Source organism: Drosophila arizonae, chromosome 5, assembly GCF_054131065.1.
Source record: "Drosophila arizonae isolate 15081-1271.41 chromosome 5, UAZ_ARI_1.0, whole genome shotgun sequence".
Lineage (NCBI taxonomy): Eukaryota > Metazoa > Arthropoda > Insecta > Diptera > Drosophilidae > Drosophila > Drosophila arizonae.
In genome coordinates this window covers 23,390,788-23,955,000 of record NC_142925.1, presented here as the reverse complement: position 1 = coordinate 23,955,000, position 564,213 = coordinate 23,390,788, and the positions used below count along the sequence as shown (strand labels likewise).

At 40.0% G+C, this 564,213-nt stretch overlaps 44 protein-coding genes, 7 long non-coding RNA genes, 1 other non-coding gene and 1 pseudogene across 90 annotated transcripts in view; 20 read left to right on the top strand and 33 right to left on the bottom strand.

Annotated features, from left to right (window-relative positions):
• Positions 1-15,261, bottom strand: part of LOC108617450 (uncharacterized) — a 75,626-nt gene extending 60,365 nt beyond the window's left edge. For 2 of the 3 annotated variants that reach the window (XR_016270526.1, XR_016270527.1), the window contains exon 1: positions 10,701-15,261. This is a non-coding gene — a long non-coding RNA (uncharacterized LOC108617450). The remainder of the gene's footprint in view (positions 1-10,700) is intronic. The other variant, XR_001916103.2, reaches the window with a different exon arrangement.
• A 56,003-nt stretch (positions 15,262-71,264) lies between these two features.
• LOC149268834 (uncharacterized) lies at positions 71,265-75,264 on the top strand. Of its 2 annotated transcripts, none has more exons than XR_016270378.1 (4): positions 71,265-71,963; positions 72,050-72,579; positions 72,663-73,935; positions 74,037-75,264. It is a non-coding gene; the product is annotated as an uncharacterized LOC149268834 (long non-coding RNA). The 2 variants fall into 2 exon arrangements; XR_016270377.1 differs by having other exon boundaries at positions 72,704-73,935; positions 74,037-75,260.
• A 9,274-nt stretch (positions 75,265-84,538) lies between these two features.
• On the top strand, positions 84,539-85,281 carry LOC108616159 (zinc finger HIT domain-containing protein 3). Its single transcript, XM_018011148.2, has 3 exons — positions 84,539-84,699; positions 84,753-84,922; positions 84,981-85,281. The coding sequence occupies exons 1-3, from the start codon at positions 84,566-84,568 to the stop codon at positions 85,181-85,183; spliced, it is 507 nt and encodes a 168-aa protein (XP_017866637.2). The 5' UTR covers positions 84,539-84,565; the 3' UTR covers positions 85,184-85,281.
• Positions 85,205-85,664, bottom strand: LOC108616162 (COP9 signalosome complex subunit 9 homolog). Its single transcript, XM_018011151.2, has 2 exons — positions 85,523-85,664; positions 85,205-85,438 (listed from the first exon to the last, which is right to left on the bottom strand). Exons 1-2 carry the CDS (start codon positions 85,598-85,600, stop codon positions 85,283-85,285), a joined length of 234 nt encoding a protein of 77 aa, XP_017866640.1. The 5' UTR covers positions 85,601-85,664; the 3' UTR covers positions 85,205-85,282.
• Positions 85,665-85,771: 107 nt separating this feature from the next.
• Positions 85,772-99,081, bottom strand: SCAP (SREBP cleavage activating protein). The gene is made up of 7 exons (XM_018011116.2): positions 97,796-99,081; positions 93,159-93,509; positions 92,887-93,070; positions 88,230-90,531; positions 87,555-87,757; positions 87,140-87,494; positions 85,772-87,076 (listed from the first exon to the last, which is right to left on the bottom strand). Exons 1-7 carry the CDS (start codon positions 98,059-98,061, stop codon positions 86,898-86,900), a joined length of 3,840 nt encoding a protein of 1,279 aa, XP_017866605.1. The 5' UTR covers positions 98,062-99,081; the 3' UTR covers positions 85,772-86,897.
• On the top strand, positions 85,787-86,636 carry LOC108616156 (UPF0587 protein GA18326). Its single transcript, XM_018011144.2, has 2 exons — positions 85,787-86,036; positions 86,092-86,636. Exons 1-2 carry the CDS (start codon positions 85,787-85,789, stop codon positions 86,328-86,330), a joined length of 489 nt encoding a protein of 162 aa, XP_017866633.1. The 3' UTR covers positions 86,331-86,636.
• A 154-nt stretch (positions 99,082-99,235) lies between the features above and the next one.
• On the bottom strand, positions 99,236-104,237 carry LOC108616151 (transmembrane protein 164). 6 transcript variants are annotated; one of them, XM_018011135.2, is made up of 5 exons: positions 104,113-104,237; positions 100,945-101,332; positions 100,515-100,707; positions 100,346-100,446; positions 99,236-100,009 (listed from the first exon to the last, which is right to left on the bottom strand). In XM_018011135.2, the coding sequence occupies exons 2-5, from the start codon at positions 101,272-101,274 to the stop codon at positions 99,641-99,643; spliced, it is 993 nt and encodes a 330-aa protein (XP_017866624.1). In that variant the 5' UTR covers positions 101,275-101,332; positions 104,113-104,237; the 3' UTR covers positions 99,236-99,640. The 6 variants fall into 6 exon arrangements, with proteins under 6 accessions (XP_017866624.1, XP_017866627.1, XP_017866626.1 ...); XM_018011138.2 differs by lacking the exon at positions 104,113-104,237 and adding an exon at positions 103,270-103,342; XM_018011137.2 differs by lacking the exon at positions 104,113-104,237 and adding an exon at positions 103,144-103,279.
• A 719-nt stretch (positions 104,238-104,956) lies between these two features.
• LOC108616149 (facilitated trehalose transporter Tret1-like) lies at positions 104,957-107,205 on the bottom strand. The gene has a single exon (XM_018011132.2). It carries the CDS (start codon positions 106,960-106,962, stop codon positions 105,625-105,627), a length of 1,338 nt encoding a protein of 445 aa, XP_017866621.1. The 5' UTR covers positions 106,963-107,205; the 3' UTR covers positions 104,957-105,624.
• Positions 107,206-107,472: 267 nt separating this feature from the next.
• Positions 107,473-108,994, bottom strand: LOC108616150 (facilitated trehalose transporter Tret1 pseudogene; annotated as a pseudogene).
• Positions 108,995-109,749: 755 nt separating this feature from the next.
• LOC108615043 (trehalose transporter 1-like protein) lies at positions 109,750-111,626 on the bottom strand. The gene has a single exon (XM_089471837.1). It carries the CDS (start codon positions 111,529-111,531, stop codon positions 110,155-110,157), a length of 1,377 nt encoding a protein of 458 aa, XP_089327963.1. The 5' UTR covers positions 111,532-111,626; the 3' UTR covers positions 109,750-110,154.
• A 101-nt stretch (positions 111,627-111,727) lies between these two features.
• Positions 111,728-112,265, top strand: cer (crammer). Its single transcript, XM_018011150.2, has 2 exons — positions 111,728-111,915; positions 111,973-112,265. Exons 1-2 carry the CDS (start codon positions 111,877-111,879, stop codon positions 112,168-112,170), a joined length of 237 nt encoding a protein of 78 aa, XP_017866639.1. The 5' UTR covers positions 111,728-111,876; the 3' UTR covers positions 112,171-112,265.
• Positions 112,266-112,407: 142 nt separating this feature from the next.
• On the top strand, positions 112,408-116,750 carry SdhA (succinate dehydrogenase, subunit A (flavoprotein)). The gene is made up of 6 exons (XM_018011126.2): positions 112,408-112,555; positions 112,693-112,779; positions 114,160-115,569; positions 115,636-115,838; positions 115,900-116,050; positions 116,122-116,750. Exons 2-6 carry the CDS (start codon positions 112,723-112,725, stop codon positions 116,299-116,301), a joined length of 2,001 nt encoding a protein of 666 aa, XP_017866615.1. The 5' UTR covers positions 112,408-112,555; positions 112,693-112,722; the 3' UTR covers positions 116,302-116,750.
• On the bottom strand, positions 116,676-119,053 carry LOC108616147 (cytochrome b5 reductase 4). Its single transcript, XM_018011130.2, has 3 exons — positions 118,913-119,053; positions 117,318-118,724; positions 116,676-117,261 (listed from the first exon to the last, which is right to left on the bottom strand). Exons 2-3 carry the CDS (start codon positions 118,616-118,618, stop codon positions 116,976-116,978), a joined length of 1,587 nt encoding a protein of 528 aa, XP_017866619.1. The 5' UTR covers positions 118,619-118,724; positions 118,913-119,053; the 3' UTR covers positions 116,676-116,975.
• LOC108616146 (fatty-acid amide hydrolase 2-B) lies at positions 118,860-125,583 on the top strand. 4 transcript variants are annotated; one of them, XM_089471834.1, is made up of 4 exons: positions 118,860-118,999; positions 122,907-123,225; positions 123,292-123,511; positions 124,030-125,583. In XM_089471834.1, the coding sequence occupies exons 2-4, from the start codon at positions 123,025-123,027 to the stop codon at positions 125,211-125,213; spliced, it is 1,605 nt and encodes a 534-aa protein (XP_089327960.1). In that variant the 5' UTR covers positions 118,860-118,999; positions 122,907-123,024; the 3' UTR covers positions 125,214-125,583. The 4 variants fall into 4 exon arrangements, with proteins under 4 accessions (XP_089327960.1, XP_017866616.1, XP_089327961.1 ...); XM_018011127.2 differs by having other exon boundaries at positions 118,868-119,003; XM_089471835.1 differs by having other exon boundaries at positions 118,986-119,039.
• Positions 125,584-125,837: 254 nt separating this feature from the next.
• Positions 125,838-127,021, top strand: LOC108616153 (sentrin-specific protease 8-like). The gene is made up of 2 exons (XM_018011142.2): positions 125,838-126,195; positions 126,263-127,021. Exons 1-2 carry the CDS (start codon positions 126,097-126,099, stop codon positions 126,800-126,802), a joined length of 639 nt encoding a protein of 212 aa, XP_017866631.1. The 5' UTR covers positions 125,838-126,096; the 3' UTR covers positions 126,803-127,021.
• A 203-nt stretch (positions 127,022-127,224) lies between these two features.
• LOC108615042 (putative gustatory receptor 59b) lies at positions 127,225-128,507 on the bottom strand. Its single transcript, XM_018009274.2, has 2 exons — positions 127,456-128,507; positions 127,225-127,392 (listed from the first exon to the last, which is right to left on the bottom strand). The coding sequence occupies exons 1-2, from the start codon at positions 128,419-128,421 to the stop codon at positions 127,225-127,227; spliced, it is 1,134 nt and encodes a 377-aa protein (XP_017864763.2). The 5' UTR covers positions 128,422-128,507.
• Positions 128,508-129,110: 603 nt separating this feature from the next.
• On the bottom strand, positions 129,111-131,021 carry Den1 (SUMO peptidase family member deneddylase 1). Of its 2 annotated transcripts, none has more exons than XM_018011140.2 (3): positions 130,773-131,021; positions 129,836-130,070; positions 129,111-129,768 (listed from the first exon to the last, which is right to left on the bottom strand). In XM_018011140.2, exons 2-3 carry the CDS (start codon positions 129,932-129,934, stop codon positions 129,229-129,231), a joined length of 639 nt encoding a protein of 212 aa, XP_017866629.1. In that variant the 5' UTR covers positions 129,935-130,070; positions 130,773-131,021; the 3' UTR covers positions 129,111-129,228. The 2 variants fall into 2 exon arrangements, with proteins under 2 accessions (XP_017866629.1, XP_017866628.2); XM_018011139.2 differs by lacking the exon at positions 130,773-131,021 and adding an exon at positions 130,148-130,307.
• Positions 131,022-131,074: 53 nt separating this feature from the next.
• Positions 131,075-131,862, top strand: LOC108616158 (uncharacterized). Its single transcript, XM_018011146.2, has 2 exons — positions 131,075-131,395; positions 131,460-131,862. The coding sequence occupies exons 1-2, from the start codon at positions 131,213-131,215 to the stop codon at positions 131,736-131,738; spliced, it is 462 nt and encodes a 153-aa protein (XP_017866635.1). The 5' UTR covers positions 131,075-131,212; the 3' UTR covers positions 131,739-131,862.
• Positions 131,759-132,534, bottom strand: LOC108616157 (uncharacterized). The gene is made up of 3 exons (XM_018011145.2): positions 132,263-132,534; positions 132,095-132,211; positions 131,759-132,035 (listed from the first exon to the last, which is right to left on the bottom strand). The coding sequence occupies exons 1-3, from the start codon at positions 132,431-132,433 to the stop codon at positions 131,844-131,846; spliced, it is 480 nt and encodes a 159-aa protein (XP_017866634.1). The 5' UTR covers positions 132,434-132,534; the 3' UTR covers positions 131,759-131,843.
• Positions 132,535-132,626: 92 nt separating this feature from the next.
• Positions 132,627-132,698, bottom strand: TRNAH-GUG (transfer RNA histidin (anticodon GUG)). The gene has a single exon. It is a non-coding gene; the product is annotated as a tRNA-His (tRNA).
• A 119-nt stretch (positions 132,699-132,817) lies between these two features.
• Positions 132,818-133,663, bottom strand: LOC108616154 (uncharacterized). The gene is made up of 2 exons (XM_018011143.2): positions 133,169-133,663; positions 132,818-133,102 (listed from the first exon to the last, which is right to left on the bottom strand). Exons 1-2 carry the CDS (start codon positions 133,646-133,648, stop codon positions 132,953-132,955), a joined length of 630 nt encoding a protein of 209 aa, XP_017866632.1. The 5' UTR covers positions 133,649-133,663; the 3' UTR covers positions 132,818-132,952.
• A 207-nt stretch (positions 133,664-133,870) lies between these two features.
• Positions 133,871-134,256, top strand: LOC108616160 (cytochrome c oxidase assembly factor 5). The gene is made up of 2 exons (XM_018011149.2): positions 133,871-134,071; positions 134,132-134,256. The coding sequence occupies exons 1-2, from the start codon at positions 133,871-133,873 to the stop codon at positions 134,171-134,173; spliced, it is 243 nt and encodes an 80-aa protein (XP_017866638.1). The 3' UTR covers positions 134,174-134,256.
• On the bottom strand, positions 134,201-138,440 carry pea (ATP-dependent RNA helicase pea). The gene is made up of 2 exons (XM_018011117.2): positions 134,880-138,440; positions 134,201-134,813 (listed from the first exon to the last, which is right to left on the bottom strand). The coding sequence occupies exons 1-2, from the start codon at positions 138,139-138,141 to the stop codon at positions 134,266-134,268; spliced, it is 3,810 nt and encodes a 1,269-aa protein (XP_017866606.1). The 5' UTR covers positions 138,142-138,440; the 3' UTR covers positions 134,201-134,265.
• Positions 138,441-138,516: 76 nt separating this feature from the next.
• Positions 138,517-143,856, top strand: Rcd1 (Reduction in Cnn dots 1). Of its 6 annotated transcripts, none has more exons than XM_018011123.2 (8): positions 138,517-138,797; positions 139,783-140,093; positions 140,150-140,676; positions 140,736-141,181; positions 141,254-141,485; positions 141,672-141,740; positions 142,057-142,782; positions 142,844-143,856. In XM_018011123.2, the coding sequence occupies exons 1-8, from the start codon at positions 138,660-138,662 to the stop codon at positions 143,647-143,649; spliced, it is 3,255 nt and encodes a 1,084-aa protein (XP_017866612.1). In that variant the 5' UTR covers positions 138,517-138,659; the 3' UTR covers positions 143,650-143,856. The 6 variants fall into 6 exon arrangements, with proteins under 6 accessions (XP_017866612.1, XP_017866613.1, XP_017866608.1 ...); XM_018011119.2 differs by lacking the exon at positions 138,517-138,797 and adding an exon at positions 138,932-139,613 and having other exon boundaries at positions 142,847-143,856; XM_018011118.2 differs by lacking the exon at positions 138,517-138,797 and adding an exon at positions 138,933-139,613.
• Positions 143,857-155,439: 11,583 nt separating this feature from the next.
• LOC108617613 (uncharacterized) lies at positions 155,440-156,991 on the top strand. The gene is made up of 2 exons (XM_018013451.2): positions 155,440-156,150; positions 156,247-156,991. Exon 1 carries the CDS (start codon positions 155,543-155,545, stop codon positions 156,107-156,109), a length of 567 nt encoding a protein of 188 aa, XP_017868940.1. The 5' UTR covers positions 155,440-155,542; the 3' UTR covers positions 156,110-156,150; positions 156,247-156,991.
• A 195-nt stretch (positions 156,992-157,186) lies between these two features.
• Positions 157,187-236,828, top strand: Prosap (SH3 and multiple ankyrin repeat domains prosap). Of its 8 annotated transcripts, XM_089470510.1 has the most exons (12): positions 157,187-158,292; positions 197,436-197,933; positions 207,415-207,432; positions 225,261-225,386; positions 225,471-225,802; positions 225,891-226,059; positions 226,276-226,470; positions 226,685-226,751; positions 228,252-228,707; positions 230,107-230,704; positions 230,763-232,676; positions 232,733-236,828. In XM_089470510.1, the coding sequence occupies exons 2-12, from the start codon at positions 197,757-197,759 to the stop codon at positions 234,474-234,476; spliced, it is 5,796 nt and encodes a 1,931-aa protein (XP_089326636.1). In that variant the 5' UTR covers positions 157,187-158,292; positions 197,436-197,756; the 3' UTR covers positions 234,477-236,828. The 8 variants fall into 8 exon arrangements, with proteins under 8 accessions (XP_089326636.1, XP_089326637.1, XP_089326638.1 ...); XM_089470511.1 differs by lacking the exon at positions 207,415-207,432; XM_089470512.1 differs by lacking the exon at positions 226,276-226,470.
• Positions 198,239-199,221, bottom strand: LOC108616962 (uncharacterized). The gene is made up of 3 exons (XM_018012503.2): positions 198,739-199,221; positions 198,536-198,659; positions 198,239-198,472 (listed from the first exon to the last, which is right to left on the bottom strand). Exons 1-3 carry the CDS (start codon positions 199,003-199,005, stop codon positions 198,381-198,383), a joined length of 483 nt encoding a protein of 160 aa, XP_017867992.1. The 5' UTR covers positions 199,006-199,221; the 3' UTR covers positions 198,239-198,380.
• On the bottom strand, positions 199,235-200,077 carry LOC108616963 (uncharacterized). 4 transcript variants are annotated; one of them, XM_089470525.1, is made up of 4 exons: positions 199,789-200,077; positions 199,636-199,727; positions 199,434-199,569; positions 199,239-199,374 (listed from the first exon to the last, which is right to left on the bottom strand). In XM_089470525.1, exons 1-4 carry the CDS (start codon positions 199,910-199,912, stop codon positions 199,316-199,318), a joined length of 411 nt encoding a protein of 136 aa, XP_089326651.1. In that variant the 5' UTR covers positions 199,913-200,077; the 3' UTR covers positions 199,239-199,315. The 4 variants fall into 4 exon arrangements, with proteins under 4 accessions (XP_017867995.1, XP_089326651.1, XP_017867994.1 ...); XM_018012505.2 differs by having other exon boundaries at positions 199,244-199,383; positions 199,434-199,563; positions 199,789-200,076; XM_018012504.2 differs by having other exon boundaries at positions 199,244-199,383; positions 199,789-200,058.
• On the bottom strand, positions 199,918-201,362 carry LOC149268833 (uncharacterized). Its single transcript, XM_089470523.1, has 4 exons — positions 200,792-201,362; positions 200,614-200,720; positions 200,163-200,295; positions 199,918-200,098 (listed from the first exon to the last, which is right to left on the bottom strand). The coding sequence occupies exons 1-4, from the start codon at positions 200,916-200,918 to the stop codon at positions 200,037-200,039; spliced, it is 429 nt and encodes a 142-aa protein (XP_089326649.1). The 5' UTR covers positions 200,919-201,362; the 3' UTR covers positions 199,918-200,036.
• mam (neurogenic protein mastermind) lies at positions 235,403-330,035 on the bottom strand. 4 transcript variants are annotated; one of them, XM_018012135.2, is made up of 8 exons: positions 329,853-330,035; positions 329,080-329,167; positions 308,435-308,604; positions 301,915-303,077; positions 263,561-265,495; positions 242,026-242,299; positions 240,888-241,958; positions 235,403-240,824 (listed from the first exon to the last, which is right to left on the bottom strand). In XM_018012135.2, exons 4-8 carry the CDS (start codon positions 302,677-302,679, stop codon positions 240,160-240,162), a joined length of 4,710 nt encoding a protein of 1,569 aa, XP_017867624.1. In that variant the 5' UTR covers positions 302,680-303,077; positions 308,435-308,604; positions 329,080-329,167; positions 329,853-330,035; the 3' UTR covers positions 235,403-240,159. The 4 variants fall into 4 exon arrangements, with proteins under 4 accessions (XP_017867624.1, XP_017867625.1, XP_017867626.1 ...); XM_018012136.2 differs by having other exon boundaries at positions 329,887-330,032; XM_018012137.2 differs by lacking the exons at positions 308,435-308,604; positions 329,080-329,167; positions 329,853-330,035 and adding an exon at positions 304,036-304,186.
• Positions 277,243-280,354, bottom strand: LOC108616734 (acylphosphatase-2). The gene has a single exon (XM_089470526.1). It carries the CDS (start codon positions 277,726-277,728, stop codon positions 277,396-277,398), a length of 333 nt encoding a protein of 110 aa, XP_089326652.1. The 5' UTR covers positions 277,729-280,354; the 3' UTR covers positions 277,243-277,395.
• Positions 330,036-330,241: 206 nt separating the features above from the next.
• Fancm (FA complementation group M) lies at positions 330,242-336,725 on the top strand. Its single transcript, XM_018012139.2, has 5 exons — positions 330,242-331,021; positions 331,088-331,774; positions 331,835-334,123; positions 334,180-334,388; positions 334,461-336,725. Exons 1-5 carry the CDS (start codon positions 330,428-330,430, stop codon positions 334,801-334,803), a joined length of 4,122 nt encoding a protein of 1,373 aa, XP_017867628.1. The 5' UTR covers positions 330,242-330,427; the 3' UTR covers positions 334,804-336,725.
• Positions 334,898-338,464, bottom strand: Tsp68C (Tetraspanin 68C). Its single transcript, XM_018012146.2, has 3 exons — positions 338,143-338,464; positions 335,666-336,724; positions 334,898-334,992 (listed from the first exon to the last, which is right to left on the bottom strand). The coding sequence occupies exons 1-2, from the start codon at positions 338,197-338,199 to the stop codon at positions 335,672-335,674; spliced, it is 1,110 nt and encodes a 369-aa protein (XP_017867635.1). The 5' UTR covers positions 338,200-338,464; the 3' UTR covers positions 334,898-334,992; positions 335,666-335,671.
• A 1,608-nt stretch (positions 338,465-340,072) lies between these two features.
• LOC108616731 (uncharacterized) lies at positions 340,073-345,661 on the top strand. Of its 5 annotated transcripts, none has more exons than XM_089470519.1 (8): positions 340,073-340,263; positions 340,498-341,700; positions 342,385-342,565; positions 342,632-343,109; positions 343,623-343,808; positions 343,866-344,444; positions 345,065-345,381; positions 345,448-345,661. In XM_089470519.1, the coding sequence occupies exons 2-7, from the start codon at positions 340,534-340,536 to the stop codon at positions 345,333-345,335; spliced, it is 2,862 nt and encodes a 953-aa protein (XP_089326645.1). In that variant the 5' UTR covers positions 340,073-340,263; positions 340,498-340,533; the 3' UTR covers positions 345,336-345,381; positions 345,448-345,661. The 5 variants fall into 5 exon arrangements, with proteins under 5 accessions (XP_089326645.1, XP_089326647.1, XP_089326648.1 ...); XM_089470521.1 differs by having other exon boundaries at positions 340,073-340,285; XM_089470522.1 differs by having other exon boundaries at positions 340,073-340,316; positions 345,065-345,291.
• On the bottom strand, positions 343,776-345,162 carry LOC149268832 (uncharacterized). The gene is made up of 3 exons (XR_016270349.1): positions 345,021-345,162; positions 343,972-344,945; positions 343,776-343,913 (listed from the first exon to the last, which is right to left on the bottom strand). It is a non-coding gene; the product is annotated as an uncharacterized LOC149268832 (long non-coding RNA).
• Positions 345,647-347,959, bottom strand: Elp4 (Elongator complex protein 4). The gene is made up of 4 exons (XM_018012144.2): positions 347,664-347,959; positions 346,595-347,592; positions 346,292-346,526; positions 345,647-346,231 (listed from the first exon to the last, which is right to left on the bottom strand). The coding sequence occupies exons 1-4, from the start codon at positions 347,812-347,814 to the stop codon at positions 346,137-346,139; spliced, it is 1,479 nt and encodes a 492-aa protein (XP_017867633.2). The 5' UTR covers positions 347,815-347,959; the 3' UTR covers positions 345,647-346,136.
• A 15,680-nt stretch (positions 347,960-363,639) lies between these two features.
• On the bottom strand, positions 363,640-364,719 carry LOC108615041 (uncharacterized). Its single transcript, XM_018009273.2, has one exon. The coding sequence runs from the start codon at positions 364,465-364,467 to the stop codon at positions 363,823-363,825; it is 645 nt and encodes a 214-aa protein (XP_017864762.1). The 5' UTR covers positions 364,468-364,719; the 3' UTR covers positions 363,640-363,822.
• A 41,425-nt stretch (positions 364,720-406,144) lies between these two features.
• Positions 406,145-412,241, bottom strand: LOC149268831 (uncharacterized). Its single transcript, XR_016270279.1, has 3 exons — positions 411,946-412,241; positions 411,600-411,856; positions 406,145-406,926 (listed from the first exon to the last, which is right to left on the bottom strand). It is a non-coding gene; the product is annotated as an uncharacterized LOC149268831 (long non-coding RNA).
• A 10,514-nt stretch (positions 412,242-422,755) lies between these two features.
• Positions 422,756-428,235, top strand: Kr (Kruppel). Its single transcript, XM_018013253.2, has 2 exons — positions 422,756-423,502; positions 424,569-428,235. Exons 1-2 carry the CDS (start codon positions 423,466-423,468, stop codon positions 426,185-426,187), a joined length of 1,656 nt encoding a protein of 551 aa, XP_017868742.1. The 5' UTR covers positions 422,756-423,465; the 3' UTR covers positions 426,188-428,235.
• Positions 428,236-455,287: 27,052 nt separating this feature from the next.
• On the bottom strand, positions 455,288-456,528 carry LOC108615092 (uncharacterized). The gene is made up of 2 exons (XM_018009332.2): positions 455,850-456,528; positions 455,288-455,782 (listed from the first exon to the last, which is right to left on the bottom strand). The coding sequence occupies exons 1-2, from the start codon at positions 456,325-456,327 to the stop codon at positions 455,373-455,375; spliced, it is 888 nt and encodes a 295-aa protein (XP_017864821.1). The 5' UTR covers positions 456,328-456,528; the 3' UTR covers positions 455,288-455,372.
• A 2,068-nt stretch (positions 456,529-458,596) lies between these two features.
• Jhbp10 (Juvenile hormone binding protein 10) lies at positions 458,597-462,419 on the bottom strand. 3 transcript variants are annotated; one of them, XM_089469480.1, is made up of 4 exons: positions 462,081-462,419; positions 459,460-459,697; positions 459,271-459,404; positions 458,597-459,211 (listed from the first exon to the last, which is right to left on the bottom strand). In XM_089469480.1, the coding sequence occupies exons 1-4, from the start codon at positions 462,082-462,084 to the stop codon at positions 458,664-458,666; spliced, it is 924 nt and encodes a 307-aa protein (XP_089325606.1). In that variant the 5' UTR covers positions 462,085-462,419; the 3' UTR covers positions 458,597-458,663. The 3 variants fall into 3 exon arrangements, with proteins under 3 accessions (XP_089325606.1, XP_017868371.1, XP_089325605.1); XM_018012882.2 differs by lacking the exon at positions 462,081-462,419 and adding an exon at positions 460,795-461,135; XM_089469479.1 differs by lacking the exon at positions 462,081-462,419 and adding an exon at positions 460,146-460,187 and having other exon boundaries at positions 459,460-460,057.
• A 180-nt stretch (positions 462,420-462,599) lies between these two features.
• On the bottom strand, positions 462,600-468,055 carry FANCI (Fanconi anemia complementation group I). The gene is made up of 13 exons (XM_018012880.2): positions 467,680-468,055; positions 467,150-467,604; positions 466,845-467,080; positions 466,683-466,792; positions 466,171-466,624; positions 466,027-466,115; positions 465,860-465,969; positions 465,529-465,794; positions 465,135-465,469; positions 464,744-465,075; positions 464,337-464,668; positions 463,544-464,273; positions 462,600-463,489 (listed from the first exon to the last, which is right to left on the bottom strand). The coding sequence occupies exons 1-13, from the start codon at positions 467,773-467,775 to the stop codon at positions 462,853-462,855; spliced, it is 4,182 nt and encodes a 1,393-aa protein (XP_017868369.1). The 5' UTR covers positions 467,776-468,055; the 3' UTR covers positions 462,600-462,852.
• Positions 468,056-468,319: 264 nt separating this feature from the next.
• On the bottom strand, positions 468,320-470,424 carry LOC108617174 (uncharacterized). Of its 2 annotated transcripts, none has more exons than XM_089469481.1 (4): positions 470,292-470,424; positions 469,226-469,406; positions 468,934-469,168; positions 468,320-468,878 (listed from the first exon to the last, which is right to left on the bottom strand). In XM_089469481.1, exons 1-4 carry the CDS (start codon positions 470,339-470,341, stop codon positions 468,499-468,501), a joined length of 846 nt encoding a protein of 281 aa, XP_089325607.1. In that variant the 5' UTR covers positions 470,342-470,424; the 3' UTR covers positions 468,320-468,498. The 2 variants fall into 2 exon arrangements, with proteins under 2 accessions (XP_089325607.1, XP_017868373.1); XM_018012884.2 differs by lacking the exon at positions 470,292-470,424 and adding an exon at positions 469,465-469,621.
• Positions 469,831-474,863, top strand: LOC108617172 (uncharacterized). Of its 2 annotated transcripts, XM_089469476.1 has the most exons (7): positions 469,908-469,986; positions 471,546-471,594; positions 471,661-473,071; positions 473,366-473,498; positions 473,558-473,700; positions 473,761-474,105; positions 474,172-474,863. In XM_089469476.1, the coding sequence occupies exons 3-7, from the start codon at positions 471,712-471,714 to the stop codon at positions 474,705-474,707; spliced, it is 2,517 nt and encodes an 838-aa protein (XP_089325602.1). In that variant the 5' UTR covers positions 469,908-469,986; positions 471,546-471,594; positions 471,661-471,711; the 3' UTR covers positions 474,708-474,863. The 2 variants fall into 2 exon arrangements, with proteins under 2 accessions (XP_017868370.1, XP_089325602.1); XM_018012881.2 differs by lacking the exon at positions 471,546-471,594 and having other exon boundaries at positions 469,831-469,986.
• Positions 474,864-474,977: 114 nt separating this feature from the next.
• Positions 474,978-477,124, top strand: LOC149268830 (uncharacterized). The gene is made up of 4 exons (XM_089469478.1): positions 474,978-475,097; positions 475,468-475,610; positions 475,674-476,021; positions 476,079-477,124. Exons 1-4 carry the CDS (start codon positions 474,979-474,981, stop codon positions 476,600-476,602), a joined length of 1,134 nt encoding a protein of 377 aa, XP_089325604.1. The 5' UTR covers position 474,978; the 3' UTR covers positions 476,603-477,124.
• Positions 477,125-478,876: 1,752 nt separating this feature from the next.
• LOC108615120 (uncharacterized) lies at positions 478,877-481,345 on the bottom strand. The gene is made up of 5 exons (XM_018009364.2): positions 481,106-481,345; positions 480,793-481,010; positions 480,112-480,739; positions 479,506-480,039; positions 478,877-479,408 (listed from the first exon to the last, which is right to left on the bottom strand). Exons 1-5 carry the CDS (start codon positions 481,205-481,207, stop codon positions 479,169-479,171), a joined length of 1,722 nt encoding a protein of 573 aa, XP_017864853.2. The 5' UTR covers positions 481,208-481,345; the 3' UTR covers positions 478,877-479,168.
• Positions 481,346-491,080: 9,735 nt separating this feature from the next.
• On the bottom strand, positions 491,081-492,079 carry LOC149268829 (uncharacterized). Its single transcript, XR_016270350.1, has 2 exons — positions 491,738-492,079; positions 491,081-491,668 (listed from the first exon to the last, which is right to left on the bottom strand). It is a non-coding gene; the product is annotated as an uncharacterized LOC149268829 (long non-coding RNA).
• Positions 492,080-493,759: 1,680 nt separating this feature from the next.
• On the top strand, positions 493,760-494,551 carry LOC108615261 (uncharacterized). Its single transcript, XM_018009616.2, has 2 exons — positions 493,760-493,824; positions 493,882-494,551. The coding sequence occupies exons 1-2, from the start codon at positions 493,810-493,812 to the stop codon at positions 494,398-494,400; spliced, it is 534 nt and encodes a 177-aa protein (XP_017865105.1). The 5' UTR covers positions 493,760-493,809; the 3' UTR covers positions 494,401-494,551.
• A 704-nt stretch (positions 494,552-495,255) lies between these two features.
• LOC149268828 (uncharacterized) lies at positions 495,256-495,742 on the top strand. The gene is made up of 2 exons (XR_016270292.1): positions 495,256-495,368; positions 495,438-495,742. It is a non-coding gene; the product is annotated as an uncharacterized LOC149268828 (long non-coding RNA).
• A 5,146-nt stretch (positions 495,743-500,888) lies between these two features.
• LOC108617647 (uncharacterized) lies at positions 500,889-505,145 on the bottom strand. The gene is made up of 4 exons (XM_018013490.2): positions 503,860-505,145; positions 501,655-501,846; positions 501,323-501,593; positions 500,889-501,257 (listed from the first exon to the last, which is right to left on the bottom strand). Exons 1-4 carry the CDS (start codon positions 503,942-503,944, stop codon positions 501,092-501,094), a joined length of 714 nt encoding a protein of 237 aa, XP_017868979.1. The 5' UTR covers positions 503,945-505,145; the 3' UTR covers positions 500,889-501,091.
• Positions 505,146-507,294: 2,149 nt separating this feature from the next.
• LOC149268827 (uncharacterized) lies at positions 507,295-508,581 on the bottom strand. The gene is made up of 2 exons (XR_016270296.1): positions 508,393-508,581; positions 507,295-508,328 (listed from the first exon to the last, which is right to left on the bottom strand). It is a non-coding gene; the product is annotated as an uncharacterized LOC149268827 (long non-coding RNA).
• A 16,065-nt stretch (positions 508,582-524,646) lies between these two features.
• Positions 524,647-525,616, top strand: LOC108615132 (uncharacterized). The gene is made up of 3 exons (XM_018009376.2): positions 524,647-524,859; positions 524,915-525,224; positions 525,280-525,616. Exons 1-3 carry the CDS (start codon positions 524,738-524,740, stop codon positions 525,559-525,561), a joined length of 714 nt encoding a protein of 237 aa, XP_017864865.1. The 5' UTR covers positions 524,647-524,737; the 3' UTR covers positions 525,562-525,616.
• A 27,488-nt stretch (positions 525,617-553,104) lies between these two features.
• Positions 553,105-553,740, bottom strand: LOC108615219 (uncharacterized). The gene is made up of 2 exons (XM_089470065.1): positions 553,606-553,740; positions 553,105-553,536 (listed from the first exon to the last, which is right to left on the bottom strand). The coding sequence occupies exons 1-2, from the start codon at positions 553,609-553,611 to the stop codon at positions 553,192-553,194; spliced, it is 351 nt and encodes a 116-aa protein (XP_089326191.1). The 5' UTR covers positions 553,612-553,740; the 3' UTR covers positions 553,105-553,191.
• Between the last annotated feature and the right edge of the window lie 10,473 nt (positions 553,741-564,213).

The following is a 564,213-nucleotide window of genomic DNA, read 5'->3' as shown; positions in this document are numbered from 1 at the left end:
AGCAGGAGCCGCAGCAGGAGCAGCAGCAAGACAATAACCCACACCCAAGGATGAATGTGTCTGGTTTGAATTGTTTGTTGTGTTGTCTTTTGTTGCGGGAGTAAAGAGAGAATCGAGCGGTAGCTGTTGCGATTTCTTCGTTCTTTTGCCGGGCAAATTTTCAACGCAAACCGAGCAAAATATGAAGTCAATTATTGACTTTCGGTTTAGCCGAAAGCTCGCGGCTAGCAGCACATTTGACTAGCTCGCAAGAGCTAATTGACTTGTTGTTGCCCCTGCAACAGGACATTAATAAACATTTCGAGCCCCGAAGGCAACGAACGTTAATTGCCATGAACTTTTGAACTTGTTGAGTTGCGAAGTAAATTGTGAGAGACATTCACTAGGGGAGCCAAGGAGCGAAAGAGCGCGACGCCCGCGGCGCCAGCAAAGGCAGCCATCGAAGAGATTGAAGACATGAAAGAAGAAAAGGAGATCTTAAAAAGGTTTCAAGGAGTAAAGGCAAGCATCAAAAAGAAAATCAAGAACAATAAAATACAAAATTAAAGTACGATTTGATTCAGATTTTAAAAATTTAGATATATAAAATTATAATAAAATTTGCTGTGGCTATTAAAATTGAGCTGAGCAAGCATTTATTTAAATTTTGTATTCAAAGACTTGGATTCAAGATTTATATAAATAGAGAAGCACTTTAAAGTTCCTGAAAACGCAATTTATACTGTATATATGAAACTTTCTTTAAGCTGCTCCCAACTTAGTGTTTTCGATGGAGAACTTGGAGAAATGGTGCTACGAGAATGTGCTCTATCCATTAAAAACTTAAAGTAGTTTTCAGCTTGGCGCGCTTCAAGTTTCGCAAGAGCAGAAACAAATTATGCTGCAGCTGATATAAATCATTAAGAGGTAAATCGGGGAGGGCTGCGGCTTTTGGGGCGGGGCAGTGATAGCCCAGTGCCTGCAACATACAGACACAGGCGACCACATGCGGCGCTTGGGTCACTTAAAAATTATGACAAGCAGCCAGCGAGCCAAAAACTGCAAAAAAGACAGCCACAGAGAGATAAGAGTGTGAGAGGGAGGGAGAGAGAGAGAGGGATAGAGAGAGAGACAAACACTTGACTGGCATTGTAGTTGGTTATGCATGCAACACAGAAAAACCTTGCAACCGGCAGCTGGCAGGCAGCCCAGTGGCAAACGAATGAGAGAGAGGAAGTGGAAGGGAGAGCGGAGGGGGCGTGCCGAGCAGCTAGGTCAGGCAACTAAACGAGTTTTTGCCACGGCCTACGCCAATTGGCAAAGGCAAACAAAACGTAGCGCCAGGCTATGGCCAAAAACAAGCAGCCAGCCACCTTGGCACCGCTGGCCCACCAGCCAAGTGGGGGAGTTGTTTTTGGGAGGAGGCTAAAGGGCGTGGCAGCTGAGCAGCAACGAGCACCAAAAAAGAATGGGAAGAAAAATAAAGAGGGAGAGCTGTTGTTGGCAAGCCAAACGGAACTCTTGGCTCGTTAAGGCCCATATTGGCACAGCAGGAGCAGGCAGCCGAAACAAAGGGGGAAAACAGTTACAAAGTCAGCTCCAGCTTCTGTTCTGCCTCACATATGCAACAAACAAACAAATCAACGAAATAAATATATAAATGTTATATATGCCACATATCAAACAAGCTGTTTGAAGTGGATGAGCTTTTCAAGAGGTGGGCGACAAGAAGTAGGCGTGGCGGCATCTACCTGTAAGACCCCTCCATGCCCACAAGCAGTCGCATATTTTTGCGCATATTTTTGGGCATATTAATTTGGGCGCATAAATTATGCCCAAAATATACAAAGAAAATGCTGAAAACTTTTCTTCAACAGGCTCTAAACATTTCCGAAGCGCAGAAAAGTAGGCAACACGCAAACAGAAGCCAACAAGAAGAGGGCCAAGTCAGGCCAAAGTGTGTTAATAAAGTCAAGCAAATGTAATAAATAATGAATTAATAATAACAAAAAGGAAGTTTCTTTTATATAAATAAGCAAAGCCATTATACTCTGTAAATTTTTATTGAGAAAGAGGAGAGCAGAACTATATCACAACATATAATATGTACAACGAAATATGTGAGGGAAAATTGAGAAATGTATATATATTACTTATTCTATTTTATTATTATTATGGTTTCATTTCAAATGATATGATTAATATAATCATTGGACTTATTTGTTTATTGCAATCAAAATGTAGTTTTATAAGACATGGAATGCCTATATAGCTCTGCATATGAATATATATACAAATATTTAAAGAAGACATGGGAAATATACCTCTATATACATATATCAAAATACTTTCACATACTTAGAAAAGACTTGAGGTTTACAGCAGACACTGTAAAACCAAATAGACTCCTGTAAAGCCCATATACCCGTTGTAGCATTGAATACTACGTACTTTATTTTTGCCTAAAATATTTTTGGAGGCTTGGGTCTGGTTCGTTCACATTTTGTTTCGCAGCTCTGATAAGCTGTCAAATAAAATGTTGCATAAAATTTTAATGCATATCAAATGATTTAATTTGACGCTAAAGAGCGCCACAGCTGGGCGTGGATGGCTGTGTGTGTGTGTGCATGTGTGTAAGGCGGTGGCGGAGGCAGACGCAGGGGCGTGGTCAGAGCTGAGAAATGAAAATGGCGATGGCCGCGGGTAATTACTTTGATGAAAAATGGCAGTTACAGTGATTAAGCAGAGAGTGTGGGAGAGAGAGAGGGAGAGGGGGTGGAGGACTGTGTAAGAGCGGGGTTGCAGGACGTGGGCTAAAATGTAGTAGATTACACATACGCCATGTGGTGCCTGGCAGGAAATTAAGCTGGTCAAAACGGAAGCAGCCGGCCAAGGCAATGTGTGTGTGTGTTATGTATGCGTGTGTGTGTGTGTGTGTGTGAGCGGCGGCCTAATGATGTCAGCCATGTTTGCAGCGAACACGCAGTTGCCGCATTAGTTGTAATTGCGCCCCAAAAATGAAGAAAAAAATTACTCAACTTTAAAGCAGCTAAAAGGCTAAAAGAACTGGCAGCCAAAACGTGCCCCAAGGCATGCCACAAAAACGCTGCAAGCCGTCCACTGTGTATTTTTTAACTAAAATATCGACAAAATATGCCAAGCACATAAAGCAGAAGGACCTTGCCGACAGACAGGCATAAAATATCTAACAGCAAGCAGCTTGCACGAGCACGAGAGCAAAAAAGAAAAAAAAAAAAAGAGGAAAAGAGAAAGATAGAAGTTGCAACAGCAACAGCAACAGTACTGACAATAAATTGCAACAAAAATGAGCAATGAGTAATTCATATTGTAAGTTGCAAGCAGAATCAGCCCTGGACATGCCCCAGCTCCTCGCTCCTGGCTCGAGCTGAAGCTGGAGCAATTCAACGCAACATCAATCTTCAGCAGCAGCCGTAGCAGGGGCCGGGCGCCGCAGCGTCTGCCACAATTTGGATGAATGTGGCAACGCGCTGTGCTGCTGCCGCTGCTGGGAATACTGAAAACGTGGCAGCGCTCAGTCTGAGGCATTGTGGCAACTACTACGTGAGCTGCGACGCCTCGCGTAATATGCTTGTAAATGCAATAAATTTTGTTAGCTTCGCTCCACAAAACTTTCAACGTTCGGACACAAAGTCAGACAGAAACAGACACTCGAACAAAATGAGTGTGAGCGAGCGAGAGAGAGGGAGCGAGCGGAGGGAGGGACAGACGGAACACATCAGCAGCGACCATAAAACGCGTTTTTGATTTGCTAAATTTATGTGGCCACATTAAATCCAAAGACAGCGCAGAGCAGGCGAGCAACGGCAACAGGGGCGTGGGGCATCATGTGTGGGGTGTGGCATTGGGCTGAGTGGGCGGGACAGCAACAGGCGTAAGTGTGCTGCGGCAACAGGCGACAGGTGTTACGCATCTGACATGCTTAAGAATACGATTCGCTTGAGAGCAACAATTATCTAAGCCGTGGATGAGCGGGAAACAGCAGAAACTCATGGAATGTGCTCTAGAGAGGCGACAATCTTTGCAGGATTCCTATAACATAACTTGAATTTATCTAAACTTAATCTATAAGGTTTATAAGCCACTTCAAATAATTTTTATATTTCCCCATAGGTCATTAAAAAGATTAGTTTAGTCAATATAAAAACATTTTCAGACATATCTAATTCGAATCAAATGGGTTCATCACTTAATATGAATGAAGCACAATTAATATAAATAATAATAATAATTAAAAATTAAAACAATAATAATTTAAAATAGACAATATCAATTTAAATTCACATAATTAATTATAGTTATATAATAATAATAAAAAAAAAAAATTTAAAAAAAAAAAATTTTAATTTTTTTTTTTTTGTGTTTCGCCCGTTCATTACTCGTGTTATTATTTAAATCGTTTCACAAAACTAATTCAAAATAAATTCGGAATACATTTATATACATATGAATAAAACTTAATTAGGCATCGTTAGCATTTTAGAAAATTTCTCAAGCCCCGTTGTTTTTTCAAACACAAAATGACTAAGCTTTTGACTCAGATCTACCACCATAAATATTTATGAAATTTAGTTTCATTCACTAAACTCAATTTAGATTCCAATCAAACTTGAGATTGAGCTGCCAGCAAATGGAGTTGGAAGAATTCGCAAATTGATATCTAATATGAAGGAAATATATTATTGAAAACTTTTACCTAAATGAACATAAACTCCAAACTAAAAGCAAGCTGTAAACAAGCCTATCATGAGCATAAAATATATACATACATGTATAAAAGAAATGTGCATAGTAAATATAGATATGCGCGGCATATTAAAGCGTCGCCCACGCTGACAAGCTCTGACAAGCTGTTGCTGCGAGTCGCGTGTGGCATTTGAACCGAGTTGCCTATTTGCAACGCGGGGGGCAGCTGGGGCACAGTGGGGGACTGCAGAGATGGCGGCTGGGGGTGGGCTAGGTGTCAACGTTGGGTTTATCGTCATCATAGCTCATGGCTCGTGTCTGCCGTCTGCCGCCTGCCGTCTGCCGTCTGCCGTCTGTTGATGTTGTTTTGTTTGCTCTCTGTTCAGGTTTTATTTTCATCTGCTTCTTCTACATTTTGCTTTTTGTTTTTTCTTTTTTTTTTCGTTTTGCTTTTATTTGTTTACAGCCAGTTTTTATGTATCGCGAATTGCGTATTCGCATATGCGAAAGCGTACGCCAAACATGTGGGCACTGCCTGCATATGAGCATGAGATAGAGATAGAGTATGTATCTATGTATCTACACACGTCTGTATCTACAGCAGCAGCAGCAGCAGCGAGTATCTCTCGTTCAGTACACTGACGTAATGCCCATGAAAATAGCCGCACATACCACAATGCGCTGGCTAAACAGCTTTTGCAAAATTCGCTTCTTTTTTTGGTATTTGTTTTTTTTTTTTTTTTTTTTGCCACATTTCCAGCACAGTTTCCACAAAATGAATCGCTGAATTTTAAGTGGGCCCCAGAACTATGCTACAAGTATTACAACTATTACAGCATGACTGGACATAAAACGTTTAGCTATGCTAAACTGAGTGCCCGAGTCGTAAATATAACAGCTGTGCTGCCCTCGGTCCTCGAAACGTGTTTGGCTTAACAAGCACTTGCAGGCACGCGCTGATGAGACTGTGGTGAATAAATAGCTCAGTAAATTAGCCGAATTGGCTAAGTAAAACGTTTAGGAATCGCTGACAAAGCAAAATAAAATATAATTAAGGAATTAAAAACAACAAAAACAGAAAGAACTGAGCTACAAAAGTTGTTGCAGGATATCTGACGGAGAGGTTTTGAAAGTGATGAGAGGTGAAGAGATAATATGGTGTCATAGCTTGAGCTATATAAGATCTACAATAGAATAAACATTATTTTATAATTTAATTTTCTTTCTGGTTTTAAAATGTGTTTTGATATTATTATATTTGTTATTATTATAATTAGTTTAAGTTAAGACTGATATTTTTAGTATGCTCGCTGGCAGCTGGATGCAACATATAGGGATGCAGCTCTATAGCTGCCAAGACTAGGTCTATAATGCAAAAGTAAACAACAATAAAATTAATCTATATATATATGTATATACGCAACAGTATAAACAATGTATACACATATATAAGACTGACCGAAAGGCAACCCAATAATTGAGCATTAAAGATAATATACATTTGATTGGCTTTTCGTTCTTTTAGTGCATTTCAGTTCGTTTCAAATCAAACCGAGGCAATTCCCAGTGACAGCATTATAAATCATTTGGAAGCTATCAGACAGGGAAAAGGCACTGAGTGGCATTATGCTGGATGCACATATATCATGGACTAATCTCAGTGTATATATAAATGCTTATATATAGAGAGAGAGAGTCCAAACAATTCAAACAATTGAAGTTCTTACAATTCCCCAGTTTCTGTTGTCAATTAAATTGCGCACAAATTGCATTTATCTAAACTGAAGCGGAGAAAACTATAGCAACGCATGTTATTTATGGACGAAAAGAGTTTTCTCCCCCTCTCTCTATGTATATCCAGCTCTCTCTGTCACTGCAGCGCAAATCATGGTGAAATTTGTATTGATATTTCAATATTTTACTAGCCTCTAGTTTTTGCCAACGATAAATTGCAGCAGTTGCGATGCGGCCGAAAGAAAACAAGGACAATAAATAAATGCTGTGTAGCTAAATGGAAATACAGCTACAGATACAGCTACAGCTACAGCTACAGCATCCAATGGAAATACAGTTACAGCATGAATGGCACAATAAATAAATCGGAGCAACGTTTTAAAACAAATCCAAACAACAAACCCAAGCGCGAACGAAAAACAAAAAAAACACACAAACAAATACAAAGAGACAAATAAAAAAAACAAAAGCCCGCGCATAAAAAGCGAAATAAAATTTGCATTTTTTATAGTTGTTTTTATAAACGTACATATGTACATATAAATATATGTGTATATATAAAGAACATATATATATGTGTTTTAAGCGTCATATCAGCTACAACAACAAACTATTGTATATTTATATAGAGCGAAATGCGCAAAGTCAAAGTCGCAGTGAAATGTTATCGAAATGTTATTGAACACGAAGAAGCAAGCAGATAGAGGAGGGGAGAGGAGGAAGCTGCGGGAGCAGAGCTACTGTCCCGCCTCTTGCTCTGCCAAAAATACTTTTTACTTATGTGCATATATTTGCCCACATACAAACATACACCCTCAGCCAAGAGCCGTGTGTATCAACAATTGAGTGTGTGCGAATAGATGTCTGCAGCTACAGCTGTCTGATTCTTGATAATGCGCTGCGAAATATTGCGGGGTCTATCAGTTAGGTGAGCAGCCTGAATGAAGATCCACTAACTCTGTCTATATGGAAATACATATATATACATCTATAGTTATACATAGCCAATTAGCTGATACCCACAGCAGAAACTTTCAGAGATAATAAACTCAATATAATTTTACATAATGTAGAATCCAAGTTCAATTCAATTAAGGAATAATTAAAAAGAGTCTACTAGAAAACAAGTTGTATGAGCACAGAGAACGCAAAAGTGAAGAATCGAAATATAGATATCCTGATGGCACGGAATGTATCATTTAAATTGACTCTTGCAATTCCGAATTTTAGGATGAATCCCTAATGAGCTTATAGTTTGGAGCATGAAAGTAACTTTTAGAATGCTTTAGTTTTCTTTTTTATTTATTATATATAAACATAAAAAAAACTTTCGAAAAATTATTTTAGATTTGCTTGAATTAAATCAGTTCTATGCTAAAATATCTTTAGCAGTCAGTAATCAAATCTATTAAATATTTTCTGTTCTTATTAGGCTCAAGAAATAGGCAGTAAAAATGCCTAAACTAAATAGCTTCACCCAATAATTCTCTTGAAGACATATGAAACCACAAAGTAGACTCGCCTGAATATTCAAATTTGGCAAGAAATTGAACATGATATCAATTTAGAAATGGTAAGGCTAGTTAGAGTATTGAATTATTATTAGAGTATTTAATTATTCACTTTTGTTACAGCTATCTCTTTACTGTTTTTTTTCCTCTTTACTTTTGTTTGTCTTTGGCTATAACATCGTTTGCGCTTTGCCACTCTTCTAAGGCGCGTTAACATTTGTTCTTACTGTTTGCCTGGCTTTTTATACACTCTTAATCAGATACAAAGTGAATTTTGTTCAGCTTTTTTCAGCTTTTTTTTTTTTTTTTGCATAAGTAAATACACGGCGACGTAGACAAATACAAATGCAAGTTTTTTAATGCCAACTGCTGTTGTCAACGTTGCGTATGAGCAGCGCATTATGACTCATACGATCTCTTTTTATCAACTCGCCTCTCTCTCTCTCTCTCTCTCTCCCTCGCTCACTCTCCTCTCTCTCTCTCTCTCTCTCTCTCTCTCTCTCTCTCTCTCTCTCTCTCTCACCCGACCACACTTGCCGCTGTGCGCAGTCACAAATCATTTTTATGGCTCAGCTCTTTCATTTGGCTTTTAAATTTTCGTGCCCATTTGATTAAACCAACTTCACTTTACAATCTTCTCCCTCTAGTGAAGCTTCCTCTCGGTCTTCTCCCTCTCTCCCTCTATTAAAATCGTTTATCTCTTTTTCTTTTATCTGCAGCTTGTCTTCGCTTCGCATTTCCATTTCCTTATCGTCGTATCAATAAATTAATTCGAAAACTTTGCCGCTTCTATGCCGATTGAGTTACCTCCTCCACTCCCTCTCCAAATTGCCCCGCCCTCTACTACGCCCTTGCGCTGTACTTCGCCTCTTATTTTTTCTTTTTTAATTTTTAGTGCAAATTTCTTTCATTTTCTCGCTTTTGATTCTTTTATTTTCTTTTTGTGCTCGTCATTCCAGTCGTATCTTGTATCTATAAGTTTGCCGCCTGCTATCGAGTAATTTGTGCCTCTTCTTCCTCGTTTCCTCCATTTTTTTTGTACAAGCGACAAGTACAGTGTGGCCTATCCGCCCCTCGTTGGCCACGCCTCTGGCCTAGCTATTTTTCGGCTATTGAATTGCTTTCGTGCTCATGCATTTTCTATGAAATTGTCTGAATGTCTGGCACCGGCAGTTACGCCCACCCTGTGCCGCCCCCTCTTAATGGCAGCCAAAATAGTCAGGCTTACAAACTGTTTGGCGCTGCAATTAGTGGACAACATTCGTTAACCAACACTGACACACGAGCAATGCAGGTATCTAACTGCTAACTGCGACGCTTATCTTTATTGCAACGAGGTTGGGGTTGGGGTTGGCGGTGGTGGTGGTGTTGGTGTTGGGATTACCCGGCACAATATGTGGGTGCCCCACACAGACACACACACATAGAGGGACGCTAGAAAACATGTTGCATAAAATTGTAGCAAAAAAGTTTCCTTCTTGTTTCTCCCTCTCTGTTTCATTCTTTTCTTCTGCACATTTGAAGTAGAATTTTAATCCATGGTTTTTTAAATGCGGGCGATAAACTTTTACTACAATTGTCGAAAACCTAACTGTACATGGGTGCTTAGCTCTGTGTGTGTGTGTGCAACTTGGCAGACAGCTCGGCCGGGATAGCTCGCTCTCTCTCGCTCGCTCGCTCGCTCGGCTGGCTCGTTCAGGTGCTACAGTTTAATTATGTGACGTCGCTTAATGTTTTAATTAAATGTTTTATTAGCACGCTTCTGGGGCACGCCCCGTTAAACGAGAGAGCAGCGCAGGGAAAGGGGTCTGTGGTGTAACTGTATGTGGATGTGTATGTGTGTGTGCTAACGTGCCCCTTTTTAGTTGCCTCTGTTAAACGCCAAACAAGCAACCACTTTCAGCTTGATTCGAAAGCGCATTTGATAGTCTAATTGGTTTTTGGGAATTGGAATTTATGTAAATATACACACATATATATATATAGAGAGAGAGAGAGAGAGAGAGATTGTAGATCTAGACTTAACTATGTAGCACAAGTATGCGAGTTTCGAAATAATAGCGTGTTAATTTGTGAAAAAAAAAAAAAAAACTAAGACAGCTTAGAACAAGTTCTAACATATTTGCGAAATTCCTCAATAACAAAAATATTTATAAACGAAAACATTTGTATAGAACTTCATTGCTACTTTAATTATAAACTGACCCAAACTTACTTCTTTTAAATTTGGTGTATAGCTCTTTAGTTCATATCAGACATCATTTATATACAGCAAAAATATAAAGTCTTAAAAATATAAAATTTTGGAAATATTTTCTCAGCTTGATGTTCTATTTAACTTTACTCCAGTTTCTTCTGTTGTATTTAAGATTAAATTTCCATACCTAGTGGAGATGCTATCTATATCCAAAATGGACTCTAGATTAATTACAAAAAGAACATCATAAGGAATGCATAATTGTGCATTCTTAAATTTGTACCATATATAAATAATTTCAAATTCTTTTAGATTCCTAGAATTAGACTTACTGTCATCTAAAAGTTACAATTGAAATTGGTTAAAAATTATTTCTGAATAAGTGCTTTTCACTGTAGATCTTGCATTCACTTATAAAGTGCTGACTAGCATCTCAAAATATATTCTACAATTTCAAGTAAAACCTATTCTTGTGAAACAATTTTCCAAAAGTCATAGCCTCCTCTTTGTTTTAGGCCTATTAAGAATGAAGTAAGCTTAACTCTCTCGCTTACCTATTTAAAGCTGTGCTTGTCCGTTCCATGGCTGCCTATATATAGAATATAGAGTTGATAGACAGAGAGAGAGAGAGAGAGAGAGAGAGAGAGTATATGAGGAGTGTATAGAGAGTATGTGAATATGCACTCTTGTCTGGCTTTGTTTTCTGGCCTCATTCAAGCGTGTTGCAAGTCTTTTATCTAGCATCATTTTGCATTCTTTTTCATCGTGCTTAAAGGCAGCGCCAGTGTTGCAAATGTACCAGCAAGGGGGTGCGTATGCCTCTCTCTCTCTCTCTCTCTATGAGTGTGTGTGTGGGCATGGGTGTGAGTGTTAAGATGGCTGCTGCTTGGCTTGGACCATGTTTTGTGTTTGTTGCGGCCAACAAATCAACATCCGGTTAGCTGATACAACGCACAGCACAGCAGCCAGGCACAAACATTGCACATATGAAATTTATAGGCCCGCTCTCGCTCGCTCGCTCTAGCCCACACACTCTCGCTGTCGCTCTCTCTCCCCCATCTCTCCCTCTCTGTGTCGTTCTCTCTCGCTCTCGCTCTCGCTGTCTGGACAAGTTGACAGGCCGGCGGCGGCCGCATTTGATAACTGTAGCTGCTAACTGCTAGCTGTATATGTTTATGTGTTTGTGAGTTGTCTGGCCGGCCTGCTGCTGTTTTGTTGTCTCTCTTCGCATTTGAGTGTATGCGTGTGTCTGTGTCTGGCGATAGTCAAGTTTATTTTGTATTATTTCATTTGATTTGATTTTATTTTGCATGAATAACGCGTTTGCTTTCTGTGTTGTATTCGATTTGATTGCTGCGAATGTTCACTTCGGCACTTTAAAGCACTATTTTGTCTTTGTTGCTGAACACTGTCTACCTAACTGTATGATTCTATGAAGTGTCTGTGGCTGCGTGTGTGTGTATGTGTGGTAGTGTCTGTGTGGTTGATGACAAATGAAGCACAATCTGTAAGACCTGAGCAGCTTTGGACGACCGGCACAGACGAGACGCGCAATACGAATGAATGGAGTTGACGAACAAGCGACTTGGCATAGCATACAGCAGCCTCAGTCGCTGTCGCTGTCGCTGTCGCCGCCGCCGACAACGAAAGCAGAGGCAGCAGAAGCAGCGACGAGACACGAATGCCAAAACACGATGGCGCTACGACGCCATACGAAAGCCGACTCGAGCCGAGCGCACATTTGCCGTTCTCTCACGCGCGCTCTCGCTCACGCGTGTAGGTCGTCTAGAGGCCGTTTGGGGCTGACATCTGTTCGCCTTGCTTCTTGCTCTCTCGCGAAAATAATTCTCTCACGCTTGCGAAAATTACTTGGCTCTGGCCGTTTAACTGCAAATCAAAGTCGAGGTCGTTGTACGAATGAAAGAATGTCGGCATGTGTTTGTTGTTGTAACGCTTACATTCGCTGCTGGCGTTGCCGTTACTGTCGGCGCCGCTGTCGCTGCCACTGCCACTGCCACTGCCGCTGCTGCTGCTTCTGCTTCTGCTGCTGCTACTTGATGTTTAATGCTAGCTGCGATCCGCCATTGTTGTTGTAACTGTGCCTGTCTCATGCACTTCTCTGCTGCATTATGCTGCTTTTGTCTGTCTGTTCTCTCTTCACCTCTTTCTCTGTCTCTTTCTCTCTCTCTCCGTTCCTCTCTCACTCTGCCTCTCTCTTTGAGTTTGTGTGAGTGCTCGGCATGCCTTAACTTGGCTTTCTTTTGAATAATGTTGCTTCATGCTTTCGCAGTCTTGTTCTTCATCTGCCAGTTCGTCCGTCTCTGCGTCTGTCTGTGCATTTGTCTGCTAGGCAAAAATGCTGTTACTTTTTATGTGCACTCTCCCACTCTGCCTACTCCCGTCGCTCCCTCGCTCTTCCCTGTGGCCCAGGCACTCCTTTTGGAATTTTGTTAGATTCGGTCTGTATTTTTTTGTTTTTTTGTTTTTGCTTACTTATTTTTACTTCTTTTTTAATACATTTTCGGCTAACGGTTTGAGAAGCAGTCCGTTCTCTCTTTTATTTTATTTTATTATTATTATTTTATTTTTTTTTGTGCCGCTTTCGCGCGTTTGTAATAAAAACTCGTTATAAGTAGAAATTCTTTAGTACATTTTTTGCTCTCATGTTTCTATTTGATTTTCATCTTTTTTTGTGTTCACCTGCGACCCTGCCCAGCCTCCGCTCTGCTCTTGGCACACTCATCTATTTCCATTTTTTAAGCACTCTTTGCGGCCACTTTTCTTTATTATGAACTCCCCCTTTCTAGCCTCCCACACTCCTCCTTCTGCCATGACAAATGTGAGAACCGCTTTTGGCAAAAAAAGCTTTGCTCAATCGGCGGCTGCTTAGAAGTTTGCTCGACTGGTTAACGCCCCCACCACACACACACACATGCTCACATTTACCTTACACATGTACCTGTCTCTTCCCGCAAACTCAATTACTAGGCCAGTTGGCAAGCTAATTTGCTTATCAGCAAATGCAATTGCGCGAAAAGCGACCCAGGGGCGAGGGTAGCAGGGTCAATGGGGGCGCTAGTGGGGGTAGGCAGCGAAATGAGCGCCAAATAAAATTGTCATTTTGCAGGCAGACGCTGATAAGAGCCCCTCGCAACTACGCTCCTGACCGCTACCCGCCCTCGCCCCCGCCCCACTACACACTCTTGCTCACACTCTTTCCCATGCTCTTCTCTCTATCTCTTAAATTGTCTATTTGCGCTGATAAGAGTGTGGCAAAAAAAAGAAAAGTTGGAGGAAAAAACTCAAAATTAGTTTCGACTTGCCAAAAAGGTGCAAATCATCGTGCTCAAAGGGGGTTATTAGAAGAGGCTACTAGAGGGGCTTTGCGGGACTGGAATGCTCATCAAAATCTGAGCTACCCGTCGAGCCAAACTATTTAACACCATTTATTATTAGACCCAAACAATGGGCGAAGAAGCGTACTAAATGATCAGGCAGAAACGAAATTCATGCTTACTTCATTCTCTGACCTCAAAGTGGATATTGCGAAAAGGGGATTTCGAACATTATAGAAAATATTTGACTGCAGAAGAAGCTTAAAAGGGCTGGATTGAAATTGTAAATCTAATATGTGAATGAAAGAAGAAGAATAGTGTCTTTATAATTAGAAGAATCATTGAGCTATCATATATTATTGAGTTCTACAAACAGAGTTCTAAAATAATACATACGATAAAGTGAAATTATTTAAAAATTATATATTATAATTATAAAATAACGGAAACTTTATTTCTTATTTAAATTCTAGGAACCTCTATTTATTTAACTAAGTGAATTCGGAATTTCGAGACTAATTACTTTATAAATAATATTATTTATTAGTAAACCTATTCCAATATATTTACTCTCAACACATACTGTATTGAAATAATTTGATTATTTAAGAAGTTTACTTGTGTTTTTATTCAGTTTTCGCCTTCCCTGCCATTTATTATTATTATTATTTTTATTTTTTTTTATTATTATTATTATTTATATTGTAACGCCATACGTACTATTCCACTCCATTCAATATACCATATCTTTCGTTCATAAACCCATTTACTACACTTCATACAGATATGAATTCCCGATAAATCCCCTTATATTAAACCCGTCTACAAGTTTCAATCCGTCGATTTGCTGCGCCCATTCACTGTCTCATATCTCGCTGATATATCATATCATATACATATATACATACATACACACATACATACATATATATCATATATCATATTCAATGCAAATATCATATTCATTGCACTCACCTGTCGGCGGCCCCTTCATATAAACTGTCTTACATTCAGGAATTTCCAGCGATTGCATTTTATGTCTGTCTCTCTCTCTCTCTCTCTTTGATTTGTTGTTGTTGCTTTTTTTTTTAATTATTTAATTTTTATATTATTATTTTGCTTTTTTCCAGTCTATCATTCCGTTATGTATTTTGTTTATATGGCAAAAACGACGCGACGTAGAAATGGAAAATGAATTTACGGCGAATTGATAACAAGACCTCGCGTTACACGGTAGCTGCCAGTTATACATATATATATAAATATATATATATTACAAATATATATATGTATATATATTTTATTTTGTGAACAGTATTTATTGATACGTAACTGAATTCGTTTCTTTTACTTTTGCAGATCACCAAAAATTTGAAAAATCTTTTGCGTTTGTCAACTTTATGTTTAAGCTGCATTGGCAACACTTGACGAATGTCTAACTGTATATGTGTGTTACTACCGTTAGATGGAACGTGCGTTTGCGCAGCGTTTCGCAATATGAACGCAACGCAGCTCTGCCCAACAATCGACCGTTGCGGCTGAGCGGTCAAAAGCGACTGCCAGCAAAGTGCGCTAGCGACTGCGACTGTGGCTGTGGCTGTGGCTGTGTCTGCCGTTACTGCTGCTGCTGCTGCCGCTGCGGCTGCTACTGCGGCTGCGAGTGCTGCTGCGCTGAACTGAACTGGTTGAACTGCACTTGTCGCCGCTGGGCAACCGCAGCTGGCGAATGTTGCGTTTCGACTGAATGCCAAATAGACGGGGACTTGCCCAACGAGAACTGCTGTGTGCAAGCAAACGCAGCCGAGGCGGCAGCAGATGCAGCAGTCGCAGCAGTGGCAGCGACAGTCTCAGCTGGTGAAGGTGAAGGTGGGCCGCAGCGCTGACAAACGAACAACCGCGATGCCAATCAATGAGAGCAAAAGAGAGAGAGACTACTATGCTGCGTCGGCGCGCTGCCATTGCAACTGATGTTGCTGCTGCTGCTGCTGCTATTGTCGCTGCATTGCCAAATGCCGAAGCCGAGCAATGGGCGCCAGACGATGACGACGATGACGACGACGACGACGACGACGTCGACGTACCGTTGAGTGCATTGGCATAGTAAACTTTGCACGAGGCGCCGACGTTGCCTGCAGTAAAAAGTTACACAGCGCGCACGAGCAGGCGAACGAGCGAGAGAAAGAGAGAGAGAGAGAGAGAACGAGAGAAAGAGCGAGCGTGCCAGACGAACTCTCATTTGCATTGTAGTTGCAAAACGAATGCCGTTAGATGCGCCGCACTTGACGCTGGTTGCTCATCAACAAGTCAGCGACTGCGAAGCGGCGACGATGCCAGCTTCGACTGCGCCGTCAGCGTCGGTTACAACAAAGGAATTCCCCCGTATTGGCAGCGCAGCCAGCGGCACATAAATCATATGTTAAATGAACAGCTTATAATTAAAAATAATAATTTTTATATCAAGAAAAAAATAAATAAATAAATCCACTCGATGAATAAAATTAAAGACATCCACCGCTACAGAGAGGGTGTGCTTGTTTGTGTGACGCTCGCAGCGGCCGCGGCCGCGACTGCGACAGCAACTGCCGTTGGCGCCAGCAGCGGAAGTAAACGGAAAGCTTCAATTTAGCCGGCATTCTGCAAAGCATCCGCTTGGCTGAGCAGCGACAGAGAACTCCTGGGGGTGTGCGCCAGCAAAGAGCGTGAAGAGCGCACAGGACTTAAGAGCGGCACTCTTTGTTCGGCACGTGGGGCAGGTCAGTTATGCGAGCTGCCACGCTAAGACGTTGCGACGCGTTTCCCATGCGGCGCTCAGCGTGCGACAGACAGCAGACAGGCAGCAGCAGTAGCAGCAGTAACAGCAGCAGCAGCAGCGACAGCAGTTGCCGACAGGAGCTGCGCCCCGCTCTCTTAGGCACCCGCTCTCACTATTTTGTCGTAGCCTTATTAGATTTATCGTGTTTTAGCGCTTAAGCAGATGCCAGCGCTGCCCGCTGCACGCTGCCCGCGCTGTCAGCGCCGCCGCCAGCGCTGCCACTGACCATAAAGTGGAACTGGGCACATTTTATGACTGCTGTTGCCACTGCCGCGGGCTCTGCCGCTGCTTCTGCTGCTGGTGCTGCTGCTGTGGGCTCTTTTCTCATCATTATTTGCGCCCCGAATTTTGTGCTCTTTTATTTTTGTTTGTTTTCTTTTTACTTTTTTTGCGACGTTTGCTTTCGTCCTGCTGCAGTTTATGTTCGGCGCTGACTTTTCATTATTATTATTAGCACATCTTGAGCTGAACAGCTACTTAACGGTAGATCTGTAAGTGTATGTGTGCATAAGTATCTCCCTCCCTCTATCTCTGCCTCTCTCTCTCTCTCTCTCTCTCTCTCTCTCTCTCGTTCAGTCTCTGCAATTGGCATGCAAATATTTAATTAGCTCGGCGAATGTGGCTGCTTCAAGCTGTTGCCACACTTGACGCTTGATTAATTCAAGCGCCATTTTATTTTTGTTTTCTCCCTACCTCTGCTTGCCTCTCTGTCTGTCTGTCTGTCTGTCTTCTGGCAACTTTAATTTAGCCAGACAACAACAATTAAATTAGAAACCAATTTGTGAGTGTTGCCTAACTTTGTCTGTCTGCAAAATTGTTATTAGATTTGTCCATAATAAAAACACTAGCACAAACACCCAAATATTCACACACCCACACACACACACACACCGTCACACACACACACACTGTCACACACGTTGACAGCTTTCGCTGTCGCCTTTTAACCGCGCACAATTTTCATATGCGAAATTTGTAAAGCATTCGAAATGCACAAAAATATGCAAAGCAAAAACTTACACTGAGCGAAATTGTGATCAAAATTTTTGGAAATCATTATTCTTGAATGTTTGGCATGTGATTTCATTTCGATCTCAGATAGATACTAGCTATAGCAAAGTCTGAGGACTTTCTAACTTAGCACAGAAGATTTTGAAAATTATTAAAATAGGCAATATTGTAATTTATCTAAAATCTAAAGTTGTAAGTTGATTTCATCTACAAATATTCCCCAATTGTAATACATTTTAATAATATGCACATGCATATATTTTAGTAAGCTTCTTATTTAGATTTTATATATCCACATTCATTTCGCTCAGTGTATTTATGTAGGTGTCTATCTGCGTGGGTGTGTATTCGTGTATTAGATAGGAGATTTTCGCAAACAGCATTTTAGGTATTTTGCCGCTAAATTGAGTTCCGGTTTAATGTTGGATTTTGTGTGGATAAATTTAAAATTCTTTTAATTTTTTTTTTTTATTCAACTATCCAAGCCAATATTACGTTGGTTTCTGTCTGTTATTTATTTTATAGGGCAACAGAATTTGTTTTTGACTACCAATATAAACATATATGAAGTAGTACCACAGGAAATTCATAAGGAAAATTAAAATAATAAAAGAGTGGAGCTTAAAAGATTTTATTTTTTTGATTTAAGTACATTGAGGATTTGCAATTTACCCTCGATCGATCTGTGTCTAGAGCTCCAGAGATCAAATGTCTATATTATATATTTGGTAGATACTTTATCATAATCATTTTATTGAACTATGAAACTCGAGTGATATTCGCAATGTTGACATTCGCATAAGTAAATATATATATGTATATATATCGAGATAGATTCGCCTAATTGTTAGTTTGGAAATATTCGTCAGATTTCATGCTTGAAATTAGTTGATTTTGGGGGCATACAGGGCATATATCTATGTAATACACCTTTCCATAGCATAATAAATCGTTTTATGTAAATATTTGTTGTTTCTCATTTTTTTTTTTTTTTTTTTTTTTTTTTTTTGCTTTGAATATTTGAGCGCCGGAAAATTGCCCAGCAATTAAAACCAAAAATTATGTTGCCAAAATTGAAAGCAGCGACAGCGGCGCGTAACAAGAAGTTGGCAGCAATTAGCAATGAAATATAAATAATTTACAATTTTTGGCAAACGCCATTAACACAAAGCCGAGCAATTGCCAGGCGCTAATAAATTGCAAAGCAAAATATATAAAGGAAAAGCTATAGAATATATATATATATATATATTGAAAAGTGTGCATAAATATACATATATGCATAAATATATATATACATACATATATATACATATTGTAATTTATATATTATGTATTTTTATTTTTGTAAAATGTTTCATGTGCAGCAGCTAATGGCAGCCACCAGAGCCTAAATTAAACATTAAAACGATGCTAATCAGACGATCCCCAATGGCCATATGGTCATATGGCCGAATGGCGAATGGCGAATGGTAAAAACTATGCTAAAAGCCCTGCATTCAAGTTATGCGACGCTCGCCCATTAGATTCTGCGAAATATGCGCAAAATATTCAAATGCATTCTAAATAAATATGAGCATTTTATATATAAACAGCAACAAAAATTCTGCACAAAAAGATATGCGACAAACAAAAATACGAAAAGCCAAAGCCCACATTCGCTGAGACAGTGAGAGTGACCAATCGAGGGATACCCTGTACGAGAAAATGACATGAGCCATTCTGGAGCAGAGGAACTTGAAATGCTGAGATAAGAAATAGAGACTTCTTTGTAGGATTCTCCTGCCAGGATATTAATCTAGATTTGAGTGCATAAATCAATTGATCATTGGAATAGATACCCTGTACGAAATGTACTATAACATTAGAATCTTAATTATTTTCAATATAGAAATTAAATTGATCCAAATTTTAAAAATTTATAAGAACACGATGAATAATATAGACTACAATAAAAGTCCTTAGGGATTTAAATAAAATTAGATTTATTCTGTTCTCTATTGTTGTAATATTATATGATTACTACAATTTATGAAGACATGAAATGATATTGTCATATTGATTTTTATTTGGATTACATGTTGAATTATATTTGTTATGGTATTTATTTGTAGTTTATTTGTAGCTCAATTTAATTAATATTTCAATTTTAATATAATATTTCATCTTTTTTTTTAAAGCTATATTTATATAAGTTATTAAATTTCCATATGGCTTTTTATGTAATTAAAGTTATATTTACTGACATGATATTTATTTTAGCTTATTTGATATGATAATAATTATATTATACCGGCCCCTAATACATTTATTACAACTTTATTATTTTAATATGATTCTTATTATTTTCATAACAATTTAATTTATATTATTTATTTTGAATTAAATAAAAATATTTATTATTATTATTATTTATTTATTTATTTTTTATTGTTGTTAATATTTATGGATATTGATATTTTATAATTTAAGTAGATATTGATTAATTGACTTATTGATTGATTGATTTATTTTATATTTCATACAATATTATTTATGTACAAAAAACTTGTATTTATGTTAATATGACTTTTGCTAAAAATAAAATTAGAGTTCACAAAAATATAAATAAAATCGCATTACTGTTTACTGAATCCCTTCCGGATAAACATTATTTATATAGCAATCTGAAAAACAAATATAGAAATATATAGTTCAAGTGAAAGCATTAGTTAATGTTTAATTGTGAACATAACATAAGCCATATTAACAAAAGCTTTCCCCTCAGCTACATGCACCATGACACACTAATTTACAGGGTATTTGGGAAAAAAGTATCAAACTCGACACGCACTCGTAATATTCAAATGGATTAACTTTGATCAGATGCAAATGAGGAGCGTTAAAACGGGCGGGCACAAAAGCGTCGAGGGACGTGGCTGGGGCACAAATTGAGCTAATTGCAAACTAGATATACAGAGCCTAAAAGAGGCACACAAAATGGGAGGGACATACAGAGAGAGAGAGAGAGAGAGGGAGAGAGACAGGGAAGTTGATATGGAGGCTAAAGGACACGCACATTAATAGACGAATTAGAATTAAAGTGAGCTGGCATTGTCAGCCTCTCCGAGGACCAGAAACAGAGTGACAATTGCCCTCTTTCTCTCTGTTTCTCGCTCTCGCTCTCGCTCTCGCTCTCGCTCTCACTATCTGTCCCTCTCCGTCTCAGTCTCTACCCCTGGCTGTTTAAAAGTCCCAAAATGCAATATCAGACATTTAGTCTATGACAGCCGACAATCAGACAATATCCATTTGATTGACATGCCCATTCACTCAATACTCTCAACGCGTGTTCACAAATTGACTTCAATTATGCAGGGCGAATGCGGGTTAAGGGATGCTTGAAAGCTGCCAAGGGTAGGTGCTGTGGAATAGGCCTAATAAGTAATTGGCATTGGTTTCAACCAGGCCAGGATATCAGAAATGTTGATGTTAGTCAAACTTACCCAAGAAAGTGCTTACATTTAGTTTTTATTATTTAATGTAAGAGTTTTTTGAAACAAAGTTTAACTTTAATTTTATCTAAATATTTATGTATAATAATTTATTAAAATTAGATGAGGTTTTTAAAGATATTCTAAGCAGCTTAAGCAATTATAGAGCTTCAGGCAAATATGGGTAATGGAAATACCCAGCACCCTCTGACCCAGTGAAAACAGGAACTCAGAGTATAATGAATATGTATAATCATTTTGTATATAACTATGTATTAAATTCAATAGGGTATGATTAAATAGGGATTCAGAAATATAGTGATTCGACTTGAAAAACTTTAAAGCACTGTGATAACTTAAGCTTCTGTTAGTCACCAGCGTATGCGTAGTTTTACTATCAAACTGTCTTCTTGATAAAAAGGTGTAGCCACTGTGTTGAGATTATGCTCTAACTAATTCCAGGTAATTACATGTGCCGTCTGACTTCTAGCTCAACTTAACGACACTTCAAATTAACTTCGCCCATCAAATTAACCGTCTGTCAAATTTAAGAGAAGTAAACAAAGCTTCAAATTATCAATGACACTCAGATTGAATTAAGATTTACCCCTAATTAAATTACATTTCACTCAAGGAGATACTTTCGGCAAAGCAAATAACTGCTGCTGTGACTTTAAGGACAGAACTTGAGGTTCAAGTGTTGAGTTAATGACAGGGTAAATGGCCGCAATGCCAATGTCAAATGGCAAACGAGTGCTGACAGGTGTCATACGCAACTTTCTGGATGTTAAGGACAAAAAACAAGGGATGAACACAGAAAGCCTCAACAGGCGGCAGTCGGCAGTCGGCAGGCCGTTGTCGCTAATTGAAAAGCGCTACACGCCGTGCAACTTGACGTATACTTAATCTTCGAGCAAACACAACAAAGAGGTCCCTCTGCATGTGTGTGTGTGTGTTTCTGATGCTGCCTGCTGTGTAGCCAATGTCGAGCAGCAGATCAAATAGGGTTAACTGGCAGCCACAAAACTTGACACACTGAAAAACGCAGCAGATTCAATGCAAATATCAACAAATCAGATGGAAGGACGCAAAACAAGCGCACGGAGAGAGAGAGAGAGTGAGAGGACGAAGGAGAGTGGGGCCGTGGGGAATTGGAGGAGCAAGCTCAGCCCTAAGCGTAGTCATTCCCGAAGACACTGATAGAAATGAAGGCTCAACTTCAACTTGAAATCAACTTGATTCGGAATCATAATTAATAATGGAAATGCAATGAAAACTGAAGCATGAAGTAAATAAGATTTAGTGGAATATATGAAAAGTAAACGAAATATAAAATTGAAGCAAAATCAAACAAAGACAAATAAAAGCTTAAAAAGTAAATATTGAATAAAATAGAGAATACATATTAAAACTAAAATGAAAATAACATATTTATAAAATTTGAATGAAAACAAAATTGGAAAAGAAATAATGCTGAATACTTTTTTATGAAAATTGTTTGCTAAAATAACTAAAACTGTTATTATATGCTATAATATGCTAAAATTAAGTATTGAGCGAATGAGCATGAATTGAGTTTCCTACTCTGAATATAATACTAAACTAGCTTACTTTAATGGGTTCAGAGTATAGAAATATGACCTAAAAATTATTTAATAATAAGATTTATGAAATGTTTAATTTAATAATAATATAAATGTATATTATTACATTGATTTTTATTTAGCTATTTACTTTTTTTTTTTTTTTTTTTTTTTGTTGATATGAAATTTTTTGCAAAAATAACGACCTAAAACCACTTTGTGTATATACTAAATCTGACTCTAAATTATTGAATGTACTAATCAATATATATTACTAATAATAAATAAGCGTAAAAAAATTTTGTTGCAATTTTTTTGGCTTATAATAAATAAGTTCCAGCATGAATTAAATAAATATATTTGTAGATAAATACTTTAGAGAATTTAATAAAATAAATACTTTTCAGTATTTAATTACTTACCAGAATCTCAAAGAAACTAGAGTGGACAATAATTTATGAAAGCTTCAACAGAACAAATAACAAATTTAGATAGTTTCAATCGTAAATACGAAAGCTTCCACAATTTCGCTCAGTGCATTTAGTCTATCTTCACATGCCGCTCAGTTCCACTCCTCCGCTGCTACCTTTCCTTATGGTTGCTTTAAAAAACGCCGCAGATCAGCAGAAAATGTTTAGAAAATGCCGCCTGCTGGCTGGGTGGCTGGCAAAACATATGGAAATTACATTTCCACAACAGCAACGACAATAACAACAACAACAACAACAATGTGGGTTAAAACGAATATAAGAAAAAGAAAAGCGTTCAAAAATGTTCGTTGCAGCATTTTTTGGGATTTGGGCTAAAGTTTTTCGTAGGCATTTTGTGCGGGCTTTTAGAAAATGAAAACTTGCAACAACAGCAGCAGCTACAAGAAGGGGGTGAAGGGGATGTGGGCGTGGGACGGTGGGGCAGTGAGGGCGTGAGGTATATTGGGGCATGTTGGCTGAGCTGTGCGCTAGCCACACAAGTGCGGCCAGAAAAGCACTTAATCATCTTAAACCGTTGTTTGCACGGCTTGCCGCAGACGGGGCTGCCACAAGCGTAAACACACACACACACACACACACACACACACACTACCATAAAGCCACACAGTTTGTGGCACACGTGTTTTCATCTGCTGCGTCGCACGCAAAAATAAAAACAGCAGCAGCCCAAAACAAAAACAGAACAAACGAAAAAAAGAAACTAAACAACTGCCACGCCCACAATTTGACTCGCTGCGCAGCTTACTAAACACGGCCAGCAACTATCTAACCAGGTGGCAATACCGATGCCACGTCCCCCTCGCTGCAGGCGCATTTCATGCAGCTGCCCAAAAAGCTAAACCGCATTTAGCGCGCGTTTAGTGGTCGCAATTTGAAACTGCGCCTCCTGCGCCTCCCTTGCCCAGCCCCTCCGCCTCCTGGCACACCCTTGCGCCATCACTCGCCTAGATTTATGCAATGGAAAATCTGCCACTGTCTAAAGTTTCTGTCAGGCACAACGCCACGCCACGCCCACCTGGCACATGCCGCCTCTGCAAACAGGCAGAGTTGCAAATTCGCTTTTTGTTTTCTGTTTTGTTAATTAAAAAATTTTACTTGCTTATATGCAAATCAATTACCTGTAAAGGTGGTTGGGTTGGCGTGGCGTGTTGGTTATGGTGCGGGGGCTAAAGATACTTTCTCTGGCATTTGTGGCTCAGATAAGAGAGGAAGGCAGGGAGCGAGAGCGAGAGCGAGAGAGAGAGAGAAAGAAAGAGAGAGAAAGAAAGAGAGAGAGAGAGAGAGAGGGAGAGAGAGCAGGCGAGAGGCTGCAGCACTCAGAATTAGGCAGAATGCAATAAGCGACATCTGGTTCTGATTTCTATGCAGGTGTGTATATATGTGAGCGTAAGTGTAGTTTAGATATGAGTGAGTGTGTGTGTGTACGGATGTTGTACTTTGTGGTGCAACTGCTGCAGCTTCTGTTGCTATCTAACTACCCAATTGATTCAAGAATTTCATTTTGATTCTTTACAGACACACACACACATATGCACATATGCATATATTATTCCTATACAATATCTGTTTGGAAATCGCAGATTTCATACTTTTATAGTCTGATATCAATATATACAAAATATATTCTGAATTCAATATATTGTATACTAAATGTACTAAATATCTAGAATACATTTAAAATTAACTAAAAAGAATAATACATATACATAAAAATAACAAGTAATAAGGCTCCAGTCGAGACTGCTCGACTAGGAGATACCCTGATCATTTTGGACTTCTTTTATGCACACATACATACATATGCACTTACAAGCACGCGCTCTGCTAACTGCGCAGTAAGCAGCGGCTGCGCTTGGGCTGCGCTGCAGTGTGTGCCATGTTATGAGAATTTATTTGTTGAATAATTTCTTTTGTAGACATACAATCTTAATGAAACTTGCAGAGCGTAATCATATGGTGAATATGTATGTACATTCCAAAGCACAAGTACTTAAAATGCGAAATTGGATACAAAATTGGAGGCAAAGGGGGCGTGGTATTATTGTGTCCATTAACTCTATATACAACGCAAATTTAAAGTCTCCAGGCTTAAAAGTGTTCCAACTAGGCTGAAAAAACCAAGTCGATTTTTCGATTATTCTCGATAAAGAAGTTATCGGATGAGTTATCGAAAAAATAAAGCAAACTCGTACTGCCTATGGTATACACGAGTATGCATGCCAAATTTCAGCTCTCTAGCTCTTATATCTTCTGAGATCCTTTTGCTCATACGGACAGGGCTACATCGACTCAGCTCGTCATCCTGATCCAGAATATATATACTTTATGGGGTCTGCGATGATTCCTTCTGCCTATTACATACTTTTCACAAAATCATTATACCCTGTTTACCCATTTTCAATGGGCTCAGGGTATAAAAATAGATAAGAAATTTGTACTTAATCTTTTATTATGCTTAGTTTAATCATATCAAATTAATATATCAACTCAACTTGTTTGCCTAATATACAATGCATTTTAATTATTTAAGTATGTATTTCACCTCATTACTCCTTATAGAAGGCATATGATAACGGCACATTCCCATACTCCTTTCGCTGTTTTGATCGATGCCTATGTCAAGTTGCAGCCAATCAAATTCAATAAAAATTATGGAAACTCATTTCTTTTGATGATGTGTGATAAACTCGGCGTGGGTCTCGTTTGTTTGTTGCCCGAAGCAACACGTTGCCCGTTGCTGTTGGTGTGTGGCAAGTAGCAAGTAGCAAGTAGCAAGCAGCAAGCAGCAAGTTGCCAGTTGGAGCCTGGGAACTGCTTTTACATATTGTTTGACTGCCTCAAGGAAAAGAACAGCGACAAAACTTGCCGCAGCCCTTTGAATTTCGAACTCAGTTGAGAGTCGACGATATATATTATATAGAAAAGAATGATCGACTAAGAGATACTCTTCAGGAAGAGAACATTACAACTGGAATACAAGATATTGTAATGATATCGAATCGTTAAGGTAGTTGAAAATAGTTAATAGATTCGAAATACAATCCGGAAGACGGAATATAGCAGAATGATATTTAAAAAAATCAATTTAATAAAGTAGAATGAACGATACTATATGAAACGGAATGAATGAAATAGACGAACTCAAATAAATATGAATAACGGAAACAAAAAAAAGAAACAAAAATGTAATTATTATTAAAATAGTCGAGTCCCGATTATTTACATATTTTATTTTATTTTATTTTATTTATTTATTTATTTGTTTTTTATTAATTTTTTTTTTCATTTATTATTACATAGTAAATGTTTTTGAAGGTGATAGATTTATCGAGATTGACGATTTAGTGTGGTACAAATTATCGAGACTTGACTGTAGAATATATGAATAGAAAAAAGATGAAATAATAAAGAATTTTGTTTACAATAAATAGTTAAATGTCAAATAAAATGGGTATTACATTATATTATACTTAATAATATAAACAATTTGTTCAGGCTTTAGGCAGATTAAATATGAAAGGGGGAACATGAAAATGTTCTCAGCTTCTGGAGAGGAATATATGTACATATATATCTCTGTTAGTTTTAATTAAATTTAATTCAGAGTATTTACTTTAAGTCTTCATACTAATTACGTTTGCATATTCTCAGCCTTTTACATTCGTAACTAATAAAAAATATACCTCATTTCCAGCTGTCTGAAGAGCTCTTCAGCCTGTTAACAGGGTATTGAAGGACATAAAACTTGCGTCTGCATCGCATTTCAACAGCGGCGAAACAACTAAAAGTCAAATAAACAATTCAACTAAACGCTGTCAACGGCAGCAGCAGCAGCAACAGCAACACAGGCCGAAGCCGTAGGAGCAGGAGCAGAAGCAGTAGCAGAAGACCGAGCAGAAGCAGGAGCAGTCAACAGTCAGCAGTCAGCGAAGGAGCCAGCATCATCATCGCTCATAATACAAACAACATCAGCTGAAGGCAAGGACAAGTAGCTAGGCAAGGAGCAAGTTGCAAGTAGCTGAGGCAGTCGCAGGAGCAGCCCTCCGCCCCCTGTCTGCTGCCTGCTGCCTGCTGCCTGTCGCCTTGTTCCTAGCTGCTTGTGCCATAGTTTCATATTTCGCTGGGTTTTGCATGCTTTATTTATTGCTGAGAGAGCGCTGCTCGGGCCAAAGGTTACAACTCTTGACTTTAATTGTTAACAAGTGACGGCTCCGAGCTTAAATTATTGAATGCCAAATGCGGAAGTTCGCATTGTTCTTGTTCTTCTCTGCCGCCGTTGTTGCTGTTATCCAGCTCCCTCGTCTTCATCTTCATCTTCATCTTTAGCATCGTGCTGGCTGACTGAGTGGCATGAAAAATTGTAGCGCATCATATTTCAAACATTTTTGACGCAGCACAAGAAAGTGTGAAGCTGAGTCGGGCATGATATATGAAGGGATGCGGCATTTTGGGGCAAATGTCGTGAGTGTCCTGCGCGTGTCCTGCGAGTGTGTCCTGATTAAAGCGCCACATTTTGTGGCATTAAGGCCGCAAATGAGGTCACTAACACGCAGCTGACTTAATGGCCCCTGCAGCTAATAGATGCCGCAGGTGTGGCATGCATACCTCGCAATGCGTCAGAGACAGTGAAAGAGACAGAGACAGAGGCAGACACAGACAGAGACACTAGATGTGAGGCCTCACATCATTTGTCTTCATCAACTGCCGCGTCTGAGGACATGTGCGAGGCCTGTGCTGCGTATACGTAACGTGAGAAATTTTATGACAACTGGCAATGGGCGCAGAGAGTGCGTGGGAGAGAGACAGAGAGAGAGAGAGAAGCGTCGAAGGCAGACAGAGACAGCGGCAGCCTGCCTGGCAAGCTGAGATACTCAGCCTGTTAGACAGCACCTTCAGCACTCCAATAAAACTCAAAGCAAACAAGTCAGCTGTAACAGTTGCAAAAGCACGACTACGAAATACCCTGTAGAGAGTTTACTGGATATCACACCTGCAAGACTTTTGGTTATCTCTCGCTCTATACAGATGGGTAAAATATAATTATAGGTAAATTTTGAATATTATTAGAATTTAAAGTTAAAACAGTTATTTTTAGCAATGGATATAATAGTAATACGAACAATAATTTTGATGCAATAAAATTAAATTTTTAACATAATAAATATTTAATGTGACTCTTAAAGTTTATTGTTTCTCGCCACACCTAGAAATATCCTACAAAATGTAATTAATTTGTTGACTCATTTATATATAAGAGTGTAGCAAGAGCTCAGATTGATGCCATTAGGCACTAGAATATAAATGAGGAGTGATCAATGGTCGATAGTGAAGTGACGATAGACTTAATCTACTTCAAACTAATCTATGGGGCTTACAGAATGGCATTTTCTAGCTTCATCTATAAGCAAATGTGTACAGGGCTGTCCATATACGACGGACTCATCTGGCAAAGCCGTTAGGTTGTAAAAATCTTCGTCTCTATATATTGTTATGAAGCAGAGACAATAATGATGAATGCTGATCTATCTCCAAAATAAAAAGTGTTGTTAAAATACAACATTTGAAATATAGAAATCAAATCCACAAAGGAATTGAAATAATTCAATAAAACTCTTGGAAATATTTGAAATTTGGCAAAGCCAGCCAGCAGTGCATGCATACCCGTTCGCCAATTCACTCTTCTACGCGGTATCAAAAAGGTGAAAAAGCGAAAAAGTTTGCCTTCAATTAACTTTGATGTGTTGAAATTCAGCCGCAGGCTTGAAAATAATTAATTGCTGTTGTTGTGTGTAGTTCTGTGTATTGTGTTGTTAGTATGTGTGCGTGTGTGTGTGTGTGTGTGTGTAAAAAAACTGTGTTGAGTCTTCGCACTTAACGCTGTCGTCTGACTTTGTTTTGTCAAGTGTTGCGCCATTGTGTTGCAAGATTGTGTGGCAAGAGTCGCGAGAGTTAAATTTAAACCAGCTGCCAGGTTTTCGGCCAATGAATCATGAATAGACAGGAGATGGAATAGGACAGCTGCATGCCACACGATAGCAATGCAAATTGAAGTGGCCAACGTTTGACGCTGCCCAATTGACGAGCTGTTCGCCGTGTGGTCACCGGGGGCGGAGGCGGAAGGGCGTGGCAGCTGGATCTAGAGCTGAAGCTGGAGCTGGAGCTGAGAATGGGGATGGGGATGGGGATGAGAATGTGGCAAGTGCACATTTGAAATTCAATGAATTTTTACCCAGGCCAAGCGACAGCGCAGCCAAAGTTTTGCGGCTTAGATGAATAACAGACACACACACACACTCACACACACATGCATCACACAGGAGACGAGACGTGCACCTGCAACATGTCAATTGGCCAGCGCCATTGCCACAGAGCGCTTGCCACACAGAACTTGCCACAGAGCTTGCATTATGAATGATTCGGTCAGCCAAATTGCCACAAACTGTTTGCAGTTTAAGTTGAATTCAATTTCCATCCAAGTAGCATCTCTCTCTCTCCCTTACTCTCCCTCTCCCTCTCCCTCTTGCGCTCTGACGAATGTCCTTAAAATGTGCCATAAATTCCAGACGTCAAAACTCTGCAAATTGCCGCTAATTATCGTGAGTGCTAAAGGATTCCAGCATTCAGCGGCAGCAGTCGCCGAGAAATCTGGCAACAAATAAAAATCCGTCTGATACCCTGTTTGCAATAGTCAAAACGAGTATATTGGAGCACCGCTATATCTATATATATATTTATTTGTCAGATAGACAAATATCAACGAGAGATCTAAGTAATATAAAACCATTTTTATGATTATTAGCAAGAAGCTGCAATTCCTTAGAGCTAATTAAAACCCCTTTTAATATATAGACAAAACTACATATATCAGATACCCTAGTGTGTGTGTTTAATCAAATACCATATATTATAGCTTTCGATATATTTAGTCAGAGGGCTCTCAACTGTATCTTTCATCCATGTATGCATATCTATATCGATATCTATCCAACTATTTTCTATATACTCAAACTATTAGTTTAATACACTCCCCATACTCAAATTGTCTTAAATAAAATTCTCATAGTATATCACTATTACATAGTCATTCATACCCCACTATATTGCACTCACTTCAAATATATATAATTTAATATTATTTGCTCATTAAATACGCAAATGAATAATGCCAGCTACTTTACGTTTTTATGGCTGCATTAAAATATATGATAAAAAATTTAACATTTACAAAACGGACAACTAAATGATACCCTGTAAAATACCAAAAAAAATATGGATACAATAATTAGCTATAGGAACTGTTTTATATGAAATTTTTGCAGATATATATATATATATATATATATATATATATATATATATATATATATATATATATATATATATATATATATATATATATAAATAAATATACTGTGAATTTTAATTAATTAATTATTTTTTTATTTGGATACTAATATACAATATTAATTTATTTACTTATTTAATTTGTTTTTAAATATACAATTATTTATTTTAATAATTACGTTATTATTTATTTATGAATTAATTGATATATTTCTCAATTTATTGATATATGTAGTCTAGGATATAGACTGCAAATATGAATTTTTTACAGAAAAACTTAAAAATAATACTTTATTAAAAAACAAAAATTTATTAGCAATTCATTTGGCTGTATTCTTTTATATATGTATATAGAAACAAGATATAAATTAATTCAGATAAATATATTTACAGGGTATTTGGCAAAGAAAATACCCAAATTAATTAACCAAAAATATTGTGTATACCAAGCGTTCACGTTATAAAATTTCCTTTTCTGCTGCTTGCGAAATTTGTCTTAAATTTTGCAGAGAAATTCATGAATATTTCAGACAATTTTGTGGGCCAATAAGCAAAGTGGCCAAGCCTTAACTGTTGTCTAAGAGCGTGTGTTTGTGTGTGTATGTGCGTGTGCGTGTGCGTATGCGTGTGTGTGTCAGAGGAGCTCTGATTCTATCCCGAGGAAATTGACAGCTCAACGAGCCAACAAGCAACAACGTTGCGTATACGCAATAAACAATTATCCAAAGCTAAAAGCTGAATGCAATTTGATTTGCCCCAGAAGATGAAGTTGAAGAAGAAGAAGAAGATAACGAAGTCCAAGGATTGAAGGCTCGTAGAAATTCCTTGAGGAGCTCAAACAAATCGGAATTAATTTGATTTGCTTGTCACTTGGCCAACGTGGCGTATGTGCAACATGCAGCATGCAGCATGCAACCGAAAACGGACAACTTGTCATTTTAAACAATTAATAAATCAAAACTGATCCCCCAGATTCTTTCTGGTATTTAATTTTGCATTTATTTCATGTCATTCAGAGTGAGATAGAGACGGAAAGTGAGAGAGAGAGGGAGGAGGAAACAGCTGCCAACAATCAACAACTGAGCGTGTTACATACGCCCCTTAAAACTCTTCCAGCCGCTACCCTCGCTGCTTGACCAACTTGAACTATGCAAAGACAAGAAGCAGCAACAGGAAATTCAATTAGGAAATCAACGCAAAACGGCGTCAGGGCCAAGTACAAAAGCCAGCTGGGGAGCTGTCCAAAAAATATTATCTATACCCTATAAAAAAAAAATATGAGCAAGGCGGACAGAGAGAGAAAGTGTAATTCATGTAATACAGATTGAGTTTCTTTTCTCGTTTTTCTTGCTTACATATTGTTCCCTCATTCTTTCTCTCATTTCATAAGTCATAAACATACTAAAAACATGATAGGCATCTATCCAAGTCCACCTGTCAAATCTTGATGAACTCAACAATCTCTTAGCTGCTATATTTTTTTTAACGATAAAAATCGATTTTCACCTTGTTAAAGGTCAGTTCTCATAGCGAATAGATCGGTTATATATTCTGATTAACTCTTCAATTTGCTGAAAATTCAAAATATATGTAAATATAATATAAAGTGTATAGTAAGCTAGTACATCTAACCTATCTAGCTTTTAAAATTCACTCGATGTCTTGATATGAGACTCAGAGTATCTCGGCGCTATATATATTTCTGTTTATTATATATAGGTGTATCTGTTTATGTTTCTATCGCTCTCTCTTCGTTTTCCTCTGCCTTCTTGCCCTTCTCCCTCCATCGCTTTCCGTCTTTTATTCCTGATTTACTATTTTTACCTCTGTCTCTCTCGATCCCTCTCTATCGCATATTTGAACCTCTCATCTATTTTCATCTTCATGATTTGAATTAGTTACCTACAGGGTAGCTTCATGCCTTGCATACTCAATTACATGTTGTTTTAGTTGTTGTCAGTCATACAAAACACGCGCAAGCCGGACACAAACACACATATATTAAGACGCACGTGCACTTACACACACACATACACACATTGTGGCTATTTTTAGACATAAAACGCAAGACCAAATAACAGTTAGGTCCGAACAGTTGTTAAGCGGCGTTCCGTCAGGTAAATGAACTAAAAGTGCGATACGGTGCGTGGCAGCAACAACAACAACAAAGGCATAGCAAAACGCTCGCAAAAAAACCTAAAAATCAGATTGCCACACTTTCAAAAGAGAGAAAGAGAAAGAGAGAGAGAGAGAGAGAGAGAGAGTGAGAGAGAGGGAGCGAAAGAGCAAGTAGCCAAGGGCCACATTTTAATCCGTTTCATTCAGCGAATCGACAAAGTCAACGTTGGCGCCGACGCAGGCGTCGCGTCGACGCTGACGGCGACTCATTCACACAAACTGCGAACAGCTGAGTGCCAGCGATTATGCAATTGTGGAACGGTAAAAAGTCGCTGCCCTCTTAGGCTGGTCGCTGTCCAGCTGACGACGCCAGCGTCGCGACGTCGCCGTCAGCAGCGGCTGCATCGTTTGGCTAGCCAAGCGGCACCAAAACCCAAAAACTGAGAAAAAACTAGAAAAAACTTAAATCTGAATAAAATTTTAAAAAATTGACTGCAACTTGAAGTGTTAAATGGCACGCCTCGATGTCCGTAATTCTGCCGTAGAGTATGTACAGTGAAACCTCAAATTGTGTAAATTAATTACGAGTTCTTATTTGACAAAAAATTTACAAATGTTCTTGGATTTAACTTTCTATATTTGAAACATGTAAAATATTTCAATCGAAAGACTTATACTAATACCTAGTCTATAGCTAATACTAATGCTAATTATTATACTAATTACATTTATGACTACTAGATAAGCATAAATTTCTTTCATGTAATGGATATCATTATATTTATTATATCTAATGCATACGCTAATGCTGATGGAAAGAAACTCATGATTATACTAATATTAATGCACGCCCATACTAATATTAATGCATGATATTGCTGATCGTTATGACTCTACCAATGTTTATGCTAATGTTAATACTATTAATATAACTCATGGTTATACTAATACTAATTCATGCTTATATTAGTACGCCATACTAATACTAATAGAAGTAAATGATAGTGATTACATTTATGGTATCGGTTAACCATCCGCTTAGGTGGATAATGCTAATGCAAACTCATGCTAATAATAATACGAATGCATGATGATGTCAATGGTCATGCCTCTATTAATGCAAATGCAAATGCTAATGCTAATAATATTAATAATAAAACTATCACATCCCTAGAGTGACAATCATACTAGTACTAATATGTGTACTGCTAATGGTCAGGTCTCTATCAATGCTCAAGTTAATGCTTATACAAATAATGAAACTCATACTAATAATAATACTAAGTCGTGCCGGTACTAGCAACCATACTAATACTAATTTGAGTACATGACAATGCTAACACCAATGATCATGCTAATAGTAACACGAATAATCATAATTAAGTCAATAGTAATACAATACTATACTCTTTATATAATATTAATAATCTTAGCATATTCATATCATACGTAAACGAATTAGGCTAATTTGAGTGTGATCAGTCATAAACTGATATAGAATAGGATTTTAGCTAATGCTAATTGTAATACCCATACTTATCAGAATTATATTACTAATGCTTATACTAATTTATCATAATTTCAATGTTAATTGAAGGCATGCTTCACTGTATCTAGATAGATGCTACATGCATTCACTTCCTCAATGGCTGGTGGTTTGTCTAGTTTGCCGGCTGCCACTGCCGCCACTGCCGCCGCTGCTTTCCCTCCCCCCGCTACTGCCATCGCCGCGCTGGCTGCACAATCGAGTCGCAAGTCTGTGAGTCGCCAAGACTCCGGCGACTTGAATTTCGGAATGCGGAGAAAGTAGGCCGCGATCGTCTGCCTCTGCCTCTGCCTCTGCCTCTGCCTCTGCCTCTGCCACTGCTGCTGTTGCTGTTGCTGCTTCTAACTCTGCCACAGCTGACGCTGAGTCGGCGTCTGCGTCGGCATTGGCGTCGACGTCAGCGTTCTACTACTGGCCGCTTGTCGCGTGCAGCATTCCGCATGTTGCAACAGCCGCATTGAACAGTTAGACGAAGCTGCAGTTCCGTTTGCTGCCAAGCGGATTTTTGAGCCACTAATTGGTCTCAATATGTCTGGCAACGGATCGGCAACGATCGTCATCATCGTCATCGTCGGCATCATTATCTACTGCATTGCTCATTATGCTGCTCGCTATCGACGGCCTCTGCGCAAGGTTGTTGCACGCTGCAAGCAGCCATTAGTGCAACATTGTTGCAGCACCCCTTTAAAGATGTCTGGCCAGCCATCGTACACTTTGAGGAAAGTTCCTATTAATTATTATAATATATTATTTTCATTACAGGCAAACGACATAATTGGTTAAGGTTTCTTGCGAAATGCGCTAAATAAAACGTTTTCTTGGAACCATAATATATCTAAAGTTATTCCAAATTTTAATTACTATGTATATCCAACTAAACTATAATATACTTTATTCGTCTAAGTCTAATTGAAAAATATCACCTTATAGTACCATTCTTCAAGAACTAATTTAAATAGCAAAAGTAGAAAATTAATTCTGTCATTCATAATTTCATTATATCAAGCATATTTTAATTTAGTTGAAAATAGTTCACAAAATTGGGAATAAATTATTTTTAAATATATTAAGTTTCCATATTATTATTATATTCTAAAATAATTTCCAATCTCATTATTAAAATAAAAACATACGTTTATTTAAATAAATAAATTCTGTAAATTTTCAGGAAAAATTTTTAAGAAAATTTAAATCATCTGGCATTTGATTTAATTCTTGATTGATAGAAATATCAGATATTCATATACAATTTATTTATATAGACTTTATTAACAATTAGTTTATATTTCATATTTCGTATATTATTTATATTTTGTATTATATATGTTTTTTTTTTTTTTTCAGTGTAACTCTTATATGGGTCTGAGATTGAAGCTGTTGCTGCCTTTTAGCCGCCTTTCATTTGCTTTGTTTCTTCGTTTGCTGCAGTTGCATTTGCAACCTCTGTTGAGAGTCGCCTACTGCTCAAATTGTTGCATTAGAAAGCAGCGGCTGTAAACACAGACAACACTCGCTCAGACAAACAGCAATAAATGCATTAGATGAGAGTTAACACATAAAGCAAAAAAGCAAAATGACCTGTGGATTGTCTTAGATCATTTTTTAAGAATTCAAGAAGAAGCTGATATCTTGATCTCATATTATATGAATAAAAAAAAAAACATTGATTGCAGTTTATTAACATCGAACAATGAGTATGAATGAAAACATTTAAATTGAAACAGGTCGAATTTAATTTAATATTTTAGAAAATGCTTTTATTTTGTAAAAAAAAAAAAATATATATATATATTTTTAAGAGTTAGATAATTTAATAATTACATCAGTATATAAATTGTATACAAATGTAAAAATGTCAACAGTTTGCAAAAGATCTATTCTAGACCTAACTCATTATATTCGCTCATGAAGTAAAAAGAAGGTATGGGTTTTGTACAATCTTCGCCTGGCTAGCTTGACTGTCCCTTTCCCTCCACATTTGGAACTATATTTGAATGTACCAGATGTAGTTCTACATTGAGCAGTCCATGACAATTTCAGATTCTATTCACATTCTATTTGCTTGAGCAGATGCAAATTTAGATCTTGAAAATTACTTAAATTTGAAGTTCTTTTTATGTGTACATATGTAGATATAAGCAATTCATTGAAAAGGGGGATAGCAATTCACGGTATCTGCTTATTATATTGTTACCTTGCAGAAAGGCAAACATTGCATATCAATATATTTTTTTTACTTAATGTAACTTCACTTATCAAGACAAGGATGGAATTAATGCATAAGAGAATATATATATTAATGATTCTAAAAATTAAATAGTATAATATTCCAGAAATAATATAAAATTTTTCGATGTGTGGGTACACATTATACACAAATGCATAACATAAATAAATATTACTTGCTTTATGTACATCTGCATTTGAAGGCAATAGGTATTTTGTAGATATCTCATACCAATTCCAATTGGACACACTGTTCATTTCTAGACCTTAGACTTGAAAGCCTTTGGCAGCTACACTTTGTAAAGATAACCCAATAGACATGTTTATATCTCAGTTCATTTCCCCACTTAAAGCAGACTAAACTTTAAACCAAAAATATTTTTATATTTACATTTAATTCAAAAAAAAAAAAAAGTTTACAATTTTAGCAAAGTTTTTGCTAACTTTTTCATTGAAATTCATTTCTTTACGAATATGTTTCTTTCGCTCAGTATGTCCCAATATTGAATTTCCATAGCTCAGCATAATTTGTGCTTTACATATTGTTTCAGCATATACATACAAACATATGTATGTATGTATATATGTGCGATAATATTCTTATATTTTGTGTGTGTGTTTTTTTGTATTTATTTTCAATACACATGTTTGCATATAAATTGAGCACTTGTTTTTTTTTTTTTTTTGTAGTTGTAAAATTGACAAAGCAAACTGAATTTGCGCAGCATTTTGCTAATACAAATAAACAAAAGCCAAGTTGAGGTCAACAACGAATTGCATATACCCTAACTTTTATAAACTGAAGTGTATATTTAGATCTACCGACTACGTTTTTAGCAGTGCAAAATCATGTATGCCATCATGTCACTAAATTATTAAATGCATTTACTAAAATATATTTGAAGATTGTCCCGATTCGCCCGACTACCCATCATTGTGGACATACCCCATAACTAGCCATCTACAATTATAAATACTTGAAAGTTGAGAACGACGCCAATTCTGAGAGTCCCCAAGTTCTTATGTATCTACGATTGTAGGCAGCGTGTATCTGCATACACACATAGATACACGCACATGTGTGTATGTGTGTTTGTGTGTAAAAATACTCGAAAACAACAACAAAAGTTTCGCAAATGCCACCTTAGCGCCTTCCGCTGCTCGCCGCGCCCGCCCCCTTCCGCGCATAAACAACTAAAAAGCGCCAGCAGCAGCTGCTGCGTAAAAAATGCGAGAGCGAAACCCAACACTGTATAAACCGCAACCGCTTTCCTGGCCCCACGCCCCTTGCTCAACACTACTATTCAAACCAAAGCAAAAGAGATAGAAACAGACAAAAAGTACTTAAAGTTTTCAACTACTTAACGAGCGTGCGTGTGTGCGTGTGTGAGTAAACCAATTATACAAATATAGAGATTGCGTTACAGTTCTCTGTTGCTTTCAATGCTCTTTGTGTAATAATCATTAATATATTTCTGAGCATAAGAGACATTCATGGCATTTCTATTCAACCGGAAGTTCATTTACCTTTCAGCAACAGTCGCGCCGTCGAAGAGATCAGCAGCAATAGAGAGCGCAAGCATTTACGTTTTACAATTATCCAAAGATCTCTTACTTATGGAGCTTCGCTCTCTTGCGCTCTCACTCTCTCATTTCAGCACGACGACCACAAAACGAACTTGACACACTGACGCAGTTTTTTCTGTTTCTTTTTTCATACCAGTGCATCTTGATCGGCGGGCGGGGCTGGCTGCGCTACGCTCTGGCATGTGTATGTGTGTGTGTGTGCAAGAGCCGCTCTCTGTAACTGTTAAGCAAATATGTATTTACGCTGCGCTTTCTGCTTGTTATTTGATTTATTTGGCGTTTGCACTTGAATTCTGTTTCTCAACGTCTGCGGCGACGGCGACGGCGACTGCTGCTGCTGTCGCTCTATACATTTAACTCGTTTAACTGCACTTGTCTGGCTGTCTCTGCTGCTGCTGCTGTTAATGTGTCTGTTTGTGTTGTTGTTGCTGTTGCTGTTGTTGTCGCTGTTATTGCGAAAGCTGTTGGAAATTACAGTTAACGCTAGACACCTTCTGCCGTTAAGTAGCCTGGCTTAGCTATGTCTACCTTGAGCCCCTCCTCGCTCTCTAGCTCTACCCATCTCTCTTTCGCTCTCTAGCATGCTCATTTTTTCATTTTGCTTTGCCTTTTATGCTGAATGATCTAAAAATAGACGTTCGCCTTATTGAAACGCAGCTTAAACTGCGTTCCGTCAATCCAGAAGCCAAGCCTCGAGTGACGTCAGCGCTTAAGAAGCTAGCAAAAAAGATAGAGAGAGAGAAAAAAAAAACTGTTAATTAGCCAATCTTCAAGTGTTGGCTAAAGTTCACTGCAGCTGTAAATAGCTCAAAGGTAGCTATTTATAGATATTTGTATATTTGATCTAATTTTATGTAGAGATATGACATCACACACGAATCTGAATCTGAGAACTAAATGAGGCATAAGAAATACAGTCAAAGTATGGACATCAAATATGAAGCAGTTAAGATATAAGCGAAAATGGTATGAGCTTTAAGATATTATGTAATACAAAAAACTTTGTCGATATAATTATATGTTAAATGTCAAATAAGACTCAAATACAAATTGAATATTCTTAAATTTGAGTTTCGCGAAAATTACAATACAGTACAAAGGTATATAATACAATATGGCACCTAGCTATGATGTTCTGAGCCCAAAATGGAAAGTGGTATATTAGTTCTGTTAAATGTATATCCGTGCTTAGATATAAACGTTTGAATCTTTGTAACTATTAGATGAAGGGACTTGAATCGAGCCTTTTTACTGAGAGTCTTACACTTTAATTATTATATTAATTATGTTGACTATCAATTTTATCACTGCCAATATTATTGCATTATCAGTATTCTAATAACTATTATTTTTATCCTTTTCTTATTTACTCTTAAAAACTCTTGTTTGTATTTTGTCTCCTGGTAACCGAAACTCAATTAAAATCTGCAGCTCTATCATGAAAGCAACCGCTTTATATGCCAATATCTTTCAAAGGCTTTTCGCTCCATCGTAAACCACGCTTTAAGCACTCGCCTTATAAACAACTTTCAAACAATGCGTAAGAAAAAACATTTTGCAAAACAACAGTTCCGAAAAAATGCCAACCCAAAAACTTTTTAACATAATTCACAATGTTCGTTTTAATGACAACTTTTTCGCCACAGCATATTTCTTGGCCAGAAAAAAATGAAAAAATGGCGGAGCTCGGAGCACCTCACAATGCACCCACAACTGTTTAACCATAACTTCTACCCTATCTTTTGCAATCCGCTTTGGTGCAAGCGCCTTCCCCATCCTACAGCCCCACCCCCTTCACCGCATTGTTGTGTTAATTAAATGTCAGACGTGAGAAAATTGGCGCCATATTGGATTTTATCTGACTGAGCTGCGGTTCACATACACAAGCACACACACTCACACACACACTTTGCATACGCATGCATGTGGCTGCAGTGGCACCTCTCTCTACCCCAAGCAGCGCCACCACCCCCACCTCTGCTTTATCCTGCGTCACCCACTCCACGTTCAATTCTCTTGGCTCAGCTGCTGCTGCTTATCTGCCTTTGGCTTTTGGCAAATTAATGAGCCACCTTCTGCCCCTGCAGCTGCCACCCCCTGCATCCTGCCCCGCACCCCTTAAGCACCCTTATATATACCCTGTATACATTTTGTATGCTGTTGCATGCGCACATATAATGCAAGTTAGTTGCACTCTGTTTTCGATTGTTCGATGCTTTTCTGCAACTCTCATTTATTGGATTTCTATTTGTTCCTTTAGGCTTAAAGACTCCGATTACAAAATTGAGGAATACAGACTGAAGCATATATTTTTAAGAATGTCAATTTACAATGACACATCCAAAATATTGTTTGGCTAGTATTATTATTATGTATCGATCAAGTAAATCGGGTATATCGATATTTAAGTGAAAGATCTATGCTGTAAGTCGCGCATATCGATTTATTGATCTTGCATGTATGTATCTTTCAAGTAAATCGATATATTGATCATAAATAGCGGATATCGATTTACAGAATCGATATATGTACCATTCAATTAAATCGATTTTCAACTCGTATATTCATTAAATTAATCTGTTCTTCGCTTCGTTGAGCAGATCTTGAATGCTAGGGACGAAATTTATAAATGAGTACTCGCAACTAGCATTATATCGATATCTGATGATCTCTTTAAAGAAGCTGACTTAACCAAAATCATCGAAATAGACTAATTGCTTGCAGGGTATCAGCTAGTCGTACGTTATCCAATTATAAATTTCAGCTTCGCTTTTTCTGTTTTTTCTGTTGTTGTTGTTGTTGCTGTTGTTGCTGTTTCGCAGGCGCCTTTTGCGAAAACCAACTTATAAGTAAAACATGTAATTTCAATTTTGTGGCTTTTTCGCAATTGTTGTTGTTGTTGCAGTTGTTGTTGTCCTGTGGCACATCGCGTATGCAGGACAGGTTTTTTCCCCCGTACTTGTTGTTGTTGCTGCTGCTGCTGCTGCTTGGCGAGGGGTGCAGCATTGTGGGCGGGGCAACTGATTTGTGGAGCCCGGCAACGTCGACAGTCAAAATTGAAGTTGATAATAATGCAGTGCGATTTCTTTTTGCGGCCCGCCTCATGATGTAAGCAGAGGCCAACAGCGGGCCAGGGAGGAGGGGATGACGAACCTAGGGCATGGCTGGGCGGCGGGGAGGTTGGAGAGTGCGCGCGCGCGCGTTGGCGGCCTGCAGTTCATATGTCAAATTTGTTGGCACATGTCCAAAATAAAAATACATGAGGCCCAAAAAACGAAGCGAACGAAGAAGCTGAAAAAAAAAAACAAGCAAAAGTCGTAAAAATCAACGGGGATGGGGCTCATATAGGCTGAGGGCTGATGGCTGGCGGGGCTGAGGGTTGGGGGCTGTGTTTGCTCGTTCAGGTCGTCAGCAGTTCTTGGTTGAGTGTTGGAAAACGGGCGACGGTGGCGGCACTTAGCCAAACAGCAAAGCCGAAGCGACAAAACAAATGGACAAGCAGTCGAGCACCCCTCGTCCGTGTGGAACGACCCCTCGCCCAGGAGCACATCCGTTGGTGATGCAACGGAAGCGGATGTTCGTATTTGCACTTTTGCATTTTCGCTAAATGCGCAATTTTGTTATGCGCCACTGGCTAACGGGCCACGCCTACCCCACAGCTGACGCCCACTCGACGGCAAGGGGCCTGGGCGCATTTCCCCATATGTTTTTTTTCCTATTATTTTTTTTTCGACTTTTTGTTTTTCCTACAAGACACTTGGCATATGCGGCGTATGTGTAATGTCTGCTTTGCCAGTCCTTTTTCCCCTCTCTCTCTCTCTCTCTCTCTCTCTATCTGTGATTTCTGTTTTTGTTGTTCGTATTTTTCTAATTACTTGAAAGCCTCCGAAAAAGCGAGCGATAGAATGTTAGAATGATGACAGAGACAGAGTCGACCACTCATAACATTGAAGATGATGCAAGTCTTTAGGCTAATGAAGGGGCTGCTACGCTGGACACTGGGCGTGGCCTGACTTGAGGCTGAAGCTCAGGCTGAGACGGAGACTGAGACAGAGACTGAGACAGAGACTGAGACAAAGGCAGAAGTTTTGCCGTAATCAAATTGCATTTTGTGGTCGTTGCAGCTGCAATCAGCACAGCAAAAGGCAAAGCAATGAGAGGAAGAAAGTGAAGAGAAGGGAATAAACAACGTCGGGCATGACTAGACTATACCCTGTTGGAGTGCTACAGTTAATTAATAACAATTTTAATATTAAGCGTAACGTAGATATATATTAGATAGAGTGAAATCTATATATATATATATATATATATATAGTGTATTCTAACAGCTCGATTATAGATTCTAGTACGTAGTAGTACAAGATACCCTGCAGAATTCCTTTGACTAAAGTGAGATCACCAAAAAATTACATATACAAATAATTAGATGAATATGCAAAATTAATCCTTTAAATTAATTTAATACTCATTTAAGCTTCTCTATAATCCCAAGCCTTTTCGAGATACTTCCAATTTCACAGGGTATTATACAAGCTACCTCACACAACAATTGCAACACGCCCCAAAAATAACCGAAAAAAAGAGCTAGAAAGAAGCAGCAGAAAGATGACAACAACAACAACAAAGACGAAAAAATTTGTTGGGCAGCTGGAAGCAAATTTAAAATGAAATACAAACGTTCTGGCTGAATGGCTTGACATGGACTTAAACCGGAAACGGAAACGTAAACATTACTTTCAATATGACCAAGTGGCTAAGGGAGAGCGAGAGAGTGTGACAGAGAGAAAGAGAGAGAGAGAGTTTCGAGTGTGAGGGCTGTGCAATGGGCGTATGAAAGCCGCAGTCCATGTCCTACGAGCAGCTCCAATGCCATCCTGGGCCGATGTTCATGTCCTGTCAGGCCTCAAAACGCAAACTGCATACCAAATGCGTGTGTGTCGCAAAAAGCCCCAAAAACTGCGAATGACGGGGGCTGTGCGATGGGGAAGCCAGCCCATGCATGGGCCAGGCCACAAGGGGGTGCAGGAGGGGCGCGGCTGGCCAACTGGGCAATCTTTTTGCTGGACATTACAATAAATCTAAAATAAATATACAACGAGCTGGCAGCAACAACAATGATGAGAATGAGGCACACACACACAGACACACACACACACATTTTACGATGTGGCAAAACGAAAATGACTTTTGCAAGTTTTTGGTTCAGTTTTTATTCCCCCCTTTTTTGCGACTCATTTCCTTCGGCTCGCCTGGACTTGAAATTAGGTGCAAAATGAGCACACAAAATAAATTTTCAATTGCAACGCCCAAAAAAACGAACAACAACAACAACAATGAAACACAATAATAATGGGCAGCCGGACCAAAGGCAAAAGCAAGCCAAGTGCCAGGCCGTTCAACACGTCAAGAATTTCAACAGAGGGAACCAAAAATATGAGCTACAAGTGAAACAACAACCAAACTCAGATACTCTATACAAAAAAGCCAAAAATAAAGTTTTGAAAATTTAGGTGGACTAAGAAGAAGTACACTAAATAAATATTTTGATTTGAAACAGTTTGAGAAAATAGAATTGGTAATCAAGAAAAATTATTAGCTAGTATTTGGAAAAATTATAAAGCTGCCTAACTTAATTTTGAGTTTCTCTTGACGTTGTTTCTAGAAATATCAGACGGAAGTTGTTTCATTTTTTAATATATATAAGTCTTTTTAAACAAGTTTTCATTGAGTTTTGTTAGCAATTATGTCCGGATAAACGAAAGGAAATAGCATAGATTTATAATTAATCTCAAATTTTACTAAATGTGTGAAATCAAATTCAATTTTCTTAAATATTAGATACTAGAGCTACTGTAAAACTAAAACTATCTGAAAATTAAGCACTAGCTGCAGGGGCCATCGACTATGAAATGCAATTTGAAGTTTATATTTTATGCAAATTTAAAAAGGTTATTATAAGAGTATATGATATTATATAAAGATTTATTGTCAAGTTAAAAATCATTTATCATTCTACTTTCAGCTTTATGTTCTAAAACTAAACTATTGAAATAGCTCTATATAATTACATTTAAAAAAAGTTAGTTTCTCAGTAATCAAAATCCCTAAGGCAATTTATATTGATAGCTATTTGAAATAAATTCTGATCCCAATTGGAACTGGCTCACAAATAGGATACTTTACTAGATATATATTTGTAATTAAAGTACAGTTAATTTTAAGCAATTTAGAACTTACTTTAAAAGATATGAAACAACTTTAAACTAGACTTCAGCTCATTCATTCACTCATTTATAATGTTTCTGTTAACCTATATGTATTGCGAAGTTTCAAATGATATTTATTTTGGATATAAATACCACATCTGTTCACACTCTTTAGCTGTATAATAATGTCTTACAATCCCAACTTTGCAACACCGTATTAATTTCCATTAAATACATTATAATTACATTAAAGCCATGCCATGCCAGACAGCACAGAGTGTATCACTAAATGAATATATAACAGCTTTTTTTTATAGGGTATGCAAATCAAGAGAACCCAAAGGTTTTCCAGTGTTTGCCGCGTTTCGTTCTTCCTCATTTTTTACGTCGTTTTTATGCGCATTTTATGGCCTTTGTTTTACGATCGACGAACTTAAAGTGGCAGCTACTTTAGGTTAAATAAAGTGAGAGAGAGAGAGAGAGAGAGAGAGAGAGAAAGGGGAGCGGGAGCATAGGTGAGTGAAAGAGATGGCTAGATATAAGAAGAGATGGCTGGCTTTAATAACATAAAGCCAAACTTTTAATATGCATAATTGTTTTGGCATGCTAGGCAAGACGACAGGCTAAATGCCAAATAAGCTAGAGCCAGAGCAGCAAGGCACACATGAGGTTGAGAATGACGGAGAGAGAGAGAGGGGGTAACTAGAGAGGGCGAGAGAGAGACAGACACATAGAAGCAGCTCAGACAACTTTATGTTGGCTCTCAGGAAATTTATGCCAGCTTAAAGCGAAGTTCGTACTGCGTATGGGACGTGCGTGTGCGTGTGTGTGGTAGGTGTGGGTGTGTGCGTATGCTGTGCTCGCTTGCCTGCTGCAGACTTTTAGGATTTGCTGTGTAAATGCGTTAATCTCTAGTCTTGCCATCAAATAACCTGAAACCTGGTAACAAAACAATTAAAACAATATGCAATTTTGATATGTTTATTTGTTGTCGCACACACACACACGCACACATGCAAACATGCACGCATGCAGGCATGCACATGCTCACAGCCACGCCCCTTGCCACTTAGCTCGTCTTATTTGAGACTGCATCCTTTGGGTGCAACAGAAGCAACTTTTGATGTAGCTGCAGTAATTGCATTTTAGTTCAGGTTCTCAACTTGACTTTTTGGTCTCTGTGCACTTGTGTGTGTGTCTGTTATTTGTTATTCTATATTTGTGTGTGTGTGTGTGTGTGTTGTGGCATAATGTTGGCTCAGTTGGCAATATGTTTCATAAGCAATGCGTCTATTTTGTGCAAAGCTCTAACTCTGTCAAACTTCCTTTCTGCCTGTTTCTCGACTCCTTCTCTGCCTCTCCTCCTCCCTCGTTCTGTCTCAATGTGTACTTTTGGTCTCCAAAATGTGTTCTTACACATTCCATCTTAAACTTAACCGCCAACAATTGCCTGCTACTATTTGCCTCAAGCTAATTGTTGCACTGAAAAAAATTTAAAGACGAATCTATTGTACCTGAAGACTTAAATCTTTGTGTTTATAAAAGCTTACTTGCGAGAGCATTAAATATAATTTAATTTGTCAATTTAAGCATGATATAATACATACATATAATACAACATGTTCTCTAAACATATTTGAAATTTTTTGAGCTCGTCAAATAATAAGAATATTTTTTACGCAAAAGTAATAACAAGTTTTCTCGGATTGATGATTGCTTTCTGAAATTAAACGGATTTTTAATTAAATGAAGAGCAGATCAATATCAAATATGAGGCGATTAAATTGGGATATCTCTCACAAGGAAAACAGTTAAGAAGAGATATAAATACGGAAGAATCCAATATAAACGACGCTCAAGGGACCGTCGCTATACCCGCAAGACTCTATAATCCTAAAAGTTTAGTTTTTGTTAGTCTGGACAACAAAATTATCGTCGCAATAACCGTACGGACGTTAAAAGCGGAGTCGTTTTAACTGAATTCTACTATATCATTTTAAGGATTCACACTTCACTCCATTTTGGGCTATCAAGATGTTAACCAGAACTTTCTTTCAACAATTCAATTTGTTTCCATTATTTTATTCATATTCTTTGACTTTTCCTCTGAGTGTATCAAAATTCGTTTCTAATTATTGTTTCTATTAAATAGAATTTGCCAAAAACCGCCAAACAAATGCAGCATAAGCCTTTTTTGTTTGTCTCCCAGTGAACCCAATAACACTCGCTCACTCACTCACACACACACATCATATGCTGCCCACATATCTGGCACGCCCACAACAATCAATTGTCAGAATATTGAGCTGCCACGCCCACACGCCCATCCACAAAAGATTCGGCACAATATAGTTGGAACTGCAGCAATTGCAATTTTCGGTCAATTTTCCACATAATTTTTGCGGTCAATTGCCAATGCCACGCCCACTGCAGGCCTCTCCCTCTCTCTGCCTTACTCTGCCCCCTGTCTCCCTGCGATTAACATTGTAAACTGCAGCCCTGCAGCAAGCAACAACAAAAGTCAATGCACCACCCATCACAACCACCCAATGGTTAATTTGTGGCTGTTGCTGCTGCTACTCCTGCTGTTGCTGCTGCTGTTGTTGTTGCTGTTGCTGCTACTCCTGCTGCTGTTGCTGCTGCTGCTGTGGCCAATGCGTCAAAGGCAACAAATTTTTGCTCCTTCGTAATTTAATTCGCATTTTATTTGGTTTTTCCCCTTTCCTTTCTGCCGTTTCTGTTTGTCTTGTTGCCTTTGCCTGTCGCCGAGTGGAAGCCGAAGCCAAATTGTCGCAAGACTTGATTAAAATTTTGGGGATATTTCTGCGTGACTCTGGGAGCCAAATGGGGGCAATGCGCCTAAGAGCCGTCTATGCATTAGCATAGAATGCGTTGTGGCTAGACTGACCTCAATGCGGGTAACACCGACTTAAAATATGGTATGACAAAAAAAAATAGAAGATAGAATTCGTTGCCAATGAGTTAATAAATTTCTCCTTTAGTTTCTCACAGTGAGGCCTACATATTTTTAACCTCTACGATATTTCATGTTTCTACTAATTTACCCCTATCATCCTTTATAACATTATATGAATCAGGATTATCTATTAACAAACTCTTATATTCGTTTGGCTTTTGAGCTTTGTCTTACCTTGGCTACTCCTTCTTGATATCCTCATGGATCATGTATCACTTTACTTCTCAACCGTTTTTCACCATTTTGTTGTCCGAATAGCTCTTTAGCTTTACTAGTTTAGAAGCTTTGCAAGTTTACATTTCCGTCTGTGGAATTTTTTGTTATATTTTATTTTAATTCCTGAAACGAATCTGCTGCTATCGCTATAAACTGCTATTTACGTCAGTTCTTCTATTTATGACATTTTTGTTAAGTTTGTGGATTTATTAGTATCGATAACTTTATATTCAGGTATCGATAATTTACTTAACTGTTATCCCGCCCAATTCATATCGTCTTGTTTATTGGGGTCTCACTTCTTGATTGTCATTTGTTTTTCAATTCTCTTTAACTTTTTAACTCTGACAGCTGTAATTAGAGCATTATAACAAATTTATTTATTTTAATTTTGTAATATAATATTGTTAAAACAGAGACGGTACACTCATTTATAGGTATATATGCATCTGATATTATCGTCTTCACTTTATCTTTTTCATTTTTCAGTTTTTTCGGAATTTGTTGCATTTGCTTATAGAGTATCTCCACCGTTGCTTCACTTCTTTTTGTTTGTAAAGTCTGACCAAAGCTGTTTGGTTATGTGGTGCTACGCTTGTTGGCAATTTAACAAACATATCCGCATTAAGGTTACAAACTTTTAATTGTTTGCTTGTTGTGTGAGAGGCACACATACACACGCACATGTATGTATGTGTGCCTGGGTCACAGCTGCCGCCTTCTTGGCGGCTTTTTACAGTTTGGCCCTGGCCCGAAAAAGGGAGCACTAATTAAAATTCGCGCGCAATTCGCGCTGGTCAACCAGCATCAACAGCAACAACGACAACAACAACAACAACAATGAGGAGAGAGAGAAAAAACTTTAGCACAAATGTCATTTCTTTTGTGGACTGTTTTCCCAGGGACACGCGGCAAACTGGGCAGGGTGGGCAGGGCTTAGAGGGCTCTTTATACAGTTAGGGGCACTTGTATGCTCTACAAATGCCCAACAGCGTTTTTCGGCCATTTTACGTACTTGGCTTGTTATTAATTTTTCCATTTTTCCTTCTCTGGCTTTTCTCTTCGTCTTTTTTTTCTTTCTTTTACTCCCTTTTGTTTGCCGTTTGAAGGCAGAGTTAAAAATGGAGCTGGATCCACTCAGCTGGACTTGTATGTCACTTGTGCGAATCCTTTGACTACTCTGCTCTGCCAGTTAGTCTTTGTTATTGTTGTTTTAGTTGCTGCTGTTGCTACTGTTGCTGTTGTCGCCGATGTTGTTGTTGCTGTTGTTGTTGCAGCACATTCTAATGAAGTTTACCCACAGCAATTGTTTAGCAAACGTGCCTTGGCCTGCGTTTAAGCGATTTTTTGTCAACGCGCGCACAAAAGTCGACTACGTTTTAGAAATTGGCGGTAAAGGGTTACAGCATGTGTTGGACAACGAGTATCGCCTGGGCAACACGATGATACCCTGTAAACGACTTTTGCAATCATTGCGACTTATTGATAATTTTACAAGTTTATTAGCGTAAGAGCTTGGCAAAATATTATTGTTGAATTATTTCTTTTTTTTTTTTTTTTTTTTTTATTACAAGTTTATTAGCGCAAGAGCTTGGCATAATATTATTGTTGAATTATTTCTATTTACTTTTAGGGGTGTAGTAGGCTCGATCTAAATTAATATATCTAAAAATCTATTCTTAAACATATGCGCTTGCATAGGCCGATTGTTGATTACTAAAGCAGTTGGAATATAATAATAATGAGTAAATTTCGCAGACAATTGACCATAAGTCAGATATCCAATCGGTTGATTGATCACCTTCTTAGTCCAGGCAAAATAATGAACAATTAGTAAGTTTCAACTTCTTAAAGATAAATCAGTCAATCAGCTATAACACATAATCGTTTATAATAATCGATAATCAAAATCGATAGTCCCTAATGCCAAAATTCAACATCAAGCAATCGGTTATTCAATCGATCATATTTTCCTTCAATAAAGAATTATGTTTCTGTATTGATTAACTGATCAACCAGTTATTCGGTATAACTAATCATGCAATAAGCTAAAACTCTTTTAGTTCAATCAAGAAGTCTGTTAACTTATCCGTGAGTCTATCAATTTCGTCAATCAAACAGTAATTCTGTCACTCAGTCAATACGGATTCAACGCTTATAAACAAACATACGGGCAAAATATGCTGTACTGATATAATTGGCTCAGCGTGTTTGTTTAGCAATTATTTTGGCAAACTTCTCAAGCAGTTGAGCATGAGTGAATAGTTAATCAATCAGCAGATAAATCTATGACAATTCTGAATCTTAGGCCCTTCAGATTATTTTATAAACAATTGAATATGAAATCTCCGTTACTGTACTAACATACCTAAGAGCGCTTACATAAAACTGCATATATTGTAATATAAAACAATCAGTTATCCAGAAATAGTTCAATTCAATGGTCGATGACTGAATGATAAATATTCAGCCCATCAATCGGTCACTCAACCACTTAACAACTTTTTAGAAACTTGATAGATTTTCATTCATCCCAATTCTATTTGAATTCAATTATATACTCACATTCCCTTACCTTAACAGGGAAGCTCAGAGTCGATTCAACTCTATTCAGATCATTCTTATATGTTTGCTCTTGTTGGTGTGCATGTCACTTGGTTTTTCAGTTTGTTTCTTGTTGTCGTAAGCGCTTTTTTGTTTTCTCTTCCTCTTTTTTTTTTTTTTTTTTTTTGTCATGTCCTGTGCGCAAAGGATCTGCTCGACCGTGGTTCGAATTTAATAGAATTTAAAGCTGCCAAGAGAGACAGGAAGAGGGGCCGGAGGAGCAGCCAGGCTTGGGGTCTAACGTACCCCCTTTTTGGCCAAGTTGGCCGTAAAAATAGTGAATTTAGTTCCCTGTTGTCGTTCGGCTGCTTTATGTGCGACAATAAACATGAGCACAGACATAAATGTGTTTTATTTATATTTCACTCGTATTTCTCTACCAATTTCTCTCCTAAAAAAAAGAAGCGTCGCTCGAAAAGGGGCAAGAAAAATAATATTGTATACATGGACAAGAGTTGAGAATAGAAACATTACAAAATACAAAACCCAATAAAGTGTAAGTAACCAGAGAGACCAGGACAGAGCGAGCGACAAGGAAGGAAAGAGAGTGAGTAAAATGAGATGTAGAACGGGGATTGAGCGGAAAAACTACGTCGGAAATGTACACAAAATATTGGCAGCTTGTTTAAGCTTTTTGGCCAATTTTCGCATTTATTTTGTGGTAGAACAAAAATTACTCGTTGCGGTTAGGAGTGGTCAGCGGTGTGGGCAGCAAGGAAGTTCTTTGTTTTTTGTTGGGTTTTTTTTTTTTTCTTGGTAAGCGCGGTATTAGCAAAAAGTTTCATTTATTAAAAAGTTTGTCACGCGGCCACTTTTCAAATGACTGGGCAATTTTTCACGTGACAATTCGCTGTCTCACGCTCTCGCTCCCTCCAGCTATCGCTCTCTTTCTCTCGCTCGCTCGCCAGCTGTCCCTGTCTGTTTGGCAATTAGCAAACAGTTTGCTGTTGACTTTTCAGCACAATTTGTCTTCGCGCGCCTGAAAGTAGGCAACAAAACTTCATAAATTGCTTGTGCGAAAGGGACAGGAGAGCAGAGAGAGAGAGAGAAACAAAGATAGAGGGAGAATAAGAGCTACAGCTGTATCTAGTCAAAGGCCTTACCCCCTTTCCTCTCGATATATGCTAGCCTCTATTGGACACTTTGTGGCGTCGCATCGCCACGCACGATTTATCATAATTTTCGTTGTATGCCACTTAAACAGCAGCAGTAGCAGTAGTGGTAGCGGCAGTGGCAACAGCAGTGGCAGTGGCAGCATCAGTTGCGCCACCAACAGCAGGCGCGCACAATGCGGCGTATGAGCGATATTTGTTATTTATGCAAATGAATTTGGTTGTCCTCTGCATATTTCATATCGAAACTGCCTCAAACGGGCTTTAAAATGTCTGTAAGCAAACCTAAAAAGCAGAGGGAAATAAAAAGTAATAATAAATAGAATGAACAGACAATAGTCAATATACCCTGGCAAAGCAAACATGTTGGTCATTGTAGATTTGGACTTAATTAAAAAAGTTGATAGAGTATTATTTATGACAATATCTGTATGCCAACTATAACGATCACATTAAAAAATTTCAGAGTTCTTGTTTCAGACACAAGAGTTTACTTCAACATTTTATATAATATATATTTCGAAAAATATTATAGTAATTAAAATTTAAATGAACAGTTGTATCATCCGACAGCCCTACACAATAAAATCCTTTTGATGCTTTAATCATTGTAAGTTGATTTTTGATTAAGCGATTGAGCCACTCAGTATTCTCCAAATTATGATTCATTATAAGGGAGCTTAGAAAACGTTAATTTAATCAAAAGCTAACCTAACTATTGAGATCGAGATATTAAATTCAAACTAACATTAACTTTATTTCAGCTCAGAGCATTAGACATTAGATAAAACTCCTCCTATGATTTTTACAGCCAATTTCACGTGCTTGTTTTTTATTTCTTGTTTTCTGTTGAATTGAAGATCTTATTATTATTATGCAAAGGCAGAGCTGAAGAGTAGAAGATCCTAAAAGCGAACAAATGTAAACATTTTTATTCAAGACAAAAAAAAATCAGTGACTGATTTCTTTAACTTTGGCTTTAAGAATTTAAATTTCAGCTTGGTTGAGCAGTTAAGAGTGGAGCAACTATCGAAAGACCTCTTCAAAAGGGTAACTCTCTGGCCATCAGCTACATTCTCTGCCCAGTTTTTTTCCCGCTACCAAAGAAGCCAATCAAAAGGCAAATGCAATAAATTTGAACGAATGCAAAATGCATTTGCGAAGAAAGACCATCGACCGTCGAGCGCTGAGCGTTGTTAGCCGAAGGGCCTGGCGGATGTGGACGGTTCCTGGGTCGAGGTTTGTGTAACGTGAAAACTCGAACTATGACTGTTGGCCAGTTTATGGGCCAGGCGAAACAACAACTGGAACTTTGTATGTTGTTTGCTTGTTGCTTTGTCTTTTTTCTTACTTTTTTTGTTATTCTTTGCATGTTTGTTTTTTCTTCCTCTCTCTCCCTCTCGTTCTCTCTCTTTCTCTGTCTGTCTCTCTCTCTCTCTCTCTCTCTCTCTCTCTCTCTCTCTGGCTTCTTCTTTGCGCTTCTTTTTAGTTATGTGCTGCAGATGCACTAAAAACTGCCAAAGCAAAACACGAAACGAATGGTGAAAAGCCTTGCGCCTTGCCGCTAAATTTTGCGCCTCTACGTGCGACATGCGCCACGCAAATGGCACAGCACACACAGCAACAACAACAACAACAACAACAGCAGCAGCAACAACAACTGCTGCATGCAAAAATGTTTCGGCGTATCTGCAACGCTAAGTGGGTCGCCGCCAATAGGACATAACGCAGTCGGCAGGCACACGAATCCTTTAGGCCTCTCGCCACCCCCTCGGCTTCCTCTAGCCCCAGTCACGTTAACCAGGCCCAATCAGCCGTTAAGATGCGACTCTTGCCTTGTCCATTAGCCAAGCAAAAAAAAAGAGGATTCGCAAAAAATCTGTTCTTCAGTTTTTTTTCGACATCTGCCTTTGTGTTTTTGCAGTGCTACAGATGTAGCTGCTCCCCCTCCACCCTTATTGCCACCCTCAGACACGCTCTGCTCCAGTTGCGTTTCATTTGGCTCCTTCGGCTCGTCTTGCATCTCTTCTATCTATTTTCGCTATGCACTCTATTGCTGTTACTGTAATTATTCCATGTTCTCTTCTAGTTCAATTTCGTACTCTTCTAGCTCTGTTATTTGATCTTTGACATTAGGTATGCATAATAAGCATTGCAGTTTCTGCTTCTAAAGAATTTTTCTTATATCAAAAGTAATCCTCTCACCAACTACTTTTCCTTCTTTATCTACTACACCTATAACATTTCTGTGATACTTCAAATCCTAGTTGTGTTTTTGATTGATCTTCGGTCTTTATAGTCGTCATGTATTTCTGGTACTCCTCGTTTACTGTTCTACTGCTTTCCTCTTTCTGCTACTCCAATTGTACTATCTTCTGCTGCTTCCTGCCTTCTGCTATTTACTTGATTCAACTCCTCGGACAATCCTTCGACCGTTTCACATATTCCAAACTAAATGTTATTCCTTAACTCTTCTTTTTATTTTGCTTAGTTTCGAATGATTCAGCTGTTACTTCACCCTCCCCTTGCACTTCGTCTACCAACACTTTCCTCTTTCTTTAACTACAGCTTCAATCGTTTATTTACTCTTTCTAGTTAATTATAGTGTTCTGCACCAGAGTCTCCTCCAGCCATTGCCCCATTCAGACTCAACTGCATTAAGACGTTCGCTCTCTGGACTCCCTAATCCTGCTGCTCCTCCTCCTTCTTCTCTGCCTGATACTGACCTTTCTCCTTTTATCATATCTCCGTGACTCCTGCATTCTCCTGTTCGCTGTTTCATTCTGCTCGCTATCCCCCTCATCCCGTGCTCAGCTCCTGCTGTACCTACTTGTGCCTTACACTTCTGCCTTCGCCCCTTTCCCCTCGGCTGACATCTTCCTACGGCTTCTTCCTGCACCTAGTTTTTGTTGCGCCACATTTTGGGGCACTTGCCGCAACGATTTATCAAGCAAGACGGAGTCGCAGCGCCGCGCAAATTGATTATGCTAATTTCATTCTTGTCGTTGTTGCTGTTGTTGTTGTTGTTCTTCTTCTCCTTGTAATATTATGACCGCAACACTTTTGGCCTACAGCCCAGCCCACCTCCTCCCACCATTTGCGGCAGATCCTCGCCTACTCCTCCACACCCCATTGGCCACATTAATGACTGTCATTATGTAATGACAGCGACAAGCGACGCGTCCTTGCAGCGGACCCAGCAGGCGCCTTTTCCCTTTCTTGCAGCGCCGAAACATAAAATTTGCATAGTCCTGACAAGTCTGGGAAATAAGTTAGTAGACAAGTCGTAGGACAACTCCCGTTCAGTTCGGTTCAATTGCTGCCTCGGCTTGTCACACAACTCGCTGACAGTTCCACAGTCACAAATCGCACGAGTCGCAACGGCCCGTCAATTGTTTACATTTGCCTAGACCAGACCAAACAGCCAACACAGACTGACTGTCTGGCGGGCGGCGAGGGGCAGGGCGCTGCATACACAGACAGACAGCCAGGCAGACAGGTCGACAGACGGCCAAAGATGATGACAGGCCGTTTTCTGTTTAATTTTTGTTTTGCGCGAGCCTAAACGAAGGCCAGCCACCATCAAACAGATGCTTTCAACACCAAATAAAACAAATGCTAAAAAATACAGACATAAAAAGGTAAAAGGGAAATATTATGGATAGGTCGTTGATTGGTTGCCCTTTATTTTAATTCAAGGCAGAAAAGAGAACCAATTATTAAGGCAATTAATAAAATAAATGTTAAGATTTCAGCTGAAATCTTTAATAAATCAAGTCAATTTAAATTGAATTTTATCTTAATTATGAATGTTTATGTTAAAAGAGAGCTATTGTAAAAGGCAGCGAGACAATCCAGGTCGAGACATAATTAATTTATATCTTAATATCAATTATGTCATAGTCAATTATTAAACTTTTATCTTATTTTTTAAGTATATTATTGATTCCTTTATACAGTTTTTTATCCTACGCATCTATAGCTCCAATTAAATAGGACCTGTCAGCCAGTATGTACTACTCTTGGAAAACAAAGCAGGGTTACTTTTACAGTTCGTTTATTAGTTCAATAGATAGTTCAACTACTAAGAGACTATCGAGCTCTCCTAAAGCTGCTTAAAATTATTGATACTTATTGATTCTTCTGGCTGACTTTATTAACTTTAATTTAATTTTACAGTCTACTTAAGGGCCACAATCAGTGACGGATAGACAAAGTGTTTATTAATATGAAAATTAAGTTTAGACTTTATTTATTTATTTATTTTAATTTTTTATTTAAATATTGTAAAGCATTTAATTTTGTTCATAGAGGACGCTTTTTACAAGATATTATTCCACATGTCTGTAGTATAAATTAAGTAGAAGAACTACAAATTTATTTATTTATTATGTATTATTAATTTTTTTTTATTATTTTTATTCCCCATGAATATGGTATAAAGGCAATTGGAAAACACAGATTTATTTAATTAAGTTTTTTAGTTATTTTATTTATTTATTTCTTTATTTTTAATTTATTGTATTATTATTTCATATGTCTCTGGTATAATTAAAAGAGAAGAAAATACGTATTTAATTTTTTTTTTTATTATATATTTTTATTTTTATTTTACAATTTTATATATATTTTTTTAAGGATTTTATTTACTATTTTTTTTTTCTCTCTCCCTTTTGTGGAGCTTAGCTTTTCTAATAATTGCTTAAATAAGGAAAAATACATTCACATACTCATTTATATTTATAGAATAGATATAGCAATCAACACTTAACGCCCAGTCAAATGACAACAGCTCTTCAGTAGAGTATTTAAATGCCGTAAATGGGCAAATGGTGTCCATCCCATGGAAACTGGTCTGGGTTTGGCAAATTAAAAATATTTGCACAAATATAAAAATCGAGCAAGTTATCTGCTCGCTTCTCTCTCTCTCTCCACTCATTTTTTTGTTTTTGGCTATATTGTTACATGTCGCTTCCGCTTCTGCTGAATGTTGCATGCAACAAAAAAATGTTGTCAACTTTTATTACAATTGTTGTTGGCTTCTGTTGTTGCTGTCGCGTTGACACTTAATTGATGGTGGCAAGCCGTGATTGGTGCCATCGCGCGCTTAGCGCGTTTAGCCCATAATGGCGTGTGGGCAGAGGGGCATGAGCAGGGACAGGAGCAGGAGCAGGAGCAGGGGCAGAGGACTGTGGACTGAGGCGGGAGAGCAGTGGGGCATTGCAGTAAACTGCAGCGCTATCAAATGAAATTGGCGCGAAAATCGTTTTGCCAATTGCAGTTTTAGTTTTGGTCATTAAATTCAGGCCAAAAGCAACGAGATAAACCCGTAAAATAATTTCTCTGTATGTGTGTGTGTGTGTTTTTTTTTAACTTTAATGCTGGGAATTTACGCGAACTCAGAACTTTGAAATTAAAAATTCAGTTAGTACATTTTTTGTTGGGCAAATGAAGCAGACAAGAAATTTACAATGAATTTGTTTGCTTATAAACAATGTTTTTACCTTGAGATTAAACTATTATGCGTAATATTTTTAATAATATAATAATTGGTAATGCCCTAATCGTACATAACAAAAAACTCTAACGAATTCAAAATCTACAGCAAATGTATTAATAAGATCATATGTACACACTTTTAATTATTTTTTAATTTTATTTTAATTAATTATTTTTTTTTTAATTTTAACATTATTATTATCACTAAATTGGCTAGTTTTCATGTATATATGCTTTTATATACAGTCAAATTTAAAAGAATGAAAACATAACTGAAATATCTTCATTTACATTAAATAAGATTTTAGGCCAATTATAAATTTGTAGACGACCCTTCAGTTACAATAAAAGCCTAAAATCCAAATTCCCATTACTTTGCTACTTAAGTTGTACTTATATAATGCATACATACAAGAATGTATGCTTACCCATACATGCATGCAAATAAGCTTATCTATAAAGTAAACATTAATGTAACTTCAATTGCTTACACCGTTGAGCTGCATACACATTACGCATACGCACCGTAAACTCAAGCTCCAATCAAGCGAGTGGGCAGGAAATCTTGGTTAAAGCAGAGTTCAGGTGATTCGTAACCGACAAAATTAAACGAAAAGAAATCGTAAATCAATGTATGCGTGACCAGATACGAGCAATTCTGCCCCGCTTGGCTGTCTGAATGCCTGACTGCCTGACTGCCTGACTGCCTGACTGCCTGACTCTGAATTCCTTCTCGTTCTGGACTCGCATTTCCGGTTACGCCTTTTAAATTATGTTATCATTGAGCGAAATGCAATTAAGCGCCGATAGCCTACGGTGTGTCAATCAACGGCAAATAAAGCTTGCCATGGCCTCAATGTTTAAGCAGATAATAAAGCAGGACGCGCCGCCTGAAGGGCAGGAAAGCAGAAGGGGGAGCGATCCCTTAGCCTCGGGTGAGCAGGCACTGAATGCAATGCGAAAGCACCAGGAGCCAGGCATGTGCAGAGTTATCATTTTGCGGTAACCAGCGACAAGCACACACGCACACACACACACACACACATACATACAGTCACACACTTAACATATCACTGGCAGCAGGCAGGAGGCAGAAGGCAGAAGGCAGCCGGCTGAAGGCAATCCTCAGCCGCCCCGGAGTGCGCAAATTGACTTTTGCCTGTGCCAATGCAGTTGCCGTTGTCATTTCCTGGATTGCACATGGCGAGGCGACACATGGCGACAACTTGCAAGACAGCGGCAGCAGCGGCAGCAGTGGCAACTGGGGCAGCTGCTGCTGGTTGGGGCATGCCACACGCCTCACACGCACTCGACTGTAACGTGATAATTTGTCTGACTTGTCGCACACTCGCATCGCACGTCTCACTCAGTCACTCACACACGAGCTGACGATGTCTCCGCTTGTCGCTCATTGTGGCTTTTGGCCGAGATTGTCGGGCTGTGTGGCAGCCACGCCTTACGCCTCACGCCTCACGCCCCATGCCCCATGCCACACGCCCAGTTCCCCATCCAGTCCCACATGCAGGCACATATCGTTGACATGCCACGTTCTTCTTCTTCTTCTTCTTCTGCATCTGCTTCTGCTCGTTCTTCGCTCTTTGCTGCCATTTTCATTCAGCAAATCTGTCACCTGAGTAACAATTATAGCTGCTGGCATTTTAAGTGTGCGTCTGTGTGTGTGCAAGTGTGTGTGTATGTGTGACTGCTCTTCGTTAACTGCAACACTTAATGGCAACAGCTCTCTATATGTACACCTGTGTGTGTGTGTGTGTGTGTGTGTGTCCGTGTGCACTCGAATCAATCAGCTTGCAGCGCAGAGTTAAAAAGTCAGTTGACTTTCAATTGCAAAGTTGGCCATAAATGAAATTTTCTGTTTTTCTTATACTTATCATTCTGTCTGTATATCTCTCGCACCAGCTAACTCATATTTATATAAGTACGTATGTATCTATCTAATCATTTTATTCCTCGTATATTAAACTATTATTTATTATTTTATCTTTTTAAGCAGTTTATAAATCTCTCTTTCTCAGTCTCTCGCTCTCTCTATCTCTCCCTATGTCACTCCTGCTATCTAACTGTTCTTCATATCTTTCTCTCTCTCTCTCGCTCTTTTTCTCACTCTCTCTCTCTCTTTCACTCTATCTCAGTCCTGCTCTGTGGCTCTATTTCCTATTTATCTCTCATTCTAACCACCTGAATTTCTATCTCTATGTTTCTCACTTTAATTATATATTTTTTCCTGATCTGATTATCATTCAACGCGATAGAGACATATGTAGATCGCTAGGATTCTTAATATTTTCTTTATTTCTCCATCTCCCATATCTATCCATTCTATTCAGCTCCAGTCACCCATTTATTCTTTCTCTTTCTATTATTCATACCTTTTTCCTTGCCTACTCTTGCTTATAGATGACATAATGGGCAACAACACAATTTTCCAGCTACTTAACATAGAAAACAAAATAATTTGATTAAGCCGCATCATAAATACCCTTCACAAGCATAATAAGTGTATTGACAGCTATGACAGCTTGGCCAAGCTGTCAAGCTATTGGCACATACTTGGCCAAGCCGTCAAAGCCAATTCAAGTTGAGTTTTCAGACGATTTCCCTATAAAATTCACAGAATATTGTAATCATAGAGTAATACCTATCTAATTACACAATTTATAAACTACACAGATCAGTGTATATACACAGATCCATAGTATATTTTACTTCTGTCCAAGCTTTCTGCTTTTACTGTGTTTCCAAGTGTCGGAGTGAAAAGGAAGGAAACATAATGTTGAATACTGACTCTAGCCTCATTTCGAATTTAGACTATCTTAATATCCATCTATAATTACGCTAAAACAAATCTGCCCAAACAAAGCCCATAATTGATATCAAGCTAATTTGCTTTGAATATAGAGAAAATGTTTGGGAGTAGAGCCTGAAGGGAGGAAGCGTTTGTCAATGAAGGGCAGCGTTTTGCCAACGAGAGAAACAGAGGAGAGAGAGACAGCGAGAGAGGGAGGGGGAGAATGAGAAGGAGACAGAGCTAGCATAGATCGCATGGCCATAAATCAATTGGTTTTAATGCCTGGCTGGGCACAACAGCAAATCTGAAACCTGAGTGCAAAACCGCAACCCGAAACGCGTTTTCGATCATAAATTATGATGTGACGATGGTCAGAAGGCGACTAACGGTGGCCAACAGGCAGCAAGTGGCAAGTGGCAAGTGGCAAGCGGCGCCTGGCTGAAGGCAACAGCGGCAGCCACTGGTCAGAAACCTAATTAAGCCAGGACGCAAAGCGCACAACCGGAAGTATGGCAACGGGGGGAGGGAAGGGGGAAGCGGCGCAGGTTTATGCTGCCAGCCGCATTGTGCCTGGCGCCAGGAAGCGCTCAAGTGTGGCAACAATGGTTAATGCTTAAGTAATTACAATGCCTCGGCGATTAACTATGCAAGGGCTATATATGCAGAAGTGGCTGGCGGGCCAGGCTAATGAAGCTTCTACCAGCAGCAGGACACACAGCATGCAGCTAATTATCACACATGAAACGTAGCTGCCACATGCCACACTTGCCACAGTTGCCACAGTTGCCCACCCAAGCCAAACTGGGCGCATTTTATGAAAATTTATGTTATGAGCTCATCGATGAATGAATGGCACTTGTTTAGCTGATTGATTGGCGCGCTGCGTGTGGCACATGCCACAAAATGGTGGCGCTTGCTGCCACAGTTATAACAGCTACCAAGGACTTTTGAGGCGCAGACTTTGTGACGCTTCTACTACTGCTTGTGCTTTTGCTTGTGCTTGTGCTTGTGTTAGTGGTGCCCTCAAAGCGTTTGCCCCATTATTTGTGGCATGCACAACGCACTTCAGACATTTTTATGCTTTATGCCACAGTCAGTGGCACGAAGCAGTGTGGTTGTTGCAATACCCTGGCATTGAGGTTGAGGGGCCAGCAAGGCCCAAATGGCTATAAGACATGGAAATCCTGGTTTCGAACTACCAATATCGACATTAATCATGCCCTCAAATTCCAAATCAAAATATTTAGTGCCGATATCTACATATATCAGAGATATAGAGCATCTGTCTATATTTATAAATGATGTGTATAATGTATAAAAAATAAAAGTTAAATGTTTAAAATTGATTTAAGACTACCTATAAAAATAAAATTATATATATATAAATTATCGTTAAGTTAGCCCTATGCATATCGATAACCAATTTCAACTGCATAGACATACCTATTTCATTGCAAAAGCAAAATTTATTTAATCATTTTATCCCACATATATATAAAGATCGATAAATGATCAATTTTTGTCTCTAACCTCTTAAATTACATCCTGACTATATCTGGGTAATTATACCTCAGCACAAAGTCGATAAATATCTATTTTTCGCACTTATCGTTATAAATAATGAATCCATATGTACATTGAAAATTTCCAATCAAACACATTTTATATAATTGACTCGACGAAAGATTTTCTAGAAGATAACAGCATTCCCCGCTTCACGCCTAGGTATCTGTCGGTCGTGCACTCCGCGTCAAGTTATTGTTGTTATTGCTATTGGTGGCTTGGTTAGCTTGGCCAACGCATAAGCCACTTAAGTTTTTGTGGCACACGCGCCTGGAGCCACCATTTAGCGCCTTGGCCAAAGTTTTGGGCGTCATCGATGCCAAAGCGAGGCTGCCAAAAACGCATTTGTTCGCTTTAAGGGAGAGCGGCTGGAGAGTAGCAGGAGCTGCCATTGCATAGCTTAAGGCAAAACTCTCTTCTATTTTTCGCGACGCTTCTTCTATTCTTTTTTTTTTTTTCATTGTTTGGCCATGGCACATAAATTGCCGGACTGTAAAGCGGCTTAAGCGAATTGCCGCTCCGCCGCAGCAACAACTTGGCAGCTCGCACTTGCAACAGCCACTCCCCATCCCCTATCCATCGCAGTCGCGTTCCCCAGTTTGTTGTTGTTGCTTTGGCAAGTTTTGCACAATTTATAAATAGTTTGCTTGGTTTTAAAGTTTACTCATCTGCTCCCTTTTTTTTTTCTTTTGTTTACTCCCTTCTAGCCATTATCGGGCGCAATGCCGCAAAGTATGCACTGCAACTTGCAACTTGCACTTGCCACTTGCCGCTTGCAACTTTCTGATAGTTTGCGCCAAAATTAACAAAGGAATTTCATTGGCAAATTAGATTTTTGGCGCATTGCATTCGAGATATTTTAACCAACGCCCATTTATTTCGACTAACTAATGAAGCAACTCTCGTTAAACAAGCTAAGCTTAAAGTTTCATTTTCTTACACTTATAAATCGAATCGTCTTTCAGCAAATTCGCTAGTTGCTTATGACTTTGTTTTAAATCGTTTGTCAAGGCTTAAGCAAAAATTAATCCATTTCTATTTTGAGGACGTCATTGACTGCAGAGCAGGACTTGCACAAATACCTTTCAGATCTTTCCTTCAATAAAACGAGATGTTGTCTAAAACTTTAAAGCGCAGCAGCTATTATTCCAGTCTAAATCAATGTTCTTATTTATTTGCTTTAACTACTATTAGATATATCTATGGTAGTCGGAAAGCAAATTTGCATTTGGAAATAAATAAATAAAATAAAATAAAATAAAATAAAATAAAATAAATTAAAGTTAAATAAAAAATAATAATTAAATAATCCTCTTCATTTATGTAGAATTTAGACCAACGCCATATGATTAAGAAACGTCCTCTGAGTTAAGTTCATATATCTAAAATCAGATTTCAGATATTTGAGGTGTATTATTTTATGCTGCACCACTCTCTTTCTCTGAGTAAGAACTATATGAATGAGTGACTACTGTTCATCTATGCTGCAATGCCTTTTTTATTTTATATTCTCGCCTAATTGAATTAGCATACCTTTCCTTTAAAAAAAAAAACGTGTTACTATGGTCTTTTATATGTATGTCTCTCGATAGATCTACAATTGGAGATTCTTTAGCAACTTATTAATTAAGCTCTAGCATTTTTAGTTGAAGAAATAATTAATTTAATTAAACTTGTACTGTGACATAAATAAATATTTCTATTAGAATAAAACAGAAATATATTTTAAAATTTACCTATACTATACTTTATAACTCAGCTCTTTAACCCTAATGAAATAGATTTTAATCACAAAAACTCTGCTGATCTAATCAGACAGATACAAAATCTTTTAGCGACATTTCAACGCATCCAATCCATGATGGAGACAGCACTCATTGATTTGTATTTTAGCAGCACATTTCGCCAACAGTGCTGCAACATTTTCAGCCACTTAATACGCGCCAATGTGTTGAATGCCACAAACTGTGGCAAGCAAGTGATGCATTTAAAACATGGCCGCGCATTGCGCTCTTGACAAATCTGACAGGGCGACAAAGCGTCGCCTCGGTGCAGCACCCGCTCGCCCTCTCTCACTCACTCACTCACTCACTTACACTCTCCTCTTCCGTCTCTCTCTCTCTCTCTGCCACTGCAACAAATGGCATGCTTTCAACATATTTTACATGCCAATCTCTTCGCTGGCAACGGGGCAGAGGGCTAAGGGCTGAGGGGCGTGACTGAGGCAAAGAAGTTGCAATGACTGCATTTATGCACAAGTTGTAAGTAAAAGTTTTCGCACGCAAAACGCAGCTCGTAAAGTAAACACACTCCACAACTAACTTTCGGCCCGAAAGGGCGTCAACGGGCTGCGTCTGCGGGGCAGAGGCCTTTGCATTGGGCCTGTCTTTCGGCTGCCGCTTCTTGCGCTCAATTTGCGCATTTTTTGCGCACAATTACTCAGCGCGACTTTTTTCCTTTCTTTTTGCCTCTTGATTTTGGGCGTCCAATGTTGCACGTTGCAAGTTGTTGCTGGCTGGTGCCCCTGGCTGGTACTGGCGCGGCATCGAGTTGGCTTCTTTTGAGCTTCAGCGCTTGGCCGGCTGACTGGCCTCATAAGCCGCCTAAAAGGTGCAAAGTAACTGCCATAAGCCGCTTGCCGTTACTTGCCAGCGCGCCCTGCCTCTCCCACTTCCCTGCCAAGTCCCTCAATCACTTTCCATGAGCCAAAGACAACGAAAATAAGACACAGAAGAAAGACTGCGAAAAAAAGGCGCACAAGGAACTTTATATACTCTTGTAGTGCAAGGTCCTTCAAGATATTTTATATATGAAAACTTTAATTTTTACAACTTGTTCCACTAAGAGTTGACATATTTATTAGTGTTATTAATATAAGTGAAATAAATATGTTTTGGCAATTTTTAATTGAAGTAACCCAAAAACATGTACACAACCGATCTTACAAAAATGTTGTTTTCAAGCAACATTTCAATTTAGATTGCATTTTTTGTACAGGTAGAGAGCATTCGAAATTATAAAATTCGTAGTTCTTATGGTTTCAAAAAGGGATTTAAAAACATAATATTATATATTTTTTAAATTGATTATTAAATTGTTAAATTATATTGTTATATTGTTAAATTATAAAATTCATAAACAACTAACTTTCAATTTTACTTACCGTGTCTAATGCTACTAAACTGTACTATAAATCTATAATATTTCGAAGCTGATTTTATTAAATATTATGAAATTATAATAGAATATAATATAATATTAAAAAATAAATAAATTACATATCAGACAAGAAAATTTAAATAAAATATTCAGAAATTTTAATGTGTACTACATAAATAAAATTAATAAATATAAAACTTACCTTATATAAAAACTGTATAAATGCACTGCAATAGATCCAAAATGCTCCACGAGCGCTAGAAATAAAATGAGGCTACACTGGCTTGTCGTGAAATACGTGAATGTTGTCATTGTCGCCTGGTCTTTGCACCGGCTCACATTGCGTATGCTTAATGCTGGGACCGTGCCTCCAACTCATTCTGCCTTTTGCGCTTAGTCGTTGGACTTTCATTGAGTGGCTTTTAATTGGCTGCCAGCGCTTAACCCTTGCCACATAAATCTTACTCACACATGCCACACACACACACACACACACACACACACACATTCTCTACTCACGTCATGCCCATCGTGCCTTGAGCTAGTCAAATCGTCTTTTAATCTACCGCATATGCTCGAGCATCAACTGACCAGAGGGTCAAATACAGACGCCCACGCCACAGTCACCTTTTTCCACCTCTTTTTGCCAAGCGCAAAACAAATGAAGGAAAAGAGAGGAACCAAAAAAGAGAGAGATAGAGAGCGAGAATGAGAACGAGAACGAGATAAACGAAGCAAGTCTTGTTCAAAGTTTTGCTGGCAAGTTTTGCTCCGTTTATAGATTCGACTGAAGAGTTGTCTAATTGAGCGCAATTTAAATGCTCATTTTAGAAATCTGTGAAAACTTGATTCCACGAGAAATATTGCTTTCATTTAGTACTGTTTGATTGATTGTCTCTCCGTCTGCATATAGCTGTAATAGATTCAAATCCTACTTAAACTTGAGCTAGACCTTGAGCTTATTAGTTCCTATCAAATCACAAAATTTTTAAATATTTAATAACAGAGAAGCTGCTGAAATGAATAGCAGGCGTTGAACAGAGAGAGTTTGAGAAAGTGTGAAAATGGAAGAATATAATTTTATATGAAAATAAAATGCTTTTTTCAGCAAAGAAATTCCCAAGATTGAATTTAAAATCTGTAATATATATAACATAAAAGTAAACGAGTATATTGGTTTTGTGCATTGCTCGACTTCCTGTTCGTCTGACCCGTCCCTCTGTTTCCAGATAATATATCTAATTACTTAATATATCATATATCTTCGACTATCTGTCTCTATCAAGATAATATTTTAAGCTAGGTGCTTAAAAATTCAATAAGTGATTCACCGATAATTCTCCATTGACGACTGTGGAGGTGTGGAAAAATACCCTGTAATTTTTAAGTATTTGTAGTGTAAGGGAAAACACTGTAGGTCTACTGGAAATGTGGCAAATCTAGAAAAACTGTAATTTCTGTAGTTTTATAGTAGAATGATATACTGGATAAATTGGTTTCATTATTATATTATATTACATTACATTATATTATTATATTATAATATTATAATTTTTTTTTTTTTTCATTCTCTCTACTATAGGAAACCCCCGTTGCAATTGTTGTAAGTAAGCACGTGCCTTGATGTCTTGCCGAGTAGCGAAACCCTCGCTGATTTCAGTCGCCACAGTGAAGCAAATGGGTTTCTTAACTCGACGCTGCAGTTCTTCTGACAACTTAATCGAATTTTAAGCAGGATCAAAGCACTGTCAATGCCTCTGTCAATATGAGAGTCGCATGTCCTGGCACTCCATTATGCCAACCATTTGGCCATACTGGCTCCACGCTCCACGAAGCGATCCATTGACGCACTTCATTTCAGTCAATGACAAATGACAGCTGTCCGGCGAGCAGTGGAAGCGAGGGGAGTGGAGGAGCTTGTGGAATGGGTGTCATAAGAAGCAGCATTACGGGCAACATATTGCAATATGGCCGGCTGGGAGAGGTCGGTTGAAATTTATGCGCTTGTTTGTTCAAAGTAGCGCACGGCTATTTCAATGGGGCGCCGCCGCGGCAGGGGAGCGGGGCGTGCGAAGGACAACTATTCATTTATCGTCTTATTTATGGGCGCATTTAAGAGCCGACAAAGCGGCCAATGGCCAACCGCCTGTCAAGGAGCGCAAGCGAGTTGCCAAGCTAACATAGTTCATGGCAATTGGCTAACTGGCATCCTGTACGGCATGCACTCGCTAATGGATTGCGGCACACAAATCTTTAAAATTACCCGGTAAAACTTTGGAATTAGACGTGGTCGCAGCCACAGCGACAGCCGGCCAACTGGCGTCTGTCTAGCCAACAAGTCTTGGCTAATTTGTAGTCTCATATTTGATCAAAGGCCAACGAAATACAAGAGGCAATACCACGCTCCAGAGCAATGCGACTGCCAGATATCCTAGCGTATATAATAAGAGAAAAATAAATTGAAATTAAACTAAAAACTATGAAGATTTTACCGCTTCACATCTGCTTCTGTCCGGCTTCTTCTTCTTCTTCTGGCTGTCTGTCTCATATGCTACCTCTATTGCAGTCGACCCTTTTCCAAGACCCCCTCACTTACAGGGAATCGAACTGATTGCCCCAAACTGCAAAGTTGGGCCGAAAATGTTTGCTGCACATGTCGCTGGCAATTTGCTATCGAACAAATTGTTTGTGTCTACTTACTTTAAAGTTGCAGCCAAATGGTAAAAGGAGAGCAGAAAAACACTAATTGAAGGCCAAAGGCACATCAAGCCAATCAAATTCGAATCGCAAAGTGGGCGTGGCAGCACGTATGCTGCCAAAAGATAAAGGCAGCCGCTTAGAGCCAAAGCAAACCGTAACTGACTGGACTTGCAATGAATTGTAGCAAATATATACGCATATAGGAGGAGTACGTCTACATTTTTATGTATGTATGTATGTGTGCGTTTAAAGCTAGCAGATCTAGACAGATCGGGGCTCAGACTCCGTGGGCTGACAGTCTACAGGACTTTGCCGCGAGCTTGCGCCAAATCGCAAAATCCCAGGCCTAAAAACCGCTGCGAATAAGTAAAGCAAAGTAGACACACACACAGACATGTTCACAGACACCAGTCACACACATACACGCACACACACATGCACGCACAGACATTCGCTCGTACAGCCATTGAGCTCACATGGCAAATGTAACGTAAAACGTAAAATATTCCTGAATGCAATTCCCATGCATACCAGCACACACTACCACACACACACTCGCACACACACACATGCAATTTTGTATGGAAAAAGTCAAACTACAGCATTGCGGATGTTCAGGACATTCAACTGCACTTTGACCCATATTCCATTCCATTTTGTTGCAAATAGCTGCAGCTGCGGACGCACTGCACAAAAACGACCAGCAACAGCAACAACAACAAAATCTACAACAACAACAACAACAGCAGCAGCAGCAAAGTCGCCCAAGGCCTGAACATGGCCAGCAACCACCAGCTGTTGGCATCGACTCTAGACTCTAGACTCGGCCCAGTCCCAAACAGCCAGTAAATCGTTTAGTCAGCCGGGCTCACGATTTGCTTTGTGGCAACAGTAGCCTAACTTGCCCCCTCGCCACTCCTCACCACTCCTGCCTCATCCCCTCGCATCCATCATGATTTTAACCTGCAAATATCTTCCTCTGGCTGCTCGCATGATCTGGCCACACTGCGCTGATATGCCAGTTTAGTGCCTTAGGCCTATCAAAAACTATTTCGAAATTCATTTTTGTTGCCTACTTTTTGGGGAATTCTACATTTTTTCCAGCAAACGTGTGATTTATGTGTTTTTTCGGCTGCTGCGTTATATTGCCAAATACTTGAAGAAACAAATTATGGAAATATTTTTGTCACTTATCTCCGAGAGCTTTTAGCATATTTCAAATTTCTACAATATTTAAATATTTTGAGTAAAAATGTGGAAAAAATGCAGCTTATTACTATAAGGAAAATACAGAACCAAAAAAAATGTTATGACAATTATGAATAGAAGAGACGAAGAAAATCTACAAAATCAAATCGAGAAGAAAATCGGGAAATAAGTAAGACGCCAAGCAAAAAGCAAAGCAAGGAGCAAAGTGAGGGGCAAAAATCGAAATCAAATAAGGGGAAAAGTGAGACGCAAAACATAAAATGTCAAAGTCATCAATAGAACAAAAGGAAAGAGAGAAGTTAGGCATAGTTAGGCATCCTATGAAATTTTTACGTATATGAGAAAAAAAAAAACTACCTTCAAACAGTGCTGAACTGAAAGAAAAAAACCAAGGCAAACCTTGAGCAATTAAAATGCTTTTAAGAGAAAAAATTTGGAAGTCATCAAAGATGTTTTAACAAATGCCCATCGGCTTATTCCGAGAATCATTTAAAAGTGATAGGCACCAAATAAACAAGGGAAATAAACAGCATTACAGCCGGATGATACCAACTGCCCGATCCATTTTCCGATCTGCCATATCCATTATTTGTACATATGTATATTTTTATGGAAATTAATAGAGGATTTCAGTAGTACATAGCTCAACTCTCATGGTTTCTGTATGTCTTAGTAGGCACATCGGGAAAATCTTGACTCCTTATCATTCAAGGGTATACGCTAGTATATCATCCATATATCAAGTCTCTAATAGCGTTACGGCTTACATTCATACGGACAGACGTACGGTCATGCAAATAAACTAATATACTCATTTCGCTCTCGTGAACGAGTATAAAAGTCAAAGCGAATCAGGTGAGTTCGATGGCCTTGAAAGATAAGGTGACAGTGATTTGTCACAGCTTGACAAATCCTAAGCATCCAATCAATCTGATATACAAGAAGCAAAATATCCATTTTATATTCAAGCCCAAATGTCTCCAATTAGCTGTATCCACCTTTAAAGCAGTGTAAACGCAACTCCCAAGCGACGCATCGAACAAACTCAATCATATTTCATCAAACAAAATGCCAGAACGACAAAATAGAAGGCAATAAAAATAAAACCAGAACGAAAGCAAAATAAAAAAAATCAAACAGACACGTTCTGTTTTTGACCAGGTCTAAAGCCCATTTAAGAGCGTTTGGGGAGTGGTCAGACAATTTGGCCAGGCCAAAAAGCTGCAGGGCCCAAGGTGCTGGAGTGGGTCGCATCCGCAATGCAAGGTAATAAACCAAAAATACGTCAACAACAAAACCACAAAACCAAAAAACACCAACACCACAAAGCCACGTAGAGCAGGAGAGAGAGGGACGGGGGGATAGGCAGACACATGTGTGTGCCAGGTAAACGAGGTAATTTTAATTATGGCCACAATGGAACCACCCTCGAAATGATGGCCAAAATGCCTGACGCGCGCTACTTGGTTCATCAGCATGCCGCAGGCAGACATTGCCACAGTTACAGTTAGATACAGACAGACATAACGGTGAAGCTATCGACATCGAGTTCGTTATGGATGCACGCCAATTGCAGCAGATGCGACGCAACGCTTTGCCTCTTAGCCAAATTACATAAATTAGTCGCGAGCTCTTTGCTACTCTGCTTCTGCTACTTCTAGTTTTCTCTCTGTTTTTTTGTTTGGTTGGTTTTTTTTTTTTTTTTTTTTGCCTGCTCTAAATCAAAGCGCTACGAAAATTTAATGGACTCCTGTGTAAAGTTTGCGTTCAAAGGAAACGCACAAAAAAAGATATAGCGAAACCGGAACACACAACAACAAATGCAACTAAACGTCGAATACGTGATATTTGGGCAAAGCAAAAAAATCAGCCAAAGACATGTGCTGATAGACTAGGAGATGCCCTGTAGAACATATACCTTATTATAAAAAATATATATATATATGAAATTTTGTATTTATATTTATATTTGAATATTCGTATTTTCAAGCTTAACAATTTATTAGAATTATTATATAATTTTTAAATAAATTCTAATTTATTTTTAAAATAAAAAATTTTATATTTATATAAAAAAAAATTAAAAAAAAAATGTTTTTTTATTCATAGTTATAAGTAAATGCAATTTTAAGAATAAAAAAAGATTTTTAATATTTTTTCACCTATATTTTGTTATATAAATATTAAAATTATAGTCAGGTATTTATGTTAAAATTTCGCAAAGGAGGCATTATTATTATTATTATTATTTTAATAACTCATGACTAGTACCCCCGGCACGTTAACAGTTTAGCATAAGCAGTTAATGCCACTCCCCAGCCACGTGTGGTCTACAGGGTATTCGAAAGCGAAAAAATCTTGATTTTGGTACATTACTGATTTCATTAGAAGCCATGGAGCATCGAATGAGAGAGGATTGTCAATGGGGTATATGTGGGTTTTGTATTTTTTTTATTGGTGTTTTTGGCGGTGCACCACTGCGTATACGTAATGTTGCATTTTTAGTGCTCATCGCAGTCGTGCTGTTAGGTTCGTTGTCTGCGGCTCTTGTTGTACATTTCTGCTGCAGTTTGGGAATTGCTTTGCCCCAGTCCCAGTCGCAGTAGCAGCAGCAGTCGCAGTCGCAGTCGCAGCCGCAGTCACAGTCTCCCTTGAAAAGCATGCCCCAGCCCAGCCCCAACCGAGCCCCTGCCTGGTTTTGTGCATTTTTGCGCATACCTTTGGCAGTTTTTGGCAAAGTCAAAGGTCTGCCCGGCCCGGCACCCGTTTGAGCCGCCCCTGGGCTACTCTGACCGCTTTCTTGTTGCGTTTCTTTTGCGGTCATAAAATGTAGCCGGCCCCGCAACGAAATATGGGCCCAGGTCTCGCACATTGCACATCGAAAGAGGTAATTTAATTTATGATGCAGTAAAATTGAAAATCCTCCCGGGCATTGCAACCGAAGGAGAGCGAGTGTGTAGCAGAGGGCAGGCAGCATTCAGCTGGCAGCAGCAGCACGGAGCAGGGGCACGGGGATGAAATTCTGCTTTTGGTGACATGCTGCGCCTCTGTGTATCCATGGTCCATGGACATGGACACCAGGTAGGCACAGCCTGGCCTGGACTGACAGTTACAGATGCACAACTTGTTGGCCAGCTTAGTGAGATGAGCCAAGTTATGCATGCGAACGCGTGCCACAGCCGCTTTGATGAGCTGCATAATACACTTGGAGAAAAAGTCTGTTGAAAAGTCAGCTATGCTCAATTCGTTTATGACTAATATGACGAGTTTATGGGAGACTGGTTATAGCAACAAATAGGCCAAGGCTATTTGAGGATTATCTAGCTATTGCTTATGGCCTCTCCTAAACTCATGGAATTTTAAGTGTATATTCGCAAAGGCGAATAATGAAATAATGAAATTGGAATAGCTAGCAAGTAGTTGGTAAATGGCTAAAGAACAGTTAAAGTGTGGCTAACAAATAGCTAGAGTGACTACAGAGCAGCTAGAAAGTGGCCAAACAATGGCTAAAGGACAGCTTTCAAGTATTTGTAAAGAATATCTATATATATAAAAGAAAGTTGTGTAAAAGTGAAGACTGCTTATAACTTGATTTGGGCTGAACCAATTTTCATGGTTTTTGATTTGTTGGATTTGTCTCCGCAACGAGTTTAGTATAGGGTCTTAAAAATACTGAAAAAATTTGCCGAATACTTGAAAAACGCGGTTTTTTCCCCAAATGTTCAAATTTTTTTTATACCCAGTAGGCTTGGTAACAGTGACAGTTTTGACAATAGTGTAGAAGTAAATAAACAAATGTAGTCAGTCAGTCTACGGTCTCCTGACCTCGAGCAGACCTGACTATTCAAAAAAAAAAAAAAAAAAAAAAAAAAAAAAAAAAAAAAAAAATTTCAAATCAAAAGGAAAAATATTTCAAATCAAAAATCTGCAAAAAATCAAAAGATTAAAACCTGACTGTTCAAAAAATAAATAAAAAATTAAAAATTCGAAATTAAAAAAAAAAAGGTAATTATTAAAAAGTGTATTTTTGGCTTTTTATATTTTCGGACTTTTAAACTTTATAAATATTTCAAATCAAAAATCTGCAAAAATTAAAAAAAAATCAAAAGATTAAAACCTAACAATCAAAAATAAATAAAAAATTCAAAATTCAAAATTCGAAATTAAAAAAAAAAAGTTAATTATTAAAAATTGTATTTTTGGACTTTTACAAAAGCTAAATATCTCGAAAGTTCAGGTATTTGTTTGTCTCAAACATAAATTTGTGTAAATTATTTATATTTATATTTCTCGATTGTTTTATATGGTTTTGTGCGAGGGCAGTATTACTATTAATAAAAATGCCGCGTCCTAGAAAATCTAATCTTTCCCGGCGGACCCATAATGCAATTAGGCAACGGAATAGCGCGAGTCAATTATCTGACGAAGAGCGAGAAATCGCCCGAGAAAGGCTCCGCGTTAGTACCCAGCAAAGAAGGGCCTTAATTCGTGCTTCTCAAAGAGAGGCAGCCCGTGAAATGGCAATAAGAAATGGTTCAAGGATTGATTTGAATCGAGCAGCGTTTCGATATGATTGCACCATTGATTACAGCTTGAATCGTTTAGTTTGCATTGGTCCAATGGACGTTGTTTGCTAGCATTGTGGCGCATTGAAGTTTGCTGGTGAAACGCCCGGTTTGTGCTGCCTTAGTGGTAAAGTGACATTGCCATTAGCGGTCACCATAGCCATTGCGTTCCCTGCTTTATGGCGAAACACTAGAATCACGACATTTTCTAGCGAACACTCAAAAATACAATGCCTGTTTCCAAATGACATAATTTGGGGCGGAAAATATTGGAGACGGATATTTAAGGTAATTTACGTTAAAAATTTTATTTTCTATGACTGCCAAAAAAAAATTTTGAATAATGTAGTTTGTTAGATTTCTGTAAAAAGTGTTTGTAAATATAACTATAACTATGGCTTTGAATTTAAAGATTCAAGGCCAGATTTGCCATCGCATTGGATCATTGCAACCTATTGAAGATGCACAGCAAAAATTCTTGCAAATATACTTCATGGGCAATATGGAAGAACAACTTGACCAGCGTCAAGAAATGAACACAGCTATGAAAAGAGCAATTCTCCAAGATTTGCCTGCTTAGAAATTTAAACCAACCAAAACTGTGCAATGGAACGCGTTTGGTGATAAGAAAACTGATGAGCAATGTGATTCACGCGTCGATACTCAAAGGAAAATTTAAAGATGAGGAAGTTCTTATTCCTAGGATTCCGATGAGCTCAACAGATATGCCCTTTGAATTTAAACGAATTCAATTCCCGCTTCGTCTTGCCTTCGCCATGACGATCAACAAGTCACAGGGCCAATCTTTGACTATTTGTGGCCTCAATCTAGAAAATGCGTGTTTTTCTCATGGTCAATTGTACGTGGCATGCTCACGTGTTGGCAAACGATCCGCATTATTTGTTCTTGCACCCCAAGGTGCTTGAATGAAAATCCGATTAATAAATTTATCAGTGTATCCCAGCCTGAACAACATAGCTTTCAACAATTTTTTACCTAGAAATAATATAGAGGGCAATGCAACGTTTGCCGGGCCAGCTAGTATGTAGTATAAATGACAACATTAAAGCAGACGCTTCTGAGTGTAACAAAAAAAATAAATAAAAAATAAAATAAAATAATAAATAAAATCTAAAAAAAAAACACACACACACACACACACAGTACTTTTTCTGAATCCTCAGAATTCTCATATAACTCCATCCGAAAACGCAAAAACTAGAAAAAAAAAGAAATTTCATTGGTCACTGTACTATTATACATTTATATATTTATGCAAATATTATTAATATAATTTTATATAACTTGAGTGATTTATATTTAATTTTTTATAGGAGAAAAAAAAACAAAAAACAAAATCTTGTGAACATGTATTTATGATTCAGGAAGCTGTGGAATATTATTATATTATATTATATCTTCTCTTCAAATTAAATAGAAAGAACTTTGTAATATATTCTTTTTAAATAGAAGTGTTTAAAATAATATGCTGACAGTGGAAGTTCATACTCAACATAATCTTATTTCTTTACAGATATAATACTCGTATTCTCATAATCTTTGTTACACAGCGACTCAATCCTTCAGACAGTTGAGTCAAAAGCAGCCCATTTAGTTCGATAGGAATGTTACCCAAACCAAGAGGTAAACTTTCGTATGCTATTTCAAATATTATAAATAAAAATATAAATATTATTATAAATATATGATATTCTTATAAATTGAGTTTATTGTCTTCCGTGCAGTGCATATTTTGGCAACGCACGAGCAGCGACAGCTCGGCAGCGGCTGCTACTTACAACAACAATAACAGGAGAAGGAGGAGGAGGAGTAGCTGCATATCTCGTAAAAGTGCGACATATAGGTTCCCTATATATATACATATGTATATATAGGCGAGCTACCGAAAAACTGATAACACACTGTGTGTGAGCTGCACGGGCTGGACACGAGGCTTCAAGTTGGTTTTGATTTTTGGGTTTTTCTTATTTTGTTTTTTGCCTGGTCGCAGCGTCTGCAAGTTATACACGGCGTGGCTTGGCCCATGGCTTTGCATATTAAATATGCAACAGCCGCATGCCCCTGCCCCGCTCGGGCAACTATCCACTCTGCAGCTCAACCACAACAGGGCTCATAAAGCACCTGGAAATGGCTGACAACAACAGCAGCAGCAACAACAGCAGGAGAAATGCGCCTATCGCAGCGGCTGCACGAGGCATGCAAAAGAATTTACGAGCTGGCAACGTCCAACAAAAGAACGAACGGGCACAGAGACGGCCTGGACAACGGACAACGGACAACGGACAGCGGACAGCGGCCACCGGGCTGTTGCCGTGTTGCACTGTGTTGCAGCAGTCGCAGATATGATGTGCATCCAATCATTTTAACGCAAATAAACCACAACAGATGGCGCTGCGTGCGCCTTGTAAGTTGACGCACGACTGCGCCCCAAATGCCAAATGCGAATCAAGCAAACTCACAGTCGCCAAGAGTGAACGACTAGTACATATCCTGTAATTAGCAATGTCTAATTCAGTAATTCCTTTTACTCAAAGGCTAACAGATCTAAAGGAATATTTTTGAATAAATTGAAAGCAATTCAAATGAAGCATTTGGTGTCAATTTTATAATCCAAATCATGCTGATTTTTTGCTTGCCTTATCTTTTAGAATTAAATAGAAGAGATTATCGAAAACAAAAGAAATTAAATTATCGATAAGCTAGAGAAAGTTTCGATAGTCATAGTATTCAAATAGAGTCATGGTATGAAGATTCTTGTAAATTCCCCCAATCCAAGATCTACAATTATATTTTTTATTGGACAATAGAACCAAATTAGAAACTCTCAACACAACGTTTTCAATCTTCTATTTCAAAATCTTTAAAGTCTCCAGAAACAACATCGTTTGATGCAATGAATCCATGCCCATACTATGTACCTCATTTCCAAATTACAGGGTATCAAAAAAAACAACAGCCACACACAAAAGTCTGACAACTGAAAATAAAAAATAAAAAAAGAGAAACTGCAACCAGGACGCAGCTCAGCTTGCGGCCCAAAAATGGATGCGTGCGTACCGCGTGGCAGCTTATCACAACAGCAACACAAACAACAACAAGAACAGTAGCAGCAGCTGCAGAAGCAGCAGCAACAACAACACGAAACACGGCAGACAGAGGAGGCCGTAAGATGCTCTGGTTTATGCATGGTGCCTGGACCTGCGGTCACTTGTGGCATGCCACGCCAACAGTTTACTTTTGTTTGCGCTGCGGCCCCATCGCTGGCAATTGGAATTTTTGTCGCATTTACCCAAAGTGCAGCGAGACACGCGGCAACTGCTGCTGCTGCTGCTGCTGTTGCTGCTTGTGGCCAATGTGCTGCAGATAAATCTCATGAAATAATTACACGTGTTACAGTAAATGCTGTTAAATTGCCAGGACATCCACCCCCACTCCTTGCAATGCTCCTCCTTCGCCTCCGCCTCCTCCTTCTGCTGCTCGTCCATCTGTTGGCCATGTTAAATGCATTCATGAATGAGTGGACTGCATAAGAGCCACGGCAGCGACCACGCAATGAAAACGACTTGGCCAAAAGAGAGAGAATACCGCGTAACGACTGCGAGTGTTTCAATTTGCACAGCTCACGGATAAAGAGACAGAGGGAGAGAGAGAGGATGGGTGAGAGACAGCGAGAGCGGGTGTGGCAGCCGCAGGACTTATATGCCCAATTGGGAAAATGATTTTGTGCCACTGCGGCAAAGGAAATAAAATAAATATAAAGCCAAGAGTATAAAAAAAGATATATATGTATATGTATAAATATACATATACATATAAAAAAAATTAACAAAAATATAATGATAACAATAAAAAGAAAACCAATCAGCTAGTAAATGAAGGGCTAATTCATACCCTGCAAAAATAAAAAAAAATAAAAAAAAAATATATATATTCCTTATTATCATAATATATATAACTCTTCAAATCGTGAGTCTGTCTTCAATGCTCCTTGAAGACTCTCACCTTTCTCATTCAGAATTGTGAATGAAACGATGCTTATCAAACTGTGCTAACAATCAAGCCTCACAAACGAGGCTAGTTTTGGAACTTTAACTCCATCCACCGACTCTGAAGCCACTGTAACTGAGGAACTGTAAGTCACTTTTGAATTAGTGACTAAATCAAATGGAATATTCAAGCTTTGGCTCTGTAAAACAATCTTCTATCTATTTTATATATAGATAGCAATTTCAAAGAGAAGCTCTGAAAATAAAATATAATAATAAAATGTTATAAGTTTAAAAATGTAAGCTCAAAGCCCGTTTAAAAACTTTCACTGCGAACTCTTTTTGTTTTTCACTCAGCGCCTCTCAAACTGTACAAAGGAAATCAGTTGGTATCAGTCTGGTATTAGTCAATCGACTAGCCAGCACAGCCCAGCATAATTAGCGACCAATTACAGGGTATTTAATTGGCACATAAACTCTGTGCTTATCCTAGTATATAGCTGGCACTCACATAATAAATGGGTGCATTTCGCGTGCTTTAAAATAAATTGAAAATCAACTGCGCGTCGAGTCGTGTCCACCAGTCGCGCAGCTCATTAGCGTTCGATGGTGGGCAAAATGTGTTGCCTGCTTTTTGGCGCAAGTCAATAAAAGCCATTACAAAAATTCCAACAGCTGCATTTGGAAGGAGGGCAAGCCAGCTGGGCAGCTGGGCAGCTGGCCAGCCAACCAACGAAAATAATAGCAACTATAATAATGATAATAATAATGATAATGATTATAATAATGATAATGATCGGCCTCGGCAATAGACATGTCCAATCATTTATGTACGACTACTTAAAAGCTCTCGGGCATTTATGAAATTTGTTGCATTTCATATATTCACAATATGATTTTATCATATCCACGCATATCATAATTTTACAATATTATTTTATCAAGGCGCATGTGCATGGCTGAGCGCGTGATAAACAAATTCAGCTCAATTAACTTAATGGCAAGCCATATACCAAGATCTTATATTTGCTTTAAAGCCAAGACTGTATATTTTATAGATAAGCAAGTTCCTGTTTTCAACTTTAACGACCAGCAAAAACTAACTGAAAAAAAAAAGAAAAATGAAAACTGAAAAGTAAAGTAAGGAATCGAGGGCAGGCAAATCTAGTGGTTCATAATTTATAACGCAATCACGTGCCGCACTCGTTCCGGCGGCGGCGCGGCGCGGCGCGGCAAAGGCGCCAAAAATATGAATACATATATGAATAGAGAGCGACTAAATAATTTGGAAATGATTTACAATATTGCCCAGCCAGGCCGAAGGCAGGCAAAGGACTGCGACTGCGACTTGTCGGCGGTCGTTCATAAATCTAACGCCATGACGAAAAGATGCACTGCAGTCGAAAGAGTCGAAAAAAAGGGCGCTTAGAACATCTAAAAATGACGGCCGACCAGCTGCAGGATAGCGCTGCGAACCCTAGCTCAATGGTGCATTAGACTGAGATTTACAAGTTCACCAGTTCAAGAATCGTTCAGTGGTTCATCGTGAAATGAATCATTAAGTTCAGATAGCTAAGTACATCAATAGCAAAAGTTCATGAGCAACTAAAATAATGAATGGAAAGTATTATTGATGGTCACTCAATAAAATCCGAATGATTCTGATAAACAATACTTAGTAAACAAATTAAAGAAAAATTATAAATAATTTGAATAAATAAATATTCAATGGACAACAGAATGTATCAGTAAATAAAAACTATTGTTAGTTTATTCAGTTTACGGAAGAGTAGAAAACAAGAAAGACTAAATTTCTAAATAGAAATCCTGTTATATATCTGCTCAGTGTGTTAGAGTTCCAGAGCTAGTTCTAATGAACTGCTCAATTGAACTCGTTCAGAATGACTCAACTCTAATGCCAGACTGACAATCAATGAGAGAGTAGAGACATGGAAGAGAGGGTTTATATTTATTTAGCCCTTGACAGAGTTCATCAAATAACAAGTAAGAATATTGCAGTCCAGTCCAATCGACTGCATAATACTCGTTTATTAGCAAATTAATATACAAATATCTATATAAAAAAAAAATCAAAGTATTAACCTACTAGTACTACAATAGGTATACTACCAACTTCCCGAATGTCATGTCCCCAAAAAATATAATATATAATCTAAAATCAAAATTAAACTTATCTTAGGGTCTCTTATAGGCTGAAGGATGTATGGTTGGACAGAGAGGCACACAATGAGAAAACCAATATACTCTCTTCACATCGTGCAGCATATTGCCATATAAATATAGTCATGTGTGTCTATGAAAGCGAATACCCCGCAGCGCTAATTCAGTTATATATCACCAGTTGAGCCTAATCTAGCGGCAAAAATGATCAAAAGCCAATTCGAGGCATATGACGCGTTGCGCTCAAATGCTCCATTTCCCTCTCTCTCGCTCTCCTTCTACGGCCACTGCTGATGGCGATGTTGCTCCTGCTGCTGCGATAATTGCTACTGCTGCCATTTCAATTTGCACGCTGCCAGGCCGCTTTGATAGATGGTGCGCCCACCCGTTGCACCAACTCTTAGTCCGTGGTTCAGCGATGTTGTCAAACAATTCGCGCCTTGGCCATTTGTCGCGTTTTTCAGATGCTGTAATGTGAGCGAGTTACACTAACCAACGCGGTTTAGTTGTCATTAAATAAAGTAAGTAACACAAATAATAAAACACAATTTATAAAAAAAAAAAAAATATTGAATTATATCGTTCAAAGTGAAAAGTTAGCCCCAGCTGATTTTATAATTTTTCAGAATATTTTTAATGAAAATTAATTATCTACAGATAGCACAGGCTGTAACTGTTGAGTACAAGATGGTTTAAAGAGTCTGGGACCCTAATCAGATCATAAAGCTGTTAAATATAATCCATTTTCGAATTGCGGGTTATTGACAGTTATTTGAAGTGAGGACAGTTTGCTAAAATAGCTCATAATCAGTTTAAAACAAAGCTCACGATTCAAATAATAATTTTGAAAGCTTTAAAGTTTGAAAGTTGTTTATACAAAAAATTTAATGAGTATTTAATCTGTGTTGAATATTTTACCCCAGTCTAATTTTGAATATTTAAACTCAATTTAGTTTTGCCTACTTAAGCGACAAATTTCAATTAATATTTTATTTAGATAGACTTCTCCTATCTGGGACTCAAATCAAATTTTTTGAATAAATCTATTATAAAATAAATAATATATGAAATTGAAATTTATTTTCAAACCCAATACAGAGTTTTATAGAAAAAAGGCTTACTGAAAGAAGGTTATAATAAAATGGAATTGGGATAATTAAATTTTGGAAGACGATTCATTCTGGGAAATCCGTTGAGTGACATTCCTGTAAGTACATATATGACGATTCCAATAGAGACTAATGTTTATTTTATGAATTATTGCCATAGAGCATTTAGAATTCGTTTTTGGCCAACTTTATTTGGCAATTTCTTGTTGTTTTGCTATTGCAATGCGGCGCCTTAATTAAAAAGCTGCAGGCCGCTTTACAGCGGGCTCGGTGCAGTTGGATCAATGGGTCCTGAAAGAGTTAACAACGGACATTGGGCGGGGCAGTAGGGCCGTACGGCTGCGGCTGGTGCGAAACAGCGGCAGTACTTGTATTTATGACTTGGCACGCAGCGCAGGCATGATTTACAGTTTATTGAGAGAAACAAAGCGAGCGCCAAGAATTAGCCGCAATGGCTCATCAATCACTTGATGGGAGGGAGCAGGCAGTACCCAGAGAGGGAGAGCGAGAGAGAGAGTGAGACAACGCGCAAGAGGGAGAGAGACGCCTGCCAGAACGAGGTCCACCTTTTTAGCTGTAATCCTTTTGGGGCACTTATGACTCGACTCGACTCGAATCGACTCGGCTCGGCTTTATGGCCATATTATGCTTAATAAAGCTGCCTCTCAATTTTTTTGCTCTTCCTCTTCGTTTTTATCTGTGTATCAGAGTTTTATCTGCGAGTCGCGTCATAATGGAGCACAGCCATTGAGCAGGCGCTTTGCTCCTGGAGCTGCGAGCGCGTGATTTATGTGATTACTTCAATGCGGCGGCGTTGCGCCAAAAAAAAATCACACACACACAGCATATATTTATATATGTATATCTATAGAAATGTATATAGGAAAAAATGGAGAAAAATCAAACAAACAGCCAAGCAAGAAACGAGCGCTACTAGATACATAAATGTATACCACGCATAGAGAGCGGGCCAAAATTTAAGTACGTAATAATAAACTGAGCCCATAAAATGGACATTGACTGCAAACATTTTGCGGCTGCAAAATTGTCGTCTGTCGTCAGCAGGCCAGCAAATAAACACATATATATATTGTATAAACATATACATATATGTGTAGCTGTGTGTTTACTTCCTATTTATATGCATCAATTTATTTTTGTTGCTTTATTTTATTACAATTAACACTTGCCAACAGGCAAGTAGCATTCCCCACTCGCTCACTTGCTCCCCACTCACTCACTTGCTCTCTGTCACTCTCAGTCTCTGTCTCCCTCCCTCTCTCTATCTCTTTCTTACACTTTACCAATCGATCGATCTACTTTCAAGTTATTCTAACTTGAGCTTTATTTGTCATCTGACTTCTAGGGATTACTTTTTGGATGCATACATATCGGCACTTATTTACAGCTTCGATCTGCCTTAAAAACTGTTTTTTGATTGACTTTATTTAATTTTTTTAGTTTCCAATTTCAAAAGGCAAGCCTATTTTGATACTGATTTTACCTTTCATTTATTTATTTTTTTTTTTTTTTTTAATATACTTAGTTTTGAATTGTGGAGAACTAGATCATAGTAGCAGTTGATCTATGAATTGAAATGAAATTGTAAAATCGAGACAATTTCATGATTCCATTATATTTAAAACAACAAAGATCTCCACACGTTTCTTACATTCTCGTTATCATTGCCTTTCACACTCTAAGTTACTTATTCCCTCTCTCTCTATTATCATTTCTCTTCTAATCTCTCTCGCTCTCTATTTTTTTTTTTTTTTTTTTTTTTTTTTTTTTTTGTGTCATCAGGAGATAGGAATCCACCTCTCTGATTTTCTCTCCTTGCCTTTGTATGTAAATTTTCTGGAGATAAATATTTCTCTCTCCCCCTGTCTTAACTCAACTTTCAAACCAATATTCGCTCTCCCTCTCTCTCTATCCGTATATCTTCGTCTTTCTCCTCTTTTCTCAACGGCTCGCTTTTTGTTTGTCTTTTACTCTACTTTTCCATCTCTAGATAATTTTCAATGTTTCACAAATAGCAATATTCTGAGCATATTTTTCAACTATTTCTCTACATTATTATTTCCAATCAATGTTATTTAATCAATGCCTTGACTGATAGCTCATCAAATAGGCAGTTTGACAGATTTCCCATGCAGACACACACATACCCTTACCTCACACATTCTGTAGTGTATTAAATGCCAGTTGGTTGCATATAGTTGAATGTTTATAATATGCACACAATATGCTGCCATTATGTTTGCATGATCTGTCAATCTAGCCAATTGCCAAGGTACGCCCCGCTGACTTAAAATACAAAAATAAAAAAACGAAAACAGATGGAAAATGGAGAAAAGCAAAGGAGAGGCAAAAGAAAAAGCAAGAGTAAAGTGCCGCTATCTATTTATATCGCTTTTGGCTTTTGCCAGGCAGCAAAAAAGAAACGCTGAAAACTACTAACGAACGACACCTGGAGGCGCCGCCAGCTGCGACAGCCGCACCTGGCTTGGGCTACTAGCGTGTGCCGCCTTTTTCGCTGCTTGTTGTTTTTGTTGTTTGCATTGCATTTGTTGTCCATTTTTATTTTTTATTTTTTTTCTTCTTTGGCTTTTGTACCTGTTTTTTGCTCAGCGTGGCGATACATATACCGAAAATTTTGCTGCTGCTGCTGCTGCTGCTGCTGCTGCTGTGGCACGAATGTTGTAAATCAAAAGTAGGCGAGTCACACGAAGGCTTCTCCAGCTCCCTCTCGAGCTGTAGCGCCTATTTGACTGGCAGCCCGAGCGGATAACGCTGGCAATTATCGCGCTTGTGTTGCACGAACAGCGGAAGCGGCAGAGGCGCCATCATGTTACCCTTACCCACTCTAACCCTTACTCATCTGCCCCTGCCCAGCGCAGCCCTCACCCAAAAAAAAACAAAAAAAACAAAAAGAAATTGAAACCAAGCGAGCGAACGAGCCTAGTATTGCCTTTTATTTGCTGCCATCTTTTTGTACAATGAAATTGTTAACAACAAAAAATAGAAATAAGTAAGTGCAGTCATCTTCATAAAGTCAGCGCTCAAATACTCTCAGCAATAATGTATTTACGATATCACAATCTTTTCTATAAAGCAGACAATTCAATGAGTTTAAAGTACCTTTCTGTCGAAACATTTTCATAAAACTTGCATTAGAGATATGCAATACAAAGATGAGTATTCCATACAGCTGTAATATTTTGAAGTATTATTTTCATTTTAGATATATCACTATTTATAAATTATACATCGTCTCACATTAGCTTTAATGTTCAGCTTGTATATAAATTTATTTGTTTGACTTATTGCCAAAAATAAAATAGAATTTAACTTTCATAGATTATTTATTAATTTCTAGATATATTTCTAGATGTTCAATATCATTCTTTATATTATTCCTTTAATAGGAACTCTAGATCAAGTTGTCTCAAAGATAACCAAAACTTCAAGCAATGCACTGTCGTTACATCTTAAGTCACATATTTATGATGCCTTTTTACCTAGGCGTCGCTCCTGTGTCCCAAAATATGCCCCAAAAACAGTGAGATCCCGCCCTAGCTCCTACTCCTACCCCTTGGCCCTTTCCTTCACCCATACTGCATCTAGGCAGTCAGTCAGTCAGTCATTGAAGTCATTTATTGCCACCAATGTTGCACGTTGTTTTTTCCGAACAACTGTACTAAGTTTTGTGCCGCGTTTTTCTTCAGCGAGTGTGTGTGCGTCGTGTGTGTCTCTGTGTGTGTCTCTGTGTGTGTGTGTGTTGATAGCGGCTGGCCGAGAGTTCTGACCGTTTCGTGTGCAGGATGTGTTTGCAATTTGTGGACACGCCGACCGTCATTTGATTGCTATTGTTGTTGTTTATTTGCTGTTGGTGTTGTCGCCACAGCCATTGTCGATTTTCTCTGTATTTTATATATTATATTGTTGTGTATTTGGGGCTACATACATATAAATTTTTTTAATTATATATAAAAAAGCTTTTGAATTAACAATTGTTTTTTGTAGCGAAATGAAGTGGTTGCCAATTTAAGATTGCCCTATGTGCACAAAATAAAGAGGGAAGAGGAGAGGAAGAGAGATGGGGTGAGATTGTTTCCAATAGTTTTTAGCCATATTCTATTAGACAGCCAGCCGGCCGCCCCGTTGATAAGCCAATTGTTTGTTTTCTTAGTGCCACGCGATAGTTAACGTGCTGCCCCTTTGCTATTTCCTTTTTTATTTTATTTGTTTTTTTTTTTTTTTTTAATATCATGACATCCATAAAAAGTTCGAACGCAAACATGCCAACAAATCCACACACACACACACACATGTAAGCACATATGTGGGCCAATTTTCCCACTGACGTTTGAGGCGCGAGGTCTCATGAGACAATCAAAATTAAACGACTTTCGGCGATGACATGCAAGACACCAAAAGTAAAATAATAAAATGAAAAGGCTAAATCTTAACAAAATGTTTCGAAAAACTTCCCAAAGCAGAGACATTTACCTTTAGCCAAGATTAGAACCCGTGCAGCGTTGCCAGACTGTACAGATTGCGAGCGTTAATATTTAGTAACATAACGGAGAATTGGCACACGTTAAATTACTGCACCAATCCAATGTACAATTTTCCGGAAATATAATATAAACTGCATTTCACTACAGTAATAAGATATAATTCAAACTATTCAACTGATTCAATTTACATGCATGCACATATTGAAATACAATTTCTGGACAGCTCAAACAATTTATTAATTGTTAATTACTTTGAAAAACGTATTAAAAATATATAGTCGATTTGTAGTCTCATTAACATATTTTATGTTTCTTTTTTTCATAACAAATTTTGTGTGAACTTTCCGCCAAATACTATACTAAATGCGCTAATAATTAATAGATACGGCTCGAAAGCCTGAACAGATGGTGTAGCCCTTAACAAATTAAATACAAAATTGTGTAGCCCTGGTAAATGAAACAGCTGGCAGCTGCTCAAGACAAACCACACGCGCTACTGTGTAAACTCTTTGTAAACATAAAAATGGAATGTGTTAGTTGTGCGACTGCAACAAACAAATACAAATGCAGCAAATGCTTAGCACCCTAGTAAGTAATACTTATTAATTTAAAAGTTTAACTATTAATAACTGCCCATACAGCTGTTCAGTTAATTGCTACAAAGCACACAAAGAATCGCCAGAATGTGCGGAGAGGACAGCAGCCATACAGGCTACGCAGAAGCCTAAAAATAACGAGGAAGAGGAGCCCACAATATATCCACCTTTTAGCACAGACGATACTGTACCCAAGAATCTACTAGAGAAACTAGGTAGCTTGTATATTATATGGTTTAAGTATTATCATTATAATCATGTCTTCACTTGTAGAACATTCGGAACCATTGCGACAGCTGCTACGTAATCCTCATTTGTGTGCTTTACTCAAAGAAATCGATGTGGCGCATAATGCAAATCTTGCCATGACAGCTGCCATGCAGGAACCGCTCTTCGTGGAATTCGCCAATGCCTGTTTAGAGGTGGTAGAACCCATGACAGAGGCAGAAAAAGAAGACCTAAGATTATGCAGCTAGTATCTAAATATTTGCTCGAAATTAATGATTATTAAAAATATATTGAAATAATTTTAATATGAACTTAAGGAGTTAATTAAATGTATATTTTATATAAATCTATGGTTTGGCATTATCGCCCGTTCGGCGGATTTTGGCCCAGTTGTCATCATCATCAAAAAGGTCATCGAAATCATTGTAGAAATCAGCATGCACGTGTTTGTCGTTTGTGGGTGCTGGTAAATGATCCATCATCATGCCTGTGGCGCTGCCCGACTGGATTATAAAACAAACAAGGAAAGCACAAACGGAATACAGTTTCTTTTTTTTTCTAGCTCGTATACAATTGATTTAGCTCACCTCCTCCATGTCCATATAACCAGCTCCCTCTGAGAACATCTCATCAACTGCCAATGATGGTTTCATATTTAAGTCCATTAACTTTTAAACTATATTTTTGTTTGTGTTTCTTTCAAAAGTATTTTTCGCTTCAATTGTGTATGCTTGTGGGGAAATCAGCGTTGCCAGCTTGTTATCAGAGCTGTCAAATTTACTAATAAGTCCGGCAGCACCTGTGATAGCAGCTGTTCTGTGTCCGTTCTGTGTCGGTTTTTATTTAGCAAAATGGTTCGCGTTGGATTGCAAATCTCTGCTACTCTCGAAAATATTGAAAAACTCGAAACACATTCTGATTATGCGTATTTCTTTAAACTAACCTGCAGTAATTGCGGTGAGACATCAGAAAAATGGCATGATATTACGGAGTCGGAGCGTACACAGCAAGATTCGCGCAATACTGCAGGTTTCAATTTCTTTATGAAATGCAAAATGTGCGCAAGGGAAAATAGCATTGACATCGTAGAAAAATCGAATGGTAAGCAGAGAATCCAATTCGAAAATATATACTTAACTGTCTTTCTCCTTATTAGTGCCTTATACCGCTGACGATGCAGGAAAATTCAAGACAATTGCAATTTTTGATTGTCGCGGCGTTGAGCCGGTTGAATTTTCTCCTCGAACCGGCTGGAAGGTTCTATCAGCAGACAATGGACAAGCCTTTGAAGACGTGGATCTATCCGAAGATGATTGGGTCGAGTACGATCAAAAAAATAAGAACTCAGTGGGCATTTACGAGTTTGCCTCTAAATTCGTCAAGCTAAAGAAATGAAAGACAATTTCAATAGAGCATTTGATAAATATAATATATATATAAAATAAAAAACCTTTTTGAATTTTTTTAAGAAGCAGGTTTCTTGCAGATTTACTTTCACATAGAAAATTTTAAGCGTACGTGAGGTCTAATAAATATATATTAATATAGTATATAAAATATAGATAATTAAATATTTAGTCATTTTTTGTTAGGCTGAGGCGCTTTAAGACACTATGTATTATTATATATATTAATATTATGCAAATATAATATATATATATATATATATATATATATATATATATATATATATATATATATTCCCTTCAATGATATTTGTAGAATAGTTGTACATACATACATTAAAAAATAGAGCTATGCTAGTTATTTAGCTAGATATCAAGGAATAAACACAACGCCACTATTAGAGATAAAGATTACCCTTAAGAATATAAATTAAATTAATGAATGCGTCAGTTAGATTACAATTTGTTTTAAGATTAAATCAAACAGAGAGCAATTGGTAACTGAGACGTGTTAAGAGCTACAAATTTAAATTCACGAATTCATGTTCTAGTTTTCTTAGAGGCACTTGTCCGCCACAATGGGAAAGCGAACAACGCGTATCTCGTTGCCATAGTCACAGACCACGGAGTCACAGGCGAGCATCATAAACTTTGGACACATCTGCAGGTTGGCAAAGTCTAGCTTAACCTCACGCGCCGGCTGACCCGTGCGCACATCCCACACAATGAGAGACCCTAAAAGAGGATTCAACAATTAGTATATTAAACAATACATATATAATATTATAATAAGCTTACCCATCTTGCTGGTGACCAGCAACGAGGGCGTCAGCATCAACAAGCTCGAATAAGCATTCGAGATTTTGATGGTCGTCAGCAAATTGCCCTGAAAGCGTTCCCAAACACAAATCCGCTCATCAGTGCCCAGCGAAATCACATAGCTGGGCGCACAGGCGAGGCAACTGACGGCTCCATCATGAGCCTGTATATTGTACATGCAGGCGCCCGTGAATAGGTCCCACACACAGAGCAGGCCATCCTGTGAGCCCGAGCCCCCCGTGCCGGGCTGCCAGCGATCAACAAAGAGGCAGGTCACAGGACCGCAATGTCCATGCAGTGTATACTCCATATCCGATTTGTTCAGGCAATACACCTGCAATCAACAATTACTTATAAGTATAGATCACCCTTAATTTTGTGTCATTGAACTCACCTTTAGTGTATGATCCTGACTGCCCGTGAAGACCATGTCGTTGACAACCTGCATGCATGTAATTGGTTGCTGGTGTGCCAAGCGCACGCCCTCTAAGGTAATTTTCATTTCTTCCTTGGTGGTCTTCTGCGCTGCATCCTGCTGATGCTGCTGTTGGTGCATCATCAGTCCGATGCTGCCCGTAGAGCCAGTGCGCACATGTGCTTTAACGAGAGATAAGGTACGATTTATATATTGAATTGTATTACGCGCTCAGCGATTGACGCTGATAAGGAAATAATACAACTATATACAATATGCGCAAATGATGAGTTTAAAAATAACAAACACGAATTGTATATGGTATAGAGGGTAATGAAAGGATACATAGAATAAAGGCGGCATACAACTTGTAACAGCTTTTAAACTGTTACGATTCTCTCTCTGTAACAACAGTTTAACGGTTTAGGTTTTGATTTACAGCGGCTAAAACGTTACAATTGAATTGTTATTTAACAGAAGGGTATTGATATATTGTATTAGTTCATAGATCTGTTAAACGCATTATTCGTTCATTGAATAAGCGGAACATAACAGCGCTCTAATAGACAAACATTAACTGCAATAAGCACAGCTTTAGATTTGATGATTTAAATAAATTTTGGTAAAGCGAATATTTTAAGACTTTATACTTACTGCGTCTGTAGGCGGAAGTAAATCCCCAATCGATCTGTTTGCCCTTATAGTATGTTTCCAGGCGATAGAAATCCAGACGTCCATTCAGACGTGCCACGATAACACGATCCCCATTCAAATGGATGTGCGTAATACCCTGATTACGCTTCGCATCCTCTTGATAGGCGCATTTCAGCACACCGGCTGGCACCTCCCACAGCTCGACCCGCCCATTGGCACAGCCGACGGCAATGAGATTATCAAAATAGTCCAAGCACCAGACGGGCGACGTGGGCAGCTTGCGCAGCAGGGTCTGCCCATCCTGTCGCGGATGCGCGATCTGCATATCGCTGCGCGCAATGCTAGCCAGCTGCTGGCCAGTTCGTCCATCCCATACCCGAATTTGACCCTTCAAGCAGCAGCTGATGATGTAGTTGCCGTCACAGGCCAAACACTCGATGCGATGCTTGTGGCCAGCGATTTGTGTGGGCACACCCTCCAGAATGTGTTCGGTCTCCTTGTAGGGCACCTCCGACTCGTGCCAGCTGGAGCGCCACTCAGCATAGTTGCGCGTGCATATGCAGCGATAGAACACGACCATTGTGTAGCACAGCACGAATATGCTAATACAGCAGAGCAGCACGGCAAAGAATATCTCCATGGGACTCTTTGGCACAAGGGGTGTGCCTCCAGCCATAACCGTTGGAGATTCCCGTCTGGCATCGTCGTCATTGAAGTCCAGTGGATCCAGGGCAGCAGCCAATGCCTTCCATTGAAAGTTCTGCTGCAGTTGCTCCTGTGGATTACGCATTAACGCTGCCAGCTCCGGGGAGATGGCATGCGTCAACCGTATGGTCGGCAGCAGGGCAACATATTGTCCACTCAGCGAGACATTGTACTGTTTCATAATGGTCGACCAGTGAAAGTTGGATAAGAAGTAGTTCAGCTCAAAGTTGGGATAGCGCAGTCGCTGCAGCTCTGCCGCCGTCTCATTGACATCGTGCAAGGGCTGCTCCGTCGTTGGCAGCAGGTAGCTGGGCGTGCTGCCCAACCGCTCGCCTGTTGGCTTAAAACCTTTCAGGAAGCTGCTGACAGCGCCACGTGTCGCTTGCAAGTGCCGCTGCAGCTCGTAGGCGGTGCTCATCGAGCCATTATTTTGCATGCTGAACAGCTGCTCCAGACAACCCGAGTTGTAGACGATCGAGCATATCCACACGATCATCCAGATCATGAAGGCGCGCTGGAAAAAGCGCGTACGTGCCCAGAAATTAACAATCTTGATGCGTTTGGGTATGCGTGCCTCCTGTGCAGCATGGGTGGCATGTCCATTGACCAACTGCGCACGGTCTCCAGCATCCGCGAAACATAACTTCGGATGCGACTGGGACCGTTGGAAGGTGCCCGGCACAAAGGGCGACATGGGCGACGGCGGCGGCGGTGCAGCGCCAAAGAAACGAAACTCCTGGCGAGCCAACGAACCACCGCCAGCCTGTCCATTGCCCAGCGTGCAGCTGAGCATCATCTTCGGCAAGTGCTTGGCCTCCGTGGTATATTCCGCCCGCTTAATATTCATGGCCAGTATGGTGGAGAAGAGCAGCATTTGCAGCATGAAGTCCGAAAGTAATCCGACAATCGCAAATACGCAAAACTCCTGTATGACCGGCACAAAGGTGGCCAGTCCAATGGTCAGGATGGTGATCTCTGTGAGCAGCGTCTTCGATATGTGCCATCCCTCCTTGCTCAAGGCTTGAGCTACGCGGATTTTCACATCGAACGTGCCATCCATGGACACTACGCTCTTGGTTATAACCAGGCTGTTCTCCAGGCCCACTAATATAACCAGATATGGAAATATGTCCTTGGACTGCAGCGATATGGTGAGCCCAAAGAAGAAGCACAGGCCCAACGACATGGCCAGGCTGCCGGACGTGGTCAACACGCTGCACAGAGCCAGCAACACTCGCGATCGAAACACATCCATTTTTCGCACAGAGAAGTAGACGTAGACGAATACTAAGACAAACGCCACGGATAGTGGCAGAAATTCCCAGATTTTGAATTCGCCTGGATAAAAGATGTACGTGATGGTCGGACCCTCCTCATCTGGGGACATAGCTTGGGACACGTTCAATGGTGGATAATAGCGCAATAGTTTCTCCTTCAGCGTGTCCAAATACTCTGGATCGTTCTTATTGAGAATCAGCGTGAGGGCATATTGTATGATGCGAGAGCGGGCTCGCAAAGGATACCGCTTGAAGCCCGTATCTTGCATGGGCAATCCGAATAACATTTCCGCCGCAGAAACTTTCGATTTTTGTAAATTCTAAAATGGAGAAAAAACAAAACACAGTTCAATTAGATCGGCATAGATAATGTTTATTTAATGTTAAATAATTGATCGACTGGGCAGCCCCTTATCTATGCATTGCCTCACAGCTGTACTTTGAAACCGCAAACTATTTCAATAATGAGACTCCAGACATGTGAGTCACATAGAGTGGTAATAGAAATTTATTAAGGGGTATCATCTATCTAACTACATGCACAAATTGATGATTGATGCCTAGCTGATGAAATTTGATCAGATTACAATACATTTATACATCGCATTTGAAACATTTTGTTAAATATCAAAAATATATATAAGAATTTCCCTTATCTGATTCTTTATCAACTAGCTCAATGTTTAACCACTTTTTACTTAGATAAAAGCGCTTAAAAAGTGCATTTACAATATATATATTCATTCCATTAGACTATAAATTTTATACTAGATTATTTTACTGTTATTTTATTGTAGCTATACTTTAGATGATAATTTATTCATTTTATTAGATTTTATTTTTTATTTGTACTTCTATAAAATAATTATATAAACTTTGTTTTCTTACTAATTTCGAAATTTTTGAGTGTATGAACATATAATTTGAAAATCATCGTTAAGTTTCAAATGATATAATTAAATTCTGCATGAATCCAATGAAGTAGCAAGATTTGAGAAGACAAGATTCAGATTTCTTGGTAATTTAACATATAAAACAACAAGAAACCACATGCGTCAGCCTATCACAATTCTATTTTTTTATTTCCACTTAACAAGCGTTAAATGCAAATCATATTTCTGATTTATTAAACACTCATTTGCCACTGAAATATTTAACTTCAATTTGGATCTAGCTACAACACAATCTAAGCCTTGGCGCTATTTGTTTTTATTTTCATTATCACTATTCTTCTTCTTCATTCCTAACGATTTCGGCTAAATGCTTTTTTTCCTTATTGTAATCTATACAATTGTAAATAAATTTTCGTTGACTTCTTATCTCTTGCCATGCCTCTTCAATAAACTTCCTTAGTGCTAAACTTATTCATAGCTCGTTTATCAGTCAGGAAACCTAACGAAAGTGTATTATTATTATTTTATATACTTAAGAAGTTTTCGAATTGTACGGAGCTCAACAGCATGAGCTGGGCGAATAAAACCATAACAATGTAGAATCAAATTTCGCGCCATCGAGCGAATGCCAAAACAGAAGTTGAATGACTCATAAAGCCAAAATCGTTGATAGATAAGTATATACACATATAAACAAATCTACACACTCATGCACACATGCATATCAGCAGGTGTGTCTCGCTGGTGTGTGCGTTTTCATTAGCACAATCAACAAGACAGTGTAGTTGGACTATCAAGAGGAACAAACAAAGAATAGCACAGGCTTGCCCCGTTCCCAATTGAGGCTCGCCAAGCATTATGCATAATATACTCGGACACATAAGCACCTTCACACATCCATAACTCCTATTAACACATACGATATTATTGCAATGCATTTAGCAAACGACCCTAAAACGGGTTTTTAAAAATAATAGCGCGTAAAAGGGAATTTGTTTGATTTCTATTAATATATATTATGTTAATATGTATTAGAATCAATCTTAAGATTACGTTAAATATTTTTGGGCATGTAACACGTATGTTAACAGTTTACATTTGTCAGTATTTAACATGTATGTTAACTTAACACGATTTCAATTGTAGGTAATTTGATCTCTTAAGCTGTAAAGCTGTTAGCTTACATGATGCCCGTCTGACATGTCAACGAATTTATTCTCTATTATTTATTCTGTTAGTATAAATTCTGTAAGTTCTACTACACTTTACTTTAAATTAGACAACTACGTAATAACATAACGAGGCTGTTGAAATATTAAAATTCAGAGAAAATGAAACTAGTAGCATGAAAAGAATATATTATTTGAACCTCTTTAGGCTATAGAATGTGGCTATAACTATCTAACTCGTATTTAACATACATGTTTAGGCAACACCTGGGCTATTATATAGAGAAAGACTCCCACTTGAATTGCCGAATCGTTTATGGCTAATTTGGCAGCTTGTGTGTAGAATCAATGTCACGGCTAATCAACAGCTGGCTACCAATTTCAAATATATGTGGCTAGCCATAATGTTTAACTGATAAGACGAACGGCTTTAGCCACCTAAACAAACGGCCTTTTAGCTAATTAAATGTATTACAGTCAAAGTGCAGTACAGAATTTACGAAATATTCCGAGTGTTTGAGCAAACACCATTAACTAACTGAATGTGAGCATTGTGAAATCCATTAGCCACACACTTAGTCTCGCTCACACACACACACACACACACACTTACATGATATTGAAAGATGGTATTTAGTATATTGGTATCTCTGGTAAAATTCTGGGCATTCTGGGTCCATAGATTCGCTGGGGATAACAATAGGCAGCCATATTCAGGGAAGATCTGATCCAATTGACTCTGGGCACCGCGCTTTACATTGTCCACATGCAGACAGTTTTGCTCCAATGTGCGCTGACTGCAAGGGAATTTGATTCAATTAAAGGCAATGTCATATATATATAGATCCATATACATGTATAAATACACATATCGTGTCTACTTACTTCTCGCTGCTCTGATGATTGCGCACAATTTCCAGCAATTTAAAAACTTCAGAAAGCGGCGCTCGGAACGCATCCATCAGCTGCATTTCATCTGCCCAAGGCAACACGCTCGCTCGCAGCGTTATCTGTTGCACATAGAAGGCCGGACTGCTCTGCGCCCAGGGCAGGCCGCCTCCGCCTCCCCCGCCACTGTTGCCCCCGCTGTTGCTTGCATTGAATGCTGCACTGGCTCCACTTTGGTTTTGGGCGGCTGCATCCGCTTCGGTAAAGAGCGGAGTATAGCGCCCCTCGTAAGGTAACACGATCTTGGTGGGTATAGTGCCGGGCAAAGGTATGTTCATGAGTGGATAGCTAGAGAGAGCGAGAGAGAGGGACAATGAGAATGAGAGACAGAGACCAGATGCTTTTAATAGGCCTATTAAACGAATCTTGTTAGTTCGGCTATTTTCAGAGCGGGCACGCGTTTGCGTTTTTTATACCCTGTAACTTCTATTAAATTAGTTATTAGTTATTAGCTCTGACGATAGTATGCAATAAATAAATTGCTCACTATGAACAAATATAATAGTTGTTGTAAGTTCAATTATTTAATTATTTATGCAATTGTGTATTGTGAATAAACATTGTGTACTTTTTTTTTTTAATAATTTAAAACTAATCAAACTCCATAGTTATTAAACTACCCATGCAAATTCTTCTATAAATATATTTTATATAATTTTATTTAATATTTCTTATAATCATATAATAATTGAATTCTATATGAAATATATACCTATGGAACACATGTATAATATGCTCCTTATTTTATGGGATTTCAATTTAATATACTATACTGTTCTATTTAGGTTTGTGCTTATTTCATTGCATTATTCCATCGTTAAAATTTGTATTTATGAATCAAATGAAGATCCATTTTCCAGTCTCTTTCAATTTTAATTCTCATTTGTATAGGGTATTTGATTGTCAACCACAGTTATCTTAATTAACCCAAACAGTTGTAGCTTTTTCTACCAGTGATCGTTAAATTTGTCATTTAACACGTGTGTCCCAAACGATTTCCCTAGACGTCAAAGGCCACATACATATACACATGTTGTATGGACACACGTATTTATTTGATCAACAATTCGGTTTAATGCTCAGCATTTCATATATTCAAGGTTAGCGGGCCACGGCGAAACGCGACCGAGCCCAACCGATAAGAGATTAGGCAAAGTAACCAAATAAATACAAAGCACTTGCTGCATTACACTAGCGATAAGGCGGAGGCAGGCGCAGCGTTTACTTGGCAGGTCCAAATTAATGAGGCCTTCACACTCAAAGGTGAAACGAGGAAGCGAGAGAGAGGTAGAAGTAGGTGAGATAGTCAGAGCGAATGTTTGATGGATCCAAATAATACTACATAAGAAACAAGAGCTAATTGTGTTTGATGTCGTGTCAACATTATCTCTGCATGTTGAATCGAAATGTTCGACTGAAATGTTAGGTAGACATGTTAAACTTATGTAAGAATTGAATTTGTTGATATATTGAACTATAAATCAGCTATTTTTCTCTATGCAAATTGCTATTGAATCAATCATCCTTTTAGCTTTAAAGGCAGCTTGATAAGGAATTTTAACTGTAGAACTTTCGCTTTGGCAATTCATACTCGCATTTAATGCGACGGCATTGAACTATACGTAATTTGTATTTTTATAATTTCAAAGAAAAATTGAAAATTTTTGAACAAAATTCGAAATATCCTTCTCTTGAAGTATTTTAATGGATTTAAAAGTGTTCATATTTAGGGTACATCTTTTTCTTAATTTTAACTAGAAACAGAAATATTTATTATACCCTAGTTATTCGGGTGCCTGACACACATGTAAAACTCAAAATAATCAAATAAGAATCAATAAACGATGCAGAGCAAACAGGAAGTGCTCGACAAATAATTATAGTATTATGAGGCTTTACGTTCAACGTGCTGTGCTCCATGAGACCGCCTGGAATTCTATCTATTCGAATTCGTGCATGAAATGGAGCAAGCACCACATGTGTAGGTCGCACACACATCAAAAATGGATGTGTGTGAGAGACACCGAGTGCGTGTGTGTCTGTATTAGAAAGTGTGTGAGTATGTATTATTGAATTATTCAATAATTTTAATTATCTATTGGACACTGTGCCGCAACCTGAGCACTTTTTGGGGCCAGTCTGGGGTCTAGACATTATTTATTTATTTGTTCATCATTTCAAATTGATAAAAATCTAAAGTGCGCGTGGCTCGATGCGAAATCGGACAAATTTATGAACATATAGACGAATGTATTATACATAATTGAAACGTTTTGCTCATTCTAAAAATAAATGTCTTGTTGGAATGTTCTTAATGTGACGACGAAAAGGTGCTACAATTGAAGAATCAAATTGCAGTCTATATAACAATGTATGCATATATGAATTTATACATATACATATATATATTACAATCCATTGATTATGTAGCAAATAAATAACTATTTAATTTGTTTTTGTGCATCTCAGACTTATCATCAACAAATTCAATTTATTTATTATTATTGTATATGAATATGTATATATATGTTTTTGAATAACTCCATTGACGCATGCCGTCCCGAGATTTATGAGTTCAATTATTTTTGCTGATAATGAATATTATAATCTAACTGTAATTCGAACAAATGCAATCAGCATTTGTCATTATTTTAGTAGGAAGTCTAAGGAAATATATTATGTTTGCAATTTCCAGAAACTGTCCCTTATTTATATATATTATAATATTTAATATATCATAATATAATCTTTTTTAAGACAACTCAATTTTCCGTTTTTATATAAAAATCGTTAGCGACATATTTTTATATTTTCTAGAACGCGAAATATAAATATTATTATGCATTATCTCTGAGAAATATTGTATTAATCTTACTAAAGTTTACTTATTAATTAAGTATTTCAAGAAGCACATATCAATTTTTTCTATTGGAAAATACTTTTTAACGCTTTGAAAAGTCTGAATTCATTTCCCTTACAACTATTCAAGGTTTTTAAATTTTAGTTTTTAACAAGTAAGAAAGCTCTAGTCGAGACTGCTCGACTACGAGATCCCCTGAACCCTTGGAGTGCTAGCTATTTCAATAATTTTTCGCGTCTTTCAGCTTACACAAGAAACACACACACATACACAAACACATACACACACAAGCACCCACGCATAAACACGCATGGGCTGCAGTGTGCGCTTACTATGAAAACTTAATTGCTTAATAACTTTTTTTTATCGACGTACGATCTTCATGAAACTTTCAGATTATGATTATAACATGAATATGCATGTAATTGCCAAAGCACAAGTCTCTAGTATTTGAAATACGCTTTTTACAAAAGTGAGGGTAGGGGGTGAATTTAGAGGTGGGGGGTTAATTTTAACAAAAATCGAAATTGTATAAATTGCATGTAAGCATACATTAAAAATTTGGAGACTCTAGCAATAAAGGTGTAGAAGATATAATTTTATAACTGGTTTTCGATAAGGTTTTTTATCGATAAAAAAAGATCGGGATGAGTTATCGATTTTTAATGATAAACTTGATATGCGCGCTGTAATTACGGACATTCTAAAAAAAATTTGAAGTCTCTAGCTCTTATATCTTCTGAAATCGACGCGTTCATACATACGGACAGACGGACAGACGGACAGACGGACGGACGGACAGACGGACAGACGGACAGACGGACAGACAGACGGACAGGGCCAAATCAACTCAGCTCGTCGCCCTGATCAAGAATATATATACTTTGTGGGGTCTGCCACGCCTCCTTCTGCCTGTTACATACATTTCAACAAAACCATTATACCCTGATTTCCCATTGAAAATGGGTTCAGGGTATAAAAATATACCAAAGTAGAGCCACATTTGTTTGATTTGAAAATGTGATAAAAAATAAATGATCTTTAGTCATGCAACTTTAGCACTGGGGTTGTTTATCCTGTGGGACACTGGGAATTACACATATGTGTTACATATATGTATATATTCATGTACACATACATGTATGTATTTGGCAAACAACTCTCGCTAATAAGAAACTTGCCAAATTTGTTTGCCCCTTAAACATATCTATGACAACGTAGATTTTCCAGAATTTACTTAGCAATTAACATTACTAAAATACAAACAAGTATATTAGCAAAAAAAATAAAATAAAAATAAAAATAAAAAAAATCGGAAGAAATAAACCTCTTAATTAATCGATACCCTCTAACCGGCTAAAAGTCGTATCTACAAATAAAATTTAGAGCTATGAAACGTGTTTATTAATTTGAAATACACCAAGCAAGATAATCCAGAGAGTATACGTTAAAAATAGTTAATCACTAAAACTTTTTAAATAAATGTTTAAAAACAATATAAATTGTCATAGAAACTCTAGCTGTAAATATTTCAAAATATTATCAACAAGCATCGAAAGTTGTAAATAAGCTCTAAATGAAAATATAACACACTAGAAACCGTTTTAAGTAAAAAGCGCGATGATTTGAACACAAATTTATGTCTACCCGTATGTATACCACATTGTTGGTACCATACCATTTTTAACATCACAGGGTATATGACGGAACTTACCACGACAGCAAAATCGCCATTAGGGCAATGCTGGAGGCGCATGTCGGATAACTGGATAAAAATAAGCCGTGCTTGTAGTAGAAATGCGACACCGACGCCGGCAGACCGGATGAGGTGGACGCCGTAGTTGAGGCGGCTGCGTTTGACGTTGGAGAATTGATTTTGAGCTTTGGCGATTTACCGTTGCCATTTGCAGTCAATGGTAGCGACGTAGACGCAGCAGCCGCAGCTGCTGCCTTGGCAGAGCCATCTGTTGCGGCTGCCATGCCGCCTATGCACAGCCTCTCTCACACACAGATATCTAGTGAGAGAGAGCACACGCGACCGGAATTTACAACACACACACAGGCACACGCGAGTAAACGCGGTAGAGTTATTGGAGTGACAGCGAGCGAGCGAGTGTGGTGAACTATAAGCGCTCGTTCTAAACGTAAACTTTGAGTTTTGGCCTTAGTAACTTTTCAATGCCAACAATTACGCAATTTCGCACATGCAACGCATCATTTGCGTAGGCAACAAGAACAGCAGTAGCAGCAGCAGCAACAGCAACGGCAGCGATATTATTTATTAATAGCTTTGATTTAGGTTTTGCCGCTGCCGTCGTTGCTTTGATTTTTACTTGTATAAGAATATCGACACATTTTTGCATTCTGTTGTCTATTGATTTTTCTTTTTCTTGCGCTTCATTCGCACCTTTTAACCTCCGTTTGTGGTTGTTGCCTGTGTTATTTTTGTTGCTGCTGTTGTTGTTAATTAATTGACATTTTCGCGCATCTTTACAGGCCGCGCGCGCACACAAACACACTTGCAAACGCACACGTACACACACACACGCCCTTACACAGATTCACTCTCCCATTTGCATACCCATTCAATTTAAGTACGCATATGATTTATGTTATTCCAGTTGTTATTATTGCTGGTGTTGCTAATGCGTTTTGTTATCAAATTATCACTTATTAAAATATCTTTTCGCCTATTTCTCAAATTCAGCTACACTCAGCACTTTTTTCCTTTACATTCTAGTTGGCTTTTTCTCTCTGCCCTTTTTGGTATATTTGCACGGCTGCGACGTAGAAAGTTTAACAAAGAACTTTCAATGTCTCGCCAATTGTTGATAACTTTAAAAACACATCTATGCTGCACTTTATATATATTTTTTCGTAAATCTATTGCCGTTGTGTAATTTTGTTGTTGTATTAAACACGTTTTCGCTTGCGGCTGGCGGACAAGCTCTGGCGTACTCACGTCACGATAACTTTGAAAGAACAACATAAAACAGCTGAGCTGAGCGAACACATAACCCACTGTGGGCACCCCAAAAAAAATTAACGCTTGCTCAAATGATAATGTTAATATCGATAACTTAACGTAACAGTCGCTGTTGCGGATTGACCAATCTGGCTGCTCATTTCAAATTATAATTTATAATAGTTCCGATTCGATTTGCATAGTGAGCTTGATTATTTATTTAGTTATATTTTGTATATCGCTTACGTTTAAAAATGTACATATTATTGTATGCATGCCTTTTGATTCTACACCAAATATCAAATGTAAAATTGTAATATAATTGAACGAGTTAGAACTTTTCGAACTGTTTCATTTCGTTTGAAGCAAACCTCAATGAGCATAAATCTTATTCCGAGTATTATATACATTTTAACTTATTTTGCTTTTGAAACAGCCCTAGACTAGACTAGCTACAATGGGTCACTCGCTCCCGTAGGAACCAGCCCCAACTCTTGATGTTGCTATCGCTGTTGTTGCTAACTCAACTAATAGTCTATAAATTGACGGGTATAATCGACGTAAACATATCCTGTTGTCCATGTACGCGCTGTACTAGTCAATCTTAGTGGTCGGCATCGTGTACTCAGCCGTTATTGAATCTGCTGACATGTACTCCTGCTGCACCGGCATCTGATGATATAGCACGTGATCCGATCCCGGTCCCGATCCCGATCCCAATCCCGTGCCCGAACCCGATACGGATCCCGTCGGCATATAAGTCTCACAACCATCGACAGCATTATTGTGTATGGCGTTCTCATTGCAGCGGCTCTTCTTCGAGGCAAAGATTAGGGCTGTGCCCTTGCTGAGCAGCGGACAGAGCAGCGTTTGATGACAGCATGCAAACAGTCTGTAGTTCTGGCCCTGAAACGGATCCGACACGGCCGCACACAGCATATGATCCAGGTTGATGCCCGTCAACTGCAAAGGAAAAGGAAAACTTTTATAATTTAAAATCAAACTAAACATAGGCTAGAAACAGAACTCCTCCGCTTCACTAGACTAAGTATATGAATTTTCCGTTCATCCCTGAGTCCAAAAAATATAAATAAAAGTGGTGCTTTTATCATCCATCTTCAATAAACCTATCTTCTATATTTTTCATCTGTTTGTCCATTTGTCTTATCCCCCATTTTTGATCCGAAAAGGTTGATTTAGTTACAATACATTATTCGTAAGAGCTTAAGCTCTCACACACAGTTGATAGAGAATTAAGAACCTTAATGAGATTGCATAAATCGTAAATTTATCACTTACTATGGAAAGCGGCGAGAGCAGCACAAAATGATAGAAGAGCATAAAGGCGGTGCCAATTTTGGACCATTTAAAGTCGCCCAGGTCCTCGATGGTGTAGGCGCCTGAAAGCAAACACGTTTCATTATATTAGATTGGCACTTGACTGACCGACTCTATATCGGCTAGTTACCAGTCCTCAAGATGTATATGGGTATGAGGTAGAGTAGAGCATGCTGTATCCAGTAGGTGGCTTGCTCGAAAGGATAGGTCCGGCCCTCGACCTCGGGAAATAAAAACGCAAGAAAAGGCCCATTCAAATTGCTCATCTGAATGCGAAACAAGGCCGTTGTTACCTTCGTGGGCTTGGCGGCAAGCAAATATATCTAGAAACGATAGAATACGAAATTATTATATAATTATATAATGTTTAAATGTTTGTTAGCGCAGTGTAAGCCATAGCGAACACTAATAAATACATGTTCGTCTTAAACTATACAAATGTCCACTACACTTATGTCCATTATACACCAAATCCGATTCGGTCGGGAGTGAGTATTATGCAGTCGGTAGCACCCGACAGTGAGAAATTCTCATTTAATTGGCATACATATAGATCTCACCTGAAGACACGTTTGCACATGGCATGGATTGAGTGCAAAGATCATCGAGCCGCCGGCCAGCTTGAAGCCCATCTCGATGCCAAAGATGACGGACATTGATATTAGCAGCAGCAGACGCATCGCACTGTGCGGCTTCTGGATCTCGTGTGCGGGCGGTAAGCGTATGGGAGCTAAGCGCTTCCACGATCCATGCATGATGTAGATGAAGACCACGGAGAGCAGTGCCGTTTCGGTCCAGCGTCGTCGATCGGTCATATAGTTAATGCACTCGGGTCCGGTTGTCCTAGGTATTTCGTCCGTAATGCCACCCACAGCCCAGTCCCAATCCATTTTGCTTCTTTTGTCTTAATGCGTCTGCGTTCAGCTGTAGCCTCGACTCTATAAGGAACTGCAATATAGAAATGGGGTAAGAACTTTTAGCAACAACCCCCTAAGTCGGCACTGGCATTGAAAATTAACCGCATTGCGTGTCGCTAACAACCCAAAAGGCATAAAACCAGATAAAGAAAATGGTTTTTTGTTTGCAAAGCGTTTAAATAAATTGCTTGGCGCAAGCCTTCCAAACAAACCCCATTAGAAGTGGGTCTGGACCTATAATAGAAAAAATACAAATCGAGCTCTCTGAGAGCCCAAGAAATACTCTCATAAAAACGTTTTTTAATATATGTTGAAATATGTAAAAAAAAAAAAAAAAACACGGTATATAATAATATTTTATAAATATAGAAAGAAGTACTGTAAATAGTAGATTGATCTAAGTAACATTCTAAACTCTCGATTGCAAAGTGGCCTCTAGAGTTTTTGCTAATACCTACATCTAATCGCCGTTAAAAGGGGTATTCGAACTTCGACTTAAGTTTGGCCTTTGTTTTTCACTTTTACTTCCGTCTTTATTACGGAAACCGTGAAACGATTCGGAGCATGAGTAAAAATACGTTAATGCCAAACAGGTGTACGCTAAACCCATTTACCCAAACCTCACCTCAGCTAACCATCCAATCTAACCTGCAACCCCACTCAGCCCTCGCATTCCTTTTTTGGCCACCTGTCAAGGGAGAGGCGTTGCATACATGGGCGTGGCATGTGCATTGTGTGGGCTGGTTGTTAAGTTGACAGCAATAAAATAAAGCAAGAACAAAAGAAAGCAAAGAGGTCAGCTATTGAGCTGGCTTTAGGGCAAGGTATAACGGCAGGTGACCCGTGCAAAAATGCTCTATATATTACAGAACTAAATTGAAAATGAATTGTTGTCGACGTTGACAGCTGCCGCAGTTGCGTCTAAGCTTGGCCAAGTGCCAAGATCGAAAGCAAGATGTCAGATGGTCAGCGCAATACCCTTCCTATTTCCATTCTCAATAGTAGCAACTGTAGTTGCCTGCCTTGAAGCAACAACCACTGTGTCTATACACATACACATACATGCATCATCAAATGACACAATAAATACACGCACTGTCATTGTAGCACATGCATTATAATGCTTAGCTATGGACGCTGAATATTTCGACGCCTGTGTCCATCTATGCATTGAGTGCACTTTTACAATCACATATTTTAAAGCCTACTTTCCAGCGTCCTTTGCTGACGAATGAAGGCCTACTCACACTCACACATCTAGGCTTGATGAGCCATATACATGCAAATATCCAATGTCAAACACACAGACACAACCGCAGACAGCCGTTATTGCACTTTTCATTGTCAAGAACACGCAGCGAGAGCAAATGCATGTGCTAGTGAATCGGAAAGAAAGAGAGTGTGAGAGAGAGAGAGCGCAACGGCAGAAATAGGAACAAATAAATTGTTTACAAGGTTTCAGAATGGAGAGAGCGAGCAGAGCAGTGACAGCAAAGCTTGGCCGGCCAAGCGCCATTTGTGTCAGCTGATTGCTAAAAGCAAGCGGCAGAGGGCGCCACCCCAGCAACACAACAGCCTTTTGATAATTCGATTTTTCAATGAGTTTAATACTCTAATGAGCTTAATTAGCAAAATACATATAATTTAACTGTACATTTACTTAAAATATTTATTTATTGCTAATAATTTTACACTTCTGAGTTACGCTATTAATACACACAGCCACGTGATTGCTTAGAAAGCTTTACGCGATACTTGAATCCACTTTTTTTTCTACATTGGACACATTTTGTTTATATGAGAGCACATTCTTGATTTATTTATATTTATGCACTCGCTCACTTATGAAATTGCATTGTGAATTGCCTCGAAATGAAAAGCGCAACAATAAAATAAATAGAATTTATGCTTGCAGCGTATGATAATACACGTCGCAACGTCAACTGTAAATGCGACTGCGATTCTTACTGACTGATTGTTGGCGCTCTGTGTGTTCTTATTCCCCAACTGGGGGTTGTTTCCGGTCTTGATTTGTTTTCGATTCCTTTCACGTAACAATAAATACTTAGCATTGAAGTACTATAAGCTAGAATCGAAGAAAACTTAGCTACTTTAATTGTGATATATATTTGTATATCTCTTCGGCTCTAGCAATATTCTGAAAATGTACTGAAATATAAACCAAATTTCAACATTTCGCCTCATAAAGTAAACGTTGCTCCTTTCAAGTCCTTCAACATAAGCATATTCACCACAGCATTAGCAGCGCCAAATCTACCACCCTGTAAACCCGCTCAGAGAGCGTACGGTTTGCATGCTCTCTTTATAGCATTCGTATGTTAAACGAGGTCTCTGGCAATTTGGCGCCAAAACAACGGATGAGAAGCGAGCAAAACAAATACATATGCACATATATGCATATGCAAGCACAAATTTACAGGCACATAACACATACATATATGCATATATGTATGTATAGGAAGATAGCTGCATATTTATACATATACATATATGTATGACAAATTGGATTATAAGCAGACAAGAAATGCGAACGCGAATGAACACAAAATGTTGATCTGTTGAGAGCAGCTTTGCCGATAATTATGAGATACATATGTATGTGCATATGTGTGTATGTGCACACTCATGTAGGCATATACATACATATATGCATGTACATATGGGTCAATGCATAGTGGGTGATATAATTAAATGTATTAGTAGGTTATTCAATGTAAACGCAGTTCTTAAGTATTAAAAGTCCGTCAATTTTATTAGATGCAATATTTTATTGCTAAGCTTTTAAGTAACCTTGTAAAAAGTGCTCGACTAACGATAATGCGCGAGTTTACCGTTAGCGACCGTAATAGTCAAGCGCGCGAATGTAACTGTAATTAAGCGTATACTGAGGAAGAACGATGAAAACAGAGAGCCATAACATTAACAAGAATGTAATAAGTGAAATTGACCGACTAGCAGATATCCTGTACGTAATAAATCTGAAATTTCAGTAAATACTGAAATTATCAAACTTATTAACGATAGATATTTACTAAGCAGAATAAGCCTACATTTCAAATAGAGGTGAAAACAAGAGAATGTATTTTTCGAAATAACACAATCAGTTTTACATACATGTCACTATCAATAATAGCTGGAATCCATTAATTTATAGGGTATACGAACTACATGCGACAAAGCAAGTGGCATGATATCATGGCAAATGGAAAACAAACTGCGAGTAGAACAGCAACAGACACATCCATGTAAATCAAATTAGCCAAATGCAAATGAATTATTTACAGTTATGGTGCACATCCGCTATTCCAATGCCGTTTCCTAATAGTAGGAATAGTTAACAGTTGCCCTTGATTAGATTACACACACACACACACATACACACTCACATGCGATGTATGTGCATGAAAGGCAATGCCTCTAATTATTAAACTAATCGATAAATCGATGTGACAAATGATTGTTAAACACCTGATGTGACAAGAGCCAAATGGATCGAACTGCTGGAATAACGGTAACTAAGAAATGCAAGCACAGTGTTGCACTGAAAACAAATTCGCACCAACAAGTAGACGGCATCTCGGCTACATATTTCTTCTTTGTTAAATAAAAGAAATTTATTTTAATAAAATACATATTTAATATATATTCATTTATATAATATTGAAATTTTGATAAATAATTTGAATACATAAATTTAGAAATTTGCAGAGTTTGGTAATGATTCGATACTTAAAAGCAAAATGATTTCGCCAACTTAAATTACTATTATTCACGATCCATTCCATAAATAGATATTAGTAGATATTGAGATATTCCATTAACTGTTCATTAATAAGTCTCTTAGACGATACCCACTCAATGTCTAATACAATGATGGGAAAACATATGCATTCGCCACGGTGGTATCAGCCTTACAATCATAGATTTTGTGCAAAAGCTGACTAACCACTCGTGTCAGTTTACTATCTGGACTGAACTTAATTCCATTTAACACAATCTTAGATAGTTTGACAAGTCCAAAGAACACGTATAACAGTTTACCCTGTAATTACTCTACGCACTCCCGGTATACGAAGGTATTCTCAGCGTAAAACAAATATATTACTTCTGCGCTAAACGTTTAAAATATCTATATGGAACGAAAATTTAGTACTATATTGACTCTGAAAATTATTACAACTTGACTAAGCTGATAATCTATCCGAGGTGTGTCTTGTGTCTTGTGTCTATCAGCATTTATCCAAATTTGGAAGATTTCACTAAGGGACATCTGTTCGTACGTTTGTCTCTGAGTGTGACTGTCTAATTCTTTGGCTTGCCTTGGAGCTCTGCTTGGATTTGATCCAAAGTCTTGGCTTTTGTCTCAGGCACAACAAAAATGAAAAGAAAGGCTAGCAATGCGATGGCTGAGAACATCCAAAAGGTTGCCGCCGACCCCATGTGCTTCAAGCATATTGGGAACAATATGGTGACATGAAATCCAAATATCCACGTCAATGTGCCAACTATAGCGCCACACAGCGGCTTCACATCCTCCGCAAAGAGCTCGGCCATGATCAACCACGGCACGGGGCCAAAGGCCATCGAGAAGACGAAGACGAATATGCAGACCACTACTATCGGCAGCCAGTCCACATGCTTGCGCATTAGCCAGTGGAAGTAGACCCCCATCAGGAAGTGGCTGACGCACATTATGGCAGCGGCGACGAACAGGAATATGCGGCGCCCGCCACGATCGATGAACAGGATGGACGGTATGACGGCAACGCAGCCAACGATTCCGATTATAATGGTGCACACCTCAGATGCTATTCCGGCGCCGGCGTCTTCGAAGAGCTTCGTCGTATAGAAGGCAATGGCGTTGATGCCACAAAACTGCTGCAGGGCGAGCAGCGTGATCGATATGCCAAGGCCCTTGCGGGTGGTCTTGCGGCACATACCGTCGTGCATATTGACCTTCTCCTTCTTAGCCTCGGCAGCCATGGCACTCAAATCGGCGGATATATCCACATTCTTTCCGCGCAGCCAGTACATAATCTTCTCCGCCTTATCTAGTTTCCCTTTCTGCACGTAGTATGCGGGCGACTCGGGCATCCAAATGAATAACAAGAAGTAAGCAGCGGGAATGATAGTGGAGAAGATGTTGAAGACCAGTAAGCTGACATAGCCGCCGACGATGTAGCTGATCAATATGCCAATGGTGAGCCACAGCTGATAGAAGCAGCCCATTATGCCGCGCGTTGCCACTTCGGATATTTCCGTATTGTAGATGGGCACCAGTATAGGGTAGACCCCGACCGAGGCTCCCGTTAAGAATCGTCCCACCTGCGCCATTATCACATGCGTTGCTGCAGTGATCAAGATCCAGCCCAGCAGCAGTGGAATCACCACCGCCAGCATCACTATTTTGCGTCCACAAACGCCAGCCAGAAAGCCAACTGGCAAACAAGTGCAAGCAGCGCCCAGAGGTACCAGCGCGGCCATCCAGCTGAATTCTGCATCGCTGGGCTTAAAGCGCTTATATCCTCTTCCTTTTGCTATTAGCATTTGGGCTGGTCCCGACCAACCCAAAACCATGCCCAGGCATAGGGCGCCAAGTGAGCCAATCAAGCCGGCAATATATTGTTTTTTTATGCCCATTTAAATATATGATATCATTTATAGATATATGTAGAGGTATTTATACATACGTATATGTATATAATTATATTAAAATGGTATTATTTTTCTTTTTTTTTTTTTCTTTTTTACAAATTGATGTGTATCTGTATCAGTTTCCAATTGAACTATGTCAAATTACTACAGTTCAAATTACAAGTGTGCTAGATTCTAGAAAATGTTAGAAAATTTGCAGTTTTCTGTAAAGTGAATCTGGTATCTGCTGCCAATCAAGCCTAGATCTATACTAAACTATAGCTGAAAGCACAATACACCAGCCGTCCTATATTGTACCTATATTATAATGTAATATAGCAATACTATCTTTGTTATACCTTTTCTCTACTTATACCCTGTCCTATATATATTGTATACAGCACTATTATACCTTTACTGCACTACATCATTGTACACTATACTAAAATTCTGGATGAAAATACAGAAAGTGTAAATTCTCTTAAGCAACCAACTCAACAGTGATGCGACCCAGTAATGAAAGACGATTTTTGGTTAAACATTTATTTTTGACTATTACTTGCCGGAGAGCAGAGCTTGAATATCATCCAGAGGCTTGTTCTTTGTTTCTGGGACGAAAAAAATTACAAATACGCAGCCCAATACTGCGAAAATTGTAAATATCCAAAAGGTAAAGGCAGGACCGATTGCATCTAATGTAACTGGAAACAGTTTGGTCACGCAAAATGCAAAAAGCCAACTGGAGGTGCCTACAATTGCACCACACACCGGCTTCACATCCTCTGAAAACAGCTCGGCCATGATTAGCCACGGAACTGGGCCGAAGCCCAACGAAAATCCAACTATAAATAAGCTTATTGCTAAAATTGGTAGCCAGCCAACATCCTTCTTTTTGAGCCACTCAAAGTAACATCCCATTATTAGGGTAGTGGCACCCATCACAATTGCCGAGATGAGCAGCAACAGTTTGCGGCCAGCTTTCTCAACCAATAATATTGCAGCTATCGTGGCAACCACCTGGACGAGGCCAATGATAATAGTGCTAACATCGGCGCTCAGATTCGTGCCAGCTTGAATAAAAATGGAGGTCGCGTAGAATAAAATGGCGTTGACACCTGTCAACTGCTGCAAGAGCATGAGTGTTATCGCTATACCCAGACCCTTAAGGGTCACCTTACGCGAGAAGGCTTCTTTAAAGGAGGCTGTCTCCTTTTTCGAATCTGCTATTATCGTGTTCAGTTCTCCGGAAACATCTACATTATCGCCTCGCAACCACTTCAGTGCCTTCGCTGCCTTCTCTGTCTCGCCCTGTTGGGCAAGGAACACTGGTGATTCGGGCATCCAAAACATAAATAACACAAACAACAGTGGCAAGATGGTGCACAGGATGTTAACCACGAGTGGGTCACAGTAGGCGCCCACAACAAACCCGTAGAGAATGCCATGCACAATCATTAATTGAAAGAAACAGCCCATTGCACCGCGTACGGAGAGCTGGGCGATTTCTGTTGTGTAAACGGGCGCCATAACACAAAACGAGCCGCCGCAGGCGCCGACAATAAATCGGCCAATGTACAGCATGGCAGAGTGTTGCGCACCTAGAATCAATCCCCATCCAATTAAATAAGGTATACATATGAACAGCATGATTAATCTTCGTCCATATTTGGCAATCAATATTCCCACGGGTATGCACATGCAAGCAGCTCCAAATGTTAACATCGAACTGATCCAGCCCCAACTATCTCCCGATACGGTAAATTTATAGGCTTTTCCTGATTTTATTGGGGGCTCCATTGGCCCTGTCCAGCCAATAGAGGCGCCCAGGCAAAATGCTCCGAATGCCGCTGCTAAGCCAGCGAAATATTGCCTGACTACAGGCATACTTAATCTCTAATATTTAATACTTGTTCTGTAAATTTTCAAATCAATAAATGTCCGAGAAGATAAAACTTATTTAAGCGAGAAACTATCTGCCGAACTAGATTTTGTACAACAAATATAAAAGCCGAATTTGGTAAGCCAACTATGTTTCAATATGAACAAAAAAAGCGCTGAAGGCGCCTAAGTAATTCAAAATTTATATTCTTTTTTTTTTTAATTGTTGTTTATGCTGCACCAAAGATAGAGTTTCATATTCACCACAGCTCCAGCACTAACAGCGCCCACTGTTAAAAAGCACGCGTGAGTCGCCAATGCTGCCACCCTGCAGGCATATTGAGTGGTGTTTGAATGAAAATATCACCACAGATGAGTCGTGAGTGGCGTCCTGTTTCAAATCGCCTGGCCGTTAACACCTTGCCGGTTTGTGGCATAGACCGGACAAGTAGTGTAAAGCGTTTTGCACACTTTTTTTCGAGCATTAGTTCCCACACCACTTCGTATTTGCTCGGCTCCTCACTTTTAGGCTCGGGCTACGAAAATTTGGGAACACAAAATCATTTAGCCTTATGCGCACGGCCGAGTTGATCGACTGTTGAACAAAAGCTCCCTCTACGCTGAATGTTTCCCTTGCTCTCTCTTTCTCTCTGTTCTGTGGTTAGTGATCTTGCATAGAAAGTGCCTAGAGTCCTCGACATTAAACATTTGTTTTACTATCTCAATATCAGTATCCGCTAAATTCATTTACTCTTAACAAGCATAGGCTAAGTAGGTATTGAACAGAGCTTGAAGTCACACTCTTTCAATTGCTTTTAGACTCAGCTATGTATATGATTTTATGTTTCATTGATCATAGACTCTAGTGTATGCTGTATCCATCTGTGAAGCTTTCATATTAATAAAGCAATCGACTACATAATTACTAACTTTATTCTGGATGCTTTTTTATAACACTTTTACAATCATGTTGGCGATGCTGATGCAGTGAAGCTAAGTTCTGAATCACCCAGGTAAGGCGCACCTCGTATTCCTTCTCATTTCGTTTTTTTTTTTTTTTTTTTTTTTGACGAAAAGTTGTGTTATTGTAAATCATTAGCCTTGTTTTAGCTTTCTAGGAAGTACTTAAGCTCTTACTGCAGACACTGGAATTTATTGAACTTGGCGTCAATCCAATCAATTTTAAAACTCAAAAAATAATCTAAAAATTGCAATTGAAAGCAATTAATTTGAAGCAGTTGACGGCATTTCGAAGATCATTTCATAGTCTTGTATTCAGTCCGTAGCAAAGGTTGAATGTAAGCGTGTTGTTTGTGATATTTATTTGGTAACGGTATTCCGTTTTTCGTCCAACATTTCTTTACTATCGGCAAGCTTTTTAGTCTCTGGCACTAATAAGTATATAAATATCAGGCACAAAAATGCGAGGGCTGTAAATATCCAAAAGCATACGGCCATATTCCAAACGTGCAATATATATGGAAATGACACCGCCCCGCAAAAACCAAATAGTTCATTAAGAGTCCAAACGACACTAGCTGCCAGAATTTCAATATTCTCTCCAAACAATTGGCGCATCATGACGAACGGATAAATACCCACGCCCAGTCCAAAAAAGAAAGAGAAGCAACAGAAACTCACAATGGGCAGCCATTGAAGCGAATGCACGTAGTTATCCTTCATCTGAAAATAAATGGATTGCAAAGCACAATTTAGTGCCACCATTATGATCGACCATATCATCAGAGTTCTACGACTGTCAAATTTGTGCACCGAAATTAGGGTAGATATTAAAACAGAGATTCCAATAAATATGATAGAAACTTTGGAGTCCATGAAAATCTGGCTATCAGCCGCGTCTAGCATAAGTGTGGAATACATTATGATAGCGATGCTGCCACATAAGTTCTTGAACGCCACCATGATCGTGCATATAATAATTGCCTTGGCCGAGGCTAAGCGCCGCAATTTCTGACAGCTGAATTTATTATTGTCTCGAAGTCTTTCTATGGCCCCCATTATGTCGTCATACTCTCGAGCCGCATCCATATGCTTGCCCCGTAGCCATTGAAGCGAGCCAATGGCCTTCATCTTCTTGTTCTTAAGCATGTAATACACCGGCGACTCCGGCATCCACACAAAGGTGAGCAGGAACACGGCCGGCGTAACGGCGCAGCCGTAATTTAGGTAACGCATATTGTTGAAGGCGCCCAGGATATAAGCATATAGGATTCCCAGATAATAGAATATTAAGGGGAAATTGCCAATATATGGCTTCACTTCCACTTGAGAAATTTCCACACAGTACACCGATGCGATTATCGTATAACAGCCGGCGCATAGTCCTTGCAGCAGCCGCGAGAACATGAGCAAATACATATTAAACGGATACATCGTTAGCACCCATCCTGCTATGTATGGGGGCACCACTAACAGCATTATCAACTTCCGGCCTATACAGTTGGCTAACGCAGCGGCCGGCACCATCGTTAGGCTGCACCCCAAATTGGCCATTGCACAGGCCCATCCATATTCGGTCAGTCTCACTGCAAAACCATAATACTTTTTATCCGTAACAGCAAAAACCGAAGGTGCTGACCAGCCGATTGTGACACCAAAATTAAATACGCTGAGTGAAGCTAAAACTGCCGCTATATATTGATTATGTCCACCAGGTCTGTCCCAAAAACTTGACATATCTTTTAAAATTTTGATTAAAAAATATCAAGTTTATTCCTACTATTCTAGCTATAATACATTAAACATAAACAGAGACACAGATCCAACGGTAATAGCGTTGCCACGGTGGCTACAGATTGTAACCGATAGCAGAAACCATAAATGCGATGTTAACAGTGTAGCCACAACAGTTGTAGATTACATGCAGCCAACTTTACGCGAATGCTGTTGACTTTGTTTTGATTTTGCATTGTGTTGATTGTTTTGCGCATTAGATGTTTGTAAATGAGTCATCCTGAGCTCAATATATAGTCGAGATAAACACTTATTGCAATTTCTACCGACAAATTGAACAAAGTGAACATGTCGCTCGTTAGTGACGATGAGTGGACCCAGTTTAAGGTAATGTTTGCTATGCTAAACAACTCAACAACGAAATTAACGCGTCTGAATATTTAGACTACCCATAACAAGGTATATGAAGGCGATGAAGACCAAAAGCGGCGTTCCTTATACGAGAAAACTAAGGCGAAAGTCGAGGAGCATAATAAAAAGTACGAGAATGGCGAAGTAACTTGGAAAATGGGCATTAACAATATGTCGGACTTTACTCCGGAGGAATATGCAAATAGGTGTGGATCTAGAGCACCCAAATAATGAATCTCAGATATTCAGCATTTGTATATACAATGTACATGAACTTTATCGATGCACATTTACAAAATGCATTTAATATATTTTATTAATCCTAATTTAATGTGTTGTTTTGAATCTGGTCACACTGTGAACAGACAACTGTTGCTATATCGCTGTGTAAAAGATTTTGAAAAACTACGTATTAAAAAAAAATGTAAAAAAAAACAAGTTTGAAATTCGAATATGCTTAAAAACAAAACCTCGAACAGATGGAGAAAACATATGTTACTCCCCAAAAGTATCGATGCCAGCATCAGAGCGATAATTATTTGCACCCCTGGTAAGAGATGTATTTGTCAATTTTCCAAACTCGGGTCACACTGCAGTCGACATATAACTTTTAAAAGTTTGTAAACTTTTTCATTTTGTTCACATTGCCACAAAAACGCATCGGTTGTGCGTTTTTACTTTCTCAAATTTTGAAGCGAACACTGTCTGAGGGGCTCGGGCACAAACTAGACTAAAGTGTACCTTCTATTGCAGACACACAGCTGAGCAGCAACACCCAACAAGATGTCCGGAATTATGCGTGCGCCATCGATTTTGGCCAAAACTGCATTCGCCTCAATGGTAGGTATCCATGCAATTCAATTATTTTATTGACAAGTTTATACATTTGTCAGGCAAGTAAACTAATTCGACAACGAGTATTTCAATTTCTCGATGCAGCCTCTACAAGTTCTACCAAAATTTCGGCCCTCACTGAGCCCGTAGCAATGTTATGTAATTTGTTAAATTTGCGCCTGGCCAACTGATAGAAACAGAGGTTTCCCTAGCATTGCGTAAACCCAACGCACATTACGAATTCGAATTTAACTAAACTGCAATTTTCATTGTTCAATTGAAATCGAGAGTGCAAGTGATGCACAGAGGTTATGTTGCACGTACTACGCACCGAAATTCCCCCTTGCGATAAGTTTGGCAACAGATGCGACATCAAAATTCGGCATTTTGATAGGCGTTGTTAGTGTGCGTTTTGTGTGTTATTTAAGTGTTCAGTCATGCAGATAAGCCCCCTACATTCAATGTCCACATGCGAGAGAGGCGCGACCGCTGCCACACAGCTGATTATACAATGCAAATTATTGATATGAGCTATATTTTAAATGCTAATTATTACATAAGCAATACAATGTTTGTGTGTGTGTGCGTTCTTCTAAGCGACGCTTTAACTGATAATCCTTAATACAATGCTTTGTCAACGATAGTCAATGGGAATCTTCCCATGGCGTGTGCGGCTCTCTTTAATCTGCATTATTGCCCAACACTCACACAATCGCTTGACCATATACACATGTGTGTGTGAATGTGCAGTTGTTTTTTGTTTTTTGCAAAAACAAAAGTCATCTTATCTGAGCAGTTCCATTAGCACCTACAGTTCAGATATCGCGATATTTGTGCTGGCAATTTACTAAATTTACCTAATGCAGCAGTGGCAGAATTTTAGGCTCCGTCCCATGTTCTTTTATATGTTACTGATATGGGGTGTTAAGAGTGTTAAATTAGCTAGTGTTACCGGATCTCAAAATTTCCAATTGAGTCTGATTGGAATTACCTAATGGATTTATAAAATCTGCAGGCTACTCAGAATCAGAGCTAGTTCAGTCTGTTCTTTAAAATGATATAATTCACGATCAGTCAATATATTGCTATAATATTGCAATTTTTATTTAGTTTTGCATTATTTCCCACTCAATCAGGCATTATGCGATTTCTAAATCCACATAGCACTGACATTATATAGCTATAACGTATCAATTATTAAATGTAGTTATTAGATTGCAGTCATTAAATTTACATCGGCTGTTAAATACGACTGAATGCCTTGAAGCAACTGATCGTAAATTGCATTTTATTCGTGTGTTAGACGCTTCGTAAGTGACGTGACTGATAGCAGTTATCTCGTAACGTTCCATTAAATCTAATCAGCATGCAATTTGTCAATTGCAGCAACGTGTGGCAACAGTAGCTGCCGCAGCGACGCAGCAGCGCCGCAGCTACCATGTAACCCCCGGATACCAGAAGGCTAAATCAGCGAATCCCGATGCCATCTCCAAGCAGTATCCGATTGTAGATCACGAATACGATGCGATTGTTGTCGGTGCCGGCGGTTCGGGACTCCGTGCTGCCTTTGGCCTGGTCGCTGAGGGCTTCCGCACAGCGGTTATCACTAAACTGTTTCCCACACGCTCGCATACGATTGCTGCACAGGGAGGCATTAATGCGGCTCTTGGCAATATGGAGGAGGATGACTGGAAGTGGCACATGTACGATACGGTGAAGGGCAGTGACTGGCTGGGCGACCAGGATGCCATTCATTATATGACACGCGAGGCACCCAAGGCTGTCATTGAGCTGGAGAACTACGGCATGCCCTTCTCTCGCACCCAGGATGGCAAGATCTATCAGCGTGCCTTCGGTGGCCAGAGTCTGAAGTTCGGCAAGGGCGGTCAGGCCCACAGATGTTGCGCCGTTGCGGATCGTACCGGCCACTCGCTGCTGCACACCCTGTATGGTCAGTCGTTGAGCTACGATTGCAACTACTTTGTGGAGTACTTTGCTCTGGATCTGATTTTCGAGAATGACGAGTGCCGTGGCGTGCTGGCCCTTAATTTGGAGGATGGTAGTCTGCATCGCTTCCGTGCAAAGAATACGGTCATCGCCACAGGTGGCTATGGACGCGCCTTCTTCTCCTGCACCTCGGCGCATACGTGCACTGGCGATGGCACCGCATTGGTGGCCCGTCAGGGTCTGCCGTCAGAGGATCTGGAGTTTGTGCAGTTCCATCCGACTGGAATCTATGGCGCCGGCTGTCTTATTACTGAGGGCTGCCGCGGTGAGGGTGGCTATTTGATCAATTCCAAGGGTGAGCGTTTCATGGAGCGCTATGCGCCTGTCGCCAAGGATTTAGCTTCTCGCGATGTTGTCTCCCGCTCCATTACCATTGAGGTTATGGAGGGCCGCGGTGTGGGACCCGAAAAAGATCACGTATTCCTGCAGCTGCATCATTTGCCGCCCAAACAGCTGGCTGAACGTCTGCCCGGCATTTCAGAGACTGCTATGATTTTCGCCGGCGTCGATGTCACCCGCGAGCCCATTCCTGTGCTGCCCACCGTACACTACAACATGGGTGGCATCCCAACGAACTATCGTGGCCAGGTGCTGACCATTGACGAGAACGGCAAGGACAAGATTGTGCGCGGTCTCTATGCGGCCGGTGAGGCAGCCTGTAGCTCGGTGCATGGCGCCAATCGATTGGGTGCAAACTCCCTGCTGGATTTGGTGGTGTTTGGCCGTGCCTGCGCTAAGACCATAGCCGAGGAAAACAAACCCGGCGAGAAAGCACCCGAGCTGAAGGATGTAAGTCAACTCTATATAAATGAGCTTCTATTAGAATTTTGTATTTATTCGCTAAATCATTTGCAGAATGCTGGCGAGTTCTCTGTGGCCAATTTGGATAAGCTGCGTCATGCAAATGGCAATATAACCACCGCAGATCTGCGTCTCAAGATGCAGCGCTGCATGCAGAACCATGCTGCTGTATTCCGCGATGGACCCATCTTGCAGAAGGGCGTTAGCGAAATGAAGGAGATCTACAAACAGTTCAAGGACATCAAAGTTATTGACAAGTACGTAACTCCAAAATTTACCGATGGTTGCCTATTAAGTATTGAATTTTCACGCATTTAGGTCGCTTGTGTGGAACTCGGATCTAATTGAGACACTGGAGCTGCAGAATTTGCTGGCTAATGCTCAGATGACCATCGTCGGAGCTGAGGCGCGCAAGGAATCACGCGGCGCACACGCACGCGAAGATTTCAAGGATCGCATCGATGAATACGTAAGGAAAACATAAATATTATGCTTTCATTTGACTGCCTATTAATGCCTCCTATTGTTTGTCTTACACAGGACTATAGCAAGCCCTTGGAATCGCAGCAGAAGAAACCCCTCGACCAGCATTGGCGTAAGCACACGCTCGCCTGGGTGTGTAGCGATGATGGCGATGTGGAACTCAAATACAGACCAGTTATTGACCAGACTCTGGACAATGAGGTAGAGACGGTGCCACCAGCAATTCGCTCTTACTAGAAGACGCCACGAAACTTACAAGCATACACACACATACACTCGAACAGAAAATAAACACACACACTCGCATGTTTACTTAATAGTTAACAGGCAAATTGTGGAAAAGATTCGCAAGTCTCACTTTTGTTAAAAACTAAATTATGCCAGGTCTACGACCGATTGGTTTTTGATGTCAAAATTATATTATGTAGTTAATTTCAATTATTGTATATTTCGAAAAGCCTCTCAGCGTCCTACACAACACCACAAATAATTTATCTCCCAACATTAAATATATATGTAAACATATATTTTCGATAACTGAGCGACTGTTGTGCAAAATTTAGTCAATGACGTCGATGCCTTTTTCTGTAAACAAAAACGTCAGGAATAACAATTTTCTAGTATTTGTTAATCTTATTAAATTATTAAAAACAAAGATGTAAAAATATATATAAACAAAAAACAAAGTACTGAATTCTAAAAAAATAGGTTTACAACACATTAATAATAATCAGGCTAGTAGCCCTTATCAACTGCGGCATACATTAATACTATGGATAATATATAGGAAAGTTTATAAAACTGATATACAAAGACTTTACTATATCTTAAGCAAGTTACTAATAATTGTGACTAGCCTGATTATTTTATAAACAAGAAATTGATGAGCATGACTATTTAAACCAATTTTGTCACTGAAAAACATGCATCTGGCCCGGCTTCAGTTTTAGTTCCCTCAAGCTGTTCACCGCGGCTGTATTAAACCCCGTGGGTCCACATACAGCCACAAAGCTGAAGGACTCGGCTTGCTGTTTATTGAAAAGAGGCGCCAGCAGCTCTTGGGAAATGCGACCACCCGCCTCCGACAAAATGTTTTTGCAAGTGAAGCGTTCATCGGCTTCCTGTAGAGCTTGAAACTTATCCTTCAGCCAGATATCGGCTTGAGTCTTGTTAAAGTACATCAGCTGAAGACGTTCTCTGTGGAAAACCCTTTGATCAACAAAAGCATATGAAGGTAAACATAAAACACTTACATGCGATTCGTCTGACGCTTGAGCAAAGACCGAAGCAGACTAAGGATGGGCGTAATACCGCTGCCCGCAGCCAAGAGCAAAATATTGCGATGTGCCTCTAATGCGGATAGCCCGAAATTTCCGCGCGGCAGACTCAATTGCACTGTGGCACCTGGTTGCAGTTGCTTTAGCTGACTGGAAACTGCTCCTTTTTCATAGTGCTTGATAAGAAATTCCTGTCGAATGCTAGGACTAGCATTGGCGTCGATTTGATCGCTGTTAGAAAGCAGACAGTTGTGTGGCACAGGTGTATAGCTTCGCTCTAGCAACTCACCATTGAGTGGGAGCTGGATGTCAAGGTGATAGCCCACTGGCAGATGCACAAGCACCGACTGCTCAATGCTCTGCAGGCACAACTCAAAAGAGTCATGGTTAAATACCTCGCAATTCAGCACCTCGTATGTCAAGCGCTCATCGCAAGTTGAATTCAGTTTACTTATCTCCTGGCTGCCATATGTCTGCCATGGCTCGGCCACCTGCTTGGTGAGCACCACTTCGATTTTTCCCGTCTCTGGACCCACACGCACAGTTTTTGGCGGCCAGACAACGGCGGCGCTAAGCTTGAAACTGAAGACATGCCATATGCTCCCCAATTGCACGCGTACTTCCAGCTCCACATCAGACGCGTCCTTGCGCTTTAGCAGCAATCCTGGATTAGCCATGCGTCGCGTATAAAAACAGAGTGTCAATTCGCTGCGCTGTTGAATCCAATCGAAACGCGGCACAAGCTCCGTTGGGGCCGGCGGTGGACGGATTAGATCTGTTTCTACGTTGGCCGCAACGTTATCCTTTAACGGACCCACATAGCATTTGCCTAGCAACTGAGGGTAGTTAACCCAGGCATGCACTTCATCAAACAGCTTGGTAGCATCACGTCCAACACCGCGCATTAGTTCATCTATACCGCCTGGATGGAAGTCCATGTACCGAGTCACATTGAATACTTTGCCTCGTATGGCCATCCAAGCATCGTTCACCTGATTGTGGAGCGCCAGTTCACTGCGACTAACTGGTACAACGCGTCCTCCAGTGCCCGAGAGATCAGCACCTGAATTGCATAAACGTATCCAGCTCATCAAGGAGTAGCCAGGCTTCAGGGCGCATTTGTTGCGCGGATTGCCTGTTGCAGAGCCCGAACTCTTCAGTTGCTGCGCCGCTGAGCTGGGCAGCTGTAAACTATTGACAGCTAAGGCAGTCACAGCTGGTGGCTTGAGAGGAGTTTTATCCATTGATGCTGGCAGTTTCAACTGCGAATCGCTCATGGTGCAGTCAAATTGTGCTTATTATTGGCTCAACAGTTGAAATCGATATAAGCGGTTATTCATAAAGATCAGCTGATTGCCATCGATAACATAGTCGCGCAAACAGCTGCAGAGGTCGATATATATAGAAAGCTTTAAGTAGTCAATAGGAAAATAAATATACTTTAAAGAATCAAGTATTTAAAAGTTGTGCAAGCACAAGACCATAAATTATATAATTTAAAAAATGTTAATAAATAATAATAATGCACTCATTATAATAATCACAAAGTCCCACATATGTGAGCTGCATACTGTGCTACGCTTTTGCTATTCCCCAACAAATCAGCTTCGTTTTGTCAGTTTTCAACGAGTCGGTCAGCTGTTCGGATCACTGTAATCGTGGGTAAAGTTCCTGTCGCCTCACATAGACTTATTTTGTGTATGCATTTCCAAAGACCATTATACAAATATCGTGTCGATTTTGTGCATGAAACACAAAACGAAGACAAAAAAAAAAAAAAAAAATACAAAATGAATTAGCTGTCATTATTGAGTGTAATTCCACACGCATAGAATAAAAATTCCCATTAATTCTAAGTGTGTGTGGGTGTGTGTGTTTTTCAATGGAATAAAGCTATAAATTGGCGCATTATTTGATGCTTCATTGGCAAACTGGTTTAATGTCAAATAAGTGATATACAGTGGAAAATCTAAATTGTACTTATTTATGCATTGCATAAATACAACAACAATTACTTGTATATATAACGGTGTTCGTTTATATGTATTGAGCAATCAAAGCGACAATTTGCTGAAGTTAACATCAACAAACGGGTTCTGCTTTGTGTACTATATTAAATTTTCGTATACATCAGTGCTTTATCCTTTTATTTCATTATTATTAAATTTGTATTCTCATGTTTTGCATGATGTCATTGTCCAGCAAACGTTTGCCGGTCTTTCCGTTTGCTTTGCCACCTTTCGCCACCCTCTTCCACAAATACGCACACGCTCACGCACAGGTACATGCACATCCATACATATACAACCACACCCGCAATCCAAAAAGTTGCTCTATTCATTTCACTGTTGAATTCGCCGCGCGCCCGCTGCTCTATAGGTTTGACACTTAATTACTTGCACACGCAACCAAATTCGCTCTTCCGCTGACTGCCAGTCACTCCTAGTTCTCTCTATCCCCATCTCTTAGCTAGCGGTTGTTCTCACGCAACAAGTGTTAATAGCATTTTAAACAGGCCTTTCACATAAAAATGTATTAGAATTTTGCTCACGAATAGGTTTGATGATTTTAACTGCAATCTTATCGGGCATAAAACCCTGTATTTTTCTTTTATTATACATTATCTTTGCTTGATAATATATCAACTCTGCGCAAACCAATTGGTAAATTTAGTATTAATAATTAGCCGTTGATTCATATGCATGTACTACAAATTTGTTGTCATGTGTAAATTGAAGCGTGTCCATTTTTAAAGCCGCGCAATTCAATTAAACTTATTGAGAAAGCGAACGGTGCTCGAACAAATTGCGATATGCTGCCTTAAACAAATAGCTGATAAGAAATTGTAACAATAACAACATCAATATTGAGAGCTTGTTCCCAGCTTCGACCGTGACAGACAATTACACAATGTCGCCGCAATGAGTGCGACAAGAATGAGGCGAAAAGAGGAGCGGCGTCCTTCAACTTGACGAAATTCTGACTGAACGACATAGAAAGAGAAAATGAAAAAGAAGGAGAGTGAATGATTAGGCAGGAATTATTGCAGTATATGCGACGTGCTTATACACTGCTCAAAGGAAAATATTTAAAACAAAAGTATAATAAATGAAATATTAAATATTTAAAAAAAAATTTAAATCTATTGGTCATAAATGTGAACTTTCGGTTAGAAGTTTATTTTGTTTTGATTGCTTTTTAGACGTAAGCTCTGGCTGAACCCTATTACATTTTGCATGCTATGCTTAAATAGCTCGCGCGTCGTAGCACTTGGGACGCTAGTGCTATGACTAATATCAGAGTTATCAAACTTACATGTGCAGCTACGGCTTCTGCAATGAGTCACACTTGGATGTTTCTCAACTATATTTCCCTTTGCCCCTGTGCTTCGATAATGACTTGATCAGCTTTCTATATGAGTATTCTTTGTGAAGTTCCAGACGTTGACTTTTTTCCCATATAATCGTACAATTGTTATTGTAAGAGGGATTAAAGTCCAAAGTTGATCCTCTTGGCTAATTCGACAGCGTGCATTGAAAAGCGATAAGATAATGGGGCAGTAGCAGATACTGAATGACTCTACATATGGCAACAATGCTAAGCTGCCAAGATTTAGTCGTTTGATGAACTTTTTGTTTATCAGCCAAAGCCACATACTGAATTATTTTTCCATCAACAGAGATTAGAAATTGTTCATTTATGCTATAAATAAACTTTGTAAATCTGATTCAACTGCAAAAAGAATCTCTATTTGTGTTCATTCAAATTTTCGAAATCATATTCGACCACCGTTTAAAAATATGTAGACTACATACGTACGCTTCATTTCTATATTTGCGCTTCATAAATTATTTCAAGAGTCATTGGAATGGAAAAGTTTGCATTCTTTTATAATAAAACAAACCGAATTTTAAATTAAAAACAAGCTATATAGGGGCTCTGTGTTCATGTACGTGTATAGAATACATACAGAACGAATTATTTGCCAATATGTAGAATTTTTAAATCTATTTATTTAAAGTATTGTCTTGGTTTGTAGTATCAAGTTGCAGTGCTTAAGTATGGAAAATAATACTTTTTGACGTAATATATACAATTAAGTACAGTGTATACCGTGTAAGCTAAATAGCTTAAAGCAGATAATTGGTTTATTCTATTTTATGTGATTAATAAAATAGGATAGATGTTATTTAAAAATAAAACATTTTCTCAGGTAGAAAAATTTTAAAATGTTTACATTTGTTTAATAATATTTAACATAATATTATATACAGGGTATACGACGGTCTAAGTCCTCTATAACAAACTTACTGTTGTTTAGGTTGGGCTAATTGGCAATTGTTTGTTAGTTCTCTTATGTATATCCGTTAGCCGACGAAGCAGTTGGTATTTGCTCATATAATGTTCCCGATCCGTAGGGCAGATAAAAGTTTTGTGAGGCCCAGACATCATAAAGCTGATAATGGATATGACTCAGTCGAAGTTGTAGCAGCGATCAAGGGGGCACGTGGCGAATTTAAGTGACTGGTTCGATAGCTAAATATAATTCAGCTGTGAACTTAACTATGGAAGTTCATTGTCCAAATATATACAATATGTATATATTTATATATATATTGTATATATGTATGCATAATACATCAATATGCGGCAAGTATTTTTATTTAAATAATTTGATTAAACAACATTTATAAATACAACTAAGAACTCCGCATTTGCACTACATAATACACATTCATGGTCAAAGGATAAAAGAAACAGGTTGCGAAACATTGCAAGATATATTATAGTACATAGTAGTTTATTTTATAGTAGTATAATAATTAATAATAGTAGTTTTGCCTAATCTTTGGAAGAACTCTAGAGCAACGTAATTGTAAATAAAAACTGCGAAAATATGTATCCACATCAGCAAGGCGGATATTACAGACAATCAATATACTCATTTCATTTTAAGAATGAATAAAAAAAAAAAAAAAATATATATATATATATATATATATATATATATATATATATATATATATATATATATATATATATTTATTTATTTATTTATATGCAATAAAAATATATAGGCATTACTAGACAATCAAAACTCTTGCTACTTACTTATCAGTTTTACATATTTATCACTTATAAATAATAATATAAATACGCCGCGTTGTTCAGAAAAGGTTTCATTCCACGAGTTAATAATTAGCTTCTGAACTCTTCGCCGTGCCCACTGTGCACGATTTGCTGTTGCTCATCTAACTGAATTAGTGAACAGTATTCCTGGAACAGCTTTTTAAACTTATTCAATCCTTTTGGCTTGCAAAGCAATGTTAATGTACATTGCAGAGCTGTTGTTAACATGATATGTAGGCATTCTGTTAATCCCATACTTTCCACAACAGCCCAGCCTGGACCATTTCTATTGCGTAGATAAACCAAAAATACAATAACAAAATCGGTTTATGGAAATGTTTACACTAGATTGTACGATAGCTCTTATTGTCTGTTTCTTATCTACACTTTAAATTATCCGTATAAACATATATACATATATTTTCTTTTTCACAGAGAATTAACACATGGGCCTGGTCAAGAACTGGAACTCAAACACAATTAAAAAAACGAATTGCTAACAATATATATATATATTTATATAGCTGTAGTTAGACATTCCGCATTAGCCGCCATGTCGGAGAAGCAATTGGAACAGAATAGCGTGCCTCTGAGCCGCGTGATTGGCGCCTACATATTTGGGCTCTTGCAGACCTTCTTTCGTTTTATCTTCCGTTTGATATATGGCGCCAAAGGTAAAAGCATGCCGCCCATAACGGATCCCATACTCCTCGAATCGGCCACATCGCTGGCCAGAAAAATACGTAACCAAGAGGTATAGACAACTAATCTTCCAGATGTCAAAGTCTAGAAATTCATTTATTCATCTTACTCTTTATAGCTAAGCAGTGTTCAGGTTCTGGAATCGTTTATACGCCGCATCAAGGAAGTGAATCCGTTGCTCAATTGTGTCGTGGATGAGCGCTACGATGAAGCACTCAAAGAGGCAGCCGCAGCGGATGCCCTGATCAAGTCCGGGCAATATACAAAAGAAGAGTTGGCCACGCTGAAACCGTTCTTGGGCGTGCCTATCTCAACAAAGGATTGCATAGCGGTCAAAGGTGTGTAGTAGACTACAAACTATTTTGTTAGGCTCTATATAAATGACAATTTCTGATACTTGTAGTTAAAGTTCAAATTCAATCTAGCAGAATTTCGTTACTTCAGCTTAGGAAGAAAACAAGTTTAAGTTTGACTGCCTCTTTTAGCAATACTCTTATAATAATAATAATAATAATAATAATAATAATAATAATAATAATAATAATAATAATAATAATAATAATAATAATAATAATAATAATAATAATACTCTAATAATTGTTCTTATTTTCATTTGCGAACTCCTAATCTATCTAAATTTTAAATAGTTTGTAATAAGTTAGCAGAGAACCTGTACTTATAGCATTTTTTTATGGCAGAAATATGTCAGTAGGATCTATCGGTATTTTATGGAGCAAATCTAAAGATAGCCAACATAATTCTCTAGGGACCTGAATATCAATAGGGTAATAAGCTAGCAAGAACATAATTTATATTTATCATACTTAAGCTAATACCCACCGATTTGTCTTCACAGGCATGCTCCATACAGCTGGATTGTATTCGCGCCGTGAGGTGCGCGCGGCAGACGACTCGGATGCAATGGGATTGATGCGGAAGGCGGGCGCCATACCCTTTGCGCTCACCAATGTCTCCGAGATGTGCATGTGGTGGGAGAGCAACAATACGGTGCACGGCAGGACAAACAATGCCTACGACACGAATCGCATTGTGGGCGGCTCCAGCGGCGGCGAGGGCTGTGTCCAATCGGCTGCAGGCTCACCGTTTGGCTTGGGCTCGGATATTGGTGGGTCCATTCGAATGCCCGCGTTTTTCAATGGCATCTTTGGGCATAAGCCCAGCAAGCTGATCGTTTCGAATAAGGGCCAGTTTCCGAGTCCGTTCAGTGAGGAGCAGAACTCGTTTTTGGGTCTGGGCCCCATGTCACGATTTGCCGAGGATCTGCGACCCATGCTGCAGATTATGGCTGGGGAGCGGGCGCACCTGTTGCGGCTAGACAAGCCAGTGGAGCTGGATAAAGTAAAGTTCTTCTATCAGGAATCAGATGGCGGTGGTCGCATGGTCTCCGCCGTCGATAAGGATCTGCTGCTGGCCATGCGCCGAGTGGCCGACCATTTGAGCAAGAAATTCGGCGCTGGTCAGGTGAAGCAGGTTCAGCTGCCGCAGATACGCCAATCAGCGGCCATTTGGTTTGCCAACATGCGTGATGACTCCGGTCACGGCTTCAGCTACCAGCTAGGTGATCTGCGCTACGATATCAACACCTATCTGGAGCTGCTCAAGTGGCTGGTGGGTGCCTCGAAGCATACATTGATTGGCCTGATCACGGCCGTAATGGACAACGCCCAGTGCCAGCATGGCTCCTCCAAGTACAAGCACATGGTGGCCAAGCGGGATGACCTGCGTGCCACTCTACAGCAGCTGCTGGGCGACAATGGCGTGCTCATCTATCCCACGCATCCCACTGTGGCGCCCTACCACAACGAGCCCATCACGCGTCCCATCAACTTCTCCTACACGGGCATAGTCAATGTGCTGGGCTTCCCGGCCACAGCTGTGCCGCTTGGCCTGGGCAGCGAGGGCTTGCCGCTGGGCGTGCAGGTCATAGCGAACTTTAATGAGGACCGATTGTGCCTGGCCGTGGCCGAGGAGCTGGAGCGTGCCTTCGGCGGCTGGGTGCGCCCCGAGGTTCGACTCTGAAGCGGACTCTTTTATTACAAATAACATAAGTATACACAGCCGAGCATTTAGCTTTTAGTATTTGGGAATTGTATCCTGGGCCCCGCAAAGAACCCACCAAACAAAATCTAACAACGGCTTAGTATATACTATATACAAACGATCTATCAGCATGTCCTCTTTATATCAATATATATGAGATGTGTGTATGAATGTGAATTGTAAAATGTGCACATTAAGTGCATTTAGTGCCTCGTAAAATCAATATTTCGATGTATTTTTATTGCTATTATAATTACTTTGTATACAATATGTTTTTAACCATAAACTTAGCAGTAATCTAAGCTCACATTTGATTTCGCATTTAAAATAAAGAAAAATTGTTAACAAACTTTTCAAGTTTCACTGTTGGCAGCGCATTATTCTAGCAACCTCTCAAAAATTCGGAATAGCTGTTATTCCCTGGCCACGTGGCAGATGCATAATTGTTCCAGCATTTTCTACATAATAGCGTATTACTCCTAAAATTCCGAAATAACAGCACACTTCTGTTAGAGTAAGCCACGTGGCCGCTAATTCGCACCGAAGTTACAAAGGAAACATGTTAAATAACATGAGCATTACAGACACTTAACAGCAAAACATAAACGGCGCAGGTTGAAAAAAAAATGTATGCTTGAAAGCTAAAAATTATCAGAGATCTTATAAAATGCTGCCAAAATACAGGCCGCCTTGACGCTTGAACACAATACAACAAACAAATATCCATATAGACTAAATTACAAAATTGTCGAACCTTTTCGTACACTTTCTAGGCAACACGCACGTCCTCGAACAAGCCCCGACTGTGCGCTGACCTAACGACTGCACACATCAGGATCATAATCAGAGCAGCTCCCACAAGATGAGCAAGACAGACCCCATATCGCTCAGCTTCCACGACTCGTGTCTGCGCATGTCCGACGTGCAACTGCTGCACGGACCGCGCTGGCTCAACGATCAGGCAAATAGCTCAATGGACTAACTAAATAGTTCTGTATACATTGAAATATACATATATTTGCTTGCAGATCTTGAGCTTCTACTATGAGTATCTGTCGCATGTCAAGTACAAGAACAACAACGACTTGTACTTTATAGCGCCCGAGGTGACGCAGTGCATGAAATACATGGACGACTCCGAGCTGGAGATGCTGCTGGACAAGAACAATGCAGCCTACAAGCTGTTCATATTCTTTGCTCTGAACGACAACGGCGCCACCGAAGAGGGCGGCAGTCACTGGTCGCTGCTGGTGATGTCGCAGCCCGAGAAGACTTTCTTCCACTTTGACTCGTTTGGGAACAGCAATACGGCCACATCCGTCAAGCTGATGAATAGGGTGAAGGACTTCCTAGGCATGCGTCTGGCCAAGTTCTGTCCGATGCGCTGTCTGCAGCAGGCGAATGGCTACGACTGTGGCATCCACGTCATCTGCATGACCGACCACATAGCCGACTATGTGAGTCGCTTTGAGATGATCAACGGGCTGCCCGGACTGCACATCGAGACTGTGAAGGCCAAGCGAGCCGAGCTGCTTAAGCTGATCCTCTCTCTGGGCGGCAGTTGTTAATCCCGCCAATCCTCCGTTATATATATATATACATATGTATTTGCGATGTAACACGAACTACCAATACCAAAGCAGATAAGTGTGTGTTATGTGATCGAAATGTTTACACTTAACGATATTGATATGGGTTAGATATAATTGTTTAGAGTATTGTATTCCCCCCATCTGGCTGTGCATCATAATAAAGACATTGATGTTGATATGAATTTATCTGATTAAGCAGAATATATCATTAAAATTATCTGATTAAGCTGAATGAATTATTATAATTAAGCTAAACCGTATTAAAAGAATTTTAGCTATTTTAAATATTATTTTACTTGTAGGCTAATTTTGATAAACCTATAAGTAATATGTAGTATCTATTATTAGTTGATTAATAATTTATTATTAATTTTGGTATTTTACCCACAATAATTAGTTTATAAAGTATATTTCTTATTGTGCAACAAATGAAACTGCAGCAACAAAATGGAAAATGTAATAATAGATATCTGCATTTGGAACCAGCTGCGACGATTCACCTTATAGAGACCGCAAACCCAAAAGTCCAGCTTCGAAGTGCAGGCGTACAAGACAAAGGCGTTCACCTGCAAGAGAAATATATAATTTCTTTATATGTATCTGTATATTCATATATACTAGATATGCACCTCCCTTGACCAATGCCCCTCGCTGAGACTATGCCGTATCGCGCTCTGGTACCACATGGTCTGATCACACATGAAGTTCAATAGATAAAAGTCCAGCAGATGCACATAGTAGTTCGAGGCCCCGAAGAGGGTTACATAGAAAGGTGCCTTAACGCTAAATGAGAAGACTATGCCCCAATAGGTATTAATCGCAAAGAATGCCAAATTGTCAAAGCGCGCCGCCAACATAAGCAGCCCATAGATCTTGTTGAGCCTCTGAGTGCAGCGCGTGAGCAGGCTGTGGAGCATCCACAGATGCTGCAGCTGCTCCAGCTGGCGACGCGACGGAGTATCTTGGATCCCTCTATCCAGATGCAGAAGCTGCGCCAGCTGCTTATTGAGATACTGATAGCAACAGGCGATGTCCCACAGAGCCAGATAATAGCGATAGACGGCGAGCAGGGGAATATTCTTGGCGTTGCTGTATAGGAAGACGCACAGCAGAACGCTCAGCTTTGGCGTGTTGGGTATCGTCAGGCAGGCTAGGAAGCTGGCCACGCAGACGAATAGCACAGAACCCAGCTTCAAACTATGCAAATGGCCAAGTCTGCTGCCGACAGATTGCCCAATTCGCACATCCTGTGCAATCTTGCGGTTCAATCGCTGCACGATCCTGTCCACCTCCAGCAGCGCCTTATCCCGGCAGGAGCGCGAGATCAGAGTGTATGCTATAGTCGCATAGGACACCGTGTAGAGTATATATGTGGTATAGGTCAACAAATTTGGAAACCAGCTGGCTATCCTGACGTACTGGGCGGACAGCCAGAAGACCAAGGGCAGCAGACTGAGCGTCAGGGCATTCACGACCAGGACATAGCCGCGCGTCAGCCACGTCTCGCGATAATTCTTCGATACGCGAAAGTACGAGCTAACGCCTAGAAATATCGAATAACTCTGACAGATACGCAAAAGAAACTCGCCGACCATGCTTAACGGAGAATAATACGTAACTAAATATTGTGTTATATGTTAAGCCGAGGGCCTCATTACCAAATGCAGATTGTATCTCGGCTACCGCATCGTCAGATAAACACCAATTACTATTTAGGGAGTATAAAGTATTCGTAATGCTCTTTACACAATGAATCGATTGCTATAATAGTTTAGAGGGCCAGACGCACCTGCCCATAGGGTATATACATAAATTATCATAGTTTCGATTTACGTTTCCGTCCTATTACTATTAATTTTATTTTATATTTTTAGACAAATGAAACTCAATAAACACTTAAATACTGCATCCATTTTCATTTTACACATATCTTAAATGGCGTTGGACAAACAAACAGAAATATCATGCTGTCCTTCCAGTGATAATAATAAACATGAGAGCTTCCGGCTTGAATAAACAAATATTTGTTCCGTCCAGCCAACTAAAAACTACATGAGTCGCACTTCTTTCAAATGGGCTCCGGCTGGATTTTGTCTCTTCATTTCGTTTTTGGTGTTGTTTCTGTTTTTGCAGTGCCTTGCACTGGGTAAAAGTAAACATTAAATTAAACAAATTACAGTTATTAATACAAATATAGCATTCATGCTGAAGATCAGCTTGCGTTCAACGCCTGAAGCAAGCACCCCATAGATGACCACACCTCCAATTCCTCTCTCCAGCTGTCTTAAAAATGTAAGCGTATACTTTGAGTCGTATTCACAGTGCGTTTTACAGTTAGTAACGTTTTTTATAAAAGGTCACTTAAGGCTACAAGATGTAACATAGAGAGCAGTTAACCGTGTTTAGTCCTTGCCGCCCAGCGATATGATGAGCTTCAGCAGTTCAGCTCGTTTGGCCTTCACTGTGTCGATGTGCAATGTGGGTAGACCCTCAACCACCTCATAGCGATTCACATAGTCGGCTATGTGATCAGTCATGCAGATGACATGGATGCCACAGTCGTAGCCATTTGCCTGCTGAAGGCAGCGCATCGGACGAAACTTTGCCTGACGGACGCCGAGCAGATCCTTCACCTTAGTCATCAGCTCCATCGAAGGCCCGGTATTGTTGTTGCCATACGAGTCAAAGTGGAAAAACGTTTTCTCTGGTCGGGAGAGCACCATCAGCGACCAATGGGTGCCGCCTGCCTCGGTGTTTCCATTGTCATTCAGTGCAAAGAATATGAATGGCTTGTTAGCGGCATCATGCTCCTCGAACAGCATCTCCAGCTCGGAGTCGTCCATGTATTTCATGCACTGCGTCACCTCGGGCGCTATAAAGTACAAGTCGTTGTTGTTCTTGTACTTGACATGCGACAGATACTCATAGTAGAAGCTCAAGATCTGCAAGCAAATATATGTATATTTCAATGTATACAGAACTATTTAGTTAGTCCATTGAGCTATTTGCCTGATCGTTGAGCCAGCGCGGTCCGTGCAGCAGTTGCACGTCGGACATGCGCAGACACGAGTCGTGGAAGCTGAGCGATATGGGGTCTGCCTTGCTCATCTTGTGATTGCCGCTGCTGTTGTTATTTTTGGTCTTGTTGTTGTTGCCGCTGTTGTGATGGTTGTTGAGTCGTCCAGCGTTGAGTCTTTGGATGGGGCGGCGCGCAGTCTGACTTTGATTCTGACGTGCGTGTTGCCTGCAAAAGATTTTGCAAAATGGAGAATGTAGAAATCATGAAACGTCTTGCAACCAGTGCCCGTATTGTTGCCGCACCTCAATATCTTTCTCTCGTTTGGCAACATTTTACACTAAATTTATAAGTTAGAGGAATTTCTTTTCTCACTCCTTGTCTTTTTTATAATAATCACAACTGAAGCAAACTTCAGCGAGCTACGAACTCCGAATGCTACCATTCAAAGCCAACGTTGTTATGTTAAGGCTATGTTACGCGAATGTTAGCAATCAGTTTCCGTTTTCGCCGGCCGGCCGACCAAGTTGCCACAGTTACTGCAATTCCAAATTACATGTACATATATACATATGTATATATGTATGTACACTTACAATGGAGAAATAGGTATTCTGCATAGCCAAAATATCTCATTGCTTAAAAACGTTACTGCGACGCCTCTTGTTAGAGAAACTATAACGAATTCATTTATATTCATATGAATACAAACATTGTTTGATATTAAATTAGAGGCAATCGTTAATTTTTGTACTTTGTATATTAAGATTGGTTTTAAGCCCTACTGATTTTAATAGACACACAACAATAACAAAACACACCAATCTTGCGGCATTATTCGGCAGAAAGAGCATAGCACAACAAAAGAAAACAACAAAAAAGTGAGCGAACTGGTCTCATATAAGAAATGGCATGCGAAGCAAAACTTACCAAAAAATATGGCAGACTCTAGTTGAAATTTTTGTAGATAGCTTGGAGGCTTGTTGGGCGCAGTAAATTTCAAAGGGTTTATCATTGAAGTCTTTGCAAGTTAATAAATACTTAAATGCGACCAATGCAAATACTCAAATCAATAGGAATTAAACACTTTTGCGTCTTGTGTACTTCACTCTAGTTGGAAATTTGCGAGCAGCCAACTTAACGCGAATTGAAATCTGCGCGCAGCCAACTTCAAGTAAGCTTAAAATTTCATAAGGCCAACTTCAAGTGTGGGGAAAATATAGCTTGGCGGCATAATTCAAAAGCAAGTTTGAAAATTAAATCTTACTTATACGTATATACAAAAACAAATTTGAAACAAACATTGTCATTTTGACTCCCGAAATGTTCTAACTGGTTCTTAATAAATTTAAAATTCCAATATATTCATCATGTCTGAAAAGGAAGGATGTCGCACCAGAAGAGTTTCGTTTGTTAATCCAAATGATTTCGATTTAACCGATTGCTGTCGCATCTGTAAATGTCGGGCAACTGCTGAAAATGGTATTAAATTGCGTCCACTATTCAATGGCCGTCGACTAACACGTATTATTGCCAATACAGTTCATATCGAGGTATTTTCTCTATAAAGTGACAAACTATGGTATAATATGGTGATATAACTAAATCCTTTCCCAGATCAAAGATATTCAGGGTCTGCCGCGTTTTTTGTGTGAGAAGTGTTTGAACATTTTAAAAACGTTTTCAATTTTTCAAGTGGATTTTCGACGCTCTGAAGAGGATTTCAAAATGACAATCGAGGCACGTCGCACTTCTCAAATGGATGCTTTGATGGAATTCTCATCAGCCATCGAAATGGAAAAGCAACGAGAAAACGATCAGAAGAGCGCGGCTCTTGTTACAAATTTTCTAAAGAAGACTAAAAAAAACAAATCTAAGCCGAAACTCCAAAATTAAGAATTGAGCAAGTGACGCGCTTTCTTTATTATCTATTTATTGTGTTTTATCATTTTAAAAATTTGTTTAATTTTACACTAATATTTACAATATTTTTCAATAAATTCAGCAACTGGGTTTGAAATTTTCCGGACACATATTTTTCACTTCAAAAACGGCCTCAATTGGTAGGTCCCGGTCTGGGCATTCTGCCTTCATACGACATTCGGAGCTTTCAGAGAATAACATGACTCCATCGACAGCCGTCCAGTTGCCCTTATGTATCAATTTATTTACCCATTTCAACTGTTTGTTGATCTGCGATAAACGTAGAGGAAAATGTAAATAATTTCAACTAAATTAAATAAAATGTTTACCAATTTTGTCAACTGCTTTTGTTTCTTTATACTAAAAAGATCAGCGGCAAATGTAAAAATGTTTTTGGGCTTCTGTTTCACGGCTTGCATTATAATCACGCGAATTATAGCACGTATCTGAAATCTTATAAATAAATGCTTTAATAAATTGTATATTGCCATAAATACCTCTGGATGTCTTCCTAAATATGTCCAATCTCCTTTGCGCAAATTTCTACTTATATTTTTTATGGTATTATCAATGTATATCATATCTTCGTCATAGCTGTTTTCTTCGGATTCTACCGGTTGGTCCGACTCTGATTCGTTATACAGTTCCGATGCAAACAAAAATTCCATTGTAATTTTCTTAGCAGACAATTTGATAAGCAGCCAAAGTATGTTATGCGTAATAAAATATTTTCCTTTGCCTGAAAAAAGCAGCCTACTTCATAAAGAACAAATTAACTACATATATGATTACATTTTTAATTTGAAAAAAAAAAAAAAAAAAAAATTCAACCCAACTCCGTGACAATGCTTATTGCAGCATTGCCGTGACCAGGATTCGAACCTGGGTTACCACGGCCACAACGTGGGGTCCTAACCACTAGACGATCACGGCTACGCTGGGTTGTTGAATGCGTCTGACTAAAACGCACTTTTGAGAGACATGCGCATAAAGCGAAAACACAACGAAAGACACATGTTTGCCAAGTAAAACAAAAATAAAACCGACTGCCATTTACTTAAAGCTTAATTTATTTATTAATTTTTATTTTTTCTTTTTATTTCATTTTTATATTATTATAATTTACGTTAACGGTGCTAGTGCTACAAGTTTTCTTCTTATTATTATTTACACTTAATTAATGTTTGCTATAGCTGTTCAGACTTGTTTTTGTTTGTTACGATTGGTTTTGTTGCATTTGTTGTATTCAAGCGCTCCCTGCGAAGCTTGAGTCGCTCCTGGAACTGAAACTTTAGCATTTCGAGAGGTGTGCTTAGTGAAAAATGCATGTCAGGCAACTAGCAAACAGATTAATACATGAATTATTGTTGAATATATATGTACAAATTATTTATATTGCTTACGTTATAGCTAGTCAACAGGAAATTGCAACGCACGCGTTCGTTGGCGATTCGCTGCACAACCGTTTCCATCTCGTCTGTGTTTAGCATATTCGCGATGAGAGTACTCACTCTTTCGTTCTCCTTCACCCGTTGCTCTTGGGCTGCTGGAGTTTCATCATCGACCGGTATTGTTTCGAATTGTATTTCATTTTCAAGTCCATTACGTACTGTAAGTTGTGCTTTTCGAGATCTATGGCGAACTTGGTGCGTTGTATTGCTGTCTTTGTTACTGTTTAGAGGAGAGCTGTTAGTTGTTTCGGATGATGTAGATCCCGGTGTTGTGGCTGTATTGGTCTCAGCTGCACTTGAAACCGAAATCTTTCTTTGTTTTCTGGGTGTGTGCTCATTTATTTCAGCAGCGCTGGACTCTGATTTTGGTAAATCTATTGTTAGCTCCGACATATCCTCGTCGGAGTCTGGTATTTCAATAGAATTATACATGATTTTGCTCTTATTCGCGCCGCTCTTCTTATCTTGTCAACTTGGGGTTTTCATATCGACTTGTTATATGTTTTCATTAATCGATAGCGTTAGATACTTATATCGTTGCCAGCGTTGCCAGACACTTCCAAGAAACAGATGCCTTAGTCGATTTTGTAATCCAATTTAATTAAACAATAATAAAGTTCAGTTTTCTTGTAAACAATATAAAAAAGAAACAATATGATGCGCTACGAGGGCAATGAAAAGCTGGCGGATGAAACAGCCTGTGCCGGCGTTCGTGCTGATCTAAAAATGTGCCTGCTGGAAAGCGAGTGCTGCCGCTTGGACAAAAAGACTCCGCGGCAGTGTCTGCAAGACAACAGCGTACCACCTGAGTGTCAGGTTCTGCGCAACACTTTCTACGAGTGCAAACGATCTTTGGTGAGTTTCCAATTGATGTACGATGAGCTAAGGAACGAAATGGAGTTTGTATAATTTCAGCTGGATAATCGACAACGCTTTCGAGGGCACAAGGGCTACTGAGCGATGGATAGTCATAAAACCTTGAACTTATTTTTATTGTTACTTAGTTTTTATTGAATACAAAAAGAAACTGGATGCACAAATCTAACTGATTAATTACGGCGGCGACGCACGCGTGATATACGCCACGCGTTTGGCTCCTCGTACTTGTTGTACAGCGGCTCCAATCGTTGGTTCTTCTTGAATTTGCTGAGCTTGGTAGGATCAGAGAAGCGGAAAAAGGATGGGGCAAACTCCACCAACCATTTGGGATCAATGGTTGTTACCTCACGCATATACTCTTTTGTCGTTTGCACCAGCTCATGGTAGATAACCCATTCGGGTTGCCGATTGAATAGCGCGCTTGAAGGATGTATGTAAACCACTTGTGAATCGACCAGGGTCCGATACCCTTCTTGTGGATCTTTTTTGGCCGCATTACGAAAGAAGCCGGAACATATGGCCTTCTGTATGCGCACCGAATTTTTACCCGCTGAAACAACATCCAGTTTATGGCGATCCATGATGCCGAGCAATTGCTTCCTCACATCCTGGGAACGTTTCAGTGTACGGATTTGCACAAAATTCTCATAACACCAGGCATTGGAGAACTTGTTGTTCTTCCAGCTGTTATAGACAGCCAACAGAGTTAGATGATCACCTGCAAGAATAACAGTTAGATATACAAGATACAACATATATTGATATGACTATATTCCCGACCTACCCTCTGCTTGGTTAAACTTGGCCTTCTTTTGATCGGCCAACGCTTGTTTATCCTTGGGTCTGTAGAACACGTTCTGTACGCTGAGCATAGAGACAATGGTTAGGATCTCATCCGAGCACTGCAGTGCGACAGACATAATCAGCATTTTCGATAGATTTGGCTCGAGAGGAAACTCGGCCATGCGACGACCAAGGCGTGTCAATAGGCCCTCATCATCGAGTGCAGAGAGCGAATGCAGCTGTTCCAATGCCATGACCAATGACTCCACGGGAGGGGCATCCATAAAATCAAAATGCAGCAAGTCATTGATGCCCATTGTTTTCAGCTGCAACACTGTGGTTGCAAGATTCGTACGCTGGATCTCCGGCACTGGCGTTGGCAGCATCTCATCCCGATAGGCGCGCTCCGTATAGAGGCGATAGCATTTCCCCGGTCCCGTACGGCCCGCACGACCGGCACGCTGTTTGGCAGCTGCCTGGGAGATGGGCGTGACCACTAGGGAATCCATGCCCGTCTTGGAATTGTAAACCTTCTGCTTTACAAAGCCGGGATCGACCACATAGAAGATGCCATCGATAGTGAGCGATGTTTCAGCTATATTTGTGGCAATCACCACTTTGCGACTGCCTGCCGGCGCTGGATCAAAGATTCGGGTCTGCATCTCGGAGGGAAGAGCCGAATACACAGGCAATATGATTAGCTCGGGCACATCTGGACCCAAGCTTTTCATGCGCTCGTAGAGTATCTCACAGGCGGTGTCAATCTCCTCCTGACCTGTTAGAAAGAGCAGTATGTCGCCAGGGGGTTCACGCAAATGGATTTGCATCACAGTTATGAGCGAAGCGTCCAAATAGTCCGTCTCTGGCTCCTTGGTATACAACACCTCCACGGGAAACGTGCGTCCGGGTATCGTAAAAATAGGGGCTTCAAAGAAATACTGCGAAAACTTGACCGCATCTAAAGTGGCCGAGGTGACAATCAGCTTCAATTCAGGACGCTTTTGGACGGCGGTTTTCAGCAGTCCAAAAAGCACATCCGTGTGGATCGTACGCTCGTGAGCCTCATCCAACATGATGACAGAATACGACTTAAGTTCCGCCTCCATGAGGCACTCACGCAACAACATGCCGTCCGTCATGTACTTGATTACTGTCTCCGGGCTGGTACAGTCTTCAAAACGTATTGTGTAGCCCACCTCCTGGCCCAGGCGACAGCCAAACTCCTCGGCCACTCGCTTAGCCACAGACATGGCAGCCACACGGCGTGGCTGGGTGCATCCAATCTTGCCCCTGGCCGTGAATCCACACTCACCTAGATACTGTGTGATCTGTGTGGTCTTGCCGGATCCTGTCTCGCCAATTACAATGAGAATCTGGTTATCCGTGACGGCCTTGATGAGATCGTCACGGAGCTTGTAAATGGGAAGAGATTGGCGTTGCTCGACGAGAGTTAGATCGGTCTTCTTGCCAAAGGAGGATTTCTTGCCACCAATGACGTGTTTCTTCCACTCGGGTACCTCTTGTGGAGCGGCGCCCATGCCGCGCATATTGGCCGCCAGGTGGCGTGAAGAATCATCCTCGGGCAGCGGATCGATCCAGTTTTTGTTGAGATTACTGGGCACTGCTTCCATCTCCTGCTCTCGCTGCAACATTTTCTGCTCACGCCGCTCCTTGGACAAGGCGGACTGCATCATCGCTGCTTGGGCAAGCGAGCCGTCTGGATTTTTAACTATCCGCACGGGAGACAAATCATGCAATGCTCGTCCATGCCCGGAGAGGAAGGGTGGCTCCTCTTCTACAATTTCTATTTCAATGTCCGCCTCGTCGTCCTCGTCTTTGGGCAATAAGCCTGTCTCCTCGTCGAAATCGGGCATTTCACTACGGTCCAGCACACCCGAGCTGATCATTTGCTTAATCTCCCATCGCTCTGGACTGGAGATGCGCGTCACTCGCTTGCGTGACTCGTGCTCATCACCATCAATGTTGTTACCCTGCAGATTGAGCATGGAGGAGGTGCTGTTGTAGGGTCCATCAGGATTTCGATCCCGTAATGCCAATTCATCCTCCTCGGGTGCATGTGACAGTGGATTGAGATCTCGGCCAGTTTCTTGATCCACCTCCTTCATTGACAGTGATACCTTTTGACCGGCTAGCGACATGACCTTCACTTTCACTGTCTGATTGCGAGCCACCACCTCGGTGACATCGGTGACACGTCCCTCGGCGCGTAGCTGCGAGATATGTACCAGACCCTCCCAACGCTTGCGCACACCAAATAGCTGCACAAAGCAACCAAATGGGACTATGTTCGCCACCTTGCCGGAGTAAATCTTTCCCACCTCTGGATCATCGCTCATCCCAGCAGCTGGCGGTGGCATTTTCTCCTGCTGCTGATGGCGGCTGCTGCGCTCATGAGATCGGGAGCGGGAGCGTCGTCTACGTTGCTCGTGTCTGTCTTGCCGCTCTCGTGAGCTAGAACGGCGTTTCCGATGGTCACGGTCATGGTCACGATCACGGTCACGATCGCGATCACGATCACGTTCCTCTCGAGATCTGCTGCGCCGGCGTCGATGTTCCTTATCCCGTTCTCTATCCCTATCTCGCTCTCTTTCTCTCTGATTATCCTTATCCCGTTCTCTATGCCGATCACTCTCCCTCTTCCTATCCCTGTCTCGTTCTCTTTCTCGATGTCTATCCCTATCACGGTCTTTTTCGCGGCTTCGACTGCGTTCTTTGCGTTTGTGGCGGTCCCGTGAGCTACTACTGTTCTCTTTTACTGACTCCTGGTCTTTTCTCTCGCCAGGTTCCAGAGCCTCTAGCTCCAGCATGGCGGCATCAACGTCGCTCATATCGTTCTTATTTATTTTTAACTTCTGCTTTGATTCTTTCTCTTCACTCTGTTCGTCCTTGTCCATTTCGCTGCTGAATTTGTCATTGGGGAGAGCTAAGCCGGGAAACATTTTCTTGAGCTGCGATTTTTTGTCTTCTTTGCTATCCTCGCCAGCCGTCATTTTTGCATCGCATTCAGGTCTACTGGGCCGCATTAAATTGATGATGCGTTGCAAGTTTTGCACCAGAGAATCGGGAAACTCGGCACCATTTTCTAGTAGGGCTTTGCGAAACGCATCATAGCTGCGATTTTTGTGCTCCAAGTCGATGATAAATTCAGCTAAATCCTTGTCGTTAATGCCCAAGTGATTGTCAAGCTCGGTGCAGATTTTTGACACCAGGGACAGGTACTCCAGCTTTTGCAATTCGTCCATTTTACATTATGGAATTAACAGCCGCAATGTTTATATATTTAATTTATAAAATCCGCACAAAACGTTTTTCAAGAAATGTCAAACAAAAAGAAAACATGCAAGCCAACTAGTGATGAGTGCGTGCAATCACGCGTGATATCTCGTTTGGTACAAATATACCAGCTTTGGGTACATTGTACAATGTCTCTTGTTTATACATTTTTTGATTTAATATGGAATTATTCAAGGATATTATTCATAATGGAATTTTAAATATCCAGATATAATAATTTCCGATCATGTTCGGAATCCTTTTTTGGTACAGTGCGTAGCAGAGCACGCAGTCATACCAATCAGCAAAACAGCTGATTTAAAGCAGTGTTTAAAAACTACGATGGTGCATAGAGTGGCAACACTTTTGTAATCTTGACATATTTTGATCAAGCTACGCTCGCTTTTTAATGTTTTGTATATTGTTTACAAGTTTCAAAACACCCATTTGAGTTTGAGTGAGAAATTGTATACTGAACGCTTCGGAAATGTCTTCGTTTATCGAATGTTTTAACAATTTCGTGCAAAGCGGTGGGCACATATCACAGAATGTGGCCCATGAAGATACCGAACAACAGTCAACTAATTCAAATATGCTATCTGCAACACCTGCACTCAGTGATTCAGTAAGTGATACCCTCTTATACCGAATTATGAAATTATATTGCTCTGCAATATATGCATGGTACGGTAGCGAAATATATAAGTTTAGGGGCATTTATTGCAAGGCTTGGGGCTGCCAGACTTGAGTGACAATTACATGTCTTGTTAATTCTACCAGTACGGCAACGCCTTACGCACACGCCATATTTTAATTGCAAAGACGCAGGCAGTGATTTGTTGAGGAAAACTAAAAAACAGGAATAATAGAAAAAATAAAATTACCAATACCACATCGATAAAAATTGAATTAACAATAAGACTAGTGCTACAAGTTTGTGTGTGCATTGCAAGTCACCGCCAAGAGCGCTGCAAAGTAGCTCAGAAAGAAGAAGCAAAACTGCAAGCTGCGAGTAACGAAATAAAACAAATAAAACAAAGATAAAAAAACTACACACAATATGATGCAGATAAAACAGACGAAGAACAATAAAAGTGAAATTATTATGGTCGAGAAGAAACCAAAGATGCAGTCGGCCAACACAAACACCTCAATTATTACATACAGTCCTAGCAAATTTATCGCCAGGGCTGGAACACCATACACAAAAATACAAACACACACACAAACACATACAAACACAAACATAGCCAGAGCGTCTGCTCCCGCAACATCAGCAGCAGCAATAACAACAGCAAAAATGCCAACAGCTGGAACCGCTAATAACTCTTACTATGTGGTTAAGGCGGGCCAGCTGGGTAGTGCGGCATCCATATTGAGCTCTCCGCCAAAAGCAGCGACAGCAGCCTCGGCCGCGTCTGCAACAATTTCAACAGAGAGTGTAATAATACGCCACTAGCAATTCTTCAACTCCTCACTTCAGTTCCAGATTTGTCCTGCATGAGTTTCTCACTTCACTCACTTTACTCACTTCATCCAATTCCACTTACCTTTTTAAATGCTATTGCTTGTAGATGTCTTCTAATATTTGTATATGTATTTATTTACAGACAAGTACTATTTCGGCACCCAGTGAATCCTCAATGGAACATACTTATATGCGCGATGCTCCGCGACCGGAGAATACAATAAATAATGGCTTAGCACCCGCTCGCACTATTCTCGTCCGCCATGCACCGCAGTGTCCCACCTGTCACACGTACCCAGCGCACGAGGAATCGGGGGACTCAGTGCAGACAGCCCACATACCCGTCTACGATGAGATTGCGGCAAAGGAGATGATGAACGAGTGCGCACGCATTGCCAAGTATGTGCGAAACAATAATTCAGATGATCAGGATTGGCAGGAGCGCATCAATCGGTAAGCAGCAATATACGATATATGTTTTGCATTGACTAACAGCTGCCTTTTTACAGCACTGGCTGGACAACCATGCAGCAAACGCTGTTTGATAAAGTTGCTACCATTTTGGATCAGGATCAATTAGCTCGTTTGGCTAACGATAAGCGTCAGCAAGAGGTAGTGCATCGGCGAGTGGCTGTTGATAAGTCCAGTTCGCGTATGCGACGTGCTTTAGCCAGCGTTGCTTGGGAGCCACGCACCACACAGTGGCTGCATGCGTTGCTCATGGAGCACCTGCCACCTTCATATATGGCCTCCTATTTGGACATTATGCAGACGCTTAAATCCAAAGTGCCGACACTCATTGACAAAATGCTCTTCAGTCGTCCGCTGAACAATTCCCAAGAGCTACTTGCTCCTGTTATGAAGCAGCGCTGGCATCCGGATATACTGGCTAAGTCGCGGCATCTGACACACAATGCCATTATGGTCGCAATACCAAATATGCCCACCAGTGGCCCGGTGCCGCAGCGCATGCAAAATTGGTATGAGGCCTTGGCAAGCATTACCCAAATAGTCCAGATCACGCTGCCGAATACGAGTAAGTGGTTCATAGTTTATGTAACTATATAGATTTCTAATTGGACGTATTGCTTACAGACGATCGCATTGGCGGCCAAAATCTGGATCAAGTGGCCGAGACGATTGTCTCGCTGACTCGTGTACGCATACACGAATTGCGCGTCGAAAATCCCAATCGTGGCATCATACTCATTGGCTTTAATGCCGGCTCAGCACTCGCTCTGCAGGTGGCTATGTCAGAGAGCGTTGCGTGTGTAATTTGCATGGGATTTGCCTACAATACGTTGCGCGGGCCACGCGGTGCACCCGACGATCGTCTGCTGGATATTAAAGCACCCATTTTATTCGTCATCGGTCAGAATTCGGCCCGCAGCAGCCAGGAGGAAATGGAGGGCCTGCGCGAGCGGATGCAGTCTGAATCCTCGCTAGTCGTTGTAGGCAGTGCGGACGATGCACTGCGTGTGCCTAAGAGCAAGCGTCGCCTCGAAGCTGTCACTCAGGCCATGATCGACTTTATGGTCGTGGTGAGTCTCCGCAGACTTAATTTCCTATTGCTGTCGATGCTTATATCTAAACATTCTTGAATATTTTTGCAGGATGAGGTATATGAGTTTGTCAATAAGACATTGAGCAATCCGCCAGGTCCACGCATGCCCACTTCGCTGCTAGCCAGCAACTCATACCAGCGGCAGCCCAAGCAACACCAGCATATTCTGGCTGATGGGAATGTGAATAAGGCACAGATCACCCAATCACGCAAGCGTAAGGCAAATGACAGCGGGCTGGAGGACGGCTGTATGCCCTCTAAATCGAAAATTGTCCCGCACAGTGAGTCGCGTTTTCAACTTCCCATTTACATTTATATTCGTAAATTATTTTATTTAACCCCATGTATTGCTCGTCATTATTATGTGTACCTTATATGTGCACTCGATCTGCTTTTGCATGTTGCCATTCCACCTACTATCCACTCACCAATCCACCTACTAATTCAATACTAATCGAAACCTGAAGCTCGCACACCTAAGTTGCCCAAACCGAAGCCGCCGCGTCTAATTGATCCGTTTGCGGTGAAGCGAAAGGGTAAATCATGGTCCTGCTTGGCTGTTTGAAGATTGGGGATCGTAATGGTTATGAGTTGTGTACCATTGTACAGCTAAAGTGCTGATAACTAAACTAACTTTCTTAAGTATTAACCTTCCTACATCCTTCACGGCATTTATTCATTCAGTCATTATTTCGTTATTTTTAATCATTGTAATTATTTTGCATGATATTTAATTTCATTATTGATCTAATTTGCGCGCACATCATACTCATAATTTAAACTTACGGTCCCTGTCTTAAAATGCTGATCATTCCATCCCGTTTCATCGACTAACAGTACGCATCTCCACAGTTGGGCGCCCACGCACGCGTCCACTGCCTGGTGGCGTGCCGGCAACTGGGATCAAGTCAAACCTATTGGAGAAGCACGTGCTGACCAATGAGGAGATGAACATGTCCATTGAGTCTATGCTGGAGGAGACACTCGACTATGATGATAATCAGCAGCCAACGACAGGTACTGCGACCACCGTGGTAAAGTCAGTGCAGCCAAATGTAATAAAGCCCGTGTCGACGCCAACCACTGTGTCGCTCGCAACGGGAACAAAGATCAAGATGATACCATCCAGCCAGTTCGTGCAGCTGAAGTCGCTGCCGGCGCAGAACAAGCTGGTCAACTACACCATCGGCAAGGGCAGCAACGCCGCCACTGCGGCCAGCACAAGCATTGGAAGCATTGTCAAGACGCTGCCACCGTCCAGTGGTCAACAGATCTTTACCCTAAAAGCTCCGTCGGGTGTCACAACGCAATTTGTGACCGCAGCTGCTGCAAACACTGCGAATGCTTCGTCAACGGCAGCAGCGGCGGCCCAGCAGAAGTACACCGTGGTTAAAAACGCTAGTGGCATAACCATGCTGCAGATGACCAAGAATATGCCGGCGGCACAGCCAACTGGGGGCAGTAATGTGGATCTTTCGAATATCATAGACATGCCGATTGTGTTTGCCGACAATGAAGGCAACTTTGCCGAGCAGCAGCAGCAGCAGCAACAGCAGCAGGGAGATGCCACTAAAACAGGTAAATAGTCCTTGAAAACGTATATGCAGTAAACTGAAATTAAGTCAAATTTGTATTATAGTAGCTAGCAGCAGCAGTTCCAACAACCCCTTAATCATCAGCCAAAAGATCATCAAGGAAGCCACCAACTCGCAAATCAAGCCATCCAGTATTGTGACCAACAGCAAGGGCATTGTGATTAATAAGGGCATCCAGCAGCTGTTTACCACAACGGGAACAACTGGCAATAAGCTGGTCTATTTGAATCGCAGCAGCATGAAGCCAATGGGAACAGCAACGGGAAGTGCGCCCGCAACTACATCGCGCTTGTCGAACGGTACCACGCCACTTCCCATACGGATTGTGAGCAACCCTAAACCGGCAATAGGAACGGGCAACCCCTTGCTGATCGATGGTGCAAATATGAAAACCTTGAATCTGCAAGCAATCAAGACAACAGGAGGAACGCCCGTAATAAATGCAGGCACGGCGGGCGCACTGCGTCTGGGCAATAAGACATATCCGCAGTTCCAAGTAATCAACAGTCCAGTTGTTGGCCCTGGCATGACGGGCGATGGCAAACAGCAGCAGCAGCAGCTGCGCAACGTTTACATCAAGTCCGCCACAGGGCTGAAGCCCGTGCAAATGCTGACCAACCGAGCTCAGGCAATACCCGCTATTGCGCCGGGCGGTGCTGCAGTGCGTCGCGTGCTGAACATTGGGCCCTACTCCAAGCCAACCACTGTGACTGTCAACTCCCAGGCAATCAAGGATTCCAAAATCATAAAGGCGTCGGCAACGACAACAGCATCAGCAACCATAGTAACCCCAGCTACAACAACAGCAAACTCCATAGGAACTCTTCCGCAAAGCAAGGGTTTGGAGTAGTAGCCCTGCTGCAAATCTCTGTATCCAAACTTTTTTTTGTTAAGTTTACATTTAAATGTAATTTGACTCTGAAACCTTAAGATGTATATGCCATAAGTTATTTTATAGCACCTGTGTAAATAGAACATGTTGATCTTTTAAATATACATATGTTCACAATTTTAAAAAGTGATTCCAAGATTGCGGTTATGGCAATAATAACTCTAATTTGGTAAAATTTAATTATTTTTACTTATAGTTCTGTTTCATGTGGAATTTATAGATATAACATTTTCTGTATTTGAAACTTGACTTTACAATTACACGGAGAGCAGTTTTCCAAGCTCAGTAGAGAAAAGGACTCTGAAAAGAAATGTTTTATTCAAATATAGACGCGCTGTCGTCCGTTGTTCTTAGAAGCTATCGTCCACACAGGAAACAAAATCGTGAGAAATTCGTCAGGGGCTCTCAAACGTTCTTACATAAGACCACAAATTCCAGTTAAGCAACAACAACGAACACAACGATTCATTTGCATGCGTAAAGCGGAATTCAGGAAAGAATTTCAAAAACATATATATTTACATAGATATATTTATATTTAAGCACATATGTATATTTAACGGATTGTGTGTGTTGTGTTATATAAGTGACGTTTCACACGCTGCACTGGGTTAGTGCTTGTCAAACTGTCGACAGCTAGGAGCATTTCCCTTTTTCGCTGAATACTGCATTTTCTGCTCGTATTGCTTTTTGTACGCCGCCGTAGTGGGGTAGTTTGATTGTATAGTACGCATAGTGAGTTTCAAGTAATACTTACAATTTTTCTATAACATATACTGCATATTCTACTGTATATATGTACTGTAAATATAATTTTAATCAATTTTTCTAACTTGAAATATATTTGAATTTGATTGATTTGCTTTGATTGATTTTATAAAGCAAAGTCCTTTCGAATCAGTGATTTTTTCAGAATGAGCTTATAAATTGTTTAATTTTTAATTCTATTTTCTATGTATTGGCATAGATCTGAACCGTTTTAGCTTCAGCTTGAAAAGAAGCATTTCATTAGTTCCGCCTCATGCATACATTCCGCTTTATAAACCACAAAATAGGGTATCTACTAGTCCATAGTCGAGCAGTTGCGCTTCGGGTCGGGCTGTTGCATGCGACGCGGCTAATATTTCATTGAAGTGCAGCGGAGCCGAGCAAACAAGTGCAGCTACAACAAAGCTAATGCTAATGCCCAATGTTTTTGTTGCCTGACAAAACTTTTCGATAAATCAGCAAAAATTCGAATTCGCAGGAGAAGTACGAGCAACAAGACAAGACAGGCTAAAGGCAAGAAGCATTTTGTTGAGTCTCCACATGCATAAATATCTGATTATATATACATGCACACACACATATGTGTATATAATAAGTTGTCTGATATATTTAATTACATTTATGTACAGTTCCACGATGAGAAGTTTTTTGTAGTTCAGTTGACGCGACGTCAATTGTCGAGCTCCAGATTCGCGGCCAACTTTTCAGTAACGCGGCCAAGTCGAACGTGTGAGGAGCGAGTGGCTAAAAGAATTTGTTAAGTGAAAGCTAGAATTCTAAAATAATATAGACAAAGTGATAACAGAATTTATATAACAAAACTAGAAAAAACTAGAAGGGACAAATTTGGTATTTGTAAATCAAATAGACAAAGTGAGAAACAATAATATTTGTGAAATGTGATCAAAATGGTTGTCAATTATAAGTCTAGAAAAATTTCAAACTCTTCTTATTTCATTTCGAAAAATTTTATTATATTTTCGAAAATTCACTATTATCACTAGAATCAGACAAGAAGCTAAAAAATCCATCCTATTTTATCTCAATTTGTAATAATGTTTTATCTCAATATTAAATTAAAAAAAAAAAAATAAATAAAAAATTTTAATTATTTCTTGTGTGGCATTTAAAATCTGGAAATATTTAAAATTATGTTAAAATTTGCAACATTTTTATTTGACATAAGTTGACTTACGCAATTGTGCAACACAGTGCAAACCCCAATTCCCAGGCTCAAAAATCACACAAAATGCCAAAACGCAAATCGAATTTAATTTTTGGGCTGCTGCGCTTTTTGGCCATATGTCATATATATGCATATATGTATATATAAATGTATATATATATTTCTTTTACATTTTTCGCCACCTGCGGTTTGAGCCGTTTAATTTGCGCCAATTTGTTGCCACCAATTGCCGCTCCACTAGTTGCCTGGCCACAGTTAAAGCCAGGCCAAGCCAAGATCTCAAATTCGACTTCAACTGCGACGGCAACAGTCAAATTGCGACTTCGACATGTTCGCAATTTTTAAATTAATTCCTTAACATCATTTTCGCTAGTTTGCAGCACTTTTCAAGCTCGAATGATATATGTGTTATATGTGCCTATTCCGTGATTGACATCGTATTAGCCGAGCTCTGGCAGCAGGAAGCACTTTACTCAAATCTGATTTATTTGCAAGTGTGTAATTTAGCTAGACAAGTAAAGTGTTTGTCCTTAGAGATGCAGAGTGAGAGGAAGACAGCAATGCTCAATTAATTAGAATAAAGTAATTACAGTGTTAACTCTATTAGTGAACAATTTCAACTTGTACAGTTTCCCTATGGTTTCTATGCTATCCAAATCCCCTAGGAATTTGACTTTGAGGTAACAGTGTGCTCAAAGTGTAAGGGTACATATGATAGTATATCATCAGAATAATAGAATTTGATATTTAAACTCACATTGTTCTTATTGGAAAACTATTTCCAACAAGACGATTACTTGATGATGGATTCATTATAATGTCCATAGCATCTGTAGCTTTCTTTTATAACATTGAAATAAAAATTGTACGTTAAAGCGAAGCTTTACTTTAACTACATTTTATAGGGGAAGCCTTTAGAAAGTGAATTTCTGATAAGAGTGCCAGAACGTCCTTTCAGCCAGGACCCTCCCACCCCCTCCAGCTCGACAAATACTCAATCATTGCTGCATAATCAGATGGTCGCCTGGCAGAAAATGCTGCTATTTGCGTATGAAAAATATTGAAAGTGCCCCTCCACACACAAACATGCACAAAGTCCCCTCTCCCCCCCCCCCCCCTCGCATTCTCTTAGCTATGCATAGAAAGCAGGACAAATACATAGTTGCGATAGAGCCAGAGAGAGAGGGAGAGACAGAGCGAGTGAAAGAGAAAGAAATGATAGTATTTTGGTTACCACCCACGTTTCGCGTTGCATTTTCACATCATTTGCATTTTATTAAGCTCCCCAAATAGTGGGCGGGCGTGGGTGTGGCGTGGCATGCCCCATTTGTAAAACAAACTATCAGCAATGGCAGCAACCAATGCCAAAAATCAAGCCCCCCACCCCACACCCTCCCTACGACAGGAATTGCATTTTTATTAGTATTTGTGCAAAGGATTTGCAAGATATGCAAGAAAATCCTGCTCTTAGCGAACTTTCCACTCACAGATAATAACTAAACGGAAAATAGCGTGGAAAACGTGAAAAACGATTCGGGAATTGGCCACTACCTCGCACTCACGTGATGCACTCAAAACGCCGACGAGGACGTCCAAATTCCATTTTCTCGTTTTCCTCTGTCGTTTTGCGTTGATTTCATATTTCATGTGATGTGACGTAGTGGAACATTCCTGGCGTTGCCCCAGCAATCCGTAAGAAACGGAGGATGAGATGATGTCAGGAGTAACCTTTGCCAGCGATTGAGATGATGGATGAAATATGTCTACCTGCTTGCAGTTTGACATGCAACTGACATTCCGCAGTAAATATAAAAAAAAAAAAAAAAAAACAATAATTTTTAAAGACAGCTAAAAAGCAACCTTACTGGTAAACTGAAACTTGTGAGTAATTTTTATAAGTTCCCTGAAACAACATTTAAAAATAATATTTGAAAATTATATAAGAAATATTAAAACTCTAATATATACTGGTCCCTGTTTGACAACTGCGTACAGAACTATACTTCATGAGTACATTGGATTTTCATTTATTTAATTTATTCTTTTAAATTGGACTTTAGCTTATTATTTGAAAAAAAAAAAAAAAATCTTTAAGTTTTCTAGTTTGTCACTTATAAAACCACTTATAAATAAAAATTTAATTCTGAATTATAAAACTGAATACTGAATACAATTCATTGAAGCAGCAGTAACTTATTAATTTTACTATTAAATAAAAAATAAAAAAATATATAAACAAAAGAAACATTCTTAACATTTTTAATTTTTAGCGATTAATTTTTAAATTGAATAATAACAAAAAGTAGTCAATAAATTAATATAGAGTATGAATACTTTTATATGATAATTAAAAGTGCATTCTAATAAATTTTATTTTATATTTATATGTAATAATAATGAATTCTAAAAATTAATTTAATTTAATTAATTATATGGAAGTTTTTTACTTCGAAATTAATTTAATTTAATTAATTATATGGAAGTTTTTTACTTCGAAATTATTTGAAATCACTTTTTATTATAATATAAATGTATTCAAACTCTTTATTAATTTATTCACTAATTGACTGAATTTTGGGTTATTGTTTCATATTATTTAGTAAAAATCAAATTCAATTATTTCAAAAATTTTTTAATTTCTAATAAGTAATAAACTAAAAAAGTTAATAAATTTTAAATAAGCAAAGGTGAACAAGTAAATAACCAACAAAATAAACTTGAGTCTCATAAAAAATATCCATAATAACATAACATGAAATATGAAATATTCTAAATTTATTTGCTTATATTTTTGTAGAGATCCCGCACACATTTCCAAAAAGAGCTGCCAGCTAGTCTACGCCTCAGCTGGAGATGAGATATAACTGATGAAAGCTGTGCGTGTGTGTGAGAGAGAGCAGTGGGTCAAGCTGCGTGCCTGGTGCTCTTCGGTTGGAGTTGCAAACTCATCCTTTGTCGCCTGTTGGGAACCGCTGGCCGAAAAGTTTGACAAGCACAAAAGCCGCCAGAGACAAGGAGCAGAAACAGTGGCTCTTGAGCTGTGCAACAGTGCAGCCTTGAGGCAGTTAAAAATAACAATCAGCCGCGTCCCCAAGGATTTGAAATGGAGCAGCAGAATGTCCCTGACAAGGCCTCCTGCCATTCGCCACCAGCTCGCCTCTTGAATAATATGAATTACAATGTGCTTGGCAGCGCGTAATTCGCTCAAAGCTGAGCTCGCATTTTGGTCAGGTATGCGATTGTTGTTGTTGTTGCTGCTGTTGCTGTTGTATTTCTGCTGAACTCGCAACGTGACAGTTTACAGCTTGAAATCTTGGTTTTTACATAAATTTATTGCCTAATGCCTTAGTTGGCTACCTCACAAATATTTTGCATAATCTTCAGCCCAACTGATTTCAGATAAAAGGCAGATGCGGGGAATCTGCGGCCAAGAAGCAGCAGCAGCAGCAGCAACATCAGCTATAATGAGAAGTAAAGGTGGTCTAGCCGGCGGGAGTGCCTGACTAGAAGATATCCTGAGCTCAGTGCTCTTTAAGTGGAAGTTTATTGCGATTCATCTACGATTGGCGGCTTTAGCTAATAAGTATTTATTGTTATAGAATACTGTATAATTTATGGCAACTTCTAAAGTTGATGTCCCTTACAAAATTATTGATTTTCTGATTCCCACCCCATCGATGGATGTATACAGAGCTTCAATGGACCAGCAAGTTTTTAAAAATATTCACATTATCGTTAAATTTAATATTTTTGGGATATTTTCAGCCGATTTCAATATCCATCCCATCGATTGATGTTTCCATTTCCATATACATATATTAAGTTGTTAAGCTAAATCGACCCCGTTACTCCTTAAAACCAGAACAGACCGCATGATTCTCCAGTCGATTCCTTGTACTCGTCCATAGTTCCAAGTCTCAGTTCCACATGCTCATCTCTTAATTCGTCGATCTTACACTTTTTCAATTTTATTCTTCTAAAGTTTTATATTTGAATAAAAATACGAAATATGCTGCTAGTAATAGCCTTATGAAATGAAGCCCAGTAACCCTAAGCATTTTATGTTTATCGGGAATTTAAATCATAACTAAATTCAGTTAAAACGGCTTTTCGAACAGTTGAATCGATTGCATTTCCATTCATCAAACAATTCGGTTTTCCATTTGTCATGCTTCACAGTTTGACAGGCGCTGCCAATTGATGCATTTCCTGCTCGCGTTTTTTATTGTATTTTGTTTATGCTCCGCGCTCCCTTTCGTTTCTCCCGCTTTGGGGCTCACTTTCGCTCATTTAGCAACGACCTGCTTCAATATTTGTTGTTGCTTTTATTTTGTTTAATACTTTTTTGCATTTTATTTATGCAATTTTCACTTTCCTGCAGTTGAGCAAGAAAGAAAATGCAAATGCATTTTCATGCAAATGTTTTGGTTTTTTTCTCATTCTGCTGCTGCTGCTGCTGCTGCTGCTGCCAAACATTTTCATTATGTTAAACGCATGCCACGCCTTCCCTCCCACCCGCTGGCACCGCCCCTGTCTGTCACTCAATGCCTTTTGCCGGCCGACTGGCAGCCGGTTAGTCTGGCCCAACTTTTCTGCTGGATCCGTCTTTGGTTTCAGCTTCGGCTCGTTAATATAGTAAATCACGAGGTTAGTGAGCCGTGAGCTGTGGCTGCAACACTGCCTTACAGTTTGACAGCCACTAGCGCACTAGAGCTGTGCGTGCGATTCGTGAGTCACGATTTGAGCTTTGAATTTAACAGAAATTCTTGAAGACTTTCTCCTAAATTAAATCATAAGTTGGATAATCTATTTATTTAGAGGTTAGAGATAATATAAAATATAACATTAAAAAAAATAAAATAAAATAAAAATATATAAACTAAACTCTATACTTTATACTGTATAATATTCGAAATTTAATCTAAAATCTGAGAAGATTAGAATATATGTACATTGTGTAATAAGTTATCAAATTTAACTTCGATACAATATTTAAATTGAAATGAAAATAGCAAATTAATAAAAATCAAGAATGAATATTAAACATTAAGCTAAACAAATTTGAATGAAAATAAATAATTTTTTAGCTCTGATATTTATTGCAAAATAATCCCAGATCCTATAATATGCATATATTTTTTTATTAGATTTCTATTATTTATCTTTTTATTATTATTTAGATTTCTATAAATCAATCAATCTTTCGTCACTCTCCCATCTCAATGAGCATTTGCTACGACTTTCACTTCGCCTCTTGCTATCGCCTCTTCTCCCAGCTTATCTGCACCGTGGTCAATTCCAAGCCCAAATCCAAAATCCCAAATCCAAAATTCAAACACATCATAAACTTTGGTCAAAATGTTTCCTCATCATCATGTTGCAGTTGCAGTTGCAGTTGCAGTTGGTGCTGCTGACGCGGGTGGCCTGCATTGCCACTTGCAGCTGCGCCTTTTGTGGCATCCTGCCACCCCCCACCAATTGCCCCTCTTCCAACCAACACCCACTGTGGCAGCTACCTGATTGTTATTTATCGTCTGCTTCGTCTGCTGCTTGTGCTGTATCTGGGCATTATGAAAGCTGCTGCTGCAGAAGGGAGTGGGCTGGCAGGGGGGCGTGGCACACACTCACGCAATGCGCGGCAGCTGGTCCATAAATCGTATAATGAGCTCCGCAGTGACTGCCAAACTGTACAGCAGCATTGTTAGTCCGCCGTGGAGCGCGTATCAGAGAGGCTGTTTATATGCTCGGATAAGCATCGATCCAACAACAACAACAGCAGACGGAGAAGCAGCAAATGACGAAGCAGTAGTAGAAGAAGAAGAGCAAGAAGTACCAGAGGAAGGCAAAAAAACATTGTCAGTTGCATCTACTTAGAGTGCGTTGTGTGTAGAGCATTGTTGTTGTTGTAGTTTTAGTTGTAGCTGTCTGCGTTACATCAAAAGCGCACAGTGGGTCAAAATCAAGATTAAACTATTTTCAATTTTATTAGTTAGATTATTATTATATAATTCTTTTTTAATTAATTTATAAAATTTATTAAAGAAATAACCTAAATTGATTAATTATAGTTCGATTTGTTGTTAATAAATAGATATCTTGTTTTTAAAATATGTTTAAAACGAATAATAAAATTTAAGTTAATAATAAGTTATTTTACTTAAATTAATTAAAACTTATGAATAATTATTTGTCAAAATAAAATAAATATTTTTATAAAAAAACAAAACATAAAAAATTAATATGTTAAACTATTTAAGTTGAAGTTATTTCCCTATTGCCTACATTTTTATAAAGTCTTAAAAATAAAGTGTTTTTCCAATGTTTCATTCCACTAGAATTAGAAACTTAATAGGTTAAGTATTTCAGATTCAGTGTCCAAAACGCTTGATAGTAATTTGAATTCATATAGTTTTCCGCCTATTTTTCACATTAGTTTCTTCATACTCTTTGGTTAATGGTTTCCTCTAACTAGCTAATTCGCTTTAGTCCTAGTTATTAGGTCAATCGTTCAATAATTGACTTACAACTTTTTAATGTAATTCACTTTACATAACAAATAGACGAATGTTGCTTTGCTGTATTGCTTCACGGTGCGCTGTTCGACTCACGTGGCTGATTTCATAAAGACGATAGCACCAGCGTCAGCCCCACACAACAACAACAACAACAACAACAGACACGAGTTGTAGTAGCTGCTAACGGCTGCCTTTTCCTTGGAACAACAAATAAAGCTACCTAAAAAAAATAAAATAAAATTAACAAAATTTGCCTCTACCACTCTCCCTCTCTCTCACTCTCTTTCTATCTTTCTCTCGCTCACTCTCTCTGTCTGCGTTCTGCTAATTTGAAACTTTTTCCCCAGACGCGTCTTCTGTGAAAAACGAAACACGGCTTACTTCCACTTCAGTTCGCTGCGTTGCCAAGCTCCACACCTCGCTTCTCCCTCCCTCTCTTCACACTACTGCTCTCTCTCTCTTTCTCTCTCTTGCTCAACTCCTTTCAGCTGATCGTCTGGACGCTGAGACGTTTACTTTATGGCCGCTTTGGGCACTTGGTCACATTTTGTTTACTTGTTTAACAACCAGATTAGCAACAACAACAACAACAACAACAACAACTTCTTGTACAGCCTCCAAACACGAGTCGGCGGCGCCTTTTGACCCATTCGCTAACATTTTGTTGTTGTTGCTGTCGAATACTAAACAAATTATAAATTAAGTTTCGTTTAGCGGATATGATACAAATTGCAGTGTTTGAAACATATTTAAAATGGAATCTGAAAACCTCTGATAGCTAAAATAAAGTCTATTCTTATGTAATACACATTATTAATCGTTTATTGTTATTATTCGTTTATTGCTTTTATATATAAGATAAAATATAATGGTTAAAGCAGCAGCTTAAATAATTTAAAATCCACAAAATAATTTTTTGCAAAACAAATATAATTCTATCTTATAATATGAATATCATTTATCATGAGGTTAGTCTGCAAAATATTCTGATTAATAATAAAAAATAATTAATGTTATTAAGGACTTTCTCGACTACAGTTATCTACATATTGCCGTTAAATAACTGGCCTGTCTTTTGTTATCTAGCGCAGCGCTCACGCTGCTATTCACATGACATTTGAGCTTTAGTCCGCATTATAAATTTCGCCTTTGTCAGCAGCGATTTGGGCAAGCGGAAACGGAAGTGGCCGCAAAACCGACTTCGCTGCAGCCGAGCTACGAAATTCGAATTCTGCATTTGAGAGCCTTTGGCCTCTAATCAGGAGCGAGCACTGATAATTGCCTGGTCAATGAAGTTGGGTGGCTGGGCGTAACCACCTCAACCTCTCCACCCCCATCCCACATGCTGAGCTATCTAATAGGGCGTGAAATTTGAAAGCTTTTGCGTGGCACATTCATGTGTGCAAAATTTGCAGTGTGTTGGAGAGAGGGAAGGGGGAGGCCGTATCGTAGGGGATGGTTGGCAGGAGAGCAAAGAGGGGTGGATGATAAGTGGCTACAGTGGGGGCTAATGAAACTCATTGCATGCTACATTTCACACTGGAGGAGCTACCTGCTGGTACCTTCGCCACTTGGCCACTTGGCCAACTCAGTTCCAGTTCGTCCCGCTTGCGTTTGACCTTTGGGTTCAGGCCGTGGCTCACGTTTATTGCAACATTTTCATTTCCTGCCCGAAACGAAAAATGATTTACATAAATGCAGAAAAAATGAGATTTGCCTAAAATTCAGTTATATAGAGAGAGCAGAAAGCAAAAAAAAAAAAATAATAATAATAATAATAATGATAATAATTTATTGAAAACGCTTAAAAGCTTTAGATTTACAATATATACATACATTTACAATATATACATACATACATACATGTATGTATATATATATCCATTTCGTTCCCATGTTTCTTTATTTTGTTTGATAGACTAATTTATGGAATCGTGTATGTTTGTTGAAATATGCATAAACTAAACTAAAAATATATAAAAAATATATATAATATATAATTATAAATAAAAGTAAGAGTATAAGATCAAAATTTATTGCTATTTCATAAAATTAATTAAAACTTAACAGTAAATTTAGTTTATTTTTCAGTAACTAGCTTACTGATACTTTTAGTGGCAACTTAATCTACATTAAAAATTATTAATAAAAAAATAAAATAAAAAAATAAAATTCCATTTTGTTGTATTCTCGTTACATATAAAAAGTGCATATATGAATTGAAATGATTATATAAAATACTTTCTTATATTTACATGTCAAAAAAATATACAAAACAAAAATACAATTACAAAAAAAAAAAAAAAAAAAAAAAAAAAAAATTAACCAACAACAAATTTTAAAAAATATTACAACTTTAAATTCCAATTTGTGTACATATGTACATACAAGGATGTTTTATTTTTAATATTTTAAATTTATATTTATTTTTTAAAGACATCTACTCATTGAGAGCTCGCAAATGCTAAGAATTACAAGGAACAAGTAAAGACCTATTTATTCTAACTTCACAATTACAAAAGACGCCCCAAGAAATAGAATAGTTTAACCGTTACAACAAAGCGGCTAATGTCCGGCAACAAATGTTTTTAATGCTTTCTTTTTGTCACCCAACAATAAAAGGCGAAGGCAAACGAAGTCAGCCGCCTCACCCGAGCAACAGCTGTTGCAGGGCAAAACCTTAAAGGTAAAGGCAAAAAGTGCCCAAGTGACCCAGAACTTGTGGTGGGTGTTGGATGGGACTGTGACCACTTCGATGTTATTTCCGCTCGATGAAAAAGTGGCCAATCAAAGCGCAGCGAAGGCAGCCAAAACAGTTATTTATTTTGACAGACTGTTAACAATGTAACAGATGCTCTGAGTTTTTATCAATAACAGCATATAAGAGCTAATAACAGTGACAGCATTGTAATAACATAAATGGTAACAGCTACTCAGTTAAAATAGTATAACTTAAAGTAAACGGCTGGCATTCGGCAGCTTAAGAGAGTCAGTCTTAGCATAGCAGATACAAATTAACAGTGAAGAGTTAAACTGCGCAAATAACATTACGTATACCTAACAGACTGTAAAATTCAATTCAAAAGTACGTTTGGTATTTTTGCAGTATTTTATAATTAAAAGTTTCTATTGCATTTATTTTTAGATATATGATAAATTAAATTATATATAAAAAAAATTAAAGTAAATTTAATATAAATATGTTTTTAAATTTAACATTAATTTATATATGAGATATTTTATGGTATAAATATCAGATGTAACAATGCTGTGTGAGTAATTTATCGGTTGGCCGCCACCAGTTATCGGATGACTATCTATCGCCTGCGCATCATAATAAAAGTTAAATTTACCTAAATTTACGCATTTCAATTATAATTGAATGATGGATGTTATTAAAAACAAAAAGTTTTCCATTGTATTTCGCTGCACTGTGCCCAAATGCTCGTATTCGAGTAAACGGCTCTACAATCTGCAGCGCCACGAAAAGACCCACGGCAAGGAGCACTGGCGCTCCAAGAGATTTCTTTGCCCTTGTTGTGCCTACGCGGCAGCCACGCGTGCCCATCTGAAGCGCCATATGAGCAAAAAGCATCCGACGGAGGATATAAACAAACACACTATTAAAGTTCTTGCCTACGAGGACTTTGAAAAGCCAGATGAAGGGTCAAACCCAAGGCAAGAGTCAGTGGAAGAGTCAATGGAGCAAAAGCGACCAACGGAACAGCTGAAAGCAACGAAGGAGAAGCTCGTGGAGAGTAATCAGCAGCAGGGGAAGGAGCAATTGATTGTGGGACCAGTTACGGTGCTGCAATTGGTGACGCCATTGAGCCCGCAAGCGAAGCCCAGACCAGGCGAAATGTATTGCAATGTCTCGTTGGAGGGGGAAGCCTTTCGCCTGATTCCTGTGGAACTCTTGCCCGCAGAGGTGGTCAAACAGAACCTGTAACATCACTACACAAAGCGCAAGCCACCGAGCGATCTTCACATGTGAGATATCATGCAAAGACAGAGAGAGATAGATATATATAAATATAGTAAAAACTCTTATCTTTCAATACACTTCTGATCTGATAATAATTTTAGATCTATATTCTGGCAACCGGAATTGGAGGTATTCATAATCAGGTGCAGCTGCATTTAGTTGGAAAAAGGAAACACAATACAGGACAATGATATGTTCAGTCTTCAAATGAAACACAACAGCGGAGCAAGTAAAATTCAATCGAATGAAATTAATATTAGCGCGATCGAACGATTCAATTCTTGATTGAAAAAAAGTCAGCAAAGACGCGTGGAATGAGCAGGTGAATAGCAAAAATACAGAGAATGGAAAACAAGGATCAGTGCAATATATGGATCCCACTCTGCATTGACCATTTCTTCAAAGAAAATCTCATGTAGAATTGAAACCGGAACAGAAGCCATGTATTTTACTAATCTGTAGGGGATAGAGAGTACACATCTTCCAACGATCGAAAACAGTGGACATAATTGTTGTCAGCAATAGAAAATATGTCAATAATAGTAAATAAGTATATATAATTTATTAGCAAGTATGAACTAAACGAAATCAATTTTAGAGCCCATTTGCAAAGTGGAAAAACTTCATGTTTCGGAAGCGATAACTAACTTTTATATGGACTGTTGCCGAATAAATCAAAAGTAAAATTCATACATTTTTGTTACCAAATGAAGAAAACTTAATTTATTTGTAAATTAATTGAAATACAATTTATGTATCTTTGATATATTTATTGGGTACTAAATGAATGTGCCTTTGTAAATAGAATGCGAGTAAGTTTCACAATAAACAATATATTTTAATATATTTTCAAATTGTTTGCATTTAATAAACTATTGAGGAATTAAAAAAAAAAAATTAGCAGGTTAGCAGAAATGTTATTTAATGTACGCTCTGCCACTGTAAAGTACGTCGAGAGTGGCGAGTCAGTAGTATGAGAGAAGTTTTCTGTTAACGCGGCACAACCATTTTGAGTTTAGCAGCGGTACTTTACATTGCAGGTATAAGAGCAGCGTTTAGTCTGCATACGACTTCGATTTAGAATGGTTGGTGTTAGCGCGTCGCGGCGATGTGAGCGGCTAAATATCGAGTGCGAGTGAAACAGCAATAGAAAATGAAGTGATTTCGTGTAGGTGTGCAAAGGAGAAACAAATCGAAAACGGAATAACGGTGCATACGCATGGGAATCAAAGAGAAAAAACCGCCGAGTGCAACTGTAGCGGATTTTTTTGCAATAAAAATTAAATTTTAATTAAGTTTAATCAATATCTGAATGGTTGTCAACTGCAGGCTGCAGCGCAACAGCACCATCAGGCAAAGCCAACAAATACAAAGTGAAGTGCAAAAACAAAACCGGTTCGCCTCTGCAGCAGCATCAGCAGTAGCACAACAACAACAACATCAAAAACTCAAAAGCAAAGGCAAAAGCAAAGTAAAGGAAGGCAAAACCAAAGGCAGCGAAAGAATTTTTGTTGCTTTCTGCGTATTTGTTTGTGTTAGTGAGTGTGCGTGTGTGTCCGTTTCTGTGTGCCTGTATTTGTGCAAAGAAAAGGCAGCAGGAAAAGGCAGTTGGAATTTGTTGTTGCCGCTACCGCAGCCGCTGCCGGCTTCGCTGCTGTTACTTTGATTTTTTTTTTGGCCCAGGTGAAGAATTTGTATAGCCAATGCAAACCTGTTCAATAACAGCAACAACTAAAACAACGCATGCAACAAAAACTACAACAGCAAAACAAAACAGCGAAAAAAAGTGGCACAAGTGAAAATTCCTGTGTTGCGACTGTATGTGTTTGTGTGTTATTTTTTGACAGTCTTTGGCCAAAAGTGAAAATCAATTTGCTGAGTGTGCGCGGGCTACAAACACAGAGAGAAGGAGAGAGAGAGAGAGCGAGTGAGAGAGCGCACAAAGTTTCGTCCTTTTAGGCCAAAAATACCAAAACCCTACTATGCGAGAACGAGAACGAAAACTTGACGAAAAATCTACCGAATGCCGATAAAAACAATAACAACAACGACGAATGAAGAGCAACTCAAAGCAAAAAGTAAACAAGCTGTGCAATACAACAACAACTACAACAACATCAGCTGCACAGACAACAACTAAGTAAAAGGTCAGTATTCCAGCTACGCCTATGTTAAATGCACAAATCGTATAAGACTTTCAAAAAATAAAAACAATGTAAAATGAATATACATATTTGTCTGTATGAGAGTTTAACATGAATGTTAATGTCTACTCATTCTCATATTGGTGATCATTCATATTTAGCCTTATCGCAGCAGCAACAACCATTTTTATTGCTCTTCAGCTGCGACCTTCGTATGTGATTATAAAATATAAAAAAATTATATTATTGCGAGAGCAGCCAGTCGAGAAATAGAAACTGTTCCCTATCAGCATTTAAATTGATAGCGGCAAATAAAAGTAACTCATATTAGTAGTACAGTCAGGTCTGTTTGAAGAGAACAGTTCAGTGTTTAGGCTATCAAAATAATAATAGAGGGTTTTACATAGCAAAACTACAAAAACAATAAAAAATAATTAAATTATGCAACAATAATATGCTTTAAAGCTCAGTTCTTTTTCATAGTCTTCACTGTAGCTTTTGGTCTTTGTTATGGCACGAGCTGGGCCCATCTTTCGCATTTTGTTTTACAGTAATACATGCTTCTCCCCCGCTGTTTCGCTTGCATAACTACAATATTGAAAATTTTGCGTGTTTTCGTCGTATTTGGATTTTAATAAGAGTTGTTATTATTTTCAGCTTTTTATCAGATAGGCATTAACTACAATTTTTTAGCATGTGCCCAGGTCACGTAATGCTCGTTGCAGCCTCGCCCGGGAATTTTAATTACTGTCTTTTCATATGACACGTACTGCTCAAAGCGCAGATCATCTTTGATCAGATCAGCTCAGATCAAATCAGTGAATAAACACGGTTCATACGTATGCACAATTGGCCCGTGTACAGTTATAAAAGTTATATTGTTGTCTGGTAAGATTTCTTTAGCTCTAGTTAAGTAAACTAAAAAATTAATTTTAGCTGTATAAATTTCTCCTCGTTTCCCTCATCCCATAATTGGAGAATACTTCAAATATTTTGGATATTGCAATCTAAACTAAATCTGAAACTCGCGTCCATATGTAAAGCTCTTGTCAGCCCCTCTTGAGTCACTCGTATTTTTTGTCGGCCCACAAATTGACATTATTTTTAGATTTGTTTTGTTTTTCGTTTTGTTTTGGCCAACTATAATTTCTGATCATTTCTCCACATTTGCATAAATTGATTATTTAAATTGCAGGTACAATAACAAAAAACACAAGCAAAACCCAAACAAAAATTGACTTTTATGGTCAACACATTTTGATTTATTTAATGAGCGAAAATTGTCGGCCGTAGGCGGCTGCAGATCTACGATTGGATCTGCGATTTGTTTAGGTGTTCAGTTTTTTCTTCTGTTTCTTCTTCTTCTAAATTTTGAGCTTTTAGGCAATTGGCGGCGCTGTTTTATTTTAGGGTCAATTAAGCTTGACGTCGCAAAGCTGTTGAAAAAGCTTGATTTAATTTTGGATTTGAGGCATCGTGTCAGTTTAACGGTTACCATATATAGAATGATTAGCAACAAGCCTAGGCTTCTAATAAATTTAAATAAATTAAAGCAACAAAAAATTAGAAACCAATAATTCAAATACAATAGATAATACTAATGTAAAATTAAACTAAAAGAAATATAAAATGAAAAATTTAAAAATATGAGCTGTAATTCTTATAGTAAAAAATTAAATATATTGTTTTTATATAATATACAAAATTTTATACTTTATAAATTATATAATAATTGGTATTGGATATATATATATATATATATATTTTTTAAAGTTTAACTTCGAAATTCATTCAGAAAATAAAATAATAATAATAAATTTAGTAAAATAAATTAAAATAGAGAAAAATAATTCATGATGCAGCTAAAATCCTAATAATAGATGAATTATAATAAATACATTTTTGAATACTACATTTTAAGTAATTAATGTTAAGATCCTAAATTGATTATAATTTTCATATCGATTGGCTGGATAAATCGCTTGCTTGAGCGCTGCTTAAAATAATATATATATATATATATATATATATATATATATATATATATATATATATATATATATATATATATATATATATATTAAATATTACTTTGAGTTTAGTTCTGCATAGATATTAACAAGCTTATATAGGCAGATTTATTACTTGATTGTTTGTTTAATTAGTTAAGGGACTGAAAATCAACGTTACTCCAAATCATTTAAGCTAAGACGTTTCTTATAATCCGTTTCCCTATTCTGACATAGGCTTAGAATTCTCCTTTTCTTATTTCCTTTGTAAACTTCAATTAGTGCTAATGCTTGACCTGGGAATAGCTCAGATAGCAGATCAAGATTTATATATTCATTTAATTTTTTTTTCATCCTCTTCTCCTTTTATTTCTTATCCTTGCCATTTGATGAATAATTTTCTTTTTGCTCATCTTGTTCAAGCTTAAGCTCGATTTTTTACGACTGAACTTATTTTTTTTGTCTTTTCTTGTGCGGCTTTTCTTTTCTGGTTTTCTGCATTTTTATATTTTCTATGGCTAATCATACTTGGGCTTCTTTATTTTCTTGTTTTTTTTTTTAAGCAAGCTGCATTTATCAGCCAAACAAAAGTTTTGCAGTGAAAAGTTTTGTTGGGTCGCAGCTTCCACTTTCTCGTTGAACGAAAAAAAGGGAAGAGAACGCACATTAAGGCACACCCAAACACACATACACATATACACACACACGCACAAGGAAAAGGAAAATCGATTTAAACAGATGATTTGACAGCAGGCGCCTTTCAGTTATGTATCTATATACATATTTTGCTAGCTGAGCCCGTTTCACAGACAGTTAAGATGTCTGCACAGGGACAACAGCTACCGAGAACGTCCCTCAGTTGTCCTTCCGCCTGCTTTGCCCTGCCTTCTCCTGCTCATGCTCCGTTTTTGTTTTCTTTTTTCTTTTGCCAAATTTTTGCTCAACTTTCAGGCAACAGCTGTAGCAGCAGCAGCTTGGCCCGGGCCAACTGTCGCAGCTGGGGTGTCGCTAGTGGGCGTGGGCGTGGACCTTTCGGCTGGTGTGCTGTCATTAACAGGAGCCTGGAAACCAGCATTGCGTGGCTTGATGCGCATTTAATGAGCAGATGATTAGCATTTTTATGTGCGCTTCTGGAAGAATCCTTTATATAGTTTTGCATCTGGGAAGTCAGGGAAGTTAATTGAACTGTCAGATGCTGAGCATTTAGTTTATTGGCCGTACATTTGCTAATAGTTCTCGGTCAGACAGTGGCTGTTGGCAGTCGGCGCACGGCGATAGCTGCGATAACCAAATGCGCCACGTGCCACATCAACGATTTATTTCGCTGTAGCTTAGCCGATGGGGGAGTTGGCCTTGTCTTGGTCTACCTGGCTTACCAAATTGATGATGCCCATGCCGAAGGACAAGCTGATTTATGAACTGTAACTGGAAGTGGAACAATGAGTGTTAAAGAAAAGATAAAAACAGCAAGGCGTTCAAGGGTATTTAGTGAAGAAGCGAGTTTGATCTGCTTTGTCCTATAATTCACATGGAATTTTATATAATGAAAGCTTTATTTACATACATATGTATGTATGTATATAATATGTGGTTATTGGCTCGGTGCTCAGTGAAATAATGCAGCGAAAACAGATGTGAACAGCATGGCGTTTCAGGTATTTGTAAAGAATGCTATACAGATAAACTGTTACAGCATTATAGCTGTGCAGGGTAGACTGCGGTATACAAAGTTTTAGTCTGATATCAATGGCTAAGAATATATTTCATTTAGATTTTTACTGACTTTATTGTAAAAATGACTAATTCGAATCTTTTAGCACCCATTATTATTAGTATATTCCGCATAAATCTAATTTTACATGGTCCACATTCTATTTAACTAGAGGATATCTTCTAGCGAGCCTGTGGCTGAGCTACTTTACATCTGTTTTTCATGCTAACAAAATAGGGATACGCTTTGAGCTGGATTTGCTATTGTGTGGGCTCTAAAAGGTAATTATTATGTACACAATATATAAATAGAACATCCCAAAAAGTTGGCAAATCCTTGAACTAATTTCGACTTCCCGCATATGTATATGTATATACACACACACAAAATTACGCAGACTTAGTCAGGAAAGGCCTGCAACAAAATAAATGAAAATGAACGGAAATGTGAAAAGCCATCAGGTTCCATTATCTCGCTCTTCCTCACTCTACCTCATCTCCCTCTCTCTCAATCTCTCTCTCTCTCTCTCTTTCTCTCTTTGTCGCTGGCAGTGTGTGTAAATCAGTGTAAAGCAAAGTTCGAACTATTAAGTCCACAATGCCGAGCCCCACAACCGCACACAGATATCCACCACGCCCCTGGCGCCCTTGTCCACAGTCAGATACCACATGCATCCTGCCCGGCGCAGCAAATGAAATTAAGTCGTCCTCTGGCCCGTTCCCCTCCCACTTGTTGGGAAATGCCCTGCATAATGCAATTAAAAAACATTTTCTTTTGTTTTGGTTTTCCTTTTGCTTCCTCTTTTTTTATTATTTTGTTTTATTACTGTGCGCAAAAAGAAAAATCAATAAGGGAAACAACGAACAACAACTAAAAACAAGCTGTGCAAAGCCACTGATATGCCAAGGTATGCACGACTTTGATATATCCTGTCTCATTTGAAATATGAGAATAGATTAGCTGATACATAAATTCATAAATTCAATATTAATCAGGTATTCAGCTACATCCACCATATTCTGTATTATAAATATACCCAAGGCAACTGCAACTACGTGCTTTTAAAATCAATCTGGCACAAGGATAATAATATGCGAAGCAGCCACGGCTTTTAAATGCGTAGCTCGCTGAAAGTGTGTGTGTGTGCGCACGGGTGTGGGTGTGGGCGTGGCAAGCTTTTACCGCATAAATGATGCACAGAATGGAACTTTTGCATTATGAATGAGAGCAAGAGATGACAAGAAAGAAATCTCAACAACAGCTCACATTCGCGTTGTGGGAGAAAAGCAGAAACAAGAAATGACCTTCGGTTGATGCTTCGAACCGAGTTCCAGATCCATAATATATATTCTCTTTATATGTACATATGTATATGTATGTATGCAATTGTAATTTAATCAATTGCAGGCAAGTTAGATGAAAGCTTTTCATGCGCCCATATCTAATATTAAAGTCAACAAGATTAACGGCCATTACATTTACGGCCATTAAACGAATGTCGTAATTAATGTTGTCTTTTGTTGTGGGCCGCTTGTGTTGGCCATTAACTGTTCCTATACCCTGTGCCATTTTCGAAATTGGTAAAATAGGTATTTTTGCTAATTTGTGCTGATATAAAAATGTTTTTTCTTTTTCTTTTTTTTTTAAATGAGATTATGATTTAATAAATTATATTATTCTCTGTATTACGTCTATATTTGTTTCTCGGATTTCAATAAATAATATATTTAACTTTTATTGTATATTAAGAACCCTTAACATCGCCCTTCTCATCGATTCTCATCACCTCAATTAAAAATTTTATTGAATTGCGTTATATTCTCTCTCTCTCTCTTCTGTCTAAGGATCTCATTTATTAATTTGTTCTCTGTGGGTATCTGACTTTCTTGTTTTGCTTTGTATGTGATTCTTATGAATTTTAGTAAACATTTATATTCTAAGCTATATGCTATGGGAACTTTTTTCCATAATAGTGTAGGGTTGCACTATGCTGTAGTATAATTTCAGCGCGAGGGTTACAGGGTAACCTGAAGTAAAGCACTCCCGACCAGAACAATTCGCTTAGATACTGTTCTTTACATAACTGGATTCAGGCCTCGTGTGACACAGTTTTATGATTGTTTAAATGGAAGTGTGGGCCGGCTATCGGCCCCACAATATATATGACTCAACTCGATAAGCCTCCTCTGCCTCGGTTTTCTTTTTGATTTGTTAATTCAAGGAAACTCTAATCTCATTCGAGGCTTTCATTTTTGTTGTTGCATGAAATGATGCACATGTGTATATATTTATTATATTATATAATATTTATACGAATAATCTATCAACACTTGTACTTAATTGTAGACAAATACGCTTGACCAAAGTGCCCGAGCGTGGGCGTTGTGGCATAACTCGTGCTGTTGCAAATTTGTTATTTGTTTTCGTTTATCGAATAGTTTTTATGCAAAAATGCATATGGAAATATGAGGTTGCCTTTTTTCTGTGCTTTTAATATATTTGTTTATTTTGTTTGTTTCATATATTGATTTTCCCAGGAATTTTAATAAACGAATACCAGGATGTTATGCCAGCTCCTCGCAGCGAAATTAATGTGTGATTTTATTAAATGTGACCTAAATGCTTGTTGGCCACAGTTATTATAAGCGAATCGATTGGTGTTGGTGTTATTACAACAACAACAACAACAATAGCAACATTAGTTAGCAAACATTAAAGCTTATGTAGCTCATTAAAAGTCAGGAGAAATGAGCCTCAATGCGGGCAAATCAACATTTTTATTTGCCAAAACTCGAAAAGGGAATTTAAATAGTGCACGACACGCAGTCCCAGGGAAAACGTTGTTAAATACACTCGAAGAAAACTATGATGGAAAGATAAGACAAATGAAAAGTTTTGTAAATAAAAAAAAAAAAATTGTTAAATCATGAAAATACTAAAACAAAATAATAAAAAAGAAAATAGTAAAAATGTCAATGCAAGGAAGAAGAAAGTTTTGCCATACTCTTCCATTTCAAACAAACTTTTTTTCCAAGTGTAAATGAAATAAACTTTGCAGTCGATGAGACGCTGACGCTTACCTGCGGAGTGTGAGACGCATCCTATTAGAACCTAAGGCACGCAATGCGTTAAGCAATGTGAAATGGGAGGTATGGTAATGCCTTTAAGCCAAGTTAGCGCAAAGTTAGCCAACTTAGGCAGGCCAATAAGCTTAGCAGAGCTAAGCAGGGCTTACTACAAAAGTTTAGCGGGCAAGTTAGTCGTGAGTCGAGGGTCAACTTCATATGGCTTGAGAGAGGAAGATTCAATCAAAGTTTTCTGCTAGCCAGCAAAATTTAGTGAATAGGGAAATAATAATAATAATTAATAAATTAATTGGCTTTTTTTGAGCAATAGAATTCCTAAAGAGCAGACGCAGCCCGAAAGAAAATCCAACCACAAGCCACAAAGAAAAGAAAAAAGAAAAGAAAAACAAAAACTATTGTAATAATATTTTCAAAGCACTTGCAACGTTTTTTCCCTCTCCTCAAAGCGAGAAGGAAAAACTTTTAATTTCATTTCCGTTTGGCTAAGTGCAACTAAATTACGCTAATTGCTGAGCGCCGTGGAACACCAAATGCGCTTGAATTAGGCACAGAAGAAAGCCAACTCAAGAAAAATGGCAACGAAATGTGGCTAAATCAAAAAAGAAGGGAAACAGAAAACATAATAAATTATATAAAACTCGCTGATGAATTTTCCCGGCAAAAAGCATTTTGTTTAGAAAGTAAAACAGAAAAAAAAAAAAATACAACCAAATGACACTGAATAAAAATTAAATGTTAAAAAAATCACTTTTATGGCTAAAAGAAAAAAATAAAGAAAGAAGAGCTCAAAGAAATTAAATGAAATTGAAAACAAAATCAATGGCCAAAATGAAAGCGAAGCGCTCGTCGATGCATTGGAATTTGTATATTGTCTTAGGGCGTGGTCACATGGTGAGCCAGACGAAGTTAGATTGTGAGAGAGAAAGAGAAGGTACGAGTGTGTGCGGGGGTACGGGCATGGTATGCGAGATGAATAGATTTATGAAGGACGCTTGCGAAATTGATGATGGATCAACGGATCAACAAAACCCACTTAAAACAAATGACGCTAGCAAAATGTTGTCCCAGATAAACAAAAATAAAATTCCAAGAATGAAGCCAGCAAACCATGATGAATATTTGATGGAACAGGCAACGACAACACGAAAAATTAAATAAGAAAATACAAATAAATTGGCTTATATATGTATTTATTATAAGCCTGCGTGACAAAATGGAGAAAAAAGAATTGGCACAGAGAGCGATCAAGAAATTGAGTAAGGTAACCATGACCACAACACACATCAACAAAAGACCATAAATAAATTCGTTGGGTAAGAATGTAGTCTAAAACACTGCAAAAAATGGGAGATTTGATTTAAGCTGTTAGAATTTTAGAGAGAAAATAAGTTTATTTATGATATGTAATACAATTCGTAAATTATTTTATTTAATTTCTCTTGCTTGACTGCCTTCGTATTTCTGTTATTCAATTTGACAAGCATTTTTCACAGTGTAATACCATGTTATAAAGTTAAAAATCATTTAAGAAAATGAGGGGGAAGCACCGAGAACATCGAGACTAAGGCTGCGCTGCTTTTGCGACAAACTGAGCGACAGTCAATCAATCAATCAAACGATGTAACAATCAGGAGCCACAAGCTCCGCAAACGAGGCTGCTGATGGAATGGGCCGAGATAATGGGCCAGAGCAGTCGAGGGAATGAAGTTTAATAAGTGCTAGGGAGCTTCCGCATTGGCAACAATTCTCAAGATTGACGATAGGAGATGAAAGAAAGAAAATAACAACAGCAAGCAGCAAGCAGCAAGCAGCATAGCAACGCAGCATAAAAATAGAAAACCCGTTTCGCATCATGATGGAAAAAGAAGTTAATAGAATATTAACGGGCTCCGGTGGAAGGAATAGCTCTTGCTGAGTTGAGTTGAGTTCTACGGGCGCGAAAAAGGGCGTGACAGAGTCTGGGGCGTGGCTTAGTTATAAAATGCAAACAGTTGAGCAACAGTTGGCCCAACTAACTGTAATCAATCAATGTGAGTGGAGAGGAGGCTGCGGCGGGGGCAGAGATAGGCACAGGGGCATGGCCAGGAGTTTAATTAAAAGGCAAACTTCTGAGCCGCCGGAGCACAAATATTTTCACAAAATTAAATAGCAAATTGCGTAATTCGCAGCTGCATGATAATAATAGACATCGGGAGAGGGGCAGCGGGGGTTGCCCTGCATCACCCACCCCAAGCCGCTCCGCCCCATGCAGTGCTTGTCAAACTCTAAACAAGTCTATGCCTTCGGCTGGCAATTATTTTGCAGCTCATTTAACAAAATTTTGTTCATCGAGATCAAATTGGATTCGGAATTTCGAGTCTGAGTTTGGTTTTTGGCTTTTGCTTTCAGCATTTTGTGGCAAATTATGAAAACCACATTTATTATTGTTTTTGCCGTTGCCGTTGTTGTTGTTGCAGTTGTTGTTGTCATTATTATTGTTGGGGCTTACATTGTAATCAAATTCCATATAGCATTAGGCAAGTCACAAAATATGTTGCGAGCACAAGTGTGCTCTATACACTGCGCGAAATTTTGACTGGTTTCTAATAGTGAATTGAAATTGAAAAGAAAAATATTTAAATTATATTAAGCACGATCCTAGTGGAATTTAAAATGAAGCGAATAAATTCTATATAAAATGATTTGATTAAGAATAATCAAAAAAACAAAAAGTTCTACTGAGAAATAGTCGATAAAAGAAGATTTGAGCGCATTACAACTTTTCTATTCAAGTAGAATGAAAAGCGGATTGAGCATGAAACAGGTTCCAAATGTTCAATTGAGTTGGAAAAGTTGTTAAAATTTAAGTTACATGGAATTATTCTTACAGTTTCTTTTCTGTGTTTCCCGTGTACAACGAAAAATTGCTGCTGGGCAATTGGGCATGGTTACCAGTGCCCCACAGGCGCCGAAGACGCTGAGAGACTGGGAATAGAGCAGGCTAAAACAGAACCACGGGGCATATTTGTGCACATAGGCACTCACAGAGACGAACACAGATACAGACAAACACACACACACTCGCATTAAAATGCAAATCACGCCGCTGACTGCTTATGGGCCCTGGCAATTTGAGCCCGGGCAACACAGACAACAGGCCACATACATAAGTAATCAGATACAGATGCACACACGCAGTTACAAACACAGAAAAAATACACATTTAGGCATTTACGCGCACATAATTATGTGTGTTGTTACGTGTCTGTGTGGGCTCGCGTGTGTGCTTGTGTGAGTGCGATGGTATTTTGCTTTCGGCCTGCTAACAAGGCTGCTTGTTTAGGCCTTTGGCTTTCATCAAGTTGTCTGATTATGCACTACGTGAAAGGCCTTCAAGGAGCACTTGTATCTATATCTTTTTATCTATCAAAACATCCGCTTGGATTAGCATTTAGATACCTTTCAGATTGAAATAAACGAATAAAACAATAAAACAATTGTGAAAAGAAGAACTTTGTTAAAGAACGAGTTCACAAATGCAAATCTATATGGGCTGTATGCATGTATGTACAAATAAATAAATATATATGTATACATGTATGTATGTGTGTGTGTGTGTGTGTGTGTGTGTGTGTGTGTGTGTGTTATTTACCAATTCCTACAATCGCACACTCAAGCGACAAGTGCGTCTAAATCTTCAAACAAAAGCGCAAATGAATGAAACAGTGGATTCCAAAGAGAAGCTGACGCTGGCCTTGTCTCATTATCATCATACTCATTATCATCACCATTCCCATCATCATCATCATCATTGGTGTTCGCTCCGTTGTTGAAACAGGCCTCAAATATTTGCCTTAGCGGCGTGGCACACAATAAAAGGTACTCATCAGAGAAACCTTTTGCTTGAATTTCGGTAGAGATAGATATGAGGGCAGTTCTTTGGGTAATGAAAGACGAATCATTTGGAATCACTATCACAAATTTCGAATGGCTAGCAATGAAATTTATGTGTTAAATTTTTGAGAAATCAAAATCAAATTACTTGGTGCTGATTATCGACTTATTTAAGTTGTTTACAGTATTAAGTTATAAATTCTAACGAATGTTTGAAAACACATCGAGTGTTCCATGGAGAACATTTTTTGTGGGAAAGTATGGAATTGAGAACTCTGTTAATGTAAATTGGATATGTTTTATTCCCTTTTTCGCAGAATGAAATTTTACATTTCCCACTTAAAGGTAAATCATATTAACAAGTGTGAAACCTGTGCCCGTTGACAGCTGCCATTATTATTAATGTAAACGAATCGAACATTCAGTAATGAAACTTTCCAGCAATGTTGACAATGATTATCCATGCCAGCATTCTAGGCACGAATACGGATTAAGCTGCCCTCGCACGTGTGCTGCGCCTGTATACAACATATGTATGTACATATTTGTGCATATATATATGTATGCATATATGTATGTGTGTATATATTTACTTTTTTTGTGTTGCCTCGCTTTGAGGCACTCAGCATTTCAAAATGGCTGCCGTTTGATGCATGCCCCTTGAATGAAATCGAAATACAGACACGAGTCTAGGCGACAACCATACAAGCACATAAGTATACATATATATTTGTTTATACTGGCATGTGTGTATTATTTTTCTGACAAGGCGCCGAGCCGGTTGAGCCGAGTAGAGCTTAAATTTCCCAGATTCACAACTGTCGGCAAAACCGTTTTCAACGAAATTAAAAGCCAAGCAGTAAAGTCCAAACGTAAACTAAATGCGAAGATTACAAAAACAAAGAGAAATGAAAAAGAAAAGCTGTGCACTTTATTTCAGTTGACAAATGCAAAAATAAAACGAAACACGAGCCAAAATCACAAACAAAACAAAAACCACGGGCAAAATAAATAAATGTAACTGCACAACTGCACTGGGAGAAGACAGTGCTGCCAATTTGTAATGTAAAAGGGTTGGCACATCAAATACATTGATTTTTCTCTCTGTGTAATCCCCCTATATCTAGAAACTTCAGCTTAATTTTGTTTGGCCATAAACGCGAGTTGGCTTGGCCTTTTATTGATTTCGCTATTGGCAGCTCGTAGGCGTTGCACAAATTTTCGTACATCCATTTTTGTGCATTCCCCCATAAAACTTTGAGCTGTTGCTGTTGTTGATATTGCCGCTGTGGCCACAAAATAATAAAAATGTCGACAATTAATGTCCGATAAGTAATTATTTAATAATTGTGTGTTTTGAGATTTCGTACATATTGATTGACAAACGGTGGCACATTTGATTGATGGCATAAGTAGGACCAAAATAAAGTTGAGTATGGTCTAAAACAGGGCTGCCAACATTAAAATAATAATAACAATATTAAGAATAATGGGATGTGTGATTAGAGCTAACAATTATGTAAAACAGATGGAAGTTTGGTTAAATTTCGAAACTTTGATTGATCAATTCTATTGCGTAGTATGTAGATATACTATAGCAATTTGGCCAGGGTTGCCATTAGGTTGATTGATGAGCTATGTGACATTTGCTTCATTATATCTATAACAGATATATCCAATACAACCTTTTAGCAGAGTTGTTTAATTAGATTCCCATGTTATACGACATTTGGTGGATGACATAAGTTACGAACGCAAGATGAAAGCGAACCCAACTGCATGCGTAGATCGGTGGTATTGGCTTCTCATGCAACTGGCAGAGTTGTTTAACCGTTGTCTAATATATGCTAAAACATTCGATTGATGATATAAATCAACTATACATCTGTTTCATGGTACACAATACGGCTTACCAGACATTCAGCTTTCGGCAGGGCTGCCCTCGGCAGAAAAATAAAAACAAGTTCAATGCTCAAATTGCGTTCACCACGAATCTTTAATCAAAACAATTAACGCGTAAAAGTAATCAGACAAAAAATATAAAAAATCCACTCGTGTTGGACTTAACAAAAAAAAAAAAAAAAAAAAACTTTCCTAAAGGTCGGTAACCGGTTTTCCACGTCTGTTTTTCGTTTCTTTTTTTTTTTTTTTTTGGCATGAATCTGACGTCCGCCGTAGGGGCCAACATTCTGTTTGAAATCAATTTTTGACTGCTTCATCTTTACACGTAATGTGTGTAATGTGTTCTTGTGGCCCATTAGAAGAACCGTTTGACGCTTAGCGCCTCACTTACATGTTCAAATACCGTTAGCACAACGTTTTATGACAACACCTTTTGCTTAATGGTGTATGTGTGCGTGCGTCTGTGACTGTGTGCGTGTATGTTCCAATTGATGCACAGACAAATGTCTGCAGCCAAATTCAATTTGTCTGCCTCTCTCGAGTTGAACGAACCAGAAGAAGGTCGCAATGCATATTATAAGAACTTTTCCTTCGATCAATATTTGCAATTCGTGAGGCTCGGATATTAATTGAATTGTAACAGAATAAGCTAAATACATAATTATTATTATTTAATTTTGTTACAACAATTAAACTAATGTATTTATTATTGTTAATTTTAGTTTAGTTGAATTAAATTATTTTATGAGCATCACATCATTTTGATTCTTATTTTACATGCATTACGAATAATACCTATTATTATTAATTTTATTATACAAATTAAAATGATGTATTTATTATTGTTAGCTCCCACTTATTATACAAATTAAAATGATGTATTTATTATTGTTAGCTCTAATTTAATCAGCTTCAATCAGTTGTTAAGCATCGATTTCTAAATTCATTTTAAGAAAATGCTTTAAATATAATACTTCTTATTTAATATAATTAATTGGGTATATTAATTATTTTATTGTGTAATCTATTATTCAAGAACACGCTCTTTATTTTCCTTAATGCGTTTTTTTCCTGTTCTGTTTACCTGCCTAACCATGCTGCCTAATTGTTCATCTCCATATTTTGCCTATATATAGAAATGCCTTTATTCTTAGCCTCATTATTGCCTTGTCTTTGTTTTCACATTATTCATTGTTTACCTCGTTGCTTCGCTCTTGTGCTCTGTGTGCTCTTCTTGTTCATGTAGTTGGCTATGTGCGGGTTCATTTTGCTTACTTTTCTCACACGCTCTTTAAGAGAATTCCCAATTCATTTCTCATGCAGCCTAAGTAATTTCTTTTTTATGATTTATTGTGCTTTTTATTCAATTTTTATTGATTTCCCTTCTTTCCGCATCTGATTATTCTCTTCTGGCTGCAGCTACTGCCAGTTGCTGCTTACCTCATGTGCCCCTCTCACCTGTGTTCATCTGCTCACCTGCCTTATTGCTTTCTTGCTTTCGTTTCGTTTCGTTTCTTTTGTGTGTGTTATTTTGAGACTTTTGCATATTGCGCATATTTTGTTCGGGTCTTGTGCCCAGTTTTCCAGCTTAAAGCCACATTTTTCGTTTTCGTTTCGTTTTCGCTTTGTACGAGTATTGTTCGCATCATCCGAGTCCGAATTTGTATCTGTATCGGTGTCTCTGTATCTGTATGTATCTGTGTCTGTATCTGCTGATGTTGTTGCCTTTTCTTTCTTGGGGCTCAGCTGGTGGCGTTTTTTGTGGACTTTGATGGCTCAGCATTTACATTTCGTTTTATATTGAAATTCATTTTAGTTATTTATGTTCAAGCTGCGCTTTTTTTGTTTTTTGTATCTTTCTTCATATTTTCTTTCAAGTCACTAGCCAGCCGAAACAACAAATAATGAACCGCTGATTGGGCGGCTCCGATTTGTGTTATTATAATAACGAATATTAGTACCATGTCTGCAGCGTAATTTGTTGTTATTCACTTTGTTGTTAATTGCATTGCATAAATGTCAATGCAATTAACTGGTTTGCAAAAAGGATATTTGCTTATTGAATTGAATTCAAATTGCAGCACCAGCACCAGCAGCAGCTGCCGCTGCCGTAGCTGATGTGCATTTTAATTATGCAATATGTGTCGCAAAATCTCTTTCTATATATATATATATTCCGACACCAGCTAACTAACTAACATTAAACTGAGCAGACAGTCGGCTCGCTTCATTCAATTGTCGAAATTGCATAATTATGTCGATAAGGCAAATTCCCAACGATGCGTGATTGCCTCTGTAGGGGAGTGTGTATACACATACACAGGGAGACACGCATACATACTCACATTCTCTGTGTGTACGTTTCAATTTGCATTAATTAAAATTGACAGGCCAAAAATGTTGCACACAGTTTGAAAGCTCGGAAATTGCTGCCAAAAGCTATACATACATTTATTTAAATTTAAGTTTTTTTTTTTTTTTAATTTTTTCTCATTTAGTGCTTTTGAAAAGTTGCCTCAAGTGAAGTCAGTAAAACATAAAAATGCAGTCGTTGATGAATGTGAAACAGAAAGCGGGGAAAAGGCAAAGAAAAAGAGCTGGAAAATAATTATATGAGTGGCTTAAATGCCTGGCAGGTTCTTTAAAACGCGTGAAATGGGGAAAGGAAAGGCCTTTAACCCGGCCTCTGTGTGAGAAAGAATGAAAGCAGAACCGGGTTTGCAGGCAGAATGCCAGAGTGCACTACGGACACTGAATTTAGTGAAGTGTTCGGCAGAGTTGCTTAAATGGTATTTAAGTCTAGCTGTGTGTGTGAGAGAGAGAGCGGGAGTGGGTGTGGGTGTGTGAGAACAGAGCTGAGGATTAGCAAACAGAAGGACGAGTTGGTTTAGGTTGAAAAAGAGTGCAGACACGATGTTGACATATCGTGCAGAGTGTCTATGGCTGAGAGCGGGATCAAAACGAAGATAATAAATGGACAGGATAGCATGGTGTGATCGAGAAACAATCAGAATTGTTGACAAGCAGGATAACAGGTGCAGATAGCAGAACGAGAAGATACAGTTGCCGGCATGTCAAGCACTGGTTTAATAGCTTTACTGTTTTGTAATGAGTCTGTTCGACTTGTCAGTAAACGAAGAGAAGTAATAAAATGTATAGACTGACATGAATCAAGAAGCAGGAGAAGGCAGCTGGACAGGCACTCTTGCTGATATGAAATGTAGACTGTTTGCTAGTCAAGAGAAGATAAAATTGGACGATTACTAAATAGGCGCAAACTGATGCAGATAGAGTGTCTGCTAGTCGTGCAGTTTGCTACAGCGAATCAGTATTTGGACAACACTCACAAAATATACTTGATATTAATATGAGTGCGAGTGCTTGAGTGTTGTTTGCGTCGAGCAATCGACAATCAACAAATTGAATCGAGTCTTGGAAGTCACCTAAAATAATTGTCAGAAGCAAATGCATTTTCCAATTAACATGCCAGTTGCCTTGTTCAAAATTTGCGTGTGAAGTTGTATCTGAAGTTTGTTTTGTATCTGGAACTGAATCTGAATCTGTATCTGGTTGGGTAATGATTTCAATGCTGTTGCTGTGGATACTAGAGCTATGAAACTCGCTCAAGTTTAGCCATGTGTGGGCACATTTGAAACTCACTTGGATTGCGCTTGGATGCAGTCAGTCAGTCAGTCAGTTAGTGAGTCGCCCACGCCAAACCCCTCTGAGAGAAAGACATGATGGAGAGAGAGAGATGGAGAAGGGAAGAGAGGCTTAACAAGCAGCTCAACGGATGCCCAGAGTCTGAAGTGTCGACATGAAGTCTCACAATTGCAAATGTTGTTTGCAGCACGGGCCTGTCTTGTGTAAAAATACCCTGTTATTTGTTGAATAAGTTGAAATTAATGGGTTACATTGATAGATGGAGCGTGTACGAAATGTCTTCAGCAACCATGCCCATCCAGTCTACTTGCGTTTGAATCTTAAAGACTTGAATTATATACATTTGTATAAATAACTAACAATAAGGTACCCAGCAATATGCCTTACAAGCTGAAGCTTATACAGGGTATCTTGCTCTTAATGCCATAATAAAGAAAAGGTGTATTTGAAGCACTTATTTGGCGTAAGATATCGCTCGATCAGAGTTTGAGTTATGAAATCGCAGCAGGCCACTTGAGATACGGCATTTGTGTTTGGATTGGTTTTAATGTCTTCGTTGGCCAAGAGCTTTGGATTCGGTTTCGACCCACTAGCCTCCGCCTTCGTGTCTGGCGTGGATGGCTGCCCGGCTGATGTTGATGTCAAGTTCATAGGCAAAACGAAGCTGAGTTGAGAGCGAACTTGTAATGCAGTTTCACACGAGCATCAAAGATGCGGCATTGAGGGGCACTCGCTGCAAGAATTATTTTTATAAATTAGCAAAAAAAGGGGCGTCCAATGCGGTTGTTGGTGTTGTTGTCGTCGTGTTGTTCTCGATGTTCTTGTTGTTGATGATGTGGATGCTGTTGCAATTTTATGCGCAGACGCCTAAATTAAAAGCGACGCGAGGCGGCTGCCAACGAGGCGTTCCGCAAAAGGGGCACAGTTTGACAGGCAGTGGCACCGGCCTACACTCAGCCGCACACACAGACACACAGGCACCCAGCTACAGATACATATGTAAATACAAATCTCTAGGCAGCAAAGGGTCATTAACATGCCTAGCAGAGGAAAAAGAGAGCCAGGAAAAACCAAGCGAAGCAAACGGCTGGCGACAAAAGCCGTGTAAGCAGGCAGTCAGGGCTAGAGGGAGGGGCAGATCCCGGGTGGGGTAGAGTAGGGTCGGGTCGGTTAGAAGAGTAGCATCTAGCAATAGAGCGTAGAACATGAATAGAGCAGAGCGTGGAAAGCGCCTGTACAAACAGTCGTCCGACAGGCGACCCGGCCATGGAAACGAGTCTGTTCTGTAATTGTGGGTGTCTGAAGGAGAGCCCGCCAAGGGTTACCAGGGGCAGCATGGCAGCATGTCTGCATAACTGCGGAGGATACGAAGCAATTTGCTGTGGCGATGTGAGTTTTGCTCTGCTTGGCTCTTAGCTGTACGTGCTCTGGTGCCAGTTTGTAAGTGGCCAATGGAACGGGCCGCAGCACTGAAAGCCCTGAAGAGGGTTCAAAGCCACGGGTCAGAGTCGGTTTTTGTTTACATTTTGCAGAGGCTCCACTTCAAATACAGCTATAGCTGCGATAAAAATCTAAATTTCATTATCAATTACGAAGCAAAGGGCTTTAATCGTCAGTTATCGAGCTATTTCTATAACATGAGATGATAACCATTTATAAAGTAGCAATTGGTGGCTAAAAATGTGTTGTAAAAGCTCGCATCGACTTTTCGATATGTTTAGAAATGTTCGATAACGAATAATTATCGATAATTATCGATATTTAGCTAATCAAAATTATATTTTATTCGATTTCATATTGAATTAAATGTATCTCTCTCGGTTCTGTCGAATTATTGGAAACTTTTCGCTTATGCTTATTTATAGCACTCTTTGGCTCGGATACTCGAAATATTATCTTCACTATTTGTTTGTATTTAAGCAAATAAATCGAGTTTTTGCCATTTGAAACGTGTTGATTGTAAAGCACTTGAGACTTTTTCTGTACTAATTGCCGTTTTTTCTATCTCTTTCAGGTAAATAAACGGAATTTTTCAACGGAATTATCCACGATATACGCTGGCCAAAATGTGGGCCTGGCATAAATAAATATGGCTCATTTATTAAAAAGCGCAGAATGCGTTAAAAACGTTGCCAATGGTAAACAAAAGTTGGGGTAAAAAACACAAAATCCATACAAATAAGAAACTTTTGCCTTTGTTTGCAGAAATTGCCAAAGGGGCAGACGGCAGCAAAGACGGGGCTTTGCTTTTTGTTTAGTTCGGCTGGAAACATGAGACCGCACTTTATGATGTCCAATTTGTTAATGTCTCTATAGAATGCAATACGCAATATGCGGCTCACTTTTTGGCTATTATTTAGCAGCGAAGCTAATGACCTTTCGAATGGGGAATGGCCCTTAGAATGAACTATCCTCTCTTAGTCTCTCGCTCTAGTTTTATGTTTCGACACTTTCTTAGTGGAAAACATTTCCTGTGCCTAATATGCCGCAAACATGCAACAGCCACGAGTGACGCTTTTCATTAGGCCCGATATCATTATATACACCAATTGGTAGAAAAGCGGTTATTAACGCGATTAGCTCGGGTGATAAACTCCATTTGGTACACTCGAAAAAAGAAGAAGAAGATGTAGAAGAAGTCAGCAATTCAGCTAATAACACAAAAAAAAAAATTCTAATTACAATAATTTTTAAGATTTCCCAAAAGAAATGTATGTAAATAAGGATTAGAATAAGATTAGCATGCTTTTAGCTTTACAAAGAGGTTATTACAGAACAAAATTATTACAAGAATTTCAGAATACATTTTTATTTTATTTTTCTATTTTGAAAGTACTACAACTTTTTGCTGAGTGTAACTTTCACTATCCATAAAGGGCGACTAATGTCAGCCATTATCTGTCTTCTCATGCTCTAGTTAATAGTTAATAGGCAATATCGTATAGTCCGATGGCTAATCATATGGCTTGCTCCACATCTGACGTCGGATGGGCCTATGTATGCTTGGGCCACAGGTCATAGATCAGCTCAGGTGGCAAAGGTTTGAGTTGGTTTCAATTAGCATTTCGTTGCGGAAGATTTCTCGCTTGCCAGCTGACAGACAAACAGTGAGAGCTGAAGGCTCTCTTAGCCATTGATTTATGTGCGCTCAGAATTAGCATTCGTCAGCGATGTCTTGCTGTATGTTTGTCTTCTGGGAAACTGAAAGCCAGGCGCTACACAGGCCCAGACAATCAACTATTTGTACCGTTTACGCTTGGCTGGCGAGCAGCTAGAACTGAAAGTGGCTCTAATGGCTGCCTAAAGTGGCCAAAATGAATTCGTTTGGCTCGTGCAGCCGACACCAACGGGGAGCTAAGTGCTGTCAATTAGCGAAGGTGGGGTACATTTGGGGCTAATTTTAAGTGGCGGCAGGCCTGAAGATCAAATTTATTGGACTACAAAATGGTCCCCCCATTATTGGCTAATAAATTAGAAAGAGTGAAAAATGAAGTGCATTATAGTGAAGAGAAAGGTCGTGAAACATAATATATATATACGTTATATTATACAAATTGAACTTAGAGAACCCTAACAGAGTTTGCATTCTCGAATGTCAATTATTTAAGAATGGGTAAGACTAACTATTTATGTTACTCATTGACCTGTTGCTACCCATTTTGAAAGCATAGTCTTACCTGCTATATACGCATATTCTAATTAACTTAAATTACTTATAGCTTCATGTAAATTAAAAGAACCATTTAAGATTACCATAACAGCTACCGTTTCTATTGTTCGCCCTGAAACCAGTTGCGATGACAACAATGAACCGAAATTAGTTTGCACAGTTTTGCCGGTGTCAGCTTTTTTTTAGACACACTCTGAGCCACATTTTATGCATTCCATTTGTTGAGTTTTGTAGTTTTTGGCAAACGGTTTTATAAACGCGACGCATTTCAAAAGCCATCTCCAAATGTCTCTCTCATTTATATTATTTTATGATTTGTCGCGTTTTCGGAACGAGTTATTTTGGCATTTTTGGCGTTTTTGGCACTAATTTGACAAGGTCGTCTTGGCTGGCTTTTGTCTCTTTGTTGTTATTTTTGTTGCTTTTTTCTGGAAATCACGAACACGTTCGACTCGCATACATTCGCAGCTTAAATTTTTATTTGGGTTGTTAATTAAGCCCCCTGGCAGCCCCTTTGTCCGAAACGTGTTTCTCTGAATTTGTGGCTTTGTGTCTGCATTCAAGATACATTTGCATAAAACATTTGACGACTCATCTTTGGGTGCGAAATGGGTGCTGTGAAATCTATTCATATAAATTAGTGGGTCATTTTCGCTGCTTGACCCCAAATAAATGTTTTCAGTGGCCGCAACGGATTTCCTGTTAGAAAGGCTCTGGTGGGAGCGCGTCTCTCAAATTGAAATTGATTGCCGAATTCAATTCGTGACTGGCCGAAAAGGGCAGACAATTAACCCTGCCATGACCAGAATAACTGTGACCCACCTGCACAATCCGGAGTCCACTTCACTTTGAACTCGTTACGTAAACGTGCTGCGAGGAGTCGTGGATGAGTCTAAAGGGGCTCTCCTTTAATTAACGAGCTGGATTTCCAACGATAAGGCAGCGACGACAAAGCTAATTAAATTATAAACTAAGCCTAGGCTCTGCCAACTTAACACCCCAATGGCCAGAGCGCAGAGAGCAAGAGCAGAGCGCAGTCTCCTTCCAAATGGCTTTATAATACGCTAATAAATGAGCGTCGATTTTTGAAAAGCTTGCCCAACTAGAGAGATGAAGGTGTTTTAATATTTCAGCACATATTTTCGTAATGCAGCAAAGAGCAAGAGGCAACAGCAATGGCGAGAGTGTCCAGCTGCGCAAGCTGCAATACAGTGTACAATAATAGACACAGTGGAACCAGACAAGGGAAAAAAATTATTAGGAAATAAGTAAAATATAAAATATAAAATATAAAATATAAAATATAAAATATGAAATATAAAATATAAAATGTAAAATATAAAATATAAAATATAAAATGTAAAATGTAAAATATAAAATATAAAATATAAAATATAAAATATAAAATATAAAATATAAAATATAAAATATAAAATATAAAATATAAAATATAAAATATAAAATATAAAATATAAATATAAAATATAAAATATATAATATATAATATAAAATATAAAATGTAAAATATATAATATAAAATATGAAATATGAAATATAAAATATAAAATATAGAATATAAACATAATACAAAATATAAGCAATATATTAAACACTAAACATATTAACATGTAAAATAAACATAAATATGAAATGAGGCATAAAAAATTAATAAAGTCCATATAATATTCGTGTCAATCAAATGATATAATTCAGTGATAGGTGAGCAATCAAGAAGTTCTATCTGTCTACTCAATTATTCAAAAGGTCAGGAATGAGTGCTCAAAAGTTTCACGAGCGCAAAGTTCAATTGAGCTATTCAGTTACCGATCATTAACGAATGCACAGTTGAGCAAATGATGAACTGATGAACCAACTGAAATAGTAAATAAGATTATGACATTGGTCATGACCAGCTAGGCAATTCATAAATATTAAAGATAGCATGTTACTTGTGTATATTTTAAAAATGAAAAGCAAAAAAAGTTGTTTTCATATTTCGCCCCACTGTGCTGCGTTGTTTGCCCCCGTGTTTGCGTGGACCAAACATGAATTATGCGTCGCCAGAGACATGGATATTAACAGGCATCGGCATCGGCATCGGCATCGGTATCCACGTCAACCGCTTGAGGCATTGCCAGGGGCCATGGAGGTACAACTTTGGACAACTGTTTTGGCATTCGAATTGCGGCTTATGCCCATAAATATGCTTAGGGCGCATTGAGAGGTGGGTGGGGCAGTTGGGGGGTGGCCAGTTGACGTTTGTCAAATCGAGCAAATGTGATAGCTAATGCGAATGTGATGTGACACTCGGGCCAAAGTTATGGCTAGTTATTTAGACAAATGCCGCTTGAATCGCGTTGCCAGCTAATAATTCTATTATGTTAACTTGTGTGATTTGTTGCCATTAAGGCCAAATTGCATCAAGGCGTGTCTGCTGCTGCCTGGGCTCCACTTAAATGAGAGTTTAGATCTCTATATGGCCTCTAATGGCAGAGTCCAAGAGTGCATCCGATTCGTTTGTATATCCACTCAGCGCTTTGGCGGCCTCTCATTTAATTTAATTAATTAGCTGGCTGAGCAGCTTTAAGCGGTTAGCATATTTGTGAATACCCTGTAGGCCATACAGTGATTATGATGGGGTATATAGCAGCTAAGTAGCTTAAACAGGATAGTAATCGACCTAAACCTAGAGCTTTGAGAGTAGGAATATAAAATCTAAAGAGAATATATACATCACATCATTTCAAATCTAGTCATAGCGTATCTTTTAGTCCAGCAATGTGGACTCGCGTAGTGGTGCTTCTTTCTGGCATTTCTTCTTCTTCTAAGGCCGTTTGTGGAGTGTGCGGCGTGTGATGAACATTTCCGCTGAAGTTTGCATCTAGCAGGTTGCTCTTGTTGCTGGCTGCAATCAAAATTAATTAAGGCACACACAAAATGCAACCTGCCAAGACATTTTGCATGCGCAGCTTCCCAGCCCCTTTTGGCATAGACTCTGTATGGCTTTTTACGGCTGTTGCTGTTGCTGTTGCCGCCGCTGCTGCTGTTGCTGTTGCACCTGCAACTCAACGTTGTGTCTTTGTCTTGACATGGAGATTTTGCCACCAGCAGCGACCGCCAGCTGCAACTTGGAATCGCGTTGCTCAAGTCGCGCATAATTAAAAGTGGAAAAACAGTTTAAACTGGCCAGTAATTGGCTCGATCTGAGCGAAAAGTCATCTATCAGCAAATCGTGTGGCCATAGCTCCCCTGTGTGTCATCCCATCCGTTAAGCTGAATGCTGGCCGCTTCGTGAGCGCCTGCCAAAACTTACCAAACAACTGGTTTTACTTATTTACTTCTTCTTCTTTTTTTGGTAGTTACAAGAAAATACATGTTAAAAAGTTTATTCGTAATGGGGCTGTTTCAACTGACTGCTTATTAGCTAACTTTGGTAGCTTTTCTAACTATTTTGAAATCCGACTTACACAAATCTGAATGTTATTTGAGAACTTTGTGCTTTACTAGTCTATTGTTATTCTCCTGCTAATAAATGTATTGTGCAACTCATATTAGGCTACCTCCTATGTACATATATAAATAGCGAAACTTTATGTTTCGGAAAACTTCCGACATAATTCAGTTTGTGGAATATTGTAAAGTCTAGTTTGTTAGCAGCTTGGTAATAATAACTCGAATTTGTGCAACTGATATTTGTTGCGTTTAAAATGGCGCGTACTTTAGAAAGATCCTAATCTTTTCTGATGAAAGAACTTGTGTAGATTCAAACTGTGGTTATTTAATGATGATCGCTGTGATTGCCTAAATTACCATTTAGCGCAACTCGTTCCCTTCAGGCGAACATCAAATAGCTATAAAAATCACAAAACGATGTCAGCAGCAGAACTTTCCCAGGCTGAATGCCAAGGAGAAGTAGTGAGGAGATAGAAAGAGAGTGTGTGAGAGAGAGAGGGAATATCATGCAAAGTGAAATATATAATGAGCATAATGTAGGTGCTCAGGCACGATGATAATGATAATGTGTGTCTGTGTGTGTGTTTGTGCCACGACACCTGAGAGTGCAGGAGCTTGACAACGGGACAACCCGAGTGAAATTTGAGAAATGTGCAGAGTAATTAAATGCAAAGCTTGAAGCGCGACAGCCAAGTCTCTCAGATGCAAAAAGATAATGCATAATTGTGCAAGACAAAAGGAAATGGCAGCAAATGGAAATGCAGCCAGAACACAGCCGAGCAGCATGCAAAATATGAGCAAAGAAAAATCTAAGCTCGCTTACTTGCTTGCTTGGTTGCTTGCCTGGTTGTTTGGTTTGGTTTGTTGCATGCCACCAGCTAAAACGGCGTCCAAATTAATGACTGAGTTTCACATGGCTAAGACAGAGGCAACGGCAGCAGCAGCAACAGCAACAGCAGCAGCAGCAGCAAATGCAGACAATTGGCCATGAGTGTTCTGCATGTGTGTTTGTGTGAAAGTGGAGTGTAGCTGCCGCTACAATTGTAGATAACTACAATACACGATACAAGTGGCCAGATACAAAATAGAACAAGAGCAGCAGCAGCAGCAGCAGCAAGAACAATAAAAACAACAGCGTGTAATGAATGCGTGTAGGAAGAGAATAGACGAAACGAGACGAGACGAGACGAACAAGTGACTGGCGCTTCGATTCACTTGCTACAGACGAGGAGATGCACAGACAACACGAAAAAAATGGAAGGTAATAAACGGGAGTGCTTGACAGAGAGATTCCCTACAGTTAAGTGGAGAAATCAGATCATGTTGATAAGATGAATGATAATAAATGATATTTTGCAACTTTGTACCTGAAATATAGAATTGTAAATTGTTATAGATAAATATGATATGGCACAGATGAAAAGTTGAATAGATGATAAGTACGAAAGCTACGATATCAATAAAATAAAAATAAAACCCAATAGCTTTCAATTTACGTTATAGTATATGTTATGTATGTAGATAATAATAATATCTTTAATCTAATCTACCTTTGAGTATAGAATTGAGGATTCTGATTTTAAGATATGTTCATCTAATAAATTCAACACACATTTAAAAGTCACAAGAGATATACCAACATTGAATTAAAGTTTTTGCAAGATACAAATTTGATGTTTTAAAAAGATTTATATTTCTATTATTATTAATTTAAATCTATTAATTTGAGCATAGTCTTATATCAAATACCCCACCCATTAGACTTACAGGGCAGAGAAGACTTGCAGCAGCAACTGCGCTATTTTCCAAGCAAACTTTACGTAATTGTGAGTGAGGAATGTTGCCAGTAGATGCCGCCCACGCGAACTATCTTTCAATTGGCTTGAGTTACGAACAGGTGCCAAGAATGACGCGCCAGTAACGAAGGTGTGCAGAACTTTAAGTCTAATCACCGTTACAGCTCCAAATGGCGAAAATTAAAAAGATAAAAGTAAGAGAGAAGGAAAACGCTTTGGGGGCATTTAAAGGCTCTGGAACGAGTCGCCTCTCTGCGCCTTTGTCTGCAACGAGCGCACTGTAAATATGTTTTGGCGAAACTGTATTTAGGTTAGTGATTGCTCAAAAATTTATGAAACAGCAAAGGAAGACTGTGCCGGGGGCTGGGGGTGGTGTGCTTGTAGAAGGGTTTGCTATTAAAGTTGACTGGCAAGGGAGTAGTTTATGCAGCCCGAACTCAAGTTATTTAAAGTGGATCCATTTTAATTGTGAGCGTGCGCCTTGTAGGAAGGCGCTGTACAGAACACTGAGAGAAAATACTGCTAAGAATAAATTTTGAAATTATTTTGGAAAATAGACAATGTTGCAGTGCTCCACACTTTTCCTTAATACTCGATCTATTGCAGTCGAGTTTAGAACATTTTGGGTTTCTCTCAGTGCAGACGCTCCTGAAGAAGTTGTCGGCAAACTTATTATTTATGGATTTATGGGAGCCAAGTCTATTCATCTAGCAGGTATTTAAAGCAGGCCACCCACTCAAGTTTTTTCCTTCTGTAGCTCGGGTAAAATATGGCCAGGCCAAGTGGCCAAGTGGCTAAGAGTGGAGGCTTGTGAGCGGCTTTCACGTTACGGAAGTTGAGCTGTTGAGTGGGCGAAAGTGGTGCAATTGGCTGGTGGTGCAGATGTTGGCCAACAGTTGTCATTGTACAAATTGCATTTTAATGTCAATGAGAAAACTCATAAATACATTAAATTAACGATTAAATCGCTTGGACAAATTGCAGATAAGCGTTCAGAGAGTTTTCTTTAAATGAATTTAAAATTAGTTTACCCTGTTTACAAAGTGAAAGGGAGTATATTCATTGTATCCGGCAGCTTGAAAGGAACTGGTCTTGTATGCACACGTTTTCTGATACAGTGCTGTTCAAACTTTGCAAGTAAGATCCCTTCTCTTATAGTTTTATTGAACGCTATTATCATATGTTGTGTTCCCACAATTATAATAAAAATTGTATTTATATATGTATAATAAAACAGAAATTGCGCTCACGATATATTGAGAATTACAATTTGCTAAACGGTCCTCAATGGGCCCAGCAATCGACGATGGATACGGAGCGATATGCCACACGAAATCCATCCAATTAAATGTGACCGAATGCAACACGCTCGCCACCTTGCCACAAAACGTTGGGCAAATATGAAACCTGAAGATCTGCCGCAAAGAGTCAACAGCAACGAAAACAACAACAATCAAGAGGCGAGCCGTTAGCGGAGGCGACATGTTGACGATGATATGCAAAGTGCAGCCGGAGGGCAACTGGAAATGGGCAAGGGGGTACGGGAAGTGGAGGGGTTGTTGTGTGCATGCAGAAAAAAAGAGAGAGAAGAAAAAAAAAAACAAAAGGCGCACATGTGGCACCAAAACATGCTGAGCGATGGCTGACAGAGGAGCAAAGACCAGGCGGGGGGAGCGGGGGGATGGGAAGGTAGGGGCTGTGGCTGTGGCAGCGACTGTCACTGTCACGTGGGAAATTTTCAAGTTCAAAGCAATTTTCCAAAGCAGAAGCAACTGTAAAAAGCGAAGAAGGCAACAGTTGCAACTGCAACCAGAGGAGGAAGAGACCTACAACAAAGCGTGCACTCACGTGAGGCTGATATTAATCGGCTTTTGGAATCGTGCTGCGGCCCAACGTGGCGGCACAAAATGCCAGCACAGACAAGGCAAATACTTGAAGCCAATTCTAATACACTTGGACAAATGCTGAGGCACTTGGCCGCTTTGCCCACTGTTGCTGTTGCTGCTGCGGAAGCGACTGGTAAACAGGTTGACAACAACAATAACAACGAGTGCTGCAAATGCAACAAAAATACCAAACAAACAATTACAGCTGTTGATGGCTAGAGATGAGCACATAGCAGGCACGACAGAATCACGACAGATAGTAGAAGTAATGGTGGTATAGGCGGTAAAGGAGTAGGGGAGTTGATGAATAGGGGAGTACAGAGCTAGGTGGGATGAGGAGTAGTAGAGGAGTACGTGCGTTGGGGAGTAGATGAGTAGATAAGTCGAGGAGTAGAAGAGAAAAGGAGTAAAAGAGTGAAGAAGTAGAGGAGACTTAAGAGTACAGAAATAGGAGAATAGGGGATGAGCATAGGAGTAGAGGAGTAGGAGAGCAGGAGAATAGAATATGAGTAGAGGAATAGAGGATTAGAGGAGGAGAAGCTGAGAAGTCAAAGAGTTGATAAATTAAGCAAACAAAGAGTAAAGGAATTGAGCCAAGGAGCCATTCAAGGAATACAGAGCATTGTAGACATTTTTTATAAATTTCTTAGAATTCATTTATATGTATTGGCTTTTGCTACCTTCTCACGCGAGCTCTACTCACGTGCAAAGTTCCTCTCTAGCGGGGTTAGAACTCTTGGCCTTCACGGCAGTTATCCATCACAGCTAGTGGCAGCGCCTCTTCACTCTCGCTGTAGTGGCCTCGGTCTGTGGCTTTGCTCTGCCCCGCCCTGCGATTGCTTGGCTACTGTTTAATGACCACCCCAGCGGGCAGCATACCGTGTGGCATACCAACAGTTAGAATTAATTGACGTTAATAATGTACCGATATCAAGATTTATGCCAAGAGCCTTCATCAGCCAGTGCGGAGCTCTATTCTATTCCATTTGTTGGGCCTTCGACTTGACGACAGGTTTGAGTGTTGCGAATTCTCTGCGTCATGTGTGGCTTGAGTTGAGTTTGCGTTGGTCCATCGCAACGGTTCTTCGCCAAGCCCCTGAGCAACAGAAGCCCCATCAGTTTTACAGCTGCTTCTTTGTGTCAGCATTTTGCATTTACCATCTACAATTTCCCATTCCCCTTTCACGTGTAATGGAAAAATTTGTGACGATAATCGCAGTTGACAATTTGTCGCTTGCTCGGGTCATAATTTAGACGCTGTTGGCTCATAAACATTTGTCAGCCCCATGACTGACGGCTAGATGGAGCTTTATGACCGTCAGCTGTAGCTGAGCTTGACTGCGAAAAATGCAGGAAAATAATAAAAATTCTAGTCATATAAAACCGATCTGAAGCTGAATCCTTACGGAAACTCTTTGAACTCTATGCTGAATTGAAGTATGAGCTAGAATTTTTTATATATACTGATTGATTGATTGTGAATTGGGATAAACTACCTAATGAATTTGATATTGATTCCCTGATTGATGATCAATGTTGAGTTCTGCGTAGTAAATTTCTCTAGTAAGACATCATGCTCTCAGCTTCGTATATGCAGGATACAATTAAGTGGAATAAGTAGTTGGAAAACATTTAGTCTGCATTATGTTGTGTTGAAAATAACTGAGCAACAACGTCAATGGCTTACCTTTCGTTGGGCCAGACTTTAACTGGCCATAAACATGTCTCGCTCGTGACGTCTCTGTAGCTTGTTGTATTTTGCCAAAAGGGAGCTCATTGTTTGAGCTTGGGGGCGTGTCGTTTGTCGCGTATATAGCTACCGTTTCTTGGCCCTAAAAGTCGAGTGAGTTTAGTAAGTCTATAAAGAGCTCTTCAGAGCCTAATAGAATCAGAAACTCGGCGTTTGTGTGAGGACGCTGGACGTGGCAAGATTGCATTTCCATGCCCGCGGGCACGTACCAAATCGCAATGGGTAATAAAGAGAAGTTTACGATGGCACACAAAAACTACAGCGAGTTGTACACCTTAATGCGTCTACAAAGCAGAGTCGGCGGTATGTCGCTGTCAAGGGGGGTAATTAAAAAGAACTTAGCACATGGCCGCGACACGAGCGATAAATGCAAAGAGCAGCTGCCAAGTGCCCGGTTCCAGCACAGAGAGTTCATAAATGTCAAGTTCAGGGTTATAAGCAAAAAGCACAGAAGAAGAAAAAACATAAACAAAGACGGACATGTAATGCCAACATCAGAGAGGAGGGGCAGGGGTCAGTGCTTTTTTAAATGCGACTTGGCCCAGTCAAAGTTAATGGGCCCAGCGGCAACAGCACATTAAAAACTACAATGAAATGCGTAATTAATTCGACGCACTGCATCTTAATCGCCTTCGCCCTGCTCCGCGCCCCCTTGGCCTCTTCTTTCTTCGATAACTTGTCGCTGACAGCTTGTGAGAATCGCCTCGGCATTTGTCTCCCCCTCTATGAGAACTTAAAGTTGATTTAATGAGTTTCTTTTTGTTTTTTGTATTTGTATTCATCTTCGTGTTTTTGCTCGCGAAAAACGATTCAATTTTTATGTAAACAAGTTCAATGAGCCCGCGAGGGGGCAAGAGGTGCGCTATAGAACAGATTTGAGCCAATTAAAAACTAATTAAACCACATGAATTGATTAGTTTCTATAACCAGAAACAACAAGGCAATAGTTTTATGTTATTTTGTATAGAGTATTTAAATAAGTTCTATTTTGTAGAACTACAGATGCCGAAAAATATAGGCGATGCATAAACATATCAAGAATGAATATCTATCTGATTAGATTACATATCTAATTGACTGAATCTGAGTTAAATGGCATAGCCTAGATATAGAAAAATTCAAGGAATAATTTTGGGTGTGCGGCCTATATTCTAGCTGCTAATGAAGAAACTGAAACAGTTAGGCAGACTAATTTGGCTATATTAATTAACTCTATTGTTAAAACTAGGAAGATATTTGTACAGATTTTACCGTTTCTCAAATAGTTATTTATACATTTATGTTTTATATGCAAAATTCAGTTATATGTCGAATTAAGATTGTTGACTTGTCTAGATAGTTAAATATATATGTGTAATACCCAGTAAATTCATAAAAATTTAATTTTAAACCATTTGTGATTTGCCTTAAATAGTTTAAAGTTAGACTTAAGTTAAATGTGCGCTACATCAACTAAATCGCTAAATAAGTACTATCAAAGTCTATTCAAGACTTGACCCCAAACGTCTTTTAGAATATCACAAGCTCAATATATTCAATTTTCTAGACACTTGTGAGTTTCCTTAAAGGGGGAAGAGACAGCTAGCCAGCTAGCCAGCCAGGCAGCCTTAAGTCTGGCTATTGGCCAGCTTTGGCCACACAACTGGTCCCATCGAAATTCATTTATAATGACCATAATGTGTGAGAGTAACTCGACATTTTACCGTTTGGGTCTTATGGCCATATAGTAGCTAGAGTTTCAGCCATATGAGGAGTCTTAGCTTCGGCTTGTTGTGAAGAAATAGTAAAAATAAGCGGCTTAACTTGAGCCCAAAATGCAAAACCTGCGTAATCAAAATGCATGTAATTTGAGTTTAATGAGTGTCAAAGTTATTAAAAATCATTTGTTGGCCACATTTGGCCGGCTATAAAAACTGAAAAGTTGGCCAAAAGCGTTTACGAGTGTGCTTTTTGCCCAGCCATATTTGGCAGTCATTGCAGCCTAATTACACACGTCAAATGTTGAATGTGTGTAACTGTGTGACTGTGTATGTGTGTGAGTGTGTGTGTTAGCTGTTAATTATTGTCCATGTGGCTGATGCTGTGGCTAAGGCTGTGGCTGAGGCTATGGCTGTCACACACAACTTGTGGCTAACACGTTTGCTAAGCCAAGATGTGCCTCACTCAACAAACATTTACATAACACTAGTCGAACTGCTACTCAAGCCCATTTTGAAGATTGACTGATTGAGCGATTGTGCGGTTGAGCGACTGGGCTACCATGGCACTGAGCGAGGTGACTTTATAAAGTTGTTCGGTGTCAATTGCGAACAACAACAAACACGCTGATTGCGAACTGACAACGCGACTGTGGCTATAAATAAGAGAAGCCTGGGCAAAATAATGCCAGTCCAAGCTCCTGTTGCCTTAAAAATACCCTATATTTTGTTTGTTTTTAATATGGTATCAACAATTGTTTACTTTAGCTGTTTATATCTACATCAATACGTTTCTGGGAAAAACTCGTTTTATTGTAAACCGCTTTCAATTACACTTCTAATAAGACAAATTAAGGTTTCAGCTGACTTCTGGTTGATTATATAGCTGGCGATCACGTAGTTTCCCGTTTTAAAATATTTACAGATATTGCTTGTTATATTTAATTATTATAGCAGTTGAATACCGAACTCGAACTTAGAACAGTTTGCTGATAATTGTTAGCTTATTTTCTAGTTTGGAACTAATACGAAATGTGATGTCTTCAGCGAATTTTCACAATGATTTATGGGTCATTTGCCTACATTCCTTGTAGTCTTTGGTAATGTCCAATTCATGCCTCTAAAAAGTTCAACTATAATTAATTTTTTTTTAAATTTGCATTATAACAAATTCAATTAAAATTTATATATCTAAAATTCGTATAGAATACTATATCAGCTTATATATTTATTTATTTTTACATTTATTTTACCAGGTATGGAATGTCAAGTAGTTTGAATGAAAGCCAAATTAATAAAATTATATTATCAAACATAAAAGAATCAATAAATAAATTAAAAATAATGCAAACCATATTCGTCCACCTAAAATACAAGCCAATATAAATGAATTAGCTATCAAATATAATTTTGCAGGAAAAGTAAATAAAATGCATTCGTTAAATCTCGCTCGGTTTTCCACACTTCAGCACACAGCACAACATTTCAACAGCTAACAACTGTATATATTACTGTCGTCATTCAATCCGCTAGATAATTACTATATAGATTGCTATATAGATTATACAGCTCGGACATTGTCTATTGATGCTCAAACGCCAGTCAATCAATCAGTCACTCATTCAGTCAGTTAGTCCAATGGCCCGCTCAGCTGAAGTGTATTTCAATTGGCTGCACGTTAATTTGCCCGCAAGTAAAGACATTTGCTGTTATTTTTGCTAGCGCGAAAATTTGTTAGCCGCTGCTGCCAATTGGCATGCAATTTTCATTCGGCTGTGGGCGTTCTTCAACGTAGCACACGTGTGCTCGATGTGTGTGTGTGTTTGTGTGTGCTGTGTGTAGCCACCCACAGATCTATAGACGCAACACTATGCTGAGCTCTTTTTAGGGGGAGGTGCGGGCGTCTGTGCATTGAGTTGCGTTGTCGTTTGCGTTTTTGCTGGTTTTGCTGCGGCGTCTGCTGTTCACATGGCGTATGATTGATGGCCCTGCAGCCAGTTTTGTGTAGGGTGAACGCTGTAGCGAGAGGGCCAGTGCCAGACGGAAAATATGAAATTAGCCTTGTTGAAGAGCTGTTTTTGTTGTTGCCGTGGCTGTTGCTGTTGCTGCAAGCCAAATAAATTACGTTTATCGCTTAAATTGACAGGAAAAATATTTGCACGTTAAATAGAAATTAAGAAACTGACAAGAATTGAGCTTTTATCAGCTCCGAACAGTTTTCTATTAAACTGCTTGACGCTCATTCAAATTGCCCTCCACAGTTTGAGCAGCACTGCACAGCGGGTCAAGTTGCTTGGCAAAATGTAACATGAAGTTTTTAATAAACAGCTTTGTTGTTGCTTATTTATTTATTTTTTTTTTTTCGCATTTTAATGGGTTTTGATTTCATTTATTATATATTTCTCTTAATGTTTTGGCGAATGTTGTCTGTGTGCGTGTGTCCGTGTGTGTTGACTGTCTGTCGTTTGTTTTTAGCTGAACTGCACTTAAACCGGTCGAAGCAGTCGCCACATTTGCATAGAGTTTTGTTCTTTTTTAATCGGCATTTTAATTTATTTCCATTGATTGCAGCAACAAGCTAACATATGAGCCATACTATACTATATTTGTATGTATATATACGTGTATATATATTTCAATATCTTGCTGCTCTGTCTCTGACTTAATGGCGTATTTTGTGCGCAGTGACGTAATTCGGTTGCTGAAATTAGTAAGAAATTCGTGTGTGAGTCTCCAATCCAGGTAGAGCAATACGGCCATAAAGCTCACCTCTAGTTGTGAAATCCAATTGGTTGTACATTTAATCCAATTGGCATTTTGTCTTGCAGTTACAAAATGTTGCTCTAAATTAGATTCTTGTTAACATCAAATTTGATTTTATATTCGAATATAATATATAAGCATTTGAGTTGTTTATCTCTTTTTCTGACTATCTATCTATATTCTCTCTCTCTCTCTCACATACACTCTCAATGTATTTATATTTCTGTTTATCTTTCTCTCTCCTTCTCTCTATCAATTTTTCTAATTCTGAACGTTCATTCCATCATATTGATAGGTATTTTATTCTACACTTGTATTGAATTTCATTTATAAACTAGTCAGATATATATTTGTATCATCGACATGAAACAAATATATAAATACTTTCCCTCTAGACCATTTTTAATTTTAAACAAAAGCCACGTATTTGATTATTTAGCTTGTTGGCTTAAATTTTGGCTGGAGCATCAAAGCGCATCTAGTTTATTGGTTAGCATTTTTTTGGTAAAGCAAATCTACCGAGAAAAAAGTTTGCCTCATTCTCATGTCGAAACTTTTTGAACGCTCTTTTTCGAAACAGACGAAACAACAATCAAACAATTTCAATGAATAGAAGCCCCAGTTGTCAATGGCAGAAGCGAGTTTTTTGTTTGATGCAAACTGAGGAGGAAATCGAGTGCGGTTTTGTATCTCAAGTTTAGCGTAATTTGCTGTGGTTCCTGCCATCAACTAAACTGTAATCAATCCAACAAGAATTCTGGCATTCCCCACAGGCAGCTCAGCTAGACAAAGAATTCAGCTCGAGGGACTTTAGACTGACAGGCAGAAGGGTTGAGGGCAACTAGCGTTGGGGCCACATATGTGTGGCCGCTGGCTTGGCTAACCGCATGGGTCAGAGTTAATTTTCTTATTGTATTAGTGTTGCTCTCTCTCTTTCTAAAACGATACCGCTGTCGCCCTCTCTCCCTCTCTCTCTCTCTCTCTCTGCAGTTTGTTCGGCATATAATGATGCCACTTGATTGAAAATGAACGTGACTGGAAAACAAGTTTTGGGTTCTTTTTTTGTATTTCTTTAGATTTGCTTTGCTGCGCGCTGCTGCTGCTGCTGTTGTTGTTACTGTTGTTGTTGTTTCCTCTTCTCCTTGGCAGCTGCCTTGAATGAAAATACAAAAAATAGTAAAATAAATTAGCCAAGAAACTTTGACATTGCCATAAAGTTGAGCGACATGTTTTGCTGTGTTTACAACACAAAATCCAATCCCAGTTTCCAGTTGCTGTTCGGATGAAAGGCTCACAACGAAATTGCATTTAATATTATTTAATTAAAGTGTGCGCATCGCTCGAATTCCAGATGAGAAGCGAGCATAGCGTTCGGCTCCTTAGTAGCCAGCGCCACGTTTTCTAACAGAATTATGTGCGCATTTCCGTTTCCGGTGCACACACCAGTGCACCACAGAATGCTCGCATAAACAAAATGGCGATTCGATTTGTAAAGCAGCATACGGCACAGTGGGGCAATATGACTAAACCTGCAGGTGATATATTAAACTAGTGGCGTTTAAAGTATTCTGTTTAGTGGAGCATATTGGAATATCTGTGTATATAATAGAGTAAATATAATTGACTTATTCAATTTAAATTATAATTAATCTCAAATTAAAACTAACTTAAGAAGAGTTAAGCAGTGGCAATCTGGACCTTCGGCTTGGAGCATGAATGGTCTTATGGTCTTTTAACTTTAGGTCTTTCTAGTTTCAAGTTCTGAATTAAAGACAAGAGGTGGCTGATCTCTTTAGCGATTGAGATGAAGGTAACCTACTAATTTAGCTTTAGCATACGAATTTACCATTCGAAGCTCCAAAGGAGACTAAACTAAACTTTGAATACTATGAGATTTCATTGAATACAAAAACCGAGCTCAATTAAAGGCGTATTTTTTCAATGCCTGTTCCACTATGCAGCTCCTCGACAAAAACGACTGTGCATTTATTAAGTCGTGGGTGGATGGGCGTGGCTGCCTTGTTGCAGTTATTTGTTGGCAATTTGGTGCCGCGTTGCCAAGGCAAACAATGCGCAACATCCGAGAAGATTGGTGGCCAACCCCTGCAGCAGCAGCAGCAGCAGCAGCAACAACAACAGCAGCAGCAGCCTCATTTAAAGCATCGTCATTAAAATGACAAAAGTAATTTGCTTTAAAGCTGTACGCAATTTAAAATATGCATGCGCTGCTCACTGCTCACTGCTGACTGCTGACTGTGGCACACACTCTCGTGACATTTAGTGTTGCACAGTGACCCAGAAATCAGGCTGAGCCCCTTGGGCTGCCATCAGTCATTCCATCAGTCTAGCAGTCTATCAGGCAGTCAGTTAGTCAGTTAGCCAGTCAGGGAACTAATTTCCACAAAAATCCATTCGATGTGGCATAATTTTAGTCGAGTGTCTTTCGAGAGTGCCCTGAACAGCCGCAGCTGCATATTGTGTGTGTGTGGGGGAGGGGTGGGGGCATTAGGCCAGGGCAAGGCACTCTTCAGACTTTGTTCTGCAGACTTTTTGGCAAATTTCGTTGGCTGTCAGAAAGTGTCACAAATACTTAAGCTGAACTGTGCGACAAGCGGGCGCACTTTAGTGCATTCACAGCTCAGATGCTGCTCAAGTGGGCGTTGAGGTTGTCTCAAATTTAAGAGCTTAGCGTGTTTTACAACCTGGCCGTAACTTTTACAACTTGGCCATAAGTATGGCTTAGATATGTACGACTTGCATGCACAAAGTTGGTTGATACAACAAGACTCAACTTTATACGCTGTAACTATTGAAGATGGTTAAAAAGAGTTGTAAAAGTAGTAGGAAATGTATTTACAAATTTGCTGGAAACTGATATGACTCTGAGAGAAGTTTCAGATATACTGTCTCTCTCAAAAAGGTTCATAGTAAATGTTGGGCACGGTATTTCTTAGTCGGACAGCCTTCACTTTTCCAAAACTTTGTTGGTTTCTTGTTTAGGGTTTACATTTTCACAAAATCATGAATTGGAAATCCCTCTCAGGCGACACGAAAGCGACTTGTCAGGCGTGAAGAGCAAATAACTGTCAGTTTAGCTGGGGGGATGAGGGCTAGAATTGGCTGTTGCGCGCCACCTGGCGGTCGAAACAAATATAACTAACTGACAGCTGTCAGGTACAAGCAAAGCAATTGGGACGAAGTGACCAGTGGGCGAGTGTGAGAATAATGGGGGCGGCGGATGGGCGAAACAGAGCAAACATAAATTTTGATTTGCGCGCATGTCAAAGCGCAAAGGTCAAACATAATTTTTCAATCAAAGTCAACATGGCAAAGGGGATCCGAACCGAAATGGATTTGTGCAAAATTATGCGCTTTAAGTGAAAAATCACCGCACTTAGTTGTTGTGGAAATTGCCATAATGTGCAATTGTTGCTGTTTGTTGTTGGTTGTTGCCTTGGTCGTTTTGTTGGTGTTTCAGTTCGCACCATAATTGCGATAATTGAGTTGTTGCTGCTCTGCGCTATTAATAAATCAGCACGGCGCACTTTAAATTGTGATTAAAAAAATGTATTGGCCAAGTTGGACAGTTGGGAGACGGGCCTGGCGTGGACGTTGGTAGGTGGGCGTGGATGGGAAAAGCAAACGTGGGGTTAGCAACTTTTCCAATTAAAAGCGAGCGACTGGCCATAAAAAGTGCAGCAAATGTCAGCGCTAAACTTTGCGCTAAGCTCTGAGATTTTTCTGAAATTCAATTCAATTTCGAGTGACAGAGAAACAAAACGAAAATAGATAGAGATAGCGAGAGAGAGATAGAGAGGGGATTTCTTTGCCAAACTTTAAATGCTGCTGCAACCATAGCTGCTGGGCAATATATTCATGTGCTTATTAGCCTTAGAATGGGAGCAATTTTATTTCCAAATCTAAAATGAATATAAGTGATAATCCGATTTTAGCTAGAATTAGATCTGGCTTGGAGTTTTCTTTTAAGCTGGAATGTTTTAGAAACTGGAAATCAATTTATGACTTGTAGAAATTATATAAATATATGAATAAGAAGTTTAATTACGAATTCAAAGACAGGCTAACACTAAATACAAATTTATTTATTCTGCATATTAAATACCATAATAGTAATAGCTCCTCCCAGAGTCACAATCGAATTTCAACTTCCTCTACATCTAATGCTGCAGCTGATAAGCTTGTGCCACAGAAAAAGATTATTGCATAGATATCGTCGCGCTGGGCAGGCTGATTTTTTAATTAAGTTGAACGACTTTTGAGTCCACGTGGCGTATGCGTAATGCGTGATGTGACAAGTGCTGCTAATTAAAAGTTGTGTTTACTTTGTCGCCCCGAAACTCTTATCAGTTTATCAGGGCGAGAGAGGGATAGAGGATCGTGACGGCCCCTTAATGCCAGCTCATTAGGCATATCAATTGCCCTCGCCGTAGGCTTTGCCTCTGCCTCTGGCGTTGCCTTGGCCATGTTTGATAGCTGCGTCTGAAATTTTCAAATTGTTGGGCTATTGATAATTTTCACTTGGGTTTTTGTGTTGCTATTTTGATTGACAGGTGGGTGGCCAAGGTGAGTGGCTTTTGTTTTCAGCCCACTTGTTTAAATATATTTAATTTATGTATTTCGGCAAAGTAAACACAGTTTCTTGACCGTGACATCTTTCCAACTGTCGTGCTGTTGTTTTTTTTTTTTTCTTTGGGTGACTGAACTAGGTAAATGCTTGTATGTGTGTGTGTGTGCTTGTTTCTGTTTCCTACTACTTAAAAAATAGCTCGGCTCACTTTCAAATTTGCTTTCTACTTGAAGGTTCTTGAACATGACTTATTTCTAGTCTAGAAATAGGTCGACTGAAACTATCTGAAGCGTTTGGGCGCAATTTAGCGATTTACGAGGCAGATAATTAAATGTTCTATTTTGAAGAGTTCCGAGAACTAATAATTTAGCTGCAGTGATTTGTAAAGAAGATAAATTTCAGTTACCTTTTATTTTAATGTACTTCGTATGCACTGTTTGCTTAGCATATATATATGCTTTACGTTACTAATGGTTGTTTGTTTTTATTAATTATCCAAAATGACCAATTAGACCATTTCATAGAGATTGCAGACTTTCGTTCCAGTTAAAGATGGCGGTTGAGCCACTCTTTTATCACCCGCAACTTTTCTAATAAAGTATCGGCCAATTACTAATACACTGTGAGTGCATTGACACACATTTTCACGTCATTAAAAAAATAAATAGCCTTCCAGTTTTTCTTGCTTTTGAGGTTAGCGTGTGAATTTAATTTGTGCATAATTGCAGCAACTTCAACTGTTGCAGCCATAAAATGTCAATATCAGAGAGTAATCAGCCGCAGCAACAACAACTGCGAATGCTGAGCGTTGAATGTTGAATGTGCCTGCTTTTTGCCCGCCTTGGCAATTTATGGGGCTTTTGGGGAAGTGTTTGTGCGACTGACACAATGACAGCGACCGATTGACAGACTGCCTGACTGGCCCAGAGCGGGGGAGCGACGCCGAGAGCGAGAGCGCTGAGAAAAGTAAACCAATTTACAAATTAAGTTTTTTTGCGTCAAACGAATGCTGTGTGACAACGCATTTGACGTCTTGTGTGGTTGCTTAAGCACTCACAGCTGATACGGACTGAGCTCCAAGACTGGCTACACTTGGAGAAAAAGAGTACAAATTAACGTATAATTAATGTATAAAAATTATATTTCATTCCTCGATCTGTGATTGTAAATTACTAATATATCATTCAGCAATAAGTAATTCAGTCTTGAACTTTATCTAGTTTTTTATTAGGCACGTTTCTTTATGAATTTACAATGCTCTTATCTATATAGTTTCCCTTCTCTCTCTTCTCTCTTCAGCATGATGTACATTCCAATTGTTAAGCTGTCAAGTGAATGGAAGAGCCATAAGGAAATGTCCACGCGAAACGATTTTCAGCTAATAGCCACGGGCAGCTCAATCAAATAAATGTTCAATCGATAACATTTTCGAGATATCAACGAAAAAAACGAACTGCAAATAGAATTAATCTGACAAGACTAGAAAACGAAAAACAAAAAAAACTTGCCTGGAGCCACAGGTAACTTTTTTTTCTTTCACTGTGACGCTGTGCGCGAAAAGCCGTCAAAATTACGACGTATCACCCACCCACGCCCAAAGTCAAACAGAACCCGGCCAACATGGACAGCACGTCCGGGCCGGGTGCGTTTGACGATGAGCCGCCGCCGGAGCCACGGGATGGCTGGCTACTGGTGCGCATCCATGTGCCGGAGCTGAATGTCTACAAGTGTCTGCAGTTCCCATCGGAGCGACTCGTCTGGGATGTCAAGCAGCAGGTGTTGGCCTCTTTACCGAAGGTGAGTTCGAACTTCAGCTTCAGTTCCCCTCATAGTATATAGACAACCAGATCAACCCGCATGCGACGCATCAAGCATGACAGCCAGAGAGTCGTGTAAATAGAAAGTTGTAAAAGAAAACCCCCTAAAAACCCAGTCCGAGCGTTTCCCTAATAAGTATTCTGTACATTTGCCAGTAGAATCATCCAGTAGCCTTGCTGTACTCATAATATATTGATTCCCGAGCGTAACAGTGTATGATGTAAGCATATCATCAGTAAGTCAGTCAGTCAATCCACATCCCCAAAGAAGTCTATGTATTGTAATAGATTTGTTTTAGACTCAATTATCTATCTGTTTTACTTCTGATAGTTAACTGTCTGTAGGTTCACACGCTTAATTTGTATTACATCAAAACCATACCAGAAAGGAAAGCCGCACCGACGGAAGAATTTAGTTATTGAATTTTCAGATATACGTATGGGGTAGCTCATCATCGTAGGCATAGCGCAGTTCCGAGAAGTACGAATAGATTATAATCCATGCGTAGATTAATACAACTGGGTAAAGTAAATGGGGATCAGTACTAAATGATTTGGAATGACTTTGAATCGTGCACTTACATATTGTGATAATAAAGAGGGCAATAATGACCCAGACAAAGTTGTAGATGATCATGGCCAGTACGTGGACAAAAATATAGATCGGAGTTAGCACCAAAAACGGTACGAATAGCAGCTCATTATTCTGTGAAAGTCAAATTTCAATAATAGCATTATATAGCTAGTCTGTTATATAGCTAGTCTCTTTCTTATCGTATACTTACATTGTGCACACCCATGCAGACCATTGCGGATGCAATGATACCGAAGAACGAAAAGACCATGGTAGTCTTTGGCGCTGCCGGGGGACCTACTGTCTCCCGCTGGTATTCGTTGGGGAAGATGCACTCCATCATGAAGGCACTGCCCAGGCACAGGTAGACGAACCAGGTCAGGAATATGCAGCCCAATAGCAGCGTGCCTGTGCGCAGCGAGAAGCAGAAGCAGCATTTGTTCAGTATTTTGATAAAGTACTTGCAGCGACAAGCCATCGTGAATTCAATTGAATTGCGAACTAATTAGTGTATTATCTCGTTTCGGGCTTTCTCGGTCGACGCTTAATTTTGAAATAAACTTGGAATATTTGGATGAAAATCCAAGTATTATCTTTTAGTAAATACACACAGTTAACGCCTGTGTTTCTTTTCTCAAATGAAAATGCTCATGCTCTGAGTACTACTACAAAATGTAAACAGCCAACTGTATACATTAGAGTAACAAATGTCTTTCATACGCGTTTTATGTCATTAACAATTTTCAATAAAAATGTAGAAAATTTTTGGAAAAATATCACTGACAAATTTATAGATCTTCGTTTTTCAGGTGAGTGTAGTTGGTGTACACAACCATAATAGAAATAGCTAAAATTACTGATAAAGGGGTAAACATATTAGTTTAATAAGATAATACAACGACTTACTTATTATAGCCAGTTGCAATAGTATGCCCGTCAATATATATTTATAAACGACCAAATCGATAATGAACATTGCCATGTATAATATGAAAATGATCGCAAAAATGATTACCCAGAAAAGAAAGGCGCATCGCTTATGCTGACATTAGTCGGTTATTGTAACGCATATCTTACGACTATTATAGGTATAAAAGACACGCCTTACCTTGTAAACCCCACAGATCAAAATAATGCAGCTGATAATGCCGACCGTTAAAATGGCCGACTGCACATAATCCCAAATATCGGCTTTCGAGTCTATAAAGTACAGTGTGGAAATCAACATGCTATACGTATTGGGAAGATCAGATACACTTACAGATAAAAATGCCTCTTTGGCCGAGGAAAGCCATTTCGCAGAAGAAAAAACAGATGAAGAATATTCCGATGCCCAAGCTACAAGTGGGCAAGGGCACGCAGAAGCAACAGGTCTTAGTGGTCATTTTCCAATTTGGATGAACATAGGAAAATTTTAAGACTTCTGATTTTGAACTTGCCTAAAGTTTTCTGACTCTGAATGCTGAGCAAAGCTGAGTAAAATATGATAACGGACTAATATTGGAAACATCAATGGTAAATCAGTACAAAAAAATATGATAGAACAACAACCCATAAATATGTGTAAATAACTGTCACGGAAAGGAATAATTTGATCAAATTATGTTTAATTAGACATCTAGTACGTTTACTCACCCAGTGACAATGCCAACAAAAGTATTAGAAGGAGAGGTCCCATGAAGCTAATAAACAAAACGAATGTGACAAACATAGCAACGATGTGGATACAAGCGACAAACAGCCAGGGAATGATGAAAAACATATTTTTCTGCAGATGAAAAGTCAGAAATATTGAGTTGCACTCATATCGAATATAATAATATAATGACAATGGCAGACAGTTAGCAATAGTAATTATTGATATGGACAGTTATAAATATACATAACCAATATAAATATTTATGTATAGCAACGGCTATATAAATAACATAGATACTGATACACAGCTGCATTCACAGAAGCTTTAATTACAAGGTACTTGTAAATATTTACAGAGATATTGACGTACAATCAGCAGCAGATACCAATAACAAATACCAACAGATTAAAGCAGGAATGAAAGTACAATACGGATTATATTCCTTACAATTAACACGCCAACGAGAAAGAGGATAGCGCTCGTTGCTAAAATCGAAGATGTTACGAGCACACGTAACTGTACTTCGCGGTCCAGATATGGATTGACTAACGCCTCTATGAGTTAAAAAGAGGGCAGTTAAAAGTCCTGTAGACGTCTATGTTTAAAGCACATGACGAACGCTTACCTGACACCTTGTTGTTCAAAAAGAGCGTCGTGACTATCAGAGTGGAGCCGTACATTACTATCATGGTCACGGCTATTATGATGCAGCCGGTGCGCAGGTTAATGCAGCACAAAAATTTGTTCAGCATTTTGTTAATTATTTAGTGGCACAAAATCTCTGATTGCTTCGATATATGATTCGTAAATATTATGTAGATGCCTGCTATTTATATACATTAGAATCAAATCAAACTATCACCCGATCCACACTCCTTTTGCAAGTCTATGGCAAATGCATTTTCCACTCAATTAATTTGAGCTCACTTTATATATAGTTCAACTTTCTTCTGAATTATGAAGCTCAGCTCAGCTCAGCTGCCACGTGCGCCAGTTGCCAGCTGCCAGTTGCCACGCCCATGGCCATGGCCGAGGCCCAGGCTGGCGCAAATTTCAATTGAAGTTCAATGCAAAACCAATTTCCGAGTGCGCGCGAGACAGCCAAAAGGCAGCAAGTCGTGACGATCAGCGATCGAGCCGCGCAGATATTGACAATTGAATGACAGTCTGTCCCAAAGCAAAAACAAAAGCAAAAGCACAACGAAAAAAAGAAACAAGTAAGAAGGCTCCAGTCGAGACTGCTCGACTAGGAGATACCCTGAACCCTCCAAGCTGATATTCTAATCAGTCTGGACTTCTTTTATGCACACATACATACACATGCACTTATAAGCACGTGCTCTGCTGACTGCGCAGTTAGCAGCGACTGCGCTTGGGCTGCGCTGCAATGTGGGCAATAATATGAGAATTTATTTGTTGAATAATTTCTTTTGTAGACATACGATCTTAATGAAACTTTCAGAGCGTAATCATATGGTTAAAATATGTGTACATTCCAAAGCACAAGTCTCTAGTACTTGAAAAGTACTAGTACTAGTACTTTTACAAATTGGGGGAGAAGGGGGCGTGGTATCCAAAATCTGCAAATTACAAAATCTTTGTATCCACTAACTTTATATACAACCCAAATATGAAGTCTCCAGGTCTAAAAGTGTTAAAATTATGCTGAAAAAACCAAGTCGATTTTTCGATTATTCTCGATAAAAAAGTTATCGGACGAGTTATCGAAAAAATAAAGCAAACTTGTACTGCCTATGGTATACACGAGTATGCATGCCAAATTTCAGCTCTCTAGCTCTTATATCTTCTGAGATTCTTTTGCTGATTCAGGGCTATATCGACTCAGCTCGTCGTGCTGATCAAGAATATATATACTTTATGGGGTCTGCGATGATTCCTTCTGCCTGTTACATACTTTTCACAAAACCATTATACCCTGATTTCCCATTTTCAATGGGTTCAGGGTATAAAAAGAAAATCTAGTCAGTCAAATTGAAACCAGTTTGGAAAAGGGTCCAGGAACAAGCCTGCCGCAGTTGCTATATAAATATATATTTTTGTGGAGCTTTTTTGTTAGTGATTTGCAATTAACTTGACACAATGGCCAATCAATTGGCGAACTTTGAATAGTTTAATAACAATTTGTTTAACAAATTGTGGCCAAAACACTGTCGACCCGCCGCCTGTCTGTCGGCTGGGATCGCTCCGCACCCAATTCAACATCAACGTCAACAACGGCTAACACATTGAGCCAACATGTTGGCTGAACAAACGACCTCCAGCTAATTGCATGGACCGGGTTCACTCAATAAAACAGCGACAAGCGCAACAAGAACGACAACGACAGCTTTTGACAGAGACAATTTGAAGCGGGCGTTGCATTTGTTTGTTTTTGAGAGAGGGGCGTGCGGGGGTTTCGTTTTTCTTTTTTGGGTGTCTGTGTCAAGTGCATTGCAGAGCTGAGCTGAGAGCGAAACGCTAGTTTTGCATAACGGCATGTGGGTGTCCAGCCGTACATATGAGAAGCGTGAGTGTCGTGAGTGTGGCCCAAGTCATGACATGGCGAAAGAATAGCTGTTGAGCGAACGTGAGATTGGCCAAGTTGTCGAATTGTAGCCTCATTTAGCTGCCAACAGTTTTGCGACTTAGGAAGGTCGATAGTCTGTTAACACATGTGAATCAATGCCTTGGAATTTGTCCGAGACATTTATAAGCCCAAAAAGATAAGTCGATTTATGAATCAGATAAGATTCTTGATGCTTGACATCATAACTGCAGATAAAGTGAGGCAAAAAGCCTGTCGCAGAGCCTGCTTCAAGACTAATAAACCCAAACTAATAAACTAATATTTAGTTTAGAAAGTATGTGAAATTATGATGTCTAGCGACAATTAAGAAATATGCGAGGTGGATAAATTTAATTAGGGGGCAAAAGGGCGAAAATTTTGCGAACTTCGGTTATAACTAAAAGAAGCATCTACGCTATAAGCATTCTAAACACCAACAACTAATTTATGTTTTTCGTTTCTTAAACGAGCTTAAAAACACATCAAATATAATTGGAGTCGCGTGTGTTTCAACATTTCACAATGGACTCATGATGGATCTGAATTAAATACTTCCGCCTTGGGCGCCGCTCTTCTCTCTCTCTCTCTCTTTCCGTTACTTTATACATATAAAAGTATTTATATATACTTGTTAGACGTGAGTATCTTATCGCCTTTGTTGGCCGAAGCACTTACAACTGCCATAAACAAGAATTCATAATGCTCGCACGCAATTTGCAGAATTATTTATTGAATGTGTGCTTCAATTCCGAAAGTGCGAAAGGTGCTATCAGCGCACAAATATTTGCAATTCACCAGCAGCCCAGTTCTGCTGAGCCCCATTTGTTTGGATAGCAGCTTTATGAGAGGCTATTTTCAAATCAAAGACAAATATCTGTTGAGCGGGCATTATTTTCACATTTTATGGGCTCGCAGAGGTCGATGAGTGTTACACTCAGAGAAAAGGTTGGCATACTGTAGAATGTTTTGTCATGATTGCCTAATATGAGTCACTTTACCTTAGATTGTATTATTATTTGTATAAGTGTATTTAGCCAATTGAAATTGTTGCTTAACTTTGCTTGGGGTTGACAACTTTTGCTTTCAGTGTAACACCTGTGTATTATCGGTCGTCCGCTTATCGTCCACTTGACTGAAAGACAATCTTTTCTTTAATACCAGGCAATCGTCGTCGAAAATTCGATGAGTAGCACAGGAATTGACTTTGACTGCGCACTTGCGTAAACTTCAATTAGGGCTCACTTCATCAATCAATCAATCAGTCAGTCGGTAGGCAGTCAGTCGGCCAATCATTGCTCTGTCTGTAAGTGCTCGACTAAGCACTACGTGTGGGCCCTGCGTTTGCTCTTGGCCAGCTTTTGGTCTTTGTATTGCGTCTGTTGATTTCCGCCTGCTAATCAAATTAATCTCCACATGGAGGTTTATTTTTTCTGGTTCGTCCAATTTGTTTCTGTCTCGCTTTGTAGGTGGGCGGGCCATGTAGAGCTTACCGGTTTGCTCTAAGTTGTTTTGCATGTAATGCGCAGCTTTAATTGATTCCAGCCATCTGTTTTGGCCTGACTTCGATTTGGCATCACTCTGAAAACGTGTACGCTAATGTATGCAGGTAATGCGGCTAATGCTCTAAAAGGCAAGAGGTATTTGATAAACGGAGAAGGAAATTGTTCTTAAAGTAAAATAATTATTAAAGTTGAAATATGTCTAGCCAAAGCTGTGCATATTCTTATAATAAACTGTGTGTTATGCGACAGTATAATAGAGCTTACTCTACTCCCTTCAAGTTGTCCCTGGAGAGTGAAGCGAAAGTGAGAAATGCAGCGCGCGTCGCTGGGAACTGATTGGCTCTTAAGCTTTTGAGCACTATTGAAAATGAAGCAAGAGCGAGTGGCTGACAGAGTGCGCTAGAGCACTTTCAGAAGGAGGAAAGAATGGATTGACAGAGTGCAGAGGCAGCTATACACTTACACTCAAGGCATTACAGCTTTGCAACAAACTGTGTCATGGGGCAAGCTATATAAATTTAACTTTATTATACTTGACTTTGTATAGGTCCTCTACATATGCATGTCAAGTCATTTAAAGTAGCGAATGTTGAAGTAAGAACTTTTATTTTCCTTATCTTCGAACAAGTTTCCTTCAAATCTACAGCCATTTGAGCCATTCATTTATGCCGAATCGCATCGTTTTATGGCCAAACTTAAATCAATTTAAATGTTTGTCCTTTTCGATTGGCCCATAAATCTGTGTCTGTAATTTGGCCTGCCTATTATTATGGCATAAATAATGGCTTCCTTCGACATAGTTGAAGAAGACTAAGCAGCCAACATACAGATATATGTATGTAATTAAGACCAGGCTAATGCCAGAGCTTAAGTGAAAGCCACGTTGGCAGGCCAACATTTTGGCTTTTTTCAATTCTCAATTTTCAGTTGAGCGTTTGCTAGAACGCCGACGTTTTGCATGTGCCCGAGCACAGTTGCTCGTTCAAGCCCTATGCCACGCCCACTCTCTAGAAGCTCGTTAGATTTAATGACAGCGCATAGTTTGGGCACGCACGACATCATTTTTGGCCCAGAGCTTAAGCCAGAAGCCGAAGCCAAGTGCCAGAGAGACCCCGTTTGAGATACATTTGAGTGCGGCAGCACGGCGCGTATGTGTGTGGGTGAGAGTGTGTGTATATGTGTGTGTGTATAGCTCTCTATTGAACCGTTAATTTGTATGTCAACTTAACTTGGCACTTGGCTGAAGCTGCCGCCTCGTCCTTAAGCTTTTTTATACCCTTGCAGAGAGGGTATTACAATTATGTGACATGTCAATTGAGAAAGTTTCTTCATAATAGCAATGTGGCAAACATGTTGAGGATGGTCGAATAGATATATGTATAACTAGTCTATATTCATATAGATTATAAGTAGATGACAGTTAAATTTATATAATTTGTATATTGTATATGAGCAATGAATTGATATGCAATATATTTTTATATTTACTTTATATTGTTAGAGTAATTATCAAGCATTTGTAGTGTATGCAAGATTCGAGCATTGTCGATTATTTCTCGCACTTGTTCATTATTCAAAGCGAGTTCTGCAACGTGCCTGATTTGGAGTATGGCATAGTTGTGCGTCCTTTGTCGCTGCTGTCGTCCCTCCCTCCACTTTCCGCTCGGCTTTCGCCTATTCAATTGCACAGCTTTTGTACTGAACATTCACTTACATCGCCTTGGCACAATAAAGATGGCACTGATAACCACGCCAACGAGAGCCCTATTGGGGTGCTGTGGCAACTCTTTAGTTTCTGCCTCAGCTCCTAATTTCGGAGCAGTTTTTTTGTCGGCTAGATAAGAGAATATTTTTGTTTTGGTGGGGGATTGTGCATGTCAGGCAAATGAAGTGATAAAGTTTTATAGCGCAAACATAGTTGATGATTGCCATTAGATAGAAAGAGTTCTGATTTATAAGCAGAGTGCAGTACATGCCCATAAATTGCCTCGATAAGTATGTGTGAGCATTGAGAGCATAAAAGAAACATGCCTATGTTTGCAAAAGTCCAATAAATGTTGTATTGATCTTTAGTTTTTTCCTTCTTGAGAAATGTTCCAATTTCAGTTTCGTTTCAACTTAAATCACTGTATTTTTGTCAATTATTTGAATTTAAGTTAATTTGCATATTTGCGTTATTCAGCTACAATCTGATTAAAAACGTTATTTATTTTATGTGCGAAATCCTTTTGAACTGCGACTTTTTCACAGCATGTACTAAAAATATAATTTGCATATTCATACAAACACGCGCCCACACACACGCACACATTTACATGTATAAAATGTGTTTGTAACTCATAAAGCAGCCACAATGAAAGCATGTTAGACATTCGCATTGTCAGCCATTGCGTATGCGTGATATTTTAAATATATCCATATGTATATCTTCATATGTATGTATGCTAAACATGTAAATGCCAGTGCATATGCATACGTAAGCCCAATCCGATGGCATGACGGCAACAACAATAATTAAACAACAACAACCACAAGAACATCACGCTTTATTATTAATCATAATTAAAATGTTTTGTTTCCACGCACTTTTTTTTGCTGCTGTGCTGCTGCTGGTCGCACCTTTCGTTTAATATCAAACAAAAACACAACGCAACACAAACAATGTCCTGCGCCAAACGCATTTAACGCCAACAATTAATTATAATTACAACTACAATGTGAACACCATCAACAACATCAACAACAACAACCACTGATGAACCAATGCTGTCACATGCGGCGTATGCGCAATGTTTTCTGTTTCATTGAACGCTTGACCCGCCTTGCCGCCATTTGCAATTGTATGAAAATTGAAATCGAAATGGAAATGGATGAAAAATTGCTGGCCAAATGACGTAACATTACTTTAACAAAAACCACATACACATACATACACTCACACACAAACAAATGTGTGTCTCTGTGGTCCTGTGTGTGTGTGTGGATTATTTATTTGCAAACGACATTGATACTTTATTGTGCACAATATGCGATACTTAATGACGTTTAATGGTCGCTTGCACTTTCGTCGGGCCATTGCCTAACGCTTAATGCAAAATCCAACCAATGAAACTTAAATGCAATGCGAACGTTCAACCACAATAATACAACTACAACAACAACAATAACAATGGGAAATAGGTGGCTTTTTGGTTTAAGGTTGGTGTTTGGCTTTTTTCTATCTTGAATGTATCATATATTATTTATAAACTTATATATCCACAACACACAAATAGTAACAAATAATCTTTGGGTTTTAGCTCTTAGTTCACTTAAAACTTCTATGAAATTATAGATATTCATGAAGTGAAAAATATCAGAAGAAGTTTCTACTGTGAATATAAATATGTATTTATGAATTCAAAGCCATAACAGAGCTTAAATTCTATTTATTTATATTTATATATTTATATAAATTAAACTCTTATACTATACGTTTTTAAGACAAAAACCACAATAAATATATTCAATACTTTGGTTAATTTAACTATGTCTGAGGGACTTTAAATGTGTATACTTAAATATAAACAATTTAAAGTCCCTCAGACATAGTTAAATTAACCAAAGTATATATATATATTATTTAAACTTTTTTATTAGCTATATAAATTATAAAAATATATTGTATATTTCTCAATACTTCACAATTTTTTTGTCTACGTATATACGTTATTTTCGACTATTTATATTGATTTAAACTATCAGTTATAAATTCTTACTAATATAAAGTAATATTATTCAAGCTCTCTTTTCGTTTATTTAAGTATATTATCAAAATACTATTAACAGTTTTATGAAACACTTAACAAAGTGTTCATAATATTTCAACTGTTTTATTACGAACAGATTACCCCAGATTATGTTGCCTGTAGTATATATCAATTGCCACTTGAATACCATCGTCCCACTTGTTTATCACTTGGGTTATTTATTTAGTTGTTAATTTAAGTTTAATTTTAATTTACACGAATGCCCAAAGTCGCGACAGGCGAACAACTGAGCGAAAACACCTACGTAAATATTTATTCAAATTGTTGCGCATGTAACAGAATACACACATACACACATATGCATACATACATACAATCGTACTGTATGTGTGTGCAGACAGTGAACTGGAGCCAACTGCGCTCGGCTCCAGCTCCAGCGCCAAACTATGAAATGTGTCAAGTACAGCAAACAGTTACAAATTTATGGCAGGCAGCACACGCGACCAGGACCCGCCCTCGTCCTCCCTAGCCCGCCGCGGCCCCATCCACTGACCCCCGCTTGTCCTGCTGGTTGGCAGCCTGGACCGTTTGTAATTCAATTAAAATGCAAAGATTTTTAGCGCTTCAGGCACAACAAATGTAGCGTGCAGAGAGCGAGACGGAGAGAGAAGGAAATAGAGAGTAATGTAGTGTCTCAGTCTGCTATGTCCACTTCTCCCTGTCAGTGGGCGCCCAAGTGGTCTTGTTCATGCTTGATATGCCCTCTGTATGTGGATTAAGCATGAGGATTATTAGTTCAAGTTAGTTCACTAAAAACGTTTTTATTGAATAGGAATTTTATCTGTTAAAATAAAGAATTCTTTTCTTATTTATTTGTCTCTTAACTAAACACTCTTTAAAGGGTATTTCATAGTCAGATGTTTCATGTCAGATCTCTAAATTTTATACGTTTGCGTTTCTACTGATAAAAGCCATGACATCTGCTGTTATCAACAATATAATTTAGACTAAACATGGAAAAGCTCTTCTGGCCACGGCTGTCAGCCTTCTGAGGTATGCAAATGACAAAGTGAAACAACACAATTTACAGCAAGCCTCGCGGGCCAATAAAGTTATTTGGAACTGAGCTCAGATCCCGTGCTTGGGCTTTGCTTGTGACACTCTGTTTATTTGTCGCTCAGGAATGGCTTTACGATCAATTAACAATAAATTTGGTTGGGTGTTAATTTGCAACGAAATTTCGTCAAATTCGTGGAACAAAAGCGAAGCTCTGTTCGCAATGTTTTTTAACTGTTAATTGAGTGCGCAATAAAATTGCCAATTATTTGATCCGGTTTATGAATATGAATATTCACAGTAATCGTAAATAAAATTAGAGGTCAGCGTTAAGCGGCTGACCTATGTGAAGCCCTACAAATGACCTTGACTGTGAACGGTTTGGTTTTTTGTGGCTCGAATGTCAATGCGGTTTTTGTTAGCTGCTAGCGAAAATTGCATAAAGGTAAATAATTGGCCCAAACAAAAGCGCAAAGCGGAAAAAAACAAGGCAAAGCGATTAAAGCGTGTGGGCTGTGGAGAAGGCGGGACCATTTACAGTTGGCACAATGGCAAATAATTGCTGTTATTTTGGCTTAGACAACAAAGCCAATAGCTGCCACAATGACTGTCAAACTGTTGTGGCGCGTTTTTAAACGCGCCAAAGTCGCTCGACTGTGTGTTCGACTGAGCGTATTGCGCGAGTGTGTGTTGATGCTTAGCTGCGGGCGTAAATTGAGCATCACAAGTTCAATTACACAAGCACATACACACATTAGCACACACTCACACATGTGAGCTGCCCTCCAACTAAATTTTTAATGGCACTTTTTAGTTTATTTTTCTCTCTTTTATTTTTGCACAAATTTTTCCCATTTAAATTTGATGTCGGTTTTGGGTTGCTTTTCAATTTCCGACGCCCAACGTTTGTAATGCCCGGTTCACGGCTCTTATTGTTGTTTTTGAAACAACAATGAAGCATTTCCGGCTACCAGATGAGTGTGTGTGTTTTCAAGTGTGTGTGCATAACCGAGTGTGAGTTGGTGAGCATTCTGTGGATTATTATTCATTAGTTTGTGTCAATTTGTTTTAAAATGTATATGTATGTATATCTATATAAACATATTTAATATACATATATATTTATGCAGAATTGTACCACCGAAGCCCCGAAGCTAAGTTGAGATCTGTCTATGAACGGATATAGCAATAATAATAATAATAATAATAATAATATTATGAACGCTTGAATGCCCGACCAGCATTAATATAAACCACCGAGGCTGCCCAAGTAAAGAATTTCGTTGGAAACATAAATTTACGTGAATTAAAAAAAATATTCATGTCAAATTAAACTTGGAGATAAATCCAAGGCGGGCTTAGATTTATGTAAATGTTTAGCTAAGTACAGTAAATAAAATACATTGAATTTAATTACAATCTTTTCATTGAATTAAAACTGATTTCTCATGTCAAACTAAAACTGATGATAAAATTTAATATATTCTAATTTATATTATAATCGAATTGAGCAGGAAAAGGTAGATTTACGGCTAGCATTTAGATACAATAAATAAAGGTTGAAGCTAAATGAATAAAAATAGAAATGTTATATGAAATTTAACAGGGGGTTACATTCTGAAAAAGTGTGATTATCAATTATCAATGTAGAGCCGTTTTCCTAGAAATAAGAAAGAATAGAGAGGATTTCAAAATAACTCATAATTGGATAAAATAACTGATAATATTGAAATGTCAAAAAATTAATTTCCCTTTAAGTTTAGTCCAACCAATTATTGTCATTAATATAATTTTTTTGAAGATTGAATATATTTTCTTATATGCTTACTAATCTTGTTTTTTTTCACATTCCTTCTAATTGCAGGTAAGACACGTCATCTTTAATTGCATGCTGAGTGTATTCATTAATTGATTGTGATTGTGAGTAAATGGTCGGAAGAGAGAGAGAGAGAGAGTTCATAACGCGTTCGAGTCAAACTTGTGAAGACTTTCGGCCCACGCAGCGCAGAGCTGAGTGCCCGGTTTTATGGCACATTCATTGAGTGGAACGGAACATTTCAGGCCTATCGCATGTCCAGAGAGTGTCAAAAAGTGTGTGCAGCCCGAACACTTCATGGACTCATACAGAGAATTGAGAATTGAGACAGGCAGACAGAGAGACATGGACAGACAGCCAGACGCTGGTGTGGCTGTGCTGTGGATCGTTCTGTAACTGTTTACATTTGGCTGGAAGACCCCCCACTGCTGCCCACTAATACCCACTGCAGCACGCAATGTTCGCTTCGTCTTCCGCCCTCTGCTTGCCCTTTGCTCTCTCACTCTGTCTCTCCTATGTGTGCTCCACTTCAGCTATTTTAATACCGTGCCAAAGCAGCAAATGACACCAAGCATGTTATGCCCCACCCGCCACCCATCCTTCGGGGGCTTTGCTTGTGCTTGTTATTGTAGCCGTTGCGAATATGCCAGTAATTTAGTGGGCGTGTCCCGGCCCTAGTAGAAAACTTTGACGCCAGCTAAGTCCGCAGGCGTTGGCAACAGCCAGAGCAGCGCGAGAAGCTGGCCGAGGCAGGGGAATTGCTTTAGCGATATCTCTCGAGTTCATTGCTTGTAAAATTGACTTTAGCACAAGCGCATCCACCAACAGCAAACACAACAACTTTCAGCCGGCAGCTAAACAAGCCGCAGATACTTAGCCAGAGTTTTGCAGAGATGCCTTTCTTTTTAGCCTCCTTTTGCAGAGATAGATACCCAAAGCATGTGTGTAGAAGCTGGCATATTAGTGCATATCTAAGGTTCTCAGAAATGGTATAGCTGAATGATAGGTATATAGCCTATTCCTGCACAGACTTTTATTTCCACCTTGAACTACATCAAACCAAAGAAATTGCCCCATTGCAGTCAATAATGTATTGCATATTTATTGATGCGACAGGGCATCTGCCAGTTGAACAAACTCTTTGAACAGTTTTATGTTTTTTGTGTGCTGCGCATTTGGTTTGCTTACCTTTTGGCCTGGCAGTCAAAGCTTGGCCGCAATTTGTGTGCCGCGTTTTTCAACTTTGTTGCGGCTGCATTTTCGCAATTTTTCTAGCTCATTTGCCCAGACGCCAAATGTCCTTCAGCACACAGACAGACGTAGACTTGCTCTTAGTAGTCCCAGTTGCCGTCTCCAATGTGCGGCTTTGGTTATCTTTAGTTGCTGCGGCTGCTGCTGCTGCCACTTTGGCAAATTAAAGTGCGCGCAAAGCCCAAAGCGCAAAACCCGTTTGCTGGCCAGGCCGACGCGAGGCACACGTGCAGCAAGGCAGCAGGGCAGCAAGGCAACACGGCAATATGGAAACGGGCAGCTTGCAACAGGCAAGAGGCAAGCGGCTGGCTGCAAGGCTGCATCTCAAGCTCAGGCCAGCCCAATTTGGCAATGCATGAAAAACAATCCAAAGATTTTTCTCTTATTTTATTTTTTTTTTTTGCTTTTTTGGTTTTGGTGCTCATTTCATTTGTTGCCGCTTGGTGGTATAATTTGCGCGGCAGCCGACGCCCCAAAATACGCCCCGGACCAGCGCAGAGGACACATCAGAGAAGTCAAAGGCAGTCGCAGCTCCGGGTTAGCTGGCTGGGGAGGCAGCTCAGCTGCGCTGTCGATTTACGAGCTGTGATATTTCGTGCACGGCCTGCCAAATTGCATGCGGATTGTATTTGAATTTGTGTTGGTATTGGTGTATGCATTAGTTGTTGTTGCACCACACACAAAAGTTGGCTTCGAGCCAGCTGTGCACCATCGATTGCCAGCTGATAGCACATGCCACTTACCTAATCTACTGTGGCGTTACGCAAGGACTCCTTACTGTTCTATAGAAGTCAGCATACATCCGTAAGAGACATTCCAATACGTTGACAAAAAGGCCATTTCATAAGTGCAGTACAGTTAATATGCATTAGCAGATATCTTATCAATATATGCAGAAATTGTACATAGTACTATGGCATCGTATATATAATTTATACAAAGGCAATGCAACTGAGTCAATTAAATATAATCTATGTAAAGAATGTCTGATATAACTTCATGCCTTGGCTGATGATATAATGCAAGAAAAGAAAAGCCAAAAACAAAACATTCCTATATAAAATTCTATAGAGTCTTATGCATATAATGCAATACAACTAAGGAGTATCTTACACAAAGTATGAGCATAAAATGATAAACTGGAAACATACAATCGATTAGAGTTTTAAAAATGTTCAAAGAAGAATTAGATACAGGAGAATCCGGAATAATGACTCCGTTTATAGCATTCGTACGGTTATTACGAGGAAAATTCTGGTCCCTAGATAAATTTATATTATATAGTGTCTTCCGGATATATCGACGGTCCCTTGAACGTCGCTATAACCTACTGAATCTTTAACGAATTACATATATTAGTTTTATTAGAATTTTAATGTTCCGTGCAGAAGAAGCTATATCCGTGTTAATAATATCTGCCTATTATCTATTTGAGACATTCAAATTTTTGAAGGAATTTCTTAAGATAATTTACAAGTTTGCATTCATAGCAATTCTACGAATATTGCAATTGCAATTTAAGTAATTACTATTATCCAAGGCCTTATGAACATACTTAGTTCCAACATATCCCACTGAACCCGTCACTTGCGTGGTCAATCCAAAAACATGGCTGTGTCTATTCCTGCCTCCATCAGATACAACTGCCAGCTCTAGCTTAATATTATGCAAGCTCTGATTGTCACTTGTTAATGGATTCGTTGCAGTTGCAGTTGCAACTTGCAGCTATGTAATGGATCCGGCCTTCCTTGCGTAGCCAAAAGGGCACCGCAAATGGGCTATTTGCCATTTTCCACTCCCGTTTAGAGTGCCTCGATTGACGATTGGCAAAAAGAAACAAAACCCAAAAACAAATGTATATGAAAAAGTTCTTGAAACTGTTATGCGCTGGCGATTGATTTAATGCGGAACGGGAACGGGAACGAGAATGGGTCTGAGAATGGGAATGGATATGGGACTGAGGTTGAGAACGGGATTGCAGATTGGCCACGGTCACCAATGGGGCGGACAAGCGGCTGGCTTCCTCGCTGTGAGCTCTGAGCTAAGAGCTGAGCGCTGAGAGCTGAGCACGTTCCGTTGCTGTAGCCGTTGTCAAATATGGCTGCGGTCAGTTTTCTAACTGCATCGGCCAGCGACAGCAACAACAACAACGACAACAAGAGCAAGAGTTAGAGCTGGAAAAAGCTTGGCAGCTGCCTCCGCTGTGGAGCGGGCATAAATTTCGCATCCCAAGTTGCTTTTACCTTTTGCGGCCACCCTTTTTACATTTACCGTTAAGTTCTGTGCTACAAATTTGCGCTACGCGAATTTGTTTGAACATTTTCTTCGTTTTAGTTTTTGTCTCTCTGCTTCTATTTTTCGGTTAAGCATTCGCCTTCTCCATTTCGCATTTCCCCGAGATTCGCCAATAGCGAAACGGGCCAAGTGGCGCACAGATTCAAATTGAGGCAACTGCGTGAATTGGGACTCAACTCAACTAAACCGAAAGGAATTTTTGAGAGAAAGAGCCACAAACTTCGGTAGCAGCTGGCAAAGGCAGCTACCCATTCGTTTAGGCCACGTTAGCTGGCTAGCTGCCTGACTGGGTTGTTAAAGTGGCAAGCGTACAATCAAATGGCAGCCAGGTGGCTTTTATCAGCGGTGCCAACAACAGTCCAGACCCCACATGCCGCCTGCCACATGCCACATGTGTCTATCAGCAAATTGCATACCCTGCCACCTACTATCAAAATAGGAGTTGATCAAAACTAAAGCAGAAGTGCTTCACATTGTATACCACTTCTCAGGTGAAAACCTAGACATGTTCATATATAAATTTTTATATTTATTTATAAATATTATATAAAATATTAATAATTATATTTAATAATATTTACATTTAATATATTTATGAAAAATGTGTTTAGTTCCATCATATTTTCAACACCTACAGACACACACCTATTTTTACTAATTTTTAATTTAATGAATCATACTATATTGAAGCAATATATACCTAAAATCTTATGATTCACTGCGTCTGTCACCTTTTCAAATTTCACAATCAATTGTCATAAACATATATATGTTATTTGTAACAATACTCAGTATTTATAGGGTATTTATTAGTCTCTATAGAAATTCTCATTTTCGTTGCAATTTACCTGAATTTTTTTGATAGCTATATATGAGTATTTGGGTTTGTTTTTTCACACCTGAAACTCTGAAGAATTGAATGTTCACTATGTGTGCATTGCCTCGAATCGACTTCATGCCGCTACCGCTGCCCCTGCCCCTGTTATCCACCTCAATCGACGTCTCCTGCTGGCATTTTAACAACTTTGCGCCGACGGGTAATTGCTGTTCAATGCGACACACGCGACGTATACGCAATCTCGAAGAGATTTTTTGTATAAAGCAACTTTTCGTTATAATAACTGTCGGCAATGCGTCGTCGTCTTTAATTTCATAATGAGCGACAGTCGATGGCCAAGTTGATGGACATAGTATATGTGTGTGAGAGAGACAGGGAGAGAGAGAAAGAGACTGGCAACAACTGTAACTGCAACTGCCATTGCAACTCGCTGTCATTCAACACCTCAAGGGAGGCCGCCAATTGATCGGGGGCGGGGCTGTCGAGGGGCGGCAGTGCCAGCGGCAGCTTAAGGGCATCTCAGCTCGGTTTGATTTGCCATCGATGGCACATAATTGCTGCCTGCTGGTGACAAGTCGTTGCAGTCGCTGTTTGTTGAATGCAACACCTCGTCCGCCCCACCGCAGCACCGCTTACTCGCTTTCTCGTTTCCTGGGGCGCTTTTTATGAGCAGCGCGTTGCCTATGTGGGTCAGCGCCTGCAGCGTGTTATAGTGCAACCAGACGGAAGTTTCGTTTGTTTACAGGCCCGTCTGTTTGTGGCATCCACGAGCAGGCGATAGGCTGGCAACACCAGCGGCTAACGAACTTCTGGTGCATCGGACAAATGCTTTTGCGGTTGCCCTAATCAGAGCAAATCTCGAGTTGATCACAAATGGACTGATTAACTCAACAGACAAATGCTTAAGACGCTGAGCTTAAAGAGCAACTTTGGGTTTATTTACTCTAACTCGACTGCAAAAGGCGCTGGCAGCATTCCTTCATGATTTCATTTGCGCATTTCAAGAGTTTAATCAAAATAAAACGAAAAAAAAAATGTTTAATTTTCTGCTTGCTCGACTGCTGAGAAGGGTGGTTAGTTTTCACGTTGGGGTCGCAAATGAGCTGGGTGGGTACTTGACGGGGGTGTGGGTGGTAGGAAGGCGGGTAGAAAAGTTGGTAAACGGTTTTCACGGTTGGCCATAATTAATTTAATGTCTAATGCCCGCCCGTGCACGGCTAGCAAATGGAAAAGTTTGCTCAACAAATCAACGCCGGCTGCGTTGACAACCCAACAGGCCGGGGCGGGTCAGCCACACGTCTGACATAAATAGCAGAACATAGAACGGTAGAAAGTCAAGTGGTCAGAACCAATGTGGCCAGTTGCAAGCGGCAAGTGGCGAGTGGCGAGTGCCAAGTGGATAGTGCCAACAACTGTCGATCGTTATGTATTGGCGATCGTCTTTGACGCTGCAATCGCAACGTCGCGACGCGTCGAGCTGCGCACGTTTGCCATCAAATCGATTAGCGCGAGTCATGAGCAGCTGTGGAAGAGCAATCGTGCAATCGCTTTGGACATGCTGAGCCGTGTCTTGTCGTTAGCTACTCTTCTGAACACCCTGTATTCCTGAGAGCATAAGGTAGCTCAGGCAATGTACTCTGGCATGGCAATTTCAACAACTGAGTGTGCCCTTGTGTCATTGCAGGTAGATTAGTCGTGTTAATTCTTATGAAATAGGGCAAGCTATGCAATATGTCATTGCTGAAACACGAATCTAAAAAATATCGTTGATATCATTAGCTCTTTTGTGTACAAATAAAATTCTAATTTACAGTCTAGATTATCTCCTTGGGATCTTATTTTCGACAGATATCTGATTTGGCTCAGCAGACAACTAGAAGTCCGAAAAATATTCTCTTCTCCTATGACTTAGAATATTTATTTCTCTTGCTTATACAGTATCAGTCCGGTAGTACAAGAAACCCTGACTATAGAATTCTGTCCACAGTGTATCGTAGTCGATCCCCGAGCCTTTTAGTACTGCTTTGTGTGTGCCATTTCATTGTTCCACATTGACCATTGGGCAATGACTTTGACATAGAAACAGGCCACAGAGGCAACATGGAAAGTCGCAGCGGCCTTTCACTGGGCAACGGCAGCAACATCAGTAGCAGCAGCAGCAGTTAATGCTGAAGGTATTTCCATTCATGGCTCGAACTGAACTTCCCTCATCCAAATGCGGCTTAAGCACATGCCATTGCACCCACGCCTGCAGAGGTGGGGAAAGGGGTGGGCGGACAGTGTTTGTGGTTGGTTGTTTAGCCCTGGCGCAATGCCGTGACCATCCCTTGGAGCTGCTCTGGGCGTTTTGCTTCTGGTTTCTTGTTTTTCCTAGTTTGCTTTTACGTCTTTACGCCTTTTATTTATTTTCTGTTTGTTTGCCTGAAATGCAGCCCACCCCGTCGCCTACTGCCTCACCTCTCTCTATCTGTCTCTCTCGCTCTTGCGCTCTGCTGTTGGGTTATGAATATGAAAAATGCTGAAAGCATTTCAACGGTACTTTAACCCCGCGACAGCAGTGGCAACTTTGAAAGAACAAGCATAGCGACAAGAACGACGCATATCTTGAAATTTATTCACATCCCTTTGTCCCCCGCTCTTCGCTCCCGCCCTTCACCACTCTCTTCTTGCCTTGACTCCAGCCAAATGGGCAGCTTTTGTCGCCTGTTTATTGTCGTCTGTTTCATTGCTGTTGCTGTTGTTGTTGTTGCTGTTATAATATTACTGCTGTTGTAGCAGACCTAGACAAATTCGTAACGTACTTTCCGGTGTAAGCATCCCGGTTCCAGTTCCAATTCCAGTTTTAGTGCCAGTTCCAGTTCCAGCTCTAGCTCCAGCTCCAGCTCCTGTTCGCCTTTCAGATTTGTCGTGCGGCGCAGTCAACAATCATAACCGTTATATATGTATGTATATGCTGTGTATGCGTGTGTGTTTGTTGTTGTTGTTGTTGTAGCAGCATTTTTTATGTGTTGTGTAAATATTGATTTTATTTCTGCTTTTTTTCTTTTTTCGGTTTGTCTAATGTTAGAAAACAGACTAGAAATTTGTTTAGGTTTTGCCTTTGAAGCTAAAATACATATTGGATTTGAAGGCAGGTCTTCGCGGCATGGGAAACCATAGAGAGAACTTCCAGGGGGAAACTTTTAAAGTTGCTGGTAGCTCAAATTTCATTGAAACTATTTGATGAATTAAAGGGACGAGCTGCGTTAGCAGGGATTTATTTAATGTTATATAATATTTAATGGAAAAATGTGAAAAATCATTTTGATTGGTAAATAGTTGAGACCATATAACTATTTTGATTTTATATATTCAATATAGTTTATATACAATCGTAGAAATGTATATTAGATAGACTCTATTGCATGAAATAATATCAATTTTTATTTCCATAATATAGTGCACAGTCTCCATTTTTGTGAATCATATCCTAGCTGTTCTCTATAGCATGCATAGAATGAAATTGTTTTCATTTTTCCCGTATAGTTACAATAATCTTGTCAGTATAGTAACGACAGTCTCGTCAGCTATATATACGAGCACAGCTAGCTTCAGGGTATTCAATGTTCGGCACTTTGGCTTTCATTCTTGTTGATCCGCTTAAAAGCTTTTGTGTGAACAGTTGAAACGGTAGTCGATGTCATTGTCAGGCATCAACAGTTAATCTCTGAAAGGTCTGCCAATCTAGCACCCGCTCTTCTGTGCAGCCTTTCTCCATTCCTGCTCTGCCTCTTCCTTTCTCTCTCACTCCCTCTCGCGTGACATTCTCTTCTCTTGTTTATTGCAATGCTTGTCACATGAAATTGCATTCACAGCGCGTGGCCCATGGCTCGTGGCTCATGGCTCGTGGCTCGTGGCTCATGGCTCATGGCTGATGGCTAGGTGAATGCCATGTTGTCCGCATCCTTTGGTAACTACTTGCTGCACTTTTAGTTTACCTTTCGACGGCTGCTGTCAATGTCCTTTGGCCCGGGGACAGGGACTGTGAGGACACCGCGGACAGACTTGGCGGCAGATAGAGGAGAAACTTCTCTGCAGCAGCAGCGAGACAGGCGTGATGAGAAGATGTTTGTCTGAATGCAGTCGAGTGTAAAAATATGAATGGCGAATGGGCGGCTGGGCGGCTGACACGCCCACAGCTCTGGGCTTCAAGTAAATTGCATGCGTACACTCAAAGAACGTGAGTGTTACTTCTGCTGTGATTCAGAATTCTCTAAAATAGGAATCGTGCTTGAGAGTTCAGAACAAAATACGTCCTTTATAAAACTGTTGGCTGTGAATAAATATAGAGAGTACTACTTTACTTTAAAATTTCATGGATTATAAATAAAAGTTAGTAATGAGAAACTAATGTTGAAATACGGGAATCCCATTTAGAATTCCCAATCCAGCTGGAATATCCATTAGTTGGTATATTTTTCTCCAAGTGTACGTATATGCACACATTGTGGTGGAAGGGGAGTTCAATGCACCAAAGACTCCACTGATAAATGTTTAGTCAGCGCCTCTGCAGAGCGGCCTCCAATTTACTAGTCAAAGCGTCTTGCAACACTTTCTTCTGGCAATCAGAAGACGACGTAGCTGCTCGGCCCTGCTGCTGTAGGTGGCATGACAGGCTGCATGCCGTATGCTGCATGTTGCAGCGCGAAACTAGTTTTTTATGATAAGCAAAAGGCAAAAAAGACAGGCGCAGCGAGCCAGCCTGCCCAGCCAGGGCAGAGTACAGCTCTAAGCTGACTGCCCTGCCCCTTGAACAACAAGGAGCGATAGGGCCAGGCCCATCCTTACATCAGCAGCTAGGCGGCTGCTTTGCTTGTAAAGAGTTTGTTGTCGTTGTTGCTGTTGTTGTTATTGTTGTTGTTGCATTGTATTGTGTGCTGTCTAGTGTTCTGTTTGGCTTTAAGGCGGCTGCTGCTTGTCTCCTGCAGGCGGCAGCGCGTCATTGACCTCCAGCTGGAGCCGGATGATGCAAAAGTTACGAATGCAGCATCAACTAAAGAAACCGTAGCTGTAGCTGTGGCTGTTGCTGTTGCTGCCAAAAATGCAATCAAGGCGAAAGAAATGTCAGGCATCGCGAGGCCAATGTACGCATAAATTAAAATCAACCAAATTCGCTCGCTCGCCCTGCACGAGCGCGCCCAATGCCGAGTGTCAACTGAGCTGCCACGCCCACACCTCAGAGCCGCAACCACAGATCCAATTGAACTTGGCCAAAAAGCTGGTCAAGAATGCGCTCAGCTAACAACCAAACAGCCAAAGAAAACAGCCAAACAAAACTCAATTAAAGCCAAAGCGCCGAAACCGAAAACGAAACCAGTTTTTATGGCGCGACAGACACAACTGAACATGGAGGACCAGACCGGGCCAGGCCACAGCACGAGAGGATGCTGTTGGGGCTGGAGCTCTAGTTGCCTAAGCGATTCAGTCAGAGATGGGCGTGTAAAGAATTTGTGAGCGATCACTTGGAAAAAATGAGACTTTGTAGGCATTTAATTTATTTTATTTCTTAACTATCCCCATAACTTTTCATTTAGCTTCTCAGTAATCTATTCAAAAATATTATCATAAGTAACTAGTTGAGCAATTATAGAATATGACTGTTGTAGTATTGGTATATATTATATATGTATGAAATTTGCAGATCATATTATAATATTATCATCATCCCCATCATAATCGAATTCTCATATTGATATTAGCAGCTCATCGCATTCGTGCAAGTCGTGTCACGAGTGAAGCAGCTCGTTCGCTCCTCTTTAGCTCTGATCGTACGCTCTGTGACTGTGGCTCTGGCTGGACGAGCGCATTGTTTGGCCACAGATCCTACTCTAATTCAAAGTGCCTCCAATGCCCCCAAGCCTCTCCTCTCGCCGAGCTGTTTGTTCTCTGGCTGGTTGCCCGTTGCTCGTTGCTGTCTTTGCTTTGCGGTTAACCACAGGCATCTTTGCAACGAGCAAAATTTATAAGATGATGTGCCTGGCATGTGCTCCCCCCTGGCTGGCGTTCGGTTCGGTTCTTCTGTTCGGTTCTGTGTCTTGTTCAGATTACATAAATTGATGTTGATGCCGCTTGGGCTGCAACTTGAGACGTTGCAACAAACGCAAAATATTGCAGAGCGAAGCGTTAAATGCGCCCTCGGCTCTGTGCCTTTGCCTTCGACTTAGCCAATGCCAATGCCAATGCCAAAGCCAGTACCAAAGCTAGCGTTAACCAATGACAGTTGGCCATCAAAAGGCTTTTGCAGCACAGAATTATGATAATCAGTGTGAAGAGAGTCTACTATATAATTAGATAATGGCTGCCTGCCATCGCAGTCATAAAAGATCGCATCATAAATAAAAATAAATATTCAACATTTTCTACTATTCAATATTTCAACAGATCTTAATTGACCTTCGTGGCTCGAAGCCAGTTGGCTAGCTCTCGCCCCGCATATTTATTTTACTTTATTGACAGCTTGAATATTTCTCGACTATCATTATTATGAAATTTGCACAAGTGCAATGTGCGGGGAAGTTCACAGTTAAATTCTTTTGGCAGCGGAAATTGATAAACAAATATTATGTTCGCGAAAGCAAGCAAATTAAGAAAAAGGCACAGAGATATCAGATAAGAGCGGCTCTTTGGGGTTTATTTGGAGAGCAATAGCAATAAAGACGGATATATACACTTGAAAGTGGTTGTACGATAACGTATTGAAGTCTAGTTTCTTCAATTTAAAATAAATAATATTTTATTATAGATAAGAGACAAGCATAATCACAGAGTATTAAAATTTAAAAACATATTTATTTATTATTGTGAGTTTAAAAATATGAAAATATTTTGTAAATATACTTTGTCATATTTTTCCAATACATTTCTTCTGGGAATATACGCAGGAGAGAGGAGGCATTCGGGGGCATGCATAAAAGGAGAGATAGATATTTATGTTTTTAGAAAATAATTTTGAAGAAAATGAAAGTAACTTGAAAACATTTAAATACTATTCTTGATGATGATATAATAATTTTTTAAACAAGTAAACAGAATTTGTTTGCTTAGTGTGCATACTTTCTTGCCCACTGTGCTGGCAACATCTTTTCCGTTATAATTTTGTTAATTCCGGCCGTTGGTCGATTTCGTTTGTAACTCGATACCCTTTGTTGGCAGTGGGAGTTTGTACAGCAGACTAAATGAAACTGAAGTTGGTTGGCCATAGCAGTGGCTGTCAAACTGTGGCGGCAACTGCCAAAAAGACAAAATACAGAAACTAAGACAAAGCGCAAATGCTGACACTAATGAGACCATAAATGTAAAGCCTGCCACAAGACACAAGACACAGGCAGTGGCGCGAGACGGCGAATGCAACAGCGACTCTAATTGCTGCAATAGAATGAGATTACGAGCAACTGCAGCAGCAGCAGCAACAACAACAGCAGCAACTGCAACTGCAACAGATGGCCGCCAATTGTGGCGACCCAATTGCTAGAGACTTGGCCAACTGGCTGGCTATTTACTTTTTTCTGGCAGTGTGCTTGTGTTTCTGTTTATGTTTACCTGCTGACCGGACTGTCTGTACGTACGTACGTACGTCTGTCCGCCTGTCCGTCTCCGTCCGTCTTTCAATCTAACTGTCTGTGTTTGCAAACAATTGCAACAGCCTCGACAACAACTACTGTTTGACAATTTATCAATGAATGCCTTTTGCTGTTGTTGTTGCTGTTGTCGTTGCCATTGTGCGTTGCCTTTTCTTATTGGAACAGGAAGTCGCTTATTTGCTGCAAGTGCGCATCGCATTGACATTTACTCTTGAGCAGAAAAGAGAAAAAGAAATCAGCTGGAGGAAAATCTATGCGCACTTGCTCTGCTTTTCGCTTCTACTCCGACAAGGAGCAATATAAATGTGCCACATATTCCATTGCAGGGTATTCAATGTTCGTTGTTTTTGGTCAGTTTTCCGCAAGAAAAGCTTTTGGTTTTTTGGCAATTTGCATTGATTTATGGTCTTCCACTAAAACACCAAATACGTCGAATGCGAAATAAATATAAAAAGAGATGCGGCATACAACATCATGTGCCCCAATTTTGTTGCAGGCAAATGGAATTTACGGGCTGCAACTGCGCTACAAAATAAGCAGAAATTCTAAATTAGTTTTTAGCCTCGCTCTGGGGGCCATTGCCAGGGCCAGAACCAGGGCCAGGGCTAGAGCCAGAGCCAGAGCCGCAGTCAGATTGGATTGGAGAATCGAAATCAAAACTCATAAAAATGCAATTTGCGCCAACAAGTTGACTTTAAGCAGGCCCAGAAAGCGAGCCTCCCCCAGGTCGAAGCGCACATTATCCCCATCCCATAGAAAGCCGGATTCTTTAGCCTTGGGGCGGCGAGACGTGTCTGCAATTTGCATTTGCACACATTGCGGGGGTAGCCAAGAGCGAGTTGCCCGGGGTTAAAAAGAGGGAAGAAGCAGTGGCGAGAGTAAGGGAGGCCGTAAAAACCATTTGGCGCACGAAAGTTAACGTGTGCAGCGGGAGCAGCGGGGACGTGGGAGTCGCAGCAGGAGTAGCAGGAGTATCAGGGTGCGCCCGTCATTTGGGGGCGTCGTAGTTTGTGTGGTGGAAATTTATGTTTATGCCGCGAGAGCCGAGGGTGGCGCCAGAGCTGCACATTTGCGATTTGTAGTTCCATAACAACAGTTGAAAGCCGGAAATAACTCTTACGGCTGCCGAGTTACGTGGGGAGGCTAGCTTTACGTACTAAATAGTTGAAGAGGCTTATTGGCCAACATTAGCTGAAAACGGAGAGAGAATTATCTATAAGCGCATAGTTTTTCTCGGAGTATATCGTACGGACGCTATAAGCGGAGTCGTTATAGCCGGATTCTAATGTATTTCAGATTTACTTACTAATAATTAAATTTACTAAGAATTAAATGCAGTAATTTTCTTGTCTTGCAAATAAAGATAATATAAAACTACAGATATGAAGTAAATTATTTAGTATGATATTATGATGTATTTAAGAAACTTGTAGCTTTCAGCATCAATCTTGCCTTTTGCTCATTTAGAGATCCATGAAAAACATAAAAGCCTTCAAGTATCCCTTTGAAGCGAACAAGTAGAGTTGAGGAACATGGAAAACTTTTTTCTACTCTCATATTAATGTAATTTTGACAAACGGCTTTCTAGCACTGAGTGTGTCCTATTTAATAGCCACATTTCTCGCATTAGGATTTATGAGCTGTCCGCAAGGGTAACAGATCCCCAAATTCTAATCCGTACCCAATTCTGGGTGCACACATGTGTGCACGTAACACGCACTTTGCATAATTAATGCACTGGCAATGTCACCAGTTATACACTTGAGACTTCAGGGCGCATACATACATACATATGTGTATATATGTATGTAGACGGAGTGGGGAAGGAGTTGCCCTCGACTGCATAGGAAAACGTTACGGAAGTTGGCTCTGTTGCTTGTTAGTGCTGGAGCATTTTTTTTTATAATTAAAAGAAGAAATTGCCACTTAAAGCAACGGTAGACAAATGAGAACTTTTCCAGACGGGCATAAACGACTGTGCCATTCTCTGTTTCCAATTAAAATGGGACTTATGACGGCCATAATAAACGGATGCATCTATCTTACCTTATAAAGTCTCTAATGGTAATTTATGTGTGCTGAGAACCCATATACCATTTTTCACAACAGACAGTGCATCCGTATGATGCATTGGCAATCGCTAGATGGCGCTGTTGTCACGCGCTCATTAGCGGCAGCATTGTGAATCCGCCCGCATCGGGCGCTTCACCCAACGCAAGCAGGAAGTCTTTTCTGTGCATGTGTGGGTGGCAATGTATGTGTGTGAGAGGTTGTGCGTGTGAAAAATGAACAACTTGAGCACGTGAATGGCACACCTGATGGACGAGGCAGAAGCCAGCACTCAATGCTGTCAGAGTCACGGAATATAACTCATCCTCTATTCTTTCCTTTTCTTGTTGCAGGAGCTGAAGGAGAGCTTCAACTATGGCCTCTTTGCACCACCCTCGAATGGGAAAGCGGGCAAGTTTCTGGACGAGGAGCGGCGCTTGGGCGACTATCCATTCAATGGACCCGTCGGCTACCTTGAGGTTAGTACCATCTATCAAGCATACGTGTATATAGTGGACTTGACTGACCCCAACTTCTCTTATTCTCTCTGCTGTCCGTTGCAGCTCAAGTACAAGCGTCGCGTGTATAAAATGCTCACACTGGATGAGCGCCAGCTGAAGGCGCTGCACACGCGCGCCAACCTGCGTCGCTTCTTGGACTGCATCAATGGGGGCCATGTGGAGAAGATAGCCAAGATGTGTGCCAAGGGCCTGGATCCAAATTTTCACTGCTCGGAAAGCGGCGAGACGCCGCTCTCAGTGGCCACCGGTGCCAAGAAGCCCAACAAGCTGCTCATTGCTCTGGTCAATGGCGGTGCTCTGCTGGACTACCGCACCAAGGATGGCACCACAGCGCTCCATCGAGCTGTCGAACACGATTCGCTCGAGGCGGTCAGGTGGGTCTCCACAAGTTTTCCATAAGTGGAGTTTAAATCTGCTTCAATTATATTTGATTTTATACTAATCCATATTCAATTCTCGCAGCACGCTCCTGGAGCTTGGCGCCTCGCCCAATTATCGTGACGGGCGTGGCATAACGCCCCTTTACATTTCAATAACACGTAAATGCGACGCAAAGATTACGGAGAGCCTGCTGCATGACCACGCCACGCTGGGCATACAGGACAGCCAGGGCTGGAACGAGGTGCACCAGGTAAGTCGGTGACGGGTCCAAATGGTTGCTAACATCTTCTCTATACGACTGAGCTCACTCTTGGTTCTTGTGAATGACCCCGCTGCCTATCCAAAATTGAGAGAACTTTGGTGCGAAGGTGCTGGGACAGTTAAGAAACGTATTTGCTAATTGATTTTTACTTCTCTTCTGTCTAACTTTAAACGCTTGCCCTAACTATTGTTAAACTGTGATTAGGCCTGTCGGCACGGCCTAGTGCAGCACTTGGAGCACTTGTTGTTCTACGGTGCTGACATGGATGGACGCAATGCGTCCGGTAACAGCCCGTTGCATGTTTGCGCTGTTAACAACCAAGAGGCTTGTGCTAGAATGCTTCTCTTTCGCGGCGCACAACGCGGTGCCCAGAACTTTGCCAACCAAACTCCCTATCAGGTATTTAAAACAAACCCAATCCAAATTCAATAACATAAAACACTTTTAGGCTACAAACAACGTAACGTAACGTAATGTAACGTAATATACTCGTAATATAAGTTACTCGTAGTTATAGCTGGTACTTCTGCACGTAGTTTGCTTGTAGTCTATACGAATTGAATGCTTTTGCTTCTGGTTTCACGGTCGGCTAATAAAACTCTGTCTACCTTAGGTTGCGGTCATCGCTGGCAACTTGGAACTAGCTGAGATCATTGAGAACTACAAGTCGGAGGATATAGGTGAGTGCAAGAGAGCCTTCCACAGTCATACAACAATTCATTCGCACTCACACAAAGTGGGAAACGTTGATCAATCAATCTGTGAATTCGCAGTTATAGTGGTAATCCAATATATTTGCATGATTGACTGACTATAGAGTGATTGATCTTAACGTTTCCGATACGCATCGACCAATCCCATTGACTCGTACTCGACATTGACATTGCCATATCGTACCTTTTACTCATCTCTCGTCCCGTTCAACCCTCAGTTAATCCCATTTTTGTCACAATTTGGTTTCAATTCTTTTGATTTTGCTCAACTTAATCCTCTACTCAATCTATAGCTAGATCGATTCCAATCAGTACTTAGTTTATTGAATACTCTGTTTTAATCACTATTAGTCCCGCCATCCCAATATTCAGTTCTCAAAGACACCCAAACAGATCATATCGAAAATCATATATACATATATAAATCAATCATTCCATCATTTAGGTCTTCTCAAATCTAAATCTAAATCATACTTCATACATACATCCATCATATCTCAATGTAATATAAAATGCTACTTATACAACTCTATATATAACATATATACATACATATGTATTTGTATATGTATTTGCCTTGCCTTTGCTTGACTCGTTTTTCTCTCTCATTACATATACAAATAGTACTTAATCGTAACTGTAATTCGTTTCAATTTTTGCTCGTACTCGTTTGACTCTCTCATATCATTCTTCTCTATCTATATATGTATGTCTCTCTGTTTCTCTGTTTGTGTCTCTCTTGGCTGTTTTGTTAAACGTTACTTAATTATTGTTATCGATTTATCTACATAGTAATCGAATTATTCTCATTGCATTTAAATCAGTTTTCATTTTGCCAACATTCTTAGAATGTTCCCTTTTTCTTTATAATATGGTCAGTTACATGTATAAATATACAGACATATATTTATGCTACTATATATGCGTGTGTGTATATACATCGAGCAGTAAGTACAGTAAGTAACAGAGCCTTTGGTGTACCTTTGATGTAAGTGTTAGAGCCCCTAGGAAGTGGTCTAGGAATATCCTTATCATTTCTCATCTCACTACTACGTATTTTGATTTGTGAACTAAACCCCAAATTGAAGATTGAGTAGAGCGCTAGAGGTGAGCAGTGGCAGTCTTCTAGAACTTTACCGCTAGGCTAGCTAACGGTTGTTATTGTCTGAGGAAGGCTTGTTCAGCTCTGGAGTGGCTTTGCCCTCATAAGCCATAAATAAACCGCAATCCGGATGAAACGCGGCCACATAATGTGACAAAAATACGTAACCATAGCTAACGGCAATATGCAATAGACCCCCTCCCTAATTTAAGCCAATCTCCAAGCCGCTACACACAAGTTCAGCTGACTGACAAAACTCCTCCCACACCAACAACTACAATAACAACAACAATTATTACAACAACAACATACACCTACAAATACACACGTATAAATCGCAAACTATCCTTAATCCACAACCGCAGTACCCTTCCGGGGACCGCCACGCTACAATCCGAAGCGCCGTTCGGGCATCGGTTGGCTGAGCGCCAATGGGGCCGCTGGCGCTGCGCTGCTGGCAGCGGCTGCCGGTGGGCTCGGTGGTGCAGGCGCTGTGCCGGGGCCGGGTGGCCAGCAGCCGGTGTGTGTGAATGGCGGCAATGGGGCGATGGGCACGCTTACGCGACGTGAGCTGCAGCAGCTGCAGCCGCCACACCACCATCTGACCCATCCGAACCACCAACAGCCCCACAGCCATCAGCACGTGCAGCAGCACTTGCACCACCAGCACCAGCACCAGCAGCCGCATCTGCAGCTGCACGGCCCGCCCTCGCCCTGTCCATCGGAGCACATGCTGGGCGCCTACAGCTCGGCCAGCTCGAGTCTATCCGAGGGCTCGTCGGGACATCGCTCGCACGAAGACGACATCAGCATTGTGACAGGTAATGAAATTTACTTTGATTTCGCCTTTGACCTATGTTCGCTTTAAGTTTATAAGTTTTTAAATTCCATACATTTAAATCGACGATCATATGTTTTGATTTCATTATACTATACATATTCACTATATCTATGTATATAAAGTCGCCAGAGGTTAAGTATAACAATTGCCATATCTTAAGCATGTCTCTTAGAACTAGCCCGATTAAGACTTAGTTAACTTTCCATATATAAGCCGAATACCACGAGTGCATGTCTCTCAAATTATTGAATATGTCTATATACTCAATCCACAAATTATTATATTTATTTATTATATAAGCACTTCTTCAGACCGATTGCAATGTCATGCTGGCTCAGTTATCGATAAGTTGTCATCGTTTCAGCGTTTCATTAGCTAAAGCGAATCACGCAAATCATATTTCTACTCTACGAATATGATTTTCTAACAGACTTACAGAGCTATACGCAGCCTCAACCAGATGGGTTACAGTCGCTACCGTTTGAGATGTAACTGTGTAAAAGAAGCTCTGAACATAATATATTTTAATCACCTTTAAGTTATTTTGATACCCTGAACCTACTAAATTGAAATTGTTCAGTCAAAATGTTTGAAACAGGCATAGGATGACCCCATAAAGTATCTATTTCTTGCTTGTAAAGATGAGCTGGGTCGATTTAGTGATATCCCACTGCCTGTTCGTCCGCCTGTAAGTGGGAACGCATCGAGAAGACCTAAAAAAGCTAAAGAATTGAGATTTGCAAAATTGCAGATAAAGCTCACGCCGATTTTAGTTTATTTCCAAATAATCGATTATCAATTCAGAATTTTAATACACAGAAGTTGTTCAACAAGACGTTTGGTAAATCGGCAAAAGCGCCAAGTGTTTTCCTATACGAATGCACATATAAATCCATAGCACATTTTAAAAATCGCAAATAAAATAACTAGGGTATGACCAAGTCGACCTGCGCTTTTCTACTTGCCCAAAGTAACTAAATTGCAATTCAAATATCAGAATTCACTTTATATCTACCAAATACTCACCCAAACAAGATGATATTTCATACCTCTCTCAAGAACTACTTCTTAATTCTTAAATATGTATGTATATTATATCATTGTTCAACGTCCAATCAGTACTCATCTCTTAACTGTGAGTCCCAGTTCTTTGTGATTTGCAACTCTTTCAACCATCCACGCAACGCTTTCTCGTGCTGTCTCTTTCTCTCTATCTCTCTCTGTCGCTCTTTCTTGAAGCCCAGCCACTAGTCATAGCATACGCATGCAATCGCCATCCTCGCCTCGATGTTGTCTCTGTCTCTGCTGAGCTAGCTCCAGGTCCCTTGCCCCACTGAAGCATCGACTAACTTGCGTCTCCACTTTCGCATTCCAAACAGATAAGTCACTGGGAGACACCAGCGACATCATCAGCGACTCGTCGGGCGTGGGCACCAACTCGGACTCGGCCGCCTGCTCCATTGGACATCCCAGCACCACGGTGGTGTGCATGGAGCCCTATGCGGGCAACACGGTGGGTCACATACGCCTCCAGCCGGGCGACGTGATCGAGGTGGTGGGTAGCACCGATTGCGGCCTCCTCGAGGGCTATGTGCGCGGCACCAATCAGTCGGGTTTCTTCCCCGCCGATTGCGTCCAGGAGGTGAATCTGCGCCAGAAGCACATCACCAACGTGATGACCGCCAGCACGGGCATGGCCCCCCAGCAACACCAACACCAACAGCAGCAGCAACATCAGGTGCTGCAGGCACAACAGGTGCAGGCAGGCTCCTACCAGGGCTCCCCACAGCTCAGCCTGGGCGGCCACTCCGGCAGCTCCAGTACGCTGCTCCAGCAGCCGCATCAGTCGCCCTCGCTCTCCATGACCAGCAACGGCTCCTGCCAGCAGCAGCAGCAGGGGCAGCAGCAGCCCGAGGACATGGTCAACAATTCGATTGGACAGTACAGCAGCGCCACAGCACCACGAATCAAGAAGAGGTAAGCTCACTCTCAATCCTACCCAAATTGATTTCACAAATTTTAAATATATTTCTAGCGCCTACAACGCGCCTCGCTCAGTTGTGTTGCACCGGGCTAAGCGTGGCTTCGGCTTCATTTTGCGCGGCGCTAAGGCTAGCTCTCAGCTGATGCAACTGCGTCCGTCGGAGCGCTTCCCGGCGCTCCAGTACTTGGACGACGTGGATCCGGGCGGTGTGGCCGACATGGCGGGACTGCGGCCCGGGGACTTTCTGCTCACCATCAACGGGGAGGATGTGAGCGCCGCTTCGCATGAGCAGGTCGTCGAGATGATACGCTCCGCCGGCGCCCTGGTCAACATGACCGTCGTCTCGCCCCAGTTTCCGCTTCAGATGCAGGCCAGCGCCCAGTACTTGCCCAGCGGGGCCCGCGCCGGCAGCCAGCATCTGTCCAGCGGACCCAGCACGCCGCAGAGCGCACATCGCCAGTGCGCTACGCTGCCTCGCAAGATGTCCATGGGCCCTGGCAGCCATGCCGGCGGCAGCGGCTCGGCCGGCGGAGGCAGTGTTCGCATGGCGCCGATGCCACCACGCCGCGATCCAAAGACTACGCTGAGCGTGGGTAGGGCCAGGGCCAAGTCGATGGTGGCGGGCCTGGAGAACGGAGGCGAGAAGGAGCAGGAGGAGCAGGTGCCGCATGCCAAGTCCAATTCGGTTGAGTCGATCGCCACGCCCACGCCCACACATCCGGGCACGCCGGTGCAGCTGCGCACGGCCAGCATCAAGGCGCGCCCCACATCGAGTCGCATCACCGCCGCGGAGCTGGAGGAGCTCTTCCAGCGGCAACAGGGAGAGGGCGGGGCCAGCAGTGCCAGTCGTTACGCTACCATGATGACCAGCTCGCGCTTCCAGTCGGGCACGGACAGTGGTGCTGCCACGCCTCCCGGCGCCAACGGGTCGCCAATGCGCACAGGCCCACAGGTCTACGGCAGCGTGGCTGAGATGAAGCGCCAGAAGACGGCGCGAACCAAGCACGGCAGCGGCACACTGCGTGGCAAGCCCGTGGCCACACCCACCGTGGGCGGGGCGGTCGCTGGCAGTGGTCGGGATCTGAAGCGCTTTCACTCAACGCCCGATCTGCACGGACCGCAGCTGCACGGCTCGGCCTCGTCCATCTGGCAGGCCGCAGGCAAAGGACATCACTCGCAGGACGACGTGGCCACGTTGCACGCCTCACTGCAGCGCCTCAACACGACGGGCGACAAGGAGAGCAAAGGTGCGGCGGGCGCAGCTGGTGCCGTGCTACCGCCACCCAACCACCCACCACCACCACCTCCAGTGGGCCAGGTGGTGAAGGTAGAGACGCGCAGCAGTGTCTCGGAGTACGAGAGCACAATATCGCTGCAGCAGAAGCTGAAGAAGCGTGCGGAGAACGACGCAGTCACCTCTGCGGCCATCGACGGCGTCCAGAGCAGCTTCAATCCATCGGCCAATGCCAAGATCTACGCCTCGCCGCAGGAGCTGCGCAACGTGATGGCCTGGAAGCTGCGGCAGGCGCAGGAGAAAACCCAGCAGGAACCACAGCCACAGTCACAGCAGCAACAGCAGCAGCAACAACAGCAGCAACATGTCAGTCAGTATGCAGCACCAACACAGCTGCGTCCACAGGCTCCTGCTCCAGTGGGCTCTCACTATGCAGCGCCACAGGTGCAGCAGCAGCCGACAGCAGCAGCGGCTGCACCACAATCGCCACCTGCACCACCACCGCCGCCAGCAGCAGCACAACAACAGCAGCAGCAGCAACATTCAAATGGCACTGCAAGTGCGTCAGCAACTGTTGCTGGTCCAGCACCGCCCATACCCGAGCCGGACTACAGCTGCAGCGAGTCGGACGGCGAGGATGAGAACTCGATTCTGGTGGCCCGCAACACGAAGCTCAATGAGAAAATTGCGCTGTTCGACGTGCCGGAGACCAGTGGCAACAGCCAGGGCAGGTAAGTGCCAGTGGCTCTACTCCCATCATCCTTTTACTAATATGTGTTCTCTTCAGCGGCAGCAGCTCTGCCTCTGGCTCAGGTGCCTCCATTTCGCACTCGCTGTCCGTGGAGGAGATACAGCGCATTCGGAGCAATCTGAAGACCTCCAAGTCCTCGCCCAATGGCTTCCTCAAGAAGGAAGAGGAGCAGCAGCAGCAGCAGCCCCAGCAGCAACAATTGCTGCCACAGCCTGCTGCTGGCGAGGATGAGTGCGACAACAGCAGCTCGGGTGTCAGCAGCGACCAGGAGTTGCTCGCCACTTGCGCTGCCAAGCCCACGGATACCATCAAGAAGAAGCCGAGCGTGACTATCGTGGAGGAGCCGAAGACCATACCGGATCCACCAGTCAAACCCATGGCCAAGACGACCATCAGTATTGGAGCATCATCAGTCAACGCCAACAGCAACAGCAGCAACAGTAACAGTAACAGCAACAGCAACACCAATAGCAACAGCAACAGCATTAATGCTGGCACAAATGTGGCGCATGCTGCAGCTGCCTACGAGGCGGCCACTAAGACCAGCAGCTCCAATCTGAACAACAATGCCAGCAGCAACCACAACAACAACAGCAGCAGCATGACAGCAGCAGCGACAGCACCAGCAGCAGCGCCAGCAACAACTACTCTGACAGTTAAGCAGCTGGTGCAGCAGCAACATGCGCCGGTTATACAACAGCAGCAGCAGCAACTTAGCGGCGCTAAGCCAGCAGCAATGGTTGCCACCAAGCTGCCAGGCAGCACCACTCAAATCAAGTCGAATCAGCCCGTGCTCAGTCCTCAGGTGCTCGGTCGCATACCCAATGTGCACCACCAGCAGCAACAGCAGCAGCAGCTGCTGCAGCAACACCAAGCGAATCCCAACATAAAGCTGATTGCCACACAGCAGCAGATACTGCAGCAGCAGCAACAGCAACTGGCGCACCAGCAACACTTGCAGCAGATACTCAAAGCCAAAGCAGCGGCCGCTGGTGCCGCCAGCACCGCCGCCCTGGTGGCCAAGCAGCAGCAGCAGCTACACAAGGGCCACGACTCGGAGCTGGAGCAGCGATCCGATCTCGATGACGACGATGGCGAATTGAGTCCCTCGCCGCCGGCCAAGGCATTCCAGCGGCACAACTCCCTGACGCGCAAGCAGGCGGCGGCCATTGCCATGCAGCGGGGCGCCACACGCACCACAGCCGTATCTTTGGTACAGCTGCCTCCCCCTCTCGAGGCGGACAGCGACGGCGAGCCCACGCAGCAGCAGCATCTGCTACAGCAGCAGCAACAGCAGCAGCTGGCCACGCACATTGTGGGCATGCTGCCCAGCGGCCAGTTGGTGGCAGTGCCCTCTGCGGCTGTTGCTGCTGCCACCGCTGTATCGCAGCCGGGCAACAACAATCTGCAGCTGTGCACCGAGAATCTGGTGTTGGCGCCGCCTCCTCAATTCTGTGACTGCAATGATGCCAAGCATGCACCGCAGTATCATCCACAGCAGCAACAGCAGCAACAGCAACTGCAGCAGCAACAGCAACTGCAGCAGCAACAGCAGCTGCAACAGCAGCACCAGCAACAGCTACTGCAGCAGCAGCAGCGTCACCAGCAGCAGCTGCAATTGCTGCAGCAACAACAGCAACAGCACCAGCAGCAACAGCAGCAACAACAGCAGCAGCATCAGCGGCTGTCTGGTGGCGCTGGCGCTGGCGCAGTTGGCACCTTGGGGCGTGTGCGCATTGTAGGCGCCATGCCCAAGGCCAATCACCATAGACTGCACTAGAGCAGCCATCGATAACTTATCGATCAATCGATTGATCGATCAACAATTTGCCAAAAACGTTTAAACGTTAATTAGAATTACAAAGCAAAACAGCAACAGTCATTGCCATTCACAACGAATAGCTGCACTCATACACACACACATGCCCACCCACACTCACACCCGCACACGCATGCTTCGAATCAACTTGTATGCAAATGCTATCGATGAATAATTAAATTACGAAAATATGCATGTAAAAACATAAACCTAAACATAAACGAGAACTCAAAACGTAAAAGAAAACGATAAAAAAGAAAAACGGATATAATAATTAGTTAATTACGCTACATGGCACGAGCACGATTTTTAATTTCTTTGATTCTGAATTTCGAAATACGAAAACAAATGTTCTATTATTTTAACAATTATATATTTATTGCGTGTGATATAAATTTATGTACGCGGCGTAGGCGCAGCAAAGAAACTCAAACAAAAGAAAGGAAGAAAAGGATTGAAACCTTGAATTGAGAATTTAAAACATGTTTGCAATATTTAAGTAAAATTCTTAATACACATATGTAAATCGTAGATATATATATATATATAAGTTAATAGCAATTGAAAACAAACTGAGCCAAACTGATGGTCAGTTGTCAATTGGCTCAGTTTCTTTTCGAGCTGCACAAGTGAAAATTGTCGTATTCGATGTGGAAAATAGCCGAAGCAAATCTCGAATATACATCCACAACAAATGCAATTCACTTTTAGAATAAGTATGGAGCGTTTAGCTAGGGGCTAGTTCATTGTTTCAAGTGCATTTCAGTGTCCATCCATTCAGCAGCATGCACAAAACATTCGAAACTCTCACACACAGTTTTAGAGAAACATTTTAGACAAACAGAAATAATAACAATAACAATAATAATTAATAATAACAATACTAATTGAATTTGAATTTGCGCATTTAGCTGAATTGTCGAGTCGAGTCTAATTGGAGGAAAGACGGAGAGAGAGACACACAGTAAACCACTTACCTAATTAACTACTTAACAATTAAAGGCATTTTTAAAAAGCATATTTAATATAATTCTACAAACTCGTGAATTTTTGCTAGTAAAATTTACAGGTTTTTACTTTTAACACCGTTTTGTATAATTGTTTTTTAGAGAAGAACTTTAACTTGCGCAAGTATTACAAAGTAAAAAAAAAGAGCAACATACATAATAATTATAAACAATAATTAAATAAAACTGCAAAGTATATACCATTACGATTCTAATATGGAATATGGAACATGAAAATTGAAAGAGGTTCTCAAGCAACTCCGGCCCTTGCCGCAAATATTGTTAACGAGCCTCGACTTGGAGACATGCGTACGACCGAGTAACAATTATTATAACTAAGGCTGATTTTATTGCATAATAGTGCGACATGTCACAGGCAACATTTGAAATTGATTACTAGCAATAATAACATCTAAAAACTCAACTAATGCAAACAGCAACCAGCAATGGCATTTACATTATTTAAACAAATCCCCTTCGAAGTGTCGCAAACCATTTAACATTAATAACATTAAAATAATTAATAATACTAATTACGATATTAGTAAGCTAAACATTTAAACATTTAGAATTGGCAGGCCGCACCTTTGCACTAGCGTCTAAGTGTTGAAAAGTTATTATACACAACAGTACACACACATACACATACATATATATATATATATATATATATATATATATATATATATATATATATATATATATATATATATATATATATATATATATATATATATATATGAATATATATTGGCAAAGCTAGCTTCTAATTAGATGTAGCACACTATTTAGTTCTCGCAATAGTTGCTAATTATTTTTAAATCGTTCTTAGTTCGAAATCTCTGCCTATGCCCTCGTCCATTCCTATCCTTCTTCTCCGCGCTTCCCTTACATTTAATCCTTTTTGATTTTAGCTAAGCTTGTTCTATGTTTAAGTTAACCACATGGATAATTTGGTTTATCCATGTCGAGTGCTCATGCAAGTCCTACCTATGTGAAACTATATAAACCTATAACCACACATTGAGACACACATACACATAAATACACACACCCACACAAGTATAAACATTACATACAAATATCGAGTACATGCAAAATAAGCGTGCATAATATGCGTACTATTCACAAATATAATGTTAAACAATTGAAGCACACATACAAAGCCACACATACACTTACATAAGCACACATTAAATGCATGTATTTACAATTATGGAATATATTTATTATAAGTCATAAAATATGCAATTATGTATTATGAACATGCGTATACAGAAATCAATAAATATGAATGAAAAACTCATCAATGGATTCTTTTTAATTACCTTAACACCATTCCTATGTTCCGTAAATTTTCAAGATATAGATTTTCAGCTGCCTTCGTAGATATCATCTCTGATTTCAAAAGCATATTGCGCTTTGAACTCGCTGGACCGAGGTAACTTGATTGGCAGACAAACATTTTATTAACTCTATCTCATAGCATGTCTTCAATGGTATTTTTAAATCAACATGTGTTTTTTTCTGTAGCCATTTTTGCTCGGCTACTGTTTCACTAGAATTTTGGGTGGAGTCCCACAAATTCCCCTTTCAAGCCCATCAATGCAACTACGTTTTACTTTTTTGCATATTTTAGTTCCCCTGTAGAATGACAAGCTGAGAGTCAACAGAATAGGTAAAATGAGCCCCTTCATTCATCTTTTGCTGGGTCACTAAAGAATCCAGTAGCTCGGAAATTCGCTTAATCAAGGCAGGACGATGAGAACTTTCTGCGTCAAAGTACTAAATGTGCCGTGACCATTTGCCAACAATGTCACATTGCAAATATTTAAAAAGAATTTGTGTAATCTGAGCATATCCACGTAGGTTTCAATTTCGAATATTATTTTCATTGCATATCCGATCATCTGATCCAGCTCTTAGATTCTCATTTACCAATTAACTACATTTACAACGCAATACCTTTATTGATTGGCTATTTCTGCATAATTAAAAGAGAGTATTCAAATGCCCAAAAAATAAAAGAATTAAGGTTTATTTATTTACAAAAGTAATATTTTACTATTTTATTTTGTTGCTTTTGTTTTTTTTTTTCTGTCTGGTTTCTTTAATATTAAAAGAAAATCTACAATTGTTTGTAGTTTTTGTTTTTGTTTTGCCAACAATTCGTTTGTGTCCCGAGTTGTTGACCCAGAAGTTTTGTTGCGCATCCTGGAGGACAACAAAACGGCAAACCGAAGACTTGTACACCAAACATAATTTGGCTAAATTAAAAAAAGGAAATAGGAAATAAAATAAGGATAAAAACAAGACAAAATGCTGCAAAAGGCGCTTTTTGTTTTTGTTGCTGTATGTAAATTATGAGCTAAAATTAATTTGCATTTGCTTTTGAAGTTTGTTTTTAGTTTCTCTTTTTGTTTTGTTTTTGTAAGTTGTTAAAGTTTTGGTTTGCCGCTGGCAGCTGTTTGCTTTTAATTGATATCGAGTTGTGGTTGTGTTTTACTTGCAATTGCTTGCAACTTGCTGCGCCTCGATTGAATTGCAAGTTTTCAGTATATATGTATATGTATATATATAGATCTGTACTCGTATATATATATGTAATAATAATATGCCATATTGTATATAGTAATAATAATAATGTATATAGATATATACTATATAATATAATATAATTTGCGAGTTGTTTTTTTTTTTTTGTTTGGATTTTTTTTGTTTTTTTGTTTAAACAAGTTGGTTTCGTATAATTAATTACAAACTACAATTCGCGTATTTTTGTATTATAATAATTGTTTAATAATAATTTTTTGTTAGTTTTTCGTTTTGTTTTTGTTTGTTTGCGGCTTAAATACTTTGGGCTACGCGTTTGTTTTCTAGGCGTGTCTTTGTCTGTGTGTCTGTGTCTGTGTGTGTCAGTGTGAGTGTGAGTGTGTTTCTGTGCTCGATCAACATTCGATCTAGGCATTATCTATTAATTTGCTGCTCTATTTATATGTATATATGGATGTATTTATCTCTGGAAGTGTCTGCTGTCGAATTTTGTATGGCCTCTGAGCTGAGTGAGAATGGAACCGATCTGAACTATTTAACTTATGGACTTATGGAATTGCGCTAATTAAATGTTGTATAATAATTTCATAGCTGGAATCTCTTATCATTTTTGTCAAGTGGGCTGCTGAGGCACGGCGTCACTTGGTAACGTGGCCAAAAACGCATCTAGCTAAAAATGTATTCGGCTGTGTTTCCTTAGATATCTAGTTCAATAATTGTTAGCGCTCCTAATCGAATATATTTATGTTGTTTGTTTTTGTCTGTGTGTATTTCTATTTCTTTTGTGTGTGTCTGTTGCACATATATATGTATATATGTATGTGTATAAATTTATTTAACAAACTACTAATTTTAAGGGCTTTATGCACGCTTTTCACTACCAAAAAACTACGCGTAGTATATTTAATTATAAGTTTTCAATATATATATACTAAATTTATATATATTTTTAATGTGTATATAGATCTCTATATATATAATTTTTTCATTAAATATGTTTTTGTTGTTTTTGCGCTTAATTCGCATTGTTGCTCCGCGTTTGCTCTTGCTTCTCTTTCGAATTTCATATAAACTTAATTGTTACTCAAAAATAATGTACAATAATAATAATTAATAATAACTGTTTCTCCGCTCTAACTGTAAAATTTCTCATTCTTCTGTATATATATATGTGTGTGTGTCTGTAAGCAATTAAAATATCACCAATATTTTTGCTTTTACTCTTTTTTTGTGTTTTCTTTTTTCGGTTTTCTACGTTCGCAATTTTCTTTTTTCATGTAAAAAAATTTAAATTAAATTAAATACAATATAAAAAATGTACAATTATTTTCTCTTTTTTTTTAGTTTTTTGTTTTTCTTCATCTTTCTGACGCGTTTGTTAAAAAGTTTTCTTTTGTTTTGTTGTTGGTTCCATTTACGTTTTTATCTTTCTTTTTGTTTTGCTTTTTTTTTAGTTTTGCTTAAGTAAAATGAAATGTGGGCGGGCGAACTGTGCGCTGGGCGTGGCCAAATTGCATTAAGTACAAGTGCTTAAGTTCTGCGAGTGTATGGGTGAGGGTATATATATGTGCTCTACTATTTTCTCTTCATTTTTTAAATATATATATTTTGTTTTTTGGGGCTGCTTTTGAATACTTTTGCTCGAATTATTATTCAAATATATATACGTGGAAATATATATGTGTAGCTTATGGAATGTTTGCGTACTGGCCGCTGCCGCTGCCACGCCCCCAGCGCTCGCCCGCCTTGGACCGTTGCTGCCCTGTGCCCCAGAAACGAGGCGGCCAGCTCTAGCGGCTAATAATACAGTAAAGTCCCAAATTAAAGTACATCGAAACGAACTTAGCTTCTAAAATTCACACAATCAACAAACAGGGGGTGAGGTCTCACGGGGGGAGGCAATAACAACAACAGGCAACAAAAAAATTAAACAAAAACAGGCAACAATTGGTTGGTTGGTTGGTTGGTTGGTTGGTTGGTTATGGTGGCTAGCTTGGTGCTGGTGTTCGTTAGGCTGGTGCTGGCATCCTTTTGATTTCGCATTCTTCCACTCTCTCTCTATCTGTCTCTCTCTCGCTGTTGGTCTACTGCAATATGTCCTGTATGTTAAAGTTGTCGTTGTCCAGCGAGTTGATCAGATCCTGCGTGGAGAAGTTGCTGTCCACCGGCAGGCTGTCGAGGAATTCGAGGCACAAGTCATTCGAGTTGGCCACCACCGAGTTGATCGTCTGGCTAATGGAGCTGGCGCTCGCGATTGTTGACACGCCCACGCCCACACCAACACCAACGCCGCCAACCGCCTGCGCTGCGGCATTGTTGTTACTGGGTCCCGGCCCGCTCTGGCTCATCTGCAGCAACTGTTGCTGCTGCTGGTGTGTTGTTGTCGTGCTGCTGCTCTGGACGAACTGCTGCTGCTGCTGCTGCATCGTGATCTGCTGCTGGGTCTGGCTCATGTGCATGCTGTTGATCTGCATCTGGGCGGCCATCATGCCGCCGCCTCCACCGCCGCCGCCGCCGTTGCCTCCACCAGCCGCGCTCTGCTGCTGCTGCAGCAACTGTTGCATTTGCATGTTGCCGCCGCCGCCGCCGCCTCCTCCGCCGGGTCCCATGTGCTGCTGCTGTTGTCGCATCAGCTGCTGCTGCATTTGCGCGGGCGTCAGCTGCATCTGCGGCCCGTTCGGGCCGGACATCATGCCGCTGTTCGGCCCGTTGCCCGGCGCATTGGGCCCCCCATTGGGCATGAAGTTGCCTGCCATAGAGAGAGCATTAGTTGAGCTGACCCCGCGAGAAACTGCAGTCTGCAGATGCTTACCGCTGTTAAAGCCGCCGGGCCCTTGTCGCATGGGTCCGCCCGGTCCGAAGCCCATCTGCTGCTGCTGCTGCGTCATCATCATGTGGCGCCACTCCTGCTGCGAGCCCATCGGCATGCCATCGGGCGTCACTTGCACGTTCGGCGGCCGCTGCTGCTGCTGGGGTTGCTGCTGCGGCTGCCCGCCGCCGTACGGTCCGCCCATGCCGCCGCGTGGCCCGCCGCCCGCACCACCATGCTGCTGCATGTACATGGCGGCATGCTGGGGTCGCATCATTGGCCCGGATGGTGGGATGGGCTGCTGGGTCATGCGCCGCATGGCCGCTGCCTGGGCTGCGCTGTTGGGGAAGCGACCGCCAGCTGCGCTGCCACCCACGCCCACGCCCACACCGCCACCGACGCCGCCGCCGCCCACCGTCTGCTGCATCATCTGCGCCTGCATCAGCTGCGCCTTGGTCGCATTGTACTCGGGCGGCGGGGGACGGGCGCCGGACATGTGCTGCTGCACCTGCTGCTGGTGCTGCATGGCCTGGGCACGCATCATCTGCTGCTGCTGCAGGAACTTGGCCTGGCTGCCGGCTGGGACCGGCACCGGGCCACCGTTGCCACCGCCCATCATCATCTGGGCGTTGGGCGCGCCGCCATTCGGATTCATCTGCATGGGATTCATGGGCACACCGGGTCCGCCCATCTGCATGCCCGGCATGCCGCCCATGGGTCCGCCCAGCTGATTCATTGCACCGTTATTGGGCCCACCTGCGCTGCCGGCGTTGCCGCTGCCTGCCCCAACGGGCACGCCGCCCGGCTGCTGCTGCTGCTGCATCAGCGGCACATTGCTGCCGGGTCCGCCGTTGGCGTTGGCCGCTGCCTGCGCCTGGGCAGCCGCTGCGGCGGCCGCTGCTGCCGCTGCCTGCGCCTGCGTTTGACGCTGACGCATGTTGGGCGGCACCTGCTGCTGCTGCTGGGCGGCTGCCTGTTGCTGTTGCGCAGCAGCAGCTGCTGCTGCCGCCGCCGCCTGCTGCTGCGTAAAGTTCATGCTTTGGCTTTGGGAGAGCGAGAAGCCGTCGGAGGGTACTGCAATCGGTGATAATTGGATGAGTTCAGATATTTCATTACTCTTGAGAATCCTCGATTCGCTTACCATTTGCATTGTTCATATTTTGATTTGGTTGCTGCTGCTGCTGCTGCTGGGGGCCATTCGGATTGCCGCCATTGCCACCCGGATTGCCGCCGTGCGGCTGCTGCTGCTGCTGCTGTGGATTGGGTCCGGAGTTGCCCGGCTGCTGCTGCTGTTGCTGCTGTTGTTGCTGCTGCTGCTGCGCCTGCTGCTGACTGAAGAAGACGCCCTGCTGCGCGGCAACCGAAACGTTGCTCTTCATGTCGCTGCTCAGGTGCAAGTGCTGCCCAGCAGAGACCTACGGAGAGAGAAAAAGGGAAAGGTGAATTAAAAATCCATAACGAATGCACTTAAGTCAGTTATGTGAATGCCTTATAGGGGAGACATAAGCTCAAATGTCACTGAGTGAGATGAAAACAAAGTTCTTAAGAGAAAGGTTGGCTTTAATTATAGATACATAGATATAAACATTAAATATTATACTAATTTTGTCATTTGTTCTAGCTCAACAATGCCCCTATCTATTTCTATTCCCTATCTATATGATTTTCAAAGTACAATGATCTTGTGAGAATCTATGTAACCGACAGAAGCAGACGTGGCAGACCTCATATAGAACATATCTTTCATCAGGACCAAGAACCTTCTCATTCTACTACTCTTATATCCATTCATCCGTTTGTTCTTCATGCTTGGGATATGAAATAATAAATGTATAGATATACCAATATAGGGCCACCTTATTACTTTTATGATAAATCATTTAACTCCACCCCATCCAATAAAGACAGAGACTTTACTATTTTCGGATTTTGGGTTAGCGAATTGCATATAGATTATATAGAAAAGTTAACCAATATACAATATAACAATGTATGTATATGTGTGTTTGCTTGTTATATATAAATATGCTTTAAAGAAGCTGAGATTGATTGAACTATCAGTTCCTTAAAGGCTTCTCTGGTCATCCTTAGTCCAGCAGTCTGCTTATTTTTCATCACTTTAGCTGGAGTTTCGCGATGTTTAAGCTCAACGCCAGTGGTTGGGTTCGACTAATTGCATCCCAGCTGTCTGGCTATTCGCTTTCCTCAACCCCCGTGCCTCTTCCTGTTGCTTACTCCTGACTCACAGGCTTTCCAATTTGCATCAGTTTTGGGCATCCAGTGGAATTTGACTGCCTGAGCCAGAGTCAAAGATTTTGAGGCTAATTCCCGGACACGTCCTGGGCCGAGGTAGCACATTAAGGACCTGCCCGCCACCTACTCCACTTGCAGCTGTCATCCCTTGCGCAACGACTGTCAACACCAGCTACTGAGAGTGTGACAGGGGGGAGGTCGGGGTTGGGCTTGAATGGAAGTCGGTTATTGCTGTGGGTGTTGCAGACATTGAGTCGACTGCTGAAGCTTATTATCAAGCGCAGCTGCAGTCGCATTCGCATCCGCATCCGCATCCGTGTCCCATTTGATGGCTAAGCTGGCAAACTCACACACAGCCCGACACTGACAGCCACAACACAACAACATTGAGGCATAAATCTTTTGGCACTTTTTCAGTGTCTACTTTAGCGGGTGTTCCCCGGATCTTTAGCTTCTGATTCTGATTCTGCTTCTGCTGCTGCTGCTGCTGCTGCTGCTTCAGCCCGCTCCTAGTTCATATTCATATTTGCAATTTATTTGTTAGTCGTGTGGAAGGGCCTAGCACCACCAGGAAAGGGGGCTAAAGTGGGGTCAACTGCGTGGCGCATTTCAATGCCAACTGCTGGAGCTCGTGTTGTTGCCAACTGAACTGTAAACTAGAGATGGGCGCGTGACAGGGCACGCGACAGCCTTCAAATCAATCACGATGTATATGTTTCACGTGAATGAAGTGGAGGAGAATCTAGTTTAACATAATAAATATATACAAATATATAATAAGTATATATCACAGCATTTCCCTCTCTAGCCTGGCATATCGTTTAGCCCTGGCCAAACACCTTGCTTCTAGCTCTCGCACTCGGCCTCGTCCTCGCCCTCGCAGTCGTCCTCGTTCTTGTCCTTAGCCTCGTCTGTGTCCATGTCCGCGTCCACATCATTGTCAACTCTATATTCGAGCCGACGCGACGCATAGGCCAGCCAATAAATCTTGGCGACACGACTTCAACGTCGCTGTCGCAGTCGCAGTCGGCGTCTCTCGATGACCTCGCCTGGCTGTTGGTTTTTGGCGCACTAAGCAACTTTGTGGCCTCTTTGGCCATTGTTGTTGTAATTGCTTGTTGGTTTAATTTATTGCGTTTTTGTGGCACACGCATATGCACGGAGTGTGCGTGCGTGTGTCTGTGTGTGTGTGCGTGCGTGAGTATGGCATAAAGTACACTGATTAAAAGTCATGGACTCGCTGAGCTAATTGAAGTTTAGTGCCAACAGCAACAACAGCAGCTAACGCCAACTGTTGCCACAGCGGACGAACTCTCAGCAGCCCACTATAGACACGCCCCTTCCACCTCGCCAGCCTCGCCCAGCCAGCCGCCCCTTTCATAAATCATTTGCATGCCACTGGCAAAAGGTGTGAACTGCGTTTGCAAGCGCCGCACGTGAATGCGTCTGGGCAGCCCTTTTGATGAACAGCTGCAAATTTGCCTGCAAGCTGCACATTGCGTATACGCACTGTATACCAGGATATTTTGTTTGTTTTTAAAAAGAGTTACATTTGCTATGCTGTCGACTGTATACAGTCAGTCGTCATAAATATATAAAGTGCATCAAACTGATATGCCCAGACTTCAGAATTGCACATAATTATCTATCCTGAGATCTGTTTGCTCTATTAAATTTATATGAAAGGAAAATATATAAAAATCCTTATTGAATGAACAGCCAAATGACTTGGTATTTTAGTATATGCAACTTGACATTTTTGCCCTGAAATACACTCCAGCAAATATCGACTCGAATATTCGAGTCTGGTCACGATTTTTATGACGTAAAAAATATAGAATATTCATAGATAATATATAGCCGGCGGAGCAATAAATAAATGAATATTCATTCATATCACAGGCCAGACTAATGCCAAATACTCATATTAAGGAGTAGAGCTCGACTCGCCCTTTGGGACATGCCTATATCAAAGTGAATGTTTGATCGATTTAATCAGAGCGGCGGCAGGTGAGTGAGCAGCAGTGCATTCGCTCTGCTTCGCTTCAAGTAATTTACTTTAAAGAAATCCTTTGTAAGGACTCAATAACTAAGTCATTGGGCAAACAAAGTGGGCGAACATACTTTTACTAGCATACTTCGGGGCGCAGCTCGAGGTAACTACGGGCGGGGGAGGGGCAGAGAATGGGAGAGGGAGTGGGAGTGGCAGTAGATGTGGGTGGCAACACGAAGAGCGACTTCATAAAACAAATCATTACAGCAGCTTTCATAAAAGGACAAACATGGGCACAGTCGAAGGACCAGGCTTAAGCCGGGGGAGAGCAGAGGTTAGAGGGTTGCGTGAGTGTGTGTGCTAGCTGTCGGGCAACGGGACTACATACGTAAAATATCAATAAAAAAGTTTAAAGGTAACTGCGACGACTTGGCGCGAGCGTTTGGCGACGTAACTACGAACAGGAGCAGAGCCAGGAGCTGGAGCAGTAGAAGAAGCAGCAGGAGTCTCTCTTACACTCTCATACTCTCGCTCTATCTCTCTCTCTCACTCTATGTAAGCCGTGCGCGTAAATCCTAAGCTATTACCCCAGCGCCGCCATATTGATTGCGCTGGAGACAAACCGGGCATCCCACACACAAGCCACACACACACACATACAGTGAGGACTCGTAAGCAGGAAATGCGCATTTGACAAGCCAAAAAGATTGCCGCATGTAGAGCGCGCGACCCTACCCCTACCCCAAGCAAAGGGACTGATATTTGAGCAGAGGGCAACTTGAATGCTGCTTGGATAGCCAGCCCAGTCATACGAAAGAGCAGGAGCAGGAGGTGGGGCTGTATGCCTTGCATATAGACTTGACAATGATATATGTGACTATGCCACAATGTGTGCTGCTGCTGCTGCTGCGAGTGTGTGACATGTGTGTGTGTGTGTGTGTGTGTGCGTTGGGGTCGCTCTACAAAAAGAAATGAAACTTCAACTCAGCCTCGGGGGCTGTTCCGTCTTATTGGCCCCCATACACACACACGCAGTCACCCACACACACACACACACACTCACGAGAACAGTTGACTAGTTGAAAACTGAGAACGCAACTGTACCAAGCACAAATCAACACAATAACAAACTTGTTGCCCAGGCACTTAAAATAATTGAAAATGAATATGAGAAAAGGCAACTTTATATAATGATATATTTATCTAAGTATTTATCAAATGCGTTTCAAAGCTTGACAACTGTTAATGCTGAGATTACAGACTGATAATGGCTTAACATGTTAATGTTCCATATGTTAGCTTTACCCCTAACAGCAGCAGTGTTAGCAACAGAGAAGTCTACAGTCTGGCCTACAGACTCTGTTATCCTAACATATGTTCTCTATATTAACTTAACATAAGTTAAACAACTAATAACATCGAGTTGCTTATGCATTGAGACATTTATTTACAGATTGTCAATCTGTTGCATCACAGACTTTTAACAGCTTTATATTAATTATATCAGCTCCACAATTTCTCTTACAGACTGTATGAACTAAATGGAATAAGTCTGGCTCATTGATCCATCGAGTTACATTGAAGCTGGCAGCGATTCGCTTACACTTCTTGAGCAGAGGATGAAGGATAATTGGAGTTGGTATAAGTGCGCGTACAGAAGGCAATTGAAACAAGCGAAGCAACAGCCGCCCACTCATCGAACGATGCACTTGGCAGCGGCCCAGCCCCAGAGTCAATGAAATTAGCAAAACAACAGCAGCCCCTGCAGCCCCCGCCTGCTCACAGGGAGAGACAACAGCCGCCACCCCGATGCGAACTGCCTTAGCGCCGTTTTTCTTGATGTTTTCCCTTATTTGTTTTTCTTTTTGTTTTTGGCACTGAAGCCAAAAAATCTAAATGAAGCCAAGAGAATGTGTCGTCCTGGCCAGGACTCTAATATTCCGGAGAAGGGGCGCCGCAGCAAACAGGGGGAAGCGTCTCTGTCATTGGATATTTGTGTGACATAAACTAGCTGCTCCTGCTCCCAGCGCGTGCCCCCAACTCTGCCTCCGCCTCTGCAGGAGGTGCACGCGATATTTAACGAAATTTTTGACAGCGTCTAGTAAAGAGAGCGAGAGAGAGGAGAAATCTCATTTCGCGAGGCGTTAAAGCAAAGCGAATTTGATTTTTAATTGGCAATGACAGCCGAATAAGGAGCTGCGCACTAAAATGTTATTAAGCATAAGCTTTAATGCCATTTAGCGACTTAGTCCTTGGAAAATAGAATTGATGTGATTGGATGAATCGCTAAATAAAGTTTGGAAATTTATCCTGATACTTGAAAAGCCAATAGAAAAATCTATTATGGATTAATTCAATTGCTATCGATTTTAGTTCGATTTTCTTCTTTCTAGAGCTTAGCTTGTAGCCGATAAAGAGAAAATTTATACTATATGATGGATGATATCTTACTACCATAATATCATATTAGCACACTATTTCACTATCATTACATTATTCTATATTATTATCATACTATCATATCACAAAACCAGTTATCCTACTGACTAGCTAGCTACTAAGTGCTACTATTTGATCAGTAATCTGTCTGTTGGCATATTGATGCTAAGTTTTTCAATAAGCATTTTTATTCAGAACTTATCCAGCGTTATATTATCTTAATTGTCAATCAGACAGCCGCAACATATTGAAAGCTTTGACATTTTAGAACTAATCTATAAGTATATAAATTCTCTCTCTCTCTCTCTCTCTTTCCCTTTGAGTCTTTCTCAAGTCCATACTTTTGTTTCTCTCAATCAAAGAGTTAGCCAGGCTTTATGGATAGTCTCTAGACCACATAACCATTCTCAATTCGAATCTCTCGGGTAATTGCCAACTTTCATCAGGTCCAACGACAACAACAACATCAATAGCAACAAGCAGAGAAAAGCTGGCAAGTTTGAACGAGCGGTGAGTGGCCCAAAGGATTCGAGTAACAGGCTCGAGGGTAAATGTCAATATATGTATGAACACAAGAGAGAGGCAGCTAGAAGCACAGTTGGCAACAAGAGCAAAAGAGAGAGTGAGAGAGTGTTTCTCTATACGTGTGTGTGTGTGTGTGGGGAGAGGGGGGGTCAAACTTTTGATACAGTTGCAGTTAGCACACACAATGCAAGCGAACCCTTTGGCCCTCAATGCAGGGCACACAGTACAGACACAAAGCGCTCCCAATCTCAGTTACAAAACACAGCTCCCTATCCCCCACCTTAATGTGTGTGTGTGTGTGTGTGTGTGTGTGTATGCTGCGGCATGTCAATGATCATAAATTAAACTTGCAATAATTATAAATTAAATTTTGGCATAAATGGGCATGAGAGCGCCATATGCAAAAAGCAAGGCAGGGGAACGGGGCACAGCAAGGGGAGAAACGGGACCCGCTTACACTAAAGAGCCCCCTTTCCAAAATGGGGCTGCTCTATTGAAGGCTACAGAGAGAACGAGACAGAGTAGCAAAACATGCAACGTCTGCCCCGCCTCCAGCCACAAGTGAACTGCACTACATCACAGACTGTAGTTGTGCATGCGTGTGTGTGTGTGTGTGTGTGTGTGTGTACGTGTGTGAGGGTGGCTAGGGAATTGTCCGCTTAAATCATTTGGGCTGCTTTGTGGGCCGTAGTGCATTCGATTTGTTACTTTGTTGGTTTAATTTAAAGTCCAGCTCATTGGACAACATGATACCGAACACACACAGATACACACACAGCACACGTACAAGCACACAGGTACACAGCTGTAAAATTTATGAATGCATTTTAATGGATCCCTTGTCAAAGTTAATGGCCCCGTAACGAACAACCTGCAAATGACCCGACAAAAGCTGCAAATAATACAACTCACAAAAAACTCAGCCTCTCGGTAAAGCTATAGCGGACATACCCTTAATTAGAAGATAATGTAAATAATACGGTTGAACTATCAATAAGTTCTATATCTTCTATGTATCAATCAATAGCCTATTCCATCCCTCAAGAGCGAACAGTGAAACAAATTCCCAACAATAGATTAAAGACTTCTTTGATTTCAAATAAAACAAAATAAGAACTATTTTAAGATTCTAAGAAATTCACTCGAATATATTCGAAATAATTAACCAAAAACTTGTTTTACATCGATTCCACGAATTTTCATTCATTAAAACAATTTTAAATTGGTGTACCAAAGATTTCTAAAGTTGCAAAGAGTATCGATTTGAGATAATTGGAATTATTACTAGAGGTTCTCTAAAATAAATGATTTGTTTGCCTTATATGACGTCAGAATTAAATTTAATTGAAAAAATTCTTCCCTCTAATTGGCTGAGAAACGGCTGAAAGTCATTTAAAGATACTCATTTATATATATCGCCATTGCGTGCCGTTCCTAATGAGAATGATAATGAGAATAACAATGAGCTGAATGCAATTTCAATCTGTAATTGGCTTATGAGCGATCGCAACATAACATCGTATAGATACCAATATGATGACTATATAAGTAAGCTGGTATAAAGAAATATACGTTTATCGCGGACCACAGCGATAACGTTTTGATAATGGCTAATAAAGCTCGCTGAGGTGAGTCAGAGCTAAAGCATCTCATAGATAAAGCAGCTGCATGGCAACAACAAAACAAATTGAAATCAAAATAGCATTGAGAAGAATTCTTTGCTGAATGACTCGTGTGCCACAGCTGTGTGGCGACTGCAGCAGAGACACACACTGAGACACAGAAAGAACCCGTGGCAGAGGCAGAGGCACAGGCAGAGCAAGAGACAGAAACAGCTAAACAAACATCTGTGAGCATATTTCCCAGTAAGAAAAACGCCTCAGAAACGCGCGCGACTCGCGGCTGACTCACAGCGCGCTTTCTGGCTGCTATGCGATATTAAAATGCCAAACGAAACGTGCCAAGTGCCTAGCGAAGAAGAAGAAGCAACTAAATGCAATCCATAGCGAATGCAAACCGGAGCAGGGGAACAGAGAGAGAGAGAGAGAGAGAGAGAGAGATGCATTTATAGAGTTTGCTGACGATTGAAATATTTGTCATCCAAAAAGAACTTGACGAAAGTTGCTATGAATGATGCGTTCGATATGTGTATAAGATGAAAATATAAGTAAGTAAGTAAGTAGTAGTAATAGATAAAGCTAAAGTAGCTTTCTGATAGTTCAACGAGTCTTAGAATGATATATAATTGAATTGATATATATCAAATAAAATGGAGGATAAAACTAAATACAATTATAAATAAGAAAATTAATGTATACCATAAAGGATAATATGAATAAATAACTACAAAATAAAAGATCAATCAAATCCAATTAAAGAGCATTATTATATAATTTTATAGTAGTACAGTAATTCGTAATACGGTAATTCAAAATGGCAAGTTCTTTTCGATTTACACAGAAATTCAAATTGTCGAAAATTATGGAGAACGAATTTCTTTCAAGGGGATAGAATTTTTTCGATTTATCGCAATTTTCGATTTAGCGGGGTACAAACTATCGAGACTCGACTGTATAAATGCACCTATGTATAAGTACGAAGTGAGAATTCGAAATGAGAATGCTGAGCAGTGATACGATTTATTTATAGGAACAAGAGTCATAGTAGTTAAAGCAAGCCAATAAAAAAACCCTAATGTTAAATCGTAAGCATAGCATATTACAAATAAATAAATGTTCAGTAAGGCATATAGAATATCTAACATATGGAGAATATATGAAATTATTTTTAAAAGTCAGCAATATATCGTATATTCCAAATATCTCACTCACTTAGCACTTAGTGAAATAAATAAAACAAACAATATGTTTAATTAAATTTATCGATCACCCTAAGCCTTCAGTTGAATATGGCCAAATTTCATTGACATATTGAGAGCATCCATTTGCCCGTTGTCAATTCGAATTTGCGTTTCTGTTTTCATCAATTTGGCATTGGCGAAAAAGTTCAACATTCGTTAATTTTATTTACACGCACTTTCCAAATAGTCGCTGCAAAAAGCGTGCAAATAGCAGCAGAAATCCGAAATGGAAACACACCAGCAAACTCGGGTTGCCGATGCACGCAGCTAAAATTATTGCGCCAAATGAAAGCCCAATGGCCCAACTTTTACTGAAAATTCACAAATGAGAGGGAGAGAGAGAGAGAGAGAGATAACGAAATGGCCAACAAATCGAATCGAAGCGCATCAAATTTTCTACCTTTGGTTTTTGCTGTTGATGCATTTAAAAATTGGTTGGTAAAATTTTCGCCTTGATTCGCACTAAATGCAAATGACTTCAAAAGGGGGCGTGACACCAAAAAATCAATGAACATTTTACCAAAGCAGGGCCATAAAAATCCATTTAGCCAAATCCCAACCAAACGGCAATCGTTAAAGTTAATTACTTAATTTATTTGCCCAACCGCAGCAGCAGCTGACAAAGGGTTTCCAATTGCTGCCGCTGCTGATGCATTAAAATAATAAACAATTAATAATAATAAAAGCAAACAAAACATTTGGCAAGCCACAAATGCGACAGGCTAAACAAAAACATGGCCCGTCGTCAAATAAAAAATAAAGAGACTACCACGAATTAGGCCCCGCCTCTCAACTAAGCCTCGGCTCGTGTGCTTATTGCGCGCCCAACTATCTGGCCATAAACATAAAGATACCCTGTGACTACCCCCAACTTTATTTTACTAGCGAAAAAGCCATTAGAGAGTCGTATAACTTAGAGAATAATCTTGCATTCCTTTGCTCACTTGGCTACCCTCTCAATCTTTTCCTTTTTACTCCAACACCTTAATTGCTTTTATATATTCTGCTTTCATTTAAAGTCTCCTTTTTTGTATTTTCGGCAAACTTTAGCTGACTTGCCATTTTTAATGTGATGTCAATATCATTTCGATGGACCGATTTTTCCTATATGGGGCCTTTCCCATCCGGAAGACTGCAATTTGCATTGATATTTGATAGTCGCAGCTACGATCTGAAGGTATAGTTAGTATAGTTAGCATGCGTTAGTCTCTATAATGCTTGCCATATCCGCAATACTCTTTCGTAATATACAGTCTAAACTTCTGTTTCTCTGTCTCTTCCCGCTTTTAATCTGCATTTGTAAATGTGTCACAGCCGACACGGCTGAAGTTGATCTCTGATATCTTGATGATATAATGCAGACACTCTGCTCATCAAGCGCCTCTCTCTGTACTTTTCTCTCTTTGCCTGAGATACACTCTCACCTCGCCTTTTGGGTTAGGGTATTTATCAACACTTTCTAGTCGTGTCCAACTCGTGTCGACCATTTACATTTTCAATTACTTTGCGCTAGGACTTTGAAGTGACGAGCGTCAGACACGCACCTGTCCACCTGTTTCCAGCCCTGCCCCCACCCGACTCTCCTCCTCATCCTCCTTATGCCTTCAGCCTTTCAGACAGACTTCTATAGTGTGTGCCACGCCCTGTGTTGTGGGCCATCTCGTTAGCTAGTTTAGTGCCTTGGTCACAGTTTTTGGGTCGTATTGTTGCCTGGCAAAAGATCAAAAGTGCGCCTAGACGAAGACAGACAATATAAAATTACACATACGCCGCGTTGGCCAGGTGGGTTAACTGGTTAGTTGAATCAACTAACCATGGCCACCCGCTCACCCCCCGTCCATTTGTTTGTTGTGGTTATATTAGAGCTCTTTGTGTGTGTCCTTTTATACTTTTAATTACAGACTTTGGCGTAGTCCTTGTCACGTGTGCTAGGGGGAGACTTTTCGCTTATGTTATGTTTTTGTGTCTAGTTGTGTCCGCCCTCATTTTCACATCCTTCATTTTATTGCAATGGAAATTTGTCAGCAGTTCCTTAAATATTTTTGCCATATGACTTAATTACTTTATTGTTAGGGCCACATATTCATAGGTGGGGGGTCAAGAGTGGGAATGGCTGTATAAAACGAGTTCTCTTCTCCTCTCTACCCTCGTTATTTTTATTGATTTTCATCGGTGACATTTTTTGCAGTCGCTGCTGTCGCTTATTGTGCCGCACTCCTTGAACTATTTTTAAACGGCAGTTAATTGCGTTTAATGATGTCACAACTTCACATGACTTCCAAAGCCCATTTAACTCAACAAAAAATATCGCTCTATTTAAGTACACAACTCCACAATAATAATAATGATTATGGCAGCTGTTGGACTAGAAAGGCTTCCAGTTAATTTTTACTTGCCTGCATTTTTAGAGAGCTTAGAACAAAACTTAAAATACTGCATTATAGTTGGATCTAGTGTGGATAATATGTTATTCAAAAAATATTTTTAAATCAACTATAAATATTTTAACATGGTATACCGGCATTCTACCTCTTCGTTTTTTTCACTCTGAGCTACGCTTTAGGCATTAATTGTAAAAACGCTTCATAGAAGAGCATTTTACATCTTTGATCTCACACACGCATCAATGAACCAATCAGCTAGTGAAGAAAATATGTTTATGGATTTAGATTAACTTACAAATATTATATTATTTACTATGCAACAATTGCCAGAGCATCAATCAATCAATCAGAGAATCGGCCAATCAATTTTACATTTGTATATTTAATACGGAAGCATTGCCTAATCATTCCTCCATCCCCTCTCCTATCATCTCTAACTGAGGTAACCCACTCATCAAGACTCTGAGCAGAACAGTTATTTTGTATATCAATGATTCATATTAAGAAATTATTCCAATTTTCCAAATTCAGAATATTGTAAGCTTTCCACACTTCATAACAAACGATTCATAGTAAACAAAAATGTTTTATTTATGCTAATGATGATGTATGGATTCAGATTAATTTATTTTACGATTTACACACAGCTAATTATGAGATATCAAACAGTGAAAGAGCAGCGTCAGAGTGTTATAGAACAGGCTCGGCGCACTGGATGCCCATTTTCGTTTCACTCTTTTGGGATAATTTCTTTAACATAATCTCTATAGTTGAGCTAAAGTTTTGTGCGTGATTATAATGCGGGGAGTCGGATTGTCTAGGGAGGCAATAAAACGAGGCAACTGTTTGACCACTGCTCAGCCAGAAACAGAGAGAGAGAGAGAGAGAGAGAGAGAGAGATGGACAGAGCGAAAGCGAGAGGCTGAGACTCACACCTATACGCCCCGATTGTTGTTGAAAAAGTAATTAATTTGATTAAGTGACTGTTAGGCAAAACTGTGGGCTAGGGTCTGGGGGCAAGGCGAGTGTGGAGTGTGGAGTGTGGCCAGGTCAGACATATTTATGAGCAACTACACAGAGCAACAGATTGTGCGTCTGTTCACTAAATGAGTTTTGCCGTTTTGCTGCTTTGACACGTTGCGTATACGCAATGTGGCCATTAAATTGCGCTCTTTAATGTTTCGTTATTTTATTTGGTTTGTAAGTGTAAAATTCTGTGACAACAGGCAACAAATTTTAATGGAATTTCAAATGGTCTTTGTGTATGGGGTGTTTGTTTTACCCACTCTCTTTACCTCTTTAACTAAGTCTCTCTCGTCACTCTCTGCCTCTCTCTCTCTCTCTTCGCTCTCTCTGTGTTGAAATGTGCACTTGACCGTGGCTCAACCCATTCGTTTGTCTGGCGAGTGCCTGTCTTTGACAGTTGCATAAAATGAAACGATTTTTATTATTTGCATGTTTTACACACATACACACACACGCACACACACTCGCTTACCTAGACATTTTATATGAATTTCTGTCTGGAGTGGCATGAAATTTCAACAAATTGTGCAAACACTTTTTGATAAGCCCTTCTCTCTCGCTCTCTCTCTCTCGCTCTCTCTATTTCTCTGGCTCTTTATCTGTTTGGCTCTTTGCTCTTTTGGTTTGGGGCCAAAAATAAATAAAAACTAATTTGAATATTCAACTGCAGCCGTTGATAAGAAACTTTGTGCCTAAACAAATGCGACTGTAACTTACAAATAAGTCTGAACTGGATATAGACAACAAAACATCAACAGCCAGTTGCTATAGACCGTTAAATACTCTGGTCATGGATAAAGAAGAAGCAAAGTAGAGCAGATAGGAAAGCTTCAAATCGACCTATACATTTATTGAGCTAAGTTACATAAAAACCACACGAGCTATATACAACTATAAAACTGAATTCACCTTGATAAAAGTATATGGAAAGTAAATTTGTTAATGCTTTAGCAAAAACTTTTCTAAAAGTAATAAAAAGCTTTATTTGAATTAAAGTACATTTCATTAATGGAAAACGGTTCTTTTTAGCGCTGGACTTTTGATCTTTATTCGACTAAAACATAAACTGATAAAGAATAAATAAAACTCTGAATAAAAAGTCTTGTTCGCACATGAAACCAGAGAAAGATAGAGAGAAAGAGAGAAAAAACTGAAGCTAGCTAAACATTTTGTAAATCTTTTGGCAAACGGCTCGAAAGCTAAAGCTGAAATCGCTTTTTATGCCTGGCAGCCTATAAATATGCGACGTGAGCTGTTTGCAGAGCGAATACGCACACACACACACATACAGAAGCACAACAACTATACACACACACACGTCCACTTGGAAGAAGTTGAGCTCGAGGAGCTGCAAAAAGTGTTGCATACTTTTGCGCGTCCGTCGCGACGATTTGTCTGCTCGCAGCGAGATTAGAAAAATTAAGCCAGGCAGAGAAGCAAATAAAAAGAGAAGGAGAGAGGGAGAGAGAGAGAGAGAGAGCGAAATGGCGACAAGAAATTATAGAAAGTTAAATGTAAAACCTGAGCAGCTCGCTCGCCAAGAAGTTGCTGCATTTTCAAATAATATCCATTAAAATAGATTAAAAACTGAAATATTTATATATGGATATAACTGTATGTATATGCCAGTATATAAATGTATATAGATATATATATGTGCGTGTGTGTGCGTAAGTGTGGCACGATGAATATGTATGGATAATGCCCCCAGGGGCACGCAGTGCCTGCCACCTGGCGAAGGTGAAAGTATGAAAAGTACTTGCCACTTGCCACGCTTTACGCTCAACATCCTCGTTGTCGCTGCGTTGTTATATGAAGCAGATTACATGGCATAATAATCACAACACACATACAGACACTCACTCACACGCACACACACATACACCCGATAGATGAATGCGGCAAAACAGGGGCCAACTAGGGGTTAAGCACACGCGCAAATATCAAATTTTGTGCCACGCAACAGCGAATGAAGCAAACACAACCAGTTGCCCCTCGCTGTATTAAATATATATAAGGACATATACATATGTATGTATGTAAGTATATATGAGAGTTAAGTTAGAAAGGCGAATTGGCTGTCCACTGTCCAGGTGAAGGCGACCCCAACGCATTTGGCAAATAAAAGAGACGAACTTGCGACGGGGTAACAATCAGTTTTCCGGCAGGATAAGGCAATAGACCGAAATAGAGAATATCGAAAAATATATGCTTTTTATATATTCCATTATAATATTATAAAAAATATAATGATATATAAGTTGCGACTTATACACAACTATATATTTCGATCAGAAATAAATTTCAAGTAAAAGTAAGACTTTGGAGAAATATTTATATACAATATATGTAGCTCAATCTGTTGGCTTTCGACGAAACCAAATAATTTCCCGCATCATATTTCCAGCTTCATTACTTAATCTACCAGTGCATCCTCGCCTCACCCCCATCCGCTCTTATTTCGCTACTCAATGTGCCCCTCGGGCAGCGATTGCAGCGCATCAATGCGATGGCAACACCTGCTAAATTGATTGAAACGCAGCGCGAGCTGATGAAAATATTACGAAACTTCTAGCCAAAATGAAGAGGAAGAGGAATAAGTAAGAACAACGTTGCAGCTGGGTGCAACCGACTGCGCAATGCTCGCTGGGTGTTGCAATGCAAGTCGAAATGTGGGTCGAGCTGGCGAATGTGAGAAATATATCGGATCTCGCAGCGCCCAGTCTTAAGAGCAATTCCAAAAGGTACAATATATTCAGTTTTACGATGTATTTAGGATATATCTACTATACTTATATTTTAGCTAACAGTTAGTCCAATGTTTTCCTCATGAGATATATAACAGTATTTAAACATTTGTCATACCCTAAGTATTTATACCCAAAACATGTTAATATTTTTAAAACTACCTACAATTATATGTTGTAAAATTTACATTTCAGAATTTAATTTCTATGACACAATATAGCCAATATAGCCTTTTCACCTCGTGAGTCAGTATAAAATGAAAAGTCAAAGAGGAAGCAGCGGCAGCAACAGCAAAAGTAACCAAACAAAAAGAAAACAAATTTTAGCAAATGTTGCGTTGCGTAAAAAAAAAAAATAAAAAAAAAAAAAATACATAAATATAAACAAAAACAAAAATAAAATAAGAAAAAACCCCATCATGTAACTTGGTGTTTCCTCTAAACCTAAACCAGCTACCGTTACCATTACAGTTACCGTTACTGTTACAGTTAGCGGCCCCTACCAAGCGAATGGGAATATAAAAGGTAAATAATGTGACCTTTGAGAGCATCAAATGCGTTGTGTAATGCTGGCCTAAAACAAAATGCGAAACTGGCAGAGGTCCTTGCGGCTCATCGTTTGATAGGATGTGCCGAAGTGCGGGTCTCCTACCAAGCCCCAACCCCCTGACAAGCGCCCCTTGTACACACACAAAGGCAACTAGCGTGTGCCCCATGCCGTTTGGCCTGCCAGCCGCTTTGAATTATGAATGCAACATGGCGATGGCAACCCTGGCATAGATTTTATGGCAAGCCGGAGCGACTGCTGCTGCTGCTGCTGCTGTTTGTTGCTCTTGCTGCTCCAGTTCGTAATTTGTTGTTAAACTTTCAGCCATAAATATTTCAGGTGATGCTCTAACAACAAATTAGTGCCAAAGTTTCGGATCAGCCGCCACCCCAATCAATTGTAAGGCATTGAGCTCCATTAAGACTAAAGACAGATACCTTTGCATAACTTTACAATAATCCGCGACTCAAATCGCTTCGCTGGACAGACGGCAAGTGGGCAAATAAGAGGGAAGGGCAGGGGAAGGAGGAGGGGCAACAGGGGTGAGGGCGGCCTGTTGCCACCACTCAACGACATAACAAACGAATTATGTCACGAGTTTGTTAAACAATTCGAATGTTTTCCTGTAAAGCTTCGGCCCTAGCTGGCAACCCGACGGCTCCCGACAAGCAGCCGCCCGCCCAGTCGAAAAGCCAGCCGAAAGACAGCCAAGGCATTCCGATACCTCGCACAGCAAATGGGCCACAATCGGGTATATAATCACTTAGTCCTCTATCAGTTTTCTATATACAATATTTTAATCAAAAGTCGACCTTTTAGTTATCCCTTTGATTTATTTTGCTTCTCACTCTGAAATTTTATTCTTGCACATCAAATCATTGCCTTTTTCTAGGATATGTGCCTAGTCATTTCAGCTGTGTCGCCGTTTTACCCACTTCGTCTTCCTGCCTTGGCGCCGGCGCAAACGAATCTCGGTTCGACTTTCCCGTCGCGTCGCCTCGCACCTCGTCTCGTCTCGTCTCAGCTTGGACTCAATTCATTTTGACTCGTTTTGCGGGGCTTTTGTACTCAATTCTTGAGTTGGACATTTTGTTGTTGCTGTTGCTTTTCCTTTCATTTGTTTTCTTTCTTCTTTTTTTTTTTGGTCTTTAGATCTGTTACGTTATATGGTTATAAATTATTTATTGTCCCCGATGATACAGCACAGCAAAGCATTATAAGGGCCATTTTCCCGTTTTCCCATTTGCCATTTGCCATTTACCGTTTTGTTGTCTTCGGCCGCGGAAGCTCTCGAATCTTTTGCAGCTCGCAACTTCATTAAGTCGACTGCGGCGAGTGTCGTAAAAATCAGGCACTCTTTTAAACACTCGAGCAGCGCGTAAGCTCCCTTCCCACGCAGCCCTCACCCTCCCCACCCTCCCTACCCGCACAGCTGCACCCCTTCAAAAATATAATTTCCGCACATTTTCACGTTTCACACATTTCCGTTGCATACTTTTGTGAGCCCGAACATTTTCATGTTGTTCTTATGGACGAATAGTCTATATATGTATATGTATATAAAGTCCTGCATTATTTGTATTTTATACAAATTCTTTCTGCTAGTTGATGTTGTTGTTGTTGTCTTTTTGGTGTTTTGTTGGGGTTCCGTTTGTAGCTGGCATTTTAACGAGTTAATGCAGGACATGCAAATGTGAACATTCTGAATTCATTGAACTTTTACACGACGACCCAACGCCAAAGACAACAACACCAACACCAACGCCAACACCAACGCCAACACCAACACCAACACCAACACCAAACCGACGCCAACATCGCCGTCGCAGTCGTTGCCATCGTGTAGCTTCGTTAACATCGACGCCAACTGCGCCGTCGAGCTGTTAGCAGAGCGAATGGGCGAGGGGCGAGGCAGAGAATCAGCTTAGCCAGTTAGAGCATATTGACTGAGCAGAGTCGAAGCTGTTATGCCCTACAGAAAACTGATATTTCTTATGATTCTTATCTACATTTTTATACAAATTATTTGCAAAAAATAAGCATATATAATTTTGGATTAGGGAATTTGCAAGGTGCATTTAAATTAAATCAATAATTAAGTGATATATGATATATATATATATATTATGTCTACTATATTTGAAGTAATATTTGTCATGCTTGGTAGAGTATTAAAATGCCTAAGTACACAAATAATTCAACTGGACAACATCAAACTATTTGAATGTAGTTGAGTAGTAGATGATATGAAAGTGTGAGATAGAGAGAGAACTAGTATTTAAAGAGTCTGGCAAACAGTTCATATCATATTTCAGTTTATAAATTACACAACTTCTGTTTATATTCATAATTCCTTCGTTATTTCATCTGTTTTCAAATTCAAAAAATATGAAAAAGTAAGTCTGGCTTAGCTCAAGCTAACGAGCGAATATTTGCAACTTATACCAAAAGTTCGGAAAGTATTAGACACGTCAGGCGCTGTCATAAATAATTGAAAAGTCGGCATATCAATGGAGAGACATAAAATATTCTGTTTGAAGCCAGTTATTTAAATTACATTTATTCATTCTGCTTTCTTTGCATATGATTTAAGATTTCTTTGGACATTATTATGCACTTGCACCCTTTTCGCTCTTCGTGTCACTGCCTCTCGCTCACTCAGTCTCTGCCTATCCCTTTCTCTCTCTGCTGTGCGCTTGGACCTCTGAAAAGCTCGTTAGGCAAATATTTACCACCTAGATTTATTTTCATTTCATTTGTGTGTTACTTTTTATTGTCTCTATCCCTCTTATTCTCGCTCTCTCACTCTCTGCATGTCTCTCGTCCTCTTTCTGTCACTCTTCGTTGCTGTGGTTGGCTTTGCCACTCTTTGTTGTAATATTTATTGTACATTTTACATTTTACACGCTGCGTGTTCATTTCTTGCACTCGAGTGTTACTTTTTTTTTTTCGTATTCATTCTGGGCTCTTCTTATTGTGAATCCTGCTACCCCTGTCCAAGTGCTTTGTTTTTCGGGGGTTGCCCGGGGCTATTCGTGGGCTCTTAATGAGTCCTATGCAAATATATCGTTATACCCAAGTGTGTATACGTGTTGACTTGAGCGTTTCATTCGACCAGAAGATAAGACGCAGCCTTTCCCTCAAGTCAATGGGGGGGGGGTTTCAAAATACGCCCTCATCCGCCTCAGCTGGACGCTAATGTTCAGCAGCTCAACAATTTGGGCTCGGGGCTGTCCAGAGGGTCCAGGTCTTCAACTAAACCAAATTTCAATCTCAATCGTCAACAAGTTTTTGCCAATCTGCTTCGCTTGGCTCTCCACTTGCACAACTATTTCTGTGTGCATGCAGGGGATGCTGACCGGAGAATGGGAGAATGCGAAGCCGAGGGGGGACTAGTTCAGTGAGCTTCGTAATGCATGAACAAAATTCATGGGAAAACTTGAGCTTGGACCAGAGACTCGAATCCTGTGCCTCGGACAGGCCAAAGCGCAGAACGGAAATTTCAACCGTGTCCTTTCGCAATGGCAAAGCCAAAAGCAACAACAACAACAGCAACAACGACAACAGCAACAACTATAACATCAGCAACAACAATTTGAGCACCCAACGAGTTGTTCGCTCCTCGTTTTTTTGGCTCTTTTCTGATGAAAACTACTCAGCGACATGAAACTTAACTTAAAAAGTTTTGCACTTTCATTTTGTAAATGAAATGTTGTTGTTGTTGTTGTTGTTGTAGCTGTGCTATGAAATAACAGGAAAACAATTTGGAACGGATAATGAATATGGGTTAGGTAGGGCATGTGCCATGGCTGAATATAAGAATATCATTTGAGTGAAGAGCTGCTGTAATGAGACTCTCGAAAAAGAGGAAGAGAGTGAGAAAACGAGAGAGAGAGAGAGGAGAGTGAGTGGAGGAAAGAAGGGCGAGAGAGTGGCATAGTCAGTCCGAAAAATGAGGTCCTGCATAAAGTGCAGACAAAAGATGTTTGCACTGCTGGAAATATGCATTAAGATACTTGTGAATAAAGCCGTGTGAATAACATTAGACGATTTGAATACGGCTTGCGGTTGCGGCTGCATATCTTTGAAAAGTTAAACTTAAGTGGATTGAATCACTGGCGAAAGGCAAACTGTGCATAGCAGGAGAATGAAGCGAAATTAATAGTGAATGCAAGTATTCACTAAGCTAACCGAATACTAATAGTAGTCAAATAATGTGATTGTTATTCTTTTCATTTCAATTAATACTGGCATGAATAAGTGAATACTCTCTGAGTGCAACAAAAATAAGTGAATTGTTGATCCAGCCAATATGCAGGTAGAACCAGTTCGGGAATATATAATAATTAAAAGTGAATACATTCATGGATGCAGGTCAAATACTCAATTGAAAAATTAAACAAAGTCATAAGTAAGCCAGAAACAGACTAAAGCGATTCATATTCGCAAAGACTCATGAGTCACTGATTGAATCGAATACACTTATGAGTACCTGAATCGAATATACTTATGAATGAATTTATAAATAGTTAAAGCTTGATGTATTTGTAAAACATGTCGAAGTGAATGGTGAAGAAAATCGTGAAAATGATTTGAATACACTCATGAGTAAATTTGTATATAGTCACAAAAAAAAAAAAAAAAACATATTTTAAATGTTAGAGTTGATAACGAATATTTCCAAAGTATTCACATTATGCATAGCATACACAAACTACTAATTGGATAGAGTACATTCATACATATTTACATTGAATATATTCTGAATAAATAATCATTCATAGCATTCACAAGTAACCAAGTGGATATATTCCACTAGGAATGCAACAAAATATAGTCTAATATGGAATTTAGTTGGATGCTAATCAATGGGTGTCAATATGGTACACTTCAAGTGAATATCTGAGTGTACCCATTAAATGAATCGCTGAAGTACCTATGCTTCGCTGTGGGTACGCAATCATAAAGATTGTGTATCAGTAATTACATATTTTATTCATAGAGGAGTGCGGCACAGGTATTCAAAGCGATTAACTACAATTTGGCACGCCTGCAGGGCCAATTGCCAACGGAAATGAGAGTCTGCATGGGCTGGAGCGGCGGGGCTGGCTGACGGAACGAAGTCAACGAAAGGACGAGCTGACCAACAACTACTCTATCATCTTTTTGCTAGCCAGCAACAGCAAAAATGGAGCAACAGCAGCAGCAAGCAGCAAGCAAAAAGCAGAACTATTAATGTTTTATTTTCACTGTTAGCACGTAATGAAAATGGCGCACATGGCTGCAGCCCTTGCTCAAGCGCTGGCGCAGATCCGGCTGACGCTGCTGGTGCTGCCGCTGCTGCTGCCCGACGGGACACGAGCAACAAACTGAAGCCGAACGCCAGCTCGACTGACAATTTTATGAACAGATGTGTGGTAAAATTAATGGACAGAGATAAACTTAAACAGCTTAAGGGAGGGCTATGCACCAGCGTGGCCCACACGCTGAGAGCGCGAGAGTGAGTGAGTGAGAGCACGCGAGCGAGTGAGTGTGCTTGTGAGTGAAACTTGAGCGCATTTCACACACAGAGTCTAAGCAACCCCCGAAAGCTGAGTGGCTGGCGAGCGTCTAGCTCGACTGACTTTTGTATGTCAATTGAGTGAGTGAGTGCTTATGCTCGAAACTTTACACTTGGCGCGAGAGCAGCGCAGTCGACGTTGGCGTCGCTGCTGGGATTTCATTTTTTTTTTCGTTTTTTTTCTTGCCTGTTCGTCAAAGCTGTTGACTTCGTTACGCTGTTAACTTAAATATGCATGGGAAATTTACATGCGTGTCAAAGGTATTAAGTAGCTATATATTGCTGGCTAAGCAAGTGGGGTGTTTATATGTATGTATGGCTGTGTATTTGGATTACACTCACCTGGATGCCGTGCGAGCCGCCGCCTTGTTGGCTGATGTGCAACTGCTGCGTTTGCTTCATTTGCAGCGTTGTGGTTGTGGCTTGCTGCTGCTGCTGTTGTTGTTGTTGCTGTTGCTGCTGCGTTGCATTGCCTGCATTACCTGCATTGGCATTGGACTGCGGACCGCGTGGCGGCTGCTGCTGCTGCTGTTGTTGTTGCTGCTGCTGCGGCGGCGCCTGATTGCCTTGGGGGCCGCCGCGAGGCGGGCAGTTGAGGAAGTTGGCGTTGGCGTTTTGATTGCTGAATGGCGAGTATTGTTGCTGTTGCTGCTGCAACTGTTGCTGCTGCTGCGGCGTCGGCACCTGTTGCTGCTGCTGCTTGGCAAAGTTGCCCGCTCCGCCCATGGGTACACCCATTTTGGGACCATTGGGATGTTGTTGCTGTTGCTGCTGTGCGTGGTGCTGCTGCTGTTGCTGTTGCATTGCCTGCTGCTGTTGCAGCCGCTTGAGATCGAAATCGTTTTGTGAGGAATAGAAGAGCTCCTGCTTGATATCCAAAAAGTTCTGCTGCACATTGACACCGCCGCCCGGCGCCTTTTGATGGAACTGCGGCGGCAAGTGTTGCTGCTGCTGCGGCTGCTGTTGCTGTGGCTGCTGCTGTTGCTGCTGCCCAGGATTCGGACCCATCGAAAAGTCATTGGTAAAGCCGCCGCCATAGTCATTGTAGCGCATCTGGCTATGCTGCTGCTGCTGCGGCTGCTGCTGTTGCTGCTGTTGTTGTTGCTGTTGCTGCTGCTGCATGCTATGGGGTGGGCGTGGAAAGCCGGCCATGCCGCCCATCGCGCTCTTGTGCTGATGCTGCTCGGCCATCTGCTTCAGCGTCTGCGCCGCCAGCGAGTGCTCTGACATGAGACCGCCCGGCCCGGTGTTGCCGCCAGCTGCGGGGTTGTTGTTGCCTGCGTTGTTGTTGCCGTTGGGAAAACCAACGCCTGGTCGCATTTTCATCGACTGTGGATCGAGACCTAGTCCAACACCGAAACCGCCGAAGCCATGACCCAAGCCCGACTCGCTCTTCACGTTCAAGCTGTTGATCAGATCCTGTGCGTTGGGCGGCTCCACTTTGATGCCATCCTCCGTTTTGATGTCGAGCAGCTGCTTCTCCTCAAAGCCGTCGAGGAAACTGGGATTGAAGTCCTGCAGATTGTTGATGAGATCCTTGAAGGTGTCATTGTTCTCAGAGTTGTCATCGCCCAGCAGCTCGGGAAAGCCTGGAAATTGTCCATTCGCGCCATCCTTGTCCAACGAGCCCAAGTCGGGAAAATCGTGGTCCGGCTCTCGCTTGCACTCGACCAAGTTGGCCAAGTTGCCCAGGGCGGATTTCTGCTGGGCCGACATCATGTTGGGCACCATTCCGACGCCGCCGGGTCCTGTGGGCATGCCGGCGCCGCCGCCACCAGGACCCCCGCCGCCACGCCCATTATTTCCAAGGCCACCCAGACCGCCGCCTTGTTGCTGCTGCTGCTGATGGTGTTGCTGCTGTTGCTGTTGATGCTGCTGATGCTGCTGATGTTGTTGATGTTGCTGGTGTTGTTGCTGCTGCTGCTGCTGTTGCTGGTCGACACCCGGTTCGCTCTTGACAGAGGTGTTGGTCAGCGCCTTCACTGTGACATTCGTGCTAATCTGCTGCGGCTGCGAATTGGCCGCCGAGGTGGTGAACTCCAGCTGCTGGACGATTTCCACAGAGAATTTTGTTAGATTCTCTGAGCCGCCGCCGCCGACGCCGCTAGAGCTGCTGCTGTTGTTGTTATTGTTGTTGTTGCTGCTGCTATTATTGTTGTTATTATTGCTGCTGTTGTTATTGTTGTTGTTGTTGTTATTGGGAAACTTGTGCGGCGGTTCAAAGTTGTCGGGGCCATTGTCAACATCGTCCGCTGAACGTTTTAGGATTTTTTGTTGCTGCAGATGAGACGAGCACAAAGATGGAGGAGAGAAGGAAAATTATGTTAAAAAAAAATAAAATACATATAAGAGTATTGGAAAATATAATTTTAATAATACATATGCATGTAATTTGTAATTTGCGACTTTGCGTGGCAGGATATTATATATTTATCCTCCATTTTAAAGTAAAATTTAATTCAAATATAATATACAGTTTACCTTCAATTTGCTCTATTTATCTTATTTTATTTTGTCCCTTATCGTATCCCTTCTTTAATTCTTTACACTTTCTCGACTTTTTAATTCCCTTTGTTTCATTGTCTCTTATTTTTCGTCTCCCTTATTCGATTTTAATTTCTCCTCATCGCCATTGTTCTGTTTTCTTCAATTTCTTTTTCATTTTGTGATATCTGTTTTTTTCTCTCTTTTCTGCCTCGTTCTATTTCTATTTCTGTGCTTTGCGCTCTTTACCCTTACTTTCTCCTGTCTTCACTCTTTACTTCAAGCCAGGCAATCAATTCAGTAATATCTAAATAATTCATAAACAAGGGAATTAGTCAGTCAGTCAATTAGCCAATCAATCAATCAATCAGTAAGGAATAATACTTTCAAATCAAAGGATATGTACTATCCAAAGACAGTGTACAAAATATTATAATAAGCTAATTTAATGTAGAAAATATGTAAATATAATTAGATTAAGTGCTTACCCAAATATTCATAGATATAGTTTTTAGTTATAATGCGCGATTAGGCAAAGATTATTGTATTTAGATACAGTTATACAGCGAGAATCGAGGTTAGGCTGAGTTTTAGTTTGGAAGTCTTTGTATTGAGAGATAACTGTTGGTCACTTATAGCAGGTGTTTAGCATACAGTTAAGACTTGGCGAAATTGACGCTGTCGTCCAGTAGTGTTGTAAAATGTCGACAGTGTTGCCAAGCGTCGACAGTTGTGCATTTTGTTGCGTTTGTTGCGTGGGCGCATTTGGCTTTTGATTTTGTTTGTGTTTGTGTTTTTATTTTTGTTTTTGAGTTTTTTTGATTTTAATTTTGATTTTCTCAAATAGTTTTCACTTGGTTTTCTTTTGATTGGAATTCGATTAGGCAGCTGCAGCAGAAAAGCGACAATTCGATTAAAACACTCCACAAAAGTTCAACGTGAATAGCAACAAAAGGCGAGCGCAATATGCGCTGACTTGACAAAAATAATCAAAAGAAATTCGTTGAAAGACGTGCACAAAAATTTATTGAAAAACATACAAAAGACAAAAGCGAACAGAATGAACACAAAATCGCAAGTGCGCAAAGACAACGGCAACAACAAATACATACATACATACTTAAAGCCAAATACAGCAACAACAAAGAAAATATTCAAAACACTGAAAAGACACTTCTAATCAGCAGCGACGTCGCCGACGGCAGAGCCGCGCACAACTGCAGCCAGAGTGTGAGAGCAGCAGAGCAAGAAGCAAGCAACGAGTGAGCTGGCGAGAGCGGGTGGTAAACGACGCGTCGCCGTCATCGTCGTCGTCGTCGCAGCTTTTGTTTTGTTTTGCTGCTGCTCTTTCCCTGTGCTCAAGAATGAAAAGCAACAAATACAAAATGAGAAAGAGAGAAAAAAAAACAATCACATTTAAATCAAAATGTGTTTGCTTTTCTGTTTTTCTCATGTCGCTCAACACGCATCCGATCGGATCGGTTCGGCCTGACTCGGCTGCAGTTCGGCTCGGCTCAGCTTGGATCGAATCGGCAGACCGCGCGCGCGACTTTTGCTATTTATTTTGTTTTTAATTAATGCAAAATGTATACAAAATAGCAGCGCATAGGCGCAGCAGAGACCAAGGGTCGAGCAAGAGGTGTGCGCGGCGTGTTGCGGCTGGACAAAGCCAAAGCCAGTGGGTTGGTTTCTTTTTCTTCTTGTTCTGCTCGGCTCGTTGTTGTTTCTTTATATGCATGCGTACATACACATTTATATGTATGTATGTGCGAGCATACGCTCTGTCAAAAGGCAGCGCAGTAGCAGAAGAAGAGCACACACACACACAGCCATACATACGTAGGTAAGTATATACAAGTGTATATGCATTTGTACGTAATGGGGGAAGTTGCGAAATGGATTGAACGGTAAACTGACACGGGATTACGTCGCAAGCACTGGGAGCAGTTATTTGGCGAACATGTGGGTGTGCGTGTGTGTGTATTTGTGTGTGATTACACCTTTAAGTGGGTACAGATTATAGTGGGTGTTTTTAAATATAGAAGAGTATTCGGTAATCGAATATGAAACTGAATGACCACATTCGCACAACTGAGTAAAAGCATTCATCAGTGTTCTATACGTAGGCACAGGCATTTAAGTAGCGCATAAAACACTTCGAGATTCAATTCCTAATCATAAATGTATTCACATAAACACTCATGAGTGTTTAATCAATGTTATCGCTTCTACGAAGCAACTTGCCTCAAATTGAGCGGACAAAAGCAATTGAATACTCGATACTCTATGCTCCTCATATTCATATTCATAATAAAATGATTCACATAAACTTTATGTGTATTTCTCTCCCCCTTGGCATACTCAAGCACTTTCCCTAATCCAAACAGTCGCAGCACTAGTTAATAACTTTACGACACACAAATACTCTCGCACGCACACACACACTGGCATGCACAGCCACTCACACTCAATATGGCCGCTGGCTGGGCACTCGCAATCTTCTCGGTGTCCGTCGTGGCCATAAAAACCGAGTGAATCGAGTGAACTGATCCACGCGCCAAACACTTTTCCCCATTCGCTCGGCTCATTATGAATAAATGCCGTTTCATAAATTTGTTTTTCTTACTGGGAGGAAAATAGTTCCCACTCCCACTCCCTCTTCCACTCCCATGCAGCTCTATTGGCAGTGTCTTCTAGACAACATAATTACCCATTAAATGTGATCTTCTTGGTCTTCTATACTATGTATTGATTATGAATTCGAATTACAATTAGTTCTATGAGCTAGAATATTGCTGTCAAAACAATTTTCTTCTCGCAATCAATTTTGATGTATCGATTTGTTGATCTTCCTAGTTTACTTTTTTACTTTAGCACAAGCAGACAAATATGTGTAGTATTATGTCTGGTTTCATTAGTTAATTCAGTTTTTATAGAAGCTTTTTATAGGGTATCTGGCCAATGAGCAGTGGCCACCTGTTCGGTCTAGGGTTCAGCTTTCTCATCTCCTGTGCAGTTAGCTTTGCGGGCATCTCTCAATGGAAACGTGACACAAAGAATGCAAAACTCTTGAGAGGGAAGACGCCGGAGGTGAAGAGAGAGGGGGCGCATAGCTTGCCATAATATTAAACTTGTGTTACACACACACACACACATACATACACATACACGCACAGAGAGTGAGCGACAGGTCCAATGTGAAGGCCCGTTTAGAGCGTTAAAGCCACTCGCACAATTTACAAACTTAAAAGTAATTTAGTTTTTTACGACTCCGTTGCGGTAATAAAAATGTTTTGCTCACTCGCTCGCTCATTGGTTTACCCTCGCCCTTCCGCTCACTCTCCCTCGCCAACAGCCTCTACCTGCCTCCCTCCCTCTCTCTCTCTCTCTCTCTCACTCGCTGTCGCTATCTCTTACACACTTTCACAGCTCACCTACAAGCCCATTCGTTTCACACTGCTGCTGTCTTCCATTTTACGCCACTTCCCTCAACCTCGTCTGCCTGTCTTCTATACAGCGCTGCATTTACATTTATCGATACGTCTTTGTCATTTTCCTCTCCTTCTTTTACTTCATATTGACCCCCCGAAAACCCCTTTTTAATGCTCACAAAGCCAAAAGTTAAAAAGCTCTAACTTAGGCAAGATTCAAGAAAGTAATTTATTTGCGAATAGCTATCTTCCTAAAATACCTAGCAGATAAGATAGATAATCAAGATGAAAACGATTTTCAAGCGAAGATTGATTAATGTGCAGATTTACAGCTAATTTGATATAATTTCTATACTTGACCAGAATAATCTTAGTATTACTGTTTATAAATAGATTAAAGTTCAATAAAATTTAATTTACTTTTAATTTAATTTAATTTTATTTAACTATCCCCTGTTTTTCTCTGTGTGCATTTTCAAGATTGCTTTGCTTAGAAGAAAGTCTACAGCTTGTAATATGCAAGGGAGTTATCTGTTACTCTCTCTCTCACTCTCTCTCTTTCTCTTTCTTTCTCACACTCTCTCCATTTCCATGTTACTATCGGGGGAGACTAAAATAATGTTGTACACGCTTGAAGCGCATTGAAATAAAGCGCAAAATATGATGCCGCGAACCTTGACACATTAAAATAAGCAACAGCAACGGCAACGGCGACGGCGACGGCGACAGCGACTCTGGCAGCGACGTCGACTGCGACGCCAAGAGCGCTGACAGCGACTGTGAGTAAAACGGCAAAAGTTGACGTCGACAGTCAGTAAATTTGCGTGTAAAAATAAAAATGTGAAAAAGCTTTGCGGCTGCTGTTATTGTTGCTATTGTTGTTGTTGTTGCTGCTGTTGTTTTGTCTGAATTTCATTTTCATGTTTCAATGCGGCGCGCTGCAAAAATAAAATAAATAAATGCTGTGCACAACGCGGCGTATGATTAATGCGAATTAGCAGCAAGCGAGCGAAGGAGCGAGCGAGAAAGAGGAAAAGCTGTAAGCGTACTGTTAACCAGCAACTGGGTGGCCAACGGAAGTGGTCGAAAAATTCGTGGAAAGCCTTTGCCAGATAGCCCATAGGCTCGCTACCCCCTCCCCTTCCCATCCCTCTTATCCACAACGCCTTGGCGCCCCCTCGCTTCGAATAACTTTTGTGTGCGTGAATCGAATTGAAGTGCGTTGCCTTTTTCTCGGTCTGTCTGTATGTCCGTGTGTCCGTATGTCTGTGTGTGCTGATAGGCTTTTGCTACTCTATAAAGAAAAGGTACGCAGGTGCGAGAGGTATGCTAATAAGTGCGAATTTGAGTCGGTAAAGCGAATGCGTGAGGCAGCGAGGCAAAGTGATGCGACTACAAAGTTGAGAACACATCAAATTAATATGTGAATAAATATAATTCGGAGAAGAGAAGAGGAGTAGGCAGAGAGCGAGACATAAATATATATTGGGCTTGAAAAAGTTGTTCATGAATGATGAAAATTTCAAAATAGGAAGAAGAATCTTATCGCATAATCAGTGTGATAGAAGGTCAATCAGCAGGCTAAACTATTATTCAGTTACTCAAACAATCACACAATCAATCAATCGTTCAATCCACCATTTCATTAAACTTAGAATGTCAACGAATAAAATAATCACTCAATCGATCAACCGAACAAACATCGATTGATTATTTATTCAAGCAATCAATCGGGTAGTTTTTTAACTAATTCATCCTTCTATCAACTAGTCCTTGTAGCTGTTTTCCATTAATTAAATTAATCATAAAATCATATAATCATTTAATAAAAAGAGTAATTCAAATAATATTTCAGTTAATACATCTTTCCGTCAATCACTCAGTCAATCACTCACATTATACTCATTGTGTTAGATAACATTTGAATCCACCTATCAGTCTAATCACTCTATCTAAGTCCCATTCAGTACATCAGTCAGTCAATCATTCCATCATAATCCTATTGAAACTTAATCCTAGATATACACAATACAAATTTCGAGTTGAATTAAAGAGAAAGGCAAATTAATTTTAATGATAAATATTTAAATTTTCACGGAAACTTTCAAGGCTTTCATCTATTATACAATTGGGTTTTCCGACTGTTTTCATTTTGAAAATCTGAATGAATATTTCAAGCGCTGTCTTTCATTAATAATATCAACTCGATATCGAGCAATATTTTTTATAAATTCTACTTCTTTTTTTTATTTACTACCATATTTAATGGCAGCTCATTAATAATGCAGTTCTGCCTCCCCCTGCTTGCTAGTTTAATTAATTATTTATATACAAAACTGCATTAATAAGTGCATATAAATCCGCTGTTAACTCCTCTATTTCGCTCTTGCTTTATTCTCCAATTAGTTTTTAAGCAATTTGAACCTGAAACGCAACCATGGCGTATGCGTAATAATTTAGCCTTGCTGCTGCAAACGCCCCTCGACCCATTTGTATGCACAGAGAGTGGAAATGGAAGAAGACGAGGGCGAAACTGAGGCGGGCGGTGTGTTAGAGTCGTGCCACGCCCACTCGGTAGTCGCTCTTATTACACTTTTCCATACAATTAATTTTGTTGCACATTAAAAGAATACAAAATAAAATTAAGAAAACAACGAAAGAGAGAGTGACAGACTATAGGATACTCTGTAAATTTGGATGCCAGTCGCACTGTTGCAAGTGTTCGACAAGCTGAAATATACCCGCTTTGTGCTGTTTGCAGGGTATTTAAGCGACGTATACATATTATAAATCATTTTTCAACTCATTTAACTGCTTGCGAAAAACTAATGGGAAATTATGATGGCAAAAATTAATTAAGAGACGCCACAGCAAAATCTCAGAGATGAAGGAGAGCTGCAAGAAGAAGAAGCAGCATAAGAACAATCGTAACAGCTGTAATAATAATAATAATAATAATAATAATAATAATAATAATAATAATAATAATAATACTATTATTATTATGGCTCTTAATGTGTGTGTGTGTGTGTGTGCATTCGAATGATCGGCAACGACCGCATTTTTCTTTGGCCATTTTCCTTCTGGCCATTTGCATTTGTTGCGGCAGCGTTTTTTTATGGCAGTTGTTGCATGCACAATTCGTGCCTCTGTTTTGTCTATGTGCTGTTTTATCTATGCGCGCACTGAGAGAAAAACTTGAGCTGTTCTGATAGAAATCGCGAAATTCTAAATTCGTTGATCTTTCTATATGTTTTACGTTAAATAGTCACGGTTTAACAAATCTGTATTACTATTAAAAATAAGCTAATAAACATAGAAAGAGAGAGAGAGAGACAGATGTACCTACTGTTTATTTTGAATTTAATTAAATTTGTTATGATTTTTTTTTTTTTGGAAATTAGTTTTGTATAGATTTAAAAAAAAAACACACACAATTTTTTTAGTATACCAAAATTTTTCCAAAAAGCTTTATTTTGTTTACTTCAGAATTATTTATTTTTTACAGTGTGTGATTCTGTCTCTCTCTCTCTCAAGTCAACTAATTCTAAATGCCCGGACATCAAAAATTAAGAAATATCAAAATAAATGCATTTATGGTTTTAGTTTTAGCTGATCTTTTAGCTGTCGTTTTTCCTATTGTCACACGCACACACACAACTAGATACCACGCAATTTCAATTTCTTTAAACTCTTTGCTATTGAAATTAATACTGTATCAAGATTTTTTCGTGCTGTGTACTAAAAGCATTTCCCTCATGAATTCAAATCATTTTTTATGCCAATTTCTGGCCGTGTTTCCCATTTGAAATTCATGAATATCATATTTTTCATAGCTTTGCTTCTTCTTCCTCTTCTTTTGCCTTCTCTTTTTAATATTCAAAAAATCTGTCTAATTAATTGACTTATTTATTTGTTCTTTTTGTATTTTGTATTTCCTTTGGCTGCACTTCACTTGATTAAGTGGCAAACGAGGAAGTGGGTGGTGGATGCCAGAAGTAGGGGTGCTAAAGGTAGGGGTATTCCCTGATAGATTGTCCGCACTTTTTGCGCAATTTTCGTTGATTTATTTAGCATATTTTGATTTATGTTTTTTAATTTCGCTCGAGATGAAAAAAATTGTCTGTCAGATGAAGGGGCACTGTGTTGAGAGGCAGTGGACGGGGCAGTCGTAGGTGACAGAGGTCAGAGGGAGAGTCCATCTAATGAGTCTGCAGCTAATAAATTTGCATTCGCCATGCATAATTTCTCAGAGCTAACACAAATGTCAAATAAATAAAAACACGATGAGAAAAACATTTCTAGAGAGGCTAGATGAAATTTCTTTCGAAATCGACGAAAAAATAAAACAATAATAAAATAAAAAAACATTTAGCACAATTTTGTGTAAATGCTTCTGGGAAATTCCCAAGGAAATATTTAAATATCAGAAATAAATTTCTGTATAAATTTCAATGAATTTTTCCCAAAAAAATTTTCTTGGCAAAACTTTAAATTTATCTTGTAATAAATTTGTTATTTAAGTTTGATAAATGCATTTTCTTTTTTAACTTTTGTCTTTTTTTAATTTTAAATTTTTTATGAATGTTTTTTTAAGTTTAAAATTTAAGTAATGCATTTTTTTTTAAATATCATTCATAATAAATATTGTTCATTTTTTTAATCATGTTTTTATTGTCATGCTTTGATCACATACTTAATTTTTGTATATTTTAAATTTAATTATATTTTTATTAATTTTTTTTATTTATTTATTTTTTTTGCTAGTTTGTTTTTTATTATTGCTACATTCAAGTTGATCGCATTTTTTTTTAGCTTTTCTTTGCCAATTTTTTTCTTCTCAATAATTCATTGAATTGTTAAAAGAATAAACAAATAGATTTATTTTCTTAAATAAATATAATTTTTCTAAATAACATTCACGTGGAACAAATGTGCTAAGATGTTGCACTTTTAATTCATTCGATTTTCTATGATAATATTTTGCCTCTTGTTGCTGTTGTTGTTTTGTTATTGTTGCTTTTGCTGTGTAAACACTTTTGAGCCGCTTGCACAGTTTGCCACACTTAATGTTTATTGTTGTTGTTTTTTTTTTTCAGTTTTTTATTATTATTATTATTTTTGAACGCACGTCTAGCGTCACTTTTCTTTTGCTTTTCGGCTTCTGATTTGCTGGTGCTGCTGCTGCTACTGTCGATGTTGTTGTTGATTTTTAGTACTGCTGTTGCTTTAGCTGCGACTGCTACTCTTGCTGCGGCTGTTGCTGCTGCTGCTGTCGTGAGTCGTTTGGCAGTCGGTTTATAACTGGCACGAGCCGCTGCCAGCGAAGCAGCACGAACCGAATGCGGACAGACTGTTGGCGCTGGCAGCGACGCTGGCAGCGAGAAAGTTTGCGTTTGCATTGTTGCAGCGCAGCAGCGTCAGCAGAGGCAGCCAAGCGAATTTTTCAGCGCTGTAAAATAGGTACGTGCGTGTGTATGTATGCGAGTGTGTGTAACTGTGGGGGTGGCTGCAAGCTGTCAAGCTGTTATGTTAAGTCCGTCTGTTAGCTTTAACAGAGCGTCGCCTTGGCTTGGCTTATCAGTTGTCGCTGTTGCATGTCAGCGCTGGCGTCTCTGCCAACTTCGCTGCCAGCTGCTTTCATGTTAAAACCAATTCGTTTGTCATTTGTTTAATGACACAAATATTTGTGCACACTGTATCTATGTGTGAGTTTGTGTGCGTGTGTGGAACACAACTCATTTTCAATTTCCATTTTCTTTTTGCCCATTTATTGTAATAATTTCGTCTGCTGTTGTGTTTTATTTTTGGCGTCATAAAAGTTTTCCGACTTGTTTTCCACGTTGCCTGGCGGCTACCTCCTTGTCTTGCCCTTCGTTCACCCCTTTCCCTTCCCCGCCCTTAACTTTGAGTGTTGCAAAGTGTACTATAAATTTGATTACTACATAATAGCCCCCAATAATAATGCGACTAATGACAATACTCAGCCAGGTGCTGAGAGTGGGTGGGGTTAAGCTTTTTGTTATTTGTGTTTTTGTTTTTCTCGATTTCTGTTCTGCTCTGTTCCCCCAACCCTCTCTCTTTCTATATTTGTGTGCGCCTTTCAGGCAAATTGAATTCCATTTGATGACTGTTAAATTAAGTTGAAATGTTCTGTTGCCTCACGTCCCCAGCTCCAGACGCTGCTGCTTCGCTGCTTCAGTAACTGTAACAAGGACGTAGAGACTAGTAAGAGGAGGTAACAGCGCTCAAATTTCACAACCCTCGCAACAACAACAACAACATCTGAAGCAGCAGCAACAACAATGTAAACAACTAAATAAGGAAGTGACACCGGAAGACGCTGCTGCTGACTGCGCTGCCAGCAGCGTCGCGTGGCTGGCAACGCGCGCGCGGAATGCGCAAAGGAATGCTACATTAAGCTGGCTGGCAGCTCCTGCCAGCGTTAACAGCAGCCCAGGGCAAGAATCACTCAAAGCCGGGCAGCACCAAAAGCGACAGCGAGAGAGTAGAGCGCGCGACCGAGAGAGCTAATGCAGTGTAAGCTAGTTGAGTGCAAAATGTACGCTCTCACGTTCGTTCGCTCTCTCTCTCTCTCTCTCTCTCTCTCTCTCTGTTACGCTCTTTGCCGACGCTGCTCTCGCTAGCAAAATGCCAACGACACCGGCCGGCTGAAGCTAGTAAAAGTCACAGTCAGCCAAGCTTCAGCCTCACTTCCACCCTCTCTAACTTTTCGCGCTCTCTCTCTCTCTTTCTGCCCCCTTGGCCCACTCTGCCACGCACTTTGCAGTTTAACCTATAAAAATACCGCACAAACAGCGGCGACAGCAGCAGGTTTGCGACTGCTGCAGCAGCTGTAACATCAACATCAACAGCAGCAGCAGCAGTAGCAACAGCAACAGCAACAGCATGTAAAATGTTGGCGCTGCTGCTGTTGCGGTTACTTCTCTCAGTCTCTTTGCGCCTGTTACGCACGCAACGCAGTTGCCAACACACACACAGACGCGCGCGCAAATAATACGCGAAGCGAGCGTCGCGACGTTGCTCTGCTTTTGCGACTATAGCTGTTCTTCTTCTTGTTGTTGCTGTTATTGCTGCTGCCGTTGTTGGTGTTGTTGTTGTCAGTGGCGTTCATTTATTTGATTTTGTTGTGATTATGCGCAGTGCATGGGCGTCAGCGTCAGCGCCAACGTCGTCGTCGACGGCGCGCTGTACCCAGCGACCCATGGAGGGCATTGAGTACTTAAAAACAATAACAACAACATGAGCAACACATAAAATATGCACTCTGAGCGAGAGTATACAACTTACAGATGCCCTGGCAAACATTGGATATATAAATAATTAAATATATATTTCGAATACAATTACAGATACCCTAATGAACATTTTTATAGGAAGTATTTGAAAGTGAAAATGTTGAAATGTTATATTGACTTACATAGTTGCTTAAAATGAAAAGAAATAAATTTATTCGAATATTTTAAATGAGATTATAGTAAAATTATTTCAATTTGGAAATGTAACTAAATCATATAAGAAATCGGTCTATAATATATATTCTAGATATATGTAGGTATGACTCTTGGCTTAGTGACCTGCTTGACCTTGACAAAAAGCAATGAATATGCAGTAATGGGCATAGAATAGAATAGAAACTATTCTAAATAGCTAGACTACTTACTAGGTAGATAGATTTCAAGATTATAAATATTATATGCTATGCTATGCTTGATACTCTTCTACGAACACCTTTTGTATACGCACTGCCCATACCCTGTGCTCTGACCTGCGTTACTCAGCGCTTTCGTCACGTAGTGCCAGAAAGAGTGAGAGAGAAATGAGCCAATCTGAGTGGCGAAGATGTGGGCGGAGGCAGCGACTCTGGCAGCCATTTCTATGGCTCTGTTGACTGTGGCTGTGGCTGTAGCTGTGGCTGTGGCCGTTGCTTCGATGTTGGCTCGTAAAAACTCATTGCCAGGCGCTCAACTGGAAATGCGGCACAGCCAGAGGCTGCAGGTGTCTGTCCAGCTTGATATACACACACAAACATAGCTAGATACTTAATTAGTAACTGGCAGTTTAATAAATGACGCTAAGAGCAGGAGGTGGGGGTTGTCCGAGCTACTCAGGATCTAAAGCAGGTTTTAATTGTAATCCCAATACACATACACAGACACAAATAAAGTAACGATTAACAATGAATTTGAATTTCGTCAACGCCAAAAACCGTACAGCAGAATACACCTGGCCGATCTCTGCTTAGATCACAGACAGCCTGCGATCCGACGCATGATAACGTATGGTGAAGTTGTCGAAGCTGTGCACCGGAATCTCCCGGGTGGGCGTGAAAGTCGCTCGCTCAATGACCGCCTTCTCGCTGCCGTAGCAGAGCAGCCAGAACTTGACCGTGTTGAGCTTGGGCAGCGTGCCTTCCAGCTCGCCAATCACAGTGCCACGATCCGTGTTCATCACCCAGCCGCGCACCCCGTTCAGCAGGGCCAGAGAGCGGGTCGCCTTGCGCATGCGAACGCCCTGCACCTCGCCGAAGACTTCGAAGCCGCAAGTGAATAACTGCTCGGCAGCCGTTTGCATTCTGATTGATGAGAACTTTGCGCAATATGATAAGGGATTTTATATATTTAGAAATTTGTATGACTTCCCAAGGCTCTGCAGTTGCCTAAAGTTATGAAAAACAATTGGATCGAAACGAGCTACTCCACACACATAATATCAGCGCCTGTTACGATCTCTAAATTTTACCCTTTTTCGGTGTTCCCTTTTCATAATCCAAAATCCTCCCGATTGTAGGGGAACTAACTAAATTCAAAATTCCATATAATCGTACAGTATTAGTATTATATGAGTCAAGAGTTATATGTAGATACTGTTATAAAGACCCGTTCATAAATTAATTTTTACCAAAATATTTTCCTACCCCTGTGAAATCATTTGAAATTCCTCTCTAGAGCCTTTTGACCATCTGTTTGAGAAAAATGAGCTTTGAAAATAAGAAAAGCTACTCTTACAAGTGGAAATTCCTGACCTTTTCTCTTCATCTATCCTCAGTATTTCAGTTAAATACCTCTATGCCTATATTTGACTCACATCTTCTTTAGCTTTAACCCTATATTGATCATCGGTCCACCCGGAAAGTACACATATGGAAACATTAGGGGAAGCTAACTACCCTTAATCGCAGTCATGTATATCCGTGAGAACTGCGAAATTCACATGGAGGCTGAAGAACTGCAAGTTGGTTTCTATTGGCAGCACCCTCCTGGCTAATCACAATGTATCTATTGTATATCGTCTTCTATATATATGTATGTATTTATATACGATATCAACGTTGGGGGCTCATAAATCACATGCCGTACACAGAAGGAGACACACATACACACACACGCGCACACAGGTTCATCTCTTGGCAATCCAATCAACTGGCAATGCCACAAAAAGTTAACAACAACCACCGTCTTGCCTGGCCGTCAGCCCGTCAGCCCGCCAACCTCCCCTTGTCTCCCTCTCACTTCCCTTGGCTATTGCAAAACAATAACTAGGCGAGATAAACAGACAACATTTGGCGGTAATGCAAACGTCGCTGCTGACGACGATTCTATGGCAAATATTTAATATCGTATTTACGGCAAGAGCGGGCGGGCGGGTGTTCAGATGAACGGTCGAGCCACGACTGGGCAAAAAGAGGCCGGTGATAAATGACTACAGCGACGGTGACGGCGACGGCGACAGCGACAGCGACAACAACACCGTTGCCCGCCATCTTTCCCTGAGCAAAGGCAGCGCAGCAGCAGCGACGTGCTCATTCAAATGTAACAGCACGAGGCGCTGCCGCGTCGCTGTTGCTGTCGCTGCCTTTCGTTGAGCCGAAGGTGAGCAAGCCAAATCAAACAAGCCGAAGCGAAAAATAAAATAAATAAATAAACAATGCTAAAAAACGCAACGCTTCAAGGGATTTCGCTGCTGTTGCTGTTGTTGAGCAAACTTGGGTTTCAATTGCGACGCATAAAACTAGACTTGAACTGAACGAAAAGCAGAGAAGAGCGAGGTCAGCGCAGTAGAGCAGCGAATTTCAGAAATATATAGAGAGAGCTGAGCTTAGGGCTCGCTGTTAATAACAGCAGCAGCCGCCTGTCGATCACTAGTTAACAGCTGCATTTTAAAGCTAATTGCTGTTAAAATACGAGCGAGGTCAGCGCAGCATTGCAGCTTAAGTTAAGGCAAGATAACAGCTCTGGTAACTGTTGAGCAACTTTTAAGTTAACGCTGCTAATAGTCTCTGTTGTTTGTGATACGATTCCAGAATGCCTTTAAAAACGAATTTCAACAAGATCTCACGTACGCACAAATAACAATATAGACGAAAAGTACAGTCCACAACACTCTCTACATTTATGTATATTTTCTAATTGAAATGCAAATGAAAAGCTAAATACTAAAATTAGCTTAAATATAAAAGTGAAGAGGCAGCACACACAGCAACAACAACAACCAATCGACAACAAAATACAGAAATCAAAGAGGAAAATAAAAACCAGCTGAACGATAATTCAAACGCAATATGTAAACACTTCAAATCTGGGAACTGAAAAAACAAAACCAACAACAACACTGCAAGAACTATAAATGCAAATGGTGTCTAAGAAAAATGTAAAGAAAGAATATAAAGTCGAAGTAGCAACAGCAGTAGCAGCAGCGCCACCGACAGCGACGCAGCTGCAACAGCGCAGCTGGCCCAGGCGCTTGCAGTGAAGTGTGCGGGCGTCGAGTTTGGGGTGGGAGCGAGAGACGTCGCCTGCTTTGCTGCTGCGTTTGGTATTTCGCCGTTGAACGTCTCGCTTCGTCTCGTCTGACTCGGCTTGGCTTTTAATGCACGCACACACACATAAGTGAAAACTGACTTTGTTTGCTTACGCGATGACACAATTCTAAATCTGTGTTGGTCTCTCGCTCCCACTCCCACCCTGCATTCGTATGTATGTGCGCGTGACTATATGGTAGTTAAATTGAGTTTTGTTCGCAAGGGTTTGAGGTTTACGATTAGTTTTCACTTTAAGATTTGATTAAGTGACAGCATACTAGGAAGTAACCAATTAATAATTAAATGAATAACAATTAAATGATCCTCTAAGCCTTTTGCATGTTATTTGCTCTCTGCATTAATTAACTATTTACCAATTACTGCAAATACATCCAATTTTCCGATATACGCACACATCTTAAATTCACTCTGATTATTGTTTACGCTACTTACGTACTTGTCAGCTTACAAATTGAGCGTTGTTAACGCTAAAGCGAAACTCACCTGCAACGAGAAAGAGTGAGAGAGAGAGAGAGAAGGCTGATTAACAAATGCAGCGTGAATGCAACTGGAATGATAAATCAACTGGCTAAAAATACAACAAAAACAATGACAAGAACAGCACCAGCAACAGCAAAGGCAACGTCAACGTCAACGCCAACGCCAACGCCAACGCCAGCGACAGCGCCGACGTCGACGCCAGCGGCCAAAAAAGGCAAACAATTGCAAAAATCTGCATGTGGCTGCCGTGCGCGACGGCCAAAGCGAAGCTATAAATATTTCTGTTCGCTTAGATATCCAAAATTAGCAGCGACGTAGCGACGTCAGCAGCGCAAGAGGCAGACAGACAGAGCGAGAGCGAGAGAGAGCGAACGACGGCAATAGCGACAACGTCGACGTCACTGTTGAGCCGTTGCGTTGACGCGCGTCGCTGACGGTTTGCGGCTGCGGCAGCTGGCAGCTGGCAGCAGGTTGGCAGAAAGTCTGCCACTGATAACGGGAAATGGCATGCCAACACCAGCAACTGCTCACCACCACCTCACTCACTCATACACTCGCACTCACATTTCTCACTCTCTCGTTCTTCAGTTTGCTCTCGCCTACTTACGCTCGTTCTCTCTATTCATGCAGTTCTGGGCAACGCTCACGCCAAAATAAACAAAACAAATGTAAAGTGCGCCCCTTTGCGACGTTATGCTACGACCACCCCAGCTCCCATTCTTCCTCCCCCATTCCCATACACACTGCCCGATGCCGAACCAGCCATGAAAATAAATATGTGGGCATAACAAAAATGAAAATTGTACGCGAAATGTGCCGCAAATGGCAGCAGATTTGCCATTAAAATGTACACAGAGGCCTTATGTTATACACTCAGTGGGTGAGAGCGAGCGAGTGGCAGTATAGAACGCGAGCGAGTCTGAGTGAGTGAGCGCTAGAAAACATAGACAAACAGTCGTAACATAATAAAGGAAAGAAATTGACAAAGCGCTAAAGCTGTGGGGCGCTGTTAAGAATCTGTTAACTAACAGTCACGTATTGTATCAGTCTGTTACGCTTTGCGAAGGCAATTTGTGATTCAATAAATTAATTAGAGGTTATTATTTTAGAATGTTAGAAAAACAACAGTCAAAATATCTGCGATTATGCTAGACTAAATATGCTAAAATATAGATACTATATTTTCCATTGCGATTGCTACAGCTTTTCTCATGAAACCTTTCTGAACGTATTTATTAAAAAAAAAACTACTTTTCGATTGATTAAAAATTTAAACGAGCTAAATCTTCTGTTATTGTGGCTATCAAACGTCACAAGTGCAGCGTCTGTTTTGTAAATTAATTAATATATTTACGCGTAAATACAAAAATAAATCATCAACAATGACAAACAATAAACAAAAAAGATAAAAAGTGAATTTTTTAGCAACAAATGTTTATTGTATAGGCAGTTGCATAGAAACAAGACAGCATTTATATACATTTAATTAGCAATTTATTCATATTAACATATTCAAGTGAGCTGCACTGTGAGTAACAGATATACTCATGCATATATCTACGTGCATATGTATGCATATATATTAGTTATATTGAGAGTGCGGCAAAAAATAATTATATAGAGCATATAAAGTAGACGTGTGTAGAGCGCAAAAGGCAATACAAAAATGCAAGTGATGGCCAACATCAGGGACGTGCTGACAAACTCAATTAGCCGGACAACAAGAGTTGGCCAATAGATGACAACAACACCAACCACGACAACAACAACACCTACAGTGAGCCGCAAAGGCATTAAATGTGCAAAATGAAAATTCCATCATTGAAAGAGCAAAATATTTGAACAATTGATTTTGTATTTTTCCTAGCAGTAATATGTGCAGTTATTTGTGAAATCCAGAAATAGATGCATACAGAATGAAGTCTAAATGCAGAGAAAACTACAGTTTTGTCTTAACTCAACAAAAGGTTAAGCAAAACAAAGTGACTTAGTCAGCAATTAGCTCAAGTATTTCCCATTACGTATACGTAAGGCGAGTCAATTGAATTACATTATTATTCATTTATATATTTATAAGTTTATTACTCATATATATCTAGAAATAAATATGCTGGCTTAGAATTCTAGTTATGCTCTATATCAGCTACTTTAAGCTATAAACAGAAAATAAAATATTTTTTTAAATTTATTCCATTTTTTTGTGCCACTTTATTACTGCATATTACACATAGTGACATATAATACAGCACATATAATAATATAATAATTATAATAAACATATTTTTGTGCTAGTTCCATCTGCCTCATTAAAATTTCTTTTCCATACACATGACACGATTTGCAATCAACTTAATTGAATTTTGCTTTGATGCACGGCAAGCGCTGAAGCCGCTTTAAACAAGCTGCAGCTGGGGCAGAGCGAAGAGCAAGAGAAAGAGAGCAAGAGCGAGAGACTGTGATAGGGAGCAAGAAAGAGACTTAAGGAATGCAGCAATTGTTATGCCCTAGAAATCGTATTAAGTAGAGAGGTATGCACAGCTGGAAGCACAACAAAAATTGCACTTGAAAAATAATTTCAGCTCCATCAGCTTGAACTGTCTGCGTATTGATTCAGTTAGTCAATCAATCAGTCGAACAAACAACTCATTTAATTACATCGAACAATTATTTGTTTATGATAGATCTAATGAATTTCTTCCCATACTATATTCATATACATATATATTTAAGCTTAATATTTTACAGGGTATTTTCAAACATGTTTTGCATTTAGTGTGCCTTCGAGCAGCAGCTGTTGTCAAGTGAATTTTATAGCCACGGCGACGATGGCGATGACGACGACGCTGACGCTGACGCTGGCGCTGACATCGTGAGCGATATTCAATTAGATGTCGTCGTTGGCAGCCGTTTAATGAAATTAAATTTAACTCCATTTGTTTATTTATTTTCGAGCGTGCTTTCATTTGTTTATACGATGAAAATCAGTTAATTCGATAAAGCGAGCAAGAAGCAGAAGCAACTGAATCGGAAGCGAACGAGTGCTCGGTTGCTGGTCAAAAAGCCAAGCATCAATAAAGTCCAGTGTGAGAAAAACAACACTGAGAAAAATTATGGGCACTAAATTTAAGTAGAGCTCTAAATAACGTAAAACTCACTTTTTAAATTGTCAATTTAAATCTGTAAAAGCTTTTTAAGATTAACCAAATTAAAGTTCAAATCAATATTTTAGAAAATTTAGAATTTATTCAAGCAGAGCTTAAAATGAATTAACTCTGAGCTAAAACATTTTTCAAATTTAAATGTTTTTTGTAGTTTACATGTATTGAGCCACTTTAAGCCAATTTCGCTCAGTGCATAGAAAGCACAACCAATTAATAGCGACAGGCCCCGAAAAACTTTAAGCATTTTCAATAAGTGGGAGATTGCCCCAAAGACAAATGTCGCAAGGGACTCGAGCTGGAGCTGCCTTTGATAGCAGGACATGCGCACAGCAAAAGGCTTAAAGCCATGCCACAAATTCTATACACACATACAAACATACATACACCCCCTACACACACACACTAACACATGTACACTTTAAAAAAGGGACCTTCTAGGATTCGGTTTGTGAAAGGATTGGGTTGGGGCGCCTAGAGTAAACACCGTAAACACCGTTAGACATTGCTGCGGTTCAAAAACTTGCAAGATATCAGTTGCCAAGATAGTTAGGGGTTGCTATCGCTGGCTAGGGGTAGCCTAGCCATAGATAGGGAATCTGCTCCCCACTGGATGGGGTTGGCTAAAACATATGCGCGTTAGAACCTGTGACGGCTGCTCAACTGCTTTCCACTGTGTTTTGCGGCGTAATGTCGACAAATTTTTATCGCTTGCTGAAGTTTTTGCCTGGTTTTCGAGGTTGATGGGATTGGGAGCTCGTGTGCGAGTGGGTGTGGGAAAAGGGGCTGAGTGAGTGAGCTTGAAAGTGTGATTTCGGCCTGACACTAAATAGGCTGTTTGTGTCGTTAATAATAATAGTTATGATTATGATTATGTTGATGGTGAATGGTGATGAGGCGAGCTTCTACAAACACCCCACATATAAATAGGGCAGGTATAATAGGCAGGGTGTAGGAGATGAGCTTCCACTCCGACAGCCGAGAGTGGGAGCAGGGAAGCTGGCAAAAGTTCAATGCGAGTTATTAATTTAGTGGCAATGGGTAAAACTCATTTCGAAGTAGAACAAACTATTTGAATGAGAGTCTAAGAAGCGAGCAAAGATAGATAATAATAGATAGGATAGAATAATGATTATTAAATGTCATATAATCGAAGCAGTAGAATGTAATCATATATGGAAAAAATTATTATGACTAGGTTCAAGTTGTACTATTCTAAACGATAAAGCAACATATACATTCACAAATAATCGATGAATAACGAAGAACAGAAAGGATAAGTAAAAGTAGATTCTTTCATATGGAATCAGCATCTTTATACAATTGAACAATGTAAAATTCTCATAATTAATTATATGAAGTATATCAAAATTTATTGATGAGTCAATAGCTTATGTAACAGCAATGCATATCATTGAAATAATATATACCATATGATAAATCAACAAATTATAAACCAATACGGTTAATAATAGATAGAGAAATTGCGCCAACCAATTTCAAGAAGTAATTAATTATATTAAATTTTATTGAATTATTGAGGAAAATGAGTTTTTGTCTTGGACTGAATATGCTTGAGAGCTTAACTGGGTTAGCACTTGAGTTGCTATAGACCTTCGTTTCGCTCCTCTCTCCCCTTTACAGCATGTAAATCTGCTAGAGATCCCAACACACGACTGCAAATCAATTAAAAATCTTCAGATACACTCAAGCATAACAACAAAAATACGAGAGAAAGGGAGCAAAAAATAGGCGGCCCAAATTTGTTAAAAACAAATGGCGCACACACGCTGTGCTTGCCCAGCTGGTAAAGGCTGCCGCTGCCGCTGCCGCTGCCACCCGAGCAGCAACACGCCCCCTCGCCGATGCCCAGCCGCTCAGCTAGCTGGCCCTAATCACCAGCAAACAAAAGTCAAATCAAAAGAGAAGCCAGGCAAAAGATTTTTAACCACAACGTGAGGCGCAGCTGGGCGATATGAGGGGCAGAGTGAAGGGGGGCTAGCAGCAAGGCAAGGGGGTGCTTGCAACAGCAACAGCAGCGCAGCAGAAGCAGCAGCAGCAGCAGCTAACAAGCAAAACGTCAACGTCGTCGACGACGACGACGACATCGTTGCAAGCGACTTCCAATTATTTTTTATATTTTTGCAGCAACAAAAGCAACTGCGAGGTGGAGTCTGGAGGAGGCAGCTGGGGTGGTGCATAGTGTAGGGCGCAGAGAGAGGGCGAGAGGGGGAGGGGTTGTTGCAAAAGTGGATTTTGTGGCTGCCTCGTCTGTATTTTTTCCTGTGCTCTGTTAAAAGGCGTGCGTGAATTGTGGGCGCGGCCAAGTCGTGAGGCAAGCTACGTATTTTTTCACTCCAGCTCTAGCTCTCCCCATGGCTGCATTCTGCTGCCTGCTGCACTTTTGATTGTTGCCTCAACAACAACAACAACAACAACAGCAGTGAGGAAAGTTTTCTTATCAACGTGCCCCAATTGAGCTGCGTCTTACAGCAAAAAACTGAGCTGGAAAATGAAAATATATATGGAAGAGAAACTACATATATATATGCTTATACTATATATGTGTATATAAAATATTTCTCGGAATTTCCTTTTCGTTTAATTAAAAAGATGCAAAATAATTGCTTGGCCATTGCTAATTAGGCAATAATTAAATAAAATTCAGTTCAGCTTTGCTGTTTTACTTTTCATTCGCGCTGCACAGTGGGCAAAAATCAACGCAGTCCAGCAGCAGGAGCAAATACTGAGCTGTGCCTGATGCAAACAAAGCTTTTAAGCTTCGTTGAGTTTAACGCAAATACACACACATACACACTCACACACAGACACAATGATAGGCACGAAGAGCTGCCCCATTACAGGTCCAAAGCGCATGTGGATAGAGGATAGATGATAGAAAGAGAGGGAGTGAGAGAGAGAGAGAGAGAGAGAGAGCACGCCAGAGGCAGCGGCAAAGCCAAAGGAAATGAGGAGCTGCACCACATGAGTCTGTGGGGCAATGGTGTCAGCTAGTCCACCTAGGCTGTGGGGACCAACGGAGAGCTGGGCGGGGTAGCACAGCTAGGCACACGTTGCTCGCCATATGCGCCACATATCCAAGGGGAAAGAATACAACACACAATTGCCTATAAAGACAGTGAGTAACAAAAGTAAGCGCGTGCACCCACAGAAAGTGCTTCATTTATTTATCTGTATAGCATAAAAATATATAAAAAATATATGAAAATACATATATATACAATTAATCATCCTTTACCTTTTATCTATTTTCTTTATTACGCTAGATTCGTTAAAGCCATCAATGGCATTATCGATGGTATTAATAACCATATATCGTTACAGTTAGCGAATGGCGCACAATCTCATGTAAGCAATCTGATTCGATAGTTTACTGAAGGGTAATATTTGCAGAAAAATTAAAAAAATTAATTCAACTCTAAAAACTCAAAACTTAAAACTGCAAACTTCTTTAAATCGAAAAAAAAAATGAAAAAAAAAATATATATATATAAATATATAACATAAAAATTCTTTACAGCCCGAAAATTTTAGCTGTATGACTATATGATATAAGTATGTTAATATATATTATTTATCATTCTGTCTATTTCATATTTCTATATCAATCATCCATACTATTTTATATATTTTACTTGATATTTGATTTCATTAAAATATTATGATTTTCCTATAACAATAATGCCTCTACAACATTCTATATTTCTTATAAATTATTACAATATTTATCTATTTAAGACAAGTATTTAAATATTTATGGATCTTAACTTGTATGCCTTAGCGATTATTTCCATTTAATATTCCATATTATTCGCATTCTTTTTGTAGCCACTGTGGCTGGTCGCACGCGGCGTATACTTGACATTACATGAGCCCAATACACACAAACACACACACACATATATAAATATATATGTTATATAGAGCCACTCGTATCTATGCATCCTGCTCGCTCGCACGCTTGGGCATAAACAATTGCCGTTGCTGTCTCGCTCACACGCATTGCTGCTGCTGCGTTTGCAGACAAATTTCTATAAATTATGCATTGTGTGTGTAAACACGACAAGTTGAATTGAAATTACGGATTTAAATGCGAACCAAAGAAATTTTATAGTCACTCACGAGGTGTGCGTGTGTGTATATGTATGTGTGTGTGTGTGTTTATTTATATATACGATATATAAATATATATATTTATGTATGTATGTGCATAGATTTTTATCTGTGAGTACACTCAAAAGAAAAGAATTCTGTAAATTGTCAAAGTCAAAATACTTTAAGGCTAAACAAACACACTATTTATAGGAATAGAACTATATATGTAGTATGATATACATATGTATACATTTCATTACTTGAAATTTATTTTAACTAACCTAATTAAAGCTAATTTCTTTCCAGACCAATTAAAAAAATAAAAATAAAATTCATAAAATACAATACAAATTTACAATCATTGAATTTTCTGCTTAACAAAAGTTATTTAACTAAATATATTTAATCAGTGCATTTTAGAGAACAAACTCTTTGGTTTCGTCATGTGTAATTTTCTTCACATGTTCGCCGCTTAATATGACTTATTGATAAAGTCTGACTGCATGATTGCTGCAGCGCTGCACCCCATCCCCGCCTACCCTCTCGTCAGTTGCGGCCTAGTTCTAACCTTTCGACATTCCTTCCTGTACAGCTGTTCAACTACTGTTGCTCTTTCTCTTTATCTTCCTTTCCTCTCTCTCCCTCTCGCTCTCTCTCTCCGTCTCTTTCTCACTCCCTTTCATCTGCCGCAGCAACAATCTCATAAATTTAATTGTTTAAAGTGAATTTCGCCGCCGAGCATTGCAAAAAATTGCCAGTTGTCAGTCAGCCGCAGCCTTCGCCTTTTACCCTCCCTCCACCATCACTCCCTTACCCCATACATTATCCGTTTGCCCCTTTCGCTGCTCTCTCTTTATGTAGACATCGCCCCGTTGTCTTTGTCATTGTCACCTTTTGAACTTCCGTTTTTATACCCTGAACCCATTTTCAATGGGAAATCAGGGTATAATGGTTTTGTTGAAATGTATGTAACAGGGAGAAGGAGGCGTGGCAGACCCCACAAAGTATATATATTCTTGATCAGGGTGACGAGCTGAGTTGATTTGGCCCTGTCCGTCTGTCTGTCCGTCTGTCCGTCTGTCCGTCTGTCCGTATGTATGAACGCGTCGATTTCAGAAGATATAAGAGCTAGAGACTTCAAATTTTTTTTAGAATGTCCGTAATTACAGCGCGCATATCAAGTTTATCATTAAAATTCGATAACTCATCCCGATCTTTTTTTATCGATAAAAAACCTTATCGAAAACCAGTTATAAAATTATATCTTCTACACCTTTATTGCTAGAGTCTCCAAATTTTGAATGTATGCTTATATGCAATTTATACAATTTCGGTTTTTGTTAAAATTTACCCCCCACCCTTAAATTCACCCCCTCACCCTCACTTTTGTAAAAAGCGTATTTCAAATACTAGAGACTTGTGCTTTGGCAATTACATGCATATCCATGTTATAATCATAATCTGAAAGTTTCATGAAGATCGTACGTCCATAAAAAAAGTTATTAAACAATTAAGTTCTCATAGTAAGCGCACACTGCAGCCCATGCGTGCTTATGCGTGGGTGCTTGTGTGGGTATGTGTTTGTGTATGTGTATGCGTGTGTGTGTGTGTATGTGTGTCTGTATGTGTATGTGTGTGTGTATGCGCTTGTGTATGTATGCGTGTGTGTGTATGTATGCCTGTGTGTGTGTGTGTGCGTGTTTCTTGTGTAAGCTGAAAGACGCGAAAAATTATTGAAATATCTATTGCTCCAAGGGTTCAGGGGATCTCGTAGTCGAGCAGTCTCGACTAGAGCTTTCTTACTTGTTTTTTTTTTATCGTCGGCGTCTGCTGATATGTTTGGCTGTCCACTCAGTGGCGCACTCTCCCTGTCTCCCGCTTCCCTCCCTCGCCCACTCACTCTTCACTCTATCTGTCCGTCGCACGGAGCGTCCGTCTGTCTGTCCGTGCAGCTGGCAAAAGTTCACTCAGACGTAAATTGTTTCTACATATCGCTGAGCGGGCGCATTGTTTAACTCTTGCTCCACACACCCGCCCGGCTACCTTTGCCTCGATTCATTCGCCCGCCCGCCCGCCTAGGCGCGATTCATTAAACATTTCTATTTGTTGCTGTTGTTGCTCTCGCATTTTGTTTATTTACAAACATTTCGTCATCGCTGACATTGATGACGAGTTCGCCAGTTCCAATCGCTGCCTTCACTCAACTCAACGCAACTCATCTCATCTCATCATCATCATCATCATCATCATCATCATCATCATCATCATCATCATCATCATCATCATCATCATCTCATCATCTTCCTGCTGCTCAGCCTCCTTTTGTTTTGTTGATAACTGCATATTTATTTATAAGGTAGACAACAACAATGAAACGAAAACAAAAGCCAGCAAAGATTTAACCGATTAAATGCCTCGAAAGCTCCAGAAAAAGCCATTGATATAAGTAAACGTGAATTTTCTATACTCTACTCTTAACTATGACCATTCCTTTGTTTACTAATAGAAATAATACAATAATAATAAACCATATTATTAACTTTTAAGTAATCGTTAATCACGTGTGTATATCCTCAAAGTAAAGTTTTAATAAAGTATATCTTTATAGTCACAAAATTAAACAAAATTTTTTCATGATATTAGTTGAATTATTCATTAGTTGTTCTCCTTGGTCACTTTTCGTTTTAATTTTCTTTACTTCAATTTGTTAAAATATACAATCCTTCACAGCCTTCACGGTATTACAATTTGTCAACAAAACTAATAAACAATATGTTAAATCTAATATTCAAATTGTTTTCAAAATATTCCCTCTTATCGCTGAATTGGGTTATTCTAGATTTATTGCTCAGTCACACTACTATTTTCTGTATGTATTTATAATCTAAGTATTTTTCATTTATTGCTTAAAAACAAACTAATAAAATACTAAATAATAATAAATAAGCTCAAGACGTATTTAATCTTCCGTTCTTTGTTTACTGTTTTTAAGGATTATAATACAAAAACAAACTAATAATAACTAAAAAAAAAAAATAATAATAATAATAATAACAGAAAATTAAAATAAATGTAATATATCAAAATATATATGTATTATTTTCACATGATGTTTCAACGCAACTCCGACATATTAAGAATGTTTATTACAATCAATTAACAAAGCATTCCTCTGTATCAAAACTGTTTATCATCATATTTTGTAAGCCTTCATGCCAAGATTAATAAGCCCCAGTCGGTCTTATCTTAATTTATTTAAATACTCGGAAGGCCTTTCAAGGATTATTTATAATTCATGATTACATTCTGATTAAAACCAAAGTAAATCCCATTACAATTTGAGTGAACTCCGTTTTCTATAGGGCATCAGCAGTCCGCTCTGAAACTCGAATCGACTTTTGTCGCTCTGTCAATGAGTCGAGGCGCTCGCCTCTATATGCATATAAAAAAAGGCGGTGTGCCAGGCGACCCTGCACTGTGTAATGAATAAATGAGCATACAATCAAAGACCTACACACACACACATACATACAAACACATATATACATATGTGTGTCTGTCTGTCGGCTTGGCCGCTGCTCGTGTATTTGTGCAGTTAATTTGCCATTTCCGCTCGAGTAAAGTAATGAAAAATGTTTTGCTGCTGCTGCTGCTGCTACGAAAATGAAAAGCGCCACGAAAATTCTGCGCCTTTTCCCCGCTCACTGAGCCGTCAACCCTTGCACCGGTCAGCAGTGGTCTTCATTGTTCCCAGTTAGCCAGCGCTAATCAGCAGCTTAAGGGTGCATTCGCAGATTGCGCATACGCCACATAAGCCCACATGACGGTAAATCCCTGCTGCTGCTGCCAGGACACAGAGCTCTCGGCTCGCCTGGGCATTAAACGACAATCAGTCGACGCTCAATCATCAAACACTGTCGTAAAGCTCATTAGAGTCCAGTCTACCACGCCCACGCTACGCTCGCAGCCCATGTCATATGCAAATTACGAAGCATCAAATCAAATGCCAGGGAATTAAGACAGCATGCAGTCCGCATAAAATGAGCTAATTTCACTGCAGGTGAGACAAAAGTCGCAACAAATCCAGTTTCCATTGTCACAGCGGTCTATCTGAAGGCAAAAGAAGTTTATTTGCGCTGGGCTGGGCTGAATTGGGGTTTGCTTGGGTTGCGCTGGGTTGGGGCAGGTCGTCTAGGCGGGGCAGGACAGGACATCAGAGACGGTGCTCCGTCCGTCCGTTTGGTTATTATGTTGTTGATGTCACATGTTGCTTGGACATAATCGTTATGGTTATTATGCCGGCAGCCAGCCAGACAGTGAGACTGTCAGGCAGCCAGCGTTGCCAGATGTTTGAAATATTAAGAGGAAATTGCAACACAAAAATGAACAAATGCTGAAGATGACGCTTATTCTTGTGAACAGCGTGAACAGCAGACACAAAATGTACAACAAATTCTACATATAAAACAATAATTAATAAACAAACAAAACGTAGTATATGAAGTAAATACGATAAAAAAAATTCTTTAAACAAGCGCTGTCTACTTGAAGGCTCACACAAATTTACTTATTTCAAACTCAAAATTTAATCTTAAATTTATTTAAAATATCAAATCCAATATAATCTAGTGTTTTTACTCAACTTTACTTTCGATTTTTAATTTAATTTTAATGGTAAACGATTTATTGTGAAATATATAAATAATAATAAACTTATAATATTGATAATATACGTAAATTTAATTGTTATGCATCATTCACAGATAAACTTAACACATATTATTTGCTTCTCTTTTTTTAGTGTAGAAAACCAAAATGGGAAAAAGAAATATAATACAATGCCAACTATAATTTCAAACCACTAAGTGGATTGCTATTTATGTTAATATAAAGTCTTTACAGTCTCTTAAGCTGCTTTCAGATTTTCCCCTTCCCCGCAGGGCATTAAAGGCCTTTATGATATCATATATATCATATATACATATTATAACATAAATTGCGATAGTTACTTTCTTCGTTTGAATGCCATCATGCTCTATGACCTTTTAAAAAGTTTGCAATGATGCTTTTCATCATTTCCACTCTCCCTCGCTTTCTCTCCGCCTATCCCCCTTTTGCCACTATCAAAATAAGCTGCATATTAATATTAAAACTCCATAAAATTGGGAATAGAATTCACTTGCAGACTTTTACGCAGCACTTGTTGGCTCTTGTTTGGGTTAATTTTACATATGAGTGAGTATCAGCCATCAAGTCGCGCCCCTGCCGCAATAATCTCCATGAGGCAGCCAAGAGCTCAACGCAAGTAATCGACACTTGCAACGCGCCATCATATGAAAAGCCAGGATGAGTAGTGAAGTGCAATGCGTGAAGTAATGCAGATGCGGATAAAGAGGAGCCGGAACGAGGCGGAGGAGAGGAGCGCGGAGAGGAGGGAGGGCGATAATGATGGCAAATGCCGACGCACAGTGCTAACTGTCGTCTGGCAATTGGCGTCTGGCGCCGTTATCCTTGCACTTATGCTCCTCTTCCTTTCTCTCTCGCTCTTCCTCTCTTTCGCACCCTCAGCTCTTGCAGCTCTTGTTTATCCTGCAGCCAGTGAAGATGCCACTGCGAGTGGCAAATGCTGTCTGTCCATTGTTCGACACAGCCGACAAATCGAAGCCGCATCAAATGCCGAGGCGTGAGGGTTTCGAGTTGGTATTGTGGTGCAGGTGCAGGCAGCGGCTTCAATTCTCTAGCTCCTCAGACAGACAAGATTGTCAGCATTTATGATTGGGCTATTGCGGTTTGGTTTGTCATTCGACAAATGGTCAGCGTTGCTGGATCGTTAAAACGACAGCTAAGCGATTGGTGGACAGTTTAACATGCAGTTAAATGCTCATGTTAAATCTAACAATTGGTTTTATAATACAATCAATCGAAAGTTAATTGTAAAGTTAAAAGTGAATGCTTTCTCAATGAAACTTTACAAAATTTGTATTTAACATGCAGTTTAAAGCTCATGTTAAATCTAACGATTGGTTTTATAATAAAATTAATTGGAAATTAATTGTAAATTTAAAAGTGAATGCTTCCTTAAAGAAACTTTGCAATATTTGTATTTAACATGCAGTTTAAAGCTCATGTTAAAATTTAAAATTAGGTATTAGAATCAAGCACAAAGTACAAAAAATCAAGTTTTTCCCTCTCTCAAACTCTATTAAAGGATTTCTTGGTCAAGCAAAATGCTAAAACTTCCTTTTGCCCCTGTGAAACTTCCACTTAACTGCGTATTACTCGCATCATTCCCATTTGCAGGACATAAGCTTGATAGATCCATCAAATTCACTGTTCACCAAAACAGGAAAAAAGGTGACAATTCCCAATTTAAATTGTCAGCTGCCCACCGAGCGTTACGAAATATATGTATCTATACAAGCAGCAAAAACACAGAGACAAATAGAAGCCCTCACAATGAGGCATACAAATTTAATTAAATTAATTAGCTAAAATGTTGAGCGTAAGGCAAATTTATTGCGGGCTGCAAACGCAACAGCCGCAATTTCAGATGAGCAGAGCTTTAAATGCTGAAGCTCCGCAGGGGTGTATCATAAAGAGGGCGACCCAATGCGGGGAGCGGGGGTAAATAGGCGCATAGAAAATAAAAGTAAGTAAGTAGACACACACACACACATACATGCACATCTATACACCTATACACAAACACTCATGCAGACAAATGGCCGGTTATATAGATGCGAGCGAGCGAGTGCGAACGAGAACTTCAAAATGAGTTTATCGATTTTAGGGCTAATGTCGAGGCAAGGGTAGTATGTTAGGGCGTTTGTCAAAAGTGGGCGTGGAAGTTTTGGGGGCTGGCGAGGCGAGGCAGTCGCCTGCTAACATGTCTTGCCTCTGCACTCGCTCGTTGGCCCATGTGTAAAAGGGCTTCACGTCTGAAGGTGAGGTGCGCACAGCAAAAAATGAACAGCTGGATAAATTTCAAAATGCGACTAATAGATACTCAGTAAGGCATTGGATTATATTGCATATGTAAGGCAATTATGCAGCTAAACTATATGATAAATAAAATGTATCATGATACAAAATTCTATTCAGAAAATCAGAGACTATGCTCTCAATGTACTGTAGAAAGTTGACAAAACTGTAATGCCTTTAGTTCCCCAAATCTATTTTATAATAATCGATAATTTGACTCCAAAAGAGAGGAAATAATTTCTATAATCATGTATTGTATATAGATAAACGATACTTATAGATTTAAATTAGCTATCAATGAATTGAATTATATATTATGACCTGCTGCCTTCATAGTAATTACAGGGTATCAAAGGAAGCAGTCTCATTCACTCTTGTGCCCTCTGCTCTCTCCGTGCTCCACACTTGATTTCCATGTGCAATTTTCAATAAATTTAACGTTCAAAATGCATCACATACAAATGCATAAAGGTGAAAAATCAGCATTACTATTTAAGGGCTCAAATATTTAAAGGGTTAGCGCTCCAAAGCTCCTCCTCTGCCACCAACCCACCTGAGTGGGGCTGCTGCTATTGTTACGCCTTTGTCTTGTTTATTATTTGTGGTCTGGCAACAAACGTGGCGCAATTAAAATCTGCAAGACAATCGGCCAAATGGCTATAAAGTAAACGAACTGGGAATTGGGTAGGTAGCCAGGGGGCGGTGGGCGTGCCAGATTGCAGGTATTATCAGCTTTGGCTGTCAATTAGAGCGAAGCATGCGCGGAAGTTGGGAAGGTGGGCTGGAGTAAAGCGCTCTGAGCCCCCGGTCTCAATTTCACAGCTCAAAGTGCAGCCAGCTAAATTGCATTATTAATATGCAATGAAATTTGCCAAACATAATAAATAAGAGATGTAAATTCTCAAATATGCATTTTACACTGCACTCAGCTCTCAGCTATCCGACCAAACCCCATGCCCAGCACGACGCCTTTTACCCCTTTTTTACGGGGCTCGAGCTACTAACGCATAAAAGCCTTTGAAGTGCGCCAAATACACAGCGTCATATTGTGTGTTATACATATATGTATATATAAATATATGTATACATATACATTTGTCTGTAGCTGTATCAGTGTGTGTTATATGAAACCCACAAAGAAGCTATGGCCGCCCCTCAAAAGTGTAGCAAACCAGGTTTCATGATGCGAGATGTGAGAATCAGATTCAAATTGACACCACTATGCACAGTGGGACGCATAGGCAATGAATAATTGAATGAACGTATGATTGACGGACGGACTGACGATCAGCTAAAATGCGAATTCGAATTCCTATTCAGCTGACGCTTTTAAAACTAATTACAATTTTCATTATTATATTATTATTTATATTGTTATTAATATTATTATTATTACTATTATTTCTATTTATATTTCCTTATATGTATATTTATAGTTATTTGGAAATTTTACTTTTGAGTAACCAAATACCTTCCTACCATTTATGATTTCTAGAACAGAAAATTCTAGCATTTGAATAACAAATTTCGTTTCAAATCAGTAAATTATATTATGCAATATCTTTCACATGAATGCTGTTTCAATGGTGTATAGAATACATATAATCCTCAATGAGGACCTATTTATAATAATCACCCTTAAATATTTGGACCACAACAAACGTTTGACGGAAATTGTGAACAATTGCTCAAGTTCTACCCTTTATTGAGTAGCATTTTTTGTGCACGCTCAGCGCTGGCAATGCCTTCGAATTGCGAATCGATTTTGTGGAACGGCCGGCTCGAGCTCCAGCTCCAGTTCCAGATCCACTCAATTTCTTGGCAGTTGCCTTTGCTGTTCTCATTTCTCCAAAAACACAAAAAAAAAAAAATAAGAATTCAAAGACACAACACGCAAAGGGTGCGCTGACTACGGCTAGGTGCGTTGAGGGCAGGCTGAATGGGGAATGGGGGCTGGGCTGGATTGGAGGGTGTTAGCCGCTGGGGGCGCTTTTTGGTCTGAGCTGCTTCAATTGCAGCGTCGGCTCCGACGTCGACTTTGGCCCGAAGATAAACGATACATTTTACAAATTTGTATAACGCAAAAAAACATAAATTATGCACTTGGCTAGATACAATATTTAAAGAAATACCACGCCCACTTACACACACACACGCACACTTACACAGCAATGCAATTGACGCAAGTGCCTGGAGGTGAGCATTGACAAACAAGCCACATGCATAGATTGCATGTTTATCCTCGGGGGCGTAATATGAAAGCAAATCAATTTTATGTACACATCTATTCGGAGTGAAACTTAAGGCTTTAAGAATATTTACTTGCACAAATGTGAAATGAGCTCAAAATTATTAAGTAATGCTATTTGAAGTTTATTGACTGATTACAAAGTTTATGTATGCTTATCCGCTTACATCCATGCTTATCTAGAGCAAAGAAATGCTTGATTGACTCATTTATAACACGAAGTGAAGCTTTTAAGTGTTATCCAAGTTTATCCGAAGCTTATCCGAATTAAATTTACGTATCTATTGAGTAGAATATTTGATGCAGCTGACGCATCGTTGCATTAAATACGTTATGCACTCGATAATACAGTATATACAGCTGACCTAGTACAAAGGAAATTGATCCACTGCATTGCACAAACTTTGCAGTTAAAGTATCAAGATAAGCAAATCGCTTCATTTGCAACACTCGTAAATGTGAAGTAATTTGTATAGATAATATGCGAGTAATATAAAAGTTTAAGAAACACCTCAAGTTGCAAGTGGGTAAACACAATGCCCCGGCAGTTGCAGCAACAACGCCAGAGAACAACAACGAACTAACTTAACAACAACTTGACTGAGCTTCGAAACGATACGCCAATAATATGTTGTCACTTGTCAATCAAGACAACAACAAACAACAAACGATAAACAATAAACAGCAAGGCAATCTCGCACTTGAAACAACGGCACGAAAACTGTATAGGCACCAACGCTAGGGGTTTGTCGGGATGGGGACTGTGGGGCTGGGTGTTGGGGCTAAGGTGTCGATAGGGCACAGCGGACGGTGAGGCGGGCAGGCACGAGGCTGGCGCTGAAGCAGGTAACATGCAACGCTTTGACTCTTTGACTGACGTCTGTCAGAAAATGCCACCAAGTGAAGTGAAAATTGGCAACAACAAAAACAAAACAACAACAACACGCGTTGCAACAACAACAATTGCAAACAATGAACAACAACGCAAAGCGAAGCCAATAAAACTAAGTAAGAAGAAAAACAAAAAGCAACGACAAGAAGCAATGAAATGAAAAGAAAAACGAAAAAAAATTAAAAGAAAAGAAAAAAATGCAACACGCGACTTTCCCAAATAAAAAACGCATTATAAACAATATGTTTTACTTTTATTATAGTTGTTGTTGTTGCTTTCTTGTTTTGCATGTTGCAGCCGGGCTTCCAATTGTTGGCCGTAATTTGCAATGATTTTCACTGCCAACCGCAGCAGAAGCGCCAGTAAAAGTTTTCCAATACCAAAACAGAAACAGAAACAGCAAGCAAAGAAAAAGAAAAGTGAAAAGCTTGGAGAGTTAGATTGGGACCCCCTCCTGGCTGCGAGGCCGGACGCGCTCGATGGACAACAGTCGATCATTAATTCATTTTCGCATTTCTAATGCCACCTGTCGCAGCGCCGCTTCGGTGAATAACTAGGGAGAGTGCGGATAATTCAAATTTATGCCATAGATATGGGGCTCATTTGAAGAAACCTATAGAGATAAGGAAAGAAAATCTAGCAAAGTTTTTCTAAGAATTTCCCTAAAGTTGACTAACAACATTCAGATCTTCAGCAACAGTTTCGTTAAAAACACTCGAATATCTTATTATTATTATTTATTTATAAAGGGAAGCCCGTTAAGTAACTTTAAAGATAATAATAAATCTCTTCACCTTCTATTTTAAAGTAAAGGCTAAAATATTTAAAGAAAAATTACTTTAGAAACTATTTTTACAAAAACTTGTTGAGCTACAATATTTATAAGAATCCTCTCATAAGAAATAAATATAATATAATATAACATTATTTTTGCTGAGCCCATTTATGTTGAAGAACATTAAGTACTTTTATTCATTCCTAAATGCATTTGGTTATTATGAAAAACTTATTATTTTGCTTTAAAATCTCATGATCTCATATGCGGAAGATAAGGCGAGGAGTTTTAAAAAATCTAAAAATATCTAGCTGTATTATAATTATCAAAGCAATTTATATCTGTAACGCCATATAAATCTTAAGGTATTGAAATTTTTCTAAAATATATCAAAAATTTAAAAATAATCGAACTAAATTATAGATTAAAGTGAAATATTTATATCTATAATTATATATCTGAATACAAATGGAGTTACTAGCTACATCAATCAAAGCAACATGTTTCTATCTCCATTTAAATAATTATAAAATATATATATATATATTCTACCATAACTTCTATAAAAATAACTGCATGGAAACTTAGCATAGAGACTTTCCATTTAATTTCTCTAACTATATTGTAGTATTGCGGTTACCCGCTAGGCTAGAGCCTACTCGCAGCGATTAATGTAGAAGGTATGCGAAACAATAACAGCATTTATCGTTTATCGCAAAAGCTTTTGATAATAATTCGCGCATGTGGTTCTGACGTGTTTTTTTTCGGATAAGTGCAAAAATCTTTCAAAGTGATTCAGCTACAGATTTAAGCACGCCAGAGAAACAGAGACAGAGCGAGACAGAGAGAGAAAACAACAGAAATAACGACAAAAGACTTTCAAGCCAATTAAAATTAAACAAAAACTGTGAATCGTTCGTAGCGTACGGTAAAGTTAGGGTAAACGGCAAGGGTATGACAAAAGGGGGAGGGTGATAGAGGGGGAATTGGAGGTACCTGACTATATATACAAGTGAATGATTACTGGTCGCACATGACACAAATGACATTGCAAACGGATGCGGAAAATGTAGAAATGAACGAACCGCACGTGCACGAAGCGAAGATACCCTGTAAAATACATGACATGGGATAAGCTCATATAAAATTTGAGGTGAAACTAACCCACTGATCAAAGTTTTTAATGCATGTTCGACAGTCCCAGAGTAAAAATAAAATATAAGTTTATTTGAATCTATAAATATAAATATAACATATATACGTTTCGTCAATGGAAACTTTTAGTCAACTATCAACACGTACAGGGTATTAAAACTGCAACAGAATTTAATCTGAAGTCAGCTCCGATTCGCTTAGATCGTTTCGGCTCTAAGATGGGCAACTGGTCAGCTATAACAACGAATATCTCACGTTCAAGTAAAGTAGAAACTCGGAAGATTTGCGAGTCGCGTAATAGAGACGATGTTGAAGTAGTCGACCAAGTAGATAAACAAGAAGAAGAAGCTGAACAGTTGACTGTGTGTAAATTTGTGGCAATTACACGGATTCGAATTGGTCTCTAGAATTGCAACAGGCGAACGGAAAAAAAACTAGTGAATTGGCAGAACCAACAATTATATAAACTAGAGTTGCAATCAGTCAGTCAGTCAGTCAGCCAGTTAGCCAGTTCGTCAGTCAGTCAATCAGACTCACATGATGCAAGCTTCCAGCTGAGGCTGAATTGTGATAGAGGCACAGAAGACACGGGCGGAGGCATAGAGACGAAGACGTAGCCGAGGCTTTCAGAGTTCGCTGGGCTCTGTTTGAAGTATTCGACGAGAAAAATCTTTGGCTTACAAAATAATTTCAAGGTATTTAAAATGCACACAAGCTAAAGCAGTACCTACAACTACAACGACAATAACAACAACAACAACAGCAAAAAAAATGTATCTTGTAGCTACAACTTGGCAGCGAATGCGAATGCGAGTGAAACTGAACTGAAACTGAAAAAAACAAAAATAAATAAATAAATAAAAAATAAAACAAGACCAAAAAAAAAAAAAAAACGCTGACCTCATTATTATTTTGTATAAATGTGCAGTTGTTTGTATGAGTGTATGTGCGAGTATGTGTATGTGTGTGTGTCTGTGAACTGGCTTCGTTTCGTGCACCAGCTCTAATATTGCGCCCAAAACATAATAATAAGCACACAATGAACCTTTGGCAAACGAGCGGGTAGTCGCAAGAGACGTATCTGACAGATACATATGTATCTGTATCTATAGCTGTATCTAAGCATGAATGCACACGTCTCGACTGTGAAGTGCTGCAAGGCAAACGACAGTAAACCAAATTGGCGAACCCGGAATCGCAAATAGCTATATGAGCACATGTACCCACCCAACCACTCAAATTATCATTAGCAATCTCATTATTAGACGAAAAGATTCGCATTCGGAAAAAAAGCTTTGGAATTCCTAATAATAATTTATCCTTGATTTATATATGTACTTGATATGCCGTGAAACATTTTTCAGTTTGTGCTCAACTTCTGAAACGGTCATTACCAATCTCATTATTATCCAAATAGAACTCTGATAGAAGCTTTTTATTTGCTATTAGTTTATCCATGATGTTTATACATGGTAAGACTTGGCTAGTGTTACTTATTTCTATCCAACTCTTCATATGATCATGATTAATCTCATTTATATTTTATGATATTCAAGTTCTAACAAAATGGCTTGGCAGTCGCTTATACTTTATCCTTGATATATATGATATACACTTATGAATACGTTAATTTCTTCTTCTTCTTCATTTTAGCCAGTTTTTTAAACGATTCGAATAGATAAAACAAAGAAAATTTTTAAGTGTAATTGCAACTATAATATATCTTTGATATATATTTAATATCGTGTAATCGTGGATAACAAGGTAACCAATCGTTTTAATTTATACTCTTATACTCATAGTAGTTTTCTTATTTTGAGCATCAAAAAAGACTAAAAAATTATATTTTAATTCATCTGAATATACTCGGCTTATCCTTATTTAATGTAACTCTCAGAAATATTTTCGTTTGCCAGAATAGTATGATATTATTATTCACTCTATTAGAAAGCCTGCACTTATTTTTACTTATCCGAATAAACAATAGCTGGATATGCTCAACAGCAGATATATCAACAGCAGATTTTGTAATTGAAAGATTTGGACAAAATCAATTTCTGAACTTTGAAATCATCGAAAATTGGATAATTGAACAAATCAGAATATATATGTATATATAGTAAGTGCGCTTACCACATGCACGCTGCTCTGCAGCTGTCCGGCTAACATCTGTGTCTGTGTCTGCTGTTGGGTCTCCGGCAGTTTCTTCTCAGTCTTTTTGGCCGCCCGCTTGTTCTTGCTCTCGAGGAAGCGCTTCTGCAGTGCGCTAGTCTCCTGGTTCTGCTGCTCGCAGACAGTGCTGAAGGTCTGCTCGTAACGTGGCACGCAGTCCGTCTGTCTGCGTCGATAGCCTTCCATGCGTCTGCGCAGGCGTTCAACAATTGGCTGACGTTTCGCTGGCAGTCCATCCCCTGTCGCAATGTTGCTGTTGTTGATGATGATGTTGTTGCTGTTGCCGTTGTTGTTGTTATTGTTGTTGCCATTGGGTCCGCCGACAGCTGTTGCAGACGCAACGCCGCCAGCTCCGTTGCCGCCAGGGACAAGGCCGCCGACAATGCCGCCTGCTGCTGCCAAGTTGGCATTGTAGGGCGAGTGCTGCTGCTGCTGCTGTTGCTGCTGTCGCTGCTGCTGCTGCTGCTGTTGCACCTGCAACTGTTGCTGTTGCTGCGCCTGTGCATTGTGTTGCTGCTGCTGCAGTTGCAATTGCTGCTGCTGCTGCAGGTGTATGCCCAGACTCTGCTGCTGCAAGTGCTGCTGATGCAATTGGAGATTCAAGTGCTGCTGCTGCTGCTGCTGATGCTGCTGTTGCTGTTGCTGCTGCTGCTGCTGCTGCTGGGCGACGGCGGCTGCTGCTGCTTGGCTGGCGCTCTGGAACACTGGCAGGCCGCCCGCATCCATAAATGCGTCCGTGTTGAGGCTTTGGCTACGGCTCGTTTCTTCGCGTCAATCGTCCTCCTCCGTCTGCGGCAAACGCTGACGACGGCGACGAAATCACGAAGTAACAAGACCACAAAACGGCACCAAACACGCTCCAAGCGGAGTTTCTCTCAGTGTAGTTCGAATTGCTTTACAATCTGCAATTCACTTCTTGCTTGACTTTCCTGTCGTTGTAGTTCGCAATAGCTACTGCTATGGCTATTATCGTTGTTGTTGTTGATGATGATGTTGTTGTTGTTGCTGCTGCAATTTTGTTGGAAGCATATGAGACAAAACAGAAGAAATTCTACGTTGCTCGATGTGGCGGGACGTGAGGCACGAGGCAGCGATATAAAGATTGGGTAGACATGCTGATTTATCTGCAAAAAAAAAAAAAAAAAGAAAGAGAAAGAAAGGCAGAGGAAAAGAAAATGATTAATAATGATACCATATCTATAAACCATATCCAGAACTTATCCGATAAAAGATTTTCGATATCTTTTGACTGTTTACTTATAGAAAGGAGCAATAGCACTACCCAATCTATGGGTATAAAAAATAATAAACTAGATGAAACTCCTCTCATTGGCTTTCTTTTGGTTTGCTTTTGCGAGTTTGCACTGTATTAGTGCAAATCAAAAATGCGAAGCATGCCGGTATTTATCAACTGCTTGATAACATATCATCAATCTCGAAATACTAAAATAAGACGGAACGATTCGAAAGCCTATTAGGCGTTATGTAGACACACATATTATGGTCCGAAGATCAAAACGTGAGAAATATTAAATCCGGAGCCAAAAGATCTAAACTGACATTTTCGAAAAATCTAAATTTACAGAGCATTAACTTCTCTAAATTCTAAACACGCTCTAGCATTTAATTTTAGTTAGTTACTTAAGCGTAATCCATTTATATAACTTATAGCACTTCGACACACATCTCAACCAGATTTAACTTTTTTATTGCTTCACTCTAATTGGAAACTCTTTTTAGAGCTTAAACTTTTCACACGGAGCTTTTATTTTCTTTGGTTTTTGTTTTGGCAACTTTTCTCATTTGGTTTCTGTTGGATTCCCCGTAACAGCGGGTCGCAAAAAATATAACTGCTGATAAGACACGAATGGACTAGCATATGAGTCAAAAATCATATAAATATAAGGTGCTACGTGCTTCAAGCCAGTGTCGAGAAAACCATAACAACACAAATGTTAAACAAAATGCAAAAAAGAGCAACTAGACGACTATAATTCACTGGAACTGATGATAAGCAACAACAACAACGACAGCAAAATTAATCCGTAACGTAGCATAAGTGCAGCAACAATAATTACGCACAACTGAGATTAAAGGCTTTAATCGCTAGCGAGTCGCGCGCGACTTTGCTCGCGTGTTTGCCCTGTAGCAAAAAAAGCAACGAACGGACAGCGTACTGCGAGCTGCGAGCTGCGAACTGGCCTGCACGCGCGCTGCCAAATGAATGAATGACAAACTGACTGAGTGACTGACTGACAGACACTGCTGTGGTTGGTTCGCTGCACGCTGTGTGTGTGGGAGAGGGGGGCTCTGTATGGACACGACTGCAACGAACCCAACGAATATGTTGGAGTTGTGAGAGACGCTAATGTGAATCTGTATGTGTGTGTAGTCACAAATGAGCAAACCTTTTGCAACTTATGCCTAATGTGGCACGTGAAGCACGCCGGCCGAAAAGGCACAGGGCATACACGGGTGGGGGACAGGGCACCCAGTCAAATTAAGCTGTAAACAAAACAGGTTTGCAAGGCTAGAGGAACGCACGCCACAAGCAGCAAGAAATGGAAGTGGAAATGAAGAGAAGCAAAAAGAAAAACAACAAAAATATACTTTGAAATACAAAACAACAAAAAAAACAGAATCTCGCGACGCGCTGCGACGCAACGACGACGCGTTCGATGATCGAACGAGCGACTCGCATACAAACGAACGGCGGTTTGGCCGAACTCTTAAACAGGCGCACAGCAAACGGCGGCAGCGAACGCCGACTGACAACGACTCGCAGCAGCAGCCGCAACCAACGTCAAGTGCCGCTAGACAGAGAAAGAAAGAGCGAGAGAGCGAACAGCGAAAACGTAACGAACGAGCAAGCGAGCGTACGGCGAGTGCGAATATAAACGAGACAAGGCGAAACGAGTTGGCGTGAGCATTTGTTTACATTTGACATTGTTTTTGTTGCATGCCTTGCGCTCTCTGCCGCTCTCTCTCTCTCTCACTCACACGAGCGAACCACCCACAGTTTGGACTACGGAGCGAAAGGCGAGCATAACTGAGCCAGAGCAAAGCACAAAGCGAAAAAGGTCAAATTATTGAAGGCGAACGATTTGTTTGCAGTCTTATGTTGTGGCTGCTCGAGTTTAATTAGGAACTAAGCCACGCGCTGATTTATTTTTATCATAGTCTGTTAAGAGCAAACATATGAATATGTTTGCAAAAACGAACCTGCAGACATGCATATTTCCATACATATATGTACACAACTATGTTTACATATCAACAAATAATACACCTACATACTGTACATTATTAATCTATACTAAAAATAATATAGTAGCACTTAATGACGTAGTTAATTGGGTTCCAACTGATAGGCAGCTATTTATATATTGGCATGACGTCACGTGACGTCAAGTGTTGCACAGTGCACTGATAAGCAAAAGTAACGTTGTAATACTTTTGCGTCAAAAGCGCCTAAGCATCGATAACAGTTTTATGAGCTCTTTGCATTTAATTAAAAATCAAATCCAGAATAAAGAATAAAGAAAAGCTCAACGCCCTTTACGTTCGCATTAAATTACACCGCGTCGAGTTAATCCCATTCCGAAATTTACATTGTTTTTGCATGGTGGGAGGGCAGGGTATCAAGAAATCGATAAGAGTCATAAAATTTCGTGCAGTAAAATTTCAGCCAGTAACTTGGGCTTTGCCTAGCGGAACGATTTTTACAGTAACTGTAAAAGCGGGCATGAAGATGAGATTTATTGCATACACACACACAAACGCATGCATACCCAAACAAAATCATTATCAACTGCAAATTAATCATCATTACTGCAACTTCATTATTTTCACCATAATCAAACAACAGAAAAGCAACAGACAAGACGAAGCGACGTAAACCGCAAGCAGCAGCACAAGCAGTAACAGAGTCAATAAAAAAACAGAGAGTGAGAAAGCATACCAAGAGAGAACACAGACGCACCAGAGGGGACAGAATATACATGAGTATATGAGAGCTCATTGATTCATTACAAAACAAAAACAACGAAAATCAGATATATACATGTACATTACAAACTTTGTATTCATAATGGCAAACAACCACAATCCATACATACATTGCCCGCTTTTCTTCAAATATATTACGCTACAAACTTTTCAAGCAGCTCTCGATAAACGTCAGCGTCAATGTCTGAGACTCATGACAACGGCGGAGCAAGAGAGCACTCTCACAGCGTCTGCTGTAAGCGGAGCCAACTCTTAACATTAAAGCAATGTTAAGTAACAGTCGCCGCCGGCACTGAAATTGCAAAATCGGCGCAAATCAAAAATCGCCGGCGACGACAAAAACGCGTTCAAGCAACGTCAACGACAATGTATGCACAGTGGACGAAACTAACAAAACAGCTGCTTACATTCTGAACGACATGCTAAATACCAATATCAATTAACATGCAATATGCAAACTATGTAAATACTGGAAAATTTTTAGAATTTCATAGCAGCTGCATGGGCCTACGCAATGGCGCGTCGCTGCTGAGCATAAATTTCAAACAATCTTTCATTTTATCGCTTAAATCGTTTATTGTGTCCCACCGTGCATTTTGTCCACTGTGCAACGGCGACTTTTTCAGGCAAAACGACGGCGACTTACGTCGCGCGTCTATCGCAAAAACTAACAGGCGCCCAGCAAACGATAACAGCGCGATGCGATGTTCTCTGCAGCGTAGGCAAGAGAAAACTATGCACGAGTGAGAATGTGTGTGCGTGCCAGCCAGTATGTGCGTGTGTGTATGAGTAGGTGCGAGTGTGAGAGCTCGCTCGTTTGCCCGTCGCTGCTGAGTGAACTGTTTTTCTATCCTCGTCTGACAGCCTCGGCTGCTTATGTCTGCGACTGTGTGCGTTGCTGTCTGTCTGAATTTGTTGTTGCCTTTGTTTTGTATGTGGCAACAGCAACAACAGCGACAACAACACGAATTTCAATTGTTTTTATTGCTCTTCCCTTTGGCTCTGCTGCTCAGCAGCAGCATAGCGCATAACATTTTCTTGCATGTTTTTATGTTATGTTAACGCCTTGTAGCTGAGCGTATGTTAAGAGCTCCACCAAGAGACTGTTTAAATATTTGTTAACAGCGATTTGTATGCATAGGAGAAGTAGATGTTTGCAGACATTTTGCGTAAAGCGTCAATCAAATATATTTCAAATAGCATATACATATGCATGTTTTTGTGTATATTTGTTTCCCTTAGAGATTATCTATTGCCATAAAAGTCATCAGATTAATTTTGAATTTATAGTCATTTGTTTATGGCACTTTTGGGATTGGAGACATTGGGCGATTCGCGCGCGTTTATAAACGCATATAATTCGCGAAGACAAGTCGTATTTTACAACGATGGCAAACGCCTTCTCGGCTGCGCGGCCATGTGCTGCACTGGCTGTTGGCCCGTTAGAAAACGACGCCAAACAAAATGGTGCCGCCGACGACGACGAAGCCGGCAAACGGGCAACGGGCAACGACAGCGACAACGACAATGGCGACGGGAACAGCGAAGGCTTCGGCGATGTCGACGCTGACGACGACCGACAAAAAGTCAATTTTATCGGAATATAACAGGCAATAAGCAAGCGGCAAACGGCAATGGCAAATGGCAAATAGTGCAGGAAAAGCGTGTGGAAAAGCGCGTGTGGAGACAAGCAGCGACTGTACGCCCGCCTGGAAAACCGACTGCCCGCCAGCATTTGTAGCTCTGTAGCAGCTTGTTGGATAGCTGAGCGCCTAATCCAAATTGCGAGAAAGATCCGCTTTTAGAGCTAGTTCAAGGCACACGCAGCTCCACAGCGGGCACAATTGCAGCGAACCAACTCACAAACACAAAAGCAAACATTGCCCCAAGCACAATGAGATTGAGAGAGTGACGGAGACACAGAGAGCGGGAGAGCACAGTTACAGGCGAGAGCAAAGCTCTGCGAATTGCATTGGCTGTAGTGGGTGGTGACTGCTGAATAGGCTGAGGAAGAAAGATATGAAGAGCGAAGGAGAGAGGGAGACGATGAGCTAGGTGTAGTTAGAATCTCACCGCAGCCTCTTCCACTCTTCCGCTATCTGGCACACAGCAATTAGCTTAATTGTCTCTGTTGATGTTACTATTGCTGTTGCTGTACTGCAGCGAGGGCGGTATGTTAATTTACATAGGTAAAGGCATTATGCGTACATAACATATATAAAGGCCGTTCATTTACATGCGTATTAATGCTAAAATTGATCAATGCTAAAACATAAAACTCTGAATTGAGTCTTGATAAAAATGCCTAGGAGTGAAATCATATATTTATTTTTATTTCTTCAGTTATTCTATAAACAGCCCTCGGTTGGAGCTTCATTTTCTAATCCCTGCACATGCGCTATGTGTCGCTTCTTGGGGTATATCGAGCCGCATGTTCCACATGCTGCATGCCGCACGCCTTGACGAAACTTACCCCTTGTTTGGTGGCAGGCCAGGAGGAGTGTGGGTCTCCTTTACTGCCTGTACTCTGGCTTCTTCTTATCAGCACAAACAGTTTTTGTGCAATTGTTAGCTAGGGGCAGTTCTTCGTGTGGTTGTTCCAATTGGATGGCAGAAACGTGGCCATAAGTGCGGCAATGTTGCCTGCAAAGAAGAAGACGAAACAAAATGATTAGGTGGAAATGTTAAGATAGATAATATCGGAACGAAGGCGATAATTTGGCAGCAATTGAAACTGCAGTACAACTGCTATTAGCTACTTAAGATACATGAGTGTGAGAGCTAATGAGTGGATGGAAATAATTATGAAACGAATGAAAGCGATACAAAACTTTTGATGAGCTTAAGTTATAAGAATAGGGAAGAAAATATGGAACAACTAGGCATATCGATATGCAATAACAATAAGTAATCAGATATATTTTTGTATACCCAGAACTAATTGAAAATGGGAAATCAGGGCACAATTATACCCTGATTTCCCATTTTAAAAAATTTTTTTTTTTTTTAATTTTATATAGACTTTATATAATAATGTAATTATCAAACTACACAAATATATTTATATATATTTTTTTATTATATAAATATTCGCCCAGCTCTTGAGAAGAAATTTGAATCTTAAATAAAGCTAGATTGTATATTTATATCTATTGTAATAAAATCATTTGATAACAAAATGCATTGTTTTGTATGTAGATATACGAATATCGTGTGTCAAATACGTTTTGCCTACTTTGCTAACCTCATTCAATGAGAATTGCATAGAGAGGCGCTTTTGTTTTGGTTCACACGCGTCGATTTGCAATCGCAAAAGGAAAAGCCGCACTAGTAAATAAATGCAAATTGTCAGCGACATGATGGCTCCAACTGTTGGCCAGCTGCAACAGTAGCAGCAACAGCAGCAGCAGCAACATCGCCAACAACAACAACAACAGGTTCATGCAGGAAAAGTGAGGCGACGTCTCTTGCAAAACAGATGTCGTCTGGAAGCTGCGGCGGCTGCTGCTGCTGCTGCTGCTGCTGTTTCTGTCGTTGCTGCTGTTGCTGATGCTGGGGCTCTCACATGTGGCATGTGCAAACAGCTGCAACATGCAGCCGCAACATTTGTTGGGTTGCAACAACTTCTTTTGCTGCTGCAACATTGCAGAGGGCGCCACTGTTGTTGTTTCGTGCCACCAGCGATGCGGCGCACAGCAAATGCCGAAGGCCCCAAACCATCCGAGAGCCAAATGTCCGGGATACAACAGCCTGGAAAATTCGCAACTGGCCAACAAGAAACAGCAACAAAAGCAACAACAATGAAACCGGTTCAAACAACAGCAAAACTAGCGCAAAAAGTAGACAAAGAGTGGGGCACACCACCACCACTTGAGCCAGCACTTGGTGGGGCTCGTTGTCTTTTTTCTCCTCTTGTCTTCTTCTCCTTTTTGCTTAGTGTTTTGCTTCGTTTTCATCTGCTCAGCAACAGCGGCCGCCTCTGCCATTTGCTGTGCTCCCGGCTTCGCTCAGGCGCCCAGCAAGCAGCGAAATGCGACTCGGGCTATCCCCTGCCCTGCTTTGATTTAGTTAACAGATGAGCTTTAAATATTATAGCATAATATACATTCCAAGGATTAACAGGGATAGCTTTTATTTAGATTGCTTTCTGGGCTTTAATTAAAATATTCTCCAACCTGCTTCAGTTGAAGTTAAACGAGTTAACAGAAATATAGCTAGCTCTTCTTGCAGGTAACCAGATCGACCTTTATATTCAAATCACGAATATTATAATTTTATATCTACAGCTGTATCCATGACATATTATGCGACTGAGTTTTGATAATTCAGTGATAAACACAATATTTGGAAAACAATTCGATATGAATATTAAGATTAACATTTTATTATTTTAATTATTATTCTTTTATTCCGGTTATGTTGAGTATGGCTTTTCATTACAAAATTAGAAAAATATATTTACATGAATTTAATGCTTTAGATTTAAATACTTGTTGATCTCTGATCTGCATCAGAATGTTTATTTACAAATTTGTTAATAAACTTTGGCCTTATTCAAGGCAACAAACCTTGTACCTTAGTGAAGGTGAAGATGACCACATGCGAGCTTAGAAATGCAGAGAATTCTAATCTCTTTTTTCATACACATCATTACGGCAACTGAACGTACTATTCATTTGCTTTCAGTCTTTTATTATTCATTGTCATTTACTTAACAGCTGCCCTACGCCTCTTCCCTGCTATTTCTTTTATCCCTTACCTCTACCGCTCTCTCCCTCTCTCTTTCTCTCAGTTATACCACACGTAAATTATTTGATTATACTCCAATTCGTACTTAGTTTTGATATACTAACTATATATAAATCTATTAATAAACCATTGATTCTTCATCTTACATTAAATTAACATTATATGTCGAAAATAAATTAATTAAGAATCCTCTCCAATGCTTATCTATAGGAAGGTCTTACGAGGGTTATCAGTACGCTGAGAAATCGTAATGAGATCATGCACAATTCTAAAATTCACAACTTAAAGTGTTGTGTAACGATCAGCAGTGCAATGATGCAACTGATTTGATAATAATTCAGCGTGAAAACCCTTAGGGAAGTGTATAGGAAATACTCTAGCAAATACAGATACAAAAAATAGGGTTGTCAAATCAGCAGAGAACAGAGTAGGAAATGAATGGTAAAGCCTAATAAAAACAAATAAATATTTTTTATTATATTATAGTATAGAACAACGTAATATATAGGACTATTAAATGACATATAAATTGGATTAGTCTAATAAACAGTGTTGTAAATGTTCAGCTATACAACCATGTAGCGAAGCACTTTCTTCAATATGAAATGAACAGAATTAAAATATAATTGAAGTGCGCTCTATAAATACGCTCTATATCCATTTATATATATCTATTTCAAGTAATTAAGGGAAACAGTCCAAAAATAGTTTCGCTTTGAAGCAATTGTCATACATCAATCGACAGAAATAGAAAATTAATTAAAGTTAAGTCGAGTCCTTTTGAGCGCTTTGCTAGTTTTACAGGCAACATTCACTTATTATTATCCCTTTATTTTATTTTTTCGGGGAAAAGTCACCCCTGTCTCGTATCTGTGTGTGTTTGAGTGTGTGTGTGTATCTGTAGCTATGGCTGTGCGCGCCTTTCGGGTAGATACAAAACACTGCACATCGAGTGGTTGGCCGTTAAAATGTTGTACAACATGCGTTAAACGGCGCAGCTGCGCCTATCCGGGCTGCAGGCAGAGCCCGGCCGGCGGGAGGAGGGGTGGATGTGGCAGAGGGTACGAAGCGATTGATGAGCCATACACTGGGCCTTAGCTTCAGCGTCAGCTTCAGCTTCGGCTTCGGCCCTTTGGGTGGCAGAAGAAGCCAAAAGAAGTTGCAGCCAAACAGCTCGAAACGTTCACAGTTTGCGCTTCGCTAACTGCACAGGCAGGGGTAGAGAGATGCTAAGAGTGGGAAGACAGCAGCAGCAGGCTTTGGATATCAAGGGGGACGGACTGCCAGACGCCTGACAATGCGTTTGTCATTTGACAAACCAGCAAATGACCAATTGAAGTGCCTGCGAAATGGCAAGCGATTGTCCAAAAATGACTTTAAGGACATTTCGAACACTGTGAATAGTTTAAACTGTCTAATAGGCAAACATCTGTGCAAATCTTTTAGAGACTCCATATATAACACATATAAAAAGTGTGAACTGAATATTCAATTGCAGTGCTGAGTTTTATTGTCAGACGAGCACTTTGGCTTTTAGCTACACAAAGAGTGTAAATTTTAATCTAATTCAAGCTTATTGTTGAACCTTTTGAGAATTTTCGAGACTTGAAGGCACTTAAAAGGGGCGTTCCTATATTCAAAATGAAGACTGTTGGCTCTTACGCAAACTGTGGCATAGAGTAATAAGTAAGAATGGCAGTATCCGACTAGAAGATACTCTAAACAGCGAGCCGAGCAGCCGCATTCAACATTTTAGCCTATCTATATTCGCAGTTCGATCCTATAGACATTTTCAGATAAATAATATGGCACTAGATTGAGTTTCCCGCAAATCAAAGGGTGACCAAAAAGATGCGAAGTCTTAAGTAAGTATAGCTATTTACGATATATGATCAGCTAATGGAAGCTTAATAATCGATAAAATATCAATTATATGAAAGCAGAGATAGAGATAGATAGACTTTACCCTTTCATCGGCTGTACTGTTTATTGAAGTCCCCTTTTCGGGAACCTAAAATTTACGACTGTTTTTTCTTTTTTCACAATTTAAAATGTATTTTTTTGCTATTTCATCATACCTAGCTATAAATATATATGTCTATAAACATATCTTGGCCAATAAATAGCAAAAGCTATAATTAACAAATCCCAATAATCACAGAGTATCTGTCAGTCGCGCAATGACCTCTAACACATTTACATAGTTTCAAAGCTGTAAGTTCAGGCCGCCTACAAATATCCATCTGTAGACCCATCTACAAAGACTCGTTGCTCAACTGGTTTGTTCATTTTTTATGTTCATAACTAATTTTATTTATATAATGCATGTTGATATTATATGAAGACTCAAGTGAAAGTGCAAACGTAAATTTTTTAAAGATTTCTTTGGTTTCTATTCTAGCTGGTTTTTAAGTTTTTCTAACTTGAAAGCTTAATGCTTGTGATTTAAACAATTAAAAATAGCAGCAAGAACAACAATATTAATAGTATTAAGTGTCATAAGCTGGTTAGTTGAGGCGAGGTTTGTTGTCAAGTTGTTGCCACGTTCACAGTTGTTGAAGTTGTTGTTGTACCCTGTACTAATTAACAATGGGGTATGACAGTACAGGGAAACTTTGTGGTAGAATTGAAATTGAAATTCGTTATTGAATGAATAAGTTAATATTTAAAGATGATCTTCTTTCACTTAGAAGACAGACAGACTTAGACAAAGTCAGAGTTATTATATACTAATACTTGACATGTCATATGCAATCTTAAAAATTTTTAGAAAATAATACATTTTTATTCAATATGCTTATAAAAGTCTATCACAAATTGAATTATTGAATATTATTAAAATGAAATATTGATTTTAAAAAAGAATTAAAACATTTTGAATTCGTAAAATCATTTAAGATCAATTATTTAGAAATTTAAATGATCAAAACTACTTTTCTGTAATATAGACCTAGTTTTAGGTATTTATATAACATATAGTATAAGCTGTAATCAGATCCAACAAAAAAACGCAAACCGAATAAAAGAAATGTAAATTAGATAATAACATATCATATTGGTTAGAGTGTATAGGGTATTTACAAATTCAGCACGTCATTTTATAGCGCTTGGCTTTCGAGGTTCCATCGACGTCACGTGTAGTCATAAATATTTAACCGAACAGCGACGCCTGAGGCCACAACGCGGACAGAGTCTGTTGGGTTGGACGAAGGGGTATTTCTTTTTTATAGTTTTTCGCATTCTGTGTTAATTTAGCAAAAAGCATTGCGAAATGACTCGCAATTTTAGACTTCATTACATGCGCTTTGGGGTGGAACCAGCGAGCGAACCAGAACTGAAACTGGAACTGGAACTGGAACTGCAGATGTAAATGTAAATACAAATGCAAATGGAAATGGAACTGCGGCACTGTGGCTAGCCTGAATGCTCTGTCGAGTTTATCAGACACAAAAAGTTTAAATTGTACACAGGATATAGCAGAAGCCGCTGAAAAGGCATCGCACAGTAGATATGAGAGAGAAAGAGAGGAGAGAGAGAAAGAGAGTGAGAGAAGGACAGTTGAACACCTGCCTCTGTTCCGCAAAGGTAGGCATATTTACATACCCACACACACATACCAACATTGACAGTCTGTCTAAGGACTGTCTGAAAGGTATCGCAGGTCTCGTCCTGAAACCGGATTTGCGCTCATATAATACATACAGGAAAATCTGTGCCTGGTGCTCAAAAATTCGACAACAATTATTTTGTGATTGACAAGAATAAAATTCTATTATTGAATGTTTCAAGTGAATGCTGGCTGCAGAGATATCATATATACATTTTCTAGAAGTTTTTTATTTGTCTGAAGAATGTTCATATCTTGTAGCTACAAAATATTATTATATATCTTCTGGCAATTCCGACAAGATTTATACATTTATACATACATGTGTATATCACACTGAAGTAAAATTAAAATGTACGAATTTAGAGATTTCTCGAACATTTTTAATTCATCTTTTACACATAGACGTGAGTTATATATGCTAATTAGGTTATTATTTTAATGATATATTTTATATTTATATTTATATTTATATTTATTATTTATATTTATATTTATTTTATATTTTATATTTAATTTATTTTATATTTATATTTTATATTTATATTTTTCATATTTATAATTTATATGTTATATTTAATATTTATATGTTATATTTATCTTTATATTTATATTTTATATTTATATATTTTTAGCTAAGCACTTCATTTTTGTCACCTGCCATATCTATATTTAACTAACGAACTTATATTTTTTATTCACTTTTATATAAATTATTTCGTAAATAAAAATAAAATCTAGTTTCAATATTATTCTCAACTACGTCGCGCTGCTGCTGGTATTTGGCTTGCAGCATGATTAGCTCCCTGATAATTTATATTGTTATCAATTAATTTTGTTTACCTTAAAAATTTAAGTAAATTTACTTATTTTTTTATATACAAATAAAATCAAATTGCTAGCATTGTAGCCCTGCTCTAATAATCTCTCGCATTATCTCCATATATATGTATGTACACATATCTACAAAGCAGGTATGCTAATAGTATATAAAAAATTCTATAGATTAGAAACGAATTTGTTTATACTTTCTTTGATGTTTTTAGAATCTAACAAGCAAACGAGTGCTGTGAATTTGTTTTTAGTTTGACTTGTAGTTCTTTCCTCGTAGATTGTTGGCAGCGCAATTATAAATATTATAATTATATAGCTGCTAATCAGCTCTAATTATATAAACACTTATCTTTATACGCTTGCATTTCTCTATCAAGTGTCTCGTGCCAAGCGATTCCACTTAATTTGGCTGTTGTTATTGCTGTTGATATAGTTGTTGCTGTTGTTGTTGTTGGTTTTATGGATCGAAAAGTTGATTAACATTAATTAATCCATGCTACGCGTCGCGTTTATTTGTACAAATGACTAAACGAGACCCAATGACAGCTCCAGCCACAGAGCTGTCCAATTCGTCTAACCAGCTAGCCGGAAATACGCACACACAGATACAGATATATAGATACACTCGCCTATGCATTTAAAGATATAGATACAGATACAAATACATACACAGCTATGGATACGCACACCCATGACAATGTTTGACCCAGTAATTTACGCATGTTTAGAGCCAGCGCAGTTAATAAAGCTAATTAATGGACTTGCAGCCCAGCAACAGCAACAGAAACGGCGGCGTTGACTGCAGTTTGAAACGTATCTGAGAGATACACATAGCTAGCCTCTGCTTAAGATACTTGTTGTTTTGCCGCCTAGGTGAGCAGCGCCCAGGGCCAACCTGTTTCGTTGCTGTTTGTGTACACAACAAAGCAATTTCATGGAAAATATTTTTACTAGAGAAAGAAAATTAAACGCTGCCGCAAATGAAGCGAACGAACAACCAAATGACCGAACGTTCAAAAAATGGAAGAAGAAGTAGCAGCAACAACAACAACATCAGCAAGAAATGAAAAAGTTGAAGAAGCAGCGCAGCAGCAGAAGCCGCACAAAACGCACGTCAAGCGACAACAGCAACGCATTCGGCACAGAGCGTGGGAGTTTGTTAACAGCTGTACAACAGCCAAAGCAGCGCTCTCTCGCTGCTACGCTCTTCCATACTCGTTCTCGCGCGCGTTCTTGCTCTCTCTCTCTCTCTCTCTCGCTCTTTTTCGCTCTTTGACTGTTGCGCTGGCACGTAACAACATCCCTGCGGATGCGTCACACGTTGTCAGCGTCGGCGGCGACGGCAACGGCTGCTGTTGCTGCTGCTGCCTTTTTGTCACAGGTCGTTGCACTGCCAAGACACACATACACATATATCGCACTCGCATACACATATAAAGCAGCGCAGTGCAGCTCGTGTGTGCAGTGACACATACAGGCCATGGCGCGACGTCGACGTCGGCTGCACACATGGCCAACGGACAATGGGCAATGGACGATGGACGATGGACGATAGACGCTCAACGGCCATCAAGAACATTGTTGTTGTTGTCTTTCGTTTCACCTCCTCGCACACACACACCCATGCACTTGTGCATGCTTGTGTGTGGCTGCCGGCTGACCGGCTTCGCCTTCGGCTTTCCTATGCAGATATACATATATATAGTTTAGTTTTGCTCTCTGTTAGGCCTGCTCTCTCGCTTGCGCTCGCCCAAGGAAGTAAGCGTAACATGTTTCTGTTATGCTAAAGGCTGAAGAGTAATTCTCATTAGCAAATACTTGTGTTATGCCTATGCAACAACACTTACAGTTATAGCCATAAAAGTCATTGTCTTACAGCACGAATTACTGGGCAGCCAGAACTCTTGTGGAGCTCGATAATGTGGCATGTTATATAGAATTCATATACAATAGCCAAGGCGGCGAAGCCAGAAATGAAAACAAATAAAGGTTTATTTGTTGGGCTCGCTGTTGTGATTGCTTTTAACAGAGGTTCTTCAAGATTTTTAAAGTAAGCTTATAATATGTATGTATTTTTATATATTTAGATAAGTAAGATTTGGTATGTATGGTAGAGATAGTATTAGATTGATGTGAAAACTGAGCTAATTTATTAAATGTGTGCTTTTTTAAGAAATATTTATATAGTGGATATATCGAATAAAGTAGAGTTAAAATTGAGAAGGAATCGAACTAGAAAGAGATTGTCTGAGCTGAGCTTCTGTAACATATATAATCATAAGCTGTATACAAATATCTTTATTGGGAATCTTAACAATATTTGTTCATTACTACTATTAATGTGGAACTGAAGGAAGTAGAAAACTAAAAATATATTTCAACATTTCTTTACATACAAAAAAAAAAAAAAAAAATGCTAGATTAGGCAATATTAAATATCATATCTTGTTAAAAAACATTTGCTTTTCAAATTAAAGCTTCACTTGCGAACATAAACGTTTAGGGATGTGAGTTAGGTGAAACGACTCATTCCATGAATTATTGTATATTCGCCTCAAGTAGGGACAGACATCCTTGTGCTCTGCCGGGCCACTCGATTTGCTCTTGCATTTAATAAATACATAAAAATGCCCAATTAAAACAAACGATGAGTGCAATCATATTTTTTTCCTTTTTCGGAGGTCTATGGAGCTGGTATTTTTGGAGCGCGCCAAACCGAATTCAAGTGGTACAACAAAAACAATAACAACACCAACGGGAGGAACAGCTGAAGAAGAACACGAAAATATGCTCAAGTGGCTCGGCGAGCATCAAAATTTGTCTGTATCTGTATCTGTATTTGTACCTGTGCGCCGCTACGGCACAAAAGAAAAGCGTTTGAATGAACTTTTCGCATACCCTAGCACCCTTTTGCGTTTGCCAAAGGGGTATGCTCATTCGGTTCTTATAAAATCCAATGGCCTTCTGGAATCTTCTTTCTTTCTCTCCAGTCTCTAAAATTTCTTCATAAGCTCTCGCACTGCCTTGACTTAACAATGTATATAATCGCTTTCGCTACTTCGCAGTTCGCTTCTTTCTGTATCTACACTATGTTCAGTGCCGTGTTGCTTGCTTACATTATATTACTACTGGTTGCTTTCTGGACTGACCTAGGTTGAGCTTTGAGCTCATATGCATCTCTTTCTCTGTATTCTTTTTACCGCCTGTCTAATCCACATTCTCTCTCTCTCTCTCTCCTTCTCTGTTTCTCTCTCTCTCTCTCTCTCTCTCTCTCTCTCTCTCTCTCTCTCTCTTCTCTATATTCTAACTCTATCTGACTATATTTATGCCTGTCCCAATTGAATGTTTATATTTCTCCCTTTCGGATCATATATTCGTATGTCTAGATATCATATAGTATAGATCTGCCAAAGAGATGAATACATCTATGCATATATTTTTTACCTCTGCTTATGCTTGTTTGTCTATCTCGCTTTCAATGATATTATTCTATTTCGAATTTTCTCGCTTTCTATTTAATTGGCAGGGTATTTTTATAGACCAAAGCTTTTTTAAGCATTCTTCTACTTGTTTTGTTTTGTATTTTTCGTTGTACGTGGCACAAGTGCGGTCGCATGCTTAAGCGCACATATACTGACACACACACACACACACACACATAGACACACTCGCACAACAGTCAGAAACGTGTTGAGTGGCCCCACCAAACAAGTCGCTTTGTCTCCGTCTACCTTCGCAGCCGTCTCGCTTGCTCGTTCTCACTCTCTCGCTCCTTCTCTATCTTTCTCGAATCTCCGTTGGGCTTTGGCAACTCTGTGGACTAAAAAAACTCCGCTTGGGTCAGCGCACGTTCAATGCTGAGGGCCAATACAACGCCCCCTCTAAGCCCCTCCTTCATGGTCACTTTGTTTTCCATGCAATTTGATTTACAAATGCCCAGTAACAACATCAACAACAACAACAACAGTGAGGAAGGCGACGACTATGCAAAATGCCGCATCATACAGAAAAATGAAAAAGAACAAGAGCCACAAGCGTTATGAAAAGGATATCATCCTAAAAATAATATTTACACAGAAAAGCTATCTTCAATTTGGTAAAGTTGAAATACCCTACAAAACACACTTATCAGAATAGAGAGATAAAAATATTCCTGATCCTTTATGAAGATGTGACTGGGCATAAAGGTTTTAAATTTGAGCTCGATATCTATATAGCTAATAGAGCCTGATCTATCAAAAATCAAACTAATACAGTGTACAGTTTAATAAGACATTATAATAGTAAATTGCAATACCCGAATGAAATATACTGTTTAAGTGACTGAATGATACGATCGATACTAATAATCGATACGAATTATTAGATACGGTAAGCTCAAATTATGAACGGAATAGAAAATTAATGAAATGATTTTCAAAGATTTAATGCAAGTATAAATCAACATAAATTAAAATAAAATCCGTTAAGAATCCATAAAATCAACATATATCTATTCTATGACTAGAAAAACCAACCCAACACTTCTATAAATATATTATCTATGGGCATTCAATTAGTCAACCTTCGAATCGACACTTTGGTGTTCATATATTCCTCAATCTTTTAATGGGTATATATGTATATACAGCTGTCCTATAAAAGATCGAAGATTCGCATTCAACATTATCATAAAAGCCTTCACGCTGACAACTTAATACGTGAATTAAGCAATGATTGAATGATTGACTGATTTATTTCATCATCATTAAGCAACTCAGCTTACAGAGTAGAAGAAGCATGAAAACGCATCCTTCGTAGCCTTACAATAATGCCCTGCACAAGGCCATACAGATCTATAAAGCTGATTGAATAATTGAATGCCTAAATGATAATGCCTTAGCCATCACGACTCTTGGAGCTAAAAATTGAATTTAAAGTTTTAGAGCAACACGAGGAAAATGATTAATGGGCCGCCAACGTGCGTACAATGATTGATTAATTAACGTTGACAACCAGAAAGGAGTAAAAAGCACCGACACACACACACACACAAATACAGGGTAGTTGTTGTGCTTATTTGTTGTCCAGTTTGGGGCGACTTTTATAAATTGACTTCATATTCGATACGGTCTGTTTTTCCACATCTTTGAGCTGCTGCTGCTGCTGCAGTTGTTGTTGTTGTTTGTTGTTGTTTGTTGTTTTCCCTGCAATCATTTTCCAATGAAATGTGTCATGATGTCTGCATGTCTGTGTGTGTGTGAGTGCGTGTGTGTTTTGTGTGTGGCCTTGATTGATTTCGACACAGAGCTGGAGGTAAAAATTAATTCTCTGTTTTTTAGCGCTCGAATCGAATCTGTGTGACATGTGAATGTGCATAGAAGGTGTGTGTGCAATTCATTTCATTTGACATTTGACAGCTATCGAATAGCTATCGGACATATTTATCGAATAGACAATAAATAACAAACAAACTATATGCAGCTAATTGTTATATATTGAGCTCGAGAGTGAATCAAATCAAAGGAAACGGAGTGAGATAGAGAGAGTGAGAGAAAAGGAGGATTATAATAGGATGGATGGATAGGAAAAGCGAGAGAGAGTGAGCGAGAAACAAACGGAAAAAGAATACATACTAGAGAGAGAGCGAACGCGTACTCTTTACATTATATGAAACGATTCTAAGCAGAAATCGGGAGAAAATATTAATAGTAAAGGCAAATACGACAGAGCTGCTGAAAATATAAACAGTATATGAATCTAGTACACATTTTCCCATCATTCGCTCACTTCGTTTAGTTCTTGCCCCAGATTCGTCCATTTGCGACTAGGCCAATCCAAGAGATTGCTAGTCGAGTCGCCGCGATCAACGACCTGGGACTCCCCCGCTCTGAATTCCAGAGCGCGGCCAAAGCACACAATGGGCGGACATTCATCTTTACGTAATTCCCAAACAACAAAAAATCAGCAACAATCGAAAAATGCCTGAAACAAAGCTGAAAAGTGAAAGTCTAAGAGCGAAATACGAGAGAGTCCCCACAGAAATACGAGAGAAAAAAATCAAATATAATTACTATGCATCAGAAAAGCGAACAAGGCGAAGCGTCGCGTCTCCGTCATGCCATTAAATTAATGAATGAATAAAATAACTCTTGAGCTCCCCTCGCAGCACCCCCTCCCCATTAAAAAAAAAAAGTATCTGAATTGAGCTACAATTGTTGCCAGATGTCTAAACCAGAACCAGTTTCTTAGCTCGAATTTCGGATTTTGAATTTGAATATCGAATTGCCGAGCCAATTCGAAATCAATAAAAATTGTTGCAGGAAATTCATTTGTCTCAATACAAATAAAACAAAAATACAATTTTATATAGGAAATTTAAATAAAGTTTTAACTAAATGCAGGCAAAATAGGAAATACATGAAAAAGTAAGGACTGAAAATACAAAGAGAGTCGAATTTGATATGCACTTTCCTTCATCGATTTATAAAATATCTTTAAGATATAATAATAATAAAATAATTATACAAAATGTAACAAGAAGAACAAAATAATATTAATAATAATTTCAAAAGTCTTAAATTTTTTTCAAAATAATAGACTGCAATATCTATGGATAATATAAAATTATACATATTATTTATATTATATCTATATCATATCCTATAAATTTAGAGAATATATGCTTAAAAGTTAAAAACAATTGTAGGAATTGAATCACTTATATTTGCTTATTGACGCACTGATTTTGCCAAATATTTATCTATACATGAGCTATTATCTCAGTATTATTCATAGGAAGTTATCTAAGTAGGTCTTTGAGACAACTCAACAAAAAAGAGATCCGGGTTCGAACCACAAGCCAATGTATGAATGGCGTGTCAAACGGGCTTGTGGTTTCTCTGGCTAATATAATAGCGATACCCTAGACATAACATATAATAATACAAATATGAAAGCTAATGGTAGAGCTTGTTGGACTAAGAGATAAGCTATGTATATACCAACTATTAATTACTTTTGTAAAGTGCAAGCGCAGCTAGGAAACTGACATCCCATTTACGGCTTCAGCTTTTCCAATCTATCATTAGCAAACTCAAAGCATCAAACATCATTACCAGCCTTAAATGGCTTCTTAGTCTAGGGTATATTTAGTCTCAAGATTTGAGCATTTGAACTAGAAAAGTTCCCACGCTAAAGTAAAATATCAGCCCAAGCGTTTCACTTGTTGTTGCTGCTGCTGGTGTCAATGCTTGTGATATATATAAATATATTTGATAAATACACTGCGCAAAAAATCAATTTAAATATGAATAAGCGAAAATTGGTAGCGAAAACTGAGACAGCTATTAATGCATTAAAATTGCTTAAGACAACAAATTTCGACCTTGAGAAAAAAAAAAGAACAACACTCTTGATTTTCAAGTTAATTAGCAATTTTTTCGAGTGTACCTACACGTTGATAGTATTATATCAAAATATTCACTATATTGCTTATAGAGCAGCTCGACGTAGGGTCTTTGCCAGCTACGACTCATTTGGACCACAACCTTGGGCCATTGCATAGTTGACGGGCCATGCGAAAATTATATATATTATATATTTATGTCTATACATATATAGATTATATACGTATATATATCTACTTCAACAGCTAGTTGCAAAAGTATTTGACAGATACGCGTGCCTTCCTCATCCATCTGTCTGCCTTCCGTAGTGTGTGTTTAAATCGTTTCTAAAATCTTCTAAGATATATAAGGCGCACACAGCACACGCGACAGCAAGCGAGTTTCTTTATGCTGTATGCTCTATCTATACCTCGAATTGTAGGTAGTACATACGGATACATGTGTATATACGATATATATATCTTTGTATACATGTGTGTGTGCGCCCAACTGATTTATATTAACCGAAAAAATGTACAGAGCAAATGCTGCTGCTCTGCTGCTGCTGGCGTCGGCGCAACGCACGTTTGATGTTGTAGATACTTTTGTTGTTGTTGCTGTTGTTGTTGCTGCTGCTGCTGCTGCTGCTGCTGCTGCGGCTGTTACTGTTGTTGCTGGCCAGCCAAGTGCGAGTGTATCTCGGGCCTCGCAAACAACAACAACAACAACAACAACAACAACAACGACGACGACGACGACGACGACGAAGCACTCAGCACGTTCATTATGGCATTTTGTCAGATACAAAATTCAGATTCTCGGTCGTTCGCTGTGTAGCTTGTGTGTGTGTGTGAGCGAGCGCGTGTGTGTGTGCTGCTGCTGCTGTGGTTTGTTGCGCGATAAGCATACGGATATGTCAGTTAATTATTTGTTTATATTTTTCCTTTTTATATACATATATATATATACATATATATATTTTTTTATACTTGCATATACAACTACATCTGTTTATTCTTGCAGTGTATGTAATCGTTAGCATATATATATGTTGTCGCCATTGATATGTGTTGTTTATATATATATATATGTGTTATATATATATGTATATACCTATATGCCACGCTTGTTCTGTTTAAGATTTTATGCTGATTAAAGCAATTCGCGATTCTTCTTTTCAGATTATTTTATTTCCATTTGAGTTCTTTGCAAATGTTTAGAAATTTGTATTTTTCATTGTGTGAAAGTGTTTTAAAATTGGTTTTAATTGAGTTCTAAATGCTTTGCTTTATTAAAACAATTTAATATAAAACAAAAAATATATATGTACATATAATTCTTGGAAATAAAATTTAATTTGAAATATTAAAACGAAATTATACTTTTGTATGACTACATTTTGTCATATCATATTAATGAAATAGCATAGCAATAACAATAAGCATGATCGATCGGCAGCTTGAAAAATATTATTGTGTTATATAATCGATTCATCCAGCGAACTACACTGTATGGCTCATATAAATTTATTTAAGGTTTGAAGAAGATTAAAGATTTTTTTGTTTTATATAAAAAAAATCGTATGATGATATAAAAGATCGTATGATGTATTAGCTTATAAAACAATTGAATTAGAGAAAAACATACAGCATTTCGTCGTATGCATAGAGGAAATCTAGTTTTTATATGTTTATAATTTATTTATGATTGAATTAAGATATGATAAATATGTACATGTTCTATCTCGCTTTACAGGTCTAAGTAAACTCAACTAAATAATAGTAAACTTTTTACCGCCATCTTAATAATTTTCTATAGTATTTAAATTATATTTTGTTGTAAACTGAAATTCAATTCACTTCATGTCAGCCAAACCCTCAATTATTGTAATTACATATTTGTTGTTGTAGTTTTTGTTTTTTAACAAGTAAATTTTAAGTTTCAAGCTCGCAACTTTTGGAAAATCTTTCAGAAGCCGCCCCCAAATGTGCTCCGCCCTTGTCTTTGGCTGTGTGCGTGTGTGTGTGTGTGTGTGTTTTGCGTGCAGATGTTTTGCAGCAAGTGGCAGTAAGTGCAGCTGCAACTGTTGTCGCTGTGCCAGGCAGCAGCAGCAGCAGCAGCGAAACAGGCGACTAGAAAGAAAGCGCAAGCAAAAAAGCTCCACAATACATAATACACACACATACATGCACACACATTCACAGTCACACACACACACAAACACATAAACAATGCAAGGGGGGAAATTGGACGAAGAAAGCCATAAACCGGTGCACGTTGCAAATCGATGTTGTTGTTGTTGCTCTTCTTGTTGCTGTTGCTGTTGTTGTTGTGTCTGTTGCTGTTGCTGTGCCCCAGCCGCAGCCCCTGCCACATGCCTCTGGCTCTGCTGCCACTTGGCGATTTCAATGTGCAACACATGCAGCGCACAGCAACTAATCGCAACAGCTGAGCGCCTGTTACGCAGCGTCTGCCAAACACCTGGAATGGGGCTCACAAATTCGGGATAGCCGAAGCGGGAAAAGCAGCTAACATATCCAACACATCCAGCAAACTACACTGTACAAAATTGTTGTTAAGTCTTGAGGCATTTACATATCAAATGTGCATGACGCTTTGGCATCTCAACGTGCCAAGCCGAGCTCCACGATGCAGGACTCTGCTCTAAGTACAAACATCTCTATTCAATAATTGCTCAAGACAAGATTGTTAATTTCTTAGACTTATAAAAAAATTTACAAAAAATTTAAAAATAAATTAATTATTAGGAGTTAGTTTGAAGAATATAAGGAGAACAATTTTTATATATATATTTTTTTAATTTCGTTCAATTCAATACATGCAAATGATAAATGGTCAAAAATTTATAAAAATTTTATAAATACAATTTTATTTTTATTTCGGAGCTTTGGAGCTTAAAGCGATCTTTTTATTTCTTGCAGCAGCTTGAGTTTGATTATAAAAAGAGAGAGGGGGGAAGGTAGCGAGAGTTAAGATAGAACGAGGCAGAGAAATGAATTTTGAAGCCTGGAATTACATAAGTAAAAGAATATTACTATTTTATTTATTATTATTATTATAAGATTTCTATATAATTAAAAATGAAGAACGGTTTTATGTGGTAATTAAATATAAATAAATTTGTATAAATATTTTGGAAGTGTTGACAATTCGCTCTAACAAAATGTTGAGGACAAAACTAATATATTCAATTTAAATATTGATGAGCGACCATATATTTCTATAATTGGTTAGGTAGTCGTAGGCAGTGATAGACTAAACGTACCATAGAGTATATACATATAAAAACAATAAGAGTGATACCAATAAAAATGATAAGCATTAATGAACGATTTAAAGAAAAGCTATATAATGAATCATAAAATATCCTATTATATACATGTATATTGATATTATTTTAATTTGACTTCTCACCTTTTCATTATTTTACTATAATATTTGTATTATATGAAGATTGTATTGTTTAAGGAGATATTATACAATTAATTAAAATAAATTTTAATTATTATTATTTTAATATTATATATAATATATTTGTAATGTTATATAAATTGTCTTTACATTTTATATTTTCAATATTTCAAAATAATGTTTAATTTAAATAATTGCAATTACAGGTTTCCAATAAACAATTATTTTTGTATACTTAAAATACAAATGTTATAGAATGTTTTTATGAAATATATAATTGAACATTTGTTGTTAATTGCCTGCAAAGCGTAATGCGCAATTTTAGCTGCAGCTTTGCGTAAGGGCTGTCTTTTACTTGTTGTTGCTGTTGTTATTAAGGGGATGATTCGCAGCGGCTGGACTTGCATTGAGCGTGGAGCGAGGGTTCAATGCGCGCACTGTCCCAAACTGTGGGAGAGCCAACGACAGCGACATCAGCAGCAACAACAGCAACAACAACGGCAACAGCAACAAAAACTACAGCAAGCAGCAAAGCTTTAACAAAAACCTGTTTGCTCACCCAGCAGCAGAGCATCAGACCAGCAGAGCAGAGCAGAGTGGCAGAGAAGGAGATGGGGAGAGGAAGGGGCGATGCAAGAGGAAGGCTGGCAGCATTGACCTCAACTGAGTCAACGACAAAATATGCCAAGTCGCAGGCAAAAGGCAACAGCAGCAGCAGCAGCAGCAGCAGCAGGCAATCGAAATAATGCAGAACATGGTGCGAAATATTTAATACAGAAATGCCACAGCCAAATGGCTAAAAGGAGCTGTTGCCAGTTATAGCTGCTGCTGCTGCTGTTGTTGTTATTGTTATTGTTATTGTTGTGTTATGTTGTGGTTGCAGTTGCAGTTGCAAGCGAAACCCGTTTCGGAGTCAACACTATCCCAATGCAACAAGCACACATCACTCGCTGAGGGGCCACCTACATTTGGAGGCCTTAGACAACGGCTAAGCCTAAGCAGAGGCTAACACGCTGCTCGCTCAGCTTAATTGGGTCATTCACTTGCTCGACAAAGCACACACACACACACACACACACACAGACACACGCAACATTTGAGCCAAAGCAACTTCCGGTACAAGACGCAGATACGCGAACGCACGAGACGAAGACAACTGACAGACAAACAGAGCGAGAGCAAGAGAGAGGGAGCGAGGGAGAGCGTGCTAGAGTTAAGTAGAAATTTGACTACATGCGCGCGAGTGAGAGGTGAAGCGAGTGAGTGCTCAGCCATGGAAGCGACTCGAAACACGAGCTAAATCTTTAATCCATAAATGTTAGTACAAAGCGACTCAGGCTAATTATGTACTCTGGATGTATCAGGGAATTAATCTTTAACAAGTCTATTATCTAAAGAAGTGAATTCCTCAACTGGAACCACATGATATTTGAACATTTTAGATATTCAAACCAGTTTCAAACTTAACTTGATTTCTATATGATCTACTTTTTAGATAATACCCCAGAATTTAAGATTAATCTTTAAAATAAAATAAATGAAAAGTATTAATGAACTGTGATTTGTATTCTGAGATAAACATATGGCTTTTAAGGTGAGTATTTAAAAAATATATATTTAGTTTTTTTTTATTGGTAATATGAAATTAATATTAGGAATAATATATATAAATATTTAATTAAGTGTCATTTATGTGCGCGTTTTTTTTAGATAGAAATAATATTTATTTATATTTTAAAAATATATGAATACTCCAAGTATATACAAATAATCTGTCTATTACAAGTAATTACAAATAATCTTTATAATTACTTTTAACAATTATTAATGAAAGAAATTCTTGGCATTTATCTACTTGTACTTTTTAAACATTTCTAGATACACAGGAAGTTTAAACATAAATATAATTCGTAAGCTAATAAATTTTATCTTCAACCACTGACGAATTTATTTATTAGGAAAATGTTAACAAAAAAAGGTATTTTAGATAATACTCAGCTGAAATTAGAAGCCACAAAGTAAACAAACAGCTCTTATTATGTTAGCTTTAACTCATATCGTGTTCTACCCCTCTCTCGCTCTCGCTCTCCTTCTCTCCCACTCTCTCACTACTCTCTTCATATTTTCAAGTATGTGTGTATCTCAGTTCCTTAAATGTTTGATTGATTTGATTGACATTCGGATCGAATAGCTGGGTGCTTGGAGGATAAGAGAGTAAGATCACTTTCTACTCTAACCCTCTCTCTGCTCCCTGTGTGAGCAACGAAATAAGGATCAAACAAGGACAGCAACGCACAGCAGCAGCAGCAGCCGAGGCAAACACCGAAAAAGAGGGCTAGAGCGAAGCAGAGTCAACAAGAAAAGGCAAATAAAATGTTAACCTAACCAAAGCCGTAAAAACTCAACCGACAACTTTTCGAGTCAGCAAACGCTGCCAGCGACGCCGCCACCGTCGACGTCGACGCCGACAGCAACAACGGCAGCACATCCATCATTCGTCGTACTGTGCAATGCGAGCTAAACTCCAAAGAAAATCCAGGCAATTGTTTCCAGAGAGCAACAAGAACGGCAGCAACTACAAAGTGCAATCTCAGTTTCGCAAGCGCTCTTTAAATTCGCTATGCTACGAGGGCTGGCACATATATTTCTGATTTGGATTTGTCAATACACAATAAAGCTTTTTTAGTTTAGAACGCTTTCAACATTCTCTTCACTTCCATCAGTTTTACTCCCCCAATTAGCTATTTCGCGTAAATTGAAAATATATTTGACTGCCCTCGCACCAATTAAATAATCGCATTAAGCAACACTGATGCCGATGTGTGTCGCTGTTGCTGCTTTTGCTATTGTCGAAGTTAGAGTAGCAGCACTTAAACTGGTCCGCAGCTTGATCTATTTTTAGTTAAACCGAAAGCTTTTGCAAAGCTCTTGCAAAAGTTCACAAAACTCAGCTGCAATCAATGTGAAGTATTTAATGGCCAAGGTCTTTATTGGCCCACCCACACGCACACACGCATTCACGCATACAAGCAAATCCGTATACACGCACACACTCACTCTACCAAAAAAAATTAGTAAGGAGCAGAAAGCATAGAGAATTACAAATAAGAAGCAGCTTTTGTCACTTACCCAACATTAGCACGGGGCTTGGCGATAATCCAATTTGATTTTTTTCATTAGTTTGTTATTTCAATGAGAGCGACGCGTACATAAACAGCTACAACGATAAATTTATTAGATTGCACACGACAAAAACAACAAGAGCAGCGCGGAAATCAGTTCAAAATTGCGGCAGCTACCGCTCTCTCCCTCTCTCTATGTGTGCATATGTGTGTGTGCAAAAATCAAAACAAAACACGACAAAAACACACACACACACACTCGCATACGCAGAACGAGAGCGCGAGAGCGACGGCTACTCAGAGAGCGCCAGCATAGAAAAAGAACAGCAACAACAACAACAACAACAAATTAAGCTGCGATCGCTGCTGTACAGTGTTGTTGTTTTTGTTTCTGCTGGAGCTGCTGCTGATGCTTATGTTGTTGTGGATTTTTATGGCTGCCTTTTGTTTTGACTGCAACATGTTGAATGTTGCAGCCAAGTCACACAAACACACACTCTTACAATAAAACACACGCGCACTCACAGCGTCCAGCGACAGGCCCTAACGGTAAATGTTAAAACTCTAGCAGCGCATAACTGAAACTCGCAATATACAAACGAATTTATTTAATCAGTAGCATTTGATTTAATTAACGCATTTAATAAATGCAATTCAGACGGAATGTTTTTTTTTTTGTTTGTTTTTTTTTTGCAACGAAAGGACGCCCGCTTAAGAACTCACAAATGCATTGGAAGCCATAGAATTTTAAATATTTTATAAATTTAATTGGTTGCTTACTTTATTAAACACACACATTGAACATTGAACGTACACAGGTTTGTTTGTTTGTTAGATGTTCATTTCGTTAAACGTAAATATCCGCGACAAATGTACGAAACACCAAAAATGGTATAAAAAAACACCGCGTACGTGCTCTGCATACAACAGAAAAAAAAGCGGCACTGACGTTGTGTGACCGTATTCGGTGAAGCGTGAATTACCACAGTGCGACCAGTGCACAGAAGAAACGCCGAATTACGGGACAGTGCTGTAAAGGGCCAACAGAAATATTGTTTCGCTCGCGTTGAGAGCATATTATTTTTCTCTACCTATAATATACGTAAACCACATTAGTTTCTATGAGATTGTTTTATTATTTTCCATAAAATTGGCAATATTATTCTGATGCTCATGTTTATTGGTCTTGGAATTGTTTCGCCGCTGCAAAATACCAAAACATGTAACAGTCTGGCAGCCTTCTTCACACAGCTGTTTCAGTTTGCGAAATTTTCATTTCATATTTGTTTTTGTTTTGCCATTTACGTAGTTTGTTTTGTTTCGGGTTTCTTTAAGTTCGCTTTTTAAATGTAAATATGAACAACGACTGGCCTGCTGATGATGCTGAAATCGATCTGGCATTAAATGATGAGGCCCTGGGCAAGCTACTCGATACACCAACCAAATCAGATCCAAAGGTGATCTCCGAATGCGTTGGCTTCGACGAGAGCGCGGGTAACAGTTGGCTTTACCCGAGCAATTTGCCGCTTCGCTCGTATCAGCACAGCATTGTGCAGGCGGCACTTTATCGCAACACGCTGGTGGTGCTGCCCACTGGACTGGGAAAGACCTTCATTGCAGCAGTTGTGATGTACAATTTGCATCGATGGTATCCCGAGAGCAAATTGATTTTCATGGCACCAACTCGTCCGCTGGTGGCTCAGCAGATCGCCGCATGCCAAAAGATAATGCCCTTTTGCCCGGAGGACACAGTGGAGCTTACTGGACGTCTGCCGCGTGCCAAGCGCGCGGAATTGTGGGCGACCAAGCGCGTCTTCTTTGCCACGCCCCAAGTGGTGCAATCGGATATGCTAGACACGGGCGATGGGCTGCAATTCCCCTACATGTCCATCAAATTGCTCGTTGTGGACGAGGCGCACAGGGCCAAGGGACGATATGCATACACGCAGGTTCAATAATCAAGAAACACATTATAGATAAATATACAATTATAAAATGTAAAATTATTCTACCAGGTAACGGACTCACTAATGGCTCGCAATCCTTACTTCCGCATGCTCGCTCTGTCTGCAACGCCAGGGCGCACCATGGAGGACGTGGCTGCTGTCTGCCGCAATCTGTGCATCTCCCATCTCGAAGTGCGCTGGGATGACTCCATAGACGTGCGACAGTATGTGCACAAGCGTAGCATGCGCACAATTGTGGTGCCCCTCAATGATCGAATCAAGGAGCCGCGTGCACAGCTTTTGCAAATCATTGATCCTTATCTGCGTCAGCTGATTTCAGCAAATGTGCTCAAGGGAGCTCGTGGTAATATTTCGCGCAACAATCTGCTCTTTGACCAGAGCCGCTATCAGGAGCACGTAGCCCGGGGTGAACGTCATCCGGAGCACAGCTTAATTGTCAGCAACTTTGCTGTGTGCATTAGTTTGTATCATGCGCTGGAGCTGCTCGAGCGCCATGGCCTGCGCGTCTTTGTGAACAATTTTGATGCGGATGAGAATGGAAGGGATAAGTTTGTACTAAAGGATCCTGCGCTTAGGGAGCTGGTGGAGAAGGTTCGCCGAGAGCTGGGTGCTAATCCGCTAGAGCACTCGACGCACGCCATGACCAATGGGCAGGTGGCGCCGCTTCCTGCTAGCCTGGACTTTGGCCATCCCAAGTACGAGCAGGCGAGACAAGTGCTCTTAACGCATTTCGAGGTGGTTTCTACTGTCTATTGACGATTGTCCAGTTGATTGACTAACGATGTCTTGTTTCAGTCCCATCCAGATTCGCGTGCTATCGTCTTCTGCGAGTATCGTGAGTCCGTGATGCTGATTCAACGTTTACTGCTGCAGCACAGGCCGGTGCTGCGTCCGCGCTGCTTTGTGGGCCAAAGCTCAGGAACCAATGGAATCTGCGCCTTAACCCAAAAGGAGCAGCTGCAAATTATGTCGGACTTTCGTCAAGGCGTGAGCAACGTGCTGGTGGCCACGTCCATTGGCGAGGAGGGCCTGGATGTGGGTGAGGTGGAGCTGATTGTGTGCTTCGACATCTGCAGCTCGAATCCGACACGATTCGTGCAGCGCATTGGGCGCACTGGCAGGCAGAAGAAAGGCGATGTTGTCATGCTGGTCACGGACGGACGAGAGCAGCAGCTGCTCAAGGAAATGCTGGCCAACAAGGATCAAATGAATCGCAAGCTGCTGCAGTCGACGTTGGTCAAGAGCGCTTTGTACCCACACTCGCCACGCCTTGTGCCGCCTCAATTTCATCCGCGATGCGAACAACGCCTCATGGAATCCATTCAGCCCAAACCGCAGACACCTTCGCCCAAAGCAAAGGGACGCAAGCAGCCCGTACAGCCAACGGTGAAATGCCACGATCTGCGTAGGTATTTCACGCAGACCCAGGACAAATTCCTGCAGGGCGAACCCGCATACAAAGTGAGCGAGGCCTCACAGCGGCTGCTGCAGGAGCAGGCGGCGCGGCAGAGCGTGCCGATCAAGAGCTTTCTGCTGGATACGCAGGAGAACAATGAACCGATTGAGGCAACTCCTCCCTTAGCAGCTAGCAGCAGCAGTCAGGAGCAGGTGCAGCGGCTGCGCAGGATGACGCGACTGCTGCAGGCAGCAAAACCTTTGGTCAGCGACTCGCAACGCAACCAGGATCTGGTGGCACAGTTGCAGGACAAGCAGCTTCCCACTGCGCTCAAGCTCTACCTGATCGAATGCAATGCGCACTTTGTGCGGGATATTCATGCCAAGATGCTGGAGCAACTGCAGCGTGAGCTGCCAGCAGCGCGCCTGAACTCCAGGCAGCAACGAACGCGAAAGATCTACGAGCTGCTACAGTCGGTTTGCGGCGATCACTTGGAGTGGCTGTTAGAACAAGCCGAATCCAGCTGTGCAGAGCTCACGCTGAAAGATTTGCTGCAGCCCCTGGATGAGCAACCCGTCTTTGAAAGAGTCTGCACGGATATATTTGAGGGGCTGCAGGAGACGGGAATTTGTGCGGATAACCATGAGATGCTGCAGCAGGAGTGGGAGCAGCTGGAGCTGCGCCGCCTGGAGCAGACCATGAAAGAGCAGCTGGATAATGAGGCGACAAGTCTGTACGAGGACTGGCAGGACGAGGAGATAGCCGAAGACGATTGCCTGCCAACAACTGAGGTCTCCACCTCAGTATATCAAAGCCAATGGGCAGAGACAGCACGACGCAGCTCCACGCCGTTGCATGTGCGGCGGAGTCCTTCCGCCGTAGACTCCACCCAGCTGAGCACCAACCTGAGCCGACTCAATTGCCTGATGAGCGCGGCAAGCACGCCACTGCAGAAGAATAAACAAAATAAGAGGTCCTTGCTGGACGAGCTGGATAAAGATCTGTCAACCTTCGATCAGCTGGCGGAGCAGCAGGAGGCAGTTGCAGTTGAGGCCACGCCGGAAGCGCTCGACTTGGATCTCAATGATTTCCTAGAGCCGCTGCCCGAAGAGCAGCTGCTGCAGCAGAAGGAGAGTCAGGTGGACGAAGGCGTTGGCTTTAAAGAGAATCAAGCTGAGGCTATCGACGAGCAGAAGCCGAGTCCAGCTAAGAAAATTCAGCCAGAAGTTGTTACCCCGCCGCGCAATCTTTCTCCTGACATCTTCGCAGAGGATTCCTTATCGCCTTGGAAGCCAACAACGACTGCTCCAGCTATGAGCTTAGCCGCCAAATTAGCAGCGAAATCCACAGCTGCGCCTCTGACTGCGCCGGCTAACCGTACGCCGGAACGTGCGCCCGCCCCGCCCTCTGCTCAGCTCAAGTCTCCAAGTATTTTCGAGAACTATCTGCGTCGCATGCGAGGCCGCGGGCATTTGTCCAGAGAGGCGCAGCGCATACACAGCATGACCAGCATGACCAACATGACCAGCATGGCAGCTGCTAAGCCACCTGAGCTAGAAGAGGACTCACCGATTGTGCGACGTCGACCAGGCAAGCGCAAGATCTATGACATATCCGATGAGGACAAGGCGGAGGTAACGCAGATCCTGGAGGAGGACAGCTTTCAGGAGGTGCCTGCTACACAGTTGGTAAGTGCAGCATTCGTTTACCCTATTCTCAGACTCCTTCAGTCATTATATTGCAGCCAGAGCTACGAACGCCTCCGCGTCGTAAACGCGCCAAGTTCAACGAATTCGTTCTGCAGGAGGCAGACCAAAGCGGATCCGATCACGAAGAGGACGAGGAAGCGGAACGCAGCTATGGGGTCTATCTAAAAGACTCTGTCATAGTCTCCAGCGATGATGAGGGGCACAATGACACCACCACGCATGCCATGTACCTGCAGGGCATTAGGTGGGTTTGCCACTCCACTACTCCACTGAACAAGCTTTAACTAAATTCTTCTCATGTCGCCTTCTTTGATAGGAGTCCTGTGCATCGTCCTGGCGCCTTTAAGATACCAGCGCCGCGTCGGTTCGATGATGAGTTCATCTACTCGCAGCCTGTGGAGCTTGAGCCGTCGCAATATTTGCCCAGCTCGTTCGTGGTAAATGATGACAGCGCTGTCAAAGAGGATTCGCACAACGTATCCGAGTGTCCGTTGGAGCGTGCCGAGCGCATACTGAAGGAGCAGCGGCGCCAACGACGGCGCCAACGGGAAGGAGGAGGTGTCCCTGAGCCAACAACTGTAGCTGCGCGAAGCAAGCGACGACGCATCCAAACAATCAGCGATTCCAGTGAAGAGGACGATGTGATCTTTTTGAACTGACTGACCCACTGACTGACCCACTGATCGAGCTGTGCTTAATCTCAGTGCCATGTCCCCTGACTACTCTCATACCCTCTTAAAAATTTAGTTTTCGTTTGTGATTTAATGCATAAGTTGAAGTACTTTATTTTATGTGTTTTATAATACTTTGGTTCGTAGTTTACCGTTATTGTGCCAGTTGCCATTTAGCTTGAAAGAGAGCAAAAATAAGAATTGCATTTCGTTAGTTTTAAGTCTTGTGCAAAAGTACCTCAAATCAAATCTGTTAATGTTCCATGTATAGATATTATGTTTGCTCATATTTGTATATGTAGTATAAAAATAATTATGTTTTATACACATTTTGTAAATACTATGTGTTTTTAATCGGCCCTATCTATTTTTTCTAGTTTCCAGATTTAAAACGGAGTATATCATGGCTATTGGAACCAATTTTCTTTGGAGCTATATATGATTCAAATTTCCAAAATTTATTGAAAAAGCTTTCTACATTCGTTAGATTTAGTAATATCATTTCTGAACTGCCAAATATGGTATTTCCTTATCTGATAAGCCCCTAGAGTAGTCAGGAAACTTTTCTACTTATAAAACTCTGATTTTAAAGTGTAGCTGATAAGCATAGATGATAGACCTATATGAAGACCAATTGTAAACAAAATAACGTTTTATTTTTGCATGATGATATCTACATCCTTAGTTTGATAGTTTTTGCTCGTTTAAAATAAGTGGATAACTATCGAAAGCAATACGATATTTATGTTGTCTTGAATGTTTTGAAAATTCAAAACATCCATCTGAAGACCTGAGTGAGATTCCCCGGTATATGTTCCTCGTATGTCTAGTCCAAATTAGTTCAGCTCACCTGTTTCTAAACCAAGTAGCTTCTGGTGGGCGTCTGGTAGTCGCTGGCTATCGGCTTGAAGGTCGTGTTATGGCGCTGCTTGTACAGATCCCTGGGCTGGACGTACAGTTCCTTAAAGTCCTCGCTGCTCACATGCCGGCTCGATGACTGGCCCAGGCAGGTGCCCGCACCCTGGCCACGGAGCTGCACCTCCGACTCGTAGATGTTGTCAACTAAGGCCTGACGTGATTTGGCCGTGGGGCGTCTTCTGCTCTTCTGGCTGAAGGTCTGTGAGGATAGCGAGCTGTCCAGTCTGGCCTTCCGCGAAGCAATGCCCGTGCAGGTGAGTATGATGCCCAGCAGAACACTGAACTCCACCAAGGCCAGGACCAAGCTGGCAGCTAGAAATATGCCATACTGCTCCCGATACCAGCTGTCCAGATGCACCAGACAGGACTCTGTGTAGCGCTCCCGCTCGTACACAGAGCGCTCCAGTGCCTGACACTGTGTCTCGTTGGCGGGCTTGGGATCGAGGAAGGCCAATGGCTGTGGTGCATTGGCCAAGACACAGCAGCTCAGAGGCACTGGCCAATTGCGTTGGCCATAGCTCTGGAGGCGCCACAGCGAGGTGTCGTAGTCGAGCGAGCTGCGCATGCCGCAGCAGCCGAAGCGGGTCTGGGCCAGGTCCATGGCATTGGTGAACTGCTCCTGGCCGGGCACTCCATAATTGCGTTGCAAGGCCTTTACCATCTGCGCCTCGTCCAGGCTAATGCCCAGGCAGTGCGGCCAGAGCGTGATGGCCAAGCAGATGATCGACTCGGCCAAGAGCAGCACCACCACGCTCAAAAAGTAGACACTGAGGAAGCAATAGGTGTGCAGGCAGCTAGCCCAGAAGCCCAGCACGGAGGCCAGCACGGCCACAAACCCAGCTACGGCCAGGCCCAAGGCGATGTAGTAGAGCAGCGGCTGGGGCAGCGAACTGAGCTGCTCGCTGGGCGCGGCCAGAAGGCGCGAGAGCAGAATGCGCTTGTTGTCCGTGTAGAGATAACAGCCAGCCACAATCAGCAGTGTGCCACAGAGCTAGAGGGAGAGAGAGAGAGAGAGAGTGTGTGTGTGTGAGAAAGAGAGGGAGGCAGCTCATATTGTTATTATTTCGAGTTGTGTGAAAAGCTTGAGGTCTGCGCACACGCAACGGAAGTTGGAGCTCGTTGGCTCCATTACAACCTCCTTCTCCGCCCACAAATTAGTTATTACCTGTTTTCAAATACCCTATAATCAGTACAAATTAGCCGAAAGGCGTATTATTTACGAGGTTAATGCTCGAATTAATATGGAATATAGACTATAAAATAGGAGTAAAACAGAAGCATTTTGAATTCTTTGTTTTTATATGATTATAAGGCTGTTATGTACATATAAGTATGAAAGAGTAGAGTGACTTTGCCATATGAAAAGTTATACTACCCCATCATCAATTAGACATTTTATGAGGTATATTGCTCATAACTTTTATCTTTATGGCAGCAGTGACGCATTTATTTATTATTTGTACTCGCACAATTAGTATTAAAGTAAATATTTTAATGAAAAACATTTCCAAAATATTGAAAAATAGTAAAAGGAAAATAAGGGGTATCTCTCGGAGTAGAAGGCATTTTAAGCTAATTTTCCGGAGCCAAGCTGCGCCTGCGCCATGTCCGCCTCTTTCACAGCCAAAAAGAGTTGGCGAAAAAAACTTTTGAGCTGCTCCTCTTCTCTTCCACCCACACCTCCTCCGCCCACCTGTCCAATTCAAATGGCTTTCAATCAGCCAAGCATAACCAAAATAAAAACGAAGTCGAGCAAATGAAAAATAAACAAATGGAGTAAAATGGAAGAGAGGCGATATGTGTATGCTCTAACAAAATCAAAAGAGTGGTAAGAAGATAGGAGAGAAGTGGACTTCAGATAAGATAAGTGTAAGAACTGATCTTGTGTCAACTATTTGATAGTTTGGGTTACTTGAAAAATCTCTAGGTACTGTAAGGTCGGGAAAACCTATAATAAATAATAATGTTTGCAAGAGACTTCCAATTCAAGGAAATCCTAAAGTTTTCATTGGCTCAAAAGAAAACTCTAGAAGAACTATTGTTATGAAACTATTTTGAATGTTTTTAAAATGAGTTCTATACAGAATACAGAAACATCAGATAAGTTTTTCGGAAGAAGAACTTAATATAACAGTAAGCTTTTAAGTTTACTGAGGAAAAGAGTAATAAGTAAATCTTTATATTTTCTTTAATAATAGATTTTGATAGTAAAATTCGAGTCTTATATAAGTCAATTTTTAGAATATTTTTGAAAAGTTGTATTTTCTCCCTTAGCACATAATCAATATACCCTTAAGTTCACACCCAACTGAACTGCAACAAATAAAGTTTTACAAGTATAGGGCCTAGATTTCACCCAATATATACATTAAATATATATCTATGTACACATATCCGCACAAAACTCACCAAAAACAAAAAATTGCAAAAGTTGAGCACAAATTTGTGATTGAAACAGCGCCCCATCTTTGGAGTCGTGTGGGTGTTGCTTAATTAATTAAGTGAATTTGTACACAATTGAGCGGTCAGCGTTGTGGGGCATGTGGCAAGCTAAGCTGGTTGCACATAGAATGTGTTTATCATTTTATGTCATTGCTGCGTCTGTTTCAGCTTTATAGTTGGAAAAAGCACAAAATGTGTAGATCGAAGTTTTTGAAATTTCAACGTTTTTTCTCTCAAACAAACTAACGACGCGCTTGACAGCTAAACAATGACTGAAGAGCTCAAAACTAGATGCGGCAGCGCAAATGTTGTTGCCCCAACTTGTGGCACGTTGCTCGCGCCTGAATTTCGAGCAGAGCCCAGCCAAGCTCCGACGCTCACGTCTCTGTTTTATGATCGGGGGCTCACGTTCTTTCTCTCCCTCTCTCTTTCTCTCACTCTCTTATGCACTCTCTCAGTGCCTGTCATACTCTCCCGCTCTCGCTCTTTCGGTCTGTCGCGTCTGCAGCTGCAGTCAAATGGAACCGCTTGTAAACAATAGAGCAACAACAACAATTACAGTCATGGGAGATGGTCAGAACTCTGCATGGAGGAAAACTTGTTGGACAGGCTTATCTTTCTATGAGCGAGGGCTGCTAATAGACTCATTTTTTATTACATATATGAAATGTTTATTTGCATAAATAAATAAAAGTTAATTGTTAATATTATATATTTAGTTCAATTTTATATATTTTGTTTTCTTTTCATTTAATTTCATTTCAATGCTCATTGCATAAAATAGTTTTCGATAAAATACCGAGTAAAGAGAGGCGAGAGTGGTTATTGTTGTTGTCAGGTATTGTTAAGTTTGCCTGCGAAACCTTATGTACATATATCATTTCAGCAATAAGGCAAATTACAATTGCAGGAAGAATTCGAAATTTAGAAATACTATTTTATATTTTGTAAGTATACTCAGTCTTTTGAACATTTTTAAATTTTCTATATTTTTTGCATCAATTTTTGAATTGCCAAATTACCGAATTATCTAATAATAATTTAATCACTATCCAGCTTTTTTGGTCGCCTTTCCAGCTAGATTCAGCTTCTTGTGCTTCGCAAAATATGGCAGCACTGCCTGCGACATAGACAATATGCAAACTTTTGTAGCAGCCCTCGCAAATGCTCAGTTCTGAGCGCGTTCTTTGCTTTTTTGGAGACACTTTATTTGTATTTTCTTGCTGACCTGCACTGCGCTTTACGCTCTCCCTCTCTCTCCGTACCCACACACTCTCCGTCCCACTCCCTCTGCAACTTGCACGCTCTTGCACTCTTTCGCACTAGTTTGCTGTCCACTTTACCGTTGTGATCCACATGGCGCTGGCACTTCCGCTGCTGCTGCGCAATACGCATAGCTAAATCATGCAGCCCAGCTCCCTCCCCCTCCCCCTCCCCCGCGCACTCGTGGCCCATTAAATCATTCATTACTTCACTCTATTGGGTTGGGATTGGGGTCAAAGCTGTGCGCGCTATGCGCTGCCGCCTCGACTGTGTGTGGGTGCAAGCACTTGCCAAGGGTTGGCTGGGCAATTAGAAAGCCCCGCAGCAGCGGCAAAGATGCAAAGTGTGGCTGCCCCACAATGCAATGGGCGCACAGATCTAATCCAAATTGGTAGCTGGGGTTAAGAGGTGAAGCGTTCATTGAACTTGAGCAGCGCCCAAGATATGTGGGCGAAAAGTGGGCGTACAAATGGGTAGAGGGAAATGGAGAGGGGAAAGTGATTGAAAGGCAGAATAATCGAAAATAAGATATATAAATATACATATATAGATGCATACGCATGTACCTTGCTAAAGATTTATTTATAGACGAATTTTAAAAGTTTTGTCTCTTTAAACTTTTATAAGAATTGATTTTTATGTCAATTTTATGTAGATTCATTAAAAATATGCAAATTGTTTTATTTTCCAATGTTTTCAAAGTTCTGAAAATATATTTTTAGTCGATTTCGCAAATCCAAATTAATCTATGAAATAATCTCGAATGTTGTATTTGGCTTTTTCAGCATCAAAAATTTTAGCAAATCCGTAGTTTTAGAATTTTAGGCAAGAACTCTATTTTAAACTGGTATAATTAATCCAAATATGATCTATTTCTGGTAAGGGTGCAACAGTTTCGAAATGCTTTGCCCCTTCGATAGATTCTTCACATGAGTTGAATTCAGAACATTCTTTCGAATTTTCCGATTCATTTGTGTAAACACATTTCCCATTGACATTTGGGTCAACTATCAATATATCGTCACGACAGTCTAATACATATCTTCATATTTTGTATAGGAATAGCACATTAGTAAACATAGTAAAAAAAAAACAATGCAAATTTCGAAGACTGCGGAAACTGGTCATATCGAAAATGGTGAAAATGTAGAAATGGACAACATGCTGTGCGACCTGATCGACATACACAAGGTGAAGGGCAACGAGGAGGCGCTCCGTCGAGTGCTGCAGAGCATCTACAGCCAGCTGAATAGCAACAACGACGTCAAGTTCGGCACCAAGCTCTACGACAAGCTCATCTCGGTGGTGATTGCGGATAGGGCCAGCGTGCAGGTCAATCGGGAGCAGATCGCCAAGGTGCTGGACGCCGTGCAGGCGCACACCAAGCAATTTCCCTGGTCAGGACTATGCCTGTTGCGAAAGCTGTCGTCGATATCGCTGTGCGATTCGACCAATGCGGAGGAGGAGCCGGAGCAGCTGCATCCGCATGCGGGGCAAATTCTAGAGCACATGCTGGATGACTTTGTGCGAGAGCTCGGGCTGGAGTACACCTGTTCGCCGCAGCTGTTTACCGTTATACAAAAGCTTTTGCAGTCGGAGCTCAAAGAGAGTCGTAAGTTGGCCTATTCGATAATGCGCAAGCTGCTGCTGAGCATTGGCAGGAGCGAGGACTTCCACAAGGACTGCCCACAGCTGCAGCAGGCGCTCAAGTGCGTGGAGCCCCACTGGCCGGCCTATGTCGTCATCATGGAGCAACTGGAGCAGGACGACTCACACCTGGTGCTGCCCATGCTGAGCGGCCATCTGCCGCGCTTTGTGGCCTGCAGCCAGGACAACGACTGGCTCAGCTGGCTGCGAATCCTCTATCTGCGACTGCTCGAGAACCGCAACAAATTCGTCGTGCGCTGGACCCTGGAGTACTTCCTCTTACATTCCACTGTCTCGGAGCTGCGTCGAGCCAATCTGCTTAACGAATTCCTGGTTGCCGCCAACAAAACGGATCTGTACGATGCCGAGGACTACTTGCTGCCGGAGCAGAATATCAAGACCTTTGTCCAGAATAGTGGAGCGGTGAATTTCCTCGAGGCCCTGGTCCTGGTGCCCTGGCAGAGTCTGCCTCTGCTCCACTGGCTGCGCAGCATGCCTCCACGCCAGCCACACGTGGCAATGGCCTTAATCCTGAAGATCTGCGGCCATGTCAAGTCGATGCAGCACGAGACTTTGCGCTACGAGGCACAGAACCGAATGTTCGACATATTTGAGGTAAGTTTTTACCCGGGAACCGATTTCTCGCCGAGAAATATTCATTACCAATTCACAAAGTGAAATGATTCACAAATTGAATTGATTTTGCTTGAGATTCATTTGTCCGACTGTCCATATGAAGGCGAACCAATTCGCCTCTACTGAAGCGAGGCAAATGTTGAATGTTGAACATATACCCATTAGTTCCATTGTATAAGGGATAATAATAGCATCATAATTGCATAATATTCGCGATATGAACACTATGTGTGTGGGGAAAGCTATTATATTTCTGTTATTGTTATGGTATTTGAGATTTCCAATTGAGATTGTGTACTCACATAGAGAACGCAAACTCACAAAGTATGGGCCCATATAGAACCAGAAGCATAATAAATTAGTTACATAAAGTTTTACAGTTATAACGTAACCTGACTACTTATAAGGATTTGCCAAAAGTCATGAGCCTAGGTCTAATGGAAGCGTGATACTGTTTTGTTTATAATGATTGTTTATAATCATTATCATTATTATCATTTTATTATTATTATAATTCTTATTCATTATCATAATTATTATACATATGTATAAATATAATTTTTATTATTCGTGAAAGCTGAAACCTGTAAAGTTAAAAAATGATGAAGTAAGATTACATATTGAAACATATACTTTCATCTCTATTCCTCCATTCCATTTCAGCCAACAATTGAAAGTTTCTCTTTAGGCGATTATATACAGTTTATGAGGGCCCTTTGCAGCAATAGTGATAATTTTTGCAGGGATCACAAACGATTTACAACGAAAATTGCCACCTGCAATAATATAAGCGAGGAGCTGGTTCACTTTGACAAGAATCTATTCGTGATTATATATCGCACAGGTAAAGCGTTGAGAGCAAAAACCAATAGATAATAATTCACGTATATACGTCATTATTTTGTTTCAGATGTCAAAATAGGTATCGAGCTGCATAAGAAGCTGAGCCAATTGCCAAAGGATCAGCATGGCTGGTGGCGTCTCTTCTCTTTCTTTTTCAGTCTCAAGCTCGAGTGTGCGAGCGAGAGAATGCAAATACTCGACTTCTATCAGGAGCAGTACGATTTGAATATCGATGAGTTGGAGCGCTTCACCGACCTCAACGAATTGCAGCAGTATTTGGTGCACAAGCTCGAGTGCGACACGGATGAGGAGATATCCTTTGTGCTGCATCGCGCTGTCGATTGGTTTACGTGCGAGAGACTCATCAGCTGGAACCAACTGGACGAGCTCAATCTAAAGCCGGCGGAGCTCCTTAGCCAAGGCACAATTCTAACGGCTCAGCGTTTAGCGACTTTATTGAATGGCATCGAGGCTCGATTAGAGGATGAGAGCATAATCAAGTCCCTGATAGCATATCTCAAGCAATTTCCGGATAGTGTTCTGGTGTAAGTATATATAAATATATGAGTGGGATGCTTGGTTCTACATTGGGTAATAGTATTTCACAAAGAGAGTGAAGAAAGAGTCTGTACATATTTAATTAACATCATTTTCTTAGTTGTTTCCATGTGGTAGATCCTGCTTTATTGAAAAATTAATATTATCTGCATACATTTTTTACACATTCATGTCCGATTTTAAATTAATAATATACTTAGTTTAGTAAAATCAGATATTTCTCAAGGAAAATAACTATTTGGGAGGTATTCATGCATATATATAGATTTAAAACGTTTTCATACTTAGGTTTATCATAAAAGAGCTCAGGGATCAATTTGTGGTATAAGGAAAATATATGATTCCATCTGCTTTGATATTTTTATATGTACATCCAACTCAAACTGTAATTATGATTCACTATATAAATATTTATACTAGTTTGAAGGGTATCGCATAGTCGATCACTCATAACTCTTAACGTATTGTACTCATATTTTTATTTTCCTTTTCACATACAGCGCCACAGCCATTGTGAAGTACGCCTCCGCCCATTGGTCCGTTGAGGAAAGCGATCAGATCTTAAATGATGTCCTGGAAGCGAGCCAGTTCCTCAATATAAACATTTTGTGCTGCACGAAGAGCGTGCCCACATCTCTGCTGATACGTGGCATACTCTCGGGCAATCCGTTGTCTGGCGAAAAATGGTAATGCAGACAGTTTAGTTTATCTGTTCAGTCTCATTCATTTTGTCCCTCCCACAGCATCGAGTACGGATATTTGATCAGCCAGTACAATTATTTTTTTACGAGCTGCAGGAAACGGGATAGTTATATTAATTTTGTTATTGAAGGCAAAACGGATACGCACCCACTGCTCGACGAGCTGCTGCGCATCAACAACGAGATGATCGACACGAGACAGGGCTACGTTGAGAACTGCAAGGATCATCGCATCAAGATGCGAATCGCGCGCGCCTTGCTCAGGATAACGTTCAAAGGCCCCAGCTACTGGTCGGACCAGCTGTGGCAGGCTCTGCTCGCTGTCAACGAGCATGACAATATCCGGTACATGTATGAGTGCTTGGTGGCACGCTGTTTGCCCAGCGTCGACCACTTGCTAAAGCGCCTGCAGCAGCTGACTGAGCTCAAGTCCTGCCAGCAGTTGTCCCTGATCTCCGTGCTGCACATCTACTGCCTCAGCAAGTACAACGGGATCAAGCTGGAGCAACTGCAGCGCATTATCGACATTCTGCTGCCGCTGACCATGGCCGCCAATCTACAGATTCGACTGTTCGCTCAACTGGTGCTGCACAGGCTGTTGCTGCAGCTGGAGGATAACAAGTAAATGGGTGGAAATCATTGCCAGATACTGGGTTTAATATATGTACAGAGCTGATTTAGCTGCTATAGGAAGGCAGCTTAGCTCAGAGTTTGACGAATTGATAATGTTATGCTGAGTCGATCATAGATTCCAATTTGTCAGATATACCGATATATTTTTACAGGAGTTCTGCCATATAACTCTATCTTATATTATATATATGTATATAGTTAGTTGTATTGCTCTACTTCTACTGATGTGCGCCAACCGCAAGAAGGAATTCATGTAAAAAGGATTAGAATACTCAGCATAAGGTTGACATAAGAGTTAGCTTACATAGAGTCCCCTACATCTACATACGAATAATGCATATAGTTTTTCGATTCGTCTGCCTGAGTTTCTTTCTGGCCAGATAGTCTCAAGGTGAAATTGTGGTTACATAAGAAACTTTACTATATGTAGAAGGATTATACAACATAAGTTCCATTCCCAGCATCTGTTCCCATCAGCTGAATCATACTCTGCAACAAACATATAGTATAGATAATTTAATTACGTTCAGCAAGGCAGATAGATAGATGTTTAAACCGACTTACGATTACAGATCATACATATGGAATACTATATTGTCCTCTTACAGCATCAAAATTCCTGGCGTCACCAATATGAAGCTGGCCATTGAGAACGGTCTGGGTCACAAGCTCTCGGAGTGTCAATACGAGGGACGATTGCTGCTGCCCAAGATCTGTTATCAGACGCCCGATGGACTGCAGGCCGCCGACTTTATACTATATATGACATACGCACCGTGCGACGAATACTTTGCCGATGCGCTGCGACCGAACATGAAGTTGAAATCGGAACTCGGCAAGTATCGCAGCAGTCTGAAGTACAAGTGTCTAACAGCATAGACGAGAGCTAGAAATGTTTTAAAAATACTTTTAAGATATGTTGAAGGTTAAGGATCGAACATTGCAAATATACATACTCAAATAGTATCCTCTTTTTCATTTCACATTATAGATATTGCAGCGTTTCAATTGCTAGTTTTTTAAGCGAGCGATGTCGAATCCTGGAAGACTGACTGAATCGAAACTAGGATCTGATGTGTATACAAAACATATGATAATCTTTCAAGGATTTTCAAATAAAATTTATAATAAAGATAACTTTTTGTACTAAAAATTTGTATAATTGTAAATCAAAAAAATCGAATTGTATATTAATTTTTAAAATTTTCAATGGCTTTTTGTTGTTGTTTTAATACGTACATATATATAACTACATAAAATCTTACAAATTGTTTGCTCGTATCTCATTTTGTTTTTTTAGTTTTCTTTTTAGAAAATTGTTTATACAATGTATATATGGAAATCGTTTTTGCGGGCGCACTCTGTATACAATATTATTATAAACTATTTTTAAATAAGAAATAAAACTTGTAAAAATCGGTTGTACTAATGGCAAGAGCGTTCAATAAACGCCAATGCACTATATTATTGTATATATAATTGGTATTTTGTTGTTGTTAATGTTCTTTTCCTTTTTTTTCAGCATTTACTGCGGGTTTCAATTTTGATTTGTATTCGCACAGCTTGGCTTCCATTTGCTTCCTTCATTTTGCGCAGAGACAGAGTATGTAAAAAAAAAGTTTAGGTTTAATGAAACAACCAACAGAACGTGGCCATAATATCGGCGCCCATAAACAGGCACTAGAAATCCATGGAAACATTTGAATTGACGCCGCAATTGGGGATTGGCAACACGTCTGCACTCTTGGCTGTCTGCTCCGATGACTCCTGCAGATCTGTGGGAGAAGCCATAGGGAATATTTAAAAGATTCATATAGATTAGCATCAACTCTCACCTGGCGGCAAATGAAGCTTTTCGATGACAAACTTCTTGCGACGCAATTTGAAGGCCAAGTCGGTGGTCTCCGGCATGTGCACGGCCAGCGTATTGATGGCGCTCATCTTGTGCAGATGCAGCAGACCGCTGTACTCCTTGAAAGCCGGATGCGTTTCGCGCTCGGAGCCGGCAAACGATTCCAGCTCAATGGCATAGTCGACCAATTGACGAATCTTGGGCACCAAGCTGCTGTCCTGTAAATAAACCAATCAACATGTTTAATTATATTATAGATTAGCAGAGCTTACAACTCCAAACTCACATATTTGGCTATCAGGTGCATGGGCATTGTGATGAAGCAAACAGCAGTGCAGCTGCGCACGCTGCCACGCAATATAGTTAGAAACTTGAGCAAATCTTCGGCAAAGTGATCGTCGTACCACAGAGGAGAGCCCAGCGAGGTTAGGCAGACCCTGCATAGATTCTTCTCCTGCATGTTGGCGCCCGGCTCAAAGATCGAGTCGTTGAGCAGCAGTTGGATATAATTGAGCAGGCGATCGTAGCGTGCATTGTAGAAGAATTGTGGTTTGCCAGTTGGGGGCGATGCAGTTGGCGTGGTTGTGGTGGTTGTTCCAGTGGTGCTTGTCGTATTGTTGGCAGTGCTGTTATCCATATTGTTATTATTGTTGTTGTTGATGTTGGTGGCAGTTTTTTGGCCATCAGACTGCTCCATGGGTGTCACTTCATCAGTTTCAGCAGCAGCAGCTGCTGCTTGAATGGGAGCAGTGGGAGCAGCATCAGGTGGTGGAGACTGTTCCCCTTCTTGGTCCGGGTCCGCCTTAGATCCCACAGCCTGGGCATACGAGTAAGGCATTGACTCGCTGGGATCCGGCAACAATTCGTCGCCACCAGCACGTGGTTGTTCCGCATCGTTAGCAACATCGAAATCTTCATAGTCCTCTTGGTTCGTTTTCTTATCATTCCAAATGGTAGCATGCGCATAGGAAAGCATCATGGCATCCATGTGCTCCATCAAATTGAAATGATGTCCAATTTTCGCAGTGGCCTGCTCCGAATTGACCAGCGGTAAATCGTTGTAGCGAAACGCAATGCGAAGACCATTTTTATCCGCCTGTTGCTCCTGCTCAAGGCGCTGCTCTTGCTCGACCTCCTCGTCGGTGAGAGGCTTGGGCAGGCGACGCAACATCTCTGCTGGCAAATCATCCAAGCTGCCAAGAAAGAGCTCCTGCTTGGACAGCAGACCCTCAGCCAGGAAGTACTTGGCCAGAACCTTGGCATGCGTCATGAACCGATCCTCCTCTAAGGAACACAAAGAGTTAAACGGTTAACAATTGATGGGCGACTTCTCATTGCTGTATTGCGATGCTTACCAATCAGGCATATCGAGCCGATGGGCAGACCACCGCCTAAAATCAGATCAAGCGATGGATTACCGCTGGAGGTGATCACTTGGCCAGTGTGGGGGCTAGTGCGCGTGCCACGGATTGGCTTTTGCACGGTCCGTTTGCGAAAACTCGTCATGTCTCAACAATTTTCCACTATTGCGTTACGTTTTTATCAGTTCTCTCTTTTTTTTTTTGTTTGCCGGGAAAAAGAAGACAGAATGTAAAAGTGTGCAAGGGATAAAAGTGTGCAAGGGATAATAAGCTAAAAATGGGCGAAAACTATATTTTAGTATTTATACTGCGTATTAAGTATTTTTACATGGTTTACTTTAAAATCATTACAAAAAACGAAAATAAATTTAAATAGACATGCATATAACAAAAACAAAAAAAGATATTGAATTGATGGCCAAAAATTATTTATTTGCTGAAAAATATGCTCATCACTGTTAAATACTATATATTGTAGTGTCAATTGCAAGTAGTTTAATCTTGGCGGGCAAGCGAAGGAAGGTTCGCATATGGAAATGTACTAAATGTTGACATAAACGGTATTCCGGCATTCGCGATGTGCACTGGTAATCTTATTTCGACTTTTATATTTTTAGTTTAATAATACATAATAAATAATTACTTTGGTCAAAGCGCGTGTGTAAGCCAAATATTATTAAAATAGCTATATTATTTTCGTAGTATAGGTTAATACTAGACGAAAACTTCAGCTTGCGTCTGATCGACTAACCTCCACACAATGTGACCAAATTTCTATCACAATTTTACCATTCTTTGCCATTATGCGATGTTTTGTACAATTGCTCCCAAACTGTATTTCTTAGCAATGAGCAGCGACTCCTAAACGGTTAGGTTTTCAATCCTTGTAAATACAATATCCTGTTTTTTGATTATCTATCTTATGGTAACAAGGGTTAGGTGCACGAACTGCAAATTAAATTGCCTAGACGAATATCCTGACCACATAGGCATTAGTTTAGCAAATCAAACATCCTGCGCATTATCCCTAAGCGTCTATGGCAGCTGTTACGCCCACCATCGTTTTTTAACGAAAGGATAATTATGCCCAATTTGCGCAAAAAGGATGCAGCGGCAGTGTTTTTAATTACAGGATAGGCAAGCCGTTTGCCTATAAGTAACTAACAAGGATATTGATAAACAGGCTAAGGGAAAGTCAACAGGACCTCAGGAAAGGGTTTAGGTAACGGCTCGAGGGCTTGTACGAGGAAACTAAATCACAGTGGACTCTTTCTAGGAAGGACACAACACACGCAAAAAATAAAAGTCAAAATCAAAGTAAAAAGAGAAAAAGGACACAGGACATACAGTTAGGCAGTCGAATGGCGAGCGAATGGCGTCAACCTTCTGCGTGGGAAAGGTAAACAGCCAAAGGACAATAAATTACGGCTGTGCACGGCACACACAACGAGCACAATGCAGGACAATCATTATTGATTGCAAGCCCATACGACAGGAGAGAGAGGGAGAGAGGAGGACATACTGGCGAGTCCTGCTGAATTGCAAATGCGTGTGTGTGTGTTGGCAAAAGGATTGCGCATCCTTGTATAATTTATGGTCAGGCTGACCAGCAGCTGGCCCGCAGCCAAGTCAAGCTGAGCCAAGCCAACCACCCGCCGCTGCTTGCTGTGAAAAAGGACCTCACCGATCTCGAATCCTTTGAATCGTTTTAATTACGAATTTATGTGGCATGGTAAAATGCCTTTCGACATGGCCAATGCCCAATGGCCAACGACGGCCGACGGTCGAACGGCGCAGGCGCAGCAAATTCATATTTGGACTGACCATAATCATGCGGCAGGACGAAAGGATATATGAATGCATATTCACATACATATGTAGAGTGAAAGTGTGTGCGGCATAGAAAGAAAACATATGGCTACGACTCCAAATCTAAATATAAACGACGCGTGTCTAAAGAAAGAGCAGCAAGTGTTGAACGAGTGCCTCTCAAACTGTTGCAGCTGTGACTCTTCAACTGCAGCAGTGCTTTGCTATTGATGGCCTCATTTATTCTAGTGAAGATATAATAATAGAAAATTGTTTAGTTAGCGTAATTTATAAATATATATTTAATTGATTGATTGATTGATTGATTTACTGGTGATCGTGGCATATATTGAGCTCTTAAGAGACGGAGTTGCAGACAATTTAGAATATTACAAATAATTAATTCATGGATAAGTAATATTTTAGAAATAGTGCAAAATGGTCTGAAGGAATGACTGAGTTTTAACAGAAACGAAGAAACCGATAGAAATAAAGAGCGAATTTTCCAGAATAATTCATTTCTAAATACAAGATCAAGAAGAATTTTCTTACTAAATTCTAAAGAAAATTAATAATGATTTAAATACATATACTGAAATTCTCTTCATTAAAATTTTCTTTAAGAAGATTTTCAAAGATTCTTACCACTATTTACTGATTGATTATTGTGAGAATATGGAGTCAAACTTTTGAAATCAAGATTATATACAGTGTACAACATTAATATTAGATTTATTTATTCATTTATTTTTTTTAGTATTTCTCAACTTTAAGCACAAATAAAACAGCTGATATTAATTGAAATTAAAAGAGTTTAAATGGTAAAATGTTTAATAGATTCAAAAATTACCTATTCAAGGAGGTATGTATCAAAGTACTTAATATTCAACATGACTAACAAAAATTATGCATAAACAATATATTTTTATCAAAAGTATTATTATCAATTATTAATATTAAATATGCAATATGACACTCTAGTTTTTATATAAATTAGTTTTTATATAGTACTGAAGACAGAACACCCTCGCTATGGTCAGTGCTAGTAGTTAAGGACTCCGAAGTTTTTCTCTCTCTTAAGGAGTCTTTAGTTTCCCTCTCTATCTCTATCTCCCCATCTCTTTCCCACTCTCTCCCTCTGCCTCTCTCTGCCTCCGCATATGTGATAAATAGTTGGGTGCTTCGGCAGCTGACAGGATGTTAAACGACAAATTAACTCGACTAAAATCCAGTTTTATTTTTATAGTCGCTGACATTTTTTTGTAATGAATTTTTTCAGACTAACCCCAAAGGACATTTTCGATGCACGCGCTTAGGAAATGATTTCTGTATTGAATGAAGGAGGCACTACTCCTGGTGGAGCATGAGGTAGACAGAGAGAGTTAGAGAGAGAAAGAGAGAGAGAGAGAGAGAGAGAGAGGGAGAGGGAAAAGGAGTTTCAGAGTATGTTCAAGTGTTGCTGCTGGCGTTCATTTAGACAGTTTCAAGTGTGTGTGGATGTCCTTTTTGTAAGAACATCCTTTTTTAGCAGGGTATTTCAATAGAATCACACGTTCAAGAAATCTTTTCAATATGAAAATGTTTTCGTTTTGCAGTTTTAGTGAAGTGGAATTCAAATGTGAATTTTCGAATATACCATATTTTTCTCCAGTTTTCTATTAGTTCTTATAGAATATATATTTTCATAGAGAAGATCTTTCCTTTCCTATACTTTGAGTATTTCACAATCGTATCCTTTTCTTTTAGCAATGGGATTTGAATTTGAATTTTTTATGAACCCTGATCAGAGAAAGTCTTTATTTTTTACCCATTCGGTGATAGAACTTAAGTTTGTCTTTAAAATAATTTAATAAATAAATAATATTGAGATTTAAACTATGAGCTGAGACAAATGATTTCCCATCTCATTTTAAGAATTGCGAGTTTTCATATTCCTTCTCATGTTTCTCAGTGCTACTAAAATTCAACATATATTATATAGTCAAGAACGAGAGTAGACTATGTTTGTAGCATTTGATTCATCTTCACTAATTTTAGATTCAGTTCTTTACCATAAATTATATAATGAAATCCTCTGATTTATTTACAGGATATTTCATAGTTGTCAAATTGAAAATTTCAATTGATTATCCTGGCTGTTTTGTAGTGCTGTTGAGTTTTGATTGAGACGAAGTTGCCCTGTTTTTTGTTGCTTGACATAGCTTCTAGTCGTAGCTGTAGGCGTTACATGCCGCACGCAGGACATATGACACATACACACACACACACACACACACACGTATATGCCGCGTGTGTTTTTGCAGGTAAGTTTCGACTGCTAAGCTGGCCCCGCCCACACCCATCACCGCCCCGCCTCGCTTCATTTCATTTTAAGCTACGTTTTTTGGTCGTTTTTCGTTTTCCTTCTTTTTTTGTGATGGACATTCGTTGGTTCATGTCCTGATGCTCTTGTCGGTCGCTAGGATACCCTTTTTTCCTGTTAAGGCAGCCGCCTGTTATTTGATGCCTTGTTAACTTTCATCTGAGAGTGGGCGGGGCAGGAATTCGGCTTGTTTTAGCTTGTTTTTTTTCCTGCTTCTTGGGGCAGCTTCTTGTTTTTCAATGAATGTCCTTTCTGGCTAGGACAATGCGTGTTGCTGCTGCTGCTCGCTTTCGTTTTTCTTCTAATGAAAAGAAAAGTGGGCTTTCATTTTCCAACACATTTTTTGTATACTATTTTCATTTTTTTATTTTATTCTCTCTGAGCTGGGATGAGTCCGCTGCGTGGTATTCGCTTTCATGTACCTTGGAGTTTATTAGCTTTAAGCTGGGGGCAATGCGACTCTGTGTCCGTGTCGGTGTATGTGATTGTATGTGTGTGTGTGGACAGCTCTTTGGGTTACCTGGGCAGCCGGGTGCCTTTGAAAATTAAAGCAATTATCGCTAAAGGTTACGGAACAAACAGTTTAAAAACCTTTCCAAAAATGTGGAAGACTCTTATGTTATATATTTTACGTTAAGCTCAACTTTATGAAGATATAATACATATATGAAGATATAATACAGCATAATATATTTCCATGCTAAAAAGATTCTCAAATATTTTTAAAGCCTTAAGTTAAATTTTGAAAAATTTAATTGTTTCATTATATTAAACAGTTTTATTTAAGCTTAACAAAATAAAATTACAAATACAAAATTTTGTACTTTAAATATTACTAACCCATTTACTTTAAAGCTTTAATAAACTTCACATTGCATAAAGCTCTTCAAAGCTTTTTCAATATAATATTAAAGCTCCTTGGTTTTAGTTATTTTTTCTTCGCATTTGCATAAACGATAAATCAATTACAAACTCATATACGCATGCAAAATTGAAGTTCCATTTCAGGTTAGTAGCGACATTTACGAGCATTACTTCCGATATTCCAATACATTACAGTTCCATTTCCATATTTCACACGCTGCTCACATGACGCGCCTCTCCATTAATAACCCAAGACACATATCCTGTCGCACTCGAGTAAGGTGTCCAAGTGCTTGTGCAGCTGCTCTGTCCGCTGATCCTTTGACACATTGAGACAGGACGTCTTTCTCGCTGAGGCCCCACCAAAGGCAACAATAAGAGCTCTCCTAATCAGTGCTCGTAAATATTTTGAAGGGCTCGCATCGTTAACAATTCTTGAATTACCACAGAGCGAGTCATTTATCAACTCGAATGGAAGTGCTTACCCCCAGCTCATTTTGATTGGCTGTGCGAAAGGGTTAAGCAAGAGCACAACCCTTGCGTGCAACCCCTAGTCAAAGCTCGACTGCAGCTTTTCAATGGCTGCTCGCCAGCTGCGACATGTTGATTTGCTGCCCTTTGTTCGGCTGCTCAGCGGGCAGTGGAAGCTTTCAAATCCCAAATTTAAAGGAGTTCAATGAGTCTGGCTCTAGGGATTCCGCTCGACTGCATCGCAATGGGCCCCAGCTGCTTTGTGGTTTTAATTGCGTAAATATTTGGCCTGCCTGTGGCCAAGTGCCAATTCAGCCATTCCGTCTGTACCACCTTGCCGCGCCGCTCTAAGCCGCTTGGTTAGGCACCTTGCTATACAACACCCTTTCGGCCTTGTGAGACTCACAATTTCCACAGCTCTTTTGTCGGCGGATTTTCATCTAATCGCTTTGTTTTGTAGGTGGTGGCTTAGGATTTAGAGCGCTGCTTTGCTTTGATGTCGCAAAGGATTAGGGCGCAGTGGGACAAAAGAGATGTATGTATGTGTCTAGAGCCTGCGCTTGAAACACCCTGTAAATGGAAGTATTCTGAAATTATATGGGGAGTATAAACTATAATTTAGTAAACTTGAACTTGATTGACAAACCGAATAAATTTGTAGTTCACATACATTCAATTTATGCCATTCTATGAAATTTATCTTTGGTATACAAGCTCTCTAATAATTCGTCCGGTTCGACAAGAGTCGACTTCAGTCAAAAATATCGCTTAGAAAATACAAGGTTATATATTTAAATAATTTGAGTTCAGATTGTTCAGTATCGTTTAATATAACTTATGCTTGAAAGCTTATAAACCTCGCCACATACACACAGTATCTCTGAGGAATCTCTACCTAGAATGGGGGTAGACCAGAAAAGAATTGGGCTGCTGCATAGCAAACCCTCTTATCCAAAGAGTGAACAAATAAACAGAGTACAGGCTCTCTCCTTCTGCTTTTTGTAAAGACATATCTAAGCACTCACAAATAAAATGAGTTTTAATGGTAGTTCATATTCCAGCAAAGTCACGAAGTCTCTAAACTAAACTAAAACTATTGAAATACCAACCCTCCACAAGAAAGCCCCCTTCGACATTATCTAATTAAAGTAAATATAATTAAAAGAAAATGAGAACAACTCTCAGTTGCACGTGTCGCCAGGAAGTCCCCAATGCAAGGACATTCCCGGAACTGTCTGCCAAAGGATGCTAACTTATAATGGTGTCACATAGATTTGTGTATCGGGTCGACCGCCTCGGCTTGCCTGTGGGCGTGCAATTGTCGCAGCTCGTAAAAAACAATAACTAGGTAGCTGGATAAAAAATTTATGAGCTGGCTGGCAGAGACGAGGACAGGAGACAGACGCAGGACATCGACATGTGTCTCAATATGTCCCTAACTCCGACTGACAGCAGCAAATGTGACTGTTAGTTGCTTTCCTCGTTCTGGCTCCTTCTGTTCCTTTTTTTTCGTGGAGTGGGGCAGCGCTTGGATTGGGGCTGTTGCATTTTATGCGTCGGCTTAAGTTGAGCTACAAATTTTCATATGATAAGCTCGGCACTTGCACTGCGCGCCAAGGACATTCAAAATAATATTTTTTCTTTTGGCCGGCGGGGCCTAGAGTTTTAACATGAATTAAGCAGTTTTTATGCGTGGGGAATGGGGGCCAGGTAAGCTGGAAGCTTGTGCCAAAGCCGCCTAATGGCCACTTAAATGAATTTACTTTATGGCAGCACATGGCCATAGTCCTGGCCAAGGATCAACTGTTATATAGCTATGGCCATAAGGCCACGTTTGCGGCCCGCCAGAGAATCCGTGCCAATTTCATTTGTTAGCAAAACTTCGGCACTCGGCCTTAGGCAATCCGCTCAACCCTTAGTCCTGGTGTCAGTTATGCCTAATCCGGTTCCCTAGAATCGCCTTGCCTCATCTGTCTAGCATTTCAAAACGTGCCGCAACATATTTGCATATCTCTGCAATGGAATCTGTAGGTGTAGACGACGGCTGTAAATTAGACCAACTGTTTGCAAACTCTACGGATCTTTGCTCTGAGCCGCTCGCCGGGATTTGCGTGCAGCGAGGCGTGTGCTATTAGCCGTCTTATGCCAGTGTTTACTTTACTAATCAATGCCTACAAAGCCAGGCTTCGGCTTCAGCTTCAGCTTCATCTTCGTCTTCGGCTTTCACATCTCTTCCAAGCAGCTTTGTTCTCTTGCTCATTAGCTGCCCAAAGTGTGGCCTGGATCCGGTTCATCGTCTGGTAATTAGGCTGTGGGTAGTGCTAAGGCTAACACCGGCTTAAGTCCAAGCGCATAATGCCAACGTAACAGGGTTTACTTCAAAGAGTATATGGTTTATCAGTTTCACCTGTTTTAGTGCAAGACATCTAGTCTAAGCATTATTTGATAATTTAAGAAACTTAGCTCTCAGCTTCAGCAAGAATTTCTACAGTAACTTAAAGGCGACTTAAAATAATACTTGAGTTATCGTCTTTGCACTAAATAGAATGTCTAATTATAGCTTCTATAGATATTTCATCAGATACTCTAAAACTATATATTAAATAGGAGCACAAAAATATTAAAGGCATTAGGTAGAGAATTAAAGGTCTACGGTATGTTATGTTCCCTTAAAGCTCAATGGTTAATTATGTATATATGGTAGCACTTAGTTTCTATAGCTTTAGACTGCCAGCTTTAATCTATTATTTAATATTTCCTATAGTAAACATTTTGCTTTAAACAGTCATGCATTGGTTGAAGTCATATGCCAAAAATCGGTTTCCTTAAAGCACGCTTAAAATTTTAGAAATTCTTGAGGTCATACTTCAATATTTCATACCAAGTCTTCAATGTCTTTTACAATTCCTTTCAATATAAATTTCCTCTTCTCATCCACATTCCGATGCACATCATTTGTCGCATTTCTTTTAACACCTACGATTTAAACGTGTTGTCTGGAGCTATTATCCTCTCCAATAAGCTAATTCCTCCATACGCACGCTGTACCCTTTGAAATTGACGGGTCGACTTTTATTGCGCACCTATTTGTAGCCTTAGGGTTAAGGAACCCTTTAGCCTTGCGTAAGATCCTTGCGGTAAGTTAAGACCACATTGTTCGACGAGTTACCCTTCACTGTCTTTGATAGCCCCTTGCCCCTGCCCCTGCCCCTGCCCCTGCCCCTACCTCTGCCGCTGTGCCTGCTTGTGCTGATGGCTGTCTGCTTCGCACCTAATGTAACCCTATAAATGCGAGCGTTGTTTTCATTCTTTAACCATTTTTTAATGGTGCTTCATGTCCTTTGAGCCGACTGTCTTGGAGTTTGTTTGCCAGAATTTATCGCTGTTCGATTTTGTATGCTCAATCTGGAAAGACTTTACCCCTATTTGTGAGCTGCTTAACCTTTTAACCAATGCGAGAGAATTCCCATTCTTGTAGGTGTTTTGATTTATTGGCATTTTTTTCAGTTTATTGTTTGCGATTTGATAAGTTGCCAAAGGACCTAAAGGATGTGCCCAGACAGGGTGTGTTCCAACTGTTTGTACTTCTCTTTTTGTTAGCTGAAAAACTATTGTGGATTGTTTGCAGACTGGTTTTCCTCTTTTTAGCTGTCTCGGGCAGGTTGAGCAACTATATTCCAGGAATTGGACATTTGTGAAGGCATTTGGGGAATCATATTTCAGAGGATATATCAGCCATTACGCCAGAAATGGAAGAGGAGCTCAAAATATATAATATATAATATATATTTGAGAATATATCAAATTGACTTCACAGTAAGTAGGAACTTGTTGGAACATTTGTTCCTACAGAAAATATTGTGGATATCAATCTGAAGAAAATATGTGTATTATAAATTCAATTTAAGTATTTCGATTTCAAGTATCCAGACATAATCGATATAACTTGGTGTAAGAAAATTTATAGATATTAAGCTGAAAACTGTTATGTATACGAATTTACATTGGTTTACATACAAATATTTTTAGTTATTATAATAAAGCTATTTAGCTATGCCTTTGACTAGCTTAAGTTTGTTCCTCAAGATATATTGTGGATATCAAGCTGAAAATGGTATTAAATATAATAAACTAAAATTTTAAATTTTACCAAAAAATGTTTCTTTATAATTTAGATGCACATATTATTATTATATTAGGAAGAGACATTCCCTCATAGGCGCGTAATCTTTTTCTCAAATTCAACTCACTTTTATTTCGGCTAGGCTGAGGTTCTTTCGTAGCCCACGGCTGTCTTGCTTAACCAATTACTTTCACTCTGCAATGCAAATACCCATAGACAAATAAACAATTCTCCCGTTACCTGATACCCACAGCATCCGAGCTCTACCCTCAGCATCCGTTCTGCATACGCCACACACAGCTAAGGACAGGCAGCTGTTGCTACTGCATTTCTAAAGCAAGAGAGAGAGAGAGAGACTGAAAGGAATTCCTTTGCAATTTCGATGCAATCATTGCGTTGCCTTAGCCTTTATCAAATACTGTCCCCTGCTCTCTCCCTGCTCTCAAGGTGTGCCCAGGAGATTATGCATGTTGGCGCGCGCGCGCACTCGTCTGGTTTCCTTTATGCCGCTAGCTGCTAGCTCATAGCTCCTAGTTCCTAGATCCTAGATCCTGCAGATACACGCACACAATGATTATGCAAGAAAGTGTCCTTGCCATATGCTCGCATGGCAAGCAATTGTCTGGTCAAGTGCTGACCACAACCTTTGCCACGAGTGCCTCAGCTGAGATCCTATCTGATCTGATGAGATGTGCTGTACCCATATGCGCATATGCACATACATACATATATACGTGTAGCATGCTCGTCGCCATTTTGGGGCATCGAGAGCTCGCTACGCACCACACGCTACTCGCATATGCTAATCAGGCTGTGCCCCCATTGGCGGCCCATTGGCACGTATGATAAAAAAAAAGGGTGGCAGGGCATGGCACGCAGACGACGCCATCTTTGACTTTCGCATGCTGTGTGCCACATGTAGCTGCCACATCTTGTCGACGTTTGTGTGTGTGTATGTGTGTGCTGTATCTTTGGCCTGTGTATCTTGTATCTCGTTTTGTGTCTTTCGCTCGTTTGCTGCCCTTTTTCTGTGTTCTTTTTTAACCGAGTTGAGGCATTTTTTTGACATTTTCATTTTTTATGCGAATGGCTCTGTGTGTAAGGGGCGCGCACGTATGTGTAAAGCTGTCGGCCTGTCTTCTGGGAGTCTCCGCCCCACTCCCTTTTCCTCCTTCCACAGTTGCTGTTGGGGTTGCTGCTCATGTGCCTGTATGTATGTATGTGCGTGTGTGTGTGTGTGGCAGTCTGTGTGCTTGCTTTTTAATATCGAGATGACTTGACTGAGTTATTTTCGGGGCCGCAGCAGGGACAGAGGGTAACTTCGAGGCTGTTTACACACGTATCAAAATACGGAGCTTATTCCAGGGAATTCGTTTTCAAGAATATTCAACAACACATTGTAAAACTCTAGTCAAGACATTGTCTATTTATGCATGCTACTTCATATGAATTCTTTGATAAAGTAGAGAAAAAGAGAAGCAATGGAAGTCTAGTCTTAATATATGTTAATACTATATATTGAATATATCTATTAATATAAAATATATAATTTATTATTTATTATATAAATTATTAAATATATATCTCTATATACATATCTTAATATGATAATAAGATGTATACCATCAATGCAATTAAAGCTCGGAAATTTAGAAATTCAACATAAAAATCCCCATTCGTTCCTGGCCAACTTGTTTTCTTAATTTTGTAACTGCTTGATTTTGCTCAGTGTACATCTGCTCTCAACCAGCTTCACATTATGACAGCCATTTTCTGTACAAGCACGCCCACATAAAAGAGGCAGTTGCCTAATACTTTTTATAGGCCACGCATTACCGATAAGAAACTCTTTCGCATAGAGATTCGTACGATACGAAAATGGGGGCAAAGCAGCCAATGGGAGAACCAAAGAGCAGAGCTGAAGCTGTCGAACTTTCCTAGTGGAACACGGGCAGGGAGGCGGAGGCAGCTGTCGGCCGTATTTTTGGGTTAAAATTTATGCGCTACGCATGCAGATGAGGGTCGCAGCACGTGGAGTGGGATATATAGACATAGTTTCTGAGTGTGTGTCGGAAGTATGAGATATTTCCGTTTGAACTTAAAGTTGATTTGGGCTTTACGACTCAGCCCATCAGCAGATGGATGTAAAAAAGAAATATATCAATACATATATAACATAGAGGTGGGTGGGTTGCCACACCATCTCCATTGCCATCTAATCTAGTATCCAGCTGTTGCAACGTACCCTTGGCTTCAATTACAGCGCGTCAACAAAACCATTAGAAGAGGGTTATGGAAGGTTATAGACTAAAATTGAAGCCCACACCCGATTAGACAAATTTCTACACCTTAATTGCTTGGAAAACAATCAAAAATATGTCTCTCATATGCTGGTCTCTCACGGCTCCGTCTGCTCTATTCCGGGGTAGGGTTAAGCGCAGTTCAAGTGGTCAGCGCTCGATCTAACCCTTAAGCGTGTGTCTGTGTGTGAAGGGGCGCCAACTGTTCGTGCCTGTAATTTGAATTTAATAGGAATATTATTTGTTTGTTTGCCTTGTCCAGTCACGAACCCACAACGGAAGTCCACAATTTGCCCAGACTCAAGGGTTAAATTTCCAAATAGAACAAAAAATGAACAGCTAACTGGTTTTGCTGTCTTGCTCATTGTTTCGTATCATGTGATCTATTGTCAGTTGTGTTTGGATAGACCATATGAGTAGGGTTGATGGACTCCGATATGGTTTCGCATTTGCTCAGCTAGGCAATTAAAGGGTTAGGTTTACGAGTGTATCTGTGTGTGTGTGTGGGTGTCTAATGGCCTTAGTGAGTGATGGGATCAAACTGTGCATAGGGGCGGAATATATGCTCATAGTGCAGTCATAATTTAAAATTTATAAGGCTGTTATCACATTATTAATAATTGGTAACCAAGAAGGTATAGGTATAAAAGGGGAAAATACTTTGGAAGAAAGCCAGCCGGAAGAAAAGTAGAAAAATTTGGAATAGCCAAACCAATTGAAATTCTGCAAAAGAAATTCTTCCAAACGTTTTCATAAACTAAATAAATCGGAAACATGCAATTCACAATTTTCAAACACATTCATGTTTTAACTACCATTTAAACTCAGTAACTGTATTTCCCAAAATTCCATAAGTAGAGAGCTTTTCTAGTCAGTCATTTAATCGAACCTTTGTCCATTTGTATTATAGTTTCTGCCCTGATCTAAATAACCACCAAAATTAAGCTGCTTCCTTGAAAACCTGTCTATAACACCTTGAAAGCCCCTAGTTTGCATGTTTCGCTACAATTTTTGGGATTGATGTCTGTTTTCCTTTAGCCTTCAGCCTTCAGCCCTCAGTCAACCCGGGCGGACATAATTTGAAGAGTCATGAGTCAATAGCGAACCCTTTCCGCCTGTCAAATGGCTGCGAGGCAGACAGCTCGACAGACAGCCCGAATAGCAATCAAAAACATGGCGCTGCCATCAATTTAAATAAAATGCCGCTGCAAACACGCCACCTGGCGGCCGTTGTAGAAATTTTGATTAATAAAATGACGCCGACAGCGACTCGAGACGACCCGTTAAATGCCTTCGCGTGACAAACGCAAACTGTCAGCCCCCACCAGGCACCGCCCCACCCCCTCCCCAATGGCTAGTTGAATGTAAACGGAACCAATACATTTGTGAGCGTAACATGCCATAAATCAAGCGATACGTTAACTTGATGATTTCGCGTTATAAACAGGCAACTTTTTATGCCACGGCCCGACTAAGGTCTGAAGAAAAAACTAAAAAAAAAATGAAGCAACTACATGGAGTCGGATTTGGAATACTCTACTAAATAATTGACTGCTAGACTTTCTATTCATATGAATCAGTATCAGGAATCAGTCGATCAATCCTAATCATCGTTGGGAAAAGTTAAAAATATATAAATATAAAGTGCACCATTAAAATCCAAAAGCTTCAAGAATGAGATTTATATATCGGAACTTTAGACTTGGGTTTTAAATAGTCTAAAAATTTTTAATACAAATTTAATTCAGAATGAATATATAATAATATATACATATATGTATATCATGCTATACGAACTCACATTTCCTTTCAAAAAACTCGAATACCCAATGCAAGAGCAACAAGAACACGAGCCCAAGCTTTCTTGTTTATATTTTGGGGTGTACACTTAATAATGTCCACAAATACACCCAGCCCCCCAAACTCACATGCACAGTGAGAAGTCGAGTCACATGTGTATTAACGGTTTTTCTAACTGCTTTCGGGCTCCTAATGCGGGGCACATTACAAAATACAAAACCAAAAAAAAAAAAAAAGAACTCAAATGCTGGGCACTTTTTGGCCATTAATCAAACTATCTCACGGGAGCATCACACACACACACATACACACATCAATAACTAGTGCGCGTGTGTGTGTGTGCTTGTGGAGCCAATCTGTATCTTTGTATCTGTTAGCTGCAGATATTTACTTGACTCTTGATAAGCAAACGAAGAAAAAAGGCAAAAAGAACAGTCATGGCCATTCGTTTTTTAGCATATGTTCCCAGTAGTAAATTAAGATGCCCAAGCAAAGCAAGAAGAAGAGGAAGAAGAAGATGAACAAAAAACAATCCTAAATAGAGATGCTTTTCGTACTCTCCCATGTTTCACGAGCTAACGAGAGCCGGGCCTTTAGGTTGCGACTTCTGCCGTCAGTTGACAGTTTGATTAGAATTTGACTGGAGGGCGTCGCAGTGGGGGTACAGTTGTGTTTGCGTCAACTACCGAAAAGCCAAAAACTTTCATAGGAAATGGCCCAGGACTCGGGGGAAGGCTGATTAGGTTAGCTGCGAGCTGTTTTTAAAAATTAAAACTGTATAGAAATTTGTTTGATAAAAATTATCATTTTGTAGCTGTATTATATTAAATTCATATTCAGAATTTCTTAACTCTCATTTTATGTAAGTCCCATAGTTTGAGTATAGTTAAAGGTATTCTATTTATTGAATTCCTTCAATTCCAATCTCAAAGTGCATCCTAACCTCAATTTTTGCAATTTTTTTTTAAAATTATATACTACAGTTCCATCCACATATCGAATAAGATTTCTCTTACCTTCTTCACCTTTCTCGAGAAGTCAAGCATGTCGAAAATTGAGCAATCGCCAGTAGTCGACCTCACGCTGATGAAACTGTTTAGATAGAACAAAAGTGAACGCTTATAAAAATACAGACGAAGATGCAGAGGGTAAAAAAGGACATACGGACATTACGTGCGGCTTGTCCGGCGTGCGGGCAAATAAAAAATCACATTAGAAACACACGTTGCCATCAACACTTCAAGCGAAACTCGTCGTGTAATAAATGATCTATGTAATAGACCTATCTGTGTCTGTGTGTGTGTGTGTGGCCGAAGAGCAAAAGTTTGTCCATAATGCTTTTATCTGCGACAGGCCAAGTGACCAACTGCCCGCCCCCACATCTTCTCCTCCAACAGTCCGACAGCGAGGTGTGGCGTGGTCTTTCATTTTTTTAGGCAAATTTCGATTGTGTGCATTAGATTAGCAGGCGTTAGGCTTAGGTGTGGGTCTTGTGTGCTGGCCACATTATAAGGGTGTAAATAAAAATATTAACACTAAACCCACATCCAAACATACACACACACACACACATGGCACACATGCACACCCCAATCAGAGAAAGTTACCCCCAGCCAAGCGACACTCGAGATTTGCCTCTTCACCATTTGGGAGCACATGCATTAGCATCTTATGGCTGCGGATTCGATTTGCGCTTTGCTTTTTTGTTTTCGGGAAGCTCTTTGCCATTTAAATTGAGTAATCACTGGGGGGCAAAAGTTTTGCTCGTGCAGCACCCGCTCACCCTCCTTTAGCTGTCATTTTCGCTGAGTAGGCGCTGTGGCACATGTGATGCAAATGAATGATTAGACTTGAATCGAGACTAGGGCAGGAACCGACTATTAGCTCAATTGGTAGCAGATTTGACAGAAGCTATGATGAACTGAGTCGACTATGGCCGACTGCGAAGTGCGCTGCACACGGCTAACCAAGATACTCTTACATGTGTGGATGTACACGAATCGTAGCTTTACTTTTGTATTATCTACATATTTCTATTATCATATCAATACTGTAGAAACTGACGAGAAAGTTATAAGCTACATTTAAGATTGCCTCAAGCTTATAGGAGGACAACAAATCATATATGTAGAAAGTTTGACCTGCTTGTCTGCTACCGAAATATAAAGTTAATGCACTATGCAAGCAGTCTGTATATGCTTATCAAGAAGTCAATTGCGTCCAAATGGTATATGTTTCCATACATAAATCCACATTGCAAATCGAATTGTATAATAGACAGACGGACCTAGGCAACACGACTCAGCTCCATTTCTTCCTTTTATATTGACACGAGCGCATTCAAAATCGAGTCTATAAAGAAATTTATTTTAATATAGATATAAACATAACCATATTGTGATAATATTTCAATTGACTTGCGGTTCATAGCAGCCCGTGCTGCTTACATATGAATGCCATAAGGGCCATGTCACGCAGCTCCAGGGTGACCCGCTGGCGGTGCATGGTCATCATATAGGAGTCCTGGAAGCGTTGCGTCAAGAACATCTCTGTCGCCGTTTGCAGCGCCTCCAAGGCGCCCATTGTGATGCGAAAATGCGGCTCACAGTCACACCTCTCCAGCATAATCTCGCGAACCACCCGGCCAAAGGATATGCGTGGAATCATAAAATTAGGTGTACGCTGCAGCAGACGAACTTCGCGTTTGAACTTCTGCGCTCGTCTGAAAGGATTCGATTGCTTGCGGCGCTTTGAACTTGTTGGTTCTAGTGGACACTCCGGTTCTACTGCACACGCTGGGCCTGGTGGACACTCTGGATCTAGTGGAAACACTGGTTCTTGTGGACACGGCAACGTCGGTAACAGTCCGTTCCTAATTGAAGGATTTGCTGGACAAACAGCAACAACGTCTTCATCTTCGTTGTCGTTAATTCCGTCTGCATTCTTTGATTTATCTAAGTGCTTCTGTTGCTTGCGAGTCGTGGAGCAGCGTGGAACTCCATCAAGTCCAAAAGCAATAGACAAGTCCGATCCGGAGTCATCCGAATTTTGCAAACGAGACCGACGCATATTATGAGAATGATTTTATGGTTGTTTAACGTCAATGTTAAAAGATTTTCGTTACACAATACTTTAAGTGCTGTAAATGTTTGAAAACTGTAATGAAGTGAACGGCGTTCACTCGCAGCTTAACCTTTTGGAGCACAGCTAAAAAAGTGAACGTTTCAAGCGAAATTAAAAAAATTAATTTTTGTGTAAATATTGTGTTGAAAATTGATAAAAAATAGATATATAATAATTAAATTAGTGGCATTCAAAAGAAATATCAAGTAAAGGGATCATATAAAATACTTTCAATATAATATACATATTTGCAAAATTCAAGCAAAGTATTTTTTACGTAAGTGCAGTGTTGAAAATGATTGGAAGTGGATCAAATGAATAGTGTTCACCCGCAATACAATCACAGTGAAAGAGTTCACTTTGCGGCTGTTAATCCATTTGAAATAAGCAAAATCTTATTATTTTGTGCGTTTAAATAATAAAGTGTCCGAATTAAGTGCGCCTATAGTTAATTTTAAAATGTTACAGGTTACCAGAAATTTAATATTATATGTTGTGGTTTTCTTTTGCAATTCATAATCGTAAAATTTCCATATGCATTTACGTGTGTGTGTGAGTACGTGACATAATTTTTTCATGTCAGAAAAAAGTCCCACATGTTATTGGGCATTTATATGTGTGTGTGATGGAGGAATTTTTTAAGCAATATGTTTGGTATGTGTGTTTGTGCTTATGTAAATGTGTGCCGCGATGCTTGTGTGATTTTCAATCTTGCCTCTCGCTCTAGCGCGTGTGAGAGTGCTTTAAGCGCTAAATAAAAAATCCCAATTGGAATGTCGCAACACATTCGACAGCGCAAGCCAATGTGAGTAAAGTAAAACTGTAATATTTATTGAATATAAAAATGCGAGATTGTTTTCTAATAAAATTAGTCATCAGTTTTGTTCGTTGCCCTTTCCCTGAAGCTTTTGCCATAATAATTATTGTCCAGTCAGCCTTCACATTTACTGTACCTATGCATCGGATAATTCACCTGAGACCAATATAGCATTAAAGATAGCTGCCTAATCCCCTAGTGTAGATCACCTGGACTCTCACAAATCAAGTGCATTACTTGTCGAAATTGAATCCTTCGGTCGTGCCCAAGTCCCTTGCCAATCCCCTATAGCAGTCGCACAATTACGAGCCATGAGCTGGTGAAATTTGGAACGCACGAATGACTTTACCAAAAAGGATTAAAGCCGGCCAAATTAACCGAGGGCCGAGCTCACAATAATTGCTGCTACGTCTGAGTGTTTTTTTAAGCCACCCACACAGAAAGGACCCTCCAGGCTCTTGGGTTAAGTAAACAGTTTAGCTGAGAGAGAGAGAGAGGTTACTTGCAAAATTAAAAAAATAGATGAGAAGAGAAGTGAGGAGGGTAAGAATGTTGAGTCTGCGTCTTGGGACAGCCTTTGTTTGTTCTAATTAAACGGCGCAGGCGTGGAAAATGCAACGTCATGAGAACTGCAACATGGACGCTGTCTACATGGAGAGCTGTACGTACTTAATGCCAGCCAGCTAGGTAGCAGAAACTGTATCTGATTTACATTTCTCCTGTTTTGCATAATGCAAAATATTTGCCCATTGTTCGCATGTCAGCGAGCAGCAGGCATCAGGCATCAGGCATGAGGCAGCAGGCGATGCAGCTAAGAAGATTCGCAATGCCAGCGTGGCTCGAACCCGTGACCACCAAGAATGTGGCCGGTCCTTTGCTTTGCATACGATTTTCTGCTACTATTCAGTGTCCTGTCCAAGGTCCTGCGGCGTGTGAACGTCGCCCTACTGCTTTGCTGCCCGGGTAGTCATCTACTTTTTCCGCACTATTTTAAATGATAATTTTTAGAGAAATGTTTTTTAAATCCGCCGGGTCATGGACCAAGGTCAAGTGCTTGAGATGTGCCAAAAAATTGGTTTCTTTTTCTTTTCTCTATTTTTTTTATGTATATATTGTTTTGCAGAGGTAGGCATAATATTTTGATATTTTGCATATGTTGTCCAGGACCTTGGGGTCAAGTTTTTAAGTGGCGAAAAACTGTGAGAAATGCAATTTATATTTGGAAGTTCTTGGAAGTTCTAGATCAAGAGATTAAGTGATCTTATTTGAGCTGGGTTTGATATCTTAGAATTTAAAAAGAATTTGAATAGAAAAAGAAAGGCGGTATTTTAATCTGATAAATATATATATTAAAAATACAGTTTCTCATGTACAGTGAAGTCTGTTAATTTTCGCCTCTATTGAAATTCTCAAATAAGAAAACCATTAAAGATTTATATTGTATGTATAGATTGATAGATTTATATTTTTCGACGTATTGTTTAGTATTTTATATTTTAATATATATTATTTGAATGAACATATATTTGCTTTTTTATTATATATTTCATATTTCTTTCAGTAAAAGTGCAATAAAGAAAATATATATTTTTTCAGAAGATGACTTTCTTCAACAATCTTATATATGTATGTATATTCGGATCGGCCTAGAAAAAGTGTCATCCAAACATTATGAAAAGCTTTTTTGCTTCTTTTATCCTGTATTGTGTGAATGCATTCGCTGTGTAGTTGCTTGCATTTGAGTGGAATATTTTACATATTTTTTTTTTGCAAATATTTTTGCAAGTATTTCTCATATGCATTTTCATAATGTTGCATTTGCTGACCAGTTTTTGTCCCCCTTTTATTTTTATATACATATATATATATATATATTTTTTTGCATAAAACCGTTCGTTCAACCCCCTTGGCAGCATGCCACATTTGCCATATAAATAACAGACAGATGAGGAGGACAGAGGAACGGGGCTGGCCCTTTACTTTGCATTTTGCAGAACATTTTTGGCATGGAAATTATGAAAATGGGAAATGGGAAGTGGAAAAACATGCAAATGGCGCGCTAAACGAGAATGCTAGATGAAAACATTGTTTGGCCAAAGCGCCAGGCGCAGCACACTGACACGCACACACTAACACACATATATACACAAAAAGGATATGTAAGGATATGCAAGGATATGCATGCATGCAATCAGTCACAAAAATGCCGGCCTTTGTTTGCAGCCTCTGAATAAAGTCCAAGGGATAGAAAATCATCATCAACAGGAAAATGGGAAATGGAAAACAGAAACAGAAACAGGGGCAGCTCGGGCTTGGGGTCATCGAGAGGTCAGCAACGGGATTTTCATGCTATTGTTGACAAGGGATGCAATACACACACACATACACACTCACACATATAGTAGCTACCATGCAATTTTTGCCTGCTTTTTGGGCAATTTTCACATTGTTTTTTGTTGACTATTGAAATTTGGAAATTTTGTTGCATTTGATACAATTTTTATTTCTTTTTTAAATTTTTTATCTGTCTCCATGCAAAGGAGCTGCAACAAGGATGAGGTTAAGGAAGCTGCCTGCCAGGCACGCGACGTGTTGCATCAAAACAAGCCGAGACAAACTATGGCACGCGTTGCAACCATTTTTTAGTGGCACGAACCGCCCTCAAAGGTTTTTTTTCTTATTTATTGGTATACTCTTGAAAAGAGTCGTTTGATTTGAATAGGAAGTGTGTAACGGTTAGCTGAATCAAACCAAAATTGATAATAAAATTAATTTTTAAAAACTAATATAATATTGAATTAGTTAGCTATAAATTAAATTATTAAGCTACAAAATTATTTAATTGCTCAAGTAAAGTAATAATTTTGCGAGTTAGCTTTTATCAATTTAAGTTTATAAAATTATGTACTATTATTTTGTTATTTTTATCAATATGACAAATCTTTCCGAGTCTTCTACTATTAAAATCACCAACTATTTATTCAAATTAATAAATGAAATTCATCAAATTAATAATTAATATTTTCTGTTTTTCTGGCTAAAGAGCAGACTTTTTCGAGACTCATTTTATATAGTCGCTAGAGTATTTAATCTTCGACTTAGTGCAATATATAACGTTTATTATTTTCTTGTTGTTTTTTCCTGCTCTTTCTCTCTTTTTTGTTCGTTCTTTAATCGGATCTGCATATGTTGTGTAAATTGATATAGCACGTCCCGCTCGACAGGATCATGCTGCTGCGCCGCATATGTGCATTTTATTCGTTTGCTGGCGAAACACGCGCCATTTTGACTTTAACCCCAAACGTGTGCGTGTGTGTGTGCGAGGGCTGCACAAGCTGGGGGTGGGTGTATAGACGCAAAGGGGTGGCGCATTATGCATAAGCGCAAGGGTTGCTCTATCTCTCTATATAGCGTGGTGCATATGGCGACGCTTTGTCATGCATATCGAACTGTGAGGGCTATGTCCATTTAATCCAGCTCCTGGCGGCCATTGGCAATTGTCAGCGCTCACTCATCCTGGCCATTATTGGCCCTGGCTCAGGTCATGGCACATTAATTGCACTTTTATGCCGTAATTTTTATTGATTTCTGCCGTGTCGATTCCACTTAATGCTTTCGCTTTGCATAATATGAGTATATAGACAAAATTTAATATTAACTTCCAGCTGTCAGCGTTGCTTTCTTCTCTTTTGTTCAATATATACAAATATGCTATCAGAAAAGTTGAAGAACTTTCTCCGGATAGTGACTTACTTAACAATAGTTACTATAGTTACGTTTAACAAAAAAAAAAAAAAAATATTATATTAAATTATTTTTTATTCTTTCTCTGTCTCTGTAGTGCTAAATTTAATTTTTGTTTTTAGTATTTAGGTATATGAATATGTTATTTTTTACTTCTACTAGTTTTATGAGAAAAATTCTCCAAAATACGATTCCACCCCAATTGCAAATTCCTAAATCTGTCATATCAAACAAGACTCAAATTTTAATTCCCAGTTAGAACCCCTATAAATGTTGCGTGTTTCCTTGACCGGCTTTGCATGATGCGATGCATTTCTTATAACAATTGCTATTATACCTTGATCCCTACTCCCCAACCTCTCGTGATTGTCCTTCTAGATCTTTGTCAATGTCTTGCCTTGACAATAGGCGATTTTCGGCTATTTCGTTTATGGCATTTCGAAAGATTTCTAACGGTCATTTACGCTAGCTGAATTCTATGCAAAGTAAATTTAACTGTCACTCAACCAAGGGGTTGCTTGTTGCTTGTTACTAGGAGTTTGGTAGACGATCGTTGCCAGCAGCTAAAAAGTTTTTATCTTTCATTTATTCTGTAATAGAATGAATGAAAGGAAAAAACGAATAAATTTTAATAATAAGTAAAATCTACCCAGCTTTTAACGAAAACTATAAGATTTGATTCTTTTCTGTTCAACTACTCATTGAAATACTTAAAATCTCTTTATTCTTTATCAATTTTAATATTATTTTAACATAATGCAAAGATGTCATGATCAGATTCAGTACTCCGTGGAAGGAGTTGCAAACAGTCCAAAGGTCTTAACTATCAAACTCATAACTACATGTTAAGTTTATCCACCATGTAACTGGCTTACAACCAACTGCAGTCTAAACATTTTTAATGCCCAACAATTAGCCGAAAAGCAAGCGATCGCACTTATAAAAATGCCGCTCCCTTAAGAATCCCATCAATATTTCATACATCATAAAAAAAGAGAGAAGACAAGATAATAAAATTGCTAAAAATATCAAAACAAAATAAAAAACGAAAGCACGCGACAGAAGCGAGCGAAGAGGATGCCAAAAGGAAGGCAGGAGCCCCTACTTAAAAAAAGATGCTGCAAGCGAGAGACACGCAGCCAAAGCCTATAAAAAATCCTATTAAAAAGACGCACACACCAATACGAAAATACAACCAAACAAACAACCAACAGGCGGATCGATGGCGCATTAAAAAGGAGATTTACCTATAAAAAAAGGTAGACAGCAGATGAGAAGAGACCGAGGCCAACAAAATTGATAGGGAAAGCAACAGCAAGGGCGACAAACAGGATGACAGCAGAAGCAAACCGCTCAAAACGTCTGCCTGGCACGAGAGAAGTTAAAGAAGCTGCAAGCATCTCATCTCCTCTCTCTTTTTTAGGGAGCATAAAAAAAACTGAGGGTCGGCCGCAGCACGCGACTAGGAGAAGAGATCCAGACTCCTTGAGAGATCCTCATTTGCTTGCATACCTGGAGGACTGCACTTTGAACGCGCGCCGGATTCGATTTTTTGTAGATTTTTTCCTATTTTTTGTGAAGCGCAGCTGCTACTGAAAGATACAGAGCGAGATAGAGAGAGTGACTGTGATGCTGCAGAGGGGCAATAGTTGGGCGACATTTTGAAGTGTTCATTAGTCGCACATTTACATATCCAAATTGTCAGCTAGGTTAGGGCCGGAGGGGCGGACACGAAGAGGCATGCGACGCGTGTCTTGCGGCTTTTAATTGCTGTCAGCTTCGTGGGGACAACTGCAAAGAGCGCGCGAGAGTGTGGCAGAGGGAGGGAGGGGAATTAATGTGTTGCACACTTCGTTTGACATTCGAGTGGCTGCATCAGAGCCTGCAACACCTCCCCCACACACAGCCACACTTGCAACTCCCCTCGGCCTGTGTTTTTTGTGCGCTCCTTTTGTTTGATTTGTCATTTGATCGCCAACACAGTTGGCGCGATTAAAAAAGTTTCCCCCATTGAAAATAAGAAAAGTGTCGGCATTGTTTTTCTTAGAGTTCGCTGACTTCTTCGCTGGCAGACTGCGACTTTGTGGTTTGATGAGTGCAACCACGTGGCATGGGCACGAGCACGAGCACGAGCACGAGCACGGGCCGAGGATGGGACCGGAGCTGGGGCGGTTGGAGAGGGAGCTCTTTGGTGTTGATGTTGACTAATGTCGGCATTTCGACTAGGGCCAGATCACCTAACTTGGTTGTTAATCATTTAAAATAGATTTGATATATGATGCAAGGATTAGCTATATCTGGCTACCCAGTTATCTACATACAGAATACAGACATTTTTGAAAGGTGACTTAAACGAAATCTCCGATTTGAATAAAATTACTTTTTGTAAATACCTCAATTTATCTGCCATGGTGAAGGAAAGCTTTTGCTTTGCAGAATTGTATTTAATATAATTTGTAGTAACGTAAACCATATAAGAGAAGTATCATTTTGGTGAAGTCCGTTGTCATTCCTCGAAATTTTCTTCAGAGTTATTTCTATCTATAATTAGATAGAGATTTAGACAGAGATTATTTCTATCAAAAACTATGATAATATTCAAATACAGTAAAGGGTTTTTTGCCACTGATATCTAAAACTACAATCATGTCAATATTTCATGATCAAACGCAATTGAGCTAAATTAAATTTTGTTTTGTTTCTCTCAACTACTTTGAATCTTTACTTTCACTCTTGTTTCTTTCCCTTTTTGTTTCCACTGTGAAAAAGCAACTCGTAACAACTTTTCAGTCGACTTCGATGACGAATTGTGCCAACACACGCCAGGACAGCCCTCATATGGTGTTTCGAAATCGTCCTGGCATTCTTATGGCTTTCTATGACAGGATCTGAGGGGATCTAGGAGTCTAGGGGTAGGGGTAGGGGTAGGAGCTACTGGGTCCGTGGGGTGCTCGGCGTTTTTTCTATAGTTTCTACACACAAAAACACATTTTTAAAAATTGTTGTTGCTATTGTTGCGTCAGCGAGAGGTCCTTTGTGTATTATCCTTTGTGCCAGTCGGTTTCTCTCTCTCTCTCTCTCTCTCTCTCTCTGTTTGTGAGTGAATGTGTGCGTGTGTGTGTGCGGACGGGGCCAAAGGTTATCTAGGCGACATATAACGGCAAGAGGCAGTCAGCGCACAGCTGCCGTTTCGTCATGTCCTGCGTGTGAGCATTGCCGTTTTATATGCCCCGACTGTGCTCCACATCGAGGCTCCACTACAGAATGTAAGAAATATGGAAAACCTGCCGCGTAATCCGCCGGCCGATGGAAAAAGCGAAAAATCATGCAATTTTTGTTTGTTCTATATTATGAGGGAATTTTGCCTGCCGTTCGGCTCATTAAAATTGACAGTTCAGGGTGCGTCCATCAAATGGACAAGCACTACGAGTCTGTAGCATCCTTTTTGGCCAGTCAGTTCTTTTGGCTGTTCATTTTTGGCGGCATTTGTAGGTCACTCGCTGACCTACACTGACCAGCTGTCGTGTCCAGAGTGCTGTGTGCTGTGTGCTGTGTGCTGTGCCATTTTTGTCGGGGGTTGCTCTAAAGGGATATGGATACGCTGGTCATGCGAATTGAAGGTAGCCGCCGACTGACCATGTTGTGCGTGTCCTTGCAGCAGGCGTTGGGCAACATACACGAGTCATCTAATTGCGACTGCTGGTCGAAGGGGTTGCTACCCATGTGAAAGGCTACTATATACAGAGTATATATATATATATAGAAAGAAAATGGGGTTATATAACAACCCACCCGCTCCTCGTAATCCTTATTGTTCTGACTGTTTTCCTGTCTGCCTCCCCAGGCTGCACCCGCAAGTGCTGTAGCTCAAAAATTAACGCATTTTCATTTGGCAAATCAATGAAATTTTCATTTTTTGTTGCGCTATATTGTATTGTTTTCATTTTTTTTTTTTTGCCAAATCCTTTCGTTGCGCACGTGCTCAGTTATCCTGGCAGAGCTCAACCCTACAATCAGCCACGCACGAGCTGACAGGCCCCTTTTGTGCGCCTGTCGTCGTTTCCCTTTGCTCTCCTCTTTTTTGTATCAATTTGCAATTTTTTTCACCCATTTTCAAGTTGGTTTCCACAACTCGTCCTTGATTAAGCCCCTCGCTTTAATGAAGGGGCGCGGCTGTGATTTCGAGCTAGTTTGCCAAGCGTGACATGAAATTCAATTTTTTTTTTTTAGTTTTTGTTGCCAATTTCAGTTTTTTCGTGTATTTTTGAACGATTTTGTTTGGTGTTTTGGTTTCATCTGCCAAAAGGATAAACGAAAGGGTGCGCGTGTCCTTTATGTGTCACACTTGATTATTGGGCCACCCCTAACACTGCGAAATTTAAAGTGTGAAAGGTGTTCGAAACAGTTTTTAAGTTTCCCAAAATGGGGTTGTTTTTAACGAAAAACAGTTTGGGAGTATGTCAGCTGGATACAAACTACTTACCAAGAGATTTTACTTTTGCAAAAAAGGATAAAACTGTATGATATTTTTTTTTAACAATATTGACTTATAATGAAAAAAAAAAAATAATAATAATAATAAAATTGCAAATAGACTTTTCATAATATATCTATATAGTTATATATGTATGTAGCTATCACATATTTTCTTTTATTCTATTCATATTTATTTTATATCTCAATATTTTTCAAGTTTTACCTCCATTTATACAATTATACAATTTATAGATATTATTTATGTTTTGTTTGTAAAAATTTATATCATTTAAATACACAATTTTGAATTTGTACATTTTACTTTTTTGCACTGAAATATGTGCAACCTGAAAAATTTTTGTTTTTAATCGACTGCGGATATTATTTAAGCCGCGTAAAAGCCCAGAGGGCCATTTGTCGGCCGTCTTTATATTTTTTTTTTGGCAGCGTTTTGACCATTAGGCTTAAGAAAAATTGTCAACGGCTCCGAAGGACTACAATGCGATACGAGAGCCGAAGGATGCGCAGCGAGGCGAAATAAAATTAATTTTCGAAGCGCGAGAGAAGTGGAGAAAAAAATTAACAAAAAAGTAAGCAGTAGAAAGCAAAACAGTTTTTCATTTACCCCAGCCGAGGCAGAGCCGAGAGTGACGTCCACCTTCGCTTTTCTATTGCCCCTTGCTTAGCCTACTTGAGTACTTGCTGGGCTTGGCACGCCCCCTTCGTAGCCTCTGGTCCTACAAATCTTTTTGGTAGCCCGTTGCCCCCTTTGTAAAAAATTAGATTCATTTGTGCGCGCTTGCTTTATTATTTAAATTCTTGCGTTATTTTTCTAAATTTTCGTCCTGCTGCTCGTTGTCCAGCAACGCTGTGCTTCTTCTTGTTTTTGTTATTGTTGTTCTACGAGTGGTCCACAGCGGAAAAAACAGCAGTGCCGGAATTTTAATGGAAAATGCCGCGAAAGTAGAAAAAAATGTTTAAGCAAACAAAGACTTGAGAACTGGGAGGCTGTTTAAGCTGCTTTCAACTCGAAGGACACACGCTCTAAAAAGGATGTGCCGGACGCAGCCGCGTAAATTGAAAGCCGCGTCGCTCGCTATCTGCCCGCCCGGTGTCGTTGACGCGGGCAGCTGTGGGCGTGGCACATGACATGAATGCCCGGCGGCTCATTTCAAGTGAAAAATGAGCAAAAAATGAAATGAAACAATGGATGAGTGAGCGGGCGCCCGGGCCATAGATAGAGCTGGCCAGGACGAACACGTAGATGAAGAAGATTCCAGCGAGAATGAAAATCGTGGCCAATTTTAATTTTTCTTTCTCGCTGCTTACATTTCTAATGGGCATTTTTCGGTGGGTTAATGTGCTGTTAGGGTGAAAGCTAAAGAAAGAGAGGAAGAGAATCCTCCCCCACACTCACCCACTGTGCTAGCATTTGCACGGCAGCTAAAAGTTTAGCCTACCGGGCCCCACGCTCCACCCGGACTGATGAATAATGACAACGCACAAAAAGTGAACTTTCATGCTGGCCCCAGCATTCGAGTGGGTGTGGCTGTTGGACGTTGGACGTGGGATCTTTGTCCGGCGTACTTAAAAATGCGCAAATACGATGCCTTTGCTTACACTGTGCTCAAGATTTACATAGCAGATTAATGTTTCGTAGCCAGGCTGAACAGTGTGAGAAGCGAGCATCGAGGAGCGACGAAAGCGGTGCCACTGAACTGATATGAAGTTTTAAATGGAAAGGCACATCATTTAGTAACTACAGCTAGCAGCTTAAACTCCTCAATTAATCTAAATATATACATATATACATATATATATATATATATATATATATATATATATATATATATATATATATAAAAGACATTACGGATATTATTTATTTTTAATAATATTAATGCGAATAGGATGTAAACTATATATTTAGAAAGAAGTATTGAAATTGTACCTCTATGTTAGCGATAAATAATATCGATATCGATAAATGTATGTATGTATATAATATAAAATAGTATTAAAATAGTACACAATAAAAATTATACTTAAATTTTTTCGATAAAACTCCCAGAACTTGAGAATTATATATACTGGCTTCGCGGGAAATAATTGAAAATGATTAATCGATAAATACTATTTACAAGTTCTACCTTCAATCAATTTTTATTAAACTTGACTTTGGATTCATCAATGACTTTAAGAATTAGTTTTTAACATCGGCATTTTCATAGCCCGCAAGGTGTTTTAAATTCTAAGCACACGCGTCATATATTTGTCATCCTCTGCCTTTTCTGCAGCTCCTTCTGCGAGACTTTTCTCTCTCTCTTTCTCTGTCGCTCTCTCGCATTCAACTGCTAATGAAAAAGCTTTGAGGGCAGACGCACTCAAAAATTAAATTAAATAAAGCCTTTTGTGCGCAGGCAGCGAGGCGCACTTGAGGCTCAGCCACGCCTTCCTCAGTCCCGCTGCTTAGCCTTCGAGTTGCGCCTGAGTTTTCGTGCAAAAGTTTGTTTTGCATTTGCCTTAGAAACAAAACGAAGCAAAAGCAATAGAAGGGACCAGAACCTTATCGCACTGCCAGCTACAACAAAGCCAGTTGCCAAGGACAATAGAAAAGCGCGACAAGCAGGACAAAACTGGTCGCAAGTAGCTACCAGCCTGTCCAGCTGCGCGGCAGCCCAGCTCTCAATGGCTGCTGGCAAATATTTCCTTTCTCATTTTAATTTTTTTTGTGAATATTTCGCTTTTAATTTCCAAAGCGCAAATTACGCTCGTGTGCCTTAAATATTAAAAGAGGCTGTGGGGCTGTTGTTTGCTTTTCAGTTTTTTTTTTTTTTGGTTATCCTTTTGGCCATTTCGCATGGCCAATGACGTGCCAGGACAATATCTGGCGCGTTGTGTCCTTTCATTTTAACGCGGCCATTATCGCGATGCCTTCTGCTGCTCTGTCGCTGTTGCTGTTGCAGCTACTTCTATTTCGTCTTCTTCTTGTTTATACAGCGGCATCCGCCTGGCTACGCGATTAATTAGCCGCCATTTTGAATACACTTGCAAAGGGTATAACAGTTAGGTGACTCGAGTTGAGTCACGAGTAGGAGTTAAATATTCAAACTCTACAAGTCTTAACTCATATAGCTTGTGGATTCTATAAAACAGTTTTATTGATATAATCTATAAGCCTACGTCTGTATCATATTTATATAGTGCTAAGCACTATTTCTTATATGTATATTAACATAATATAACTATAATCTGAAGATAGTTCAAAATATTTATGTAGATATTGATTTATAGAATTATAAATTGATAATAAACAAAAAGTCAAAGTATGATAGACTTCAGCTTGTTGGTCGTTCTTAAAGAGCATTTATTCGTCGATTCGGTATTTTTGAATTTATATTATTTTCTCTATATCTATTTAGTCATTCCGTATTTCTATATACTTTCTTTGTATTGTTTGACGCTGAATGAGAATGATGATGGGCAATCCCATTGTCCTGTCATTTGCATAGCAAATGGTCCTGCCCCGCACTGTCGACTGTCATCGTTTGTCTTAGTTTTTAATTATCACAGAACACAGGAAATTCCCAGTGCCGAAAAGTTTTCACATGAGTTCACTTGAGCGCAGCGCCTTGTAACAGGTGCGGGTATATCAACTGTCCACTTATTACATATATACATATATCTTGAGTTATACAACACTGTTTTGGTATAACACTTGACAACACTTTGTAAACCTCTTTATTTCCACTTTTATTAAACCCATTATGATCGCGTGCTTAACAAATTAGCCAGCAATTAGCGGTGTCATCAGAGGCAACCCTTTCGTGCCCATCCCCTTGGTGTACAACCCTTCATGCGTTCACCCCTTTTGCCTTGATGCGTTTAATAAGTCATTAGGGGTTTACGCTTTGGGGTAAACCCTTTGGCAGGGGGTTGACTCTGTTCACTGACGACTTCATCAACACCAAAACAACAACTTGGGAAGTTAAGTGGCATGTCCCACAAAAAGGGTTTAGTTACACATTTCAAGGGATATTCAAGGACATTTCAGAAACATTTGCAGCGCTTGTTGTGACAGTTTTTTTTTTAGGCAAGATCCCAATGACAACGCCCACTATAATTCCATCAAATTGCGCAACATTTTACTTCGAAAAAAGAAGCAAAATATAAAGAATAGAAAAAAAGGAGCACATAAAGAACAACAATTTCCCAGAATCCTTTTGGGCAGCAAACACTTAAAAGAGAGAGAAGAAGGAAAACTGCAACTGAACAATAGAAAAAACATTCGGACAAAAGAGGAACAATAGAGCAAATCCTTTAATTTGTTGTTATCCTTTTGAAGAAATGTGAGTCGTTAATGTGCTGCCCAATCTCCTTGCCGGGTATCCTCGCTAAGTACAGTCGCTGCTCAGCCAAAGAAAATTTATGTAACTCTCACACCAAACTGACGTTATCTTGCGCTTCTTGAGCTACTGCCTGAGTTAGCTAAATTTATAAATACATATATATATGGTCATATATGTATATGAGGAGGCGCTATTGTCATCGTAAATTCCAATTTCGAAGCATGCTCGAATAAACGCAGGTGTGTGTGTGTGGCCTTATCGGACGAACTAGATCAAAGTAATAAAGGAACTAACAAAACGTTGCTTAACCCTTGGGGTAAGCCTCTTGCTTGGTCAACTTTTCACATTTTAATTGGTTAATTGCCTGTTACGAACGCCTTCGCGTCTTTTGTTTAACTAGAAATGTAAATGAAGCAGCGTCAGCAAAGGGTCGATCGTAGATAGACTGTAGAGTTATGCGAGTGGCCTTAAAGTAGGTCAGTTTTGTGGAGGGGCCCGACCCTTCAACTAACTAGGCAACTGCGCGGGATATAGATAAAGAGGAAACTCGATTTGTGGTTAGTTGAGAATAATAATAAGAGTTGACTGAATTTCTTTCCAGAATTGTCGATGTATTACATATAAACTTTATATGATAAATATAAGACTGCCTAGAACCGTTGGGCAATAGAAAGTAATTATAAGTAGTTCAGCATGGCCTTAAACTAAAGGCCAGAAGTCTACTGGTTAAGCAAGGATGTCTAGGGTTACGACTCGCTTAATTTGCAAGCAGCTCTTAAATCCATTATAGTTCAAGTGTTGCTTGAACTGATTGCAGAAGCTAGCTCTAAATGTGCCGTTGTCATCGTCCTGCTGTTCGCTGTGGGCGCGCAAATTGAAAAACGTTGGCCTGCCCTCGTGTTGTAGGGCTCCAGCCCCGCCCCGCCCGCCCCTTTCGCAGTCCTATTTTGAACTGACAACAACAAAGCAAATGGTAAAATGGTAAAAAGGAAGCGCAAAAGGCGAAAAGTTTTCGTATTATTCCTTCTCTTTCGTTGAGAAATCTATTTGGTCCGGGCTTATCCCACGAACCGAAAATGGGCCTATGCCAGGACATCCTGTGGGCTGCTGTGTCCTTTAACTGTAAACAAACACAGCAAAGCTGCAAATATTAAAAAAAAAATAGAAGGAAACGAAGAGAAAATGCCAGGCAAAAGGTTCATCAATGTGCACAAAGATTGGAGGAGTCGAGGAATTGGTGGGGCCTCAAAATGAAAAATAAATAAAGCAACTTGAAAGTTGACAGGCAACCAGGATTTGAACCCGAGCCCAAGGAACTCCCACAAAGAGTCCATTTGCTGGTGTTGTTGTTGTCTGTTTTTGACAAACAAATCCTTGGGCTGCGAATCCTTCGTTGTGCGTGGTTACGCTTGCCAGGACAACGGACCCGATGGGCCCGTCGACTCGCGTCGTAGTTTCCGCCTAGTTCTCTCTCACCCGCCTGCCCACTGGTCTAGAAAATTGAAATGTTTTGCTTAGATGGTTGTCGGGCAAAGAGATGCAAAAGCAATAGGAGAACCAAAAGCAGCAGCAGATTTCATCAACCCCACGCATACACACACACACACACATACGCAGAGACATACACACACATGCTTAGGCACACACGTGCGTCCTGTAGGTGTTGCTCCCGCATGTCAAACGCGAGTAGATGGAGATTCGGCGTGCATCAGCAAGAGGCAGAGGCGGAGGCGGGGGCAAAGGAAGGAGAGCAAGGCAAGGCAGCTGCCTTCGATTTTCTTCACTCTAAACCAATTTTCGTATCAATAAAAGCGAACGTTTTTATTGTGCAGCGGTTCTCTCAATTTAATTCCATTCAACTCAGCTCAGTTTAGTTTTCCGTTTTCCCTTTTTCTTTTCAAGGACGCGCTAAGACGAGCGAGCGAGCGAGTGAGCGCGCAAGCGGGGGCGTGTCAAAGGCCACTAATTGTGCCCCGCTGCAGGCGAAAGCGAAAGCCGCTTGGTCTGAGCCGGAAGAATGTAATTAGAGGCCGGGCACGGGCCGTCTCGTTGAGGGGGCGTTGGTTTAAGACATGGGGCGTGTCACATGAGCTGCAGCCAAAGATCAAGAGCATGCAGAAATGAATGAGTCCCAAAAGTGCGTATGAAATGCATTTGCTTATAATGGCAGCGAAAGCAAGAGATACTGATATTAGAGAACAAGAAAAGGAAAGTGAAAGGAAAGGAGAGAAGAATAAAGGCTGAGAAAATATTTAGAAAGACACTTAAATTTATACTATACCATTGATTGCATATTTCATTGTGTTTTATTCTTTCTTTGCCTCTTTCCCTCTCACGCTCTCTTTTTCTATCTCTCATTCACTCACTATCGTTCTTTCTATCTTCTTCTCTCACTCTTTTTTCTCCATGTTTTTCTCTCCTTCTCTGTCACAAATACATTTTGAGCTTTCTTTCGATTTTCTCTTCATATATAGAAGAAAGAAAGAAGGAAATGTACACAGGCGAAGAGAGAATAAAAAAGCTAGGGGGTGAGAGTGGGAGAGTGAAAAGATTTGTATTACAGTTTTTCAGACGGCTCATCATAAGTACTGTAAATATTATAGGGATTCATCTGCATTTCTAAATATATTCTGTAGCCCCTGAATAAAGGTATCTCTAGGCTGATATATCCTGTTCTTTCTATCTCTCTATCAAACATATTTCTTCCATGGATACGCAAGTATGAACAATCCACTCGGTTCGCTTTGCATCGCTGAACTGGTTCTTTTGAGTGCTCTGCATTAATCATTTCGCTTTGTATTTCAATTAGATGGGCTCAAAACAAAGCCCACGTCTGCGCCACGCCCATGGGCAGAGCACCCCGCTGGTGCTGCAACTGCAGCTACACGAAAGATCGAAACTCTTTCGCTAGCAATTAATCAAACGCACATCAAATGGTCAGTTTGGCAAAGAATTACAATTGTAACAAATTGTACGATCGCTGCGATAAGACACAAAAAAATAGCCCGAGTTGCAGTTCGGTTGAGTTTCGGGTTCAGTTTCAGGTTGTTTGTCGCAGCGGGTGCCGCACGGCGGGCTCTGAGCTCTGGCATAGTCAAGGAGATGGACATCAGTCGAGCAGACGGCATGTGGATGAACCGTTTTGCTATTTATCTAATCAACGACCGAGTTGGCAAAAGTCGAGTTCCAGGAAAACAATTTTACATTCTTTATTTAAGAGCGCGCGCGCTCCGCAAAATGTTTTTGGGTAATTGTAACAAATAGAAGGCAATACGGTTGTTGCCATTATGGTTGGGTTCTTGTTGTAGTTGTAGCTGGTCGTGTTATTTGCTCTACACCTGCCGTCGCTCGGAGCGTCGGCATTTGGTAAAGGCTCCACTGCCCGAGAGAGACGGAGAGGAAACGTTGCAAATGACTGACGAGTGGCCCTTTGATAAGATTAGTTCGGCTTAGCTCTCGGCAGCTGCAGTTGGCACGAGCAGGTAGCAAGCTGCGTTGTTTTCTAAAATCATAATCGATCATAAGTTCTTAATTACCATTAATATGACACGGGCCGCAGCTCCATTGGGAGTTGGCCTAAATGGATGTAAGAAAGCAGACAGGTATTGATAATTTTAATAAAAGTTGATAGAGAGGAAATAGAAGTTCCGTTTCTCATTCCTCTAAAATTTACGATTGGATTTGCCTAATATAAACCGAAACTAAATAAAACATCGAAGTATCTTGGAACATTCTAGACCTTGTATAGGCCAACCTCCCAGGGTCATGAGGCTGTTTGCGCTTAAAAGATTTCGCCGTTCCTTTCTTGATAGATTGATATGCAATTCGAAGAAATCAATTAGTAATTCAGCTACTGTGTGGCTAGTATTTTTCCCATATCCAACATTTCTGTCATAATCTATCCTTTAGCTAACAGGAAACTTATCACCGAGTCCAGTCTAGTCGAGACCTTTCGCATAATTCATCCGTCAGTTAGTCAAGATCTTATCAGTCTCATTGATCTGTCAACAACTCACTTGGCTCTCTCTCTCCTTTTCTTCCATTCCTCTAGTCTAAAACCCCTTAACAAATACAGTTATGTGCCTCGAATGTTATTATCAAATGTCTGTTGACCAAAAATTGTGATGTCTTCTTATCGGACAATCAATAAGGGAAGCCAAGCATTCGACTGAAAGAAAAGGGTATACGAAAAAGAAATGTCAATGGCGCCTAAAATGTTTGACAGCCAACAGAAACCGTTAGCTGCTCGTCCTTATGCTATGTCCATAACATGTATATATATCCTTGGCAATTTTACGTTTCAATGGAATTTCGATTATGGGCCTGAGCCAATTTACAAAAGCCACGATTGAGACATTTTGTGACAGGACGCAGGACAAAACGGTTATTACCAATCCCAAACGCAATCCTTCGCATTCCATTTAAACCCCCCGCACACACACACAAACATACACACACGCACACACATCTCAAGATGCACTGTCAGCGATAAGGTAAAGGGCAACCGGAGGAGAAATATATATATATATATATAACAAGACGTTCCAACGAGTTGAGCTAACCACAAATAGTGGCACACGGTGGCACATATAAAAATCATTGTTAACAAAGCGCTTTGGTGGCCATAAAAATAACTCGGCCGAACCCGAAACTGAGCCGCAAGTCGAGTTCTCTCTTTGGCATTTTACCCGAACATCCTTTTGTCGCAGCTACTTTCACCTGTTCACACACACACGCTGAACCTGTTCGATTTTTATCTTTGAACCTGCTGCTCCCGATTATAGCACATAAATTTGATAGAAAATTGTTCCAATTATTTTGAGCAGCTCGCTCTTTAGGTCTCTCGTTCTTTTATGGGCTTTGTGTGGTCGATGTCCCGCGTCTCATTTTGAAAGCAGATTAAAGAACCTAGCCGATCGACTCGCTTCCAACCTTGTTATTAAAGAAAGAAACGAACTAAAATTATGGCGGCCTTTTGTGTCTTATTTATGAAACAGGTCGCAGCTGAAACTAGGACTATGTAAAATTTTGAAATTATGACCACTTGAGTTAACGTATTAAAATTGCGTGAGTGGTTGGTTTAGGTCTACTCTACAACTATAATTGAGGTTACGTTTACCGCAAGAGTTCTCGTTCACGATGACAAACTCCATTTTGTGGTTACATAGCTGTTGGCCGAAATTGAAGAGGTCGCCTTTATAATTTCTACTTTCACTTTATAAAAATTTTAGTACTCCAATTTTAAATATGTAAATTTGGAGAAAGGCTCTGAATAGTTTACATGGTCCCGAATTCCAATAAATCAATATATGATCAATTTTAGTAATTGTTTAAGAAAAAAGTAATTTAGTTCAAGGTATAATAAACAAAAATGAACTGAACATAATTAACTGATACCTAACATTAAAAATATAAAGAAATGTTATTAATTTATTTATATTATTGTTGCTATTCATTAATTATTATTTATTATTTATTATTTATTATTTATTATTATATTATTTATTATTTATTATTTATTATTTATTATTTATTATTTATTATTTTATTATTTATTTCTTATTTATTATTTATTATTTTTATTCTTTATTATTTATTCTTTATTCTTTATTATTTCTTCTTTATTCTTTATTATTTCTTATTTCTTATTTATTATTTATTATTTCTTATTTTTCTTTATTTCTTTCTTATTTATTCTTTCTTATTTCTTCTTTCTTCTTTCTTCTTTCTTCTTTCTTCTTTCTTCTTTCTTCTTTCTTCTTTCTTCTTTCTTCTTTCTTCTTTTTATTTTTTTATTCTTTTTTCTTTCTTCTTTCTTCTTTCTTCTTTCTTTCTTCTTTCTTCTTTCTTCTTTCTTCTTTCTTCTTTCTTCTTTATTCTTTCTTCTTTCTTCTTCTTATTTATTGTTTATTGTTTATTGTTTATTCTTTACTGTTTATTATTTGTTATTTTTCATGCTTTGTACAATGTTTTTTATGTAAACATTTTCCTAAATATATTCTCTGCCACGCCCACATACGTAAGTAAAACGCCCATTGGACAGCCATTTTAAAGCCATTAAAGGCTTAACACGCGTTCGCAACGTGTCGCCACATTAGGGCGTATGTGGAGCCACAGATCTATACAACCATAAAAGGCAATACACACATGTATATTGTATAAGCATATATATATATATATATAATATATATGCTCATGTGCCTTTTTATTTGGCACACATATGTCGCCAGCAGCTAAAATGCCAAAAATATTGAGGGAAAATTAAAATTTTTACAACTTTTGTTGTTCGTGTGGGTCGCAAAAAGTATTACGTGAAAATGACGTGTGGACTAAGCAAGGGGAGGGGCAACGGGCTATGCACGCACCGAATGCAGACAAAAGTATTAATTTTTGATAGTCGCTGCAGCCTGTTCGCCTTCATTCAAAGGACTCGCAGCCACCCACGCAACCAAAGGCATAAAATGCGGGTCAGAGGGGGCAGCAAGGGTTTGTGGCAGCAGCAGTAGAAACAGCAACAGCAACAGCAGAAAAAGAAAAACAACAAGAAAATAACTATAAAGTCATTTATTAAATTCGCTTTGCTGTGAGCTGTGTGCGGCCCGTCATGTGGCACGCACGAGGCCCCCGAACTAGGGATAAGGCGAGGGGCTGAGACGCGGGGCAGTTGACGCGCGTCTGGCGGCTGGTCAAAGCAAACAATTCGAGTAAAACTTTCGCCATGTGAAAACTCAATTTACCCCCTTATGTGGCTGTCAAACACATACATCAGCGTCCCCCCCATCGTCACGCCCCGCTTCAGCAGCATCTACAGCATCCACAGTGCCTGCCATCAAACATCAACATTCAGCAACGAAGCAAACGTGGCTCGTCTCGTGCGCCATTTATAAAAGCCTTGATGTCTCATATTTCCGGTTATACAACAACGCACACACACATAGCACACATGCACATGTATACACACACACACTGGACTGTTTATATAGCCATACGATGCGCCTATGGGCAGTACATAAGCCACATAAAACTTCAAGACGCAATAAAAAGGGTGAAAAGCAATGTGTGTGCGAGTATGTGTGACAGCTTTTTATGTATATGTCCACGCATACACACACGCGCACACACATGTGACAAAGCAGTCCGAGAGAACCCTTCGCAAAACTCGTTTATGTACATGCATTATATAGCATATATTCACATACGATATATATACATACATATATATGTATTTATATATATGTATCGAGCATGAGGTCCGTTTACCCTTCGCATGTCTTATAAAAAGTTTTTATTTTTATATGTGCAAACCCACCCCGCGCAGGACATGTGTAGCGTGTGTCCTTGCTGCTGCTGTTTGCTTGAACTTGAACGGACACGAAGCAAAACCGGTCTCGATTTTGGTCCTGAATCGAGTCCTGCCTCGAGTCCTCTGCTTCCTCAGCCACATGTCGTCTTTAGCCGCAGCAAAAAAAAAAAAGGGAAAAGCAACGAAAAAAGAGAAAAATCAAATGGGTTGGCAGCATAGGGTTGTTGGTTTTACTTCGAGCCCATCATAAGGGTTACTCGCGGGCAAGGACGTGGACGAGGGCGAAGACGAGGGGGAGGCTGTGCGGCGAAAGAAGGAGGCATGCCATCAACCAAATTCAGTCGCTAGCCGCCGGCTGTGGTGGCCAAAAACAAAACGACCTATCGATTTCTATTGCCAATGTGAAGACCCTTTCACATATACATATATATGTGTATGTATGTGTGAGTGTGTTAGTGTTAAGAGTTCTGGCCACGACTTTCAGCTCTGGTTTGATAAATTGGCGTCATGGATTTCATGCGACTGGAGAGAATGTGAAACAATTTAAGCTTAAGGTACAACAAATATTTGCTCTTATTATATTAATATATACAACTAAAACATAAATTATATTGCAAATAATGTGAATATTTGTATGCCAAAATATTGTGTATTTAAGATTATCTGGAATCAACATAATATTTAATTATAGCCGTGGACTCTCTAGCTTAAACCTTTTATTACTCTCAATCTAAAATGAATTTAATATGGTTAATAATCACAGTTATCCCTAAGATAAGGCTAATGCGTAGAACTTTTAATAAATTTTAAGTACATTTTTAAATTGTAAAATTGAGACGTTAGCGAGTGCCATTTGCCATTAGCTGTGTGGCCAGGCAATAAAATTAATTAAATTCTCTTTGTGTAAATCAGCTGAAGCAAACATCCTTTACAAAGAGACAGAGTCGCGGCAAGGAGGCGAGTCCTTGGAGCAACTTGTAGACGTAATCTTAATGCTAAAGCAATGAAAACGAAACGTCATAAGGTACCAGGACTCAGCATTCAGGACTCGCTGCTCACAGCTCAAAGCTCACAACTCAAGGCTCAAGGCGTTCGGTGTCGGTCGGCTGAGGGGTTGCGGAGTTGGGGGGCCGAGTTTGGAATTGGGGATGGGCTGATGGTTACGCATTGCGTGGCCGACCGTTCGCTGTCCGTCTTTAATTGCAAATTACGTTTTGAAAAATTACGCGCAAAGGCAGTGGAAAGATTAGCCTGCCGGATAGGCGCGGCAACTGCGGGCAGAGTCTCTGGCGAATGGTGTGGGAGAGTCTCCCCAATGCGCTCGGCTACGTTTAAGTAGAAAACAATTAGTGCGCTTTTGATCCTTTGTTTACCCCAACAACAACAGCAACAACAACAACTGTGAACACACCAAAAACCCCAACAAGAGCTGAAGCAGCAACAAGGACAACTTCAGCAAGGATAAGGGGCCGTGTAGTTAGCACCCAGCCAACCGCGTCCCAAAGAATTTTTTAATTTTCACAAATGCCGAATTCTGAGTCATGAGTCCACGCTCAAGCTCTCCCAATCCCCCACTCTCCCACCCGCACACTCTCTCTGTCTTCCTCTCGCTCTCTCGCTTAAATCCTGCGTTTCGTCCTGTTGTCCTTGCATTTGCTTGTTTCTCATATCCGTTTCATAAAATGCCCGCAAGTGCCGACTCCCCAACTCGTTGTTGTTGTTGCTGTCGCGTAAATATTTCACAGCCGCTCTGATGGTTGACTGGGTGGTTGGGTGGAGCGTGGCTTTCCAGGAAAACCATGTCAAAGTTCGCATTTGAAATAAAATTTCAATTAATTTTGCGCTCATTGCTTTGTCGCTCTCGCTCTTGCATTTGCTTATCCTATTAGCTTTCTCTGTGTCCCGTGGTTTTCCGCATTCCAGTTGAGCAACATTAACATCTAGAGCTCATTTTAAAACTTTACAATTACTAAAAGTTTTCTTAAGGTTCGTGGAACTACAATACTGCAACTACAATATTCAAAGCTGTATTTCCAAGAATCAAATGATTTATGGTACATTAATAAATAATAATAATACATTTTTTGGGTGATTTTATATCCTATTATTTTTGGTTTCTCTTTAAAATCTATCATATTTTCAAGTCAATTCCATAAGATTTCTTAATATATCGCTGACAGTTTCAAACACTATTTATTCTGCAGAATCTTGTTTTAGCTCAATAAGTTGATGGATTAATAATTTGAGCAAAAGCCAAACACGTGCCCAGGCATCAACAATCCCAGAAATAGGAGTTAGGACCAGGAACGCATTTTAAGGGTTGTTTCGGCTTTTTTAGCACAAAAAATGAGAGAGAGAATGACAATAATTGTAAACAAAAGATAAACCAGAACTTTATCATCGAATCAGCAACATCATCAATGAGGCTGAAGATGGGCACAAGGACGCGTGACAAAGGGAATAAAGGATAGAGCACTCAATCAGCAAGCGCAAAAAATAAAATTAAATAAAAATCTATGTGGCGGAAAAATATTTGCGGCAACAAGGAGTTAAAGGGACGGGACAGAGATCCTACATATAGGGGTTGTGTCGAGGCTCTGGCGGCTTTTTATGTGTGCGTAGTATATATAATAATTATTACCTTGTGGCCACACTAAAAATATCAACAGGATGTCCTACTACTCAAAAAGGATAAAAGGCGGCGGGCAATAATAACAGCAAATTAATTTGCGCCTTCTCATGTGTTTGAGTGATTTTTTTATTGCGAATTTAGCAGCGGGCGACAAATTGTTTATGCTGCTTGATTTAGCTGGGGCGCAGGAGTTGGGGACTCGGCGGACCTGGAGTACACGCTGTGACATATCCTTAATGGCTTTTTGATTAAAAAACTATAGAGTTTCTGTTTGCCCGAGCTTTTTAGTGGCCATAATTGCGGCACATTAATTAAGTTAATGGAAATTTATATTTTAGTAGCCCGTCAAACTGGACGCTCAATGAGTAGGCGAGCACTTTTAGTGCCCCATTTCTCATATGCGATATTTTGTGCAAGTGCTTATGAAATTTAATAGTCAGTGCAGGCATAAACAACTAGGACAGTTATGCAATTAGAGCGTGAAGAAGGTGGAGCAATGGGGGAGGTAATGTGGAGTAGGTGATGCAAATAAATTAAAGCTACTTAAGATGAAAGTATATGAGAAACATTTGACTAATAGACTTCTTAAGAATCATAGAGAGTAAGATTTCAGTGAATCAAATAAATCATTTAAATTTTATTGCTTAAAATTTAAATGGAATAAAGAAATCTTGGATTAAATCAAACACAAAATAATAATAGCTCATTTAATAAATATTTAATTTTAAAACTATATTTTAAATAGAGGGAAGAATGAATATTCCTCTAAGGGACGCAAATCCAGTTGAATGAATTTCCTTTCACTATTCAATTTATTCTTCCATATATAACCAAGTATATAACTATACTCAACCCTTTACTATATGATATTTCTTATTATGTTATATTCTGTATGCGTTGTCATTGGTTACTATTCCATTGGCTATATAAGCCAGCAAGAAAAGCTGCCCCTAAGTGTGCGCGTTTAACCCGCTGCAACCCTTTTTAACCCAACCAAATGTCTCACAACCCTTGCCAACTGTTTATGCAGGGTTGCCCCTAACTACAAAATGGCCGAGCCACCAAAAAATAAAAAACAAGAAGTAAAACGAAAACGAAACAGCAAATACCTAAAGCCTATAATAAGCATAATTATATGCATGGCAAGGGACTAAGTGGAGCAGAAGCGTTTAACCCGGCATGTCGAGCTTTTGGCTTTTAATTAAACGCTGCTGTCAGCTGAGAGGGTTGCCACCCCCTCTCAGTAACACGCACTCTGTTGGCTCTCGGCCTGCCTGGGCTATGAATAATGATTGTGCATTTAATGGCTAACATGACAGGCCGGAGCAGGGTTGTCGCCAGCACTAAAAATCCATACTTGAGTGTTTATATTTGGTAGCTTTGACTAGCTCGCAAACCCTGCGCCCCAAAAGGGGTTAATTGCCGCACAACGAGCCAACAAAAACAGCGGCAATAAAAACCAAACTTTGGGAACTTTGGACTCCGACACGCCTTTCAATTTAAATGTGACGATAAGCACACGCGCGTGTCCTGAGTATTTGTATGTGAATGTGTGTGTGTGTGTGTCCATGTGTGTATGTCCTGGCAGTGTAATTAACGCAAAACGCGAAAGGACATTTAAGTAAATACAATGGCACACGCGAGGTCGTCAGAGGGCGACTTCATCAGCGCCGGAACCGAAGTCAGAGAACGAGGTAAATTTGAGATACCCCACATAGAATAATGGTGGATGAGCTGGTGGTCAGTGGGCGGGTGGTTGGGTGGTTGCTTAGAGAATCGGGTGGGTGACAAATGAAACAGCTAAACAGTTGCGACACCAGAAACCCAACAGTCAACCCTCGCAGCTCAAATTCGAAATTGGTTGAACAGAAATATATATAAGATATGTGTGTGTATAGAAAAATACGAATTTTTGTATCCAATTTCGAAATGCGCAGACACGCTCGACTAAATTTACGCTCATACAAAAACAAGAGAATCTTGAAGATGAAAGAAAAGACTGCGAAGAGCTAATGCTCTCCATAGTTGTGTGATGTGACTGATTGCAGGGTAGAATGATAGACAGAACTCGATTTATATACCTAGAAAAACTGAAGATTGCATTGTTGTTAGTTTTTATAATATAGTATATAATAATATTGTTTAATATTGATTGATGACTGAGACTTTAATATATTATATATAAAAAATTCGATACATTCTTTTATTTAAATAATGATAATATAGTGTGAATGTTGCAAATAATAAATAAATAAAAACATGATGAGGATGATTGAGCTCTTCACAGAAAGTTGAAATTTTTGAAACTTTGTGTGAATCGAATGAATTAATAAATATTTAATAAGCAAAGAGTCTTGAAGCTGTCAGAAAAGATTAAAGCTATCTACATCTAGATCTAAATTAAATACGATTAAGCTATACAGCTAATGGATGTTCAGCATAGTGTTGAAGCGTTTAGGATAGAGTATTTCAAGTGTAATAAAAGCCGGTGGCTTGTGCTCTACGTAGAGCTGGTAAAAGTTGAACAAGCTTGAATTACATAAGACCAAGAAAGACAGTTAGTGGACAGGAGAGTTCGAGACGGCTAGGGTGAGGGTATGAGAGACAGAGACAGGCAGTGACGGGCTCTGCATTTAGGGTTAAGGTCCAAGCAACAACATTGTTGATGGCGACGCGTCGTTGACGAAGCGAAGGACTTGGGCAAATGGCGCAACCCTCGTTTAAACTAAATTCCTAATGTCATTTTGCTGGTTGTTGTTATTGTTGCTGCTGTTGTTGTTGTTGTTGTTGTTGTTACTGTTATTACTCTTAACGGCTTTGGGTCAGGGTGGAGGGACAGTGGCCAGTGAGACATATGCGAGTTCCCTGGGGTTCAACGTAAAATTATATTTATAAATTTTTAAAACAAATTCTGTGGCCATCTAACTAATTTAGTGCTGCCTGCTAGCTGAAAAGAAGAACAAGCAGTATAAGAGGAAGAATAAGAAAAAAGCAAATAATATGAAATAAGAAGAACCTTACGAAAATGTTTGCCGGGCAGCTGTAAATCATTTGCATGCAGATGCGCAGCTGGCCGAATTTCAATTATCCTTTTTGGCCAAGGGTCGGCCTCAATTTTGAGTTGTAAAGGTTTAAGCCATAAGGAAATTGGACTTAGAAGCAGAGCACGAGCAATGCATATGAATGCCCAGATACGCACATATATTTACTCGCATATATGTATGTATGGCACACATATCCTGCCGCATATTTGCACAACAGAGTCCTGGCTAAGGCAAAGGTCATTTGGCTCGATGTCGACTTTTGTGCATAAAAAGCAGAGCACAATAAACATTTCTTATAGTCGAAAATCCTTTACGCAGCCTTTTTTCAAAAGGGGGATTTGAGTCGAGCCAAGGACAGCCCAGCCGTAGGGACACGGGCAAGGACACGCTGCGTGCACGGACCGCACATTCTTGCATAAAATAACAATTTGCATTAAAATTTTAATACTTCTAATATTTTCTTACAATTTTTACATATTTTCCCTTTTTACTTTTGCTTTTCCTCTTTTCAGTTTGGTTGCTTCTGCACGCTTAAACATGAAAAGAATTTTAAATGGCCACGAACGGAAGAAAAGGACCAGCCAAAGGAGTTGCTGGCTGCCAGTTCGTATATCCCTCAGCTGAAATGTTGCGAGCATTTGCCGCATATTCTTCTTTTTTTGTTGTCTGCTGCTCCGACTCCGGCTCCGGTTTTGTTTTGTCAAAAGTTTGGACATCATTTTCTGTTCTTGCTTTTGCTTCCTTTTGCTTCCAATTTTTCGTGCATTTGAAATGAGCCTGCTGATGTCCTGCTGGCTAAAAGGGAAACTGCGCATTGGCCACCTTGAAAATCCTTTGGCAGACATTTTTCGCATCAGGTGTTTTTTGGGCCTAAGTGCGTTGTCTCATTATGCCCTTGAGGATGGGCTAATCCGAAATTCGTATCAAATGTTTCGTGAAGGGGGAACATGACTTTTGAGTAAACATCCTAGCTAAGAAGAAGCAGTCTTGCAATTCACAAGATTTGTTTTAAAGCTTACAAATGAATATTCTGTACTGAAAGTTCCTCAAGAACATCATAATATCATTTCGAATATCCATATACATATATTCGCAATATGATTTTTGTCTACTTTTTGTCTTAAGATGGTAACCCCTATGTTTCATGAGATGATCTATTGTTTGTTATGAATTTAACTAAATACTGAGAGGTTTCTTAAGAACTCTGCTGAAAATGAGCTAATAAATATGACTATATGTATTTTGGATATACCTTTTTTTCTGGATATATAATATATCTTTACCTTTGATATAAGTCTTTTACATTGTCTATTCGCCTTCTATGTATTATAATTTTCATTTTTGTACAGAGGTAACATTTGACCTTTAATTGAAATGGGGAAAGCGGACTATCAGAGCCGAGAGGATTTCATCTCTTTAATGAGCCAGCTTTTTGGGCTAAGTAATAAAAAAGAAGAAAGCAAAGAGTCGCCGACAATCAGTGGGGCTGGGCCCAAGGAACATCAGCTGCTATTGCTGCTTGTATCAGTGTCCTGTAACCTGCTGCTCAGCGGCCATTATCCTTTCGCCTTAACCAAGCAATAAACATGAAAGCAACTGCGGCAGCCGTGGCCAATAGACAGGCGAAAGCGAAGGGAGGCATCAGCGGGAGCAGCAGGAGTAAATGCCAAGTAGGAGCAGCGATAATCATCAAAAGGATATTGTTATGGCGTTTCGATATTGTCTTGAGGATTATTAACGAAATTGCGTACACTTTGATTTAAGGGTTGGACAATGGCCGCTCGGCACGCCAACAATGGGCGACTGCTGCTTCTGCTGCTGCTGCCGTTGGGTCCTGTTTGGGGACATGCACAGCGAAATGAAATCATCTCATAAACACACATACACACATATATCGCTTACGCACATATACGCACGTATATATACACTTGGAAGTTTTTACTACTTGTTGTAGTTGCTGCGTGAGGTTTTTGCTGTGTGATTTGATGACGTGGCGACTCTTATTGGAATTCGAGCCGAAGCTCCTTTCCTCTCTCTCTCTCTCTGAGTTTGATGATGATGATGTGTTGCCATTTGCTTTGGTTAGCCTTAAGTCCAATCGCAAATCCTTTGCAGCGCGTATATATTGAGGCTTTTGTCTTTGAGCTTCCTATTATCAGCTGGTATAGACACTTGATTGCTTTTCGTTCTGGCCACACTTTCGCCAACTGTCGTTTTCCGTTCTTTGCTACGTTTTATGACGCATTTAGGAAAATATGGCAACCCCTTAAGATCATCAGTGCATCCCTTCGAGGCATTGCCCACATGCCGGCAATTAGATGCGCTGCAGCATGCAGCACTATGCTGGCCGCAAGGAAAAACGAAAGTAAACATCAGACTCCAGAGCTCCTCGGCACGGGCTCGCTTCGCATCATAATCGTTTCATCATCGATCGTCAAATGTGAACCGATGCAGCCTCAACTCTTATGCACCCTGCCTCACGTCACCTTTCACCTTCACTCAAACACATGTTACTTTTCCTTAATAATTCCTCTCTGCCTGTGGTCCGTTCGTCTTGCCGTGTGCCGCCTGTTAGTGCGCGATACGCCCCGCACTTGCCAGCCAGCGAGAGGAAAACCCTTCGCCACTTTCTTTGGCAACAGCTGTGGATGACGCCCCATTTTCACTCTTACTTTTAATTAGTGAATTTCGCTGGAAATTAATCGAAATTGCGTTTATGACTTACTAAATGGCCAGGGCCAGAGGAGAATGACTGAAGAAAGGATTTTGAGTCAACGAATTCTCGTTAAGTAACATAAAAATTGAATTTTTTAAAAATGTAACCCAATATGATATTGAAGGAATTTATTATTTATCGCTAAATCGAGTTTTCACTAGTTTATACAACATATAAATTGATATTGGGAATGAAGAAAACAATTAATAAGACGAATTTAATTGTAAATACTTTTACATTTACTTTTAAAATGGGTTGTTTCCAATCAAACTAATTAAAATGGAATTCAAATTAAAAATTAATTTATTAAAAATAATACCTATTATTACTGTTGAAATTGTTTGATTCCCTTGAAAAAATCGAACTAATTAAAATGGAATTCAAATTAAAAATTTATTTATTATTTATTGAAATTGTTTGATTCCCTTGAAAAAATCGAACTAATTAAAATGGAGTTCAAATTAAAAAATTATTTATTCCTACACTAAAATTGTGCAGAAATTGAAAAACTAAATCAAACTAATTTTATTTCAAGCCTACATAAATTTATAAGAAGTGCCAACTAGACCTGTTCAACAAACTCATATGGATTTAATCTTACACATGTTATTTTTATACTCCAAAATTTGTATTATTAATAGATTTAAATTTTAATTTGATAATACTATATATTTCTAAATAATAGTACTTACAAAACTGTATAACAAATGAAAATATTTATGAACAATTTAATTGAGAAACCATGCTGAAAATATTACACCTCGCACAAATAAATTATGCTTTAGCAAGTCCTTGATTATGGATAGGAAGCTCAAGCCACTTTCTTCGATTTCATTTAGTAAATATGCCCTGGGTGCTGAAATTTGTACCACTCTAATCTATGAACTGAATTAACAAATTTAACTCAAATTTCATAAATATCAATAAAAATCGTGTATAAAAGTATAACTTGTAAAGAATTGGCCAAATTTTCATAGTAAAATATCGAAAACTATAAGCAAATATGCATATAATGAGCCCTTCAGCTAATGGATATCTTTAGTAATCTTTGCATTTGACTCACGTCAAAGGAAATGATGGCCAACTGACTAATTTCACTCAAGATAAGGCTCCTTCGGACTAGGCGATCATGCGATCGCTTAGAATTTTCCCAGAAACAATAGGACGCAAACATGAACTTAACACTGCTTCCCGGAAAACGCCTAAAAATGAATTTGCGCAAACCCCCCACCTCCGTCTCAGTTCCCGCCTTTGCCCCTGCCCGGTTGCTTATCAGGGCAAGCGTCACCTGTGGTGGGCACACATGGACATCCTGTGATCCTAGAGCGAACAAAAGGGCCAACTACGACTTCGGCTCCACTGATTGAAGCTTATCTCTGATTGAACTGTGCAGCGCTTATCGCAAATTACACAAGAGCGCAGCAGGGCAGAGCGAAGCCGCGTTGCATCCTAAACAAATCATAATTTGGTTTTCGTTTTGGTTTTTATCAATTAGCGCAAACATCCTTTTTGTGTGCGCGCGCGCGTCTCTCGTTATCCTTGTGCTAATATTGACGCCTGCGCGTGTGCGCACTTGAGCCTCGAAACCGGGAATCCTTTCGGCGTCGCCGTCGTCTTTCATCTTGTGTTTGCTTGCGATTTGGGTTAGTCAATAGCCGTAATAATGGTGAGGCTGCTCCGTTTTTCACGATCGGCCAGCCGCAGCAAATATTGACGCACTCGTAATTAGCGGTCGCGGCGATCTTTCAGCTATGTAGTTGCTACCCCTTCCCCTCGCCCGCTCTGGCTCCTCTCAGTCGATCGTTTGCTGATCGCCTTTTGGTCAGCGCTCTTGTCCCGTCTCGGCTAACCGCAGCCCGCATGTGAAAACTGCGGTGCTTTTTGTTTACGTGTGAGAGTTTTGAGTGGTGCAGAGTGAGTTGGAGCGACAGAAAGAGAGAGAGAGAGTGGGAGAGTGAGTGAGGGAAGGAGAAGGAGATCTGAGACGATGCTGTGCGCAAAAGTTCTGTGAGAACTAAACGAGCACAATTAATTGACCTGCATCTTACGATAAATACAGCTCAAGCGTTGTAAATAAAGATATCATAGCTAGGGCCTTAGATATTCGCTCAGCTGAGCAGCTTTTCAGTTTTATTACTCCATTTATAGAGAGCCATCAAATGGAATTGTCATAAAAGAATCGTTAAACTTTTATTTATAGTTTTTCAGTCATGCCTTATTTGGCATCTGTAAATCCGCTGTTTTATAATTTTTAATTACCTTTTCATTGACATTCCTCAAACATCCATTATGGCATTACTCAATCAATGCGCATTTCGCGCTCAGTTTGCTCAGTTCTTAGTAGAATTTCATTGGTATTCCTGCCAAGTCTCAAATTTACGTATTCCATTTCATCGTTCGCTGTTCTCTATTAACATTCCGACCTACCTCAGCGTTGTGTTCGTCTTACTTTCGGCATTTGCCATAACTCATGAATATCAGCAAAGATTATTTCCATCGTCGATCAATATAATGCATAGTAGCTGAAAGGAATTCCATCTGGAAGCACTTTTACTCGCAGGTTCAAGTCAAATCTCGGCGTTTTATCAATGACTTCCTCGGTTGCACCTCTGTGACCTAATCGATTCCTCATGCGCAACACATTGCTAACCCCAAGCCCGATCGCATTGCACGATCATTGATCTTAACTAAGCCACTAAATCAGCTGGCTGTCACAACCAGTTGGTAGGAACTCGCTCCCTAAATGATTAATTTGACACGTGAGCGACATGGCCAAACGCCAAGAAAAACACTTGAGCTGCCACAGGGGCAGAGGACTCGGCACTGGGCGGTCCCCCACATCAACTCTTTCCACTTAGAGGGGGGCGACACATTAGACACATTAAAATGCCACGAGGGCAGCCGCAAGATAATTTAATTCCAACTCCATACGCATTAGAGGAAGTCAGGGTCTGGCAAAGGGAAATATGAGCTCATTAGCAAGCCGCTTAGAGATCGCGACCCTGATCCTGATCAAGATCAAAGGGTCGCACGAGCACCCTTTGCTCCTTGCCTTCGTTTCCCTTTCCTTTTTTTTCCCGTTTCTCCTTTTTTAAGATGCCTTTTTTTTTTTTGATAATCGTCTTTGAGCTCTAACCCTTAATTTAGTGATCATCTCTTGTTCTGGCGCTCCCTTCTGGTAACGATCTTGTTTGTCTTTCTGTCTGCTTTATGACTCTTGCATCACATTCCCTCAATTCGATGTCTTTATTCTCGGTGCCCCACAGAAAGAGGTTGGAGTTCACTTGAGGCACGCGTTGAAACTCAATAAGAAATCAGAGCATATGCGGCATAAACATCAGATGAGTATTTATTTGTTTTCATAGTGTTTTACTTATGTTGTTGTCGTTTTTGCTTGTATGCCCTGTACTGATTGAAAATGGGTATATAAGGTTGAAATAGTATAGATCCTATAAGGTAGAGAGATTCTTTTGGAATAGAAAAGGATTATTGAAGGGATAAGTTTTATCTTAAACGAGTTTAGTCTAGTGCGCCCAGCACTTGTTCAATATGGGTGTAGAAGTCGTGTGAAGTTGTAACCCTACAGAGTGTATAAATAGTGAAGGAGGTTAAAGAGCAATGGGCATTATTCTTCTTTGTTTTGCCTTTGATATAAATAGTGTAAGTTTACATTTTAAGTGTAATATCTTCATTTCTAAGTTGTTTACAGGGCATCTTCTAGCTGGTGCAGCTCTGCTGATTCATTCTTGCTTATTATATTTTTATTTTTTCGCTTGCTTGTCTCGACTTAGACGTTTGGCCATATGGCGCTCATCGGTTTTGGGAACCTGACGTGTGTCAGTGAAAAGTTTTCGTGTTGATTTTGTTTTGGGGTTAATTTGTTTTGCGACTCTATTAATTGGCTTTGGCTATGGACTGCCTGATCGCTCGACTGCCCCTCGTGGGCGTCCGAAATTCTATTTAAAGGTCTGGCATTTCAATGGAAAAAAAGAAAATAAACTTAAAACCAATTTGTTTGGCTACCTGTTGTCGCGGCCTCGCGCTCTTAATAAATGAGTCTTCGGACTTCCTGTGCTCGACTCGCCGGCCAATCAACGGGTGCCATGTTTGATCGCACATTAATATCAATAGCTACACCCCTCCGATCGCGACCCTGGTCTGGTCACTCGCCTAGTGTTAACTAGTTGCATGTGTCGCTCGTTAGTCTCAATGGGCCGTGGCATGTCTTGGCTTGAGGGTTATATAGCTACGTAGCTGTATACTTATGTACATATGTATGTATTGCTAGCAACCTACCATATTACGATGCCTGGGAATGGACTTTGCTTATTCTGTTATGAGCATTTGATATATTTTAATGGATGCATTAAAAGAGTGTTGCCTAGAGAGTCTTGCCTAGCGCAACTCGTTTGTATTATGGGAAATAAAAGGAACTGAGTTAATGTGAGGAATAACAGATGAGAGAAAGTTGAAGCAACAAATAAATTGGCAGAGAATTTATTACTTACACTTAAAATTAAAATTTAATAACAATTTAGTCAGAAAGGATAGAAACTTGAAAAAATATTGTATTTTTTGATTTTTTTGATTTATAAATTCAAATTTTTCTGATGAAAAATGGATACAAATTTAAAATATTATTTTTATTATGATAATTAATTTATTATTTAAGTTTTTACGTGAGGAATGTAAAACACATTTGATTTGATATTACAATATCTAGCTATGCAGTTGTATACAAAAACTTTTTTTTGATAGTTTAGTATCTGTGGTAAGAATGTCTAATTAATTATGTAACATAATTAGTTACAAAATATAAGAAGTAATAGGCTGAATATTTTTTCAGATAAAATATTTGTATTTTTTTTTTTTTTTTTTAGTTTGTCAACAAATATATGAAAATATACGCCTATTTTGTACAAAAGATTCGTTTATCTCTAAAATATTTCCAAGTTAAGGCGTGCAGGTTCTCAATTAATGTCAATAGTTAAGGCTGTTATTAAGTTAATCATCTAACACGAACCGTCTATTAACTCGCCCCACTTGCTAGTCAAGTACGATCCGCGAGCAAGCGCTTATCCGCATGTTTATCCCCAGCTTTTGTCTATTCATCAGCAATGAGCGACAATAGAAAAAGTTCTTCATTTTGTGGATAATCATAGCCCACATATATCCATATCAAACCAATCTGTGGGAAGACCGTATGCAATACCTTCTGCTGTCGCCACTTAAGAACCCCAGAAACCACACAAAAGGCGCCAAATGACGAAACGGTTGCAAATGCCCGAAAATACGTCGTACACTCGCCAACATAAATAGGTCTTTTGTGTGCGAATTGAAAAGTGTTTTTTCTTTCACTTTTTTTTGTTCTTTTTTGAGTATGTCACAATATAAACGACTGATACATGGCAACGGATTATGCTTGAGATTTCGCCTGACATTTCCTGCCCAATTTGAATGAGAAAGTGTTTCAATTCAAGTTGCCCGCTCGTTCGGTCGGCATTGTTGTGTTCACTTGAATGGGATGGAGATGGAAGAAATCAACTTGGACACGCAAATGCGCCCCCTTTTTGATGATGCCTCTGCTTCAATTAACGCCCACGATTTGTTAGGGTTGCCAAAGCAGCGTTTAATTACTCGATTGTTGAGAATTTAAATAAATCGAGTATATATTGAGTTATGTGTGGGAAAGAGCTTCACAACTTAATTATCGTGTTAATTGGAATTTATGCTGGGAACGAGCTAAATACACTGTAACAAATTGCAAATGATTAAATGACCATAAGATCAGAATGATATAAGTCTAATATATATTTATATGTATTAATAATCAACCAAGTGAAATCTAAATTTAAAAATATTAATTGTTTTTATAATTGTTTTAATCTGTTATTTAGTGCACATATATTAATATAATTGGAAAACAAAATCAAACTTAAATTCTTAAAAATAGAAAAAATATATACATTTTAATCCTTAAATTTCTCCCGTTGCTAAATTAAATTGCAAGAAAACAATTCTTAAATTGAAGACAATATTTATTTATATATACGTAAATATATCTGCATGTGTATATTTGCGTCGTTTTTGGCTAAAATCATTTGCTTGTAAGGCTGCCAGGAAGCAAGACTTTAGCAGCTGGCAGCTTGAGCGATTGTCCAAAAAGTTGCCCAATCATAGGCAAAGTTTGCCACGGATATTTGTGCACTCATTAATTACGCAGGACTCAAGGCTCACCATTATTTGGGTGTTAATTTCAAACTTTCATCGATTGCCACACACACACACACCCACACACATACATACACATATATGTGTATAACCTTATTTGTGCCACAACTCCTTGTGTAATTGAAAACCAAAGGCAAAAAACAACAATGGCTGACTATATGGCTGCTATGTTTGTATGTATGTATGTATGTATGTATTTGTATGTGTGTGTTGTCCTGCCAGCTAATGCTATTTGCGACCGCAGGATATTAGTTATTAATGAAGGCAGGATTGGGATTGAGTAAGTGAGTGTATCTGTGGGTGCGTGTGTGTGTGTGGGTGTATCTCCCCAGTTGGTCTCATCAATTTTTGCGCTATTTAGGGTTGCCAGCTCCTTCATCATATCATCTTTTGCATTTATTTTGGGTCAGCTCTTTAAATTTCCTTCAGTATGTTAGTGCTGCGTCTCAGCTTTGAGGATGATGTATCTGTTTTTCGTTTCGGAAATGCATTTTGCTTACATATGTTTGTCTGTTATATAATTTGGCTTAGACATTTAGCCAAGATTTGAATGGCGCCCATCTATCAAATTGCTGTCCACATTGAGCTGCGCAGCAACGGGAATGTGAGCAGAATGAAATGGAATATAAATATATATATACATATGTATGTACGTATGTGTTTATATATAGATATATATGTATGTGTGTTGATAAAATTTTGCTGTGATTATTAAGTTATTATTATAGATATTAATAATTAACTAATATAATAACATTTGAATAAATTTTATCAGAAAAAAAATCGGATATCTAAGAATAATTATATATGAAATATATATTACATATCGTACAAAAATCATATTTAAATAAATTGTAACCAAAAATAAAATTTGTACATTTAATATTTATATATGAATATATGAATATATATGAATATGTTCTCAATTTAAAAAAAACTATTCGCATATTTGCTTCATCAAATCAGTTCCGTTTTTCCTTGAACACGACAAAGTTGTATTGGGTCTTAAAGAGTTGCGACGCCATTTCCTGAATAATATATCGATCAAACTCCGCCTACCACACCACTCACACACTCACTCACTCACTTGCTCATTCATTCATGCACACACACACAAGCACAACATAGCGCCATACAGCGACGCAAACTCATCCAAACGACAAACACCAAATGACGCGCGCTGTCAAAATAATATTAATGCGCGCGACCATTGAAAAGAGTTAAGGCGAACACGACGAATCGTAGCGAAAGAGTTTTTCACTCAGATTTTCGCCGCACGCACACAGATCGATAATGTGCGCTCTCACCCTTTTTTGCTCAGACACACAGCCACACACACACTTGTGCGTTGAGATATCCTTTCACTTTCGAATGGGTGCATAAAAAACGAGTGAACAAAGAAAAAACTCACTCAATTGCTCGCATATGTGTGTGAAGGGGTACGAGAACAAAAGGCTTGCTTTCCCCTTTCAGCACGCACACGCAAAGAGCACGGCGAAGAGCGAAACAGTGTCGCAGCGAATTGAGTAGCCAGTTAAGAGAGCGTCCCCCATTGGATGCAATGTAGTGTGAGTGTGTGTGTGAGTGTGAGTATGAATGAGTATGAGGCGGCAAGTCAATGGCCGGCTATATATGAGCGTATATGTGTGAGCGTGTGTGTGCGCGCAGACGACAACGCAGACGGAGACGGCATTAAAAGGGTTAAAATTGCCATGTGCGTTCGAAAGAGAGCGAAAGTGTTAAAGTGGAGCACATGCGTTCTCGTCATTGTTATGACTGTGCATGTGTGTATGTATGAGTGTGTGTGTGTGTGCGTGTGAGTGCTTGTTGTGGCGTGTATGTGACCGTGTGTGAGTGCTTGCGAGTGAGTGGGCGGCCATATTTGTTGTAGTCAAACTTAACGGTTTGTTGTGGTCGGCAAAGCTTTCAGCAAAATTGTGTTGTGTCTGAAAGGGTGTAATAAATGGGTGAGTGGGTGGCAGCTATGCTTAAGCTTTGTTTATGTGTGTAAGTATACTGCCCTTTAGTTTACTTACTGTTTTATTTACGTGCTCTGTTTGCTAGTGGCCATTTGGCCAGACTGTTCTGTTGCCCTTTGCTGTGTCTCATTAAATTGATGAGCATACATTAGGGGATTCCCTTCTCCTACCAGCTCGTTTTCCTTGTTTTCGTGTAGAATAGGAGCCTAGAACGGGTTGTGCTCAAATGACTCATAATGTCAGCACATTGTTCGCAGAGCAGGTCTTGCGCAAAGGATTAAATTGCAATCAGTTCTCACGGCATGCAACGTTGCGGGGGCAGTCACACACACACACACACACACACACACATAATTCCTAGGAATAACAAAGAATGAGGATAAGCTGAAACGTTGACAATGTAAAAGGGAAGTAAAAGGTTAAAAAGACGACACAAATAAAAGACGAAGGTGTTGCCCATAGAAATGAAGAAGAATAGAAAAGGCAAAAGAAAAATAAAAAGGATACAAAGTCGCTGCACTTGCCAGCGAAAGGGTAGCTAAGGGTTACCCTAAGGAACTGGTATAGGGACAATGATTGAAATCGTAAGCGCAACGAATTGAGCTATGTGCTATGAGCTATGAGAGAGGATCCCGGACGGTTTTGATGCCAGATCGGCGATATGATATTGTGTTAGGGCGTGTTTGGGTTAAAAGTTAAATGGGAGTGCGAAGCAGCAGACGAGACAGTAAACCAGGTTACTTGTTTGGAGAAATAACAAATGACTTTTAAGATTTTATATTTTTCCAGCGAATTTGTCTCTTATTTTTATTTCGTTTTTATTTTTATTTTCTATTATTTTTTGCGAAATATATTTCCGCTGTATTTTTTATTTTTGGGATAAATATATGATATTGATTTCTTGAATAAAAACATATCTTCTTCAAGGATGCAATCTGCACGATGTGGCAATACGATCGCAGTGTCCGGTTTATTGTTTGCAGCAGCAAAACTAGGACACTAGAACACGTTGTTGTTTTTGTTGATGATGGTGCTGATGATGATGATTACACAGGCGTATCCTGCATGTGTGTACGCTCTGCGGTTTCGATTTTCATTGTGAAAGTGAAAATGCAAACGGATGCACTTCACTTTGCTTTGAATTCGATTCGTGGCTCTCGTTTTTAGCATCAATGGAAAGCAACCTCGGCCACGTCCTCTATTTGCGGTCTGAGCGTGTCTTTGTTTTGGCTCAAGTGGTTTCGTGTTCCCTTTCGCTCGCTCTCTCTCTCTTTCTTACTCTTGCACTGTATTTACTCTTGGAATTTTGGTTCATGCAATTTTTGCGCATCTCTTGCGCTTTGTTGAACATTCTCACAGGTGTTTCGGTGGCTCAGGCACAGGTTCTATTTGCTGTCCAGTCCCACAGATTTCCTTTCACTAAATGCGGCAACTCCTATGGGCCTATGAGTTGATCCTTGTGTCCAGCAGAGAGTATAGGTCATTTTCCCAGGCCTTTTTCACTAATGTTTTTTTATTCTGTATTTAAATTCTAGCAGAGTCTTGAGATCCAAGGCATTTCGAAAATATATCTGTTTGAGTCAAACTCAATTAAATTTCCGATCTTAAGTAATATGCGTTGATTAGTATAGATTGCTGTTCTGTGAAATGGGCAGACATATGAAGTGCATTCCTTCTCGTCAGGCATTTGGTTATTATAAATGAACTAAGTGAAAAGTTGTCGGCCTAATGCGAGTTGGCATAGCTGCGTTTCGTATCCCCCAGTTCGGCTCGTATTCCAGCCATTTTCAGCTGCCAGGCACGCACTCAAGGTCAAGCAAAGGTGAAAAATGTGCAGCGCAGATGAGAGCGAAGACGTTGCTCGCCCCTCGACTAGCTCAACCGGGAAGGAAAAAATATCATTTATTTAAAATACTCCAAGTGGCGCGCATATGCGTCCGCCTCCATCCCTTTGCCCCTGCCACTTGCCTTTGCACAGACAATTGCTGCAGTTGTGCTGCCGCCGCGTTGCAAAGGAAATGAGACATTTGCTTGGGGTTTTGTTGTAAAAAATATTTGAACTTTTTAACATTTGAAATGCAGCAGGCGGCGAGCGAGTGAGGCACGCTTCCCCGATCCGGAAAAGAGTGGGGCGAGTGATCGCGATAGGGGAAGTCAACCAATTGCAACGCCTAAGCGAACAAAATGAATGAATTGCTGACAAAAATAGCGCCCTGCATGTATCCCAAGACATTTGTATTATTTACTTAGTTTTCCTCTTAAATTAATAGAGGGGACTAGCACTTGGGGTTGGAGAGTTGCCAGGTCGAAGCTCCTCGAAACATCCAATCAGTGGAGCCAACTAAAAACTGTATCTGAAAAGAAACTAAATGTTGGGGTGAAGTTGTATGAGACTCGAGAATCGTAATGAAGGAAGTTGACTTTTTATACCCTGAACCCAATGAAAATGAGAAATAGAGTATAGTGGCTTTGGTAGAATGTTATGTAATGGCAAAATCCTTAATATATCTATTAAATATATATATCTCCTTCATATATCTATTATATATACATATATATATATATCTATTTTAGGATAAGGAGATTCTATTTAGCCCCAACTGTTTAATGTTACCGATTAGAACTTTGTCAAGAGCTAGTGTTTAAATTTCGCCTATTTCTTGGATACCTTGGATACCATCTCCAAATTTGACTTATTTAAGGTCTGTTATTTTCTAATCGTAGTTAATATGTGAATGACTTTCCGTTTTGAGTGGTATTCCTTCTTCTAAAAATCTATTTGATTGCGAAGGAGTAAATCCGAAAAAGTAAATAAATTGTGTATATTTGAAACCCAAGATTAATAGTATGCCTCTTCTTATTTGTATTATCTAAACTCGTGCTAGTTACTCAGTATTAAATGTTTTGATTTAGGTAAACAAACTGCGAGTCAAATTCAACTCACTTAGATTATATTATCCTTTTTAAGAATGTGTTGTGAAAACGCGACTAGGCGTCAGTGGATCCATAAACCTAAAACAGCAGCGAAAAGCGAATTACAGATGTTAGAGAGGAACTACGCCAAGTTTGTTGTGTCATGTGGGTCACTTAATGTCGCGTTTAACGTTTGCTGGAATGCGTAAAGCGTTCAGCATAAAAAAGTAGTTCAGTGAGGTAGTTGCAGACGAAGGCGGAGGCAGCGGAAGGCAGCGGAAGGCAGCAGGAGCAGCAGGAGCTACTAGCTGGCGACTAATTTGCGGCAAAGTGTCGAATGCGTGTGTTGGTGCGTGTGTGTGGTCATAAAAGCGCCATGCCCTGCCTTGGCGCACAGAATATGGCCGTGGCAGGATAACAGGGACAACACTTACGAGTATTGCGCGTGTAAGCGAAAAAATGCCTTGGAATGTCTGCAGTTGATTGCATTTGTGTCCTTTTTACGATTCGATGACACTTAGCGCCTAATATCCTTTTTAGGGCCCAAACGCCTAGTGGCCAATTTTTATTTCCTCAACTATTTGGACTCTGTGCATAATTTAAGCCTCGATCTGTCTTCGCTCCCTCTCCTTCGGTTTGTTTGTTGTGCCCAACGATTTATCACCAAAAAGTAAAGAAAAAGAAACGCGTCGCAGTTGACACTTGTCAGCTGCCCGTCAATCCTTTGCAGGTTGCGCACAGGATGCGTGTTGTAATGTGAGGAGACTGTGAGTGCGCGCAAGTGAAAGTGTTTGTTTTCCCACACCCAAACACAAAAAGACACACTCGCACACACACACACAGGCAGAAGGATGCAACACTTGCCACAGTTGCGGCAATGCGTCATGGGAAAGTGAATGCGCATCCTTGCTGCGCGAGGGTTGACTGTGTGGCTGCTGCATAAAGGATTCTCATTACGCTGCAAAAAAAATGGAATAAGGAAACGTAATGAAGAGTCGCAATATTTGATATCATCTTGTATAAGTCAGCAGCAGAACGCAGATATCGATAAATAATCCCACAGTAGAGGAAATATACGTCTGCCTAATGATACGTGCAACTGCACGCTTCATCTACTCGAAGTGGGCGTGGCATTCGGAAATATGTTGAGCTGGTCAAGCGCTGAGATTATGCAAGTTGAGTGTACAACATGTGGGAGCCTAGAGCTGCTTAAGGCATCGCCCGCTGCGCCCTGCGCCCTGCGCCGCTGCCTTCCATAGAAAACTCATGAGACGCTCGTTAAGAGCGAGGCCCGAAACAATGGTCAGCCGAGGCGAACAAAAGGGATCTCGCAGCTGAGCTGAGTGAGGGCTCATCATCATTAATAATGTGAAACATGTTGCGAAATTTTAGAGCACTTCTTAAACCTTTTTTCGCTCCGACTCCAGGCTACAGACTGCATACTGCAGACTGCAGACAATATGGTCAACAGACAAAAGCAATCGAACATAGCCAACAGACAAAGGATTCTCATCTTCTTGATGTTTAGAATTTTTTGGCCAGTTTCTTATTTTATTGTTGTTGTGTCCTTTTTTGTGCAGTGTCCGGCGCAAAATGGCTTCGTATTACTTGCTTTTGCGGTTGCAGCTAGCCAGGGCAGAGGGATGCTGCAAGATTGCAGCTGCAGCCGATTGAGTTGCCACACATAGCAAATGTCAACTGGACTGCGCTTCCTTCTGAACAGCAGCAGCAGCAGCAGCTAACAATGGAGCCACTGTCAACCACAAAACTGGCAGGTTGACGGCAGCTTATCTGCATCTCATGAGCATTTTTCCGGCTCTGTGTGTGTGCGGGTGTGTGTGTGGGAATCCTTGAAGTTGTCTGCCATCTGATACTTTCCTGCCATACGCTAGATTGAACAGGTCTTCGCTGTGCATTTGTTGTCTTTTGTGGGGCGCTAAAATGTCAAATGATTCTTGTCTTGATTGAGCTGCTTGCCGCTGCTTATCGCTGTGATCGAGATCAGGGATCCAGGCTCAGGTGTGTCGATCCACAGTAGCCCAGGTCTCTGTTGGCATCTAGTGTTACAGTTCGCCAATTATCTGCATCTGAATTGTCTTAATTGCTAGCTAAATTCCCAAATTCCTAGTAATCCAGTTGTTCACTTCCATTTCGAGTTGCTTCTCACGTAGCTCAAGTCATTTGCTCTTAATCAATCTGCACTAAAAAAGGTCAAATGAAAGAATGAAAAATTGGAAATTGAGCCGGACAGTGTGAAGGGAATGAGATGTGCATAAAGTGCATATAAATGAAATGGAGAGTAAATTTAGTGAATATGATATGGGAAGCATGAATGGGGCAAAGTCTGAGAAATCTCTCTATCTTTAATAATTGAAGCGATTTCATTTTATATCAATTGCATTTACTGTATAATAAAGCACACACCCTTTTGCAATAAGTCAACAATCCATAGAGATAATGCGAAAAGTATTGAGAGAATTGATAAATCGAATTCGAACCCGAACCACGTCAACAACAATGCACAGAAGTCGCATTACACATACTCCTAAGTGTATTACAATCGTGCAAATAAATTTCGCCCGAGTCTCGCTGACGGGTCAATCGGCAATCAGAGAGCGGGAGACGAACCTGCGATAACACCATGGGGCATGTCTGTAGAGACGGACGGCGGTGAAAGCAAATGCATTTCCGGCTCTGTTTACTCAATTGCAATTCGTCGTGAGTACTCTGACTGATACTGATAAGTTTTCAGAGGCAAAAAAGAAAGAAATTAAGAAAAAGAAAAAGGAATGCATTTGTAGATAATGCAACGAAATATTAGAATAGAAATTAAAATGTTGCTGAACTTGGCCCCTTTGTTGTGTGGGTGCTGACGATGATGACGTTGAGAGCTCTGCGAGCTCCGAGAGGTATTACGTTGGGTCTTATCATGCAAAGTGACTTTGGTGATTTGGTTAGGTCAAATATTTTCGTATTAGCTGTCTAAATTTACTCTGTGGCGCCAAGTGGAAGTCTTTGAACCCGCCTGGGAAGGTGAACAGCTTGCCCCCCTCCCTCTCTGTGTGAGAGACTCAGTGCGTACTTCAAGTGTTCGGTTTGAGCTCATTAAAGCCAGCTCATTGTCGAGTGTCCGGCGGTAATCCCTTTTCTTCCTACGATTTTTTCTCCTTCATTTTTTTTTTTTTTTTTTGCTGCCCGGAACAAATCTCTACAGACATAGCCGACCCAAATCATGAGGCGTATAATGCGCTCTCACAGGATCCAAAAACCCACGCATCGGATGTGCAATCTTGCGCAAAAGGATAACAGAAATAATAACCATATGGACCAAGTGAAGAATTCAAGCACTCCATCCAGCACTGACCTGCTGACCAGCCTGGGCATGAGAAGTGAGAAATTAGGAAACCCTCAGTGGAATCAAGCATGCAAAATGTGTCTGCCTGCCCCTTAACAACAAGTTCAAGCGTCAGAATAAAGCGACTAAGGCATTGTAATTGATCACCATGACTGACTAGAAGATGCCCTGTAGATGACTGAGATACATGATAGATTATATTAATTTTTGTGCAAATTTGTTTTGTAATTTATATCAAAATTTTAGAATGCTTACTGCAGATTTAGAAATCAAGTTAGCTTAATATTTGAAAAGTGCGTCACTATTTAGATTCAGAATTAATGTTTTGGTCAGGTATGAAAATATAAAAATAACTATAGCATTATAAATAGTTAGAGATTATAGCTAGACAGACTTTATTTCAAATATAACCCTTTGTAGGCCATTTTCGTATTTTTTATTTAAATTCGACCTACAAGGCAATATCTGAATATTTGAATTATAATTTAAGATTTACGCAGGCTATCAACACTACATTTAGTTATGAGAAAGAGGAGTTGATTTAAAACCCCAATTTTTGTAGACTATATAGAAATATAGCTACAGATATATGAACTTAAATAACAAGAGTATAACTTCTATATCCAATTAAATTGAATAAACTTCTCTACTTGATCATTTGTATATCTTAATTTTCATCTTCTTGCATTTGTTACATACTTGTGCTCAGCACTGTTTGTTATTTATCTATATCTGCTACATACACTCTTCGAGATCTCATACAATTCCTATTTGTAATTACTGAGTATGCCCTTCAGAGCGTTTCGCAATGTTTACAGGGTATACAAAACTCATATGCCTCGCTGAATTTTAGTTGTACACATATTTTTAAAGCAATTAACTATTGTTGAGTGTGTCTCTTCTTGTGTGTGTGTGTGTGTATGTGAGTGTGTGTGGTTGGGTGCTCTGGCATCCTTAATGCGTAACCTGACACTTGGGTAACTAGGCACACATAAATCAGCGTGCAGCGCGGAGCACCTCAACTGCTCGATAAAAGTGAAACCATTTCCGGTGTGTATCAGCGTGGAGTCCTGCGACTTTCGCTTTTTAAATCGCGGCGTTTTTCTACGATTTCCACATCAGAATGCGGAACAAAGGCGAATTGGACGACGCCCCTCGTCGATCACATTCAAATTTCACTTCCGTGTTGCAGGTCGCCGCGATATTGAATGCGCCAGGTAACGATAACGATCAGTTATCGTATTGCACATCGATATGGCTGCCGACAGGGGGGGCGTGGCCGAGGGGCGTGCATTGCGGCTTGATTTTTCTGGTTACTGTGTCCGCGAGTTAAGTGAAAGTATTTGAGTGGGGCAGCAGAAGAGGCCCGCATAAGTCAGCCACCTCAGTAGCAGCGACAACTACGGCAATAACTAACTGCCACATCCGGCGTGACATTTTGCTCTAACTACCCCTCCAGCTGCCGCTGGCTCTGCCTCTGGCTCTGCTTTGACCACTTAAACTCCGCATCGAGCGCTCTGAGAGATGATGCCGCACTTTCAGCTGAGCCGCTCTAATCAAACATAACTAAATATTTCCGCATATTGTTAATCAATTTTTATGCAACAAGCATCGAGTCACGGCTCTGGCTCTGGCTCTGGCTCTGGCTGTGGCTGCCCCTAGCTGCCCATCTAAGTGGCCTCTAATTTATGCCACATGGAGGCGTAACAATTGCGAGCCCAAACAAATGTCCCAATGGCAGCAGAGTTTGGTATTCAAATGAATATTTGTCCATTGTTTAGCCAAATTTCCATTGGTGTTGTTTGCTAATTGTTTTTTTCCCCGATTCGTTGGAATTTTATATTCTTTTTATTATGTTTTCGACTACTATTGTGGGGTTGTCATGGTCAAGGAACGCGGGCGTGTGCAGCAAAGGGAGCTAGGGCGGAGGCTGTTGCTGTGGATGCGGGCGACAAACATTGAAAAAACCTTTCCAAATACATATAATGAGCTATTAGATAAGAATTATGCAGACCTGTGAGTTCTTCCTCTTCTATGTTCCAAACGAGAATATAATAAGGCCTTTAAGGTATTGAAATGTTCCAAGCGGGACTCTTTATATATTATGAAAGATTAAAGACTATGTAGTAAACCCTAAAATAGTCTAGAAAGCAGTTATATGATTGATGAGCTGTTATACTCACAGTCAAACAAGTTATTGAAAGCTTAAATCAAATTTCAGTTTTAAGTGCTCATAGTCAAAGTATTTAAAATACAATTTATTGATAATATTATCAGATGAACAAGGAAATATTGTGCTTAAATAATTTTAATAGGAGTATATTTGATTTACTATCTAGTATATATATTTATATTTATTTTAAATATACCTTATAAATCTATTTAATTTGGATTCTTGTGTATATTATTTAACTAATTTCTGTTTATATAAATATTAAACATTGCTTTTATATACCGCTAGTTTCATGCTGGTCTTATCAGTAAATTCCATATGTTTTAGAAAAATAAGTTTATTTTTGTACATCAAATGATTATAAATATCATTAATCATTATTATTAAAAGAAATATTTTCCTATATTATATATGGTGATTGACTATCGTTCTTTTCATCTGTTCTCACGTACAATCGCTCAAATTGAAATATTAATTAAAAGAAGAAAAAAATTAAAGGTTTTTTCTGATTTTTGATTAGTTTAATTTAAATTAAATTCAATGTTTCATTTCACTCTTCGTATCTATCTTCACCACTTTCCCACTCCATTATTTAAATACTCCTTTTATTTAGTTAGAATTACCCCTAAAATATGTCAAGTACTGCAAGTGCTCACATAGCAAAGCAAGTCGAGCGGCGCATTTAACATGTTGTGTAGTTAAAGGAAGGATCTGCTGAGCGAGCAGGACATTGCACAATGGGTAAAACAAAGGGATGCCGATGTCGCCGACTTATTTTAGAGCAACTGGCTGGCCAACTGTGTAAACAACAAGTGCAGCAAAAACAAAGCGCGGCAGACAAGGACATCAGCAACAGGACGACAAGTGGCGTCGCAGGAAGAGGAAGAGGAAACTGAAGACCCAATTCGAGAGCGTGTTTGTGTGTAACCTAAGTAAATGTGTCTGCTGTTTATGGAGCAGCAGCAGCAGCAGCAGCAACTGCAACAGCAGCAACAGAGTCGCTGATTGCAGCCGGATAACCACATGCGGAAAGGTCCTGGCTTCCTGTCCAAAGCTGGCGTCAGGGCAACGCGCACGATTTGTGCCAAATTTGAAATCTGCAGAAGAGAATTTAGCAACGGATTTGCTGCTGTTTAGCAGCAGGTCACGTCGCCAGCACTTGGCCAATAGCTCGAACTTCGAGCCCGGTTGCTAAGCCACTCAGCCCACTGTGCACACACGTTCGGCAGGCCAGGCAAGCTGTTGTTGTTTTTGTTGCTTCTGCTGCTGCTGCTGTTGCCCAGCGACAAATTGAGTTGTCACCTTGCGGCATTAACATAAAAAATCGATTCGATGACAATTCTTACGTGATATTATAACAAATTAACAGACACGCATGCGAACATGATTATCCCTTCTATCCAGAAGCAGTGGCTGTCCTTTGAAGCTTGGCCGCCAGCGGCATCCTTTTAGACCTCTGGGTTTGCATAATTTGAGTGACAAGTTGCCCGATTCGGTCATCAATATCTTGAATAGAGAGCAGTTGCCTTAGATGTGCCGTAATCCTGCCGCCAGCTACAAATGCACGCAGCTCCAAACAATGTTGGGAACAATTTGCAAAGGACTAGTCAGAGATATTTTCAAAGACATTCAAGAAAAGGCATACAAATGATTAGCTTGTATTTTCGATCAAATTATGTAATATCACTGTACTATATATATATCCACTATTGGTTGCCAGACTAAGAGATCAGCAAACTACGTTCTAGACAAGGTTAGATTCGCCATCTGCCGATGGGTTAGGGCAGATGATGAAAGAAGAGTCAATGACTGTTGATCCTCTGAATGCGCCTTTCATTAGGCCAAGTTGAATAACTAGAACGCCTTCGCATGACGAGAATATTTGACAAAAAAAGAGAGGAATAATAAAGTATAAAAAAAAGAAGAAAATGAGAAATTTGTGTGGAAAACTGTGTACAAAAGTTTTCAAGGCATTGAAAATTCTTCAACTGCAGTTTTGTGTCTTTTGCACAAGAACAAGAAATAATCTGCAGCCACAGCAACTGAAGTGGAGGCTCTGAATTATGATTAATGAAGGCTGGCAGTCACAGCAGAAACAGCAGCAGCGGCAGCAGCAGCTCGGTATCGGCATCAGCAAATTTGGCCAACTGGCTGAGTGTCCTGGCCAAGTGGCAGGCCGAATTTTTAACGACGCTCCAAACAAAGCCAAAGGCCATTGACAAAAAATAGAAAAGAAAAATAACTATAACTGACTTTCTATATACAATTTTTGGTTGTTTTTTCTGTTTTGTTGAAGATCATAAATCATGCGCTTTGATTAAAGGACACACACGCAGGACATTCGAGCTGACTGCGTAGGTGCTGCTACTTGGCTTTGATTAATTGTTGGCCCAAAGGATTGGCCGTTAAAAATTGCAATTCGGCGCGCCTGTTGACAAGTTATCCTTGCCGATTGCTAGCTGTGTGGCCAGCGTGGCCTGCGTGGCCTGCATGGCTAGCCCCTCCCCATTGAACTCGGTCGCCCTCGTTATCCTGCTGTCAATTGTCGCTCAGCTGTCAACGGCCAATCAGTGCAATTTACAGCTTCATTTTTGCAAATTTACAACGACGAGGTGGCCTTGTTGACAGCCCAGGACAACAACAGGGACGACTGCTAAACTGGATGTCCTTCAAGTTTGACTTGAAAAGCTGCTCATGCGTGTGCAATGCGATACTTTTTGAGAATTTCAAATGCGACTTTGGGTCTGTTTTTGTTGGCTTACTTTTCTAGGACTTCGGCGCGACCAAACTAATTGCCAAACAATTGCGCCTGATTATCCTGTCAGGCGTCAAGTATTTGTGAGGTTTCCACGCTTTGTTTAATTGGATTTGCCTGCGCGCTGCGGACATGTGAGTGACATCACGTCGTCGCCAAAGTCATCAAAACGCACCTTTCCACAATCGTCGAGTCAATTTTTTGGCGCCGCAAAACAAGCCACCCATTTGGGTGGGCTGGACTAACAGATACCCTCAGCTGTGGGCTGAACTGAATTGAAATACGCTCAATCTACGTTTTCTTTACGAGAAACTCATCTTGGTCATTCTGCAGACAAACGGATTGATGAACAGATTGAAATATGAGCAGATATATGGATATTTATAGTTCTTTATGCTGTGTTTAGCTACAGGCTGAATTTTCAGAGAATCACAGAACAGCTGAACAGATCGAAATAGAATTATATATGGGTATATTCCTATCCAGATCGCCTCAGCTGTTCATTCTGTTCCAGAATATAGAAACTTGGTGAGCTCCTGCACTACAGCCAATATACCCTGTGAACTCATTTTCAATGGGTTCAGGGTATAAAAACGCACGCAAAACGCGCCTGGCCATGAACGGCCATGACTGCGATCTTATCAGCGTTCTCCTCGACTACAGATCTAATATATAATTATGCGAAGCGCTATGATCAAGGTACAAACATATAAATAACAAAATTTGGCTTTCGCTTGCCTTCACTCGATCTGATTAACCCATTTCATGTTCTATTTATGTTAATATAGAAAAGATCCCAACCCAATCACATAATTTCATTTTAATCTACTTTATACTTTTTTGTTGATGCCAAAAGCTAATGAGTATTTCGAAATTTTTATGGACTTGTTGTGCAGCTCAGAAGATAATGAATCTCTTCTATAATAGGATTTATTGTAGACTTCATATGCTATAATATAATATGCTGATCTTGTGTTGCTGTCGCGTGTTGTTTTTTGTTTATAGTTCAAAGTTTGAGATGCGAATTAGACACTTAAAAAACGATGATGCTACCTGCACAGATAACAGACAGATTGTTGATCTGATTTGATCTTTAGAGATATTCTACAATAACAGAAAACAAGAATACATAAGAAAGTTAAGAAAGCGATGTTCTTAAGTTACATATAAAGTTCGCATAATTTGCACTGTGAAATACATTTTAGCAAATTCTTGAACTGATGAAATATGCAATATTTTGACAAATATTTACTTTATATTGATCTCTATGGTTCTTAGAAAAACAAACCTCTGATAAGACCCAAACTAAACTTGACAGATTTGAATTTACTGCAATTCTCTTTTTGCATTTGACTTACTTGGCGTAAAACAATAGAAACATTGAATCTGATTGTGGCATATCAAACCAAAATATGAATTTTATTACACAAATTTATGTTAAACAATCTTAAGAAGAGATAAGAAAGGATAAGATGCCACAAGCATTGATGGTATTATTGTACAAATTAATTATATTAAATAATTAAACAGATATGATTGTTCATATAAATTTTAAATGTTTCTGAACTAATCTATATCTATAATATTAGTATATGCAATACTCAAAGGAAGATAATTTAAATATCTCAGATCAATCTACATATAGAATCAAAACTCGGCTCTTATCTAGGTTTCCTTGAACGCCACAAAGTATAGCTATGCTTATGTTGCAAAATCTTTAGCTTAAATTTAAATTTGTCTTGAACTCTTACTCAATACTGCTCATATGATTATAAACGCAACAAGAATTGGGTTAATTATGCTCCCATGCTTTCGTTTTGCTCAGTGTTTCCAAGTCGTGGTCTATTGATAAGCCCTGCCCCTACACGCAAGAGCTGCTGCTGCCTTGCCTCCCTCTCGCTCTCCCTTCGCCAATTTCCGCAGCATGCAACAGTCAGATCTCTCGCGCCATACGGCGTACTCTTTGACACCGAAAAGGAGGATTTTTTGCGTTTCGCATTATATTTGCAAATTTTGCCGAATAAGCATAGGAGAATCGTTGATAAGCAACTGGTTGACTAAATGCGGCCCGGGTGCATTGCTCGACCCGACGATAAGCAGCATCAAGTCCTTGATCTTGAGTTGCGTTTCTAGCCGCTTAAAAAATGAGAAATAGCAGAATCTGCGTCTACGGTGGGGGGAGCGGCAGAGGCATGGGGCTGAGTATCGCATTCCAGTGTTTATGTCAGATGCAAGAAATAGCAACAAGGCAGCTGATAAGAGACCCACCTCTACAAAAAATGGAAACCGTTAAACACAAACGTTGCCGCTGGCTACCAAATTGATAAGAACGGTAGCCAGCCTGCCTAATTACACAAGGGGGACACATTTGCATCTGTTGGGCCGATAAACGCACGCAAGGGGCAGCTGGATGTGGATGTGGGTGTGGCACGCGTTGGAGTTGGCCCGAAAGCCGCTTAAGCAGAGCAAATGTGGCAGCCACTGTGTCAGCCACTGTAGCAGCAACAGCTGCTCGAGTTGACAGACAGGCAGCCACCAAGTGGCAAAGAAATCCTACAAATTACGTAGGCCGCTTAGACTTGACTGCAATGGCCATTCACCTACACAAATATAGAGAAATCTGGGCGCGGGATCAATTCTGATTTCCAAAAGAAGCATCGTTAGATCTTCACAATAAACCAGCTCGGGCCTAAGCCGCTCGTTATGTCAGCGTACAGGAAGTTGAACAAATTGCATAAAAAAATCTACAAAAATTACAAAAGGAGGCCAAGGGCCGAGGGCCGAGAAACCAATAGCCAACTTCTTTGTTATTGCCAAAAAAAGAAGGAAAATATATAGAGATATTGATTGAAAAAATAATAAACAGTTAAGGAAACAGATGAATTGGCCGGAACGGAAGCAGCTACAGAAGCAGGACTTGATGCAGTCGGATGGTTGCCTCATCTATAAGGTGTAGTCAGGGAAGTCTCTTTTGTAACTCTACTAAACGTAGAACAATCGGAGAGTCTAATGCGTAGAGGAGCGTAGCTGATGTAATATGTTGAGAGCTGAAATGTATATTAATACAAATTTGTAAAATGATACAAATTATTCGAAGTAAAGGAGAAGGAATATACTTACTAGCAAAGCATTTTTAGCTTAAATATATTTATTCTATTTATATAGAAGTCATAAATTGGAAAATAAATTGGAAAAAAGAATATGTATATATACATATATTATATGTGAAAGTCTCTCAAAATAGTTCAGCAAAATCCTATTAAAATCAAGGAATAAGTGACCAAATGCTATCTGATTCTCTGTGCAGTTGTACGAAAATATTGCTGTTTTTATTATCAGCTGAATTTTTTAGAGACTATAAACTACTTGATGGGAGTAAATTGTCATTTATAATGAAATTTCTATTAGTTTCGTTATGTGTTATTCTATTAAATATATGTATTATATAGTATATACAACTAAAATAATATACAATTGTATATTTATTTTATATTCTATAAATTTCACACCAAAATGTAATAAAAGAGTCTTCAAAAATCCTTTAACTAATACAAAATGTGTGAGTGTAATGGAATATTAGCTTTTAGCTTCAGTCCGAAGCTTCCACATTGTTAAGATAAATCTATATATAAATAAGATATTTTATTCATTATTTCCCTAGCGAGTCTTACATTCACTCCTTTGCTGAGCACATTTTCCCAAACCCAAAATCCATTCTGATCGCTGAGCGCAATTGAGCGACACGCGCGGCACTTCCTAGTGGGACTAAGCTTTAATCCAGAGATCAAATGCGGAATCCGCGGAACTAGCGCTTGATCTGTGGCTGCTTATTGCGCCACAAATCTGCAGATCCTGCCAGATCCTGGCGCTAATCGCAGCGCTCGCTAATCGCACGCCTTAAGTTAACTATAATCCAACATGATCCACTTCACGATCGGCCGCTCGACGCGGATGCCTCGGATACCTGGCCGTGTGTTCCTGGCCAACTGTTTTTGCTTAATCCCCGGGCTTTAACTTTTTGCACTCGCCCGGATTATAATAAAAATTTGAATATTGCGACAATTATTTTTTGCTGGCTCGGCAGACGCTTTTACCTCTTTACTATGCAGCTGACTCTCCGGATTAGTCGAGCAGACAGCGAACGAAAAAAAGAAACGAAAACACGTTGCGCCTACCTCGAGGCGGATTAAATTTTTTTGTTCACAACAAAAATAAGTCCAGTGTTAAGCACGGCGATTAGAGCTTGATCCTCAAGGGCCGTGGGCGTAATATTGATGGATTTTCCTCTAAATCCGTCGGCTAATCTCCGGCTTAACGTGCATCGCGATTTTTTTCGCGACTGCAACTATTTTGTGTTTTGTCTAGTTTTTTTTCGCTAGAAGGCAACTCGGTCTGTTGACTGACTGCGCGAGGATCATAATTATGGAATTCCTAAACAAGAGAGCCGAGCAGCGAGTGCGCTTAGCGTGTGCTACCTGTAAGCGTGGATGTGGGCGTGGGTTACCTCTTTGCCAGGTCATCGCGGCCAGGTAGCCTGGCCTGGCTGCTTGCTGCTCGGCCTGGAGGTCAGCGTTTGGCAATTAAGAAGTCAATTTTCGACCAAAAAATAAAATAAAATAGAAGACAAAAAGATTGTGAGACAATGCAAAAAATGTGCTAAAGCTGAACTAAATCCGGCTTAAGAATGGGCCAAGTTTTGCGTCATAAAACCAAAGACTGCCTCAGGCCACGTTCACTACCAACGAGAAGCGTCCCTCTCTCTCGCTCTGCCTCTCTCTATAATAAATAGAGTCGCATTTGCTCGATCACAGAAACGCTGCCCCGGAATTCGCCGCAATCGTGAAAACGCAAATCGCTCTCTTCTCTCTCGGCTGTGCTCTTTCGCTCTCTTTTTAACTACTGCCCGAATGTCCTTGACTACAGTTAATGTGCTCGCGGTTTGACTTTTTTGCCCCGTTTTTTACGGCGCTCATTTGTAGTTGTTCCTTCCGTTTTTTAGCTGCTCGTTTTTTATGAGCCTACCTGGGTTTATGAGTGTGCTTTTTCGTTGTTTTTTGTTTTGTTTCGTATTTTTTTATTTTTTAGCTGAGACACTTTTCTAATGAGTTAAGAGAGGTTAGTGAACCATATGGGAAGCTGAATGACTAGGCGAAGAGTTTGCCCGAGACACTTCGCGGCGATTGTGTGTACAGCTGCTTAGCCGAGATGGGCTAACAGTTAGCACAAAAGTATTTCTGTTGAATTCCCTGAGATGCGAGCACTTGGCGCGTATGTTTGTAATTAGAATTAGCCCAGGACCAACCCACCAAAAATCTCTATGAAGGATGTATTGTAGCTGCGAAGGACGCTGGCCATTTGCCGGATTAGCCGCCTAATCCTTGGTCCGAGCGTGCGAGTCTGTCTATGTGTGTGTCCGCTGTTCTATTTACGTTGCTTGACCAAACAATTAGCGCAAAATGCTGTTCGCCAATTTTAATGAGTTATGAAATCTGTTTACCGGGAAACACGACTGACAACAAAATACTGCCGTCTGATGCGGCGATCGCTCGATCGTAAAAAGCAAGAAGTGCAGTGCTTCACTTTACTCCAGTTGCTGCAGCGCTAGTTTGGATGCAGTTACGTCTCCTATCTAGGTGTAGGCTCTACATGCATGTATCCCATCGCTAATCCCGCCTGCTTAGCGGTTGCCTAATCTTAATCCCAATAGGAACAGGCTCAGGCTAATCCTGATGCACTGCTTCCGAGCAAGCGACGCGCGCTCTGACGTCACTCGCTGGCTTAATTAAATCACTGGGATTAGCTTGAGCTGGCGACCGAGCTCGAATCGCGTGCCGAAGATTCATTCAAGCCTCTAACCCCTTGCCCAGGCGCTGGCTGTCGTGTGACTGGCTTGTGCCTTAGCTGCACCCAAGACTCGATCTTTCTCCTGCTCTCTGTCGACAATCAATTTGATATCAAACAGGCAGCCTGTTGAGCGCCCTGAGCGTTTTTTAAATAGTCTTTTTTAGGGGATGCTGCGCGCTATTCAAGAGGATCGCCGGGCTTGTTTACACATATGGCAAGAGGCAAGGGCGCCCGCCACGCCTTCAGCAGAGGCTTGTATTGCAGAGACAGGGAGAGCAGCAGGAGTTTCATTTCCAGGAAATATTCAGTACAAGCTCAGCTTTACACTCAGCTTAGTTCAAGTCCTGGCAAGTCCTTTGCTGCAACTCTTTACCACACGTTCGCACATGCTGAGTCCTTTTTAAGCCGCGCCTCATTAGGCGAAAGGGTAGCCTGGTTTTTCGCCGCATTAAAAAGCGGATTTGAATTAATGCCAAGTTCCGCACTAAAATAATATTCAACTCAAGATTGCGTGGCTTAGCCTTACCCGCTGGCCTATTCATTCAGCCGCATCCTGAGTTGAGCTCAAGGATTAGCAAATGCTTAATCAGCCTGCTTTGCATGCCAGTTCATTAAGCGCCGTCTCTGAGCGACAAATACAGAGAGAGAGAGAGAGATAGCAATTCGATTTGTCATTTTTATTATCATGAAGAACATTATCAGCCCATTATCGATTGCTCGATTGACTATAAATCAGAGGAACCCCTCGCTCGATCGAGTGTTACAAATAGCTAAAAAATTTGTGGGCAACACGCAGAGCGAGAGAGATCACATAACATCGTGTACTACCCCTAACCCTATGGCTAACCCTACCCCAGGGCTGGGCTCAACTTTCGCTTTCACTCTTTCACTTTTTATGCACTCTTCCATTTATGTTGACAGCTCACCCTCTTGTGAAGCACGCCTCCTGCGAAATATTTGCTAAAAATTTGTCGTTTTTTGGGCAATTTTTGTTTGAATTTTGGCTTTGCAGCGGTTAGGGTTATGCTTGGCTAAACAAGTAGATGCTGGCAAACAGCTGTAATACGAACCTGGACAGACGGGCCAGTAATAAAGCCAGTGCAGCTGCACTCAAAGAGTTGCCAATATGCTGGCTGAAAGGGTAGCCCAACGGTACTAACAATGAATAAGCTACATCAGGTTTCACTGATTTTTAATAATATTTGAAAAAAAAAAAACTGTTCTCCTATTATTTATTATTGAATATAAGAACATTTTATATGTATATATAAAATTATTAAAAATAAATAAATATAAAATTCAACATCAAATGCTAATGAAAAAGTGTAACGACTTGTTTGAATATATGATTTATTAATAAATACAATATAAAGTGAACACCAAATATATAAATATAAACAATACAAATATATTTAAATTAAACATGGTTTACTTATTTAAATTCAGCTGAACATTTTTCATTTAAAATAAAAAATGTGTTGAATTTGCATCTGCATGTCATTATCGTAAACTGAGATACATTCAGATTTAGTTTTTCATTATATTTCTTAATTGAGATAACTTTGCAATCCTAGAAAGTATTGCTCACTTTTCTCAGTAATTGAAAATTGGAGTAAAAAGAGCTCAAAGTACAAATTCGCGCCTGCCCTGCTTAATAGTTAATAGTATTAATTTGAATTTCAATGTCATGAGCTACGCACTAATTACAGCTAATTGATGTTGGGATAGGTTAGTAGTCGAATAATAATATTAGTTGATAGCGGCACGCACTATCTAACGCACTAGTGGCACACATATAAAACGCACATTCCAAGGCACGCATATGGCACGTACATGTAGAGCTCTCCCAGTACTTTCTCTTGACAACGAAAAATGAGCTGATAATGGGTTGGCTTGCTCTGACATTTTATTATCAGCGAAGACCGGATCTCAATAAAGAAGAAGAAGAAGAAGCAGCAGCAACAGCAGCAGCGCTAAGTAGCTGTGACAATAAATGTTTGTTAAATCGCCCGCTTATCAAAGGAAGAGATTGTTATTCTGACTAATCCAGCTTTGGGATAAAACATGCATATAAAGGGGTCGCCAATATTCCAAGATTTCTTTATCGCTTTCTTTATCTCGTTGTCTCCTCTCTTTCTCTCTCTCTCTTTCTCTCTGTCTCTCTTTCTGTCTCCTTTCTGGACGATTCGGCGTTGTTTTTAATGTTTTCTACGTATTTTAATTTCCTGGCAAATATCATATATTGTTTGTTTGACTAATCCATCGGGGAATTGTTTTAGTTTTTGCCAGTTTTACGTAACATTATGCAGAGCAAAATATCCTACTCGGCAGACTCTCTCTGTGAGACAAAGGTCCTTTTTGGGCCATTGTAGTTTTCACTTTCGAAAATTTGCAAAATTTCCACGGTAGTTCGAGTGCTGACCGAAATTAACATCCCGTCGCGCTCTTCGGTCGCGTCCTTGGCCTACCTAACGGCATCTCAATATGCATACATTTACATGCACACATATATGACTGTCGCATATTTATGCACGTTTTCAGCTGAAGTTGTGCATGTCCTTGCCATAAAAATCTACATAAAACCATTTAAAAGTCAATCCGCAAAAGTCAGCAGTCAAAAAAGTGATTTCGAAACTGTTTTTTAGCAACGGGTTTCTGTTCAAGTTTTTTGTGGCTGGCCCTTACCTGGTTTTAATACTACTTGTTTTTTTTGTTTTTTTTTTTTAGATGTTTCTCTATTTTTATGATATTGGCTTTTTAGACGTGTGCCAGCAATTAGTTGGCCATTAAAAATGCTGCTCATTGAGCAAATCAACTCAGCTCAACTCAACAGGCTGCTCGGCATATAAAAAAAAGAAAAGAAAAAAAAACTCACTCACTTTTGCCCCTTCGCTCTACTTTCACTTGGGCTTCGCCCCTTTTTGAGTAGCAATTCGCTTTGTTTACTTCCTGTTTACTCGTACAGCGCACGCTCCCAGCCAACCCCAGCTACCGGTTGTAACCCCACACTCCTCGCTCCTTGCTGACTTTTGGCGTTCGTTGTCGCTTGCTCGCTCGCACACTCAGCCGCTCTTTTCGCCTTTATCATCCCCTTTGCGCAGTTGAGCGCATTTCTCGTTGCTTTATGTACAAAGGGGAAGTCTTTATATGAGTTAATTGCTGCTGTTTGAGTGGAACTGAAATATTTTAAATTTTAACTGTCTGTCAAGTGTTTCCTATTTTTTATGAAGGTTCTAAAAAACGGAAGTGCAGGTTAGTTTTTTAAGGATACTATAGGTAGTTTTTATTTTTTTATTTTTGTGAGTTATAAAAAACTCGTGGGTCATAAAACCATAAAACTTTTAACGCCCCTTGTAGAAACATATTTGTTATTATTTTTTATGCGTTTGGCTAAAAAAGTCAACTCATTGTATCTTGCTTTAAACTGGCATTAATAGAAATTAGTTTAGTTTAGTTCTAGCATTACGATTTATTCCGTTGAACAGCTGAAACATTCGCCTTCTCACTCTTACTAATTTGCATATGAGCGGCATCAAACACTGCCTAGGTAAAACAACAACAGCAAAGAAAGAGCGCAAAGCAAAAGCAACAAAAAATTGCGGAGGTATTTTTGAGCAGCGCTCAGTTTTTTTTACAATCTCATATACATAAACACACACGCACACACATTGAGCCTCATAAAGGAGAGCACGTTACCTGCTTTGATCGGCAGCGCATTTCGGGTTTCGTTTTTCGTTTCGTTTCGTTCTTGCGTCGTGCTTCCTCCCTTTGGCTGGCTGGCAATGTGCGTGTGCGAGCGAGCGAGTGAGTTGCTGAGTGAGTGAACGATTGAGTGCGTGCCTGCGTTTGTGTGTGTGTGTTCGTTGTGCAGAGAGGGTGAGCGTGTGAGCGTACTTATAGTTAGCGCACGCGGCGAATTCGTATCATTCGTGATTTGGCTCTGGCAGTGAGAGGAGCACAGTTTCTGATGCCAAACAAATACACATACACACACTGACACAATCGTAAAACACACTCACGAAGCAAATTTGTTGCTTCTAAAGGATTTCCACAGCGCAAAGGATACACTCTCTGAATATAAAAACGTGTTGCAGTCGTTCGCTTCATATCATTTCTCAGCGACAACTCGTCACAGTCACAACTCAAGAAACTTAGTTAAAAAATAACAAAATATAAAAATTCAATTTGTTGTGTCTTAACGATAAACTAAAGGAAAAGGAATCGCGAGAACCAATAACATCAAACCAAATACCTCAACAAAAAAGGAAAAAATAAAAAGTTAAAGTTAATAATAAAAATACGAATAACAAATTTATAATTACAACTACCTCATTTTTGTAAAACGTGAACTTTTGTAAACTGTGCAACAACTACCTCAAAGTACAAACACACACATCACATCCATACCCTCACCCACACACACCAAGTGCGCGAAATTATAAAAAAAAAACTAGTTTTTGAAAAGTTTAAAACTAAAAACAGCTCAAATGAAATTAAGTGTTCAGAACTGAATAAAAAACACAAATTGTAGTGAAATTGTAAGCAAAACGCTTGCAATTTGATTTGCTCAATCGAAGCAAGGACACCCACAAACTAAAACACAGCATACAGCTATGGCCATATCAATGCTGCAGGACGCGCAAACACGAAGTAAGTAAACTTAAAAAAATATAGGAAAATATTTATACGTAAAAGTAGATGTTAAAATCATCAGCAGGACAATCCACATTTTCAAAACATTTCCAAATTCATTACCTATTAAAATATACCAAATAAAAAATATTCAATAGAATATTTTTACATATTTTAATAGTCTAATATAATAATATAAACATTAGAAAATATTAGAAAATAGGATAAAAGAATTCAACATCAACATCAGCAACAACTACATATTTAGTATTAGACATACATTCCCTTACTATACTTCACTTCAAAGTTTTACTCTCTATCCGAATAGTATTTTATGCTTCAATTTCTTTAAACGTACTAAAGTTCGCATTAAAGCGCAGCGATTGACATGCACACAAACACATGCTTAAGCACGCACAGCAATAACGACGTCTCAATGTGCTTGAGTTAACATTAGGCGCCATTTTGGCAAATGCTCAATGCACGCACACACACTCACAAGCTGGTTCATACACGCACACATGCACAGCAATTAAGTTTTGTTTACAAGTCTTTTTTTTTCTTCGCCGGCATTTAACTCGTTTCTTCACGCCCACCAAAACAAATGTCAAAGAGAGCGATAGAGAGGGAGAGAGGAAGAAAGATAAAGAGAGAAAGAGCGAACGTGTATGGTAGTCGAAGAGCGTGCACACAGACAAAAGCTCACACATATGTTGCACATGTGAGGCTCCTTAAGAGAGCGCGCTCTTTGGCCACCCACACTAGGTCCCACATTCACACGTGCTGCTGCTGCTGTGAACCCCAAAATAAAGAATAGAAAAAAAAAACAAGTTAAAAAGTTGTGTTTGCCGCCGCGGGCAGCGCTGACCAAACTGTTTCTGACAGCTCAGCGGGCGAAGAAAAGAAAAAAAGAATAGAAAATAGAAAAATAGAAAAAAGGAACGAAACATAAATAGAAATCTTTGCTCCAGTTTTTGCTAATATTTTTTTAAAGAAGAAAATTCAAGTTTTGTATTATATTAAACTATTTGATTTTTACTATGCGCTTAGCTAACTTTTGCATTACTTTTCTTACTATTTTTAGGCTTAGCCGCTGCCTTGGCTGGCATCAAGCGCGAGGACATGGTTGTGGATCGCTCCATGTCGCTGTCCCCGCCTATGTCTGCAAATACCTCGGCCAGCAGCCCAGTGGCATCCACCAATTCGCACTCCCTGTACCCCGCGATGGGCCTACAACAGGCGGCCGCAGCGTCCGCCTTTGGCATGCTCTCGCCCACACAGCTGCTGGCTGCCAACAGGCAGGCGGCCGCCTTTATGGCCCAGCTGCCCATGAGCACATTGGCCAACACCCTCTTCCCACACAACCCCGCGGCGCTCTTCGGCGCTTGGGCGGCCCAGCATCAGCAACAGCAGCAGCATCAGCAGCAGCAGCACCAACAGCAGCAGCAACAGTTGCAGCTGCCGCTATCTGGCACCCATCTGCATTCGCCCCCTGCCAGCCCCCATTCCCCGATAGCCGGCAGTGGCAAGCATCCGCTGAGCTCGCCCAATAGCACGCCACAGCATCATTTGGGCCTGGGCTTGGGTGAGCCGGCGAAGAAGGCACGCAAGCTGTCGGTCAAGAAGGAGTTCCAAACGGAGATCAGCATGAGCGTAAGTGACTTGTATCACACACCTGGTGGACCCATCTCACCGCCTTCCAGCGGCAGTTCGCCCAACTCTTCGGCACATGAGGCCACTGCAGCAGCAGCAGCAGCAGCAGCAGGAGGAACAACAGGAGCTGCGGCTCCTGCTAAGGACCCGTCGCGCGACAAGAGCTTCACGTGCAAGATCTGCTCACGCAGCTTCGGCTACAAGCATGTCCTGCAGAACCACGAGCGCACGCACACTGGCGAGAAGCCGTTCGAGTGCCCCGAGTGCCACAAGCGCTTCACCCGTGACCACCATCTGAAGACGCATATGCGCCTGCACACAGGGGAGAAGCCCTATCACTGCTCCCACTGCGATCGCCAGTTCGTGCAGGTGGCCAATCTGCGGCGGCATCTGCGCGTTCACACAGGTGAGCGGCCCTACACCTGCGAGATCTGCGAGGGCAAGTTCAGCGATTCCAATCAGCTGAAGTCGCACATGCTGGTCCACAATGGCGAGAAGCCGTTCGAGTGCGAGCGCTGCCACATGAAGTTCCGCCGGCGCCACCACCTGATGAACCACAAGTGCGGCATCCAATCGCCACCCACGCCCGCCCTCTCGCCGGCCATGAGCGGCGACTACCCAATGGCCACTGCAGCAGCAGCAGTTGCCGCAGCAGCCGCCCTGGAGTGCTCCACCAACAAGTTCGCCGCCATGTGCGCCAGTTACGGCGGCTCGGAGGAGTCCGTCGATTTGGCCAAGAGCAGCCTGGACGAGGAGGCGCCGCTCGACCTGAGCGAGGATGGCGCCAGCTCCGTCGATGGCCACTGCAGCGGCAGCAATGCCCGCCGCAAGGCGCAAGACATCCGCCGCGTCTTTCGGCTGCCGCCGCCACAGATCGTGCACGTTGCCAGCGACATGCCCGAGCAGACGGAGCCCGAGGATCTGAGCATGCACTCGCCACGGTCCGCGGAGTCGCACGAACAGCACAGCGAGGACATCGACCTCGACGAGCTGGACGATGCGGCTGCGCTCTATCTGCGGCAGCAGCAGCAGCAGCTGCAGCAGCACTAAGCGAACTGTGCTAAATGGGCACACCTTGTATATAAAGGGTTCAAGAGGTCAGCGTGTTCATCAGATGAGGCTGGCTGAAGGGTTAATGGAACAGGAATTTATGTCAAGTACAACTAGCTTGCAAAACTAAAAACTAAAAACAAAAAACAAAAACATAACCAAAACCTAAAATACAAACAAAGATTTGATTAATTTTTAGTCATTTAGCAAAAAGAAAACTGAAAATCGATTGCACATAAATCAAAAAGCTCCAAAAAATTGTACAAAACAAACTTAAACTAAGTCTAATTTAGGCGCTAAGGAAAACGCTCCCCCAAAAACTATGAAGAAACGTAACCCAGCTAATGTTGTGCCATTCTCAAAGTCTAGTTTCTAGTTCCCCTTTAGTTGATATTAGCCTATAGACCTTTGTTGTCCAGTAATTGTATATAGTCTGCCAATTGTAAATTATACAGCGCTCTATCCCAAAAACAAAGAAAATGAAAATGCAAAAAACAAAAAACAAAACCTTAAAAAACCACACAAAATCAAAAAATAATTTTAATATATTTTAGTTATTGTTTAGTCTAATTTGTACGCATCTTTTGCTTATTCTCAAAGAAAACGCCAATCAAAATTAACTTTAAGTTATTAAAATTGAAAATTACATCATACAAATAATTATTAATAAATTCTTTTATGCTTAATGCCAATTGTTTTGTTTGCCATACATTGTAAATTTAATTATTTGATTTTCTAATGCATGAATCTCGTTTATTGTCACATATTATCGATTCTGATTAACTTAAGTCACCTCTTTTTAGTTATTTAAATTGTATTTAATGAAGCCCCGCCTATTGTTGCCGCATGCTGTGAGGGGCAAAAAGCTATGAAAATAAAATTGATTAAAACAAAATCAAAAAATGCAAACTTTATGTTTTTTCTTATTTTATTTTAAAATTGAATTACTTTTTTTTTAAGATATTTTTTTTCAGATCACATTTGACATTATTTTATTATTTTCATTTTGATACATTTTTTAATGTATCAAAATATTAATAAATATATTCTACTTTCATTAAAATAATTTTTAAATTATTCAGAATAAGTGAAAAATAATTTGCATATTTTAAATTAATTTTATTTATTTATTTTTTATATTAGCTTGACAGATAAAATGTTTTATTTTTCCAAAATTCGGTCTTGAAATATACTTTACTTAAATATTTTTTGAAAAGAAATGTTTTAATAAGCAAGATTATAAATTTATCGAATTACTTTTCAGAGATATTTGTAAAAATAACTTTTAATTTTAACTTTAAATCTGTTTATATATATTTTAAAAGAATAATTTTGCTTCATCCACTCACTTCCACTGATATTATATATACATACATAAAATAGCTCAACAAATATAAGTAAAGTATAAAGTAATAGTTTAAATCTAGTTTGTTAAGTCGTGAACCAAGTAAACAGGAAGAACTACTATAACCGAATACCTCCAATACCTCTATGTAAAAACGATTTGTTGTGATTGTCATTAAGCAACACACACAAACAAATACACAGACACATAAATATATACATTACGATATATATTTATATTAATTACAATAACAACAATTTGGGCAATCGTACAATTCAACTGAATTTATATACAACAACAAGAAAAAAACAAAAACAAAAACAAAATAACGAAGCTAGATCAGCCGATAACAAAGTTATATACATTATATATATGACAATTTCGATGAATATTTTTATGAGCTAAGCATAACGAACGATTTTCCAAGCATTTAGAACACATATTAACCTAGATCTAAGTGTATATATAACAATATATATAGCTGTAAATATATATATCTATATATATGTATATCTTTATATATGTACTCGAGACAACTTACACTACAGAATAATTTTAGTGCAATCTTTCGTTTCAATTTAATTTAAATATTTTATCGAAAACAAAAATCAAATGCAACAAAATATTGTGTAATTTTCTTTGTTCATTCAAGTGTATGGTATACAAGTTCCTCAAGATTAACAAAAAAAAAAAAAAAACAAAATGAAATAAAATAGTAAACGCATCTCAAGGTCTACAGAACTTTGTACTTGAGAAACTGCGCATTGTACACACACACCTCACATGTTTCATATGAATTATGTATATTTAAATACGACAAATTATATATACGTATGTATCTTAGCTGTATAAATATATCTATCAATATATATAAATATATACATATATTCTATGTAATACACGTAACGTCAATTTAAATTGTATATAATATTTGTATTCAATATTATGCTCAATATATGTGCAATATATTTAGTCCAATATTCAGCACTTAAAAAATAATCCTTAAAAGTATATATATAAAAAAAAGAATACAAAAAAAAAGAGAAACTAGAAAAATTCATTATTAAATTATTACATAATATAACTTATATAACGTTCTATATATGATTACAAACTATCTAAGGCATGGGCTGCTTGGCACATTTAATTTTCTAGTTTATTGTTGTTGTCTTTTCAAGCATTTTAAATATTATAAAAACAAAAAACAAAAAAAAAAAATTAAAAAAAAAAAACAAACAAAAACAATTACTTAAAAAAACAAATATTCATTAATTTTTTAAGAAAACCTCAATGTACGAGTATTTATTATGTTTATGGCGAATTGTGTGAATACAAAAGCGAAATATATATTACAATATTGTGTTAAAGCCGCAACGATTTTTAATCAATAAATGTAGGCACCAACCAAACACCCCCAACAAAATTAGCCCCAGCTCCCAGTTGCTACCCATTCCCTTTGCTGGCGACATTATATAAATTTTTAATTTATGCAAACGAAGCCCTTTCGCATTATTTTACATTTGCCACGAGACGCCCCACTAATGCTGTCGCCGCAATGCTGCCACATGCCACCCAAACAGTCCCTAACCCCCTTTCGGTCCAACCCCAACTTCACATTTAGAATTTTTGCGCCTGAAGAAAAAAAAAGAATCTCTCTCCTTCTATATATAAATATATATATATAAAATGAAAACCGCGCCGCGCGCGCAGCCAGAAAATGTCACAGTGTTTTCCCATTTAATCTTCACAACAACAACAACAACAACAACAACCAGAGCAGAGGCATCGGCATCGGCTGTGGCAGCTACCCCCAGCCGCCCCAACCACGCCTACCCACCCACGCGCCGCCCCCTTTCATTGTGCCCCTTTTTAACGGCAGCAGCCGAAAAAGGCTTCGTTCTATGTACAAAATGGCAGCATGTATTACATAAAACTCGTCTTATGTGCTTACACATAGCACAAGGCGTCGACGTCGTCGTCGTCGTCAACGTCGTCATTCTGCGCCAGTTCCTTCCACTCCTTTTGATTCGTGGGGCTGGTTGAAGCGCAGGGGTGAGGGGCAGCTCCTATGCTGCTTATTAGCATTTCAGCCTTTCTTTGCTGCCTTTCGAGTAAATGATTTAGACTTGGGTACGCAAGAATTTTTGCCAAATGAGTTTACGAGTGTTTGGCTGTAAGGATTTTCATACCCTATAAAAGCAATATCAGTGGGGTATATTAATATATAAAATACAAAATTAATAGATCTATGAATGGCATTTGTTATGGAGGATATTTCAAATTCATACTTAGTCACAAAATAATTTTTCTGTTAAGCTATTTTTTTAAATATTCGTAGGTAAAATGCACACATTTATGATGGTCTAACGACGTTCTATAAATCCATGTTAAATGTGAATTTAAGTTTTATAGTTACACAAAAAATAATTAATATAACAGGGTAACTTTTCTTCTAATACACCCCAGCACTTAGATCGCATTGTTCTCAGAAATAAAACCATATTAATGACATTTTTGAAATTTGGCATATTTAATGGAATGTTGAAAAGCATTTGAAGCTTGTTGGCCTTATATACTCATACAGGGTATTTAAGTTAAAAATTTGCGTAATGTTTCTTAAAGTAGTATAAATATATTTTACTATACTATTGAGTTATAATTCGATGTAGTATATATCTAATAACATGTAGTACATATCTAATTATTCTAGAAAGTATTTTGAATATTGGCAGTCTAGGGTATTTGCCAGTCGAGGTGAATGAGCTCTTCCAGCTATAGCCCCACAAGTACGAAAAGGCAGTTGAAATAAATTTTAAAGGTTTCTTCTTTTTTACGGCCAACCGCCGAGCAGCGGCTCATTATTCAAATTGAAAAATTATGATTTGCGCCCAGGCAGGACTCGAAGTCCGAAGTTCGCGTCCAGCGAAGCAAGCGATTCTAATAAGCTGCCTCAAGTGCAGTAGACTAAGGACGAGGAATGGGGTGCGAGATGCCAGGCACGGGGCTGGCGGGTGCGGCAGTGGGACAGCTGATGCCGCATTGGCTGCCGGTTTCATTATCCTGCGGCCATTCGCCTCAATTAAATGGGTGAAATTATGAGCCTTATTAATATGGCAGTCCTGCGTGCTGCGGCTCGGCTGAGTTTGGTTGAGCTTGCTTGGTAGATAGATATTTCTGGGCAGCCTTACAGGGCTTAGTTGATTTTGAATAATTGCAGGCGTTTGTAGAAACTTTCTAAGTGGGGAAATTTTAATACATATATTTAAAATGTCGCCTTGAGATTTAATCTGGTTTTTAAAATATAGTAAATTGCAATAGGCATTGTAGTACTATGCTAAGGATAAATACAAACAGAAATATACATACAATCTTTAACCATTCACTACCCCTTCTTAACCCTCTAATAGAGCTCAACTATTATGAACTATATTGCTTAAAATTGTACAAGCACAATAGATTCACATAGACACGCACAATATAACAAAGAAAAATTGCAACAGGATCAATGCAGAGCAAAACAAAGAGTTAACAAAGAAAGGGAAAATGAGACGGAGATGAAGAAGAAGAAGAGTTGTCAATTGTCGCATGAATGAACACAAACTGAAGCCAATTGCTGTGGCTCTGCCTGTTTGATCCTTAGCCAGGTCCTGCGGCGTGCTAAGCTCCCCTCGTGCGCAAAGGCATGCAAATTTTTGGCAAATACACAAACGCAAACGTAAACTCACACACACACACACACACACACAATTAGCAGTGGGTAGTTGTTGAGCTGTAAGCGATGCCTGGCTCTCAATTACCAAAGAAAGGCATTGCGAATTTCTTGGCCACACAGCAGGGCAGACGGGTAGAGAAAGTGCGAGGACTGTCAAGGACATTCGAACACAGCATGCGGAAAATATATGGAAATATATATATATATCTAAATTTATGTATGTATGTGTTTTAAACATGCACTTAAATTTAATGAAGAACTACAATTGCGAATTGTTAAGAGATTTATTATTGTAATATATAATTTATTGGGTCACGAAACCATATTAAATATATTTAAATTCAGTAAAACAAGATAGATAGTAATGTTGACCCATTGAACTCGCGCTGGCATGATCACGCAGCAAAATCCAGTAGTTCGTTTATATTAACCTTTTAAATGAAATTCAGTACAATGTCAATAGAACGCTATCGTGTATATATTTCAGTTTGTCCTGAGGCAAAGAGGACCAACAAAATAGAAGGAAATTGCAATCCGTCTTAGCAAATGCTCATTACAATTTCACATTTAGCATCCAGTAAGCATTTTCACTCCTTTCCAAGCGACGCGCTTATCAACGTTCAACCCCACGTCGAGCAGAGCTGAGCAGAGCGTAGCTGAGGCAGCAAAAACAACCCTCTCACAGCCGTCGACAGCGACAGCGACGCCGGCAGCGACGCGAGCAGCGATAACGACAAACTCATTTGCATACGAAGTGCTTTCGCTTTCCTCCGCTGCCAACCTGCAACCACTCTTTTTTTTCTTTCTTTACTCTGTTCTTTTCTTTTTGTCGAATGGCGGCCGCACCTGCGTCTGTGTGCGAGCGAGGCGGTAATCAAAACTGCGCTTGCTGTCCCGCTCTGGCCTTAGCCTGAGTCAAAGAGTTTAATGCTGGCTGAGCACAGCGCCCTGGCTCAGCTTTTTATACTCATTCACGAAAGTGAATCAGTATATTGGTTTTGTGCAATGTCCGTCTTGCTGTCCGTCCGTCTGTCCGTCTGTCCGTCTGTCCGTCTGTCCGTCCGTCCGTCTGTCCGTCTGTCCGTATGAACGCAATCTATTTCGGCGCTATTGAAGCTCGAGACTTGAAATTTGGAACACATACTCGTGTATATCTCCGATTTATAAAGTGTTAAAATTTTCCCGATCCGCCCACTAGGGGCGTGGCAAATCGGAAAATGCATTTTCCGATATACCAGAAATCATGTTTGTTGAAGAGCTAGAAAGCTGAAACTTGGTATGTAGGTCCGCGTTGACCACCCAAGATCACGAGCTATGGCGGATATATCTACGCCCATTGGGGGCGTGGCAAATCGGATAAAACTGTATCTCCTAAAGTTGTAAACCTAGAATGCTGAAATTTTGCACGTCAGCTAATGGTATGATTCTATAAAGTCTGAAGATAAATTATAAGTCCACGCCCGTTGGGGGCGTGGCAAATCTGACCTGAAGATATAGTGATTTTTTAAATTCTCCTATATTTTGGACACTATTGATGGCAGAGACCTAAAATTTTGTATATATACTCGGACTGATCACCCAAGACCAAAAAGTTTTGTCGGATATATGTCCGCCCACAGGGGGCGTGGCAAACCGCAAAAGTTTATATCTCCTAAAGTATAATAGCTAGAAGCTTCAAATTTGGATAGTTGAGTTACTGGTAGCCTCCTCTATCGATTCCCCAAAAATAATTTTTACGCCTCTTTAGGGGCGTGGCATATCGAAAAATACCCTGTAATTTTCACATTTTTTTAGGGTAAGCATTCAAACTTTGCAGTTAGGGTAACGTTATCTCTTTCTAAAAACTGACCAAAAATGAGGTGTCTACGCCCAGTTGGGGCGTGGCAAATCGGAAAAACCTGTATATTCTACAGTATTAGAACGAAACTTAACTACTAAATTGTTGATGGGATGTGAATGAGTATTCCGCAGTCGGTAACGCCCGACTGCAACGTTCTTACTTGTTTTCTGCTGCCTCATTATCAAGCAGGGAGCGTAAAAAACTCATTGAGACGTTTGCAGCATCCAGTGGAGCTCTTGCCCATGCCCCACGCCCCCGCCGCACTCCTTATCCCCTCCTCAGTGCTTTTGGCTTTGGCTTTGACTCATTTTGTCGTCTTCTTTCTTTTTTATTTGTTTTTCTCAAGTTGCACGAAAATCAACGTAAAAGCGAAATGAAGAAAATTTTGTTTTTAAAAAAATTACAAACAACCCCTTTGGCTTTTCAAAAGGCGAAATAGAAGAAGAAGAGGAAGAAGTAACAGCAGCAGTAGCAGTGTAAAAGACGAGAGGGGTAGGGGGCAACGCCAAGGCAAAAGCAAAAGAAATGAGCGTATATTATTCATGGTATTAATGTCGCAAGCGCAGGGCGCCTGCTAGCTGGCAAGAGGGAAGAGGGACTAAACGAGGGAGCTGGGAGGGGTTGAAGAAGTTGGAGCAACACAGCATTCGGGGAGGGGCCAGGCGGGCGACTAAGCACGTTTCACTGTTGCGAGCACTCAATGGCACAGGACTTTAAGTTTTCAACAATGTTTTTAAGTGCAAGTGTTGCAGGTTGATGAACCAGTTGAGGGATGGATGGATGGAGGTAAGGAGGAGGTGAGTGTGTTGCGCTCCATATCAAATGTCGTTGCGTATCTACGTCTGCTTAACTGGGTATATGTATTTAAAAAGGCTTCTTCAGCTTATTTTTTAATGCGACTTTTGCGTTTTCCTTTTGGTAACATGTGATTAATATGAGATTTGCCGGGAGATACGAATATTTCTCTCTCTTAGACTTTCCATTGTTATTTAATTTGTATGAGAGCAAAAAAATCAAAAATATATTTGGATATATTTTGAAATGATTCAAAGGAAATCTGGGCACCACAGATCTATTTAAGGAGTAATGCCATAGTACATGTGCCTAATTATGTGTAAATGCCTCAATATAATTTTATTTAAAGTAAAATATTATTTTACAAAATAAATAAAAGAAATTTTTTACAAATTTTTGTTTTAATTTCTTTATTGTCTATTTTTGCTGGAATGAATGTTACTAAATTAGTTTCAGAATAACTCTTAGAATAAGTGATATTCAAGTGCCTATATATACACGTAATCTACATCTAATTGCTTTTATATTTATCATATTATTTGTATGACAGATGTGTGCTCACAATGTCAAGAAATAGTTTATGGAATGCAAAAGCCATTTTTCTTATTCAAAGTTTAAGTAAACTAGCAGAAATCGCGGTAGATTTTCCGCTGCTGACCTATGGCAACACAGCACACCTTCAGCCATTTTCCCACGCTCGATTTGCAACACCCCCTCAATTGCAGCCCACATAAACTACACATATCACATATCAATTTCCATAATAGCCAAAGGGGCAGAGCTCTTACCCAGCCACTGCACCACCTACCACAAGAAACACAACAATAAAGGCAATTCTATGTTGAAAACGTTGATGATTACGCTTACATTAGACAAGTGCCACACACACACACACACACACACACAAACACGCGCACACTTCCTCACACGCACACACACCCTCTTAAACTCTTGCCCCCTTTTTTATTTGCCACAAAATTTCGACAATTTTGTACAAATTTACATGCATAAACCGCGACATGGGCGGCGGAAACGGCAATTGCCCGACAATAAATGGCAAATACAATGGCATGTAGTAGGAGCTATGCAGCTGCAAGTAGTTGGCTAGAAGATACCCTGTACTAGTGTTATATAAAAAATGAAGAAACAATTTTATTTTAAACTAAATAAAGCGGTACTCTTTCTGATGAAAAGTAAAACGATTCACACTTTTATAATTGAATAAAAAATTAAGTAAAATAACTAAAAAAAAAAAAAAATTAAATTATTTATCTCAAAGAAATATGAAATAATAAATAAGAATTGAATATAACGTTGAAATATATGAATATAAAATATATTGTACATATATAAAGAAAAAATATAAACAAGCGTATATATGCTGGTTATATTTATCTATATTTCTCTGATTCTATAAGGGATGTACAAAAAAGAATACATAAACCTTTTAAATATAAACAAACGTATATATGCTGGTTATATTTATCTATATTTCTCTGATTCTATAACGGATGTGCAAAAAAGAATGTATAAACCTTTTACCGATTTCAAATTTGAACTTATTCAGTTTGGGTCGGTATTAAAAAAATCTAAATATGATTTGAAGTAAGGAAAAAAACAAACCTTCCACCTATGTAAGTCATTTCCAGGGTATACAAAAGCTAAAAACTACGCACGCGATTTGCGTGGATATTGCGTGCGGTCCCGTGGGTCGTTCTTGTCGTAACACAGGACATATGAGGCTCTGAAATAGCGACCCTTTTCTTTTCCCTTTTGCCAACAAAAAATTGTTTAGCGAAAATCAAGTGAAAAGCTAGAGAATAAAAAAAAACGAAAAACATTTGAAAATCATATGCATAAGGGGTGTATGTGGCTCAGTGTGTGTGTGTGTGTCTGTGTGCTTGTTGACATTTCGAGCGAAAAGGAAAAGTGAGCTATCAACAAGCTATCATTCACTACACATATGCAAAGCAAGTGTGTGTGTGTATGGGTGTGGGTGTGTGTGTGCATATGTGTTTGGCAAACTGTTGATGCGATTTAAGCGATTTGTTGTGGGTTTTCCTTGACGCAGCTTTTCCTTTTTCTCCTTCATTTTTTGCTTGTTTATATTTGGTTTAGCGGGTTTTTATGCACGATAGGAAGTGTTGCATACTTTCGGGCATATGTTGCCAAGCATGTGTGTGTGTGTGTGTGTGTGTAAGAGAGGAAGAGGGGATGTTGACAGTTGGCGGAGGTCAGTATTATGAGGGGGCGTGTCCAGCAGCTGCTTTGCTCTTGCTACTTTGGGCTGTTGATTCAATTATAACCCATATATATATATATATATAACTATATATGGCATATGAAGTCTAAAAGGATTTGTCAGAAATCAAAGCAGAGTCCAGGCACATTATTAAATCATGCAGGAGCTGCTGTCCTTTGGAGCTGTAACAACTCTAATGTGTTCCATAATTCGCTTAAGCAGGAGCTGAGAGTGTGTGTGCGACTGAGCCTTTTGCTTGATAACCTTTGAACTAATTTGCGGCTGTGTGTATGTATTATGTGTGGGTGTGTGTGTGTGGGAGTGGTCTGTGTGAAAAGCCTAATGCAATTTTAGAGGTACATCAAAGTGCCTGGACAAGACATCAGAAAGGCAATATCGAGCGGCGTGGGCAGCGCCCACAAAATATGCAAAGCGCAATTTAACAGGGCAATGAAAATTTCTTAATTACCTCTCATATCCGGCTGGCCGGAGACGACGGCAGGCGAAGGACCCAGTCATATCCTTTTAATCAGCAGCTCCTTCGTTTGCATGGCAATAAAACAACAAGGAAAACATTAATTAAAATGCAGACAAAACGCAAGGACCTGCAGCAGTGGAAGCGACAGCAGGAGGCCAGGCGACGAATAAGCGAATTAACAGCGGCCAGGACTTTGCATAAATGAAAGGATAATCAGCGCAGCTCAACAATAACAACAAAATGGCGCGCAATTAACATGGAAATGATGCTGTTTGACACCAAACGCAGCCAACGCGCGCAACAAAAGCCCAAAGGAGGGTTAAATTAGCTGGCATAAAGGAGTCGTGCTGCGGGTGCGGCGAGGGGCAGCAAGAAAAGTTTGTTTTAAGGACAGCAAAGAGGACAATGCAGCGCATAATGTAATATTGCCCATTAAGCGCGGCCATTAATGAACGAAACGCGCAGAGTCCTGCGCCTGCGCTCGAGTGTCCTGGGCGCAGAGGCAGAGGCAGAGGCAGGCGGCAGAGACAGGGGAGCCTGGCGAGTAATTAAGTTTATGCGAAGTACAAAATTTAATTTCGTTTTGCCACCCTTTCTGCTGGAACTGCTCGGCAGGTCAGTTGGCTTTCATTTTCTCATTCTCGGTCTCTTTCTCTCACAGGCTCTCCCTCTCGCTCTCCCATCTTCTTACTTTTGTTTTTAATGCCTTTTGAAGTATTCATCCTTATAAAGGGAGAACATCGCGCTGTAAGCATCTTAACAGCATCATTTGGCGCCGGTTCGCCCAGGTGGCCACGCACTTCTTCTTCTCTTCTTAATGTACAATATACTTTTTTCTTTGTTTTTTGGGGATTTTTCATAAAGATGGTATTACATAGAATAAAACAAGGAGAGAGAGAGAGAGAGAGAGAGAGAGAGAGAGAGAAATTGGGAGCCTGTTTATAATTTTTAATTGGTGTTTGAAGTGCGCTTTGCGGGGCGGTGAAAATGTTGCTTAAGTGCCGCACGAAGTGGGTCGAGAGTGTTTTGAAGAGCCAAGGCCAGCATTTGTAAATAGGCGTGGCGCTCTCCAAAATACATAATAGTATTCGAAACTTGTTTTGCTTGTTTTCTTGGCCATTGCAAACACGCTTTTAATATCAGTCTACAATTATTTGTTTCAAATCTCGAAATTTAAAGTCTCGTAGATATACAAGCTAAACGGTTGAATCTGTATGAAGATCATGTTGAGTTACAGCTGACAAAGATTCTATTATAGTATTCAAATTTCTATGAAGAGTGACAAGACATATTATAATTATTTTTTAAAAGATAGTTGGAGTCCTTACTGCAATAATAGTTGACAAAAAAGAAGATACATAGTTGTTAAAAATAAATTATACCTGTAACCTATACTTTATTGAATACTATTTTTGATATATACTATCACAATACGTTTGTGTCTATATGGCATCTTCATCACTATTTCATCGGCTGTAACCTAACTAAAATCCATCAGAACTTAAAAAAATATACGAGAGATTTTGAACTTATCCTATCTTGTGTATTACATCACAGTTATTCAGATAGTTCATAAATCCAATTATTAGCGTTAGAAATAATAGAGATTCTGGAATATCCCTATAAAAATACTTATGTATATACTTATACAATATACAATTCTTTCTTAACTTACCATTACCTATTGAGTAGCAGCATAAAATAGCATAGTAGCATAAAATTTGTTTTGCATTATATCTTTACATATAATGCAATATCACAATATCTTTCACCTGTGTACAGCTGCTTAGTGTATCATGGCTATTCTCCATCAAATACATATTTCTATTTATCTCTTCTCTACACAGTTGCGAGCAATGTGTAGCATATTGCAAATCATAAATCAATAATTTCCAATAATGCCAAAGGATTTCCATCCACATCATCAACAACCGACAACAACAACAACGAAGCAAGCGTCGCATATTTTTCAAATTAAAAACCGAACGGTAAAAAAATATATGAGATAAAGAGAAAAGAAAAACATTTCCACTGAGCCCGCACTGCATAATCAGCTTCAGCTTCAGCTTCAGTTCATGTCTCTACTGCTATCGCTGCCTCAGTCGACGTCGCAGTCGTAGTCGCTGCCACGCTTTCAGCCTCTCGATGCGCATAAATTAAGTTAACCCCTCGCAGGAAGAAAAAAACAGAAAAGCAAAAAACGCGCGTCTGCCTCATTTTTTTGTGTTCATCTATTTTATTCTTTTTTTTACCGTTATGTATTTTGTGATTAACTTTCGTTTTGCATGCAATGCTGCGCGCTTCTTCTTCACCATAATACCTACAATTTTTTCCATTCCAACCCATCTCAACCCTTTGGCTGGCTGCCTGCATGCTTCTGTCTGAGCAGAAGGACTCTTTTTATACCCTGAACCCATTGAAAATGGGAAATCAGGGTATAATGGTTTTGTTGAAATGTATGTAACAGGCAGAAGGAGGCGTGGCAGACCCCACAAAGTATATATATTCTTGATCAGGGTGACGAGCTGAGTTGATTTGGCCCTGTCCGTCTGTCTGTCTGTCCGTCTGTCCGTATGTTTGAACGCGTCGATTTCAGAAGATATAAGAGCTAGAGACTTCAAATTTTTTTTTAAATGTTCGTAATTACAGCGCGGATATCGAGTTTATCATTAAAAATCGATAACTCATCCCGATCTTTTTTATCGATAAAAAACCTTATCGAAAACCAGTTATAAAATTATATCTTCTACACCTTTATTGCTAGAGTCACCAAATTTTTTATATATGCTTATATGCAAATTATACAATTTCGGTTTTTGTTAAAATTTACCCCCCACCTCTAAATTCACCCCCTCACCCTCACTTTTGTAAAACGCGTATTTCAAATACTAGAGACTTGTGCTTTGGCAATTACATGCATATTCATGTTATAATCATAATCTGAAAGTTTCATGAAGATCGTACGTCCACAAAAAACAATTATTAAACAATTAAGTTTTCATAGTAAGCGCACAGTGCAGCCCATGCGTGTTTATGCGTGGGTGCTTGTGTGTGTATGTGTTTGTGTATGTGTGTGTGTGTTTCTTGTGTAAGCTGAAAGACGCGAAAAATTATTGAAATAGCTAGCACTCCAAGGGTTCAGGGGATCTCGTAGTCGAGCAGTCTCGACTAGAGCTTTCTTACTTGTTTTTTTTTTTTTTTTCGTGCTCAACTTTTGCGTTTTGCAGCGATTTTTTCTATTTTTTTTTTTTTTTTTTTGGTTGCCAAGTTTTATGAATTTTGAGTTTTTTAAGCGGATATTATGCGAAGCTGGGCACATACAGGGTGTTACAGAAAAGAGTTGGCCACGCAAAGCTTTTAAAAATCTTGGTTTCAATTTTGAAAAAAAGTTGCTTCATTTTAATTAGTAATTCAATAAATTTATTCAAACCTTGTAGTATTTTATTATTTGTAATGTTATTTATTTGCACTAGCCACATGTGCTAATAAAAGTTTAATCATCAGAAAGCCGAACTATGTAATATTTTGAAAGGTCGAACTTATAATATTTTGCTACTAGATAAAATTATGTCAGGTTTTTTTTTTTTTATTTTTTAACAAACTACTATTCTTTTAATTCTGCTGTTTATTGTGTTACACGGTAAATGTTTACTTAAATTATTTATGTCCTGCTCGAAGTTTAAGTTAATTCCTAGCAGCTCTCAGCTGATCCGCACAGCAGCACCCTATATGGCGCCTGCATCAGTTTTTCAACTCTTTTTTTTCCTGGCGGGCTCTACCAAATCAACCCAAATTATTCTGCACGAGCACATGCTAAAGTACCCACGTTTTTTTTCACTCTCTGCATGCTTTTTTTATACCTCGCCTCTGAAAAGTTTTTAACCCTTGCATAGCTGAAAAAAATTACATGAATATTCACTTGTCAAATACAAAAGTAAAAAGTAAAAAAAAAACTGTACCCACAAAACGGGCTCTGAACGGAAGCTGGGTACTGGGAAGCAGCACGTCTGGGGTTAGTTTCGAACTTGATTTTCGAAATCCCAACAAAATGCAAATTAAAAAAATAGAACTTGTGAAAACCCCTTTCAGCTAAAAGGGTTGCCCACAGCCGCAGGACTCGAACCGTTGTCTGGGTAACACACGAACCAAAAAAAAGTGCTGAGGGGTGTGCATTTGTCGTCGTGTGTCCTGGCCAGGCACAGAGTTTCACTTTTTTGAATATATAATTTTTTCTGTCATATGCAAATGCGAAATAAAAAAAATAGAAAGAAGGAAACTACACCCCATAGACTGATCTTTGTTTAGCTAGGTATGTTTTGAAAAGGGTTTTCGGTTTCGCTATTGACTCGCAATGCAGTTTTTCCAGTTTTTCAATTTTCCATTTGCATACGGAGCATAATCCTTGGCGTGCGATCGGCAGGCTTGCAATTTGCGCTGAGGATATGTCTGGCACACGTCCTGGATGCGGCGAAAGACAAGCGAGAGGCGTCTTTGTTGTTCGCCTAGCGGAAATTAGTTTTCCATACCTTTCCCTCACTTACTCGCTCTCGCAGTCGCACTCGCACTCGCTCACTTATTGGGCGTCTCATTTACGCCCATTAACATTTTTGACAGCTGCTGGGCCAAAGGTGAGTCGCTCGGCTCGGCTCGTCGGCTCAAAGGCTTGTCCTAGCTTGAGCTCCCGTTTCTGCGGCTGACAGCTGCCCAATGGCCTTTCTGCCGTGTCCTGCGGCGCCTTCACTGCTTTTCCGTTTTATTTTGCGAAAAGCTAAATGCCTTGGGCAAATATTGGATTCTGGTCAAGCCAGCCGGCGCAGACACATGTCCAAACACAGCATCCAGTAGCCAGCAGGACGCACACACAGGACATTGCAGTTTACACAGCTCCACGGGCTGGCCCCTGCCCCCACCAATGACAACAGGCAACGTCCCTTTGCATTTGTTTTTGCAGAAAAAATCAGGTTACTTCCGCAACAAGCACATATGTGTGTGCCACAAATATTGACAGAGCCACACACGTGCACAGCAGGTAGACAAAGCCAGAAACACAACAGAATGGAAGAAGGTCATTTGAAACTGTAGAGACTAGAAAATACCCTATCATGATTACAAAATTAAAGATAAGAATTAAATTCAATTTATTTCTTATGCTAAAATTAATCTATTTTTAAGCGAATGTATGATATTTTGTCTGGTGATTTTATACTTTATACAATTTATCTTAAATTACAATGTAATGAACATTGCTTAATATTTAATTTAATTTAAAGCACGTGCAGGAGTTTGAATCCACCAACGAATAGAATGTCATCTATAATAAGTCAAACTTGAATAGTTGGTACAACTTAATTTACTCAAAACTTAATTAATACATTTCAGAATATTTAGATTACAAAGGGTATTTCTTTGTGGGAATTTGATAAAATGCAATCATCTACGCAGTATTTTCTACAGAAATGATTTTGATGCCAAACTAATTTTCTCTCTCAATCAGTTAAGTTAAATAATCAGATAAATGATCAGATAAGTTTAATAGATCATTCTCTTAAATAGATAACATAAAAATATTATTCACATTGTTATTCTGCCGACTACTCGCTATCCTTTGATACCTAGCACACCCAATTTGCGTGCCTTTCAAAAGGGTATCTAAAGAAAAGCATTGCCTACTTGCATGCGCAGCTTAGAGCTGGCAATCAGTGAAGCCAGACGTGGATTATCTGCAATTACACGCACAGATCTCATCACAAAGAAAGAGTTGTCTGCTACAAATGGGGTTTATCAATACTGCAGGATCAAAGAAAACAATAGGCATTCGAGCAAATAAAATATCCTGCGAAAATATCAGAAAATGCGCAGACACGTCCTTCGCTTATTTCTATGCGCATCTTTCTGCATTCTGAAGTGTCTGTCTGCCAATGTAAATTGTGTTTTTCTCTACATTACTTCTGGCGATGTCCTGGCTCATTTGGTTGCACAGGATTTCAGGCGAGGGGTCCTTCGTGTTTGCTGACTTTTGGTCGCATTTTTTGCAGTTTTTTTATTTTTTAATTTTTTCCAACTTTTTGCTTTTTTCTTCTAATTTGATTTGCGTTTTTTTAGACGCGTGGCGACCCTCTAATTGACGGTGACTTTTCATTAGGCTACCCACCGGGCAAGGATTCAAAAGGATGCGCAGCAAGAGAATAAAAAAGATGCTGAGTGCTACCCTTAAATTAAAAACTCGTTGAAAAAAAAAAAAAAAAAAAACTGCGTGTCTCAAGTTTTTTTCGTCTATCTTTTTTGTGGGGGTCGACGGAAGCGCGCGTCAGACCCATTTTTTTCCTTCTGGTTCTTCCTTATCCTGCGGCCTATTTGAAAGTTGGATGGAGAGTTAAATACAAAAAAAATCGATGAAGTAATTTCTATTTAAGCAGCAGAAAAGGTTGAGAGAAAAGCATGAAACAGCTTCAAATTAGCCGACAGCAAGAGTTGGCTGAAGAAAGGAAACAGAAAGAGACGCAGAAAAATATTTCAACTATTTTATGAATTATAATTAAAAGACAAAGTAGTTTGATATACCCAGAACTTGTTGACCCAATATCCATTCGAAAATGAAACCCCCTCTCCTTAAATAAATCAACTTGACTTCAATTAGAACCCGTTGAGCTAGTAAAAAAAAAAAAATCGGAATGTTTTGGGCATAGAAAAAAACTGTCACCCCCTCGACTGGCGCAAAAAAAAATTAGAGACTCAGACTCAGCTGTTGACATAGACACCGCGCAACCCTAACGTGGTATTCCTTTCTCCTTTTATTTTGTTGTTGCTTAGCTTTGCTCTTAAATATAAAATTACACTATCAACATTAAGTTTAATACCCGCAAGTGCGTGGCAAAAAAACTTTCTAAAAAAACGTTTTAAGTGCCACACGCACACACACACACAAACAGAAAGTGGCTAGGGTTGTCATGCTGTAAAGAAAAAAAAAACAGAAAAAATGTGCCACCCTTCGTTTAAGGCAGCCGCGAAAAATTTCTCTAGCTATTAAAAAATGTAAAAGCGAAAACAAGGAAAAGTCGCGAGCGAGCGCGTGCAAAGCAAAAGTACAAAAATTTGAATAGCGTCGACGGCGACGCAGCGTCTGAAATAATGTGGAAAATTTTTTGTTGTGCTCCCATCTGTCCCCTCCTCCGGGCTCATTTGCAAAGGGTGAATGAAATTAAGAGAAATGAGCGGAGCAGAGCAGAGCAGAGCTGAGAAGAGCCGAGGCGAAGCGGAGCGCGCGTCTAGATATCAGCGCAGCAAAGGATAACGGCAAGCGTCCTCTGATGAATTAAGCTTGTGGGGGGGTTAATGCCACCCTGGGCAACATTTTTTTGCTTTGCTTTTCTTTGAGACACACACACGCATACACACACATTTACATGCCAGTTCAATTTCCTCATCAAACATGCTTTTAATTTTAAGAGCGCACGTCGAGGACATGCATCCTCCCGCTCCTCAACCGCAGCGCCCCCACTTTCAACTCTTGGGTATATAGTCACTTCTCGCCTTTCGCCTCTCGTTTCTCGTTTCTCGGCTTTAGACAGCAGCCAGGAGTACGCCAAAAGCTCATATCAGAAGCCCTTTCGTCTGCTTTCTCATTTGTGCCTCCGCTCGCCCTTTCCTCCGACGCCCCCCCCCCCCCCCCCCCCGCTTCTGCGGAAGGGGTTCGAGTTCGTTAGCTGTTGCTGCCGACTGTTGATCGATATTTTAATTTTATTTTTTCGCAATTTTTCCATTTATTTTGCTCATCTTCTCGAGCTGCGTTTCCTTAGCTTTGGCTTTTGGCATTTTTTTCTCCTCTCACTCTCCGCCCGCTTCTCTCATTTGGTGCTTTGATTTTCCTGCCAAGGATGTTGACGCTGATGTGGCTGAGCAACTCTTGGCTCTGACACTTGGCTCTATATATGGCATGTTGCCTTTTGTTCATTTGCATTTGCCTCGTTTTCATTACGAGCCTCCCATCCCCAATCTCTCTCTCTGTCTCTCTCATTTTCTCCAAAGAGATATATGTATATGCATGCCTGTGTACCCCTGCTTTTGAGCCCTTTGTTATTAAGTTTGCAATTTGGCGCTTCGAGCGCTGTTGGTTCTGTGTGTCTGCGCTTCCTCTCTGTCTGGCTGGCTGGCTGGCTGGATGGCTGCCTGGCTGGCTGTGCTCATATCCTTGGCAACTCTTTTGATGTGCGCCCGCAAAGGCTGTGCTAATGACTGAAACTGGCTGAGTAGGTACAGTTGCGTCAAAAGTGTTATATGAAAGTTGTAATCTATTTTTAAAGTGATAAATTGAGCGTCCTTTGATCAAAGCAAAGGAAGGACGAAGCAGTGTTATAACTAATTATGATTATAGTTATCAAAATTCATATAAGTATTTGATTCTCTAATCAAATGAGTGTAAAGAAAAATCGAAACACATTAAGGTTTTTTATAAAATTTACCTTTTTCCTCAAACTGCACATTTACTAGATTTTAAATTTAAATTTGCAACAAAATAATTTTACAAAAAATTACTTTAAATAATCACAGTATTTCTAATAAGATTTCAGGGCTTTTTTCTCTTTTGCAGATGCTGCTGCAATGTTTATAGCTGCATCCCAAAGAAACTTTTCCTTTTATTAATATTTATTTAGTTTTTATTCACACCTAAATAATATATGCCTTTCATTTTATAACTAAAGTTGCTTCATTTATGTTAGGCCTAAGTGCTTAAAGGACAGCAAAAAGCTTTCAAAAACTACCAAAACAATTACGTCAATTATGACGTAGATCTAATAAAAACTTAAAAGCCGCTACATAAAAGCCAACGGCGAAGATACACAAACAAAAATGTAACAAAATGAAATAAAACAAACATGTTGTTGTTTTTGTTCTACAACGCGTGGACATTTCGCGCGAAATCAACGTAAAACACAAATCCAAGAGCAGCACGGGTGGGGTAAAAGGGGGGATAGTAGCCCCACAGATCTCGGCCATAGGTGCGTTGACATATGCCCCAGCACACACCCACCCGCCCACACGCCTACACGCCCACACTGCATCGCATAAAAATGTCATAAAATTTGAAAAGCGCGAGACAGACAAGCGCAGAGCAAAGGAACAGTAAAACGAAGACAGTCGAAGCGACAGCCAAAGGACATGACAACATGGGCCTAGGCAGTGCAATTGCTGCCAACATATCGCGAGGGTGGCAGCCCAGGAACCACCCAGAACTCAATCTTAATGCTACCTTCTAATGCAATTAGATGAGTGGCAGGCTCTTCAGCCGCAGCCGCGGGTGGAGCCACGTAATACCTAAGGACATTTGTTAATGTGTTTTTCTGATATGTCGCGCCAACAGGCAAAGGCAAATGTGAAGCCAAATGCCAAAGCAACTGCATATGAATATTTTATAGTTCATAATATTGGCGTCTGTTTTTTTTTTTCTCTCTCTCTCTCGTTTTCTCTCTGTGAGTTTGTCAGTTTGAATTAACATGGCTATATTAACAAATGAAATTATTGCTTATTTATAAAGTCAAACACAAATTGGGAGCTGGGCTTTTTACTTGATGGTCTTTATGGAATCTAATACAGAAAGTAATGAAATAAAGCAATCCCATAAATACGGTATTTTATTAATAAATTGTAATTGTAAAAAAAATACAAATATATGTAGTATTAGACTTTTGTTACTTACGTGTTGTATTTTAAACTAGAGTTTCATTTCTAATCTTTCAATAGCCTTAATTTTATTAAATATTCGAAATTATTATTCAGATAAATATTATATATATAAATATATGCCTGTAAAAAGTAAGCATCCCAATTCGATTAAATTACTTCATACAAAATTTAAAAAATAAGTTAATATACCACCAACTCAGTTCACAATTTTCAAAGGGTCTATACTTTTTATTTTTTTTTTTTTTTACTTTTTTTCGTTCTGAAATAGCTATTCATTTTCTAAATCTGCTGACAGTCCTACAATTTATATTCAATTACAAAATTACAGTACAGAGTTGTCAAAAGGAACTGCCCCGCAATCCTTCGAGAGTACTCTATCCTACTCTAAACAGGTGATTGCTTCTATGGCCATAAATTGCATTTGAGATGAGAGTTTAGATAATGAATATTTGGCTCTGGTGAAATTGGCCTCACAAGATATTCCACAGTTTTGGGCCATATGCTTCGGGGTTGTCGACAATTATCAATCATCGACCTGAAATCTGCAATCTGAAAGTGCCCTGGCGATTGGCAAATAAACAGCTCACTCACAGCAGCAGCGAGCAAATTGATAAGCGAAGGTCCTTTTTTTTTGTTTGACGAAGGGTTGTCCATATAGACACGCACACATATGGGAGGACATGAGGGCGAAAGGAGTAGCTCAGTCTGGCATAAACATGACATTTATTACGCTCTATTAGCGGCAGTGAAAGCAGTGAAAAGAAGGCAAGGATAATGGGTAGTCAATGCTGCGCGTGGTTTGCTTTTTATGCGTATTTCTTACACACATGAATAGAACGGTGTGCGAGTGTGTGTGCGCTGTGCAGGCGTGCGAATCCTTTCGCTTAGGGTGCTGCAAGCATACGATTTGTAATGCGACGGGTGCGAGGCTTTCATATGCTAATACACAACACACACGCCGAGAGTGTGTGAGCCAAAGTGTGTGTGTGTGTGTGGTAAACCAGCACTAAATGTTGACGCGTGCTGCTGCGGTCGACTTTGCCACACACTCGCCGATCCGCACACACATGTGTGTAAATTGATTGGGAAAGAGAGGGGGGAGAGCGAGAGAGAGAGAGATTTAGAAAGCTGGAGCCTTTGGCCCTGATGTTTGTTTGTGTTGCGAGTCGCTGAAAGGTTAAACGCAGCCGCCAGGCACATAATTTTGTCAAGTGCTGTCAGGACATGTCTCGAGGCGTTCCCTTGCCCTCTCCCTCCCACCACACACCGACACACACACACACATATGTGTTTGCTACGTGCTGTTCGCACTGCTTAATGGGAAATTAACAACTTAATTAATTCCATTGCCATTTATCTTCCACTGCAACAGCAACAACAACAACGGAAACTTCAACCACGAAAAATCAACAAAATTCTATTGGTCAAACTTTTTGGCCCCACACACACCCAAGTGCTGGGGAAGAAGTCTGCAGCAATGAGTTTTATTTATGCGCGTGTAGCGAAGACAAACAAGCGACCCATGTGCTCGTCTAGGGGCAGGAGAGAGCTGGGCTTAAAGCATACGGAAGCTCTACATGGGTCATAGATTAGATCTATTTAAAAATCTTCGTGCTGGTATTTAAGTAAAGCTCGCTCTGTAGGATTTTCATTAAAATACTAAAAGGAGCTTAACATTCCCATACTTTCAATCAAGTGCTTGAATATGAAGCAACTTTCTTAACATTTCTGTATGTTAGTGGGTTTTGTTAAAGACACGAGATTCAGCTCTGGGAAAACATGGCCCAGCAGGCCAGTTGTTCAGCCCTCTAGCTCCTTCACTCATACTCCCCAACACCCACCCTCACCCCCACCCACTGAAGACACAGATCTTGCTTTTGATTTCTGCCCGTTAAGAATCGGGTGGCCCCAGTCTTTACAGGGGAAACGCCATTAAAACCTTACAAATTGTAACTTATACCCGAAAGATGAGTGGCCAAGCGTTGGAAGTGCGGCCGGCCGGTTGGTAAGGGTGGCAACGGCTGGAGTGAGGGAAAAACCTTTTGTTTTTATCATTTTCCAATGCGCGTGCTGTGCTCCAGCTTTGACTGCTGCTCCATCGCCAGCTTCAGTCGCTTCGCAGCTTTGTCCCCGATGCTGCCGGCTTCACCTCCTTCACGATGGCCGCTGCGCCCATTGTTGTCGTCGTCGTTGTTGTTGTTGTTGGCACTGCTACTTTCGGCCTACGTGCTCTTTGCTTAATTTTAAACACCCCTCATTTGCATAAATGAATTATTTTTTCAACCCCAAACAGAGAAACAACAGCAACAACAACGAGAGCGAAAGCGAAGAAAATTAAGATTGGAAAACGAAAAGAAAAAAGTGTAAGAGAAGAGGCCAAGAAAATGAGAAGCGAAATGAAAGGCGAGGACCGAGACAAGAAAATTGCTTCGCAAGCGCAAAATTTCAAGTGCAAGGCACAAGACAAAGAGAAGGAGTGTGCAAGACGGACACAGAGAGCGACAAACAGAGATAGAGAGAGTGAGAAAGCAAGAGTCAAAGAGCGAGAGAGATAGAGAGAGAGCTGAGTAGCACTTAAAAACGAGCTTAATGGGCAGCTAAAAGGGGACCGTAGGGGAGCGTAGGGGAGCATGGGGGAGCATGGGGATAGCAAGCTGCGACCACGTCAAGAGTTCGATACAGCACATACAGTGCCAACAAATTTTCAAAACATTATTTTCGAAATGATTTTTTTCTTCCCATTAATTAAAATGGAGAGTAAAACTCCTTGAAATTGGGACAGGACAGACAGACCAGGTGTGTTTTGTGCGTTGCTCCTTCAGCTTGGTTCTGGCTTGAAATGACACAATTTTAAATGCAATTCTGTTATTTTGTTTTTTTTGTTGTTGTTTTTTTTTGCGAATTTCTCTATTCAATTTTTTGTTGGCTGTCTAGCCTCTATTCTCTGCCCTGAAAGGCAACACCCAGCGATGCAACTGCACTGCAACTGTTGCCAATTGTTGACCTTCGTCTCAAGCAAACAATTCTCTCCTTTCTACCCAGCCTTCTTCTACTCTTGCTGTCTTCCTTTCGCTCTCTCCCTCCCGGGGTCTCTGCTTTTTGTTTACTCAACAGCCAAATGTCAAGCGGGCGTAGGTTTTAGTTTTCCCATCCGCTCTATTGTCTGGCCAAGAGTTAACACCATTTGCAGGGGAGGCTCAAAAAAAAAAAAAAAAAGATAAAAAGAAAGAAATATATATAAAAGATTCCGCTATGTTTATTAGAGCCCTAAATGAGCATAAAATATTAGGCAAGATTGTCTGGCAAGACACATAGGAGATGATTCTGAGTTAGGGCATTCTACCTGACCCCAAATGTGGGCCTCTAATCAATCACATTGACAAACGCATGGCGCGCAGCTAACTGTATTTTTTTTGAGCTAGGGTATTTCAATGGCATTTGCCACACTCATTAGTGCCAAATCTTGGAAACACTCTGCTGAATACCCTGAAATAAATTGTGCCTCTTAAATTATAGTGGGCGGAATGGATTGGATTATTGGGAAAAGGTAAGAGTCTGGTAACTATTCGTTAAGAGTATATGAACATTAAACCATGACTTTCAATTAGATTTAACGATTAAAGCAAATATTATAAGGACTAATTTCATATTATGAAATCTGGGTATTTTTAACTAATTGAAGACCACAGAAGACATAAATATCGTTCCTTGCCAGAAAATATAAAATGGAGTACGTTTATTAATTAATCTTTAATTTAATTATTCACAAACTGACGACATTACTAACATTTACACATTATAATAAATAATACTGATAATAAAATCCTAAATAGATACTGAATAGATCCTAACTTTTAATTAATCTGCAACAATAGTATATATTGCTTATATCTCATGATATACTTAGATCAACGTTTTCGTGAATAATCGAATTTGGTATAACAAAAGTATTTGCATCTCTCACCTGCCTCACAGCTGCTTGGGGTATCTATTCAACAGATCAGACATCAATTGGAAAGGACTGCAAGCGCCTCCCCCTAATTCTCATTTTGCATAAGGCTGTAGATCTTCAGGCTGTTGGTCCTTTGTTGTGCTGGCACTTCATTTGCTGGCGCACTTGGCCTGCAATCAGGCGTGAGGCACAAATTGCGTCAACTGTCAGCTAAGAGCTGCAGTAGCAGTTGCCTCGGGCAGGGGCAGGGGCAGGGGCAGGTGTGCCACAATGTTTGGCATGCAACATGCGACGCAATTTGAGCCGACATTAAGATTTACAGTTGGATAGTAGGCACGCGGCGGCTGCACTTTGTTTGCCTAACGGTGAACCGGGCGAAGGCTGTTGCAATTAGAAGCGAGCTGCGATTGAGTGGAAGTGATTAATGCCAGGACAGCTAAGCATTGCAAAGATCAACAGCAGGACTCGTTACACACTTGAAAGAGAAAAGAAAACGAGAGAAGAAGCGGGCGAGCAAGAGTGTGATAGAGTATGAGAGAGAAACTTTGTAAGCCAAGTGCGCTCGAAAGCCAGGACAAGTAGCAGTAGCAAAAACTTGGTAAGTCCTTACGACAGCTGCTGCTGCTTACACGAGTGCCACGCAGCACGAGCTGGCGAGCAGGAGACGGGGGCAACTTCTCAGAAAAAAGTTCATTAAAATTATGCCCTTTTCTAATTTTGAAACGGCCTGGCCAATGGTGGGCGGTGGGCGTGCCTCTGCGTAAAGTTTTTTGCAGCGTTGATAGGCACTTGTTTTGGCCTCCACGATTTTTGCTTTTGACAATAATCACTGGACTGTTAATTTGTTTGCCGCATATACGTATATATTTTTTGGTACGCTCTCTCATGTACTTTTCCCCAATTTGTTGTAGCTGTTGTTGTTGTTGTTGTTGCTGCTGCTGCCTCTGTCTTCCAGTTGAAGAAACTTTGGCGCATTTGAAGCAAATCAAATGAAATCAAAGTTTTCAACCAAAAAAAAAAAAAAAAGCAAACAAAAACTCCAGTAAAATATTCAATGCTATCGAAGGGAGGGAGGGACGCAGCTAGTCAGAGTGGTGGGAGCCGGCCTACATCCACTTGCTGTAGGCGTGGCATGTGCTCCTTCCCACTCGACCAACAGTCCCTGTGAAGGGGTTAAATCTGCGCCTAGCAGTCTGCCCATTGGTCGAACTTGTTTTGCTGCTGTCCACTTGCCAGAAAAGGGTTGCGTTAAAGGGTTTCTCAAAGGGTTAAAACAATGACAGCTCAACCCTATCTCATTCGACTCGCCCACCCCTTCTCTTTCTGGCTGAACGCCTGCATTTGCAATTACTTTTTATGCTCAGCCATTGCTGCTGCATTTGCTGCTGCGGCCACTTACCCCAGCTCCAGCCACAGGCTCGTCTCTGCTTTATTTATGGCCAAAAGCTCAAACGCGCACGCGAGGTGAACTAAAAGAGAAAGATGAACAACAGGAACAACCCCATCTGCAGAGCAGCAGCAGCCGGCTCCTTGCTGTAAAATATGCAAATTTTTTTTCATTACACTTTTTAAATACACACACTAACTAGGAAAAGTATGAATTCTTTGTTATGATGTTTGAAAAATTTGAGAATAGTGTGCTAATATGAGTAAGAATACTACATATTTGTATATTTAATTTATTTATTTATATATTAATGTGATACACTTATTGGATATTATAAGCATAGACGCAAATTTATTAACTTGTAAATTTATAAAACAGAGATGAACACTAAATATCCTTTATATATGTTTACAGTTACAGCTTTGCAATTTGTATATTCTTTATATACAAAGTATATAGTTTAATATAAATATTATATATCCATAAAATTACTTAATAGACATTTTTCGATATGTATTTATTGTATGTATGCATTTATTTATTGTAATTGAACAAATTTATTTAATTTTTTTTTTTAGTTCATAAAATTTTTTTTGTCTTTGGTGAGGGTGTTTGAGATTCGGTTTACGATTGCCTTTTGTCTCTTTGATTTTATTTCAGTTTTGTTTCGCTTGTGTAACGGTAAAAGTCACAGGGTTGCTAGCAATAAGCCCACCTCCACAACGCTTGTGCCTGTACACAGCTCCTGAAGCTCCCGCACCCCCTTGGCGTTTGTTGCCAGTGAGCACCCCCATCACTTAATTTATAACAAATGCTGCGTCTGCTGCCCCGGCTGCTTCTTCTACTTCTTTGGCTGCTTGTACTCTTAAAAAGTTGCGCGACGCTTTTTTTTCCAAGGGTTGGCGCAAATAATTTATGGCACCCGTGTGTGATTGTGTGTGTGTCGCGTATTGCCTACGTCTGAGGTAAGGCTTTAACTCGCGCTTGCCTTCGCATCTCGCATCAGCTTAATGAGAAAAAGGCCACGAAATTTGCGTCTTCAGCTTGAGGTTCAACTTTAGCTTTAGCTACAGATACAGATACATTTACAGCATCCTCATCCGTATCGCATCCTCGGCCTCGTGAGTGTGTCCTTTCATGTGCCATGTGCGTGTTGCCTTCCTGGTCCTTGTTCTCTCTCATTTGCGCTTGTGCGCGCATTGCAATAATTTAAATTTCATTAGAATTTGGGGCATAAGGAACGAAGAAGGGGGCCAGCAGTCGAGTGCGACCCCTTTTAATGACTGCCAGGATATTGAAGGTACTCGTATTAATTGCATTTTATAACTCGATCAAAATAAGGTCGACTCAGCTGGCTATCAAATCGAACTACTAAATTTGTTCATTTAAGCGGGATGAACAGGCCAGAAACTCGACAATCCTCAAATGTAGGAAAATAGACACTACTTATTTCAATCAATATTCTAACAAGTTAACTATATTTAGTTATTTAACTGTTTATCCTTATCTGCATCTACTTAGCAATTTGTGTTTATTGGAATAAATATAGCTGACAACTTGAAAATTCGGGACTGATCTTATTTTATTTAACTAAAGCTCGAAAATTTGTCTGTTTTGGAAACAATATAAAAACAATTTTTGGTATCTAAGCATGTATAAATCACATACGTATTTATATATATTGTTATGTATGTAATATATTTATTATGTGCATTTATTGATTTACGCATAAAAGCCCAAAGTCTTTTGTTATTTAGTAATGAAAAAATGTCATTAAACTCTATTAATAAAATATTCAGTTCAGTTTCCAATGACAATAAATATTTTTGTCCTGGCGAGAAGATACTTTCGCAATAAAATGAATTTCCATGCGCTGCTGCCCATCGAAGCGCACTCGCTCACTCACAGACCCACATACATACACACACATACACAGTGAGCAATTAAAATTTTCCATTTCATTCAACTGCAAACGGAGAAAAGCTATCGAACAAAGTTTCAGCTGTTTCAACATTTCATTCGTTGTTGTTTTATTTTCTCTCTTCTTTGGTTTGCTCTGCTTTGCTTTCACAGATTTGTTTTTTTGAAGTTTGGACGAAAGTTTGTGGTAAGCAGAAGCCCCCAACCACCAACTCCCAGCCAGCTGTCAACCCTCATTGGGGCCGCTCATTTACACTGAATTAAGTTGATCATAAACATGGCAACCGGGCCTCGACCCCTGGACCCCAAAACCCACTGTGCAGCTAGCTAGGCCAGGTCTAAAAATAAGCTCTGCCAAAGAGGAAGAAAAATTAAAGCGCCTGTCACTTGCAATTATTTGGCCGCCAGGCAAAGCATCGCTTCACTTCCTGGCCACCAAACGCCCCGCTCCCAACCCGAACCCCACTTGAACCACATTAACCAAATCTGAATCGAATCGTTGAGCTGTCTTGGTAAAAAAGAAAAAAAAAATGAAGCCTCTACGATTTCTGCCATCAATTATTAAGCGTGTGCAATTGTTGTTCGGAAACTCGAGATTAATTAATGACAGAGGCTGCCGAAGCTGCCAACAACGTCTCTCGATTGCTGTTCTCCGTCAATCCCTATATACGGCATAGAGAGAATGTTATTCCTGCTAAATCGTGTGTCGAAACCCGTTCGAGTTTAATTGAAGGCAATGCAATGGAGATTTGCATACGAAAGCGGAAGTTTGTGAGGCACGCGCCACCAGGATAACCCGTCCTTTTTTATAAGCATTTGCATAGTGAAAATTTATGGCTGCTAAAAAATGACACCTCACAGTTTTTTTATTCACTGCAGCTGCACTTTATGCTAATGAAAAAATGTAAACACAATTTGAAAGGGTTGTTCACAAAAAATGTACTACCGAAGATCGAATAACCGAAAATGCAAACTGATTTACTGCTAAAGAGTAATTCTATTGGAAATCATATAAAGTGGCATGAGCATATGCCTATTGGCTTCTTGGAATATGGAAAATAAACATAAACAAATTAAAGGAATACGAATCTAATAAGAAATAAAAAATAAATAAAAAAAAATAAAAAAACAGTAAATACGGCTATCTACTACATGTTTTGATTGAACACCATCATATTTTTCAGCGTTGGATTAAATTCTGTGAGGCTTATAGGGTAGGGTCCCTTATCAACCTACGAAAAAGTAATTGCCTTTAGTGGAAGCATACTGTTGCGTACAACTTTCTCAAACAAATCAAAACAGCTTAAGGCAAATGATAAAGTTTTCGCAATAGATGTAAATAAAACTCTTTTTTGTTTGCCTAGCTAAAAAAAAGGTTCAGCTCCCAATCAATTCACATCAATTGCAATTTGCAATCAACAGCTTATGTTAACTTTTCTCACACGTTCTATTCAATCAAAAACCACTTGAGTTAGAATAATAATAAAAAAAAAAAAAATTACAAGTCCCAACAACAAAAATTATCCTTTATTAAATTGAATATTCGTATGAAGAGTGTTTCCTTAGTGCTGCCCAAAAATTTGCATATGAAATATTTTGGGGGCAACAAAAGCTGACAAAAGCAGGCCGAACGACCCGAGCTGACCAAACCAGGTGCCTGTACTTCACAGACACAAACACCCTCTTACATGTGGGTTTATAATATGATTTGTTTGGTGCTTGTAACCCAAAAGAATTAGTCTCAAAGCTTTATCAATCGACGACTTTAATGATGGATCTTAACCATAGATTGAATTTGCAAAACAGACTGAAATGTTTTCCTTTTACTATTTCTCACAAGATTTTGCAACTGCAGGTACACACAAAGCCCGCATTGGGATACAGATCCAGCCGTGTGGGTGTGGCCATGCGTTCCTCAAAGGATGCAAATTGTCGCTGGTGATGGACGAACTCAAGGCTGACCTTATCATTGAAGCGGCGCCGGGGCTTTTCAGCGAAGGGCCTGTAGCGATTGAAAAGCTCGCACATAATCTCGTTGGGATACTTGAGTTGAATTGGTGGTATCGGATAGGGCGTAGCTGCATCATTGCATCGGATATAGGGCTCATCCTGTATAACCGACGTCTTGGCATTGTCATTCTCCCAGACCCCCTTCTGGATTTGACCCGTGTGCATGTGATAGAAGACGCCCTCGCCGTTCTTAAGGCCCCGTGCAAAGTGACCCTCATAGCGATTGCCATTAGCTGCATGTGGATAAAAAGGGAATACTTACTCTTCATCAGGATTGTTGTTGAATGATATTCTACTCACCATAGAAGTAAACGCCCAGGCCGTGTTTGAAGTCTGCTTCCCATTCGCCCAGATAGATGCTGCCATCGGCGTACCACTGAATGCCCATGCCATGCCGACGATTCCGAAGCCAGCGTCCAAAGTACACACAGCCATCCGAATAGAAGTGTTTGCCCTCGCCGCATTTCATATCGTCGTACCACTGGCCATTGTACACGGTTTGCAGATCTGTGCCGCGTTTGCGCACCATCGAGCCGGCGCCTTGGCGCTTGTTATGTGACCATGTGCCATTATAAACAAGCTGTCCCTCCGGCTGCTTCTTCTGCGCGTAGTAGCTAGCGGTGCGCTCCGCCGTGGTTTTCACTCCCCAGTCATGATTCTTGTTGCGCAGCCAATACCCTTTATAGGTGCCTCCGTTCGGGTAGACAAAGGTGGAACGGACACCCGTACTAGAAACAGGCTTGTTGGGGCAGAAGAAGCGCTGCAGGCAGGTGCGCATTATCAGAAATTTACAGTATTACTATACGATATATAAAATATAATAATCAATGTTCAATGCCTAATCGAACAGAAGGAACACGGTGTGTTATATCCAAAAATTCTTGGATTTTGATGTGTGTTTTGTAAAATAATAAAGGTTTCACTGGAACCGGAAATAAGCTTCATAATTTTTAGCACAGCTTGCTGGGTATAAACTTACTATACGAAAACCTACATACAATCCTGTATTAGGACTAGGACAATGATAATATCCATATCGTAATGATTATCTTAATAAAGAAAAAATCTTAAATAGAAACTTTACTTTTTACTGAATAGTCTTGAGTATTTGGTTATAGTTCTTTGGTTTTATTAACTAAAATAGTTTATTTACTATTCATATATCTTAAAAAAAATCAATTTTTCAATTTTTGTAACTTGACACTCTTCTGATCTCTCTCTGTCAATAAATTGCATAGAGAGAAAAATATATTTGTAAGCAAATTAAAGCATTAAGTCCATTTGTATGGGAATATATGAACATACTTCATATTATCAACTCAACTGAATATACAGTTCGTGAATAAATATTATGCCTAAAAACAGTTCATATATACTTTATTCTGTATATATATCAAATCTCATTCAGTACGCACTGAATGAGATTTGATACTACTACTACTAGTGGCACGGAATATTAGGTCTAGCTAAGACCTTGCAATTTATTTTTTTTTATTTTAAGCTGTTTTTCCTTGTCTCTTTCATTTTTTTTTTTTTTTTTTTTTTTTTTTTTTTTTTTTTTTTGGCAAGTTAACGTATGCAGCATATAAATATTTAATTTTAATTGCTCGCAGCATTTATTCATTATTAAAATATCAATTTTGTGCTTCACAATTTCTGATGCTTCTTCTTCGTTCTATCATATCTATTATATGTTATTTTCGTTATCGTTATCTACTTTGTAACATCGGCGCAACCTTAGAACTTTAAGCCGACAGCTTAATGGCCGCCAAATACCTGCGTAGGTACTGGGACAACCCCAGTGCGTACAATGCCTTGATGGCCGCTTGCCACGCCTACTGGCCACGACCCAACCCCGACCCCAACCCCAACCACAAGTTCAACTCGCAGTCGCCCACGCTGTCTACTTAATGATAAAAGAAAGGACATTAGCGGACCGCGGCGCATCTTCACATTTGGAACGCCTTTCAAGTGAAAAGCAAAGAATTAAAAAAAATTAACAACAAAAAGGAAAAAGGAAGCGCCAACGAAATTTGGGGGAGAGGCACAAAAGAAAGACGAGAGTAAAAATAAAAAATAAGAAAAGAAAACGAAAGAAAAAAGTAAAATGTGCCACGCGAAAGATTTGAAATTTTTCGTCCGCCCATTTATCAAGTTGCTTTTATTTCGTTGCGTGGGCGTAGTTAAAAATTAATAAATGAAATTAATGTCGGCGACACTTTGTCCTAAAAGGAAGAAGCAGCAGCGTCACTAGCAGCAGGACTTGGCCAAAAATGGCCGTTGCCAAGGGTTTCCTTTGAGGCCAGCTTGAGAGCAAACGCTGCTGTTGCTGCCGCTGCTCGAGCTGTGTTTACATCAAAAACATTTTCATTTGATATATTCTGCGCCTAAAAGTCGATAATGCTTTTTGCACCGACAGCTGCGTCACATGAATTTAATTAGCGTACGCCCAACACTTTTTTCCTTTCTCTCTCAATCTGGACCTGGGTCCATCTGAAGCTAACACAATTAACTGCCCAACGGGAAAGTTAACGAAAATAAAAAAGCCTATATATACAAAAAAAAAACTTTGCATCTGGCAAAATCTTTGTAAATTCATCTTTGTCGCTGCCGGTGATTAATCACAGAGGCGGGCAGCCCTCCCCGTGGCTTGCCCCTATGCCCAATGAACAGGTGTAAAACCAGCTGTGCGTGTGTGTGGGTGTGCCCTTAAAGTGTCCCCCTGGTGCTGTACCGTCGCAAAGTTTGCGCTTAATATGCAAAACTGTTCAAGCTTTGCGGTGGATTAAAAAGTTTGCCAAGCCTCGCTCCCGACCAGGCCGAGCAAATGGAGTAAGACATTAAGCGCTCTTAGCCAAATTAGCGCTGGGGTAGGAGACAACTGTACCCAAAATTCAGGTGACAAAATCGCATTCTTCTAAGCCAAATTATTTCTGAGCACAGTTTAAATTGAATTCTTGGTAGATTTGAATGAATCTATAAGTACACTCGGAGCAATCTGTGAATCGTTGCATCCACAATTAATCAAATTATGTTTTTGTTTTCAATTGAAAATAAAATAACAACAAATTTATTTGCTGAAATGCAATTCTAACATAACAAAATAAATATCAACTAACTGTCCAGATTCAATCTGGGATCGATGATGCCTCCTCCGGGTGTTACCTCGCCAAAGATTCCGCCTCCCGGATTCTTAGACAGTTGCTTGGGTCGCTGATTGTGACCCCAAGGAGGCAGTTCATCCAAAATACCACCTGCGGGATTCCGCGAGGTGAAAGTCGGCTCAAATATGGCTGGACCCGGTCCAGATCCAGAGTTTGTGCTCGGATTGGGAAAATGTATGGGATTTATGATCGTACGGCCGGGCGGAAACATTTCGTCGAAAGTCGCCGTGGCCAAAATTTCATTAGCCACATCCAAAAACTTCTTAGACAATCCACGCTCCAGGCCTGGCACAATCTCATTGAGGTACAGGTCCTGATTGTCGTTGATCAGGGTGTTGCCTACCGTACCCAAAATGCGATCTCCGTTGAAGAGATTGTCCAGCTGCAGCTTAAAGTCCTTGAACTGTATTCTCATGGTCATCTTGGTGAACTTGACGTACTCCAAACCGTGCCTCAAATAGCGTGTGCCGCGCATTTTGACAGACGCCTTGGCATTATCTATCAGAAAAATGCGAGTATAAGTCTTGGAGTTTACTATCCCATTTCCTGACACAAACCGCAATATCCACGCATGTTGCCTTTGCCCTGAATGTCCAAGAGCAGCAGATTCAGTCGCATAGAGTATTTGCCTTGGAAGTCAATGCGAGGCAGCGTTATCCACAGATCATAGGAGATGTCCTCCGGCTTGGCTCTAAATAAGGTGTCACATAGATACCAATGCTTCTCAAATTATTCATAACACTCACATAATGCGATCGATTATAAAATTGCTACCACCAGTTGCCTCCAGCTCCGAAAATGTTGCCTGGAACTGGCTGCTGCGGCCCAGCTCAATGTTGTCCAGTTGCAGTGGCTCCAACGGGGGCGTTCGATAGCCATCTCCTAGATTGCCATGCACCAGCAAAGGTCGCAGACGGTAGACGGCATTGATGATGCAGCGTTCCAGCTGGGGATCATTCCGAGCACAGGGCGTTATACTAGAAGCTACAAATAGTAAGCACATAAAAAAGTGCGGAAGTTGATTTAAAACTGGTTAAAATATCGACCTTGGTCCAAAACGTGCAACCTTCAACAGAAGTACTTGCTGCGTTGCAATTTTATTTACTACTACAATATCATACACTATATACATATATGTATATATAAGCTTCATATGTGGCGTCTAATTTGTTGTATACTTTAGCTGAGCATAATTAATATGCGCAACAGCTGCAATCGACGAACTGATATTGCTGAAATCGTGGCTTTGACTTGACTCAGGTCAGTAGCCCTTCTGATGGCAGACTGGTGGTCCGTCAGTATGCTTATACGGCTCAGACTATATGAGTAATACAGCAATAGTCTCTATTATAACGTTAAAATCGTAAAATGAAAAAAAAAAGAGCTTAGATTAAGCTAATAATTTATGCGAATATGTTTTGAAATATATTACTTTGTACTCTTGATGAAATTAAGATTATAAAATTAGGTATGTAATGAAAGGCATATAATAGAATGTGTATATTTACAAAATTCTCTATTAACTTCAGAACTTGGGAATTGAAATTATAAATTTTTTTAGAGCTCGCCATATGAAATATGTAATTTCATTAAAACAAATCACTGAAACAACTTCGAAGATCTGGGCTTTGATTGGATCCAGCTTGGATAATAATCAGTAATTAAAAATATATGTTTTTGATTTTGAATTATATTAGTTTATTAACAAAAAATTAGTTTTTTAAATGAATTTTAATTATAATTAAGAAGAATTTTTAGTTTATTAGGCATTAAAGTTTAGTAGCCAAATATAAACAAAATATATGTAAATATGTATATATATATTTGTTGATATATATTGTATTTATGTTATTAATCTACGATTTATTGATTTTATTTTATTATAGCACCTTCCACATTGAAAAGTTGTGACTTTCCCTGACTTAGACACACCTATAAATTGCATTGCATTTTAATTGAGAGCTCAATGCCTGGCTAGAGCTGTTTGATTGACTGATTGATGACTGCTTAGCTGGCTAATACGTTCGACCTACAGCAATTCGGAATTTCCCAGATGTATTTCCCCATTGCACTCTACTCACGCAATTTGGCGCTGCTCCAGTGACACAGAGCCAACATTAGCAGCAGCAGCAATAAATTTGAGCTGCGATCAGCGAACATCTTGGGAGGCAGACAATCGGCTGAATGAGACTGAAGCACGAATTATATATAACTGAACGAGACTGCAGCACTGATCTATAGTTATATATGTATATTCAACTGAAAGCGAGAGTGAAGCGTTCTCGTTGCGCCCGAGCGATCGACTAAATATTCGCCAAGTCGAGCGCTGCTCTTTTGATTGAATTAAAACGAGGTGTCTAGTGACGAGACTTAATACTTGGCTCAGCTCGCTTTGACGACAAAGCGTGTAGATACATTTGTGTCTTTCTATCCATTGGAAACTTAACGCACAGGCCCGCACACGGCCATTTGGCATTGGGGCACGTGAGCGCGGCTTGCATGTAAAGTAAAATTTATGTAGTTTTAAGTGAATTATAAACAATGCGTAAATCGCGCCTTGCCTGTAATGTTTAATAATAAATGCAGACAAATCAACTCTGAAAATTTGAATAATAAATTTAGAGGGGATAGAGAGAGAGAGAGAGGGAGAGAGATAGACAAAGAGAGCAAATCAAACACTTGACCAGGCGCTAAACTTGTTAACAATTCAAAAAGTACAAAATTGTCATAAAACATAGAGAGAACAATACGAATATTTAAAAGAAAAACAAAATATTTATGTTTTTCCAAATGTAAATTTCAGCTTTTCATTTTACTAACGAAGCAAACACGCGATTGTGATTAGGGGGTGATAAAATCAGCTCTATGAATGGGGGCATTTAAAGTAAGGGCAGAAAATCACAGTTGAATTTTAGGAAAATTTGATAGGGAATACTCAAATATATGTTTAACATACAAGCGAGGGAAAAGTCTTTTAAAGAAAGCTAAAAACCATGTTCGTTACTACAAATAAATACATATATATTAGCAATAACGCCTCTATCGAAACAGCGCTACATTCAAAATTTGTCCAAACTGTGAAATTATTACTGCAAAGAAGGTCTCTATTATTCTTATTGTACTGAGCCACAGTAACGTTAGTTAATCCCTAATATGATATCTAGACTGACATTATTTAACACTAATCGTTTTTTTCTCCCAAATTTCTATAAATTGTCTAATTTGTCCCATGTAGGCAATTCCAAAAATAAGAGTCAAAATCTATTCGATTTTTTTTAGTGAATGGAATGCTTAAACCAAATGAAATATAAATAGATTGCGGTAACATTTATTGTTATAGGAAATCAATGAATACTTGAAAACTTACCCATTTTCCGAACTAATCAGTGCAACTCGCATTAGTGATGAAAGAACAAAGCAAATGTACTCCAATGACAAAAGGCAGCATTTCTGTTCCAGTGGATGCGGTTTCCTAAACTACTCGATGTTAACCATGTGCCCATATAAAATAAGGAAACAAATAGTCTAAATCCAACCCCCTCGACTGCCTTGCGTGCTGCACTGAAGCGCGGTGACCCTTGACACCCAATGAGCAAAGCGGACGGGGATGCACAATTCCACAAATTAAACCAACAAGTAGTTCCGTTTAATATGTAGTATACTATGCTACATTTGAGTCAAAAGTTACCTGACCATAAAACCTGACACGCATTTAAATGATGGGGCAGCAACTCAAAAAAAAAAAAAAAAAAAAAAAAAAAAAAGAAAAGGTGGCAGACCATCAGAAACAGCAGTTGCAACCCCCACAAATCCAACTCCCAACCCCTCCCATTCGGCCAGCTTTCTTTTATTTATGCCGTTTTGAAGAAGATAGAAACACATCAAATTTGGTAACAAATTACATTTGATGCATGTAATAAAAATCTCGCACAGCTGCAGAGATGAAACACGTTACAAAAAATATAGCAGAAAATAGGCGTTCACACCGCATTTTGGCCTAATTAAGTTTTCAAGTGCAATAAAATGATGGACCCGGATCCGCAGCAGTTGCTCTATTGCGTGCGGGCATCAAATTTGCGCGAAAGTACATAAAAACACAAGTTAAAAACTTAAATGGATATGCGAGTCGTCCGTCCGCATTAGGACTCCTCCTTGCCAGGGCGTCCACGCCTACGTTTTGGTTGAGACTCCTCCGCCGCATCTACACGTCGCCTGCGCTGATTTTTGCGAGTGGTTTCCTGTTGCTTTTTGGACGGCTCCTTCTCTTCCTCCTGTACCTTTTGCTGTTTCTGCTTTCTCTTCGGCGCTTGCTCTGGCTCCTGCTCCGGTTCTTGTTGGTCATCATCATCCACCTCATCTTCCTCTACAGGCAATGCATCATCGCTGTTAGTATGCTCTTCGTCAGCATCCAAATTGCTATCGGACACCTCAATCTGGCTGCTGTGCGAATAGGTACGTTCAATAACAGCTCTCAAGTCACCCGATTGTATATTGAAATCCCGCACAGCACCAAAGTGCAAATAATTCGCCAGCCGATCATAGCTTTTGAACTTCTTTGACAACAATATAATGTGCTTATTGAAATTCTCAATAGCCAATATAACTTTCGGTATGAATCGTGTCTCGCGCAGCACCTTGGCTCGCTCTGCCTGAGGCTTGCGTTTTGTAGCTGTCTGATGAGGCTGTTCATCCAAAATATTGTACTCCACATACGATATGAGCTGATAGATATTTGCGGGCAAAGGTTTGCCAACGTTGCGTACCAGCTGCTCAAACCTGAAAAGAGTTGTGTTTCAAGGTAACTATCGCGAATTGAGAATCTGCACTCACTTGTTGCTTTTCCCGGAGCTGCTGCCCAGATAGTGCCTGGCCAAATTTTTGAGGCACGTATAATGCTGAATAAGCAGCTTCATCAGTCCATCCATATGATTTCCTAAGGGAATGCACACATTTGTAATTTCCAGCAAGGTGCGTGTTATAAGTATTAGCTGAGCACAAATGGAACCCTCCAATGAGTCTAGATTACCACGCCAATAGATGCGATCGGATTCGGGCACTATGTTGCATTTATAGCTTAAATTGTTCGCTTTGATAACAAAGTATTCCACATCTTCTAACTGCTTCTGGATTGCTGCATATAGATACTGTAAACAAGTGGCTGTTGTGCTCATATTGAGAGACTTTAAGCCCAGGTCGGACTGCTCGGAAACGTTGTCATCGTTTTGCCAGCCCAGTACTTTACCCAGCTGCCTAGCTACTGCGTCGAAGAACGGACCGGAATGCGTCTTCTGTCGCTGAGTAAAGAGCATTCGATGCAACAGGCCCATCTCTGGATTCTGCAGCTCGTACGTTTGACAAAAGTCTAGAAGCCAAGTGTACGAGTCTATTGTTGCACGCTCTCCATAGTTTATATGATCATAAAACAGCTCCAGCGCCTCTAGCAAATAAACAGGCAGCTTGTTGCTACTGCTATCCGTGTTGATATCCTCTTTCATATACTTCACGAGCACATCTTGCAGCACATAAGTGACTTCCTTGCTCTTATTAACAACTGCCATATCTGTGAAACGTTAGACGAAGTTAATAAATACACGAAAATAATTTGTATGCAGCTCATGCTCACCAAAACCTTTAAGGAACTCTTTAAAACGTCTGCCATATGTCTCGTGGGCCGTACGAACGCATTGCATAAAACACTTGGCCGCAAGCACAGCGCTCTCCACATCAAAGTCTTGCCAAAGCTCGGACAGCCGTTGAATACAGCGCTCATATATGACTTTAGTAATGTCTGTCAGCAGCTTTAAAGTGCGCTTGCTGTAGGAGAGCTGCTTATAATCAGGTTCCTCGCGAATCCCTTGCACTTTCTGTGCCGTAATTTCCAGGACGTAACGCACGAGCGGCTCATAGCTGCGCAGAGGAGCGGCGTTTGCTGCACTTGCATAGGGTACATGATCGCTAAATGGAAAAAATAGATATTCAAATATAGATATTAGATATTAGAAATATATACAAAGATGTATGATAACCCACTCATGTAGCACATGCAGTAACTTTTCAATAATAGCCAGATCCCAAATATTTTTCGGCTGTGTGCACATTTGCTTCAACTTGGCTGCATTCACGCTCAGATTAACGGTCGCATTACTATCATTGGGTTTTGCTTGCTTTTGTACTTTCTTTGAAGTGTCTGACAAGGCACCTAGATCCTTAATCAGCCTCTGATGCTGTTTGAATAACGGTAGCAGCTGTCGCAATGCATCGTTGCCTGCTTTAGAACTAAGCAGCGAGTGAGCAATTAAACCTTCAATTAAATTCAGCTGCTGCTGAATCCGAGCACATTTCAAAGGAGTAGCTGGCGGGGCCTAGGGAAAATGAACAGTGGAATACAAGCTTTAAGCATTAAATGATAACAGATACTCACTATGTCTTCTAAAGGTAGTCTATTTGTTACCAAACGCTGCGTGCAAATCGTCAGCAGTCGCTGCATTTCCCTCACATCGCAGCCGAAAGGACCGCGTTCAAAAATGGCTAAGCAATGGGCCACAAACTGCACTAAACATCCTAGATTATCTTTTATATCCAATTGTTCATCCTTAACAATCACTAAACGATCGTAGTTTATAGCAAAGTCGGTGTCCAAATCATCTGCGGACTGATCTGCAGACGGCGTGTCGAAGAATCCACGGAAATGAAAATCGACAAACTGCAGCACATGAGGCACCAACTTGGCATTCAGCTCCACTGCACGCTGAAGATCTGAAAATGAGGAAGGCCGTCATTAAGTGAAGTGTCTCTGCATACCGGCGTCTACTTACTCTCGTAAAGTGTGCATCGTATGCCCAATTGCTGTTCAAAACAGCTGCGCAGTATTCCAATGATCTCCATTGTCAGCATATCGAAATTGCGCTGTGGATTGCTGCGTGTGGCAAATGAGCTTTGAGTCATCATGGAGTACCCAGAAATGCTGTGCTGGGTGCAAAAGCTGCTGGCATTTTGAGACTGTCGAGCCGAGTTACTGTTGTTCAGCTGTTTGAGAATCATGCAATAACCAAAAATAGCCATGCGACGTGTTCTGTAGTCCCTGGAAGCCAACAAATGAATGTACATATAGTGAAATAGTATGTGAATATATTGTATGGAACATACTTGGTCATGGCTTTGCGTAGCACTTCAATCAGCGCATCCCGCACGCGATTTGAAAGCTTTAGCAGCGGCAATATAAAGTTCATCATGCGCATGGATTGCTCCCCGGGTAGCTAAAACAAACAGAAATATTTAGTGTGATAATAGTGCGTAAAAATAAATTGACTGACCCACAGAAAATCTTCCATTACAGTTGTAATTGTTTCCAAACACTCGGAGACAGTGTATGTGTCCGCAACACTTAGCATGGTTAAGCATTCTATAAAGGCTTAAAAATAAGTAAGACATTGTATATATATCAAAAAGTTAGTCACCAGAGAACTGATTCTGCTCCTGATCCACGACCATCCACTCGGCTATACGTTTGATTATTCCCTGGCCAAACATAAAACGTCGTCTTATGAACTTGGTCAAGAACGTAATGGCCAATGTATTCAGCTTAGGTGCATTGTGCGCTTTAAGCAACGTAAAAGCCAAATTAACCAATCCGGGAGTGACTACATCCTTGCCATCTTTATTTTGGTCAATGAGCACTGTAAAAACCTGCAGCATATCTACATGTTTGCGCTGGAGCGTATCTCGGCACCAAACTGAATACTGAGCCAACGTTTGTTCCTCTTCGTTGTTGCGAATGACATTGCGAAGAAAAGGCAACAGTATACAGCTGGAGAAGCGCGCAGATTCTGGATCACGATTAACAGCTGTCATGGAGATGATAGCGCTGAGCATAAATGGAGTTAGAATGACATCAGGCATATGTAGAAAGTTCTAAGTATGGTCACGAATTGGTTAATTTGTGGTATACATGATATAATATGCAGCTTACTCTAAGCATAATCGCTATTTGCTGCTCGCTAAGCAAGTACATAGTGCAATAGTTCAAATGATGTAGCACAGTCTCCTCCGCCTCGCGCAGCTCCTTGTCAGAGTAGGCATCTATAAAAAAGGACTTAGTATAAAGAAAGCGAGAGGAATTATGAATACGCACCGATGCTATCAAAGTCTGTTGAATTGCTGCACATATCCGAAAACAACTGCTTATAATAGTTTTTATGAAAATACTTTTCCAGCGATAATAGAGGGATAATAAGCTGTGCAGCGCTTGTGCACATGGAAAAGAGTTGGTAGCACAGCGCAGGCAGCTCCATGGGTGACAATTCCTGCAGGGCGCCTGCAAACTTATTTAGCACAGTCAAACGCTCACTAGGGCTGAGCTTTAGCATACTGCAAGGCAAAATATTGTAATTATCAAGTTAAGACCAAAAGCAATAGGATAGAAATGATAGAACCAACCAAAACATATCGGCAATGGGCGTCAGAATAGTAATGGGCCAGCGCATAGTGCTCAAATTACGAATAGTGTTATCTCTAAACTCCTGCCCCGTCATGGCGATGTCATTAATAATGAGGCGTGGCTTGACGGAGAGCACGAGCAACGTCTCTGGCAACAAATCTTTCCACGCTACGCACTTGGCATCGCCGGCTCGCATATCATCCATACAGTGCTCGATAATCCAATTCAGCTGATCTGATGTATAGGTGTTTAAGTCCTGACAGAGACGCGTTATCAGGTCCACGCTTAGCTTGTAGCCCATCTCCACAGTGCGCAATCCATCTAAAAAGCAGCGAACACAGGCGAAACGCTTCTCCTGCGTATCGACGCTGTTGCCATCGTAGGCGAGTAGAAGATAATTCCAAAAATTAATGAAATCCTTTTTAGGCAGTCGGGCGTTTAAAACTGCAGTTAGCTGTTGATTTGATAATTAATGGAAGCAACAAATTATCTTTTACGAACTTATTGATATTGAAGACTCCCTTCTTACCTCCTTTACGCTCGTTTTCTTGATCAGCTCACGGAGCTCCTCAATTTGGTTTTTTTCGCCCAATTTACATACACGGACGTGCAAGGTGGCGTTCATGTTGCTTCTTAAGCTCAAATATTTTATTTATGTTGCAGTAAAATTGGTTTTAAATTTAAATTATAGACTTATGTGCAACATTTGGCGCTGTTTTGTATATAGTGGTGGAAGTTTTTTATTACAACTTCCCATTATTGACTGTCGGTGCGCCGCCACAATTAATCGATAGATCGTTTCGCTTTCATGTGTAAATTAGGGTAAGTCTGCTCAGTTAATTCGCCAAGTTAATATATACCTTCAAGTATTCATCGATTATGAAATAAAAAAACCCATTTTTTTTTATAGCTTTGTGTATGTTAGTATATTCAAATGTATGTTCTAAACTGTATTGCTAAGCTATTCCTCTTTATCGGATTATAATTAACAGGCAAACTAAATTGTTTAAATTAAAAAAAGCGTTATCGATGACTCTTATGACTCTATTTAAATTTACCGCCAGTGTCTGCCTTATCAGAAGCTTTAAATGGTCTGCAGTAAATTTATAATGGACATAGAATGATGATCTTTACAATCTCAATTTTCCTATCGATTGAGAGAATTTGAGTTTTAGATATATTTAAATATATTTTTGAATGAAAAGCATATTTACATTATTTACAATTGTGAAAGCAAGATTTGCTAAAAACTAAAAATTTAAAGCTAATTCACACATTTTAAATTTGCTGATTACAATATTTATTGTTAAACTAATTTATAGTGCTATATACATATATCTAGCTACTTCTAGTCGGTTGTTTCCATCTTGAGCACAAACTTCTCCATTATGGCATTGAGACGCTTACGTTCTTTCAGCTGCTGTTGCATTAGATCTGAAATTTGCGTGCCCATTGCCAAAAGAGCTTCTGTATTCGCTTCGGTACGCTGGGCATTCAATCGTGTTTGTCTGTTTAGCTCTCTCAGCTCCTTGGCTATGTCTAGGAGCACGGTAGTGCCACTGAAGCCAGCTCCACTTCCTGATCCATTAAGATTCTCATGGTCGAGTTTTCGCTTCTTGGCTGAGGAATTTTGCTGATGAAGCTGCTGCTCCACCTTGACACCGAGATCACGCACGCTGATAGACTCTGCAGACGCAGCGTCATCATCATCTTCTTGTTCATCGTCCTCTAGAGTTTAATTAGTTTATTTTCTGGCCAATCGTCGAAAGGGAGCCGATCTTACCATTATCGGATGCGTCCTCATCCTGATCTGGTTTGATGTCTTGGAGGCGCAACTTAGCCTTCGGCTGTGACTCAACAATAATGTCTGCCATCTCATACAGATCTGTAATAGTTGCCACGGCATCCTCCAGAGGGGTGAGCGTATCCTGGTACAGAGAACTTTTCCCCGTACCATTTGGCTCCAGCCTGTTATTAGCTATTTTCTTCCGTATGCAGCTTTTCCAATCCTTCCAAACCTACAGATAATTGCATGTCAGTATTCAAGTTAAGTTTATGTGTGCTACCCAACTTACCCGCTTCCATTCGGCGGCCTCTTTAACTGGTGGTCCCACACTGTTTAGCTCCTTGCTTAATCTTTGCCAAGCGGCTTCACTGGCCAATTTGTCGCCTTTGTAGTAGTTTTTGGCTATGATGGGATGTCTTTCCATGAATGCAACGAAGATAGCATCCTGCTGTGCCGTCCTGTGTTTTCCCCTGCAACGTTAAACATAATTTTGTGATTTTGTTTAATAATTTACTCAATTTTATTTACATTTTGCAATATTGATTATTTTCTTGCACTGTCAAATGGTATCTAAATTGTTTGATAGTAAATATATCGATAGATTTTATTTTATAAGCGTGTGGAGCAGGCGTAAGGCAGCCCTGGAAAGTTTTAGCGCGCACTTTGAAAATCCATAAAATGAGTAGATAGATATTTTGTTTCTAAATACTCGATAAGTGTTCATCAAAATACGAAAGATGACCTATATTAAGTTTAATTGGCGAGAAATGTTTTAATATTAAAAATTACACAATTATACTCAAAGCATACACAAACACATGTATATAATTCATTATTTTTGTTAATGTTTTGCACAACATTCGCTGCTTTGTGCATTATTCACTCCGTCCAAATGTCTGAAATCTTATCAGTAATATTTGTAGTGAGGGAAATAAAGATAAGCACTTTGCGGAGATTACAACACTCGTCGTCGCTTTTCCTCGTATGGGTTAGGCACCTGTGCGGCCAAAACCGAGCAATCAGTACGAATAGTTTAACAGGTGGAATAAGGTAAAACCGAAAAGCACTTCTCCGGTTGTGCAAAAAAAAAAAATATATATATATATATAATATATATATAAGAACAACTATAAGTCCAAATTTGTGAGCCAATATATTGTGTAAAATAATGAAAATACGTCTTTCTTTTAAAATTAAATAAGTGAAAAAACTTCTACAAATTTACCCGCATAAAAAACGCCCCATTTTAAAAAACTGTTTTAAACTAAGCAATTAAATGTTATCTTATCTTATGAAAAATCGCAGTTGGGTGTAGTATAAAAATTATGTGTATATACATAAATGTGTGTTCATACCAACTATTATCTGGAACTTGTGCAATAGGCAGTTCCGTTACAAGGCCCATGGTTTTGGTATTCCAGCTGACTCACGCGCTTGTAGCGATACTCGGGGCATTATACGAATAGCTGAGCGAGTTTTTACCATAAAACCAACCAACTAACTGTGCCAATCTATGGCATTACGAATAAATTCTTTCTGTGCAACTGATAATAAATTGATAACAGATATTGTGTGTGCCTATGTGTGTATATAAACGGCATATCAAGGCGTTTTGACTCATGCCCTTATAGTGTTTTATAATATGAATTTTATATTTCTGTCGATAAAAAGTATATTACTGTGCGTCAGACATGACATCAGCTTCCTTTTATATAGAAGGAATATATAGCAAAATATATATATTCTACTTTTACTGACATTTCCCTGCTTGGATTGATGTAGAATCCACAAAGTTGACAAAGCCTCGTAAATTTCGATTTTAACAGGAAGTGACACATCAATGAAAGATATCATTTACCGATTAGCAATCCTGCCTCGACTGGATTATTTCATATAAGAAACTGTTTTGGATTCAATTCAGGGGCACTCACTCTTTTAAGCTGAACTAACTAATTTATGATTATCCACATATACCAAAGAGCTTTACATAATTTCCAATTATTATCAAGTTCTACACTCGAGAACTTTAAAATATTCTCAGTCATTTTCAAAGATTCTTCTTTACTCAGATATCTCCAGTCGGAGTGGGGCTATCACAAGTGACACTAATGAATTTACTCAGATAAAAAAGTAATGATCAGATCTGATCAATATTCTTGCACCTGCAACCGAACGGCGCACCAACTCAGACAACTGAAAACCCGAAAAGCCGTTGACTGTGTGTAAATGTTTGCATTGTGATAAGGATAACAAAGTTTACACTTGCGCGTAAATCAAACACGAGTAATTGTTGGCTGGAACTGGGGCTGGGGTTGGGGCTGGGGCTGGCGATAAGGCCCAGCCTGTACGCAGTGGATACAATGGGCGAGAGCTCTTATCTGTGTGGGGACAGGCATAAGCCATTCGGACGCTGACTCAACGTGGCTTGAAGCATTTATTATAGTATTTTTTTTTTTTTTTTGGGCCACGGCCAGTTCGATAAGTGATATATCGTTTTGTAACTAAACGTGGACAGAATCTCGAACAGAAGCTAGAGAACGATAGTTCGCACTAACCTGCCCGAACGTGTTCTAAATGCTTGATTTATACTCAAATTTCTACAATTTCAGGCAATACCGCCAGGCTGTGATTTATACTCTCTCTATTCAAAAATAAGGGGTATACATCTCACTTATTCCAACCTACCTGTTTTAATTGAAATTTTTAACATTAACCTACTTTCAGCTGCCCCTTAACGAACCCATTTGATAAACGAAACTAAGAAGGAGCCACGGCATGCTAGTTGCACAATTCAAGGCAGCCGCTGTCTGCCTCTGCCTGGGGTTCCTCATGGCTATTGGCTCAGTGCAAGCACAGGAGAATGCCCAACTACAGATCCCACCCTCACTGATCGAATGTTATAATACGTCGTATTTCATGAACCGAGACAATCGCCTACCATCCAACATGGACACTTTGATCTCGCTCATTGAAAAGGTCGAGCAGAGCTATACGGCAACGGGGTATCAGGTGGATATTCGCACCCTAGCCGTTGCTCTGCTGCATCGTTTCCGCCAGGACGGCATCAGACGAGCACCGGGTGTTACTCCCGTGAGTGGGGTGATACCCTACAGTCCAACGGGCTTCCAGTTTCCCAAACTACGAATTTTGCTATCTAGCCTGCTGCCCGGCAATGCTAACAACTTTCCAAACAGCTCGCTTACCAGCACGGAGCGCTGTTCCCTGCACTTCATGCTCTCCAGTACCTTCGATACGAGGCAGCGAGGCGATGAGAACACCGTGTGCGGACAGCTCTCCCAGTATCGCGCTCAGCGTTTGCCGCGTGCTCTCAAAAAAGATGCCAGCAGCAATTTCCTAGGGGATGCCGAGTGGCTAGATATCAAGCCAAAGCGTACGCGTTCTGGTTCCAACTATGTGCAGATGGGCGAGCTGGACTACGAAACGGATTGGGCCTATGCGGGTACCGAGGGTCAAAGCCAGTGTCCTGTGGAAGATGGAGTCGTGCGCACGCCATGGGGCACCGTCTCTGCGGGCAGTCTAATAGCAGGTGTCGCAACTGGATTGCAGCAGCAAAATGTCCCGGTGAATACGCTGCTGCAACTCGCCAGACGTGGCCGCACTCAGTCTCAAACGGGTACCTCCTACGTGGACAATCGCTGGGCAGCCACGCTTGCCGGCGATCTGGCAGAGGTGACGCTCGTCCAAGTGCCAGTTTCCCCTAATAATGCGGCCACTGTGGGCGCCACAGGTGGTTGGAATGATACAGTGCTACCGCACTGGTATTTCCTGTCGCAGCGCAACAATTTGGAAGCAACTGATGCCGAGATTCGTGGCGGTCTAGACGGCCTCATCATAGCCAAGAACATTAACAGTTGGCGCACCCAGGCGTCGAGCTTGAAGCTCTCGCAGTTGCTGCGCATGTACTACTCCTCGACTGGTGTGCTGAGCTCTGGTATTCAGGCCTGCAGTCGCCAGCAGCAGTTCCCCAATGTGGCGCCCACAGCTGAAATGCAGGCACAGACGAGCGCCTTTGCCCAGGTGCTCGATAAGGGAATGCAGCTGCGTGTCACCATTCAGCCGCCAGCGATTGCGGAGTTCGCTCAAACGGCGGCCCTCTCGCTTGTCACCTATGTGCGTAAGTAGCATTTACTTTTATATCTATATGTCGTCGAACCACTTGGGAAAACTAGACTTTGCCTTAGGACGTCATTTCAGTTTCCTTCCCAACTTCCGAAAATCAATGCTCAGCTCCTTGAACTTATTTTCAAGCTGTTCCTAAAGTATTTAGCTTCAGCTCTAGATTTAGTAATAATTTAGACACTGTTTAGCTTTCCTCCAGTCTTCCTCAGCTACTCTGATATTCTCCTCCTTTTGCGCCTTACCCGCAACACCAGCACTCTCTTTTACATTTTATATTATCCACGCACAGCTCAATCTTTGAACGATGTCTCCTGTACGGCCAGCAACACTCAGGATCTGTCGGATATTATCACACCCATGACGAATTTGTTTGTATTCCTGGATACTACCTGGCAGTACAGTGCTATTGCGGATTACGTAGCGTAAGCATTGTGGATAGCTCCCTCCAGCACAAGTTCTCATTTGTCTTCTCTTTCCCCAGATACGTTCTGCAGCAGCTGAACATACATCCCTATGCCAGTTCTGTGACCTTGTTATCTGCTTTTGATGGCTCGATCATAGTGAACACCACGAACTATGTGACTGATGTTTACCAACAATGGAATGCCACCGTACAGTCGAATCGTGAGTTTGCAATTCACTTGAGTCCCCAGATCAAACCTAACAGGAATATTTTAATTGCAGTACAACAAGGCTTCAATCTACCGAATGTTCTACGCACGATTCAAAACCTAACCCAAACGCTTTTGAATGGCGAGCAGACCAACTCGAGTGTTGGCGGTCGCTCCCTGGTGGCACTGATAATACCGAATCAAGCGAACGTGAACGACGGCGATTCGAACTACGCGACAACTGAGCTGCAGTACATATACGAGCAGATCCCCGATCTGCGCTTCATCTACTATGGTGGTGGTAATATTCAGCGCTTCTCCAACTTTGTGCGGGACCCGACGAAGGATCTGTTCTCTCTGATGACGGGCAGCACCGTGGCCGCATCAGCTGGACCCGTGGCCAGGCGTATAGTGAAGAGTAAGTGTTCGGCCCTTGAGATTGCTTTCAATCCGATGCTAATATTTAAGTTATACTCTTTTGCAGTACCTCGTCGCATTATCAACCCGCGATGTGGCGCTATGTGGTATACCACAAGCTGGGGCACTGACCAGATGTACCAATACGTGCGTCCCGGTAAAATTAACTTTTATCGCGTTGCATCCAACTATTTCTTCGGTGCAGGCACCAACCGTGTGGTGACCATTCAGTCCCAGAACGGAGGCGCCTTTACCATCTGTTCGTCGCGCACCTACGAGTGGCCACAGCAGAACTCCAGCACTTCCACCAACAATGGCGTGGATCAGAGCTGTGTGCAGATCAACGGCAATAGCTACTCGTATGATTTGTCGAATGCCTGCGGTGGCTACTACACAATCACACAGTGTCCACCTCTCTATTTGTCTGTCCAGCCGGGCTCTCTGAATACTACGTCCTGTACGCAGGATGCCTGCCAGACGCCAGATGAATGGCGCTACATCGTCGCCTCGGTCAACATGGGCTGCTACAGCGGCGTCTCCGGCCTGGCTGCGAGTCTGTTAACCATTTTGTTGGCACTGCTGTTGCAGCGCTCTCTGCAGTAGTAGCACGCATAGTTGCCCCCATAAAAGTTCAAATTACTACACAACACATCTGTATGTATGGCCCACCATAACCCTCCCTTATAATCATAATTTTTTTATTTAAGTTATAAGTTCCAGTGAGAAATTCGCAAATAAAGTCCACCCACTAGAACTAAAGAGTCTGTTTTAATTTCCGTTTTAGACGTATCCCAAGTGGTTCTATGCTTATTGAATATCTTATCTGAATTATATTATTTATCATATTCACCCATATTATATTGTTATAGCAATCATGGACAGCTTTCAGTTCGAACAGTCGTCCGATATCTCCAATATGACCACGATAAAGACAAACGTCTTTGTATTTGTGGATACCAATTGGCCGTACTTTTGGATAGTCGACTATGTAGCGTAAGTATCACGTTCTATATTGATTGACTGATGAATTCCAAACCGTGAGAGCTAATGGCTAGTTATAGTACGGCTAACTGATTGTTCAAATTGTTTCATTTTATCAAGAGCTACCTATTATTGCAAAATATTTGATTGATGAGATGAACAAAGTATTAGATAACTAATATGTTGTGGAGAATGTTTGAATAAGGGATTGCTAACTCAGCGTAAGTTAAAACTGATACTGAGGATGCTGAAAGTTTCAAAGCGTTTACCAACTAGTCATTTGATCGAGTGATTGATCAATTTATGCTATATATAGACAGCAAGAATTTCAAGCAATGAAATATTAGTTACTCCCTTGATTCTTAAAATAATTTCCCCTCAGTTACGTGTTGCAGAACCTGAACATACATCCATATGCAAGCACAGTAACACTGTTTGCTGCTTCCGATGCTTCAGTTATAGTGAATACAACCGACTATATTGTAGACGTGTACCAGCAATGGAACTTTACGACGCACTACTGGCGTAAGCAATTCTACTTAATCAACCTTTAGCAGACCCAAAGCTCAGTCTTACAATTATGAATAGACCCAGCCGGCTTCAATCTACCCCTTATTCTAAACACCGTCAGCAGCCGCGTAGACGAGTTGTTGGCAGCAGAGCGAGCCACTGATTACCTGGGCGGACGTTCTCTGGTGGCGCTGCTCGTGCCCAGTCCCACGTCGTTTGTGGATGAGAACGACTACGACTACTGTGTGCGCTATATGAAGCGGCTGCGCTATAGTTTGCCACATGTGGAGTTCATTTATTATGGAGGAGGTGCTTTGGTCAGGTTTCACGACTTTGTGCGGCAGCCCAAGAGAGATTTGCTTCTGCTGAACATGAACAAGCCACCGGAAGAATGTGGAGCGCCAGTCATTCAGCGTATACGACAAGGTAAGTAGTGCATAAGATGCATTCATATTAACTTTTTGTAATTTTCATGTGATTCAGTTCCACGTCGCATCTGGAATCCACGCTGCTCTTCAAACGGGGCCATTACTGAGTATGGCCTTAACTCCTTGGAGCAGTACGGACGTCTCAATACCATAAATTTTTACCGGCTGGATGCTCTCTACATTCCCAACAGGCAGAGCATGCGATATCTTAAGATCGCACCCATCAGTCAGATCACTTTTACCGTCTGCTTCTCGCGCAGCATCGAGTTGCCTTTTCGCAACGCAAGCCATCCGCTGCGGCAGGACGAGAGCTGTGAGAGCACGGCCTTGGGCTCGTTTAGCTATGATTTGACGGACGCCTGTGTGGGCTACGACTATGAGCCTTGTCCTCCGCTGTTCTTCTCAGTGCAGGCGCAGGGCTTTGGTCATATTTCGTGTGATCAAGCCGCGTGCCAAACGCCTGATGAAGCGCAATATGTTATAAGTCTGAATAACCTCGGCTGCAATGGAGCATTGTCAGTGCATTTGATAACAGGATTACTTGTATTGACAGCTCTCTGTAGTATTTTAGTATTTTAGTGCATGCATCTACAAAAGTACAAATATTTAGGGATAAAATAAAAAATGCTGCTTCCAAGTGCCTAATTGAATAATCACTATAAATTCTTAAAAAATACGGTGTATTCAATTTAAATTTAAAATTTTACGCCAAATGATCCAGGGCTACCATAAGAGGGCTATTAAAATATCATACCCAAGGATATTTTCAGGAAGTACCTCAGAGACACGCGGTAAATATATTTAAGGATATTTACGCCAAAGAATCGAGGACTGCAGCATAGCAGAAAACGCGGATTGACATCAGGCAATTCTGTTTGAAGTGCCCACGCTAAACGCTCGCGAGGAAATTTTTGTTATATTTTTGGTTTTGCACAAAATTAAACTTGTGATTATCGATTATTTATCAATATTATAGACTATTGGAAAGTCACCATTTACAATGAATGAATTAATCTCGTATAAATTTTAAAATGTTGCACCAAACTAGTCAGGGCTATCAATATAATCAATAAAACAACATTAGGCGGTGTCCATGCTAATAATTCAATAAAACTACATTAAAAATACCCGATAAGAAATTTCCTTTACTTTTTAAACGCAAGGGGGCTGACTGTTTCGGTTTTATAAATATTCGTTACTCAAGGTAATTATGGACACAAACGCTCCTAGCGTTTCCGTTAGGAAATTATCTTCGTTTTCTAGCCGCGAAATGTACCTATGTCACACGAGAGGTACAACATTGGACGCTCCCTGGCGCTTATTTAATAGAACGCAAAAGCGCCATCTAGCGCTTTAACTTGGGTTTAGCTGAGTATGCAACCTCAAATATAACGCCCCCTAGGGTAATAGCATATGTGTAGTTTTCTGTTCTACTTCAAGAACAGCGCCACCTAGGGAAATATTTTTATAGTTTCATCAGCAATCTCAATTACTGCGCCACCTAGGGTTATACCAATTCCATAGATATGTGACACCATTTATGTTCATTACACGGATATACATATAACAGCAAGTGACGCAACCCAGCTCTGCTGATGGACATCAACAGGTGGTGTGGTATGCATTATAATTAGAAATGTTCGTAGACAAAGCGCCACCTATGAGTGCTCTGCAAATTAGTTAAATTTTGTATGTCTAACATTTTCATCAAAAATGTTACAGAACATTCTGCTACTGTTACGACAACATCAGTTTGCTCAAACAATATAAATGATTAATAATTGGTTTAATTTATTTATATAATATAAAAACAGTTAAATAATCAAATTGTCAATTTGTCGCTTTTGCCTTAATTAGTGCAGAAAGGGGGAGTGGTAAGAGTCTAAATGTTTTATCATTCGACTTACTCAACACATCATCAGGTATTATCGGTGGGGGAGTCGGGGCAGACACGAGCCAAGCCGCGAATCGCCGGCTGCAACCGCGTATTTGCTCAGCGTCGTGTCAACAGAAGTGTTCGCTCTTCTGTCTGCGCTGATTTCGCAATCCCATTTTCATTTTCTTGTCTTTCTTTTTTTGTTATTTTTTTGTTTCACACTTTATGCATGAATTAATGTTTAATGCACAAGGTGCCGGCACAATAAAAGGGGGCAGAGCATAGCAAAGAGATAAGGATAGATTGTCTCTAAAAACAATGTCTGAAACTCACTTTAATTTGGCAAATGTCAAAATATGCCAAAGCACCAACAAGACAGAAAAAAGTCACACAGAACTCCCAACCGAGTCATCCTCTAGCAATAGCTCGTCGCTTCTCCTCCCCGCCACCTCTAACGGCTCCTTCCATGTTGCTTGTAACATTTTTTAATAATCTAAAAATCTTCTGAATACTAACCTAACACCCTAAACACACGAGAGCTGCTGCCCAAATATATAAAAATATTGCTTTACGGCACCAAACAAAAGTTCATCAATTTTCTTTTTTCACATTTCACAATTCACATTCGAATCGGCTGACAACCCCCGAGAAGTAGGCAGCGATTTCCTGTTGCTCTTTGTGCTCGCTCGAGAATCGAGAAACAGTATATACGCTTCTCACGCGAAACTTGGAATATATACAAACTAAATAGAATACCAAAGTTCTATACACATTATTTTCAGAGTCTCTCTTGGCCAGCAGCTCTGCAGAGCAAGGTAGCTTCTCATGCTGCTTCAGTCAATTGTAAATTAAGCAGCTGGGCGAGTATTGCGAAGTCAGTTTTGTTCGACTCGAAGGTACTTTTAGGGTTTCGTTTTCCTGCGGCAATCCAAATTTAAGCCAAGAAGCGTTTTGACGAGATGTAACTTGTCATCAGATTCGAACGGTATTAAGTGATTTTATTTATTTGGACATTATTACATTATAATGAAAGAGCTGAGTGAATATAGTTAATATAACTATATTTATAAAGATGCCAATTAGTAATGCAGTTCAAGTATTTTCTGGGTTGGCTTTGGGACTTTGGTTCTAAACTATTTGTGAAGCCCATTCGTCAAGAAGAAACGGATTGTCCTTAACCGAAGTGATAGAAATATAGAGCTATCCATGTTTTACTTTCTTTCCTTTCCGTTGGCTTGCGTCCATTGTCCAATATAAGTGCATGGGGCCTTAGGCCCAGCGGTCAATTTGATCCCTGGGTGGCTTGATGAAAGTGAGTGAGCCAAAGTGGTGCACCCATTTGTAAAAGGCTGCAAACTCGAACAAAATGAATGTGGTGGTCATGGCGACTATATAGAAGAAGAGCGACAGGCGGAGCTCATGCGAGCTCATCGACACGTGAAACAGGACACCAAAAAAGAGGACCAGAAAGAATATATAACAATTCTGCAATTTGGCGGTGAACACGAACTGAAAGAGAGGGAGGAGAAATCAAAGAGGAAAAAGTGGAGAGTGAATAGAGCGAGAGAGAAGAGAGGTGAGCAAAGAGGGATCGGAATCAACTCACATAGCTATCGGACGTATAGCAGTGGTGAAGGACGAGCAAGGGTAGAGTCATGTATATGTTGTGGGTGACCACGCCCAAGACTGCACCGAAAGCTGCGTCCTGTAGATTACGTTCGGTCAGGTTGTGGAGCAGCACGATGAGCCATAAAACCTCGCCAGTGCTGAAGAACAGGATGCACACCGTCTCGCCCAAAAACTCGAAGCGCATGGTCATGTACTGCCAGGTGAGGTTGTTGATCTCGTCTGAGAGCTGAAACAAGATGTTGTTGCTGTTGATCGCGCCAAGGGCGGAGTAGACGCAGATCAGGAAACGGCCCGGTTGTCGCCGCGGGTGGAATGCGACCAGCACGACCACCGCAATGAACCAGGTGATGCCCCACAGCACAAGGAACGCCGTGGTATCGGTCCCCATTTTGATCAGCAAAAAAGGAGCGACCAAAAAGCCAAATATATTGATAATCTTGCACCAGCCAAACATGGGGCGATCCCTGCTCATTACGGGTATTACGTTGGCCAGCAGGAAGTAGCCGGGAACCTGGTCAAATAGGCGAGTTTATCGGCAAAGTGCCCACGTGGGAGGGCTTCCCCTCTCCTTAACGTGACTTACAAATAGGATAGTCAAGGCTTTATACCGCTCCGTCATGTTTGCATAGCCGTTCACAGAGCTCCACCAGATCCGAAATGCGCTGAGCTCCTCGTATATGGGAGTTTGTTTCTCCATGTCCGTATCGCTGGACACCTGAGCTACCTCTGCATCCACACTCGCTGCCTCAGTAGATGATAGACTCGCCCGGTTTTGGTTGTGGTACGAGAGGAGCAGGGCCAAGCTGAGAATGAGCAGAAACAGAGACAGAAACGTATTGGCATTGAAGGTCAGCGCAGCGGCGTCGCTATAGAGGAGATTGGGTGCGCCAAACGCTCTGTACTTCAGGTCCACCACAAAGGTCATGTAGATGTAGCCAATTAGGATGATGCTCATATTGGTCCACCAGAGCATGCCATTCACTTGGTAGCCGCGGTTGCACAGCATCATGATCCCTGCGACAAAGAAGCGAAGGTTGTCGCCCATCATTTTGCTAAACGTCAATGTGCCCTCTGCATTTTTGTGGTACGAGCAGTTCATCACAAAGTCTATGTAGTCGGGCAGCAATAGATAGAGCCCGATGAACACATAGCCATATGTGTACTCGGATACGGGCAGCAGTTCCAGCAGGGTCACATAGTTGGGCACGCAGCTAGTCGCGAGACTTGAATATAAATATATTCACGAATCCATGTGCATACTCACAAATACTTTGTTATCATGTACACGGAATAAAAAAGGGCCAGGTAAACAATGCCCAACAGGAAGATAACGCTAGTGTCCCAGCTCAAGTGGAAGGTGCAGAAGTAGAGCTGCAGTAGGTTTACAGTCTCCACGTAATAGGAGCAGCTCGCTTTTCCTCTGACGAACTCGCACATCTCGCGGCTGCTGGCGGACATTGCATCGTGGCGGTAGCAATGGCTCTGAGTACGATTAGGAAAGCAATGAACATGTACGTATATTTGCACATTAATGTAGCGCGACAGGCGTGCTCATCTCAGTATCTGGAATAGCTCACGTCATTCCAAGTGTGCACAAAGTTTATGGTACGTCGCACCCGGTTCAGCGTCTCATTTGCACTTGAATTCTCTGCACGCTCACTGAGCTCCAGGTCAAACATTGTTCAATCCAATTTGGCGTGTTTAGTGAATATTTCCTATGTGGTTCGTGTATGTTGTATGTGTGACTGATTGTTACCATTTTTTGCAGGAGATTTGCTGAAAATCGGAAAATTCAAATATGGCTCACAGCACTCTGCGATTATTATTACTAAATATACATATATATATTTGTTACTGTAATTGTAATATAAATAAAATGAGGGAAATCAGAGAATTCCTTTATAAGCATTTCAATTTATTCGCATTCGTTTTAAACAAATCGCAGTAAAAGAATCTTAGCTGCGTTTTATTTAGTTGCTGTAATAGTATCTAACTGTTCTTGTCCGATTTTCTCACCCATTATTATTATTATTTTTGTTGTAATATTCCTAATATTCCGCAACTGGCAAAGTGCAGCATTCGTCATTCAACTTTTCCATCTCTAATGCTCTCTTTTACTTATATCGTATATCGTTCTATGCCTCCTGCTATTCAATCAACATGTTTTCCTTCAGCTCTTCTCTGCTATGTACTGTAGTTTCCATAATTTGGATTCAATTCTCACATTTCTCATGCAACTGCATGTTTGTGGTCTTCTTTAAAGTTCACACTTTTCATTTGCCTACTCCGCTCTGGCGTTTTTCGTTCGTCCACTTTTCTGGCTGCCCAAACTGCAGCCGCAAACAACAAATTCACAGTTTACGTGCCCTTAATTAGCAACGAGCATGAAAAAGGATTCAAAACGCAGCGAGTAAAAATAAGTGAAATCTAAAACTCGCTAAATATAATATGCGCTGGAATAAAAAAACGCAAAACTAAAAAAAAAAAATAAATATAAATATATTCAAGTAACAAAGCTAAAGCTGAATACAAAATGAAAAGTTTTTTATTTAAATTTCATTTTTTTCATTACTATTATGAAATTGAGTTTACTGCAGAGATTTTCGTGCGTCTCTCAAGTATTAGAGCACTTTTTCTACGCTTTTTCTACCCCCTGTAAACGGAGAAGAAGGGGCATATTGCTCTTGTGCAGTTGGACAGAGGAAGCTGAATCGAAATGAACCCACTATGAGTTGCATTATAATTAAGAGGTGTGCCAACGGCTCTCTACAGGGTATCTGCCAGTCACTCAACAACACAATTTTCCGTTATTTACTATTATTTTGTTATTTTGTTGCTGCTTTTTCGACAGCTCCTGTAACGTTTGCGTTTCGCTGATTTCTCTACGAGCTCTGCCCAAATGATGCTTCAACTTTGTTGCCAGCTCGCTGGCTTTTCCGACTTTGAGGGCTGATCACAGCAGGGGCGAGGGGCCGGGCGAGAGACCCCTTCCTGCTCTTCTATATTCATCAGCAGCCATTCTTAAACCGGTTGTCCGGTTGTCCATTGTCCACTTACGCCAGTGCTGAAAACATGTGTAAACAATCGACTTACGGCGGCTGACCACCAACCGCGGTGTCGGGCAATCAAATGACCACTTGAATGCCTTTATCCTCCGTCCTTCGTCCTGCATCCTGTGAGTGATTATTTAAAGCCCATTCGGCCTGCTCGATCAATTTGTAAATGAGCCTCGTCCAATTTAACGCAACATTAAAACTGACCTTAGGTCATTTGTGACTCTACTTCCACAGCCAGCCAACCGGTTTGCTTAACCCTAGAGGGAACATATACATATTTACATGACTGTGTCCTGGCTCGCTCCTCTGGTGCTGCAGTGCCACCACCAAGCAGGACACGCGCCTGCAGTCAGCCACTGGCGCTTGTCCCTTGCCCCTGGACCGGGGTCAGCGTATTTGTTGCCAATTGGTTGCATGACATTTTCATTTACTTCGAGTTCTCATTTGTCCACGACTGTGGCCTGCCCTCTCCATTGCCCTCGCAGGAGGGGCAAATGCAGCGCTTGGCGTGTGCAGCACCCGAGGGAATATGAGTTGTGTTTGGCCGTGTTCAGGGTGCTGAATGAATGCATTTGCAGAAGAGAACAACAGCGTCAGGCGATTGTGGATGAAAGTCACATTTAAGTGCTTGAATAGATATAGAAATAATAAGAATAGACTTCTGGCTGGGTGTTTAAGGAGAGCATTATGAGGTAAGAAATTAAGACGTTAGATTATTAATTTAACTAAAATGATTATTGTAAATATACATATAATATGAATAACTGCAGATAAATCCATTGATTACAGAACGTACTATTTATTTTGTTTATTTCTTTAATTCTACATAATTATCTGAAGCAAAAGTTTTAATTAATTAATTTGTATAATAATTTAACATTTTAGGCATTTGAATTCAGATGGTAGATTAGTTTCCTCAGTACGTCTTGGTAAGTCGCCCCTTCACTGGGCTAATTATGAAGAAATACATTGCTATTCTACACTCCACTACAAGAATTAAAATGTCTGAGATGTCTCCCGTTATACTTCTTAAGGCTTCACAGCGCAGTTTCTCACAGTTGTCACACATGAGCCCGTTCCATGCAAAGGCAGTGTTGGGCTTCTCTTAATCGTCGGTTGAAAAGTCTTGCGGCTAAATTACGAGCACTTACTTAAGCAGGCAACTTTTCTGCATGCAGGACGGGCGGGCAGGAGCATTGTGTCTGCAAGATGTGTTTTGTGGCAGACGCGTTAACAACATTGCTTTTCATATCTGCCACGCGTAGCGGCCTCCGCTCATGCTGCGCGTCTGGAGTTTACACAATTTCTTTTTTATTTTGTTGGCCCAACAGATTTCAGATTTTTCAGATAGGAGCGCCCCACCTGCCTCACTGCGCTGGCAGCTCGTAAAGGCGCCACGCCAAAAGGTATGGCGATGGCTTTTTAATCGAGCGCAACATTTATTGCCACATTACGTATACGTACACGTAACACAAGGCTTAGCTGAATGGAAAAGTTTGACGAGCAGCGAGTCGCGTCGAGCCGTATGTTTACATTACTTATCTCCTTTCGCTCCCTCTTTCTATGTCTCTCTTCGTCTCTCTCCTTCTTGGGAAAGCTGCAAAAATTGCTCAGAGTTATTTTTCTTGCGATTAACTTACATCCGCGTGCAAATTTTGGAGTTGAGCTGCTTTTCTGCGCTGATGGAAAGTAGACTTATCGATGCTTGAATAGAGATTATATAGTTAGTGAAGGGAATTAATATTTTCCATACTTCCAACAGCTGTTAGCTAATAATGGTTGCCTAGTATTTTTTTGTTTTTTAATATTGTCTGTTTGGAGAATGTTTGAATCGTAACTGTAGATCTTGAAGAATATTTCTTATATTTTTAAATCTAACAGCTTGTTCGTCTTTCGGTGCTTCCTTTTGTCAGATGTGAATGTGTATCATGTTACCCGACTGCCCACTTGACTGTCAGCCTTTGAACAAACAAACTTAATCAAATCTGAGCTGAGCGGCAACCGCAGCCCAACTCAACTCGCAGTCGACTCCAGCTCAATCTTCGTCTGACTGTCTGACAAATGTCGCCTGGAGATACAAGATTGGAGTTCGTGCTTGCATCTTCGTAGCCAAAATCCAACATCTTGCTGCACATGCTCCGCTAGGCAAGCGGGTGACCACAGACCTTGCTCCATCTCACTCGCTCCGTCTCTCTCTCCCTCTCTCTCTCTCTCTAAATCTGTGGCAAGTTATGCGTGGCATGCAGTCAAAAATAGTGTCTAAGAAAATATTATTGCTGACTGTGCGTCGACTGGATGAAATGCTCAAATAATTTGCTGTGCTGGGCAAGCACTGTGGACTGAGCCGCATATCAGTGGCCTGACAGCGCCTGCCAGGACAAATCCAGGACATGCCAGGATATGTGGGGCCATGACCGCAAATCAAACTCGTTGCAAAAGTTTTTGGGACTTGGGAGTCCCATGCGTTGGCAACATGTGATAAGTTTATTGTCTTGCCACATGACGCTCGCCCACTTACGCCCACTCCAAGGACTCTGAGCACAAAAAGGACACGCTACGAAAGTATCGCATTTCATAACAGAAATATGCTTTCTTGGTCTATAAATTAAGTTGTCTCGCCCACAAATATTAATTGCCTAATTAGCATATGCGTCTGACATGGACACAGGACACGGACACAGGACAGAGGACACAGGCAACAGGCAACAGGAAACAGGACGTGGGGCACGCAGCACCCTTTTATCCCCAATAATAAGAAGCACACATAAGAACCAGCTCACAATGGCCTCGGCTGAAGTTTTTCTTCAAGGCACAGCTTGCCGAATATCCTTTGGGCTCACATGTTGTCAAAGGACACGTGACTTTGTTTGGCTTGTGAATACACCTAGAAATGCAGAAATACACAAAAATGAACGAATCATTCATACTCGCAGCTGAAAAACTGTTGAGTTTTAGAGCTCGGGTTTGTTCAGGAGAGCGATACAGCTGATATAACTAACTTTCATGCAATACACGAGCATAGATGGAAATTTAATTTGAATATTAGATTAGATTATATATCATATAATGTATTCTTCATATTATTCTCATGAATGATTTATATACTCTCGACTCGTCCATGAATTTACCTTTCAAGTCATCTTTTCTTCTTTCAGCGCTTGGCTTGACAAGCTCGTCAGCTCGTGTGCATATCCTTTGCGTCCTGTTTATCCCTGCGTCCTGTGCGCCCTGCGCTTTGTTCTAATTAAAAAATACACATGCAGCCGTAAGAGGAATTCGCTGTCGTAATTGAGGGTTGATAGAAGTATGTATATATATGTATTTCCAAACCGTAATTGTTGTTGTTCTTGCCTTTGTTCTTGATGTGGGCTTTTTATTTACTTTTATTTGGGTTCCCTTTTCGATGCTGAAAATGTAGGTTATCGATTTTCGCTTATTTTTTGTCTTAAATTTATGTTTAATAAGCGAAATATTCGAGGCCTGTGCTTTAAGGTCGCTGCTCCAACTCACCTTAAATCAATTATTCTCAGTCCCAAGACTCGACTTATATCATAATAATCAGCTCGTAATGAGCCTTATTGTATGTATTTTTATTTTATTTTTTATTTTTATTTTTTTGTGGGTGGCGAAAACTTTGCCGACTTTTTCTGCTCAGCCGAAAAACTTTTTGTAAATGTTACACAAATATTTTTCCGCTGCGTATGAGGCGCTCGCTTGGCTGGCAGCTGCGCCGCGGATAATATGGGATGTATTTAAGCATTTTATGGCTGCAAGTGCACTTGTAACAATTTCATTAACTGCAAGCGAAGCACAAGAGGTTCGCTCTGTTCGCCCGCTCACCTTCGCCCCTCAGATGTGAAGTGCGCATTTTAATTGCAGAAAAGTCCATTGGAACGGCGGCTGAGTTGGGCCAGAGGAAACCGCAAGATAACAATCCATTAACTTTTTGCCACTCAACTTGAGCAAAAACTACCAAGACGAGCTCCCACTCGAGCCGCAACCCGCTCCACCCTCCAGTTGAGGCACCCCCAGGCACTAGCATTGCATATTAAAAAGGGGAACCGCTTTTTTCTTCTGCCCAGAAGCGGCTGCTGTGGCTCTTCATCAAGCGTCAACAGCAGCAGGAGCAGCATCAACAACAACAACAACAAACCGTGCAAATTATGAAGGATAAGCAAGGATACAGGGAAGAATACACACATACACCCACATACACTTATAACTCACATTCATATTCACTTTTTGCTTGTTTTTTAACACTCAGGGCAAAGCAAGTTTTTCCACTTTTTGAGTTTTTAAATGGACTTTTTTGTTGCTTTATTTGTTTTTCTTTAGTGGAAGGGCAGCCGAAGATCTGTTTGTCCAACAGTTTTGAGTGGCATTTAAAGCTGTGTAGTGAAACGAACTTAGGTGGAGTTAAAGCAAATCTAATATTGATCATTATGGAAAAAAAATAACATAATAAAAAGTAATGCATATATATGGAAAATCCAGACAAGAATCTTTTACGTTTTCCCCAGAATTTGAATTCAAAACTTCAATATATTGAAGTCTTCTAAGAAATGTACATTTCTACTTGTAAATTGTATGGATATTGAATTCATTTCTTAGGCCTGTGAAATAATTTGTAATCAAGAAATTACGTTAATTTTACTTAAAGTCAATCGAAATTTTCCGTCATATCTTTTATCTCTTCGAAATGCACGCATCTAATTTGGGTTGAACTTTGACCCCATAACAGAAATATTCGTGTACTACTCGGCTACTTGGCTCAGCATCTGAGATGCTGCTGGAAAGCAACCCAAATCATCAGCTATCAACCCTTTTAACCCTTTTCTGTGTTGCATATTCGAGAAGAGGAACAGCTGTTCGATGTGTGTTTGCGCCTAGGATAATGTTCTATGTCGAATTGAAAGGATCAGTGAGCATGAAAATTTGAATATATTTGAGGCAGGCGATCGTCTAACAGGATAACAGTGCTGCAGGCATATGCAAACGCTGTGATCCTTCAGCCGGATGCTGTGTGCGTGCCTTGAAATAGAAATCGAAATTCAATTTGAATTCGTATGTAAATTTGTAAAGAAAGTAAAACAGCTTAGAAAAAGGTTACGTGAGGTTCGATAAAACGATAAGGCTGTAATAAGACACGCACACATATGTCCTTGGCCACAGGAGATTAACAGTTGTGTGTGTGAGGGTCCAACAAACCCTTTTGGCCACACTTTGCATTGGGGCGTGATTAATGAAGTGTTGACCAAATCAAAATTAATGCCAAACTTGGCCTGGCCGATAAGAAAACTGACCAAAGTCAAGAGCCCCATCCCATGCAGCATGTGTAGACAGGCAAATGTGGGCGGGGTTGCCAACATGTGCTAAGTGGCATGTGGTCAGCAAAGGGGACGCCAACTCCAGGACTTTGGTCAAGAATAGTTTCAATTTACGCCTTATGAGCAAAACATTCATCACATAACGTTTTTGTTGGGTCGCTCCGCAAATGTCCGTGTGAAATGTCAAAAGTACCCCAACTCCCGCACGCCCGCACGCCCGCACTCCCCAACCCTTCCGGCTTCACATAAGTCTGCGTGCAGCTGTTAGTGCAACCCTTTTCCAGGCCAAAATGGGTTAACTGTCCCAGTCCCCGAGCCAGAGCTGTTGCTGTTGCTCTAGCTTGAGTTGGAGTGTCCGGTTTTGGAATAATTAATCACAGGCTCACATGCGATTTGTAAAGTTAATTGCCGTGGCGAAAGCGCACGTCAGGCCGTGTCCGATTGTGGACTGGTGGACTGTCTGCAAGGGCAGACAGGCGGGGAGGTGGAGCTGCAGAGGAGGCTCTTAAGTGCTCTCTGCATGTCTTCAATTACTGACAGTTTAGCACATATTCCACAAAGGAAGGCAGGGTCCAACTACGTGTCTGCTGCTGCTGCTGTTACCTACACATTTAATATTCATTCCCCCAGACCGAGCCACGTAACTATCCGCAGCATCCTTGACTTGACTGCAATGTTTGTCGACACCTTCCACCTGCCCCCCGCTCGCTTCGTTCAGTTACTGATGCTTGCGCTTCACTGGGTAGGTGCATCCGTTCTGAAGTGTTTCACTTGCAAAAATGTCATAAAAAATTCATGCCAGCCACCGCAGCGAGGTGCTTAGCTGTAAGAACAAACACAGACAGGGTACTTGAGCTAGCACACAGTAAATGCAATACAGAAGAGGAAGGTAAGGCTTTCTCTTTACATTCCTATTACAATTTGTACATTATAAAATTTATCTGAAAATATAATATGATATATATTATTTATTTAGTTACACCCAAAAATAAAGCCAAGTGAATTACTAAGCTGCTGAACATATGATTTCTTTTGACTGATAGATAGAAATGGAATCTTTAAAACGGCAACAGAGATTGCTCACAACTTCTGTCGGTAGTTCTTATATCTGCTATGCCTCTTTGACAATTCATTAATCTTCTGTAGTATTTTTGAAGCTTGAAATAATTTCGCCCAACTTAAGATATATTTTTTGGCTAGGCACATAAAGAGGTAAGGTAAGGTAAGGTAAGGTAAGGGTAATTCCATAGCAAAACGTGGCAGGGTACAACTAGAACATTGTAAGAAAAATGCTTTTGCTGAAATACACATTCCAACCGAATTGGTGCAACATGCGTTTCTTTGGCTCTTCTTTAACTATCGAATAGTTGTAATATATTTATCTTTCGGTGCTCCACAAAATAATTATTTGCACTTGAGTCCATTTAAATAATGTAAAGCACAAAAGCCAGACGAGCCGGCAAGACAGAAGCATAAATCAAATATTCAATTTCCATGCGGAAGGCCTTGCCCAATGCTGCTTTAAAGCAGACCCAACAAACAAAGGTTCACAAGTCATTTATTGATTTTATTATTTCAGCACAACTTTGTCAACTATTCTCGCAAACAAAACAACAGCCAAACGCCCCGGCATGCCCTGAAAGACATTCGTACAACATGTGTGGGAATTAGTTTTCACTTTTAATTTGATTTTGAAAATAGTTTTCAGTTGTTGCTGAGGGTTGGGAAACCCCTCAGAGGCTGTGAATGCGATATGACTTGTGGTTTTATTGGAATTTTCTTAAAAGTATCCTTAAAGGGAACAGCCTTAACTTCAAGTTTTGTTCGTCTATACGAATGGCACCCTCTCATCAGGCTTCTCAACTAATTGTCGCTCATATATCACACGCTTCACACCAATGAATATTTACCAATGAATATGTATATTGTGGATATAACAGAGAAACAATTACGCACAATAAAAATATAATTAGAATAATTACTGAATTTCGCTCATTAAACTTGAACTTTTTACGACGAACACGCAAGCGGGAAGCCATGCAGGCATAAATAATAAAAAAATATATACTAAAGGAAAAGTTCACACGAATGTTCATAAATTAATCAAAAATATTGTTTACCAACTGTCCCGCTGAAGGGGGAGGGGTGTGAGGGCGAGGTCAGGCGTTAGCTGAACTCTCCGCCCACACGCGACAATTGACCCTTTTGTTAATTAAATTTCAAACAATGAAAGGACATTACGTGCATGTCCTTCGACATGATATGCAAACAGGAGAGTGATACTTGTGTTTGCCCAGCTAATAGGGAAACTAACGCTCGCCCATGCAGATATATCGCCACAGATAGTGTCAAGGTAAATTTGAGCTGTGTCCATAACAGAAACAGAAACCGAACTACCAGAGCTACATAAATTGCCCATAAATTTTGTGCACTATTTTCGGTAAAAGGGTTGACGTTGACAGGCTATATGCCATGCCATGCCAGGCCAGCCCAGGGCAGGCTGGGCCAGGCCGTATGTCCTGCATATGATGTTTATCCAGTGGCTTCTATTAGCCCACATAAATTATTAACGCGCATTCTCGATGCGTTGTGCATGTAGTTTATTAGCACTTGAGACTGACTAGCTTCATTTTTTGAGAGTAGCTGGCATTGCGTGTCTTCCATCCTTGTGCTGGTGTCCTTTTGGTGTCCTTTGCATGTTCGGGCCATTAGGAAAATTCGCTTCTCTCTCTCACTCTTTCTCTGTCTCTTTCTCTCTCTTTCCGTCTGTGTTTATGTTTGTCTTTTTGTATTAATTTACATACGACACGCATTCTCGCACTTTTAAATGCTACTGTTAGGTGGTTTGAACTTTATGATGGATGCGTGTAGATCCCCCACTTTCAAGTAGCGGGCCAGCAGTCTAGACCTTAACTGACTAATGTATTCTATTGCTCTGCGACCCTATATTTAACTAGCAAGTGATGAAAACTAAATGAAAATATATATTATAATATAGCTCTTCAATTCGAATCGAAGACGAATGTCATAAAAAAACTAAATTAAAATAGATAAAGATAAAGATAAAGTATTTAATGCCCCAACTTCCCCCTCGAACCCATAAAAGTCGCATTGAGTTGGGAAATAATACTGCAAGATAATTTCTTGAGGCCAGAATATTATCAACGCATTTGTGTGTGGTTGCTTTAATGTGGTTGGCAGATGCTGGAGCCACAGCAGCAGCGAAGCGAAATCAAATCAACGGCCAAAGCAACGGAAAAAATAAAAAACACGAATGCTGGCGGCCCACATTAAGGAGGAAGGACATTGACCAACTGACAGCGAAGGGAGCTGAAGCTCTGGACATTAGTGGAGGCGCTCAGTCAATAATTCAGCTTATCACCGGCGGATATTGGAATGGCAAACCCAAAGGACAACATATCCGGCGCCGCAAGCGCGCATCAATAAAAACACATTTGAATGACTACTGCGCTCCCGAATGCCCTCCGCCTGCTGCACTCGATTGGGAAGGTGTTCATGTTTATCAAAGGCAAATGGCTGGGCTAGCGTGCGGGTGGATTGGGATGGGGCCAGGGGGTTGGTGTCCACTTTGGCAGCATCTCAAGCAACACTTTTCAAGTGAAAACCTCGCGCACTTCAAGTCGAAAACTTTTGCTCCCCACCGCCTCCTGCAACAGTGAGATGTTCCCTTTGAACTTTGAATTTGACTTTGGGTGAATCGCATCTTGCAGTTTGTCAACCCTCGAACGCTTTTCGACTTTATTCAAATTGTAAAACCAGTCAAAAAAAAGAAAATAATAAAAAATGAAAAGGAAAACAAACCCACCCAAACTACCCACTGTTGTCCTTCTCAGCTCTACTTCTATTTGCTCTCGTTCAGTTCGATCTGTATTTGAGTTATTTTTTCGGTTGTGCTGCCAACAAGAAGCATCCTTTAAAGTGTCGCGCTGCTTGTAAATATTTTGACAGAGCAAACTTTCCTTGCTGACATGGACTGGAATATATTGAATTTAAACATTTTATGCTTTCGGTTCTTAAAGTAGGGTTCTCTATGGCATTAACTTATTTATTATATAATTTATGATTAAACTGCTCAAAATTGAAAATAGGAAATCAGGGAAATATTAAATAAGGCATGTCTTTTTTTAATCTACTTTATAGAGCTCTGACTCTGTCTGATGTTAGATACAAATGCTATATGGGTAGTCAATTCAGACACCATTATGAGCTGTCGATGTATACGATGCAGTATTCAAAGCGATAGTTAGCTGTTATATAGATTACCATAATCAAAGCTATGAGAGCGAAAAGAGCAAATGTTTAAATTTATTAGGTAACTCTGCCCTTTACTTTTCAACAGCTACTTTATATATGTATGTATATAAGACACCTTATTTACATTTCATTTATTATCTTTGGTAACAAAACCATATTGGAAAAACATTCTTTCTTTAATAGAGATCAAATCCCCTTTTCCCGTTCTGTATATGTATCTTATATCTTCCGTACCAGACGAATTCCTTAACACCTTCTGGCTCTCAGAGTATCTCGTGAGTCAGCTTTTACATATTTAGTGCTCTAGACTTGGGCTTTACGGCATTATTTGGCTATTGTCATACAAGTCTTTAAATATGGCGCACTTGGCGGTAAATTGGATAGACCAAGAACGAAATGCATATTAAAAAAATTGTTAAAATTGCTCATTTTATGATTTTTTTGTGCTGTACAAATTGCTGGCAATAATAAGCAAACCCTGTTGTCAGCTTCTTGTGTCTGTGTCTCTGCCTGTGCCTGTGCCTGTGCATCGGCGCGAATCAGTCAAAGGCCGTTAATTTTTAAAATGAGCATATAAATTTCTGAACAATCAAATAAAGCGCAACCGCTATATATTTACCCCTCTCTCTCTCTCTCTCTCTCTCTCTTGCACATAAAATATGGACGGCAAATGGCGTAAAGCATTCACAATTGCCCATTTGTGAAAAAAGTAATAAAATATTTAGCAAAGTGTTGAAGATGGCGTCTAAATTTTTTTTTTTTTTTTTTTTTTTTTTGTGAGAAGGCAATCGGAACTGCCCCCGCAGTCCACCCTTGCTACCCTCTAACTAGCATCAACAATAAGTTGGGCGAAGAAAAAACTCATATGCATATTTCCCCAAACAATTTGCAACATAGCTCTGCGACAGGGGTTGTCCGCATCTGGAGTTCCGTAATGTGTTAAGATTCGTAGATGCGTCGTGTGCGCCATTTTCATTCACGTTCCATAAATTTCATGTCAAGTATTTATAAATCAAATATAACATCTGCGTCGCCCTACACTACTTTTGCTTTATGTTTGCTTTGGCTCGCGACTCCAGCTTGTTTACAAGTATTTCCCATTAATAATTCGCAATTTCTCTTGTCTCTGGCATAACATGCCAAAGGTATTGAAAATGAAGAATTATTACATATTTTACGGCAATAATTCAAGCCTGCTTTCGAGATGAAAATATGAGCTATTGCAAATAAAACATACTTTGGCAAAGAGATTCTATAGAGAATAAATATTTGGCTTAAATTTTAATAAAAATAGAGATACGATTTATATATAAGCTATGCACATAAACTAATATTTCGTCATACTCTGGATGCACCTTAAAAATCGTTAGTGCTGCCCCTATGTAAAGGTGCACTCCTTATGATCTCTTTATGCACTCTTTATGATCTACAATAAAAGCCCTACGAGTTGTCATAAAAGTTGAAGTTAGTAGAAATTATTTTCACCTTCAAGTGAACTTTTGGCTTTGCATTTGCATTTGCATAAATGGTGCTTTAATATTAGTGCTAGTATTTGCTGCTATATATAGTGAAGTTGTCTCTGCGGCGCTTCAGTTGCCCGGTCTGAGCCAGAGATCTTGCGTCATGTTACGTTTTCTTGTAAGTTCTATTTCTCTCGCACCTCTCAATTTGCCTTAGTAATAGAGTGTTTAACAGATACTCTTTTCATCGCTGGTCGTTCTCAGCGGCAGCTCGGCTACAGCTTTGAATAGCCTATTGAATGATGTGCAGCAATCACTTAATTTGCTCCACTTGAGCCTCGAGACGCCCTTGAAGTTATTCAATGCAGCCCTGGACACTGTCAACGAAAAATCCAAATTTGCACCCGTTAAGCGAGTCACCACTGAAGTGAGCGACTCCAGCGAAGTGATTACTATTGTAAAAGCTCCACAGTCAGCTTTGCCCCTTTCACATACCGAGAGGCCAAGCTACAATCCCGTACGTATGTGGGATGCAAATGACATTCCATTCAAAGGTGGCCCTAAAAAGGCGCTAGCAAAGCTATTGCCTGACGACCTAGCCAGAGGAGCAGCTCGCTATCCACCCAGCAGAAACCTGAATCCCGGGAAGGCAACGCAACAAGCTCCTAGCTCACCTGGAGACCCACCCAAAGGAGATGTGCTTCCCACTGCGGCTGATTTGTTTTCAACTCTAACTGGTTGGCTTAATGGTTAGCGCCTTGATGATTAATTGATGGACTGCCTGCCTTATGGAGTGCTCTTATTTGAATAACTTTCGTGTTCATACATTAATTTAGTTATTATTTGAATATATTTCTATAAAACATATATTAAACATTGTTCAAATTAAATCTTTTATAATTAAATATTTGTAAAATTACTGCAGAAACTGAATAGAAAATAGTTTGAAAAGTTGGAATATTATTGGACGCCGAAAAGCGAAATCTAAAAATCGTTTTCTTAGAGAGCTTAGACTAATATCACGTTAATTATACGTAGACACGAAGACCAAAGAAGCTCAAATTGACTGCGTAGTTTCCAGAGATGCATACACCTAGAATGTATGTTACCTATAATTTGACTGGGGTGAGACCCTACACAATTGCGTTTAGAAAACTTTGCTTTTCTAATAACAAAAGAGGATGAATGTTAATCAACTACTGATTTCCCATAATATAGTCCGTAATTTATTAAACAAGGAAACTGATAAAAATTGAAGTTCTGTGCTGAGTTCATCTAGTCGAGACAATCCCCGACTAGAGCACATTTACTTATAGGTATAAAATATTTTATAGTCTCAAAATTAGATATGGTGTTAATTATGTCTGGTATCTTGTTTACTAGAACACAATTTGTTTCATACTTAAATGGAAAATAAACTTCAGACTTATCTAAAACTCTTTAGTTCCTTGTCGCTTTAAATTTACATAGAATGACAGGTTATTAAGCTCTGCGCTTTTGAAATTTCTTCAAAGCGCATTATGAGAATTTTTGTAACCGACCCTAAATCTGTAACCCCATGGCGAACTCTATTCGAATTATATAGGTATTTGCAAATAATATTTGCATAATATCCAATCTAAATTCTAATTGTCAAACGATCGTAAAATCTGTTGCTTATATAGAGCTGTTTCCCCCAGCTCAAGCGCAGTGACTTAACAAGCAGCAATGACACGACTATTGGTAAGTCATCGTCCTGGGAATCTAACATGTTCATATTTGCTAATATCCTATATAATTGGTTTTCAACAGATACTTATTCTATCGCTGAGTCTACTCGTCGTCAGCGCCTATGGTAACCTTTTCTTTTGGCGACATCTACTCGGTCTCGGTTCACAGAAGCTGCTTCCATTTACTACATCCAGTACAAATTCCTATCCCAATCCGTGCAATGATGGCGGCAGCTCCTAGCCCGGGGCTGGCTTCAGATGTGCCTACAGTAAGCATTTGGCACTAGAGTCCATTGCATCGCTTGGATAGCTGTGGTTATAGTCTGTATATATGCCCAGTTTGGGTCTTATTATGGTTATCAATAAATATGTGAATTGGAAATATTATTTTAAAAGTTTACAATTAAAGAAGCATTTATTTGAAAAATTTTTAAAATTTTTTTTGAAGTAGCATAAAATGTTGATGATCTAATATAAAAAGCATTTTCTATTTCAGGCCAATTCTGTCTAAAATTATTTCGAATTTATGTAAATTTCGAAACTCGAATTTTAATATTTGGTAGTATTATAGCCATAGCGCAGATTATGGTGACAGTTGCGCCAAATGGATAATGGGCTGGGGCTATATACTATTTGCAGTGTTAAGCAGCAAAATTGGTCCCCATTGACCCCGTCCAGTTCCTGCTTGAGCCGCATTGATAGAACCCATCATATTCATTATGGACCAACAACAATGAGACTTAACTGGGGAGTTGGGCCACGCTTGGCATATCTAATGATGGTTTTTTGGAAACCCTTTACACAGCCCCAGCTGCCGCTCTGCGCTGCTGCTTTGCTGCTCGTTCAGCTGCTGATAAGATGGGACAAAATGTAAAAATTGACACATAAAATGTAAGTTGGTTGCCGGTCGCCATTTTATTTTGCCGCAAACCGCGCCAACACGCGCTAGTCGCCCGCACATCCCTGCCCACCTCCCTCTTCTGCCTACAACTCGCTCTTCTCACACTTTGTCTCGCTTTGTTCACCCACTTCGTTAGCTATGTAAATGACTTTGTTTGTTTTCCATTGTTGTCCTCTTTACCGAGAAGAGTATTGCCGGTCTAAGACATAATTCTGCCGACAAGCTGGCAACGCTGTTATCGCACACACACACACACGCATACGGCTCACGCATGTTGAGAGTAGGCACAGATTTTTAACCCTTTTTGGTGGAAACGCCACCCCAAAAGTGGAAAGACCTCGCTGTTCCTTATTTACTTTCTGTATACGCAATGAGGGGAAATTTTCACGCACATCACGCATGAAAGTCGCGTACATAAGCTTCTCATTCCCCCTCTCAGCTTATATATTCGATATATATACACACCGGTTGTGCGTGAGCGTGTGTGTCTGTGTGCGTTGTATTTCGCTTTTCGGCGCAATGCCTTTCAGTTGGTTGTCTCGTAAGATTTCGCGTCACAGATATCTCTTATGAAAAATTGTTTGAGTTTTTTTTACAACAAACAAATTGCGCGTCATCTGCCTCATCCATATGCAGGACCCGCCGAAATTCCTGCCCTGGTTCGATAAGTTTAATTAATGCCCCAGTTATTTGTTATGCCCAGCATTTAGGGTCTATGTAAATAATATTCGCTAATGATATCAATAAATTTGTTTGGAAATATTTTACAAATAGCCCAAAATAGAAATGGGTTGTACGGGGACAGCACGTAAAAGGATTCTTAATTAAGTTGCCGTTGTATTAACTCCTAAATAAATGAGCTGCGCGAAGAACTTGTGGAACCTAAGAGGCTGCAAAACGGTCGCTAAGTATAATGGAGCGTTACAGACATAACTGAGGAATTACAGCTTACATGTATGTATATATCATAAGAGTCTAAGATTTTTCCATACTCCCCTATGTGTACTCTAGTTTTGTTATGTATATATTTTTATTTCGTTTTCTCTTTTTATCTCTCTTTCCCTCTGTAATTAACGATTTTTCGGCATTATTCTTTTGTATATCTACGTCTGGAATTCGGCCTGCCCAGTCCCATTAATTCTCTAAGCGAAATGTAGAAATTTAAAAGAAATTATACCCCAAGGACAATGTCTCTTGTCTATGTTCCGCACTTGCTGCTTCTGCTCCTGCTAGTGGTCCTGTTCCCGCCTCTGCTCCTGCTGCTGCTCGTCGAAATTTTCTTGTATTTTTCTATATTCCGTTTTGATTAACATTCGTCGCCGGCGTCTCCAGCGACGACCATGTTTTTAATTACTTTTGGGGGTAGTTTGGAAATTTCCTTTCGCTTACCAGACATCGTTCAAAAGAAAGAGAAAGCTCAACTAACCGAACTTTAAGCTAAGATATTCACTTGAAACAACAATAAATATAAATATAACAAGTAAGAAAGCTCTAGTCGAGACTGCTCGACTACGAGATCCCCTGAACCCTTGGAGCAATAGATATTTCAATAATTTTTCGCGTCTTTCAGCTTACACAAGAAACACGCACACACACACACACACAGGCACGTACGCACACACAGGCATACATACACACACACGCATACATACACAAACAAATACACACACACATACACATACACACACACATTCACAAACACATACACACACATACACAAACACATACACACACAAGCACCCACGCATAAACACGCATGGGCTGCAGTGTGCGCTTACTATGAGAACTTAATTGTTTAATAACTTTTTTTATGGACGTACGATCTTCATGAAACTTTTAGATTATGATTATAACATGGATATGCATGTAATTGCCAAAGCACAAGTCTCTAGTATTTGAAATACGCTTTTTACAAAAGTGAGGGTGAGGGGGTGAATTTAAGGGTAGGGGGTAAATTTTAACAAAAACCGAAATTGTATAAATTGCATATAAGCATACATTAAAAATTTGGAGACTCTAGCAATAAAGGTGTAGAAGATATAATTTTATAACTGGTTTTCGATAAGGTTTTTTATCGATAAAAAAAGATCGGGATGAGTTATCGAATTTTAATGATAAACTTGATATGCGCGCTGTAATTACGGACATTTTAAAAAAAATTTGAAGTCTCTAGCTCTTATATCTTCTGAAATCGACGCGTTCATACATACGGACAGACGGACAGACGGACAGACGGACAGACAGACGGACAGGGCCAAATCAACTCAGCTCGTCACCCTGATCAAGAATATATATACTTTGTGGGGTCTGCCACGCCTCCTTCTCCCTGTTACATACATTTCAACAAAACCATTATACCCTGATTTCCCATTGAAAATGGGTTCAGGGTATAAAAATAGATATAGATTTTATGAGAATATGTTGGCTCTATAATTCTATTGACCACAGCGTTTCTGCGCCCTAAGGCCTGCTTGGGTGTTATTCAATTACACGTTTTCCATTTATTTGTGTTGTGCAATCGAGGGAGATAGAATAACACAGTCCTGATGATGTGTGTCTGGTCTATGTCCCAGGGCTCGCTTTGGCACGGATCTAAGCACTTGACCATGACACTTCAATATCATTTTTTTCCATGCCTTCTACTCAGTGAATCTGTCTAGGAGGGTATGTTGGACCCTAAAATGTGCTTATTACATAAGAGGATGACTTTATATAAAAAGTTTCTGGTCTGAATGGAGAGTGTATCAAAACATTTATACATCTAAGTTTTATGCTTAACCCAAAAATATTGTTATATTTTCTTATATACATTTTCAATAACTCTGCTGATTTTTCCAAAATGTATATCCTACTTTCAATGAACTTATGTCTAGACTACACATCTCAGCCTATCTATTTAAATACAAACATATCTATTTATGAATATTTGTTTACATTGTATTTACTGTTACCGGTTAGCAGTTAGAGAGCATTTCCTGGTTCGTCACACGCGATTTCTCGCATATTTTTGTTGACTGACCACACGAAACCGGAAATAACATAATTGACCTCAGGGAACAAGCAAACAAACAAAAAAAAAAAAAAAGGTATCATTGCAAATCGCATCAAGTGACCAAAGCAAAGCGGACCTTAAGTGATTTGTATCTTTGCATCTGTTGCGCTGGGCAACACGGACAATGAGGGTCGAGCCGAGTTGGCTCAGCGCTAGCCGCTGGTCAATGGCCACCCCTACCCTCAGCTCAGGTCGGCTCAGTTGAGTTTCCCCCTGTTTGTCTGTTTGCCTGTTTGTGTGTGTTGGCTGGTCAGTTGGGTCAGTTGGTCGACGCGTGTCGCGTGTGTGTAAACAAATCAATTACTGCCGCTAAATGCATTTCATTTGTGCGCACTCGAAACTTGAATTTGAATTTGAATTTTAAATTAGCTGCCCGTCGGGGTTTTATGGTCAGCTTTGTTCACACCTCTCGCCTGACTGCCATCCGGTCTATCAGCTAGGTGGTCTTCCACTGTCTGTCTGCCCGAAGGGGTCAATGTGTTTAACGGCTACTCAAGTGGCCTTTAAATAGCTTAATGGTCAATGACCAATGCGGGGCTTAACAATATAATTGACGACTTTGTGTGACATGCGGTAAATCAAAGGGGAATTATGAGTAGAGATGCGATCATAATTGTCTATGAAGTACAGGAAGTTAATATGAATGGGAGAAGACTATACAAAGTAAGATAATAGTGGGGAAGAGGACTTATCATTGTAGATTAGAAACAAATATACATCTACAACTATAAATTACCCTCCCCTATGGAAGATTCCTTAATAATGTGTATCTTCATGTCAAATCCTAAACTGTGTTCTAGCCTAAGCTAATTATGAAGCTAGTTAACATTCTGTTAATATACCCATCATTCGACAAGCTTTTTATTTTCATCTTTCATGTCTTTGCATTAGCCGCATTCAAAGGCTCTTCTCCTCACATTGCACATGCATATCCTGTTTGCATATCCTCTCACATTTGCATGACACCTGCCTCCACACACCACAGTCTAAATTGCTCTTGAATGCAGCCTCGATTTGAGGCCTCAAGTGCGAAATAATACTTTGCATACGGCGCTCGTTCTGCATCTGTATGTGTGTATCTGTGTGTGTATGCGTGTGTGTGTGGATTGCATCCTCGTCGGGCGCCTGGCGAATGCCTTAAATAGTCCTTTATTACAGTCAACTGCGAGTCAAGCGAAGTGCAGCAGCCACAGCCGCAGCGCCTGACGTGTTTCTGCATGTGCATGAAAGGGACACGCCCCCAACTCCAGGCGACTGCAGCTTGCACATGCAGTGCAACCGGTTGCATTATCCTTTAGAATTTGAATGCGCTTTGTGTTTTATTTTGCACTTGAGTGCCCAGGAGCTGGGGCAGACGCAACAGGATACGGATGCGCTGGCTGCACATGCTCGAAGGGAGCATCCAGGCAGTGGGGCGGCTGGGCGAGAGGCCTTTGTTCGGCTTTGAACATCACACGTCGCACCTTTTGCAGTTTTCACACTTGCGGGCGGTGGTTCAACAGGTGGCCTTTTGGCTGGCTGGGCGGTTCGCTCTCGAGTGATTAGGCAGCCAAGTGGCGCAGGATGAAAAGACATGCCTCCAAGTGTTTCAAATGCTTTAATAGGTTAACAATGCGGTAATAAATAGTAGAGTAGGAGGGATCCAGGAATGCATGTTAATAAATATGTAGGCTCAGTTAGGGATATAACGAATGCAGGAGATGGGGGATGGGGAATGGGTTGTAAGAAATGAAATTGTTGAATGAGTCGATGTGGTGGTGCAAGTCCGTGGGGTATGCAACAATCAACTCATCATCTTTTCCGCCAAGCTGCGTACAACGTTCTCATCGTAGTCCTCGATCTCATCCTCTGCATCATCTATGTCCACATCGTTGGGTCTCACTGGATAGCCCTGCTCGGGCGGCACGATTTTTACGCCATGATCCCCAAAGAGCAAGCAGTCAAAGTTGCTAAGAAAATACAATGTTAATAAAGTTAATTATATGAACTTTTGTTCTTTCTGGGGATGTCTTACCGTTCGAAGAGCTCAAAGCCCTGAAACTCGCCGGACATGTACATGCAGACATGCATGTTGCGGCCAACGAACCAGATATCATGGAACTGAATGCAGGCGCGCGCAAAGTTGAAGCGCGGTGGCCTGAAGCAAAAGGGCGGCGGATTCTGCCCGGAGACCTTGCGGCGGAACCAGATGTTATTGTTAACGCGCATGCGCAGCTCAAAGGAGAACTCATCCGGCCGATAGACGACCTCTGTGCAGCTGTTCATGCCAATCACCGAGAGAAAGCCTATCAAGAGATGAAAACAAAGGCTCAAGCATATTGGAAATGTAGAAGGACCCGCACCTACCTGCACAGCACTTGCAGAGGCCAGTGTCGCAGTTACAGGGTATACGACTAACCAGGTTGTTGAGCGTCAGATTTGTGATGCCCAACTGCCTCGACTCCTCCTCGTGGGCCAACTGATTGAGCCGGTGCGTCAATACGCCCAACTGTAAGGCCGCATCGTAGGCCAAATCCTCGGCAGGTGGCTGCAGCGGCACTGTGAGTGTATTGTGAATGATAACGCACGATTATGAGTGGATGAGTGTTTATGAATGAAACTGTGTATCGAATTTTTTACAGCTGATAATAAATAGAAATATATACAAGTGACAGACTGGCCAAACATTCTCTCAATAATTAATGAGACAGTCGATCCGGCACAGACCTTAACTATAGGAAGATAATAATATATAATGCAAAAATAATATATATTAATAATAAATTTACATAAGCGAAGCTCCAATACGGTGCATCATATATCATCTCTGATGAGCCCTTGTTCCAAATTGTGTAAACTTCTAAGAGTTATTTGCATCTATTGGGTTAGTGGCTCAAGTTCTCTGCCTCAGTAAACAAATCGACAAGCAACAACAAAATTATATTTTCCTAATATAAAAACATAAAAATTAAAATGTAAATTTTTTGTTGTTTTCTTTTTCTTTTTGCTTAATCATCTTGGAGAAGCTTCCGCATCTTAAACAGTTCCGCCTCACAGACGCTGACGTAGCTAGACACACAATACTCAGCGTCTAACAGTTTCAACTATTAACCTTGAATGCCAACTAAGCGAAGCCGAAGAGACTATTGCGACTATTTTTGATGTCAATGAGAGCTACCGCAGCCAATTGAAGCGTGGTCAAGATCATGGACAAGAGACGATGTCGAGAGAGACAACAGATGCGAGAGCAAGTCCGCAAAAAAAAAAAAAAAAAAAAAAAGAACTGGTAATGCTCTCCACAATTTGGCTTGTTTTGCTTCCCAATATTTACGAGATCTGTGGAGTACTGCGCTCCTAGAATGCGTGAAAAAGCATATGAAAATTATGAATTGAAGCTAGCTATCCGCTAATTAGCTGAAGCCAGCCGAAAATAAAACGACCTTCGAGTGCGTTGAGAACGTGTACGACCGATTAATGTTGCTCTGTGAATGTCGTCTATGTAGATATGCCTAGCATACACACTTTTTGTACGGTGTTTGCTATTTTTAACGACTCGTCTCTAACTGGGCTGTAAATGCAGTTACTGGTCAATTGACATTGGCTTAGACGTCACGTCTCACACTGTAACCTGCTGTGGCCCTTAGAGCCTCAGTTGACTGTAATATTGTATAATATTTAATTGGCACTGTGAGCTGTTTCATATGGTGCGCTCGCATTTCGAGCTCTGATCTTAGATTAAATTGAACGCGAGCTCAAATAATAGAATTGACGGTTGCTGATTTTGGTCAGGGTAGTTTTTAGATATCAAGGTTACAGATGTTGCCAAATAGACTATAATCATAATGGATATTTCCGAGATAAATTGGCTCAAGATCTATACTGCATTGCGATCATTATTCGATATTTGATTAAATAACTAATATTAATATGAATCTATACTTTGAGAAAATAGATAATGAATTTTGGAAAATTTTAATATTATTTTGACAGACAGACAGAAACTTGAAGAGCAACAGGCTTATTTTTCGTAACTTATTTATTTTAAAACGCATCAATAATAAATCGAAATCTGAGTTGCAATTTTAATAATTATTTAAGAAAAATCTTAACTAGTATTTCTTTAAAAACAATATATTAAATTCCTCATTTATTCTTAAGCTATATGATTTATATACATATTCTTAAATAATGTGTTGTTAATTGATAAAATAAAACACCATCACATCGAGAATTTTTTACATATTTTATTATACAATTAACAGAGTGCCTCATAGAAGTTATCACATAGGTACTGTAGCCAGGTACAAATGAATATTTAAGGTCTAACTTGACAATCCCGAATGGCCGATCACATTTCAACTCAAATAGCAGTCTTATTTACAACTATATTCATATACATATATTTACAAGATATTTACAAAAATTCGTTAGGATTCGATGCGCAATGCCCGTTTAGCTTCTATGTGAGCCACACGTGTACGAAGCGATAAAAGATGGGCATTGCAAACGGATTGATAAAGTTAACAACCAGATAATAGAAATACGACATAAAGTATGAGTTCTTTGTACTACCGGTATCCGATTTTGATACAGCCAACAGTGAGGCGACGCACAGCAGGTAGAAGAAGAGCCGCGAATGAGAACTGGCTGCGGGCATGCTGAAGCTTTACTCTCTTGAAGAGGAATTCTTGAAGGTTGTTGTGACGGCTGCTCTTGTATCGGTCGTTGTTATTCTCTTAGTTGTTGTTGTTGTGGTTGTTGTTTTTCTTGATTTCGCGCGCTTTATTTGTATATCGAGTCGTTTGTTCAGCTTTTAGGCATATATTCATATATGTATGTGCGTTTTATATGAAACTCCACTTTTTGCACGCAACTTTCGCTTTCACAATTACAAATTCACCAAGTCGCCATAAAGTCTCGCTGTGCGTGAGTCTTGAGGCACCGTTTAATTCACTTTTAGTTTCAGCTATAAATATACTTGGAGCCAGTGTCTAACTCCAGCTCCGAACGTGCTAATGGCTAAAATACAACTGGCCAAGAAAACGGTAGCGCATGCGCATGCTAAGTGGCAAACCAGCGCCAGCAACGGCAACAGCAACAACAGCCGCGCCGCCAAGCCACAGTCAAAGTCAGGGGCGGGTGCCGAGGGGGCAGTGGGGGCCGGTGCGCATAGGGGCCTCTGGAGGGGGCGAGTCGCCTCTATGGATTGACAGTTTAATGTATGTCTGAATTGTTTTTGTCTTTATATCGTTGGTATTTTTCTTGAGCGCGCGCGCGCTCTCTCAAAACCAGTATTTTTGTTGCTTTTGATTTTGGTTTTTGGATTCAGTTTTAAAGCTGAGCGCGCCTCGTTTAGGTATGAGTCTCCGGCCCGGTCTCGAGTTGGGTCTGCGTCTGGGTCTGGGTCTTGGTCTCTGCTATAATTTCTCTCACTCGCTCGGACTCTCACTTTTCACTTGCGTTGCTTTATAATATATATATATATATATATATATATATATATATATATATATATATATATATTCTGTGTATTTTTAATTAACTTGTCACCTTAAATGGTTTGCCACCTTGCGGCACCTTTAGAGTGCCAGCCGACTCTTCAAGCAGCCATTCATCGACAATCGCTTCAATTGTGCTTTGTTTATATGGCCGAATACCGTTAAGAGTCTTCAGCGATTCACAGTTAAGCAATTTGTTTATTTACTATTGGAATTATATTTGTCGTTTCTATTTTTTTTTTCTAGTTTTTACTTTTTTTTTTTTTGCGTTAATCTCAACTGGTTCTACGACTCTATAAATTTACTAAACCTATGTGTATTGAAAGTTGTTTTAGCTGCTTGCAGGTGAAATTCAAGTAAGCCATGAACAAATGTAATTATGATTTTAGATGGATGATAATTGTTGTACCTTATGGAAATGGGAGCAATTTCTATGCCCGAGGTATAGCTGATTCCAACTCTGTTCTACATTCAGTCAAAAATGTGCGCAGTCATTGACTGGGTGTGTAAATATTGATTGGATTGCGAAACAGGTTTGCTGAATGAGTTGCTAAATAGGAAGCAATAATTAAGATTATTCTCTGTGAGAAGAAAAAGAAAATCTCAAATGCTTGTTTATATGTCAACAATCCCATTAATACTTTGAGATAAATGATTGTATGTTGAAAGGAATATATCCGTTAGTTAGATACCCAGTGCAGATATGTATATTTAAATACTATATGAATAGATGAATGAATGTAAAATATAAGAAGTATTAAGCTAGCTGATCATTCAAAATTTTATTCTTGGTGCAGCTAGATTAGTTCGATAATATCTGTATGATATATAAGAGTACAATTATTGATGTACATTAATTTTGAATTTAAGATACTTTGAGTATTAGTTGATCAAATTTGTATAAAATATTCTAAATCTCCGATCAATCTGAATATTATAATACTTATGTGCAGAATCGTGACCTTTAGGCATAGTTAAGTCCAATTCAGCGCGAAATAACAGTATACAACAGTTATTCATATGTGCACCTGGTAGCTAAGTGACATTCATTATGCAATATTTGATTCGTTATAACATGCCGCAGTTTTTTTTAGTTTCTGTTTTTATATTTTTTTTATATATTTTGCATTGGTTCGTCGATTTGATGACATTGACTTTGTGCTTGGTTTGCAAACGGAATTTCAAGTTTTTTATTTGCATTCGACTTTGGCTAGCGGAAATACATAAAAAAATGCGATAAGTTACTTCAAGTATTTTTGTTAATATCTAAATAAATTTTTTTCGTTTGATATGGCTTGAAATAGTTAGATTGGCCAACTGACCAACTCGCAGCTCGAACGGCGATTGTTTTGGTGGCGCCATCTGGTGGCCATTTAATAAGCTATTGTTTTTGTTGTGTCGATTGATTTGTGATGCCAAACTGCTGAACATTTCCCTACTTCCCTATGTTTCTCTCTTTGCCTATCTCGCACTGCATCAGCAGCTTCCATCATGACATTAGAAATTATTTTTGGCTGCTGTTGGTTGTTGCTCGCTGTTGTTGTTGTTGCGAAAACTTGCACGTAAATCATGTGAAATCAATTTCTCTTGCACAAGTTTCCACTTTTGGCAAATATGACGAAAAAACCAAAGCCCAGAGACCCGAGCGAAAAGTCGTGAGTAAACATTTGCTTAGACCGATCCTCGACAGGCTCTCAACATGGTTGCTGTTGTTGCTGCTGCTGTAGATGTTGCTGTTGTTGGTAGCATCTTGCGGTCTAATAATAGCATGTTAACTCATAACATGCTATCAATCACTCCAAAATTTGTATCTGCGGTGGGTTCGAACTCGTTGTGGGTAGCCGGCTGACCATAATTCGCATGTGAAAATTGGAAAATTGCCGAAGTTGTTGTTGCAGTTATGCTTGTTGTTGCTGTTATTGTTGTTGTTGCTTCGATGGCTGATGCTGGTCAGCTTGGATGGAGTTATCGTTGCATGCATGCTCCAAAAATAATCAGAATGTGTGTGTGTCTGTGTGTGAGATTTGTGTTCATGATTTATGGGCTTTTCATGGCGCCAGTTGTCTGAGTGGATAAAATTTTCTATCATTATTATGCATGTGAGGCAGATCAACTTAGAAAGTTTGGCAATTACTTAGGATAAGCTACGGAGTAGAGCTATATCTATAGAGTAAGATTTGTGTATAAAGCGGATGAATTTATTTGAGCCTGAAACTATATTACTTAGCTGATAATTAAATGTTGTTATTAGGTGATGTCATGCCTGTGAGCTATTAATATAGATATATAGCTTAATTAAGAGAAATCCGATAGCAGCTGTATGTGTGGAAAGCACTCTTTCATTCACATTTTCGTGAAGACTTTCGATGACCAATTAATTGTTAAAAGAGTTTGGATAATATATGGTAATTAACAGTCAAGAAACTGTTAAAACAGGCTCTTGATAAATCTTCTCATTAAGCTCTAAAGATTTATCCAAAGTAACAAGTTCTTAATGCCAAAATAAGTCTTACTAATAATAACATATTCTTTATTTAATCTCTGTATTCTTCTTTGCTCTTCTCATTAAAATTTAAAGTTAACAAAGTTCGCTCTTAATTTCCTAGGTGCTAGCTACAGAGTTCTTCCTTGTGTCCCTTCGTTCCTGTTTCCCCCCTTTTCTGTCGCCCACTCAGCTTTCAGTCAGACCGAAACAAAGCAAATCGAAAAAGTATTAATTCAAAGCACCCTTTTTTTGAGAGCGAGATAGAGAGAGAGTGAGAAGAGCTCTTTACTTTGGGGGAAATGCATTTGTTTTTATTCTGTTTTCATGCACTTGGCAGCGCGTTGTCTTTTCCTTTTTCCGTGCTTGAGCGTTTTCTTTTGCCTTTTCCCTTCTCCCTTTGCCCCTTTCATGTGCCTTTAAGTATGCAACGAGTAGACTATAGAAAATTTTTATACAATTTTGTTGTTCATTTGTTTTATCGTCGCTCGTAGCCTCAAATGAAATGCCAAAATGTGAAATGTAAAATGTGAAATGTAAAATGTGAAATGTGAAAATGTGAAATGTAAAGTACAAAATGAAAAGAAAACATAAATCTTTTTGTCTGCCAAACATTTTCAGACCCGGATGGCCGGCGTTAAGAGCTGGAAGGAGGCCGCGGCGGCTGATGCTGCTGCTGCTGCTGCTGCCAGCATTGTGAGTGGCTTTTTTCATGGTATTTTGCCACACACCTCACGTACGGCTCGCCCAGCCCTGCCCACTCCCAGCTGCAGGTGGCAATGCAAGATGCCCTGTGTTAGGGGAATCTCAGTGCATAGAGAATACTTTTGCTTTTCGTTTTTCGTGGAGCAGATTTTCCATATTTTTTGGCATTGCTTTGTTGTGTTAATTAAGCAAAAATGTTGTTATTACAAACATAAGAACCGAACAGGGCCTCTCCACTGGGATATATACTACAATAAATGAGTCGAGTTTCCTTTTATTCCATTTTGGCATTTTTTCGTGTGCGATTCCCTGGCTCTTATTTGAAATCAGATGTGAGTGGATGTAACGAGACAGAGCTATCAAATTATGAATTTAATTTCTCAATGATTTTCTGATATGGAATTTGTAAGATTTATTTACCCATGTAAGTATGAATTTCTGTTTTGTATTACTCTACATATGTATATATATATATATATTTTAAATTTAATTTTTAACTTATGTAATATTTTTTGCATTTGATTAATTTTTAATATATTTTAACTATAATTTAATTTATTTGTTTTCTTATTATCTTCAAGCAGTTCTTTTTGTGTCTCGTTTGTCTGGCTCCTTTTGCATATCTTATTTTGACTCTACTCCTTCCGCTCACAGATGTGCTTCAAAAGGGATTCGTATCAAACGCTTGTGTGTTATAATTAACCCTTTATGCAACAGCAACATGCCTCAAGAGTGCATAGTCCCCTTCCCCAAATGCTTGCCCCAAAGTTCAAGCACATATTCCCCCAGCCTCAGCTTGCAATTAGTTTCTTCTTTTTTTGTTGGGCGCAAAACAAATGAAAGAATTGCAACATGCAGCATGCCACATGCCACATATTCTCCAAGGACACTTGACTTTCAGCTGCGACTTGCGAAAGGGAAGAAGGGCGCAGGGAGAGGGCGTGGGCGAGCATAACAAGGGAGCTGCAGTTGGCGCTCTTTTTGGCTGTGTTGACAGCTTTCTTGTTGCACTTTTGTGAGGGGTTTCGAGAGGGTGTTTGAGGGGGTGCAGAAGCAGAGGCTCGGGGTTTGGGGCTCAGGGCCAGCCTGGTAAGAGTTGGGGCAACTTATTTATTTATTTTTAGACTCATTCACGAAAGTGAAATGAGTATATTGGTTTTGTGCAATGTCCGTCTTGCTGTCCGTCCGTCTGTCCGTCTGTCCGTCTGTCCGTCTGTCCGTATGAACGCAATCTATTTCGGCGCTATTGAAGCTAGAGACTTGAAATTTGGAACACATACTCGTGTATATCTCCGATTTATAAAGTGTTAAAATTTTCCCGATCCGCCCACTAGGGGCGTGGCAAATCGGAAAATGCATTTTCCGATATACCAGAAATCATGTTTGTTGAAGAGCTAGAAAGCTGAAATTTGGTATGTAGGTCCGCGCCAACCACCCAAGATCACAAGCTATGGCGGATATATCTCCGCCCATTAGGGGCGTGGCAAATCGGACAAAACTGTATCTCCTAAAGTTATAAACCTAGAATGCTGAAATTTTGCACGTAAGCTAATGTTTTAATTCTATGAAGATGGGTGAAAAAATTATATATCTACATATATAATAGTGATATAGTGATTTTTCGAATTCTGCTATATTTTAGGCACTATTGATGCTAGAGATCTGAAATTTGGTATATATACGCGGGTTGATCACCCAAGTCCAACGAGCTATGGTAGATATATGTCCGCCCATAGGGGGCGTGGCAAACCGCAAAAGTTTATATCTCCTACAATTTAAGAGCTAGAAGCTTCAAATTTGGATAGTTAAGTTACTGGTAGCCTCCTCTATCGATGCCCCAAAATTAATTTTTAAGCCTCTTTAGGGGCGTGGCATATCGAAAAATACCCTGTAATTTTCACATTTTTTGAGCGTAAGAATTCAAATTTTGCATTTAGGTAACCGGTTACTCGTTCTAAGAACTGGCTAAAATTGAGGAGTCGACGGCCACTAGGGGCGTGGCAATCGGCATTTACAGTGCCCGTATCGCGACATTTATATGCGTCAGCCATCTATTTATGCATTTGTACATATAAATAAGCTTAATAGATATTCATAATACAAAAGGAAACATTTTTATGAATTTAAAAAAATTTAAAAGAAGCTAAAATAACAAAAATTTGCAATTTACAAAAAAGTGTTTTCCGCGGGATTTGAACTCGCACCCAACCCAAACAGCATGTTTGTCAAAATAGCTAAAATAATGGTCGTCGGCGCTTCAGCCTACAGCACCACCGCGTCGTTTCGATCAATAGAAGTTAAAACGAAATCACATTATTGTTATGACGCCACATAGCAAAGAAAAGCCAGAGTGGTGGCTGGAAATTCAAAAACAATGCAAAGACAAATCAATCGCAACGAGATTCTTAGAATATGCTAGAGTACGCATTTATGTGTGCATACATACACACATACAAATGAGCGCGTGTATAAGGCTGGAATGCTTGATGCTATGCGTGCAGACTTACATATATACATATGTATGTATTTGCATATATGTATTTGAGGGCTATTTAAGAAGAAACAAATTTAAACTTATAAAATTATTCGACTAAGAAAATGAAAAGTATTAAGTGCCATTCAGTCAAGCTCGCACCTTCCCAATAAAATATCTATTTTATAAAAAACGAAAAATGTATGAAAAAAAAAAAAAACATAGTAGAGGTTCGAACCTCCCTACTCTAACGTTACTTGCGTCGCCCTTAGCACCCGCGCCATTGCTTTGCTCGAGCACTCAGCTGCTAAAATAGAATAGCTTAATAAGAGAGCGTCATCAGACAAAACTACAGTAACGGCTAGAAAGTCCAGAAATCAATCGAAATTCTAAGAATGTGAGAAAAGGCGCGCTTCTGTCTGTACGCATAGAATAGACGATGAGTGTGTGCACATGTATAGTAAAATCGCGCTGATCTGCTGCTAGCTTGAAGCCGGTATCCAATATATGGATATAAATACATGTATATTATTAAAAGTCAAAATTGTATAAATTATATACATATGCATGTAATTTGAATGCAATTATGCAATGATCATAGCAATAGCTATCGATGATTTTCCCATTTTAAATGGGATCATGCCCTGTTTTTTGTTGCGCACTAGACTTGAAAATTGCACTATATACTCTGGTTGACAGCGTTTGGGCTGTGAATGAGTCTTCTGCAATCGGTATCGCCCGACTGCAACGTTCTTACTTGTTTTTTGGTTGCTCTGCAGACATTTGGCGCTGCCAATTAATTAGACAAAATAAGAGCCAGCAAGCAAGCGTTGCTTCATTAGCAGCAGGAGCATCAGGCGTAGAGTGGACTGCGGCAGGGATAGTGGGAGAGGGGGCGTGGCTGTTGCTCGCCTAATTCAATTTGGCTGCATGCAATTTGTTGCCGCTGAAATGTGCTGAGCTTTAATACGCAATTAGTGCAATTCAATCAGCGCTGCTCTTGGGGCCAGATGAGCTGGGCGCTCCTTCAGGTCCCGCAAGCTGCCCCCGCTCGGCGCACACTGAGCTCCTTTTACCACCTGCGGCTCGCGGTGATTACGTGCAACATGAGCATAAAAATTGCTTACGCTACATAGGCAAATGCCTAGACTAGAACCAGAGCCAGACAACGAGCCAGGCAACGACTCCAGCTCCAGCTCCAACTCCAACTTTGGATTCGACTGCGACTGCGACCAGGAAGCGCGCACTTGCCCCATGGGCTGTATGGAAATGTGCGCATGTAGCGCGTATTGTGGCATTGTCGGCGGCGCCTTGCAACTTGTTTATGACACATGATGCAGCTGATGGAAATTGCCGTTCAAAAAACGTTTGCCAGCGCCTGGCTCGGACGACTGGCTGGCGCTTAATTTAGATTAAACGACTTACTGCTTACAATTTATTGGCATAAAGTTTAATTGAACAACAACAAGCGGCGAGGAGGTAGCGGATCGCAAGGGGATGGGATGTGAGGGGAATGGAGAGGCGAAAGAAGAGTGCTGGTTCGGTAGGGGTGGAAAACAAATACATGCAGTTGTAGGTGGTCTGTCCTCCGTTCCGCCTCGGCCCCCCGCTCATCGTTCAGCATATGCGCGCAGGTTGCTTCGTGGCCGTGGATCACGACTCTATTAACCGAATGCGAGACTCTGTTGCCGCGGGCCCTGCTGCCGGCCCTGTCTCTTGGTCAATTATTGACCCTTGTCGCGACATTGACGAGTGTCCGCCGCATTGCAAAATCATTTGCCATCGCTTGTGAATCTCTCCCTCTCCCTCTCTCTCTCTCTCTCTCTCTCTCTCTCTCTCTCGATCTTTGTGGCGCCGACTGCGAGTTGGGCAGCTATCGGCAGCTGACATGTTCGGGAAATTGCCAACATGTGCCCACTCGAACCGAGATTGTTTCTCGCCCTCTGTCTCTCTGTCTCTGCCTGTCTTTCTTTCTCTGCGGCACCACCTGTTGCGCCTTGTCCAGGGTCAAGTCCGAACTGCGCAGCTCTTGTTTGTTGCTAATATATATGCATTAATCTTAACTGCGCGTATGGGCTGAAACAAGTCTCTCCAGTTTCTTCGCATTGCCGGCTCGTTATTGTCGTTGCTCTTCTTGTCTCATCCTCCCGCCCATCGCGACACTCAAGGCGGTCTAATTGTTATGCTCGTGCTTATTGTGCTCATCACATGATCTAAGGCCTTGGGAATTGCTGCGAAGTTAATGTATTTCGAAACACCTTTTGTCACTGAGAACATCATGAGCATCATAAGCGACGCTGTAAACCACACGGGCTTCAGATATCTGAACTTATCCATTTGGGAGGTCGACCTAACAAATATAATTTCGAGTTCAGGTAAATGCCAAAAATTAGAAAATAAACACAAAATAGAAAACAATTGTCAAACCCTTTTGGGGAACGACGAAAATGTCAATATATTGAAAGAGAATTGTTTGAATTGGAATAAGAGGAAGAAGTCAAATGTTTGGATAGATATTGGTGTTAAAATTATACAACGTAATTTGGCATATTTTACAACTTTGATATCTTAAGAGACTTGGAAAAGAGATCAATTTTATTCCAATTTTTATTGGTTCTGGAATTTTTATTCATTTTGACGAATACATTCATTATTTTATCACTTGCTTAGCAGTGATTAGACATACTCTTTGTTAACGAAAAGACTCACAAGAAATATATATTTTTTACCCTGAACCCATTTTCAATGGGAAATCAGGGTATAATGGCTTTGTTAAAATGTATGTAACAGGAAGAAGGAGGCGTGACAGATCACACAAAGTATATATATTCTTGATCAGGGCGACGAGCTGAGTTGTTTTGGCCCTGTCCGTCTGTCTGTCTGTCCGTCTGTCCGTCTGTCTGTCTGTCTGTCCGTCTGTCCGTCTGTCCGTCATGAAGATTGTATGTCCACAAAAAAAGTTATTAAACAATTGAGTTCTCATAGTAAGCGCACACTGCCGCCCATGCGTGTTTATGCTTGTGTGTGTATGTGTGTAAATGTTTATGTGTATGTGTGTGTGGTTGTGTGTGCGTGTGTGTGTGTGTGCGTGTGTGAGTGTGTGTGTGTGTGTGCATGCGTGTGTGTGTGTGTGTGTGTGTGTGTGTGCGAGTTTCTTGTGTAAGCTGAAAGACGAAAGACGAAAGATGAAATAGCTATTACTCCAAGGGTTCAGGGGATCTCGTAGTCGAGCAGTCTTGACTAGAGCTTTCTTACTTGTTTAAATATTGATTTGCTAATTAAAACTTTGTAATATATGGCTGATTGAATTGAATTGAAATTCCAGTAGATAAATTCAGTAAAGCATTCAGTTGAATTTATATGTAATATGAGGACGATTCAGATGCATCCCAATCGTGCATCTTAGACTCCATTTTATGCCATATCATGCCTTATTCATATTATCTAACCCTAAATCGTAAATATAAAGGCAGCTATCAAATTTCGCACCGATTTTAAGTTGTTTTAGTAGTATTAAATTTATATTGTAAATATAGTTTATAATTTCTTCTTCTTTTAATATAATACTAACCAAAATCTTGCAGATACATTGATGGAGATGTCTTACCTCAATCTTAGCTCATTTCCATGCATGTTGCTGTGTGTTCCTAAGCATATTTGTAAATCAATCGATTGGCAATCAGAGCCTCAGTCACGTCGCATATGAAACGATGATGGCTGGAAAACCAATCAGCCAGCTGCGCTCAGCTTGGAGTTGAGGCTAAAACAATCTATCACGTATGTAATTCCCATGAACAACTTATATATAGATAGGTGTGGATAGAGGGGGTGGGATGGGGGCTAGGGTGCTGGGAGTAGGAGCTGAAACGGGAGCCAAATTGTTGTAGGTGAAATTATAATTTCGTGCAACTGAGCAGCCAAGTCAATCGAATCTCAAGCGAGTCACATGTTGCAGCAGCAGCAACAGCGGCCACAGCGGCAACAGCAGCTGGGGCGTTGCCAATCGATTCGCCAAACGCAATGCACATGCCACATGGACTAGTTTTTAAGATGTGGCCAGGTTCAAAGCACCAGAGGTTCAGGCTACATAATTTCATTGCGCTGTTGCCGTTGTTGTTGTTTTTGTGGCGCAGCTAATGAAAAGCAATTGCACGATCTCGGCGAACTCTTGCTGATCCTTGTCTTGGTGCTTGGTGCTTTGAGCTTGGTGCGTGGTGCGGGGCCTGCAACACGTAGAGCCCAATTTTTTAAGCATTTCGCCAGCTACTTGTTACGGGTCAGACAGCTAGAGCAGAGCAGGAGATGGAGAGGGAGAGGGATAGGCTGGGTAGGGGCCCATCATCAACTCGTTCGCTGGCTGCCTCTCATAATCCCATGTTTGTTTGCATTAGGCACTGCAGACAGGCTGCAATTATGTCGTTCGGCTGTTCTGCAACAGCGGCAGCAGCAACAGCGGCAGCAGCAACAGCAGGAGCAGCAGCTCTCAGCTCAGCAAGTCGTCTGAATTTTCGCTGCGGTTTTTGGCATTTTGATTGCCGCAGACTTTGTGGCGCATATGAATTATGGACCCAGTTTTTGGTTTCAGTTCGGCTGTCAGTCAGCGAGTCGAGAGTCACATTCTTTGGGTCTGCACTTTGGCTTTGCCCATCGATTGGGAATTGCGATTGCCAGTCTGATTGCTACTGCGATTGCGATTGCGATTGCGTTTGCTATTTGCCCATTTGTTGGTTAGTGGATCATGGGAAAAGCCGCCTTTAAGGTTGACGCGAGCACAACGTTTTAAAGCACACACAAAAAACGCGTGAGCGCAGCAGAAGAGTTTCTATTAGTTACTTGAATTAAATTGTTGTATATAAAATATATATATTTCATATTTCAATCTACTAAACATAAAGAATATTTATATTGCCGAAAAACAAGCAGACATCTTGACATAATAGAAATTAATAGAAATAAAATATTTGCGTTAAATAATAAATTTCGTCTTCATTAACTATTTTCATAAACTATTTTCTGCCAGATTTTTAGAATCATCTTTCGATAATTTTTAAGTGCAGCTTCAACACTTTAATATTATTTTGTAATAACAATATAACTATTTCATATTAAGAATACTCCAAAGTAAACTTAAGATTACAATCTGAATTTTAAATACTGCAAATGCTGGAAGTTAATTTTGCACGCGTTTTTAAACGCACGCGAAACGCTTCAATAAGTCGCTCGCTTTGCTGGCTTTGCTTTCGCTGCGTTTGCTTTTAGATTTATAATTTTTTCTGTTTATAATGCTTTGTGTGCCACGAAATTAACACTTGGCTAAGCTCACATCAACATCAACATCAACGCCAACACCAACCCACACATACAGACACCCATTCTACACACATGCATAAATTATGCCAAAAACACAGGCAACCCTCTGGATGGGTCTTGCGGTTTTTTTTTTTCGCGTCTCTCGTTAATGAGTGAAAAGTCGTGTTAAACATTTAATATACATCTTGTTGTTGTTGTTGTTCTTGCTGTTGTAGTTGTTTCTTTGCATTTGTGAGCCAAATTTTTGTATTTTTGCTGTTGTTCATAATTTATGTGCTTGAAGTGCGTTTCGCGTTTTGAACGCGTTTTTTTGCGGTCGCGTGTCGTCCACAATTCGTGCGGTTCTCCTCTTTGGGTAATTGAATTGCGCGTGTTTTTCAGCTCGTTTTTGGCCATTTATTATGAGCATTTTCTGTTGGTGCTCTCGTCCGAAATTGGCAACAATCCGGACCCTTTTTTCTGTTTGAGTGCATTTGCAAAAGAAATATGTGTACTTAATTGTCGAGCATTAGCATACTTAAAGCCAGATTTTCCCAAGCCTAAATTTAATCCAGCCGTAACTCAATAAACCGCAAATTGTGCTTAATAATCTATTGATTGCTATCGATTGGATCTGCAATAAAATTTCAGTCAAGTCATCAGCGAAAAAACCGAATCGAAATAAAACACAAGAGGCCAACAAACTGAATGGCAAATCATCGCAGGCTCTGCATAAATCTCCAAGGAGACAATTTAAATTGAGTGCAGGACAAGCCACAGACGGCGTCTGCGATGAGGCCAAATGGAACAACAGAAAATAAATGTCTATAAAAATGGTTAAAACAAACTTTTAGCTGCATTTCTCGAGCGCTTTTGCCTGACTGAATTTTCAGATTTCGCATTTAAATAAAGTACTCGAAAAGTTGTTTCGTCTTTTTCGCGCGGTAAATGAGTTTGCAATTTATTTGCGTATAGATTCTTCTCGCAAATAGATTGTAATGAATTTACAAAAATCATTGGCAACAACTACAACAACAGCTGGAGAGGAGACATTCGATAGATAAGCGCAGACATTTTCCTCTCTATATAATACGCTTTTAATGAGCATTTGGGGCAGGTGATGGTTGTCGGGGTGTGTGAGGGGGAGGGGGATGCTGAGGGTTGGTTTCGTCCGCGAGCTGTCAATTAAATTAAATGCGAGACTTTTCTTAATTTCGATTGCGTGTCCCCCGCTCTGCCCCTTCCGCACTCACAGTCGATATCTGTGGAGTCATGCAATGACAATACTTGATTACCATGGACACGCCAGGATCGAGAGAAACGGCAAAAGGCATTGCATTTGTGTTGGAAATCAAATTTAATTACTTTTCGTACATGCAGCGAGTTTTTGTGCGTTTCACTAATTTGTTTATCCCCATTTATTTGTAGCATGCTTTGGGGCGTCTCTTTAAGTTTCCCCCAGAGTGCTAGAATTAGTGGAAGCTTCAATATATTATGTTGTATATTTTGTATAGATATAACAAATTCAAATACATATACATTACTTTATTTAATTTTCAATGTAATCTTATATAGCATAAGAAATTTTGATAAAATACGTGACAATATATAATATAATATATTAAAGCAAAGGCATTTAATATAACTAATACCAAAATTTTATATATAATTTAATTATTATGAATCGACATATTGCATTTTTTGCACTATTGCAATATATTGTCAATGGTGATATAAAATTATAATATAAAATTTTCACATTATCACAACCGAATCTTTTAAATTATTATTCGCTATCAATTCATATTGAAAATATTTCAGCAATTTATTTACTTTGACTAGAGAGTTTCGTTAAAAATAATATACATATATTTGATGAAAAATTGAAAAATTGTCCTGACCAAACTGCGTCTCATGCAAGCTCTATTACATATTGCTTATGCTTCATACTGCTGGAATATATATAAAATTAAGATGCATTACGATTTTTGTGAAATTATTTTGAATGCTTCACTGCGCCCTTTCAAAGACAGCTTCAGTTGAGACTTCTGTCTTTTTCTCTATTTTGCGAGGAATGCCGAATGTACAGATACAAAAGAGGGGTACGAGTCGAGTCTGAGCTGCTCTGCCTTGATAGCCCATAGGAATTTGCCAGCAGCAGCAGCAGCCGCACAAAGTGGAAATTATCGCCCCACATATATAGAGCAACCGGAGGGAGGCTGCTGTAAGGACGGGCAGGCTTTGGAGTGTTTGCATTGCCTGGGCACAACTTTGCCCAGATCCTGGCAAAAGACGAGTGGGTGAGGTGTATGTATTGGGCGTAGGCGGCGCTCCTTTAGGCGTCTGCAAATCTCAAAAATGCACACAGACTTCGTATCCGTTGCGCCGTATGCCGAATGCCGTATGCCGTCTAACCCGTAACCCGTAGCCCGCAACCCGTACGCCGTAAGCCGTATGCTGTAGCTATGAGCTGCTGCTGCGGCGTCGTCTGGCAAGGCGATTTAGCAAATTAAAAGGTTTTTAATGCATGGAGTGCGCTTTTACTTATTTCATAATTTGAATGCCAACTGCCTGCGAGCTCTTCTTCTTTTATTTTGCTGCCTAGACTTTTGGGGATTTCTTCTTCTTTTATTTTGCATTTTACTCTGATTTTTTTGGAGTCAGGATTTGTCTTGGAGGCGCGCACTAGGCGCTTCGCAATTTCCGTCAGGCAGGTACGAGGCTGAGAGCGTAGGTGAAGGATTTATGAGCTGCACTCACACAGGATATGAGAAATACTTTTTAATTGTGTAATAAATTGAAATGTCTAAGGCCCCGACCACAACATTGAAATAAATATTTAGTTGCTTGGAAATGAGTTTTTAATTTTGGCAAAAGGTCTGAAGTGCTTGTTTGTGTAGCTCTTGGAATTTGAGCAATATATAAGCAAAATGCCAGTGGAGTAAGGGGAATAAAATCTCAGAGAAAGTAGAGTTCAGATGGAATATTATGAATTGTGACTTTAGCTGCCTTGGCTTAGGTTTATGGAATATAAAATAATATAGGAAACTGAAATTGAACAATTGGTTTGTTTTTATCTATGGAATATATATATTATCATACATACATATATCTATACATATGTGAGTCTCTATATCCATCTAAAATAATCCTCGTCATTCAGAACAATTTCCCTGTTGACTTGCTTGAGTTAATTAAGTATAGCTTATCTCTTGCTGCTCATCTCTTAATTTCCTAATCGAATAGCTACCTATACACATGGCCCACAGCTAATGCCAAACCTGACAAGATTAAGTAATCCGTATTCCTCAACAGCCCCCTCTTCAGAGCCCAGCCGCAAATTACGCACTTGACTGCTAATCGAGCATTGTTGGAAAATGGGAAATTGCAAACTTTTCGCAATGTTTAGAGGGCGCGGACCGTTGGGCGGGGGCAAGGCTGGGTGTGTGTTAAAAAACAGAACAATTGTCACGTGTCGTCGTCGCCGTCGCCGTCGTCGCCCTTTTTTGTGTTGTTTGGAAAATTGTTGGCAGAGCATATCAAAGATTTTCACTTGCGCATCGGAAAATTGGCAAGTGGCAAACGGCAAATGGCTGTCGAGGGGTTGAGAAAACACCCTCCCCCACGACGTTTGCCAATTTTGCGAATTTTGGGTTATTAGACTTTTCCTTTGTGTGTGTGTGTGTGCTCTATATTAGAGCTGTGGTTGGGGTGGTTGGAGTGGGGTGAGTGGAAAATGAGGCTTATGAATGTTCGATTGCGTGTTGTTTTGTGGCCAAGTACAAGAATTTAAACAGTGCAATAAATGACAGTTGGAATTTTTGATAAATGTCAATGCGTGTGGCACAACACGCGAGGGAGGCAGGCGGCATGAGTGGGTGTGGCAGGGTGTGTGACAGTCGTAACGATTTGATTGCTTGGAAAAGTGAAAGAAAGTTTTCAGCTTGAGGGTATTTTGCATACGACTCGCAAATTAAGCCAATTTAACATTAATTCGTATGCGGGAAATTCGAGCTAGCCGGAGTGGGTGGCTGGTGGCTGGTGGCTGAAGTACTTAACTGCATGAGTTGGGCATGTGTCTAATGGCTTTAAAGTGTGCCAAGTGTGGAGTGTTTCTTCAATTTTTTCTCAGCCAAATATTCGTGAAATGGAATGGAAGCGGGATATAATTTCCTTGACTTGATTTACGCTGCCTGTGGTTTGCTCCTTAACGAGCAGCTCTAGAGCAAGAGCAAGAGCGGAGCGAAGGCTTAAACCACGCGACAGTGGCTTGCAGTTCCTGAATCAACAATAATAATAGAAATAATAAAAGCATTGTGCACAATAGTGTCCCCTCCCCGATCCCCCTCGCCCACGCCGTCAATAGAGTCGCACTTGGGCTTTTGTTTATGACGCAGTAATATTGAAATCTGGATAATTGTGCAAAAGGATGTGAAAGACCGCAAATACTTTGCTGGCAACATCCACAGACCCATTCAAACCGAAGCGTAGATATCTTGAGCACAATTTCAGTGCGACAAGGACCCACAAAGAACCAAGCGAAATGGTCAACAACTGAGCCAAAGTGGACCACAGCAAGAAAGGGACAGAGAGAGGGCGAGCAAGGGGGCGAGGGAGCGAGGGAGCCAGAGCTCTGCCATGCAGAAAGTGGTCAACATTTTTGCCAGCGCCATGGGCAAGAATAAAAGACGCCAAATGCGAAATGCAGCAGCAAAGGTAGCAATCATAGTTCCATAGAGTCCAACGCAACAGCAACAACAACAGCAACGACAACTATTATAACTACTACAGCTAGAGCACTGAAAAGTAATAATAATAACCTTCTCCTAACTTCGGTTTCTGCTTCGGCTTCTGCTTCTGCTTCTGCTTCTGCACTTGCGGTAATAAACCAAAGACATTTCAGTTTTGAGCTCGTAAAACTCGTAAATGCGGCTATGCAAAAAGGCAAATTAAAAGAGCAACCAGCCAGCCAGTCAGCCAACCAGCATCAAATTAAATGAAATATTACAAAAAAAAAAAAAAAAAAGTTCAATAGTTCGCATAACTGGGTTTGTGAAGAAGAAGCAAAATTAATGTTTATGAATTCTACAATATTAAGAGAACTATTCAAAAGAAAGGGTGAATATATGATATCTAGTAAATAGAAAATTAAGTAAATTTATAAGTTCGAGTTACAATTTTTATTTTATTTATTAATTTTTTTTTAATATATGTATTTGTATATATGTATATATATATGTGCAATATATTTTTGTATGGAGCATATTTGATAATATTGAATGAAACCTATTGAACGGGAGAGTATACTTAGTTGAAATGATTTTTAAATTAATAGTCTTAGCCCGATGTATTTAATCCTTTCGAAATAAATTTATATTCCACTTTTAAAACACCCCGAATATTAATGAGGATAGTAAAATTATTCATAAATTCATTCATTCATAAATTATTTTATTATTTAGTTTTATTTTATTTTTACTTTTATTCATTTGTTTTTTTTTATACCTTGATTTTTTTTTAGTTAAATGTAAAATATAGTTTAATTATTTTTAGCACGTGTCGATATCAAATATCTTTAATTTAAAAATTTTTTAATTTTAAAATCGGAATCTTCCACAGTCAAAGCAGAATTTCCTGAGGAAGACAACTTCACATAATCATTCACGTTAATTTCTCTTAAATTCCCCCAACACCGCAACTCATTCAAAATTTGAGCTCCAAATAAAAATAATGCAACAGCTGAAGTGCACAAAAATTGAACAACAAAAATTGCATTTGCTTTCATATGCAGCAGGCGCATGATTCAAAGCACCTTTGACCCCTCCCAGAAAATAGAAAAATACCCCAAATCAAAATTAGCTACAGCTCAACCTCAGATCCCATCAACTCATTTGCTTCGTCTGAGCCATCTCAAAGGACCTTTTTGTTCATAATTAATGCTCGCTCAGAGCAAATGTTCAAAGATATTTTTCGCCCTAACTCTGCTTCCCAAATGCCTTTTGTGCGAATGTCAAAAGCAGCGACAGCCGAAACAATCAAAAATAAAACGAAAACGCGCAAAAGTGCAAAAGATTTTTACCTTTATTTTTGACTGTTACTTTTCCCTCTTATGTCTCCTCTTTTTTTTTTCTGGCATATGCAAATGAGACGGCAGGAGCTGCCCAGCCGAATGACAGACAGGCAAACACTTTCTTCGCATGTGAAGGCTGAAGCTGCAACTCCATCGTCCCAGCCTCTCAGTTTACTTTGACTGGCTGCCCGCCCAGCTGCCTGGCTGCCTAGCTGGCTGGATGGTTGGCTGCCTGGTTGCCCGGTTGGCTGTCATGATTTATTTACTCACGGCGTGCGCGTATTTATCAAACTCTAATTAATCGGTGATAAACCGATCAAGACGCTAAATGCTGAGCTACACGAAGCCGCCAGCCCAGCCAAGGAACAAGTTTCAACTCCCAACTCTCTCGACTCTCCAGTGGAGTTGGCCAGCTTGCGGTTTCTGTTTCTGTTTCTGTTTCATAGTGTGCATCCATTACCATGTGATTTGCTCGACTCCAGCTCGCATCCAAGTGCCGCTTTGCCATTTGGCGAGCATTTTGTTGTATTTGCTGAAGCAATTTGCTTTATACCCCCCAAACTGGACTGGCTCCCCAGCCCCCATCTGCTTTTACCTTTGCGATTGGCGATGCAATCAATACATGCTCGTGTCCAGCAAATAATAGACTTCAAACTGGCATTTTAAGCGTTTCTACTCGGAGACTCTCTCTCTCTCTCTCTCTCTTTCTCTCTCTTTCTTTATTATGTATATATATGTAGTTTGGATTATGGGTATCTCATGTTTCCGTGTGCTAAAATTTTTCTTTCAAATGCACACATAGTTAAGCCCGTAATAGTTGTAGTTTGAGTTGCAGCAAGCAATTTCAATATACAGGGTGATCTCTTAGTAGGTGTGTAAAAGTATTGAATGCACAAAATGAATTCAATTTCAATTATCTGCCCTTGGGTTGAATAAATTTTGATTATCTTCTATTTTATTTGCTTAGTTCCTATGTTGTATTTAGTTAATTTTCGCAAAGTAAATACTCTATATACATATATTGGAATTAACGCGAATTCAATCATTTAGTTTGTTAAGAAGTCAACAGAATAAATATATATGTACATGTATATTGAAACACATACAATTACAAATAATACCTACTAGCCAGCTTAGCCATACTAGTCAAATTAACTTGTTAGCGAACATCTCATTTGGATAGTAGGGAACACCCTGTTTATGGCATAGCAATGACCTCTAATCCACTTTGGCAAATCAATTTATTAGCCATGTATGACTTATGCCTTTTTAAATGTGCGCTTGCATGTGTGCCTAGTTTAAAGTTGAACGTTTATAGGTTGCCTGCCTCCCGCCGCCACACCCACTACACCCGCCACCACTGACCGCAGCCCCTTCCACTTGCTCACTTTGTTTTGGGGGCAGTCCGCACAGAAGAGGCGCAACAAATTTATGTTAACATGCACTGCGTAGCGCCCTCTGGTGTGTAATTTGGCGTTGTTTAGGCATCACGATTAAAGTTTTCGCCCTGACCATGGCCAAGAGTCCCCAGCATCTCAGAGCGAGTGCGAGTGCGAGTGGGGCCATAAAATATGTGTGTGTGTCTAAAAGCGGATGCATGGGTGTAAGCCATGATTATCGCGGCTATAAATGATATGTGTGAGCTGGTCTAACCGAACCCGAGAACTGGGCCCCAGTTTAGCGTCCGACGTGAGCGTGTGAAATACACAGTGGGCGTGGCCCAAGCGATGCAACGCTCACACTGCAAATGTATTTATTTATGGTTTTGTAATTACAAGTAGCAGGCGCATTCGACTTGAGCCTGGCCAACTCAAAGTCAATAAACTGTTAAATGAGAAAAATATATGAAATATATTTTAGATATATGCAGCAATATTTATATCAATTTCGTTTCAAGCGCCACTTCTTGTTCAAGATATAAATAGATAAACAGGATAAACCATGTGAAGTGGCTAACTAAGATATTCCCTGTGATTCTCCTAGACTAGAGGTAAATAATGTGTAGATCTTGCTTATCACATTCTACAGCCATTTCTGCTCCTTGGTTTCTTAACTTCTCATCTTTTCCCTTTATCTGATCTGGTTTTATTCTTGTAGCTTTTCCATTCATTTGTCTTCTTATTTCATATCGTTTCTTTTCTCTATATATAGATATATATGAAGTCAGATATTCTTCATTCCCATGATATTTTCTTCTCTTAACACATCTGCTCTTCTTCTTCATATTTTTCCTTTTCTTTTCATCTCTGCTCACACATGCGCTTTTATTGAGGCCATGCTTCATAACCTTCACACTATAAGCGCAATATACCCTTTTCACACATCTGCAGTACAGAGTATACAGTCAGTAGTTTTTATGGCGCAAGTTGTGGCCTGCATGTCTGCTGCTCTGCTCGTTTCGCAGAGGGCCAGGCGTCACTTTGAATATAAACGTTAAGTATAAAATTGAAAAAGCCATTTTGCTGCCAATTTAGCAAACACTTAAACCAATTTTGCACTTCAATCCACTGACGCACACACACCAAAAAAACCTCCAGGTCCCAGTTGCCACACATCCCAAAAAAAAGAAAGGATAGACGGTACAGAGCGGAGGGATGTGCAGCAGGCTTTTGCATTGGCATTGGCGTTGGCATTGACGCCAACAACAAGGACAAACAAGGAAGCAGACGAAGCCGAGAACGTTGCCAACAAAGTGTGAAAATGTCAAGTCGTAAAGTGTTCATGGGACTCAGTTGGATGAGAGGAGCTCGAAAGGGAGACTATCTCGCTGGGATAGCTTGAATAAACGTAGTTACTGCGATACAGGCAGGGCCGCATCTAGTTGGCGTTGTGAAAACAATCGAGGTCTCCAAGTACGTACGATTTCTGTCAAGTCACTTTAATGTAGCATAAATAGTTTTGCTTACAACTCATTATTAGTTATCGCTTTGAAAATGTCGTGCATTTGCCAGTATATTGCCGGTTCCTTAGCCTCGATGAATGAAAACGAGGAACCCATCGGATTTCCGCTGCCCAACGCCAGCGAGAATGATGCTATGTCTGCCCCGGGCAATGCGTAAGACTTGGCGAAAATCATTCCAAAATTGAGATAGCTAAAAGTTTTCCCTTAGCCCCGCGGAGCCCGTCACAGATGATGCCAAGATATCCATTTGTGTCTCCGAGATGGCCGATTGCCGTACCGAGAACTGGCTACTCAAGAAGAAGGTGCAGGAGCACGAGGTGACCATCCAGAATCTGGAGCATCTGCTGACCACAGTCATGGACAAACAGCACCAAATGCTGGCCGATGTGTTTCAGCTGCGCCAACGCAACCAGGAGCTCCAGACCGAATGCAATCTTCAACGTGAGTACCACACAATGGAACGCAATGCCCTGGTGAAGGAGCTCTGCCATTTGAAATGCCTACACATGTATGCAAAGGTGAGTTGACAGCCTGTAAGTGCTCAACAATATTTCGACTACAGCCGTTCTTTAGGGCTATGAGGAGGTCGAGTCAAGCGACTCAGATGGTCCTGACGATGAGGATGAAGAGGAGCTCGAGAGCGATGAGGAGGAGTATAGTGAGGATGGGGAGATTGGATCCGAAGATGAGATGTCTGATGATTCCTCGGGTGATTCAACAGCCTCATCCTCAGCTCCATCCTCGCCTGATGATTCAATGTGCTCTAGCGACTCAGATTCCGATGAGCGTGAGGACGATGATGAACTAGACTCTCTGAATGAGATGGAGGACAGCATTGAAAGCGAATCCGACTAAGTAGTTAAATTGCATTTTATTTTAATGAATATATATTTTGAGTGTGCTTAGAGAATTATTTATTTATTTCATGTCTAATCTCTTTTTACTTGAAGTCTGTTTCGGCTTTAAATTTACTCTTGAAAGTTAATGCATATCGATCTATTTGCGATTTTGAGCTTTATCATGTTTCTTACCCGTTCTAGCATTAAAAAACTCAAAATCACAAAAACGTGACAATCGCTCAAAACAAACGAAATAAATTTCAAAATAACGTGACAGTGCGACAAACAGGACGTCACAATGCTAAGCGCAAGGCATTAAAAACTCACGCAAAGTATTTGCATATCAAAATGCGGAACAAAACCTTTGCCAGACCGAGACTTCCAGCTTCCAACTCTCAACTCTTAGTTGATTGAATGACTGACAAATGGAGAGAGGGAGAGAGAGAGAGAGACAGAGAGAGAGAGAGGAGGAGGAGGAGGGAGTGAGTAAGTGATAGAAGAGAGTCGTAGGACAGGGAAGCATTTAAATCACTGGCAAAAACGTGTTAAGTGTTTACCTATCGCAAAAGTTGAGACACAGAAAAAATCATAACATTTGTTTACTAAATGTCGAAGAGTGAATACCCTTCGATTCAAAGTATTTAAAAAGAACATTTGTTAAGATGTATCCCTAAAGCTACGAGAATGCAAGAAAGCATTTGCTTTCAAACTCTCGGAGATATTTCAAAATCATGTATATTGCAAATATATAGATGGTATTTTATGATTATATCACAATATTTATGTATTTATGTAATCAGCTATAAGATATCAGCAAATATATATATTAAAATAAAAAATTATATTGAATAAAGCTTGGCAGATCTGTTTAAAGCCTAATCAATATAACTAACATATAAAACTTGTTGGTATAGATTACATAGATATAGCATCAGAAAATATAAATGCAATCATATCAGAAATATTTCAAAATATTAAACATATGAATACTATAATTTTAGGTATACTTTCATATTTATAATTTGCAACAATTCACATTGCCTTCTTTAAGAGTATTTCAAGAAGAGCCCAACAAGCATAACCATAACGAAACTTCAGCCAGAGAGCTGGCTTCACAATCGCCTCACATGTCTGCCTTGTGCGGCCGTGGAGCGTTTTGCCTGCAGCAAGTGTCAGATAGAGGAGTATGGTCGTAAGCGGGGCAGGGGATGCAGCGTGTGTGTGTGTACGAGTGTTTGTTGCTGGGGCAATTTATCAAGCCGCAAAAGTTTTTAGCACAAATGAGTCGTGGCAAGGCAGGTCTAAAGGTCCTGCCGCCGTTTGCCGCACACAGGATTAATGAGTCTCGTGTGTTTTAGGTAAATCAGCAGACCCCGCACTTCCCTCTGTCTTGCGCTTCTCGACCTGCGTACATCCTCGACCCTGGGCTGGCAACACGTACTAATAATCCATCATCACATTCAAGTGGCAAGTTGTGGGCCTATAAAGATCGCTTATCACTGTTGCGTGTGTGTGTGTGTGTGGGTGACAACTTTGGGTTTATCGCCTGAGCGGGGCAAAGCAGAATGCTGACAGACCTATAGATCTTATGTTAAATTTTTAAAGTACCCTTAAGATAATATAATATAAGATGACAGAGTAGAAAGATCGAACCTTGAACTGTTCATAGATTAAAGCTCTACTAATAACAAATTTTAGTCTGTCAGCTACTTCGCTTAGCAACAACAAATATAAGATACCCATTTAAAATTATAGCAAATCTCAAAGCTCGAACCGTTTACATTATTCAAGATATTCATATATCGCTTAAATAATCAACTCAACTGCCATAACCCATTCACAACGCTCTCCACACAATGGCAATAAAGCGAAAGCCCTCCTTTGTGCAACAATTATTAATGATCGCCGACAACGACTCTATGCATATCGAGTCAAGAACTGTATGCGATATCATTTATCAGCTGAGAATTTGTTAAAAAAGAGGATGAATACTTGTTGCGCACAAAAAAGATTTTCGTGTCACGTGAGAGGAAACGAACATGAATTTGACTGGCGTGCGGCTACCGGGGAAAAGCGACTGAGACTCGGACGGCCGCAACCCGCTTCCATAGCCAGAGAGATGTGAAACCGAACATGGCATAAAAGGATGGCGACTAAAATATTAATATGCGACGTGAAGCGGTGCGATGCGGCAACCTAAACGCTATGCAAATCGCATCATAAAAGGTAAAGAGATACCGAATTGTTGTTGCTGTTATTGTTGTTGTTGTTGCTGGTCAGCAAAGGTGTTGCTTTGTGGCTCCTTTGTGAAAGGCTGCCACCGTGGCAGCAACACCAACAGCAACAGCTACAAAAGTCACAGCAACAAGTAGCACAAATTGCATGTGACCAGAGCTCGGAACTCCGTTTGGACTACCCTGCGGGCATGTCAGCGTGTTGAGAGATTAATGGATTTGCTTTCTGAATGACATTGAATTATATTGAAAGGCTTGTTAAGAGCAGACATATGAACACCGCTACTTGCAGCTAGCTGGCCACCTGACTAGCGAATAAAGTTGGTTTCGGGCTCTGAGGCTTGGTGCTTGTTGAAAGGTCAACTGCCTCATGATACTTTAGAAAGGGTGCGCAACGCCAATGGTCAGCTGGTGGCATGCACACGACTGCTTGGCAAAGTAACTTGTAAACTTCCTGTCAAAGTCGCATAGTAGATTTGGGCTTATGTACCATGAAAAGACATGGAAAATAAATGTGTCTGGTTGTGGTGAGTTAACTGAGACTAAAAGGTCTTCAGGAAATTCCAGATAAATGCTCAGGATAGACTCTAAATTACACTGAAATTATTTTAGATAAGAAAAAGAACAACTTTCGAAAGCGGATTTTAAACTAAATCAGCTTTTTCAAGGTCATGAGATACAATCATCACAATCGGATTTAAAGAAAGTTAATAATATTGTCTAATAGATAGTGTCAGCAGATCTCTTTACTGGTAGTTGCCTATGGACAGCTTCAATAACATGTCCAATTCAAATTTATTTATATATGACATAATATGCAATAGTAATAATATAATATTCTTTACTTATCCCTTGCTTACGTACACACATAAAAATGAATTCATTATGCCGTTCCGCAGATTTAATCGGCAAACAAAATGCAAAACGTTTCGTCGGATCAACGCCTACCTATTTACTGAAGCGAATCAAAATCCGAATAAAATGGGAACCTGCTGAGAAATGCCAGGCGAAATGAAATTCGCGTGTTCTAAGCAATTTCAAACCAATAATCGTTGGGTGTCCTTTAAATTAAGTAACCAGAGCCATGCAAGCCGACTAATGCAGACCGCATGAGCATGTTGACATGCCTGTCAATACGTTCACGATGATATGTGACTGGCAATGGAAGAGGAATGTGTGTGTTGAGAATGGGGAGTAAGAGAGAAGTTGGGTGCTTTGAATGTTTTTATTTTGAGAGCTAATCTAAAATTAAAATCATTTTGCGGTTGGCAAACAACGATAAATGGTTAGATAGATGGATCTATAAACGATTGCTGGAATGGCTCGGCTGAGTAGTGATATATGACGATTGGTATCAGCCAGCCCGCGAGGCATGGCTGCATATATTTTTATGCCCTAATGAGAATGACAAACCAACAATGCAAATATTACCCAAAAATAAAAATAGAGAGTAGAAAACAAGAAAACCAACAACAAATGAAAGGAAAGAATCGAAAAACTCAATTAAACAAACACACGCAGACAGTTGGTTAGCTGTTGTAGGGGCTGTTTTTGTTTCGTTTCTGTATTTGTATTTGAGGTAAATGCTTCTGGGGGTGGCGTTAATAAACAGTTTGATTTTAATCAATGAACCGCAAAAGCCAAAAATACACGAAAATACCATCGAAAGGTAAATGATACGCAGGGCAGACAAAGTTTTTTTTAACTCCGCGCTGTTTAATTGTAAACCTCTTTCCGGTTATGCGAGACGTTCCATTCTTCCGATTAAATGCTTCGTATTTTCATTTGGTTTCATTCCTCTTTTCCTTTTTTTTGCCAACACACGGCAACTAAGCCAACTTTCTCCGTGAAGGGTTAGCTACAGAAATTGTTTTCTCTGCTTCTTCTCGCAGTTTTTTATTTATTTGTATTTAAGGGTTTGCTCATGCATATTTATGCCACTTAATTTTTTGTGAGTATACGAGGCGAGCACACAATTCGTATGCCTTGCATTTCGTGTGTCTGTCGAGCTCTAAGTCGTTTGTTTTATTTGATACCATTTCGCCTCAAAGCCGGGCGTAATTAGAAGTGGAAGCCCCCACATTAGCATTGAGTCGAAGGCCCATGCATATTTATGAGTATGGATTTAATAAATATTTTTATGTATTTGTCTGTTCAGCTATTGGCTCTGCGTTGCATAGGTGCATTCCTCAGACAGGATAGACTTTCATTTTGTTTCGCGCTACTCGAACTCATTTCTATACACGTTAAACAACTCTGGCATGGGGTCAGAAGTCTCTTTGGCTCCGCTATGCGGAAGTACCAGAGAGATCTTAAGTGCTAATGCGAAAGTACAACATAACCATATAGGTGGAAAGAGCAGAAAGAAAACACATGTTGCCAAAGCGTCTACAACTCGGTACCTAACATCGAAGCGAACTCTTAACGAGGAGAACGTACGATAAACGCGCAAGAGCCGAATCATACTAATTTCGAGCAGAGAAAACTATTTTCTAAATTAGAGAAAATCATATAGCTGGAGCACACGTAATGATGAGGCGTGGGGTGGAGGGGCGTGGGCTTAAGTGCAACATGTGTTGCACCTAGAGTACCGCTACGATTACGATCGTTATCACCAAATCAGCGACGGAGGTTAATAGAGCTGTACGATCGATGGCAAAGTGCGATTTCGATTAACGATCAGCGCGCAGATCAACAGCGAAACGGCACACATGATGGCCCCAGCACAACTACAGCTGAGCTCTGGATGTGGTGGACCCCGTTCTTTGCCACATTATTTACAGATCTAGCACCTTGGCTACCAGCCAAGAGGCAGTGGTTCGTTTCGATCGGCTGTGCACTTGACCACACTAATCCATCTTTATGGCAAAAATGTTGTGATAAAGCCTTGGCCGATCGATCGATCGATGGATCGATGGATCGCCTGTGCCATACTCAGATTACGCTTAAGTAGACAGCAAGCTGCTTAACCCGCAGCTAAAGCGGTTGACTTTGACGAGATCCCAATGATCGTCAGGCAGTCGCTCGATCAGAGATCGTTCAGCTGCGCAGCAACTGCAGCATCTGTTGCTCTTGAGGATCATCTCGTTTTGGCTGGGCGTCATTTTTAGTAAATTACTTTAATAGTATAAACATAATCATTTGTATTGTGGCTGCTGCAAAAAAGATCTGCCAGTCGGTGGCTCGATCCTCGGATCAGCCCAGCATATGGCACTTAATGCTTGCAGTGGGGAGCAGCAGCAGCTCGTGCCGCGGCCTGCTGGTAATTTCTATCTAGTTATGACGCTGCGATCCCCCCAATCACAGTTATCTATCTAACAGTGAAAAATTGAAAATTGTACATGTGGCCAACACGAATGTTGCTGTTGCTGTTGCTGTTGTTGCTGCCCGTTTCAGCCAGCTTCGATCTTTGAGCTTTCAGGGCCGTGTACGCAATGCGGCAATGGCAAAACCTAATTGCAGGGAGCCTTTAGAAAGGCTTATATGCAGTCAAATTGGCGTAGCTTGTTAAAATGAATGCCACAGAAGCTGAACAAAAATTTGTCTTCAGGTCAGAGAGACAGAGAGATAGAGGGAGAAACGCATAAAAATAGATAGTTTGATGTTGCTCAAAGTTAGGACACAACTAGAAGTTTTCATGTTATAATATTAAATCTAATTTATTAACATTAAATAAATCTGTTAGTTTGATGCTTTTCACAAACAACACAAATGAATTTGTACAGGCGAAATCTTCTAAAGTTTCAAACAGATACTAATTGCTCAATATGAGCTTCCTAGTTGTAATTTATGTTTTTGCCCGGCTCTTATTTCGCAGGATGCCATCGGTTATTTGTTATTCATTATTGTGGACCACCAATGTTAACAATATTTTACACACTGTATTTAATCGTAAACGGATAGTATATCTGAAAAACAAAGATTTTTGAAAATATTTGGTGTGCAGTGAGCGGATCATGTGCTATTTGTATATTTTTTTTATTTTCATGGCATGTTTTTCAGCAAATTTCAGAATATCCCCAAGTCAGACTCTCTCCTTTTAAATGATATTAAATATATAAAAATTACTCTGTCTCTGGTAAAGTGCACGCTGCTCCGTTCCCTTCTCTTTTGATTGTGTAGTCTCTAGCTATTTCGTTATTTAGCACACTTTTTTTTACCTTGTTTTAAACATTCCTTCTTTCAAAAAATTCTGTATATTTTCAATGTTTTTTAGATTTCTAGTTATTTTTATTAAAATAGTATATCTGTCATTAACATAAAACAATCCTTTTCAATGTATCCTTTTTTTTCCTTTTATATATAATTTCACTTTTTTAGAAAACATTAAACGTCTTCAATATTCCAAGTGCTTTCACACTTTCTCTTATATTCATAGACTCCATATAATATGTTTACATGGAATCATCCCAGAGTATTCCTTCCTCCGGTACTTCCTCCGTCTTCCGACCCTGACTTCTCTCTAATCTCCAATTGCTTACCTTCTTCCACCGAATTGATAAAGTAATTTTCGTCTGTTCGTTGCGAGTTCAAGAGGTGAACTGATCGGCCTCTACAAATGTGCTAACTGCAAACGCAGCTGTCGTGCTATCCGTCTACTGCGCCCTCTGAAGATTTCAGGGTGACCCTGGTATGCCCGGGGTGCCTCATTTGAATATTTAATCAAACTAATTTGCATATATCGGTTACCTGAGCAGACGCGATCGATAGACAAAGACATGTGATCCCTCGATATATCGCAGGGGTTCGTACCCTCTTTTCAGAATTTAGTTGGATGCTGTGTAGGGTTGATAGGGTTGTTATTTGTATTGTCTCTGGATGAAATAAATTTCATGCGCTTCGCTCGAAATTTTGTTTATTTAGCAAATAAAAAATGCACGCAAATTTGAATAAAACAGCGAGGAAAATGTGGCCAAAAGACTGGAAAAAGGAAAAGCGCGAAAACCACGAACAATTTTGCATAATTTATTGAAATTTCGTGGCACAGACAAAGAAGCTTGAATGGGGCGCAGGACGCAGGACACAGGACGCAGGACGCCCAAGGACCAAACTGCACGAAATGTGTTTCTATTTTTTGGCGCTCTGCAGGTCCTGCCTGACTGGCTGGCTGGATTGCTGGCTGCATGGCTGCATGGCTGGCATTATCCTTTGGCTTGTGTGCATTTATTTTTCATTTGCATGAATTTTTCATTGTTTTCACAGACGCAGCGCAGTGCACTTTACGCTCCGCAGGATCAGGACAAACACGCGATATTTGTCAGCGGAAAATCAACTTCTCTTGCAGATATCGCCTGCCTCATATATAGACATCCATAACGGCTGGTCGTCCTCCTCTTTTGAAAAGCATTTGCCTTCCTCTCCAAGCAAATATTTTACTTCTATAATACGGCAAAATCTATAAACGCTTCTTGGACCTGCGAGATTATTATTGCCGCAGTACTGCTGCCGTTGCTGTTGCTGTTGCTGCTGCTGCGGCTACGGATAAAGTGTAAACAAATTTTTATGCAATTTGTTGTCACTTGTTGGTCGAGCAGAATAAGAAGACTGGGAACGGAAGCTAGCTTCTGCTGAAAGCCAGTTAAAGCAGTCTGTGCATATAGACTTTGGCTGCAGCTACTTAGGGATTTTGCTATTAGCAATGGGGTGCAAAGATAAAGTCATGACTGAGGAGATAAAATATTGAGCTGCTTAAATTTTAAGTATCTGTAGAATCCATTTTCTATTTATACCCGAATCAATTAATAATTATTATTAATATGTTTATAAATAAATAAAGTATCAAATAATTGAGCAATACATTGATAGGGCACTTTATCTTTAATCAAATTTCATTATACAAAAGTTTTGTGTTTTATATTTTTCATTAAAGAGTACAGGACACACTAGTGAAAATATGGAACACACACTTGAAAATATGGAAATTTAAATTTCATATATATAATATTATATTGCTACTTTTTAAATATATGTATATATTATTATATAACTTTAGAAAATTTATGAAAATATTCATAATATTATTTGCAGATATATTTTTTTTATTTATATACTTAGTTTTAAAGAGATTATTTTTTACATAATTAGGTTAGTATGTAAGTAGTTTTTATAATAATGCATGGGAAATGTGTCTGATAGAAGTTTACAAAGTAAATTACAAATCGAGTCAAAACAAAAATTTTGAATAAAATAATTTTTTTTTTTTAATATTTAATATACACATAATTTAATATAAACATGTATACTAAATATATACTTGTAATTATAAAAACAGCTCGTCTAGCGTCGCCTTAAACTTGGGCTTCCTTTAGCAAGTTCTTCGTTTATAAATAGATTTAATTACAGTTTTGCTTTGCAAGCGAAATTCCTAGATTTTTGCTCAGTCAATGAACTGCAAATTTGATGAAAAGCTGTCTGGCATCAAATGGAATATTCGTCTAATTGCTTTACGGCAAGCAAATTGCAATTTTAATTTTAGAGCTTATGATGGAATTAAAAATTGTTATTTGATTGCTTGAAAAATTGTGATACTGACACAATCACTTGTAGTAAATAGTAGATAATACATCATTTTTGTGTGCCATATTTCCTCATATATACAATCAGAGATGAACATCACATATATGGATATATGATAATATTGTATAAATAAGATTTTTGATATATTCTTAAATACGTTACGAACATTGTCTCTTGCAATACCCCAAAGCTTATTGATTATTTGTCAATGAAGTATGAACAATAGTATTTATTTACAGACAATGAAACTAGCTACCTTTAGACTATTTTCCCATTTGGTACAGCCAACTTATGGATTACCATGCCACTAACTTATCTAGGATTTTCAGCCATTTTGGCTGCATTTGTCAGGGGGTGAACCATGGAGTCTAGGACGCTTCAGCTAGTTGAATCCTTTCAGGCTAACAACAACAACAGCAGGGGCAACGCATGTGCGTACACACACGCAACCCCACCCACAGGCCGCTCACCCGCCGCGAGCAGCGTAAAATCAACTTAGAGAGGGTGGTAGCGGCTACAGCAGTTGGGGTGGTGCTGCTGGGAGGTGGTGGTGATGGTGGAGGTGGAGGTGGTTGGCATTGGGCGTCGGTGGTTGCTAAATGCAATTTATCATAAAAGGCAGAGATAGAAGCTTGAAATTGAAGCGCGAAGCGCGAAGCGAGTCAAAGTTCGCTATAAGCCCACACACAGCAGGGTAAACATGCCCCACACATACAAACACTCATACAAACACAGAACACACTCAACAGTACACACAGAGCTCATCTAATAAGACGCATTTAGCGTCTGCCGAAGGGAGAAGAGGGCCAGCGTCTAAGCAAATAGGAAAAAGTTATGGAGCTGTAATAAATTGGATTAGTTCAAGTTCGAGACGCCATTTTTGTTGTGTGTGTGTGCGAGCAGCGTGTGTGTGCGTTTCATAAAGAAATTTATGCGCACATAAAAAAATATGAAAACAGTTGAAGTCAAAACCCACTAAATATATTCGTTTCGACTGACACACGCAGCGCTTCATTTGGAGAAGATTACCAGAAGGACGAGGAGATGGGGACATACTCTAGCTGAGAGCCCCACTTCTGATGAAGTAGTACAGGAAGCGTGCATCTCCAGTTGGCTACCTGTGCTGCTCTACGTGCCAAATCAAAATCTGCTCTTCATTTGATTTCAATTGTAAATTTCCAACTTGGCTGCCTGCCACTCGCATTTGCATATGAAAGCGTTTCGTTTTTTGTGGCCTGCGTAATATTTGCCACCTTTTGGCTTTGTTGCCTAAATGATTTCCCATTTATTCGATTTTCAGTTGCCTGTCATGGGAAGTGTGCAGCATCCTTTCCTTCTTGCCTCGGCAACAGCAATCGGTTTCATATATGCAAATTTTCCTTTTTATTTTTTTATTTTCCGCTCCCTTCTCCCGCTGCTTCGTTTTTATGTTGCATTTCGTGAACGCAGCTGCCACAGATTCTGTTTAACTACATCTAGTTTTTATTATCGGGATGCTGCGAATGCTCTGCACATGGCAAATGAAACTGTAGAATTGTTATGGACTGATGTGTGGAGGAAAGGCTCGTTCAGATGGGCAAAGAGTTCTCTGATTAGATGATAAACATATTGTGTTTTCAATCAAAGCTGAATTCCAGATGCAGATTTCAATGAAATATCTCACTTGATAGTTGTTGTTTCCATTTTATAGTAAAGCTTCCTTGAATAATTATAAATTCATTGAATTAATAAACTTATTTTCTTATCTTTTATTCATTTAATAGTTTTTCTTCAATATATTTATGTCACAGAAATATTGTTCAGCTAATTTTTATAAATATATATAATATTTGAATCATTTAATTCCATTCTGTTTTTGTTGAAATATGCTTCATTTCAAAAAGTCCCTTATGTTTTGTTCATATTATTATATTGAGACATACCTATAGAACAAACTTACTTAGATAATAAGTTATATATATTTTTCCCGTTTTTCTAAGATTAAAGAAATGTGTGATTATATTAAGTTATTTATAAAAAGTAATTTTTAATGTTTTAAAAATTTGTGTAATTAAAAAATTAAACTATATACAATAATTAATATATAATATAATAAAATTTATATCTTGGAAAGAATTTAAATCAATAAATACAATTACAATTAAATACAATTTCGCCATATCAATCAGCTACATATATATACTATAGTAATGCTTTCTATATAGCCCAAATGTTTCTATTGAAAAACATTGCTAACTTCCTCCACCTGAAAATGTGACTATTTTCAAACTTAATTTGTGTATCTAAATTCATTCGCATTTTGCAGCTATATTTGAAAACTTTCGCTTTAATTAGAATTCATTGCATAGAAATATTTAATTCATGTAAATGGAAGTCATTCTGCGCTATAGGCAAAGCTCCCTGGTGACAATTTCCGACACTTGGTCATGCCTCAAGCTCCACTTTTATTACCTCAAAGGCTCCCGCTCCCTGCTGCAGCTATTGTGCTCCCTGATGCTGTTAATTTATTTAACTACCGCACGTCTTAACCACGTGTAGCCCATATATCAAAGCTTCGTTTGCCATCAAATGGATTTCATTTTGAAATCCAATAACTGCCTCAAAATGAAAATGAAACATTTTCGCTGGAAGCAGGAGCGACAACTGGGCGCAGGAGGAGGCGAAAATTAGAGACAACCCTTTCGTGGACTCTGCGCTTAGCTAGCGGCGTGTGTATAACACAAAATGAAACAGTTTTTGGGTATATAATGTACTCCATATCTGTATGTATGTGTGTGTGTGTGTGTGTGGTTGTGTGTATTCGCGTGTACATAAGCACAACACGAGCACACGCTGCGTATTTCGCACTTTACGCAATTTTTCCCCGCCAAGCGCGAAAAAGGGTTGAAAAGTGCGTATGGCCCAAAGTACATCCCAGCCCACACACACACAGACACACACATACACAGGCATTCAGCGAGATAGCGCGGCGTTGCCAGACTGTTGTCGATTGTGCTTTGGTTCACAGCGTCAGCCTAAGCTGCCGCAGCTTCCAACGCTGCGAACCCTTTGCCAGCCTGCTGCTTGGAGCACAGTCAACCGCCTTGGCGGCCATCATTATTTTTGCTTTTCAGCTGTTGTACAGTTATTTTGGCTACCCAACAGCCAACAGGCAACCATCTAACCCGCCCGCCGTATCCAGCCGCCGAGTTTTCTTTGACGTTCTGGTAATTTTCTTAAAAATATTTTGGTAGTAAACTTTTAGATTTAAGCCCTTCGCCCATTGAGAGCCTTCTGCGGTTTGAGCTGCTTTTGCGGCGCAGGCCACAGCGCTGCCGACCCCTGCTGCTGCAGCGCGGCGTTTTTAATCTCATTTTATGAAATGAAAATTTTTCAATTTTTCGACAAGAGATAAACTTTTTCTACTTGAATGCGTAATTACTCGCCACGAATGAAATACTGCGAATTTCGCTGCTTTTTCGGTTGACTTTCGGTGGGGCAGACGTCGCGTGCGACGTCAGCGTCGCTGCTGCGGCTTGGCCACTTTAACCGTTAACTTTGATTTTCAAGATGGCGTCACTGGCGCATAACTGTTATTAGGATTATGAAAATTATTAAAATGTACTGGAATAAAAGCGGACTTATGATGTGGTTTACTTGTCTATGACTAAGCGAAGCACCACAGCGGTTGGAGGTTGCCACTGCGGCTGGTGGTTGGGGCGCACTGCTGCTGCCACTCGGGTAAGTCGCTTTTAAAGCCAACAGAGATTAGCCGGATATACGAGAAGAGTTGATAAAGTTTCCTGGTTTAAGTAGGGTACCAAACAAATAAACGAAAGTTATGAACCGGTCTAATTGGACGGTGTGTAGGAATACTCGTATTCCAATTGGACTCGACTCTCCAGTTTGAATTAGTTCTAGGCTCATTATATCCATATTTTATCATCTGTTGAGACTGTTGAAACCAAACTTGTTCACCTTTCATGCGCAAATTTCTTTCGAACGGACAATGAGCCACCCACGATTCGGACATTCCGCCCCAACCGAAGCTGAAACAATTGCACAGGTTCATAAGGATACTTACTTCGTATATACATATAGCACTACACGTAGATAAACAAGTGCCAGAGAGTATAAAAATTGTATGACGTTAAGATAAGTAAAAATTAATGAGGTAGCCAGAGCAAGGTTCAACTGCGAATAGGGTGTCCAGGCTGAAGGAAAACAAAATAATAAAAATAATTATTTGATTTAATAATTAAAACAATCAGTTATCATAAGCAGCTCTCCTAATGTGTAAAATGTGTACAAAACTATGGCTCTACAGCTAAACCAACTGAAGCGAAACACCCTGTATTCCAATTAGAAAACAATGGCCGCACATGCAAAAGATATGACGAAAAAAACCGAAAGACCAGGGAAAAGTCCTCAACAGGAAGCGCAGAAAAAAAAGAATGTGGAAACAAACGTAAAACGGAAACCCAAAAAAATGTCTGAAGATGTTAAAAAACTTTTGCTTAACTTTGTTTTTGCTTAATGAGCAAATACACACATACACGCACACACAACGCACACAGGCAAAGGTACTTGGTGAGCGCATTAAAAAATGCGTTAAGGGCGCGTTGCCAAGTACCAAGACGAGCAAATATTAATGTCTGGGCCATATACGCACACACACAAATGTGCATATATGTATGTACAGCTATATTTATGTACACACTAAAATATATACTTACACATGCACATATATTCATGTATACACAGTGCGTAGATTGCTTAAAACTGTAAGAGAATTCGGAAGGTTTGGGTGGAATCGACGTTCGAAAATTACACTTGCCGCAGGGGTTGGTGATTTTTTCCGCTTCTTTTTATTTTTTGGGTAGAAAATGCCCAGATATTGTCTGGCCAACAAAAAAAAATTTTAAAAAATTAGAAACGAGCAGATTTGACGCACACGCACATGTCGCCCGCTAGTACCCCGCCCCTTCGCTGCCGCTGCCGACGCCTCCACCCATTTTTTAAGCCACGCACTGGCATAAATTATTTGGACTCATTTAATGCTTTTGGCTGCTGCCTCAGCCTCTGCTTCGTCATCTGCTTCTCCTTCGCTGTTTACGATTTTCAATTTCTTATACCCTAGGAGCTTGGAGTAAATAAGTTTTCTTGAAATACCTGAGCAGCATTATGTATAAATATGATTCAACTGTCTCTTAAGTCAAGTTAATCCTGATCTGTCGGTCTATCTATCTAGGCCTCGCAGATCGATAACTTTCATATCGATAACTATGATGCCGTTTTATCTCTTTGAAAGAGCTGAGCGGCTCTGGGTATATTTCAGTCGTGCACTCCCGCCTAGAGGACTCTTACTTGTTGTTTTTCGGATTGCTTTGCCACCCTTCGAGCGAAACTTCATTCTTTTTTTATACTTTTTGGGGTATTTTTGTGCATAAAAAGCAACGAAATGTTGTGTTGGTGAAATTAAAATAATGTGTCCCCTGTTGCCAGCAGACGTGGCCATTCAGTCCGTAAATGTGTGTGTGTGGGTGTGCGTGTGTGTGTGAGTGTCCATTAAGCAGCTACAGCTTTTGGCATAGGCTATAATTTAGCCTTAAGCGCAATCAATGTGACCAACTTTGATTAGCTTTCAATGCGTTAATCCTCTTCGGCAGATAACTCCATTAAATCTTCACGCCTCATGCACAATAGACTTCGCTTCCTCAATTGGCAACTGGTTCTTACCCCTCCCGTGCTATTTATCAAACTGACCAACGCTCATTTGATAGGCTAAACAAACAATTATTGCCCTAACGCCAGTGGTCAGGTAAACCCTCGCTCATTATACAATTTTTCAGCTGATAATGCGATTTTTATGGCACCTCCGTCCGTCCGTCCGCCTGTGCGTCCAAGGTCCAGTTTGCACCCTTGTTTGACCCGACCAATTGGTCAGTTTTGGTCAACTGGTTTGACCGGCTCGCCCGCTGACTTCTGAAGTGGTTTATTTTGCTTTTTATAGTTTTATTTGATTTGACTTTTCGTTTTGGGCAGTGCATAAATTAGCAATGCTTATCGCTTTGAAGAGGGGAGCGTAACTGGGCAATTAGAAATGTGAGTAATTGATAGTTTAGGCGTGTTATTTTATGGACTCTGGCTTGTTTGGACAGTTAAGCTTTGAGTGACCTTTTAATAGGTCAATGAGAGATATAATGTATGGGAGAATAGGAAAGTAGATTGGTAAAGAGCTGAGTTGACAGTGTGGTCAGGCAATTTGAGAATTGATGCTCTGATCACAGCTAAAATGAATTCTTTATCAAACTATTTTGTCAATAATTTATATCACATTCAGAAACCGATTCTAAAATATTCGCTTACTGATCAAGTTGATGGCTCAGCTTAAAAAGAAAGCAAACATATTTTGTATTCGAAAATCCTTTTATTTTCATCAATCATTTGTTATATCCGTCTAAGCCAATATCCTTCTCACCCAGCAAACTGTCTTATCAATCTCCCCTATGCATGCAAATGTAACGGAATTTTCTGCGAAATTCCCACACAGCACACACATATGCATATTCAGCTTTGCAGGGCCTTTGCCAATTTGTGCAATTGTGCAACCCCTTTTCGCAGGACAACAACAAGTCATTAATAAAATCCTTATGCATTAACCTAGCGCAATTGCTGGCTTGTTGAGGTCTCTTGCAGCTCCCTAAACAAGGGTGCACTTTTCGCATATTCGCAAACATCCTTGACATGAGCAGAAGGACAACAAGACAACAGGAGGGAATGCCAGCAGGAAAGAGAAAGGCTGAGATTGGCACAGCAAATGCAACAGATTTCGCATTGTTTGGCATTCGGCTTATTGTGCTGTCCTTGTCCCGAGTGTTGCCCATGTCCTGATGTGTGCACACAACATTTGCAGGACGCATCAGGCGTAACCGCATGCATTCTCATTCAAAAGGATCAAATGGAGTGAATAGCTTGAATGAATGCACATTTCAAATGCAAATTTTTGCGCACTTCGAAGGTTCTTCCATTGCATTTTTATTTGTTGTTGCCAATTTACATGACAATGGGCCAAACAATCTATCGCAATCGATGGGGTGTTCGTGGCTTATAGTAGAAAGGTTCAAAATTGAAAGTATTGATAGCAATGTATTTTAGTTTACTTTCATATATTGAATGTATGTTGAAAGATTCAGTATTTGAGGGGAAATACATATCAATTGAAATTATACTATTTATATATTTATTCAGAAAAACAAAAAATTTTCACTTTAATGGGTTAATGTACTATATTCCATAGATGTTGTAAAAGTTATTGTTAATTTGAACTTTAGATGATTATACTGCCCGTATTATGAAAAGTCGATTAGCAAAAAAATTGGTAATGTGTGGGTAATAGTTAAAAACAAAAAATTAAAAAATATAAATTATGATTATGACTGAACTTAACAAATAGAAAACATATATTCTTTCAAAAATTAAATGCCATAAATTTTTGTTCAAAGGTTCTTTGCAATATTTGTAAGATATTTAGGATTAAAAGATTGTACTTAATAAATCCTAAATAATTCCATTATTTTTTGTCATATTTAAGCAATCTGACGATTGGATTTTCAGTGACATTATCCAAAATATATTATAGCATAAATGCAAATAAAGTATATGGTCTTTCATTCGTAATAAAGCAATCTGAGGGTTGGCTATTTTGTGACATTATAGAAATATTCAGTCATATGAGCTACATATTACAACATTTGTAGGCCAGTTTCCGTTTGACATCAGAAAGTCGTTTGGCATATATATGTAATTATGAGGCGCACGTGAGCAACATTCCAGGCACCTTCTGAACTACACCTGCCATGTCCTGCCAGGATTTCATTAATTTCCAGCTGGCCGCCGCAGCAATGCCTAATTTATGCAAATCAACAAGAAAATGCTTAAGAGCCAAACTATGAGCTACAAACTACGAATTCGCCTGCTTGGGTAATTAGCCCAACTCGTAAGCTGCATGTCCTGCAGGGACATGTGGTGAACGCTTGTCGTGAATGACCAGCACTTGGCCCGAGTATTTGCTGTTCCTTTGATTCCATTGTGCAGCGCACTGAAGGGCGGATAAGGGATCGAGGTTGGCGGTTGGGGGTGCTAGCACATGTAATGCCCAGTCTAATGACCGCTACGCACTTCCGTTTCGGCCTCAAGGACTCTCATGCGTACGCACATACACATACATATATATATTATAAGTTCTTTCGACTCTGATAAATATTCAAATTAGGCGCGCGCGCAGAGCGCCAAAAAGTGTGTCGCATATTAAAAAGTCATTTTCCAAGCAAATGATTCAACATTTTCACATTTGCAAAGCAGGAGGAGAAACTGAGAGTGAGCGAGAGAAAGAGACAGACAGAGGGGGCTACACATGCTGTGTTTGACATGAGCTTGACCGGAAGGGGCATACGTGACGGAAATGCGTGATTTCTGTTATGGACTCCATTACGAGTGACCCTTGCATACAATTTTATTTAACGTAATATAAAATATATTCACATATATTTTTATACATACTCCATATAGTTATACGTACGGCTATATTTCGTTATAGTAGTGCAAGCTTGAATAATTGTTTTAGGCTGCGCGTAATAATTATTAATAGAATGCGAATTTAACAATTAGCATTTTGCTAGCTCATTAGCAATAAGAATTTTTTATAACTAATTTAAGTGAAAGGGAACTAGAGCTTAGCTCAACAAATTGGGTGTAATAAATTCTAGTAGCAAACGATTTATATTTTAACAAGTGCTTGTAAATTTATAAAGTTAGAAAATGAAGTTTTCTCAGCAGAATGCATAATGTAATGTAAATACACATAAATACTCGTTTTAAAAACAAGAAAAATATTCCGACATATATATATTTTCGTCATATTGATATATTTATATATTTTCAACAGCTATATAAGATATGCACTTTTATCTTTGTAGCTAAAATGCAAGCTTTAAAATTCGAAAATTCGATAAAAAAAAAACATATAAGCCATATATACATATAAATATATATATATATATATATATATATATATATATATATATATATATATATATATATATATATATATATATATATATATATATATATATATATATATATATATATCTATATATATATATATATATATATATATATATATTTATATGTATATATGGCTTATATGTTTTTTTTTTTTTATCGAATTTTCGAATTTTAAAGCTTGCATTTTAGCTACAAAGATAAAAGTGCATATCTTATATAGCTGTTGAAAATATATAAATATATCAATATGACGAAAATATATATATGTCGGAATATTTTTCTTGGTTTTAAAACGAATTATAAATTTATAGTGGGAAAAATGTTGAAAAAATCGCAAAATATTGATATATCGATATTTCTAAAGTAACGTATCAAATATCATTTTGATATTTTCTCAACCCTTAAGATATCATCTATACAATATTTTAAAAACAGCGACAACCCTAACTTCTTCCTACACAAATTGAATGAGATATTTACAATATGGATTTATTTGAAATTTCAGACAGTAATAAAATTTGCTGAAATGTTGCCACATTTCTATTATTTTATTTTGAAATAGAAGGCAGAATCTTATTGGAAAAATTTTTTTGTTCGATAGGTCGCATAATATCGCAGATATTTCATTACTTTTTATTTATTATTATTTTTTTTTTTTTTTATAAAATTTCTTATTTAATATTTTAATATATATTATTGTGTTTTTGTTCAGCTCAAAATGTTTCATATTTAAAGAAAACTTATTTTGTATAAAGTCCTTAAAAATCTCTTCATATCTGAACTAAGTCTAGAATTTAATTTTATTTACACATTTGCCTATTGCATATGCTTAAAGTTTCTGCTTTATTTTTCTGGCGTTTGCTTTGCTTTTAACTGCAGAATGCGATGAATATTAATGATTTTTTTTAGCATTACGAAAATCTTGTAAAAGCCGCTTTTTGGCTTCTGCTCTTACCGCTTTTCGTTGTTTGCTTTGCCGTTTGTTTCATTCCAAGTTCCCTCTATCTCAATCTCTGCTCTATCCCTCTTGCCTTGTTTTTCCTCTTTTTTCTCTGCTAAACGTCAACTAGAAAATCCTTGAATATCATAAATATTCCCAACACACAGCCAAGCGCTGTCTTCCATTTGCGGCATTTGATGTTTTGATGTGGCTGAAAGCCAGGAGCTGCAGGAAAGGGAGTAGGAGGAGAAGGAGGAGGACGAGGTAGGAGGGGCAAGCAGCTTAAGGAGTTGCGTTGAGCCCTGCCCACAGGACACAGTTGCCGCTGCCAAAGCTCTTTACCCTGTCCACGCATTACCCCGCGCTGTAAATTTTAATGATTTTTGTGTAGCTGTTGTCTTCGTGCACACACGCCTCGTCCTGGCAGCTTCTTCAGCTGCTGCTATTGCTGCTGCTGTTGTTATTTGTTGTCGTTGCGCTGCGCTCTGCTGCTTTTTTATTGGATTTGCCAGTGAAGCGTCAAGCGAGGTGCCAGGACCTCCAACTCCTGCAACGCTCTTTGCGCTCGGCTCAGCTCAGCTCGTCTCTCTCGCATGGCCTCTGTCTGCCTGGCCTCTGTGTATGTTGGTCTTGTCATCTGGCTAAGCTCTAAAAATTAATGATGCGCAGCCCATTCGAGAGCTGCTCGTCCTGGCCCTGTTATTGGCTATGTATGCAAAAAAAAAAAAAAGAAAGAATAAATATATATAAATATATTCACATTCGTTGAACTAAGCCGCGGCCCATTGATGAAAATTAATGAGTGTGCGTGTTGTAATCGCTGTATGCAAAATACACACACACATATACATACGCACAGAAATATATATATTTTGGGATATTTCATTGTCGATACAGTACGTTTCTTTTTTTTAAGTTACGAAATATGGTTTGCTCTGACTCGAGTTGCGTCGCACAAACTCCAAAACTAATTTGCATAATTACAGCCCGTAATTTTTTTCCTACAGACGTTTTGTGTGTGTGTGTGTCTGAGAGTTAGCGTGAGTGTGTGTATGTGTGGCATAAGGGACGCAATGTCCTTTTTGTGTGTACATACGGAATTGTGTGTGTCTACTACCCGAGTGTACGCAAACACACACACACACACACACACACGCACTCACACACATACAGTCGCAGCCACACGCACTTTTGATTTTTAAATACGAATAGAGCATAGAGCATGTTGAGAGAGTGCGTATTGCTCAATCTCATTTGCATACTCACAATTAACATCTTTCACACACACACACACACACACATACATACTCAGAGACAATCGCAGCCATTGTTGTTTGGCTGTATAGGAAACTAGAGAGAATTTGAGAGTCCTATTGTTGCACATTGAGAAACGTGTCTTCTTCAATAAAAGATCTAGACAAAGGAACATTTCAAAGGTCGCAGACAGATGAATAAAGCTATTATATAGAATATACAAATATAAATGCAGTCATAATGTATGAGAATTTAAAAATCGAAAGTAATAAAGAGGTGCAGAAAATCAGCTAACAGTTAGAAAAGAGTTTGATCGGGAGACCATATGAATCAATCACTCCAGTTGAGCGTACAAAGAATATGTGAGTGAGTTCTCTTATATTTTATATGTGCTTTATGAATAGATTTGTTTTAATAAATTATAATAGTATAATATTAAAAAAGTAAAAATAACAATATATAGGTGTTTACTTTATATAGTAAGTTTATCGCAATAATAAAAGGGGTTTATTTTGTTTTATAAATAATAATTTTATAATTATAGTATGTATATTCTCTTGATGAAACATGATTATTTATTTATAAATAAAATTCAATAATGAATAAATTGCTAACTCAGGAAATTTAAATTTAATTTAATTCATTAAAACTAGTTTATTTATGCCTATATTTGCATTTATTAAAAACATATTCATGTTTGATTTTTATAAATATATGTTTACATTTACAAATTCATTTACCTGTTACATATGTATACAATGTATACTATACATATTACATACTTGATTACATATACATATATATATTTGTTATTTCTATACATAGTTTCCTCAAATTTACCCATCTACTTCTTAGAAATTCGCTCTTCTTTTATAATAAGTGTCAAACGGTTCCTAAATTAATTTTGAACTCACTTTTTCTGCAAATGCTCAGCAACAATTTCACTTATCAATTATTAACTGGCTGCAAGTGCGAGTTTATCATTAATTTGGCCGTCAACTTTTTACGAACTCTTAACTTTGGCTATTTCAGTTGCAACCCCTCAGATTTGAACCTTGTTTTTTTCTTTTTTTCTCAAACTAATTTCAAGATGTGCTCAGAGAGCGGGCTCTTTTCTCACTCATTACACGGACGAACAAAGTTCGACGCCAGACTTCAGGATATTTTTCCTTCGAGCTGAGAGTTCATTCCACTCATTAGCATGTACCTCTCGGAGAGTTTGGATTTTCTTGCTGTTTCTCGCTTTTCGTTGCGTTTTTCTTTAATTTTATTGATTTTCCGTCGCCGACTTCATGCCAGCTTTACCTCTGGCTAATGAGCTGCACACTCGAGTCTCTCCACAGTTGTTCTGCTTTTGTTTGACCAGCGGGCACATAGCCTCGCAGAGTCATTCAGCTCTGCCGAGTGGCTGCTCTGATTATAATCAGCATAATGTGTACTCTCTTACACTTGAATAGTTCACGCCACGGATCAGTGGAGCCACGGAGTTGGGAGCTACGGATGCTGTTTGGCGGGCACATCAGGTGAATGCGTAAATGCTCTGGCTGAAACTCTGTTTCTTATAGGCTCTAATACCCATAATCAGGTTAACGTTAACGTTTAGTTTTACCCACTGATTTGGCCTGGCCAGGCTAGCTGGCTCCCTGCCTGCCGCCTGCCGCCTGCCGCTCGCCTGCCGTAGACGGGCTCGTTGAATGTGTGAACATTGATGCTTCCTAGTTTTCTTGGCCAGATTTTCAATTTGGGCCCTCGGGCGCTGCTAGTGGAACAGATTTTAATCAAAAGCTTAGCTGTTGCTGCGTTGGCCCGAATCGAAAGACCTTTCTCCCGCACGTTAGCTGTTTATATAATTATGATATTTGATTTAATGACGACTTGCTTCCGAAACAATCCAATCAAAAAATTTGATTGAAGTGGGCGGTGGAGTCCGTGGCGGGCGTGAAGCAATCCCAGAGGTCAGGCCACTCGAGCACTTGTTAATGATGGCAGCTCTTCTAGGCATCGGCTCGATTCGCAGTGCGATCCTGACCATTTCAGCTGATTTATTGTAATGGGCGACCAGTGCAATTTCGCACTGAATTTATAACCCCACATGCTGCTCACATTCGGGCAACGATATTAAATTCTTAATTTGCAATCATTAGCAAGCCGTGAGGCAGCTTTGTTGCAGTGCTCAGCTCTCGACTATGGCACTGCAGCGAGGCGGCAAATTTAATACCCATATATCGTACACACGGTACGATGCGAGGCTCGGCTTTTGATTCTTTTAAATTGAAAATAATAATTTTGCGCACTCAATTTTCAGCGATTTGTCAAAACATTGTTTATTGTCCGACGCCAGAGCCAGGCAGTCGCCAATTCTGTAGTCCGACTCTGACTCCAACTTCAAGCTCGAAGCACCAGCTCCAGCTTCAGCTCCATCTTCGGCTCATCTGCGTCCATTCAGCGCGGCGGCGCACTTTAAGTTAATTGAAATATTTCAACGATTTTCGCCCCTACCGACTGGCTGCGTCTGCCTGCGGTTTCTACCTGCCCGTCTGCCGGTTACCTGTCGACTCTGCAGCCGCGGCTTGGATCAAAGGCGATTTCATTTCCATTCGTACTCTTTGCATATATTCACTCGGCTCGGGCCGCCTTTAGCAGCAGCCTTTTTAATAGAATTCAATGCTCATTTCTATCGCATGCGATTTATTTGCTACGTATTTGAGTTCACGATCATCATTCGGATCGCCGTCTCCCCGCTTCGCCCAGGGTTCGAGTTCAATATTGATTTTTATTGCCATTTGACCGCTAGGCGCCATATTGCCTTTCGATTGAGTGATTAGGGGGCTTCGTCTTCAGATGATTCCGCAAACGTTGCGATTATTGATATGGGAAAACGTTTAGCTAAAGAGCTCCACTGAGAAAAGCAGACAGCAATTTGTTTTAGTAAATTACAGCACTTCGTGAAGTAAGCTGGAACATGGCCTAAACAGCCATGAGTGCCTCAGTCGGGATTGATCATCTAGAACTTGTGCTGCTTTTGGGAAATAGTCTAGCTGCTATTTCTATAAACAGGATGTTCAAAGTGAATCGGTTGACTATAATTTTAGCAAACATTTTCTTATAGTCTTTCACTATTATTATTATTTTATTGCTAATTTTTGTTGATTAATAAACCAAATTTAAGATTTAAATACTTGTCGGCTATTTTTTTTGCATCTCAGTCAACATTGAACCGATTATGACAAGACGCGCCATTTAATTCACGATTTATCCTCATAGCTGACATTTTATCATTTTGATTGAAAATATAATTTCTTTTGCGCTGAGAAGGGTTTCGCCTTATTCGGTCTATTATATATTTGGTCTCAACTCAAGTCTGAGTCGCGTCATGTCTCTCTGCAAAAATGATTAACTGCTTCTCTTTTTTGTATTTGAATAAATTCTCGCAAATATGCTTCCACTTGGCCAATGGGCCTGCTGAGCACTTTTCTGTGTAATCCTGTGAGCTTTGTTGGCTTCTGCTACAAATTTTGCTTGTTTTGTTTCTGACAACTCAGTTCAGCCTCAGTCGGCGCCAACTGTCGCACAGTGGGCGAAAAATATCAATCTCTCTCTCTCTCACTCTCTCACACTTTCTGCGTATAACTCCAGTGTATGACTGTCAGATGTGTTTGGCGTCCGGCTCGAAAGTTTATACAATGTGACGGCCAAGATGAAGGCAAACGCCCCCAGAGAAGCAAACCAAAAAAAAGAAAAAAAAAGGAAAAAAGTTTTCGAGCGCGTAAATCTTTTGCATAATTCAGTGCCTGCTGCTGCCGGCTGGCCGACTGCTTGGCTGCCCTTCTTCTGGCCGTACACAGTGCACGCTTTAAGGCGGTTTCAAGTGCCGCACTTACGTAGGAAGTGCCTCGCCCCTCTCCTCCTCCTCATACAGCAGCTTCTTGTCACACCAATAGCCTGTCCAAAGCAACCACGTGCCCAGCCCAACTCGGGGTCCATTCAGTCCTACAAGTTTGGCCCCCTGTCTGGCAGCCCCTGCCACAGAATCAACGTGGGGTTTCATGCAAATCCTGTGCTGTCCTTCATTGGCACCCACCCTTGTCCCGGGCGCTCTTCTCATCCTGGTGGCGTGCGTTTTATAGTTAAACATGCCACCCATTTAATAATCATCCCTCCACGCACTGGACCCGTCCCACCCCCCTCTAGCACATGTAAATGATTTTTTTCTTCGCCAGCTTCTTCTTCCACCTTTTTGCCCAGCTACTTTCTCAGCTTCCGCTGGAACATATCCGGTACGTTTTCTTATCCATTGTTGTTATGTGCGTGTGCAGACTTTTGTTTAGTCTCTCTGGGTCTCTACCCTGAGCCTGCCTGGTCTCTCGGGGCGTCATTTGTATTAACGAAGGTGAAGGATTTTTCAATTCTCTTATTTACCTCAACCTTCAACTGGGTTAATATAAACATGTACATTTTTGACTGCTTTACTTTCTGCTCGTACCACTGTGCCTACTGCCTATTCATCTTCATCCATGCCACGCACTTTTCTTTCCATTTACAGCCTCGCATAATGTTAATTTTTTATTGCGTGTAAATATTGCAAAGAGAAAGACAGTCTGAGTAGATGTGTTCTCTATGGTGAATTTTGGGGGGACCAATATTTTTTTATACAGTTCTCGCGAGAGAGTACTATTTGGTTGCCTTTTAAGTTACTAAAGAAAGGAAAATATTTGTATACTTGGTATTAGTTTTTTTTTAGTGAATGGAAGGAAAATAATTTTATTTATAAATTTTAGAACATTTAAAGTTCCATTAGATAAATACACGTTTACTCTAAAAATATTTTCAAAGCACTGTCTTCTTCCTTTATTTTTGTATTAAATCAAACTAATAATTTTTGTATACGATAGTTAACGATGGTTAATTTTAATTTATTTGTAAATAAATAGTCAAACTTCATAATGCATTCTTCAGCTCCAATAGAATCATCTATACATATTACATAACTATATTTCGCTTTAGCCGTCAACATTAGATCACATGGCACTTATCAATGCATCTCAAGTGCAATTTAACGAATTTTCCAAAACACTTACAAGGAAAATAGGAAAATAGATACCGAACAAGTGGGGGAAGAAATAGACAATAGACAAACATGGTCATAACTACGCAGCGATGCAGCTATGGAGAACCAAAAGGCTGTAATTTAAGCCAAGTACCAAGTAATTTCATACCCACATCCACATTCAGAGCTGCTCAAGTGCAGACGCTGCGCGTGCGCAGTTGCCGTTCGCTGCGATTGTATCGAAATGCGGGAATCGATGCCTGGCACGAAATGAGACTCGGCTAGGCTTAAATATAATATTTGTATGCGTATCGAAAAGAGTGAGAGGCAGAGGAAGGAAGAGATAGGGAGGCAGGGATAGGAATAGCCGGTACATGTCGTTGGCAGCAGTTGTGGAAAGGCTCGTTAGACGGGTCCATGCGTTCCGAACTCTTGTCTGTGCTAAACAGGCATTGAGTTGTGAATAAGTGCTTCGCCCCTGTTCGCCGTCCCGCCCCTCTCGCCTTTCACACTGTGTGAGGGGGCGCCGGAGGTCATTTGGCTTCTTAAATGCAATTGAACGGTGTTCGTGCGGTATTTTCGGCCAACACTTTGCAAGTGATTTCAGTGCACAGCCACTCTCAGGTTAGCTATGCTTCCTGAATATGTTCACTGAGCCGAGTAGGGTTGTCAGGCTGATTGAAGAAAGATGTATGATATATCTAGCTTAAAAATTAAAAGCTCTCTAATTAGAGCTTAGTATGATATCTACAATTAATGTTTATTCTTGTATGAACTATCTAAAAGATTTCTAGATTTACTATCTGTCCATTTGTGATATATGTACATATGTAAATCTTTATTCTTGTATGAACTACCTATCTAAAAGATTTCTTACTATCTGTCCATTTGTGATATACATATGTAAAAAATATCACACGCTTGGAAACGAATTTTCCATTTAAAGATATTTTTTAAATATTATCTGTTTTTTTATGGGACTTTAACTTTTAATTAACTTATTTATCACATCTCATTTAAATAAACAAATTTTTTAATTCACCTGGCAGCCCTGTTGTTCGCCATGACATTGTTTCACTTCAAGCTCAATCCCTTCAAATATGAACATTCTTCAACTGGTCTGGCAACTCTGTTGTCAATAAATCACTTCGCTCAATTACGTCTATGCCATCTATTATTCTAGCTTTTATCTACTCTTCCTATCTATCCAAATTCAGCTGACCTATGTTCAATTATTTTCATGTTTGGGCACCTTGGCAACCCTGTTGCTGTAACTCTGCCCACTTCAAGATTGATAACAAGACAGTGCCGCAAAGAATTCTCAACAAATATCCACTAAATGGCTGCGCAGATGATCGCCCAAAGCTCAGGCGCTGTCAATTTCATTGTTTTCCGGTGTCTAAATTGTAATACCTGGCAACTCTGCACCCCGCTCGCCCGCTTTGAGTGGCTATTGGCTTTCACTTTGGCTGTGTGAGAAGCTCATATGATTGCTAAGCTGGGATTTGTTTGAATTTGGTTTGAGTTCGAGCTGAGATTCTGGTTCTGACTCTGTGCGTTCGCTTTTCGTTTGCGATTTGTTGGCGATTTGACGGCGAATTCGTTACACCCACAATTGTTGTGGCAGTCACCTTTTGGTTTGATGGTTTGCCACTTGCGGCACTTTTGCACTTGAAATGCGATCGCCATGGATTGGGCGCAGGCCAACCGAGGAGTCTCTCTCTCCCTCCGGCTGCCTGCGCCGTGTCTGCCAAATGATTTATTTGAGCACGCGCGTTCGCCAGCTCCCCAAAAGAGGAGGCCACACTCCAGAGCTGGCAACTAGCACCTGGGAGCTGGAAGCTGGAAGCTGACTGACTGTGAATGCTGCTGCTGCTGCTGCTGTTACTGTTGCTGTTAGTTTCCAAAACATTTCTTATCGCCAGGCAATTAATCCGTGTGATTGGCCATGTGACGCCCACGCGCCGTGGAACTCCAACCCAGAACGTACAGTACAGTGGAGACTTTTGAATGTGGACAATCGGGTATTTAGACAAATAATTTCCTGAAGTAATAAATATTGGGTATATGACCCAATAATAGGTTTACTACTTTTAAGTATAGAATCCAATAAAAGTCTATTTCTCATTAGTTGTTCAAGAGCTATGGATATTAAAACTCTTTAAATGCAGTCGTATGTAAAGATGCAATCTTTAGACTTATCTAATAGGCACACGAAGGTGAATCTGATTTGTATATAAACTTCAAAGAAATTAAAATTTGCTTTGACAGTTTTTTTTATAACTGCCCAATATTAAATGCTCATACATAGTTTCTGCAGCAGCTTGTTGTTAAAAATTTTTCAATATAATAATATGATATATTAAGTGATATTGTTTGTTCGTAGAGCTACCACTGTATCTAGTTTCTTAGCTCTTGAAATTAAAAAATTAAATTAAATAAGTAAATTATTCAGGCAAATTACATCGAAAAAATATAGAAGAAGCAAGTTGAACTAAAAAATGGAATTTTATAGACTACAAATTATATAAAAAATCTTTGTTTTATTATTATTTTGTTAAATATATTTAAAGTCGGATCAGTTTACGGGGGAAACGGAAAGTCTAGCATTTACTTCTTCTTCAGCAAGGTGCTAACGACGGCTGGAGCAGCATAGGTGGCCACTGGCGCAGTGTAGACGGGAGCGCCATAGACGGAGGCAGAGTAAGCGGAGTAGGCAGCGGGCACAGCGGCGGAGTAGGTGGTCACAGGAGCAACAGCTCGGGTGTAGGTAGTCAAGGGAGCAGCAGCGGAGTAGGTGCGGGCATAGGTGGTCAGAGGAGCCGCCGCGGTGTAGGTCGTAACGGGAGCAGCTGCAGCATAGGTGGCAACTGGAGCAGCAGCGTAAGTGGCGACGGGTGAAGCCAGGTAGCCGGCCTGAGCCACAGCCACGCAGAGAGCCAAGCAGATGAGGAACTGCACCAGAGTGAAAAGAATGAAAAGTTAAGCAAACAAATCTGGAGCAACTGTCGAGTCAGTACTTACTTGCATGTTGATTGTTTGGTTGGTTGGTTTGTTGGTTGCTTTGTCAGCGACTGATGCTTTTGGCCAATTAACCGAACGCTTTTATAGCTCGGCCCGCAAATGCGTAGGTGCCGCACAAACGGGATTTGCGGCTTAGGGAATGCCAATCTAGAACGGAATGGCTTGAGCAAACGCGGATGCTGTCAACCAGCACTTGACGCGATCTTCAGGTCTAGATAATTGTCAGGTAATTGCGGCCAGCAGGCGTAGCAAATGGATTAATTCACTCAGCTATTGCCAGCCAACTGGCAGCTAATTATAATTATATATGTACTCTGATTGAATTGTTTGCGACTCCCCAGGTTTCCTTGGTGCTGACAGCGCTTACTTCCAATTTTAGTTCGTTTACCTGAATCGGACAGGTGAGACGTGGAGTAAATATTCAAATACTAAGAGCTCTAAATTTATATATGTATGTATATAGCAATTTTTATTTTTTTATTTTTTAGCTAAAGTAAAGCAAGTGCCTTGTTTATTTGGTAAACTCTTTGAGTTAAATATTTAAATATAATAAATATTTAAATATTCCAACAGTATCAATTACCTTACTGTCCAATCAGAGGTCCTTACTCTCTCCCTCGCCTGCAGCATTGGCCCCGCACTTCAGTGGCTTCCTTTGTTGCCCTGACATGTTGACATTTCACGCATTTGACAGTTTAGCAATTCGCCTGGCAGAAACCACTAACAAGGTTCAAGCGCAAACACCAATGCCAAGGAAAAACTGTTTTTCCACTGGCTTTTCCACGACATTGCGAAAAAATTCGCAAATCCGAGGCACACGTCTGCCAAAAAAGAAAAGGGACAGTTTCCCAGTCGATGAGGGTGCTGGGTGTGTGCACAGCTTTTGGTTGGCTGCTCACACACCAACACACACACACACACACACACAGTTGCAAATATTTTCGCACACTTTCACCGCATGTCGACAAGGAGGAAGGAAATGTCTCCCCCTTTATCACTTGGTCCTTGCCTTTTGCCAAAATGTTTTTATTGGAATTTTATTTTATTTCATTGGATTTTGATGGTTTCATTGTGTGTGTAAGTGTGTATCGACGCCGTACTCGTAATGGAGTCACTGCGACCACTTTGCCAGCATCCAGTTCCCCATCCCAGCCACCTCCTCAATCCCCCAACCCATCTTCCACTGCCTGCCAAACGATGCAAGCAAAATGCGTATGCAAATTTTTCCACAAGAAGAAATTGCGCAATACGGATTTCTTTCCCTGCTCCCATCTTATTTATTGCGAGGGGTTGCTCAGCTGCCCAGGGGCGTGCTGCGGGGCTGTTCGGGTCGTGTTTTATTTGTTGTTCTAAACACACATAACACGAGGCTCACATAGGCAACGACAGCGGCAACAGCATCGCGTGGAGCATTTGACATTTACTGCTAATGAAGTCAATTGCTGTCATTTATCTTGTTGTTGTTGTGGGTGTGTGTGTGTGTGTGTGTGGGCAGAGTGTGGGTGTGTTTGCGCTGGGTGGGTGTAGTCCTGCATGTTGCCGAAACGTGCAGCAGTCAGATGTAAATGAGCTAGCCGCAACATGTAAAACATTCTGTAAGAATCTTGGCTGACTTTGAGTAGACGAATTGAAAGGAGCTTTAACTGGGAGTAAATGAACAGAAATCAAGCAAAAACGTTCAAACGTCCAAAACATTGCTCGATCAGAGTTTAAATTAATTGCAACTTATTTTGCGATACAATGGAAACAGAAAAATCGATTATTAGGTATCACATGACTAATCGTGCCATCATTAGGACAAACAGCATGCGCTTATGTGGAGCTATCAAAATTCTTCTGCTCTTAGCTTCAACATTAAGATCTTTTGTTGAAGCTCATCTCTTCTTTTTTGCGGGCTTCACGCATATTCCGTGCCTGGCCGCATGCACTAAATTCCACGTTTGTCACGTTCCGTGTGTTTTCACGAGTTATTAAAAATTTGCGAGTCTGTTCATAGGCATAATCAAGTGCAATTGCAATGTGGATGAAGCTGCAGATTCTGATACAGATGCAGATACAGATACACACAAAGAATGAGATTGAGGTGCGGACACAAATACAAACGGACATATGGCACACATTCAGCGGGTACTCGCACCCTGAACCCAATGATCTGGCCAGTTGTGTCTGGGCATGTGTTGCCAGACCTCCCTCTCTCTCTCTCTTTGTGTCTTCCTCTACCTCTCTTACACACTCTGTGGAGGTCGCAGCATTTAGATCAGGCAGCATTATACGCTGTAATCGCTTTGCAGACGTCCGCTGCACGTTTCGTGCAAATTGTGGCTGCATGGCAGACATGCGACTGGAGCAGAGAGTCACCAGTTAGCCCCCCTTAGCCCCTGCGCTGACCCACCTGTGGCACTTTAATGTGGCCTTTTTCCATGGATGTTTGGGGCCACGCTTAGCGCTACACTTTATTCGCAATGCTACAAAAACAAATTGACCTTGTAAGATTGGAAATTGAGCGAGACTCGTAGATAGAATTTGTCTGGAATGTGTCGGGTTAGAAATGCGTAGGCCAAGTTGAGTAACAGACTAATTTATGCAAAACATTTGTGTTTGACTCAACTGTCAAGGTTACTCAACAACAGTCGATCCTTGCAGGCCTAGAAGCCATAGCTCAAGTCCGAAATACTTTTGCTAAACTAAGATATATATAAAGTCAATCGACTCTATTAAACTATTCAATGAATGATTCGATTAGAGGTAGAGCATGGAACAGGGACGTATATCTGCCTCAAATGACATTTAATAATTCCATCAAGTCAACTCTGTCGAAGCCTTTAAGGAACTTGCCTGTGCCCTTTAACACTTGACACCCTTACAGAAGTTATGAAATAATTAGCGCTACAAATTACAACTTAATCAGGAATTGACCCACGGCACGAAATGGGATTAAAGTAAGCGAGAGAGTGAGAGAGAGAGAGAGAAAAATTGTGGGAGGGGAGGTAAACAGGGAGGGGTTTACGGTTGACAAGCAAAGGTCACTCAATGTCCATGACGACTGCAAATTGAGAATGAGAATGAGAACGAGAACGAGAATGAGAACGAGAACGAGAACGAGTATAGCAATGAGAATGGGAATGGGAATGGGAATGAGACGGATGACTGCGAGTGACTGCGACGAGGGCGACAACCGCCGTCCGACTGACCGCACGAACAAATGAATGGGCAACGGGTCGGCGGTAAAGGTCAGTTTCAGCTGCGCCAACAGCAGCAGCAACAACAACAACAGTAACAACAACAATGGTTAAATATGTACATAAAAACTGTGTACAAGGGTGTCGAATGGAAGCCCGCGCTCAAAAAAGGGGTGAGCAAAGGGTTAGCGACCAAGGGCTACTCGAATTTATTGTTGATTTCTGTTTTCATTTCCTTTTTATTATTTTGTTTTTTATATTTTATTTTTATAATAGCGGCTGAAAATCAATTAAAGCTGTTGCAGGCGGACTCGGTCGTTGGCTTATTAACGGCTTGACCCAGGTCGGAAAGCCCAGCAGCGAACAGAAGTTAAAGCCGTGGCTAAGAAATCAGCAGGGCCATTAAATTAAGCAGCCGGAAAGGCGGCAGCTCGACGAGCCAATTGCCTTTTGAGTACCAAAAAGGAATACAGCGGAAATGCTTACTTTAAGGATAAAAAAGTTGAAGTGAAACAAACGAAAAAAATGGCAATGCAAAGGAAACGGCAAAAAGTCCTTGTCGAGGGGTTGGCCGGCAATAAAAATTGCGTTGTCTTCTGCACAAGTGGTACGAAATATTTCGCAAGAAATTTTTATTGCATTATTTTTGGCATTTGATTTTGCAGATTGGCCACGGCTCGACGAGCAAAGCAGCAGCTAATAATAAATAGAGGAGGAGCAGGCCGAGAGTGAGATGAGATGAGCTGCAGATGATGCAAAGCCGAGTTGCCCCAGGAATGTGTGGCGCAATCACAGTAGCTGCTGTTGCCCTTTGTTGCACGACTTGTTGAGCACTCGCTGGCCACAGCAAGTGGCTTATACTTAAGTGTTTCTGAGGTGTGATATGTGGGTCAAATGAAGGGCAATGGACTGTAGCCCATTTGGGGTCATTGTGCTGGGGATAGGTCATCTTCCAGTGCTTGGCATCCACTTTAATTTTCTTCTTAACTACTTGACTTAAATATATGCAACCAAGAACTTTATGGAATTTATATAGGTGTATCTGAAAAGCTGTGGTCCAAGTGGAATTGGGGTCGTTAACATTCAATTAGATGCCCTAGGACTGCTTCTTTTATAAGAACGGTTCACCTGAGTTATCCTTGCTTTATTAAACTGCGTATCTGAATATAATTATATATTCAATAATATTTATATCCTAAATATATCATAATTATCTATATATAATTATGGACTTTAGAGTTTTGAATGCATTATTGTTCTATTTTATTGTGAACTTAATATTAGCGAACTAACAAATCCTTATAGAGTAGCTCGCTGGTTTCTTACCACCGCACAGAATCACTCTATGCTTCTCCTAGTTTTTCAGAGTTTCTGCACTCACAAGCCGCGCTCTACATAACCTCTTACAGCTTAGCTTAGCTTTACTCCCTTCCGGTCACCTCTTCTCTCCACTTGATCCAAAATATATTCTTCGCAGCAATTGCTCCACGCAGCTTCCTTCATTTCTTCGATAAACCCTTTCTTTGGCCCACATACAAGAGCGTGTCTAATTTTTGATTATTTTGCAATTTACATATTGAATTACTTGCATACACGAGTCCATCAGATGGCGGAGGAGATCGCAACATGATCATACTCGCTGCCAATGCAAGAAACAAATCAAATATCTGTTGCGGAGCAGTTGGGCACAGCCAGCGCACGGCAGGAGTGCAATTGCAGCCAATTGTGGATGGAAGGTGGCGGCTGGAAGATCATGTTGACGCGCTTCCCACACACACCCAGCGAAAGCCAGAACACGATCGGACGATCGGAATGGACGACTGACGGCCAGCTACAGCAACAGCAACAGCAACAAGGTGATCATGTGGCGCTACAAGAGCTGCAAGAGCCTCTCGTCATGCTGCCAAAAACTCACTCAGTTTCCAGGTACTCCCCATTTCCCATTTCCCTCTCCCTTTCTCTCTCTCTCTCTCACTCTGCCTTGCCTTAGACTGGGCAGCAAGGCTGGCGCTCGCTGAAATAAACGATTATCATCCATTATGAGCTGTTTTGTCCGACAGAGGCGAGCTGCTGTCCATATAGCTGGGCTATATGTAGTCTCGTATTCTTATAAAAATGTTTGTTTTACTACGTGACCGATCCGATCCGGGGCAGGGCGAGCGGGGGTCGAGCGGGGCAGCTGATGCACAGAATGCGATACACACGCGATGTTAAGTCCTGGGCTTTGTCTGCACTTATTATTGTTGTTGTTGTTGCTGTAGTTGGAGTAGTCGTTGTTTTGACCAGATGATCTACATGAGGCAAGGCAGCGTCTGAGGCAAGGCGCAAGTGCTGCCTGGGCCGTTGCGGCAGGCGCTTGCAGAAGCAACACGTCGGGTTACAAAGTTCAATTGAGTTGACTTCTTTTCCCTTTCCCATTCCGCATTCGCATTCGTATTCGTATTCGCATTTCCCATTCCATTCTCCAGTTCAGTTCATATGCATTTGCATTGGTCACGTTCTGGAGCGTGTAATATTTTTGCTTATCTACCAAACAAATATGTACAAATATGAATTTTAGTGCAATGCTGACCAATGTGACTGGGTTAGAGCAGCTCTAAGCGAGTGCTAGACTAAACTACGTGTGGTATATGCCGAACTAAATTATCAAAGATTATGATTACAGCATAGTAAGTATTTAGTTAAAGATGATCTCTAGAGTCGAATACATAATTCGTAATTGGATTTGCTCATCCATATTTACCGACCTGCGAAAATATGCGAAAGGGAGATAGAATGAATATGTTGGTACCATTAAACTTAGAGGAAGCTAAGAGCAAGAAAGAGAGAAGCTCACCATCCATCAGGAAACTTTAAAAGCAAACTTCGTCTGACGCTTAAATATTGTAACTATATAATAACTGTATTGCAACTATATATTGTAACTGTATAATATTAGTAAGCCCTGTGCCTACAGTAGCTAACCTCTATTAGTTAACTTGAATTTATATATAAATAACTAAAATTATAGTTTCACAGTAAAGCTGTAAAATCATCGATAGGTCCGCTACCTTCCTTATATACAAGAATATTTCGTAAGTATACGAAAAAAAAAATTAACAAATTTATTATAAGCTATAAATAATTTCAACTTCTCTTTGCCCAAGAAAACCAAATAAAAAATGATTTATAATTAAATTTCTTTCATGAAGACTGTTTCTAAGAATTTTGCTAAGACGCACAAATATTTGATTGCCTAATAAAAGAGATATATAAATATTATTTTTCGGAAATTAACAACAATAATATAATCTTCTACACTAGCCGGCCGGACCAGTCAACTCACACGCATTGTTTCAGCTGTCCCTGTGATACTTCCCAACGAACATTGGCATCCTTCTATCCATCCCAGTTTTTATTGTCCATCGCTACTAAAGCTGGTTCTATATCTCAACAATTTTTTGCAGTTGAGCTCTCTGCAGATGTCCAACCACTTTAATAGTTCCCAAATTAAATAAGCCCTCTTCTTATTGCTTATTACCAGTTGATCCATTTCTATAAGTAAAACTGACCACCATTATGAAATTTTCAAACCAATTACTCCAATAACTCCCATAGAGAGACATACCCCGCCATCCGTCCCCATGATCTTTAAATTAGGTTCCATTACTTTTAATATTAGTATTTACTCAGGCTGAATTCCGACATAGAGCTCCTTATGCTTTCAGCTGCTAGTTAGCTCATCAGCTGAAATGACACTTCTAATAGCCCCCGCCACGCCTCAGTCGAGACTGCCTTCGTCTTCGTCTTGGCATGATTTCAGCCAGCCAGATTGTATGACAATCAGATAATAATACCTCTGAGATACACGCAACACAATTCCCTTTATGACCCACATTTGTATGGCAGCCTGGGCATTGAGCCCAATTGCGTTGACAGGCGCCGCATGCTGCCCCACCCACTGCCGCCCCCGGCAAAGGCAAGGGCAAAGGCGGCTTGCAAATTTATGCTGTGCATATTTATGACACGCAACTTGTACACCCGCTAAACACAACAACAAACCTGACACAGGGAGACAGACAAACAAAGCAGCCAATAAACTAAACGCTGCAGCCTTCCACCCACCTTCAAGGAGAAAATTCCCTGCCCCCATTCCCGCCCCCATCCTCATACAACTCTAGGGTCGTGCGGCCATTGTCGTGGAAGCTTTGCGAAAAATCGGCTTTACCCTAATTTAGTTTGGCTTTCACTTTCATAATTTTTGGCAACGACTTTCACCCCAAGTGAGCAGCGAGCTACCCCTAGGGTTTGGGGTGTTTCATTTCACGTCATCGCATTGATTGCAATTCAATTGCGAAATTGGCAAAAACATCAATTTCATGCTGCCGCAGAACAATCATCAAGTGCCGGCCCATTACATAATCAGCAGCAATGAGGGGGTGTGCCTCTGTCCGTGTGCGTGTGTGTGTGTGTGTGTGTGTAACAAGTATTAGGCAAACATGTTGGCCATATCCTGTCGCTGGCTCAACGAACCCCATAAAGGATACTTAACTCGACTTTACACAATCTGATTTTCGGCTTGCAAAAATTTCCTATACAGCATTTGCCAATTTTCCAACTGTCTCCCTCTCTCTGGCACTCTCTCCATCGAGGGTGGGTTGTTGTGGTTGTAGCTGTTGATTTAGTGATGGGATTTGTGGGTTGCAACCCGAACAACACCAACAACAAGAACAGCCGATTGTTGTGCCAAGGCAACCAGGAAATATTGATAAACCTTTGCCAAAAAAAGACAAATAAAGAAGAAGAATGAAAATTTGCATTAGAATAGCCAACAAGTGCCTGAGCAGCGAGGGGAGGATGAGGAGTAGCATGACCAGCTGCTGGCAGTTGGTGAAAGGGCTTGCTGCTCATTTGGCGCAAATTTTAGCCCAATTAGGTGGTCGGGTCAGTGAATTGCCTGTCAGCCAGGGGAAAGGTAATTGTTATTAGGTGACGTTTCATATCTTTAACAAAGGCTCTGCTGATTGAAACTGAGTAAGCGACGAAGAGCTCCTGATTGCGGCAGTTAATAAAAGTAATTTCTGGTTTTAATAGGTCTATTAAATGTGCTCATTGTCTGCAATTGGAGAGTATTCGAAAGGGTTTGATTTAGGTAGAATTAATAAACTGTATTACTATAAGGTAGGCTGAATTTATATAAGATTTTCTAAAATAGGGTTTTTCGTGAAATGAACTAAAATTTGCTGCATATAAGATTGCAAAAGCTCAAGGAGTGATGTCGGTTTTATCGATAATAAGACAATATGATGAGCTATCGAAAAATACAGGAATCTATATTTGAAATATCAAGTTTATAGTTGTTGTGGTTTACGAGATTCATTTGAACGGATGAATCGGACAGATGAGCATGGTATTATGATAATAGATGATAAGCTTATCAGCTTATCCTCTTGATCAAGAATAATTATGCTTTATGTGCACTACACCATCTGCCTGTAATACGAATTTTGAAGAAGCCAATCCTAATAGCTTGGAATTGCACTTTCAGGGAAGTAAGGCACCCAAATGACATTTAATAAGTATATAGGATGATAGAGTACAAGCCAATAGAAAGATAATAAAAGAAGAAGTATGCAATCAACTTATATAATTCAAAATTGTTTATTTTTATACCCTGAACCCATTGAAAAAGGAGAAATCAGGCAGAAGGAGGCAGACCTCACAAATTATATATATTCTTCGTCGATTTGGCCCTGTCCGTCTTTCTGTCGGACCGTCTGTCCGTATGCATAAACACGTCGATTTCAGAAGATATAAGAGCTAAAGACTTCATTTTTTTAAATTTTTTTAAATTTTGTTAAATGTCCATATATACAGCGCGGATATCGATGACTCATCCCGTTATTTTTTATCGATAAAAAACCTTATTGAAAATCAGTTATGAAATTATATCTCCTACATCTTTTAAACTAGAGTCTTCAAACTCTGAATGTCCATTTTATACAATTTCGGGTTTTTAAATTATTAAGTCGTATCAATCTTTAAATTAATTATTAGGCTTACTTGGCCTGAAATTATTTGTAAAATTCCATTTATTATTAATTTTATTAATTTGCTTATCCTTAATATACCCGATCTATTATATTGTAATAATGCCATGCCGTCTGTTGCACATTGGCTTTCAATCAAGACCCTCCAAATATCTTGCTGCCCATTCGAATGCCAATTGTGTGCAGAGAATATTTGATAACCCACACATTTTTTCACATAGGAAATAAGAAAAAAAAAAAAAAAACAAAAGAAAATCAACTCTGGCATTGGCTGCTTTCGAAGCCTCCAGCTGCTCTTCAGGGCCAAAGAGAAATGTAATAAAAATATATTTACGTGAAGCATAGAGAGAAATGAGAAGGGAAGGGAGAAGCTTAAAACTTAGTTGTCAAAGCGACGGCCATTCAAACCGAGCGCACATTTGATGGTAGCCAACCACACGCACACGCACACACACACATACACATACCCACACACAAGAGAGTGTGTAACCCCATCCACGAGCTCCCCTTGCCCTGCGCCCGTTCGGCGAAAGCTGCCTGGGAGCCCAAGCAGCAGTTGGCTGCCATTAAATATTCAATTCAATTCCCAAGCGATGGTAAATTTTGTACTCCCCATTGCCTGCTGCTCCTCGCCTGCTCCTCTTCAGCGCCGTTTTTTGCTATCCTATCGCATCGCATCGCATGGCATGGCATCGCAGCGCGTCCTATCTCTGTGTGGACTCTATTCGATTTGTATCCGAATGTCATTTTTTATTTCGCATCTTTTGCATTTTATTTGTTACATTTGCGCTTATTGTTGCAGAGAATCCTTCGTTCGATACGTACATAGAGTCCTTTCTTATACATATATACAAATCGAACAAGAGCGAAACAGAGCGAGAGCGAGAGCGAGTGCCAGAGAGAGAGAGAGAGAGGGCCACTCCATTGACAATCCATGGCCATGTGTTAAGGATGTACATTTGGGTGCCCGGCTCCAGTTGAGAGCCGGATTGAATGTCCTGGCCAATGGGAATCCTGCAAGCTGCCATCGGACTTAGCCCACAATTTCTGCTGTTTTTTTTTTTTTTTCTTTTCTTTATTTTTTCGTTACTTATCCTCATTTCTTTGTCACTCATGCGATATCTCGAGTGTGTACATAGAAAAGGGCGTGGGGGCGTGAGTAAAAGTTTTTCAATTGATTTTATGCTATTTTTCGTCTTCTCTTTATTTCCGACCGGGCACGTATTCCTCTATAGCTGCAGCTTGGAGTTTGAGAAATTGGTTGAAATCAATTGGATTTGTGCGCGGCTAAAGTTTGAGTGACAGCCGCTAGATGGCGTCAGTGTTCCCCTACCCGCTCACTCTGAGCTTACTATTAACATTTTCAATATACTGCTCGGAATGCTAGGGGAGGGGCGAGG

What these genes read in the sequence shown, in the direction of transcription:
- LOC108616159 (XM_018011148.2), top strand. Translation starts at nt 84,566, where the DNA reads ATGAAACAGCTGGCAGCTGCTCAAGACAAACCACACGCGCTACTGTGT. An exon ending in AGCAAATGCTTAGCACCCTA is followed by an intron (nt 84,700 to 84,752) that starts GTAAGTAATACT and finishes CTGCCCATACAG; the next exon opens with CTGTTCAGTTAATTGCTACA. An exon ending in GAATCTACTAGAGAAACTAG is followed by an intron (nt 84,923 to 84,980) that starts GTAGCTTGTATA and finishes CTTCACTTGTAG; the next exon opens with AACATTCGGAACCATTGCGA.
- LOC108616162 (XM_018011151.2), bottom strand. Translation starts at nt 85,600, where the DNA reads ATGGACTTAAATATGAAACCATCATTGGCAGTTGATGAGATGTTCTCA. An exon ending in GTTATATGGACATGGAGGAG is followed by an intron (nt 85,439 to 85,522) that starts GTGAGCTAAATC and finishes TTTATAATCCAG; the next exon opens with TCGGGCAGCGCCACAGGCAT.
- LOC108616156 (XM_018011144.2), top strand. Translation starts at nt 85,787, where the DNA reads ATGGTTCGCGTTGGATTGCAAATCTCTGCTACTCTCGAAAATATTGAA. An exon ending in CATCGTAGAAAAATCGAATG is followed by an intron (nt 86,037 to 86,091) that starts GTAAGCAGAGAA and finishes TCTCCTTATTAG; the next exon opens with TGCCTTATACCGCTGACGAT.
- SCAP (XM_018011116.2), bottom strand. Translation starts at nt 98,061, where the DNA reads ATGGCAGCCGCAACAGATGGCTCTGCCAAGGCAGCAGCTGCGGCTGCT. An exon ending in ATGGCGATTTTGCTGTCGTG is followed by an intron (nt 93,510 to 97,795) that starts GTAAGTTCCGTC and finishes CGCTCTCTCTAG; the next exon opens with CTATCCACTCATGAACATAC. An exon ending in AATCATCAGAGCAGCGAGAA is followed by an intron (nt 93,071 to 93,158) that starts GTAAGTAGACAC and finishes ATTCCCTTGCAG; the next exon opens with TCAGCGCACATTGGAGCAAA.
- LOC108616151 (XM_018011135.2), bottom strand. Translation starts at nt 101,274, where the DNA reads ATGGATTGGGACTGGGCTGTGGGTGGCATTACGGACGAAATACCTAGG. An exon ending in ATGTGCAAACGTGTCTTCAG is followed by an intron (nt 100,708 to 100,944) that starts GTGAGATCTATA and finishes TATCGTTTCTAG; the next exon opens with ATATATTTGCTTGCCGCCAA. An exon ending in CATATACATCTTGAGGACTG is followed by an intron (nt 100,447 to 100,514) that starts GTAACTAGCCGA and finishes GTTTGCTTTCAG; the next exon opens with GCGCCTACACCATCGAGGAC.
- LOC108616149 (XM_018011132.2), bottom strand. Translation starts at nt 106,962, where the DNA reads ATGGGCATAAAAAAACAATATATTGCCGGCTTGATTGGCTCACTTGGC.
- LOC108615043 (XM_089471837.1), bottom strand. Translation starts at nt 111,531, where the DNA reads ATGTCAAGTTTTTGGGACAGACCTGGTGGACATAATCAATATATAGCG.
- cer (XM_018011150.2), top strand. Translation starts at nt 111,877, where the DNA reads ATGTCGCTCGTTAGTGACGATGAGTGGACCCAGTTTAAG. An exon ending in ATGAGTGGACCCAGTTTAAG is followed by an intron (nt 111,916 to 111,972) that starts GTAATGTTTGCT and finishes CTGAATATTTAG; the next exon opens with ACTACCCATAACAAGGTATA.
- SdhA (XM_018011126.2), top strand. Translation starts at nt 112,723, where the DNA reads ATGTCCGGAATTATGCGTGCGCCATCGATTTTGGCCAAAACTGCATTC. An exon ending in AAGCACCCGAGCTGAAGGAT is followed by an intron (nt 115,570 to 115,635) that starts GTAAGTCAACTC and finishes AATCATTTGCAG; the next exon opens with AATGCTGGCGAGTTCTCTGT. An exon ending in AGGATCGCATCGATGAATAC is followed by an intron (nt 116,051 to 116,121) that starts GTAAGGAAAACA and finishes TGTCTTACACAG; the next exon opens with GACTATAGCAAGCCCTTGGA.
- LOC108616147 (XM_018011130.2), bottom strand. Translation starts at nt 118,618, where the DNA reads ATGAGCGATTCGCAGTTGAAACTGCCAGCATCAATGGATAAAACTCCT. An exon ending in AAGCGTCAGACGAATCGCAT is followed by an intron (nt 117,262 to 117,317) that starts GTAAGTGTTTTA and finishes GGTTTTCCACAG; the next exon opens with AGAACGTCTTCAGCTGATGT.
- LOC108616146 (XM_089471834.1), top strand. Translation starts at nt 123,025, where the DNA reads ATGTCGGAGAAGCAATTGGAACAGAATAGCGTGCCTCTGAGCCGCGTG. An exon ending in GAAAAATACGTAACCAAGAG is followed by an intron (nt 123,226 to 123,291) that starts GTATAGACAACT and finishes TACTCTTTATAG; the next exon opens with CTAAGCAGTGTTCAGGTTCT. An exon ending in GGATTGCATAGCGGTCAAAG is followed by an intron (nt 123,512 to 124,029) that starts GTGTGTAGTAGA and finishes TTGTCTTCACAG; the next exon opens with GCATGCTCCATACAGCTGGA.
- LOC108616153 (XM_018011142.2), top strand. Translation starts at nt 126,097, where the DNA reads ATGAGCAAGACAGACCCCATATCGCTCAGCTTCCACGACTCGTGTCTG. An exon ending in CGCGCTGGCTCAACGATCAG is followed by an intron (nt 126,196 to 126,262) that starts GCAAATAGCTCA and finishes ATTTGCTTGCAG; the next exon opens with ATCTTGAGCTTCTACTATGA.
- LOC108615042 (XM_018009274.2), bottom strand. Translation starts at nt 128,421, where the DNA reads ATGGTCGGCGAGTTTCTTTTGCGTATCTGTCAGAGTTATTCGATATTT. An exon ending in AGGGGCATTGGTCAAGGGAG is followed by an intron (nt 127,393 to 127,455) that starts GTGCATATCTAG and finishes TTTCTCTTGCAG; the next exon opens with GTGAACGCCTTTGTCTTGTA.
- Den1 (XM_018011139.2), bottom strand. Translation starts at nt 130,176, where the DNA reads ATGTTGCCAAACGAGAGAAAGATATTGAG. An exon ending in AACGAGAGAAAGATATTGAG is followed by an intron (nt 130,071 to 130,147) that starts GTGCGGCAACAA and finishes AATCTTTTGCAG; the next exon opens with GCAACACGCACGTCAGAATC. An exon ending in CGCGCTGGCTCAACGATCAG is followed by an intron (nt 129,769 to 129,835) that starts GCAAATAGCTCA and finishes ATTTGCTTGCAG; the next exon opens with ATCTTGAGCTTCTACTATGA.
- LOC108616158 (XM_018011146.2), top strand. Translation starts at nt 131,213, where the DNA reads ATGTCTGAAAAGGAAGGATGTCGCACCAGAAGAGTTTCGTTTGTTAAT. An exon ending in CCAATACAGTTCATATCGAG is followed by an intron (nt 131,396 to 131,459) that starts GTATTTTCTCTA and finishes ATCCTTTCCCAG; the next exon opens with ATCAAAGATATTCAGGGTCT.
- LOC108616157 (XM_018011145.2), bottom strand. Translation starts at nt 132,433, where the DNA reads ATGGAATTTTTGTTTGCATCGGAACTGTATAACGAATCAGAGTCGGAC. An exon ending in ATTTAGGAAGACATCCAGAG is followed by an intron (nt 132,212 to 132,262) that starts GTATTTATGGCA and finishes ATAAGATTTCAG; the next exon opens with ATACGTGCTATAATTCGCGT. An exon ending in AAAAGCAGTTGACAAAATTG is followed by an intron (nt 132,036 to 132,094) that starts GTAAACATTTTA and finishes CGTTTATCGCAG; the next exon opens with ATCAACAAACAGTTGAAATG.
- LOC108616154 (XM_018011143.2), bottom strand. Translation starts at nt 133,648, where the DNA reads ATGTATAATTCTATTGAAATACCAGACTCCGACGAGGATATGTCGGAG. An exon ending in TCCTGTTGACTAGCTATAAC is followed by an intron (nt 133,103 to 133,168) that starts GTAAGCAATATA and finishes TCTGTTTGCTAG; the next exon opens with TTGCCTGACATGCATTTTTC.
- LOC108616160 (XM_018011149.2), top strand. Translation starts at nt 133,871, where the DNA reads ATGATGCGCTACGAGGGCAATGAAAAGCTGGCGGATGAAACAGCCTGT. An exon ending in ACGAGTGCAAACGATCTTTG is followed by an intron (nt 134,072 to 134,131) that starts GTGAGTTTCCAA and finishes GTATAATTTCAG; the next exon opens with CTGGATAATCGACAACGCTT.
- pea (XM_018011117.2), bottom strand. Translation starts at nt 138,141, where the DNA reads ATGGACGAATTGCAAAAGCTGGAGTACCTGTCCCTGGTGTCAAAAATC. An exon ending in CAAGTTTAACCAAGCAGAGG is followed by an intron (nt 134,814 to 134,879) that starts GTAGGTCGGGAA and finishes TTATTCTTGCAG; the next exon opens with GTGATCATCTAACTCTGTTG.
- Rcd1 (XM_018011118.2), top strand. Translation starts at nt 139,233, where the DNA reads ATGATGCAGATAAAACAGACGAAGAACAATAAAAGTGAAATTATTATG. An exon ending in ATCGAAAATTGTCCCGCACA is followed by an intron (nt 141,486 to 141,671) that starts GTGAGTCGCGTT and finishes CGAAACCTGAAG; the next exon opens with CTCGCACACCTAAGTTGCCC. An exon ending in GGGAGATGCCACTAAAACAG is followed by an intron (nt 142,783 to 142,843) that starts GTAAATAGTCCT and finishes TTTGTATTATAG; the next exon opens with TAGCTAGCAGCAGCAGTTCC.
- LOC108617613 (XM_018013451.2), top strand. Translation starts at nt 155,543, where the DNA reads ATGATGGATGTTATTAAAAACAAAAAGTTTTCCATTGTATTTCGCTGC.
- Prosap (XM_089470510.1), top strand. Translation starts at nt 197,757, where the DNA reads ATGGACAGCACGTCCGGGCCGGGTGCGTTTGACGATGAGCCGCCGCCG. An exon ending in GCTGGAACGAGGTGCACCAG is followed by an intron (nt 226,060 to 226,275) that starts GTAAGTCGGTGA and finishes AACTGTGATTAG; the next exon opens with GCCTGTCGGCACGGCCTAGT. An exon ending in CGACATCAGCATTGTGACAG is followed by an intron (nt 228,708 to 230,106) that starts GTAATGAAATTT and finishes CATTCCAAACAG; the next exon opens with ATAAGTCACTGGGAGACACC.
- LOC108616962 (XM_018012503.2), bottom strand. Translation starts at nt 199,005, where the DNA reads ATGGCTTGTCGCTGCAAGTACTTTATCAAAATACTGAACAAATGCTGC. An exon ending in TCTGCATGGGTGTGCACAAT is followed by an intron (nt 198,660 to 198,738) that starts GTAAGTATACGA and finishes TGACTTTCACAG; the next exon opens with AATAATGAGCTGCTATTCGT. An exon ending in CCTCTTTATTATCACAATAT is followed by an intron (nt 198,473 to 198,535) that starts GTAAGTGCACGA and finishes TACTTTACCCAG; the next exon opens with TTGTATTAATCTACGCATGG.
- LOC108616963 (XM_018012504.2), bottom strand. Translation starts at nt 199,912, where the DNA reads ATGACCACTAAGACCTGTTGCTTCTGCGTGCCCTTGCCCACTTGTAGC. An exon ending in CCAAAGAGGCATTTTTATCT is followed by an intron (nt 199,728 to 199,788) that starts GTAAGTGTATCT and finishes TGTACTTTATAG; the next exon opens with ACTCGAAAGCCGATATTTGG. An exon ending in ATTGCAACTGGCTATAATAA is followed by an intron (nt 199,384 to 199,433) that starts GTAAGTCGTTGT and finishes CCCCTTTATCAG; the next exon opens with TAATTTTAGCTATTTCTATT.
- LOC149268833 (XM_089470523.1), bottom strand. Translation starts at nt 200,918, where the DNA reads ATGCTGAACAAATTTTTGTGCTGCATTAACCTGCGCACCGGCTGCATC. An exon ending in TTCTCGTTGGCGTGTTAATT is followed by an intron (nt 200,296 to 200,613) that starts GTAAGGAATATA and finishes TTTCATCTGCAG; the next exon opens with AAAAATATGTTTTTCATCAT. An exon ending in TTTGTTGGCATTGTCACTGG is followed by an intron (nt 200,099 to 200,162) that starts GTGAGTAAACGT and finishes TTTCCGTGACAG; the next exon opens with TTATTTACACATATTTATGG.
- LOC108616734 (XM_089470526.1), bottom strand. Translation starts at nt 277,728, where the DNA reads ATGCAAACGGCTGCCGAGCAGTTATTCACTTGCGGCTTCGAAGTCTTC.
- mam (XM_018012135.2), bottom strand. Translation starts at nt 302,679, where the DNA reads ATGGATGCGGGCGGCCTGCCAGTGTTCCAGAGCGCCAGCCAAGCAGCA. An exon ending in AAATATGAACAATGCAAATG is followed by an intron (nt 241,959 to 242,025) that starts GTAAGCGAATCG and finishes CACCGATTGCAG; the next exon opens with TACCCTCCGACGGCTTCTCG. An exon ending in GCCCGGCGGCTTTAACAGCG is followed by an intron (nt 240,825 to 240,887) that starts GTAAGCATCTGC and finishes TCTCTATGGCAG; the next exon opens with GCAACTTCATGCCCAATGGG.
- Fancm (XM_018012139.2), top strand. Translation starts at nt 330,428, where the DNA reads ATGAACAACGACTGGCCTGCTGATGATGCTGAAATCGATCTGGCATTA. An exon ending in TGCTCTTAACGCATTTCGAG is followed by an intron (nt 331,775 to 331,834) that starts GTGGTTTCTACT and finishes GTCTTGTTTCAG; the next exon opens with TCCCATCCAGATTCGCGTGC. An exon ending in ATGTACCTGCAGGGCATTAG is followed by an intron (nt 334,389 to 334,460) that starts GTGGGTTTGCCA and finishes CTTCTTTGATAG; the next exon opens with GAGTCCTGTGCATCGTCCTG.
- Tsp68C (XM_018012146.2), bottom strand. Translation starts at nt 338,199, where the DNA reads ATGGGGCGCTGTTTCAATCACAAATTTGTGCTCAACTTTTGCAATTTT. An exon ending in TTTGCAATTTTTTGTTTTTG is followed by an intron (nt 336,725 to 338,142) that starts GTGAGTTTTGTG and finishes CTCTCCCTCTAG; the next exon opens with CTCTGTGGCACACTGCTGAT.
- LOC108616731 (XM_089470519.1), top strand. Translation starts at nt 340,534, where the DNA reads ATGCAAATTTCGAAGACTGCGGAAACTGGTCATATCGAAAATGGTGAA. An exon ending in CCGTTGTCTGGCGAAAAATG is followed by an intron (nt 343,809 to 343,865) that starts GTAATGCAGACA and finishes TCCCTCCCACAG; the next exon opens with CATCGAGTACGGATATTTGA. An exon ending in CTGCAGCTGGAGGATAACAA is followed by an intron (nt 344,445 to 345,064) that starts GTAAATGGGTGG and finishes GTCCTCTTACAG; the next exon opens with CATCAAAATTCCTGGCGTCA.
- Elp4 (XM_018012144.2), bottom strand. Translation starts at nt 347,814, where the DNA reads ATGACGAGTTTTCGCAAACGGACCGTGCAAAAGCCAATCCGTGGCACG. An exon ending in CGGCTCGATATGCCTGATTG is followed by an intron (nt 347,593 to 347,663) that starts GTAAGCATCGCA and finishes TGTGTTCCTTAG; the next exon opens with AGGAGGATCGGTTCATGACG. An exon ending in AAAGCTTCATTTGCCGCCAG is followed by an intron (nt 346,232 to 346,291) that starts GTGAGAGTTGAT and finishes CTTCTCCCACAG; the next exon opens with ATCTGCAGGAGTCATCGGAG.
- LOC108615041 (XM_018009273.2), bottom strand. Translation starts at nt 364,467, where the DNA reads ATGCGTCGGTCTCGTTTGCAAAATTCGGATGACTCCGGATCGGACTTG.
- Kr (XM_018013253.2), top strand. Translation starts at nt 423,466, where the DNA reads ATGGCCATATCAATGCTGCAGGACGCGCAAACACGAA. An exon ending in GCAGGACGCGCAAACACGAA is followed by an intron (nt 423,503 to 424,568) that starts GTAAGTAAACTT and finishes TACTATTTTTAG; the next exon opens with GCTTAGCCGCTGCCTTGGCT.
- LOC108615092 (XM_018009332.2), bottom strand. Translation starts at nt 456,327, where the DNA reads ATGCGCACCTGCCTGCAGCGCTTCTTCTGCCCCAACAAGCCTGTTTCT. An exon ending in CCTGGGCGTTTACTTCTATG is followed by an intron (nt 455,783 to 455,849) that starts GTGAGTAGAATA and finishes ATCCACATGCAG; the next exon opens with CTAATGGCAATCGCTATGAG.
- Jhbp10 (XM_018012882.2), bottom strand. Translation starts at nt 460,873, where the DNA reads ATGTTCGCTGATCGCAGCTCAAATTTATTGCTGCTGCTGCTAATGTTG. An exon ending in TTTATAATCGATCGCATTAT is followed by an intron (nt 459,405 to 459,459) that starts GTGAGTGTTATG and finishes CACCTTATTTAG; the next exon opens with AGCCAAGCCGGAGGACATCT. An exon ending in CAACATGCGTGGATATTGCG is followed by an intron (nt 459,212 to 459,270) that starts GTTTGTGTCAGG and finishes TTTTTCTGATAG; the next exon opens with ATAATGCCAAGGCGTCTGTC.
- FANCI (XM_018012880.2), bottom strand. Translation starts at nt 467,775, where the DNA reads ATGAACGCCACCTTGCACGTCCGTGTATGTAAATTGGGCGAAAAAAAC. An exon ending in AGAAAACGAGCGTAAAGGAG is followed by an intron (nt 467,605 to 467,679) that starts GTAAGAAGGGAG and finishes TCAAATCAACAG; the next exon opens with CTAACTGCAGTTTTAAACGC. An exon ending in CCCATTGCCGATATGTTTTG is followed by an intron (nt 467,081 to 467,149) that starts GTTGGTTCTATC and finishes TTTGCCTTGCAG; the next exon opens with TATGCTAAAGCTCAGCCCTA.
- LOC108617174 (XM_089469481.1), bottom strand. Translation starts at nt 470,341, where the DNA reads ATGGGCCTTGTAACGGAACTGCCTATTGCACAAGTTCCAGATAATAGT. An exon ending in CAAGTTCCAGATAATAGTTG is followed by an intron (nt 469,407 to 470,291) that starts GTATGAACACAC and finishes TTAACGTTGCAG; the next exon opens with GGGAAAACACAGGACGGCAC. An exon ending in TGAGGACGCATCCGATAATG is followed by an intron (nt 468,879 to 468,933) that starts GTAAGATCGGCT and finishes ATTAAACTCTAG; the next exon opens with AGGACGATGAACAAGAAGAT.
- LOC108617172 (XM_018012881.2), top strand. Translation starts at nt 471,712, where the DNA reads ATGCTAGTTGCACAATTCAAGGCAGCCGCTGTCTGCCTCTGCCTGGGG. An exon ending in GCTATTGCGGATTACGTAGC is followed by an intron (nt 473,499 to 473,557) that starts GTAAGCATTGTG and finishes CTCTTTCCCCAG; the next exon opens with ATACGTTCTGCAGCAGCTGA. An exon ending in GGCCAGGCGTATAGTGAAGA is followed by an intron (nt 474,106 to 474,171) that starts GTAAGTGTTCGG and finishes ACTCTTTTGCAG; the next exon opens with TACCTCGTCGCATTATCAAC.
- LOC149268830 (XM_089469478.1), top strand. Translation starts at nt 474,979, where the DNA reads ATGGACAGCTTTCAGTTCGAACAGTCGTCCGATATCTCCAATATGACC. An exon ending in TGGATAGTCGACTATGTAGC is followed by an intron (nt 475,098 to 475,467) that starts GTAAGTATCACG and finishes ATTTCCCCTCAG; the next exon opens with TTACGTGTTGCAGAACCTGA. An exon ending in CTTTACGACGCACTACTGGC is followed by an intron (nt 475,611 to 475,673) that starts GTAAGCAATTCT and finishes AATTATGAATAG; the next exon opens with ACCCAGCCGGCTTCAATCTA.
- LOC108615120 (XM_018009364.2), bottom strand. Translation starts at nt 481,207, where the DNA reads ATGTTTGACCTGGAGCTCAGTGAGCGTGCAGAGAATTCAAGTGCAAAT. An exon ending in TACATGATAACAAAGTATTT is followed by an intron (nt 480,740 to 480,792) that starts GTGAGTATGCAC and finishes TCTCGCGACTAG; the next exon opens with CTGCGTGCCCAACTATGTGA. An exon ending in AAGCCTTGACTATCCTATTT is followed by an intron (nt 480,040 to 480,111) that starts GTAAGTCACGTT and finishes CTATTTGACCAG; the next exon opens with GTTCCCGGCTACTTCCTGCT.
- LOC108617647 (XM_018013490.2), bottom strand. Translation starts at nt 503,944, where the DNA reads ATGCCCGCAGCCAGTTCTCATTCGCGGCTCTTCTTCTACCTGCTGTGC. An exon ending in TGTATCAAAATCGGATACCG is followed by an intron (nt 501,847 to 503,859) that starts GTAGTACAAAGA and finishes ATACACTCACAG; the next exon opens with TGCCGCTGCAGCCACCTGCC. An exon ending in CCTCTGCAAGTGCTGTGCAG is followed by an intron (nt 501,594 to 501,654) that starts GTAGGTGCGGGT and finishes ATCTCTTGATAG; the next exon opens with GCTTTCTCTCGGTGATTGGC.
- LOC108615132 (XM_018009376.2), top strand. Translation starts at nt 524,738, where the DNA reads ATGTCGTGCATTTGCCAGTATATTGCCGGTTCCTTAGCCTCGATGAAT. An exon ending in ATGTCTGCCCCGGGCAATGC is followed by an intron (nt 524,860 to 524,914) that starts GTAAGACTTGGC and finishes GTTTTCCCTTAG; the next exon opens with CCCCGCGGAGCCCGTCACAG. An exon ending in GCCTACACATGTATGCAAAG is followed by an intron (nt 525,225 to 525,279) that starts GTGAGTTGACAG and finishes GCCGTTCTTTAG; the next exon opens with GGCTATGAGGAGGTCGAGTC.